Source organism: Erinaceus europaeus, chromosome 1 (assembly GCF_950295315.1).
Source record: "Erinaceus europaeus chromosome 1, mEriEur2.1, whole genome shotgun sequence".
NCBI classification, from domain to species: Eukaryota; Metazoa; Chordata; class Mammalia; order Eulipotyphla; family Erinaceidae; genus Erinaceus; species Erinaceus europaeus.
Window position 1 is genome coordinate 15,166,344 of NC_080162.1, and position 576,716 is coordinate 15,743,059.

Consider the following 576,716-nt stretch of genomic DNA (forward strand, 5'->3'; position numbering starts at 1 on the left):
AGGCATGGATTTATTTTGGATTAGCTTAGTGTTTTTCAGTTCTATCAAACCCAGTCATCTATACTCATGATGAATATTTGAAGCATCATTTGTAATTCCAAAATGAAATTCACAGATGATCTAGTCTGCCTTACAATTTATAGACTACGTTACTTATGATAAGAGAAGAAACAGCAGGTCACAATGTATACTAAAATATGGGCTTCAATATTTGAATGATTGTGCATGACTATGTTTAAAAATAGAAAGAAGCTATCATATATGTGCTTCCAAATATTGAGTCAAAAAAGGAATAGCCATAAACATACACTGATTATAGGGGTTTTCACAAGGAACTCAAATATCATCCAGCATTATTCCAAGGGACATGATTTACCTTCACAGGAAAGAACTCTAGAGAATACTTCAAACAATACAAAGACTTGTCTTTCATCAAGTTACATACCAATTGCATCCCCAGAAACTTCAGTGGGTATTTATGGGAGGCAAAAAATACCTAGCCATTAACTACCTATCAATCTAGAGAATGGGTTCTTGGTATGGATAATTATACATAGTTCTGTCCCATAGCTGACTGGTCTAGTAAAGCAGTCACAGCCATGAGATGTGTAGGTCAGTTCTCCAGCGGGAGGATTCTAATATGTACGACAGGCATCTGGCCTCTCATCCACTTCATGAAATGTGAAGATTATACCCAGTCGCCATGACAAAGAAGTTCTCACATATTTCCTGAATACCTTCCAGAGACTGTTGCCATCTCCAAGGACAACCACCAGAATAAGTGACTGAGAATGTATTTGCTAAGGAGTTACTCTTTGAAAACTGAATAATAACTGATACAAAAGAATGTTCAAGAGATCTGAATTGTCAGATTACTCAGCCTGAAGAACTACCATCTTCCTTCGGCTTATGAGTGCCCCAAAAGTCAGTCAATATAATTTTATGAAAAGTCTGTACCCTAAAATTTCTGACTCAGTGAAAGAGCAAGGGGCAAAGGACCTGAGGCTTGATCTTCATCAACTACCCAAGGTGTATATAAGAAATTATCTCAGGCAGGGTTAGACAGAATAATGGTTATGTAAGCAGACTCTCATGCCTGAGGTTTCCAGGTCCCAGGTTCAATCACCAGTACCACCATAAGCCAGAGCTGAGCAGTACACTGGTAAAAATACAAAAACAAATAGAGCTGGGAAAATAACTCACCCAGACAATGTTCCTGCTTTGCTATGCTTCTGACCCATGTCCAAACCCAACCACCACTACCTTAGAGGAAGCATCAGTGCTTTGACACCTTTCCCCTTCTCTCTCTCTTTCTGTCAGAAGAAGTTGTTGTGGAGTAAAACTCCAGCAAAAAAATAACTGAAACATTTTTTTCCTCCATGCTTCTCACTGGGGCTGGGTGCCTGCATTATCAATCCACTGCTCCTGGAGGCCATTTTTTCCATTTTGTAATGGATAGGACAAGGACTCAAGTTCAACAGCAAAGAAAACAAAACCAAAAATAAACCAATGGGACTACATCAAACTGAAAAGCTTCAGCACAGCAAAAGCTACCACCACCCAAGCAGAAAGACAGCCAAAAAATGGGAGATCTTGACACAACATATTTCAGATAAAGGACGAATAACCAAAACACAGGAAGAACTCAGTAAACTTAGTAACAACAAAAAATAACAAACAATTCCATTAGAAAATGGGATGAGAGGGACTGGGTGGTGGCGCACCTGGTTGAGTGCACATGTTACAATGCACAAATGCAACAAAGTAAGACTCTGGGATGTGTCCATAGTGGGGGAGGGTCCAGGTCCTGGAACAGGATGGCAGAGGAAGACCTAGTGGAGGTTGTATTGTTATGTAGAAATGTTATACATGTACAAACTATTGTATTTTACTGTCAACTGTAAACCATTAATAACCCAATAAAAAAAATTTTTTTAAAAAGACGAGGGAGTCGGGCAGTACTGAAGCAGGTTAAGTGAAAGAGGCACAAAGTGCAAGGACCATAAGGATCCGAGTTAAGCCCCCGGCTCCCCACCTGCAGGGGAGTCACTTCACAGGCGGTGAAGCAGGTCTGCAGGTGTCTGTCTTTCTCTCCCCCTCTCTGTCTTCCCCTCCTCTCTCCATTTCTTTCTGTCCTATGTAACAAGAACGACATCAATAACAATAATAACTACAATAATTAAAAAAAAAAGACAAATACCAGATGATCTAACTTACAAGTGTAACTTAAGAAAGGAAGACAGGGGGTGGGGGTGTTACACCTGGTTAAGCACACACATGACAGTGCACAAGGACCCAAGTTAAAGTGCCCGGTCCCCACCTTTAGGGGGACAGCTTCATGAGCACTGCTGCAGGTGTCTCTCTTTCATCTCCTCTAACTCTTCCTTCCCTCTCAATTTCTCTCTTGTCTCTATCCAATAAATAAACACATAAATATTTTCTTAAAATATAAGGATCCTTTTATAAAAAAGAAGAACACAGAAAGAAATCCCAAAGCAAAATTTGGATGGGGTGTGGCATATTGCACCAAAGCAATGTATTCTGGGAAATGACAGGGTGGGAGGCGGTAGCAGAAAACTTGTGACCCTGTTGCATGGTGCACGGGAATGAGAAATCGCACTCACGTGTCAACAACTTCACTATAAACCACTAGCTCCCCCTCCCCCCCCCCACCGGGTGAACATGAACAAAGAAAAAGCATTACAGGCAAAAGCAGTACCTAGTCTATTTTTCACTAGCATGATACAATAAGTCGGGGGCAGAGGTGTAATAACAAGCATTTAAACATAATAAAACTTTACTGAACATTAAAAAAAAAGATTTGAGGTTGCAAACAAAAAGACTGGTGTGCTTGGAAAGTATTTAGCGGGGAGTGTGGCAAGTATGACTAGGGGTCAAACCGGATATAAAGCCGGATAGCCAAAGTAAACATTTAATCTTCACTGTTACTATGGCAGAGACTTGTTAAAGAGGATTGTTAATCAACGGAAAGTCATCCGTTCATTTCTGTGTAATAAATGATGTGAGAAAAAAAAATGGAGTCATTCCAAATCAAGATTCAACAAAGAAAAGGGAAGGAACAAAATCTGGGAACTGCTTAGGGTTGAGTTCCAGACACTTCCAGATACCATGCATGGCATGTTTGGACATGACCAGACTGGTCCCTAGTCATTAAGGAAATGAAACCAAGCCAACACAACAAAGACTGCTGTGGACTAAAATTTGACTGCAGTCTGAAAGCCTCGTTTGCATACCTTCAACCTGAACATGAACGATAGCCCAATTGTTATGTAAATAAGACTTCCCCCACCTGGGACAGTTTGAGCCTGTAGCTTCAGTGTTTCTTGTGTCTGCGTCTTCTGGGCTACAGTCTGAAACCCCAAAATAAGCTTGTTTTAATTGCTGTAACTTAAGCAGGCCCAGGTTGCTTGGCCTACGACGGCTGTGGAAAGTAGCCTGAGTTGGAAAGTCACTTTTAGATAGCAAAAATATATTTTTAAAAAAAGGTGGTGGGAGAACATAGCATCCCAGGAAGTGGTGCAGTGGATAAGATTTTGGACTCTCGCGGGTAGCGCTGCGGATTAAGCGCACATGGCGCAAAGCGCAAGGACCGGCTTAAGGATCCCAGTTCGAGCCCCTGGCTCCCCACGGCAGAGGAGCCGCTTCACAGGCGGTGAAGCAGGTCTACAGGTGTCTCTCTTTCTCTCCCCCTCTCTGTCTTCCCCTCCTCTCTCCTTTTCTTTGTCCTATCTAACAACGGCGACGACAATAATAACTACAACAACAATGAAAACAAGAGCAACAAAAGAGAAAATAAATAAATATTAAAAAAAAAAAAGATATTGGACTCTCAAACATGAGGTCCTGAATTCAACCCCCGGCTTGCGTGTGCCTGGGTAGTACTGGCTTTCTTTTTTGTGTTCTCTCTCTCTCTCTCTCTCTCTCACACACACACACACACACACACACACAAATATAAGTGCATATTTTTTAAAAAATGACTGCTTAAAAAGAATACAGATACTTCTTGGCGCAGCTAGCAGAGTGCAGGACTTGCATCACTGAGGCCTTAAGTTGGTTCCCATAGTCACATGTGCCAGGGTGCTGCCGTTCTTTCTTGCTCTTTCCCGTTCATAAAGACTGCCTCATGTAAATCATTGGTTTTTAAAGGACATTTCTTTCAGAAAAGAGGAAGGAAAGGGAGAGAAGCAAAATGGAACAACTCAGAGTGAAACAGAATCCGGAAGTGTTTAGTGCTGGGTCCCAGCATGCCCAGCAGGCTCAGGGATGCCCAGACTCTTTCACTTCTGGCAGAAACTCAGACAAAACCAGTCTGGGGGGAGAGTATTGATCAACCTGCCAACATCCACATCCCGTGTCCAGGGGAGAAGCAATTACAGAAGTCAGAACTCCCACCTTCTGCACCCTGTAAAGAACTGGGGGGGGGGGTAGGCGGTGGCATACCTGCTAAAGTGCACAAGGACCTGGGTTTAAGCCCCTGGTCCCTACCTGCAGGGGAGAAGTTTCACAAGTGGTGAAGCAGGTGTCTCTCTGTCTCTTTCCCTCTCTATCTCTCCCTCCCCTCTCAATTTCTCTCTGTCTCTATCCAATAATAAATAAATAAAATATTTTTTTAAAAAAGAATTTTGGTCCATACTCCCATTGGGGTAAACAATAGGGAAGTTCCCAGTGGAGGGGATGGGACACAGAACTCTGTATAGAATTACATCCCATTACAATTATGCCCCCTTACTAGCTTGTAAATCAATATTAAATCACTAATGAAAAATAAAATATTAAAAAAAAATCAGTATGCTATAGACAACCCAGGCTTGAAACTCAACCAATCACCTCTCTACTGACCTGTCATACAATTTGTACATTAAACCAAAAAGACTTTGATTGACATTTAGTCTAACTTGCATAGCAGACCTGAATGTGAACTAACTCACCTTACTTTTGTGTGCATACAACCTCCTGCATAGCCTGGAGACTTGAAAACACAATTCAAAACTTTTTTTTTTTTTTAGGCTGCAGTCCTAAAGCCCTAAACTGATTAACACACATATTCAGGACAATGATGATATGGCCTGGCATTTGTCTCACAAGCTGCAGAATATAAGGATATTAGCATCCAATAGCACAGCTATATACAAGATACTGGGTACTGTACAGCAAACCATAACAAAGGGACTTTTCAAAGTTAACCCAATTAACAAATAATGTGATGATAATATTAACTATCGATTGTCTTTTTGAACCCTAAGACAGCAGGAACCTCACATCTTCACTATAGAGCCCCTACTTCCCCCAGTCCTGGAACCCTTGGATAGGGCCCACTTTCCCGTATGCATCTCCCAATCCAAACCAAATAATATTGCATCCGCCGATCACAACCTAACCAAAGCAACGATTGCCACCTCAACATGCTTCACCTCAGACTGTATCCAGAGACTTCACGTGTGGAATGACAACCCTTCAGCTTCATTACTCGGGTGAGACCTTTCCTTTTATAGTACACTCTAATTTCATCTCAGGTAGTTCACTTTCTAACAAAGTCCCATAACCTAGATATACACCAGTTTCTGTGAGAGAGAGCTTATGTGCACACGTATCCATAAACTACTGCAAAATATATACCTGAAAGCAGAAGTACACTAGAGTTTGCAGTGAGTACCTCCCTAACACTTCCTCTCCACTATTCCAAGCTTGGGATCCATGATTGCTCAACAAATTGTTTGGCTTCATATGTTAACTCTCTTTTCAATCGCCAGGTTCCAGATGCCACCAGGATGCTGGCTAGGCTTCCCTGGATTGAAGACCCCACCAATGTGTCCTGGAGCTCAGCTTCCCCAGAGACACACCTTACTAGGGAAAGAGAGAGGCAGACTGGGAGTATGGACTGACCAGTCAACGCCCATGTTCAGCGGGAAAGCAATTACAGAAGCCAGACCTTCTACCTTCTGCAACCCTCAACGACCCTGGGTCCATGCTCCCAGAGGGCTAGAGAATGGGAAAGCTACCATGGGAGGGGATGGGTTATGGGGATTGGGTGGTGGGAATTGTGTTTGTTCACTAATCCTTTCTTAAATAAAAAATTTAAAAAAAAAAAATATAAGGATATTTTATGTTTTCTTCTAGTTTCAATGCCTTAAATGAAATTTTATTTTTTAAGATTTTATTTACTTTTTATTATCTTTATTAACTTATTGGCTAGAGACAGAAATTGAGAGGGAAGGGGAGATGGAGAAGAAGAGAGACAGAGAGACATCTACAGCCCTGCTTCACCACTTGCAAAGCTTTCCCCCTGTAGGTGGGGACCGGGGGGCTCAAATCTGGGTCCTTGTTCACTGTAACATGTGCACTCAACCAGGTCTGCCACCAGTAGCCCCTTGCATGAATTTTTTAGTATTTATTTATTTATTTATTTATTCCCTTTTGTTGCCCTTGTTGTTTTATTGTTGTAGTCATTGTTGGATAAGACAGAGAGAAATGGAGAGAGGAGGGGAAGACAGAGAGGGGGGAGAGAAAGACAGACACCTGCAGACCTGCTTCACCGTCTGTGAAGCAACTCCCCTGCAGGTGGGGAGCCAGGGGCTTGAACCGGGATCCTTAAGCCAGTCGGTCCTTGCGCTTTGCGCCATGTGCATTTAACCCGCTGTGCTACCACCCAATTCCCCCCTTACATGAAATCTTAATCAACAATACCTATTAGCCAGTTGTCATCAGTATAATTCAAATAATTATACTTATTTATCAGCATCAGTTTTCCATCTTATTAACTTAAAAATCCAGGAGACCGTTGAGAAGGCAGCGTACGTTGTCCAGGAGTTGGTATAATAACTTGGACATTTAGGCATGAGATTCCAACTTCCATGCCCAATAGAGTGTTTGCCAGAGTGATGTCCTATTTAAAAATGCATATAATAATGATAAATAAACAATGAAATTAAAAAGTAAAGTACATTTGTTGAGTGGTATTAGCAAGAATTGAATAGACTTTGGGGTAGAGAAGATTGGTCCTGTTTTACAATCAGGAAGCCAAGATCGTAGAGAACACGTGACAAGCCAAAATAATAGCGACCACACAGAATGACTCAACTAAATGACAACAGAGCAGACAGCTGCCTGACTCACACCATTACCTGTGACCCAACACAAAGATGTCCACCTTCATCTGGGAGCATCACAGAGATTGAGTTGGCCCACACAGATATGAATTGGTCAATCGTGTGGTAGAGGTGAGGCTAAAAGGTTATGCAATCACCAGCCCAGAAGCTCAGCAATGCTTTAATCCTGGTTCCAGCTGATCTTTAGGAGAACATCCCTCCCTTAGGGGGAAAAGGTAGAGCTCTGTGGTTCCTTTCCTCATTCCTTTGAAGTATTTGTTTGGGGGAGTGGTTAATGGGAATGCAAGAAAGAGTCATGAATGACCGCCTTATCTGTTTGATGTTGTTGGAGGCGTTAAACCTGATATATGTGGTGTTTCTCAAAGATCACATGCCTGTATGTTTGCTGGATCTCTCTCTGCTCCTTTATTTTAATAAATGTTTTTTTTTTTAATTGCCACGAAGGTCATTGCCAGAGCTCAGTGCCGGCGCTATAAATCACTGCTCCTGGTGGCCATTTTTTCCATATTATTGGATAGGACAGAGAGAAATTGAGAGAGGAGGGGAATATAGAGAGGAAAAAAGAAAGAGAGACACTTGTAAACCTGCTTCATCACTTATGAAGCAGATGCCCTGCAGGTGGGGAGTAGGAACTTGAGCCCAGATCCTTGTGCTTGGTAGTATGTATGCTTAACCAGCTGTGCCACCACCCAGCCTCCATAAATGCTTCTTCTCATTATTATTATTTTGTAGGACAGAGAAACTGAGAGGGGAGAGACAGGGAGACAGAGATAGAGATAGAGCACTTGCTTCACCGCATGTGAAGCTTCCCACGCACACACACACACACACACACACACACACACACACACACACACACACACACAGGTATGAACCCAGGGCTAGCATGTCTGAATAGTACCAACTAAAGACTGTATAGTACCAACACTCAGAAAGAGGAAGTGGGGAGTATATCCCAGTTTTATGCTTAGTAGAGTTATGGTGATCTAACAGTCTGTGCATAATTAAACATGTTCCCGGGGAAAAACTCATGCATATTTATGAGGAAGATGTTCAACTCAGGGACATCCAGTGATCATACAGTGCACATGCAGAAAATGATGGTGAAGTTACCCGCACGTGGCGCAAAGCACAAGGACCCAAGCGCAAGGACCCGTGAAAGAATCCTGGTTCAAGCCCCGGGCTCCCCACCTGCAGGGGAGTTCCTTCACAAGTGGTGAAGCAGGTCTGCAGGTGTCTGTCTTTCTCTCCACCTCTGTCTTCCCCTCCTCTCTCCATTTCTCTCTGTCCTAACTAACAACAACATCAGTAACAACAACAAAAATACCTACAACAACAATGAAAAAAACAAGGGCAACAAAAGGGAAAAATAAATTTAAAAATAATAATTTTAAAAAAATGACTGTGAAACCTCAGTAAAGGCTCTTTTTCTTGTAATGAAGAGAGAGGAGACTGTAAAAAGAGGCGGGCTTCACTGTGCAGCCTCCATTGACCGGCTCTATCTATCTATCTATCTATCTATCTATCTATCTATCTATCTATGGTATAAGGACTTTGTAAGACTGGTTTAGTGTAAAGCCAAAAGAATGTGACCGCAGCTGCTCACAGGAAGGGCTTGTCACATCACCCAAACTATAAGCCTCAGTGTGTCCTTCTTGTTTGTTTTCTCCTTTAATTCTAGAGACGCCATCTCTAGATGGGCAGCGTGTACAACTTTTTGACTGACTGCAGTTTTACATTTCTCATAAAATTGGCTTTGCTTGAGGAACATTTTTTTTGCTGTAACTGTTAAGGTAAGAAAAGCGCCAGGCGGAACACTAGTGCCAAGTGTTTTCTAAGGGCCCCATTCCATTTGTCAGTGGCCAGTGAAATCTTGTGAGTTTATGGGAATACTGAAGAAGGTGAGATCTGATTAACAAATCAAGCTGTCTAGCCGAGTGGTGTTACGCCTAGTTGGGCGCACATATTACAATGCACAAAGACCCAAGTTTGAGTCCCTGGTCCCCACCTGCAGGGGGGAAGCTTCACAAGTGGTGAAGCAGGGCTACAGGTGTCTCTCTGTCTCTCTCCTCTATCTCCCCTTCCCTCTCAATTATCTGGCTGCCTCTACCTAATAAATAAAGATAATTAAAATTTTTTTAAAAATCAAGCAGTCATCTGTGAGAGACAACTGAACTGGCTCTGAGTTTATAAGGATCAGTTTAGTTTCAAGTACCTTTTTATTTCATTGTTTTATTATATATGTATTTGTCATCATTAGTGCTTCACTAATTGTTTTCAGGCAGAGAGACACAAAAGGATAGAGGAGCAGAGAAGGAAAAGGGGAGAGGGAAAGAGGGAGTGGGAAAAGAGAGAGGGGGTTGGACAGTAACGTAGCGGGTTAAGCACACATGGCACAAAGCACAAGGACCAACTCTAGGGTTCCTGTCCAAACCCCGGCTCCCCAACTACAGCGGGGGAGTCACTTCACAAGCAGTGAAGCAGGTCTGCAGGTGTCTGTCTTTCTCTCCCCCTCTCTGTCTTCCCCTCCTCTCTCGATTTCTCTCTGTCCTATCCAACAACAATGACAATAATGATAACAACAATGATAAACAACATGGGCAACAAAAGGGGAAAAATAGCCTCCAGGAGCAGTGGATTTGTAGTGCAGGCACCGAGCCCCAGCAATAACCCTGGAGGCAAGGGGGGGGGATCCACAGTGGAGTTTCTTCTAGTGAAATGAGGGCTAGTGCAAGCATGGTGAAATGGAGAGGTGCACTACGCTGGTGAGATATTTTGCCAACCCAAGAGCCATTCTTAGAGCTTGACACAGATTGCATTAGTTAGATACCAGGACAGAAACTTATTAAAAACAAGAGAGAGAGAGAAAGAGAGAGAACACACCAAAACTTCCTCCAGTGCAGCGGGGGCCAGGCTCAAACTTGGTTTATACTCATGGCAAGTCACACACTACCCAACCAAGCTATTTTGCCAGCCCTGAAATTCCAAAAAGTTAATCATTCCTCTAAGAGCCTTTTTTCCTCATCAGGTCCTAGTAAGTCAAATCAGATTAGGGCAAAACGACAAACTAAGACCCAGATTTAGAGCCAGAACCGGAAGGCTATAAAACACCACTCCAAAGCCACCATCTTGGAGCTTCACAACTGCTGCACTGGTGGACCAGATTCCCTTAGCTTAGAGAAATAAACAAGCTTGTTTTTGTGTCTCAGACCTGCAGCATAATTCTTTCTAAGCCCAAGGGCAAAAAAAAAAAATCCCTGCTTAGTTGTGGGGTGTCCCCTAAACAAGACCTCTGAAGTCATTTATTTATTTTTACTTTTTTTTTTTTTTTTTTTTTTTACTGAAGCACTGCTCAGCTCTGGCTTATGGTGGTGCAGGGGACTGAACCTGGGACTTTGGAACTTCAAGCAGAAGAGTCTCTTTGTATAACCATTATGCTATCTACCCTCTGCCCTGAAGTCACTTTTATTTAAATATTTAGTAACTGCAGCTACATCTTAAAGTAGGTCAGAAAATTCAAATTGCTTTTTCTGTTTATTTTGCAAAAAGTCATCTAATGACTGTGTATGAAACTTTTATGTCTTTGAAGTAAGCATAGCCTCCTACTGCTCCGTGAAATGTATTTGACATTTGAAACCTTTTAATTTATTTATCCAGTAAGCAAACCTATCTAACATATAGTGTTTGCCTTGTTGAAAGCAGTTTACACACACAACAATAAATGCAATCTTTAGTTTTTGAAGAGGCCAGACACATTCGCTACAGATTGCTTCTGCTCCATGAACTCTGTCACATAGGAAGGAAGTGGAATGCTGGCAGCCAGGAAAGACTACATGTCCCAGAGATCCTTGCATTGGGAACCATCTTTAACAAAGAGATCAGCCAAAAGCCTGCCAATCAAAGTGCAGGTCAGATTATTGGGTGACCAGAAACCTGAAAGATGACAACTTCAACTACCATTCTTAAGAAACAAGGAGGGAATTGTGTGGAATTGTACCCCTCTTATCTTATGGTCTTGTCGATATTTTTTATTTTATAAATAAAATTTTAAAAAGGAAAAAAGGACAGAAAGGGAAAACACAAGTAAAACTTGGACTGGACTTCCTGTATTAGACCAAAGCAAAGGACTCTGGGGCAATTAGTTCTCACAGTCTTAAAGGCAGTTTCAACCGGTGTGTGTACATATATATATATTTTTTCTTTTTCTTTTCTTTTTTCTTATTGGAAAGTTAATGGTTTATCGAGTTTATTTCACAAGTAAATGTTGAGAAGTGAGGGAGGGAGACAGAAAAGTCAAGATTTCTCTAGGTTAAAGAAATAAATAAATTGGGGAGTCGGGCAGTAGCACAGCGGGTTAAGCGCACGTGGCCCAAAGGACTGGCCGAACGATCCTGGTTCGAGCCCCTGCTCCCCACCTGCAGGGGATTCACTTCACAGGTGGTGAAACAGGTCTGCAGGTGTCTTTCTTCCCTGTCTTCCCCTCCCCTCTGGAGATTTCTCTCTGTCCTAGCCAACAACAATGACACCAGTAACAACAAAAAACAAGGGCAACAAAAGGGAATAAATAAATATAAATAAATAAATAGATAAATAAATTAGATGTGGTCCAGGAGGTGGCACAGTGGCTAAAGCACTAGACTCTCAAGCATGAGGTCCTGAGTTCAATCCCCGGCAGCACATGTACCAGAGTGATGTCTGGTTCTTTCTCTCTCTCCTATCTTTCTCATTAATAAATAAATAAAATCTGGGAGTCGGGCGGTAGCGCAGCAGGTTAAGCGCACGTGGTGCAAAGCACAAGGACCGGCATAAGGATCAGGGTTCGAGCCCCTAGCTCCCCACCTGCAGGAGAGTCGCTTCACAGGTGGTGTAGTAGGTCTGCAGGTGTCTATCTTTCTCTCCCCATCTATGTCTTCCCCTCCTCTCTCCATTTCTCTCTATCCTATCCAGCAACGATGACATCAATAACAACAATAATAACTACAATAAAACAACAAGGGTGACAAAAGGGAATAAATATTTAAAAATATATATTTAAAAAATAAAATAAATAAAATCTTTAAACAAAATTAAATTAGGAAACACCAAATTAAGAGAAATAATGACTCTCTCCCTCAGAATGGGCAGTGATTACTTCCGCTGTGGCCAAGATTAAGAGCAAAGGCCTTCCAGGCAATAAATAGCAGCTGAAACAGCTGGATGACCTGGAAGTAGAACTGTTCCAGGTGTTCAGTAAGGTGGGAACAACCTCTAAACGCTCTAAGATCCAAATTACTAAAAAATCCACTACCTGTAATCTTGCCACCACGAACCAGACTCAGAAAGAGAACCTCAGAATAACCTATAAGGATAAAAAATATAAGTCCCTGAATCTTTGGCCCAAGAAAACGGATACCATGTGCCTCCGACTCAGCAGCCTCCAGGAGAACCTCAAGACCGAGAAGCAGCAAAGAACAGAAGAGTCCAAGTGAAGACAAGAAGGTGTGTGTGGAGGGAGCACTGGATTCACAGCATGAGGCTCTGAGTTGTATTCCCAGCAGCACATGTGCTAGAGTGATGCTGTGGTTGTCTTTCTCTTCTCTTTCATAAATAAATAAACTTAAAAAAGAAAAAGTACGGGTTAAGCACAGAAAGCGTATGGATCCAGTTCCAGCCCCAGGCTCCCCACCCGCAGGGAGGTCTTTTCACAAGAGGTGAAGCAGGTCTACAGGTGTCTGTCTTTCTCTCCTCCTCTCTGTCTTCCCCTTCCCTCTCCATTTCTCTCTGTCCTATCCAACCACGAACGACATCAACAATATAACTACAACAATAAAACAAGGGCAACAAAAGGGAATAAATAAATAAATATATATTTAAAAAAGAGTCTTTAAAAAAAGAAGAAGAAAGAAAGGAAGAAAGAAAGAAGGAAAGAAAGAAAGAAAAAGAAAGAAAGAAAGAAAGAAAGAAAGAAAGAAAGAAAGAAAGAAAGAAAGAAAGAAAAAGTAAGGGACAAGAAATCCACAAGGGAAATCAGGGAACCTGATCAGGTTAGAAGCAGGAGAAAGATTCAAATGCAAAAAAGAGACTCAAAATTAAAATCTCAAAGATTTCCCTGGAGGAAAAAAAAACCCCAAAACCAAGAAGCAGCAGGGGAAGGACAGACTATACTTAGTGTGGAAACAAGGCTAAGGCCTGAGGGCATAAATAAAAACAAGCTGGCTAGCAAAGAAGAAAGAGGAGGGGGAGGAGGAGGGGGAGGGGGGAGGGGATGAGAGGGGGAGAGGGCGAGAAAAGAAAAAGAGAAACAACAAATTAAGAGACTTAGCGATTACAGGGAAGGTGTGACTTGTGATTGCTCTTAGCATGCTATGATTTTAGTATTTGAGGGTAGCTGGGTAAATTCTTCCATGATATAGGTTTATTTTGAGGAACTGGAAGTACTTTTGTTAGGTAAAATAGAGTGTTGTCATAAAGTAGGGGGAAGTATCTTATTCTTAGATCTGAATACTAATTAGACGGAGATAGAATATTTCCAGTTTACTGAAGTTTGTATCTATTAATATATTTATTTATTTGTTTATTTATTTACTTTACCAAAGAGCTGCTCGGCTCTGGCTTGTGGTGGTGAGGATTTGGGGGCCTCAGGCATAACCATTATACTACCTACCCTCCACCATTGTTGTTGTTGTTATTATTGCCAGAGCACCGCTCTGCTCTGGTTTATGGTGAAGGCAGATTGAACCTGGGACTTTGGAGCCTCAGGCATGAGAGTCTCTTTGCATAACCGTTATGCTGTCTCCCCTGCCCTCATTTACTGGAATTGTGAGTTAATATATAAAGGGAGGAAATATGAAACAATGTTATCTACTAAATACAGGGCTAAATGGCTAAATGGCATTTCCTGTTTTTACATTTGAAATTTTTCATAAAAAGAAATATACACATGCATCTGATGGGGGTAGATAATTAATAAATTAAAATGCATCTATGAAAAAAGACTTTACTTACATCATCATGCTCCCCCCCCAAAAATAACTTTCCTATAAAGTAGGCTCTACAATTTTGATTTAATCAAACAGGATGTTTACTCTGCCATAAGTGAAGAATTCAAGGGAAGGAGACCTAGCAGTGACACGCCTGGCTAAGTATTCATAGTACTAAGCACAAGGACTCGAAAGGATCCAGCTCCCTGCCTACAGGGGGGTTTGCTTCACAAGCCGTAAAGCAGGTCTGCAGGTGTATATCTTTCTCTCTCTCTGCCTATCTGCACCTCTTCTCTCAATTTCTCTCTGTCCTATCCAATAAAGTGGAAAAATGGCCGCTAGAAGCAGTGGTTTTGTAGTGCCAGCACCAGACCCCAGTGATAACCCTGGAGGCAAAAAAAAAAAAAAAAAAGAATTTGAAAATTCAAGAGAGTTCTATAGCTATTTCAACGTCATGATCAAAATCTCTTCGAAAGATCTAAACTCCCTATAACTTTCCTCCCTCCTCCCAAAGTCTGTGGAATGGACATGGTGGTCAAGCTGTGGGGGAGTGATTGCTGCAGAATTAGAACTGGCAAGGGGAAGATTTCCGCACGGAATAATCTAACAAGAGTCTGGCAGAAGTGGAAGTCTGACCACTCTCCGTATGAGCTGTGAAAAGCTTTTGGCCAAAGTCCTGATGTCCTGACTTTTGATGTTGCATCATTCTTCCCAGTTCTTTCCAGACCAAATGTCAACAACAGCATGTGATGTAAACATGTCCAGATAGAGTCTTCAGATTTTCTTTCTTGCCTTCTTTTTTCTTTCTCTCATTATTCCTTTCTTTCCCGCTCCACACCTGCAGCCCTACTTCAGTACCTGTGAAGCTTTCTTTCTTTCTGCAGGTGGGGAGTGGAAGCTTGAACCTGAGTCCTTGATTCCTTGCACACTGAAGTGTGTACACTTAACCAGGTACACTGCTGCCTCATCCCCAATTCTCTGTCTTTCTTTATCTCTCTTTTTTTTTTTTTTTGGTCAGAGGGGCTTCACCACTCTGGGCCAACATTCTCAGATGGGTAGACAGAGACCACAGTACTGTATGTAGTGTTCTACCAGGGACTTGAACCTCGGTCTTGTATCAGACATCCTCCTAGATGAGCTATTTCACTGACCCTCAAATAAATATTTTTTGAAAAAGAAATATGGGTGAAAAGAGTGTCCCTCCAGTGCAGATCAACAAGCTTTGTTTGCTACTTGTATGTTTTCATGGGTGGCGGACCAAAACAAACAAACAAACAAACAAAAACAGACATTTGAGGTTCTGGCAAGCGCTTTTCTCTTCCCTATTTTGAGAAACACCAGCTTATTGTAAAATTGGTTGGAACACTGCCTTTCAGTCTTTATATGACTACCTTTCTCCAAGTGTCAACTTACTGGGTAAGAAATCTGCCCTGAAATTCTACATTGCTTGGCCTCCCCTGTGTTGAACTCTGTGAATAGAATGTCTGACTCCTACCTAACTTGACTCTCTTCACCCTGACTCACGCAGCAACAACTAGACAGATAGCTGGGCTCAAAGTCCAAAGACAGCCTGAGACTTCACAGCTACCTCCCCATTCCCTCCCATAGCCTATTCCTGCCCTGTCTGGCTTGTGAATAGTTTGTTCTTGGCAAATACCTCAGAAGAGAATAGAACCACTAACAATAGTGATTCCCTTAGCTTGAATCTCTTGGTACTCAGGACTGTGAACACAGAAAGCCTCAAAATAGGCTATGTAATTACTGCTGCTTACCCTCACAGTCTATTTCTGCAATCAGCAACATTAGATGTCACTCTAGTCGCTTGTACTGGAAATTACTAGACTTACAACCAGAAAGATAGAGATTTAAGACCTAGCTCAGTTATTGACTAGTTTTAGAACATTGGATGTGTCAATAATTGGAACCTGTTTGAATTAAACTAACAAGTATATAGTTAACTTTTTAAAATCTGGATGAACTGAGATTTTTGTATAAAGAAATTTATTTTTTTGGCTTTATAAAATGACTTATGAATCCAAGCAACATTCCATTTAGTAAGCAGAAAGTCAGTTCAAGGAGATGGAATCACTGATTTTTTTTTATTGTTATTATTGACTTTATTTTCCCTTTTGTTGCCCTTGTTGTTTTTATTGTTGTTGTAGTTATTATTGTTGTTGTTACTGATGTTGTTGTTGTTGGATAGGACAGAGAGAAATGGAGAGAGGAGGGGAAGACAGAGAGGGGGAGAGAAAGACAGACACCTGCAGACCTGCTTCACCGCCTGTGAAGCGACTCCCCTGCAGGTGGGGAGCCGGGGGCTCGAACCGGGATCCTTACTCTGGTGCTTTGTGCCACGCGCTTAACCCGCTGCGCTGCCGCCCGACTCCCAACATTTTTTTTTTTTTTAATAGGCAACTAATCTGTTTAGTATTTTCTTTAAAAAAATTACATATCAACAAGGGTTTATTGTTTAGACAGAAAGAACCTAGCATAATCATTCGGCACCTAATTGTTAACTGAATCACTACTGCCAGTACACAGGTTGTTTATGACCCATTGGATTCTTGTGACATAAACTATTTTGCCAATAACTGAAGAGTCCTGAAGCTTTAGTGTTTGCCTGCCTCCAGAGAGCCTGGGCCAGTGCCTGGCTGGGCACTGTTCAGATCTGCTTAAAATTAACAACTGACTGGACACACCAGTAAAGGGGGGAACGGGAGAATAAGAATGTAGCGACACGGAGAGGAGCCCTGGACGAAGTCAGGCTAAAACGAAATGGGAGAGGTCCGGAGCAGAAGCCAATCATTTCATTTAAATACCAATAACAAGCCACGCCTCCTTCCTAGAGCTTCAGGGGCGACTCCTAGAAGTGGCGAGACACACCTATCGCGAGAGGAAGGACCTATCGCGGAGAACGTCCATCACAGCCCGGTCCCCGCCCTCCTCCCCCCAAGCCCCTCCTACTCCTTGTCCTCATTCCCACCTTGAACCAGCCGCGTGTGACGTCACGACGCCTGCGTGGCCGCGGCGCGGCGCGGCGCCTGGGGAGGAAGTGGCGGGGCGGCTGCTCCGTCTGCGCCCACCGCCGGCTTCCAGGACGCGGAGCGAGAGGAGGTTTCGGTGCTGCGGACCCCACTCCCCCTGCTTGGCGCTGCTCGTCTGCTCCCTCCATGAGCCCGGGAGCCGTCTTTCCCCTTCCAGCGGCCACCGCTCGCTCCGGGGTCTATGGAAGTAATGGAAGGACCGCTCAACCTGGTGAGTGGCCCCGCACGGCCGCGACCCCCGCGGGCGCCCGGCCGCCCGTCGAGCCGCTGACCCTGAATGCTGCAGCCGCCGGACAGACGGCCCGACGGACAGACGTGGTCCCAGAGCGGCTCGGACTAGCCGCCTTGCACGGCGCCTGTGTGTGTGTGTGTCTGAGAGAGAGAGATGGGGGCGGGGGTCCTCGGAGCTACTCGGGTGCACGACTCCCGCGGCCCCGGGCCCCCGCAAACCCCCTTTGTTTCTGGACCCCGGCCGCGGGTCCTGCCGTCTGTCTGTCCAGGCCGGAGGAAATGCCTCCTGGCGCCACGTAACCACCTTTCTGCAATTAGGAGAACCCCCCCCACAGACACACACAACACACCCGAAGGCGACCAGGGGACAGACACACGGACGGCAGTGGGGACAGACACGCGATGGCAGTGGGGACAGACACGCGGACGGCAGTGGGGACAGACACGCGGACGGCAGTGGGGACAGACACGCGGACGGCAGTGGGGACAGACACGCGGACGGCAGTGGGGACAGACACGCGATGACAGTGGGGACAGACACGCGGACGGCAGTGGGGACAGACACGCGATGGCAGTGGGGACAGACACGCGGACGTCAGTGGGGACAGACACGCGGACGTCAGTGGGGACAGACACGCGGACGGCAGTGGGGACAGACACGCGATGGCAGTGGGGACAGACACACGGATGGCAGTGGCGGCTTCAACTTCTGGCAGCAGCACTTGTGTGTGCTGAAGTCTGTACTGCAGAGAACTCAGATCCCTTCTCACCTGCATTTTTACTCCTTTTCTCACCTACGTTTGAAGCCCCTAAGCCAGTAGTGTCCCTTCTCCAGTAAGGGGAAAGTGGGGAAAAGAAAGGTAGATTTTTTTTTTAAGTATTTTATTTATTAGATACGTGACAGAAAAATTGAGAGGGGAAGAGACAGAGAAACACCTGCAGCTCGGCTTCACCTGACTCGTGAAGTTTTTTTTCCTCCTGCAGCTGGGGACTAGGGCTTTGAACCTGGGTCCTTGAGCATTGTAATACGTGCACTTAACCAGCTGTGCCATCATTTGGCCCCCAAGAGGTTGCCTTTTTTTTTTTTTTAAAGATTTTATTTATTGATTCATGAGAAATGGTAGGAGAGAGAGAGAGAAAGAACCAGACATCACTGTTACATGTGCTTTTGGGGATTGAACTTAGGACCTCATGCTTGAGAGTCCAATGCCCCATCCACTGCACCACCTTCCAGACCACAAGGTTGACATTTTTAGCTGAGTTTCAGTACTTAATTTATAGCAGTGCAGCGTGTGTGTGTGTGTGTGTGTGTGTGTGTGTGTTTTTGCTAATAAGCCCGTTTACTTAATTTGTAGACATTTCAGGTACTGCATGTAAGACATGACTCGCTATCTACGGTATTTGTTGTTTTTTTCCTAGAGAGATGACCTGTCTTGGATACAAAAATCAGTTTTCTTAAAGCTGCAGACTCCTGGAACTTTCCAGAGGCACTGATTTGCAATTCAGTGACGTTGGTGGGTTTGGAGGGAAAAGGACATGGGGAGAATTGATTTCTCTGGTTGGAACTCTGACCTCTGCTGACATTCAGGAGAGCCTAGAACTGAGCTGAAACTATTTTATTGTATAAAAAAGTAAAGCCGGGTGAGTGTTTAGATTCTAATGCCAGGACTGCTTGGTTTTTGAATTCTGCATTTGTCACTTAATAGTTGCTTAGCCTTGGGCACATTAGTCGATATTACTGTTTCTGTTTTGTTGTGAGGATTAGAAGAGTCACTGGATGTACTGATCTTAGTTCCCTGGTACATAGTACTTGAGAAGAGTGAACTATTCTAACTGGACCACAGAGCCTTAATTAAAACTTAACTTGTCCAGCTAGGAACTGTTCTTGTTGAACCTAAAACAAAACAGACAAAACAAAAACAAGAACAATTCTGGGACCTAAAACTGTGGTTTGATTCAGGTAGTCATTTGGTTAGTTGCTTTGGGAAGTGCCTCCCTGTGTTATTAAGTTTCCCCATTGGTAGTTGTTGCTTCCACTTAAAAAAAAAGAAGAAGAAATTGGATCAGATTTGTGAGTTTTAGAAAACCAAGGAAATATCTTGCACTTTTTTAAGGTGACATATAGCTTGTAAGGGAGTAAAATGGCGACCTCAATATTGGCAGTTTGTAAAGTGCTTCAGAGTTCATTGTCCTTGCAAAATGCTCATTGGTTCAGTTCCAGTTCGCTTAGCTTTATCTGGCTACGGGCTGCAGCATACCCAGCCAACTGTCCCTTCACTGTGTGTTAGCTTATAAGAAACTGGAACTGGGTTACAGTTGTAGATGAAACAGTAGAATCACCACTTTAGAAAAACAGGAAAAAAAAAAAAAACAGTTAAGTGGTGATAAAGTATTCTTTTTTAAAAAAAAATTAAAAGATTCTGAGAGAGAGGAGAGGTAGAATCAGGGTATTGTTCTGGCATATGTGATGCTGGGCATTGAACTCAGGGCCTCATGCTTGAAAGTCCTGTATTTTATCCACTGAACTACCTCTTGGGCCACCAGAATAATGACTTTTTTTTTTTCCTCCAGGGTTATTGCTGGGCTCGGTGCCTGCACCATGAATCCACCGCTCCCGGAGGCCATTTTTTCCCCCTTTTGTTGCCCTAGTTGTTGTAGCCTCCTTGTGGTTATTATTATTACCATTGTTGATATTGTTCATTGTTGGATAGGACAGAGAGAAATGGAGAGAGGAGGGGAAGACAGAGAGGGGGAGAGAAAGATAGACACCTGCAGACCTGCTTCACCGCCTGTGAGGCAACTCCCCTGCAGGTGGGGAGCCGGGGGCTGGAACCGGGATCCTTAAGCGGGTCCTTGGGCTTTGCACGACATGCTCCACCGCCTGACCCCCTATAATTACTATTTTTTAAAGCTTATTACATTTGAATGACAGGACAAGCCAGAGAACTGGTCTGGTACAGGTAGCACTCAGGTTAAATCAGGAACTTGAGGCATATTGATGCTGACAGTTGAGCTAGTCATTATATCTCCAACCATAAATAGTAATTATTAAAAGGGTTGAAGAGTTATGCAAAAGACCTTTATGCCTGAGGCTCTGAGGTCCCAGGTTCAATCCCTAGCACCACCATAAGTAAAATCAGAGCTCTAGTAATAAATAAATACAAACTTTTAAAAAATAAAGCTGGGGAGATAGCATAATGGTTATGCAAATGCCTTAAAAGCCTGCAGCTCTGAGATCCCAGGTTCAATCCCCAGCTCCACCATAAGCCAGAGCTGAGCAGTGCTCTGGTCTCGTTCTCTCAGTATCTTTCCCTCTGTATTTACTCTTTCTCGTTAAACTAAAGTAAATGAAAATATTAAAAAAAAAAAAAAAGCTGCCATATAAAATAAGTAAATAGGGGCCGGGTGGTTGAGCTCAAGGACCTGTGTTCAAGCCTCCCGGTTCCCACCTGCAGGGGAAAGCTTCATGTGTCATGAAGCAAGGTTGCAAGTCTCTCTCCCTAGCTTTCCCTTCCCTCTTCTGGTTGTCTCTATCCAATAAATAAATAAAGATTAAAAAAAAAGTTTAAAAATGGGAGTCGGGTGGTAGTGCAACGGGTGCTAAGTGCATGTGGCGCAAAGCACAAGGACCGGCTTAAGGATCCTGGTTCGAGCCCCCGGCTCCCCACCTGCAGGGGAGTCGCTTCACAAGCGGTGAAGCAGGTCTGCAGGTGTCTATCTTTCTCTCCCCTCTCTCTGTCTTCCCCTCCTCTCTCCATTTCTCTCTGTCCTGTCCAATAGCGATGACATCAACAACAATAATAACTACAACAATAAAAAAAAAAACAAGGGCAACTAAAGGGAAAATAAATAATAATGATTTTTTTTTTAAAAGTTTAAAAAATAAATGAAGCTGCCATGCCACATTTAAAAAAGAAATGCTCCAAAGTCCCAGGTTTAGTCCCCCGCACTGCTGAGCAGTGCTCTGGGTGAAAAAAAAGAAGAAGGAAGAAAGGGAGGCACGGAGGGAGGGGCTGCATGGTGGCACACCTGGCTGAGTGCACACGGTCCCGGGTTCGAGCCTCCGTCCCCACCTGCAGGGGGAAAGCTTTGTGAGCTGGGCTGCAGGTGTCTCTGTCTCTGCCCTTCCTCTTGATTTCTGGCTGTCTGTATCCAATAAAGAGAGTTTTGAGTAGGATCAGAAGCCAGTTAGCAAATGTCATAAAATGTATACAGACATGTATTAGAAATCTGACATCTTGAGCTCTTAAACCATTTGAAATGTGAAAGAATTGAGTTTTAATGTTTATTGGAAGATAACAATGGAATAGAGGTTAGTATTAATTTGAATCTTTTTAACTGTACTGCTATGTACCGTCCACGGGCCTTGGAATCTGTTGTCACTCGGGTTTGGAATACTTGAAACTTTTGAAGACTTTTAAAAAATCTGTCCATATATTCATAAGAGAGAGGGAGCAGAGGAGAGACAGACCGTGACCCTGGCAAATGTAATGCTGGAGACTAAACTCTGGGCCCAATGCTTGAGAGCCCAGTGTTGTACCTACTGCCCCACCTTCCAGGCTGAGGAGGACTGCCACTTGCCACTTTGAATAAGGCTTCTTCTGTGCCAGCATTTAACTTAGTATCCAGTTAACTCAGCATGAGAAATAGTCCTCTCACAAATCAGAGAAATGCCAGTCAGAGCTACGCTGAGATTCTGCCTCACACCTGTGAACACACCAACAAAAACGGGAAATGCTAGGTGTTGGCCAGGTCGTGGAGAAAGGGAGAAACCTCGCTGCAGGCAGGCATGCAGATTGGCGGCGCCCCTCTGGAAGACTATATAGAGAGACCTTAAACATAAAAAGGAGTCACCTCGTGATCCCACAATATCGCTCTTGGGTATTTACCCAAAGGACACACAAACACTTCTCCAAAGGGACATGCACCCCTGTATTCATAGCTGCATTATTCACATTAGCCAAAGACCAGGAGCAGCCCATCAACAGGTGACTGGTTAAAGAAGCAAAGGGGTATATACTCCATGGTAAATAAAGGTGATGTTGTGTCTTTGGGACAAAGTAGATGGAACAGGAGGTGATTATGCTTCTCAGGATAAGTAAAGGGGTGAAAGACAACTACTGGATGCTTTCACTCGTGTGTAGAATCTAGCTGGGAACATAGCCCTGGGAGAAACACATAAAAGCCCAGAAACCAGCTGTCTCCAAGGCCTGGGAGACTGGTTACCTTTGGGAGGGTGAGGGCACAGAATCTTGGTAATAGGTGTGGTGTGGAACTATATCCTGTAATGCTACAATGTTGTCATCTTTTATTAATCACAACGAAAGAATTAAAAGAAATAGTTCTCAGTGCACTGACAAAATTAAAATAGAAATAGTTCTCAGTGCACTGATTTAATGGCTGCTGTGCAAGTCTTATAAACAGACTTGTTTCATTCATATATATATACACACATACACATACAGGTTTTTTCTTTTCTTTTTTTTAAATATTTTTTGCCTCCGGGGTTATTGCTGGGGCTCAGTGCTGCACCACAAATCCACTGCTCCTTGAGCTATTTTTTTCCCCTTTTTGTTGCCCTGATTGTTTTATTGTTGTGGTTATTATTATTGTTGGATAGGACAGAGAGAAATGGAGAGGGGAGGGGAAGACAGTAAGGGGGAGGGAGAGATAGACACCAGCAGACCTGCTTCACTGCTCATAAAGCGACCCCCCTGCAGATAGGGAGCCGGGGGCTTGAACTGGGATCCTTACACAGTCCTTGGGCTTTGTGCATTGTGCTACCACCCGGCCCCCATATACAGGCTTTTTCTAATAACATTATAATGTAGTCCAAATTCATTGTATAATGATTTACTGTAGTGTTTGATCTATAATCAGGTACCCTTAGAACATCTTTGCAATTTACTAAGAATTGCTTTCCATTATTATGGATAAACAAGCCTATATTGAGAGAAATTAACTACTTAGGTCAGTGATTTAAATACATGGGTCACAACTTATTTTGAATTGACCCCTTTCTAAAGTTTCTTTTTAAAAAATATTTTTTACATTTTATTTATTTATTTATTTATTGGAAAAAGACAGAAATCAAGAGGAAAGGGAGAGAGAAAGAGACACTTGCAGCTCTGCTTCACCTCTCAAGAAACTTTCCCCCACGAATGCAAATGGGGACCAGGGGCTTGAACCCGGGTCCTTGCACATGGTAAGCTACCTAACAAAGCATCTGTTGTAATTACTCATCATTTTCATTTCAGTATATTCCTTATGGCTGTAGACCTACAAAGCTTATTAGGATTTTGCACCTCTGTTCTGGTATTGATTCTATTTAAAAAATAATTTACTTTGTTTTTCCTCTTATGATTGCTATATGTTGTATATATTTTCTTAATATCTATTAAAAAGTGAAATGGGAGGAGGAGAAAAGATGAACCTGAGTGGGGGTCGGGCGGTAGCGCAGCAGGTTAAGCACATGTGGTGCAAAGCCCAAGGACCAGAGTAAGGATCCCGGTTCGAGCCCCCGGCTCCCCACCTGCAGGGGAGTCGCTTCACAGGCGGTGAAGCAGGTCTGCAGGTGTCTGTCTTTCTCTCCCCCTCTGTCTTCCCCTCCTCTCTCGAATGACATCAACAACAACAATAACCACAAGGCTACAACAACAACGGCAACAAAAGGGGTGGGGGGGAGGGGCCTCCAGGAGCAGAGGATTCATGGCGCAGGCACTGAGCCCCAGAAGTAACCCTGGAGGCAAAAAAAGAAAGAACCCAGGGATTGAGCCTGGGCCTCATGTGAGAGGTGAGTCCTTTGTTTACTGTGCGACCTCTGCGACCACCCGAGTATTGACTTGTTAGTTGGGTTTGCAGTAAGGGCCTGTGGCCTTATTTCCTTACAGTGAAAACGTTTTCCAACTTTAGCAAGACATAGTCAGTAATTAGTAATAATAATTTTAATGTATGCAGCATGGTTTGATTGACATACTGTAAAAATATTACCACCATAGATACAGCTAAAATACATCTTTTTTAATATATAAATACAGCAAAAAGAAAGTAGACTTCAACATTGCATTGTACAATGTTTCCTATCCCTAATGATTTATTTTAAAACTCAAAGTCTGTATCTTTTTTTATTATTATCTTTATTTATTGGATAGAGAGGAAGAGAGACAGAAAGACACATGCAGCCCTGCTTCACCACTTGTGAAACTTTTCCCCCTGCGGGTGGAAACCAGGGACTTGAACCTGGGTCCTTGTGCATTATAACATGTGCGCTCAACTAGGTGTGCCACCACCCGGCCCCAAAGTCTGTAACTTTTTACCACCTTCCTCCAATCCTCTCTCCCTCCACTTCTAGTAATCACAAGTGTCATTTCCTTTCCTGAGTTTGAAAAATTTATTTATTATGGGAGGGGACTCCCCCCAGCATACTGCCCAACTGTGAGATAAGCTGGGGCCAGAGACTGAACTGTGAATCTCTGCAGGAGCTCAGGCTTACAATTTTCGTATTCTAACAGGCTGAGCTACCTCTCTGACCTCAGTGTTTGTTTTTTTTTTTTTTAAATCCACAGTGAGATAACGTGATGCTGGTCTTTCTGATTTATTTCATTCAGCATTCATTCGACATAATGTCTTTAAGATGTTACAAATGGTAGGGTTTTCTTGTTTTTAATAGTTGAGTACTATCCCATTATGTATGTGTGTCTGTCTGTCTCACAACTTCCTTCATCTGTCTGGAAAGCACTTAGGTTGTTTTTTAAGATAGTGCTTGGTTTCCTTTGAACATATCCCCAGAAGTAGAATTGTTAGGCCATAGGAAAGTTCTTGTGTTGGCACAAAGCGCAGGGACCCGCATCAGGATCCCGGTTCGAGCCCCGGCTCCCCACCTGCAGAGGAGTCACTTCACAGGCAGTGAAGCAGGTCTGCAGGTCTCTCTTTCTCTCCCCCTCTCTGTCTTCCCCATCTCTCTCCATTTCTCTCTGTCTTATCCAACAACAATGACATCAATAATAATAACTACAACAATAAAACAACAAGGGCAACAAAAAGGGAATAAATAAATATTTTTAAAAAACTTCTTTCTCATTCTCTGGTCCTCGGTTTGAAAATCTGGCTGGCAGAAGGGCATCTTCGGGTGTCACGGTAATGTGAGAATTTGCAGGTTTCCACAGGAACCGTGCTCATTACCCACCTACTGCCCGACTCCCCCGATTTTTTTTTTTTTTAACCAGAGCACTGCTCAGCTCTGGCTTACTTTGGTGCTGGGGAATTAAATGTAGAACCTTTGGTGCCACAGACATGAGAGTCTTTTTGTATAGCCATTATGCTGTCTCCCCAGCCCGTGCAGTAACTCTTTAAGAAACAAGTTTTCTTTCATTAGAGTCAGGATGGCAGGCTCCCCAGGATTACTCCTGGAGTTTCAAGCATGCAAACGCTGCTTTCTCTCTGCAGCCGTACTTCTGACTACACAGTAACTTTCGTAGTAAACACAAATGTAAGGAGGCCAGTGACCACTTGATTCATTTCCTTGACATACAAGGTCAGGTCATGTAAAAGTCTTTTTTTTTTTACTGGGAAATTAATGTTTCACATTCAACAGTAAGTACAATAGTTTGTACATGCATAACATTCCCCAGTTTCCCATATAACAATATAACCCCCACTAGGTCCTCTGAATCCTTCTTGGACCTGTATTCTCCCCACCCACCACCCCAGAGTCTTTTACTTTGGTGCGATACACCAATTCCATTTCAGGTTCTATTTCTGTTTTCTGATCTTGTTTTTCAACTTCGGCCTGAGAGTGAGAACATCCCATATTCATCCTTCTGTTTCTGACTTACTTCACTCAACATGATTTTTTCAAGGTCCATCCAAGATCGGCTGAAAACGGTGAAGTCACCATTTTTTACAGCTGAGTAGTATTCCATTGTGTATATATACCACAACTTGCTCAGCACGTAGAAGTCTTTTGCTCTTAGCACTTCTGAGTTTGGTATTCTTTGGATGAGTTGTGCCTGAAAAATTCCACACAGTAGTATTAAATTTCAGTATCACTAATTCTCCAACTCTTTATTATACAAATATTTTGTCTCTGAAAAATATAAATAGTAGAAGCCAAGTGGTGGTGCACCCACCTGACAGTACACACATTACAGTGCACAGCAACCTGGGTTCAAGTCCCCAGACCCCACCTGCAGGGGGAGAACTTCACAAGCGGTGAAGCAGGGCTGCAGGTGTCTCTCTCTCCCTGTCTCCCCCCCCCCCGTTTCCCTCTATCCAATAAATATATATATTTATTTTATCTTTATTTATTGGATAGAGACAGCCAGAGGGTAGAGAGGTAGAGAGAGGAAGACAGAAAGAGAGACACCTGCAGAACTGCTTCACCACTCGCAAAGCTTTCCCCCTGCAGGTGGGGACTGGAGGCTCGAACCTGCCTGGGTCCTGTGCACTGTAACGTGCTCAGCCAGGTGCTCCACCACCCGGCCCCTCCAGTAAATACAATTTTTAAAATTTATTTATTCCCTTTTGTTGCCCTTGTTGTTTTATTGTTGTAGTTATTCTTGTCGTCATTGGATAGGACAGAGAGAGATGGGGAAGACAGAGTTGGGGAGAGAAAGAGACACCTGCAGACCTGCTTCACCACCTGTGAAGCGACTCCCCTGCAGGTGGGGAGCCGGGGGCTTGAACCGGGATCCTTATGCTGGTCCTTGCGCTTCACGCCGTGTGCGCTTAACCCACTGTGCTACTGCCTGACATCCCCCCAGTAACTAAGTTTTAAAAAGACATAAAGAGCAACGTTAATAGTCACTGAGGGGGAAGGAATGTTAGGGGAAGATGACCAGAGGGCTCTGAATTCCAATTCCGTGAGGACCCAGAAAGAAAAAAGGAAAGACATTCAGAAGTAGTAAAAGGTGTGGGTGTGACTTAGCAAGGAAGAGAAGGCAGGGCCATGGGCAAATACATAAAAATCTAGATAGCTTTAGAAATAGTAGTCTACCCATATCTGTGACTGCAGTTTCTAGTGGGGGGAGGGAGGACACTCTGGTGGTAGGAACAGTTTGAAATTATACCCGTCCTCTCATGATTTTATAAAGCAATATTAAATCACAAAAAAAATGTAAAAAAAAATAGTGACTGGGGAAATTAGTTGATAGAAGAGAAACTTGAATCCTGCTTTGATAAGTAATTTCCTGACTTTAGTTTTTAGACTGTATATAATAGTGAAAATATCTACAAAATAACTTGTTTTAAGAGGAGCTTGCTAAAAACTAAAAAAAAAAAGAAAAAAGAAAAAAAAATTGGTCCGGGAGGTGGCACAGTGGATAAAAGCATTGGACTTTCAAGCAGGAGGTCCCAAGTTCGGTTCCCAGCAGCATATGTACCAGAGTGATACATGGTTCTTCCTCTCTCACCTCCTGTCTTTCTCATTAATAAATAAAATCTTTTAAAATTAAATTAAAAAAATTTTAAATACCCATTTTTCAGTCCTGTGATTGTAATTCATAGAGAACATAATTGTGGAGGGTGGAGGAACATGGGTCAGGAAAGGCAGTGGGTGTCTGGTTAAGCCTGATGGCTTGTTAGTGGACTCGGGAGGAGAAGTCGGGCTTTTCAGGCGCTGGAGCTCAGGGAGCCGCTGTGCTGTTTGTCTCCCCGGTTACAGACCCGCTGTCCAGATCCCCGTCATAGCTCAGCGTGTGCCGCGGACGTCACTGTTCACCTTTAGCCTCTTTATTTCCGGTCATTCGGAGGAACTCAGCAGTGTTTGTTTTCTAGGCTCATCAGCAGAGCAGACAGGCAGATCGCTTTCTAGCTGTGGGGAGATATGAAGAAGCCATTTCTTGTCACAGGAAGGCCGAGGGTGAGTATTCTTGTAAAGAAATGCTGCCGGGACTAAAACTGGGAAACAAATTTCCAACTTTAAATTTGTGTTCCCTCCCCCCCTTTTTTTAAAAAAATTTTAAATCACAGAGTTTTACAAAGTTATAAGATTCCAGAGGTGTGAGAGTCGGGCGGTAGTGCAGTGGGTTAAGCACACATGGTGCAAAGCTCAAGGACCCGCTTAAGGATCCTGGTTTGAGCCCCCGGCTCCCCACCTGCAGGGGCATCGCTTCACCGGTGGTGAAGCAGGTCTGCAGGTGTCTGTCTTCCTCTCCTCCTCTCTGTCTTCCCCTCCTCTCTCCATTTCTCTCTCCTATACAACAATGACAGCATCAATAACAACAATAATAACTACAACAACAATGAAAAACAAGGGCAACAAAACAAAATAAATAAATAAATATATTTTTTAAAAAAAATATATATATATAAAGATTCCTGAGGTGTATTTCACAATCATATAGTCAGTCACCACACCCTCCACAAGTAGACAAGCTTTCTCTTAGGTATGAATTATTGACTTCTCATCAAATCCCAGATTTATCCCACTTGCACATCCCAGTATATGTTGAGGCTATCAGAAGTAGGTCAAGAAATGGAGGGCTGGGGCAGGGGGAGACAGCATAATGGTTATGCAGACTCTCATGCTTGAGGCTCCAAAGTCCCAGATTCAATCCCCTGCACCACCATAAACCAGAGCTGAGCAGTCCTCTGGTAAAAAAATAATAATAATAGTAATAATAATAGGGAGTCAGTGGTAGAGCAACAGGTTAAGTGCAGGTGGCACAAAGCACCAGGACCAGCATAAGGATCCAGTTCGAGCCCCCGGCTCCCCACCTGAAGGGAAGTCGCTTCAGAGGTGGTGAAGCAGGTCTGCAGGTGTCTATGCTTCTCTCCCCCTCTCTGTCTTCCCCCTCTCTCCATTTCTCTCTGTCCTATCCAACAACAGCGACATCAATAACAATAATAACTATAACAACAATAAAAAACAAGGGCAACAAAAGGGAATAAATATTTTTAAAAAAGAAATAAATGGAGGGCTGTTTTGTATAGACTAGTTTATGTTGACTAACAAAGCTTTGGGGAAGGGATGGTTTTACTCCTGCTTTGTCTAAAATGGATTTGGACTACCTACAAGGTCTATAACGGATGTAGTGTGTTGGCAGCTGAAGCTCTTTTTTTTTTTTTAATTTAAGAAAGGATTAACAAAACCATAGGGTAGGAGGGGTACAGTTCCACACAATTCCCACCACCCAATCTCCATATCCCACCCCCTCCCCTGATAGCTTTCCCATTCTCTATCCCTCTGGGAGCATGAACCCAGGGTCATTGAGGGTTGCAGAAGGTAGAAAGTCTGGCTTCTGTAATTGCTTCCCCGCTGAACATGGGCGTTGACTGGTCGGTCCATACTCCCAGTCTGCCTCTCTCTTTCCCTAGTAGGGTGGGTCTCTGGGGAAGCTGAGCTCCAGGACACATTGGTGGGGTCTTCAGTCTAGGGAAGCCTGGCCGGCATCCTGATGACATCTGGAACCTGGTGACTGAAAAGAGAGTTAACATACGAAGTCAAATTGTTGAGCAATCATGGACCCAAAGCTTGGAATAGTGGAGAGGAAGTGTTAGGGGGGTACTCACTGCAAACTCTAGTGTACTTCTGCTTTCAGGTATATATTTTGCAGTAGTTTATGGATACGTGTGAACATATGCTCTCTCTCACAGAAACTGGTGTATATCTAGGTTTTGGGACTTTGTTAGAAAGTGAACCACCTGAGATGGAATTAGAGTATACTATGAAAGGAAAGGTCTCACCCGAGTAATGAAGCTGAAGGGTTGTCATTCCACACGTGAAGTCTCTGGACACAGTCTGAAGTGAAGCATGTTGAGGTATATAGCTGTGCTATTGGTTGCTTCAGCTAAAGCTCTTGAAGTCTTAGAGCAAGTCTTCGAGTTGTCTTGGTAGAGGAAGGCACTTGTTTTTTGTCAACCAGTGTGGTGACTAAAGCCATGCTCCTCCTGCATTGCCTCACTGGTGACATACCACACGGGGGGGGGGGGGGGGCAGACTGGTTTGGACAAGTCCACTTGCAACAGTTGTTTTCACCTGTAAGTCAGTAATTTTCAGAGCAAACTTCAGGTCTTATTTTCAAATTGCTATTTTTTTCCCCCTGAAGTATACTCCTTCAACTGTAGAACTGAGCATATAGGAAAAACCCCTTAACTCTGGATGTATTTTTTTTCTTGTGTATCTTTTTTTAAATTTAATTTTAATTTGTGATTGCTAGTGGGCTACACGATTGTAAGATCACAGTATGTAGTGCCAGACCACACCCACTGCCCAAGTCCTGGGTCCCCCCTCTCCCACCTCCTAAAGAGAACCACCAGAGTTCTCATAAGTCTTAGAAACAGTTTGCTTTTGGGTTGTGGTTTGTTTTTTTTTAAGTTCATGTTTTTTTTTTTTAAGTTCTGTAAATGTCACATGGGTGAAACTATACAGTAGCTGTGTTTCATGTCTTATTTCGCTAAGCATACTCACCTCCGGTTCCATCCATTTTCTCCCAAAGGACATACCAATTTTTTTTTTTTTTTTGATTGCAGAGTAGTAGTGTTACATGGAATATACATCCCCTAACCTTTTCTTTGTTTGTTTGTTTGTTTGTTTAACCAAAGCACTGTCCAGCTCTGGGTTATGGTGGTGCAGGGGATTGAACCTGGAGCCTTAAAGCCTCAGACATGAGTCTTTGCATAACCATTATGCTGTCTACCCCTACCCCACCTCCTAACTTCTTTAGCCATTCTTCTGTTGCTGGGTATTTAGGCTGCTTCCAGTTCTTGGCTTTTTTGAATAATTCATCTATGAACACTGGGGTGCATGTGTTCCTTTGAATAGAACTTGAGTGTTCTTTTATGAGGTTTTATATAACTCTGAACTAGTCTTATTAGTGCTTTTGAATCTTTTATAAAACATTTTTATGAATTAAATTGTTAATAGTCACCAAAAAGGAAAACGAGTACTCTTTTTAAAGAAAATCATGCTGTGATGAATGCTGCCACAGTGAAATGTTACATTTATTTAACCTGCCAGAGTCATCATTGTTTTTGCTGTTGTTGGATAGACAGAGAAATGGAGAGAAGAGGGGTGACAGAGATGGAGAGAAAGACAGACCCCTGCAGACCTGCTTCACCGCCTGGGAAGCGACTCCCCTGCAGGTGGGGAGCCGGGGCCTGGAACTGGGATCCTTATTCCTGTCCTTGTGTTTTGCTTAACCCACTGAGCTACCGCCTGACCCCCAAAATGTAGACTTTCTATAGTGACCATTCAAATTTTTCTTTTGCCACCAGGGTTACCCTGCTCAGTGCCTACACACCAAATCCAGCTGTTTTCAGTGGTGATCCCCCCCTTCTTAACAGAGACAGAGAAATTGAGAGAGAAGGGGGGAAATAGAGAGGCACCTTGCAATACTGCCTTACTGCTCCTGAAGCCTCCCCTGTAGGTAGGGACCCGGGGCTTGAACCTGGGTCCTTGTGCACTGTCGCGCGCGCGCGCGTGTGAGTGTGTGTGTGTGTGTGTGTGTGTTCAACCAGGTGCCCCACCACCCTGCCCCATTTTTTCTCTCAATTTAGTGATTTACCATTGAAGTTCAGACAAATTACTTGGGAACTAATCCCACATCAGAAGTTTATGGAACTGTTGGCATTTATGGTCTTCATACGTAACATATTTTCCTGAACAACTTGCTTGGAATAAATCTGTCACCAAGTAAAGTTGAGGGCATTTAGCTACCTAAACAATAGTCTAGTAGCTTGACTCAGAAGCCGTTGTAAAACGTGGTGCAGCCTAGCTGTGGGTAGCCATTAGTGATCTTTTCTGAGTGAAATGTGAAATTTTAATGGGTTCCTGTTTAATTTTAATTCTCTGTAAGCCTGTTTTTCCTATATTAAAAAAAAATTCATTTATTTTATCAAGCCACTTTGAAATGTCTGTATTTGTGGCGGTTGAGTACGTTCCTCACTCTACCCCCAGACCTCCCGGCGCTAGTAGCCACCATGGTTCTCACAGTCTTCGAGGCCCTTTACTTCTGCTTTGTGTTTTTCTTCGTCTTGTGCAAATTTGCATGTTTAGTTCTGTGGACTCCACGTGTGAGTGAAACCATCTGGTAGCTAACTGTCTTTCACTTCTTATTTTGCTCATCAGTTTATTTATAAATAAATATATTTATTTATTTAGAACTGCTCAGCTCAGGCTTACGTGCCAGGGATTGAACCTGGGTCCTTGGAGTCTCAAGCATAAAATCTTTTGGGGGACCAGGTGGTGGCACACGTGGTTGAACGCACATGTTACATTCAGTGCGCAAGGACCCAGGCTCGAGCCCCCAGTCCCCACCTGCAGGGGGAGAGCTTTGTGAGTGGTGAAGCAGGGTTGCAGGTGTCTCTGTCTCTCTCCCTCTCTATCACCCCTTTCTCTCTCAATTTCTGGCTGTCTCTATCAATAAATAAGTAAAGATAATTTAAAAAAGTTAAAACAATAACCAATATGTTACCACCCTAGATCCCTAGTGTTATTTTTCTTATTATTCCTTATTCATTTATTTATTTTACCAGAGCGCTGCTCAGTTCTGGTTTATGGTGGTGTGGGGGATTGAACCTGAGAGTTTGGAGCCTCAGGCGTGAGAGTCTCTGCATAGAACCCTTATGCGATCTACCCTGCCCTGGGTCATCTTTATAATTCCTTAGCTGTAAAATCTGTAGGAGGTTTTTGCCACCACCCCCTTTCTCCCCTTATTAGTGATTAATAAATATTTATAAGATTCTGAGATAACAGGTAGAATTCCACACTGTTCCCACCCTTCTGGTGTCAGGGGCCAAAACCCATGCTGCAAAGCACACTCTCTACCACTGGGCTGTCTGCCGCCTGGCCAGAAATTGGTGTGTGTGTGTGTGTGTGTGTGTGTGTGTGTGTGTGTGTGTGTGTGTGTGTGTGTAAGAAGAAACAAGTTAACATTTTATTTATTTTGGATAGTGATGGAGAAAAGGTGAGAGGGAAGGAAGAGACTGAGGCACCTGCAACGCCACCTCACTGCTTAGGAAGCTTCCTCCCTGCAGGTGGGGCTGGGGGCTTGAGCCCGTGTTCCTAGGCACTGTGATGTGTGCACTCAAGCAGATGCACCACCTCCCAGCCCTAAAGTCTACAGTTTTACTTGTTTTTTTTTTAAATGTATTTATTCCCTTTTGTTGCCCTTGTTGTTTTATTGTTGTAGCTATTACTGATGTCGTCGTTCTTGGGTAGGACAGAGAGAAATGGACACAAGAGGGGAAGACGGGGTGAGAAAGACAGACACCTGCAGACCTGCTTCACTGCTTGTGAAATGTCTCCCTTGCAGGTGGGGAGCTGGGGGCTCGAACCGGGATCCTTATGCTGGTTCTTGCGCTTTGTGCCACCTGTGTTTAACCCGCTGCGCTACCACCCGACTCCCAAATCTACAGTTTTAAAGAATAAACCTCTCAGGATTGGATAGTAGGCACGTTTGATTACCACTGCATCTTTTCGATAAACGTTAGCAGTGTCCTCCTTTCTAAAAATCTCCACTGTGTTTCTTTTGAAAAATAGAATGACTAGCAGAATTACAAAAGCGTGAGGAGTGCTGAAATTCTTCTTTAATCTGTTAAGTATAAAAATGGCTACACTTATATTATGTGCCTCTTTTTCTGTTTGTTTTAACCCAGCATGTCTTTCTGAAGCCATGAAGTTGACCCAATCTGAGCAGGTGAGACACTTTTTTCCATGTTTGCAATAGGCATTAGATTCTTCTCGTGGAGAATTGAACTATATAAAAATACAGTACTGTACCCTTCTCCAAACACTAGTCCAAAACAAAAGAAAATAAGATCCCCCCATTATTGTTTCTTTAAGTGTTGATAAGGGGGAAAAAAAAAAGATTGCTAAACAGGGTCGCTCTTTATGTGGAGTTTGAGTTTGCATGTAGCATGTCCATGTTGATTTTCCCTGGCTACTCCGATTTGCTCCCGCACCTCAGAGACATGAACATGACTCACTGGCATGTCCACATGTTCCCATTCTGAGCGTGGATATGCCTCGGGCCAGACGGGCAGATCTGTGCAGGCTTGGTGACTGATCTGCTGGGTCTGGCCACTTTCACCCCTGACTTGGAATAAGCGGGTTGGAAAGTGGAGGCATATAAATTGTTGCTTAATATTAGAAGTGTCTTGGGATTTTTGCTTAGAGGTTTGGCTATGTGTACATAAAGAAATATGCTGTAGGAATTTAATTATATATAATTAAATACATTATATATTATAATATAATATTTATATTTATATCAACTAGTCTGGTAAAATTGGTTTCACTGTATGTCTTCTCGATTCAAGCTGGTTTCCTACTGGAAACTTATCTGTGTGATGCTAAATGCAGAATAAGAACCGAGTATTTCCGAAACAAACTCGTGTCTCCCGTAGTCACTCCCAGATCTCGGAGTCCTCGAGGTCTTCCCTGCTCGTGAGCACACGAGCTCACAGTAGCTGGGTTTCTTTTTGCTTGGCAAAGATAATTTAAATCCGAATGATTGCTCTTTTCCTAAATTCTTAAGACATTCTGATACGCCAGCATATTTTGACCACGAGCCAGGAGGTGGTGCACGTTTATAACAGCCAACAAGGACCCGGGTTCAGGCATCCAGTCTCACCTGCCAGGGGCCTCACGGGCGGTAAAGCTATAGATGTCTGTCTTTCTCTTTTCCTTTCTGTCTGCCGCTTCTCTCTTGATTTCTGTCTCTATCCAATAAATAGTCATCACCCTTGCAAAATACTCACTTAGATAGTATACTGCTTTGCCCGGCCCCCACTGCATTGAGGGAAGCTTTCAGTGCCCTGGTCTCTTTCACTCTCCCACCTTCTCTGCTTCTCTCTCTCTCTCTCTAAAAATAAATAGAGGGAATAATGGTTATGTGAAGAGACTGTCATGCATGAGGCTTTGAAGTCTCAGGTTCAGTCCCCTGCACCACCATAAGCCAGAGCTGAGCAGGGCTCTGATAGAAAACAAAAAACAAACAAAAGCCAAAAAAATCCTTTAAAGGGTTCCAGCACACCTGGTTGAGCCCACATGTCACAGTGCATGAGGTCCCAGGTTTGAGCTCCCGGCCTCCCACCTGCAGGGGGAAAGCTTTGCGAGCGGTGAAGCAGGGCTGCAGGTGTCTCTTTGTCTCTCTCTCCCTCTCTGTTTCACCCTCCCTCACGATTTCTGATGGTCTCTGTTCGGTAAATAAATAAAGACAATTAAAAACATAATATAAAATCAATAAATAGAAATACTATGGTCAGTGACTTTTGGTTGTCTTCTCTGGGTTTTGGAGAACCTGCCGAGTTTTCTTCTTTTTTCAAGTCTTATTTAATTTCTGAGAAACCCCAGAGCACTACTCTGGGACATGTAGTTTGCAGACTGGACCAAGGACCTGGAGCTTGCGAGCCCCGTGCTCTGTTTCCTGAGCCACCCTGGCCCTGTACCTCGACTTTAACAACAGACTTTTATCCAAAAGTAGTTTCCTCATCATTCAAGGAAACATTTACTTGAGCAGAGGAGACCCTGTGGTGGGCATCAGTGTGAGAATAAACGCCAGCTCCTCTGGTGAAACTTCGAATTCAAAGGTTGCACTCAGTGCATGTTTCCTTTCCTGTTTTTTGAATTCACATCCTTTTTAAAATTCTTTTTATTTATTTACTTTTGTATAGAGACAGAGAGAGATGTAAAAGGGCAGAAGAGATAGGGAGACACCTGCAGCCCTGCTTCACCATTTGTGAAGCTTTCCCCTTGCAGGTGGGGACCAGGGGCTTGAACCCGGGTCCTTGCCCACTTCCTTTTACTATAGCATCATGCTAACCCCATAACATAGTTGTGCACTTCTTCTTCTTCTAGCGTTTGCCCTTCTTCCGTAGCCAGTTAATGGCTTTGAAAGTGACTGGGATCCATGTGGATTCAGTCGGCTCGGAAGGATCGTCAGTTTCCCCAATGAATGGGTCCTCACGGGATGCCCCACGGGAAGGTGGATCCAGTGCAGCCCACTTGTGCACTGAATATAGAGAACACCTGGTTGCCCAATTGTTTGTTTTTTGACATGTTATAGAAAAGTCTTCTACCTTTTTTTTTGAAAAAACATTTTTTATAAATATATTTTATTTATTTTCCCCTTTTTTGCCCTTGTTTTTCATTGTTGTTGTAATTATTCATGTTGTTGAAAAAACATTTTTATCATTACTATTACTTTTGCTATTGTTATTTTCTTTATCAGAGCACTGCTCAGCTCTGGTGTGTGGTGGTGCTAGGGACTGAATTTGGGACCTTTGGTGCCTCAAGCATGAAAGCTTTTATTTCTCATTGATTTAATTATGATCGACAAGTCTTTTGGATAAGAGAGTTACAATTCAGGGCGGAGCCAAGATGGCGACTTGGAAGCAGCAGCTGGCGTGAGCTCCGACAAGGGGCAGCTTGTGACCTGGGATTCTCTGGATAGGGTAGGATACGGAGCCGTCAGCAGGAGGGTGAAGAAGGGGTCCTCGGGGTGACACCAAGGAGGGGTCCCATAACTCACTCTTGAGTTGGAAAACAGAGGCCAGGGAGACAGAGAAAGGAAATCTTTTGATTATTTCAGAGCTCACCCCCCCCCCCCCCCTTTTAACACACATCACCGGGGCCTTATATGCTGGTTCTGCTGCACCCGGGCAGCTGCTTCACTCACACCGAGATCACAGCGTGTCTTCTAGTGCTGTCGGGACTTGAGTCAGAGCCACTGCTCGCCGGTGCCCATCCCCCCCAGGTGAGCTGCCTGTCTAGCCCCTAAGCCTGCTGCCTTGAGGCTGAGCACCGATGGCATTGCAGGAGGGCAAGGCACATTCGAGAAAGATCTGGGTCAGTGTGTTGACTTGTGATAGGACCTCTGACTTCCCGGAGGTGGCGGTGGTCTTGAAAACTTGAGGTTCTACTGAACCGCGCACACACATAGCACGTCAAGGCTTAGGTGTTACTGGCTTCCTTGGAATCTTGTACACTGCGCGTCACCAGACACACCTGAAATGTTCAGCTGTACCTTTCCTTCTCTGCAGGCTCACTTATCCCTGGAGCTCCAGAGGGACAGCCACACGAAACAGCTCCTCCTCATTCAGGAGCGGTGGAAGAGAGCCAGGCGGGAGGGAAGGCTGAAGGCTCAGCAGAGCTGGGATAAGGATGCAGCTCCCAAAGCCTCCGTGGAGGAGGTCGAGGGCCTGAGTCCCCTGGTCGCCCAGAAATACAGCCCTGCCGCCGAGAAGCAGCCGCCCGAAAGTCACGGCGCCTTTGACAGGGATCCAGACACGTTGCTCTTTTTACTCCAGCAGAAGAGTGAGCCGACAGAGCCGTGCATCGGAAGCAAAGCCCCGAAAGATGATAAAACGATCATAGAGGAGCAGGCAACCAAAATTGCAGACCTGAAGAGGCATGTGGAGTTCCTCGTCGCCGAGAACGAGAGACTGAGGAACGAAAACCAACAGCTCAGGGCCGACAAGGCCAGACTTGTGAAAGGTCCAGCGGAAAAGGAGCTGGATGTGGATGCTGACTTTGTAGAAAAGTCGGAGTTGTGGAGCCTCCCGCCACAGTCAGAAACTGCCGCGGCCTCTTCAAGCTGGCAGAAGTTTGCAGCGAACACTGGGAAAGCCAAGGATATTCCCATCCCCAACCTTCCCCCTCTGGATTTTCCATCTCCAGAACTTCCTCTTATGGAGCTCTCGGAAGATATTTTGAAAGGACTTATGAATAATTGAAAATGGTCGGTGAGAAGAAGATGCAATACAGGCAACTCAGAAAAAAAAAAAAAAGAAGGAAAAGGGAGAACCACAGCCAGAGGTCACCACAGACAGAGACGCCTACTGTCCGGCAGACTGGAGAAGAGGCGTTGCCAGGCCTCGGGGGAAGTCACTGTGAACTGAACTATGTCACATATCTGATTTGCTGACTTTGGCTCATGATTCCAGACTTGGCAGACACTAAACTCACGGAGGTTCACTTTCTCCTGATGCAAACCAAATGGCTACCTGGAATAATTTTTCAAGCAACAATTACTTTTTTTCCTCATCTTCAGGGTTAAAATGTATAAAAGTACGTTCTGTGTAAATTAATCTATAATGCCATAATGATAATGCAAAACCGAAATAATACGGTGGCCTGAGGAGCGGCCTTGTGTCTGAAACGTGCTTTCTATCATGCATTGACGGCAGGCGTTTTGTTCAGCACATTTTGTTGAATCGGGCAGGCGTCTGTGACACCCCTGCCGAGAGGAAACTCATGTGCCACACTTTGCACTACTCGTAACATAATAATAACCTCAAGCCTATCAGGAGAAACATTTAAATTTCCATTTTATGAAGAAAGGAACCAAATTAATTTTGAAATAAAAAAGACCAGTTTACATAATTAATCAGGGTGCATTCTAAGTTCTAACTCTTCTGTTTATTGTATAGTGCATCATTTGAAAATACCAAGGAGATAGCCTTTATGTTTCTAATGATGCATGAATGGAGGTCACGCTGGCTGGCAGTATTTGATTGTAAGACATCAATAAAGTAATTATATTTTATACCTTTGTTGAATGTGCTTGATAGTAAAAAAGAAAAGAAAAAGAAGCAGGTTTGGCACGACTTTTCTATTGCAGATTTTGAATATGAATCTGAACATAGCCTCTTCGGTGTGTTAAATGTTTTCTTAAGTGTCTTATAATCAGCTTTCCGCACAGTTAGGGTGAAGAGAGCACAAAGGTCCCCAAGGTTGTTTGCTTGTTTGCCTCCAGGGTTATTGCTGGGGCTCCACAAATCCACTGCTCCTGGAGGCCATTTTTTCCCTTTTGTTACCCTGGTGGTTCTAGCATTGTAGTTATTATCATCATTGTTATTGATGTCTTCATTGTTGGATAGGACAGAGAGAAATGGAGAGAGGAAGGGAAGACGGGGGAGAGAAAGACAGACACCTGCAGACCTGCTTCACCGCCCGTGAAGCAACTCCCCTGCAGGTGGGGAGCTGGGATCCTTATACTGGTCCTTGCGCTTCGTGCCACGTCAGCTTAACCCGCTGCCCAGTCCCCAAGTTTTTAAGTCAAGTTCTCGAGCCCAGGAGAAGGTTCAGCTGGTGAAGCCTGCGCCTAAGCCATGCATAATGCCCTGGGTCCTGTTACCCACTCTGCCGAGAGCACTGTGGCCAGGCAGCACCAGAGTCCACAGGAGTGATGGGCTAGGTGCTGCCTCTCCCTCTTTCCCAGTCCCTCAAAACATGTAATAAAACTAGGACTGGGGAGGCCCAGTGGTGTCACACGAATGCGGTCCTGAATTCATAGCACAGCATTCAAAACAAACAAACAAACAAAATAACGTGGCCCAGGAGCACCCCAGGGAATAGGCAGCAACATCACACTCCCAAACGCAAGGTCCTGAGTTTGACCCCTTGCATCACATATGCCAGTGGCACTCTGGTTCTCTCTCTCTCTAACCTCAACAGAAAAACAAGTGGGGCCAGAAGGTGGCACACCTGGTTGAGCGCACATGTTAGAATGTGCAAGGACTCAGGTTCAAGCCCCTGGTCCCCACCTGCAGGGGGAAAGCTTTGAGAGTGGTAAAGCAGGGCTGCAGGTGTCTCTCTCTCTCCCTATCACCTTCCCTCTCTGTTTATATCCAGTAAATAAAGATAATAAAAATTAAAAGGAAAACAAGTGTTCTCAGCTAACCCAGCATACATGGCAATCAGGCCACTGCAGGCAGCTGTGCCCACACTGCCCCCTCCTGGTCAGGAGTTTGGGGGGGGGGAGGCGGTCAGGGGAAGGACAAGAGGGAAATGGTCGGGTCATCGAACTTCGTTTGTTGTGGGGAATTTGGGGAGTGACAAACATGGGTGAACATTGCACCACCTGCCCTGGGGGGCGGGGGATTTGAACCGAGAAGCCACAATTAGGCTTAAATGTTTACTGACTAGACTGGGAGCCGTGCGTCAGCTCACTAAAGATGAGATGAACTAGCTCCTTGATTCTGTTTTCCTTTTTTGCTCGTTGGATAGACAAAGAGAAAATGAGAGTGGTGGGGAAGGCAGAGAGACAGCTCCTTCATCGCCGGTGAGGCCTACCCCGCGGCTGGGGCTGGGGCTCGAACCCAGGTCCTTGCTCATTTGTTAAAATGTGTAAATTAGTGACACCAACCGCTTAGCCTCATAATTCTATTCTCATTTTTATTTATTCTTTTTAAAGACCAGAGCATGGATGAACTCTGGCCTTTTTTTTTTTTTCCTTTCTTTTTACCAGAGCACTGCTCGGCCCTGGTTTATGATGGTGCAAGAAGCCGTTGAACCTGGGACTTAGGTGTCTCGGCATGAGAGTATCTTCGCATAACCATTATGCTCTCTACCTCCACCCGATTTTTTTTTTAACTTTATTTGATAGAAATTGAGAGGGAAAGGGGAGGGAGAGAGGGAGACAGACAGACACCAACACCGGCAGCTGGGCTTTGCTCGTGAAGGACTTCCTCGGCAGGTAGGATGCAGGGACTCGAACCTGGGTCTTTGTGCACTGTAACGTGCACTCAACCAGGTGCGCCATCAACCAGACCCTGATTCTGTTCTCTTAAATTGTTAATTTGCTCATCTGTGTTGTATCCCAGACTCAATATTTTGTTTGCCAAAGTTTCCTAATAAGACTTTTGTGCACTCCCCCAAAAGAAAAAAAATTAACATAAGGATCCCGGTTCAAGCCCCGGCTCCCCACCTGCAGGGGGGTCGCTTCACAAGTGGTGAAGCAGGTCTGCAGGTGTCTGTCTTTCTCTCCCCCTCTCTGTCTTCCCCTCTTCTCTCCAGTTCTCTCTGTCCTATTCAACAACGACGACATCAATAATAGCTACAACAATAAAACAACAAGGGCAACAAAAGGTAATAAATATTTTTAAAAAGAAAAAAGTTTAGATATACAGCCTAGCCCTTTGTAGCCTGTGCGCTCGGCCAGGTGTACGGCCACCCACTGCAGAGCCTCGCCCTTCTGCCACTCAGTTCTATCCTCTTTGCCCCTGACTCCCTTTATTTTGAGCAGTTTGGTATGAATTTTGAGGACCCCGTTCCACGTGAGATGAATTAATCGTTCACTTGTGTTTGCAGCACTTGCCCACACTGTAGTGTTCACATTCCATCTGGTGTTCATGTCTTGTGTTTGGCAACTCCATTAAAATGAGTGTCCCTTGACCAAGAAGACTGAGCAGCAGTACATCTTCCTACAGTGTCTGTCTTTCATATCATAGCTACTGAAAGCAAACACAGTTTTCAATTGCAGAATCTAGCCACTGGGCATACAGCGTTTCATTTTCATTTTCTTTTTGTAAGTGTTCTTCAGTTACCTCTCTCTCTCTCTCTCTGTCTCCTTCTCGCTCTCCCTCTCTCCTCTCCCTCTCTCTCCTTCTCTCCCTCTCTCCCTCTTGTTACGAGGGTTGTCACTGGGGCTTGGTGCCTACATGATGAATCTACCACTCCTGACAGACATTTTATTTATTTTTAACCTTTTCATTTTACTTGATAGAGGGAAACTGAGGCAGGATAGAGATATCTGTAGCCCTGCATCACTGCTTATGGAGTCTCTCCCCACCAACCCCTGTAGGTAGGAATCTGGGGCTCGAACCTGGGTCTTTGTGCGTGGCGCTGTGTGTACACTCCACTGGGCGTGCCGCTGCCTGGCTCCTCTGTTTATCTTAAGGCACCAACCAGGATTTCAGCAGAACTTGGTCAGGGGCTGGGAGGTGGTGCACCGGCTGAGAGGATGGTAAAGACCCAGGTTCAAGCCCGCAGTTCCTACCTGACAGATGGCGTAGGTCTTGTCTAGCCACCCATCTCCCTCTTCTAGATTTCTCTGTTTCTCATAAACAATAAATAAAATATTAAAAAAAACATTTAATCTCTAGGAAAGTCAATTCAAAATGCCAAGGGACACAGCCTGCCTGGTGGAGCATGTGCATGGATGTGTGTATGGGGGGTCCTGGCTTCAGGCCCCGGCACCAGAGGGGACCTGCGTGCATGACAATCGCTCTCTCTCTCTCTCTTGATTTTTAAAATTATATTTATTTATTGCATACAGACAAAAGAGGGAAGGGAAGATAGGAAGAGAGAAGGACAAATGCAGCCCTGTTTCTCCCTGTAGGTGGGGACAGGGGTCTGAAACCTGGATTCCTGAGCACGGTGACGTGCGCTCGACCAGGTGTGCCACCACTTGGCCCTGATAGACTCTTCTATTTCCCTCCTTTTCTTATTTCATTTATTTATTTGTGTCCAGGGTGATTGCTGGGGCTCGGTGCCTGCACTACGAATCCGCTGCTCCTGGAGGCCATTTTTTCCCTTTTGTTGCCCTTGTTGTTTAGCACTGTTGTTATTATTGTTGCTGTTGTTATTGCTGTTGTTGTTGGATAGGACTGAGAGAATTGAAGAGACGAGAGGAAGACGGGGGAGAGGAAGACCCCTGCAGACCTGCTTCACCGCCTGTGAAGCGACTCCCCTGCAGGTGGGGAGCCGGGGGCTCAAACTGGGATCCTTATGCCGGTCCTTGAGCTTCGTGTCATGTGTGCTTAACCTGCTGCACTACCACCCGGCCCCATTTTTTCCCATTTTTATCGGATATGACAGAAATTGAGAGGGGAGGAGAGATAGAGATGGATACCTGCTTTGCTGCTTGTGAAGGGTCCCCCCTGCAGGTGAGGAGCCAGGGCTTGAACCCCGTCCTTGCACAGGCCCTTTTGCTTAGTACTATGTATGCTTAACTGGGTGCATCACCACCTCCTTTTGTTATACAGAATAAAGGGTTGGGCCCCAGGCCATTCAGCAGTGGTATCACAAATGCAGATACATTACAAAATGTTTTGGGTCAGGCAGTAGCAAACCTGGTTGAGCACCATATTACAATGCTTAAGGACCCAGGTTCAAGCCCCAGGTCCCCACTTGTGGGGGGTTACCCTCTTTAACTCCTCCTTTCCTTTTGATTTCTCAGTCTCTACCCAAAATAAATAAACTGTTATAAACTTTAAAAGATTTTATTTACTTATTAATGAGAAAGGAGAGAGAACCAGATATCACTCTGGTACATGTGCTGCCAGGTATTGAACTTGAGAGAGTCCCATGCTTTATCCACTGCACCATCTCCTGGACCACATGTTATAAACTTTTTAAATTGATTTTTTAAATTTCTTTATTGGGGGATTAATGTTTTACATTCGACAGTGTTTGTACATGCATAACATTTCTCAGTTTTCCACATAACAATACAACCCCCACTAGGTCCTCTGTCATTCATTTTGGACCTGTACTCTCACCAGCCCCCTACCCCACCCCAGAGTTTTTTACTTTGGTGCAATACACCAATTCCAGTTCAGGTTCTGCTTGTGTTTTCTCTTCTGATCTTGTTTTTCAACTTCTGCCTGAGAATGAGAAAGAGATCGTCCCATATTCATCCTTCTGTTTCTGACTTATTTCACTTAATATGAATTTTTCAAGGTTCATCCAAGATTGGCTGAAAATGGTGAAGTCACTGTTTTTAATCGCTGAGTAGTATTCCACTGTGTATATAGACCACAACTTGCTCAGCCACTCATCTGTTGCTGGACACCTGGGTTGCTTCCAGGTTTTGGCTATTACAAATTGTGCTGCCAAGAACATATGTGTACACAGATCTTTTTGGATGGGTGTGTTGGGTTCCTTAGGCTATATCCCCAGGAGAGGAATTGCAGGGTCATAGGGTAGGTCCATTTCTAGCCTTCTGAGAGTTCTCCAGACTGATCGCCACAGAGGTTGGACCAACTGACATTCCCACCAGCAGTGCAGGAGGGTTCCTTTGACCCCACAACCTCTCCAGCATTTGCTCCTGCTACCTTTTCTGATGTCTGACATTCTCACAGGAGTGAAGTGGTATCTCATTGTTGTCTTGATTTGCATTTTTCTGACAGTCAAAGACTTGGAGCATTTTTTCATCTGTTTCTCGGCCTTTTGGATCTCTTCTATGGTGAATAATCTGTCCATATCCTAACCCCATTTTTGGATGGGGTTATTTGTTTACTTGTTGAATTTGGCAAGCTCTTTATATATTCTAGTTATCAGCCTCTTGTCTGATGTATGGCATGTAAAGATCTTCTCCTTACCTGTGAGGTGTCTTCTTGGTTTGGGTAGTGGTTTCTTTTGCTACGCAGAAGCTTTTTAATTTGATGCAGTCCCATAGGTTTATACTTGCCTGAGTCTTCTTTATAATTGGATTTGTTTCATTGAAGAGGTCTTTAAAATGTATGCGGAAAAGAGTTCCGCCAATATTTTCCTCCAAGTATCTGATAGTTTCTGGTCTAACATCCAAGGCCTTGATCCACTTGGAATTTACTTTTTGTGTCTGGTGTAATAAAGTGGTTCAGTTTCATTCTTCTGCATGTTTCAACCCATTTTTTCCAACACCATTTTTTGAAGAGACTCTGCTTTCCCCATTGAAGAGTCTGGACACCTTTGTCAAAGATTAGATGTCCATAGGTGTGGGGGCTTACTTCTGGGCTCTCAATTCTATTGCGCTGGTCAATGTGTCTTTTCATGTTCCAGTACCAAGCAGTTCTGATGACAATGGCCCTATATTACAATTTGAGATCTGGGAGTGTGATGCCTCCGGTTCTGTTCTTTCTTCTCAAGATTGTTTTGGCAATTCTAGGTCTTTTCTGGTTCAAGATAAACATTTGTAGCGTTTGTTCTATTCTCCTAAAAAATGTGGTTGGGATCTTAATGAGGATAGCATTAGATTTTTATATAGCTCTGGATAGTATATTCATTTTGTTGATGTTAATTCTTCCAACCCATGAACATAGAATATCTTTCCCCTTCTTTATGTCTTTTTCTATTTCCTTGAGTAGTGACCCATAAATTTCAGTATACAAGTATTTCATTTCTTTGGTTAGGTTTATCCCTAGATATTTTATTGTTTTTGTTGCTATAGTAAAAGGAACTGATTTCTGGATTTCAATTTCTTCTAACTTAGTGTTTGCATAGAGGAATGCCACTGACTTTTGAATGTTAATTTTGTAGCCTGACACCTTACTGTATAGCCTGATGATTTCCAAAAGCTTCTTGCTAGATTCCTTAGGTTTTTCTATGTATACTATCATGTTGTCTGCAAATAGGGAGAGTTTGACTTCTTCTCTTCCAATCTGTATGCCTTTAATTCCTTGCTCCTGCCTGATTGCTATGGCAAGAACTTCCAACACTGTGTTGAGTAGTAATGGTGATAGTGGGCAGCCCTGTCTAGTACCTGATCTGAGGGGAAATGCTTCCAGTTTTTCACCATTGAGTATGATGTTGGCTGTAGGTTTGCTATATATAGACTCCACTATCTTCAGGAATTTTCCACCTACTTCCATTTTTTTGTAGCGTTTTGATCATGTAGGGATGTTGTATTTTGTCAAAGGCTTTCTCTGCATCTATTGATATAACCATGTGGTTTTTGGTCTTGCTTTTATTGATGTGGTGGATCATGTTGGTTGATTTACGTATATTAAACCAACCTTGCATCCCTGGGATAAACCCCACTTGGTCATGATGAACAATCTTTATAATATACTGCTGTATCTGGTTGGCTAGAATTTTGTTCAGTATTTTAGCATATCTATTCATCAGAGATACTGGTCTATAGTTTTCATTTTTGGTTGTATCCCTCTCTACTTTTGGTATCAGAGTGTTGTTGACTTCATAGAACCTGGAAGGGAGTATTCCAGTGTCTTCAATCTTCTGGAAGACTTTTAAAAGTAGAGGTATTCCTCTTCCTTGAAGGTTTTGTAGAACTCATTTGTAAAACCATCTGGTCCAGGACTTTTATTCTTGGGAAGGTTTTTGATAACTTTAAATTTTGTTAGCTGTGATGGGACTGTTCATATTATCTAGTTCCTCGTTATTTAATTTTGGAAGTTCATAGGTATCTAGGAAATCATCCAATTCTTCCAGTTTCTCTAGCTTAGTGGCATATAGTTGTTCATGGTAGCCTCACATGATATGTTGAATTTCTGCAGTGTCTGTTGTGATATCTCCTCTTTCATTTACTATCTGATTTGGGTCTTCTCCCTCTATTGTTCTGTGAGTCTGGCTAAAGGTTTGTTGATTTTGTTCAGTCTTTCAAAGAACCAACATTTACTTTAGTTGGTCTTTTGTATGGTTTTCTTAGTTTCAATATTATTTATTTCTGCCCTAACTTTAGTGATTTCTGTCCTTCTGGTTGCTTTAGGGTTCTTTTGTTGTTCTTCTTCTAGGTCTTTAAGATATGGCAGCAGGCTGTTTATTTGTGCTATTTCTTATTTCCTGACGTGTGCTTGTATTGCTATGAACTTCCCTCTCAGTACTGCCTTAGCTGTGTCCCAAATATTTTGATAGCTCGTGTCTTCATTTTCATTGAACTCTCGAAAAATTTTGATTTCTTCCTTTATTTCCTCTTTGACCCAGTAGTTGTTAAGTAGTGTACTGTTGAGCTTCCACATTTTGGGACTATTACTAATCTTTTGTTGATTGTTAAGTGTTACTTTAATTCCACTGTGGTCTGAGAAGATTCTTTTTATTTTTTTATTGTTTTTATTGATGTCATTGTTGTTGGACAGGACAGAGAGAAATGGAGAGAGGACGGAGAGACAGAGGGGGAGAGAAAGACAGACACCTGCAGACCTGCTTCACTGCTTGTGAAGCGACTCCCCTGCAGGTGAGGAGCTGGGGGCTTGAACTGGGATCCTTAAGCCGGTCCTTGTGCTTTACACCACCTGCATTTAACCACTGCACTACCACCCAACTCCTGGTCTGAGAAGATTCTTGGTATGATTTCAATGCTCTTGAATGCTGATACTGTCTTTGTGGCCTAACATATGGTCTGTCCTTGAGAATGACCCATGCAGACTAGAGTAGAATGTGTATTCCAGTTTCTTGGGGTGAATGACTCTGAAAATTACCAAAAGTTCTAGTTTATGTATCTCCTCACTTAGCTCCCTCATTTCTTTATTGATTTTCTGCCTGGATGATCTGTCCATTTGAGAGTGGGGTGTTAAAGTCCCCTACTATGACTGTGTTGCTGTTAATATATTGCTGTAGCTCTTTCAGTAGATGTTTGATGTATTTAGATGACTTCTCATTCGGTGCATAGATGTTAATAATTGTGAAGTCCTCTTAGTTGACTGATCCTATGAGCATTAAGTAATGTCCATCCCTATCTTTTTAAATTTTATTTATTTTAAAGTCTGTCATGTCAGATATGAGAATAGCTGTTCCTGGCCTTTTTTGTGGGCCATTAGCTTGTATGATAGTTTTCCATCCTTTCACTTTGAGTCTGTGTTTGTCTTGTTGAGTTAGGTGGGTTTCTTGTAGACAGCATATTGTTGGGTTGTGTTTTCTGATCCATCTTCCTACTCTATGCCTTTTAATAGGTGAATTCAGGCCATTGACACTTATTGATATCAAAGATAGAAGATATTTTAATGCTATTATTGTAGATTTTTAGAATGTTCTGATATATGGCATATTTATGGTGGTCTGTTTATAGGAGACCTTTCAGAACTTCTTTCAGGGCAGGCTTGGTGATAGTTGATTCTTTCAACTGTTGCTTGTCTGAGAGGTTTTTTTATGCCTCCGTCTAGTCTGAATGACAATCTAGCAGGATACAGTAGTCTTGGCTGAAAGTCTTTCTCATTGAGCACTTGATTGATATCTTGCCATTCTCTTCTGGCCTGTAGTGTTGTGTGGAGAAGTCTGCTGCTAATCTTATGGGTTTTCCTCTGTAGGTGACTCTGTTTTTCTCTTGCAGCCTTCAGTTTCCTTTCTTGATCCTTATTCCTTTCGATTCTAAACATGATGTGTCTTGGTGTCTTTAAGTTTGGGTTAATTCTGTTTGGGACACTCTGGGATTCTTGAACCCTTATGTCTTTGATGTTGTCTAGACTAGAGAAGTTCTCAGCTATTATGTCCTGAAGAATGCAGTCTTCTCCTCCCTCTTTCTTCCTCTGGTAAGCCAATAATGCGTATATTATTTCTTTTGAAGTCATCCCATAGGTCTTTTTTTTTTCAGTATCTATTAATCTCTTTTTGAGATCTCTTACTTCTTTTTTAGTTCTCTAATTCATCCTTGATCTTGCTAATTCTATCTTCAGCCTCATTTATTCTATTCTCTCTCCCCTCTACTATTTTCTGGAGTTCATCTATTTTGTTTCCCTGTTCTGATACTGATTTAATTTGTTCAGCTAGTTGTGTTCTTAGCTCAGCTATTTCAGCTTTCAGCTCTATAATAACCTTGAGATACTTAGTGTTTTCTTCCAGAGTCTCACTGGTTGTTTCTGCATTTCTGATGACAATTCTTTCAAACTCTTTACTCACTCCTGTGATTATCTCCTTAACTATTGTTTGGATGTTGACCTCATTATTTTGTGCTTCACCCTTTGGGGGAAGCTTTTAACTGGACTCTTGTCCTGGTTCATTTCTCCAGTATTTCTTCTTGTTGGTTTAACCATTTCTAAATAGTAATTTATGAGGTCCTCTCTCAGTACTTTTCAAATTACTGATCACTCTTGTCTGGATTGACTTGTGTCTAAGTAAGGAACTTAAAGAGTTCACAGTTGTGGAAATTAACAGTTGTTTCAATATTATTTCGATCCCTGTGATGGAGCACAGTGACTTAATGCCTCTTCTGTCCTTTTTCTTCCCTGTAGGCTATGGGAACCTGAAGTCTTTTAAACTATAAGCAGGCTTCTTAGCTTGATCACTCTCCTGACCAAGAGATAAAGCAGGGTGGGTGAGAGATAGCACACTGGTTATACAAAGAAACTCTCACACCCCAAGGATTCAAAACTCTGGGCTCAATTCAGCTTCTCTGCCAAGCCAGGCAGCTCTGCTGGGCCCTGTGAGTTTCTTTTTTTCTTTTTTTCAAATTTTTAAAAAATATTCACTTATTAAAATAATTTACTTATTTTCCCTTTTGTTGCCCTTGTTTTTTACTGTTGTTATAGTTATTGTTGTTGTCATTGTTGGATAGGACAGAGAGAAATGGAGAGCGGAGGGGAAAATAGAGAGGGGGGAGAGAAAGACACCTGCACACCTGCTTCACCACCTGTGAAGCGACTCCCCTGCAGGTGGGGAACCGGGGGCTCGACCCCGGATCCTGATGCCAGTCCTTGCTCTTTGAGCCACCTGTGCTTAACCCACTGTGCTACCACCAACTCCCAGCCCTGTGAGTTTCTAAACAAGTTCCGTTTATAGTCTGTAGGTTCTGAAGCAATTATTCACCATGTTCTTATCAGCAGAACAATGTGGAAAGGCTCCCACTATACAGCCCCACTGCTAGACCACCGAGGTGTAGCTCTTCTCCTGAGTTTCCTGGTCAGTTCTCTGTCCGCTGGTGTCAGCACAGGGCCTCTTCCCTACTGCTCCAGCCTCTGAGGGCAGTAGCAATGGAGACTCACGGTTGCATTTGGTGAGTCTTAGGGGAGTCCTCTCCTCTCTTCAGCAGTCTTTTTGTTGGTAAAACAGACTAGAGGTGGTGCCTCAACTGGTAAACTGCAGGACTGTTACCAGCTCTGTTACTATTAATCTCTCCCTAGGCTCCTCTGTCCAGGAGCCACAGATGTTTGTGCTTACTGGTGATTCAGTAGCTTCCTGAAGTTGTTCTAGTCCTGCCTTTTGTGGTCCCAGGTGGAAACAGAGCTGCTGCTGCTCTGTAGCCCTGCCTCTGGAAGTCTTGTGTGTTACAAACTTTTAAACATCTCTCTAGGTAGCTTTTTTTTTTTTAACCTCTGTGGATTGATGTAGGGCATCATGTAAAACGTGTGTTCTTCCGCTGAGCTCCATCCTCACCCAATTGTTTTACAGAATTTATTTACTGGTTCCACTGTAGAGAAAGCCAGGGCATGGCGTTGGCATAGGCAGTGCTGTGAATGAACTCAAGGCCTCCCACGGGCCAGTGCTTTACCACTTAGCCACCTGCGGCTTTTGCCGTTTTAATAGCTTCTGGATGCCATCAACTCTAGGACCCTGAAAGGCCTATTTGTACAGACTGGAGTCTAGAGAGTCTAGAGAGAAGGGGAAGAAAGAGGGGGAGAGAAAGATAAGACACCTGTAGACCTGCTTCACCGCTTGTGAAGCGACCTCCCTTGTAGGTGGGGAGCCGGGAGTCCAACCCGGATTTTTCTGCGGGTTCTCGTGCTTCGCGCTATGTGTGCTTAACCCGGTGCACCACCATTCGGCCCCCAAGTGTACTTTCTGAGGAAGTCCAGGAGGTTTTGAGTTTCGTGAAATGAAGCCAGACTGGAAGCAGAGCCATCAGTGAAGAGGTCTGACTAAACCCTTTGTGTAGGTTTTTTTTTTGTCTCCAGGGTTATTGCCGGGGCTCAGTGCCTGCACTAGGAATCCACTGCTCCTGGAGGCTATTTTTTCCCTTTTGTTGCCCTTGTTGTTTATTACTGTTGTTATTCTTATTGTTTTGCCGTCGTCATTGTTGGATAGGACAGAGAGAAATGGAGAGAGGAGGGGAAAACAGAGAGGAGGAGAGAAAGACAGACACCTACAGACCTGCTTCACTGCCTGTGAAGCAACCTAAAAGCCTAAAAGCCTGTCCTTGTGCTTTTTGCCACGTGTGCTTAACTCGCTGTGCTACCGCCCAGCCCCGGTATGTGCAGTTTTTACGCGGCCACAGTAGCGGCGAGCTGTATAGTTTTCCTGCTGTGGCCACACATCACACCACAGCAACACACCTTTTTTTTTTTTGCCTCCAGGGTTATTGCTGGGGCTTGATGCTTGCACTACAAATCCACTGCTCCTGGAGGCTATTTTCTCCCCCATTGCTGGTGTTGTTGTTGGACAGGACAGAGAGAAGTCTAGAGAGAAGGGGAAGACAGAGAGGGGGAGAGAAAGATAAGACACCTGTAGACCTGCTTCACCGCTTGTGAAGCGACCTCCCTTGTAGGTGGGGAGCCTGGAGTCCAACTCGGATTTTTCTGCGGGTTCTCGTGCTTCGCGCTATGTGTGCTTAACCCGGTGCACCACCATTTGGCCCCCAAGTGTACTTTCTGAGGAAGCTGGAATATCATTTGGTGACAGTTAGTTTACCCTCAACACTAAGTGGCAAAAGCCTGATGTCCCCTTTTCATTTATGGTGAGTTTTGACTAACGTTCTGCTTAGGCTGGATTAGAGTGTTTTGCAGAAAACTGAGAAATTTTACACATGTATCAACAATTGTATTTACTGCTGACTGTAAACCATTAATTCCCCTCTATGTGCAAGGACCTACCTACCTGTGCAAGGATCAGAGTTCAAGCCCCGGGCTCCCCAACTGCAGGGGGACACTTCACAAGCAGCAAAGCGGGTCTGCAGGTGTCTTTCTCTCGCCCTTTCTTCCTGCCTCCTTTCTCAATTTCTCCTTGTCCTATTGAATAAAATGGAAAAAAATGGCCACCAGGAACAGATTTGAAGTGCTGGCACAGAACCCAGCAATAACCCTGGGGGCAAAAATAAAAAACAAAAAAACTACTATTGTGAGGTGGTCTGCCATCTAGTGTTTAAAACCTATTTAAAGAGAGAAAACAAATTGTAATACTGGCTGTTTTTTCATTTGTTGAATCATTCTAGATGTGAAAGTCAACAGTGATTATTATGGCTAGAAAGTAGGTTAAGTGATAAAACATGGGACATTAAATACAAGCAGTTCTAGATTCAATCCCTGGCACTGTGTGTACCTCACTGATGCTCTGGTTAGCTCTCATTTAATAGATCTCCCCTCCATTTGTTTTATGTTGTGGTTATTATTACTGTTGTTATTGATGTAGTCGTTGTCGTTATATAGGACAGAGAGAAATGGAGAGAGGAGGGGAAGACAGAGAGGGGAGATAAAGATAGACACCTGCAGACCTGCTTCACCGTCTGCGAGGTGACTCCCCTGCAGGTGGGGAGCCGGGGGCTCAGACCAGAATCCTTACTCCAGTCCTTGTGTTCTGTGCCACCTGCTCTTAACCCGCTGCGCTACCACCTGACCCCCACTTCTTTTTTTTTTTTTTTAAAGTGAACTTCATCATTGTTTGTTGTCATTTCAGTACAGCCTAATTGGAGACTTAGGCAAGAGCAAATAGCTTGGTGGTTATTTTTCCTAGTTGGATTCTTGTTTTTAAGACCAACACTGCCCTCTAGTGGGCAGTGAGGAACTTCTGGTTCTTGTAGCCTGTACATTTTTAACAAGAATTTTTTTTTTTTTTTTTTTAAATATTTATTTATTTATTTTTCCCTTTTTTTGTTGCCCTTGTTGTTTAACATTGTTGTGGTTATTGATGTCGTCATTGTTGGATAGGACAGAGAGAAATGGAGAGAGGAGGGGAAGACAGAGAGGGGGAGAGAAAGACCTGCAGACCTGCTTCACCGCCTGTGAAGCGACTCCCCTGCAGGTGGGGTTTAACAAGAATTTTTTAGTCACTAGTAAAACCTCCCAAAGTCTTCCAGATGAGAATTCTGTGCATCTGAGCTCACCCTCTTTTTCTTTCTGGGACCCCCTTATGCTAATGTTGTTTTTGATATAGTTCTGTAAGCCTCTTTTATTTATAATTTTTTCTTTTATTATTGGATAGAGGCCAAGAGAAATTGAAAGGGAAAGTGGAGATAAAGAGAAACCTGCAGCCCTTCACCACTAGTGAAGTTTTCCCCCTGCAGGTGGGGACCAGGGGCTTGAACCTGGCTAGGTCCTTGTGCATTATTGATGTGCTTAACCAGTGGCACCACCACTTGGGCTCTGTAAGCCTTTTATTATCTCCATGTTTTAGTCCTTAAAAAATTTTTTTAATGGTTCCCTCTACCCCCTCAGCAAGAATTCAGATTTTACTTGTCTCCCCGCTTTTAACCCCACTATACTGGTTCAGCTGTTGTATTGCTTTAGCTCTGACTGGTTCAGCTGTTGTGTTATAGTTCTGCTTTAGCTCTGTTAAGACTTCCGCAACACAGTGTGAGTTTTTCTCAACCAGAACTTCTCATTTCAGTGAGCATCCTTAGGACCACTGCCTTGTAAGTCTTTAGGAGTTCCTTTGGGTTTCTGTCCAGATCTGCCGGTGAAGGTGATTTCCGGTCTTCTCATTATATGTTTGGCGCTCCATAAGGAGCTGGGCCTGTGTTTGAGTGGGACCAGGCAGTGACTAGATCATGGTCACAACTGTCTGGTAAAGTCTATATAGTTCCAGACCCAGTGAGGCTGGGTGGCAACCAGAAGTTTGAGATTGCAAATTACTCAGTTACCACTAGGATTGTCATCAGTGGTGCTTCAAGTATGAAAGAAGGATGAGGCCTCAGTCCTGGGTGGTGGTTCTGGGGCCATTGGGGAGCAGACTCTAACAGCCGCCCCCCCCCTTTAGGAACTGGCTGTTTTGGGAGGCTTGTAGGCTTCTTGTTAGAGTGTTATTTGTGTGTGCTGACAGGAGTGAGCTGGTGAATTCTGGGTCTGTTTGTCAGTAATTAGCTTTTCTAAGTACCTGTCAAGTTCCCAGCTAAATCTGCTGCTAGCTAGGCGTGGAGCTCTCTACCCAGAAAACCTGCACCCAGGGTGTTATTATGAAGGCTCAGCTCCAACATAGTACCCACCCGTCCTGCTTTTAGCCCGACTGCAGAGTTCTTAGGAAGATCGCTGACCTGCCACTCAGTCTATAGCAGTTTCCTGACTCCATGGAATAAAATGCCTGTGACCACAGAACTAGCACCTTGGGGATTTGGTAATGAAAGTTCTTGAATAAACCATAAAACACAGTTCAACCTATAATAGTATTCCCATAGTAAGACTCTGAAGCTTTGCAAGTCATGGCCCGCTGAGAGTAACGAACTCCGAATTCACTTCACCACAAGCTCCCACTGAATCTGTATGACATATCTGATGCTGTCCCCTCCCCCGAGAGCGACAGCCTGACAGTTACAGCGGATGACTATACTGACCTTCCTTGAGTCACTTCATATTTCACTTCACACTTCATCATTTCTATTCACTGATCCAGCTTTCAAATTTGGACTCAGTGGTGCATCTGGTTAAGGGCACGTGTTACAATGTGCAAGGACCCAAGTTCAAGCCCTCAGTCCCCACCCACCCACAGGGGGGAAGCTTCTCTATCTTCCCCACCCCTCTTGGTTTCTGTCTCTACCAAACAAAAATTTAAAAAGATGAATTTACCAAACTAAAAATTTAAAAATATTTCAAAATTTAAGTTCAAAGACTTAAGGAGGGTAAGAAAACTGTGTTGATCTCCTAGGGATATATCCTAAGGACTCCATAACACCCAACCAAAAAGAGGTGTGTACTCCTATGTTCATAGCAGCACAGTTCATAATAGCCAAAAACCTGGAAGCAACCCAGGTGCCCAACAACATGAATGGCTGAGAAAATTGTTACACACACACACACACACACACACACACACACACACACTACTACCAATCAGCTATTAATGATGAACCCATTTTCCCTGACTCATCTTGGATGGAGCTAGAAGGAATTAATGTTAAGTGAGGTACGTCAGAAAGAGAAAGACGAGTATGGGATAATTCCACTCATAAACAGAAGCTGAGAAAGAAGAACACACAGGAAAAAGAAAAGTAAAATTTGACTGAGTTGGGAGTATCGCACCAAAGTAAAAAACTCTGGGTGGAGAGTGAGGGTAATTTTCAGCTTCACTATAGAGGCGTAGGTAGGGGTAGGGACACAGCCTTTTGGTGGCAGGAGTGGTGTTGATATACACTATTTGTTAATCTACACTATTAACAAAATTATGTTAAAAAAAGAAAAAGGGAAAAGCAAGCTGCGTTGCGCTGCGTGGAAGGTGGAGCAGTGGACTCTCAAGCAGGAGGTCCCGGTTTGTATCTCTGGCATTACATGTGCCAGTGTTTCTCTGGTTCACTTCTCAAATAATTTTTTTAAAAAGCTGTGTTGGATTAACGTGTATCCATTGTACCTCCAAAACACGGCACATTCACCTAACACACTCTTGGTACACTGTCCAGCACGACTTCCCTGTACACAAGACCTAGGCCAGACAGGCAACCCCCCCCACTCCCCCCGGCCGCAGCTGCAGCTGGCTGGCTCACTTACAGAGAACTGCCTGAGCTGCGTCAGTCAGCTGTGAAAAATGCCTCAGCCAAGAAAGGGAACTCGGTCTGTATGCAGCCTGTGACTTGAGTTTGCCAACATCTCGCTCATGTTTGAAAGTCACTTTGTTTTCACTCAAAGAGCCAAACTGACTACGGGAAAGTCAGAGCGTGTTATAGAGTTACTCAGTTTCTGTACAAGGGACGTCATAAATAACTGGTAGTTAACAAAGGTCTGAATCATAGGCCTATTACCATAAGATACATCTTGGCTATAATCCCAACTCATAGTGTATAGTAAATTGAATGGCAATAATGAGGTTCTTTTCCTTCCCCACGGCTGACATCTTCACTTGGCTTTGGGAGACTCTTTACTAGACTGTTCACAGCGTGTGCGTAAGCACGTGCTTGCTCACACAGAGAAAAATACAGTTTTCTTTTTAAGATCATAAATCCCAACCAGATATGAAGCCAATACTCTTATCAAAGCAGAGTAAAAGAAAACTAGTATTTGGTGTATTGCACCAAGGGACAGGACTGGGGGAAGGAAGAGTGTTCAGACCTTGGAACCTGGGGGGGGGGGGGGCTAGGTTAGTGTTATGTGGAAAACTGAGAAATGTTACACATGTACAAACTACTGTATTTTATAGTCAACTGTGAACCATTAATGTCCCCAGTCAAAAATATATATATATTTCTAATGCAGGTTTCCTGCAAAACAACTTTAGTATTTTATTTTTTTTAAATATATTTATTTATTTATTCCCTTTTGTTGCCCTTGTTGTTTTATTGTTGTAGTTATTATTGTTGTTGTCGTTGTTGGATAGGACAGAGAGAAATGGAGAGAGGAGGGGAAGACAGAGAGGAGGAGAGAAAAAGAGACACCTGCAGACCTGCTTCACCGCCTGTGAAGCGACTCCCCTGCAGGTGGGGAGTCGGGGTTCGAACCGGGATCTTTATGCCGGTCCTTGTGCTTTGCGCCACCTGCGCTTAACCCGCTGCGCTACAGCCCGACTCCCAACTTAAGTATTTATTATCACTTACTCTTCACCTTGATTTCTTCCTCAAAGGAACTTTCATTCTGCAGTTGTAATTTTCATTCTGCAACTGTATTAGTAGTAAATAATATTTGGAAGTAACTAAGTAATAAAGAACTTCTGGGAGTCGGGCGGTAGCACAGCGGGTTAAGCGCAGGTGGCACAAAATGCAAGGACCGCAGTTCGAGCCCCTGGCAACCCTACCGCAGGAGTCGCTTCACAGGTGGTGAAGCAGGTATGCTGGTGTCTTATCTTTCTCTCCTCGTCTTCCCCTCCTCTCTCCATTTCTCTCTGTTCAATTCAATATGACAACAACAAGAATAACTACAACAATAAAACAAGGTCAACAAAAGGGAATAATTTTTTTTTAATTTTTAATTTAATTTTATTTATTCCCTTTTGTTGCCCTTGTTTTGTTGTTGTAGCTATTATTGATGTCGTTGTTGTTGGATACGACAGAGAGAAATGGAGAGAGGAGGGGAAGACAGAGAGGGAGAGAGAAAGACAGACACCTGCAGACCTGCTTCACCGCCTGTGAAGGGACCTGCCTGCAAGTGGGGAGCCGGGGGCTCGAACCGGGATCCTGACGCCGGTCCTTGAGCTTAGCGCCACCTGCGCTTAACCCGCTGCGCTACAGCCCGACTCCCAAATTTTTTTTTTTTTTTTTAAATTCTAAAGATTTAAAGTGAAAAGCACCTACACACTATTCAACATGGGGCCAGGTGGTAGAGCATCTGGTTAAGCACACACTACAGTGTGCACAGACTGGGGTTCAAGCCCCTGGTCCCCACCTGCAGGGGAAAAGCTTTGCAAGTGGTGAAGCAGGGCTGCAGGTATCTCCCTTCTTAATTTTTATATTACAGAATTACATGTTGACAGGGGTTTGAATATGGTGTTTCCCTTTTTATGATCCCCTTTCCTCTTAATTTCTGGCTGTCTCTATCTAAATAAAGATAATAAAAAAAAAAAAAAAACACTATTCAAGTTCTTTATAAATTGTCCCTGATCTTCAAGTTCCAGTACGTGTTAATACATCAATATCTGGAGGAAATACATAGATATTCTTGCATATAAAGAACATCTGCGCCAGTATTATAGCTCTAAATCAAACCCTGGGTACCATACTTTATCAAGTGGGTTTCCTTTGAAAGATGCCACACTGCTTAGTTTGCTCTGCGTAATCTTCAGTCACTCTACAACTGTATGGTTCATATCAGTGGCAAAGACCAAGAACATGGCACAACAGTGTAAGCCGCAGAGTTTCATGCCTGAGGTCTGAGTCCCAGGTTAAATCATTAGTCCCACCGTAAGCCAGAGGTAAACAGTTCTTTGGTAAGACAGAAATAGAAACCTATTGGATTAAAATCACACCACCAGGGAGTTGGGCGGTAGCGCAGCGGGTTAAGCGCATGTGGCACAAAGTGCAAGAACTGGCGTAAGGATCCTGGTTCGAGCCCTTGGCTTCCCCCCTGCCCGGGAGTTGCTTCGCAAGTGGTGAAGCAGGTCTGCAGTTATCTATTTTTCTCTCCCGGTCTTTCCCTCCTCCCTCCATCTCTCTGTCCTATCCAACAACGACATCTATAACTACAACACACAATAATAACTACAAAAACAATAAAACAACAAGGACAACAAAAAGGGAAGAGGTGTTTTCTGGTTGGGAAAACTTGTGTTTGGAAGACAGTAACATTTTTGGAAAAAAAAAAAAAAGAGATGGGGGTCAGATGGTAGCGCAGATTAATTAAGCGCAGGTGGCGCAAAGCACAAGGACAGGCGTAAGGATCCCAGTTCAGGCCCCCTGGGTCCCCACCTGCAGGGGGTTCGCTTCACAGGTGGTGAAGCAGGTCTGCAGGTGTCTTTCCCCTTCTCTGTCCTATCCAACATCAATAACAACTACAACAGTGGTCCAGGATGTGGCGCAGTGAATAAGGCATCGGACTCTCAGGCATGAGGTCCTGAGTTCAATCCCCGGTGCCAGAGTGGACTGAACTCAAGAGTACCAGAGTGATGTCTGGCTCTTTCTCTCTCTGTTTCTCATTAATAAATTAAATCAAGAAAAATAACAAAACAAGGGCAACAAAAGAGAATATTTTAAAAAGTTCCACAAGAAAAAAAAAAGATGGGGCTGCAGCAGACTTGCATCTGTGATGGCCCCCAGGATACACATGCCAGAGCAATGCTCTGGGATTCTCTCTAGTAAATAAATCTTGAAAGAAAAACAAAAACTTACCTTGCAATGTCTTAATGTTGATTACCACCTTTTTCTTTAGAGCTATGTATTATCAGATGGAAATGCTATCTTATGATACTGTGTCAATGGAGGGCTAAACATTTCCAGTAAAATTCAAATACTTAAAATCATATGGACCTCAAACAGCCAATAGGTAACAGTTAGTTATTAATGTTGAGACTCCAGGGCCCAGAAGGTGGCTCAGTGGCTGTGTCAGACCCTGGGCTTGGTCCCTGACATCACACAAAATGGAACTTCATCAACTCTGGCTTTCTTCTCCCATAACCAAGAGTCCAAATTAAAGCAACTTATCAGGAGCATAACTCAATTCATTCTGATTGTCTTGGGCTCTTCTACACAATCAGTTAACAAATTCTCCAAAATGAAGCCCTAATACCAACAGTTCACTTGTACTAACAGCTGTTATGAAGGGGCGGGGGAGGGACCAGAGGGGTGCTTGGGTGGCGACATACCTGGCTGAGTGCTTATGTGCAAGAAACTAGGTTCCAGCATCTAGACCCTAACTGTAGGGGGAAAGATTTAATAGTGGTGAGGCAGTGCTGCAGATCTCTATTAAATAAAAAATAATAAATCAATTGCACATTCTTAGAACCATGGTTTTGTTGCTTTTTGGCCATCAGAGTTATTGCTGGAGCTGAGGATCCTATCAGATGCCTCCACTCATCCTGGTAATCTCTCCCCGCTGCTTCCCTCTCTTCCTCCCAGTGGAGACAAAGGGAGGAAGATGTGAGAGGGAAGACACTTGCAGCACTCCACTGCTTCTGAAGCTTCTCTGTTGCCGATGAGGACCAGGGCCTTCAACTGGGGTCTTCACAAGTGGTAGCATGTGCACTCTGCCAACTGCACCACCACCCAGTCCCAACTTGGCTTTTAAAACTCATGATTAGGGTATTTTTAAATTTAAACATGACTTTACTATTAAATCACAAAAAGATTTTAAAAATATTAAGTATGACAAAATAACTAATGTTGGAGTCACCTGTATTAACTTCTTTTTTTGGCCTCCAGGGTTATTGCTGGGCGGTGCCTGCACTACAAGTCCACAGCTCCCAGAGGCTAGTTTTTCCCTTTTGTCGCCCTTATTTATCGTTGTTATTGCTGCTGTTGTTGTTGGATAGGACAGAGAGGAGGGGAGAAAGATAGACACCTGCAGACCTACTTCACCACTTGTGAAGTGATCTGCCCACCCCCACCCCCCCTGCAGGTGGAGTGCCATGGGCTCAAACCAGAATCCTTACACCAGTCCTTGCACTTTGCGCCATATGCACTTACCCGCTACACTACCACCTGACCCCCACCTGAGTTAATTTCTTTAGTTCACAGAATGTTTAAGTTAAGGCACTTACTTATGATGATGTGTGCATATGTAAGTTTGAAGACAAAGCAAAAAAAAAAAAGGGAAAAAAAAGCTTATTAATAAGAATACAAGGAGAAAAATCCCCAAAGAGAACTTTGTATCATGAGAAATGCTGGCACCCACTTTGATGGTGACAAAGTAGGTATGCCATGTCAAAAGAAGAAAACAACTCAACTTTTGATAAAGTCTTTTTAATGGAAAATGTAAAACCCCTTTCAACTTTAATGTACAAAGCTGTATGTAACACTTGCACTTTAACAAATAAAAGCAAGCCAATGTTTTAAAAAAATACATCATTAAATGTATATATGTATATATTTACATAGCATATTAAGTTTAATATTTAGCTTTAAAAGTTCACATAAATTTTACCAAAATGAGACAAATTTAAATAAATTACACCTTTTGAAAATGTTTAATTATACAGTCAATAGCTTCAACAAAATATTGAAGTGTCTGTATTTAGTATCTACTTTATATACTCGTATTTTACAAATTTTACAATTATTTGGCAGTAATTTTCTGATTATGACATGACTGCTGTGCAGTTCAGCAATTTCCCCAATGCAGGCAACAGCTGGTGTTTGTGTCCTATTCTCACAGTAACTGTCTCAATGTAGTGAAAAATAGCAGTTATTTTAGTAAACTGTACAAGGTCACATTTACACTTGATCAACAATATAGCATAGGATTTTGTATTTTTCCAAAAATAAATACATTATTTTAAATCTGGCATTTTCACAAACATCATATACACTATAGTACAAAGACAGCGGTGAAGGCTGCTTTAAAATAGAGCTTGTGTTAATAGCTGACATGGCATCAGACGCTGTGACATATGCTATACTGCTGCGGTGTCAGTGAGCGATGACTACAAAGAGAACTTGGCACCGAGGGCTTTATGACACTCAAGTCAGTGTGCATACAAACGGTCATTTAAGAGCAAGTAACCCCACCCAGGCAAACGGCCTCAACAAACTAAACCTGTCTAATTTTCTTCCATATCCTCTATTTCATCTTCATGTAACTTCAAAGTTCTCACCGTTTCCTTGACTGCATGATACAAAATATTTTTAACCTGAAAGAGATATTGGTATTTTTAATTACTTCATCTTAAGACAGATTAACAAATGAAAGATGTTAGATTAAAACAAGATTTTAATGGAGGAAAGCCATTAAAGAAATTTAAGAAAAATATACAAAGGTAAAAAAGGTATTGTAAACCTAAGTGAAATATAATAAAATATATATTTATTTTACATTTCGGTTGTTACTTCCTAATATTAGGTTAATAACCATCTAAGAGACAAAAGTATTATCGTATTTATGAACATAAAAATCTGCAGAACTGGAAAATGGAAAGTTAGAAAATTCAACTCTTACCTGAAGTTTATCATCATAATTAATCTCTTCCTTCAAAAGTCTGAGTTCCTGTGTTAAATGAAATGACTGCACAAGATGTTCTGGAGACACAAAGTCTTCAATTACCTGAACACAGCTATGGAAATTCTGTACCTAGTCCCAGACAAAAAGGGCAAAAGATAAATATGTGGGATAAAACTGACAGAGCTTATTCCCCCCCAAGCATCAAAAGCTTCAAGTAGACGGATTTTCTAAATGGAAAATGCTGTTGAGTTATGAAAAGATGTTTTCCAAGAGTCTTCCAGACAGGCTAGAAATTATTCCAGACAGATCCTAAATTATTCATTTTTCAAGGTAGATACTCTTGTTATTTACAACAAACATTCTAATTGAAAACAGTGTTTCACTCATCAGTGCAATCAACTAAGTACTTGTCTTTAATCCTTTGGCAGCCTGTAGTCCTCTCAGTGATTCAGAAACTAATAAGCACTCTGAGGCTAGGAGGTGCTCGCTTGACACAAGTTAGCATGTGCAAGGACCCAGGTTACATCCCAGGCCACAAAATAGGAGCATCTGGGGAGGAAGCTTCAGGAGCAGTAGAGTAGTGTGGAGATCTCTCTCCATCTCTGTCTCCCTCTCCCTATTTCTCATCCTGTATCTAGAGGAAAGAAAAAACAAACCCAGAACAATCCTCCGAACACATACAAAAAAGTTTTCCAGAAAAACAAGTTAGAGAGTCACTGTCGACTCAACCAACTGTACAAGGAACACGGAAGCAACGCGTATGAAAGGAAAATCCTGAGTGAGCTAACCTATATGGAGTACAGAAAAAAACAGAGCAAGGGAACAAACTAGAGTCAAAAGAAAATGAAGAGTGGGTTCCCCGAATTTCTCCCTACTGCTGCCAACAAAGTAGAATCAGCTGAGCCCTGGGCAAACATGAAATCTGTGTTGAGTGATTACATCTCGAGCTCAGAATGAATTGTTCTTAAAAACTATTCATTGTTTGGATACAGTGTGTGTAATGGGGAGGGTGGGGTGGGGATAGAGAAGAAGAGTGGGAGAGACACCTGCAGCACTCAAACCTGTAACATCCAGGCTCTACCAGGTGTGGTGGCACTGCCCAGCCCCTGCATTTTCATTATGCATTTTCATTATGAACCTTGCGGTGTAACAAGTATCTATTTATTCTTTTTTTAATATTTATTTTCCCTTTTGTTGCCCTTGTTGTTTTTCATTGTTGTGGTGGTTGTTGTTGATATCATCGTTGTGAGATAGGACAAAGAGAAATGGAGAGAGATGGGGAAGGCAGAGAGGAGGAGAGAAAGACACCTGCAGACCTGCTTCACCGCCTGTGAAGCGACTCCCCTGCAGGTGGGGAGCTGGGGTTCAAACTGGGATCCTTATGCTTGGCGCCATGTGTGCTTAACCCACTGCGCTACTGCCCGACTCTCTGTAAGTATCTATTCTGTGTTCAGTATATATAGTATATTTAGCACAATTTAAATGATATAAATACATTTCCAAAACACTTTTTTTTTTAATTTTCAAAAATTTTCCTGGAACAAATGAAAGTCCACATGCAAAAAAATTGAACACTGGCCATACGCTGTATTATATGCAACAAGAAACATATCAATAAAAGTTCATGCCAAAACAAAGGCAACAAAAGGGAATAAATAAACATGTATTTTCAAAAAAATCTTTAAAACAACAAAATTATTTTTTAGATGGAACTTTTCTACAAAAGATTAAAAAGAAAAAACTGGTGCACTGGCTACCTTTGCTAGTGTACTTCTTTGTCACGTGCTTGACTCAGACTTGAGCCTGGCCTCCGACACACTGAAGGAAGCTCCAGAGCTGTCGTCTCTTTCTCTGCTTCTGTCTCTAGCTAAAATCAATACATTAAAAAATAAAAGTGGACTGCAAATGTAAATGGAAGCCGATAAGTTTCTAGAAGAAAATCTAAGGGGGGGGGGCTTTGTAACCTTGGGCTTGGCAAAAATAAAAAATAATGGCACATTTAAGTAAAAATTGAGGAGACGGGGGGTAGCGCATCTGGCTAAGCCAAGGACACGCAGGCTGGAGCCCCGCGCGCCACCTGAAGCAGGGGCACTTCACAAGCAGTGAGGCAGGTTTCTCCCTGTGTCTTTTCCTCTCCTCTCAATTTCTCTCTTATCGAATGAAAGGGGTGGGGGGCTGCCAGAAGCGGCACCAGTGACTGGAGGTCAAAAAAAAAAAAAAAAAAAAGGGAGCAGGTGGTAGCGCACCAGGCTGAGCTCACATGTTATAGTGCACATGGGCTGGAGCCCCAGTCCCCACCTGCAAAAGGAAAGCTTTGCAAGTGGTGAAGCAGGGCTGCAGGTGTCTCTCTTTGTCTCTCCCTATCTTCCCTACCCTATTTCTGTCTTTATCCAATAAATAAAGATAATAATAATTAAAAAAGTAAAAAAAAATCAAGTGAGCACATTAAAATTTAAAAGGCCTTTTATTCCTTGTCTGACACCATTTAGAAACAGAAGGATGGGGAACAGGAGGTGGCACAGTGGATAATGCAATGGACTCTTAAGCATAAGTTGTTGTGTTCAACCCCCAGCATTCCATGTGCCAGAATAATGCTCTGACGTTTGCTCTCTTATTAACAAATAAATAACTTAAAAAAAGTAAATGGAAGGCCAAGTTGCAAATTGGAAGAATATATTGCAAAGCACATATGAGAACCATTTTACATAGAAAAATACGTAAGAAGCAGCAATCAAAATACAAAGAAAGCCGTAGTACAAAATATCCAAACATGTATTTACTAGTAAAGGTGAGAAAGCTGCTCATAACCACTTATTACTATTTTAATTTTTAATCTCTAAATTCACAAGAATATAAAATAAGTGAATACAATAATTTATTCAATACAACTGACTTATATTTTGCTTTCCAATCACTAATTCATTGTAGTCATATAATTTTTATTATCTTTATTTATTGGATAGAGGTAGCCAGAAACTGAGGGGGAAGAGGGAGAAAGAGACAGACACCTGCAGCATTGCTTTACCACTCGAAAAGCTTCCCCCCTTCAGGTGGGGGCCGGGAGCTTGAACTCAGATCCTTGAGCACTGTAACATGCACTCAACCAGGGTCACCACCACCTGGCCCCATCATATGAATTCTAAAACACAATTTTAGCAAATATATTTTCAAATATTCTGACTCATGTTGCCCCCTCCTGTAGTTTAAGTCTCATCATTGTTTTTCTCTCTCTAAGAAGTCTTCAAAATTAGATTTCAGCACACTACCATCAGACAAAAATTGTCTCACGTCAATTAAAAAAAATTAAAAAGGGGTGTGAAGCGCAAGGACTGGCTTAAGGATCCTGGTTCAAGCCCCTCCGGCTGCCCACCTGCAGGGGAGTCGCTTCACAGGCAGTGAAACAGGTCTGCAGTATCTTTCTCCCCCCTTCTCCATTTCTCTCTGTCCTATCAAACAACGGTAACAACAACAATAACTACAACAACAATAAAAAACAAGGGCAACAAAAGTGAAAATAAATATTTAAAAAAAAAACCTGGTTCTCTCATTAACTGCTGTATTTACAAGTTTTTATGTACCTGATGAAGTGCTCCTGCTGGTAAGACCACGGCATCACCAAGGAACTGAATAAGAGTACACGTTCTAACTCCATATTCCTCAAGCAGTCTTTGGCGGAGCTTCTTATTCACATACCAACTTTGGTCACGTATTGGATCATGTTCTGGTAGAACATCAAGGCCTTGTTCTTTTGAAATCTGTATGGATTAAAATAAAACCATACACTCCAATTGAAGTTCATATGAATTTCAACTTTGTTTACAAGTTTTACTCTCAGAATCCTCTGTAACAATGACTGCTTCTTATAAAGGTAGTAGGATAGCCAGGTGAATTAGATTTCCTTTCTCTGTAATCCTTTCACTATTAAGTCTCTATCCATATCATTCCTTCTTTGTAATTGATTCAGAAGTATGGCGAAAGCGAGGGAAAAGATGAGTTTACTAACAAAACAAAACCATTCACATGTGAACATAAACTTTCTCCTGACCTTGAAATTTTTGTTAAGGGAGGTAACAAAGGATAAGTTACTGTGATAAACTTATAACCCATAACAAATACCTCTCTACTTGCCCCTTCTCTATCAACTTTTGTCTCTATCAAAGAAATACAATTAAAAAAAAAAAAAAAAGAATTCTGCTTAATACACACAAAAAGAACTGTTTGTGCAAAGGGTTTAAACCAGTTATTTGAGGGAGATTATTACTTTCATTCACTGTGTCTTAACAAAATTAATGGTATGCTTACTCAAAAATTCAGTTTGATCAAACAGGTATCAAGAAATACACAGAAAAGAATTGTTACCTAGGGCCAAAAGCCCAAAATACTGAAATACCAACAAAAATTAAAACCCTACCTGCTTTAGATTTTTTCCATTTGGCTTAAAAAAAACTAAAGTTACAGTATTTATTTATATATATTTTTAATTTAAAAATTTTTAAATTTATTTTCCCTTTTATTGCCATTGTTGTCTTTTTATTGTTGTAATTGATGTCATTGCTGTTAGATAGGACAGAGATAAATGGAGAGAGGCGGGGGAAAGAGAGACACCTGCAGACATGCTCACTACCTTGTGAAGTGACTCCCCTGCAGGTGGGGAGACGGGGACTCGAACCGGGATCCTTACGCCAGTCCTTGCGCTTTGCACTATTTATGTATTTTAAACCAGAACACTGCTCAGCTCTAGCTGATGGTGGTACAGGGGCTTGAACCTGGCCGGGACCCTGAAGCCTCAAGCATGAGAGTCTCTTTGCATAGCCATTCTGCTAATTAGGCGGTTAGTGCTTTACAGTGGATACAGCTGTTGGTACATATGTAAAATTTCTCTTGTTTTCTGCAAAACACCCTCATCCCAGCCTAGGTTTCCTCCACCACCAGGCACTAGGACCTGAAAACCTCTCTGCCCCACCTCCCAGTCCTTTACTTTGGTGCAATATACTAGGAAATTATCTTTTATAGTAAAGTGACAAAACAGCTTTTATGACACATTTGTTTTTCTGTTCTGCAAAGATAGCACCTAAGTCATCACCAGACTTCTTTTCTTTAAGGGGTGGGGTGGAAGGAGTGGAGAACATAGAAATTGCCATTCAAAACAATGTGAAACAGGTTTTAAAAGGAACAGAATTTCTTTCTCTTTTGATAGAAAATTATTTAATGATCTTTTATTGCTGAATAACAAGTGAAGTTATAGTTAAAAAAAAAAGTATTGTCCAGTGTTGAGAGATAAATTATACCTTTTGGAGAAATTCCCTTATCTTGTCAACATCCTTCCCAGCGTAAATATGCCACAAAGCACCAGGTATTTCACTTGAGTCCTTTAATCGTTTTCTTAAAATGTCATCCAAATCTTCCTCCTCAAATTTCTTGAGTATTCCTATAACACAAAGTTTTTTTTGCCCCCAATTTGGTCAGTAAAGATTATCAGAAAGCCAAGTTCCTGATATCAGAGCAACACAGTACCTCGGTCACTTTAAAAGAGGAGATAAATCAGTTACATAGCAAAACTGTCAGAATTATGTGCAGAGTACACAGACATTGTGTTCACTGGGTGCTAGATGACTGAAATCTTCCCAGTTCATTGGTTTTTTGCAAACCAAGGAGGAGGAGATAAAAATAAACTTTCTTCCTGTTTCAAGGACACAGTCATAACAATGATTGATATCAGCTACCACCTTATAATTCATGAAGGACTTTCCTGACCCATACTAGGCGGCCTAACTACACGGAGTAAGGCAGGTAAAGGTCTCTACATCTCTGTCTTATACCAGGAAAACAGGACCAGTGAAGTAAGGAATGAACTCATCATGACTAATCTGTAACCAAAGGTAACTATTTCATGCACTGTCATTTCTACAAAGCATTAAGATAATTCTTCTAAAATGCTAAAAAGTGAGCATGTTATATAAAGTTGCATGTAGACAAAAAAAGTTCTCAATGGCTGTATCTGAGGAACCTGCAACCCCACCCTTTTTATTCTTAATGATTACAAGTTTCAGTTTATTATTTTTTAAATTTTATTTATTATTGGATAGATACAGAGAGAAATTGAGAGAGGAAGGGGGAAGATAGAGAGGGAGAGAGACAGAGAGACACCTGCAACTCTATTTCACCACTCATGAAGCTCTCCTCTAGCATGTGGGGACCAGGGGCTTGAACCTGGGTCCTTGCACACTTAACCAGGTACACCACCGCCTGCCCCGCTCCCCAGTTTTTACAATTATTTTGTAATATTTGCGGTTTTTCAGGGACACAAATTCTAGACAAATCTAGTAAGTCAGGTTATTCAACTATTCAAAAAACCCATCATTTTTTGCTTGTTTCTTTACCTGCTTTTGACATAATGCCATTTCCTTTTGCTATGCCAACATAGACCAGAACGTTTACAACATCAGAGACTTCGATATGTAGATTGGTTGTTCCTATGTCGTGATCTTTAGAAGCAGCTACGCCTGTGTGTAAAAGAAAACTTTACTTGACAGAACACTTTGTGTTTTCTGGGGATTATTCCCAACATCAGCTATATGAGCAAAGTTGACTTCTAAGTTAGTTTTACTTTTTTAAAAATTTATTTTATTGTCTTTATTTATTTATTGGTTAGAGATAGCCAGAAATTGAGAGGGAAGGAGGTGATAGGGAGAGAGGCACCTGAAGCATTGCTTCACTGCTTGCAAAGCTTTCCCCAGGTCTTACTTTTTTTAAAAAAATATTTATTTATTCCCTTTTGCTGCCCTTGTTTTATTGTTGTTGTTGGATAGTACAGAGAGAAATGGAGAAAGGAGGGGAAGACAGAGGTGGAGAGAAAGACAGACACCTGGCAGACCTGCTTCACAGCCCGTGAAGCGACTCCTCTGCAGGTGGGGAGCCCGGGCTTGAACTGGGATCCTTAGGCCAGTCCTTGCGCTTTGTGCCACTTGTACTTAACCTTCTGCACTACTGCCCAACTGCCAAGTTTTACTTTACTCTTAAACTTGCTCCCCCCCACTTCCACCCACAATCTGTAACATTGACTCAAAGAAAGCATACGTGTTACCATGTGCAAGGACCTAGGTTTATTCCCTTGGCCCCATGTGTTAGGGTAGGGTTGGAGGGGAGTCATAAATGGGGAGCAGAGTCTATCTCGCTCCCTCATTAATAGCTCTCTTATGGAGGTGGCTGGAGCTATGAAGGCTGCCAGAAGCAAAATGGTACAGGCAATGAGCACCAGTGCAAAAAATTAAATTACCAGGGTTATTATTATTACTAATAGTATATATTATATACTATATATAATATATATAATTCCTTAGAAAAACTTCAACAAATTCTTTAAAAGAATAAATTTAATACTTTAAAGAATCTTCTGAAGATTTCTCTTTGGATAGAGCTAGTTAAACTTTCACATAATTCCAAGCAAAGGAAACAAAATTATATACCTACCATAGGCACTGCACAACCTGGGTCCTAGGTCTGGACGGACAAAAAATCCTGGCAAATGAGAGGCCAAATTGAACTTTCCTTCTGGATTACAATATTCTGGTAATGGCAAGCTTTTTAAAAGGTCTTCATATCTAGAGAATAACAATATTGCCTCCTTTAGAATAAAGATTTGCATATTCAAGTGCCTTCAAACATGGGCTTCGAGTTACTCTAAACACAAGACCTTTCCTTAAAAGACAGTTAACATTTGATTTTGACATTTGGGTGAGTGATGGCAGGGGAGACAGCATAATGGTTATGCAAAGAGACTCTCATGCCTGAGACTCCAAAGTTCCAGATTCAATCCCCATATCACCATAAACCAGAGCTGAGCAGTGCTCTGGAAAAACAAATAAATAAAAATAAAGAAGTGATACTGACTGCAACTGTAATTGTGCAAATTAAATCTCAAGAATTAAGAGAAGAAAGATCTTAACCAAGTATCCTTTCCACAACCATATCCATAAGCTTAACCATAGCCTTTCCTTTCCATTCAGATGAGTACTTTTCACTTTTTCCTGAGATTACAGGGATTAGGTCTGATCTTTAAGTTATTTATCTTTAATGGGGAAGACAGTGCCTAGCAATTATTACAAAATAAGCAATCCTTACTTACTTTGCTTATTCTACTACTACTAAGGATAAACCTTGGCTAGACATCAGAAAGCCAAGAGCCAAAATGACAAGTTTTAAGGCCAGAGAGATGGCTCATACGTGGAGCACATGCTTTGTATGTGTGAGATCTTTAACATAGCAAAAACAAGAAAAGGCCACAGAAGTGGAGGACTGATGGTTCTTTCTTAATAGTAACACAAATAAAAATAAAGGATATTAAAAAAAATTTTTTTTGAGAGAAGTTTTAAAATAAATACCTTGCTGGCATCATAGTCTTAAAGTCTTCTCCTGAAGGGCAATCTTTCAATTTTAAAACAACCGTTTCTCCATTTTTTGTTTTTTGACGTTCTGTAAGGAATGCAGTAATTATTACAATGTTAATCATTTTAGTAATGTAAGAAAAGACAGATGAACAACTGTTATATGGTAAATACTAAATGAATGCTCATGTGATCAGAATTCAGACTTGTTTCTAATATTCAAATATTGGACACAGACTCACCTGCAGTACTACAAACACTATCTTTTAAACAAATAACTAATTGTTATTTAGACAATTTTTAATTTTCATGTTTATAATATTTTCTGTTAAATCATTTTTCCAAGTTTTATAAAATGGCCTAAAATGTTTAATGTAAGAATATTTATAGTCAAAGGAAATTTCGGTGAAATCATAGAAAAGCTTTTTTCTAATCATCTTTCTTTTTAGATGTAGGAAGTATTATAGAAATGCAGAAATTTCAAAGATTATCAATCATTTAAGACATATGTTAAAAATCAAAATAAAACATACTTGAAACTTCTTCAAAACCATCCCAGAATTCTTTAACATTGGCATTTGAAATGATGCTATCTCTGCAGTTCAAGAGATCTGCTTGGTGGTCTCCAAAATCAAGACTAATTGATTCTGCTTTCCACAAGTTAATGTTCAACTTCTTATGCACACCAGAAACCACTGCAGGCTTATAAATAAAGAGATACATGTTAAAAGATATCTGGACAACTCTAAAATTTGATTTTATATATGCAGAAATAGAAGTCAAGAGAAAAGGGGGAGACAGAGAGGGAGTGAGAGACACTTGCAGCACTGCTTCAATACCTGGAGGTGGGAACTGAGGGCTTGAACCCAGGCCCTTGCACACTATAATGTGTACTCTCAAGGCTGCACTACAGCCTGACTCCTCAAGCCTCATTATTTATATCCCTAATGCCCAATACAGGGATTGGTATTTCGAATTTACTTTTAACCACAAGTCTGGCTTATGGTGGTGCGTTGGGTTTAAAATGGGACATCTTTGTGGGATCAAAGGAACCCTCCTGCACTGCTGGTGGAGATGTAAATTGGTCCAACCTCTGTGGAGAACAGTCTGAAGAACTCTCAGTAGTTCTGTAGTGAAGGCTAGAAGTGGACCTACCCTATGATCCTGCAATTCCTCTCCTGGGGATATATCCTAAGGAACCCAACACACCCATCCAAAAAGATCTGTGTACACATATGTTCTAGGCAGCACTATTTGTAATAGCCAAAACCTGGAAGCAACTCAGGTGTCCAACAACAGATGAGTTGGCTGAGCAAGTTGTGATATATACATATATATGTATGTATGTGTGTGTGTACACACACACACACACACACACACACACACACACACACACAATGGAATACTACTCGGCTATAAAAAATGGTGACACCACCGTTTTCAGCTGATCTTAGATGGACCTTGAAAAATTCATGTTAAGTGAAGTAAGTCAGAAACAGAAGGATGAATATGGGATGATCTCACTCTCAGGCAGAAGTTGAAAAACAAGATCAGAAGAGAAAACACAAGTAGAACCTGAACTGGAATTGTCGTATTGCACCAAAGTAAAAGACTCTGGGGTGGGTGTTTGGGGAGAATACAGGTCCAAGAAGGATGACAGAGGACCTAGTGAGAGTTGGCATGTACAAACTATTATACTTACTGTTGAATGTAAAACTTTAATTCTCCAATAAAGAAATAAAAAATAAACAAAAAAAAAGAAAGAAAATGGGACCTCTAGGTTCAAGCAGGAAGATCTTTTATAAACCATTTTCCTATCTCCCCAACTCTGAAGACTACCTTTTAATAGGTGCTCAATAATTATCTTTGAATGAAAATAGCAAAAACAAAATAGCACCATTTTTCAGAAACCAACAATGATAAAAACATAAAAACACTAAGTCATGAATTCTTAATTTTGTTTATAATTATAAATTAATATAGTAAACTGTCATTTAAAAAATCTATAAGCATAAAAATTTGGTCAATCAGAAGTCATTTTTACCAGCAAGGAATTACACAGGGAATTTGTCATTCAAGGATTATAAATTAGTTATAAATAAATGTTATATAAATATTAAACACAAAAGCATCTACATACTTTTTCTAAGCTCAAGAAATATGCTTCTTTAAAAAAAAACTATATTTTGATAGGACAGAAAAAAGTAGAGAAGCGAGATAGAGAGACACTTGCAGTACTGCTTCACTACTTGTGAAGCTTCCCTCTGCAGGTGGGGGCCGGGGACTTGAACCCAGGTCCTCATCATTGTAGTGTGTGCACTTAAGCAGGTGTGCCACTACCTGGCCCCAAGAAATATGCTTCTACTAGTGAGCATGCTAGCAGAAGATATGCTCTGCTAACTATACTAAAATGCAAATAAAAACTGGAAGCAGGAATAAACTTTGTAAACATGAAATCACTCAGTGATTCCTTGCACGTTTATACAAATCAGAACAAAAACAACAGCAATGAAATATTCACTTTGGTAATCTTTTTAGTATCTTACATTTAAGACATAGGTTCTAAGTACTATCTCCTTTATTGCCTATTGAACCAGTTTCAATTCCAGTGATCTATTTTTTCAGTTTAAAATACTCACTTGTCCATGTTTCCAACACTCTCTGAAAAGCTTCCAATTATTACTATTCTTATAATCTTTAAGCCACAGGATATGCTTTTCACAGATCCAAGAATGTGGTATATCACTGTGCAATTTATTATTTTCCTCCTTGGCAGATTTTCCACTTTCTCTTGATTCTTCTTTAAGCACTGGTTTTATATTTATCTTGGAAGCTTTATTTGGTGGAATTTTGTTTTCAACAACAGAAGCAATTATGTCATCAAGAATGTTTGGCATGGTTCTTCCACTTTTACTACTCTATTAGGGAAAAACAGATTTTGAAAGGAAACTTATATATTCTTAAACTTTTCACTTTGATTTACTATGAGCACAGGAAACAACAAACACAAACAATATACTTGCATTCAGAAAATATGTCAGTGGATATGGTTCCAACAATACTCCTGACAGGTGGAAACCACAAGCTTGGTGGAATCCAAATGAGAAGCTGTTGGTAAACAGAAACTAGACATGTGACTTTCTTCCGTGTAGCTTTAAGACTAGGGCACAGAAGGAATAGACTGGTGAAAAACCCACATTTTAAAAGTCACTAAAAATTTATATAACCCAGCACCAGAAAATAGCACATTCAGGAGGATACATGCTCGCCCACGCATGAGGACCTAAGCTCAGGCTATGGCAACACAGGAGCAGAGGGCACGTCCTGCCAGAGGAGCTCCCAGAAGCACCTGGGATGATGTACCAGGGTTAAGGTATCTCAAAGGATGAAAAAGTGAGGCCTGGGTGACTGCTTAGAAGCATCACACACACTAAGGTCCTAACTTCATATGCTGGGATTCCATGTATATATATGTAAACATAAAGAGGGAGGGACAGCTGGCTCACCCAGTAGGGTGTATCCTTTACCATGAGCAAGGACCTGGGTTTGAGCTCCATGCCACATGGGAGTAACACATGAATGAGCAGCTTCATGAGCTGTGGTGTCTCTCCTTAGCTGTCTCTCACTATCTTATGAGAGGCAGAAAGACATTGCCGAAAGCAGAGGAACCATGCAGGCATGAAACCTCAAGGATAAACCTGGTGGCAAAATAATAATAAAAATGTATCTACCACGATGCTATTATATTTATATCCTGGTGAACAGTTAAAGTAAAAATCTGATATGTAAATATTTTCTTTTTATCTTTATGCATTGGATAGACAGAGCAAGGTTATCAAGAGGGAAGGGGGTGACAGAGAGAGAGACAGACAGAAAGACAACTGCAACACTGCTTCACCACTTGCAAAGCTTTCCCCTCTGCAGGTGGGGACTGGGTGCTTGAACCCCAGTCCTTGCACATTGTAACATGTGTATTCAACCAGCTGCGCCACTATCCAGCCCTGATATTTAAATGTTTTAAGCAAAAAAACATCCACTAACATATATCTCCCCCAACACACACACACACACACACACACACACACACACACACACACACACACACACACACACACACACACTATGGAGGTCTCATATCTTGAAGGGGTCAAAATTACAATCCCCAACATTTTTCATCTGAGAAAAATAATCAAAACCTTCCATTTTAACTCACGAGAACTATAATGCCATTAGCAACCCGTCTACTGATTTGATCAATTTTGTTTCACCTGTATCTGTTGCCTGAGAAAAGGCAATAACCAAGTTATCTAAATTTAAGGTCCAAGAGAAACCAAAAGCTTTTCACTGTACTTACTGGAGTTCCCAGTGAATAAACTGGTGCAAAGGCAATGCCAGCATCTGTAGACCCGACACGCAGTTTGCCAGCTGTTGTGGTGAGCAAGTCCCGCAAGGTTGATCCTTGTTCATTACTCTGGGACATAGTGGGTGACGATTGGCTGTTTGGAGAACCAGGGTTCTCCTGTTCTCCCTCTTCTTTAATTTGCTTTTCAAGCACAAAGTCTTTGTTTTCTGGAGCAAAATGTCATGAAAATTTAAATCAAATTAAAGTATGTATGTGCTAAAGATAAATCTGACATCCTGTCAGATAGAAGTAAGAAAAATTGAACCACTCGCAGTTTGTTTTCCAAGCAAACAAACTCAAACTGGTCTGAATATGAAGTACGCTTCTACAATATCTTAGATATGCCCTGGAGTTTGTATCTGTCATGATAAGAACTACAGTAAAGTTAAAAATCTATTGGCCCTGATAGTCCTAATGGCATGTTCAGCTACAAATGAGTCTATAATAAAATCTGATATAACTATAGGGAGGGGCATTCCTACTAAGCCAAATGTATTACTGAACATAAGCTATGACCCAAACCAAAAAATGGTGTCATTCTAAGTGAATACACTGCTGATTATACTACAATCCCTAACACACACTTACATTATTAATTATATTTACCTTTCTTTTCCTCTCTGGCCTTCTGCTCTGCAAGATCTGCTAGCCAGTGCAACGGTGACTGAGACTCGGGTGGTGTCAGCTTGCTGTCCGTGCTGGCGTCACTCCCGGGGCTGCGGTTCCCATTGCTCTCAGACTTCTGAGGGGTGCTATGCTGCTGAGACTCGGGCACACACAGAGAAATTTTATCACTGTGATTTAGAACATTCTGTAGGACCTGTAAAGAGAGAACAACTGAATTTTTTAAAGAATTCAATTATTCAGAACAAAAAGATTTATTTATCTAGCAAAACAAAGGTTTAAAACATATAAGTGCTAAATGTTATCTCACATATGGAAATTGATTGAACATATATATATTTATTTGAATATTTTCGAGATTATTATTTACTTACCTGAGATACACCATTCATCGTAGGGAAATTTCCAACTTGTATGTTCTGTCTGTTAGTGCAATGACAATAGGATTTAATAGCATATTTTTCTCTGAGAATGTGCATGGCATCTAGAAGATCTGTCAAAACTATAAAATAAAATGATGGTCAGTAAATCTCCTTAAGATGGCAATAAATCTTACTCTAATTTTCTTATGTCTTTTCATTTTTTAAAATATTTATTTACTTCCTTTTGTTGCCCTTATTGTTTTATTGGTGTCATTGTTGTTGGATAGGACAGAGAGAAATGGAGACAGGAGGGGAAGACAGAGAGGGGGGAAGAGAAAGATAAAACACGGGGTTGGGTGGTGGCGCAGCCGGTTAAGCACATGTGGCACAAAGCTCAAGGATCGGCGAAAGGATCCCAGTTCGAGTCCCTGGCTCCCCACCTGCAGGGGAGTCGCTTCATAGGTGGTGAAGCAGGTCTGCAGGTGTCTTATCTTTCTCTCCCCGTCTTCCCCTCCTTTCTCCATTTCTCTCTATCCTATCCAACAACGAAGGACATGAATAATAGCAATAATAATAACCACAACGCTACAACAAGGGCAACAAAAGAGGAAAAAATGGCCTCCAGGAGCAGTGGATTCATAGTGCAGTCACTGAGCCACAGCAATAACCCTGGAGGCAAAAAAAAAAAAAAAAAAAAAAGGTAAGACACCTGCAGACCAGCTTCACCCACCCCTTGTGTACTGACTCCCCTACAGGTGAGGAGTTGGAAGCTTGAACTGGGATCCTTATGCCAGCCTCGGCTTTGAGCCACCTGCGATTAACCCACTGAGCTACCAGTCAACTCCCATGCCTTTTCATTTTTTTCTTCACCTGATTCAGTTTTCAGATTTGGCAATTCAAACACAGGTTCTCTATTATTTTCTAACCTCTATTAAAAAAACTGAGTTGTATGCCCTTTCCCACCTTATCCTAAAATGGTTCCTTGATAACTTACATTGTCACAAAAAACGAGTTGGTCTTGCTAGTTCTATTACAGAAAGAATTCTGTAACAGGTAGTTGGGCGGTAATGCAGTGGGTTAAGCGCACGTGGCACAAAGTGCAAGGACCGACCGGCATGTGGATCCCGGTTCAAGCCCCCGGCTCCCCACCTGCAGGGGAGTCGCTTCACAAGCGGTGAAACAGGTCTGCAGGTATCTATCTTTCTCTCCCCCCCATTTCTCTCTGTCCTATCCAACAACAATGACATCAATAACAATAACTATAATAATAAAAAAACAACAAAGGCAACAAATGGAATGAATAACTAATAAAAAAAGAATTGTGTAACTAAGCTGTTCACAGTTTAATACTAGATAAACATTACATTTTCATTCTATTATACCCTACATATCACTCCCTAAATAATCTGAGATAACCAAGAATCATTATATTCCTAGGAAAACAATGTATATTTGTACATACCAGAACCAGGTATAATCTGAGTTGGCATCAAATGCTTGTGATCGTGAGGCTGTCCCTTCACACACTTCATCCAAGCATACAGCTCTTTATCTGTAAGATTATAAAGAAATGCCCATTGAGGCCCAAGAACAGGCTTCAGAGTCAGTTGTTAAAGAGAACTCCATGCATGAGGTCCTGAGTCTGATCCCTAGTATTGGATATGCCAGAATGGCGTTCTGCCTCACCCATTACCAAAATTTTTTTTTTTAAAAAAAGAAATGTGTTTTTGTATTACTTACAGATTTAAAACTGAGAAATTGAAAGATCTCCACCCCCCGACACACACACTTTTGTTCTTTTAGATAAAGACAGGAAAAGAGAAGGTAGAGGGAGACAGAGGGAAAGATACCTGCAGCACTGCTTCACTGCTCATGAAGCTTTTCTCACTGCAGATTAGGGCCCGAGGCTTAAACAAACCCCAATTCTTCTGCATGATAATGTATGTGCTGTACCAGGTACACCACCACCTGGCCCTATTAAATGTATGGTACTTCAGATTCTGAGAGGTTTCTAACTGCAGGATATCAACTTGACATCTGTGCTTTTACTAAAAAGATCATTTATTACCAGTGTTGTCAGTCATCTCTATATTGTCTGATACTAGCTGCTCTTTTTATCTCCTACCTATCTTCTGTATCCACAGGCTTTTTGTCTGACTTTAGTTCATTAGTGGAAAGTATTAATCTGAAACCACTAATATATTTTTTATGGTTTATAAGCATGTACAGAAACTGTCAGAAGACATGTAAAAAAGCTGCTAGTGTACAGACAATAATTATGTTTATTGCATTTGAGCAAAACTCCCATCTTGTAGTTATAAACATATTAAGGCATCATGATAAATATTCAACACCTTAACCTTTATGAGACTTTTCTCTATAAATTAAATGATGTGGGAATAATTTATGATTTGGCTTCAAGAAATACCACAAAGCTTAATAAGTTCAATATACAAAAAAGAAAATTCCAAAACTGTTTTTTGAAAAGTTTCAATTTAAATAAAATTTAAATCCAGTTTAAAGTTGTTCTTATTTTGGTTAATGTGTTGCCAGTAATGAACAAAGCTTCTTGTACATGAACATGACCACTGATAAGTCGTCTCGTCAACCTAGTTTTTTAATACTTTGTGAAAGAAAGAGACAGAGGTAAGACCATACATAGCACTGCTGCATGACTTGTGGAACTCTCCATTAGTGATGTCATGGTGTTAGGGCTTGAGACCCGGGTCACTGCCAAATTGAGTGCTCTACTGGGAAGCCAAATCTATGCCTACCAAATTATTATTTTTTAATTTTTAAAGATTAAATGGGGCTGGGGTGAGGAGAGGAGGGCATCACAAGAGTTCTTTCCATCTCTTTCTAACTCCCCATTCTCAATTTTTGCCTCTATCCAAAATAAACTAAAATGCTTTAAAAAAATAATAATAACCCTAATGACTTATTAGTTAATAGGGTGATGGTGAGAGAAGAGAAAAAACAAACACCAAATCATCACTCTGACACATGCAACGCAATGCCTGGAATCAGGATCACTGAGTTCAACACCTTATCCACTGTGCCACCAAAATGGCTTTAAGTCTTCTGAATTGCATCACCAAACTCAGAAGCCTGTAAATGTTATCACATTATTTATATTTTATATACCTGTGCTTATTATCACTATAAATATCTATGTAAACCAAGAATCTCACCAATATAATTTTTCTAATATTTAACAGTGAAATATGATATAAAGATGACATAAGATTTGCAAGATACAAAACTATGATATGGTGACTGTACCTTTAAAACCAATATATATCTATAAGGAATGGTGGCATAATAATGACTCTAGCTTATAACAATCATCTTGTTTAAAAAAAAGGACTAATGTTTGCAATACATACACAAAATACAACACATTGTTTTAATTTAGCAGAGAAATGAAAGTATAAAACTAATAAAAAAAAATAAACATAAAATGTCTGTATATGACATTTTGTACCAGTGATTTAAGTTAGAGTACCTGAAAACATCCAAATATCCTTTTGTGGTTTTCAAGAAGTACTCATTATTATTCAGACACTATATCACAAAACAATCAAGTTATAAATGTTCAAACTGGTTTACCATTACTTACCTCCTAAGTCTTGGGATCTTTAAGGGAGTCAGAGAAAGTGAGGCTTTAATAGTCCTGTCAGTAGGAAAGATGCTGATGATGGGGAGTGAAATAGCTCATGTGGCCAGTGCTCTATTCGCCATGTGCTCAGCGCAGGCTTGAGCCTGCCCCCACTGCACTGAAGGATGAAGCTTCAGTGCTGTGGTCTCTTTCTCTCTCATTTATTTATTTGGAAGACAGGAAGAGAGAAAGAACCAGCCAACACTCTGGTACATCTGCTGCCAGGGACTGAACTCAAAACCTCATGCTTGAGAGTCCAATGCTTTATCCATTGTGCCACCTCCCAGAACACTCTTTGACTCTCTTTAACTCTATCTTGAGGGAGGGGGGAGGGGGGAGAGGGGAAGAGGAAAAGGGGAAGAGAGGAAGGGAGAAACAGAGGAAGGGAAAAAGGAAGGAGATGAAAGAGAGAGAGAGAAGGGAGGGAGGGAGGAAGGAAGGGAGGGAGGGAGGGAGGGAGGGAGGGAGGAAGGGAGGGAGAGATACTGATGGGCTACATAAATATTCAGATCACTACCTCTGTGCCATATATAACTAGGTAGAAATTAGAAAGCATAGTTTCAAAGGCTATTTCATGTTAACAAAAAGTATTCTTTAAACTCTTAAGAACCAGGAGATAAATGGTACTAGTGATAGTGTACTCTTAAACATTTTGATTTGAACTTTATGGAACACCAATAGAAGAAGTAATACTAGTAGGTATTCAAAATTGTGTGCATGGCTACACTATTCAGTAAGTTCTAGGAACTCTAGTTCCTATTATGTTAAATTCAGACCAGAGGGGTGACACAAAACAAATATTTTGCAGCATTTCAACTTATATAAAGATACAAACTAACCTCTAGAACTCTTTCTTTCTTTTGCCTTGTAACAATCTAAGCAGACAACAAATCCACATTTTTGGCAGACCCAGTGAATATTAAACAGCGTTGCTTCACATGCATCACACATCTCTCGGACTCCTCTTACTGCTCTTTTCCAGACAATTTTGGCTAAAAAAAAAAAATACCACACACAATAAAAACAATTAAAACCAAGAACTTTGGAGGGTATATTAATTAAGAAACAATAGTGTGTCTTGAAGTAATTAGTAATTCTCATCAGAAATTTTACTGTTTTGGATTGAGTAATTCTGCTGTAGGGAAATAGCCTCTCTCCCTTACAGGGTTTTTAGTGTTATCTGTGGGCTCCATTCTTTAGATGCCATTACCCTATACTACCTCCCTTCTGTTAGTCAACCAAAAATGTGCTGAGTCATTGTTAAACGCCAGTGTAACAATCTGCTGATTAAAGAAAAAGATAACACTTAAGAAGTATGTAGGTGCTTTACATTAAGTAAACATAATTAAGTATTTTCTAACCCATCTATGAAATAGCTATTGTTACTACTTTATAGACATACTTTAAGCAAAGATTAAAGTAAAAAATTTAAATACAAATCAAATCCTTAAGACTGGTAAACACTATCAGATTAAAAGTTGCTAGTCCATTCAATTCAAACTCTCTTAAAGAATATTATTTTAGGGGGCCAGGCAGTGGCGTACCTGATTAGGCAAACATATCACAGTGTACAAGGAGCCAGATTCAAGACCCTGGTCCCCACCTGAAGGAGGGAAGCTTGACGAGTGGTGAAGCAGGGCTACAGATGTCTCCCTGTCTCTCTCCCTCCCCCTCTCAAGTACTCTCTGTCTCTATCCAATCATAATCATTTTTTTTTTAAAAGTATTTTAAATACATGTAGGTGTACTTTTCACATAAAAAAAGTCATTATCAAAATCATAAAGTTAAAAAGATTAGATTAAGATGTTCCTAATAAACTGAACATACTTTAAAGATAAATTCAAGAAAAATTTACATTTATGAATACTAAATATTAAACTTCCTTACCATCCTTTTTCAACCAGGACAAAGCTATTTTCTCAGATGTTACTAATTGACAGAACTTATCACCTATAATATCCAAGATATATTTGGAAGTTTCCAGATCTAGTTCATCATCGTCGTAATTTTCATGTGTCCATAAACTCATAGCTTCATCATCGTATTGTTCAGGAGAAGAAAAACCATCAATTCTAACTACTCCATTTTTACTAAATGACAACCTGCAACATCAAGACATAAAAACAGTAGACATCAAGACAGAAGTCTGTTTTAAAAGCAGAAAACAGTGTAGTTCCTCAAATATGCATACATTATGTAGATTTCTACAGCAGTACAAAAATGACAATGTCAAAAGCAGACAGCGGAAAATGATGAGTTAAAATGCTGCTAGAGTACTGCCGTTATCTGGTTATTCACTAGTTAAAAATCAGACTTTATTAATGTGATTTCTAGAACAAGGGTGAAATTCTTTATGCCATTCTTTTTTTTGTAATATTTATTTACTTATTTATTCCCTTTTTGTTGCACTGTTGTAGTTATTATTGTTGTTGGGTAGGAGGATAGAGAGAAATGGAGAGAGGAGAGGAAGACAGAGATGGGGAGAGACACCTGCAGATCTGCTTCACCGCTTCTGAAGCAACTCCCCTGCAGGTGGGGAGCCGAGAGCTCGAACCGGGGTCCTTACACTGGTCCTTGCGCTTTGCGCCACCTGCGTTTAACCCGCTGTGCTACAGCCGGACTCCCTCTTTATACCATTCTTCTAGGCTGGTGGCTAGTCCTCACTTGTACTTACTCTGTATAATCTCAGGCAGGGTAACTGAAGCTCTTTACAAGCATGTAAAAATGAAGAACTGAAAAGATAGATAATGTCAACATTGCTTTTAGGCCCCATTTCCAGCCTTTATTATATATGCCTTCCTTCTTTGAATAAAAATTTTTTTTATTATTTTGGGGTGGGGGAGATAGCATAATGGTTGTGCAAACAGACTCTCATGCCTGACAACACCGTAAGCCAGGGCTGAGCAGTGCTCTGGTAAAAAAAAAAAAAAAAGAAAGAAAAAGAAAATTATTTTGGATGAGATAAGAGCTCACATGAAAGTCTCATGCAAGCAAGCTTAATGCTCTACCAACTGAAGTATTTCCACTTTCATCTTCCCTTTCTCTTAAGCCAAGTGTTTCCATTTGCTACATCACTTCATTTCAGTTTCATGCTATTATCTCTACCTAAATATATGTTTTCAATTTCCAAGATTCCTTTTTTCCTAAATAAGTAGGTAAAGCAAGATTTTCTTATCTCTGCAAATCTACTTTTTTTACTGTCATTTTATAGGAAAAACGCCAACATTTACTTATTAAAGAATAAACCAAAAGAGTAAAAAGTCATTAATAAAAGTAACATAGGACTAGGATCCTAGATAGCAAAATGGCCAAGCAAAATCCCTTTCATATCCAAGGAGCCAAAGGTGCCAGGTTCAATCCTCAGCACCACTATAAGCCAGGTCTGAGCAGTGCTCTAAGAAAACATAAATAAATGCAATGTAAACATGAATTCATTCATGTAAGCTAGCTATTGTTAACTAGCACAAAAGCTTAATATTCTTGCATGTTTCAGAAATAAAGAGGTTCCAAGACTCACTCCCATGTACAAAAGCCTCAGAACAACAGTATAGTTTCTAGTACCAATAAACCAATTATGTATTTTCACTTACCGTCTAAAGTAGTAAAATCTACAAAATACTGGTGAGTGAGTTGGTTCCTCTCCTTTTTTATTCCGAATAAGCCTACATTCTCGGCACTTTTGTAAATTAGGCCCAATCTCACAGCAGGAGTCATCCTGTAAAAAGGATTCTCCAGTTTGCTTCAGCTTCTTGACTTTACGCCAGTCTTTTAATACTGAACGAGGGATGCCAGCTGTAAAACCAATAAGAAAGTATTGGCAAGATTCTATGTTTCTAGGACAGCACACTCCTTGAGATAATAGCCAAGTGAACAAAACAACTATGCTAATATTTAACACTGCAGAGTAGCCATAGAGATTACAGTTCTAGGTATTCACCAATATCTGAAAAATCCAGAGCAATGTTTTTATTATTTTCTACCGTCCTACTATCCAAATGAAGTTTTATATCAGTACTCTAGAAAAGAACAGTAATTTTACATATTAAACTCTGAATATTGAATGTAGGCATTCATACAAAATTAATCTTATAAAAGAATAAATCTTGCCATCTGTGACAACATGCATCTAACTGGAGACTGTTATACTAAGAGAAATAAAAACAAAAGGACATAGCGAATACTGCATGATTTCACTCAAGTGGAATATAAATAAAGCAAAGAAACAGACAAAACAAAATTCTTAGAATTCCAACTACAAAACTTAGGTTGCTAGAAGTTGACAGCAGAGCATAGAGGACCATTGGTGCTCTGGTGATGAGCAGGGCATGGCATCACACATTTCAATCAAGCTGAAGCTGGGAGTTGGGCAGTAGCACAGTGGGTTAAGTGCACATGGCACGAAGCGCAAGGACCAGCGTAAGGATCCTGGATCGAGCCCCCAGTTCCCCAAATGTAGGGGAGTCACTTCACAGGCGGTGAAGCAGATCTGCAGGTGCATGTCTTTCTCTCCCCCTCTCTATCTTCCCCTCCTCTCTCCATTTCTCTCTATCCTATCCAACAACAACACCAATAAGAACAATAACTACAACAATAAAACAACAAGGCCAACAAAAGGGGACATAAGTAAATATAAAAAAAATTAAGTTGAACCCGTAGCACTAAAACATACAGTGTTAACAATAGCCTTATCTCAAAAACATTAATACAAATTATCTGTGATAACTGTAATAAAGTGGTTTTATAACACCAATGTCTGGAAAAGAGGGGTTATGACTTTTTTTCACAGTATCTCTCCCTTATTATGCCTCATCTTGCTATCACTATATTGATAAAAGCAGTACAATTTAGTAAGAGTTTCAAAAAGTGTAAAAAAAAAAAAAAAAGGCCAATAGTAGTAACACAGGTGTCTTTTTTATGGTAGAAAGGCAGTAGAAAAATCTAAAGAAAAAAAAACACCTTTAATTATACAGCCTGATATCTGCAGATAATATTTACTGGACTCCATACATCATTGCCACAATTCATAAATCATTTTCACTTAGATGTTTTAACAACATTGGCTTACGCAAGTTTCCTATAGCACAGAAATAACACACTGCATAAAGTACTGGCTAATGAAGTTAAATTAAAAAAAAGTTACTCTAAAAGCAACTTATGTAGAGACAAGCATACTTTGCATAGCGGTGTATGTAACAAATACAGGAGATATACTTTGATGTTTCTTTTTTATAGAGATAGAGAGAAACTCAGAAGAAGGGGGAGATGACACCTACGGCACTTCATCACTCAGGAAGCTTCCCAATTGCAGGTGGGGACTAGGGCTTAAACCTCGTCTCCGAGAATTATAACATATGCTCTCTTATAGGAGAAATGCCACCCAGTCCCACAGTTTGATATTCTTGTGAAACTGAAATAATAAAGTTATTTCTTACTCCTATATTTTCCCAATGATGCCCACTTTTGGAAACATAAGCAGAACTGAGACTATGAACTTCTTTCAGAAACATGAAGTCTCTTGTCTTGAGCTCTAATTGTCATTTATCTGTTAGTAATGTAATGCAGTCCAGTTACAGAAATATTGCATATGTAAATGTAGGAAGTACTGCATTTAAACTTCATGATGACCTATTTTAAATAGGTTCCAATTATTAAGCATTTCAGAATTGCTACTGCCTGGTTCTTTACAACTATATGGTCTCCTCTATTCTGTTTCTAACTTAGGGCAAGCAATGTTTTATTCATTATAAAAACATAGATGAGTATGTATACGTAAATTCGCAAATACTAGTGGTACAAATGTTTTTAGAAGGCTTGTATAAGGTATGCATTTCCTCTAGTCACTGAAGATAATTCTAGTATGGACTGCATTTTAGAAATCAGAATATCATATGTTGTTGCCTTAAAATATGTGAAGGCTTAGAATTAAAAAAAAATCTTTAGACTACTCACTGTTTATGTATCATGACTTCTTTTTCATAAAATAAAATTACACATGAAGCAGCAAACAGTTTCTGATTATCAGTGACAAAAGGCAACAGAAATGAAGGTATCTCCAAAATAGTTGATATGGCAACTAGGAGGCTTTAGAATTTATTTGGTTGTTAGAAAACATGACTCACTTTTGCATAAAAAACAGAAAAACATGTCATGACTTTTCAACAACCCAATACTTAGAAACATACTATTAGATTTATATAATTTAGAGCTATGCATGGATAATTATGTTTGGTCATGTTACATGGTCTTAAGTTGAGAATTATTTCAACCTTTAATTTAGTCTAAGAAGAAGTTCCTTTATTTATAAACTCCCAACTCTTAAAGAAAGCCCAGAACAAAATCAAGCCAACTCTGCCCCATGATTAAGATAGCATCATTCAATAGTCACTTACTTGAGACTTGGGAGTAAATGGAACCTAAAACAGCCTGTCAGCTGCTCACCCTCTGTAAGTAGAAGCTAGTCAGAGCTATGATGGAGGGAGGGAGTTACTGATTCTAGTCTCAGTCTTAGAACTCACTCTTCCTTGAAAACTCCTACTTTCAAATCTCAAAACAAAGAGTATGCAACTCCTTAAAACTTAGTTTATCATTATGCTTCTCAACAGTTTTCTAAGTGTCTAAAGCTGGAAGTCTACAATCTTGTTTCCTGTATGTTCAGCTCAACATGTGAATATCCGACACCACAGAGTATGTGAAATTAAAGAGGAGAAACAATTAAATGGATTTCAGCGAGGGAAATAAAGGAGAAGATGTGAAAAAGAAAACAATGTTGTATACAATCCAATTTTCAATAAATGGCAAGAATTCTGTATACTCCGTGGCCTGTGGCCCTCTTTCTTCTAACTTTATTTTCCTTCAGTCAGCCTGTCTCTAGTTGAGTTTGTTTTCCTTTGTTTTTTTTAAAAATAAATGTTTATCTATTTTCCCTTTTGTTGCCCTTGCTTTTTATTGTTGTTGTTACTGATGTCGTCGCTGTTAGATAGGACAAAGAGAAATGGAGAGAGGAGGTGAAGACAGAGAGGAGGAGAGAATGACACCTGCAGACCTGCTTCACCACTTGTGAAGTGACTCCCCACTGCAGGTAGGGAGCCAGGGGCTCCAACCAGGATCCTTACACCAGTCCTTGTGCTTTGCGCCATATGCGCTTAACCCACTGTGCTATACCGTCCGACTCCCTTTTCCTTTGTTCTTAAACTTTCTGACAGTCCTTTTCTGATTCTGTTCTCCTGTTTTTCTTTCCTTTACTTTTTGCCTTTGGTTTCCACATTAGTATGGGAAAACCTCATTCAGTGAAAAGCCACAAATAAGAACCTTTAAGCATCCAATGTAAAAGTACTTCGTGAATGTCCACTGTCAGGTATTTAATATATGTGTATATATTTGTAAAGTGGAACTATTGACTGCTTTCTACATTGTGCAACAAACCTGAAATAAGCAAAAACTGAGGAAAACTACTTCTAGAATAAAAACATACAGAAACACACTATAGTAAGTACTAATGATGTGCGACTAATTCTACCTTAGAGTAGAAACACGCAAAAAAGTTCAAGTAAGTTGAAACTTACTAAGCAAGTTCTTCTTGAAAAATGAGCATGCAAAACCACAGTACCTCTCAACTGGCTGTACTTTAATCCATTGTTAAAGACTATCTAAAGTAGTGTCAATAAGTTTGCAAGTTTGTCAACAGGCATGAGAAGGATGATAGAGGATACATTAGTGTTTCATAATCATGAAGGTAATAGTTAACAGTGTTCATTCTTGGTGTGTTAGATACATCCTGAGTTTGGACACAGTATGACATGTACTCATCCTTAAAAAATCAGAGTAGCTTCACTGCCTAAAAAATTCTTTGTGTTCAGCAATATCTATTTCTTCCTGTTCTCCAGCCCAAGTTTTAGAAACCACCAATCTTTTTACTGTCTCCAGACGGTCACATACTTGGAATAATACAATATGAAACCTTTATATACTGGGTTAACTTTGTTATATGACTTAAAGTCCCTCCAAGCCATTCTCTCCCTGCCCATGGAATGTTAGTTCATTTCTACTTCAGTTGTGAATATTCCATTTTCTGGATATAATATAGTTTATCCATTCACCTACTGAAACACATTTTGGTTGCCTCCGAGTTCTGACAAGTATAAATATAAGAGATAAACACACGTGTAATCATTTTTGTGAACACAAGTTTAAAATCTTGGCTAAATATCAAGCACAATAACTAGATTGTGTAAGAGGAGGTTTACTTTGGCAAGAAGCTGTCAATTTGTCTTTCCAAACAGCTGAACCTTTTTGCACTCCCACCAACAGGGAGTGAAGCTTCTTGTTGCTCCATATCAATACAACAAATCCCTACTGCTTTCAGTATTCTGGACTCTGATCATTCTAATAGGCGCATAGTGGTAGTTCATCCATGCTTTAACTTGACATGTGATGAGATCATTATTTCATATGCTTTCTTGTTATAAACATAAACATGTCTGTTAAAAGTTTTTGTAGCATTTTTTAAAAAAGTATGCACCCAAATGATCTCATTTATAGAGGTGGAATTTAAGAAACACAGACAGAAACTTGGGCTGAGTGTGGAGTATTACACCAAAGCAAAGGACTCTGGGGAAGAAGGGAGAAGAACCTACTGCATGATGATGGGAAAGAAGCCAAGCTGTGGATGAGTCTCCTGCAGAGAACTTCCATGAAGAGATTAGAGATCATACCCATGTTTCAACAACTACAATGTAAAGCATAAAGCCCTCAATAAAAATGATTAAAAAGCATGCATAGCAAATAGTGGATTCCTGATATTAGGAATCCACTTTTGATCTATCAGGCAGAACTGCATTTTGATAGCTCTTACTCTTAGAAATGGTCAAAACTTTAAGTAATTAGGGGGCCAAATGGTGCTGCACCTGGTTAAGTGCACGTTGCAACCTGCAAAGTCCCGGGTTTGAGCCTCTAAGTCCCCATCTACAGGGGAAAGCTTTGCAAGTGGTAAAGCAGAGTTGCAGGTGTTTCTTCCTCTCTTTCACCTCTTCCCTCCCGATTTCTGACTATCTCTATCCAATGAATAAATAAAGATAATAAAAAGAATTAAAAAAAGCTTTAAGTAATTAGTATATTCATTATACATCTGGTGTTTGCTAAAATGAATACTAGGTAACACCTTTCTGTAAGTCTTTAAGAATATGGAGAGAAAGTCTTCCACCACCTCCTCTTACAGGATATATGTGAAATGTAGAAAAGTCAAGAAGCACATAAAGTCAATAAGCACTAAAAAGTCAAAATACACCTTACTGATTTTCAAAGAACCAGACCATTATCACAAGAGCATACAGTCCACTTTACCCCCAGGTAATACATTAATCTTTTTTTAATTGAGAGAAACCACTATCATCATGTTCACTTTTTTAATATAATTAAAAAAATTATATTCCATATATTTATTGTCTTTGACTCTTTATGGAGGGCCCGGATGAAATCCAGGGCTTCATGCACCCCAATAAGCTCCCTTCCAAGTGCCCCAAGACCATTTTTTTGGTTGGAATCAAACCCAGGATCTCACACATCTGACGCACGTACTCTTGCAGTAAGCTATATTTCCAATCAAAAAAGGTAATTTACTTACCACTATTACTGCTGCTCTGTAACTTCAATTTACTTTTTTCTTTGGCACTCCTGCTGAGAACCCCATTGGGTTTTAAATCTTCTTCTATTTCACCTTTTCTTTTCTGTAAATCATTCTGCTTCTTTTTATATGTTGGTTTTGGTTGCCTTTTAGTCCTCTGCTCTGACTTGCTCTCACTTTCATCGGAATCTCCACTTTCAGAGCCAGATTCGTAAGTTCTTTTGGGTTTTCTCCTACTGTTTTTATCATCCTTTACATACTTATCACCTATAATCTTACTATCTCTACTATTTTGTATGTCACTAGATGTAGAGGCTATTAAATTGACAGAACATGGCTTAATAATTTCTGATACAGAATTCCCTGAATTTTCTATCTTGTGGGTATTTTTGTCTTCTTCTGAATGTCTGGTAAGCCAGGCTTTTTTGAGTTTAGTATGATAGTTTGGTTGACTTGACTGGGGTACTTGGCCATTTCCTACAGCATTTGCCTTGTTCACTGTACTACAGACTACAGTGCTATCCAAGAGAAGAGATGAAGACGCTTGATTTTTCACAGTATTAGGCTCAGTCTCACTGTTATTACTCTTATATTGAGCTGCAGCCAGTGCAGCCTTGTGCTTCTTTAAATGGACAAAATCAGTTGTGCCTGAGAACCCAGCGTTGGGCTGAACAGCACTTCCCGTCTTACTAGTAGCTGGTGGTACTGGAGCTGTGGTGCTGACTCTGCATTCTTGTGTCTGAGCCAATGGGTGACTGACACTTTTTGAAGAGGTACATTCTAAGGACTTAGAGGCCAAAATGGTATTTGATAAAGAGTAAATGGTTTCTGAACTACCCCAGCTGGGAACACTGGTAGTAGTGGCAGCAGATGTAAGTATATCTGTTTGGGTATTACACATTGTATTTGCAGCAGACCTGACTGAACTGTTCTGTGAGACAGCCTGAAAGTTTTTTTCAGGTTTTATATGAGCACTGTCTGAGTTCATAGTTGGCAGAATGAGTCTTCCAGTCTCTCCAGCTTCTGCCAATTTGAGACAATCTGTTTGATTCGCCCCAGTTGAAGTTCTTTCACTAACTCGATCTTTGGAAGCTGACTGCACTGTTGGGAAGCTATCGAGTTTTGTACGAGAAGGTGGACGCACAATGACAGATGCCATAGCAGCCTGTGACTTTCCACTGCTTTTCTCCACATGCCATTCAGCTTTTTCATTACTAAGGTTATTATTGGATTTCCACATTTCTGTCAAACTCTGCTCAGAAGAATTCTTAAAATTTGCTTGAGAGTCTTTTGGCTCAGGAATTAGAGTTGGAGGCTTTTGTGATTCCTGCACTTTCCCACCAGCATTTACAGGCATGACTGGAGTTAGAGTTGGAGGGGAAAGGCTACTATAGCTGCTTTCCTTCCTCTCCAGGCTGTGATGAATTGGTGGATGAAATACTGGTGCTCTGTGTAAAGCAGGCATAGTGCGAAGTGTGTTGGTAGAAGAGACTGTCATATGGGTAGGACTTCTACAATCATTTCTGAAGGTTGTAACTGAATGAGATGTAATTTGATGAGGAAGATGTTCTGGTATCTTACCTATTAAACCTTCACTTTCTGGTTGGTGCTTAATTAAAGGTGGAGGCTTTGAAAGAGAGGATATAAATGAAGTCAGAGTTTGAGGATTAGTCACTGCTGCAAGGGCATTACTCTGTTTTTCAGTGTAAATATGTGAAACCTCTTTGGATGGGTAAGACCTGGGTGGTTCATTGACGACACTATTAGACAGTGTAGTGAAATAGTTACTTTGGGGTAAATTCTGAGGCACCGAATGCTTCATTTTATAAAGGTCTGATACTGAGCATTCTATATCTTTATCTTGCTTGATGATATGGCTTTTAGGGCTAGAAGACGATGCTGCTACTCTGGAATAATTCTCACTCTCAAGCCCCTTAATTTTAGTTGTATAGGGAGCAACATCAATACTTTCTTGAAGAATTCGACGGTGTTCCTCCTTATATTTGTTTAATCTTTCTCCAGTCTCCTGGGATGGCCTCTGTAAATGATTCAGTACAGGATCCACAAAATGTCTATGCATGTGACCATCTTTTCCAATCTGTGACCTATTTAGATCCAGGTCATTTTTTGCTGATGTGGATGCAACAGCACGCAACGGTTCCATAAAAGCTTTCCTTTCCAGTTCTCTGTTAAGATAATACACAGAAGTTTCAATAGACATGTTTCCTCATGAGATGCAAAGATAGTTTTTATGCATTGTAACTCAGCTTTGAAAGTAAAGCATACTTTGTACAGATCAAGTAAACAGCAAATAAAATTTTTTAAAGTACCTTTTCGAAATCTAGTTTCAGGTATTAAGCTATCTGTCGAGAAAGTGAAGTAAGAAAAACTGCAGAAAACTATACTGCCAAAAGCTATGTAGTATTGTAAGCCAATAGTAAGTAAATCAATAAAAATGTTACTTAAAAGTAAGCATAAGCCAAATATTGACATATTTGTCAATCCTAAGCATTGGTGAAACTCACTCTTTATGATGATCTACTAAACTCTTTGTCAATGGTGGACTGGAATGTGTGGTAATTTTAAGAGGTCGATGAGGCTCTGCACTGGAAGGCCTGACAGGAATGTGACTAAGTAGCCCGATACCATCCGCTGAGGTCACAGGGGTAGGTTGATGTAACCAAGGACTGGGAGAATTCTATTTGGAAGGGGGGAAAAAAAAATCAAACTTCAGTGCCTAGAGAAAATTTAAACACAGTAGCACAGAAAAAGTTAGTAGCAGTATATTTATAAAGCACATGACATTTCCAAAATGAATCATATAAGCAATATTCAGAGTTTACATATCCAATATAATTAAATGGATTTTTCCATATAATGTAGAAAACTGATCACATTAAAATAGTAATTTCCAGAAATCTATTGGTATTTATTTGACTGAAAGCAGATCTTGTTGTCATTATCTTTAGCTCACATTTGAACCCAGCTTATAGGCTTTCCCAAGATTCTAACACAAAGTGAACATAAGTTGCTAATAAACAGGAATTTTAGGTGCCAGGAAGTGGTACAACTGGTTGAGAACATATTACAATGCTCAAAGACCCAGGTTCAAGTCCCCACCTGCAAGAAGGAAGCTCTGCAAGTACTGCAGGTATCTCCCTCGCTGTCTCTCCTTCTTTCCCTTTCCTCTCAGTTTGTTTTTATACACAAAAAAACGTTTTTTTAAAATAAACAAATTTTTATTCCTAAAATATATTTCACCAGGAAAGAAATGAAAATCAAGTTTATTTAACAAAATTTTGGTCAGCAAAAGAAAGGATTTTTTGGGAGTCGGCAGTAGCGCAGCGGGTTAAGCACAGGTGGCGCAAAGCACAAGGACTGGCGTAAAGATCCCAGTTCAAGCTCCTGGCTCCCCACCTGCAGGGGAGTCACTTCACAGGTGGTGAAACAGGTCTGCAAGCATCTATCTTTCTCTACCCCTCTGCCTTCCCCTCCTCTCTCCACTTCTCTCTGTCCTATCCAACAACAACAACTATAACAATAAAAAAACCAAGGGCAACAAAAGGGAATAAATAAATAAATGATTTTTTTCAGTATAATACTCTGCATAGAACTGGCAGAAAATTACACTTCCAAGACCCAGTTGTACTTAATTTCACTCTAAGTTATAAACATTGTTGGACCATTGAATGTGGTGCTGTAAAGGTCTATTAAATTGATCATTCATATATTTGGTATGCCTTTTGCAGCATTCTGGTGACATCAACATCTAAGCTGAAACTGAACTATCTAATGACATACATAAAGGCTGTTACTGGGAGTAGGGTGGTAGCACAGCGGGTTAAGTGCAGGTGGCGCAAAGCACAACAACGGGCATCAGGATCCTGGTTCAAGGCCCAGGCTTCCCACCTGCAGGGGAGTCACTTCACAAGCAGTGAAGCAGATCTGCAGGTGTCTTTCTCTCCAGTCTTCCCCGCCTCTCTCCATTTCTCTCTGTCCTATCCAACAACAATGACATCAGTAACAACAATAAAACAACAAGGGCAACAAAAGGGAATCAATAAATAATAAATTTTTTTTTTTTAAAAAAAAGGCTGTTACTATACTAATACACTAGGTTCTTCTAGTTCAGCAAAAAATACCAAAGGTGGATATGTGGGTACATGGGTCTTATCAGGCTTGCTTTCAATTCAGTGAAGATATACTGATTAGTGACCCTTCCTGACTTCAAACACAAGCTGCACATTTTCTTTTTTAATACAGAGCTTCTTTTTTTATATTTATTTATTTTTACTAGAGCACTGTTCAGCTCTGGTTTACGGTGGTACGGGGGTGGGGGGATTGAACCTAGGACTTTGGAGCCTCAGGCACTGAGAGTTGCTTTGCATTAACTATTATGCTATTTACCCCCTCCTGTACATTTTCTATAGTAAGATTTCATCTACTACAAGGTCAGTTGCATCATCAAGAATGGGAAACTTGGGGAGTCGGGTGGCAGACCAGCGGGTTAAGTGCACGTAGCACAAAGCATTACTGGACCAGCGTAAGGATCCCGGTTTGAGCCCCCGGCACCCCACCTGCAGGGGAGTCACTTCACAGGCGGTGAAGCAGGTCTTCGGGTGTCTATCTTTCTCTACCCCCGTCTTCCCCTCCTCTCCCCATTTCTCTCTGTCCTGTCCAACAACAATAATAACTATAACAATAAAACAACAAGGGCAACAAAAGGGAATCAATAAATAAAGAATGGGAAACTTATGATCAATGCAAATGTAATTCTTCTAAAAGTGAGATCCTGTCAACAATATATATGGGAATGTTGGTGCAGAAGAAACTGTGATGTTCTTGAATCTTAAAACCAAAACATACGGAAAATGAAGTAGAAAGGGGTGGACTTTTCCTTAGTCCAGACTGAGTGAGAGGAAGAAAAGGACAGAAACCTTAACGCTGCAGAACTGCTTGTGACCCTTCCCCTTTGCGTGATTATTTCCCATATGTAATTGGGAGCTTAAGCCTTGGTTCTAATACACAGTTAAATGGGCACTTTATTAAGTAGGCTCTTCTTTGAGCCAAAGGGGTTGATATTTGGAGTGAGGCTAAACCAGAAACACATATCCTTGAAAACTGTTACAATTACATCCAAGCACCACTAACATTACACTTGGTGACATAGGCCAACAATCACAACATGTGAACTACAGTACTCAGGAAAATATTGCTGTTCCAAGTACTAACAAGTCATGTCAAACTCTAACAGGAGGAATAACATCCTTACATCTTCTAATGCTACTGCGAGAACAGTATTCTCCCTCAATAAACAAGAAACTCACTAACACTGCCTACCAAGTCACCTCTTTCTATAAAATACTAGAGATCATGCCTAACTTGAGAGAGGTGCCAAAAAATATTCATCTTCATTTTAACATTATTCACAATAACTTGGTATAGAAGTTAACACAAAACTCCATCTAATCAATGGATCATTTTCTAACAAAATACACATGGTAACATGGCAGACACACGCAACGGAATACTATGTAGTTTAAGCCACAAAAAGTCAATACACTCTCAAGTCAGAAGCAGAAAGGATGAGGCAGGTGCCATTCAAAGGGCAGTTTTAACTTTGCACCATGAAAATGCTATAAAGGTCTGTTGTACAACAATGCAAATTTCCATCATGCTAAACAGGACACTTAAAAGTGACCCTGATGGCAATCTGGGAAGTGGTACTATAGCAGAACCCTGGATACAGACATGAGGCCCTAAGTTCAATTTATGGCATCCACACATGACAAGAGTGTTCTTGGGCGGGGCTAGATAGCATAATGGTTATGCAAAGAGACTCATGGCTGAGGCTCTAGTGCCTTGAATCTCCTGCATCAGCATAAGCCAGAGCTGAGCAGTGCTGATTTAAAAAAAAAAAAAGAAAGAAAGAAAAACAAAGAGTGGTCTCCTCTTTACCTACCTCTCATGAAATAAATCTTTTAAAAATGATGACAAGTTTATTTTTATGTATTTTAACCACAATATAAGTAAATAAAGATGTCTAATAAGGTCCAGGAAGATACTCTATGAGCAACCTGAGTTCTATTAGGACTAAGATGTATCCTAGAATTTATTTTTGTCTGTTAAAAGAGTTTTTTGCCTTTAATTTGTAATTGCCCAAACTGGGAAGCAACCCAGATGGCCAGAGACAGATGAGCGGCTAAAAATCTGTGGTATATATACATATGATGGAATTCAGCTGTTAAAAACAATGAAGTCGTCTCCTTGCATCATCTTGGATGGAACTGGAACACATATTAAGTGAGATAAGCCAATAATAAAAAAAAAAGGACAAATATCGGATGATCTTATCACTCATAAGTGAGACCTAATAATTAGGAACAGGGAGGAAAAAAGCAAAAGTGAACTGTGAACTGGTCATGGTATATTGCATCAGAACAAGGAATTCTGGGGGGTGGAGGGGTTCAGAGGGTTGGAAGAGAACTGGTGCCAGGTGCATAATGAAAATATAGGCACATGACAATGACTGCATGATAAAGCATTAACCCTCTCAGTAAAAGTAAAAAACAGTGTCAAATGCATCATAAACAAGGAGAATATGAGAAACTGTAATAACCAAGAGGATTTTAAGTAAACATAACACAATTTAATGTGATATCCTAAATGGACTACTGGATCAAAAAAAAATAGCGTTAGGGATAACTTAGGTTTAAAAAAAGTTTTGTGCTTTTCTCGCACACTATTTCTCTTTCCTTATTTTTTAAATTTCAGGTCGAAACAAGAGACAGCACAACACCATGAAGCTTTCCTGATGTAGATGCTCCCATAAGGTACTGAAGAGCGTGAATGAATATATGAGAGAGAGAGAGAGAGAGAGAGAGAGAGAGAGAGACTGAAACCCTGAGCATGGAAAATGTCTGCTCTACCAGGTAAGCTATTTACTAAGTCTATTTCCTTGAAATTAATAATGACATCCATTATCATACTTGATATTACTGGTTTTTTATATTTTACTTAAATATGGGGAAAGGGAGAGAGAAAGGGAGAGGGAGAGAGAGAGAAAAAAACACTAGACATCACTCTGGCACATGTGCTGCTGGGGACTGAACTCAGGATCTCATGCTTGAGAATCCAGTGCTTTATCCACTGTGCCACTGCCTGAACCACTACTAGTGTTGTTTAATATATTTGGTGCCTACTTCTTAAAGGCACCACCCATGATGGAATAAGAAGTCTTATTTAACACATGAACATAATGTATCTAACTGGAAATATAACAACTTAAAAAAAAAGTTGCTAAGACACATCTAAGGCCTTACATTCTTACACAAAACTGGTGCAGCCACATGTTGACTAGTACTTATAACATATATATCGATACAAGGTAAAAGCACAGTGTAACTTACCCTCCTTAGGGAAGAATCAGCATTAACTGCATTTTCTGGATGAACCCATTTAGAAGAAGGTAAACCAAGTCCTGAGTAGGCATGTGTTCCATTTGGATATTGCCAAATAATTGGATAAAGTCCAAGTTGATTATATGCAGCAGACGGATGGGCTTGTCCAAGAAGATGAGGTGACTGGTGCTGTAACAACTGTTGCTGTTGCTGGTGTGCTAATGCTAAGTGGCTCAAGCTGCTGGCATGGGCAGTCTCTAACCGTGGATGGCCACCAAGTAAGGAAGCAGCAGGCACACCAGGTAAAACTGCTGGAAGCAAATGAGGGTGGTGGACAGCATGGTGCGGAGCGCTAGCTAGCGGGTGTGTGTTAATGGTTGGCAATGGAGTTTGACTGGATGATCCAGCTAGTAAGTGGGGTGCAGGGTTTAAGGCAGGGTGATGTGTAGCTGGATTTAAACAGGCTCTATGGGCTGAAGAGTGAATAGGAAATGGATGCTGGTTTAAGAAAGGTGAAATGTGATTAGCTCCCGTTTCTGACCCAATAAGTGCAGGATCTCTGTAAACTGTGAAATGCTCATTTTTATCAATTATGAGAGGACTCTTTGTAGCTTCCAATGTATTGCCTCGAGTAGAAACTGGATGAAAACTGCACCTTGATAACTCATGTTCTACCTTATTTGCCAGCCTCCTTTCACTAGCAGTCTGGTTGTTTGTGTAAGTGGGTTTAGACTTTACAGAATCAGGAGAGTGGGTCATTTTAGGCTTAACTACTTCAGGTGAAGGATTGGATTTTGTCTTGTGACCATCGACTGTAGCATTCAGTTTAGATTTTGTAGTCTCTGGGGGTGGACTTCGCTTACGTGGCTTATCTTCTGTGACAGGAACTATACTTAAAGAAGACATATAAGAGGCATACTGATTTTTTTCTTTTTCCGCATTTAGGTGATCATTTCCTGAAGAAGCATTCCTAACACCTGGCTGGGTTAAATCTACTTTAACAGCATCGCCAACCCAGTTCTGATCAGCATCTTGCTTTACTGTTTCCAAGTATTTTGTATTTGCAGTAGAATGTTTTGAATCGCTAACATTAGGATCCATTTTCTGAAATGACTGAAGGCCAAATGTGCTCGAGTTTTCCTGAGTCACCTTTTCTGAATTAGCATCATTTGTAATGTCAATAACACATTTTGGTGTGGGTGGTCTGGATTCAAACTTCTCCTTTGGTAATAATTCTGCTGTATGTGTTTTTTCCATATTGCATTCCTGAAGTAAATCATTAGGATTATGATCAGAAAGTGTGGATTGTTCTGCTGAATGGATAATCACTTTGTCATGAAGGTGAGGGTCAACAGATTTCTGTTTCTCTGATAATTCGTGTTTTTTATCTTCCAGCATTTGATCCCACGGAGCCTGGCTACCTATTAGTGTCTCTTCTCCAGCCTTCTCATTATTCTGGGATTTTCCTTCTTCTCCAATTATCTTTGAAGTGTTTTTAGTTTTCAACTCATTCTCTGACTTCTGCTCTGAGGAATTATTTATTATTCTCTTACTTGAATTTTCGGAGTCACTGCTCTCAGAAAAGTCTGAAACATTGTCAGTTCGCAGTCTTTTCATATTTAATTTCTTTTCATCCTCCTCGGGTTTCCTTCTTTTATTCATCGTTTGTTTATTTTTACCTTTAGAATTTTCTGTAAGAGTAAGAAAGAAAGGAGAATCTTATATTTATAGCAATGTTAAATAAGCATATATTAAATGCAGTTTTGTTTTTACTTTCCTTTTTAAAAAAGTGGGTCCTACCTCCTCGTGCTATATAATCATATTTTTCCTCCTTCATCTTTTCTTCATCTGGTATACTGCTATCTGAGCCCTTTCTCTTATTTGGGCGGCTATTTCTTTGTTGCTGGTGTGTATTCTGTTTTGGTACAGCAGCTTGGGAGTTCATTGCTGGTCTGGGACTATTTGCTTGGGCACGTGTATAATGACTCTAAAAATAACCAATTAAAAATGGTTGTTTACAATCTGATCCTGAGTAACCTAGGGTGAATATTTTATAATAATCCACCAGAAATAACATACATACGTGAACAGCGTTGTTATTTTGAATGGCACGAGACCTTCTTCGTGATGTAATACCAATATTTTCACCTTTTAACAAAGAGTGAACAACATCATCTAGAAAGGTCATTTGAACCATAGAAGGATCGACATTCTGTGGTTCTAGTACCTAATTCATAACATAAAATGAGAGAAATAAATCAGATCAGCTAGCCAACAGGAAATTACTGAATAAAAATGTTTGAGGTCAGTTTGGAATACATAATTAGTAAGGCACTGTCAGAATGCAATTAATCTATTTTAATCAATAAAGATTAGATATTTTTAATCTTCTAAAAATCTGCATTGAAATCTGAAGCATAAGCATAAGTCCCAGGTTCAATTCCCAGCATCACACTAGTTCTCACAATTCCTCTCATAAATCATAAAACAGTAACTTCTGAAACCTACTGTCCGCTAATAAAAACAACAAAAGAAAAAAAGAAAAAAAACAAAAGAAGGGCTGGGGAGACAGCATAATGGTTATGCATTTCTAGACCTGAGGCTCTGAGTTCCCAGATTCAATCCTAGCACCACCTTAAGCCAGAGCTGAGTAGAGCTCTGGTTAAAATAATGTAAATAAATAAAACAAACAGGAGCTGGACAGTGGCACACTCTGAGTACATTTATTAACATGCATAAGGATCCAGGTTCAAGCCCCTGATCCCCAGCTGCAGGGTGGAAGCTGCACGAGTAGCAATGAAATGGTGTGAGTGATTTAACCTTATGACTAGCCCTCCGAAGCTTATGCTCTCATTTCCCACAATAAAACTTAAGGGAGCATACCAAGCCTGAAGTTTTACATGGAAAGAACTAAAGTATGCATTCAAGTTTTCATCAGTGAGAAGCCAATTTAGAAGTGATTTCATTACTGGAGAAAAAGATAAAACTTGGGGCCAGTGGTGGCGCACCTGGTTGAGTGCACATGTTACAATCCACAAGGACCCAGGTTCAAGCCCCCAGTCCTCAACTGCAGGGGGAAAGCTGTGCAAGTGATGAAGCAGTACTAAAGGTCTCTCTCTGTTGCTCTCCATATTTCCCCCTCCCTCTTGATTTCTGTCTCTAGCCAATAAATTTTTTAAGAGATTAAAAAAATAAATAAGAGAAATGGGGGCTGGGTGGTGGCGCACTTGGTTGAATGTATGTTACAATGCCCAAGGACCCAGGTTCAAGCCCCCAGTCCCACCTGCAGGGGGAAGCTTTGTGAGTGGTGAAGCAGTGCTGCAGGTGTCTGTCTCTTCTTCTCTATCACCCTCTTCCCTCTAGATTTCTGCCTGTCTCTATCCAATAAATAAAATAAAAAAATTAAAAAGCAAAAAAAAAAAAAAAAAAAAAAAGAAACAAAACAAAGTATAACTATGAAAATTTTTAGCTGGCTTTATGATGTACTTTAAAAAAAAAAGACTAATCAATAAAAAGTAGAGGAAACTATGAAACCTGTATTTACAGGGATTAATTTTATCATTGTAATAATTAGGCAATCCTGTGACCTAATGTGACTACTTCATAACACCAGATTTACTTAATAACTGATTATGTGATTCCAAAAACCAGAGATGAAAATTATTTAATACCAGTCCGTTGGTTTATTTTGGGTATATAGGAGGCAGGAATATTTAAACTTTAAATACCTCTTTTCAAAAATATTACTTTACCTGATCATTCATAACGATCATGGTGCGAGTGAGGAGATCATGATGAGTAATTATGCCAGTAAACCACTGGGTGGCAGAGTCTTGTCTATATACTCTTACTCTGTATCCATTTAAGGAATAAGGACCTTAAAAAACACAAGAAATAGGGATGTCTTAAATAGAAATTTCTCAGCCAACATCATACTCAATGGTGAAAAACTGGAAGCATTTCCACTCAGATCAGGTACTAGACAGGGCTGCCCACTATCACCATTACTATTCAACATAGTGTTGGAAGTCCTTGCCATAGCAATCAGGCAGGAGCAAGGAATTAAAAAGATACAGATTGGAAGATAAGAAGTCAAACTCTCCTTATTTGCAGATGACATGATAGTATACATGGAAAAACCTAAGGAATCCAGCAAGAAGCTTTTGGAAATCATCAGGCTATACAGTAAGGTGTCAGGCTATAAAATTAACATTCAAAAGTCAGTGGCATTCCTCTATGCAAACACTAAGTTAGAAGAAATTGAAATCCAGAAATCAGTTCCTTTTTCTATAGCAACAAAAACTATAAAATATCTAGGAGTAAACCTTACCAAAGAAGTGAAAGACTTGTATACTGAAAATTATGAGTCACTACTCAAAGAAATTGAAAAAGACACAAAGAAGTGGAAAGATATTCCATGTTCATGGGTTGGAAGAATTAACATAATCAAAATGAATATACTGCCCAGAGCCATATACAAATTTAATGCTATTCCCATCAAGATCCCAAGCACATTTTTTAGGAGAACAGAACAAATGCTACAAATGTTTATCTGGAACCAGAAAAGACCTAGAATTGCCAAAACAATCTTGAGAAAAAAGAACAGAACTGGAGGCATCACACTCCCAAATCTCAAACTGAATTATAGGGCCATTGTCATCAAAACGGCTTGGTACTGGAACATGAACAGACACACTGACCAGTGGAATAGAATTGAGAGCCCAGAAATGAGGCCCCACACATATGGACATCTAATCTTTGACAAAGGGGCCCAGACTATTACATGGGGAAAGCAGAGTCTCTTCAACAAATGGTGTTGGAATAAATGGGTTGAAACATGCAGAACAATGAAACTGAGCCACTGTATTTCACCAAATACAAAAGTAAATTCCAAGTGGATCAAAGACTTGGATGTTAGATCACAAACTATCAGATACTTAGAGGAAAATATTGGCAGAACTCTTTTCCGCATAAATTTTAAAGACATTTTCAATGAAACGAATCCAATTACAAGGAAGACTAAGGCAAGTATAAACCTATGGGACTACATCAAATTAAAAAGCTTCTTCACAGCAAAAGAAACCACTACCCAAACCAAGAGACCCCTCACAGAATGGGAGAAGATCTTTACATGCCATACATCAGACAAGAGTTTAATAACCAACATATATAAAGAGCTTGCCAGACTCAACAACAAGACAACAAATAACCCCATCCAAAAATGGGGGGAGGACATGGACAGAATATTCACCACAGAAGAGATCCAAAAGGCTGAGAAACACATGAAAAAATGCTCCAAGTCTCTGATTGTCAGAGAAATGCAAATAAAGACAACAATGCGGTATCACTTCACTCCTGTGAGAATGTCATACATCAGAAAATGTAACAGCAGCAAATGCTGGAGAGGGTGTGGGGTCAAAGGAACCCTCCTATACTGCTGGTGGGAATGTCAATTGGTCCAACCTCTGTGTAGAACACTCTGGAGAACTCTCAGAAGGCTAGAAATGGACCTACCCTATGACCCTGCAATTCCTCTCCTGGGCATATATCCTAAGGAACCCAACACATCCATCCAAAAAGATCTGTGTACACATATGTTCTTGGCAGCACAATTTGTAATAGCCAAAACCTGGAAGCAACCCAGGTGTCCAACAACAGATGAGTGGCTGAGCAAGTCGTGGTCTATATACACAATGGAATACTACTCAGCTGTAAAAAATGGTGATTTCACCGTTTTCAGCCGATCTTGGATGGACCTTGAAAAAATCATGTTGAGTGAAATAAGTCAGAAACAGAAGGATGAATACGGGATGATCTCACTCTCCGGCAGAAGTTGAAAAACAAGATCAGAAAAGAAAACACAAGTAGAACCTGAAATGGAACTGGCATATTGCACCCAAGTAAAAGACTCTGGGGTGGGTGGGGAGAATACAGGTCCATGAAGGATGATAAATGACATAGTGGGGGTTGTATTGTTAAATGGGAAACTGGGGAATGGTATGCATGTACAAACTATTGTATTTACTGTTGATTGTAAAACATTAATTCCCCAATAAAGAAATAAATTTAAGAAAAAAAAAGAAATTTCTTCATTTAAGGCTACAGCACCATGAATACGCCCCATTTTCAGAAGCCAAGCAGAGTTGGGTCTGGTTAGTACTTGGGTGAGAGGACTACTTCTCAGAAGAAATATTAGATAAATGACAGATGATTAAGATGCACAAAAATTTCATGGTGAAAATGGCTAGAAAGCAGTTAAGTCTAAGAACTGATGGAAGGTGAGTGAGTGAACGGGACGAGCAGGAACCACCAATCTGATTGCTGCTAGAGGTGACAGGTACAGGAAAGTCACTGAAATAGTCTATTTCTTTGTATGTTTCAAAGTCTCTGTATAGAAAAAAATTAATATTTATCCTGTAAATTTAGCAAATTCTTTAATGATATAAATATCCACAAAAGAAAATAAGGGAAAACACACAAAGCAGAACTGGGACTGGAGTTTGTGTACTGCACCAAGTAAAAGATTCTGGGGTAGGGAGAGAAGAGTACAGGTCCTGGAAAAGGATGACTGAGGACCTAGTGGGGGTTGTATTGTTATGTGGAAAACATTGTTATGTGAGAAATGTTATGCATGTACAAACTATTGTATTTACTGTTGAGAATAAAACATTAATCCCTCATTAAAGGGGGAAAAAAGATTCTGAGGTGGGGGTTGGGGAGAGCTTCAGGTCCTGGAACAAGATGACAGGGAAGGACCTGGTAGGTGGTTACAGTGTTATATGGAAAGCTAGGAAATATTACACATGGACCAACTATTGTATTTTACTGTCAATGCAAACTATTAACCCCCACCACCAATAAAGGGACAAATAAATAAGTAAAAACAAAATAGCACAACTTGTATATGATCTCTGTTAATGTCTCACTTACATGACATTAAAGTGGGCCCAGGAGGTAGAATAGTGGATAAAGTTTTGGACTTTTGGGAGCCAGGTGGTAACTCAGCGGGTTAAGCACGGGTGGCGCAAAGCGCAAGGACCAGCATATCCACATACCTGTTCAAGCCAGTTAACAATAGTATTCCTCAAAAACAAACTGTGCCTTTGTATGCTGCTGAGCAATCAAAACTAAACAGGAAAAACTGCACTCCCTTATCTACCTTCAAAAGTATAATCTGAAGAGTTACCTTGCATAAAAATCTCCTGAGCCTTTTGTTCCTTTACCCAGATTTTCACTTCCTCTTGAAGTTGCGGGTTGTCCCTGAGAACTGGGTGTAGGCTGTCTACGTCGTCCTAGAATTACAGATTGAGAGGTTCATGTTAGGTTCTGTAACTCACCTTCTATATGTTCTAAGGCCAGAAGAAAATCCTCTTGCCTAATGTATACAAAAACACAATTTTGTTCAATAGCAATTACAAGCACAAGAAATTAATCCATGGTGTGGTTTGGACACTGACAGCAATATACCCAATCAATGTTTACTAGTGTGTTTTCTAACCTTATGGCCTTATTCAAGTCACCTTTATGTATTTTTTTATTTCTAAAAAAGGAAGACACTGACAAAACCATAGGGTACAACTCCACAAAATTCCCACCACCAGAACTCCACATCCCATCCCCTTTCCTGATAGCTTCCCTGTTCTTTATCCCTCTGGGAGCATGGACCCAAGGTCATTATGGGATGCAGAAGGTGGAAAAAGGCAATAGAAGCAATATACAAACTGAAGAACATGAGGTCAATTAAGGTCAGCAACAAAGGAGTCAACTTACATAGTTTAGTGACCACACACACACACACACACACACACACACACACACACACACATACTGGTACATACTTAACTTGTCATAATGCCTAAAACATCAAGAATTTTAAATTTCAAGTGGCATTAGCCACTGTCGATTTAAATGTCATTAAATTCAGTGACTACTTAGTCATCTTACTAGTAATATCCATATCACTGCTAAATTTTTATTTCCAAGCCAGTGTCAAATTTAGGCAATTAAAATGGCATTACTGGGTGGGTGAAACAGCATAGTGGTTATGCAGACTCTCATGCCTGGGACTCAATCCCCCAGACCATCTTAAGCCAAAGCTACACGCACACGCACACACACATTATTGATGATATTATCCTCATAACAGCTTGATCTAAGAACAGAGAAAATGAGTTTTCTCTCCTTGGAGATGCTAATTACAGTCACATGGTTTCCCAAATCTGTGGGCACCCTGATTTAGCTGTCTTTCTGTTCTTGTCTAAGTACTTCTGATGTTCCTGTATCGGAAGCCCTATAACATATTTTCTTTTTGTAAAAAAAGTAAACAACAACAACAAAACCCCACCCTATTTATTTATGAGAGAGAGAAACAGAGGGGGGGTATTAATCAGAGCATCACTGGTACGTACAATGTGATGCTGGGGACCAAATGCCTGATAAACATGTTAGCAATCTCTTAGTATACTTAGCTAACCTCGTCATTTTAGAAATAAAATATTAACAGAAGTTCAGGTTCTCTCTTAATAACAATCAAGTATAGAACAGAACACAAGACATTCTATTTCCCAAGGAAATCCATGACTACTTTTAAAGAGCCCTAACACCTATCAAAAATTTTTGAGGTCTTTTCAGTTTAGTTTCCACATACACAAGCTGGTCTCTCTTCTCTCTGTAAGTCCTACAAACACTGAACTCTAGTTTTGGTTTTCTGTAGCCTTATCTTCTCTAAACAACAACCTTTATTACAACTGCTTTTTCACTAAAAAAAATACGTTTACTTTCCACAAAAAATAAGTAATTTGTCAAGAAAACTTCACAAAATATGAGGTTACTAATAACTTACAAATTAACTATAATCTATTGCTCTTGGGTCATTAAAATTTGGGGGATCTCCATCACCTGGGGCCCTAGTCAGGGAGTCCTGGGATTCCCACACAGACATGATGGACTCAGACCTCTAACAGATCCCTTGCTCCAGAGTCACTGGTCATCTCCATCAGGAACAACATAATGGTACCCTCTGCGGGCCCCTACAGGACCTTGTCCTCAATGTGGACCAACAATGGTAGGGACAGCCCCATTTTCTGAAGGGAGATTGGGCAACAAACTCAACCACTCAAGGAAGATGGGTCCTGAAATTAGTACAACCTGGAATGTTCCTAGCCATGACCACAGAATGCGAGCTCAGACCTACAGAGATGCGGAGGTTACATAGGCTTCTGTGCTGAATATGGGCCCCAGTTCAAATTGATGGGGTTTACAGTCAACAATATTTATACACCTTTCCCATATTTGGGAGCTACTCTCTTCCCTGATCCAGCTTCCTAGCCCTTTTTCAAACTATGACACCATCTCCCCAGACAATATCTTGGGTCCATCTGCATGCTAGCTGTCAGACTCAGGGAAAAACTAATAAAGCCACGGGCCCCTTGGACTATACTTAAAATAGACCTACAAGCTTTTTCCAAAATAGAGACCCCAAATTTTCATCTGCATTATTCTTGCTTTTAGGTTCATGATTAGTCAACAATTTGTTCTGCTTTATATCTTAACTCTTTTTCAGCCACCAGGTTCCAGATGCTAGCATGATGCCAACCTGACTTCCCTGGGCAGACGATCCCAGCAGGTGTCCTGAAGCCCCAACCCACTAGGAAGAGAGAGAGGCAAGCCGGGAGTATGGATCGACTTGCCAATGCCCATGTTCAGTGGGGAAGCAATTACAGAAGTCAGACCTTCTACCTTCTGTACCCCATAATGACCCTGGGTCCATACTCCCAGAGGGATAAAGAATAGGAAAGCTGTTCAAGGGAAGGGCTGGGATAGGGAGTTTTAGTGGTGGGAATTGTACCTCTCTCATCCTATGGTTTTGGCCAATATTTCCATTTTATAAATAAAAATTTAAAAAACTTGGGGGGGGGGTCTATTGCTGCACAGTAAGTCCTTTGTAGATAATACAGATATGTATGGCCTGTAATCAGTTTTCATGTACTGAAATTTTACAATTTAAAATCACTGAGATAAGTTATTTTCTCAAGATTTACATTTACTTATTTATTTATTCAACAGGCTACAACAATGGACTACATTTCCAAGATTATTAGGTAACATAAACATGTCTACTAAAAGACGGTAGACTTACTATCCAGTATAAAAGCATACCATTAAAAACTGATAATGGGGTGGGGGTGGAAGGCAACAGGTTATTATGGAGCAAAGATCCACAGACCAGCGCAAGGATCCTGGTTTGAGCCCCAGTTCCCCACCTGTGGGTATGCGTCCCCTTCACAAGGGGTGAAGCAGGTCTGCAGTGTCTATCTTTCTCTCCCCTTCTGTCCTATTCTACAACAACAAGAATGATAAAGAACAAGGGCAACAAATGGGAAAAATTAGCCTGCAGGAGCAGTGGATTTCTAGTGCAGGCACTTGGGCCTAAGCAAAAATAACCCTGGAGGGAAAGAAAAAAAAGTAATGGGGAGGCCAGGAGGTGACACAGCAGGTTAAGTACTATGCACAAGGACCCATGCTCGAGCCCCCACCCCCCACTTGCAGCAGGGACACCTAATCAGTGAAGTAGGTCTGCAGGGGTCTTTCTCTCCATCAGATAAAAGTCAGGGGAGAAAAAAAAATGTTCTCTAGGAGTAGCGGATTCATAGTGCCAGCACTGAGCCCCAGCAATAACCCTGGAGGCAATAACCAACCAAACATAATAAAAAAAAATAATAATGGGGGCCAGGCAGTGGTATACTTGGGTTGAGCACACACATTACCATGTGCAGGGACCCCGGTTTGAGCCCACACTCCTCATCTGCAGGGGGAGTAATTCACCAGTGGCAAAGCAGGTCTACAGGTGTCTTTCTATTCTCTCTCAATGTCTCTGTCCTATCAAGCAAAACAGAAAAAAAAAAGACCAAGGGAAAAACGACCACCAGGAGCAATGGATTTTTAATGCCAGCACCAAACTCCAGCAATAACCCCAGTAGGGAAAAAAAGATAACGTGGGGTAAGTAAAATAGCAAACCTGGAGGTCACATAGGCTCCTAAGCTGAATATGGGCCTCAGAGCACATCAAATTGATGGGGTTTACAGTCAACAATATTTACCCACCTTTCCCGTATTTGGGAGCTACTCTCTTCCCTGACCCAGCTTTCTGGTCCTTCTGCCTGCCATGACATCACCTCACCATAAAATATGCCTACCAGCTATCTACAAAATGGAGGAGCCCCAACTCTTCATCTGCACTATTCCAGTCTTTAAGTTCATGATTGGTCAACAACTTGTTTGGTTCAAACCCCTGGGCCCCTGCCAAAAAAAAAAAAAAAAAAAACAAAGAAAGAAAGAAAGAATTTTTGGAAGCAACAATTCTCAGTTTATGTAGATTAGTTCAGTATGATTTTAGGCATTAAGAATTAAAAATTAAGAATTTTAAGTTGAAACTTTGGCTGTCTTTTTTGAGGTTTCAATTTTATTTTTGCTTTTGAGTGATAATTTTTGGTGAAAATTTCTTGTCTAAAATAATTTTTTAAAATCAGATTGTGTCACAGTTACCTAACCAAATACCTTGAAATGGTCAGCTGGTCCTTGTATGTATGCAAGTAATACCAAATAGGTGCTGTTTTTAATTTGGCGCCACAGAGTGAACCCGATGCTTCACTAACACACAGTGGCTATGAGCGAGCAGCCTCTGCAAACAATCTTCTTCTTCTTTAGAGGAAGGAGAGCAGGAGCACAGGACCATCATACGGAGCCTCACTTAGTGCCAGGGTTGAGACTCGGGCCCTCAGACGTGGTAAAAACCTATGTTCACAGCAGCACAATTTGTAATAGCCAAAAACCTGGAAGCAACCCAGGTGGTCCAACAACCACTGAGTGGCTGGCTGAGTAAGTCGTGGTCTATATAAGCAATGGAATACTACTCAGCTACTAAAAATGGTGAATTCATTTTGGATGGAACTTGAAGGAACCATGTAAAGTGAGATCAGCCAAAAAGAAAAGGATGAATATGAGATGACTCTCATGCTTGAGGCTCCAAAGTCCCAGGTTCAATCCCCCACACCACCATAAGCCAGAGCTGAGCAGTGCTCTAGTGTTTAAAAAAAAAAAAAAAAAGGACAAAAAGCAGAACACACAAAGTAGAACTTGAACTGGGTTTAGTGTAATGTACCAAAGTAAAGGACTCTGGGGGGTGAGGTTCGGGTTCTCGTACACGATAATGGAAGAGAATCTAGGTATTGGGGGGGGGGGCATGTGAGTGTTATGCAAAAAACTTCCATTTAGTACATGTTACAAATGTACCAACTACTGTATTTATTGTTAAGACTGTAAACCATTAATCCCCCAATAAAAAATTTAAAATAGAAGGGGAAACAAAACAGAACTTGGTCAGATTGGGCTTGGTCTACTGCACTGAAGTAAAGGACTTGGGGTGGGGGGCTTAGGTCCTGGTACATGATGGAAGAGGAGGACCTAGGTGGGGGGGGGGGTTGGAGTGTTTTGCAGAAAACATTAATTTTACACATGTACCAACAATGTATTTACTGTTGACTGTAATTATCAATCCTCTCCAATAAAAGTGTTTGCTATAATTTAGATGGAAATAGAAGATTACACTAAATGAAATAAGCCAGAAGGAAAAAGACAAATACAGATGATCTCACTCAGGTGTGGAATTTAGGAAGAGAAGCAAAGGACAGGGTGAAACATTAGTGAACTTTTGGTTTAAATCAATGGATATGAGTAAATTAATTAATCAGAAAGGGAAAGGGAGTTCCGGTGGATTAGAAGGGACTTGAGTACCGCCCAGAAAATGGGAGTAGTGACAGGTGTGGCTTGGAAAGGTGGAGGCTCAGGTGTTAAATGCTAGCTGTGGCTGAGATCTGACTCTTTCTGTCCAGGTCATCCTGTGAGTATTAACCGTGCTTCCCCCATCTCTCTCTCTCTCTCTCTTTCCCTCCCTCCCTCCCTCATGTTAAGACATGTGAATGTTCTCAATTTTCCCAAATAAAATTTAAAATTCTTGGGAGTCAGGCGGTAGTGCAGCAGGCTAAGCACAGGTGGTGCAAAGTGCAAGGACAGGCATAAGGATCCCAGTTCGAGCCCCCGGCTCCCTACCTGCAGAGGAGTCGCTTCACCAGCGGTGAAGCAGGTTTGCAGGTGTCTGTCTTTCTCTCCCCCTCTGTCTTCCCCATCTCTCTCCATTTCTCTGTCCTATCCAACAACGACATCAATAACAATAAAAACTACAACAATAAAACAAGGGCAACAAAGGGGAATAAAGAAATATTTTTAAAATTAAAAAAAAAAATCCTGGAAAAGAAAGGGAGTGGGGTCTTGGGTGCACAATGCCCAAGAGTGGAGGGAGATGGCACTTTAATGGTCAGTAAGGTATGCTTTGAGAAGCAAAATTTAAAAAGGGGGAAGGCATTTTGCAAATAAAAATATTTTGAATAATGGTGATTTTAAGTTAATACTAATTTAATTTTCTTTATTATGAAGGTGTGTGTGTGTGTGTGTGTGTGTGTGTGTATTTTAAGACACACAGAATGCCAAAGCTCAAACTCAAGACCTCATGCTTGACAGTGCAATACATCATGATCTACTTTACCACCTCTCAGGCCACTATGGTAAGTTTTATTTGAAGAAATTTTTATAGTTTCATTAGTAAATAGCAGCTGATAGTTACATGTTCATATTCCATATAACCTTTCTTAATTTAGAAATTTTTACACTGATATACCTCAAAATCCTCTGCATTTTACAGTTGATTTATACAAACACTTTAGATAGTTGTATCTAAAGAGAAAATCCAAAAATAGAATTAAGGCCTAGATAAAGATGTGTTGTTTAAAATAAGTCTATTAATAAGACAATTATGATTTAAATGGATGTTTTATGCAATCTGCTATTTAAATAAAAACGTTTGATTCTAAACTTTTTTGATAAAACATTAAATCATAAAGTTCAAATTTCACTGAGTTAGAGAAAATGAGTTTTACTGTGCTAGCTGATTATGGCATAAAAAAACATTACACAATGCATTTGACAATCCTCCAGAAAAAGAAACAGATAGTAGGGATGCATATTTTCAAAGAAGTGACTTTAGGAGCTAGGCGATGGCTTGTGGTTAATTGCCCAGTTCATTGTGCACAAAGATACAGGCTTGAGTCCCCAGACCCTATCTGCAGTAGAAGCTTTCCTTGCAGTAAGACAATGCTGCAGATGTCTCTCCAAGCCTGCCCATTTCATTTAATTTCTCTCTGTATCTATCCTAAATAAGTAAACAAAAATTAAAAAATAAACCCCAACAAATTACTTTAAACCAGGCAACTGAGAATACCATGAAAGGTACATCTATTTCATGTTCACTTTAAATATCTGATAAGTTGTTTCAGATACTGGGCTAGGATTAAACATGCATTTTTAAAAGATTAATGTTATTTATTAAATATGAAAGATAAGAGAGTTTTACATGAGACAGAGAAAAAGAGAGAGACACAAAGAATATAAGTAACTCTGGTACATGTAGCAGATTAGAAATGTCAGGCATGGAAGTCTGATACTCTCTGCCAGCTAAGGATTTTCCCCAGTAGATAAATGCCTATTTCCATAAGTATTTTGCCAAAATAACCATAAAACTGTGGCAGACGCAAACTCCAACTTCATCAATTAACAGAAAGATTACGTTATGTGTGACAGTCCCTGTTCAGGGCGCCATTATGCCGGACCAGCTTCACAGGTGGGGGACAGACGACCAGAGACTCATGGCTGAGTTGTACGCAGTATCTCTTTATTCATGCGGAACGCAGCATAATCTAAGCCATCTAAAAACTAAACTAACTATAATCACAATCTTGTCCTCATATATATACTTGCCAAGTAGGGTGTAAACAGGATGTGACAGAGAGGGTGGAGCGAAAAATGACTGGTGCAAATCAGGGTGTGCTAGGAGAGGGGGTGGAGCAAAAAGACATCATGAACCAGTGGGGATTAAACCAATGTCCTGCAGGCAGGGCGGTGCTTAGTTAACAGTGGTTATGTAAATAGAATACAGTGTTAAGCAGGGGGGATTAAACCAATGAAACAGAAGGGGTCTTAGAAGCATACCAACATATGTGTGTCCTGTGTAAGGCGTCCCTTCTTGCAAAGCTCATCTCTACACTGCTACTCTTCCTCCTGAAGAATGCGCCTGCAATATTTGGGCTTTGCAACTTAACCAAATAAATCAAATATATAAAAACCCTATCTAGTATATGCCAAAATAAGTATTGGCAATACCTCTCTTTAGTCAACCTAGATAAGTAGTGTCTTCACATTCCAATATGTCTTAAAACATTATATAAAATTAACTGTGCATAATTGAAATTTTCTATTTTATCCTTAAAAATATTACTTAACTAAAGCCTGTCAGTATAAAATGTTTTAATTTACTGAAGTATTTTCACACATGTTGATCTCATTTAATCCTAACATCCTGTTTGTTAGTTTAATGTTATTCTATTTTACAGATGTGGAAACATCAATGATCAAATAATTTACCCCAGACTGTCTTTATAAAATGTGAGGTAGTTAAAGGTCTAACGGATGCCAAAGCCCTTCCCATATAGCCACTTTATCAATGTTCTAGATTTTTTAATCATCTCTCCCCCTTCTCTCTAAATGAGGGCTGGGAACATCTAGTCCTGCAGGTCTTACAGAGCTGTGAAATCATTTGGTCTGTCCCTACCAGGGTGAGACTAGAAATGCCAATTTTTACTTTGTTAATTTTGAATGGCCCGTGAGTGATGTTATATTCAAATGGTCCTTGGCAGGAAAGAGAGAAACAGAGAAAGAGACGAAGAAAGAAAGAGGGAGGGAGGGAGGGAGGGAGGGAGGGAGGGAGGGAGAAAGGAAGGAAGGGAGGAAGGGAGGAAGGAGTTAAAATACAGAAAATGTTAAAAATTTGAAATCAGTGGTCTGGGAGGTGGTGCAGTGGCTAAGGCACTAGACTCTCAAGCATGAGGTCCTGAGTTCAATCCCCGGCAGCACATGTACCAGAGTGATGGCTGGTTCTTTCTCTATTACTATCTTTCACATAATAAATAAATTCTTTTAAAAAAAAGATTAAAATCAAATGACAGATCTATTGTATTACAAGATGTGGAGTGAGTACTACAAATGATGTAAGAATGCAACTTAACTACATTTATAAAGTGTTACTTATTTAAAATGTTTAAGGACTGGAAAATAGCTCATTGGGTAGGGTGTGTGCCTTGCCAGCCATGCAGGCGGTCCTGGTTTGAGGCCTGGCACCATACTGAGAGTGCTATGCCACCAGAGGACTATCCAATGCTGTACTGTCCTTTCTCTGGTCTCTCTTATCTAAAGGAAAGAGTGATCCACAGTCATGAAACTGCACATGAACAAGGCCCTGTCTCCAGATACAATAAGTAAATGAAACTTATCAAATTATGAAAAATTTTATAATGGAATATATTAATACACATTCTCTATTACATTAACTTCTGACATTACAACTACCTGTCCTGTTTTGTTTAGTTATAGCTAGGTTAAAATAAAAAGCTATTAGGATGCAAATTAAAACTACACTGAGATTTCATCTTAATCTGTGAGGATGGCCTATATCAACAGGTATTGGAAGTCTGTGAAGAAAAGGGGACTCCGTCCTGTCCAACAACAGTAACAGTAATAACAACAACAAGGGCAACAAAAAATGGGGAAAAAATGGTCTTCAGGTGCAGTGGATTCTCATAGTACAGGCACCAAGCCCCAGCAATAACCCTGGAGGCAAAAAAAAAAAAAAAAAAAAAAGACAACTACTGGATGATTGATTTCACTCCCATGTGGAATGTAGAACTGACACATATGAACTTGCAAAAGAGAAAACAAACAAACAAAAAACAGCAGCAGCAACAAAAGCAGAAGCAAACTATTTATAAGACTTTGTGATAACCATGGTAGTTATCTTTGGGAGGGTGCAGACACAGGTGTGGTGTGGAACTATATATATCCTGTAATCCACTGTGCCATCTTAAATTTAAAATTATTTACTTATTTTGAGACAGAGAAATTGATTAATGATGATGATTATTTTCCACAGCACTGCTCAGCTCTGGCTTATGGTGGTGTGGGGAACTGAACCTGAGATTTTGGAGTCTCAGCATGAGTGTTTTTGCATAACCATTATGCTATCTACCCTCCACCCTATACCCTATAATCTTAGAATCTTTTAATCCACTATCACAAATTGGAAAAAAACAAAAAACAGGCAATTAGGACTGTGGAAATAGCATAGTAGTTATGCAAAAGACTTATATGCCAGAGGTACCCAAGATCCCAGATTCAATTCTCAACACAAATCAGAGTTGAGCAGTGCTCTGGTATAGCAATGGTAATAAATTAATTTTTCTTAAAAAGCTATTATCAGCAAAAGTAGCATCACCTTGGAGAACACCTGCCATGCCATGCACCACGGGACCCAGGGTCAACGCTGCTCTATATGGAGTGGAGGAAGTGGCATTGTTATAGTCCAGGAGCAGTGATGGCATGCCAATGACCCTCTACCATCACTAACCTCCCCAATTCTATTGACTAGATTTCTATTATATTTAATAACTACCATTTGATTTCCCTGTTAAACTTTCCAACTGAAACTGATAATTTTAAAAGTAGTTCTACGGGGGTCAGGCGGTGGCGTTAAGCGCATGTGGCGCAAAGCGCAGGGACCGGCGTAAGGATCCTGGTTCGAGCCCCTGGCTCCCCACCTGCAGGGGAGTCTCTTCACAGGTGGTGAAGCAGGTCTGCAGGTGTCTATCTTTCTCTTCCCTTCTCTGTCTTCCCCTCCTCTCTCCATTTCTCTCTGTCCTATCTAACAACAAATTGCATCAACAAGGGCAATAATAATAACCACAACGAAGCTACAACAAGGGCAACAAAAGGGGGGAAAAATGGTCTCCAGGAGCGGTGGATTCATGGTGCAGGCACCGAGCCCAGCAATAACCCTGCAGGAGGAAAAATAATAATAATAATAAAAAAAAAGTAGTTCTACTGAACATTGTTTCCAGATCTGTAATGTTTCTGTATATAAATCTACAACTTGTTGTCACTGGTCTAAGATCATATCTACTCAAAATTACTAGAATAAAAGGATACTTAAGTAAAACTTTTAAAACCACGGTGAAGGAAATGTGCTTCCTTCAAAAACCACACGTCAATATTCTGTACAATGCCTTTAGTAGTAATAGTTTTGAACTTTTTTATGGCAGTTCAAAAAGCCTGAAAGGCCATTTTTCTTTCAAACTATTTATCAGTATGACTTACATAGTTGAGTCATCATGAGTTCTATCTATTGAGTCACCTACTTACAGCATCTGCCAACCACAACTTACTAACTGCAGTTTCCTCAAACTTATAACTGAATAAACTCAGGAAGACTTGGGAACTATTTAGTGCTTTCCAAAGTGACACCTGAAAATAATCTTGCAGAAGAGGCCAAGTTTAAAAATGAAACAAACCATTTTTAAATTATTTCCCTCCCATGGATGACTCTACCTATGGCAGTCTGACCTCACCTTCTGTTATCCCATTCCAGGAATCCCACGTTTGAGGATGTGAGAGTGATGTGGTGCTCTTTGGTTGAGGGTGTATGAACAGCTCAACTTCCCTGATAGAACCACCAAACAAGCTCTCAAAAAATATTACATGCTTCTACAGTTTGAGTACTAAAAATAATTCCTAGATACAAATTAGAGAATATAAACAATTGTGACAGTGACTATTCTGGTAACAGTGAGACCATTTACTTAAAAAGGCCAAAGGGAAAAGCCTTATCTGCTAGAGTGCGTAACTTGCCTGAATGAGGCTCCTGGCCCAATCCCTGGTATTGCATATATCTAAGGGATGCTTTGAATCTCTCACATGACACTAATTCATGTGACATAAACTAAAAAAATAGAACTTGAAAAATTGATATCTAAAGTGCAAAGAATAAATAAAATTTCAAAAATCCCAAACAATTTGGAGGGTGATTTTCACTACTTCTAATATATATTCCTGTGTGAGTAATAAACCTCTAAGCCTGAAGGTCTGTCTACTCTACCACACTTATCTTTTCTCAGACAGAACTGATAAAACTAGTGCAAACTTGAAATAATCAACAATCTTAACACAATAGCCTTGGCTTTGCAAAATGACTTAAAATTTTTACCATCTGACTCTCATTTAAGTCTGTTTCCTGGATTACTAAGTATGTGGAGCAAATGCAGACATAAGAGAAATGTGCTATTACTCACAAAACAAAAAGGAATTAAAACTATGATCCAAAGTAACAGAACATTTGAATTGCCTAGTAACGGCGAGACACACAGTATGGCACAAAATAATCGACAATGATTTCTAATGACTGTTTTGCTAGTCATAAAAGAACAAGCTTAACACAGAACACTGAATTACAATCTAATTAGAAAAGGATGAGGACATGAGTAGAAAGAGACATATTAGATGCTGATGATATTTTGTCCACAAGTCATCATCTGTAAAAATAACAAAATTTACTGAAATCTTATCAAACAGAAGTACTTCAAACATTTATTAATAACATACTAACTGCAATTTAAGTATTTCATCAGTAAAAAGTGATATATATATTATTGTTGTTCCATAGCAAATTTCCCTCAAAAGGCAGAGTTTGACTGCAATTACTTGTTAAGTTTCTCTTGTAACCTCCCTACTGCTAAGTTCTCAATGTAGAAACCATCATCACACTTTTAAAAACTCTCCTTCTTCTCATATACGACAGTAGAGGAGACTAGGTAAGACCACTCGCTGAGCCTATGTGTAACAGTTTGTGAGTGTGAACTAAGAAATACTAGACATATATTGGGTTGTCAGAAAAGTCATGACACATTTTTGCATAGAAGAATGGACACCTGGACTTTCAAGTTGGAACTTCAACTTTGCGAGAAGGGCACCTGTGAGGTTATGCGAGGTTATAAAGAATTGTGCAAGCAGAGGTGGGAACAGTACGAGTGTGGTGCACATGGACAACTGTAAGTACTCTAGTTTGGATGACTAAAGGCAGAAGACATATTGAGGAGAAAGACTTTAAGAACCCTTATTGCACCAAAGTAAAAGACTCTGGGGTGGGTGGGTGGGGTGAGAATACAGGTCCAAGAATGATGACAGAGGACCTAGTGGGGGTAGTATTGTTATATGGAAAACTGAGAAATGTTATGCATGTACAAACTATTGTATTTACGTTGAATGTAAAACATTAATTCCCCAATACAGAAAATAATAATAAAAAAAGTATTATAAAGGAGCAAATATTGAACAAAGAGGGGTATTGGGCCTTGGTCACTGACTTTGGGTTTTTAACCTGCGGTTTTGGGCCCAAATACTCGAGAAATCTGTCCCCCGAGTTTTTCCTCTTAACTTTACTTTACAAGTCTAATAAAGAATTTAGAAAACATACACCTAGGGGGGGAAAAAAAAAAGAACCCTTACGTGGATTTTTGGTAATAGTCTAGTCAGATAAGGATCAAAGTTTTACAACAGAGATAGATAGGATAGAATGAGTCTAAGCAATGTTTAAGAAAATAGCATCTGGGTGGGGATAGATAGCATAATGATTATGCAAAGAGACTGTCATGCCTGAGGCTCCAAAGTTCCCGGTTTAGTCCCCTGCAACACGGTAAGCCAAAACTGAACAGTGCTTTAGGAGGAAAAAAAAAAAAAAAAGCAACAACCCATGATGTACAACTGGTGGTGACCAAAAGAGCAAGAGAGGAACTTAAAATACTTTCTGAAAAAGGGAAAGTTGAGAATCAACATGTATATAGTTTTAAAGATTTTAAAAAAAAAACCCCGCAAAAATTAGACTTCATTAATCACAATGTTAACAGTTATTAAGTCTGGTTAGTGCCTAATTCTATGACCCCTGACATAGCTTAGATGCTTCGAACAGGGGGCTGGGCCATGCCATGCCTATTACACAGGTTTAAGTCCCAGTCTCCCCCTGGATGTAGGCATCTCTCTCTCCTCTTCTCTCTGTTCTGTCAAATAAAAATAAATCTATATAGAAGAAACTTTGGACACAACCACTATGATGAGTCAGAATTGACTACATATATAGACATAGAGGTACGCACACAAACTAACAGAAACACACAGGTATAAGGGGTAAGATTAGCTCAGCAGGTATAACCAACTCCTTCCAGTGTGGGAGGTGCCCAAGTTTGATTCTGGTACTGTATGCAGGCATCTCTAAGTTTGTAAAGTAAAAGAGTTGTGATGGAGAGGCTGCTTGGTGATGCTGTGTATGCATGAGACCCTCAGTTTATTCCTTAGTGCCACATAAAAGTAAATTAAGTAACACTTGAGAAGCAGCTATGTAAGTATTATAGGTGATGAACTGGAAATTCTTAAAAGTTACATGACAGAAATGTGGTGAATTATTTACTACTCTATGTCATGTGTAACTTGAGTTATCCAGGGGAAAAAAAGATTTTTGTTACATTGCTACTCTGCTCAAAACTCTAAAAAGCTTCCACTACAACGATAGGACAGGGGGAAAAAAAAAAACCTTTAAAAAAAGTCAATAAAAACCTTCTTAATCTGTTATCATCTTCTCATCTCCACATTGTTTTCTTGCTGTTCAAACCGCTTTCATTTGGGTGGGGGTAGATAGCATAATGGTTATGCAAAGAGTCTCTCTCTCATGCCTGAGGCTCCAAAGTCCTGAATTCAATCCACTGCACCACCATATGCCAGTGCTGAGCAGTGCTCTGGTTATTTAAAAAAAAAAAAAAAAAAAAAGCTTTCATTTTAGGGTCTTTTTCATTTTTCAAAAGCCTGCCAATTTGAACCAGGCTTCTTCCCTCCACAGCATGATATTTTGCTGCTTGATTCTCCACAGAAGGCAAGTTAATAAGAAGGCAGGATACTTTTCCTGTTTTCTTCATGGCTAGACCTTAAAAGTACCTAAAAATAGTGTCTAGGTACAGAATTATTAAGAAAGCCAAGGTAGTGGACTAGCCTATGACTCCTCCTGGTACTGACATCAGAACACAGGAGCACATAGAAAAACACGAAAAAGAACAAAACTTAGTAACAGGTCAGATGAGACACAGGAAAGACACCTTCTCCCAAGAAGAAAAAAAGGCTCGCAAACCTTAAGTGGAAGAGATCACTAATACACAGGGCTCTGATCTGGTTATTGACAACAGGCTGTCTGTCCCTAAAGCCTAGTACCCAATACTACTTGCTACTTGTTACAAATCTGCAACATCGTGCAGGAGGATTTAAGAATTGTGAATATAAGGGGCTGGGTGGTGGCAAACCTGGTTGAGTACACATGTTACAATGTGCAAAGACCTGGGTTTCAGCCCTTGGTCCCCACCTGCAGGGGGAAAGCTTCAGGAGTGGTGAAGAAGGGCTGCAGGTCTCTCTCTGTCTCTTTCCTTCTCTATCTCCCCTTCCTCTCAATTTCTGAGTTTCTCTATCCAATAAATAAATAAAGATAACAAAAAAATTAAAAAAGAATTGTGAACATAAGAATTGAGAGGGAATCTCTGGTGGACACAACTACATTGGAATTTAGACCTGGGAAAGGATTCAAAAGGGATATACTCCCCAGGCAGATAGATACTACTCCCTAAGCTTCCTGCCCTGAAGGACTTCAGACATTGTCACAGTCATCAAAAATGATCTTGGAATCTGAGTCTATGCCCAAAGTTTGGCGTCGTGCGAAGATTATAGCGGTTTTGAAACCAAAGAAAGACCCAACACTGGCCGCCAGCTACAGACCAATTTCTCTCCTCTCCGTGTGTTACAAACTCCTTGAGAGGCTGCTTCTGTCACGAATTTCTCCTCTTACAGAGAAATTCCTATCACCCGCCCAAGCTGGTTTCCGCCCAGGAAGATCTACCTGCGAACAAGCCCCGGCCCTCTCAACTTACATTGAAAATGGATTCCAGAAGAATTTAAAGACGGGTGCTGTCTTTGTTGATCTCACAGCAGCCTATGACACGGTCTGGCACCGTGGTCTCCTGGTCAAGATCTCAAGATGCCTGCCTCCATGGGTGGCCAACAATATATCATTTCTTCTCCAAAACAGAAGATTCCGGGTGCATCTGGGTGACAAGTCTAGCAGATGGAGACCTGTCTCAAGTGGCCTCCCCCAGGGCTCTGTTCTGGCTCCCACGCTATTTAATATTTACATCAATGACCTCCCAGAAACTTCTTCAAGGAAGTTCATCTACGCCGATGACATCTGCTGTGCAACTCAGGCATCTAAGTTCGACATCCTCAAGGAAACACTCACAAAAGACATGTCTCTGATATCTGATTACTGTAAAAAATGGCGACTAATCCCTAGCACTGCAAAAATGGTATCATCTGTTTTCCATCTACACCATGCCTCGGCCTCGCGTGAGCTTAATGTGCAGCTTGGCGGTACGAGAATCTGGCATGAAGCCCAGCCAGTCTATCTTGGCGTTACTCTCGATCGCACTCTGTCATTTCACAAACATCTCATAAAAACTGCAGCAAAGGTGGGTGCGAGGAATAACATCATTGCAAGACTGGCCAGCTCCTCATGGGGTGCGAGCGCTTCCACACTACGATCATCCTCTCTGGCATTATGCTATTCCACTGCAGAATACTGTGCCCCAGTATGGTTCCGTAGCCCCCATGTCCACTTGGTCGATTCCAAATTATATTCCTCCATGAGGATAATTTCTGGAACCATCTGTTCCACCCCGGTTCCATGGCTGCCAGTTCTTAGCAACATCGCCCCGCCAGATATTCGTCGGGATGCGGCATCATCTAAGTTCATTTCCCAGGTTACGCTCGACCGGACCTGCCAATATACGCGGATATCTTCGCCTACCCTGTCCAACGCTTGACGTCTCGTCACCCAATCTGGTCCCCTACGCCTACACTGAACTTCTCTGTTCCAGACTCTTGGAAACAGAGTTGGCAGTCAGCTGAGGTCAAGAACAAACACCTCATCACAGACCCCTGCAAGTGTCAACCCGGCTTTGACCTAGCACGTTATGATTGGGCCCTCCTCAATCGCTATCGAACAGGCCATGGCCGGTGCGCCGCTATGTTCCATCGCTGGGGAGCCAGAGACGACCCGAACTGCCGCTGCGGCTACAGACAGACTGTGACCCACATAGTCAACGACTGCCACCTCTCCAGATTCAAAGGAGGTCTCGAAACTTTACATCAGGCTCAACCTGACGCTGTTGACTGGCTACGGAAGAAGGGCAAACGCTAGAAGAAGAATCAAAAATGATGAATCTGATACCTGAGATAAACAAACAAACAAACAAACAAAAAATCAGTAGAGGGAAATACTAGATCAAAGACAGAAACCAAGGATCAAAGTTGTGAACTAGAGGTGAAAGGTAGAGGAAATCATCAAGAAAATCCAGCAAAAAGAAAAAGAACAAATGAGAATAAAAAACTATGAGAATGATCAAGGGTGGTGCAGTGGATAAAGCAGTGGACTCTCTAAGCACGAGTTCGATTCCCAGCAACACATGTACCAGAGTGACATCTGCTAAACACTCTCATCCCCAGTCTTGGTCCCCCCCCCCCCACCTACTTGCACCAGGCCCTGAAAGCACCCCTCCCAGCTCCCCAAAGTCCACTGCTTTGGTGCAATACACTGGGTTTGTTTGTGAAGCAATTAGAGCTTCCTGGATCAGAAGGTGTAATCTTCCTCCAAAAAAAGAATAAAGATAACTTCACCGAGAGACATAATTATTCAAATGGCAAAGCTCAAAGAATATTTTGAAGGCTGTCATAGAAAAGCAAAGCAATGGGGCCAGGCAGCTGTGTACCTGGTTAAGTGCATATAATACAATGCCCAAGGACCTGGGTTCAAGCCCCCCCCATCCCTACCTGCAGGGGGAAAGCTTTTGAGTGGTGAAGCAGGGCTGCAGGTGTCTGTCTCCCTCCCTATCTCCTCCTCCCCTCTCAATTTCTCTGTTTCATATGCAATAATATAACATAAAAAGTGAAGAAAAAAAATAAGGAAAAGTAACCACCATGAAACCATCAGTTGGTTTTTCAACTGAAACACTAAAGATGAGAAGGGGGCTAGCAGGATATGTTAAAAGTTTTGAATGGAAAAGACATCACCCAAGAATATTCCATCCTGTCAGGTCATCACTCAGGTTGGGGAAAAAAAGAGCTTTTCAGACAAAAAACAGTTAACAGACTTCATTACCATTATGACTTAAATAAAAGATATGTAACTAGGGTCCTGTGATCCACTGGCTTTTTAGCCAAAGCTACCTCAAAAACAAATATATTAAAATTTTTAACTTGATTATACAATAAAAATTACTACTCACAGAAAATAAGGACACATCTGAGACAAGAGAAAAGGTGAGAAAAGATATAAAAATAGGTCTAAGAGCAGGAAGTTAAAAGGGGTTCCTGCCCATAACCTCAATTTCTCTGCTGGAGGAGAAAGGTCATCTACAAAGAGAAAAAGAGGAAGCTGGGTAACGGTAACTTGGAATAACTTTTGGAGACTGAATGCAAGCTCTAAAGGGACACAGAGGTCTTCAGCTAGTACTAAAAGTCTCCGTTAAGACTAGAGATAATAAAATGACATCAAAATACATGGGAATAATTTCTTCCTGATGAATTTAACGTTAAGGTTTCCCAAAATTATTCTCTGCAATGACAGAAATGTTACAGATAAGCACTGTCCTGGGAGTCGGGCGGTAGTGCAGCGGGTTAAATGCACGAGGCGCAAAGCACAAGGGCTGGCTAAGGATCCCAGCTCGAGCCCCAGGCTCCCCACCTGCAGGGGAGTCGCTTCAGAAGTCATGAAGCAGGTCTGCAGGTATCTGTCTTTCTCTCCCCCTCTGTCTTCTCCTTTCTCCATTTCTCTCTGTCCTATCCAACAACAACAGCAGCTATGACAACAATAACAACTACAGCAAGCATAGCAACAAGGGCAACAAAAGGGAAAAAATGGCCTCCAGGAGCAGTGGATTCAAGTGCAGGCACTAAGCCCCAGCAATCACCCTGGAGGCAAAAAAAAAAAAAAAGTAAAAGCACTGTCCTACATATGGAGACTTAGGGGACAGACAGTAACTGCTTTGGGGAGTAAAAGTATTAAGATGGCAGACCGGGAGGTGGTGCAGTATGCATAAAGCATTGGACTCTCAAGCATGAGGTCCTGAGTTCAATCCCTGGCAGCACATGTACCAGAGTGATGTCTGGTTCTTTCTCTCCTATCTTTCTCATGAATAAATAAATTCTTTAAAAGAAAACAAACAAAAAGATTTATTTATTCATGAAGATAGGTGGAGAGAGAAAAAGAAGCAGACATCACTCTGGTACATGTGCTGCTGGGATTGAACTCAGGACCTCATGGTTGAGAATCCAGTGCTTTATCTACTGTGCCACCTCCCGGACCACTTTTTTTTTTAAGTATTAAGATGTGCCCACAATAGGAAATTAAAAGGTAAATGTGGTAATACAATCAAGGTATAAGAGAATTAAAGGTCTGGTTAGGATGGTTTGTGTAGCATGATGCCACTGGAGATGTAGGTTGTTGGGTGGGAAAAACAAAAGAAACTCACTAAATACATGGCCTACCAGTGATGTGGTAACGTCTTTGAATGAAATTTATTTTTGTCTTTTAAGACAGAAACATATTCATGACGAGCAGCCCAGGATGTGGCTCAGAGGATAAAGCATTGGAGTCTCAAGTACTAGGTACCAAAGTTCGACCCCTTTGGTTCACATTGTGCCGGTGCAAGTGGCAGACAGATGTTCTTTTTCTAACACTGATAAATAAATCTTTTATATACATACTTTTAATAAGATTTACTGAAAGTAAGCATATCATGTATGCACTGAGATTTACCTAACAAGGCTTATTCATTTTCTTAACTTCTACTGTATTTATTCTCTTTATCACAAAATCTTTTAAGATACCATTTGTTCATATATATGACCTCATAGACAAGGGCAAACAATCATGAGGCAGGTGTGATACACCTAATTCTATAGCTAAAAATAAATTACTCAGTCTTAGCTAAAAGGCCAAGAAGCAGCGGGCAAAAAATAAATGGTTTTAAGCCTCCCTCAACATTTCAGAGTAAGCAGAGTTGGGACATTAGTTCAGATTGGCCTGCTATTCTACCAAAGTTGATACTTCAAGAGTTGTAAGCTTTTCTCTCTCTTCTCCCACAAAACATTTTTTAACATGTATATATTTATCACTAGATATCTTTATATAAGAGGCCAATAAAATCTGGCAACTTAATTCTGTAAGAATGTGAGATGATTGTTTCTTTTCTCTGTTTTAATATATAATTCACTTGCAAACTTCTGGCATTAATATTATTAGTTCTAAATTAGTTACTGTAAAGTTCTTGCAGTTTTGGAAAGTACAGTACTATCTAAATTGTGGCACTATCCAAACTGAAATAATAAAAACTTTAAGCATATATGTGAGTTATATAAAAGTAACCTATTGGGGAGGGGTAGATAACATAATGGTTATGAAAGAGACTCTCATGCCTGAGGTTTCAAAGTCCTGGGTTCAATCCCCCGCACCACCACAAAGCCAGAGCAGAGCAATGCTCTGGTTAAAAACATAGTAATAAAATAAAATAAAAGTAACCTATTTATGAAACAAGGCAGAATGGTAGGGATACTCGAACTGGTCAAGATAAATAAAAACAAAGCAGACCTGTACTAGTAGTAAACATTATTAATTAACCATAAACCCTTGATGAGAGCAGTCTCACAATCCTCGACAGTATTAGTATGACCCAGCCAAATACCAGCTGATGCAACTTTACATCAATAATACATGACATAAATATTATTATTAAAAAATCTCAAAATTGGGCACTAAACACTGAAAGGAATTGTTAATATGTGAAATTAATTCCTTTAAACTAGAACAGAATGTGGGAGAAACAAGACAAAAACTCATCCTGGTGTATTTTGTGTTTGTGAAGTTCAAATTACTGAATAATTTAATAATGTCTTAAAAGCCTTTAAGCTTGACAGTAGGTTCCCAGCATCGCATGTGCCTAGGTTTGCCCCCCACCCCCACTTCCCAGTAGATGAAAATATTTTACAAAAAAAAAGTTTTTCAGGCTGGGTGGTGGTGTACCTGGTTGAGTGTGCACTCACTCACCCAATCAGTTGAAAACCTTAAGAGAAAAGAATGAGGTCCCAAATTTTCAATTCCTAACAAATTTCCACATCACTGCCCTAGCCTGTGGCAGACTGGCCAGCTCCCATGATGGCAAGAACCAACTTACTGAAATGTCCACTGCAGGGCCGTAGCACAACTTCCCTGGACGGTCCACCTGCTTTGTCAAACTCACAACCCAAGGTCCAGTCCAGCTACCAACAAATAGGGGAGAGCTTTGCTTTTGTACTACCTTCCCCGCTTCCTGCCTGTTACTGGATATAAATATACTTCGTCTAAAAAAGCTGGCTCAGAGTGGTGAGCACAAATGAATTTTTTAAATATTTATTTTATTTATTTATTCCCTTTTGTTGCCCTTGTTGTTTTATTGTTGTAGTTATTATTGTTGTTGTTGGATAGGACAGAGAGAAATGGAGAGAGGAGGGGAAGACAGAGAGGAGGAGAGAAAGACAGACACCTGCAGACCTGCTTCACCGCCTGTGAAGCGACTCCCCTGCAGGTGGGAGCCGGGGTTCGAACCGGGATCCTTATGCCGGTCCTTGTGCTTTGCGCCACCTGCGCTTAACCCGCTGCGCTACAGCCCAACTCCCAGCACAAATGAATTTTTAAAAAAGATTTTATTTTTATCTATTTTGGATAGAAACAGAAATTGAGAAGAAAGGGGAGGCAGGTGGAGACACCTGCAACACTACCACTGCTCAGCCAGGTGTGCCACTCCCAGCCCCCAAGTAATTCTTTTCTCTCCTCAAACAGATTTGTTTCTGTGGACGATACTAATCATTTTGTGTTAAGAAACACTACGGGTAGGGGCCAGGAGGTGGCACACCTGGTTGAGCGCACATGTTACAATGTGCTAGGTCCCAGGTTCAAACTCCTGGTCCCCAACTGCAGGGGGAAACCTTCCCAAAGTGGTGAAGCAGGGCTGGAGATATCTTTCTGTCTCTCTTTCTCTCCCTCTCCTCTCAATTTCTGGCTGTCTCTATCCAATAAATAAAGATAACAAGAAAGAAAAAAAAAAAAGAAAAGAAACACTATGGGGCCGAGTGGTGCCGTACCCAGAGGAACACGCATATTACCGTGTGAGAGGACCTAGGGTCAAGCTCTTGGTGCCCACCGGCATGGGGGAAGATGAAGGAATGACAGAACAGTGTAGCAGGTGTCTGTCTCATGCTCTATTAAAAAAAAAAAAAAAAACCAAAAACATGCTCAACAATTTGTTTGGCTTTATATGTTAACTTTCTTTTCAACCACCAGGTTCCAGATGCTAGCATGACGCCAACCAGACTTCCCTGGACACACAACCCCACCAATGTGTCCTGGACCTCTGATTCCCCAGAGCCCTTCCTCACTAGGGAAAGAGAAAGGCAGGCTGAAAGTATGAATTGACCTGTCAACGCCCATGTTCAGGGGGGAAGCAATTACAGAAGCCAGACCTTCCACCTTCTGCACCCCACAATGACCCTGGGTCCATGCTCCCAGAGGGTTAATTAGGAAAGCTATCAGGGGAGGGGATGGGATACAGAGTTGTGGTGTTAGGAATTGTGTGGAATTGTACCCCTCTTATCCTATGGTTTTGTCAGTGTTTCCTTTTTATAAATAAAATTTTAAAAAAATTAAAGAAACAAAACAAAACAAAACATCAGAAGATGTGGAGTCCTCAAGCAGTCATCAAGTCCCAGAGATAACCCTGGTGGCAATAAAATAACAAAATGAAAAGTCCGGAAGTGATAAACTCATACATGGGTAGGGTCCTTGCTATCCCAGTGTGCGCACATGCACACGCGCTCTCCCTCTCTCCCTCTCTAGCAGACCTTTATTTTTTTAAATTATTTACTTATTTATTCCCTTTTGTTGCCTTTACTGTTTAACATTGTTGTGGTTATTGATGTAGTTGTTGTTGGATAGGACAGAGAGAATGGAGAAAGGAGAAGACAGAGAAGGGGAGAGAGAGACACCTGCAGACCTGCTTCACCACTTGTGAAGCGACTCCCCTGCAGGTGGGGAGCCAGGGCTCAAACCGGGATCCTTACGCAGGTCCTTGTGCTTTGCTCCACCTGCACTTAACCCGCTGTGCTACAGCCCGACTGCCTTTTTAAAATTATTTATTTATTTATTCATGAGAAAGATAGGAGGAGAGAAAGAACCAGACATCACTCTGGTACATGTGCTGCTGGGGATCAAACTCAGGACCTCATGGTTGAGAATTCAATGCTTTACCACTGTACCACCTCCCAGACCATGGACAGACCTTTATATAAATTAAAGAAACAGAGTCACCTGATTTTTGATAAGGGTACAATAGGAAAACTTTCTTCAATAGATGATGCAGAGAAAAACTGAGACATACATAAGAAAGGGTTGAGTCAGACTCAATTATGCCACACTCAAATTTTAAATGGATTAAAGATCTAAATATAGGAATTACAAATATATATACCCACTGGAGAAACCTCATGACACTAGAGCAAGTGATGACTTCTTGTAAGTACTAAGAAAAATAAAGCAACACTAGAAGAAAAAGGTAAATCAGAATTCAAGATGAAAGACCACAGAAGTAAATGCTAGTAAGAAAGAAAAGGACACTCAGAAGTCTAAGTGTGTGGGAGTCAGGTGGTAGCGCAGCGAGTTAAGCGCAGGTGGCGCAAAGCCCAAGGACCAGCATAAGGATCCTGGTTTGAGGCCCTGGCTCCCCACCTGCAGGGGAGTCGCTTCACAGGTGGTGAAGCAGGTCTGCAGATCTATCTTTCTCTCCTGTCTGTGTTCCCCTCCTCTCTCCATTTTTCTTTGTCCTAACGACGACATCAGTAACTACAACAATAAAACAAGGGCAACAAAAGGGAATAAATATTAAAAAATAATAATAAAAAAGAGAAGGCAGGACCACAGGGGGGAAATGGGCAAAAAAAAAAAAAAACATATATATACACTTTAGATACAGAAATAATAGTCAACCCATATCTCTGATCTTGGAGAACTAATGCAGTTTCCAATGGAGAGAATAGGGACACAGAACTCATGGTGGGAAAGGTGTGGAATTATAACCCTGTTATCTTATAATTAATTTGTTTATTTTACCAGAGCTTACCAGAGCACTGCTCAGCTCTGGCTTGTAGTGGTGCAGGGGATTGAACCTGGGATTCTGGAGCCTCAGGAATAAGAGTTTGTTTGCATAACCATTATTCTATCTACCCCTATCTACCCCTTCTATCATTATTCTATCTTTTAATTTGTAAATCAATATTTAAATCACTAGTAAAAAAAAAAAAAAAAAGAAAACCCAAGGAAAAAGAAGGATGTGCAAAAAAAACCCTTCCTTTTTGATGATTCACAAGTGAAGAATGGCATTTTAGAAACTAATCTGCTCAGATGTCTACTAATTGTGTGAATCTAGATGACAAGTCATCACACTTCCCCAAACCTCACTCTTTGCCTGTAGAAACTGCTTATCACATACATTCTCCCTTCCTCATTATTTTTCCTTCTCCTTTCAGTCTTTCATTCTCCTGTACACTGATTTATTAAGAAACACAGTGCAGATCTTATAAAGGGTGGGGGTGTGGGGAAACAGCATAACAGTTATGCAAACAGCTTTCATATCTAGGCACCAGAGGTGGCAGGTTTAATTCCCCCACACCACTATCAGTCAGAGCTGAGCAGTGCTTAAAGTAATAAATAAGTAAAAAATAAAAATGTTAAAGGGGTGGTGGCAGAAAGGAGAATATTAATGTACAAAAGTCACATGAAGGGGCCAGGTGGTGGTACCTGGCTGAGCACACGTTTCAATGCTCAAGGACCTGGGTTCGAGCCCCAGTCCCCACCTGTAGGGTGAAAGCTTTTTAAAGTAGTGATGCAGGTCTCTCTGTCTCTCTCCCTCTCTACCTCTCCCTCCCCTCTTGATACCTGGCTGTTTCTATCTAATAAAGATAATTAAAACATTTTAAATCTTTTAAAAAAAAAAAAGGTTTGCTTCTGTTTAAACACACACACACACACACACACACACGTCACCTGAAAACAAGTATTGAGGTAAGAGTAGATAGCATGATGGTTATACAAAGAGACTCTCATGCTTTATGTTCCAAAGTTTCAGGTTCAATTCCCTGTTAACACCATAAGGCAGAGCTGAGAAGTGCTGTGCTGAGGGGAGAGGGAGAGGGAGAGGGAGAGGGAGACAAATGTTGAGAAACAAAACACATGAATAAGTGAAGAAACCTGTCTGCAGAAAGGAAAATGAGGAAAGGAGGAAAAAGGAATCCATTATCTGAATTCTTAACTTTCTAATTCTAAATTTCTTTTCTTTCTTTCTTGCCATCAGGGCTATCACTGAGGCTCAGTACCTACACAAACTCCACCACTCCCAGAATCTACTTTTTTCCCCCTCTTCAAAGAGGGTGAGAAACAGAAAGGAGAGACACCACAGCACCACCTGTGACGCCTCCCCCACTACAGGTGCTCCCGTGTGGTGGCCAGGGGCTCAGCCTGGCTTGGAGTGCACTGGGCTCCCTCTAGTTCCTCATTCCCAGCCCAATAAGGGTCAGTTTTACTTTTCTTTGATGGATACCCATGGCACCACCTACTGTATCTTTATAAGTACCTATATTTGATTTTGTTTAAATAGGTTTCTATTTCTAGTTCCTTCCATTTGTAAGTTAAAACTTCCCACAGACTTGCATAGATTAAATAAATTAACATAATAATATCCTGAAAATATTATACACTAAAAAATACTATTTTAATTTTGAATTAGAAATACTGGCTGTGCTTTAGAAAGAATGTGCAACTAGGCAAAAGAAATAAATATATAATATCAACGTATTTTGATTGGCAGAAACAAACTAGAAATCTTTCTCAATGGTAACTAGTGATGGCTTAGAATCCTTGGAATCTGATGTCTAAAAGCATAATTCCACATACTTTAAATTCATAACAGAAGCCACAAAAAAAGTAAAAAGAGACAGCCAGATTTTCCAGCATATGATCACAGCAGATTTGGGACCAGGAAAGAACGACTACAGACTGTGACTTATAAATGTTTTTAATCTGAATATTGCAGAACTCACACTATGGCCAAATTTCAGTCAAAATAACATGTTCTTGGATTATATGGATACTGTGATCAACTTTTACAAATAAAGAACTCCATTTTCAATGACAGTAGATATGCTTTTGGGTAAATCAATATAACTGATTTTCAAGTTTATTAACTTTTTAAAGTTATAGCAAATAAAAAATTAAGACAGGTTGAAGATAAAAGGCATATTTTAAAATACTGCAAAGCAAAAGTACTGATTATTAAAACATGGTGTACTGACTTAAAAAAAAAAAAACACTACTTAAATAAGGAAGTGCAATAACTGTTTTGCTACTGGTTCCCTTTTTCTTGTAGTCCATCCTACTTTCTAGGCTTCAGCTTGGCTCCACTATTGCAAGCTGTCGCTTTTGACTAGAAATGGAACAAAGCCAAGTACTACACAATAGCAGCTTCCTGCTCTGGCTTCATCTCCCAGACCACCCCCAGGCCTGTCCACAGATGCTGATCCTATGAAGCCAATAATCCACCAGCAGTAAGTTTAGTTATGGCTATGATCCGGCCTTTTTTTTTTTTTTTTTCTTTTTTCACATTGTTGGCACAGCTCTCTCTCTTTTTTTTTACTGACTTTATGGAAAAGGCACCTCTAAATTTTAGTGATATAAAGGCAAGGCAGAAATGGAAAATGTATATGGCTAGTGAAGAAGTTTTTTTCTTTTTTCGCCAGCAGGGTTGTTGCTGGTGCTCAGTGCTGGCACTTGGGTTGCATTGGATCGACCTTCTCGTGGTGCATCCCGTGAGTACCCATTCATTGGGGAAACTGACGATCCTTCCTAGCCGACTGAATCCACATGGATCCCAGTCACTTTCAAAGCCAGCAACAAGCAGCTCCTGACAGCTTTCAACCTGACGCTGTTGACTGGCTACGGAAGAAGGGCAAATGCTAGAAGAAGAAGTGCTGGCACTACAAATCCATGGCCCCTGGAGGCCATTTTGTCTTTTTTTTTTTCCTTCCTACTTTATTTTTATTTGACAATACAGAGAAATTGAAAGGGGAGAGGAGATAGAGAGCGAGGACGAAAGAAACCTGCAGATCTGCTTCAGCACTCACGAAGTGTCCTCCCCGCAGGTGGGGGGCTCAAACCTGGATCCCTGCACTTGGTGACATGTGGGCTTGATGGAGCACACAGCCACCTGGCCCTAAAGCTTTTGTTAAAATCAGTCAGAAAAAGATATGGAAAGCACACATAATTCCCAGACAGTACTATTAATCCAAACTCCCACTATTTCAATTTTGCTTAACTCTGGTTTTTATATGGCTTTTTGTCTCAAATCTTTAAGATAAACCTAGATTTGGGTTTACTTGCCTCATCCCTGTGACTAAAATAACTCATCAGGAATTAAAATAGGTTAATGTTGCTGAATAGTGATTGTTTTTTTCACCTCGAGCAACTTGGTACAATTATGGTTCAGTACTAGGAAGGAACTTCCAAAGTTGCTAACAGTATTGCTTACTTCAATGCACTGGGGGCCAGGCTCGAACCTGGGTCACACAAATGGCAAAACAGCACAAAGCCCCATCCCACAGTATTCAATATTTACAAGCTTCCCAAATAGCAGAACTACACTCACATGGCCTTGATGGTGTGTGTGTGTGTGTGTGTGTGTGGGGGGGGGGGGGGGGGTTGGTAGTATAAAATAAAGAGTAACACAATCGAGTTCTGCACTTTTCTACTAAAAATAACTTTAAAAAGGAGATTAACTTAAGAAAACACCATGGTGGTCTGGGACGTGGCACAGTGGATAAAGAACTGGGACTCTCAAGCATGAGGTCCTGAGTTCAATCCCCGGCAGCACATGTACCAGTGATGGCTGGTTCTTTCTCTCTCTCCCCTCCTATCTTTCTCATTAATAAATAAAATCTTAAAAAAAAAAAACCAAAAACCAAAAACCACCATGGACCTGGTTCCAACTGTTGGGGGGGTGGGGTGAGGTCATGAGCAGTGAATCAATGCTGCAAGTCTCTCTCCTTATCTCACCCCCCCCCTCAATTTCTGTATTTATCCAACATAAATAAGTAAATGTAACATCATGGAATCTTACCTACACATACTTCTTTAACAGGAGGAAAAGGGAGCTGACACACTACTACTTGCTTTGTTACTACTGTTCAGAACTTGTACTAATAGGGGAGAACAGGGACAACTGCCAAAGGGATAGCAGCTATTCCAGAAGACAATGCAGGGCTGCTGGATAAAGGGGGTTGGGCTGTAGTTTCAAAGTGGTTGTATAGTAAAAGCAATTTCAGACATTTACCATAGTTTTAAGATACTGTGTACAAAATGGGAAAATCAGATGTCTAAAAAGTCACCTTCTACTGAGTAATAAAGTCTTTAACACACAACTGCAAGACTCTGATGCCCAGACTCAGATTCAGTTTCCAGCACCACCATTATGTCAGCGCTAAGCATCACTCTGCTCTGCCTCTCACAGTATCTCATTAAAATAGATGAAATATTTTAAAAACATAATTATATTTAAGCTTTGTAATGAGGCATTAGCCAGGTGCTATCTTTACAATATAGATGAGGATAACAATTACTTAGAATGATTTAAACTTCCCCACCAAAGGTCATACAGCTAGGAAAAGTGAAAACTAGGATTTGAAACCCTGTTTTGTCTTTCAAAATTCACCTTTCTTTTTTTTGTTGTTGTTTTTCAAGATTTCTTTATTCACTGAAAGAAAGAGGGACCAAAACACACATACTGGTATATGTAGGGTGTAGTGGGAGACAGAACCTTAAGTCTGTAAGTCTTGCACTCACTCTATTCTCTGAGACAACTTCCCAGGAGTTCATAATCTTATTCATTATGCTTAAACTGATTCTCTGAGATAAAAACACTAGTAAAAGTCCTAACCATTTTTTCTGATATAGACAGACAACCAGATGTAATGGTAACATAACACTTGTATACTGTCTTGCTTCAAAACTCCCAGTGAATTCATACAGTTCCCAAGACAAGGTAGTAACTGTATTTAGAAATTCTTTTCCTTTTAGCTCACGCCACAATATATTTTTAGTATAATACAAAGTCTGCTGTTCAAAACCAAACTGTCTTTTAGCTAGGCTGGTAATCTACTGTCAAGATCAAACTACCCCTCAGGCAAAAAGTTTCCCTTATCCTCCCTATCTTACACTTCCATCTCCCTTCAAATGAATCTCATTTAAATTTTACCTCCCACACTAGACTTCTTTAAACATTTCTGCGCTGTCAATCAAGTCTACTTAAAGGACTTCTTGTAAAGAACTATAAACTAGAGGAGATCAGAATGAAAACTATGACTTACATTTTTATCAACTTTAAAAAACCTTTAAGTGCATTACCATGAGTGAGGATCTGGGTTCAAGACCCAGGTCCCTACCTGCAGGAGGAAGTTTCACAAGCAGGGCAGCAGTGCTCTGTCTCTCTCTTTCTGTCCCTCACCCCATTTCTCTTTGTCCTATCAAATGAAAGGAGAGGGAGGGGACATTGAGCACTTCACAGTTGCTGTGAATAGCTAAAGCATTGAATCTAAGTAACTTAAATGAACAAAGTATTTATTTTCTGGATTCGACTTCCGGAGGCGGAGCTACGAGCAGCAGATCGCTTTCTCTCCTCTCCTCTCCTCTCCTCTCCCAGATCAACTAGGAATACCAAAGGAGACCACCCGGACCGAAACAAGACAGGACTAGAATGACCACAGAAACCCAGTAAATCACCCGTGAGTACAAACACGCGTGGCTGGTGACAGAGAGGAGAGAGGGGCCTAAGAAGAGATTAAGTGACTGCTAACAGTTCGACAGTTTGACAGTGGAGACACCACCTCCAGTCTGCTCCACCAACAAGGGGACAGCTGAAGGGAGGAAAGGACTCCCCAGAGACTCACCAAGTACAACTCTGAGTCTCCATTGCTACTACCCTCAGAATCTGGAGCAGCAACAGGGAGGGACACCAGGGCACAGAGATCTAACCGGGAAACTCAGGAGAAGACCTATACCTCGGTGGCATAGCTGAAGGGCTGTGAAAGTCTCTTTGCATAACCACTGGATTATCTCTGCCACACCCTGCTTTATCTCTTGGTCAGGAGTCATTGATTAAGCCAAGAAGCCTATTGATAGTTTAAAAGCCCTCAGGCTACCATAGCCTACAGGGGAAAAAAAAAAGGCTTTTACACCACTGAACTCCAACTCAGGGATTGAAAAAACTGTTAACTTATATAAAATGGTTAAAACAACAAGAAAAAATAATGGAGACTCGAACCAGAACAAGAGTCCAGCTAAAGGTCCTCCAGAGGGCGAAGCACAAAACAACGAGTTCAACATCCAAACATTAGCTAAGGAAATAATAACAGGAGTGAGTAAAGAATTTGAAAAATTGTAATCAGAACTGCAGGAACAACAAATGAGAATATGGAAGAAAATTCTAATAATCTCATGGTTATTAGAGAGCTGAAAGCTGAAATTGCTGAGCTAAGAAGGCAACTAGCTGAACAAGCTAAAACAGTATCAGAGCAGGGCAACAAAATAGATGAACTCCAGAAAGCAGTAGAGGGCAGAGAGAATAGAATCAATGAGGCTGAAGACAGAATTAGCAAGATTGAGGATGAATTAGAGACAACTAAAAAAGAAGTAAGAGATCTCAAAAAGAGATTAAGAGATGCTGAAAACAACAACAGAGTCCTATGGGATGACTTCAAAAGTATTTATTTTCTTGAGTGTTTTTAAGTTTAGACATTTAAAAAACTTCATGATAGACCTAGGGAAGTGGGGCAAAGGACAGAGTGCTAGACTCATAAGCCTGAGGTATCTAGTATATTCCCCAGCACCACGTGTGTTCTGGTGTTTTTTTTCTCTAAATTTTTAATAAAACAATATAATGGTAGCTGCTGGGGAAATATTTCATCTGTGTAGGGGTAACAGTTAACAGTGGAGGACTTGCATCCTGGTTGGAGCCCCCAGCTCCCCACCTGCAGGGGAGTCACTTCAGAAGCCATGAAACAGGTCTGCAGGTATCTGTCTTTCTCTTCCCCTCTGTCTTCACCTCCTATCTCCATTTCTCTCTGTCCTATCCAAAAACAACAATAACAACAACAATGAAAATAAACAAGGGCAACAAAAAGGAATAAATAAATATTTAAAAAAACAACAAACATCGAACTGGCGCATCCCTCTGGCAAAGGACCAGCCTTGGTTCTCTCCTGGTCTGCCCCTCCTCTCTCCATTTTTCTCTGTCCTATCCAACAACATCAGTAACAACAACAATAACTACAACAATAAAAAACAAGGGCAACAAAAGGAAAAATAAATAAATATTAAAAAAAAAAAAGAAAAGTGAGAGAGAGGAAGAGAGAGAACACCAAACATCTCTCTGGTACATGTGCTGCCAGGGAGTGAAATCAGGACCCCATGCTCGACAGGCTAATACTGTGCCATCTCCCAGGCCATTCCCTCTCTCTCTATCCTACCCTTCTATTACTCACTTTCTTCTTCTTCTTCTTCTTTTTTTTAATTGCCAGAGCCAGATGCCTGCACAAGGAATCCACCTCTCCTGGTGGTCTTCCCCCTCCCTTTCTTGTCTTTGATAGAGGAAGAGAAATTTAGGGTGAACGCTTCACAAGCAGTGAAACAGATCTGCAGGTGTTGTTGGTCTTTTCCTCTCTAGCTTCCCCCTCTCCCTCAATTTCACTGTCCTATCCAATAAAATGGAAAAAACAGTCTCCAGGAGCAGTGGATTCATAGTGCAGGCACTGAGCCCCAGTGATAACCTTGGAGGCAAAAAAAAAAAAAAAAAAAAGGAGGAGAAGGAGGAGGAAAAAAGGAAGGGAGGGAGGGAGGAGTAAGTAAGTAGAATGGCAATCTGGTGTCTCTGTGTGTCCATCCCTGCCTCATGCAATTATAAAAACCATGGCCTGGGAAATGGCACAGTGAATAAGGTGTCAGGCTCTCAAATATGAATTTCCAAGTCTGATTCCTGGCACTGCATGTGCCAGAGTGACGCTCAGGTTTTCTCTCTCCCATAAATAAATACAAATTCATGTGTGATGCACCAAAGCCCTCAAGTTCAATCCTCAGCTCCACCATAAAGTAAAGCTGAGCATAGTAAATAAATTGTTAAAAATAATTTTACGGGAGTCGAACGGTAGCGCAGCAGGTTAAGTACACAAAGCGCGAAGTGCAAGGACCAGCGTAAGGATCACGGTTCGAGCCCCCAGCTCCCCACCTGCAAGGGGTGGGGGGAATCACTTCACAGGCGATGAAGCAGGTCTGCAGGTGTCTATCTTTCTCTCCGCGTCTCTGTCTCCCCTCCTCTCTTCATTTCTCTATGTCCTATTCAACAACGACGACATCAATAACAAAGACAAAAACTACAACAGCAATAAAATAAAAACAAGGGCAACAAAAGGGAAAATAAATATATTTTAAAAAATATTAATTTTACGGGAGTCTGGCTGTAGCGCAGCGGGTTAAGCGCAGGTGGCGCAAAGCACAAGGATCGGCATAAGGATCCCGGTTCGAACCCCGGCTCCCCACCTGCAGGGGAGTTGCTTCACGGGCGGTGAAGCAGGTCTGCAGGTGTCTGTCTTTCTCTCCTCCTCTCTGTCTTCCCCTCCTCTCTCCATTTCTCTGTCCTATCCAACAACGACAACAACAATAATAACTACAACAATAAAGCAACAAGGGCAACAAAAGGGAATAAATAAAATAAATAAATAATAATAATAATTTTACTAGTGGTCAATACATGTTAAATACTTAATTCAAAAAAGTAAAACGGAGCCAGATGGTGGCACACCTGGTTAAACGCACACATTACAGTCCACAAGGGGCCAGGTTCAAGCACCCAATCCCCACCTACAGGGGAAAGTTTCACAAGTGGTAAAGCAGGGCTACAGGTCGGTCTCTCTGTCACTCTCTCTCCCCTATCAATTTCTGTCTTTAGCTAATAATAAATTAATAAATCATATGTGTATATTTTGACTAGAATGAAGCAGAACTAAACAACCATGGTTAACTGTTCACCTTTGCTGAATTGGTGTTCAATTTCACCTCACTTTACCTGATCATGGTTAGGAAGAAATTCAGGATCCTTCAATAACAAAACTTCGGGGAGAGAGCATGACTCCCTGATACTCTCATGCCTCCCACTACTGGCAGCTTCTCCTAACAGTGCTGGGCAACAACTACCTTGGGGATAATTCAGAAAGCACAGCAAACAGATTTGCATAATCAGTGGTGAAAATTGTGAGTCAAAGGACTAAAACTGGTAAAGCCACTATCACTGAAGGCCTACAAGTGACAGATACACATATCTGCCAGTCTAGGCACTATCACAAAGTACTGGGCTTTCGGAAAAGTCATGATGTCTTTTTTTCAGTTTTTCTATGCAAAATGTGTCTTAAGTTTTCCGACACCAAATATTATTCTAATACTTTTGTTCAAAACTCTGATTTTCAGTCAGAGCACTGAGCAGCTACAACCATTTCCTTTCACTCCAAAATTCATGCAATTTGTAGCACACTAATACTGTAGTAGCATTTAGTAAAACAATTCAATGGTTCTATTCTAAATTCTAAGCATACTGTAGGAACTAAAGTATGATAGTAGTCCTATCAGCTTAACACAAATCAGAAATTCAACAAAATCATTCTTTCAGATCTAAAATGATTGTTCCTTAATAGTAAGGAAAATATCATGTGACTACAATGAATTTTAATATGCAGATAAATACAGGATATGATTTTGAACAAGCACATGCTGCTTCAAATTTCTATTTTTCTTTTTTTTTATTTTAATTATTATTTTTTGACATCAAGGTTATCACCTGGGTTCAGTGCCTGCACAAAACCGGCACTGTTCTTTTCTTAACAGACATAAAGGAACTGTAAAGGTGTGGTCTGGGAGGTGGCGCGGTAGATAAAGCATTGGATTCTCAACCATGAGGTCCCAAGTTCAATCCCTGGCAGCATATGTACCAGAGTGGCATCTGGTTCCTTCTCTCCTCCTATCTTTCTCATGAATAAATAAATTCTTTTTTTAAATTTTTTTTAATTATCTATCTTTATTTACTTATTGGATAGACAGCCAGAAATCGAGAAGGAAGGGGGTGATAGGGAGGAGAGAGACAGACACCTGCAGCCCTGCTTCACCACTCGCAAAGCTTTCCCTCTGCAGGTGGGGGAATAAATAAATTCTTAGAGAGAGAGAGAGAGGAAATCGGGTGGTAGCACAGTGGGTTAAGCACACGTGGAGTGAAGCGCAAGGACCAAAGTAAGGATCCCGGTTTGAGCCCCTGGCTACCCACCTGCAGGGGAGTCGCTTCACAAGTGGTGAAGCAGGTCCACAGGTGTCTATCTTTCTCTCCCAGTCTTATCCATCTCTCTGCATTTCTCTCTGTCCTGTTCAACAACAATGACATCAATAACAACAACTACAACAACAATGAAAAAACAACAAGGGCAACAAAAGGGAAAATAAATAAATACAAAAAAATAATAAGAGAGAGAGAGAAACTGCAAGGAGAGGGAGGGAGATACCTGTAACAGTTCAGCCATCATTCACTAAACCTTTCCCCCCAAGGTGGGGACCTGAGCTTGCACATGGGGACGTGTGCACTCTGCCAGGTGTGCAACTGGCCCCGTTTCAATTTCTAACGCTTTTACACTTGCAACCTTTTTGTACGCTTCCTTTACTAGACTTAATAAAGACAAAGAGGACTGTGATCCCTAGAAAATACTGGACTAACAAGCCAGACCAACCCAGATTAATTGATATGAGTCATGTACAACTTTCAGGTAAGAAGCAATCTCTTCTATATCCTTATGAAGGAATCAACCTGCAAATTACAAGGGCGTGTACGGCCAGAAGTCAAAGCCTACAAGATGAATTCTAAATCAAGTTACAAGTTGAATGTTCTTATTTCATCATTAAAAAAAGGTCTTGTTTGTTTTTGTGGACAGAGACAGATAAGACAGACGGAGGGTGAGAAGCAACAGCACTCAAGTTTTCTTTGATGCAGTGGGGCCACGTTAAAACCTGGGTTTCGCAGAAGGCAAAGCAGTGCATTATGCAAGTGAGCTACTTTGCCAGCCATTTCAAAAAAGTTTTATGATTGATCAAAAAGCCAAACTTTAATGGAAAAAATTTTTAATTATATAATCACCCCTCAGTATAAAGCAATGCTACTACAGAAATCATCAAATTAAAAACAACAACAACAAAACTGTCATCTGGGGAGTGGCACAGTGGATAAAGCAAGGGACTCTCCAGCAGGAGGTCCCAAATTCAATCTCCAGCACCACATGTACCAGAGTGGTGGCTGGTTCATTCTCTCCTCCTGTCTTCCTCACTATTAAGTAAAATCTTAAAAAAAAAAAAACTAATTGGAAACATCTAAAAATCAATATTCCCCCCCAACTTTACAGTCTGCTAAAAGACAGCCAAATCTGCAAAGTTCCTTCATATTTCCTCTCTTATCCCTTCCCCCTCTACTTCAAAGAAAGTAAACTACAGCCAGACAGGATCAGGAAATCTAAAAGGAAGAAGCAGAAATTCATTTGGGGGTGAGAGGAGGTGGTGGTGGCTGTGCTGGGCAGACTGGTGGGGGAAGACAAAACAGAACAGCACCATGGTACACAGCTTCGCTGATTCATTTGATACACATCCACTATGTGTCTGTCAAGACACTGGTCTCATTTCACATACTGGTTTACCAAAATATAGAGAACTGTAATCTATGATGGTTATATCCCATACACCCAACTAAATGTCACCTAAAAAACAAAAAACAAACAAACAAAAACAGATAGTGAGGATGGACAGCATAATAGTTATGCAAAGAGACTCTCACGCCTGAGGCTCCTAAGTCTCAGGTTCAATCCCCCACACCACCATAAACTAGAGCTGAGCAGTGTTCTGGTAAAAAACAAGACAAAACAACAACCAGATCAACTATATACATGTTATTTTGATAGTCAATACACTGAAATGATGAGAGAAGTCAAGCCAGTAACCTAAAAGTTAAAGAGCCTTTATTAGCACTGAATCAGCTGTATCCTAAAAGTCATTGCAATAATTCTTTATTTTGATACATTAAAAAATAAGGCATACTGTTAAATGTAAAACATTAATTCCCCAATAAAGAAATAAAAAAAAATAAGACAGTGCAACTGAAAAAAATTAAAGGGATACACTACTATGGAATAAAATGCTGAGAATTCAAGAATGATGACTGATGGAAACAGCCATTACAAAAATACTGAAGACTCAAACCAAAACATCATTTTGGGGGCAGTCCAGGAGCTGACGCAGTGGCTAAGGCACTGGATTTAGAGGTATGAGATTCCAACTGAGCCCTAACCCTGTGCTAGATGATCTGATTCTCTCTCCTATCACTAATAAATAAAAATTTTTAGTCGTTCACCACCACCCCCACCTGAGAAGTAGCATAGTGAGTTTGATCCCTGGCATCCCATGTGCCAGAGCAATGGTCTGGTTCATATATTCTCCAACTAATAAATGTCTAAAATTGTAAAACAAACGTGATTTGTGGAAATTCTTATCAAGGACAATTTTCAATTAAAGGGAAGCCAGTTAAAAAAAAGTATTCAGTTGGGAGTCGGGCTGTAGAGCAGCGGGTTAAGTGCAGGTGGCGCAAAGCACAAGGACCGGCATAAGGATCCCGGTTCAAACCCCGGCTCCCCACCTGCAGGGGAGTCGCTTCACAGGCGGTGAAGCAGGTCTGCGGGTGTCTTTCTCTCCTCCTCTCTGTCTTCCCCTCCTCTCTCCATTTCTCTCTGTCCAATCCAACAACGACAACAACAATAAAACAACAAGGGCAACAAAAGGGAATAAATAAAATAAATATTTTTTTAAAAAAAGTATTCAGTTTTTCCCAGTTTTTGACCTATACAGAGTTAAACGATTAAGCGATTAAGCCATGTCAAAGCATTATTTACAAAATATTTGCCAGTAACAGCTTCCATGTTTAAGAAGCCAATGAATTAAATATGAAGTTAGGAGAATTTAATCATTTATTGTTATATATTATTAAAGATGTTATTTATTTATTTATTTATTTATTTATGAGAGTGATAGGAGAGAGAACGAACCAGACATCACTCTGGTATATGTGCTGCCAGGAATTGAGCTCAGGACCTCATGTTTGAGAGTCCAATGTTTTATCTACTACACTACCTCCTGGACCACTATATATATTAAACTGGTGAGAGAAAAGAACTCTGGGACAAAGCTACTCCAATTACATGAACCCTGAACTTTTATTCCCTTTGCCTAGAAAGTGTCTATACTTGTGGTTCGGGAGGTTGCGCAGTGGTAAAAGCTTTGGACTCTCAATCATGAGGTCCCGAGTTCGATCCCCAGTAGCACATGTGCCAGAGTGATGTCTGGTTCTTTCTCTTTCCTCCTATCTTTCTCATAAATAAATAAAACCTTAAAAAAAAAAAAAAAAAAAAGAAAGTGTCTATACTTTACATATCATTTCCTACACTTAGTCTATTGTGGTTTCTAAAGTACATGTACACTTGAGGTTCAGATGGTGGTGGTGCCATGGCTTCAGCAGCGACCCAAGAGCATACGGTCTTGAGTCTGACCTCTGTAACAGTGGTGCTCTGATTCATACTTTTTCTAGCTGTCTCTATCTGATATTTTTAAAAAAATTTTAAATAAATAAATCAGGTGGACTGGATAGGTAGCACAATGGTTATGCAAAAAGAATTTAATGTCCTAGGCACCTAAGCTTCCAAGTTCAATCCCTAGAACCAACATAAACCAGAGCTGAGAAGTGCTCTGGTAAAAAAAAAAAAAAAAACAACAACAACAACAAAAAAAAGTGAAATTTAAAAATTAGTTAATTGCACATTTAAAACGATCAAGGGTTGTATCATTTACAAAACTGTCAAAATACTTTGTAACTGATTTAGGAAAAAAAAAGAAAACACCTTGGGACCAGGTAGTGGTGCGCCTGGTTGAGCACAGAAGATGTTAGACCTGGGTCCCCAACTGCAGGGGGAAAACTTTACAAGTGGTGAAGCAATGTTGCAGTTGCCTTCTCTCTCTCCCCTCCCCCTCCCCATTTGTTTCTACCCAGAAATATATATATATATATATATTTAAAAAAAAAAAAAAAAGGAAAGAAAAAGCCCTAAATAAAATCTTTAAAACATATACCAAGGGTTGGGAGTCAGGCGGTGGCGCAGCTGGTTAAGCACACGGTGCAAAGCGCAAGGACCAGCGGAAGGATCCCGGTTCAAGTCCCCGGCTCCCCACCTGCAGGGGAGTCGCTTCACAGGAGGTGAAGCAGGTCTACAGGTGTCTATCTTCCCCTCCTCTCTCCATTTCTCTCTGTCCTATCCAACAATGACATCAATAACTACAACAATGTTAAACAACAAGGGCAACAGAAGGGAAAATAAATACAAAATAAAAATAAATAAAAAATTAAAAAAAAAAAAAAAAACATATACCAAGGGTTGAGGAGACAGCCTGATGGTTACAATGACTTTCATTCCTGAAAAGTCCTTAGCACCACCATAATACAAAACTGAGCAGTGTTCTGGTCAAAAACAAAACACAGGCACACATACCAGAAAGTTCTCCTGCTGCTGTCTATTAAATCAAAAACTCTTAAATTCTAAAATTAAGGCAGGCTGGAACCTAAATAAAGAGCTTAGAGCAATTCCTTCTGATTTCTTACACTTAAAGCAAATTAACATTATTTGTGAAACACAATTAAAATGTCACATGCATGTCAACACTGGAAGACATGTCTTCCTCCACTAGAAACTAATTTACCTATACCCAGCAGAACAATATAAATAGTTAAGACGATCAAAATTCACCAAATGAAATCAGACTTTAAGCTGTTCTTTCAAATTTTAGTCTTTTCTCACCGCCATCAGGGAATGACCTTATGCATGTAAAATAACACCACTGAGTATCACTACTGGGGCAGATCTGTTTCATTATTTTGGAGAGAGGGGTGGAAATTATACATCTGTTCTATTAGACATGGAGTTACCCCTCTCCCACCAGCCATCGTGGTGTTCCTGCCAAGAATGGGATCAAATCCAGGGACCACAGTAAGGCACACCTTCCATCTATGAGTGAGTTACCGCCTGAACTCACTGTGCATTTATTATATTTACCAGACCACTGACTGGCCCTGGTCTGTGGTGTTACTGGGCATTGAACCTAGGGCCTTGCTACCTAAAACAGGAAAGGCTTTGTACACAGCCATTATGCTATCTCCCTAGGCCACCTTTCATTTCTTTTTTTTTCCTTTCATTTCTAATACAAAAAATTATTGAGATTAAGGGGTAAAAACCCATAAACACTGTTTTTCATCCATGTAACATTAATAAACATGCACATTTAAGTCACCTAAGCAAGAGGATATTAAAAAAAAACTAATTTCTACAAAATGATTTCACTCCTTCAAATTAAATCCAAGCTGAAACTTCCAAAGTACAAACTGGCAAATACAAGATTAAAACATGTTACCTAGGTTAATCTAGTCTCAGACTGCTAGAAATGAAATGAATTGTAGTAAGGTCTATAGGAAAATAAATGAGAGTTCACAAATGAAAACAAAACAAAATAAAACCTTAGGGAAAAGCTCTAACTTAATCACCACTATTAAATTGGGACTTGGTATGAATTTTCAGCTGCACATATTATAAACAAAGAGCTAAAGCCATTTTGTACAGTGACAAGGCCATTTAATGAAATTAAAAATTAATGTAGAAAGAAATACATACATGTAGACTTCAAAGTAGGAAGCAAGTAACATTTACAACTTATCTCATTTAGGTAGATGTAACAGAAGAAACCTATTAACTACGCTAATTCCCTAGCTATTGTTAACTTCATATACAAGAAATCGGTTGTTCATTACTTTAAACCTCAGTTTTTTCCACAGAAACTAGGTCTTCACATTTTCTTTTTGAAAACCAGTAGCCATCCTAAAATCAACAATACTGACTCTGATAAGCTGGCTTACTCAGGAGAGCACTACGTTGAACGGATAGGCCCCAGGTTCAAGTCTAGTCTCCAGCACTGCAGTGTTTTTTGTTTTTAATAGAGAGAGCACTGCTCATCTCTGGCTTATGTTAGTGCAGGGGATTTACCCTGGGAGCATAGCTATTACGTTATCTCTCCAGCCCAAAATGTAATTTAATTGAATATAAAATATATATTCACAGAAAACAAACTGCATTTTACTTAAAACATTAATAGGCAGCCTGGGAGATGATGCAGTGGCTAGACCTTATAAAACATGAAAACATGAAGTCCTGAGTTCAAGCATCACAAGTACCAGATTGATACTCAGGTTCTCTCTTACTCTCTCAAAATAAACAAATTTAAAAAAAAAAATCACTAGAACTTCACTAGGTATTTTAGAATACATCTATCTGCTGTCTTACCACTTTTGATGAGTTTTCCTTTTCCATGACTATCAAACTATAAAAGCATACTAGAAAATGTTTTTTTTCCAGTTAAATGTATTTAATATATAAATTTCAACTGGGAACTAAAATTTAGAAAACCTACTCAGTGCTTAGATGAAATTCCCACTTGAATTACTATCACACTAAACTGAAATATATGCATATATTAAGAACTAATCTTATTTCATTATAGTAAATGACCTAATTCTTGACTTTTTTTTTTTAACCAGAGCACTTAACAGCTCTGGTTTATGGTGGTGCAGGGGACTGAACCTGGGATTTGAGTCTCAGGCTTCACAGTCTGTTTGCATAACCATGTTATCTACCCCTGCTCTTGACTCTTAAAGTTAGGAACAAAGATAATATAGAACCAGTTGTTTTCCAACCATTCTTACTGAATAGAATGGGAATTTTGATGGTCTATTCCCAACAACAGAATATTGCCCAAACTAGGATTACAGTATAGACTGGCCAAATTAATTATTGATCCTATCATCAAAATTGTTGAATGCTACAGTTCCTTTGCACACCTACATATTAGAGGAAATAAGGTATTTAAGACACTTACATACCAATGAAACTGAACTGTCAGTTTTTAAAAGCAACCTAAATTTCTTACCTGGTAGGGCTGAAAGGCACTATCTTCAGTTAAAAAATCCAGTTGTTTATCTACAAGGAATTCTACCGCAGTGATTGAACTGGGCGTATTTTTTTCAACCAGAGGTCTGAATGTCTGGTAAGAGAAGAAAAAATTCTAATGGTTATTTCTGCTTTAACCTTAAGTATGAGACTACTTACAAATAAAATGTATAGACGTTATAATAATATTTTAAGAAAGCAAGTTTTTATATTGCACACTAAATGCAGTATATCCTAAAGAATTTTAAGAAAAAAATCTATCTAACAGCATATTAAATATGCACTAGTTTATTTTTAGATGGGATATAGTCAACATACACACATATAAAAATTTCTATGGCTAAAAAAAAAAATCATGAAAATATAAATGGGTAGGAGAACATGTTGACTCTAACTCTTCTGTAAAATACTGTAAATATTATCCATATTGTTCATGACTTACAGGCATAATTTTTCCCCAAGTTTATTCACACCAAGGAGGATTTTAAAAGATCAGGATGCATCTGGTCTTTAAACTCCACCCCATGAACTACTCCCGCCCCTGCCCAAAGCACAAATAAAACTCCAGCTGCTTCAATGAGGAGCCTGGGGGAAGGGAGCAGGAAAAGTAAGAGGGGTAAGAAGTACAGCACGGAATTTTCAGTAAAATCTCTATAGGTTTCCAATACTGGGGGGGGGGCGGGGGGTAGAGGAGTGGAGTTGGTGTGGGGGGGTGGTACTGAGGATTCAAAGGTGATTCGATTATTTTAAAGTCTTAGCTTCTACAAAAGAGGATGTAGTCATTTTAGGGTGGACCTAGAGGGTTTGGAAGAGACTAGAAGAAGGAAATAAAGGTTCTCTATGATATATATATTTTTTAAATAAAAGCACTACACTTACTTTCAAATAAACAGCAAGAATAAAAACCAAGTGTCTTACATTCAAAGGTACTGTTGTAAAACTTAAAAAGGAAAGCAAAACTCCACTATTTTAAAAACAGTGACTTTACTTTAAAAGAGCCTAAGTTTAGTAAATGAAATTAACAAGCTGTTTCTAAACAGCAAATAATCACAAGAAATCTTATTTGTGACAGGACAACTTCTGCGACCATTTGGACACAAACCAAAGCATTTGGCACAGACAGTAAAACTCCCCAGGAGATCCAAAGCCATTGTGTTTTCCCCTTCTTTTATTAAGTCTTAAAGAAATATAACATTTCACAAATCACAACCACTAAACTCTGAGGAAAATTTTCTCTTCTTTAGGTCACAGTAATTTTCAAAGGTCAATTTCTACACTTAAAATTCCTTCCCTTATCTCCATTTATTGCAATCTATAACTGCTTTGTAATGCTGAAAAACAAGAACTTAAAAAAAGTTTTATACTATGCACACCATCAAAAAAATTTTGGAGTGAAAAAGCTTTTACACTGCTACTTAGTTCCAGTATTTATTTATGACTAGAAAATCCAATTAGTTAAGACTCTCCCCATGTCCTTTTGATAGATTTGCATGTGTTGAAATTTTAAGTGAGAAGTTGCATTTTCATAAAGAATAAAGGCCTGAATTCTTTAGCTGTCTTATGCTGTCAACTAGTATTTTCCATTTACCAATATTCAATTCCCAAGATTATCACTGTATTAAAACCCCATTATTTTAAATTACAAGTGATTTTAAAGTTCTTATAAAATATACATCTATTTAGACTTACAAGTAATGTGAACCAAAATAAAATATTTTTCACATTATATCCTTGTTTAGTGTTTAGTAAACTACCAATAGAAGACATTGGCAACTTCTCAAGAGGACTTTTAATCCTTGTCCCCCCCCCCCCCAAAGAGTACACCGTCAGCTGGTGAAGGTTAACAAAAATGTTCACAAAGGGTATTATCTAAGTGGCTAAAGATACAATTCAATTAAGTAGAATTTGAAAAAGAAGCTAACTCCTGCCTAAGTGCCTCTTTCTTACGCAAATAATACAGGTGGTTTGCATTTCCTATGAGACCTAGTCATTTTATAATATGAAAAACATTCTTGTGGAGAACCTCCCAGAACCCAGCTTTTAAGGAGGTCAGAGTACGATGGGTAAATTTCTACAGGCCAGCTTATCATTTAAATTACCGAGGGGAAAAAAAAAAGAGTTGGCAGAAGAGTAAAGAAAAATTGCATTTTTAGATATCTAGCTGTAATTCACTGGCAAAATTTAGCTAACAAAAATGTAAAGACAACTTTACAATGATCTATTTATAAAACATGGATACTCAATTCATCTACAAATTTTATAATGTGCAATTATATTTAAACTACCAGTATATTCTAAGCAGGTCCTGATAAAGACTTTTATATGACTTGTTAAAGAAATGCTTCAATTTCAACAGAAACCTTGACAGTGTGTAACTGTTACTGTTTTATGGGGGGGGGGGAGTCAATGTAATTAAAACAGTCTGATTTTTAAGTGGGAAATCAATGACTTCATTATTTTTGTTTCCAACTCATAATCCAAGCTGTTATATGCTTAAGAAGAAAAATATTTTTTAAAAAGTAAATGGATGCTACAGCTTTTATAGTGACTCCGTGGTAAATATTTCATGAATCTAGGTGCACTGGAATGTAAAGAAACTAGAACTCATGCATAGCTAAGTAATTCAAGACTCTAAAGATACACCATTCTATGAGGAACTTCCACTGCCCAAGGGGAAGCAATGACCCCATCTGACAAGAAAGTCGCAGAACAGGCCCTAATGACAAAGATCACTATTCTAGTACTGAACAAAAAGCAAAGGAAATTACTAATTTAAAATTGAATATTAATTGTTGAAACAAAACACTTTAAATGTTATCAGTAGCTTCAAAGTTCATTTAAGGTTCTGTTAAGGAAAGCCTTAGTTTTAAAAAGTCTAAAATCAAAATAAATGCTGAATTAAGAGCTTGCATTTCTAGCAAGGGCCTACCAGGCTATAGGAAGAATGCTCAGAACAACTGTATCCTGTTTGGGGCTCCATGCTGCACCACATTCCATTCACATGAGGAAGAGGCCAGCAGATGAGCCCTCCTCTAGAAAACATTTTTAAAATAAATCAGCTACAGCTCTCAAACACAATTCAGCTGCTCAAAGTTAAAACTCACCATTTAACATTTAGCTGGAAATTCATGGAGCTGATGCCTACAGCCTGAGTTTCTAACAATCTTCCTAATATTAGCATTTAACAGTTCCTTTTTCAAGTAAAAAAAAAACTAGGCTTGTTAACTTAAAAACCCTCTGAAACATCACTAAAGCAAAATAATGAATCAGAAAAAACAGCAATATTTTGAAAGTCAAAATTTACTTTACAAAGAAAAATGGGGGAAAAAAAAACAACCCTGGAGTGACTTAAAAGAACAAAGTCCAAATTCCCACCCAAGCAGGTCTATTGAAAAAACACGGTACTGTTAGAAAACAAGTTGGGGGTGGGGACAGGGCTATACCACACACAGAAACTAAGCCTCACAAAACAAATATTCCCACTTCCCTTAAAACATTACATTCTAAAAAAATAATAATCTGAAACAGCTTGCTGTTGTGCTGTAACACTTTAAACAATCAAACTTTAGTTCTCAAAATCAGTCTTTTCAGCCTTATGAAATCGCCACATACACAATAAGCTCTTGATAAAAATAGTTAATTCTTAAAACTACATACACTAAATCTAGATATATGTAAGAGGCAGTGATCTTAACAACTAAGGCTGAGAAACAAAACCAAATGTAAATTAAGACAAAAGAAAAAGGAAGCAGAAATACACAAACCGTACTTTGTTCTTGAGAATTTTAAAGTATCTTTAAATCTCAGAAATCCACCACCAGGCATTAAAGGTCACAAAGTATAGCTGACGTTTCCATTTTGCTCTTGAGCAATATTTTTTATGGAGCCTAATTTTTTCCTTCAAAACCACAGGCAAATGGCTTTCAAACCCAGCGTTTCCGAGCTCACTCGCAGCGTCGTCATTGTATAGGAAGAAAAGCCAAGACCACAAAACGAAGCAGAGGCTGTAACCTAACAAGTCTCCGACGAGCAAATGACGATTTTCTGTCTGCTCCGGCTTAGTCCTGGCAGTGATGAGGATTACAACTCGCTCTTTGTCATCAGCACAGTCGTGTTAACGACTAAGAAATCCTGCCGCTGAAGCACTCTACTGCATCCTCCGATCTGGGTCAGGATAATTTCTCCCGAGGTCGCTTACATAACCAGTAAGATACTCCAAATAGAGAGAACAGCCATCCATCAGCTGGAGAAAGCTTTTCCCACTGTACCCTGTCTGCGTGGAAACACTGCGGTAGCTTCCAACAGTGCAGACACCCAAATGAGAACGAGTACTTGGCTTCGGGCACACACAGAGAAGGGAAGAGGCGGTGCTCTGTAAACTGTAACTAATCCCCCGTCACAGGTGCTGATGGAGTCACTTCCAGCACGAGTCACATTACTGGTGATTACTCATTTGGCTGCGGCCATAGAGACTGGCTCATAATTTTAACAACAGACAAAGACAGACTAGTGGCGAGACTGAAAGCTCAAGTTTACTGTCTCCTCCACACAGCAAATGCAAATGCCAAGTTTCTGCTTTTCAGATCAACCAAGGTGAGAAAGTGCAGAAAACAAATATGTAAATCCCTCTCGAGTTGGCAAAAAGGAAGCACAACTGTAAACCACCAAAAATATTTTGCATGAAAAAGAAACTTTTTTTGTGGTCCAGGAGCTGGTGCAGTGATAAAGCTTTGGACTCTCAAGCATGAGGTCCTGAGTTTGATCCCCGGCAGCACATGTGTCAGAGTGATAGCTGGTTCTTTCTCTCTCCTATTTTTCTCATAAATAAAATCGTTTAAAGAAAAAAAAAAGAATTTTTTTTGTGTTTTTAAGTAAATAATTTATGTTGTTTAGTTTAATCATTTCTCCTTAAAACCCTGATAGAAAAAGATCTCAGGGGGGAAAAAAAGAATTTTTTAAAAGAATTTATTTATTCATGAGAAAGGACGAGAGAGAAAGAACCAGACATCACTCTGGTACATGTGCTGTCGGGTACTGAACTCAAGACCTCATGCTTGAGAGTCCAATGCTTTATCCACTGCGCCACCTCCCGGACCATGGAAGAAAGCATTTTTGAATTAATGGGTGAAGTAAAATAATAATCTCACAGGCACTCAATTTACAACAAAATTGTTAGTATTTTTTCAGGAAGGTTTAAAGATACATACCTAAAGCTTGTTCATACCTAGAGCTTGTTCTTTATAAGTTACCATCATAAAAAAATATAATTTGAAAATACAAACTGGGGGGCAGGGGAGTTATGCAAACAGACTCTAATGCCTGAGGCAGAGGTCCCAGGTTCATTCCCCACACTACCATAAACCAAAGCTGAGTAATCCTCTGGTTGAGAAAAGGAAAGAAAAAAAAAATAAGGGGCCGAGTGGTAGCACACCTGGTAAAGTGCACACATTACAATGCTCAAGGTCCCAGGGCTCAAGACCCCGGTCCCCACCTGCATGGAGAAAGCTTTGTGAATGGTGAAGCAGGGCTGCAGGTGTCCCTCATCTCTCTCCCTATCACCCCCTTCCCTCTCAATTTCTGCCTGTTTCTACCCAATAAATAAAGATAATAAAAATATTTTTAAAAAGAAAAACTAGCTTTCTGGTGTATTATCTAAGATACACTCCTAACTTCTTATACTTCAGAAGTGCATTGCCCAATATATGCTGCTAGCCACACATGGTGACTAGGCATCTGAAATGTGGTTCACATGAACTGAGATGTGTGCTGAGCATCTAATGTACACACTATGAGTAGTGGGGCCATGGTTAAAGCCCACTCCTAGCCTACACCATACTAAGAAAGCCTTGGTGATGTGTCTTCTCTCTGCTTCTGCCTTATCCCATCCGAGAAAGTGAAAATGTGCATACTAAGTATGAAAAAAGAACATACAGAACTTTTAGCTAAAAAAAATATTTCCAATGGATGTAAATGAAGTCTTACATTATAAGTTATTCCAATATGGAACTCTCAATTTTCAGAAGACTGAAAATATACACTGATTTTTTTTTATAACATGCATACAATCAAAATCATCAATTCATGATAAAAGAAAAAATCTGACTCACCAGGTAAGGTACAATCCCTTTATAACAATTTTAGAAATATATAAAAAAATATTTTCAGAAGTATCAGCTTCATTACATAGAAAACATCAAGTTACTAAAAAGAAAACTACTTTAATTTGGTATACAAGACTAATTTGCATTTATAAAGTTCTCAAAATTTTGTTTCAAAATTGAAAGAAATGGGTACAATTTAAAAAAATTTTTGTTATTTACTTATTTATTGGGTAGAGATAACAGACAGAAACAGAAGGAATGGGGAGACAGGGAGAGAGATAAAGAGATACCTGGAGTTGGGTTTCACCACTTGTGAAACTTCTTCCCGGCAGGTAAGGACTAGGGGCTTGAATCCAGGTACTTAGACACTGTACCCTATACACTCAACCAGGTATGCCACCTGACCCCCGGTGCAGTTTATTCTAAGAATGATAGTAAAATAGAGCTTCACTGAATTGATGGGACTAAGCAGTGACCTCAGAGCAAAGGATTTTAACAAGTACTTGTGGGAGCAGTGTACATGAATGTACATGTTACAGAGCACAGGATCTGGGTTCACATCTCTGGTCCCTAATTTGCAGGGAGCAAAGCATCAGGAATAGTAAAGCAAAGCTGCAAGTGTCCCTCTTTCTCTCTATAAATATATTTCCCCCTTCCCTCTTGATTTATCTGCCTCTATCCAGTAAGTAAAACCTATTTTTTAAAGTAATGATGCTTGAGCCCAGCCCCCACTGCCCTTGAACTAAGCTTTGGTGGTGCTGCTGTGGTGTGGTGTGCTGTGGTGTCTTTTCATCTCTACCTGAAAATGTCAAGAAAAACGAACACTGTAAATATTAAAAAATACACACGAAACATTAGTATTTACTGACTAAAGAGAGAGAAACTGAGATAGTGGAGAGAGAAGAGGCAACTGCAGTGCTGCTTCACTGCTTCGGAAGCTCCCCCTCTGCCGGTGGGGAATGGAGCTTGAACCCTGTTCCTGGCGCATGGTAGCAGCTGCTTTCAACCCAGTGTCACACTGCCCAGCTCCTAAGCCCATACACAATTCTATTTAATTCATGATCACTGAGAAATAAATTTAAGAATTCATAGTCATATAAGCTGCCAAGAAAAGAAACAACCTAGAGAACTATGGCAGTCATTCTGAGTTCCAGAAAAGAAAAAAAAAAATCATGAAATACTATCATTTTGAATACATTTCACTTTTTTTTTTATTTCCATGGTTTGTTGTACACTAAAAAAATATTTTTATATGGGTAGGGGGAGACAGCATGATAGCATAATGGTTATGCAAAGAGACTTCTCATGCCTGTGGCTCTGAAGTATCAGGTTCAATTCCTTGAACTATCATAAACCAGAGCTGAGCAGTACTCTGGAAAAAATTTTTTTTGAAACTTCCTAGTATTCATGTTAGAATCTCACATAAGTACAAGATTGACTATGTATGATTTAAATGTAAACAGTTGTCTTTTTTTTTTCCTCTAGTGCTATCAGTTTCCTACAGAATCAAGCAACAACCCAGAACTACACTTAGCTAACAATTCACCTGTCAAAATATTTACATAGTCCTAGCATACAATAATAAAATAAGATTTTTTTTCTTTTCTTATTCTCCCCACCTCGATTTTTCCCTCCTCCTCTTTTTCTTCTTCTTTTTTTTTAATCAGAACACTACTCAACTTTGGCTGTGTGTATGTGGGGAGGGGCCGTGCGAGGGGGGAATGACAGATGATTGCTGGACTTGTACCATAGTCACTGGAACCTCAGGCATTAAAATAAGCTGTTTCTCCATTACTATAAAGAAATACTATAATGTCAAGACAACATAAGTGAAGGTTACAAAGATGTACATTTATTTGAAAACACTGAATACTCCCTTTTGATAATTAAGTTGGGCTTAAGAACTTGAGTAAGATTTTTTTCCCCCTTGGGGAGAGTGTGAATGCAGTCCTCCACTACCACAAATCAGCCAGAGTGCAATGGAGAAGATCTGCCTTGGGAAACACAGCCTCTCCCTTGCCAGGTTAAGTAGCTAGAAAAAAATTTTAAAATATTTTATTTATTTCATTTTATTGTAAGAGAGACAGAGAGAAAAACCAGAGCATTGCTCAGCTTTGGTTTATGGTGGTGCTGGGGACTGAATTTGGGACCATGGAGCCCAACCAAGCATTAAAGTCTTTTGCAAAACCATTATGATGTTTTTTTTTTCACAGCACCTCTCAGGTAAACTTTTAGTTCAAATAAAAACAGTGAAATAGCAATAAGGAGAGCCCACTTGGTAGCAAGAATAGCTGTTTATTATTTATAGTTTTGGGTGGGGGAGATATAATAATGGTTATGTAAACAGACTCTCACGCCTGAAGCTCCAAAGTCCCAGGTTCAATCCTCTGCACCACCATAAATAAGCCAGAGCTGAGCAGTACTCTGGTGTGTTAAGTTTCCCTGATTGTTTCCTAGTCTTAAAACTCATTATAGATAATAGCTGTCAGCAAAGAGTATCAACATGGAGACTTAGTCCATATTAATCAATTATCTATTATCAATTTAGTCCTTATTAAATTGGTTACACTCGTGGCTTATTCCATCCATACTGGATTAAAGGATGTAATTGAAGAGTCATTATTACTTTTTATTTTTTCAATGGTAGCTGTTCGGGTGGGAGAGTAAAAGATCTTCTCTGGCAGCTAAACCAGGCGAGAGGAAGAGGAAACTACTTCAGGTACTGCCCAGAAATACATGGCTTTGACTTCCTTCCTTTTTAGCTAGTTTCTAGGTTACAAGCTGAATACATCAACAGAGGTGAGAAAGTAAATAGAGGCTAAAAGGAAAGCAACTACACTGTACGGGCTATCCAAAGAAAAATCTGTTCTTTCCAATAAGATCCTTAATGTGCTGATGAGTATTAAAATAAACAAGCATTTTGGCTCATTTGTCCCGGAACATGGGAAAAAGAAGAAAAAACAAAGAAAAAAATTTCTCCTGCTTTATATACAAGTGGGTTTATCTGAGTAGAGATTTTCACCAACAAACACTGTCTAAATTCTATAGCATAAGGGCAGCAAGGTATCTCACTTTGCAAGGTCCCTGCTTTCCCATGTGTGAAACTCAGGTCTGAGTCTAGACCCCACTACAGTGGAGGAAGCTTCTGTACTATGATATCTTTGAACTAAATGCATGTTTGAGGAAGGAAAGATAATGGGCAGGGTAGACAGCATAATGGTTATGGCAAAGAGACTCTCATGCCCGAGGCTCCAAAGTCCCAAGTTCAATCCCCTGCATCATGGTAAACCAGAGCCCATCAGCGCTCTGGTGAAGGGGAAAAAAAAAAGGAAAGATAATTAGGCTGGAAAAGTCATGACATATTTTTGCATAGAAAAATGTGTTACTGACTTTTCTGACAACCCAATAGCTTAAAAAAAACTCCTCTTCCTCTGTCTCTATCTGAAAACAGTTGGCCTAAAGTGATGCAGCCCGAGAGACACCAATGAAATAATTATACTTTTTTATTTTAAAAGGCTTTTTTTAAAAAAAGATTTTATTTACTAACGAGAAAAATAGGAGACATGAGTTGTGAAGCCCTAGTAAGATAGAAGCTAGAACTCTAAAAAAAGGAGTAATTTCTTTTTTACAATTGAAAATAACAGATAATGGGGCCAGACGATGGGACCTTTAATTGGATACACACATTACGGTGTGTAGCCATTCAGGTTCAAGCCCCCAATCCCATCCCCACCTGCAGCAGGGATGTTTCATTTGTGAGTCTCTCTTTCCCTTCTCAATTTCTGTCTCTATCCAAATTAAAAAAATAGACAAATAAAAATTTTAAAAAAGAACATATGCTCAGAGAGTGACTTTTGGTATGTCAAAAACCTTATTTCTAGAAAAAAAATCTTGATTTTCCAATACAGTATTTTTTTTTTACTTTATTATTTATTTGATAGGACAGATAAATTGAGGGGGGAGAGATCTCTCTCTCTCTCTCTCTCACACACACACACACACACACAACGAGAGAGAGAGACAGAGACCGAGAAGAGACCTGCAGTACTGTTTCCTCCTTGCAGGTAGGGATAGGGGCTTGAACCTAAGTCCTAGTGCAAAATACTGTGTGCTCTGCCAGATGTACCAACACCTGGCTCCCAACTTATGAGTTTTATAGTGTAAGATGATATGAATAATTTACTGTTTTTATCCTTGATGTAAGGGCAAGAGGGTAAAGTGTTTCTTTGCCTTCTGCTAAATAAAACTTTGAACTTTATAAAATAGAGGAAAATGAAACTAGAAGTATTGCATAATTATATATTACTGAGAAAAACAATGGAATATAGCAAAGCTATACACTTGATATTTGCTTTACTGACATGTCAACTTTCAAAAAAAATTTCTGTTGAGGAGTCAGGAGGTGGCACACCTGGTTAAGCACACACAATATAGTGCACAAGGACCTGGGTTCAAGCCCCTGGTCCCTACCTGCAGGGGGAAAGCTTCATGAGTGGTGAGGCAGAACTGAGAGTGTCTCTGTCTATCTCCCTCTATATATCCCCTTCCCTTTCAATTTCTCTTTGTCTAATATAAATAAAAGTAAAATTTTGTTGATATTTATTTATTAATTAATGGGAGAGAAAGACTCTAGAGAGAACCAGACCATCACTCTGGCACATGCAATGCTGAGGACTGAATGAGGGAACTTATGATCAAGAGTCCAATATTTTATCCATTGCGTCACCTCCCAGGATACCATAGGAAGGTTTTTTTTTTTTAGTTTTTTAATATATGTTTATTTATTTTCCCTTTTGTTGCCCTTGCTTTTTATTGTTGTTATAGTTATTATTGTTGTTGTTACTGATGTCACCATTGTTAGATAGGAAAGAGAGAAATGGAGAGAGGAGGGGAAGACAGAGAGGGGGAGAGAAAGATAGACACCTGCAGACCTGCTTCACTGCCTGTGAGGCGGCTCCCCCTGCAGGTGGGGAGCTGGGGGCTTGAACCAGAATCTTTATGTCCGTCCTTGCGCTTTGCGCCACAAGCACTTAACTCGCTGTACTACCTACCGCCCGACCCCCCATAAGGTTTTTAAAGCTGTCTTCAGAAAAACAACACTCTAGGGATTGTTAACATACTAAATGAAAGTTAAATTTACTTCCTGCTAAAATAAATACTTCCAATGTCTGAAGTGTACATATGATTTAAAACAAACTAAAACCAAAAGGACAGATGATCACATGATGGCCAGTGGCTTGAACCTGGGTCCTTAGGCATGGTAAAGTATGCATTCTCATGATTCAGAGTGCAATGCTTTATCCACTGTGCTACCTCTTGGACCTCTGTCAGTATGTATGTATGTATGTATGTATTTCTATCTATCTCTGTCCTCCACTTCCCTATTAATTTTCTGTCTCTACCCAATAAATAAAATATTTTTAAAAGATACCTTAAAAATTCTGTTTCTAAGAGTCAAATAAAATCTTTGACATTAATTTGGCTTTAGTGAAAATAAACAATACTATCATTAAGACAATCTACAATAAGTAAGTCAAATACAGACACTCCTTACTCGATGATGTATCCTATTAAGTGTGGAACAGTGTTATTTCTACAAAATATACAAGCCTTAATTCTGAAATATTTTATTTATTTATTTAATATTTATTTATTCCCTTTTTGTTAGCCTTGTTTTTATTGTTGCAGTTATTACTGTTGTTGTTATTGATGTCATCGTTGTTGGATAGGACACAGAGAAATGGAGAGAGGAGGGGAAGACATGAGAGGAGGAGAGAAAGATAAGACACCTGCAGAATTGCTTCATCGCTTGTGAAGCGACTCCCCTGCAGGTGGAAAGCTGGGGTCTCGAACCGGGATCCTTACACCGGTCTTTGTGCTTTGCGCCATGTACACTTAACCCCCTATAAGAGAGATACCAGAGCACCGCTTTAACCTATACAGTATGTGTGTTGAGGAGTATGCAGGGAGGAAGAACCTAACTCTTGATCTCATTGGCTCAAGTTTTATCATAAAATTGTAACTCAAGGGTGGGGAGATAGCTTAATAGATCTGCAAACAGATTTTCATGCCTGAGGCTCTGAAATCCCAAGTTCAATCCCCTGCACAACCATAAGCCATAGTGGTGTGCTCTGGTGAAAAGAAAGAAGAAGAAAAAAGTAACTCAGTAAAATCTTGGGGTTTCTATTCTAATTTCACTACTTCTCTTGCTAGTGTAATCAAATCTATAGTTATTTTCCTCCACTAAATTCTCTAAGTCTTCAAAGTCACCCAGGAAGTTTGGAATCAGCTTCTAAACTCAAGTTAATGATGATACTTTCACTTCCTCTCATGAATCATAAATGCTCTTACATGGCATTTAGAATGGTGCATTTTTTCCAGAAGCTACTCAATTGACTTTGATCAGAATCTTCAAAGAATCACGCCTGTGGAAGGTATAGCTTTATGAAATGTATTTATCTAAGTTATGAAAGGAGAATCAGCTCCATGGACTACAGAATAGATGTTGTAGTAACAGGCATGAGATCAACATCAATCTCTTTATACATTTCTTTTTCTAAAAAAAATTATTTAATTATTCATGAGAAAGATGGGGGGGAAGAGAGACAGAAAGACACAGGGGGTGGGGGGGAGAAAACGAACCAGACATCATTCTGGTACATGTGCTGCCAGGAATTAACTCAGGACCTCATTCTTGAGTCCAATGCTTTATCCACTATGCCACCTCCCAGAACACTCTTTATACATTTCCACCAGAGATCACAGGTGACAATGAGCAGAGAGGTATTTTGAATGTAAACCCTTCCCACTCATGCCTTGCCCCCCTCTTTTTGCAGTTGGTCTCAACAGTGGGCTTAAAATATTCAGTAAACCATGCTGAAAACAGATGTACTGCTATCTAGGCGTTCTTGTTCCATTTATACAGCACAGGGAGAGTAGACTTAGAATTTTCAGAATGGAAAAAGAAACTGGCTTCCTTAAAACCAGTAGCTATATTAGCTAGCAACAACAGAGTAAACTTATCTTTTGAAGCTTTGAAGTCAGGCACTGATTTCCCGTCTCTAGTTATGAAAATCCTAGATGGTATCTTCCAGCAGAGGCTCTTCTGTTTACATTGAAATTTTGTTGTTTAATGTAGCAACCTTCCATAATAATATTAGCTACGCCTTTAGAAAACAAACAAACAAAACAAACTACCAAAGCATAGTTCAAGAACTTCCTATAGACTTCCACATTAAAAAGATGACTTTTGGGAGTCAGGCAGTAGCACAGCGGGTTAAGCGCACGTGGCGCCAAGCGCAAGGACCTGACGAAGGATCCCAGTTCGATCCCCTAGCTCCCCACCTGCAGGGGAGTCGCTTCACAGATGGTGAAGCAGGTCTGCAGGTGTCTATCTTTCTCTCCCGTCTTCCCCTCCTCTCTCCATTTCTCTCTGTCCTATCCAATGATGACGACATCAATAACAATAATAACTACAACATATAAAGCAACAAGGGCAATAAAAGGGAATAAATTTTTTTAAAAAGATGACTTTTTTTAAAAAAAAAGATGTTATTTATTTATTCATGAGGAAAATAGGAGGAGAGAGAGAGAACAAGAACCAGACATGACTCTGGTATGTGCTGCCACAGACTGAACTTGGAACCTAATGCTTAAGAGTCCAATGCTTTATCCACTGTATCACCTTTAGACCACAAGGGATGACTTCTTCAACTTCTTTTTTTTTAAATTTTATTTATTTCCTTTTGTTGCCCTTGTTTTTTTATTGTTGTAGTCGTTGTTGGATAGAACAAAGAGAAATGGAGAGAAGAGGGAAAGACAGAGAGGGAGAGAAAAAGTTAAGAGACCTGCAGACCTGTTTCACCACCTGTGAAGCGACTCCCCTGCAGGTGGGGTGCCAGGGGCTTGAACCAGGATCCTTATGCTGGTCTTTGAGCTTTGCGCCACATGGCTTAGCCCTCTGCACTACCAGCTACCACCCGACTCCCCTTCTTCAACTTCTTAAATCAACCTCTACTAGCTTCAAACTTCTTAGGCAGTTGGCAGTTTTCTTGCCACTCTTAAGTCTTCACAGAACTAGAGCGTTTGAGGTTTTGCTCTAAGGAGTAGGTTTTGGCTTAGGGAGTGAATACTCCAGTGAGCTTGACCTACTTAAACCAATAAATTTTTCTCCATATCAAGAATAAGGTCTTTTTCTTCATTATCATTCATGTGTTCACTGAAGTAGCACATTTATTTCCTTAAATAACTTTTCCTGACCCAGAAGGTGGCGCAGTAGGTGAAGTGTTGGGACTCTGAGGCATGAAGTCCTGAGATCAGTTCTAGTATTAGATGTGTTCTGTCTGTCTTGCTTCCTCTCCTCCTCTTCTCTTCTTTCTCTCATTAATAAATCTAAACAAAACAAAACCTCTTTGCACTCACTATTTGGCTATTTGATGCAAATGGTCTAGTTCTCAACTTACCCTGTGTTTCCCACTAAGTGTAATTATTCTTAGCTTTACATTTAAACTGGGACATGTGTTAACTCTTCACGTTGAAGATTTAGAACTCACTGTAGGGTTATTAACTGACTTAATTTCAATATGGTGTCTCATTGAATATGGAGCCTGAATAGAGGGCGAGGTGGGGAACAACTAGTTGATGGGATAGTGACAGCACAGCACAAAACAACATTTATCAGTTAACTTCACTATTTTATATGAGTGTGGTCCATGGGTTCCCCATATCAATTAAAATAACATCAGGGAGTCGGACTGTAGCACAACAGGTTAAGCACAGGTGGCACAAAGCTGGTTCGAGCCCCCGGCTCCCCACCTGCAAGGGAGTTGCTTCACAGGTGGTGAAGCAGATCTGCAGGTGTCTGTCTTTCTCTCCCCCTCTGTCTTCCTTTCCTCTCTCCATTTCTCTCTGTCCTATCCAACAACGATGGCATCAATAATTACAACAAGGGCAACAAAAGGGAATAAGTAAATAAATAAAAATTTTTTTAAAAATAACAACATCAAAGATTACTGATCACTTGATCTATGAAGGGCAGGAAAGTGGTGCAGTGGACAATGTGATCCCTAGCATCACTTATACCAGAAATGCCAGTCTCCCCCCTCCTTCCCCACTTCTCCACCTCCTCCCAAATTTACCCAGGACTAGTCCACGTGGAAAAAGCATACACTTCTGCAGTACAAGACTTTGTAATCCACAGATCATTTATCTTTAGGTACAAAGGCAAATGTACTTTTATGTAAATGGGAGATAATACAATATTGAATCAACTCAACCATAAGAGTAAAGCAAGTGTTAACAAGGTTATAATGCTAAAATCACAAAAGAAATTCTTTTTAAGCAAAAACAAAATTTCTGATAGTCTTAAAATCCTGTCAAAAATAGGATCCCTGCAGCTGGAGAACTGACTCCAGTGGTTGAGCCTCAGACTTTGATGCCTAAAGCTCCTGGTATTGCATGTACCACAGTAACTCGCTGGCTTCTCTGTTTCTCTCTACCTCGTGCGAGACTACTTCTCTATGTAGCAATTAAAATAAATCTTTTAAAATATTTTTTATTTATTATTGCATATATATATAGAGAGAAATTGAGAGGAGAGAGACAGAGAAGGAGAGAGACAGAGAGACTTCTAAATCCCTCCTTCACCACTTTTGAAGCTTTCCCCCTTCAAGTGGGGACCAGGGGCTTGAACCCAGCTCCCTGCACACTGTAATGTGTGCGCTTAACCAGGTGTGCCACTGCCTGGACCCTATGGCTTATGAATTTAAATTTAAATTATATTATCTATATATTTATATATATCTATATCTCTACATATAGATATATATGGAGAGAGAGCAAGAGAGAGAGAGAGTGAGAGAGAGAAAGTGACTATATCTCCTTACTGGTTTTATTAATTTCCATCTGGTAAACATGTTTCTTATGCAGCAAAAGTTAACAAGGCTCTACAATCATTTCTTCATTACCTCCTTGTTTTTCAAAAACTCTGATGGTGCCAGCAGAAATCTTGAAACTGATTTGTTTTTTTTTTTTTACCAGAGTACTGATCAGCTTTGGTTGATGGTGGTGCAGGGGATTGAACCTGGGACTTTTGAGCCTCAGGCTTGACAGTCTGTTTGCATAACCATTGTGCTATCTACCCCTGCCCGAAACTGGAATTTTCAACTAACAAGGGGGGGGTGTCACAATTCCTATTAAATCTGACACTGGAGCTATTTTGGTTATTAAAAAAAAAATCAATATTTTTTAGGTGATAATCATCACTTACAACAAGTAGTATTTAGACTCAAAATGTGGTACAGCATCGAGGGTAGAGTCCCCAAATTTAATCCTTGGCACAGGATTTGTCAGAGTAGTGTTCTGGCCTTCTCGCTAATAAGTAAATAGATAAATTACACACACACACACACACACACACACACACACACACACACACACACACACACACACACACACACACGGCTGGGTGGTGGCACACATAGTTGAGTGCACATATCACACTACACAAGGACCTGGGTTCAAGGCCCCAGTCCCAGCTGCAGGAGAGTTTCATGAGTGCTGAAGTAGTGCTTCAGGGGCCTCTCCCCACTGCAATTTCTGGCGGTCTCTATCCAATAAATAAATAAAAATAATTTAAACTTTTAAAAGAAATTTACACATAGGGGTCAACATGTTAAAAAGTAATGCAGAAGTTATGAGAGTTTCAACAATGTTAAGCACTGATAATATATGACAGCATTTTTTTAAAAGATTTTATTTATTTATTAATGAGAAAGATAGGGGGGAGAGAGAGAGAGAAAGAACCAGACATCACTCTGGTACATGTGCTGCCACGGATTGAATTTAGACCTTGAGAGTCTAGTGCCTTAGCCACTGTGCCACCTCCTGGACCACATGACAGCATTTTTTAATATCATGCAAGAAATTGATGCCAGGGCCTACAGGCTGTTGCTAACAATCACAAAAAACCAGAATAATAGGCCCATAAGTCATCAGTTGTTAAATGCTCTCAGAGCTAGGTCTGAATTTCAGTCAGCTTTGGGAACCACTGCTTTAGGTAATCTTGGTGTGAGAACATGTGACCCTGAGCAAATACATACCAGGATACAGTGCTCCAGAGCTCAAGTCCTCAATTCTTTTTTTTTTTTATTTTTTATTTTTTTTTTTTATGGTGGTGCAGGAGATTGAACCTGGGACTTTGGAGCCTCAGGTATGAGAATCTCTTTGCATAACCATTACGCTATCTACCCTCTGCCCTTTTTAAAATTTCTTTATTGGGGGATTAATGGTTTAGAGTCGACAGTAAATACAATAGTTTGTACATGCATAACATTTCCCAGTTTTCTGCATAACAATATTACCCCCACTAGGTCCTCCTCTGCCATCATGTTCCAAGACCTGAACCCTTCCCCCAGCTCAAGTCTTAAGATATTCTCTCAGATCAGTTTTTATTGTCACTTTGATAATTCAACCTACTTTTTTCAGGAAGCACAAAAATCTTCAAAAAAAAAACTTACCAAAAGTTTACACTGGAAAGTTAACTCATCCCTTGTGTGGGGATATGAGTCATACAGAAACCAGGATTCATACTACAATTTCATATTCAAGTATTTTAGGGCTAGTAGAAGATGTTCAGCATTGTGCAGAGATACCTATTTAAAGATACTTTGGATTTCTAAAAATATGAAGCAGTGAAATAAAAAAGTAGCAATATGGATTCTCTAGATTACAAGGAAAGACAGGACAGCCTAAATAGTAAACACTAACCACAGAGACAACTTCTGCTGGGTGCTTAAAAAAGCTAAAGATTCAAACCACTGTTGTTCCCTACTTTCTACTATGAGAGAGAGGAACAAAGAGGAAGTTCCTCAAGAGAAGACATAATAGCAAGAAGTGAAGTTAATCATTCATGAAAGTTCAAAGCTGACTGCAATTCCCTGGGAAGCAGCAAGAAAAGTTCCCTTGTCACTTGACATGAACTATGAACCTAGAGTGAGTTGAATCAAGGTTGCAGAGCAAAAAGGTTTAAATTCTCCTAAAGAATTCTACTGTGTATAATTAATTGTAGTAATTCAAGGCAAAGGTAATTCGGGGTAAGGTGTCTCATCTTGATATTTACAATCTTTAAGAAATTAAGATAGGTACTTTGAAAACATATATTCAGTGGGGCAGCGGCACATCCTGTTGAGCACACGTTACCATGCTCAAGGACAAGGGTTTGAGGCCTCCACTCCCCACCACGCTCAAGAACAAGGGCCTCTATTCTGAGACCTCCACTTCCCACCTGCAAGGAGCGCCAAAAGTTTCGTAAGTGGTGAAGCAGGTCTGCAGGTATCTTTATCCCTCCCTCTCTCCTCTCTCCTCTCAATTTATTTCTGTCCTACCAAATAAAACAGAAAGAAAAAAGAAATAAAAAGATGGTCACCAGGAGCTGCACCAAGCCTCAGCAATAACCATGGTGGCAATAATAAAATACACACACTCTCTCTCTCTCTCTCTCTCTCTCTCTCTACTCAGAAATAAATATAAAGCTTCCAGAGTACACAATAACTACAAGTTATTCATAGTGGTTAAGTGTTCATTTACTTATCCAATATTTGTGAAACAGCTATAATGTACTATGTACTATATATTATTTAAGTCAGAATTAACAGCATTTTGTTTTCCACAGCATCTCATTAGGTAACAAAATAATTAACAACTGTCGGACAATGAAGTTAACTAAGAGTGAAAGTTAAACTCTAGTTCAGGTTTCAAAAAGCTTCCACTAAAGTATGGTGCAACATACACTTCGACCTTATCACTCACAGTTGCACATTAGTGTAATATACGGTGAAACTTGCTTGGCAGTTTTGTATGCAAAAACAGGATTAGTAAGTTTCATTCATTCTACAAATATTCACTGCAGAGGCTGGACAGTGGCACACCTGGTTGAGCGCACACATTAGAATGCTTAAGGATCTGGGTTCAAGTCCCCCAATCCCCACCTGCAGCTCTGCTTCACCTTTTGTGTCTCTCTCCTTCTCTCTCTCCCCCATTCTTCTCAATTTCTCACTGTATCCATCTAATAAATAAATGAATATTAAAAAACTCAAATATTCACTGTGAATGTAAAGTCTTTTGAAATATTTTATTTATTTTTGGATAAATTGAGACATGTCTCTGCCCAGGACATGAACCCAGTCTTCTTTAATTTTCAGTTGCCAGATTCTCTGAATATAAGTAAACTTAATTATAATAATGATGATGATCCTATATTTAAGTTACTTATTAAAAATACATGTAGATTTCTAGAAGTGGTGTGTCTGATCTGATAGGTATACTCAGTTATAATTGCTGATGATGTGACTTTTCTAAAGCAAACAAGCAGCAGAGAAGTATAGCACATTAAACAACTTTATTGCTTAAAAGTGATTACTCCTACATGACATTTATCACACTTCAACAAATACAACATCCAGCCAAGTATTTAAGGAATATGCTAATTAAGTATGTTCAGAAAACGTGGCTGAATTACATTGGGGAAAACCCGTAAGATTATCAGCAGACTTCTCCACTCAAACTCTAAAAGCCAGAAGAAAATGGCAAGATATCTATGGAGCCCTGAATGAAAAAGGGTTTCAACCAAGGATAATATATCCTGCTAGACTTTCATTCAAACTAGATGGAGGAATCAAAACCTTCTCAGACAGACAACAGTTAAAGAAAGCAACCTCACCAAGCCTGCCCTGAAAGAGGTTCTAAAAGACCTCTTATAAACAAGAACATCACCATAGTACTTGCCATATATCAGAGCAAATAAAAAAATTGTTGAATAATGGCACTACAATACATTAAATCCATAATATCAATAAATGTCAAAGGCTTAAACTCACCCATCAAAAGGCACAGAGTGGGAAGATGGATCAGAAAACATAACCCAACCATATGCTGCTTACAAGAATCCCATCTGACCCAAGAAGACAAACACAGACTTAAAGTGAAAGGATGGAAAACTATAATACAGGCTAGTGGACCACAAAAAAAGACAGGAACAGCCATTCTCATCTCTCACACCACAGACTTTAAATAAAGTAGTAAAAGATAGGCAAGGCCATTACATAATGATAAGAGGATCAATCAATCAAGAAGACTTAACAATTATTAACATCTATGAACCCAATAAGGACCCATCTAAATACATCAAACACCTTGCTGAAAGAGCTACAGGATCATTAAGAAGGCTAGGAAGACAGCATAATGGTTATGCAAAAGACCTTCATGCCTGAGGGTCTGAGGTCCCAGGTTCAGACCCCAGTACCACTATAAATTACAGCAGAGCTTTGGTCATTCTTAGTATGACCAAAGCTAGAAGGCAAACGCTAGAAGAAGAAGTATCTTACTCAGTAGAAAATAAACAAATAAGTAATACTCAGTAGAAAATAAAATATCTTTTAGAAGATTAAGAAATAAATCAAGGTTGAGGAGATAGCATAAAAATCTTGCAAAAAAGGGACCCAGGTGGTGGCAGATTTGGTTAAGCACACAGATTACAGTGCTCAAGGACTCAGGTTCAAGGGCCTAGCCCCTACCTGCAGGGGGAAAGCTTCACAAGTGATGAAGTAGGGTTGCAGGTGTCTGCCTCTCTGTCTTTCTCTCCCCCACCCATCTCAATTTCTCTCTATTTCTATCCAATAATAAAAATAAATGAAATATTTACTGGGTGGCGGAGATAGCATAATGGTTATGTAAAAAGACGCTCATACCTGAGGCTCCAAAGTCCCAGGTTCAATCTCCCACACCACCATAAACCAGAGCTGAGCAGTGGTCTAGTGTTTCTCTGTGTGTGTGTCTGTCTTCATCTCTCTCAAAAATAAATTAAATAAAGTATTTTGGGGCCGGGTGGTTTCGCACCTGGTTGAGCACACGTTATAATGAGCAAGGACCCCGGTTCAAGCCCCTGGTACCCACTTGCAGGGGGAAAGCTTTGCAAGTGGTGAAGCAGCATGCAGGTATCTCTCTCTCTCCCTATCACCCTCTTCCCTCTTGATTTCTGGCTATGTCCAATAAATCAATAAATATAATAAACAATTTAAAAAAAAAGATGATGCAAAAGACTTTCAGGCTTAAGGTTTTGGCCTCAGGCTTAATACTCAGCAACACCATAAGCTGAAACTGAACAATACTCACTGGCAATATATAAATGAGAGAGAACATGAGCGAGGGAGGGAGCCTGAGCAAGTGCAAGGAATGGAGGCAGGGAGGCAGGAAGGCAGGCAAGGAGGGAGGGAGGGAGCAGGGGTAGGAGGAAGGGGGGAGGAAAGAGCATTTACAAATATTGTATATTCAATTTCAAAACCTGAGCACATGGGAGTCAGGTGGTAGTGCAGCGGGTTAAGCGCACGTGGCGCAAAGCGCAAGGACCAGTGTAAGGATACCGGTTTGAGCAAATTTAATTTCTTTCAATTTTTTTTACTTCTTTTATTTTTATTTTTACTAGAGCACTGTTCAGCTCAGGCTTATGGTGGTATGGAAGATTGAACCTAAGACTTTGGAGCCTCAGACATAAGAGTCTCTTTACATAACCATTATGCTATCTACCCCACCCAACAAATTCAATTATTTTTGTAAAATTTTTTAATTATCTTTATTTATTGGAGAGAGACAGCTAGAAATCAAGAGGGAAGAGGGTGATAGAGAGAGAGAGAGAGAGAGAGACTGAGAGACACCTGCAGCCCTACTTCACCACTCATGAAGCTTTCCTCCTGCAGGTGGGGACCAGGGGACTGAACCTGGGTCCTTGTGCACTGTAATGTGTGCACTTAAGTAGGTGTGCCACCACTTGGCAACCTCAAAATTTTTTTTAACTAGAGTACTGTTCAGCTCTTGCTTATGGTGGTGCTGGGGATTGAACCTGAGACTTTGGAGCCAGCCTTAGCCATAAGAGTTGCTTTGCATATAACCATTATGCTATCTATCCCTGCCCCAAATTCAATTTCTTCGCTCAAAAATACTAACATGAAAGATAATAGATTCTTTTTTTCTTTTTAAGATTTATATATGTATTAACATGATTAGAAAAAAGAGAAAGAGCTAAAGCACCTTTTTGGCATATGTGATTCTGGGGACTGAACTTGGGACCTCATGTTGAATATTCAATGCTTTATTCACTGTACTGCCTCCTAGGCTGCAGCTTTTATATTTTTAAACTGTAGAAATTCATTCTGTTTTTTTGAATTTTTTTTCATTTTTAAAATTTTATTTATTTCACTGGATAGGAGTAAAATTACTAAGGTAAGAGAAACTGAGAGGGAAGGGGGAGAGAGGAAGAGAGGGAGAGAGACACCTGCAGACCTGCTTCACCACTTGTGAAGCTTTCCCCCTGCAAGAGGGGGCCAGGGGCTTGAACCTGGGTCCCCATGCACTGTAATGTATGCACTTAACCAGGTGTGCCACCACCAGGTCCCCAGAATTTCTTCTAATAGCTGGCTGCATTCTATTTCACTGGATGGATGGGGTTATCATACTTTACTTAACAGATATTCAGGTCATTTTTAAGCACTGTACTCTGGTTATTTCCCACAAATGTGTATCAACTATAAGATAAATCCTCAAAAGAAAAACAAGTATATAATTTAAACTATTCTTCATAAAGTTTGTATCTATGTATCCACATACCATCAATCAGGGGTAGTTACCCATTTCAAACAGATGCTATTCAAATTACTGATAATCCGATGTTAAGTGACAGCACTAGTGGTGGCGTACCTGGCTGAGCACACATATTAAGAGCTCAAGGGCCCAGGTTCAAGCCACTGGTCCACTCCTGCAAGGGGAATGCTGCATTGAGTAGTAAAGTAGGGCTACAGGTGTCTCTCTTTTCCTTCTCTTTCTTTCTCCCCCTCTCTTCTCAATTTCTCTCTTTATCCAATAGTAAACAAATATTTAAAGAAAAAAAAGGGAAAGGAAAAATATCACATAATTTTGTATCGCTTGAGAACCTCTTTAAAGAGTCCCCCAAGTTGTATGTTTATCTTCATAAGCTATTAAAACTAGAAGAAGTGGGCCCCAGATCAAATCTATGGAGTTTACAGTGAACAATATTTATATACTTTCCCCATATTTGGGAGCTACTTTCTTCCCTGATCCAGCTTTCTAGTTCTTTTTCCAACTATGACACCATCTCTGCAGACAATAACCTGGGTCCACCTGCATATTAGATATAAGGCTCAGGCAAAAACTAGTAAAGTCATGGGCCCCTTGGAATATACCTAAAATAGACCTACAAGCTTTTTCCATAACAGAGACCCCAAATCTTCATCTGCAATATTCATGCCTTTAGGTTCAAGATTAGTCAACAATGTGCTCTGCTTTCTATCTTAACTCTTTTTCAGCCACCAGGTTCCAGATGCTACCATGATGCCAACTGGAATTCCCTGGGCAGACAACCCCACCAATGTGTCCTGGAGCCCTGCTTCCCCAGAACCCTGCCCCACTAGGGAAAGAGAGAGAGAGGCTGGGAGTATGAATCAACCTGTCAGGGCCCATGTTCAGTGGAGAAGCTATTACAGAAGTCAGACCTTCCACCTTCTATACCCCATAATGACCCTGGGTCCATGATCCCAGAGGGATAAAGAATGGGGAAGCTATTAGGGGAGGGGACTGGATACTGATTTCTGAAGGTGGGCAATGTGTGGAGTTGTACCCCTTCTATCCTATAGTCTTGCCAATATTTCCACTTTATAAATAAAATTTTAAAAAGGAAAGAAAAGAAACAATGGTTCCCAACACCATGCCAACATGCCATCCATTCAACAATATTTTAATGTCATTTTGGGTAATCCAACAATTCCCCCACAATAGCATTCAACAAATAAAAGCCAAATTAAAAAAAAAAAGTAGAGGAAGACTAATCTTTTTTTTAAATTTATTTTCCCTTTTGTTGCCCCTGTTGTTTTTAATTGTTGTTGTAGTTATTATTACTGTGTTATTGATGTCATTGTTAGATAGGACAGAGAGAAATGGAGAGAGGAGGGGAAGACAAAGAGAGGGACAGAAAGACAGACACCTGCAGACCTGCTTCCTAGGAAGATTGCCTGAACATAGAAGAAACCATTTCCATTTCATCCACATTTATAGGAAGAAGCTCCCTGATAATTCCTCCATCCCATGGAGATCAGACATTCAACTGACTAGCCTCCAAAATAGATTCCTGGACAAATTCTGGGAAATTTTTACTGGCACGCCAATGGCTGCTTTTTCACTGTCCACTCCCTTTCATCTTCGAAGTATCATTGCAAATACAAAAACAGGATTGTCAGGAAGGAGACAGAGGTAGTTTGGCCTATGGATGGGTAGACCTCTAAAGCTATAAACCCACAGGAGGCCATATATCAATACTCCCTGCTGACCTACAGAGTTTTGATTCAGAGAACAGCTGCTTCCTTATTGTCTAGACTGACCCAGACCAAAAAACATATAAACACTTGACCCTAATGTGAGCCATGCACAAGCATCCAGTTCCTGAGCAGAAATATGCAGAAATGACTACATGGATTCTACTATACTATTATCTAAAAACAGAGAATTCAGCTTTCTTCCTCACTTGGGATACAGAATCCTTATTAACAGATCCTTACCAAAAGGGGAGGAGATGATTCTTTCCTAAAGAAAATAACTAGTGTCAGAAATAACTCAGAAGTTAGAGCCAAAAATAACCACCCAGTAAATTCAAAGTAGGCATACATTATTCACATACATGAAACAATCGGCAATATGTATTTTACCATATTTATTTTAATGCCAGAACACTGCTAAACTCTTACTTCTGGTACTGCCAGGAACTCAACCTGAAAGCTTTGCTGGTATAGGCACCAAGGCCTTTCTACATAACCATTATGCTAACTCCCCAATCAATAAACATTTTAACTTCCCTATCAATCATGAGCAGCCAGAGATTATTTGATATCTGTGTCTCTACTGACGAAAAGGAATGAATAATAAGTAGGAAATGAAACTATGAAGACAGATTAAAATATCAACAAAATGAAATTTTGTATTTTAAATAAGAGATATTTCATCATGAAACACAAACAAGACATAATAAAAAAGAATCAATAGGAAGTATGAAATCAAGCCGGAAAATGCTACTTTCTAGGAAACTAGAAATTAAAGTAGAGCAGAAGACAGGGAATCAGCAAACTAGAAAATTATCAGAAAAAAGGGAGAGGTCATTTTAAAAAGGAATAAGGGAAAATGTAGGGAAAGGGCTTACCCCAGTGGATGAAAATAGACACACAAACCATGAAATATTAACGTAAAAATTTCAGAAAGTTTAGAGGAAAAGAGATGACTACACACTTGTAGAAGGAAAGGGGGAAAAATGACAAAGAATCAAGAAATACAGTGTCTTCAGGATTCTCAAAAGATGGCTTGTGAATGAGGAAACAGTACAACAGTTTATGGGCTAAGCAACAGACTCACACAATATCTGAGATTCGGTACAGGTCTACTCTTTGACACTACCACTGTAAATCAGGGCCGGGCTTTATTTAAAAAAAAAAAAAAAAGGCTGCATGGAAACTTTTCCACGTAGGGTCAGGTGGTGGTGCACATTCCAGTTACAATGCACAAGAACCAGGTTCAAGGCCTGACCCTCACCTGCAGGGAGAAGTTTTTCAAGCAGTGAAGCAGTGCTGCTAATCTTTCTCCCTCTCTCTCCCTCCCTCCCACCTTCATCTCTGCTTTCTCTTGATTTGTCTCTATCCAAAATAAATAAAATATTACAGGCCATGCAGTGGTGCGCCTGGTTGAGCACATGGCTTGAGTTCAAATCCCTGCTCCCTATCTGCAGGAGGCGAGACACTGTGAGCAGTGAAGCAGGTGCAAGTGTCTCTTTTTCTCTACCCACCTCCATATACCTCCTTCCCTCCCCTCTCAATTTCTCTCTGTCCTATCAAGTAAATTAGGAATGGGGGTGGGAGCGGAGAGAGGACTCCAGGAGTGGTGGATTCAAAGTGTTGGCACCCAGACGCAGTAATAATCCTGGTGGCTAAATGCACACCTTAAAAATAGTCAAGAATTGGGAGTCGGGCAGTAGTGCAGCGGCACAAAGTGCAAGGACCAGCGTAAGGATCCCAGTTCGATCCCCCAGCTCCCCACCTGCAGGGAAGTCACTTCACAGGTGGTGAAGCAGGTCTGCAGGTGTCCATTTTTCTTCCCCTTCTGTCTTCCCCTCCTCTCTCCATTTCTCTCTGTCTTATCCAACAACGACGACATCAACAACAACAATAACTACAATAATAAAACAACAAGAGCAACAAAAGGGAGTAAATAAATAAAATATTTAAAAAATAGTGAAGAATCAGGTTCTGGAACAGCAGAGGACCTAGCGGGGCTTTGTGTTCTTATATGGAAAACTTGGAAATGTTATGCAGATACAAAGTATTGTGTTTACTAAATTATTTACTAAGTATTGTATTTACTAAATTACTTTATTTACAATAAAGAAAAAATAGTGAAGAAAAGGCTATGCTCTCTCTCCCTTGAGGAAACAGAATAAAAGAGAGGTAAAGAAAGAAAAGGAGGGAGTCGGGTGGCAGCGCAACAGGTTAAGTGCACATGGAGAAGGATCTTGGTTCAAACCACCGGCGCTCCACTTGCAGGGGCATTGCTTCACAGGAGGTGAAACAGGTCTGCAGGTGTCTTTCTCTCTACCTTTCTTTTTTTTTTTTAAATATTTATTTTATTTATTCCCTTTTGTTGCCCTTGTTTTTCTTGTTGTAGATATTATTATTGTTGTCATTGTTGGATAGGACAGAGAGAAATGGAGAGAGGAGGAGAGAAAGACAGACACCTGCAGACCTGCTTCACCGCCTGTGAAGCGACTCCCCTGCAGGTGGGGAGCCGGGGTTCGAACCGGGATCCTTATGCCGGTCCTTGTGCTTTGCGCCACCTGCGCTTAACCTGCTGCGCTACAGCCCGACTCCCTCTCTCTACCTTTCTGTCTTCCCCTCCTCTCTCCATTTTTCTCTGTCCTATCCAACAACAATGACATCAATAACAACAATAACTACAACAATTAAAAACAAGGGCAACAAAAGGGAAAATAAACAAATATAGAAAGAAAGAAAGAAAGGGAGGGAGGGAGGGAGGGAGGGAGGGAGGGAGGAAGGAAGGAAGGAAGGAAGAAAGAAAGAAAGGAAGAAAAGGATGGGAGTTAGGTAGTAGTGCAGCGGGTTATGTGCAGGTGGAGCAAAGTGCAAGGACCGGCATAAGGATCCCAGTTCAAGCCCCCATCTCCCCACCTGCAGGGGAGTCGCTTCACAAGTAGTGAAGCAGGTCTGCAGGGGTCTGTCTTTCTCTCCCCCCTCTGTCTTCCCCTCCTCTATTTCTGACCTATCCAACAAAGACATCAATAACAACAAAAAGAAAGAGAGAGAGAGAGAGAGAGAGAGAGAGAGAAAAGAAGGAGAAGGAGAAGAAAGGAAGAAGGGTGATATGGTGGGTTGGGTTCTAAGCCATGCAGGCCAACCACCAGATGACCTGGATAAAGTGTTTCCTTTGCCATGCACAGAGCACTGGTTTGGTCCCACCCCTCACCCCTACCACATTGGAGGAAGCTGTGGTGCTATCGTGTCTTCCCTTCCCTTTATCACTCTCTTTTTTTATTTTTTATAATTTAAAAATATTTATTTATTTTCCCTTTTGTTGTTGTTATTGATGTTGTCGTTAGATAGGACAGAGAGAAATGGAGAAAGAAGGGGAAGACAGAGAGGGAGAGAAAAAGACACCTGCAGACCTGCTTCACCACGTGTGAAGCAAAACCCCTGCAGGTGGGGAGCCGGAGGCTCGAACTGGGATCCTTATGCTGGTCCTTGAGCTTTGCGCCACCTACACTTAACCCACGGCACTACTGCCTGACTCCCTCTTTTTTTTTTTTTTTTTAAATCAAAGCACTGCTCAGCTCTGGTTTATGGTAGTGCAGGGGATTGAACCTAGGACTCTGGAGCCTCAGACATGAGAGTCGTTTTGCACAACCATTATGCTATCTACCCTCACCCTCACTCTTGCTCTCTCTTTTTTTAAATTTTATTTTATTTTTTTATTTGTCATTGAGAAAGAATGGAATAGAGAAAGAAACCAGACATCACTCTGGTACATGTGCTGCCAGAAATCAAACTCAGGACCTCATGCTTGAGAGTCCACTGTACCACGTCCTGAACCACTCCTTCCCTTTATCTCTATCTGAAAAATCGGCTTGGAGCAATAAGCCCCATTGATAACAAAAAGAAAACAAATATGTATGACAATAGTTCTTGCTACCCAACATGTAAAGCTGTGTCTAAACCATACTGCGGTCTATTAAATGTGCCATAAAGATAAAAAGTGAGCACCAGCTTGGTCAAAAATAATACCCACAGGGGCCAGGTGGTGGCATACCTGGTTAAGCACCAACATTACAAAGACCAGGGTTCAAGCTCCGATCCCCACCTGCAAGGGGAAAGCTTCAGGAGTGGTGAAGCAGGACTGCAGTATCTCCATCTCTTTCCCTAGCTCCCCTCCTCTCTCAATTTCTCTTGTCTCTACCCAATAATAATTTTTTAAAAAATCAAAGTACCCATAGGTACGCTCCACACAGGGTTGCAACAAAACTTTCAATCTGTAAAGAATCAGAGAAGCTCAACAAAATCTAGAGCAATAAAATGGGGTCTCAAGTTCTATAAATATATTTTTAAATTTTTTAGATTTATTTATTGATAAAGACAGAGAGAAATTAAGAGGGGAGAGGGAGATAGAGAGGGAGAGAGACAGAGAGTCACCTGCAACACTGCTTCACCACTCATGAAGCTTTTCCCTGCAGGTGGGGACCAGGGGATTGAACCTGGGTCCTTGTGCATTGTAATGTGTGTGGCTTAACCAGGTGCACCACCACCTGGCTCCCAAATACTTTTGTTTTTAAGTCTATCTCATGAAGCTACTTTAAGAAGTGCTTCACTAAGATGACTGAATCAATAAAAGAAAAATGGGTATAGGAAATAAGGGACAGACAGATGATAGGAAATAAGCCAAACTTGAACATAGCCAAGATTACTCCAGCTGAAACACTGCACTGGAACACTGCAAGTCAAGAAGCACATACACAGACATCTATTACCAACTCCAACTCCAACTTTTCAGTCTCTTTCCTCTGAACTAGAGAATTCCTGGGTTTAGGTCTAACAGGTATGTGGATTCTATGTGGCAATGAGGTTAAGTTTTCTCTTTGTGCTGCCTTTATTATCTGAGAACAAGTATTTCATACTATTTGAAAAAGCCCAGAGCAAAAAAAAAACCTCAACAATAACAAAACAAATAAAAGTAAACAAACATTTTTGACAGTGGTTTTTTGTTTGTTTGTTTGTTTTGCCTCCAGGGTTATTGCTGGGGCTCAGTGCCTGCACCATGAATCCACTGCTCCTGGAGGCCATTCTCCCCCCCCTTTTGTTGCCCTTGTTGTTGTAGCCTTGTTGTGGTTATTATTGTTGTTGTTGATGTTGTTCGTTGTTGGACAGGACAGAGAGAAATTGAGAAAGGAGGGGAAGACAGAGGGGGAGAGAAAGATAGACACCTACAGACCTGCTTCACCGCCTGTGAAGCAACTCACCTACAGGTGGGGAGCTGGGGGCTCAAACCGGGATCCTGAAGCCGGTCCTTGTGCTGTGCGCCATGTGCGCTTAACCCACTGCGCTACTGCCAGACCCCCAGTGTCTTGCTTTTTAAAAAATTTACTTTTGTATAGAGACAGAAAAAATTTGAGGGGGGAGGGAGAGGGAGAGGGAGAGGGAGAGGGAGAAGCACTGTTCAGCATTTCTTCCCCAGCAGGCCCCATGCCTTACGCACTGTAATGTGTGTGCTCTATCAGGAGCACTACCACCTGGTCCCATAAACATGTTTTATGTATGTTTTTATTAGGATAGTGCATTTCATACTAGAAAAGATTAACACTAATGCTCTCTTCTCTGCGTCACAGCCCGACACACTAAGCTACTAATATTAAAAATCATATAACATATCCTTCTGTTAAAATTTTATATATATATATATAAACTTGATGAGTATGGTGGATTTCTCCCAAGAACGCAAACTCTTCTATGACTGTAATTCACCACATTAAAATATTAAATGAGAAAAATAGTGTTATTATCTCTTTAGATGCAGAAAAAGCATATGATAAAGTTTAATAATCAGGCGGGGGGATAGAAATGGTGCAATGGTTATGCAAACAGACTCTCATGCCTGAGGCTCTGTCAAGTCCCAGGTTTAATCCCCCGCAACACCATAAACCAGAGTTGAGCAAGTGCTCTGGTTAAAAAAAAAAAAAAGAGTTTAATAATCATTATGAATGAGTAAGAGAAAAACTTAAGGTAACATACAAAATGTCTAAACCATGGTCAGGGAGGTGGCATAGTGGATAAAGCATTGGACTCTCAACCATGAGGTCTCAAAGTTCAATCCCCAGCAGCACACATACCACAGTGATGTCTGATTCCTTCTCACTCTTCTCCTCTTTCTCATAAATAAATAAACTCTATGAATACAAATGTCTAAACCTAGGAAGTGGTAGATATATAAAACTAAAGCCTGTTAAATCATTAAACATTAGAGCAGAGGTTTCCAACTGGAATACTTAAAAGAGCTCAAAGGGTAGTGTCCCAGATTCTGATCTATCCAGTTTTTTTTTTTTTTAACCAGAGCACTGCTCAGCCCTGGCTTATGGTGGTGCGGGGGATTGAACCTGGGACTTAGGAGCCTCAGACATGAGAGTCTCTGTGCATAACCATTAGGCTATCTACCCCCACCCTACCTATCCAGTTTTTTAAGTAAAAGGGTGGTAACTGAGGCAGTGGGAACACAAGCTGCCTTTATTTCTATTCACAATATTTTTATTGTGAATATTTTATTGTGAATATTGTGTTTATTTCTATTTCACAATATTTTCTTCTCATGCTATGATATGGAAATACTGATAATCTGTAGTATGTATTCTTGAATTTGAAAGAAACAGCAGGTCATTTCCTCATTGTTTAGTAGTCCTTTTACCATCAGGAATGACAATGATGATACCTTCCAGAATAGCACAAAGATGCTTCTTATGACAGTTTGTATCTGTCACCAGTAGGTTTCAGTCAATACAGTTTAGAAGAAAAAGAAAATCTGCGACAAGTATATAAGTACTTGGGAAGAAGAAACAGCAATAGACAAAAAAGTCCAAGATAATCTATAGTGAAACTATAGTAACACTAAAAGACAGCAAGTAAGGAGGTTGGCTAGATAGTTTACCAGACCACAGACTGGCGCTGGGAGAGCCATGCTGTGGTCTCACAGCATGAGTTTGCTCCTTCACTTCCTCCCTTCTGTTTGTTTTTCTGTCTGAAAAAGTCATCCTGCAGCAGTAAAGCCCTGCTGGTGACCCCCCTCCCCCAAAGGAGGGAGGGCAGGCAGTGGCATGGCAGGTAGAGTCATAGAGTACACACTTTACCACGCTCAAGGAACTGAAAATGAATCATTATTACAAATAATGAATAGATAAGAAATGCCCAGGAGGGGTGCAGTGGGTGGGATGCTGGACCCTTGAGCAGGACTTCTGATGTGGAGTCCTAGCATACCAGGTGTCAGGGCAGAGCTCTGCTCCTCTCCTTCACTCTCAGTAAGTCTTTCAGCAGTCAATCAATAAATCATGATTTTTAAAAAGATGAAACAGTAAAATTAGTGGGGAAAGTTGGAATATGAGAAGTACATGGTGAATATTTTTATTCTAAATATAAGAGCTGAAGTAACTTCAGCAAAGAATTAAAACAGCATAAAAGCACATCTGTATAAGAGTACATTATTTTCATTAGTATGTACTTTTACTTCATATTTTTTTTATCTAATGGAGAGAAACTGAATTATTGTCACTTATTTCTGCTGAAAGCCAGATAAAGCTGAATTCATTTAAAAAACAAAAACAAGCTAGGGCCATGAACATGTATGATTTCACTGCACCCAGACCACATTGACAGAGAAAAAAAAAAAGATTTATGAGATAAGCCAGAAAGAGCTCAGGTCTGGTTTATGGTAGTGCCATGAATCTCGGGTCTCCAGAGCACCAACTATTCCCACGGGGGGTGTTGCAAAAAGCATGGACCCTCCTGCATGAGCTCTCTTGTATTACTGCTGATCTCTTTAAAGGATGATGTAATCTATGTTTTTATTTTATTCGCTCCCTTACTCTCTAAGTCTCTAGTAAGAATTCTTTTTTTAACTCTTTTTTTTTTTTTCTCCTCCAGGGTTATTGCTGGGCTCGGTGCCTGCACCATGAATCCACCGCTCCTGGAGGCCATTTTTTCCCCCTTTTGTTGCCCTAGTTGTTGCAGCCTCTTTGCGGTTATTATTGCCATTGTTGACGCAATTCGTTGTTGGATAGGACAGAGAGAAATGGAGAGAGGAGGGGAAGACAGAGAGAGAGGGGGAGAGAAAGATAGACACCTGCAGACCTGCTTCACCGCCTATGAAGTGACTCCCCTGCAGGTGGGGAGCCGGGGGCTCGAACTGGGATCCTTACACCGGTCCCTGCGCTTTGCGCCACGTGCGCTTAACCCACTGCGCCACTGCCCGACCCCCTTTTTAACTCTTTTTTAAAAAATATTTATTTCCTTTTGTTGCCCTTGTTGCCTTATTGTTGTAGTTATTATAGTTGTTATTGATGTCATCATTGTTGGATAGGACAGAGAGAAATGGAGACAGGAGGGGAAGACAGAGAGGGGGAGAGAAAGACAGACACCTGCAGATCTGCTTCATGCCTGTGAAGTGACTCCCCTGCAGGTGGGGAGCCTGGGGCTACAACCAGGATCCTTATGCTGTTCCTTGCGCTTTGAGCCACCTGCGCCTAACCTGCTGAGCTACCACCCAACTCCCCAAGAATTCTTTTATTTCTTAAAATATTTATTTATCGCTTTTTGTTGCCCTGGTTTTATTGTTGTAGTTATTTACCTTTGTAACATCTATAAAGCTTATGTTTCCTGATCCTGTTATTTTCCATTTTATTTATAAATTAGGGATCTTACAATTACGGGGTGGGGGAAGTTAACCTATTTTTGAATGACTCTGTCCAATAGGAAATATGCTTTAGTCCATTTAAATTTCACATACCTGCTTTTCTCCTAAATATTTTCAACTTAGATATCTGGGGACAGAACTGGGGCCTTATGCATGTGTGTTTTCACTGTTCCAAGCCACTTTTCCTTTTAGACAGACAGACAGACAGACTTCATAAAGTGATACTTCCCTCTTCTATGACTACACATTTTTTTTCATATATATATATATATATATATATATATATATATATTTTTTTTTTTTTTTTTTTTTAAACCAGAGCACTGTTCAGCTTTGGCTTATGGTGGCGCAGGGGACTGAACCTCGGACTTTGAAGCTTCAGGCATGAGAGTCTGTTTGTATAACCATTATGCTATCTACCCTCCACCCATGACTGCATTTCTGTGCAGACCTAGGGCTTGAACATGGGCTATGTGCATGACAAGGCAAACAGATGTGATGATAACATTAACTATCCATTGTCTTTCTGAACCCTAAGAACATCAGGAACCTCACATCTCCACTATAGAGCCTATATTACCCCCAGTCCTGGAACCTTAGGATAGGGCACACTTTCCCGCATGTCTCTCCCAATCCATATCAAATAATATTGCACCTGCCGATCGCAACCTAATCAACACAACGATTGCCACCTCAACATGCTTCAGCTCAGACTGTGTCCAGAGACTTCAGGTGTGGAATGACAACCCTTCAGCTTCATTACTCGGGTGAGACCTTTTCTTTCATAGTATTCTCTAATTCCATCCCAGGTGGTTCACTTTCTAACAAAGTCCCAAAACCTAGATATAGACCAGGTTCTGTGAAAGAGAGCATATGTTCACACATATCCATAAACTAGTGCAAAATATATACCTGAAAACAGAAGTACACTCGAGTCTGCAGTGAATACCCCCCCTAACACTTCCTCTCCACTATTCCAACCTTTGGGTCCATGATTGCTCAACAATTTGTTTGGCTTTGTATTTTTTTTTTTCTTTTTCTTTTCCTCCTTCAGGGTTATTGCTGGGCTCGGTGCCTGCACCATGAATCCACCGCTCCTGGAGGCCATTTTCCCCCCTTTTGTTGCCCTTGTTGTAGCTTCGTTGTGGTTATTATTATTGCCCTTGTTGACGCAATTCGTTGTTGGATAGGACAGAGAGAAATGGAGAGAGGAGGGGAAGACAGAGAAGGGAAGAGAAAGATAGACACCTGCAGACCTGCTTCACCGCCTGTGAAGTGACTCCCCTGCAGGTGGGGAGCCGGGGGCTCGAACCGGGATCCTTACGCCGGTCCCTGCGCTTTGCGCCACATGCGCTTAACCCACTGCGCCACCGCCCAACCCCCTGGCTTTGTATTTTAACTCTCTTTTCAGCCACCAGGTTCCAGATGCCATCAGGATGCCGGCCAGGCTTCCCTGGATTGAAGACCCCACCAATGCATCCTGGTGCTCCGCTTCCCCAGAGACCCTACTAGGGAAAGAGAGAGGCAGACTGGGAGTATGGACCAACCAGTCAACGCCCATGTTCAGTGGGGAAGCAATTACAGAAGCCAGACCTCCCACCTTTAGCAACCCACAATGACTCTGGGTCCATCCTCCCAGAGGGATAGAGAATGGGAAAGCTATCAGGGGAGGGGAGAGGATGGAGATTGGGTGGTGGGAATTGTGTGGAGTTGTACCCCTCCTACCTTATGGGTTTGTTAATTTATCCTTTCTTAAATAAAAAATAAATTTAAAAAATTTTTATTTATTACTGGATAGACAGACAGAAATTGAGAGGGGAGAGGAAGATAGGAAGAGAGACAGAGTCACCTGTAGTCCTGTTTCACCACTCCTGAAGCTTCTTCTCCCTGCAGGTGGGGACCAGGGGCTTGAACCCTGGTCCTTGTGCAGTATATGTTTGCGCTTAACCAGTTGTGCCCACCGCCTCCCCCGATTTTTACTATCTTTATTTATTGGACAGAGACTGCCAGAAGTCAAGAGGGTGGGAGAGATAAAGACGAAGAGAGAAAGAGAGATACCTGCAGTCCTGTTTGACCACTTGCAAAGTTTTTCCCTTGCAAGTGGGGACCAGGGACTCAAACCCTGGTCCTTATTAATCTAACATGTGTGCTCAACCAACTGCGTCACCACCCGACCTGTGAACTAACTCTCTAACCCTGGAATCTTCATCAGCAATAATCTTTCTGTGGGTACCTTAAAACTGTAACTGTGTTTGCTTTGAGTTCTCAGCTTCTGCTGAAAATCAGCTATAGAACTATTGCATTACTTTTTCCTTCAGGTTCAGCACAATCTGATTTACTCCTCTTGGGGTGTTTTCTTCAAGAATTTTAAGTCAGAATTATGTTATGGCAGATTACTAAAATGAATGTACATGAATTATATTATCCAAACAATTTAAGACATTATATTAAATGCCCAACTGAAAAAAAAGTCAATTCAATTCATAAGTACCAATGAATATCCCAAGAAAATGTACAACTACCATTTAAAACTTACAAAATGGGAGTCAGGTGGTAGTGCAGTGGGTTAAGTGTACATGGCACAAAGCACAAGGACAAGAGTAAGGATCCCAGTTTGAGCCCCTAGCTCCCCACCTGTGGGGGAGTCGCTTCACAGGCGGTGAAGCAGGTCTGCAGGTGTCTTTTTCTCCCTCTCTGTCTTCCCCTCCTCTCTCCACTTCTCTCTGTCCTGTCCAACAACAACATCAGTAACAACAAGTACAACAATAAAAAAAAAAAGCAAGGGCAACAAAAGGTAATAAATAAATATTTTTTTAAAAACTTACAAAATATAATGAAACAAGCCATGGACTCTTAAGCATGAAGTCCCTAGTCCAACACGCAGTATCTCACATGCCAGAGTGATGCTCTGGTTTTCTCCTCCGTAACAACTTTTAAAATAAATCTTTAAACGTGCACACACACCATCATCATCATAACTTAAAAAGGAAAGCAAAGAGTTATTTTTCTGACTCAAAATATAAAGTAGTCAGATCTACTAACATTGAATAAGAGTGAACGTAAACAACATGATTCCCCATTTATGTTTTGTTTTCATTTTATTTTATTTATTTATTTTTACCAGAGCACAGCTCAGCTCTGGCTTACGGTTGTGCAGGGGATTGAACCTGGGACTTTGGAGCCTCAGGCATGAGTCTCTTTGCATAACTATTATGCATCTACCACTCCCCCCCCTTTCTAAAATCATTTTTATTTATTTATTGGATAGAGGCAGCTAGAAATTGAGAGAGAAGGGGGAGACAGGAAAGAGACACTTCACCACTCATGATGCTTTCCCCCTGCAGGTGGGGACTCCCTTCCTTTTTTTTCACTAGTCCAGTTCTCAGCTCTGCCTTATGGTACTGCCAGAGATTGCGTAACTACTATACTATCTCCAAGGCCTGAGACATACCTCTTTTTAAATATATATTTTATTTATTTATTAATGAGAAAGGAGGAGAGAGAAAAAGAACTAATATCACACTGCTACATGTGCTGTGGGGACCTCATGCTTCAAAGTCTAATTAATGCTTTATCCACTTTGCCACCTCCTGGACCACGATACATATCTTATAATTGATTTTTTTTGCCTCCAGGGTTATCGCTGGAGCTAGGTGCCAGCAATACAAATCCAGTGCTCCTAGAGGCCATTTTTCTCATTTTGTTACCCCTGGTGGTTGTTGTTATTATTGTTATAGCTGCTGCTGTTCTTGGATAGGACAGGGAGGAATCCAGAGAGGAAGGGAAGACAGAGAGGAGAGAAAGATAGATACTTGCTTCAAAGCTTGTGAGACGACTCCCCTGCAGGTGGGGAGCCAGGGGCTTGAACCAGGATCTTTATGCCCGTCCTTACACTTTGCTCCATGTGCACTTAACCCGTTGTACTACTGTCCAGCCCCCCATAATTGATTTTAACTGTAGTGTATGTGGAAAACAGAAGAGTTAATTTCAAGTTTTGATAATATAGTCTTAGGAGTAGACCAATATTTTTAACAGGCAATTTAAAGCAGTTAGGAAATCTCAGATTATTTTGATTTAATCAATGACACAGGTGACTCAAAGCTGAACTTCAACAACGTTCAGCATACCTTCTGGTCAGTCATTTGTTTTTTTTACTTTATCACTGTGTGGATAGGAATGAGAAGGCTCTATAACTGCTATTTGTTGAATACAGGCCAGGCATATTGTCAAACAGCCTATAATGCACACAACACCTGCCACAACAAAGAATAATGTAGTCTTCAATGGCAATTTTGCTGAACCTGAGAAATCTTTATTTAGAACACAGCTCCTTGGAATTTCCACATAAAGCTAGAGAAGCTTATTAAAGATCTCCCTTCTTGGTTGGGTGGTAGCACAGCAGGTTAAGCGCACATGGCACGAAGCACATGGACCAGCATAAGGATCCCAGTATCAGGCCCCGGCTCCCCACCTGCAGGGGGATCATCTCGCAAACACTGAAGCAGATCTGCAGGTGTCTATCTTTCTCTCCTCCTCTCTCTGACTCCCCTCCTGTCTCTGTTTCTCTCTGTCCTAGGCAACAGTAACAACAACAATGGCAACAAAATGGGAAAAATAGCCTACAGGAGCAGTGGATTCATAGTGTAGGACCCAGCCCCATCAATAACCCTGGAGGAAAAAAAAACTCCCTTATTAAGGTTCAGACTTCTACCTTATGTCTCCCCAGAACAGTAAGCCTCCCTAGTCCAGTAAATGCAACAAAATGACTGTTTAACTGATCAACCCTCAACAACCTTTTCTGAAATCTACCAACTATTGAGGACAAGAGACCCCGAATGTCCGTCTCAACACAGGAGCTTCCTCTTGTCCCCAGGACTCTGGCTCTGCTATTCTTCACAGCTCTGCAGACTGCCTGGTGTCTTCAGAGATAAATTATTTAGGCTCAGTTTTTCCAACTGTTCTCAGTTTTAGAACTAGATCAAATTACTCTACCTGAAAAGATTCTAAGTATGTGTGAGAACAGAGGGACAAAAAGAAGCACAATGCTACTGAACAGTAATACCAAGGGGAGAGGGCTTGTGCTACCAGGTAGCAAGTCATATTACAAAGCAACAGCCACAAATTACATCAGAACAAGACAAAACAACTAAACTAAGACGGGTAGGGGGTCGGGCGGTAGCGCAGTGGGTTAAGCGCACATGGTGCAAAGCACAAGGACTGGCGTAAGGAATCCGGTTCGAGCCACGGGCTCCCCACCTACAGGGAATTCGCTTCACAGGCGGTGAAGCAGGTCTGCAGGTGTCTATCTTTCTCTCCCCGTCTCCCCCTCCTCTCTCCATTTCTCTCTGTCCTATCCAACAACAACAACATCAGTAACAATGATAATAATAACCACAACAATGGTAAAACAACCACGGTAACAAAAGGGAAAAAATGGCCTCCAGGAGCAACGGATTTGTGGTGCACCGAGCCCCAGCAATAACCCTGGAGGCAAAAAAAAAAAAAGGGTAAACAAAAATGTAACTGAAAAAAAAAACTACAGTAATGAAGGCTGTGTGATATCAGAATAGGGAATATGAATATTCAAATAAATAAGATGGAAGCCTCCCAAATAAACTAAATGGAGATACACATACAGAAGGGGGAGCAGGCATTAATGACTGGAAGGAAAGGAATAAACTCATACTTGCTGACTACCTAGATGGAAAATAACATTTTAGTACTAACTTACAGTACATGAGTTGCAATAACTAATAACATTGCACTGCATAAAGAAGCCACAATCCAGTAACAAAGTAGGCAAAAGACCAGGATACTTCGCTGAAAATATAAATGAAGAAAAAAAGAGACATGTCATTGGTCACTAGAGAAATGCGAAATAAAGGGCAACAAAAGGGATTAAGTAAAATAAAGAAAAATGTTTTTTAAAAAAACAATCTCAAAAGGTGAGATAGAGTATGATTTTATTTTTAATTTTATTTTTTGTTATTTTTGCCTCCAGGGTTATCGCTGGGGCTCACTGTCTGCACTAGGAATCCACTGCTCCTAGAGGCCATTTTTTCCCCTTTTGTTGCCCTACTGTTTATCGTTGTTATTGTTGATGTTGTTTTTGGATAGGACAGACAAGTTGAGAGTGACAGGGAGACAGAGGGGGGAAAGATAGACACCTGCTTCACTGCCTGTGAAGTGACCACCCCCTGCAGGTGGGGAGCCAGGGGCTTGAACCGGGGATCCCTATGCTTTGTGCCATGTACAGTGCACTTAACCCACTGCATTACCGCCTGACCCCCGGTCCAGCACAATTTTATTTATAAAGCATTCTTCAAGTAAGACTACAGAGATGGAAAATACATTGCTAATGGCCATGGCTATGAAAAGGTAGCAGCAGTGCTCCTCACGATGGAATTATTCTGTTTAACTGTGGGTGATGTCCCATGAATATGATGAAACTATAGAAGCCGGCAGCACAGGCCTTTCATACAAAAGGTTTTGGTTCTGTCTTCATAGATAAAATAGTAGCATTTTTAGTCTTTTTTTTTTTTTTTTTAAGTTTTCAGTCTGTTGTCCTTTTTTTTTTTTTTTTTTTTTTTAAGAATTTATTTATTCACGAGAAAGGGAGAGAGAGAAATTACCAGACATCACGCTGGTACATTTGCTGCTCGGGACTGAACACAGGACTTCATGCTTGAGAGTCCCACACTTTATCCACTGTGCCACCTTCTGGACCACCGCCCTGCTGTGTTTCCAAAGGTCTACTTGCACTGTTGTGATGCAATATACCGCCAACCATAGAAGCTGGACACAGCGCTTGCTGCAGCCTTGGTGAAAGAGCAGTGATCCCCGCAAACGCTCAAGAGACTGTGGGTGGATCCAGTCTGTGTGAATGCACAAGCCACTGTGGGTGTATGAACAGACTTCAAAAGCACAGCCAGCCAGAAGTCCGCTCTCTTTGGCTCCTGCTGCTTTTCTCCTGCTCAGGTGCATCTTGGCCATGGCTGCCACTCCCGGGACCTGAACACATGTGCCTCAGCTAGCCGGTAAACTCTAGACTCCTCTACAGCCACTCCTCTACACAACCTATGACATCTGCTGTGCAACTCAGGCATCCAAGTTTGACATCCTCAAGGAAACACTCACGAAAGACATGTCTCTGATATCTGATTACTGTAAAAAATGGCGACTAATCCCTAGCACTGCAAAAACGGTATCATCTGTTTTCCATCTACACCATGCCTCAGCCTCGCGTGAGCTTAATGTGCAACTTGACGATACGACAATCCGGCATGAAGCCCAGCCAGTCTATCTTGGCGTTACTCTTGATCGCACTCTGTCATTTCACAAACATCTCATAAAAACTGCAGCAAAGGTGGGCGCGAGGAATAACATCATTGCAAGACTGGCCAGCTCCTCATGGGGCGCGAGCGCTTCCACACTACGATCATCATCTCTGGCATTATGCTATTCCACTGCAGAATACTGTGCCCCAGTATGGTTCCGTAGCCCCCATGTCCACTTGGTCGATTCCAAATTATATTCCTCCATGAGGATCATTTCTGGAACCATCCATTCCACGGCTGCCAGTTCTTAGCAACATCGCCCCGCCAGATATTCGTCGGGATGTGGCATCATCTAAGTTCATTTCCCACGTCTACGCTCGACCGGACCTGCCAATATACGTGGATATCTTCGCCCACCCTGTCCAACGCTTGACGTCTCGTCATCCAATCTGGTCTTCTACGCCTACACTGAACTTCTCTGTTCCAGTCTCTTGGAAACAGAGTTGGCAGTCAGCTGAGGTCAAGAACAAACACCTCATCACAGACCCCTGCAGTCGTCAACCCGGCTTTGACCTAGCACGTCATGATCGGGCCCTCCTCAATCGCTATCGAACAGGCCATGGAAAGTGCGCCGCTATGTTCCACCGCTGGGGAGCCAGAGAAGACCCGAACTGCCCCTGCGGCTCCAGACAGACTATGACCCACATAGTCAATGACTGCCACCTCTCCAGATTCAAAGGAGGTCTCGAAACTTTACATCAGGCTCAACCTGACGCTGTTAACTGGCTATGGAAGAAGGGCAAACGCTAGAAGAAGAAGCAGCAATCTATAGCTCGGCTGATAAATGTTAATCTCATGGGACTGAACTTCAGATAACTACTCATGGATTTTATGGACCTAGCATATTAACCCCTGCTGATAATTGCTCATTTTGTAGTACAAAAATATATGTCCCATGCCTCTATACATAGCCCTAATAAAACCCTGATTTGTTTAAACCCACTCCCAGCTGCCCTACAGCTGAATCCACTGCATGTCACACAGTCACAGCGAATGTCCTTTTTATTTCTTTTAAACTTTATTCATTTTTTTCCTTTTGTTGCCCTTGTTTATCATCATTGTTGTTGTTATTATTGTTGTTATTGCTGTTGCTGTTAGGACAGAGAGAAATCAAAAGAGGAGGGGGAGACGGGGGAGAGAAAGATAGACACCTGCAGACCGGCTTCATCACCTGTGAAGTTACTCCCCTGCAGGTGGGGAGCCGGGGGCTCGAACCGGGATCCTTACGCCGCAGGTCCTTGCACTTTGCACCACCTGCGCTTAACCCGCGGCGCTACTTCCGAGTTCCTAAGTTATTCTTTTTTCTTTTTAACTTAAAAAAAATTTTCCCTTCTGTTTCCCTTGTTGTTTATTGTCCTTGTTATTGTTGTTGGATAGGACAGAAATAGAGAGGAGGGGAAGGCAGAGGGGGAGAGAGACACCTGCAGACCTGCTTCACCACCTGTGAAGCAACCCTCCCTGCAGGTGGGGAGCCTGGGGCTCAAACTGGGATCCTTAAGCCAGTCCTTGGCCATCGCCCAGCTCCCCCTAAGTTATTTTTAATTCGAGGTGAGGTCTTGCATAGCGCTTCCCTGTGGTGTTAGGGCTTGAAGCCAGGTAAGGCATGGTAAGGTCTAAATTCTACTATACAAGATATCTCCTGCCATTTATATCTTTTTCTTTTCCTTTAATTTTTTTTTTTCCCCACGGCATTCCTTAGCTCTGGCTGATGGTGATGCTGGGAATTAAGCTTGGGACATGGGAATTTCAGACATGAAAGTCACTTTGCAGAACCACTGTGCTATCTCCCCCAACCTTGCCATTTCCATTTTTTAACTGGATTAAAAATAAATGCCTTGGTGTTAGGTCTCTCACTAATTTAAGGCACATATGGACTTCTATGTTTACAGCTATCTTTCCCCAGTCAAGACAACATGGGACCATATGTATGGAACTGCAGGTAATTAGTCTTAGTGAAGTAAAGAGGTGAAAGGCCAGCTCCATGTGTGAAATATAGAGAGCTGAAACATATAAACTAGAAGGTGGAGGGGGGAGGGGTGGAGAAGAGCATGAGCAGAAGAGCAGGAGCAGCAGGCAGCAGCACAGCCAATTTGTATCCAAGACTGTGAACCACAATGACCATCATTGTGAGAGTGGGGCACAGAACTTTGGTGGTGTGGTGGGATTTGTAGGAAGTGAACCCCTCTTATCTCACAATCTTGATCATTATGAAATCACTGATTCGGTTCAGGTCCTGGAACATGATGGCAGAGGAGGACCCAGAAGGGGTCATGTGGAAAACTGAGAAATATTACACATTTACAAACCACTGTATTTTACTGTTGACTGTAAACCATTAAACCCCCTAATAAAGGGGGGGGGGGACCAAACTTTGGTGGTGGATAGGTCTATAACTATACCCCTTTAATCTTACAAACTACTATTAAATCACTAATTATAATTTTAAAAATAATTTTAAAAATATACCTTTTAATATTTAGTTGAAAAGGAAGACTTTGTTAAATTACACATTTTTTTAAAAGATTCATTTCCTATGAGACAGGAGAGAAGTGAGAGGAGCCAGAGTCACATGGTATATGTGGTTTTCAGTATCAAACTAGAAGCTGCAGGCGTAACTGCCTCAAACTCAGCTTATGCCATTTATCCTGACAAAATAAACATTTTAAAGCAACTGTCCTCTCATTTCATTCACATGTACTGTTATGCAGCTAACCTGCTTCCTTTTAACTGTGTCATGTGTGTGAATGACTGAGAGCACAGCTCTACTTCTATGATGTTCTATTTGCTGGTGTCCTTTTTTGCAGATATGCACCTCCTGGGATGAAGTCCAGGACCTCGTGTATGCAAGGCATGCACTCTAGTCACAACCTCAGCCTACTTGATCTACTCATTTGCACTAATTATAAATCCACAAAAAAATTACAAGACATAATCTTTGTGTTGTTTTCCAAAACAGTAATATTGTCTATAGATTTCATTTAATAAGATAGAAAGAAACTGAGAGGGGCAATGTGGATCAACAATGGTAGAGACTGTTCCATCCTCCGAAGGGAGGTTGAATAACATACTCTACCTACCACCTGAGGAAGATGGGTCCTGAAATCGGTGCAGCCTCGAATGTTCCTAACCCTGACCACAGAATATGAGCTTGGACATTACAGGGATGCAGTGTTTACATATGCTCCTATGCTGAATATGGGCACCATATTTGGGAGCTACTCTCTTCCCTGATCCAGCTTTCTAGCCCATTTTCCAGCCATGATATCATCTTCCCAGACAATAACTTGGGTCCACCTGCATATTAGTTGTAAGGCTCAGGCAAAAACTAGTAAAGCCATGGGCCCCTTAGAATATACCTAAAATAGACCTATGTATGAGCTTTTCCCAAAACAGAGACCCCAAACCTTCATCTGAAATATTCTAGCCTTTAGGTTCATGATTAGTCAACAATTTGTTCTGCTTTCTATCTTAATCTCTTTTTTCAGCCACCAGGTTCCAGATGCTACCATGATGCCAACCGGACTTCCATGGGCAGATGATCCCACCATGTGTCCTGGCGCCCCGCTTACCCAGAGCCCTGCCCTAATAGGGAAAGAGACAGGCTGGGAGACACCCATATTCAGTGGGGAAGCAATTACAGAAGCCAGACCTTCCACCTTCTGCACCCCATACTGACCCTGGGTCCATACTCCCAGAAGGATAAAGAATAGGGAAGCTTACGGGAAGGGATGGGATACAAAGTTCTGGTGGTGTGAACTGTGTTGAATTGTACCCCTCTTACCCTATGGTCTTATCATTGTTTCCATTTTATAAATAAAAATTATATATATAAAGAAATTGAGAGGGGAAGGGGAGACAGAGAGGAGAAGGGAGAGGCACTTGCAGCACTGTTTCACCACTTGAGAAATTTCCTTCCTGCAGGTAGGGTCTGGGGCTTGAACCCTGAGCCTTGTGTGAGTCAGCTCAACCCAGTGCATCGTCACTGCCCAGCCCCTAGTAAAAGTCTTATTTAACTACAGGACAATGCCAACTCAGGAAACTGATCTGGGTGCAAATCACAATGTCGATTTCACCAATTTTATATCAATTCCTAATTTGTGAGTGTGTATAAACATGGGTGCACACAATCCAGGCACTTTACCGCACACATACATTCCTATAGCCACCACATTCATGAAACACAACTGTTCTATCACCAAGCATTCCTAAGAGTAGGGAGCTTCATGAGCAGTGAAGCAGTGCTATAGGTGTCTCTCTTTCTCTCTCCCTTCCCTCTCAATTTCTCTGTCCTGTCAAAGAAAAAGGGGGGGGGGAGAAAAAGAAGAAAAAAAGCCACCAGGACTGGTAGATTCATCGTGCAGGTACTGACTTCCACTGACAACCCTGGTAGTAATAAAAAAATATTTTACTATCATTTATTTCTTTTCTTTTTCCTTCTCTTTTTTAACAGAGCACTGCTCATCTCTGGTTTATGGTCCTGCTGGGATCTCAGAGCCTCAGGCAGGAAAGTCATTTGCATAACCATTACTCTGTCTTAGTCCAATAAAAAATAAATAAAATAAATAAAGAAGGTACTGTGTTATTCTGGGAAGTGCTAGAGTCAGGGAGTTTGTGAAAGCAGTAATAAATGAAAAAGCATAATGTTATAAAGTTTCTGGGAAGAGACAGATTTCAGGCACTTTGTGAAAGGTGAAGGAAGTCAAAGGTATGGTAGACAAAAAAATTTTTTTTTCTTTGCCTCCAGCATTATCACTGGGTCTGGGTCTCAGTGCCTGCACTACAAATCTGCTGCTCCCGGAGGCCATTTCCCCCATTTTATTCCCCTTGTTGTCATAAGATTTTTTTTTTTTAAACTGCTATGTAAGAATACCTCTTGGTTGGGGAAAAAATATACAAATAAGATTATGAAGAAGTTTAGCATGTTGTGGAATCTGAGATGACTTCTTTTAGTTATTTTATTACTATTATTACTGATTTAATAATGGTTTATTACAGGGGCATAGTTCCATACTTCAACCACAGTTCTCTGTCCTCCTCACGAATTTTCCACTAATTTTCTTAGTGGGATCTTTGAGGGTTTTCTAGGTATATTATGTCACCAGCAAATAGTGAGTTTGATTTCTTTCTTTCCAGCCTATATGCTTTTGATATCTTTCTTGTCTGTTGCAGTGGTGAGGACCTAAAGGACTATGCTGAATAATCCTGGACTTCCCTGTCTGGTTCCTTATTTTAGAGGGAAAGCTAAAAGAGATGCTGTTAGCAGTGGGTTTGTCTTAAATAAGACCCCTATAACTCCAAAGCTTGTTTTTCTGATGGAGTCTTTTGATCTCTCAAAGAATTGCTTCTTCCTTCCAAAATATTTTTTTTCTTCTACTTGAAGTCAAGAGAGTTTGACCAGTTTCTCTTCTATTTCTCATGTGCTCTCATCTACAAGGGAAAGTCTACTTTCTTGATTTGCTATTTAAGACTGGAGTGAATTCAAAGTGCCCTGTAACTGTTGTCAAGTTTTCCATTTTATATCAAGTGACTCTTTGAAGTCATAGATTTCTTTCTTAATCCCATTCTCCATATTAAAGTGAAAGCTTTGTTTTTCTTCAAATTTCCCGACAAAGTATTCAACATTCCCTGAACTCTTTCTCTGATAACTCTACTGGTTTACATCGTTAAGTTTTGGACCTTCACCTTGGTTTTGCAGAACCACTGTCTTCCTACTGTTACACATCTGTTTAGGATTTTGCTATTGCCCAGTGGTGCTGAGTTCTGCTTTGTATATGAGTGGTGAAGGAAGGGCAGGGGCTCTGACATGTATTGTTGATGTTTGCTCTCCCTCAAACAGAGACATAATCTGGGGGATGAGATCCTAGATCTCCTCCTCTTCCCAGAGTGATTTCTGAAGTAGGACTCTGCTGTGAGGTCAAAGTCACTTTTTTTGCCTATAGGGCAGTCTGATCCCCTATAAGTCTCTGGCAGCTGGGACACCTTAGAGTTTGATAGGCTTCCCTGATAGCACAAGAGTACCTTTTGCTACGCTCTGCTTCCTCTGCACTCTGGTTGCCTAGAGTTTGCTCCAAAGCCTGTGGCTTCTATAGCTCTAAAAGGTAGTCGAGAGCTCCTTTTTTTAAAACCAGCCCATAAGTGGTTCCATATGGACCCTTTAAATCTGCTACATGGATTTGAAACAACAGTAATCAAAGAGCCTATTTTCAGTCTAGTCCACTACATCTACTGACACAAAGTATCTCATGCTTTGATTTCTAAAATCTCCTCAATTCTCTGCTGATAATTATGTCTCAGTTTTCTTCATGTGCTAAATCAGTTGCTGGATTTTCATTTCTTCTATATATTTAAAAATAATACATTAATGTTTCATCATTGTTGTCTCCAGTTCTCTGTCCTTTTTTATTTTCTAAGATTCACTTGTTTATTTTTATGAGTGGGAAAGAGCAAGTCAGCAAGAAAGAGACAAAAGCACACCTCAGGTCTGGCCTATGTGGTGCTGGGATCAAACCCGGGGCTTTCTGCATACAAGTCCTGTATTCTGTTGCTGAGGTATCTCACCTTGCATTAACTTATAAAAATTTGAGTGCAACTCTGAGGGAATGAAAGTAAAGCTGTGCCCATCAGATTTAAGTAGCCAGACCTCACCAAGATTATTTAAACAAAGCAATAAACACAAAATCATATTCACTTTCTTTTTTTTTAATAGTAAGTTTATTTATTCCCTTTTGTTGCCCTTTTTTACTGTTGTAGTTATTCTTGTCGTCGTTGGATAGGACAGAGAGAAATGGAGAGAGATGGGGAAGACAGAGAGGGGGAGAGAAAGATAGGTACCTGCAGACCTGCTTCATCGCCTATGAAGCGACTCCCCTGCAGGTGGGGAGCCGGGGGCTGGAACCCGGATCCTTACGCCAGTCCTTGCACTTTGCGCCATGTGCGCTTTAACCCGCCGCGCTACAGCTCGACTCCCCATATTCACTTTATTATTTTTTTTAAGATTTTATTTATTTATTAATGAGAAAGATAGGGAGAGAGAAAGAACCAGACATCACTCTGGCACATGTGCTGCCGGGGACTGAACTCAGGACCTCATGCTTGAGAGTCCGATGCTTTATCCACTGCACCACCTCCAGGACCACCATATTCACTTTCTATAGTCCGTTCACAACAGTAAATCAACTTTAAAGGCAAAACTGATTTTTTTCCATTTTTAAAAAATATTTATTTATTCCCTTTTGTTGCCCTTGTTTTATTGTTGTAGTTATTATTGTTGTCATCACTGCTGAACAGGACAGAAAGCAATGGAGAGAGGAGGGGAAGACAGGGGGAGAGAAAGACAGACACCTGCAGACCTGCTTCACCGCCTGTGAAGCGACTCCCCTGCAGGTGGGGAGCAGGGAACTCCAACCGGGATCCTTCTGCCAGTCCTTGAGCTTTGCGCCACCTGCACTTAACCTGCTGCGCTACAGCCTGACTCCCAAAACTGATTACTTAACCTACATGAATACTATTCAGTGAATTTTCTTTTCACACAGAAGGCAATATCTAAAACTTACACTATAACACAAGATCCTTTCTGACTGGCTTGCTGTTTGCTCTCCTCTCTAGCTTCCTTCAGTCCCTCACAATACTTCTTAGTTTCAGGGAGACATAAAATCCTTGGGATTTTCCAATAAAAAATGATTTTCTTACAAGATGTCTTCTAAATCTTTTTCAAACCAGCATATAAAATGATTCAAGCATTGCCCTTCTTTGTAGGCCTTTTCCTTAGTTCCCTAGTCCACATCCTTCACACTTCCCTTACTTTCATAATACCACCGATTACCACCCATGTATCTGTTTTTCTCCTTACTCTAGATTTTTTGAACAACTTTTTGATAGTTTATTCTTATTTTTACCTGAAAAGTTTTAGATAGTCTGTCTACAAATTGAAGTGATTAATTCATTTCCATTTAAGACATTTCCCAAAACTAGGCTGACTGAAAAATAACATTTTTTTTTTGGTCACTGTCAGGACTTCACTGTCCAGGGTGGACATTTTTGTAGACAGACTGAGGGTGGGGGGAAGACAGAAAGAAAGAGAGAGAGATACCATGGGAGGTGGCTCAAACGTGAGTCATACACATGGCAAAGCAGTGCACTGTCCAAGAGAGTTGTTCTGCTGCCCCAACAAGTGTTCTTTTTGTGTTTCTATCCAGTTGGATTTAGTAACTGCTAAGTGATAAGCTCTATTACAGGAGAAAAAAAACCATTATAAATAGGAAATCTGAGTTTCATTTTCCAACAGTTTATTTTATCAGGCATTTTAAACTTTTATTCAGAAACATGAAAACACAGAGAGATGTGTGGGTAAAACACCCAACAGATTCTTTATAACAAACTATATCGATTACTGAGTTTTTGATAAATTATGTTAAAGAATTATTGAAGATGAGGATAATTTAGAATAGCCCTTGAATCTGCAATTATGTCATAAGTGAGGGTGACTGTTCCTTTAAACTGATACAGTTAACTAAATTCACTGAAGTTGGTGTCAGAAGTAGGAATCATGACACAAAATGCTGACTAGCTTTTTTATATAGTTTGAGAAGAATGAGAATGAAAAAGAATGAGAGTGTACGAACGAACAACCTTTATTCTTAGTGGCCAAAGGATTCATATGGTATAAGACTGTAGACAGACTGTGTAGCAGAAGTTATGGAAGGAATATAAAAGTAAGTGATTCAGCTCCTGCACAGCTGACTTACTGGTGATAGATAAACATGTTAGAGAGCAGGAGACTGGTCTCTAGAGTGAGCCTCTTATCAATGTAAGGACCTGGGTCTGAACTCCAGAACCACATGGACATGCCATGGATGGCTCCAGGTGAAGCCTCACAGATGGTAAAGTGGTACTATAGTGCCACTCCTCTACCCCTCTCTATCTGAAATTCAAAGAATAAGTAAATTGGTTGGGGAATGGTGGGATTGTGGATAAACAAGGTACAGGCAACACAAACATACACAATGCAAAGTTAAAAAAGAGTGAGCTATACAATCACTTAATTATTGTCATTTGTAACAGCTAAAGAGTAAGTAAGGGGGAGTACTGGAATGGATCATGAGTTTGGGTCACACCAAGCAAGGGCTGCTAGTCGTAGATCCATTGTTGTAGAGCAAACGTACATTAGAATAACAGAGATTCATAAAAGAACAGGGTTGGGGAAATCAAGAAACTCATCATAACTGGATACAACCTTTAAATGGCTATTAAAGATGTGAACAAAGCTGACACTGGTGGTATCAAAACAAAGATCTTGCTACAGCACTTTCACAGACAAGGTGGACAGCTGGAAGGCCTCTTGCTTCCCTAACATTAGAGTTTTAAACAAATATGCTTTATATTAACTTGGCTTAGAAAACTTTACAAATTAGATGGCAAAGTACAGAACATTGCTGGGGGGGGGGGGTGGCAAAGATGTACCCAGTTGAATGCACACATTATCATGAAAGGACCTGGGTCTGAGTCCTGGCTCCCTACCTGCGTGGGGGTGGGGAGCACTTCACAAATGGTGAAGCAGGTCTATATATCCCATATGCTATGGCACAAAAGCATGTTATCAGCAAGGCTAGAGTTTATCTAAATATTACTCACACCCTCTATGCATGAAGGTGAACCCTATTATATGACCATGTACAAGGGATGTAGGTCTTAGTATAAGCTTATCAGCTGTCACAGGGTGACTAACTTTGTTCTAAACTGATTTGGAACTCAGAAATAGCTGAATAGGGCCAATTGCAACTAAGTCTATACTTAATGTTATCTGGTATATGAAGATGAATCAATTATACTGAGGTGGCATAACAAATTCCTCTGTAATTATGGCTGATTTGTTATTTAATGAAACTCAATTATTTCATGATCAAAATGCTGCATATATCAGTCATAATAATAGCATTGTTAGTAAGATTAAATGACATTATATAAAAAAAGTCATGCTAAAAAAAAAAGTCACGCTAATACTAGTACTGACAATCAAATGTATCAGGAGACCCAGTAAAAGCTGTCTCAGAATATAATACTGACGGGAGTCAGGCGGTAGCACTGTGGGTTAAGTGCAGGTGGCTCAAAGCACAAGGATAGATAAGTTAAAGGATCCTGGTTCAAGCCCCCAGCTCCCCACCTGCAGGGGAGTCGCTTAACAAGCGGTGAAGCAGGTCTGCAGGTGTCTCTCCTTCTCTGTCTTCCCCTCCTCTCTCCATTTCTCTGTCCTATCCAATAACGACATCAATAACTACAAAAATAAAACAACAAGGGCAACAAAAGGGAATAAATAAATATTTTAAAAATAAAGAGTATAATATTGACAGGAAAACAGAAAGAAACGGATTTAGATAACCATCAGAAGTCAGGTGGTTCACCTAGTAGAATGCATGTCTCCATGTACAGGGATCCAAGTTCAAGCACTCAGTCCCCATCTACAGGGGGAAAACTGGCTGCTGGGAACAGTTAAGTGGTTCAGGTACCAGAACTTAGTGACAAGCAGTTGCTAACCCCCCAAAAAAGAAAAAAAAATCCACTTTCAATAATTTTATATCCTCTATCCCATGACAATTTAAGAGATCACATTTGTATTTTATTGCTATGAAGGCAATCATTACTACCTTTCTTACTATATTTTAGATTACTTGCTATATTAAACTAATGACTTAACATGTTTTAACCACAACTGAATGATTGTTCTTTCCTGTCCTTTAAACTTAGCAGTTCAAAGTAACAACAAAAACAAACTGCCTATATCACTAAATAGGCTTCTTTTCCATTGGCTGGGAAGATAAACAACATTTTAAGATGAGTATTTATTTACTATTTAAGATAGGTAAGGAACTGTGCTGCACTTCTAAGATTGTTACAAAGATATACTAAGACAGTCCTGTCCTCAGAAAACTTAACAATCTAATAGGGAAAGAAATGCAAGCAAACAAATAGGTATAGTATAAAGCAAAAGGTAGTAGTTGTGGAAATAGAGGCATAAAGTTCCTTCTCTACAGAAGTACATGACAGTGACATTAATTCTGGCTAGGATAATGTACCAGCAGAAAAACAGTAGAACTCAGTTTTAGAAAATGCAGCAAGTTAGGGAGAAAGGCCCACTCCTCAAAGGATTTTCTAAAGGAGATGGAGCCAGAGCTCTAACCCAGTTAGGTATGTGACTTGTTGATTTCAATTATGAATGACAACACTTCTTCCCACCTACCCACCAGTCCAGTAAAAGTAGTTTCAGAAATGATGCTTTAAAAATAAATAAAATGGGAGTCAGGCAGTAGCGCAGCAGGTTAAGCACAGGTGGCAAAAAGCTCAAGGACAGGCATAAGGATCCCGGTTTGAGCCCCAGGCTCCCCACCTGCAGGGGAGTCACTTCACAGGTGGTGAAGCAGGTCTGCAGGTGTCTATTTTTCTCTCCCCCTCTCTGTCTTCCCCTCCTCCCTCCATTTCTCTCTGTCCTGTCCAACAACAATGACAACAATAATAACTACAACAATAAAACAACAAGGGCAACAAAAGGGAATAAATAAATACTAAAAAATAAAATTTAGCAAAATACTAAACTGAAATAAATAAGCAACAAAAGGTAATAAATATCAAAAAATAAAATTTAGTTGGGGGTCAGGCGGTGGCGCAGTGGGTTAAGCGCATGTGGCACAAAGTGCAAGGACAGGCGTAAGGATCCTGGTTCGAGTCCCCGGCTCCCCACCTGCAGGGGAGTTGCTTCACAGGCAACTGCAGGTGTCTGTTTTTCTCTCCCCCTCTCTGTCTTCCCCTCCTCTCTCCATTTCTCTCTGTCCTATCCAACAATGAACAACATCAACAATGGCAATAATAATAACCACAATGAGGCTACAACAACAAGGGCAACAAAAGGGGGGAAAATGGTTTCCAGGAGCGGTGGATTCATGGTGCAGGCACCGAGCCCAGCAATTACCCTGGAGAAAAAACAAAATAAATAAAATAAAATAAAATTTAGCAAAATACTAAATAACTGAAATAAATAAGTCACCCTATACTCTACCAATGGTGTGGCTTCAAGCTGTACAATGGCTATAATGAATGAAGTCAGAAATGAAGAAACAACTTTCGCATGTTGCATAAACAATACTCAAATGCCTGCTTTGCAACTGACAGTCTGAGAAGAAAGGTGAAAAGACCCAGAGGAAGGACCAGAAATTGGTGTTATACTGTCCTACATTTTGCCGAAGTTTTGATTTTCTTTTTTTTTTGCCTCCAGGGTTATTGCTGGGGGGCTCGGTGCCTGCACTACGAATCCACTGCTCCTAGAAGCTATTTTTTTCCTTTTTGTTGCTCTTGTTGTTTATCATTGTTGTTGTTTTTATTGTTACTGTTGTTGTTGGATAGGACAGAGAGAAATGGAGAGAGGAGAGGAATACAGAGGGGGAGAGAAAGATAAGACACCTGTGGATCTGCTTTACCGCTTCGAAGCAACCCTTCTGCAGGTGGCGAGCTGGGGGCTCGAACTGGGATCCTTATGCCGGTCCTTGAGCTTTGCACCTTGTGCGCTTAACCCGCTATCCTACCGACCGGCCCCCTGAAGTTTTACGTTCTGTTTTTAAAAGATTACTTATATAGTAGAAATAGGAGGAGCTCTCAAAAGAACCAGACGTCACTCTGGTACATGTGCTGCCAGGGATCGAACTGAGGGCTTCACACTTGATAGTCTTGATGCTTTATCCACTGCATCATCTCCCAGACCACCTGAAGTTTTACTTTTTAAGAAATACATTTTGAATGAGAGAGCAGGATTTTTTTTCTTTGTACTTTATTGGATAAGACAGAAATAGAAAGGGGGAGAAGGAAACAGAGAAGGAAAAATACAGACACCTGCAGACCTGCTTTACCGCTCATGAAATTAAAATGAAAAAAATCTACAGGTTCCTGGTGGATGCCCACTTCTGAGTGGCAGGCTCTGCTGGGTAGCCAACCTGCTCTCTACTTTTATTGTTAGCACCTTGATAGACTTTGTTTCGAAGCAATCAGCTTGTCCCGTGCCCAGTTTGAAACTGATAAAAGCCACGTGCTGTGCTGCGGGACAAGCATGTGCAGGCCTGGTAGGAATTGGCCTGTAACCCGTTAACATAAAAAAAAATAATAATAACTCCCTGGTCTCATTCTTTGGTTACTTTTTTTTTTTTTTCCCCTTTGGTTACTTTTGAGCTATAACATGGAGTTTTTATTACAAAGCATACCCCCTGCAGGTGGGGAACAAGGGCTCGAACCTGGGTCCTTGGGCATAGTGCTATGTATGCTTAACCAGGTGCACCACCGCCCAGCCACCTGCCTTGCCATCTCTCCAGGACCAGAACAAGGAGTGGACAACATGAGCAGCACGTAGCACTTTATCAGGTACCACACCAAAAAAGAAACAATTGGAAAGAGGAAAATTAACATTAAATGTGCAGAGAATAAAAGACAGTTTATTAGTTTCTACTGTGTTTCGCTCTACAGCTACTTCATATATCTTCCTAAAGTTTCTCAAATCCTAGGGAAGATAGCATAATAGCTATGTATAATAGGCTTTTGTGTCTGAGGCTCCCATCTCATTCCAGGTTCAATTCTCAGCACCTCTGCCGGGCTAGCTTCAAGGGCAGGAGACAGATGACCAGGGACTCATGGCTGAGCTGGAAAGCAGTATCTCTTTATTCATATGGAACGGAGCACAATCTAAGCCAAGCTAACCCTAATCACAATCCTGTCCTTATATATATACTCACCAAGTAGGGTGGAAACAGGATTATGATGTAGAGAGGGTGGAGCGAAAAGAGATTGGTGAAAATCAGGGTGTGACAAGGAGAGGGGGCAGAGCAAAAAGACATCATGAACCAGTGCCCTGCAGGCATGCTGGTGCTTAGTTAAGCAGGATTAGAGACAGAAGAAGCTTTAAGCCGGGGGAGCTGGCACACTACCCAACACACCTCCATAAATCAGAGCAGTGCTCTGGCAGAAAAAAGAAAAAACAAAACAAACAAAAAAAACCCCTCAAATTCATATAGTACTTGACTCTGCCACATGAAATGAGAAAATTCAATACTATTTCTTTATAATCCATAAAGACCAGACTGAAAACTCTTGGTACTACCTAGAGTGGAAGCAACTTACGTGCCCAGTGACAGATGAATGGATAAAGAAGTCATGGAACTTGTATCCAATGCAATCAAAATGGATGAAACTGTAGGTGATTGTGCTTAGTGAAATAAGTAAGGAAGTCAGAGACAACTATCAGATGATTTCATTCACATGTGGAGTATAGGGAACTGAAACACATGAACGTGCGGGGGGGGGGGGAAGTGGCCCCTAAAATATTTCTTAATACTTAAGGACATTAATTCATTCATGCAAACAAGGCATAGCTGTTTATGATGCTTACTCTGCCAGAAACAGGAGTAGCAATGGTTAGAACAAATGTGGCTAATTCTCCCCCAATAGAATTAGTGGTCTGTGTGTTTAGTGTGTCTTTCATGAAAGTCATAAAATTACTGCCTGGGAGGTGGCATAATAGTTAGCATGGCTGACCTGTAAGCATGAGATTTCAAATTTGATGCCTAGCAGAGCTCATGTGAGAAGCTGATGTTCTGAATCATTTCATTCTTCCCCACCCTAACTCTCTGCAATAAAAAAACAACTTTAAATTAGATGAGAAATTACTGAAATCTATTACATATTCTTAAGTAGAACTTTTTTTTTTTTTTTTTGCCTTCAGAGTTATCACTGGGGCTTGGTGCTCACTTGCACTGCACTATGAATCCACTGCTCCTGGAGGCCATTTTTTGTTGCCCTTGTTGTTATTACTATTGTTGGATGGAACAGAGAAAAATCAAGAGAGGCAGGAGAGACAAAGAAGGGGGAAGGAGGAAGGAAGACAAGACACCTGCAGACCTGCTTCACCACTTGTGAAGCGACCAGCCCCCCCCCCCCCATAGGTGTGGATTCTTACACCAGTCCTTGCACTTTGCACCATCTAAGCTTAACACTTGCCCAGGCCCCAAATAGAATATTTTCTTCTTCTTTTTTTTTTTTTAATATTTATTTACTTAATTCCCTTTTGCTGTCCTTGTTGTTTCTTTTTATTGTTGTAGTTACTATTATTGTCATCATTGTTGGATAGGACAGAGAGAAATGGAGAGAGGAAGGGAAGACAGAGAGGTGGAGAGAAAGATAGACACCTGCAGACCTGCTTCACCGCCTGTGAAGTGACTCCCCTGCAGGTGGGGAGCCAGGGCTTGAACCCAGATCCTTCTGGCGGTCCTTGCGCTTTGCACCACCTGTGCCTAACCTGCTGCGCTACCGCGTGACTCCCCTCCAAGTAGAACATTTTCTAAAAGGGAATAATTTTACTGATCACCTTAACATATAATCATACAATAAAAATCTACTCTTATCCACAGTAGTTTAATCAACTTTTATAAGTTTAAAAAAATCAAGGAAAATCATTTGCCACTGAATTTTTATAAAAGTATGCTCTCAGTGCCCACCTATCAAGTCTCACTCAGTAAAGTTATTTTACTTGTACACAAACCACTGAATTATCTCTTAAGCAACCATTAAGTCCAATTCATGGTTCAACTAATTGGACAGAAACAAACCGTGAACTACATATGCTGAAAGAATACTAACAAAATATTTAAAGTCATCCAACAAAAAGAAAGCACTATTCTGAAATTTTTGTCTGATATGTCAGAACTTCTTTAGAAATACTAGTCTATCATTACCAAGATAAATCTGAGCTTATATTCAGCTCCTAGCCTCTAAAAAATGTAAATGCTAAATGAAAAAGGAACAGATCTTACCAGCGCAGGCCACTGAATCTGTTTGCTCTTTGATCCCTGAGTCTGTCTAGGGTTGTTCCTTCTGGCCCAAATTAAGTGGTATTCCACCAAGAAGGTTGAAAAATCTTCATAAACTTTGATCCACTCTCGTTTATCCCATTCAAGATCATCAAATTCCACATAAACCTATAGAGTAAAAGAACAAAAAAAGGGAAAAAGCATTAAGCCATAAAGAACATAAAATTTTAAAATATAAGCCATAAATCTGACTTAGATCAAACATTAAATTTGCTGTTGATTACATGCATGAAATTTAAGGTACCACATATGTCAGAGTGGTGTTCTCTGACAATAAGCAAACAAATAAATACATAAAGGGAGGGCCATGGAACTCCAGAAAATTCAATTATATAATACTGGCCAATACACACTAGAGAACCATGTCAACACTAATGACTCTAGAAGCAGAAGTCAGTTAACATTCTCTAAAGAACCAAATATAGTGGTCTAGCAGGTGGTGCAGTGGATAAAGCATTGGATTCTCAACCATGAGGTCTCAAGTTCAGTCCCCAGAGCACATGTACCTGAGTGATGTCTGGTTCTTTCTGTCTCTCTCCTATCTTTCATATGAATAAATAATTTTTTTAAAAAAGAACCAAATACAAAATATCTTAGAATTTCCAAACTATATAGCCTCTCTCACAACTACTTTTACTGCATAAAGGAAACTCAGACAGAATGTAAGCAAATGAGTTTGGTTTCATTCTCATAAAACTTTAATTGCAAAATATAGGTGGTAGTACAAGGATAATTTAACACATATAAAAGTCAATCAATTAATACACCACATAAAATGAAGAAAAATACTTCCAAAATCATACCAATTATATAGTAAAATCATTTTACAAAGTCAATGCCATTTCATAATAAAAGTCAAAATATGAAGAGAAGAAAAATCTCAGTATAGAGATCACACTGAAAAATCCACCACAAACATGATACTCAATGGTCAGAAACTGGGAACTCTCTTCTAAGAAAGATAAGGATATTCTATTTCGAAAACCAAAGCTGTCTCTTTTACATTAATCTATTTCCTCTAAAGAGATTTATTTTATTAATTACATATGATACACAGTTTTGAGACAGAGAGAGAAAGAAGCCAGTTAGAGTTAGGGCTTGAACCATGAGGCTCCAGCAATGCAAATACCAAGGTCTATCGGTGGAGCTATTTCCACAGCTGAATCTTATTCCAATCTTACCCATCCATTTCCCTTCAAATCCTAAAATTTTCTCATGATCTACTAGAGTGACTTATGTTAGAGGCAGTTTTGTTGCTATGTCTCGTTTTTTAATTTTTTTTAAAAATGTATTTTGGATAGAGACAGAGAGAAAATATGAGAGGGACAGGGAGATAAAGAAACATCTGGGGAGTCGGGCGGTGGCGCAGTGGGTTAAGCGCACGTGGCGCAAAGCGCAGGGACCGGCCTAAGGATCCCGGTTCGAGCCCCCGGCTCCCCACCTGCAGGGGAGTCGCTTCACGGGCGGTGAAGCAGGTCTGCAGGTGTCTATCTTTCTCTCCCCCTCTCTGTCTTCCCCTCCTCTCTCCATTTCTCTCTGTCCTATCCAACAACAAAGCAACGTCAACAATGGCAATAATAATAACTGCAACGAGGCTACAACAACTAGGGCAACAAAAAGGGGAAAAAATGGCCTCCAGGAGCGGTGGATTCATGGTGCAGGCACCGAGCCCAGCAATAACCCTGGAGGGAAATAAATAAATAAATAAATAAATAAATTTTAAAAAAAATTAAAAAAAAAAAAAAGAAACATCTGCAGCACTGCTTCACTACTTGTGAAACTTTCCCCTGCAGGTGGGACTGGGGACTAGAACCTGGGTTCTTTTGCAATGGTAACATATGGCTCTACTGAGCACGCCACCCCCTGGCCCATACTCTGTCTCTGTGGTCTAGTGTTTCAATCTCTTTTCTGCTGACTTATTATACTTGAAGTGTTTCAGTTCCTATTTTTTAAATTTTTAATTTATTTAATTTATTTATTTCCTCCAGGGTTATTGCTGGGCTCGGTGCCTGCACCATGAATCCACCGCTCCTGGAGGCCATTTTCCCCCCTTTTTGTTGCCCTAGTTGTTGCAGTCTCGTTGCGGTCATTATTGCCATTGTTGACGTTGCTTTGTTGTTGGATAGGAGAGAGAGAAATGGAGAGAGGAGGAGGGGAAGACAGAGAGAGAGGGGAGAGAAAGACAGACACCTGCAGACTTGCTTCACCGCCCGTGAAGTGACTCCCCTGCAGGTGGGGAGCTGGGGGCTCGAACCGGGATCCTTACGCCGGTCCCTGCGCTTTGCGCCACATGCGCTTAACCTGCTGCGCCACCGCCCGACTCCCTTAAATTTATTTTTATTTTTTATTTATTTTCCCTTTCGTTGCCCTTATTTTTTTATTGTTGTAGTTATTATTGTTGTTGTTGTTGATGTTGTTTAGGACAGAGAGAAATGAAGAGAGGAGGGGAAGACAGAGGGAGAGCAAGATAGACATCTGCAGACCTGCTTCACTATCTGTGAAGCGAATCCCCTGCAAATGGGGGGCTCAAACTGGGATCCTCACACTGGTCCTTGAGCTTCGCACCACACATGCTACCACCCAACTCCCTCAGTCCCTATTTTTAAAGTTTTGTGCTGCTCCCCCCACACTTCAGTATCATTTTACTGAGGGAATGTTGGTTTACAGGATTGTTGTCACAAGGGTACATCGCACATCCCACCAAACTGTCATTTCATTTCACCCACCACAGGGACTTTGATCCCTAGCATACTCTTGATGTTCCTCCCTTGCTACTTCGGATTCCTGAGATTTGGTGCAGTAGAATATAGCAAATCAAGGCTTCACTCTGCAGTGTCCCTGGCTTTGTTATTTAGATCACTAGACCTATAAGTGAGATCTAATATTCATTCTCCTCCTCCATACATGTTGTAGCTAAAGAGAAGATTTCATCTATCCTTCTATCTGAATCATCTGCCCCATTGTGTATATGCACAACTTCTTTAACCACCCACCTGGTGTTGAACATTTGGGTTGTTTCCAAAGTACAAATAGTGCTGTCATGCACACCTAAGTTGAATAAATGCCTAGGAGAAGAATTGCTGGATCACCTGGCAATGTTTTCAGGAATCTGCAAATTGTTTTCCCAGAAGGGCTGAACCAATTTATATTCCCATCAACAAGTGCTCCTTTCTCTCACCATCTTCACCAGCACTTGCTTCTGTCCTGTTTGATGTAGACTATTCTCACAGAGATGAGGTCATATTTCATTGTCTTGATTAGCATTTCTCTGATAATGAGTGACTTTGTGAGCATTTTTTCATATGCTTTCTGGCCATATGGATTTTTTTTTTTTTTTTTTTTTTTGCCTCTAGAGTTATTGCTGGAGCTCAGTGCCTGCACTTTGAATCCATTGTTCCTGGGGGCTATTTTTCCTGTTTTGTTGCCCTTGTTTAGCATTGTTCTTATTTTTATTATTGTTGCTGTCATTGTTGTTGGATAACACAGAGAGAAATCAGAGAGGAGGAGAAGACAGAGAGGGTGAGAAAAAGACAGACACCCGCAGACCTGCTTCACCACTTGTGAAGCAACCCCCCTGCAGGTGAGGAGCCAGGGACTCAAACTGGGATCCTTGTGCTTTGTGGCATGTGTGTTTAACCCACTGCACTACCGCTGTGCCCCTGAATTTCTTTCTTGAGTTTTTCTGAGTTTTTTTTTTTAATATATTGTTTTTCTTGCTGAAGAACTAGTCTCAGAAGACATTTCCAAAGCAAACACCATCTAGTATAGTATTCTGCTAAAGTATATTTATTTCATGGTTTCTGGTCTAAGTCTTTGATCCATTTATGAGCTTTCTTGTGTGCATGGTGACACATGTGGTGGCATAGCTTCATTCTTCAGTATATGGCTACAGCTTTTCTCAATGCCATTTCCTGAAGGGACTTTTTTTCAATTGTACTCTTATTTGTTATTAGAAATGGAGAAATCAAGAGGGGAGGAGACGGAGGGAGAGGGGGACAGAGGGCGAGGGCGAGGGCGAGGGCGAGGGCGAGGGAGAGGGAAAGAGAGAGAGCTAACCTGTAGCCTTGCTAGACCACTCGCAAAGTTTTCCCCCTGCAGATGGGGACCAGGGGCTTGAAACCAGGTCCTTATGCACTGTAACGTGTTTAGCCAGGTGTGCCACCACCCAGCCCCTGAAGAGATTTTCTATCTGCCATTAAAATATTCTGGGTCACTTTGTCCATACATGGGAGGGCTTGTTTCTAGGTTCTCAATGGCATTCAGTTGATCTTGAGTTTTTCTGTCCAAAAACCACAGTTTTGATTACTATATCCAATATCTTTAACATGCATTTCTCTAATAAGTAAAACATTTTCCCCCTATGTCGGTAGGCCACATAAATATCATTAGAAAACTGTCTATTCAAGCTTTGACCACTTCCTACATTTTATTTTTATTATTGATTTAATAATACAAGACCCTAAGATCACAGGTGTACAGTTCCAGACAGAAGCCGCCACCACCACAGCTCTGTGCTCTCTTCTACCTCCTGCTCTCCCTCCTCCTCACTATGGACGACCACCACGGTTTTTACAAAGTCTATTTTGTGAGCCACTGACTACTTCTCCCACCCCTCACCCCACAAGTTCATGTGTTTCAATTCTGTTTTTAAAAAATATTTTTATTTATTTGTTTATTATTGGATAGAGACAGAGAGAAATTGAGAGAAGTGGGGAGATAGAGAGAGACACCAGCAGCCCTGCTTCACCATGTGTGAAGTTCTCCCTCTGCAGGTGGGGACATGTGTTTCAATTCTTTATGTTGCACAAAGGAGGGAAACAATCCATAGTTAACTTTCAGAAAAATGCAGGCCATCTGATAACAGATACAAACTATAGCAGTAAGAGAACTTGAATACAAAAAACTGAAGGATAACCATTTGAAACAGTATTTCAAAGTACTGTAACAAAACATATTTTGCAGTTAAAATTAATCAGTAATTAGCATACAGAACTTGTAAGAGTCTGTGAAAAGTTGATACCTGGAAGGTATGGTAAAATTCAACATTTAAATGTCTTATATTTTGCTAAAAATCTAAGTATAATTCTATAAAACACTAATAAACTATAAGAAAAAGTGAAATGTCTTCTGTTACAACATGGATAGAACTGAAAAGTCATTTTACAAAAAATTACAAGGAGAAAGATAAAAAACAGATGATTCACTTCTATATGGCCTATAGAGAAAGAAGGAGACGGGGGCTGGGTGGTGGCTCACTGAATCAAGCACATATAGTACAAAGTACAAGGACCCGTTCAAGGATCCCGTTTGAGTCCCTGGCTTCTCACCTGCACTAGACTTGTATCTAGTGCCCAGAAGAATATTATTCATAATTTTGAATTTTTAAAAATGGAGAGAAATGTCTATTAATCAGTGGATGGACTAAAGTGATAAAGTAATACAACAGTATACCATTTAGCAATCTAAAGAAATGAACTACTGATTTCTATAACAATGTAGATGAACCTAACAAAAACATTAGGGGGAAAAAGCAGATACCAGTTACATTTTGGAAAACAGTGCTGGCAAGACAGCATAATGGTTATGCAAAAGTCCCCCAGCCTGAGGCTTCAAGGTCCCAGGTTCAAGCTCCTACCACCACTATAAGCCAGAGCTAAGAAGTGCTCAGGTCTCTCTCCCCTGCACCCCACCTCTGCACCCCCCCCCGTATCATTCTTTCATTAAAATAAAATAAAATAAATATTTTTAATTTGAAAAAGAGTAAAAACAGCTGTGACAGGAATCAGATCTAAGCCCAGAAATGGGATTTTATCATTGACTTTAAGATTAGAGGTAGGGAATGATCCATTATATACCAATTCCTTTTCAATAGTGCTTTACATTTAATAGAAAGCTCATAAATATGTATTATAATTAATTTGCAAGGTGACAGGGTGCAAATATATTGTTACTTTCTATTCTTTATAATATGCCATATAAGAATGCATGTTATCAGAGAGGCTGAATTCTGAAGGTTCTTCACTTAGTGAGCTCAGATGAAACCACAAAGTAGAAATGTAGGTAGTAGGTATCGTTAGGTAGGTTTGACAGAGATGGAGAAGACAGACACCTGCAGCACTTCATCAATGCACATGAAGCTTCATCGCTACAGGATGGAAAGGCAATGACACTAAATCAGGATTCTTGCCCATGATGTGTGCATCACATCCCAGCCACAACAGCAGTATTTACTTATTTTCCCTTTTGTTGCCCTTTGTTGTTTTTTATTGTTGTAGTAGTTATTATTATTGTTGATATTGATGTCGTCATTGTTAAATAGGACAGAGAGAAATGGAGAGGGGAGGGGAAGACAGAGAGGGAGAGAGAAAGATAAGAGCCCTGCAGACCTGCTTCACCACCTGTGAAGCAACTTCCCTGCAGGTGGGGAGCCTGGGGCTCGAACCGGGATCCTTACCCTGGTCCCTGCACTTTGTGCCATGTGTGCTTAACCTACTGTGCTACCTCCTGACTCCCAAAAGCAGTATTTTTAAACAGATATTTATTATGAGGAGATGCCAAATTGTACCTATGTGCCAACAACTCTACTGTAAACCATTCACCCCGATACAATTATTTTAAAATAAATCTTTATATGAGTATGTTTTAAGTTTTGAATTTAAACTGTATAACCAATGAACTATTCAGCTAATCAACACACAGGTTCTCTCCACACCAGTTTAAAACTTTTCTGATCTTTTTCTCTTTTTTTGACCAAATATAAAATACATTGCAAGTACTATTGAAAAGAAAAAAAGACTATGTAAAAAGAGTTCATATTCTAATAATTCTGTCCTGTAACATTCCGAAGCATTACTCCTTAAAACATACCACAATGACCTTTGGAACAGTATCAGTGAAGTTTACCACATCCTCAACCTCTTCTATGAGTTTAATATTTTTTTCGTTCTTCCTTTCTTTTTAAACTTTTATTTATTTATTTATTTATTCCCTTTTGTTGCCCTTGTTGTTTTATTATTGTAGTTATTATTGTCATTATTGGGTAGGACAGAGAGAAATGCAGAGAGGAGGGGAAGACAGAGAGAGAAAGACAAGACACTTGCAGACCTGCTTCACCACCTGTGAAGTGACTTCCCTGCAGGTAGGGAGCTGGGGGCTCGAACCGGGATCCGCACAACGGTCCTTGGGTCCTTAAGTGCCACCTGCGCTTAACCCACTGCGCTACCACCCAACTCCCTGTTCTTCCTTTAAATGAGACATAGCTCTTCCTTAAAAACACTACTTTTGTTGATGACCTCTCAAATTATTTTTATTTTTCTACCCAGACTCCTTTACGGCTTTTAGAGTCGGAGTATTTTCCTCTTTATTCCTCACTGTACATATAATATTCTCCCTCCTGGATCAACTATCTTCCTTTAATCACACTCCCGTTTTCCACCAGTCTAATTTTTCTGTCACAAATACAACTGAATCACCATCTTCTATATTTCTAATTCACTCTCATAATCTAGCTTCACTCAACCCAGGAACTCTAAAATTCACTGTTATTCTATAACTGTACAACTATAAACTATGAGTAGAAAAGCAAATTATGAAGATGCTAATAATTATCAGAGTGGTATACTGATTTTTCTTTGTTTTTCTAAATTTTCCAAGAGTAAACATATCTTAATAGCAGCATTTATAGCAGCATTTTTTGGGAGTTGGGCAGTAGCGCAGTGGGTAAAGTGCAGGTGGCGCAAAGCGCAAGGACTGGCATAAGGATCCGGGTTCGCGTCCTGGCTCCCCACCTGTGGGGGGGGGGTCGCTTCATGAGTGATGAAGCTGGTCTGCAGGTGTCTCTCTTTCTCTCCCCCTTTCTGTCTTCCTCTCCTCTCTTCATTTCTCTCTGTCCTGTCCAACAACAATGACATCAACAACAATAATAATAACTACAAGGGCAACAAAAGGGAAAATAATAATAAAAAAAATTATTAAAAAATAGCATTTTTTGATAAAAATGTCTATGAAAAAATTACTCTGAAATAATTGTTTTTATTTTTCTCTTAATCTCAGTTATTTCCTTAAACCATGTAAGGCAGTTCTCATTGACTTCACTTAACACGAATGGCTTAAATAACTATATAATAATAGGAGTGGGAAAAGAATGTTAAGAGAGTCTGCCAAAACTGAAAGGTGAAGTGTGCCAAATATTCATCAGCAGAGGAATTAAAACAAATGTCATATTGTCTTTTAGAAAATAAATGCTCACTTTAGCAGCAAACACAATAAAGTTATAATACAGAGAAAATTGAAATAGCCACTGAACAAGAATGAAATATAAATATAAATTAGGAAGCACTGGATATTATGAAACAAAAATGTTTGGAGCATCTACAATTTTCCTAAATGACTAGCACTTTATGAATGATCTTACTTCATCATATGTCCTACTCAATTAGGATCTCTCCAGCCCCTGAGCTTTATTTAAATGATTTGTTTTATGCATGTATTTGTACAGAGGGGAGAAAGATAACAGAGTATTGTTCCAGCATATGAGGCCCTCAAGTATGTAGGTCCTACATTGTATGCACTGAATTTCCTTCCTGAACACTACGTACTTTAAATGAGAAAGCAGGACAAAAAGATGAACTATCACCCACTTCAAGTGTTCCACCAATGTTTTCCTCTTAAGTATTCGATAGTTTCTGGTCTAACCGATAGTTTCTGGTCTAACATTCATGTCCTTGATCCATTTCGAGTTCATTTTTGTTTCTTTTTTTTTTTAAATATTTATTTTATTTATTTATTCCCTTGCCCTCAACTTGGATCAACAACAGCAGAGAATGTTCCATCCTCTGAAGGGAGGCTGGACAACATACTCCATGATACACCTGAGGAAGATGGGTCAGCACCCATATTGGGGTAGCTTGGAGTGTTCCTACTCTTGGCCACAGAATGTGAGGTCAGATCTACAGGGATGCAGAGGTCACATAGGCTCCTAAGCTGAATATGGGCCCCAGATGACATCCAATCAATGGGGTTTACAGTCAACAATATTGATACACCTTTCCCATATTTGGGAGCTACCTTCTTCCCAGATCCAGCTTTCTGGTCCTTTTTCCAGAAAAAAGGATCATCATCTCCCCAGACAATAACTAGGATCCACCTGCATATCAGATTTCAGGCTCAGGGGGAAAAAAATCAAACAAACAAAAAATAGTATAGCCACAGGCCCTTTGGAATATAACTAAAATATGCCTACTAGCTATCTACAGAACGGAGACCCCTTCAACTTTTCATCTGCACTATTCCAGCCTTTAGGTTCATGATTAGCCAACAACTTGTTTGGCTTTATATGTTAACTCTCTTTTCAGCCACCAGGTTCCAGATACTAGCATGATGCCAACCAGACTTCCCTGGAGAGATGACCCCACCAATGTGTCCTGGAGCTCTGATTCCCCAGACCTCACCCCTCTAGGGGAAGAGAGAGGCAGGCTGGGAGTATGGAATGACCTGTCAATGCCCATGTTCAGCAGGGAAGCAATTATAGAAGCTGGACCTTCCACCTTCTGCATCCCACAATGACCTTGGGTCCATACCCCCAGAGGGTTAAAGAATAGGAAAGCTATCAAGGGAGGAAATGAGATATGGAGGGAATTATGTGGAGTTGTACCCTTCTTATCCTATGGTTTTGTCAGTGTTTCCTTTTTATAAATTAAAAAAAAGAAAAAAAACAAAAAATAAGATAAATAAAAAAAAATAAAAGGCTATGTTACTGATTTTCATAAAACAGAGTGACAGAGAGATCATAGCCCTGTTGAGTTCTGGGTCACAGTGGTATCAGATACTGAACCTGGGACACCTCTGGGGTGTCAAACATGAAACTCTGGTGTGTCACCACTCTGTCAACCTGGCCTGAATAAATGCATTAAATCTCACAGTGCTAGGACTGGATGACAGTTTGCCCTGTCATCCAGTTATGTGACCCAGATTCAAGTCTTAGCACCATACAGGAGCACAAGGGCAGCAGAGGAAGTTCTATGCTGTGGTGCCCATTCCCTGCATCTAAAATGAAAGGAATGTGGAGGGGGCAGTTAGCTCTAGAACAGTGAAACTGTAGGTGTGTGAGGACCCAGAGACAAAAAATTAAATTTCTAGGTTCTACAGGTTGCTGGCTATCTGCATATTTCTGGAATAGGAATATTCAAAATTCATTTAGTGGGTAAATCTATACCACCAGTTTACACACCCTTATTTAAAGAACTCTAAAAATATTTTATTTATTTATTTATTGGCTAGAAACAGACATCTAGAGGGAAAGAGAAAAAAAGAGACACCTGTAGCTCTGCTTTACTGCCTGTGATGCTATCCCTCTGCAAGTTGGGGGCCAAGGATTTGAACCTAGGTCCTTGTCCAGAACTTCTATAATGAATTCAAATAATTTATAGTTAAAATTTATAAGTAAAACTGACAGCACTATCACACATAACACAACTTATGAGCATATCCTCTATTGCCAGCATTTTTTCCCTTTCCTAACAGATGGGAAAAGACTATCTCCCCACTAATATTTACAGATAAATGGACATTCTCCAAAACAAGACATGAAGACTAATTAATCTTCAGATACTATTAACCTATAATCCTTTATTTGAAAGCTATTAATAAAAAAGAAATATAACTTTCCAGTCATGACATCATCTCCCCAGACAATAATTTGGGTCCACCTGCATATTAGATATAAGGCTCAGGCAAAAACTAGTAAAGTCATGGGCCCCTTGGAATATACCTAAAATAGACCTATGAGCTTTTTCCAAAACAGAGACCTCAAATCTTCATCTACAGTATTCTTGCCTTTAGGTTCATGATTACTCAACAATCTGTTCTGCTTTCTATCTTATCACTTTTTCAGCCAACAGGTTCCAGATGCTTCCGTGATGCCAACCAAACTTCCCTGGGCAAATGATCCCACCAATGTGTCCTGCAGCCCCACTTCCCCAGGGCCTCGCCCAACTAGGGAAAGAGAGAGACAGGCTGGGAGTATGGATCCACCTGCCAATGCCCATGTTCAGCGGGGAAGCAATTACAGGAGCCAGACCTTCCACCTTCTGCACCCCATAATGACCCTTGGTCCATGCTCCCAGAGGGATAAAGAATAGGTGGTCCAGGAGATGGCGCAGTGGATAGGGCACTGGATTCTCAACCATGAGGTCCTGAGTTCGATCCCCAGAAGCACATGTGCCAGAGTGGTATCTGGTTCTTTCTCTCTTCCTATCTTTCTCATGAATAAATAAATTAAAAAAAAAAAAGAATAGGAATGCTTTCAAGGGAGAAAATGGGATACAGCGTTCTGGTGGTGGGAATTGTGTGGAACTGTGCCCCTCTTATCTTATGGTCTTGTTAATATTTCCATTTTATAAATAAAAATTAAAAAAGATGAGAGATAATACTTCATTTTTATTAAAAACTCTTTCCTTTCTATCTGTTATTTAAATAATTCTTTACTCCTCTGTAATGAGTAAATGAATGGAGTTGTGATTGCATTAAAAAAAAAACTCAAAACAATGTTTGTAGAAATATCTTGGGGGTCAGGCGGTAGTGCAGCAGGTTAAGCACACATGGCACAAAGCGCAAGGAATAGTGTAAGAATCCTGGTTCGAGACCCCGGCTCCCCACCTGCAGGGGAGTCACTTCACAAGCGGTGAAGCAGGTCTGCAGGTATCTAGCTTTCACTCCCCGTCTTCCCCTTCTCTCTCCATTTCTCTCTGTCCTATCCAACAACAAGGGCAACAAAAGAAAATAAATAAATTAATAAATAAATAAGTAAGAAATATCTTAAAGGTGAAGAAAATAGATGTAACTGTAATTCAAAACTTAATTTTCAGGAGGTGATGTGCCAGAGTGATATTCTGGTGGTGTTATTCTCTTTCATAAATCTTTTGAAAAGACCCTATGGTCTTGCCAATATTTTTTATTTTATAAATAAATTAATAATAAAAAATTTAAGAAACAATGCAAAAAAAACCTCAATCTCTGTCAAATTGTGCCTAACTATGTAACAGCTTCCAAGAGTTCTTCCCTGTAAATTGTTAAAAATATAACCAGAATCATACTATAAATCAGACTTCTGTTGTTCTCTCACATTTTTAGTAGTTTAATGGGTACATACTAGAATTTTCTATTCAATGTGGATAAGAAATTAAAATCTCAAAGATATCAAATCATGCCCTCAGTTCACTTCTCATGAGACTAAACTCTAGACCTATACATATTAACAAGACTTTAATATTTGGTTACTGCACTTCTTTTTTCCCCAAATCATTTTATTGGGGGGTTAATGGTTTACCATACAGTTGTTGAAACAAGGGTACAATTTCTCATCTTCCTGTAATACATACCAACAAAACACTCCCAACTTAGTAGTGTGGTTTTTATACTCTTTTTTTTTTTTTTTTGCCTCCAGGGTTATTGCTGGGGCTTGGTGCCTGCAATACGAATCCACTGTTCCTGGAGGCCATTTTTCCTATTTTGTTGTTCTTGTCGTTGTGCTTGTTGTAGTTATTGTTGTCACAGCTGTTGTTGTTGGATAGGACAGAGAGAAATGGAGAGAGAAAGGGAAGACAGGAGGAGAGAAAGATAGACACCTGCACACCTGCTTCACTGCTTGCGAAGCAACCTCCTGCAGGTGGGGAGCCAGGGACTCGAACCCAGATCCTTACACCAGCCCTTGTGCTTTGTGCCATGTGCCCTTACCCAACTGCACTACTGCCCGACTCCCTTTTATACTCTTCTGACCCACTATACCACTCACTAATCCCTTAATCTACAGATTGGGACAATCATTTTATTATTTTTCTAAAATATTTCATGTCCACTGACAAAATAATCATGAAAGAGTTGCTGTAAGGATGAAACATGCAAATTAACTCAAAATAATTCAACTAGATATTGGCTTCTTTCTTTTTTGACTAGGGATTTGCCACCATGATCAGGGTTACAATGTACTGAAAATGTTAGCAAGAGAAGGAAAACATAAAAACTAGGTTATCAAAAAAAAGGACATGCTGATATTTAAAATTTTTACATAAGTATGTTCCAGTGACTTAGCCACTTATTAAATTTTAAGGTATATTTAATATTACAACATGATGTAGAAATGATCTCTTGATAAGACGAGTGAACTATGTTACAGAAATGCAGCAATATCTGTGTAACTTATTTTAATAATAAAAGATTATTGAATAGCAAGAGATAAAGGCCATTCATAAATTCATAAACTCAAGGGTGCCAAATACATGGTTACTTGGTTAAGAATCAGAAGCAACACCCCCACTCCCCACCTGCAGGGCGGATGCTTCATGAGCGGTGAAGCATGCCTGCAGGTGTCTAGCTTTCTTTCCCCCTTTCTGTCTCTCTTCCCCTCTCAATTTCTTTCTGTCCTATCAAAGAAAAAGAGAAAAAAATGGAAAAAATGATTGCTGGGAGCAGTGCATTCACAGTACAGGCACTTCTTCTTCTTCTAGCGTTTGCACTGAACCCCAGTGATAGCCCTGGTGGCAGTAAACAAACAAACAAGCAAACACAGATAATAGATAGTTATTGAATCATCCCTTATCGGTGAACTTCGGAGAACTGCAGCAGTTCCAAGGAAGGGGATGGAACAGAGAACTCTGGTGGTGGGAACTCTATGAAATAATACTCGTATTATCTTACAATTTTGAAAATCAATATTAAATCACTAATAAAAACTTTTAAGGAATCAGAAGCAATAACATTTAAAAAGTAAAGATCATGTGTAAAGCCTTTATGTGGTAGCCAAAATGGTTCAATATATATAATGAACTGGCATTCAGTAGAAGCTAGCAGGATGTTCTAGGTATGTCTGGGGAAGTGGTTCAACTGGTGGGGTGTCAGACTTGCTTGCTTGAGGTTTCTGGCTCCATATTGGCACTGCATGCACTGAAGTGGTGTTCTGTGTCTGTCTTTTTCTCTTTCGCTCTCATAAAATTGTAGGAGAGAAGAAAATTAAATTATTAGGGAAAAGATTTTAATTTGAACCTCAAAATTTTTTTTTCTTTATTGCTACTAGGGTTATCACTGGCACTCAGTGTCAGCACTACACACCCACCGCTACCGGGGCGGGCATCTCCCCTACCCCAGCTTTTTAATAATTTTATTTGATAGGATAGAGAGAAATTGAGAGAGGAGAGGGAGACAGGGAGAAAGACAAATGCAAACCTGCTTCACAGCTCAGCTTATGTAGTGCCCCCCTTTCAGGTGGGGAGCAGGGGCTTGAACCCAGATCCTTGCTCACAGTACACTCAACCAGGTGCACCACTGCCCAGTCATACTTCTACATTTTAAGGAAGAAGAACTGTAACAAAGCTATCTGCAGTACATAAATGGAATTTTAAATACATCCAAACAGCAAATCTGGGCTGCATAGCCTGGCTGAATTAACAAAGAAACATCTGGTTTGTCATCATATGACTTGAAGGGCTGGCTAGTTCAAGGCTGGACCCAGGAACCTATATGGTTGGGGGTTGGGAGAAAAACAAAAATGGGTCAGTCAGATCTGTGCACAGCCCTGACCCACATGCTATCATTGGCTTGCTTGGTTTGATAACTGATGTTAATTAACAAATCTTTCTCTCTTGGTAAAATAAGAGAAACGGAAGGAAAGGTGTACTCTGTTAGTACTCTGTTAGCACTTGTTTAAAGTCCATGTACTATAAAAAAAATATCAGTTGTAATGAGTAAGGATCAATATGAAGTTCTTGCTCGCAAAGAGATTTTCAAAATATTTTCAATATACAGCTAACAATATTCTTCTTTAAAAAGTACCATATAGGGCCCAGGTGGTGGTGTACCTGGTTAAGCTCACACATTACAGTGCGCAAGGTTCCAGGTTCACGTCCCTGGCCCCCACTTGTAGGCGAAAGGTTCAAGAGTGGTGATGCAGGGCTGCAGGTGTCTCTCTGCCTCTCTATCGCTCCCTTCCCCTCAATTTCTCTCTGTCTTTATCCAATAATAAATAAAATAAAAATATTTAAAAAAAAAAAGTACCGTACAGTTTTTTATAAGTATTTTTATTTGTTATTGGGTAGAGACAGAAAGAAACTGAGAGGACAGAGAGGGTGCTCCACCACCTGACCCTGTTTTTGTTTTTTAAGGTTTCTTTTATGAGAGGTAGATAGACAAAACAATAAAGCACAAGTTCAACTCCCATCCTAAGTGGTGTTAGGGGCAAAATTTGGAGTCTCAAATTAATTACTTACTATAGTTAAGTAGTAGCAGTATTATTTGGTACCAGAGCTAAAGGACTGTGTAAGTGCAGGAGGTGAGTGAGTAAAATATGGCTACACAGTGATTTCTGAGGCCAGACCTTAAGATATAGGAGTGAAATATAACAAACACTTTATTTTTTTAATAAATAAATGTCATATTACAAAAATACTGTCAGAATAAACTTAATTTTGTATATAATACAAAGGGAAACCAACAGAGTCATTGGTTGCATAAATGTAAGCGGATGAACTAAGAAGAAATAAAGAGTATTTCATGGGAAAGATGATGTAATGTTATCAGATGCAGAGAGAATAAAAAACTACTCACACCTCCTTTTTTTGCATCCATCTTCTCCACCAAGGAGAAATTGAGTAGAAAACTGGAAAAGGTAGAAGAAACATAGTTAAAAAGTAAATGAAATAGAAATGAGAAGACAGTAAGAGAATGCCTAGTCATTTGGGAAATTGGTTTTTGTTTATAGGACCTAAATAATCAATCACAAGCCTACCAGCCTAATTCAGGCATGCATATCTAATGTGAGTAAGCTTTAAAAACATAAAGGGGTGGAAGATAGTTCACCTAGTGCAGGAAGGCCAGCAAGCACTGGGAAATATAGGAGTTCCATGGATAGTGAACCAGTGCTGTGGTGGTTGTCTCTCTCCTCCCGTCTGTCTGTCTGTCTCTCTCTCTCTAAATGAAAAATCAAAGAATTAGGTCTGGAAGGCTGCTCTGAAGAACAAGACATAAGTCAGACTCACATAGGTGAGTACATTTTTATTTTGCCATTTAAAAAATAGTACTTTTTTTTTTCCCCATTATCAAGTTTCCATCTCTCTGGGTCAGCTTTTTCAAAAACAAAGAGATGAAGTGACAGAGAGAAAGACAGCACAGCACTCAAACAGCCAGCAGTGCACTAATACTCCTATGTGGTGTACCTGAGGCTCAAACTGTATTGGCACACATAGCAAAGCAGTTACCCTCCCAGAAGAGCTATCTTGCCAGCAAAAACAAACAAAACCAATTCTAGTGGTCTAGGTTGTGGCACAGCGAATAAATAATTAAACTCTCAAACATGGGATCCTGAGTTTGGTTCCCGGTATCACAAGTGCAAGTATAATGTTCTGGTTCTCTCTCTCCTACTTTGCCTCTCTCATTAGAAAGTGAAAACATCTAAGATTTACTGGCTTTGGATATTGAAAAACCTCACTAAGAAAGTGCTGTGCAGATGTCCCCTCAGGCTAATGCCAGTTCCCTGTGAGAGTTAATATGATATTCTCGAAGTGCCCTTCCCAACCAATCCTGTCCCGGCTCGTCACTCCCGGTTTTTACCCTATAAAGCCCTTCTTCTTCCGCCCCTCTCTCTCTTGCCCGCTTTTCACTTCGGTGATTAGACACAAGGAAGGTTGCTGTGCCGAGGCAGCCATTTTGGCTAGCTCCACACGGCCCAAACCACTGCGCTCTCACCCAACTCTGAGGTGCCCATGTGAATAAAGAACTGTGTTCCCTCTCCGCTCCAGATCTCTGGATCTCCTCTCTCTCCTCCACGTCACAGCACGACAAGAAAGAACATTTTTATTTTATAAAATGAATGTATCAAAGGAAAATATAAACCCTTACCATTTAAATGACTCAACCATCTGTGTGTCAGTCTGTATCAAAAGTACAAAAGATTGTTTGCAAGAGAGCTTTTAAGAAAATGGTTAAAGAGCAAATTTTTTTATGTGATATGTATTTTTCTTTTTATTGCCACCAGGGTTCTCACTGGGGCTTGGTGCAAGCACTACAAATCTACTGCTCCTGGTGGTCTTTCTTTCTTTCTTTTCCTTCAATTTTATTTGACAGGACAGAAAGAAATTGAAAGGAGAGAGGAGATAAGAGAGGAAAATAGAGACACCTGCAGGCCTGCTTAACCATTTGTGAAGTGTCTCCCATCCCCCTCCGTGCAGGCGGGGAGCAGTGGCTCCAACCTTGGTCCTTGTGCATGGTGCTGTGTGTGCTTAAATGGGTGTATGAGTGCCTATTTCCAGATTCTAAAATTTTTAATCAGTAAATTTCATTTCAGTTTGGCAGTGTAATGAATTAGGTTTTAAGCAAAATATGATAAATGATGCTGAAAAAATTAGAAGTAAAATAAAAAAGAATTATTAATTAATAATACAGTACAACTGCATATGCATAGCTAGAGAAACAAAAGTTTATTTATTTATTTATTTTGCCTCCAGTCGCTGGGGCTCCTTGCTAGCACTACAAATCCACCACTCCTGGTGGCCATTTTTTCCCCCTTTTTGGGTCCTCTTTCTATTTTATTCACTAAGACAGAGAGAAATTGAGAGGGGTGAGGGAGATAGGAAGAGAGAAAGATACTGGTGGACCTACTTCACCACTTGTGAAACATCCCCCTACAGGTGGGGAGCAGGGGCTTGAACCTGGATCCTTACCCGGGTCCCGCTCTTAATACCGTGCTTAACTGCGTATACCACCACCCAGCCCCCAACAATAATTTATAGTATTTAAAAAGAAAATTGTACTGTCTTTAAATATAATCCACGGGACACAACTGTCACACTTTCATCAAGATGCTCAGGTAACACAACAGAACTCAAAGTCAGGACTAATAAAGATGAGCAGCTGGGTGAAGCATAACTTTCAAGCAACACGTTCTGAATTTAACGCCTGGCATGGCATGTGACAGGGTAATGCTCTGGTTCTCTTCCACCTTTTTTCATAAATGAATATATAAAATAACCTTAAAAGTATCAAAAAAAATTAGGGAGCCAGGTGGTAGCACAGCGGGTTAAGCACACTGCGCAAGGACCGGGGTAAGGTTCCTGGTTCGAGCCCCAGCCTTCCCACCTGCAGGGAGTTGCTTCACAAGCGGTGAAGCAGGTCTGCAGGTGTCTATCTTTCTCTCCCCTTCTCTGTCTTCCCCTCCTCTCTCCATCTTTCTCTGTCCTATCCAACAACAATGACATCAATAAAAACAATAATAAAACAAGGGCAACAAAAGGGAATAAATAAAGTATCAAAAAATTAAAGATGGATGGTAAGGTCAAGAAGATAACACAGAGGTTATCCAAAAACTTTCATGCCTGAGGCTTCATGGTCTCAGGCTCAATCCTCAGGCAAAACAATCTACTGTGTAAACTGTGCCCCCACTCATGTTGTTCTAAAATAGTTTGTCCTAGAGAAACCATCTCATTTAAGTGTAAATCCAAACATTAAATATGTAATGCTTTGGCAAGATACTATGCATTGTAAGAAAAATAGCAACAATCTCCAATACGTGAGTAGATTAGGGAAAAAATGCTGCAAGTTGGATGAAATAAATTAATTGCAAAATGATTTTAACTCACTTATGAATAAACATGAGGGAGTTGGGCAGCAGCGCAGTGGGTTAAGTGTACATGGCGCGCACAGCCATGAGGACCAGAGTAAGGATCCCGGTTTGAGACCCTAGCTCCCCACCTTCAGGGGAGTTGCTTCACAGGCGGTGAAGCAGGTCTACAGGTGTGTCTTTCTCTCCTCTCTCCATTTCTCTCTGTCCTATCTAACAATGACCACATCAATAACAACAACAACAAACAATAAAAGGGAAAATAAAGAAATGTAAAACAATTTTAAAAAACGAATAAAACACGAAAACTAGAAGTATGCATGCTAAGAGTAAGAGACTGGGGCTGGACTGTGGTACACCTGGTTAAATGCACATACTAGTGTGCTGGCACCTGGGTTCAAGTTCTTGTTCCCCACATGCAGGAGAAATAAATACTTCACAAGCAATAAAGCAGGTATGCAGGTGTCTATCTTTCTCTTCCTCTCTTTTGTTCTCCCCTCTCAAATAAAAAAGGAGGGGTGGCCATTGGGAGCAAGATTTTTTTTTTGTAGAGTGTTGTTCAGGTGGTTAATTTTGATGGTCTCTGTTTTGATTATTAAATTTCTCCCCCAAATTATTAAGAATACTAATTTTTTGCTTTCTTATTCCTCAAGTCTTATTTTTTGTCTCTCTCTCTGTAATTTATTTATTTGTTGTTGTTGTTATTTTACTTTGGATAGAGAGAAGTTGAGAGGGAAGTGGAAGGAGAGAGGAAGAGAATGTGCCATATTGCTTCAACACTTGTGAAGCTTTCCCTGGGAGACAGGGACAAGGGCTTGAAGTGTTCTTGTGTATTTTAACGTACACATACTAGATGTGCCAAACCTGGCCCAATTTCGTTTTTTGTATTTGATGATTTACTCTCTTGATATATCTATTCTATTTGAATACAGATTTCAGTAGTGTAACACTACAAAAAAGCACATTGTGAACTCTGACCATATGGTCACAACTGTTGACAATAATTTTAAGGGTGTGAAAGTCAGGCCTTTTCCTTGGGGAGCACTTCAAGTCTGTATTTAGGTGCGCTTTGTCTTAAACTGGTCATATTTTCTACAGAAATCTACTCTGGCACTCACAGTTACACCTGCTGAAGTGAAGATTCTCAGTAGGAGAAGGTAGCTGGTGCTCAACACTTGTCATGGTGTGGACATCCTCTTCACAACCAGTTTCAATAAATGTCTTTGCTTTCAGCACTTGTCAGCTCTAGCTTATATGGCAGAATTGTGTAAACTCTGCAATATAGAAAATATACAAACTCCAAATAGCTGCAAAAATAGTGTCTTTGGGAGAAAGAGTTTCTACATCAATAGAAGAAAAATAGTCATTTTTCTAAGCCAACGCAATCCTGGGGCAGATGGAGGAGGTGTAGTCATCACTTGCCACCTAGAGGTTATAATGCACTAGGACCAGGGTTCAAGCCCCTAGTCCCCACTTGCAGAGTGGTGCTTCAGTAGCGGTGAAGCAGTCCTGCATTATCTATTTCTCTCTCCCTCTTTATCACCATTCTCCCCTTCTCAACTTCTCTATCCAAATAAATAAATCTTTAAAGTGGGGTGGGGGTAGAGGTAAAGCGAAGGCGTTTTTGTTTTGGTTTCATGTTTTTTTTTAAATATTTTAAAAAATATATTTATTTATTCCCTGTTGTTGCCCTTTTTTTTGCTGTAGTTATTACTGTTGTTGTTGTTGTTGATATTATCGTTGTTGGACAGGACAGAGAGAAATGGAGAGAGAAGGGGGAGACAGAGAGAAAGATAGACACCTGCAGACCTGCTTCACCGCCTGTGAAGTGATTCCCCTGCAGGTGGGAAGCCGGGGGCTGGAACTTGGAACCTTATGCTGATCCTTGCTCTATGCACCATGTGCGCTTAACCTGCTGGGTTACTGCCTGACTCCCTTGGTTTAGTTTTCTATTGAATAGAGACAGAGAAAAATTGAGATGTTAGGGAGAGGTAGGGTAAGAGACAGAAAGGCACCTGCGGCCCTGCTTCACTACTCATGAAGCCTCCACCTTGCAGGAGGGGGCCAGGACCTTGAACCTGGGACCCTGTGCACTGTAATATGGGCTGCTGCCTGGCTCCTAAAGTTAAGGAGTTTATTTTAATTTTTTAAAAATATTTATTTATTGGATAGACACAGCCAGAAATTGAGAGGGAAGGGGGTGATAGACAGGGAGTGAGACAGAGAGATACCTGCAGCCCTGCTTCACCACTTGTGAAGCATTCCCCGTGTAGGTGGGGACCGGGGACTCGAACCTGGGTCCCTGCACACTGTAACATGTGCGCTCAACCAGGTGCGCTATCACCTGGCCCCAAGTTAAGGAGTTTTATCCTGCAGTTTCTTGTGTTCAAGGACTCATTGCTATAAGTAAATACCTGTTAACAAATGACTTGTAGTTCTTTGAATAACAACTACTGAATAATTTTGCTCATGTGTACAATATAGAGAATTGAAACAAACAAAAAAGAATTGAAATGCATGAACTTTTTTTAGTAGCTGAACTGTCCCTATGAATTTTGAAAACTATGGTAATTATCCATATGGTGTTTGCAATCATAATTAAATTATTAATAATTTTTAAAAGAAACTTTGCTTAACTTGACATGAAGTTTCTATCTCTGCTCTTCCTTTCTCTTCTTCCTTTTCTTTAATTTTTATTTATTCATTCCCTTTTGCTGCCCTTGTTGTTTTATTGTTGTTGTTATTGATGTTATCATTGTTGGATAGGACAGAGAGAAATGGAGAGGAGGGGAAGACAGAGGGGGGAGAGAGAGAGACACCTGCAGACCTGCTTCACCACCTGTGTAGCAACTCCCCTGCAGGTGGGGAGCTGGGGGCTTGAACCAGAATCCTTACACCAGTCCTTGCGCTTTGTGCCACCTGTGCTTAACCCACTGCGCTACAGTCCGACTCCCCTTTCCTTTCTTTTTTAAAAGACTTATTTTTGTGGAACAAAACTGAACAAAAGCCCTACTCTGTTCCATAATGTGCAGTACTAGAAACTAAACCAAGGCCCTCATGTATGTAAATGCTATGTCCTACCCAGTTTCCTACCCAGCTGCTAATTTTATTACTACTTTCAAATGTACACTTTGACTATGTATTATATTTTCTGGCTAAAATATTTCTATTTAAAAATCCAACGTCAATTAAGTTACCTATGGGTAGAATCTCTTTTCTTGCAATTTCCCTTTACTCTTATAACAAATAGCCTGCATAAATACATAAATAAATAAAATTTAACTTCAGTCTTTAAACATAATAAAGGTATAAAATTTACACATATACAATGACTTAAACAGTAAAAAATCAAAACTTTGTTACATGAATTATAAAATAGGATAGTCTTTCCAAAAGGATTTAAGAGTGAATTTGATGCCACCGATGGTTCCTGCTGCTATACACAATACAATTGAACCCTTTTTTCTGAAAATTGAATTCTATACCACTGGAACAGAAAATGAGTACAGTGTATAAGTGGATATGAGTAAGAATATGGTTAACAAATATCACTTTAAAATGTAGTTTTTCTTAAGAATTCAAATACTTTCTAAGTGGCTTCACTAAAGCTAGTGTCAGTGTGGAATGTGACAAGTATTATATGCTTCATTTTAATTTAAAGTATACATTTTAGTGATCTATTTCAGAGAACATTTATGTAATGAAAAATAAACTGTTTTGTAATGAGTCACCAGTTAAATATCTAATAAAGAATAATATATAACTTTATCAGAAACCATCATTGTGAAAGGACTGTGTCTATATGTTTCCGTTACAGCTTTTATATATATACTGGGTTGTTGGGAAAGTCATGCCATACTTTTCTAAATCTATACAAAACTGCATCATGACTTTTCCAAAAACACAATATATGAATATATGAAACTTGTTTTCACTTTCAACACAGTAAGTTGGCTGCTGGTTTGGTTCATGTGGATTCAGCAAAACTACAGAGTACAGATGACTGATTTTTAAAGTTTTACTTTGAAACAGTTATTCTTAAGACTTATTGAGAAATTATACAACTTAATTTTTTTAACTTTTGCGCAGTGATATATGCATACAAACAGTATTAGCCATAACACTTTCATATAGGACAAATTCAGCGTATAAAACCTATGGCATATATAACTATAATAAAATAAAACTATGTAAATTTTTATTTCTTCAACTTTCCTTAAAATATCTGCTTCCACAAATGACATAATGAAAAATAATACAGTGTTCTATGGAACTAGCACCTGCAAGAAATAATCCTTTCTAGCAACTGCTAATACTATCTATTCATCACTTAATTCTCAAACATTACGGCACTCCTTCTCCTCCTCCCCGCACGCCCAGTCCATGAAATTAAAGAAAATAGAGCTTCGAGTATTCATGTTAACTCCCACAGTATATAGCTTGAACCTTTACATTCTCTAAAAGGAAAAAAAAAACAACTACAGTCCTTCAGAAGTCTTAAACACAGAAAAAATCATGCAATATTCAGCCCCTGCCTACTAGTTTCATACAGAATAACTGCTCAGAAATATTAAATCTTTAGTAAAAGTTTGATTTTTGTTTCATTTTATCAGTGCCAGGGTTTCACTGCTTTGGGGCAACATTTCCAGACAGAAAGAGACAGAAGGAGTAAGGGGAAGGTAATACAGAATTATAAGCTTCAACTGGGTTCAAATCTGAGTTGCATTCATAGCAAAATAAGCGCCTTCCCAGGAAAGCTATCTTGCCAGCTACATTTTTTTAAGACACTACCAACAGAAATTAAATCAGATGTTTACAACTAAATAACATTAAACATGAGGACTTTGTTTTTCTTTTTCGATAGAGACAGAAAGAAATTGAAATGATAAAAAGCTTGAATGGGAGACAACAGAGCAATACCTGCAACAATGCTTTACTGCTCATCAACCTTCCTCCCTGTAGGAGGGATCTGGAGGCTTGAACCCAGGTCCCTGTAATATGTGTGTTCTACTCAAGTGTAGCACTGTTGATCATTATGACCATTAAATAACTGGAATAGGTAATGTTTAAAACTGTGCAAGCAATGCTGCAACCAGAACAAAATAAATAATTAACTTCAACCACTAGTGACAATTTGTTGATAAATATAAATAAAAAGTAAAGCAATAATTAGTTGCTTTAATTAGTTAATTAACTCAACAATTAGTATTTCCTTTAGACAAAGTAAGAGAATATTTTAAAATTAAACAAACTGGTGGCCAGGAAATACAGCAGCTGGTAAGAGTGCCAGATCTGCAAAACTGGTTCAATCCAAAGCATCACATGTACCAAAGTGGTGCTCTGTTTTCTCTTTTCCTCAAGAGAAACTCTTTACATTATACAAAATAAAAAAGTAAATCTTCGGGAGTCAGGTGGTAGCGCAGCGGGTTAAGCGCAGGTGGCACAAAGCGCAAGGAACAGCAGAAGGATCCTGGTTCCAGCCCCCAGCTCCCCACCTGCAGGGGAGTCGCTTCACAGGCAGTGAAGCAGGTCTGCATGTGTCTGTCTTTCTCCCTCCTCTCTCCATTTCTCTCTGTCCTATCCAACAACGACGCCATCAATTACAACAACAATAATAAATACAACAATAAAAAACAAGGGCAACAAAAGGGAATAAAGAAATATCTTTTAAAAAAGTAAATCTTCATAAAAATTGCCTGAGCAACAATTCACAATTTGGCAAAAATATCTAACTTGTTTAACCAATATTTTTCAATGTGTTTTTAGTATTTTAGAAAGCTTTTGATATTAAGAAAAGGAGTTTAAAATTTCTTTGGCATGTTACTAAACCACTAAAGGCCTATTAAAAAAAGAAAAGAAAAGAAAAGAAAAAACAAGAGGAAAACTGTCTACTTGGCTGATTATGCTGTGCTGGCAACTTTTCAAACATCTGCTAAAGGTCAGATTTCCACTGCATGAACCAATCAATGGAACTACACAATTCCTCTACCACTCTAGGAAGCTAAACAAAGACCACTATTCCACATACATAATGAAACATAACCTTAGTTTTGCAATGAATTACAGCAGTCTACTTTCTCATCATAGAATTCATACATTTGAAAAATGACTATATGATTTAGCTGCATTTCACTCAAATTTTTATTATGTTCAGAAAGTGTGTGTATATATATATATGTATATATATTTCAAAACTCATTTGCTATAAATTAATAACCATTTTACTTTTTAAATATTTTTTATTATTTTTATTGATTGGCTAGAGACAGCCAGAAATCCAGAGGGTAGGGGGAAGTAGAAAGGAAGAGAGACAGACACCTGCAGCTCTGCTTCACTACTTGCATAGCTTTCCCTCTGCAGGTGGGAACCAGGGGCTTGAACCCATATCCCTCCCTGCTCATTGTAACATGGGTGCTCAAAAATGTGTGCCACTACCCAACCCTTAAAAAACCACTTTATTTCACATTCCAAAAACCTACTCTATGTTCAAACACTAAGTATAATTTTTTAGGATAATTAGTATTATAAATATTTAGCAACTAAGGAGGTAATTCTGGGAGTAGACTAGATGTCTTCTATGTCTGACATCCTAAGTTTGATCCTTGACACCACAAATGATGTGATATATGCATCTGTAGGTCCCTCTCATAAAAGAAATGGATATATAAATCTTTGCTAAGAATCCTAACATATGTAGTATGATTTCTCTATAAATATGGAAACTGCAATAGTAAAAAATTCAGTGATGGGGGCCAGGCGGTGGCACATCTGGCTAAGCGCACACATTACAGTGCGCAAGGACCCAGGGTCAAGTCCCCAGTCCCTATCTGCAGCAGGGAAGTTTCACGAGTGGTGTATCAGGGATGCAAGTTGTCTTTCCTTCTCTACTTCCCCTTCCCCTCTCAATTTCTCTCTGTCTCTATACAATAAGAACATTTAAAAGAAAAAAAAAAATCAGTGAGTAACTCATGACAGTAAGTCAGATTAATAGATGAGTGAATTTACAGAAAGCTTCAATGTTAAAACTAAAAATTTCTTGAAAATATTCTGATTTTCTATGACTAGAGACAGCAACATCACCTACTTTGAGAGGACTTTGACCCAAAATATCCAAACTCATTCCACAGTCTACAAATTTGTTAATTTCATCAAATACTTAAAAAAACAACAACAACTAACAGAACATGTGGTCCAGAGGTGGCACAGTAGGTAAATTTTTGAACTTAAAAGCACAATGTCCCAGGGAGCCGAGCAGTAGCACAGCAGGTTAAGCACACATGGCTGGAAACGAAAGGACCCACAAAGATCCCGGTTGGAGCCCCTGGCTCCCCACCTGCAGGAAAGTCACTCCACAAGTCGTGAAGCAGGTCTGCAGATGTCTATCTTTACCTCTCCTTTTCTGTCTTCCCCTCCACTCTCAATCTCTTTCCAACAATAACAACAAGGGCAACCAAAGTGGAAAAAATGACCTCCAAGCCCTAGTGATAGAAAAAAAAAAAAAAAAAAAAAACCCACAACATCCCAAGTTCAGTTCCTAGCATCCTCTGTGCCAGAGTGATGCTCTGGTTCTCTCTCCTCTTTCATTAATAACTAAATCTTCAAAGACATTTAAAAAGCAATTAAACACAACAGTTTACCAAATATTACAGAAATTGTGTATGTATAAAGATAAGACTTTTTTAAAAAAATATTTTAATCAGAGTTTATAGGTCTGGCTTACAGATGTACCAGGTACTGAAAGTGAGAACTTAGAGCCTCATAAAAGTCTATATATTTTTTTTTTGGAAGAAAATGCTAATTTACCTGCACAGACTAGAACTGAAATCTTACGAATACACTTCTGGAGTCTTTGTACTTTTTTAAAATTTTCATTTTTAAAAAAGCTAAGCATGTAATTTATTGCTTCTCTATTAAGTTTCTGAATTTTTGGAGTTAGTTAGGGCTTGGGATTGAGGCATACTTGAGAATTATCCAGAACCAACAACTACAAACAGTATGGACACATTTCTACAAAAGAGTTTTTAATCGTCATGTGACAAACTGTAGCTCCAGAGTAGGTAGTGGGCCTGACACGTACAACTAGCTTGTAGTTTCTGTGCTGCCACTTCGATGTGGTGCTTGTGCTTCATAGCCATCATGCACACCACACAGGCTTGGGAGAAAGGTGCCCAGAAAAGGCTTCTGTATGCCATTATACTATCTCCCCTGTCCAAGATACTAATTTTTTAAAAAATATTTATTTACTTATTTATTCCCTTTTGTTGCCCTTGTTGTTTTATTGTTGTAGTTATTGTTGCTGTTGTTATTGATGTTGTCACTGTTGGATAGGACAGAGAGAAATGGAGAAAGGAGGGGAAGACAGAGGGGGAACACTCCTGGTCCTTAAGGCTAAGATTAAAACACAGCCAAAATGCACTTGAGAATTAGTAGGCAAAATTTAAATGATCAAGTGACTGACGCATTTTTAAAAATTAAAGCACAACTGATATGTTAAATTGCAATGCCTCTGTATATTTATACAATGAAATAATCATCACAGAGGATAGAAGATACTGAGAGCTTGCCTAGTATGGCACATACCTTCCTACGTATTCTGCCCAGGTTCATGTCCTAATGCCACATAAAAGTATCATGGTAGCGCAGTGGGTTACATGCAGGTGGCACAGACCACAAGGATCGGCACAAGGATCCTGGTTCGAGCCACCGGCTCCCCACCTGCAGGGAGTCGCTTCACAAGCGGTGAAGCAGGTCTGCAGGTGTCTTTCTCTCCCCCTCTCTGTCTTCCCCTCCTCTCTCTATTTCTCTTTGTCCTATCCAACAACAGCAGCAGCAATAACAATAGCAATAATAACTACAACAAATAAAACAACAAGAGCATCAAAAGGGAATAAATATTTTAAAAAAAGAAGTATCATGACCAGTGAAAGCTCTCATGTTGTGGTGCCTCTCCCCCCCCCTATGTCTATATGAAATAAAAAGAACAATAAAGTCAGCAGGGGATGGTGAAATTATGCATACACAATGACCCAGTGCTAGCAAAAATAAAAATCATCATCACATAAGTTTAGTAAACGTCTGTCTATTCTCTAAGCAAATTTGAATTATGCACTAATGCCAGGCTGAAAAGTTAATTCAAAAATGGATGAAAGACTTAAGATATTGGGTCAAAAAACACAAAAATGCAGAAAACAGAGAAAACACTAGCTGACGCTGGTTTCATATAAATGTCGTCTAGTACTGAAAGTATTATGAAAAATAAAACCAACGGCCTTTTTCATATTTGTATTTATTTCATTTCTATTTTATTGGATAGAGACAGAAATCAAGAGGGAAAGGGGGCAGAAAGAGAGAGAGACAGATGCAGCACTACTTAGCTACTTGTGAAGCTGCTCCGCTACAGGTGGAAAGTAGGGGTTTAAATCTGGGTCCTCATACACGTAGTGTGTGCTCTCCCCCTCTTGCTTCCTCTCTCATTACTACACAAAGCTCTTAGGGATACTTATTTATGTGATGAAGGGAGAGGGGAGGGAGGGTCAGGGGAGGGAAGCACCAACACCAGAGCGCAGGTCTAGGACATGAGGAGGACCTCATGCATACAGTCCTGGGGTCCACTTGGTGAGTCACCTTTCTGGCTACTGCATATTTTATTTTTTTAAAATGCCCATGGGCAGATGGTTTTTTATTTTTACTTGATTTTTTTTTTAGAGAGATATTACTAATGCAAAGAGGGAGAAGGTATCAAGAGTATCGCTCTGACATGTGATCAAACTCAGGACTTCATGCTTGAAAGTCTAGTGCTTTATCAGCTGTGTCACTTCCCAGGCCACCATATTTTGTTTAATGTAATACCAAAAACAATTGAATATTTACTGTGCACTGTGTATCAGAAACTGATAAAAGCTACCTATACTGCAAGAACATAAATTTAAACAAATAAAACATAATCTAAGAGTATGCTTCTTGTGAAATTTATGCAGCCAAATAATCCTCATAACAAAATTAAATTAGATAAACTATCAGGAATGGCGATGTCAACGAGCAAGCACTAAAAACCCCAGCAATAGTCATGATAGTAAAAAAAAAAAGTTTGATGAGGAGGCCCAAAACGTTAGAGAAAGAAGTCTTTCAACAAATGGTATTGAGAAAATGGAGTTGAAATGTGCAGAAGAATGAAACAGGACCACCACATATGACCCTGCAAAAAAGTCAGCACCAAACAGGTCAAAGACATGGATATTAAACCACAAACCATCAAATACAAAGAAGAAAACACTAGCAGAATACTTAATAATCTACACCTAGGAAATGTCTTCAAAGAAAAGTCTAATAGCAAGGAAAAAACAAAAATAAACCAAAATATATAGAGTCCACAAAACTCAACAAAACAAACACTCCCCTCCCTCCATAAAAAACAGTGAAATATGGGGGAAAGACATGGACAGAATTTTCACCACAGAAAATACACAGATGACCAACAAATGTATGAAAAATGCTCAAGGTCACCAGTAATCAGAGAAAAATAATTAAATACAATGATGAGACACCACTTCACACCTATGAGAATGTCAAAAATTTTACAAGATGGAAAGAGTACGTGTTGGGGACAAAGTGGGGAAAAGAAGCCCTACCACACTGCTGGTGAGACTGCAGGTTAGTCCAGCTCCTATGGAGAGCAGTCTGGAGAGTCCTCAGAACACTGGAAATAGGCCTTCGTCATGACCCAGCAATTTCTCTCCTAGAGAGGTACTCACAGACCACAAAAACAACTATTCAAAGAAATCTATCTGCACTCGTGTCAAGCAACATAATTTGTAGTAGCTCAAACTTGAAAACAACAGATGAATGGCTAAGAAGGTTGCGCTGTAATATACATAGTGGAATACTCGGCCGTTAAAAACAATGAAGCTATCACCATTGCCTCATCATAGATGGAACTTGAAGGAATCATGTTAAGTGACATAAGCTAGAAGGAGAAAAACAAATACCAGATGATTTCACACATACTTGGAAACTAAAAAACAAGAAAAGAAAGAAAGACCACAAGGTGAAACCAGGAGTATGGCCTATTTTGGCAAAGTAAAGGACTGTGTGGGAGGGAAATGGGAGTGGGATGGGAGACGAGAATGGGGGAAAGTGATCATTGGGTAACCAGTACATGAGAGTGGACAAGGACTTGGATGGGCAACTGAGTGGTGTGCAGATGAGAGGTTGTACCCATGTGTCGACAACTGTCCTTCAAACTATTATCTCCCTAATAAAATGTTTGGAAAAAAAAAACAATGGCTAACAATGTAATTGCACACTGAAAAGCAGAAACAGAGTACAAAAGAAACTGAGTATTTCAAAATTCTAGTCCCTAGATTTTTTTATGAAATTAGTGATTCTTCTTGCACAAAGGAGGTTTTAGAATGGACAATAATCAGAGGTGTGCTAGAATAAAATTTCTACACTTGAAGTCACAACTAATCATGATCAACTCATTATTATTACTCCAGAAACAAGTATGAAAGGAAAATGAAGAGAAAAGGAGAAAATAATGGCAACAAAGTAAAACTCAAAAACCTGAATTATTGACAATCATTTCCTTAATTTTAATCTAAGTACTCCCCAAATAGCAATCATTATACTATTCCTACTAAAACCTTCTTATTTAAATCTTAGGAGCTAATAGGAAGAAAGGATATTAAGGTCAAATAAAGATCTACAAAACCTATGTAGTTAAAAAGTGAAATTGTTCACTGGGCTGGGAAAATACTACAAAGGTCTACTGAAGAGACTTTCTTGCTAGAGGTTGGAGGTCCCAAGTTCAATTTCCAGCACCACCACAAGCCAGAGCTAAGAAGTGCTCTGGTGATTAAAAAATAATAATGCTTATGGCTTGGGTTCTCTATCCATCTTTTAAAAACATGTTTATTTATGAGAGGAAGAGAGGAAGAGGAGGAGAAAGAGAACCAAAGCATCACTCTGGCACATGTGTTGCTGGGAGTCAAATGCAGGACCTCATGCTTGAAAGTCCAACATTTTATCCACTATGCCCCCCCCCATGCTGCTAGATGTATGCTGTCCCTCTTTCTCATTCAGATAACCCAGCAGATGGATTAAGTATTACCTCAAAATGTTGCCAGTCATAATCCAAGGAAAGATAAAAAGACAAAGCTTTGGAAGATCTCAAACTGGAATTTAAATGTCTATTATTATAACTAGATATATTCAATCTGCTTCCTTTCCAATATAAATTTTTCTCAACATTCATTCATTGCCCAAAACTAGTCCCAAGTAACATGGTGGACTGTTGGAAAAGTTGTGACATATTTTTCTACAATAAACAAACAAACAAAGCATGTGTCTGTCGGATGGTGGTGCACCAGGGTAAGCACACATAGTATGAAGTGAAGCAGATCTGCAGGTGTCTTCCTTTCCCCTATCTTCCCTCCCCCCCTCCAATTTCTCTCCAATAAAACAAGGGGGGGGGGAGGCCGCCAGGAGCAGTGGATTCGTAGTGCAGGATTCAAGCCCCAACAATAACCCTGGGGGGTGGGGAAGCAAAATCACAACTTTTCTAACAATCAAATAAATGTCATGTGCCTGGAAAGACGAAAACAAGTTTAAAAGAGCTGTTGAACAGCAAGGCTAATAACCAATACAGAAACATTCTGTTTCAAGACAAAATTTAATGTGCTAGTGAGGAAAACTGTGAGCCAAAGTTGCATTTTTGCCAGAGGAGCAAGCGATGGCCTTACTATTTCAAATTAGCAACCATTAAATATACAACACAATTATTAATTAAAAAAATACACAAAGCCTCTCAAATATTATGGCGCACCCAGTTAAGTGCCCAAAGTACTAAGCTCAAGGACCCGCACAAGGCCTGGCATATATATATATATATATATATATATATATATATATATATATATATATATATATATATATCCCTCTCTTCTCTAAAAATCTCTCCATTCTATCCAATAAAATGGGGGGGGGGAGTGGCCACCAGGATCAGTGGATTCATAGTGCCAGTACCAAGCCCTAGCAATAACTCTGGAAGCAAAAATTAATTAATTAAGAAGTAAAACAAAATGAATTAGGTAGCTAACGGGGTAATGTACAATGTTATGACAGCTACCACATCACTAGGCAATAAGAATTTAGGCACCACCTTTGTGTATGCAGTCTATCAATAACCGAAACAGCACATGAATATGGAAAAGCTGTTATTAGTATAATAAAGTATGAAACCACACTTCCTTATTTAAGAGACTAATGAAAACTTAGTCTAAAAGTCAGCACTATTTTATTTGCAGAACAAGGGTCTTGCATGTGGGATGATACAAATGCTTCTAGGTCAATTTCCTACTTTTTTTTTTATTTCAACTAGAGGAGAGGGAGAGAAACAGAACCACCACAGTAACCACCGTGCATGCAGTCTCCCTTAGTGCCAGTGCTAAGGCCTCAAACTTGGTAAGGTATGTGCTCTGCCTGTTGAGCTACCTCCTGGCTCTTAGCTCAGTTTTAACAGACTTGTACCTCTGTATTTTTTCTTTACAAAATTTTTTTTGTTATCTTTAGTAGAGACAAACAGAAATCAAGAGGGAAGGGGGGGTTAGAGAGCAAGAAAGAGAGACACCTGCAATGTTGCTTCACTACTCATGAAGCTTCCCCCCTGAAGTTGGGGACAGGGCACTCGAATCTGGATCCTTGCACACTGTAATGTGTGTGTTCAACTAGGTGTGCCACCACCCGATCTCCCTCCATATATTTTCTACACCACTTAAAAAAGCATTTAAGAGAAATACTAGTTTATAGAGGTCAAGTGATGGAGTACTGGAGACTGAATCTCGGACCACAGAGACCCAGGCATGAAGTCTTTGCGAGACCCAGGCATGAAGTCTTTGCAAAACCATATGCTATCTCCCCAGACCGAAAAGTTCTGCATGACTTAAGTCACACACTCTTTGCAGACCAACTAATATAGTACATTGGCACTTGATATTTTGTTTAGTAGTAAACAAGTCATTTAAAAATTTTTTTAATCTTTATTTATTTATTGGATAGAGACAGCCTGAAATTGACAGGAAAGGGGAGAGAGAGACAGAGAGATAACCGCAGCCCTGTTTCACCACTTGTGAAGCTTTCCCCATGCAGGTGGGGATCAAGTCATTTTTTTATGTGTTTTATGTAAACTACCTCAATATCACAAGCATTAAAACATGATATATCTTAAAACCCAAGAAAACTGGTACACCATACCTTGGCACTCCGTAGCTTTAAAACTCGTCAAATTCAGCACTGATAGCAATATTTTTTTTACTTTTTTAATATTTATTTTATTTATTTATTCCCGTTTGTTGCCCTTGTTGTTTTATTGTTGTAGTTATTATTGTTGTTGTCGTTGTTGGATAGGACAGAGAGAAATGGAGAGAGGAGGGGAAGACAGAGAGGAAGAGAGAAAGATAGACACCTGCAGACCTGCTTCACCGCCTGTGAAGCGACTCCCCTGCAGGTGGGGATCCTTATGCCGGTCCTTGTGCTTTGCGTCACCTGCGCTTAACCCGCTGCGCTACAGCCCGACTCCCTGATAGCAGTATTTTAACAAGGAGACATGTTTTTGCACTCAGGGCTTGCTGAGACCTCCTTCCTGCCATCATGCTGAAAGCAGAGATGCAGGGGCAGGGGCGCCTAGAATATCATGGTTCCTGTCATTTTCAACACTCACTGTCTTCAGGATTAATAATGAATATCCAAATGTCACTACATTTCCATATTTGTTTTGTTAAATTAGATTGCTTCTCCAAAGCAGACATGGAATAATTAATCCTTTTTACAATATCTGATTAACAATCTGTTTTCTCACTTGATTTAGCTCATGCTATGCCAAGTAACACAAATTTAAACAAGAAAATAAGTCATGGCATTTCAGCTAAAATTTCAGCACCAAATTTGAAATGAAGCATAAAATATTTTATGATTTTATGAACAGGTCCTTATATGTTATAATCATAACCATAACAAAAGACTTGCGACAATAAGGCTTAATAGGCTGGATAAGGGGTTACTGAATATTAAATTTCAAAGGTCGGGGTTAAGACTGAGGAGGTCTAAATATTAAGAGTATGGATTTTTGACTTTATTAGATAAAGCAAATAAAGTTTTGATGTGAAGTAAAGGAAGACACTCCGGATGGGTATTCTGTCCAAAAAGATGAATAAGCTGGAAAAAGAAGAAATTAAAACAAAAAAAAAAAAATCACATTTCTTGGGACAATAAAGGATTCGACTTAGTGGCAGCATATACTGAAAACAGAAAACAATAGTGGGGAGCAGAGTGCAATTTGAAGAAATGAGAAGAGCTCAATAAATACGAACAAAAGTGGTGGACATGTAAAGGATAAAGGCTATTTCAAACAGAAGGTGGGTTCATTGTTCTTAATAGCTGCGTAGTATTCCATTGTGTATTAGCACAACAGAAAAGGTTTCAAGACAGTTGTTAAAAAAGGGACGCTGATTCCACATTTACATAAAGACAGTAACTTACATTTTAGATACATCATATTAGATTCAAATGTGGAACATTTTTGTGAGTACAACAAATGCAGCAACAGTAGATTCAAATTAAGAAGAAATGAAGATGGGCAACTATATACTTCAAAATAAAAGTGCTTCATAGGGAGTCAGGTGGTAGTGCAGCAGGTTAGGCACATGTGGCGCAAAGCACAAGGACCATCGTAAGGATCCGAGTTTGAGCCCCCGGCTCCTCACTTGCAGGGGAGTTGCTTCACAGGTTGTGAAGCAGGTCTGCAGGTGTCTATCTTTCTCTCTCCCTCTCTGTCTTCCCCTCCTCTCTCGATTTCTCTCGGTCTTATCCAATGATATCAACAACAACAACTACAACAACAGTAAAAAAAAAAATCAAGGATAACAAAAGGGAAAATAAGTAAATATAAAAAAATAAAAAAGGTTTAAAAAAAGTGCTTCATAGTCCTCTGTGATTAGATTTAGAATTATTTAGCTCAGCAACCAGTAGACAAGCTTAAAGAAGGTACCATAAACTTTCTAGTAAAATATTAATGACATAGGCTTAGATACCCTCTCTTACCCCTTACTTCACTTCCCTCAATCACTCTCTCTACTTAACTAACTATACAAAAGAAAGATGCATCGCTTAGTCTCTTCTGACAGCATCAGCGTTATTACCACCCCTTGATAATCTTAGGAAGAATCACTGTATAGAGCTGACCAAGAGATATACTGGCAGAAAAATATTTACGCACTAAAGGACAACTGTCTCTATGATAACCTTTATTAGAATCACCAATGCAGTAAATGCAGTAAAACTCAAGATAAGCTTAGACCCCACTAAAATCCTAGGTGTATTTCCTCCCTAACTTGAGGTCAGACTCCATAAACTTAACACCAGTTTGGAAATAACTGACACTCAAGCTGTAACAACTGGGAGAGAAAGTCTAAGCTTGTCAGGTAAAAAAAGGACTACAAAAGCTGGAAAAGGGCTCACTAATGATGGACTTCTTGGTCACTGCTAGGCCACCCCATCACCTGGGGCTCTAGTCAGAATTCTTGTGTCCCACCCATAGATTCTTTATTTATTTATTGGGGGGGTTAACGTTTTACAGTCGACAGTAAATACAATAGTTTGTACAGCCATAACGTTTCCCAGTTTTCCACATAACAATACAACCCCCACTAGGTCCTCTGCCATCCTGTTCTAGGACCTGTACTCTCCCTCCACCCACCCGAGTCTTTGGCTTTGATGCAATGCACCAACTCCAGTCCAGGTTCTGCTTAGTGTGTTACCCTCACAGATTCAGTAGGCCTAGACCTCTACTAGTTCCCTGTCTCCATCACTGGTCACTTCCATCAGGAACATCATTTTAAGCCCTCTTGTGGGCTTCTTCAGGACCGTAGTCTATGAACTAGCAATGGTAAGGACTGCCCCACTCTCCAAATGGCAGCTGGGTCATCCTACTACATACATCCTACTGGAGGAAAACTGGTCTTAAAATGAGTACAGCCTAGTGTGTTTCCAGCTGTGACCACAGACTGTGAACACAGACTGACAGGGACTCGGAGGTTATACAGGCTCCTGTGCTAAATAGGAATAGATACGGGTCCTGGGTCAGATGGAGGTGGTAAATAGTCAATTGTATTTATATATTTTCTTCAAGTCTGGGAGCTACTCTCTGCCCTAAATCAGCATTCTAGCCCTATTCTCAACTCTGACACTATCTTCCCAGACAGTATTTTTATTTCACCTGCAAGCTAGCTATCAAGCTCCAGCAAAAATTATTAAAGTCATGAGCCCCTAGGAACATACCTAAAATAGACTTCCTAGCTTCTCCTGCCGACCCTAAAGTCCCTATTCCCACGTGCTCTATTCCTACTTTATGGTTCCTGTTCACCAATCATTTTGTACTGCTTTACATCTAACAGCATTTCAGCTACTAAACTGCAGATATGATGTCATCCTGACTTTCCAGGGTAGACGACCTCACCTCCCCAGAGCCCTATTCCACTAGAAAGACAGAAACAGGCTGGGGGTGTGGACTGACCTGCTAGCATCCGTGTCCAGCAGAGAAGCAATTGCAGAAGCCAGAACTCCCACCTTCTGCACCCCAAAGAGAATTTTGGTCCATACTCCTACAGGGTAAATGTTAGGGGAAGATGACCACAGGGCTCTGAACTCTAATTCCATTAAGATCCAGAGAAAGAGGGAGAAGGGGGAAAAAAAAAAAAAGACAGAAGTAGTAGGTATGACTTAGAAAGGATGAGAAGGCAGGACCATAGGAAAAAAATGGTCAAGCATATTTAAATATAGATTGTTATTTTAAAAAGTCAACCCTGTTAAGCGTACATGGCAGAAAGCGCATGGACCGGCAGAAGGATCCCAATTTGAGCCCCCGGCTCCTCACCTGCAGGTGGGTTGCTTCACAGGTGGTAAAGCAGGTCTGCAGGTGTCTTTCTCTCCCCCTCTCTGTCTTCCCCTCCTCCATTTCTCTCTGTCCTATCCAACAACCACGACATCAATAACAACAATAACTACAACAACAATAAAAAAGGGCAACAAAAGGGAAAATAAATAAATATAAAAAAAGATTTTAAAAAAGTCAACCCTGGGGGTCAGGCGGTAGTGCAGCTGATTATGTGCAGGTGGCACAAAGGGCAAGGACCGGAGTAAGGATCCCCCAGCTCCCCACCTGCAGGGAAGTTGCTTCACAAGTGGTGAAGCAGGTCTGCAGGTGTCTATCTTTCTCTTCCCCTGTCTTCCCCTCTCTCCATTTCTTTCTCTCCTATCCAACAACGGTAACATCAAGAACAACAATAATAATAACTACTACAACAATAAACAACAAGGGCAACAAAAAGGAAAATAAGTAAAAATAAATAATATTTTTTTAAAAAGTCAACCCATATCTGTGATTTTGGGAGAATTAATGGCAGTTTCCAATAAAGGGAATGGGGACACAGAACTCTAGTTCTGGTAAAGGTGTGGAATTATACCTGTTATCTTCTAATTTTGTAAATCAATATTAAGGGGTCATGGTGGTGCACCTGGTTGAACACACGTTACAATACACAAGGACCCACGGTTCGAGCCACCAGTCACCACCAGCAAGGGGAAAGCTTTGTGAGTGGTGAAGCAGTGTTTCAGGTGTCTTTCTGTCTCTGTGTGTCTGTCAGTCTGTCTCTCTCTCCCTTTCTCAGCCTCTCCCCTCTCAATTTCTGGCTGTCTCTATCAAATAAATAAAGATAATAAAAATAGAGAATGCTAGTTAGTATTGCTTTTTAAAAAGTAAGTCAATATTAAATCACTAATAAAAATAAATATATATATGTGTATATATATACATATATATATATACACATACATACATACAGCTGTAGTCAGGGAGGTGGTTCAGCTGGTAGAGTGCATGCTTTGTAAAGCTGAGGTCAATCCTGATAGTTTAATCTGCCAGAGTGATGCCCTAGTCTCTTTCTGACATTAAATAAAGTCTTTTTTTCTTTTTTGCCTCCAGGGGTTATTATTGGGGACTCCTTGAATCCACTGCTCCTGAAAGCTGTTTTTTCCCTTTTGTTGCCCTTGTTTATCACTGTTATTGTTATTGCTGTTGTTGTTGTTGGATAGGACAGAGAGAAACCGAGAGAGGAGAGGAAGGGGAAAGACAGGGGGGAGAGAAAGGTAAGACACCTGCAGACCTGCTTCACCGTCTGTGAAGCGAACCCTCAGCAGGTGAGGAGCCAGAGGCTTGAACCAGGATCCTTTCGCTGGTCCTTAAGATTAGTGCTCTGTGCTCTTAACCCACTTGTGCTACCACCCGACCCCCAATAAATCCATTTTTAACTATCCAGAAAAAAAAATTAACCCAAATAAAAATTTAGCCTTGTATCAAATCATACTTGTTCACAGTGGTAAACAAAATAGTTTTGCTACATAATATGTGGGCAGAATAATGCCACCCTAAACAGGCTCATATCCCAACAGGTAAAAACTGGAGTTGTGCTACATCTTAAGTCAAAAAAGAATTAAGGTCCTTATTAAGTAGAGGGGGAGAGTACTCTGGATTGTATGCACTGGGCTGGAGGCATCACATATTCACTTAAAGGTAAAAGGGAAAGCATCAGGAATATCCTCACTTGCCCTTTTGTGGGCCTCTCAAAAGGGCCCCTTATTCTCTTGTATACAAGTAAGCAGTGCTAGACTGCCCCACTCTTGGGAGGCGCATTCATCCTAATCTACCACAGAAGACTGGCCCTGCATATGGTAGCCTAGAATATTCCCAGCTATGACCACAGACTGAGATCAGACTGACAGGGACCCAGAGGGGATACAGACTTCTGTGTTAAGTATGAAAATACATGGGCCATGTGACTGACTGGTGTGGTAACTGTATTTATATACAATTATTTCAAAATTGAGAGCCACCCTCTGTCCTAACCTGGTTTTCAAGTTCTATTCTGCACTCTGATACCTTCCTCCCAGGTAATATTTCTAGTCCACTTTTATGTTAGCTATCAAGCTCAAGAAAAGTTTCTAAATTCCAGGATTCCCAGGAACATACCCAAAATAGATAACCTACCTCGTTCCACCCTAGAGTCCCTACTCTCTTTGGCTCTATTCCTACTCCTTCATCTCTGTTTATTATGCATTTTGTCCTGCTTTATACCTTTCTGCCTTTCAGCCACCAAGTTGCAAATGCTACTACAATCCCATCCTGACCTCCCTAGGCAGATGACCTACCCTACCAGGGTACCAGAAGGCTGGCAATGTCTGTGTCCAACAAACAGAGAAGCAATTACAGAAGTCAGAACTCTTTCCTTCTGTGCTGCAGCAAAGAATTTTGGTCCATACTTCCAGAGGAGAAAATGTTAGGGGAAGATGAACAGGCAGCTCCGAGCCCTAGATCCACTGGGCCCTGAAACTTGTATGACAAGGAACCTTTGCTTTTGCACATCACTAAGAGGGAAGAGGTTCTAGAAAACACCTGAGGAAGTCAGGCACTGTTTCGATTATCTGAGAGGGAAGAGTGAAAAGGAAAGACAATTATCACACACTTTCACCCCTAAGTAGAATACAGAGAATTGAAACACATGAACTTGAAAAAAAAATTTTTTTTCATCATACTATATGACAGTCAATTCATACTGATGATCTTAGGAGATGGTGGTTACTGTGGGGGAGGTAGGATGGACACAGAGTTCTGGTGGTGAAAGTGATGTGAAACTATACCCCCTTTATCTTATAATTTTGTAAGTCACTAACACAATTCCAACAGGAGGGATGGGTCAGGTTGTGGCTTATCTGACAAAGCATACTACCATGTGCTTGAACTTGGGCTCAAAACCCCAGTTCCCACCTGCAGGAGGAAGCTTCATGACAGTGCTGCAGGTATCTCTGCTCTCCATCTTTCATTCTCTATAATCAGCAATAAGGCAAAGAAAAGGTCACTGAGAAAGTTGAAGTCAGGGGAGCACCTGGCCCCAGCAAAAATGTAAAAGAGAACATAACAGAATCAGAGAAAAGCGTGACTTACACAGATAATGCTGCTGGTTTTTAAAGTGGAGAAAGGGGGCCAAGAAGCAAGAAAAGTGGACATCTTCTAAAAGCTTTTTCAAAAAAGAAAAAGGGTTTATCAATAGATTTGTCCTAGAACCTCCAGAAAAGAATATTAAATACACCACACTGTAATTTTAGCCAACTCTGATCCATCTTAGACTAGTCATCACTGAAATTTCGTAGTAATTCAAACTGTTTGAACTAAGATTGTATAAATTCATCAGCAGGAAAAAAAAGCATAAATTAATGCATATAGCAGGTACTCATACATAACACCAGAAATAAGAAAAGTAAGTTTTTGGGAGGAAAGCATTCCCTAAGCTACTTTCAAGTTTTAGCAGCCATCCTTCCAAACCAGATGCCCTAACTATATACAGTCAAGATTTCTAATAAACACGCAGGGTTTGTTTTTTTTCCCCTTTTCTTTTACCATAGTAATGTTCAGCTCCGGTTTCTGGTGGTGCCAGAGACAAAAACTGGAACTTCAGGTTTTAAAATATATGTCTGTATCCTCCCCTGTGATGTAACAGAGGCTGGAACCAGGATCACAAGTATGATAAACCAGACACCCCCACAGGTGACCTAGCTCACCTGCTAACTTATTAAAGAATCGAAAGTAGCCTACTTACAATGTTTCTCCCCCGATGTAATTCATAAGGTCTTGAAAAAGTGGGGAGTCAAAATAGCAGACTAGCAGGTTCTATTTTCCTTTGCCCCATAATGGCAAAGCTAGTACAAAAATGGAAAAACTAGCATGGAAATGGTCTTACACTTTAGATAATCTACTTCAGCAAATGACAAAAACTCAGCATCCAGGCAGTGAAGACTCAGAGTCACTGAAGGTAAGGAAGCCTCTGCACAGCTCTCTCCTATTCTACACAAGCAGAACCTTTTAATCAGAAGGGCAAGAAGCAGTCTGAGCCAAGAGCCACAAACCTTAATCTTACTGGAAGTTTATACCCAAAACTTTTCAACAATGGGAGTGGGAAACAGAACTTAAAGACTACATGGGAATTGCAGTTAAGTCTTCACAGACCCTTTTTTTGGCAGCCATTTTTGGATTTGTTGCCATAATAACAAAGCCTGGAGATGAATAGAGTGCTGCACCCAGCTTGCCAGGCACTCAAACCTCAAACCCCAAACCTCTGGTCACTTCTCAGCTCAAGGCAACCATGAGCAATAAATAAGACCTTGCCTAGTACTTGTGACTGCAAATCTCTAGCCACTGCCCAGCCTACTGAACTGCAGACCACAGGTTCTAGTCTTCATGAACATAATGGGAAGACAGAGGAAATCACTGGCAAAACAGAAGCTTGACAAAGTCATCAGAAAAATTTAAACTTCCTAAAGATTTCAAAGTTATGGTTCTGGGAGTCGGGCGGTAGGGTAGCACAGCGGGTTAAGTGCAGGTGGCATGGTACAAAGCGCAACAACTGGGCATAAGGATCCCGGTTCTAGCCTCCAGCTCCTCACCTGCAGGGGAGTGACTTCACAGGTGGTGAAGCAGGTCTGCAGGTGTCTATCTTTCTCTCCCCCTCTCTCCATTTCTCTCTGTCCTATCTAACAATGACAATATCAATAACAACAACAACTACAACAATAAAACAAGGGCAAGAAAAGGGAATAAATATTTTTAAAAAACACAAAGTTATGGTTCCAAGAATTTTCATAGAAACTATAAGTTCTATGAAAGAAAACTTCAATAAGGTCTGTGATTTCTTTTTTTTTTATTTTTTTTTTATTATTATTATTTTTTAAATTTTTTTAATTAATTTTATTTTTGAGAGAGATGTAGAGAGAGACACACACAGAGAAACACCAGAGCACTGCTCAGCTCTGGCTTATGGTGGTGCAGGGGATTGAACCTGGGACTTAGGAGCCTCAGGCATGAGAGTCTGTTTGCATAACCATTATGCTGTCTCCCCTGCCCTGTGATTTCTTTAAGTCAGAAAGAATACAGCGACTGAAAGACAAAACATAGTAGAGAAGAGTAACTTTAGAAAGAAAAACCAAAAATCAAGGTGGTGAGCAGGGAAGTAGAGGAAGCCATTCAAAATGCCCAGCAAAATGAATAAAGAACTGAAAGAAAGAAGGCAAGAGTTATAGGACACTGTCAAGAGGAATAATATCTGCACCAGAGAAGTGATACTAGATGGAAAAATATTAGCCAAGAATTTCCCCAAAGTGAAGGAAGATACAGATCCTCAAATCCAGAAAGCTCGAAGAGTTCAAGAAAAATAAACCCAAACCTAAGCCCTCCAGGGCATACAGTAATCAAAATGGCAAAGATAAAAGAGAAATAGAGGGAGTCGGGCGGTGGCGCAGTGGGTTAAGCGCACGTGGTGCAAACCGCAAGGACCAGCATAAGAATCCGGGTTCAAACCCCGGCTCCCCACCTGCAGGGGAGTCCCTTCACAGGCGGTGAAGCAGGTCTGCAGGTGTCTGTCTTTCTCTCCTCCTCTCTGTCTTCCCCTCCTCTCTCCATTTCTCTCTGTCCTATCCAACAACAATGACATCAATAACGACAACAATGTTAAACAAGGACAACAAAAAGGAAAATAAATAAATATTAAAAATTAAAAAAAAGAGAGAGAGAGAGAAATAGAGAATATCAAAAGGAACTAGAAGAAAATCATCTTCAGGGGACTCCCATAAGACAGGTGATTTCTCAACAGAAACTCTAAAGATTAGAGAATCGAAAATACTGACAGGAAATATCCTGCTATGTTATCAATCAGGTCTGAAAGAGTGACAAGGGACTTTTCAGATAAACAATAGTTAAAAGAAATCTACTAATGCTAAACCATTCCTACAAGAAACACTAAATGGGCTTAATATATATAATGAAAATACTTAATGTTTGCTTTCTCTCATATGAACTTGGTAAAGAAAGCAAGAGAACAAGCAAAGTCAAATGAAAACAAATCTTTAAACTTGCACTGTGAAACAGATTATGGGGGTGGGGGTTAGAAGAGATTCCAGGGTACAGAGGGCCTAACAGACTCTGGTGGAGATTGGTTCTTTGGTGAAGAACACAGTGCGGTGACACATTTTGAAGAGGAAATTTATGGCGCTGTAAATCAACATTACCTTAAAAAAACAAACAAGTTACTTTTACAAATTCTTCTGTAGCAAGAAAAATGTAAATGGGGGATTATATTATTCCAACTTTCACTTAAGAAACACAAAGTAAGAAAAATTTGAAATGAACTCTAGAACTATAGGGTTCTAGGCTATAAAAACTCAAGATTCACCCATGTCCACAACTGTACTATAAACTATTAATCCCCCCAATAAAATGACAAAAATAAAAACTCAGGTGGTTAGGAAGAAAGCTCAACTGGTAGATGACCATTCATGTTACAGGTGGCTGGCTCAAACCATGGTATCACATACACAAGAGTGGTGCTCTAACCCCCACCTCCACCTAATGAAAATCTCCTGTCTAGTAAACCTTTTTTTTTTTTAAAACTCATCACTCATTTAAGAATAACAATTTTTTGTAAAGACTATACATTAATGGCAGGCTGTCAAACAATTATACAGTTCACAACATTTTTAGAATGGCATCCCCACTTAAAAGAACATTTTATATATATTAACCAGGAAGATACAGAGGGAAAGGCAGGGAGAGAAAGGGAGAGAGAAACAGAAAGACATACCAGAGCACTGTTCAGCTCTGGCTTATCTTGGTGTTGGGGACTGAACCTGGACCTTGGAGCCTCAGGCATGGAAGTCTTTTTGCACAACTATTACGCTGTCTTCTCAGGCCTCAAAACACTGTTCCTTCTTTTTAGGTAAAGTGCTTATATAGTGAAATGCACAGGCACTAAATACACAAGAAGCTTTGATACCTGTATACACTGGTGTAACCAATAATCAAGATTAAAACTATTCCCATCACCAAAGAAAACTTTTCCCTGTCCTTTCCAGTCAACCTTATACCAAAAAAATTTTTACATTACTTTTTAAATAGCTAGTTTAAAACTTTCCTTTTACAAACACAATCTGCATAAATCCCCCCACTCTGCCACTGGAATTTCCATCCAGGACAGCAACTTCGAATCTCCCTAGCTCAACTTTGATAACCAGTGTCACCAGACTCATCATTTAAACCTGCATTTGCTAACTGTCATGTAACTACTAAAATGCTATGATACAATCCAAGTAGCTTTCACACAAAGGCACTTCAGAGTATGAGAAGCAATTTCAGCACACTTCACAGAAGTTCCAACAATCTTTGTAGAACCACCAAGATCAGAAATGCCTCAGAGGACTTTACTGCAAAGAAAAGAGCCAACCAGGAGCTTCCCAGTTACCTCTATTCTGCTCACTCCCTATCACAAATACCAGCAAAACAAACAAGCAGCACGTGCCACATCAAACCACAATCATGACTAAAGTGATAAAAGGGGGTTTACAAAACACTCAGACTAACATGCTTACATATAACATCTTGAAGTGGACTGGACTGCCAACCTGCACGAACACAAAAGCAGAGTGGCCCCGAGCCCGAGATTTTTCAGTGACGCGGCTCAATCCCGGGAAACAGTCTCCAAACCACTTCCGACGAGCTCGGGACACCGGCAGCTTGAAGCCGTGTGCATTACCGGGGGCGTGTGGGGAGGGGTCAGCTCTAAATAAGGGGGAGGACACGGGGTGGACACGGGGTGGTTTAAGGATCTGCGGGCATCTCCGCGTCCTGACTTAGAGGACGTCTTGCTTCTCATTAAAGGGGGGGTTCGGGACGCGGGCCCACTTCTCCGGCCTCCCCGCCAAGACGCCCGGCTGCGGAGTCCCGCGCTGGCACAGCCGCAAACCAGGCCCCGCCGGCCGAGTGCCGCCCGCGACCCTCCCCAGCTCGGACCCGAGCGCCCGCTCGGCAGCCCCGCCCGGGAAGCCGCGGGAGAGCCCCTGGGGCGGCGGGGGGCCGGGAGCAAACGCGCCCGGGGCGGAGGGGCGTGACCGCCGGTCGGCCCGAGGGGCCGGGGGCCGAGGGCGGGCGGCGACCCGCCAGGTGCGGCCGCGGGGACTGCGCGGCGCTCGCTTACCGCCAGGTCCGGGTCGCGGCGGTCGCGGTGAGACACGGCGCGGATGACCCCCGCTCTCCAGCCCCGCCGGCGGCGGCCGCTCTCCCCGCGGTCCGCCCGGGCCTCTTCGCCGAGCGCCAGGCACAGAAACCGCTTCCCCACCAGCTCCGGCCGCGTCTCCACGGCCATAGCCGTCCCCGACGAGAAAACGCCGCCGCCGCCGCCTCCACGGAGGGGAAGCCCGAAGCCGGCTCCTAGCGGCCGCCCATGCTGAGGCGAGCGGCGGGGGCGGCGGCCCACGAGCGGGCGGGACGTGGGGACGCACCGGACGCTCTGCCTGCGGGGGCACTGCGGCCGCGGAGTCTCCTACGGGGTCCTCCACACCCCCCTCGGCTTCCCGACTCGCAGCTTCCCGCTGCAGCTGCACCGAGTAAGAAAGAGAGAGACGGAGAAGGGAGAAGACCGGAAAAAAAAACTGACAAATTTCCACACGACCGTCGGAGGCCCTGAGGCAGCCCGGCCGCCGCCGCCGCGCCGCGGCCAGTACCACTCCGCCTCCCACTGCACAGCGCTGCACAGCGGACAGCGCGCTGCGCGTCTCCTTCCGCCACCGCCAGCGCGGGCGTGGAGGGGGCGGCGGCGGGAGCCGCGGGAGGGTCGAGCAACCACCGCGGACGCAAAGTAGTGCCCGAGCCAGCGCACTGCGCGGGGCGGCTGCGGGGGCGGGGCAGGGGAGCGAGGGCTCCCAGGAGCCACCTACTCGGACCTTTCAGGGCTTGGGCCCTACCTGTCTACCTTCTTGCCTACCTGCCTGTCTGCTTACCTACCTGTAGCCTGTCTACCTTCTTGCCCACCTGCCTGTCTGCCTACCTGTAGCCTGCCTACCTGCCTACCTTCTTGCCTGCCTACCTGCCGGTGGGTAGACTGCCCTTACACGTTCTGGGTCACTAAACTCCAGGTTAAAAATCCCACATCGCCGCCGCCGCCGCCGCCGCCGCCACCACCACCGCCACCATCGCCACCACCACCACCACCACACACCATCACCACACACCACACACCACCACCACCACCACCACCACACACCATCACCACACACCACCACCACCACCACCACCACCACCACCACACACCATCACCACACACCACCACCACCACCACCACCACACACCATCACCACACACCACCACCACTACCACCACCACCACCACCACCACACACCATCACCACACACCACCACCACCACCACCACCACCACCACCACCACCACCACCACACACCACCACCACACACCACCACCACCACCACCACCACCACCACCACCACCACCACCACCACCACCACCACCACCACCACCACCACCACCACACACCCAGATTAAGGACGCTGAGTTAGCCTGAGTGAGTAGTTTTGTCGTCCAGACAGGAGGAAAGCCAACACTTTCACACAAAACTCAGTCCCTGCAGAACAGTCCACGACTTGGAAATGAAAATCCTCGCATTCTTCCTGTTTGCAGAGAGACCAACCACATGCCTCCTCTTGGGAGATTTACACCTAGCTGCTGCTTTGTTGGAAGACTGGCATCTGCTCAACTTGACCGGCCGTCTCGCCAATTTGAGTCCCTTCAGTACTAGTACATACCTCAGATCCATTTGCCAGATAAGAAAAACAGAGAAAGACTCTGGATTCAGTTATCAGAAAATTTGGAAGAAATTAAATTAGCCAATCACAACTCAGAAAATAAATTATGTTTATTTCCCATCCAATCACAACAGGATCTATACAGAACCAAGAGCACACACAGAGCTCTAACATGGAATAATAAATTACTCCTTTGATCCAAACCCTTGAGCTTTCTCAAATTTCTCTATAGATGTCAGTGAGCAGCTTAATTTCAGACATACTTTATGGTGTTTTTAAAGTAGTTTCTAAAATCCTAGCTATGTCTCCCCCCACCTTCCCCAGGGGCAGTAGCTGATTACAATTAACTCTAAAACTTCTTATAGCTCAATAAAATCCCGGATTTTAGTTTCTTAGAAATCTTCCAAAAACGTTGACTCAGATTTTTTTAAAAAAAGCTTTTTAAAGAGTTTGATGTTGTAATCTGAGTATGTTTAGAATAAACAAGGTATTTATCTGTTTTCATAGGACACCCAGGCTGAACTGTTTGAAATGGAAGCATCTGACCACTACTAATAGGTTAGAAACCAAAATTACAAGGAACAGAGATTTTAATCATTGTGGTCTAATTTTGCTCATCTAAAGACCAAATATAGAATTTAATAAGTAAACAATGGAAAACCATGCCCAGAAATGCATACTGGCAACTTGAGAAGAAAATTCAATTTGACTTGTACAATTCTCTTTACAGGTCCACTCTTTCAATAACATACTGCATAATACTTAGTAGTATATTAATTTGGGGGGCTACAGACTAAGATTTCTAAAATCTTGGAGACAGCAAAATAATCCAACATAAAAAGAGCAGATCAACATTCAGATACCAAATTATGAATGATTTGCTCTGTATTCTTGGGCATGCCACAACTATTACAATGGGAACTGTCTGCTTCCCTGATCTCACTAGCAGTCTAAGAGCAAATGGCAAAATGCAAATGTCAGTCTTCCTCCATTTACATGGGACTGGACCCTGAAGCCCCGATTGTTCATTAGAACTATCATAAATTGAAAAAAAAAAAAAGCAACACTTTGCCTATGGAACATTATAGTAGCTTAGCTTTAACTGAGTACTTTAACTGTTTGAATTGAACTCATTTTTTAATTGGAGTATTGAGTACTGAATTCTGTACTGAAATGCCCAAATTCAAAGTCTGAAGTACTTTTTTTTTTTTTTTTAAGATTTTATTTATTTATTAAAGAGAAAGTTAGGAGGAGAGAGAGCTAGAACCAGATGTCACTCTGGTACATGTGCCGCCGGGGACTGAATTCGGGACCTCACACTTGAGAGTGCAATGCTTTATCCACCAAGCCACCTCCCGGACCACCTGAATTACTGTTTTAACAGAATTTTTATAACCACTATAAAGTCAGGAAAGTTGAAAAGATTAAATTACCCTGTTTGGATACAGCCGTAAGATCATTTGAGAAAAGATATACAAATGACAATTCATAAATTTCACTCACTAAATTGTATTTTTAGACGATAGGTTGGCATTATATAAAACTAACAATTGATTTCAATTTTATAAAGTCACTTAAAATGGCTTTCTAGAAACCCTCAATATCTGCTGAATGTTGTCCCTGTAAGTACTTTGTAAAGGAGATAAATCCATCAAATCATATGAAGAAACACACACTACATCACAGGTAAAACACAAACAAAAATTTAGTACATTTCTCCTGTAATATTGCCAACACTTGCGCTACTTAAGTGTCAAAAATATGCTATCTACAATACATGTAACCTCGCCTTATTTTTTATGGTCTTTTAAAGGTATATTTTATGTTTTTATTTAAGAGATAAGAGAGACAGAGCACTGCTCAGCTCTAGCTTATGGTTATGCAGAAGATTGAACCTGGGACCTTGGAGCCTCAGGCATGATAGTCTTTTTTGCACAACCATTATGCTACCTCCCACACCCTCTTCTCATCTTACTTTAAAGATGAGGAAATTGAAGTCTGAAAAAGTGGAGTAATTTATCCAATACACATTAAGAAACTAGGATTCAAAAGTAGATCTTACGATTTCAAAGCACTCTACATTATGTTAAAGTGCCACTAAGAGAGACAGGGAAGGTCAGTTTCCAAGTTGTTTCCTCATTGTTAATTATAGATTATTCATAGCTCATGTTTTCATTTAGTCTCACATCTTGCCAAGTTTGACAAAAGGGTATAAGTTCCTGTGAAGCTTACAATCTATGTGGAGAGATAATAAAAATGCCTTGATTTGTTCATTTAAGGAAGCCTTCATAAAATGGTATACAAGATAAGTTTCATAAATAATAACTAAGGTTTGTTCTATTATGACTGGCAGGATTTTAATTCCTAAATGTAAAGACAGGACCGGGTTTATGAAACCTTAGTCTATAGATACACAGTCCACCTAGGTTGGAATGTTGGAAGTCAACATTAAAATGAAGAGAGTTAAGAGTGTCAGCTGAGGGAGTCGGGCGGTAGCGCACATGGTGGGAAGCACAAGGACCAGCATAAGGATCCTGGTTGGAGCCCCTGGTTCCCCATCTGCAAGGGAGTCGCTTCACAGGTGGTGAAGCAGATCTGCAGTTGTCTCTCTTTCTCTCCCCCGTCTTCCCCTCCTCTCTCCATTTCTCTCTGTCCTATCTAACAACCATGACATCAATAACAATAACTGCAACAACAATAAAAAAAAAAAGGTAATTTTTTGTCAGCTGAATTATGTGAGTGGAAGGCTAAGAACAGAATATAAATTTATGCTCTGTTAGTAATTAAACCTTAAAGAAAAAAATCAGGTACTTCCTTAAGCATTTGCTTAAACTAAATTCCTCAATCACATTTATGTTAATAATAAATTAATTCAAATGCTGGATCCCTACCACCCACCAGAAAAAAAAAAATCCTACTCTGATTTCCAGACTAGGTCAAATCTCCAATTATGGATGTCCAACACATTTCCTATTTGCCTTAGCACTTACCATAGCTATATTCACACCATTTATTATGGAACTGGGTGTTGTGCATTAGTCTCCTTGACAGAATATAGATTACATAAGGGCAAGCAAGGACTGCCTATCTTATTCATACCCATGCTCCCAGCATGACGCTTAGTAGATACTGTTACTGAACTGATTAATAATGAATAAAGTGTACCATTTTCTAAATTCAACCCAATAAATAGGAAATAAGAATCTTTAATTCAGGGGACATAAATGAAAGTTCATGTCTTTCACCAACTTTGCAATAATATCTACATAAATTATCTTATTTCATCACTGAGGTACAATGTTAGGCCTTTCTATAAAGGAATTTTACTTAAAGAAGCTTGTTCTGGAGAAAAAACTTATAATAACTTATATTAAATTATATTATAATAACTTATAATAAAAAAATATATATATATGTGGAAAGTTATATGTAATGTGTCTGAAAAACATTCATTTCCAAACTACCAATTTAAGGCAAATCCAAAACATGATCTATGACTGTCTTATCTAAAGTATCAGTCAGTCTTCAGGTTCTATACAGAACAGGCCTCAAGTATCACCTTTGGTGGAAACCACATACAGAGTTAACTTTCTGACTGACCTTCTGATGTACTGAGGAAGAAGTAAGAGAAAGGCAGTAGAAAAGGAGGGAAAAAAAAAAGGAAAGCAAAAAAGAAGTAATGTCTTGTTGGTCTCCTAACTGTATAAATTCTGTAGTTGTTACCCACATTTCAATTTAAGTTCTACCTGCACAAGAATCTACCATTCCCCCTCCAGCATTCCCTGTTTTCAAATAAATGAGGCTTTAGCTTGAATGTTTGAATATTTTATTTATTTATTTGGATAGAGAGCGAGAGACATTGAGAAGGAAGGAGGAGCCACTCATGAAGCTTTACCACTTGTGAAGCTTCCTCCCTGCAGGTGGGGACCAGGGGGCTTGAACTCAGGTACTTCTGTGTGGCAGCGGGTATCCTCTACCAGGTGGGCCACTGCCTGGCCCCCTAATGTGAATTTTGTTTAATTTTGTTTTTTATATATATTTATTTGTTTTCCCATTTGTTGCCCTCGTTTTTAACTGTTGTAGTTATTATTACTGTTGTTACTGATGTCGTCATTGTTGGACAGGACAGAGAGAAATGGAGAGAGGGGAAGACAGGGGGAAAGAAAGACAAGACACCTGCAGACCTGCTTCACCCCTTGTGAAGTGACTCCCCTGCAGGTGGGGAGCCGGGGGCTTGAACCTGGATCCTTACGCCGGTCCAGCACTTTGCGTTATGTATGCTTAACCCACTGAGCTACCACCCAACTCCCCCCAATGTGAATTTAACGATAACATTTTTTTAATTTAGAAAAGATGTATACATAGCATCAGAAATTTCCAAATGTACTGAATGAGAAACGACAGGAAAGAAACAGGAAGTTGCAAGTGTGCACAGAGTAAGTGTCCCCAGGGCATCTCACATAGCAGGGTTTTTTTCTTTTCTTTTTTTTTTTTTTTAATTGGGGGATGTTTTACAGTCAACAGTAAATACGATAGTTTGTACATGCATACCCTTTCTCAGTTTTCCGCATAGCAATACAACCCCCACTAGGTCTTCTGTCATCCTTCTAGGACCTATATTCTCCCCCACCCACCCCAGAGTCTTTTACTTTGGTTCAATACACCAACTGCAGTCCAGGTTCTACCTGTGTTTTCTCTTCTGATCTTGTTTTTCAACTTCTGCCTAAGAGTGAGATCATCCCTTATTCCTTTGTTTCTAACTTACTTCATTTAACATGATTTCTTCAAGCTCCATCCAAGATGGGCTGAAAATGGTGAAGTCACCATTTTTAATAGCTGAGTAGTATTCCATTGTGTATATAGACCACAACTTGCTCAGCCACTCATCTGTTGTTGGACACCTGGTTTGCTTCCAGGTTTTGGCTATTACAAATTGTGCTGCTGTGAACATCGGCATACACAAATCTTTTTGGACGATGGCTCTCGCAGCACTTTTATTAGCACGCTGATAAACGCCCCAACTATTAACGACCAACAATATGTGGCATATAGCAGTTTGTGTGTTCCAGCTTCAACCACTACATGAGCTCCTTGATTTGAAAGTAGGTTAGGTTCCCAGAGGGTTTTTTGTTCCTATCAGTCTCACAGCTTTCACGATGGACACGTTAGCGGTGGCAGAGCTCCTGAACATGACCCCGTTCATATCCATGAAAGCTAATTAAGGAAAAAAGATACTATTCTTTTATTTAAAGTAAAACCTAAACTGAAAAAGTGATTCTGACTCGGGAGCCTGGCGGTGGCGCACCGGGTTAAGAGCAAGTGGCAAGTGCAAGGATCAGCATACGGATCCCAGTTCGAGCCCCCGGCTCCTCACCTGCAGGGTAATCGCTTCACAGGCGATAAAGCAGGTCTGCAGGTGTCTGTCTTTCTCTCCCCCCCCTCTGTCTTCCCTCCCTCTCTCCATTTCTCTCTGTCCTACCCAACAATGACAGTAATAACAACAGCGATGATAAACAACAAGGGCAACAAAAGGGGGGAAAAAAAAAGAAAAATATAAAAAAAAGGTAATTCTGACTCAAAATCGAAGCATTCTAATTATACTCCATTGATGTAGGATGAAGTTAGGCTCTACATAATGAAGAGAGTTTCAACAACACACTGCTCTGAGGCACATTTCTTAAATTAATAGCATCTGGTTTCAAAGAAACAAAACAAGATCTAGCAGTGAAACATGGGGAATCTTTAGTCATTCTTTTCTTTGGCACATTCTAGAAAAAAAACCCACAAGATTATGTATAATGAGATTTATAAACTACTACAAAACATAAATATGTAATAGAAATAAATTGTCTTTGAGTTCCCATGTGCTTTACTTCTACAGATAATTTATTTATTCAATTTAAGAGAGTATATAAATCAGTGCCGTAACTCTAAGGCCCGTGTTCACAGAAGCAGAGTACTAGAAACCCCTACCTTTTTCCTTTAAGAACCATGGTTGAGGGCTGGCAAAACAGCTCAGCTGGACAGTGCACTGCTCTGCCATGTATAGGAATCAGGTTAACACCTGGTCCCCACAACACTGAAGGAAGTTTCTGTGTTTTATTTTCTCCCCTCTCTTTGCCTATTTCTGTTTGGGTGGAAGAGTCAACCTAGAGTGATGAAGCCCAAAAGACAACAAAAGGAAAAAAAAGGGTCTGGTGGGTACATTTTGCTATTACCTTAGCTTAAATAACAAACAACAACAACAACAACAAAAAAAAAACCTCAGAAAAGAAGACAAAGCATCTTTACTTTTCACAAAATATTCAGTCTGGTGAAATTTATCAATCCTCATTCCACAGAACTATTTTAAGAATGATGTTCTGGGAGTCGGGTGTAGAGCAGCGGGTTAAGCGCATGTGGTGCAAAGTGCCAAGACCAGACCGGCATAAGGATCCTGCTTCGAGACCCCAGCTCCCACCTGCAGGGGAGTCGCATCACAGGCAGTGAAGCAGGTCTGCAGGTGTCTGTCTTTCTCTCCCCTCTCTGTCTTGCCCTCCTCTCTCCATTTCTCTCTGTCCTATCCAACAATGACAACATCAATAACAACAGCAATAATAACTACAATAACAATAAAAAACAAGGGCAACAAAAGGGAAAATAAATAAACATAAAAAAATTGTTGTAAGTTTTTTTTTAAAAAAGAATGATGTTCTAAGATGTATGTTCTAGATTTAGCACCCTGGAAATTAGCAGGAATACGTATGTTGTGAAATGACAAAGTAGATGTCATGAAATCTACCATCTAAATGACTTCTACCACTAACTACTATAGCTCACCCTGTATATCCACTGGCTGTGGTTCTGTGGATTCACGTGGGTCAAAAATAGATAGTGCACGTTCAGGTTCACTGCTGCTTCTGTACTGAACATGCACAGAACTTTCTCATCCTTGTTTCTTAATAGTATGGTGTGATAGCTATTTGCAAATCATTTATATTTATTATTATAAGTATTCAGATATACTTATATATATTATATTCAAATATAATTTATTATTATAAATATTCAGAAGGGCATGTTATATGCAAATAGTATTTCGCAAATGTTAACATAAGGGACTTGGGTATTCATGGCTCTTGGTATCCTCAGAGGCCTTGGAACCTATCCATAGCAACAGATACCAAGGAAGGGCCGCACATAATGTGAGCAACTACGCTTTCAGAAATCATGTACAAATGTAGAGGCAGGTTGTTTTTGAATCCTAATTGATTTCAAGGCTTCTGACTAAGAAAGTAATTACCAAAGTATATTCTCTTAGTACATGGTAAATTCATACCTGAGAAATGTTAAGGTTCACAGAAGTCATCTTCCCAAGTTTTTAGGTCAGAAAGACTTGAGAGTTTGTTCTACCTCAACATACTTTCTTGAGATTTAGGGAGAGAGAGGGAGAGAGAGGAACATACAAAGGTGTATTATGTGTATACACACACATATCCCAACCATTAGTATTTACAAATTATACAGACCAAAAAAAATTATACAGACCAAAGAACTTCCCAATTAAACAATTGTTAAATACCATTCTAGGAGGCCAGGCAGTGATGCACCTGGTCACACCCACATGTTACCACATGCAAAGACCTGGGTTCAAACCCCTGTTCCCCACCTGTAGGGAAAAGCTTCATGAGCTGTGAGTAAAACCACATACTAATAGCTTAGAACAATACTTATACCCATTTCGTGGCATAACTATTAGCTAATTCAGTCTCTACTATCCTTCAGGTGAAGGCTGGCAGTCAGTGAGACATGAGCCCTGGCATGGAAGAGGTTTCTAGGCTGAACACGACAGCGCGTGCAAGGGGGGTAAGTTACTTTTGCCTTCTGTAAAAGCCTCACAAAACAACTGATACCATTCCTTCCAACAACGTTATTTAGTTTCCTACTCCCTTCCAGGTTGTTAAGTTACATAAAATCTTAAAAGGAAACAAATCACTCTCCGGAGACAAAAACAACTCAAATGTTGGAAATTTCAGTCAAGGAATTAAGCGAGAGAATGGCGGGGCCAGGTGGTGGAGCACCCAGTTAAGCGCACATGGTACCGAGCGCTAGGACCGGGCGGAGCCCATGCTCCCCAACTGCAGACAGGACGCTTCACGAGCTGTCTTACCCTCCTTTCTCCATTCTCTCTGTTCTACCCAATTAAAAAAAGGGGGGATGGCCACCAGGAGCAGTGGGTTTGTAGCGCCGGCACTGAACCCCAGCAATAACCCTGAAGCAAATAAATAAATAAATAAATAAATGAATGAATGAATGGAAAAAAAGAAATCACAAAACATTTTTAAAAAATCTTTTGAAACTAATAAAGTCCTAAGTAAGTGGAGGAAGAAACCATGCACATAGTATTAGAAGACTCAGATGTAGGGCTGGGTGGCCACACAGCTCCCGGAGCACACAGGTTAGAATACACAACACCGGGTTTCTAGCCCCCAGCCCCCATCAGGATCGTCCCCCACCTGCAGGGGGAAAGCTTCACAGTTGGTGAAGTAGTGCTGCACGTGTCGTGTCTCTCTTTCTCTCTCCCTCCCCTCCCCTCTTGATTTCTCACTTTTTTTTTAATCTTTTTAAAAAAATTTTTATATTTGTTTTATTTTTTCCCTTTTGTTGCCCTTGTTGTTTTATTGTTGTGGTTATTATTGTTGTTGTTGTTGGATAGGACAGAGAGAAATGGAGAGAGGAGGGGAAGACAGAGAGGAGGAGAGAAAAATAGACACCTGCAGACCTGCTTCACCGCCTGTGAAGCGACTCCCCTGCAGGTGGGGAGCCGGGGTTCGAACCGGGATCCTTATACCGGTCTTTGTGCTTTGCGCCACCTGCACTTACCCGGCTGCACTACAGCCCGACTCCCAGATTTTTCACTGTCTTTATCCAATCTATCAATCAATATGTTTAAAGTCTCAAATCTCACTAAATTGACTTATAAGTTCCAAATTACCTCAGTGAAAATACCAGTTTATTTTCTGCTGTTGACAATTGCTGAGTTGATTATAAAATTAATAAAGCAAAGGAGTAGCCAAAACAATGTTGAAAAGAAAAAATTGGACTAGGCATGCTATCTTACCTTGAGGCTATACTATAAAACTGCATTAGTGATTTCAGATGAGGTAAGCAAGTGAGTAATTAATGACTAGGTGAATGAATCAGCAAAAAGCAAGGAATAGAGCAACAGACCCATACTTACATAGTCAATTGATTTCCTGACAATGATACAAATGCAGTTCAATGCAGAAAGGACAGATTCTTCAGCCAACAGTGCCCCAAAACAAACCTTGATCCAAGTCTAACAACATATAATAAAATTAACACAACAATCTGGCAGATAACTCACAGGTTAACCTCAAGCTCTTGGTCACCAAAAGAGAGCAACACACAAAGCAAAAACTTTATGAATGATACTATGGTATCTCTCCTCTGCTCTCTTCCTCATTCTCCTTTTTAATTCACTATTTGGGAGGAGGGGAAGAGTCCATTCAAAGTGTGAAGCCCTGACAGCTAAAATAAGTAAATAATCAACTCAAAATGGATCATGAACCTAAATGTAATATATAAAATTAAAGACATTCTGATTTAAAAAAAAAATTTTTTTAAGGCACTAGATAAGGTAAAATTTTCACAAAATTAAAATGTAAGCTTTCGGGGGTTGGGCGGCACTAGATAAGGTAAAATTTTCACAAAATTAAAATGTAAGCTTTCGGGGGTCGGGCGGTGGCGCAGTGGGTTAAGCGTATGTGGCGCAGAGTGCAGGGACCAGAGTGAGGGTCCCCCTGGGTCCCCAACCTGCAGGGGAGTCGCTTCACAGGCGGTGAAGCAGGTCTGCAGGTGTCTGTCTTTCTCTCCCTCCTCTGTCTTCCCCTCCTCTCTCCATTTCTCTCTGTCCTATGCAACAACGAACAACATCAACGATGGCAATAATAATGACCACAACGAGGCTACAACAACAAGGGCAACAAAAAGGAGGAAAAAATGACCTACAGGAGCGGTGGATTCATGGTGCAGGCACCGAGCCCAGCAATAACCCTGGAGGAAAAAAAAAAAAGTAAGCTTTCCATGGGAGCAGGAAGGTCACTCACTTAGTTACTAGCAGAGAGTGCACCCTCCACGCATGATGGCCCTGGCATCACATAAGAGGAACAGGAAGTCCAGGAAAATAAGAGCAATACTTTATCTCTCTCCTTCAATTCATTTAAAAAAATTAAAATTAACGGGGGCTGGGAGGTGGCACACTGGATTAAACACACACATCATAATGTGCAAGGACCCAAGTTCAAGTTCCTGCTCCCCACCTGCAGGGAGGGGGGACCCTTCACAAGCACTGAAGTGGGTCTGCAGGTATCTTACCTTTCTCTAACTCTCCTTCCCCTCTCTAATTTCTCTCTGTTCTATCCAATAAAATAGAAAAGAAAAATGAAAAAGAAAGGAAAAAAGTGGCCGCCAGTCACAGTGGATTCTTAGTGTTGGCACTGAGCCCCAGTGGCAATATAAATAAATACATAAATGAATCAAATCATTAACATTAAAATTGGTGATGGGGAGGCAACTCAACAATGCAGCATATGTATGAGGCCCTAGGTTCAATCTCTAAAATCACATTTTTTAATTGCTCTTCAAAGGTTACAGATTGGAGGGAAAGTATTTGAAAAAATACATATCTAATTAATAATTAACAGAACAGTTAAAGAACTAGCAAAACCCACTGGTAAAACACAAATAACACAATTTTTAAATGACAAAAGATTTGAACAAATTCATCACCAAATAAGACATATAAAATGAAAATAAGCACCAACCTAAATAAATAAATAAAGACATTCAGGACCATTAGTTACTACTAAGTAAGCGAAAAGTAAAGCTATACTGAGTTACTATTACACACCTACCAAGATGACTAAAATCAAAAGGAAAATGAAATTGGCGTTATCAGATATTTAATAGGATAAGGGAGGGACTAGCAGTCTCCTACAGTGGTGGCTGTACAAAAAAATACAAAAAAAGAAAAAAGTCACTTAGAAAAAAACAAAACAAAACAGTTTGCAGTTAGTACTAAAGTGAGATTTACACTTCAAATAGCCCAGCTCCACTTTTACACTTCAAATAGGCCAACTCCACTTTTAGGCAGTTCACATTTAGCCAAATAAAACTGAAATCTTTACTCAAAATTCAATCAGAAACCTGCATGCAAATGCTAGTAGTTTTATTTGTAAATGCTAAAAGCTGGAACAATTTGCTCTTCTGGGGTATGGACAAACTGTGGAATGCTGTTCAACAAGAAGGAACTATTGTTATGTGCAGCCATACTGAGCTGCAGTCTGATGTCCCCAAGGTCACACACAGTTCAGTGACTCGCTAGCAGGACACACAACACTCAGAAATGGTTGTACTCAAAGTCAGTGCTTATTATATTATTATAGCAGAAGGACACAGACTCTTATCTGTGGTCACTAGAGGGAAGAGAACATAGGACAGGATCCAGGAGACAGCAAGCTTCCAGGTTTTCCTCCCCTGGTGGAGGTGAAAAGTACCACATTTCTCCTGGCAAGAATCTGTGACAACATGCAGAGTACAGGTTGGAAAACTCACCTAAAAAATAAACTGATTTTTTCCCTTTTTTTTGCTTTTATACTTTTAAAGTTACAATAAAAAATGAACAAATACCCTTGGCTAATTCTAAAGTTTTGCAAGTTCACTTGTACACTTCATTTCACATAATATATCTATCATAAGAGCCATGATATGGATGGTAATTTGCCAAAGTTGACAAAATGAGCTAAGAAGATAGCAAAATGATTATGCAGAGACTCTCATGCCCGAGGCTCCAAAGCTCCAGGGTCAATCCCCAACACTATCATATGATAGTGCTGAGCAGTGCTCTGGTAATAAATAAATAAATAAAATTAAATTGAATGCAAGTCAGAATTTAAATTCAGGTAATCTCGTGGTTTATAGCATAAAACTAAGAGAGAACAAATCTACTAGCTTCTATCTTCTCTTTGAAAAAAAAGATGATCTAGGGAGTAGGGTGGTAGCGCAAGTTAAGCGCAGGTGGCATAGAGCGCAAGGACTGGCATAAAGATCCCAGTTCGAACCCCAGACTCCCCACCTGCAGGGGGGTCGTTTCACAGGTGGTGAGACAGGTCTGCAGGTGTCTATCTTTCTCTCCCCCTCTCTGTCTTCCCCATCCCTCTCCATTTCTCTCTGTTCTATCCAACAATAACACCAATAACAACTATAACTACAACAACAATAAAAAAGGCAACAAAAGGGAAAATAAATAAATAAAAAATATTTTTAAAAGTATTTTTAAAAAGATGATCTAAGAGATAATGAAATGAGAAATCTGAGGAAAGTAAAAAGGTTTCAAGATAATTTCCTGTCCCTTTGATGAGGTGCCGTCCTGCAAACTAGACAAGCCTTCATTGCCTAATCCGGTAGCACCATTCATCAAGGGGACAAGACCATAGGGGGGGAAAAAAAGGCAAATATATATATATATATATATATATATATATAGACAGATATAAAAATAATAGTCAAACCTTATCTGTGACCTTGGAAGAACTACTGCAGTTTCCAATGGAGGAAATGGGGACACAGAACTCTGGTAGTGGGAACGGTGTGGAACTATACTCATTCTCTTAGAATTTTATAAATCAATATTAAATCACTAATAAAAAATTTTAAAAAAAAAAGAGCTTGCCAAGAGAGGCAGAATCAGGCAGATTTGAAGCCCAAAATGGAGGGGGAAAAAGGTTTGCATTACTTTTTTTTTTTTTCTGCCTCCAGGGTTATCACTGGGGCTCGGTGCCTGCACTACAAATCCACTGCTCTGACCATTTTACCCATTTTGTTACCCCTGTTGTCGGATAGGACAGAGAGAAATGGAGAGAGGAGGGAAGACAGAGGAGAGAGAAAAAACAGACACCTGCAGACCTGCTTCACTGCTTGTAAGGCGACCCTCCCCGCTGCAGGTGGGGAGCCAGAGGCTCCAACCAGAATCTTTATGCCAGTCCTTGCACTTTGGGCCATGTGCACTTAACCCGCAGAGCTACTGTCTGGCCCCTACATTACATTTTTTAAGGAGAAGGAATCTGCATCAATACTCTACTTTTGCTCCTCTTTTCTTTGAGTGTGTGTGTGTGTGTGTGTGTGTGTGTGTGTGTGTGTGTGTGTGTGTGTGAGAGAGAGAGAGAGAGAGAGAGAGAGAGAGAGAGATACCGCATGTGAATTTGGCTGTAGAGTGTTAGAATTAAACAGTGGGTTGTTGGAAGTCTTGTTGCACTTTTGCATAGAAAAATATATCATGGCTTTTCCAACAACCCAATAGAAAAACTAATTAAAAGGGAGGCTTCTTTTCCTCCTCTTCCTTAAAAAAGAGGGAGTTCAATAGAATTAAGGCCCCGGCATATCTACACCATAAAATTCTCCTTACTGTGTCTGAAAATTCACTCTAGAGTACAACATTTAAATTTATGCCTCGGTAGTGTTCTATTTACACTGTCACTGCAGAATCTTACATGGTTTTTCCCATATCAGTTTGGAGCTGTAACCCTCCTAAGGGGAAAAGCAGGTTTGGGCTCCAGATTCTTTCCAGACAAATAAGGCAACGTTCAGAGAGCTTTCTAAGGAGTTGGAATCAGACAGCTGGCACAGTACTTATATGAGAGGCCCAAGAGGAAGTTTTCTTGCCAACTACAGAAACAGCTATTTGTCACCACAAAAGACAATTTATTCCAAACTAAAAAAGAAAATATACGAGAAGTTTCTTACATTTATAGGCTTTATCCTGTTTGTTGAAACTGTATTTATCTATTTTATTATTATTTTGTATAATAATATATGCATGCTTCTTCATACACATGCTATGTCACCACTCTGGACTGTTTTTCATTCAGACCGAGACAGACAGGGATAGCACAGCACGAGCGTTTCATCCAGTGTCAGAGAACCTCCCAGGTGGCCACAGGCCTCGAGTTTGGCTCATGTGCTAGCTGGTGTGCTACCCCTCCTATTTTTTTTTTAAACTTACTTTATTTAGAGCCCAGAGATGGTTCACAAATAGAGTACGCATTTTATTATGTATGACAACCTAAGTTCAAACCCATTACAAGTGTGAGAAAAAGCAAACAAATACATCTTTCTGCACCAAACTCAAAATGGCAAGCCTAAAATAGAGGAGGGCAGACTTAAGGGAGAATCAAAGTTACTGAAAATAATTCAGTTAAAGACAGCTTTTCAAAATTTATCTGATTTATTTCATCTGAGATGGAGAGTAAAAGAAGGAAGTTAAATCACCACTCTAGGACACGTGGCCCTGGGCATCACACCAGCGGTCTTTAGGCATCTGCCTTTTACAAAGACACCTTCCTGTCCCAGCAAGCACAATTTCGCCTGAATAAGTACAATACTAACTTGAAGTCCACACTTTCCTTTAGTTGTGGAAATTTGACTAAAATGTGTCTAACACTTTCATATTCAAGGGAAATGCTAGATAAAAGTCTGAGCTTTCTATTTAATGGTAAGAAAAAGGAATTTAAAATTATCTGGGTTTCATTCTTTCAAGTTCTCTCTTGCGTTTACTTTTTTCTTATCTTCTTTCATCAATACCATTCATAATTAAACTAAGTTCTTTGTGCATGGAGAGACCTGATGAAATTCTACATTCACAGGACAACAATTTCAATAGGTGGATTTAAATTGCTGGTTGACACACATTTAAAAAAAAAAATCACATATTAGGGGGCCGGGCGGTACTGGCCAGGTTATGCGCATATGGCGCAACGCACAAGGACCGGTGCAAGGATCCTAGCACAGAATTTATGCATTTGTGAATGTACAGATTACTAAAGTAAATTAAAAACATGCAAAAGAAAAGGATAGTATAAATGCTCTGCTTTTGCAAAGGTGTCTTTATTAAAAACAGCCATTTTCACAGATAAGAATGCGGCTGCTATAAACAGATGTAATAAAGGGATGGTAAAATTAGACTATCCCAAACTATTTCAAAAATGTTTTCTCTCTAATGTTATGCATGTACAAACTACTGTATTTACCGTCGAATGTAAAACATTAATCCCCCAATAAAGAAATTGAAAAAAAGTTTTTTTCTCTCTAATCCAGATCTCCAGGTCATACTTCAGACAGAAGCCCTTCTTCACAGCGGGGGTGCAAGAATGGCATATGATTTCTGTGTATCCTGAATTTTAATTACTTTTCAAAAGATAGGGTTATTAATACACAGTAAGGAGCTACCAAGTCCCATTATAAAATAAGCATGTGTTCCACAGTTATGGAAAAGTGTTATTATTTATTCATTTTATGAGAGTAAAACCAAAGCACAGCTCTGCTCCGGCGCATGTGCTGCTCTGGCAATCACACCTAGGGCCTCACACACGCAACTCATATAGTCTACTAGCGAAGTTATTTCAGCAGGTCTTGAAAATAGTTTAAGTAAAGTGCAATCACCAGAATTCCATACTTTTTAATTCAAGATTTTATTTATTTATTTATTAATGAAAAAGACAGAGAGAACAAGATATTGCTCTGGTACATGTGCTGCCAGAAACTGAACTCAGGACCTCATGATTGAGAATCTGATGTGTGCTCTCTCTCCCTCTCCCTCTCTCTTTCTGCCTCTCTCTCCCCCCTCCCTCCTTCCTCATTCCTTCATTTCTCAAAGAAAATAAAGATAAGAAATTGTACTATAGAGGTCACACAGAAGTATATATCTGAGGGCCTGGATTCATTCCCAGGCATATTTAAAAATCCAGTCCTGTGTATTGCATGGAAGTAAAAGACTCTGGGGTGGGTGGAGGGAGAGTACAGGTCCTAGAACAGGATGGCAGAGGACCTAGTGGGGGTTGTATTGTTATGTGGAAAACTGGGAAATGTTATGAATGTACAAACTATAGTATTTACTGTCAACTGTAAAACATTAATCATCCAATAAAGAATTAAAAAAAAAAAAAAGCAGTCCTAATATTTCACTACCATGGCTGTGAAAAAAACGGCACTAGTTCACTGTTGGTAAAAGTTATAAACTGCTATACCCTTTTTTGATGGTGGTTTAAGTGAATTTATAACAGAGTTGAAATGGTACACAGCTTTATTTTTAAGTCATCTCTGGGGCTTTACACTCTAGGCTGATTTTTCAGATGGAGACAAAGAAACTAAAGCACTGAAGATTCCTTTAATGCAGTGGAGGTCAGACTAACCCACTGTCCACGTGAGCTAATGTGCTATTTTGCCAGTGTATTAAAGAACTCTTAAGGCCTCTTTCTCCCCCCCCCCCTCCCCCCAGGATTATCACTGGGGCTTGGTGCTGGTACTACAAATCCACTGCTCCTGGAGACAATTTTTTCCATTTTTATCGGATAGGATAAAGAGAAATTGAGAGGAAGGGAAGATAAAAAGGGAGAGAGAAACACAGACAACTGCAGGCCTGCTTCACAGCTTGTGATGCGACCCCCCTGCAGGTGGGGAGCTGGGGGTTCAAACCGGGATCCTTACACGAACAGGTCCTTATGCTCTGCACTATATGTGCTTATCCCAGTGCACCACTGCCTGGCCCCCTTAAACTTCTTTCTCTAGATTTAATTTTTATGAGGGAAAGAGATATAGAGAACCATAGCCAGAGATAGAGAGACAGAAAGACAGACATACTAGAGCACTATTCAGTGGTGCAGGGAATTGAACCTAGGACTTTGGAACCTCAGGCATAAAAGTCTTTTTGCATTTCCCCTGCTATATCAACCTCTTAATCTCAGCAATTTCCATCTTAGGAATCTCGTGTTTTGTTTTGTATAAAGAGAGAAATTGAGAGGGGCTGGGGAGACAGAGAGAAGACAGCTGCACCGCTTCACCACTTGTGTAACTTTCCTCCTGCTTGTGGGAACCAGGGGCTTGAACCAGGGTTTTTGCACACTTAGTGTATGTGCTCAACCAGGTGCGCCATCACCCACCCACCCACCCACCCCCAGTCCCACCCCACAGAAATTTTGTTCTACCAAAACACATAGGGAATTGCATGAGAACCAGGCAGTGGCGCACATGGTGCTAAGCACAAGGAACTGCAAGAATCTGGGTAGGAGCCCCTGGCTCCCCACCTGCAGGAAGTACATTCCACAAGTGGTGAAGCAGGTCTGCAAGTGTCTTTTTTTTTTTTTTTAATTCAATAGAGACAGAATAATTGAGAGGGCACGGGGGAAATAGAGAGGGAGAGAGACAGTCACCTGCAGCTCCACCTCACCATTCCTGGAGCTTTCCCCCTACAGGTGGGGACCAGGGGCTTGAACCTGGGTCTTTACACACTGTAGTTTATGTGCTTAACCAGGTGCACTACCGCCTGGCCCCAAGCGTCTATCTTTCTCTCTCCTGCCCCTCCTCTCTCAATTTCTCTCTGTCCCATCCATTTTTTTTTAATGGAAAAAATGGCTGCCAGGAACAGTGGATTTATAGTGTTGGCACAGAAGCCCCAGTGATGACACTGGAGGCAGAGAGAGAGAGAGAGAGAGAGAGAGAAAGAGAGAGAGGGAGAGAATTGCACTAGGGTTTACACACAGAAATATTTCTTGTAGCATCACTACTAAATTATTGTCAACAGACAAAACCTACAGATAAGAAAATGCATTCTAGTGCCAAAAATTTATAGATGAAAAAACTAAGGCTTGTATATACTGTTGGTGAGGTCAGTGGTATAAAAATAAAAGCATCCCTTCAATATGACCTTAATAAACAAGTCCTGCTACAAAAGCTGGACAAGGGCAAGAGACCGGTACAGTTTAATGACTACTCTTTGGTCACTACCAGGCCACCCCAGCACCTGGGGCCCTAGTCAGGGAGTCCTGCGATTCCCACACAGACATGATGGGCCCAGACCCCTAACAGATCCCTCTCTCCATTGTCACTGGTCATCTCCATCAGGAACAACATAAGGGACCCCCCCCTCTGTGGACCCCTACAGGACCTTGCCCTCAATGTGGATCAACAATGGTAGGGACTGTTCCATTGTCTGAAGGGAGGCTGGACAACATACTCTACCACTCTAGGAAGATGGGTCCTGAAATTAGTGCAGCCAGGAATGTTCCGAGCCGTGACCACAGAATGTGAGCTCAGACCTACAGGGATGCAGAGGTTACATAGACTCCTGTGCTGAATATGGGCCCCAGATCAAATCAGTAGGGTTTACAGTTAACAATATTTATATACTTTCCCCATATGTGGGAGCTACTCTCTTCCCTGATACAGCTCTCTAGTCTTTTTCTAACTATGACACCATCTCACCAGAAAATACCTGGGGTCCACATGCATGTTAGATGTCAGGCTTAGGCAAAAACTAGTAAGGCCATGGGCCCCTTAAAATATACCTATGAGCATTTTCCAAAACGGAGACCCCCAAATCTTCATCTGCAATATTCTTGCCTTTAGGTTCATAATCACTCAACAATTTGTTCTGCTTTCCATCTTAACTCTTTTTCAGCCACCAGGTTCCAGATGCTACCATGATGCCAACCAGACTTCCCTGGGCAAATGACCCCACCATGTGTCCTGGAGCCCTGCCTCCCCAAACCCTTACCCCACTAGGGAAAGAGGCTGGGAGTATGGATCCACCTGCCAATGCCCATGTTTAGCAGGGAAGCAATTTCAGAAGCCAGGCCTTCCACCTTCTGCATCCCATGATGACCCTGGGTCCATACTCCCAGAGGGATAAAGACTAGGAAAGCTATCAGGGGAGGTGATGGGATATGGAGTTCTGGTAGTGGGAATTGTGTGGAATTGTGCCCTTCTTATCCTATGGTCTTGTCAATATTTCTATTTTACAAATAAAAATTAAAAAATAAAGTTCTGAAGGAGGCAATGAGGGGCTTAGTAAGGTTGTATCAGGAGACTATAGGAGAGAACTTAGAAGAAACTTTAAGACTTTTACTAGTCAACTTGAGAAATACATTGAAAGAATTTTTTTTTCTTTTTTCCACCAGGGTTATTGCTGAGGCTTGGTGTCAGCATGATTCCATGGCTCCTCTTAGCCATTTTTTTCTTCTTCTTTATTTGCTGTAGGTAGATGGTGAGAGACAAAGAAAGATAGAGGAGAGAGACAGGTAGACAGAAAGTTGAGAGATGCCACTGCAAGGCTCCACCACTCATGAGACATCCTTATATACACACTCCCATGTGGGTACAGGACCCAAACCCAAGTCCTTGTGCATGGCAGTGTGTGCAGTCTACTAGGTGAGTCACCTCCCAGCTCCTGAAACAGCAAATGTTTTTACGTTCATGAATTCACAGAATAATACTAAAACTCAAGCATGCAACACTTTTGGTGGACCCTAAAAATCCGATTCTTTAGTCTGAAAGCTGGTAAAGGAAAAGTGAGGGAAAAATGCAGATTCCTTGGCATTTCTTGCTTTTGCATACATCCACATTTTCCATAACTGGAAACTCTTAAAGGATATGGTAAGAGCTGGAACATGAGAGACATACTGGTAAGAACGGAAGGGGGCGGGGTGGGGACAGCAGAGCACACACCTGACCACAGCACCTCTCCAACATTCATGAAACCTCTTCTCCCAAGCCACGGGAGTCCCAAGCCTTGCAGTACAGGAACACCAACACAAAGCTTCATGCGTGGCAAGGTGTACGCTCCACTGACTGAGCTATCTCTCAGCTCCAGAACTTGCAGTTTTTTTAAATATCCACTCCATGGACATGAAATTCCTATTCCAGTAATGTTATTGCAACAATACGCTTTCTTAATAGGGCTCATCATACCTCAAAGTATTAAATTCAGGTAACCATGAACATAAAGTGATCAGTACCAAAAAAAAAAAAAAAAAAAAGGAAAAAACAGTGCCAAGTTACTATGAAAGACATGAATAAAAACAGATGAAAAGAATTAGTATCATTCAGCATTTCTAAGTCTTAAGCAGTTACCTTTCAGTTTTTTAACCTACTGCAATCGGATTTCAAAATTCCTATACAATTTATAGAAAAGACTGATAAAAAAATTGATATGCCAATGTATACTATGGCTTTGCTGCTAACTAAAAAAGGTCTTAAGGATGATCTCTATGACAAAGATATCATGGAAAAATTAATTTTAAAATACAGAAGCTATCCTCGCCATGGCTAAAAAGCAGATTATACCTGCAAACACTATGGGAAAAAAAAATGAAACATCAAATTACTAAAGCTAATTTATTCAGGGTTTTTTGTTTGTCTCTTTTTTTTGTTTTGTTTTGCTTTTGGCCAGACCACTGCCAGCTCTGACTTGTGGTCATGTGAGAGGCTGAACCTGGGAATCTGAATGCTCAGGCATGAGACTCTCCTTGCATAACCGTTATACTATCTCCTCTGCCCTCTAATCTTTATTTATTTATGGGATAGAAATAGCCAGAAATTAAGTGGAAGGGGGTGACAGAGAGGGAGAGAGACAGAGAGACACCTGCAGTACTGCCTCGCCACTTGTGAAGCTTTCCCCCTGCAGGTGAGGGCCAGGGGCTTGAACTCTCGGGTCCTTATGCACTGTAGGATGTGTGTTTAACCAGATGCACCACCACCCAGCCCCTTCTAAGCTATATTTTATGAAAGCATTTTTAAAAAGTAAATTTATAAGACTGAAGGGAACATGTTAAAATACACCATAAAACAAGTTGTTATTAAATAGACTCAGGTATTTGTTTCAGGTGACATCCTATATTTTAAGTACTCCATATGCTATTTACAAATCATATTTACCTATGATAGCAGTAGCATTGCAATAAACTACGACTTTACATTTAGTCATTACTTTGTACCTAAGCTATTTAAACATATTCCCATCATGTACTTCAACCTCTGATTATGCATGTGTTAAAGCTATACTAGAAGCAAATATAAAAAACCCATGGAGAGACCAAGTATATAATTCATCATGTGTTAGTTAAAACTGTCCATAACAAATGAGCATGTAACACTCAAAAGTCATTTGGAAGACAGACATAAACCTAATTAATATAATGCATCTAAAAATAAAATTTTCCGCTCTGGTTAGCACTTTAGAACTACAGCACATAATGCACAGTCATATTCCTATAAAATCAAGCTCATGCACAGGTGGTGCAAAGAGCAAGGACAAGTGTAAGGATCCCGGTTCGATCCCCCAGCTCCCCACCTGCAGGGGAGTCGCTTCACAGGCCGTGAGGCAGGTGTGCAGGTGTCTATCTTTCTCTCCTCCTCTCTGTCTTCCCCTCCTCTCTCTATTTCTCTCTGTCCTGTCCAGCAACGATGACATCAATAACAACAACAATAACTACAAAAAAAATTTTTTCAAAAAAAAAATAGAGCTGATAATACCCCTTTTACAGAGGAGAGTGTTTAATATTCACAAGTTGCGTAATTTGTCCAAGATTCCTAGTTAGTAAAAAGTAAGAAAAGAATTTAAGCTGAGATCTTGGATCTGGGAACGAAAAGTGTCATCAGGAGATGTCCTTATTATCAGCTCACTTCTCTGCCTCTTTATTGGAAGCTACCAAGTTTATAACATTTTAACTAGACATGCAATTTAATTATACTCAATATAAATTTTGAATTAGTCACAAAGAAGTTGTAGATGTCAAAGAACTCGATCACTAAAAAAAAAAAAAAAAAAAGGCCAATGGTACAAAGGTTGATTGTACCTTTTAAAGTTAAAAAAAAAAACCGATATTATCTATCACATTTTTTCAGTCATTTCTCCTTATCTTAGTCCTTTATGTTAAAGAGTAATATTCTTTTTGTGCACCAAAGCAAAAGACTCTGGGGTGGGTAGGGGGGAAGAGTACAGGTCCAAAAAGGATGACAGAGGATCTAGTGGGGGTTGTATTGTTATATGGAAAACTGGGAAATGTTATGCATGTACAAACTATTGTATTTACTGTCGAATGTAAAACACTAATTCCCCAATAAAAAAATAAGTAAATAAAAAGCTTAATATTCTTTTCAAAGTAGATTCATAAAGAATAGTAACACTATTCTTTATTTTATCTATTTATTTATTTTTAATTATTTTTTCCTTCTGTTGCCCTTGTTGTTTATCATCATTGTTGTTGGATAGGACAGAGAGAAATGGAGAGAGGCGGGGAAGACAGAAAGGGAGAGAAAGACAGACACCTGCAGACCTGCTTCACCACCTGTGAAGTGACTTCCCCTTCACTAGGTGGGGAGCCCGGAACTCAAACCTGGATCCTTATGCTGGTCCTTGCGCTTTGCCACCGCCTGGCTCCCCACTATTTATTTAACTCCTCTCTTGAAAAGAAGGGAAATGAGTTATTGTGAAAAAAGGATTAAACTTTTGAATCCAAAAGCTACAAGTCCAGGAAAATAAGCTGCATAGTTCTTCCTAGCAATAACAAGAATGAAAACAGAAAAATATCTGAGGCTCTAATATATATATATATCTGGCAATGTGTGAAGTGCTTAAAGGTAGTATCTCATGTTAGCCACAAAATAACTCTCTGAATTAAATCTAGACCTATATTCATTTTACAGAGGGGAAACTGAGTCTTACACCTAAGAAGCCCATGCAAAATGACTCAGCTCTGAGGTTTAAAAAATTTGAAATCAAAGGGTCTATGAAAACACTCAATGCCCAGATTCCAATCTAGACTAGGCTATTATTAGCCACACACACACACACACACACAATCTAAATAAAATCAGCATTTAACTGCAAAATGTCATACAAGATAAAAATTGTAGGGATTGTTTGGCCTCTGGTTGAATTTATGTTGATTCGGTAAGATCGTAACATGCAGTTCTACTTATAGGTTTAAAAGTGGAAAGGCACACTAATAATAATAATAAAAGCTTTAAGAAAATATATTTGGGGGCTAGCAAAACAATCCATGCTACTTTTGCCACGTGCACAAGCCAGGTTCCAGTATGACCTCTACAGTATTAATGGAAGCTTCAGACCTGTGGTCTCTCTCACTCTCTCTCTATTAAAAAGTAACCCAGAGCAGTGCTGCTCGAGTGATGACCAATAAAATTAAAAGAAAAATTTAGAGAAGGGGAACCAGTGTGGAAAAACAACTGAAGAATCTTTTGGGTGAGAAATGTGGGAGACAATGGACTCAATGAAATATAAGAAATCTAATAACATTCTGAACTTTCTCCCCCTGCCCCTGTCCCTCCCCCTCCTCTCTCTCTCTCTCTCTCTCTCTCCCCCTCTCCTTATTGCCACCAGAGTTTTCGCTGGTGCCTGCGCCATGATTCCACTGTTACTGGCAGTCCTTCACTCTTTCTTCTATTTAGATGGTATGACAGAAAAACTGAGAGGGCAGAGGCAGAGAGAAAACTAGACACCAGCAGACTTGCTTCACTGTCCCTGTGTCCCTGCAGTAGCGAGCCTACCCTGTGTATGGTGGTGTGCGTGCTGGGAGTGCCACCGCCAGGGCCCCACAGCACTCTACTCTGCCAAACAAATGCTAATACCCCAGAAACAAGCATACCAGCTCCTCCCCCACCCTTGCCCCAGCCTCCCTACAATCACAGGCTCAAGTTTACCAGCTGCTTCTTATTATCATTAGCAGGCCTACCAGGGAACTTTGTGATCACCTCCCATTGGGAGGAGATGAAGTTTGATTCAGCACTCCCTCTATACTGTGAAATCTGAGCAATTCTTTCTCTCAGACGCCTGGATCTCTGGATCCCTGCATTCCCGCCCCCGATGCTCCAAGTTACTTCCTGACTCTTAACTAAGTGTTGAGTTCAGCTCCTTCAAGCACTTAACACACCCAAGCAGTCATAGGTACCTACAGTCAGAGGCTCCACCCTTGCTCCTCATTCCGGGATCTGCTGCATCCCAATGCATTAAGAAGTACTTTAATGGGGGTCGGGCGGTGGCGCAGTGGGTTAAGCGCACGTGGCGCAAAGCGCAAGGACCCGCGAAAGGATCCCGGTTCGAGCCCCCGGCTCCCCACTTCTCTGTCCTATCCAACAACGAACATCAACAACAATGGTAATAATGATAACCACAACGAGGCTACAACAACAACAAGGGCAACAAAAAAGGGGGAAAAAACGGCCACCAGGAGCGGTGGACTCATGATGCAGGCACTGAGCCCAGCAATAACCCTGGAGGAAAAAAAAAAGTACTTTAACTTCACCAGGGTCCATCCATGAGCTTGTGTCTCAAAAATGCTATGTCACCTACTGTATCTTTCAATAGTTCTGCTTGAACTACTGTGAGCCACATTTTACAAGGACACTTGATGATGATCCATCTCTTAGGTTGATAGCTTTCTATAAAATAGTAAAGGCAACCTATGTACAAACATGTATGATGGTGGTCTGGGAGGTGGCTCTTAAGCAGGAGGTCCTGAGTTCGATCCCTGGCAGCACATGCGCCAGAGTGATGTCTGGTTCTTTCTCGCTCCTCCTATCCTTCTCATTAATAAATAAATAAGATCTTTTTAAAAAATGTACTGTGCCATGTGGAGAAATACTACTTGCTTCTATGCTTTTGCAGCTAGTCAAATCATTGATACTCCTGACAGATACTTAGCTAACCTCCCAACTTACTATTTATGTGTTTTTAATTTTTTATTTGTGATTAGTAGTATGTGACAAGATTGGACGATTACAGGGTAATCTTACACCACACCCACCACCATAGTTCTGTGCTCCCCACTCTCCTACCTCCCATAGGTCAACACTATAATTCTCACAAGTCTTAGTAAGTTTGCTTGCTTGTTTTTTTTTTTTCCCAAGTTGTGTGCATCAGATCTCTAGACTCTATATATGACTGAAACTAGTTGCTTTTCATCTATTTATTTTGCTAAGCATAATCACCTCCAGTTCCATCCATTTTGTCCCAGAGGATACAAGATCATCTTTTTGATGGCATAGTATTCCATGGAATAGATACCCTATAACTTTAGTCCAGTCGTTTGTTGATGGGGTTTAGGCTGTTTCAACTATTTGGCTATTGTGAATAATGCAGCTATGAACAAAAGAGTGAGTGCATCCCTCTGAATGAGTGTTTGAACGTCCTTGGAAAAAATGCCTAAGACTGTTCTTGCTGGATCGTAAAGACTCTCCATACTGTCTTCCAATAGGACTGCCCCAGTCTGCATTCCCACCAGCAGTGGAGCAGAGTTCCTTTTTCTCCAGGACCTCACAACTACCTGTCATTTCCTGATTTGCTGATGGAAGCCATTCTCTCAGGTGTGAGACAGTATCTCCCTGTCATTTTAATTTGCATTTCTCTAGTGATAAGGTTAAGAGGTGCGCTTTTTATTTTTATTTATTTATTTATTTACCAGAGCTCTGCTCAGCTCTGGCTTATGAAGCAGGGGATTAAACCTGAGACTTTGGATCCTCAGAAATTAAGAGTAAGAGGAAGATTTTCTTCATGTGTCTGTGTGCCATATGTATCTCTTCTTTAGGAAGCTGTTTAGTTCTTTGGCCTAGTTTTTTATTTTATTTTATTTTATTTTATTTTATTTTATTTTATTTTATTACCAGAGCACTACTCAGCTCTGGCTTATGGTGGTGTGGGGGATTGAACCTGGGACTTCTGAGCCTCAGGCATGAGAGTCTCTTTGCATAACCATTATGCTATCTACCCCTGCCCTGGCCTAATTTTTTATTGGGTTATTTTTACTTCTGTAGATCTGTATCAGTTCTATATAGATGTTCGGTATCAGTCACTTATAGGATGTGTGATGTGCAAATATCTTCTTCCATTTCCTTGCTTGCTTGTAGTTTGCTTTTTAAAGATTGTTTTTTAATTTTTTTATTATCATTATTTATTGGATAGAGACAACCAGAAATTGAGAGGGAAGGGGGAGATAGAGAGGGAGAATGACAGAGAGACACACCTGCAAGACTGCTTCACGACTCGCAAAGCTTTCCCCCTGCAGGTGGGGACCAAGAGCTTGAACTCAGGTCCTTGCACACAGTAACATGTGCGCTCAACCAGATGTACCACACTACCCGGCCCCGTGTAGTTTGCATTTGATGCCTCGAAGCTCTTGTTTCATGTAATCCTGTTTATTTACTCTTGTAGTCATTTTTCAGGCTCCTGGGGTTGAGTCTCCAAATATATCTTTGATGTGACGATCCTGCAAAATTTCACCAACACTTTTCTCCTATAAATTTTAGTTTCTGGTCTAGTATCCAGATCTTTGATTCATTTTGATTTTACTTTGGTGTAGGTGTGTTAGGTGGTGGTCAAGTTTCACTTTTCTACCTGTGGCTGTCCAATTTTCCCAGCACCATTTGTTGAAGAGACTTTCTTTACCCCATTGAATGTTTGTGGCCCTTTTGTCATATATTAGGTGTTTGTATATGTGAGGGCTTATTTCTGGGCTTTCTTTTTATTTTATTTTATTAATAGTTTGTATGTGCATAACATTTCTCAGTTTTCAACACAACGTATTTCTGGGCTTTCAATTCAGCTCCATTGATCCAAATGTCCGTTTTTATTCCATGACCATGCTGTTCTGGTTACTACTGCTTTGTAGGATAAACTGAAATTGGGGAGTGTGATGCCTCCACACTTTTCCTTTGGAGGGCACTAACAGAAGAGCTAAAAAATGTTTTAAATTTCAAATTCCATTTGTTCACTGATGATATATAAAAGTCAATATTCCATCAAGTAAAACTTTTGTCTATCAGTCTTGTAAGCCATCTATCTGTAAACTCGTCCTATTTCTTGCTTTCCAATCAATGACTCTTCTTTTCCTTGTCATTTGCACTAACTAGAAATTCTAGCATGATGCCCCCTTGTTTTTCATAGATGCTCTTTATCAAGTTAAAGATGTTCCCCTTTAGTGCTATTTTATGTATGTTTCACTTCCTTAACTCATGAATGGGTGTTCGATTTTGAGTGTTTTTCTCATCTACTGCTATGATCATTTCATTTAGTCTGTTGTAGTGATGAATTACATTGATTTTCAAATGTTGAGCTAGTCGTGTGTTTCTGGAATAAATCCAACTTAATCATGGTATATAATTTCTTTTACATATTAAATGGTTCCACTGACTTTTGTTTATGATTCTTTCATTTCAGATCAAGTAAGAATAAGAATAGTGGTCCGGGAGGTGGTGCAGTGGATAAAGTATTGGACTCTCAAGCATGAGATCCTGAATTCAATCCCCAGCAGCACATGTACCAGAGTGATGTCTGGTTCTTTCTCTCTCCTCCATTCTCACTAATAAAAATAAAAATAAAATAAAATAATAAGAATATAAGTATCTCCTGAATGGGGGGAAAAAAGCTCTTCTGGGGGGTTGTGCAGCAGCGCGACGGGTTAAACTCACATGGCACGAAACGCAAGGGCTGGCTTAAGGATCCCGGTTCGAGCCCCGGACTCCCCACCTGCATGGGAGTCGCTTCATAAGCGGTGAAGCAGGTCTGCAGGTGTCTTATCATTGTCTCTCCCTCTCTGTCTTCCCCTCCTCTCTCCATTTCTCTCTGTCCTACCCAACGACGACAACATCAACAACAACAATAACTACAACAATAAAAAAGGGCAACAAAAGAGAAAATAAATATTAAAAAAAAAAAAGCTCTTCTGTCTAAATCCTTAATTGTTACTAGTGAGATTACTACCTCTAGTATACAAGAATCTCAGTTATGGTAAGTTCTTTAGATTGTTTTCCTTATATCAGGCCATCACGGATGTATTGCTTTCTTTAATGTTAGCTAGTAACCATATTTCCTATTAACACCTAGTCAAATAATTCAGACTCCAATCTTTCTAGTCTATTGCAATGAAATTTTTGTAATTTCAGTATTATTTATTTTTTTATTTTTATTGTGATCAGGGTTATTACTGGGGCTTGGTGCCAGCACTATAAATCCACTACTCATGCTGCCATTTTTGCCATTTGATGGGATAAAACAGAGAGAAATTGAGAGGGGGAGGGGAGAAAGAGAGAAAGTAAGATAGACACCTGCAGACCTGCTTTGTGCTTGTGAAGCTCTCCCCCTCACAGGTGGGGAGTGGGAGCTCCAATCTGGATCCTTGTGCGGGTCCTTGCACTAAGTACTATGTGCGCTTAACTAGGTGCACCTGGCCCCTTCAACATTAGTTCTTTATATCTTAAGTTCAATATTATATGTTATACTTGACTTATAATCATAATACCATTAAGGCAAAACTGACAAAAATAGAAAAATAATATAGAAAAAGAAAAGTGCCTATTCTTGTTAAGTATTTTTTTTCTGGAGGCCATTTTTTCCCCATTTTTGTTGCCCTTGCTGTTATTATTGTTACTGCTGTTGTTGTTGTTGGACAGGACAGAGAGAAATGGAGAGAGGAAGGGAAGACAGAGAGGGAAAGAAAGACATCCACAGACCTGCTTCACAGCCTGTGAAGCGACTCCCCTGCAGGTGGGGAGGTGTGTGTGGGGGGCTCAAAACCGGATCCTTACACTGGTCCTTGTGCTTTGCGCCATGTGTGCTTAACCTGCTGCACCACCGCCCAGACGCTTCAAGTGCTTTTTTTAAAAAAATATTTATTTATTTATTCCCTTTTTGTTGCCCTTGTTGTTTTTTTATTGTTGTAGTCGTTGTTGGATAGGACAGAGAGAAATGGAGAGAGGAGGGGAAGACTGAGAGGGGGAGAGAAAGATAGACTCCTGCAGACCTGCTTCACTGCCTGTGAAGCGACTTCCCTGCAGGTGGGGAGCCAGGGCTCGAACCCCCATCCTTACACCAGTCCTGGAGCTTTGCGCCACCTGCGCTTAACCCACTGCGCTACAACCCGACTCCCTCAAGTGCTTTTTTAAAAGAAGCTCTCTCTGGTAATTTATTTTGTCACCACTGGGGCTTCACCATTCTGAGTTGACTTTTTCCGATTGAGAGAGGGGGTCAGAGAAGTAGAGAAAGATTGAAAGAGATTTAGATTTAGAGCTTCCCCTAAAGTAGTGGAGGTCAGGCTTGAACTTAGCCATTTCTCCCAGTTCTCCAGAGCCTTACCTATTCCATAAACCCCAACTATCCCACGCACAGGCCAAGATGCAGAGGCTCACAACTCCCACTCCTAAAATCTAGTTGCTTTTCAAGAGAAACTTCTCTTCAAATGTACTTACTTTTAGGCCAATCATTCTCAACTGTATCAGATTCAATGTCCCCTTCAAAACTACATTTTCTAATTTCTTCCTTACCACTCTGAGATAAATACCAATTTTCCCACAAATTCACACACCCTAAATAACATATGAATGAAACTAATTTATATGAATATAGTATTTAGTTGACAAACTAATCCTTAAAACTCAAAACATAGAGGCAATTAAGTAGTTAACTGTGACATCTACAAATAAGCAGATTGTGATATAGTTTTCCAAACTATAAACTCTTGTTTGTGAACAAAAATAAGTATTTGTACAACAATTACACATGGAAAATTAAGCCTCGGTTAAACTTATGCCTTTAGATGTAAAATAGAGGATCCAGATTCAAATGATTAAACAGATTACACAAATGTCAGACAGGACATCCCTAAATCATGCAGGAAATGGGACAGTCTTTGTTAAGGGTCGCCTTACACACTGAAAGATGCATAGCATCCCTGACCCACACCTATCAAATGCTAGTGGAAAGCCCTGTTACTCGAACAACTCCTACCCCCTCCTTCAAAAAAAAAAATGGTCTTCCAACTTCACCCCAAAGGAACAGCCTCCATCTGGACCCACTGCCTTAATATACTTCTGCTGTCTACCAGTGTAGTGTCAAGAATTCCTAGGATGTGTGGATCAGATCTGCAGTTCTGTCACCTGTAAGCTACGTGGTCTTTGGGAGGGAGTTCTCTAAAGCAGTTTCCAGCATATCAAAAGGAAGCAAATGCTACTCAGTTTTCTTCATTGTTATAGCTACTCAACAAAATGTGTGTAGCACAAAGCAGGTGGTTTCCAGCACAAGGGATATTATGATGGGAAGAAGAGGGCTGTCTCAGATTGACAGCAGCTAAGAGTGACACAGACTTGGAGGAGGCAAAAGACAGGGCAAGCATTCAAAATGAAAGTTAACACTCGGCAACCTACAGACTTTTTTTTGAGAGAGCAGACAAGTTTTATGTAGCTCAGAAACTCAGAGGCTTGCTGTCTTCTGGAGGTTTCACTGCTCCAGGCTGCTTTCTTTAGACAATAGAGACAGAAACAGATGGGAAAAATATCATAGCACTGAAATTGTCTCCAATGTGGTAGAGTTGGGCTCAAACCTGGGTCTCCCGCAGAGTCAAACAGATGCACTAGCCAAGTGAGCTATTGGGCTGGCTCCTCCAGAAGCAGTTTTAATAATAGTTAACCAGAATGATGACCTCCAAATTAAGAGAGCATGAAAAACATAAACCCTTAGTAAGAGATTTCCACTACATACAGGTGAACGTTTGTACAGTTTGGGAAAATACCTTTACCTAACAAACATTTTCAAAGCAATTACCCTATTTCAGACAGAGAAAGCACAAAGATATGCTGTAGCTTTCGTCAATCAGAACCATAATAGAGAGCAAAATCAAACAGGCATCAATTTAGGAATTCAAGTAGTATGGTACAGAGACATGGAGAAAATTGTGAATAATTATCATGGTGGAAATTCAAGGATACCTTATTTATTGTCACATGACATAGGATTCTGACAGGTAGAGGATGGGGATCAACTGATTAAAGGAAAAGTGAAATCCAGGCAAAGGAGATAAGGATAATAAAAATAAAAAACTTAGTTAAGACATAAGGAAATGTGGACTGGAGTCTTTAATTAAAGTACAAAAAAATAATAATAATAGCATATTTTGTGACCATACTGTAATTTTTTTTGTTCCTCAGTTTCCCCATAATAAAATTAAAAGGCTAATAATGATACTATAGTCTATGTTTTGCCTCCCGGGGCTTACATGAAGCACTGCTAAATACATGTTTAGAAAGTTCTCTGACTTGTTGGGAGTCAGGCGGAAAAATACTAAAAAATTAAGATTATAAAAATAAAAGATGGGGGGGCAGATGGTGGTGGCACACCTGGTTCTCGCACGTTACGATGCATAAGGGCCAGGGTTCAAGTCCCCTGTTGTCACCTGCAGGGGAAAAGCTTCACAGATGGTGAAGCAGGGCTACACGTGTATATCTATCTTCCTATCTTCCCTTCCTTCTCGATTTCCGGCTGTCTCTATCCAAGAAATAAATAAAGGTAACAAAAAATAAAAATAAAGATCCTGTACAAAAAGCACATTTTATTAATAAGACTGCTAAACTGAAATATATATTCTTTTTTTTTTTATTTTTTTTTTAATATTTATTTTATTTATTCCCTTTTGTTGCCCTTGTTGTTTTATTGTTGTAGTTATTATTGTTGTTGGATAAGACAGAGAGAAATGGAGAGAGGAGGGGAAGACAGAGAGGAGGAGAGAAAGATAGACACCTGCAGACCTGCTTCACCGCCTGTGAAGGGACTCCCCTGCAGGTGGGGAGCCGGGGTTCGAACCGGGATCCTTCTGCCGGTCCTTGTGCTTTGCGCCACCTGCGCTTAACCCGCTGTGCTACAGCCCGACTCCCTGAAATATATATTCTTAACATACACATCCTTAGCATGAACAAGCAAAAGAGCCTAACCCCAGAGAATAAAGCAGTTTGTAAGCTCATCTTTCAAACAACCAAAAATATCACCATATTCAGTGACCCAAGGACTTTTACAAGAACTCAGAATAATCTTATGTGCCCTTGATTTTCCTTCCAAACAAGTGAGAGAACATTCTTTTTATATATATATATATATTTTATATTACTTAATTTTCCCTTTTGTTGCCTTTTTTTGGGTAGTTATTTTTGTTATTGATGTCATTGTTGTTGGATAGGACAGAGAAATAGAGAGAGGAGGGGAAGACAGAGAGGGGAGAGAAAGACACCTGCAGACCTGCTTCACCGCCTGTTGTGACTCCCCTGCAGGTGGGGAGCGGGGGACTTGAACCGGGATCCTTCGGGCCACCTGCGCTTAACCTGCTGCGCTACCGCCTGACTCCCAACAAGTCAGAGAACTTTCTAAACATGTATTTAGCAGTGCTTCATGTAAGCCCCGGGAGGCAAAGCATAGACTATAGTATCATTATTAGCCTTTTAATTTTATTATGGGGAAACTGAGGAACAAAAAAAATTACAGTATGGTCACAAAATATGCTATTATTATTATTTTTTTGTACTTTAATTAAAGACTCCAGTCCACATTTCATCCTTTTTCTTCCTACCGTCTGGATGCTAGGATTTCTCTTACTAGCTTCTTAACTGGGGAGGGGCAGAAGATCAGAATAAACTTTAAATTTACTTTCATAATTTGGTACTGTAACCCAAAGTTAGAGTTCTTTTTTCTTTTTCTTTCTTTCTTTCTTTTCTTTTTTTTTTTTTTAACAAGAGCTCTGCTCAGTTCTGGCTTGTGGTATGGTGCCAGGAATTAAAAAAAACAAAACAATTTTCAATTCTCTTTTGAAATTATCCTATGTCTAAGAACTGCAAAGTATAATCGTAGTCTAATCTTAGTAAATAGCTCTAAAGAGCAGGACAGGTCAGGAGTTCTAGGCTTTTTACTTTGACTATCTGGTAGGCTCAGGAAAATACAGGCGATGTGGGTAAAACAGGCTTTGCAGACCTTGTGATGCAAAGGTGCCCTAAGAGGCCAGAGAGTAGAGGTATCAATACACCCACTGCTGCCATCATGTAATCCAATGCTTCCCTCCTCTGCCCCACCCTGCATTGCACCAGGCACCTCGAGAGACTCCAGGCAGCACACTTGAGACCTATGCAGAGACCCTCTGCGTAGTTCCCTTTAAATGTGGAGATCTCGGTGAAGAGTAAAGAAACAGAATCTGGCCACACACCACTCAAAAAAAAAAAAAAAAAAACTTAAGATCTCCGGGATCCAGGCTCTGGTCCAGAAGGATCCTACCCGACACAAAGTTGCTGCTATGATTTTGTTTTTGAAATGCAGCCCCCATCCCTGCCCTCCTGTATTTGAGGCGGTAACGCAAGCCGTTGGAGGCAGACCCCGTTCCCCAGCCTCCCGCTCCGCCCCGGCTTCGTCGCGCCGCCGAGGGCAGAGGCGGCGGGGGCGGGGGGCGGGGGGCGGACGGCGGGCACCCGGGTCCCTCGCGCGGCCGGAGCGCAGCAGCCCCGGCCCGGAGCCCCGCAGGCCAGGCTTCCGCCCGTGCGCCCCGCCGGCCCCCGGAGCCCGGTCGCGGGGACCCGGCCTCGGAACCACCCGCCGCCGCCACCGCCTATCAGCGGAGCTCAGGGGCGGGGCCGCGGGCTCCTCCGCAGCTCGGCCAGCGGGCGGGGACGGGCGGGGGACCGACCGCCGAGCAGCCGGGGCGGCCGCGAGCAGACACCGGGCCCGGCTCCCGAGGGCGCCATCGCGGCCCCGGGCAGCGCGAGCAGCCGGCCAGCGCGCGGCCTGCCGTTGGCGGCCTTGCCCGCCGCGCTCGGCTCCCATCCGCCCCCGAAGTGGGGTCGAGGCCCCCGGGAAGATGGTGTCCTGGATGATCTCCAGAGCCGTGGTGTAAGTGCTGCTCGCGGCGCCCCGCATCCAGCGCCGAAGCCCGGGAGAGGGGTGGGGACGGGCCAGGCCTTGGAGGAGAGGGCAGGCCTGGGCCGGGGCGCTGGGGGGCTGGGGGGCGGGGGGGCGGGGGGGCTGGGGGGCGGGGGGGGAAGCTGGCCCGGCTCGGGCTTGCCGGGGGGCTGGGGGCCCGAGGCCTCCTCACCCTGCTCCACGTCGCTGCGGGGCTCCTGGCGGCGAGGGTCCGGCGGCGGCTGAAGCTGGAGCGCGGCCGGGCTGCGTGCGGCTCCGAGGCCCTGCTCTCGCGGCGCTAGGTGGGCAGGCTGCGCGCGCTCCCCGCTCTCGCTCCCCGCGCTGCGCGGCACCGCCCTTGGGCCCGGGAGCGGCGCGCCTCGCGGCGTCGCCCTGCGCAGGCTCCGCAGACGTCGAGCGCGGGAGGTTCCCAGAGCTTCCCCGGGGATGTGGTTGCGGCGCGCCTTTGTATCCTGCCACCAGTGCGTTCCGGTGTCTCTCTCCTGGGGACTGATTGCCATTCGGTCACGTGGGGTAGGAGGAGAGATTGCTCTTAAACAAAACAAAACAAAACAAAACAAAACAAAACCAAACCTGCGACCGACTGCTCAATCCGCTCAGATCCCTGGGAGCCCAGGATCCCTGTTGCTCCCAAGATTTTACAGCTTCACGAGAAAGCTCACGGTTGAGAAGTGACACCCGCTTGCTCGCTCTGGTCTCAGAAGTTGGTCCTATCTTGGAGGAATTTTTTGCCCAGTGATTGAGAGGTTGCAGGTGGCCTGTTGCTTTTGTTGTAAGTATCGTATTCGTTTCATTGTGTTCTTACCAACAAGTGCTACAGGTCCATAAGAAAAGAAAATTAGTTCCGTTGTTGTCTTTACTCTGTGAAGTTGCTTGCTTGACTACAGTTTAAACTCATTTCTTTTCTTTTTCTTTTTTTTAGTGATTTAGTATTGATTTACAAAATTATAAGATAACACGGTATAATTACACCAAGTTCCCACCACCAGATTTGTGTCTCCATTCCCTACATTGCAAACTGCAGTGATTCTCCCAAGGTCACAGATATGGGTTAACTATTATTTCTATAAATATTATATATCCCCCCACACACTTTTTCTGTGCTCCTGACTTCTCTTTTTAAGTCACACCTACACCTACTGTTACTTACGAATACCCCTTCCTTTTTTCCTCTTCTCTCACGGATCTCGGATCTCCATGGAGTTCAGAGTTCAGAGCCCTCAGGTCATCTTCCCCTAACATTTCTTCCCCTCTGGGAGTATGGGCCAGAATTCTTTTGGGGGTGCAGAAAGTGGGAGTTCTGGCTTCCACTGGGCCTGTCCATTGACAGGTCCACTGCTTGTCCACTGGGCCTGGCCATTGACAGGTCGATCTGTATCCCCAGCCTGTTTCTATTTTTCCATAGTGGGGTCTCAGGTCACATTGGTAAGGTCATCTGTCCGGAGAAGTGAGGATGGCATCATAGTAGTGTCTGCAACTTGGTAACTGAAAGGCAGTCAAATATAGAGCAAAACAAAATGTTTAATAAATAGCAAGCAAAAAGGAGGAAAAGAAGGTGAGAATAGAGACTTGAGGGTGGAATGAAGCTAGAAAGTCTCTTTTAGCTATGTTGCTAAAGGGCCATGACTTAAGTCATTTTTGAGTTTGATAGACAACATGGAGGTGGATTAAGAATATTATCTGGGAAGGTGTCGACAGAGTGTTGAGTAGAATTAGAAAAACTGGATTAGGGCAGAGAGTAACTCCCAAACTTGAAGAAAATATATATTAATGCAATTAACTGTTGACCATATCAATCTGACCCAGAGCCTATTTATATTCATATTAAGCACAGGAGTCTGTATAACTTCAGAGTCCCTGTTAGACACAGCTCACAGCCCATAGTTACAGCTGGGAACATTCTAGGCTGCGTTCATTTCAGGACCAGTCTTCCTCTAAATTGATTTCTTACCATTCTGTCTTTCCTCAAAGAAAAAAAGTCACAAAGTAAACAACAGTAATGTAATTGCTGTCAAGAGACCCTGTATTACTTGTGTGATAACTATACGAATAATATTACCTCGGTATCTTTGTAAAATACCTTTCTGAAGCACAAAACTTCTCAATTAGCTCTAGATTTTGGTGACAAGGATTAACGCGGCAAAAGAAAAAAGGAACTCCTTTCGTAAAGTTTAGAATTTATGAGTAGTACCTAATAATGGACAAATAATCATGTAAAGTTGGATCTCACAGTTTTATGAGGAAAAACAGAAGTATCTTAAGGGATAACGATTATATAGGGAGTATTAGTTTCTTGTATATAGTCAGGAAAGTTTGAGGTTTATTATCAGATTTTCTTTTTTTTAATTTCATATTTCACTAGGAAGGGAGAAGGAACAAAATTATCTGAATTGAGGTGTATTTTATTTGGACCCCATGCTCGAAAGTCCAACCCTTTATCCACTGCACCACTTCCCGGACCTTTATTTGGAAGTAAATCAATCTCTTAGTGGCGTATTGAATCTGATTTGCAATAGCATCCCAAATACATCGTTTGGGTGGCCAGGGAGGTAGCTCAACAGTAGACTGCAGGACTTGCGTGCATGAGGCTTCAGTTTTGATCCTAATACCTCATATTCTGGCTTGCTCTCTATTAATATAAGTGAGTGTTCAAAATTGGCCATTTATAGGGGCCACACGGTGGCGGACCTGGTGAAGTGCTCACACTACAGTATGCAAGGACCCCCCCAGGTTCAAGCCCCTGGTCTCTTCACAAGTGGTGAAGCAGGGCTGCAGGTTTCTCGCTCTGTCTCTATCCAATAATAAGTAAATAAAAAGAAATTAGAATAATGACATTAAAAACAAATTGGTCATTTGACTGCCGCACTCCTGTTTGTTCTCTATTAAGTACAATTTCTAGTTTAAGTTTCAGAATCTACTGTGATCATCAGTGTAAAATTGGAATACAGGAAACAGGATATACAGATGTCTTCACATTATTTATTTATTTATTTTAACCTCTGGGTTCTCTTTTAGCTCTCTCATTTACATATTACAGTCATACCTTTCTTAGCCTAGTAAGTGTCTATTGGTTATTTTCTGCAACTTTAAAATCACCTGCTCACAGCTGTGCTGTTTTTTCCCTACTTTTGTATTCCTTAACCAATTTTTAACTATTAAATAAAAAGTAGTGAAACACTTTAATTTTGTTTGCATAAATCAAATCAGATTTTTTAGTTTGTTTTTATCATCAAACATTAGTATGATTATCTTTACTAGATGCCCTTCTTAACACAGAAGTTATTAACACAGAGTTGGTTTTAAAGGAGTTGATGGTTTATGAATCAGTGATTCAGATATGACACCTACAGTAAAGTTGGAACATCAAGTCTTGTAAGAGTTTTACACTCGAAATTTTAGGGATTAGACAAGGGATTCTGTCTGGTTGGCAAATAAAAAAAAATGAAATCAATGTTAGATTTGAAATGAACCTTCAATGACAGACTGAATTTAGATAAAGATGAAAAAGTTTTAGGTAAAGGAATCCTGTGAGCCAACACATTGAGAAAGGAAGGCCTAAATTACTTAACTGCACGTGAGTGCTGTAGAGAGAGAAAGCTGGAAAGACTGGGAATTTCAGGAAGAACTAACTATTAGATTTTATTAGAGAGTAGTGACTTTGCTTTGGGAGATTCCTCCTCCCCCCTCCCCCCCCCCCCATTGTTTTGTGAGATTACAGGCACCAGAAACATGCTGAAGAAAAACTGCTTAGAGGGAAGAGATGAAACCTTCTTAGGACCTACAGAATTAAAAACCGAGGCACAGAGGATGAATATGTCATGAAAACATGTTTGTCACATGCCAGGAAATGTATTTCATGGGTCATTTGAACCCTTAGCATTGTAAAGCACGCTTGTGAGCGAATATAAGCATCATTACAGTTTTTCCCTTTGCCCCTCTGTTTATCTTATCCATAAGTGCTGGGTGTTTTCTGCTCCCTTGATCATAGTGTATGTATGTGAAAGTATTCGAAAGGTCAGTCCAGCATCCTCAGAACTTGTAAACCTTTTTTTACACTGGGAGATAGAATTTAACTACAGTTGTTCCCCTGAGCAGTTAACCAGTCTTGAGCCTGAAGCAAAGTCACACTGTTCTCACAACATGAATTTCTGAACACGTGTGAGGAGCACAAGGAGTTTCCATAACCAGAGCTCTCTCCCTTGTGGGTGCGAGCACATTCTCCTCATACTTCCTGGCATTACGTAGGGCAAGGAGCACTGGCATTGGAATTAGACCAGATGCTACTTATAGCTATGCCCTGTAACATAGGAGCTTCAATGTCCTTGTCTTAAAACGCTCCTTAACACACCTGGAGCGAAACTCGAGGACAGGCCTAAGGATCCTGGTTCAAGCCCCCCGGCTCCCCACCTGCAGGGGGGGGTCGCTTCACAAGCGGCAAAGCAGGTCTGCAGATGTCTATCTTTCTCTCCCATTCTCTGTCTTCCCCTCCTGTCTCCATTTCTCTGTGTCCTATCCAACAATGATGACAGCAGTAATAACCACAATGATAAAAACAAGGGCAACAAAAAAGGAAAATAAGTACATAAATAAAAGATTTTTTAAAAAATGGTCCTTAAAAGCACTACAAAGATTAAATCAGTTTAAATAAAACACACTGTATGTGGTACCTAGCCTATACTGTGCACCTAAAACATGACTCTGTGTGTGTGTATAGGGAAGTGGGAATAAGGTGGCATAGGAAGAAATATCGTTGAGTATCATCAATAAACCTAGAATATAGAACTAGCTTTGGTTGTATTGGCCAGTTGAATGATGACCAGGCATTCTCCTAAGGATAGTTAACACCTATCTCTTTCTTTGTGGAGACAAAGGTATGCAGTAATCTAGAAACTCTTCTACAATATTCTGTGTTGTTTTGAAATGATTTTTCATATATTGTTTATTTTCAGTCAGCTTTACTTGGCAAGATTGAAAGGTTAACTAGCAATTACTAAGGGTAATAAGAGTCTGAGATATCAAGTAATAATACATCAAATACCCACACATAAAACTTTTGAAACATGACTCATAGGTTGAAGGAAATGCCGTCTTTTATTTATTTATTTATTTGCCTCCAGGGTTATCGCTGAGGCCTGCACTACAAAAACACTTCTCCTGCGGCTATTGCTTTTTTGTTTTTTCCTTTCCATTTTTCTCTTCTTTGCCTTTTTTTTTGGATAGGATAGAGAGAAAATGAGAGGGGAGGGGAAGAGAGAGGGAGAGAGCAAGATACCTACAGATCTGCTTCACTGCTTGTGAAGTGACCCTCCCCCCCACCTCGCAAGTGGGGAGTCAAAGGCTGGAACCCAGATCTTCATACTGTGTACGCTTAACCCAGTGTGCTACTGCCTGCCCCCTGGAAATTCCATTTTCTAACTTTTGTCTGTATACGTAACAGCTTTGTGGTTAAGATGAATACTAAGGGCATACTACCCGAGTTCAAATATAAACTCTTGGGGTCGGGCGGTGGCGCAGTGGATTAAGCGCATGTCGCGTAAAGCGCAAGGACCGGCATAAGGATCCCGGTTCGAGCCCCCGGCTCCCCACCTTCAGGGGAGTCGCTTCACAGGCGGTGAAGCAGGTCTGCAGGTGTCTATCTTTCTCTCCCCCTCTCTGTCTTCCCCTCCTCTCTCCATTTCTCTCTGTCCTATCCAACAACGAATAGCGTCAACAATGGCAATAATAATAACCACAACGAGGCTACAACAACAAGGGCAACAAAAGGGGAGAAAAATGGCCTCCGGGAGCGGTGGATTCATGGTGCAGGCACCGAGCCCAGCAATAACCCTGGAGGGAAAATATATATATATATCTATATAAACTCTTCCCTTTTTTTTTTTCACTATAGTTTAGCCCATAGGACTAAATGCATTCATGTACATGATATCCATAGTCCTTTTCTGGATGCTTACCCACTGTGTTCATCAATTATCAGAACAAGAAAAAAGACATCTCATTAAAGTTGTAGCATAGTGAATATTTATGCTGTTATTTCTCCAGCTCTCTCTGACACACACACACACACACACACCCCTCTCTCTCTTAGTACCCACCCCCACCCCCAGACGACTCTTGTTAGATAAAGGGAAAGTAAGGGAAGATGCCACAACACTGCACCACTGCTTGCCAAGCCTCCCCTCTGCATGGTGTTCCATGTGGTGACCAGAGTGTGCTATTTCTTAGAGGGAAGAGATGAAAACTTTCTATCTTAGGACCTACAGAATTAAAAACCGAGGCACAGAGAATGAATATGTCATGAAAACATGTTTGTCACATGCCAGGAAATGTATTTCACCTGTAATATATATTTTTAACTTTTATTTTCCAGTTGGTCTCTCCACCTAGGTAACATAATACAGAATGCACTAAAAATGTTGTGATGGTCTTAAACTATATACATTGTGTTACTCTGAAATATTTTTTTATCTTCTGTTTTATTAGGACACTGTTCATTATTTTCATAGCCATTTATGTACTTTTGAGTTCTGCTGTTAGATCGTTGCTAATATAAGTAATACTACAAAGTAGCTATACATTGGAATTTACACTTTCTTTTTAAAAAATATTTTTAACATTATTTAATTTGATAGAGAGAAATTGAGAAGGAAGGGAGATAGTGAAAGAGAGAGAGAGAGATACAAAAAGACACTTGGCAGCACTGCTTCACCACTTGTGAAACTTTCCCCTTGTAGGTAGGGACTGGGGGGGCTTGAACGTGGGCCCTTGAGCATGGCAACGTGTACTTCAGCAGGTGTGCCATCACTCAGCCCCTCTTTTTTCTTATTAAGTAATACCTTAATGTCAGTTTTTAAGAGTGGGGTCAAGAGATAGCTCACTTGATAGAGTGCATAGTTTACCATGTGTAAGGCCCTGTGTTTGAGCCCCAACACCACATAGGAACAGCATGTGAAGACTAGAAGGAGTTCTGTGCTCGGTGGGGCATTGCAGTGGTTTCTCTCCATTCAGTCAATAAAAGGATTCAAGAGAATTACTTCTAAGTCAGAGGCTGAATAGTTCTGACTATTAATATGGGTTGCCAAATTGCTTTCCAGAGGTATATTAATATGTTATGCTGCCATCAACAATATATATTGTCTTTATCACAACGTTGCCAGAGTCAAGAGCTTGATTATTTTATGCTTTCTTTTTTTTTTATGAATTTATATGACTACAAGTTAATAGGAGTGTACATAAACATTCCCACCACCAAAAGACTGTGTCCCATCCCAAAACCCCCCCCCCCCCCCCCAGTGAAGCCAGACATCACCCTCACCCTCAACCCAGAGACTTTTACTTTGGTGCCCTACTCCAAACTCAGTGAAATCCTGTTTTGAGTTTCCCTTTCTGTTCTTTCTCAGCTTCTGTTTATGAGTGGGATCATCCCATACTCATCTTTGTCTTTCTGATTTAGCTCACTTACCATAATTCCTTCTATTTTATGCTTTGCTAATAAGTATGACAACAAATCCATTGTTTTATTTTGCATTTTATTTCTTAGGAGGTTTAATATCTTTTCCTAATATGTATTTATTAATTACATATATCCTGTTGTACAAATAGTCTGTATACTTTGCCCTTTATCTCTTGGTGATTTAATGATTTACTTATTCGTCTGAACTCCTTGTATAAGAAAGAAATTAAACTTAAGTAATATTTGATAAAATGTTTCCCAATCTAATTACACGGTTCTTTTTTTTTTAGTTGTATAGATTTATAGTCATAATGAAATTCAAGTTTATTTTTTACTTTGTTGTTTATTTTTCACTTCATAATATTAATTACTTCTTTTTTTTAATATTTATTTTATTTATTTATTCCCTTTTGTTGCCCTTGTTGTTTTATTGTTGTAGTTATTATTGTTGGATAGGACAGAGAGAAATGGAGAGAGATGGGGAAGACAGAGAGGAGGAGAGAAAGATAGACACCTGCAGACCTGCTTCACCGCCTGTGAAGGGACTCCCCTGCAGGTGGGGAGCCGAGGTTCGAACCGGGATCCTTATGCCGGTCCTTGTGCTTTGTGCCACCTGCACTTAACCTGCTGTGCTACAGCCTGACTCCCCTAATTACTTCTTACATTTGGTAACTACTGTATCATATAGGACTGAATAAATTTTGAAGCTTTCAAGTTCTATTCTATTTCTCTTTTTACAGTGATTTTTTTTTTAATCTAGCAGTACTTATCAAAACCTCAAGTCTTTCTAATTCATCCTTATCAGTTATATCCATGTGATTCCTTTACATGCTAAATTACATACCTTAAAAAATATATATACCGGGGCTGGGCGGTAGCTCAGCAGGTTAAGCACACATGGCACAAAGCACAAGGACCCACAGGGCCCATGCTCCCCATCTGCAGGAAGTTTCCCTATTCTTTATCCCTCTGAGAATATGGACTAAAATTATTCATGGGGTGCAGAAGGTGGGATTTCTGGCTTCTATAATTGCTTCTCTGATGGACATGGACAGTGGCAGGTTGATCCATACCCCACAGCATCTTTCTGTCTTTCCCTAGAGAAGTAGGTGAAGTTCAGGGAAACATCAGTCAGGTCATCTTCCCAGGGAGATCAGGATGGAAGCATAGTAGCATCTGCAACTTGGTGGCTGAATGACAGTAAGATATAAAGCAGGACATAATGGTTAATGAACAGGAACCAAAAAGGAGGAATAGAAGAGATGAGAATAGGAATCTTAGGATGGAATGAAGTGAGGAAATCTGTTTTAGGTATGTTCTTATGGCTCCTGACTTTTGTAGTTTTCACTTGAGTTTGACAGCTAACATGGAGGTGGACAGAAATATTGCCTGGGAAGATGGTGTCAGAGTTGAGAACAGGGCTAGAAAGTTGGATTAGGGCAGAGAGTAGCTCCCAAACTAGAAGAAGATCTATGATTAAAATTAACTGGGAGCTGAGTGATAGCTCAGAGGATTAAGCGTACACGGGGCAAAGCTCAAGGACCAGCACAAGGATCCTGGTTGGAACCCCGGCTCCCGACCTGCAGGGGCGTCACTTCACAGGCAGTGAAGCAGGTCTAATGGTGTCGATCTTTCTCTCCCCCTCTCTGTCTTGCCCTTCTCTCTCGATTTTGCTGTCATATCCAACAATGACAGCAATAACAACAATAAACAACAAAGGCAACAAAAAGGGGGAAAAAATAGCCTCCAGGAGCAGTGGATTGGTAGTGCAGGCACCGAGCCCCAGCAATAACCCTGGAGGGAAGAAAAAATTAACTGTTCACTCCATCAACCTAACCCAGGGCCCATGTATATTGATGCTTAGCACAGGAGCCTACGTATCCGCTGAGTTCCTGCCATTCTGAGTTTACAGTTCACAGTCACAGCTGGGAACATTCTAGACTGCACTCGGAAATAGTATTCTCTAAAGATGCATATTTAACTCCTTACCAAAAAAAGTTGGAAACATACAAATGAGAGTCTCAAAATATTAAAATTAAATGAAAAAACATAATTTGAAACTTCCTGTAAAATATTTTTGAAATACTGCCTGGTCGTTTTCTTGCCAAGTAACATAACAAGAATGCAGTTTGGGAATAAACTTTTTTCCTCACAAAGTTTATGTCTTTTTATTAGTTTTAAATATGTTTCTTGGGAGCTGGGCAGTAGCGCAGCGGGTTAAGCACACGTGGCGCAAGCGCAGAGACCCGTGTGGGGATCCTGCTTCGAGCCCCCGGCTCCCCACCTGCAGGGGGGTCACTTCACAAGCAGTGAAGCAGCTCTGCAGGTGTCTATCTTTGTCTCCCCCTCTCTGTCTTCCCCTCCTCTCTCCATTTCTGTCTGTCCTATACAACAATGATGACAACAACAATAACTACAACAACAATAAAAAATAACAAGGGCGGGAGTCAGGCTGTAGTGCAGCAGGTTAAGTGCAGGTGGCGCAAAGCACAAGGACTGACATAAGGATCCCAGTTCGAGCCCTGGCTCCCCACCTGCAGGGGAGTTGCTTCACAAGCGGTGAAGCAGGTCTGCAGGTGTCTTATCTTTCTGTCCCCCTTTCTATCTTCCCCTCCTCTCTACATTTCTCTCTGTCCTATCCAACAACAACTACAACAATAAAACAAGGGCAACAAAAGTGAATAAATAAATAAAATAAATATTTTAAAAAAATAACAAGGGAAACAAAAAGGGGGAAATAAATTTTTAAAAAATATATCTTAAGAGTTTCTAAATTTTTTTTTTCTGTGAATATCAAGGGATATCGGGCAGGAGATAGCTCACCTAGTAGAGTTTGCACCTTACCAAATGTGAAACCCTGGGTTCGAGCCCCAGAACCATATGGAAGTATCGTGGATAATGGAGTGGTGCTGTGGTTATCTCTATCTGTCTGGAAAAATAAAGCAGAACAAAAACAAACAATGGATCCCACCAAAGTGATGGAATTATATGTACACAAGGCTCTGGTAGCACAAACATGTATCTGAGTAGGGGAAGTGTGCCCGTGATAAAGCGCCTGGCGAGCGCGGGTAAGCCCCTGGGCTCAATTCCTGGCACATAACAACAGCAAAGATAGCTCCGTGTATGGTGAAGCAATACTTTTTTTCTCTCTCTGTCTCAAAAAAAAAAGGCAAGAAAGAAGGGTGGGGAGCTGGGCAGTAGCACAACGGGTTAAGCGCACATGGCACAAAGTGCAAGGATTGGCACAAGGATCCTGGTTTGAGCCCCCAGCTCCCCACTTGCAGGGGGTCGCTTCACAATCGGTGGAGCAGGTCTGCAGGTGTCTATCTTTCTGTCTTCCCCTCCTCTCTCGATCTCTCTCTGCCCTACCCAACAACAACAACAGCTGTGACAACAATAACAACTACAATAAGCGCAACAACAAGGGCAACAAAATGAGAAAAATGGCTTCCAGGAGCAGTGGATTCGCAGTGCAGGCACCGAGTCTCAGTGATAACCCTGGAGGCCAAAAAAAAAAAAAAGAAGAAGAAGCAGAAGAAGGGTGAATATGGGATAACCTCACTCGTGAACAGAGTTGAGAAATAAGAATAGAAAGGGGAAACACAAAGTTGAACTTCCCTGGGTTTGGTATATTGCACCAAAGTAAAGGACTCTGAGGGTGGTACACCATTAATCTCCCCAGTAGAAATTAAAACATTTAATAAAATAAATAGCTCGCTGGTGGGGCACATGCCTTGCCATGCTTGCAGCCACAATTCAAACCCTGGTAATCACATGGCAGTGTTACCATATGGTAGTAAGTTATGGTGTCTATATCCTTCCTCTGTGTAAATGAAGGGGGGTGTGGGGAAGATGACAGCGTAGAAGCTGCAAAATTGCGTGTGTATGGCGTGGACGCTACCAAAACAGTGATCAGGTTAAGCATTTTTGACAGTGATACTGATGATGACAGTGGCATGTGGTATTAAGAGTGAGAGGCAGTCAGTTATCCAGGGACATGCCCACACATGTAGACTGATATGACAGAAGCGGTATGCAAAGTGAGTGGGGAAACATGGCCCTTTTAATCATGTTAAAAACAACTTGGCTATCTCTTATCAAATTCTCTCTTCACAGAAAACTCCAGTCAATTATAAATAACTGACTGCTGGGCAGGGGTAGATAGCCTCATGGTTATGCAAACTGACTCTCTTGCTTGGGGCTTCAGAGTCGTAGGTTCAATTCCCTGCATCACCGTAAGCCAGAGCTGAGCGGTGCTCTGGTTAAACAAATAAAATGTATTGGTTTTTTTTTGTTTTGTTTTGTTTTGTTTTTTAAATATTTATTTTCTTTATTCCCTTTTGTTGCCCTTGTTGTTTTATTGTTGTAGTTATTATTGTTGTTGTCGTTGTTGGATAGGACAGAGAGAAATGGAGAGAGGAGGGGAAGACAGAGAGGAGGAGAGAAAGATAGACACCTGCAGACCTGCTTCACCGCCTGTGAAGCGACTCCCCTGCAGGTGGGGAGCCGGGGCTCGAACCGGGATCCTTATGCCGGTCCTTGTGCTTTGCGCCACCTGCGCTTAACCCGATGCACTACAGCCCGACTCCCAAAATGTATTGTTATATGGAAAACTGGGAAATGTTACGCATGTACAAACTATTGTATTTACTGTCGAATGTAAAACATTAATTCCCCAATAAAGAAATTAAAAAAACAAAATGAACTGCCTAAGTGTGAGAACTGAAGTTCCTAAGCATTCAAGCGCCAGGTGGTGACTCACTCTATAGAGAGCGCACGTATTTGTGCTGAAGGACCTGGATTTGAGCCCGTTGTCCCCACTTGCAGAAAGAAAACTTCATGAGTAACACAGTAGTGCTGCATGTGTCTCCCAATCTCCTTACCTCCCTTCACCTCTCTATCTCACCCTGTGTCAAAAAGAAAAAAAAAATTCCAGGAGTGGTGTAGTAGTACAGACACCAAGCTCCAGCAATAACCCTGGTGGCAAAGGACAAATAGTTTTTTAGAAGGCAGTGTAAGAGAACATTATATGATTTAGCTGGGAAGAGTTTTTCAGGCCCTTTGACAAACAACAGCTCAATATGTCTCACACACACCTGACACTCAGTCAACTTCAGACATCGTTCTGAGCGCTTTCAAATTAACTAATTGTATTTCATAGCAGTCCTAATAATAATACAGGCTTTGAAAAGTGTAAATTCTAGAGATTTGAAATACTTTGCCCTAGGAGGACTCATAGCTCAGTAAGCGCAGAAGCTGAGTTGTAATCTAACTATAGAACCATACACTAAAGAGCCAGCTATATATATGATTTCCCTTTCTTGTATTCTATGCCTTTTCAAAAATATATATTTAAAATATTTATTTTATTTACTTATTCCCTTTTGTTGCCCTTGTTTTATTGTTGTAGTTATTATTGTTGCTACTGATGTCGTCATTGTTGGATAGGACAGAGAGAAATGGAGAGAGGAGGGGAAGACAGAGAGGGGAGAGAGAGACAGACACCTGCAGACCTGCTTCACCGGCCGTGAAGGGACTCTCCTGCAGGTGGGGAGCCGGGGGCGGGCGCTGGAACCGGGATCCTTATGCCGGTCCTTGTGCTTCGCACTACCTGCGCTTAACCCGCTGCGCTACGACCTGGCTCCCTTTAAAAAAATACTTTAACTTAGCTTTATTGAGATAGAATTCATGTACAGTAATTTCAGTGAGTTTTGTCATGTGTATCCTCATATCACTATCCCTATGAGATTCACTGCACAGGCAATCGAGATAAGGGACACGCCCAGTAGAGCAAATGCCTTGCTGTGCGGTGAAGCATTGGGTTTGAGCCCCGTACCACAAAGGAGCCCTACGGATGACACCGGTGTGGCGCCGTAGATGGGGGAGCAATGCAATGCTCTGCCTCACTCCTGTTGGCAAAGAATAAAGTAATGAAAAACTTGAGCTGCAGAGAGGTGACAGCATTGCACATTTTCAAGGATCTTCCCATTGTCATCAGTGCTACTTCTTCTAGCGTTTGCTCTTCTTCCGTAGCCAGTCAACAGCGTCAGGTTGAGCCTGATGTAAAGTTTCGAGACCTCCTTTGAATCTGGAGAGGTGGCAGTCGTTGACTATGTGGGTCATAGTCTGTCTGGAGCCACAGGGGCAGTTCAAGTCATCTCTGGCTCCCCAGCGATGGAACATAGCGGCGCACCGGCCATGGCCTGTTCGATAGCGATTGAGGAGGGCCCAATCATAACGTGCTAGGTCAAAGCCGGGTTGACGCTTGCAGGGGTCTGTGATGAGGTGTTTGTTCTTTACCTCAGCTGACTGCCAGCTCTGTTTCCAAGAGTCTGGAACAGAGAAGTTCAGTGTAGGCGTAGGGGACCAGATTGGGTGACGAGACGTCAAGCGTTGGACAGGGTGGGCGAAGATATCCGCGTATATTGGCAGGTCCGGTCGAGCATAGACGTGGGAAATGAACTTAGATGATGCTGCATCTCGACGAATATCTGGCGGGGCGATGTTGCCAAGAACTGGCAGCTATGGAACCGGGGTGGAACGGATGGTTCCAGAAATTATCCTCATGGAGGAATATAATTTGGAATCGACCAAGTGGACATGGGGGCTACGGAACCATACTGGGGCACAGTATTCTGCAGTGGAATACTCAGTGGTACTTATGAGGCAGAATAGTAACAGGGCTTGGCCCCTCCTTCTTAGCCACCCACACCTTATAAATCAAGACAAAAACATCTGGGACCTCCTATTTCCCTAGTTAAACTAAACGCAGGGCTTCCATAGGAGAAACCATTGCATAAGCCCTGCTGGGGACACCAATACAGACCTCCTGGCTGTCAGCAACAAGCCAGAACCCACTCTGAGTGCACCTTCTAGGACGCCTACATGACTGATCAGCTTCGGCCCACCGCAAGCTGGGGAGGAACATGCCATTCCTGCTTGGAGTGACTTGCTGTCCACAGGCATTGCCGGATGTGCCTGACAAGAAGACAGAACACTGGTGACAGACCATCTGTTCACTACTTGATGTGAGCACACACTGACCGTGCAACTTGGAGGACCCTTTTTTATGCACATGCAAGCTCCCTTCAGAGTCCGTCTGTGGTCCTGTTGTCATGAGTTAGCTCTCCTGTGTTCATATCTTGGGACCAATAAAAAAACTAAAATTAAAAAACCTCCACTGGGAATTAACTGGCCTATTGATTTCTATTATATGAGCCTAAAAATTAGCTGAGCTAGGCACCATTTGTATGTCCATTTCTACTACATCCTCTGCCTCTGATCTTTGCCAGTCTATGTGAATAGATGCCTAGCTATTTTAAATATTTTTTGAGGATATAGAATTATTGAAAGTCCAGTCAAGGGACTGGGTGGCAGTGCACTCGGTTGAGCACACACTTAACCATGTGCAAGGACCTTCTTCCTTCCCGATTTCTTAATGCAAACAGTTTTGTGCCATGCACAACCCACAGTGTATGATAGTCAGGAAATAAGAGTTATTTAAATTCAATAAAGAAATAGGCAATATAATGAAAAAATTAATATGTAAAGCCCTTCCTAAAAGAAGACAGACTTTTTTTTAACTTTTTTTTATTTTTAAAATATTTATTTTATTTATTTATTCCCTTTTGTTGCCCTTGTTGTTTTATTGTTGTAGTTATTATTGTTGTCGTTGTTGGATAGGACAGAGAGAAACAGAGAGAGGAGGGGAAGACAGAGAGGGGGAGAGAAAGATAAACACCTGCAGACCTGCTTCACCGCCTGTGAAGCGACTCCCCTGCCTGTGAAGCGACTCCCCTGCAGGTGGGGAGCCGGGGTTCGAACCAGGATCCTTATGCCAGTCCTTGTGCTTTGTGCCACCTGCACTAAACCCGCTGCGCTACAGCCCGACTCCCGAAGACAGACTTTTTAAAATGACACACGGGGGAGATAGCATATTGGTTATGCAAAAAGACTTTCACATCTGAGGCTCTAAGGTCCCAGGTTCAATCCCCAGCACCACCATAAACCAGATCTGGAAAACAAACAAACAAACCAATAAGATCCATTAATTTTCAGGAAAATGTAGATGAAGACCTCATTGAAATTCTGTTTGACCTGGGGTGGGTGGGTGGTGGGGAGAATACAGGTCCAAAAAGGATGACAGAGGACCTAGTGGGGTTTGTATTGTTATATGGAAAACTGGGAAATTTTATGCATATACAAACTATTGTACTTACTGTCAAATGTAACACATTAATTCCCCAATAAAGAAATTTTAAAAAAAGATTCTATTTTACACATTATATACTATAAAAATTAAGGGGCCTGAAAATACTAAGTATTGGCAAGAGTAGGAAGTGCATTTATATTTTAAAGCTTTTAAAAGTCCCCAAATTCTGATTTAGTTGATCTGTGATACTATCTAAATAACCTCATATTTAAAAACTGATTATAAGAGTCCATAGTTGTACATCTTCAAAACTAGGAAGTATGAGGTAGAAAACCCAGTGTTTTTCCCCACAAGATAACATTAGAAATTTATCACAGAATTCAGCTACTATCATTTTAAAACAAAGAATTAGAAATTATAAAATATCTGAGATTTGGGGGTCGGGAGGTAGCACAGCGGGTTAAGCGCACATAATTGTGAAGCTCAAAGAGCGTAAGGAACCCGGTTGGAGCCCCCAGCTCCCCACCTGCTGGGGGGGGGGTCGCTTCACAAGCGGTGAAGCAGGTCATTCTCTTCCCCTCCTCTCTCACTTCTTTCTCTCTGTCCTAGCCAACAACAACGACATCAATAACAACAACAATAATAACCACAACAATGATAAACAAGGGCAACAAAAGGGGAAAGAAGTAGCCTCCAGGAGCAGTGGATTCATAGTGCAGGCCCAGCAGTAACCTGGGCCCAAGACCCAGCAGTAACCCTGGAGGCAAAAAAAAAATCTAATGATCTAATGGTATTTATATGTCCCTCTTCAAGTGGGGAGAGGGGGCTCAAACCCCAGTCCTTGTGCATAGTAATGTATGCTCTTGACCAGGTGTCCAGCCCCCTGGATGGTCAAATATTATTAATTATTTCTTGGAACTGACTGTATGCTTAAATGACTACTTTTAATTTTAGCAATGTTTCAATAATAAATATTAAATACTTCTAAACAACATTTTTAATAAAAAAAAAGAAGCATTGCTTTTTACAATAAATCTCGTTTGGACTGAAAGGCCTTTTGTTGGAGCACATGCCTTGTGCATAAGACCCTAGACTTGAATCCTGGTGACACATGGGGCACCGAGGCTGACACCAGGTGAGCCCAAAGGGTGCCCTGCAGCATCTCTCCCCTCTCTGTTTCTCCCTCTTTTTTTCTCTCTTAAATAAGGCGAATGCCTGAGGAGGTCACAGGAGTGGTGGTGCACATGAGTGCATGAGTGAGGCCCTGGCTTTGTTCATGGGCAGTGCATAGGAGAAAAGAAGATAGATAAATAGATCTCATCTAAATCAAATGCCCCCCCCCCACCAGAATTGAATGCCTTATTTTATAGTCTCAATTTTAAATATATTTTTATATTTATTCCCCTTTGTTGTCCTTGTTGTTTTATTGTTGTAGTTATTATTGCTATTGATGTCGTCGTTGTTGGATAGGACAGAGAGAAATGGAGAGAGGAGGGGAAGACAGAGAGGGGGAGAGAAAGACAGACACCTGCAGACCTGCTTTACCACCCGTGAAGCAACCCCCCTGCAGGTGGGGAGCCGGGGGCTCTAACCAGGATCCTTACGCGGGTCCTTGCGCAGTGCTACCGCCCGACTCCCTTAAATATAATTTTTAAGAGTAATACTAACTAAAATATCTTAAGTGTTGGCATTAGAATAGGTATGGTAAAAACAACAAGGGCAACAAAAGGGAATAAATAAATAAATATTTTTAAAAAGAATAGGTATGGTAAGTAACCATACAGGACAAATGAAATAACTAGCATATATGTATGACCTTATAAACTTGCCGTTGTAAAAATAAAAAACTGGAACACTTCTTTTTTTTTTTGTAGTTCGGCTAATTTTAGATTTTCCATAAAATCCTAAAGTTAGCTAACTACTAAACAATCAGATAAAAATGAAACACTGTAGACAACTAAGTTTTCCTTACCCTCTATTACAAGAACAACAGAGTGCTAGCATTTAAACTTGTGTAAACAGTATTAACTAGTCATACAGCCACCCAAGAATATGTAAGTTAACAAAAATTGATTGTATTCACTTGAACACTGATCCAATACAGAAAAGTATTTTGAAAGGTTAACAAACTGTTAAAGTATACTGGAAATAACTGAGTGTTTAGTTTTCTTATTTAAAGTTCATCTGTTAGCATTTTATTTGAAGCTAACAGATGAACTTTAAATAAGAAGGATCTGAGACTTCTCAACAAAGGACAAATGATAATTCTTTTGTTCAGCTAAAAAGTGCTACTGCCCTGTAGCAGTAGCAGAAAGGCAACACTCAGTTTCAACTAGTTTTGAAATCATAATAAGTTCTTGATTCACATTATTTTCCTTTTGTACATAAGGTAAAATTCAACAGAATTTTGTGCTATTCTGATTCTGAGAGTACAAGAGTTTTATAAAATGCAACTCCAACAAAGGAACCCTCCTACACTACTGGTGGGAATGCAAATTGGTCCAACCCTATGGAGAGCAGTCTGGAGAACTCTCAGAAGACTAGAAGTGGACCTACTTTATGACCATGCAATTCGTCTCCTGGGGATATATCCTAAGGAAGCCAACACACCCATCCAAAAAGATCTGTGTATACCTATGTTCAGCACAATTTGTAATAGCCAAAATCTGGAAGCAACCCAGGTGTCCAACAACAAATAAGTGGCTGAGCAAGTTGTGGTCTATATACACAATGGGTACTACTCAGCTATTAAGAATGGTGATTTGGGGGCCTGGTGGTGGTGTACCTGGTTGAGCACACGTGTTACAGTGTGCAAGGATTTGGGTTCGAGCCCCCGGCCCCCACCTGCAGGGGGAAAGCTTCACAAGTGGTGAATCAGGGCTGTAGGTGTCTCTCTGTCTCTCTCCCTCTCTATCAGCCCTTCCCCCTCTATTTCCGGCTGCCTCTATCCAAATAAATAAATAAAGATTTTTTTTAAATAACAACAAAAAATGGTGATTTAGCCCATCTTGGATGGAGCTTGAAGGAGTCTTGGTAAGTGAGATAAGTCAGAAACAGAGGATGAATATGAGATGATCTCACTTTTAGACAGAAGTTGAAAACAAGATCAGAAAGGAAATCACTAAGCAGAACTTGGACTGGAGTTGGTGTACTGCACCAAAGTGAAAGACTCTGGGTGGGTGGGAGGGAGGGTTCTTGTCCCCCCCCATGATGGCAAAGAACATGATGGCAAAGGAGGACCTAGTAGGGGTTGTATTGTTATGTGGAAAACCGGGAAATGTTACACATGCACAAACTCGTGTACTTTACTGTCAACTGTAAACCATGAATCTCCCAATACATAATTTTTTTTAAAATGCAACCCCATGTTATCGTTGTCCTTTTGAGTTAGTACAAGCGGCATCACTACTCGTTAGGGGTCCTGTGACCATCCATTATCCAGAAAATGGGGATAAGTCTATTGTTGATTAACTCACAATATACTTAACAGTCTATTCTACATGAAAAAGGACTTTGCTTTTCTTTTATCTTTCTATTGTTAGGATCCCTTGGTAAGCGTGTGTGTGTGTGTGTGTGTGTGTGTGTGTGTGTGTGTGTGTGTGTGTGTTTTAAGTTGTTGAACTAGAGCCTCACACATGCACAATTTCACCTCTCTGGGGCCTCTTTTTCACTCAGACTGTGAGATAGACACCGCTGTCCCAGAGCCTCTTCCACTGCCAGGGCACCTCTCCTGTCTTGCCAAAGCTGGAAATTAGGTTGCTGGCATGGCAATTCACATACCAGTGAACTTTCTCTAGCCCTAAATTTTTTTTTTTTGAGCATTTCATCAATTTGAATGATCTGAGTGCATTTAGATTTTTTTCAAAGATTTGCAAATTTAAAGTCTTACACTTAGTAGTAAAGTAACAAAAATTGTAGGTTTGTTCACTTGTATTCTTTCTTGTATGCAAACCTAAACCACACTTTTATCCAAGAACATAATTTTGATTAAGTTGACTCTATTTGATTAGCAAGAAAGTGAAACCATTTCTGAGTGAAGTGGAAAATCGGTTTTTGATTGATCGTGACTTGTGCTACTGAAAATAGCTAACTTTTAGCTAGTAAGGTGATTGCTTAGATTGTTAAAGGATAAATCTCTTAGGAAACAACCCTACTTAATGTTTGTGTGGAGAAGAGAATATGTTTTCCAGAAGTTATTCTGAGTGACAAATAGGAGCACACACGATTTATTGTGATGCTATTTCTAGCAAACAATAGTTGGAAAAGTGTTCTTTTGGGTCTCTTGTTTCTGTTTAACTCATGTGACTATATATGTTTTAAAAAGAAACTGTTGGAGTCTGTCCCACTTTTATGTTCCTTCTCTGAGGAAAGCTTTATGGTATTTAAAGTATGTTGTGTTGCTTAGGAAACTAAGAAAAATAAAATGATAATAACAATAAGAAAAATCTTTGATCTTGAAACATTAGCAAAATGTTCTGGGGGCCAGACAGTGGCACACCTTGTTAAGCGAGAGGGACAAAGTTTCACAAGTGGTGAAGTAGGGCTGCAGGTGTCTCTCTGTCTCTCCCCCTCTCTAGCTCTTCCTCCCCTTTCAATTTCTCTGTCTCTATCCAATAATAAATAAGTAAATAAATAAATAAATAAAAATTAAAAGGACCAAACATTCTGTAGATAAAAAAAGGATTTTTTAAAAATAAAGCAAATAGATTTTAAGTAAGTTAATTTTCTCCAAAAAGAAGGGATGAATCAGAAATAAGAAAAACAGCCATCAATCCTAATGACTATCGCATTGGGGAAAATAACTGTATTTATATGTGTGTACACTGAGACTTCTACTACTGAAGAAAATTAAATTGCTATGCATTAATAATGATGAAAAAATAGCATTCTATGCCAGATTGAGAATCAAAATCACTGGTCCATATATTTAACCAAATAATAATTAGATGTAAACTACCAGGAAAAATGTTACTGTTATAATTTTCTTGTTTTTATTCTTTTTTTTTTTTTTTTGGAGACAGTGGAGAGTATAGCAAGTCCAGGGCATGTGCTATACTACTGAGCAGTATCCCTAGGCCAATTCTTATACTATCTATTCTTTGGAGAGAGAAGAAGGGAAGAGATAGACAGCATGGCCCCAGTCCTCCATACATGACTTCCCCCAGTGCTATCACGGTGTTTCTGCCTGTTACTGGGTTTAGGATCCAGGGCCTCCTACACCAGAATATACTCCACTCAGGAAGCTGTCTTCTGGTCCTTATCTTCTGATCATAAATGGTCCCCACAGCTTAAAAACTGCAGAACCATCAGGTTGACTGTATAGCACTTTGTTGACGTCTTCTGTTACTTTTTCATTCTCTATCCTCAGATTGGGCTGCTTTAGTATATTAGATTGAATACACAAAAGATTCACTTCTTCCTTTATATATATTGTAGAGAATTTTAGCTTTTTTTTTTTTTTTAACTTCTGCAAATATGTTTTGAGCACCTACCAGGTATCACAGAATATTTGAGGTGTTTTGGTTGTATATCTAAACATGGCACGACTTTTTTTTTTAATTTCTTTATTGAGGGATTCATCGTTTACAGTCAACAGTAAAATACAGTAGTTGGGAAGTCGGGTGGGTGGTTCTTCTTCTTCTAGCGTTTGCCCTTCTTCCATAGCCAGTCAACAGCGTCAGGTTGAGCCTGATGTAAAATTTCGAGACCTCCTTTGAATCTGGAGAGGTGGCAGTCGTTGACTATGTGGGTCATAGTCTGTCTGGAGCCGCAGGGGCAGTTCGGGTCGTCTCTGGCTCCCCAGCGATGGAACATAGCGGCGCACTTTCCATGGCCTGTTCGATAGCGATTGAGGAGGGCCCAATCATAACGTGCTAGGTCAAAGCCAGGTTGTAGTGCAGCGGGTTAAGTGCAGGTGGTGCAAAGCACAAGGACCTCAGAAAGGATCCCAGTTCGAGCCCCAGGATCCCCACCTGCAGGGGAGTCACTTCACAGGCGGTGAAGCAGGTCCGCAGGTGTCTGTCTTTCTCTCCCCCTCTCTGTCTTCCCCTCCTCTCTCCATTTCTCTCTGTCCTATCCAACAACGATGACATCAACAACAACAATAATAACTACAACAATAAAAAAACAAGGGCAACAAAAGGGAATGAATAAATAAATAAATAATAATAAAAATACAATAGTTGGTACATGCATAAAATTTCTGTTTTCCACATAACAATACAATCCCCACTAGGTCCTGTGCCATCCCCTTCCAAGACCCGAGCCCTCCCACGAGCCCACACCCCAGAGTCTTATGCTTTGGTGCACTACACCAACTCCAGTCCAAGTTCTGCTTAGTGTTTTCCCATCTGATCTTGTTTTTCAACTTCTGCCCATGAATGGCACTGTTTTTGTCCTAACGGGACATCTAACAGAAATAGAAGACAGAAAAATCAGTGAATTATTGTGGGACGATAATACTCCCTAATAATCTTTTTCTTTTTTGCCACCAGAATTACTTGCTGGGCTTCAGTGCCTGCCTGACTCCACAACTCTGAATAGTCATTTCCTTCTCTTTTTTTCTTTCCTCTAGACAGAATGAAAGCCACTTTAGCTGTAGTCCATCTGTGAAGCTTCTGTTGGTGCTCCAGTGTAGTGGCCCAAGGCTCAAACTCAGGTCCATAGGCATGGTAAAATGTGCACTCTACCTGGTGACCCAGACTGTCTCGTGATCCTGGGGTTGTTACATAGCTGACTCATTAAGAGCTCACAAGAACTGTTGCATTTTACAGAAAAGCAAACAGACACAGAGAGGTTAATGTTAAAGTCTTGGCCAAAGTCATGCCACAAGTACTTGCACATCAAATATACACAAGATAATTTTTGAGAAAGGAGAGGAAGGATTCACCTTATAGAGAATGCAGAGAAATATCATCCAAGACAAAAGTAGCCTTTCAACTCTCTCTTTGAAGTTATTCTTGAAAAGAGGCCCCATTAGAGGGGGATACAAGGTAGAGAAACAAAATAGACTTGTAAACAACAAGTAGTTCTGTGTCATTGGAGCACAGAAATGCAAAAAAAAAAAAAAAAAAAGAATATCAGAAGTCTAATCTTACTTAACTGGATTTTTTTTTTTAAAATGGTGAAAACAAGGAAAAGTAGTTGCAAGTGTATGCAAATATAACTAATGAAATTAACATGGTCTACAGGAAGTGAATAGTCTGCATGAAAACTAAAAGGAACAGAATTAACACGAGGAGGCTGGGGAGATAACAATGGTTCTGCAAAGAGCTTTCAGGCCTGAGGCTCTGAGGTCCCAGGTTCAATCCCCAGCACCATCATAAGCCAGAGCTGAGCAGTGCTCCGGTCTTTCTCTCTGTGTATCTCTCTCTCTCCTTCTCTCTCTCATTAAAATAAATAAAATGGCGTTATAAAAAAAGAATTAACACTGAGGTTAGCTTTTGGAGCACAGGGACAGATCGGTGAGATGGGGGAGGGGTGACAAAATTTGGTTATTGGATGCAAAGAGGAAGAAGATACTTTAGTATTTCGCTTGGATTACTTGTGTGGACACATCACTATGTTGTGAAATGAAAGCCATGCAAGTATGAACAGGTTTAGAGAAGGAAAGAAGTGATGAACTTAAACAGTATCAACAGCAATCCCATAAGTTAAGAGAGAAGAGTAGTTCAAGCTCGTTAGGGAAGGACCACAAAAGCAGTTAAGATATTATGGTAAAGTTCTCGTTTTAATTTGGGTATTGGGCTTGTTCCAAGCATGTGTTATTAGGTGCGGCCATTTGAATATCTTTTTTCTTTAGTATAGATCAAATATTATAGAATACAATTTTAGAATAGTAAAAAAAAACTTGCTATAGGAAAAAAGACAATATAGAAAAGAGATTTTCATAAAACTTACAATTCTTCCTATGTGGAGTGATATTAATTAAATGCCATTAAATCTTCAGTTAAATGTCACTAAAGCAAAGACCACTTAATTTACCCAGTCTTTTCCACACACATTAGAAATGTAAAATAAAAGAACAGAATAAGTATGGGATCAATGGCCAGTAGAAAAGAATGTCACGTGCCTCTCAGGGCTGTTGATCATGTGTTTGGTTAATCTCCAGGGATGTCTTGTGTTTTTTGTTTGTTTGATTTTTTTTTTTTTTTTTGCCTCCTGGGTCATTGCTGGGGCTCGGTACCCACACTATGAATCCACTGCACCTGGAGGCTATTTTTTCCCTTTTGTTGCCCTTGTTTAGCACTGTTGTTGTTATTATTGTTGTTGTTATTGCTGTCGTTGTTGCTGGATAGGACAGAGAGAAATCGAGAGACGAGGGGAAGACAGAGAGGGTAGACACCTGCAGACCTGCTTCACCACTCGTGAAGCGACTCCCCCCTACAGGTGGGGACCTGGGGGTTCTAACCGGCATCCTTAAGCCTCTGGCTGTTTTTAATAACTACAACGGAGGGAGTCGGGCAGTAGAGCAGCGGGTTAAGCGCAGGTGGCGCAAAGCACAAGGACTGAGTAAGGATCCTGGTTGCAGCCCCTGGCTCCCCACTTGCAGGGGAGTCGCTTCACAGGCGGTGAAGCAGGTCTGCAGGTGTCTGTCTTTCTCTGCCCCTCTCTGTCTTCCCCTCCTCTCTCCATTCCTCTCAGTCCTATCCAACAACAATAACATCAATAACAACAAATACTACAACAATAAAACAACAAGGGCAACAAAAATAAATAAAGAAATAAAACATTTAAAAAAATAACTACAATTGAGATAGAATTTACTGTTTTAAAAAACGAAACTTTCTAACCCCGGCTCCCCATCTGCAGGGGAGTCGCTTCACAGGCGGTGAAGCAGGTCTGCAGGTGTCTATCTTTCTCTCCTCCTCTCTGTCTTCCCCTCCTCTCTCCATTTCTCTCTGTCCTATCCAACAACGACAACAACAACAATAACTACAACAATAAAACAACAAGGGCAACAAAAGGGAATAAATAAATAAGATAAATATTTAAAAAAAAAAGAATTTGTGCTCGCTTCGGCAGCACATATACTAAAATTGGAACGATACAGAGAAGATTAGCATGGCCCCTGCGCAAGGATGACACACAAATTCGTGAAGCGTTCCATATTTAAAAAAAAAAAAGAATTTGTAAAAAAAAAAAAACGAAACTTTGTTTTACATCTTTTACATCTTGCCCACGAGTTGTAATTTATCATGTTATATGCTTCTTTTTTTTTTTTTTATTTAAGAAAGGATTAATTAACAAAACCATAGGGTAGGAGGGGTACAACTCCACACAATTCCCACCGCCCAATCTCCATATCCCACCCCCTCCCCCGATAGCTTTCCCATTCTCTAGCCCTCTGGGAGCATGGACCCAGGGTCATTGAGGGTTGCAGAATGTAGAAGGTCTGGCTTCTGTAATTGCTTCCTCGCTGAACATGGGCGTTGACTGGTCGGTCCATACTCCCAGTCTGCCTCTCTCTTTCCCTAGTAGGATGGGTCTCTGGGGAAGCTGAGCTCCAGGACACATTGGTGGTGTCTTCAATCCAGGGAAGTCTGGCCGGCATCCTGATGACACCTGGAACCTGGTGACTGAAAAGAGAGTTAACATACAAAGCCAAACAAATTGTTGAGCAATCATGGACCCAAAGCTTGGAAAAGTGGAGAGGAAGTATTAGGGAGGTACTCACTGCAAACTCTAGTGTACTTCTGCTTTCTTACTTTGGTGCCATACTCCAAACTCAGTCAATTTCTGCTTTGCGTTTCTACTTCTTTTTTTTTTTTTTTTACATGCATAACATTCCCCAGATTCCCATTTAGCAATACAACCCCCACTATTTCATTCATCATTTTTCATGGACCTGTATTCTCCCCACCCACCCACCCACCCCAGAGTCTTTTACTTTGGTGTAATACTCCAATTCCATTTCAGGTTCGACTTGTGTTTTCTTTTCTAATCTTGTTTTTCAACTTCGGCCTTAGAGTGAGATCATCCCATATTCATCCTTCTGTTTCTGACTTATTTCACTCAACATGATTTTTTCAAGGTCCATCCAAGATCGGCCGAAAACGGTGAAGTCACCATTTTATACAGCTGAGTAGTATTCCATTGTGTATATATACCACAACTTGCTCAGCCACTCATCTGTTGTTGGACACCTGGGTTGCTTCCAGGTTTTGGCTATTACAAATTGTGCTGCCAAGAACATATGTGTACACAGATCTTTTTGGATGGATGTGTTGGGTTCCTTAGGATATATCCCCAGGAGGGGAATTGCAGGGTCATAGGGTAGGTCCATTTCTAGCCTTCTGAGAGTTCTCCAGACTGTTCTCCACAGAGGTTGGACCAATTGACATTCCCACCAGCAGTGCAGGAGGGTTCCTTTGACCCCACATCCTCTCCAGCATTTGCTGCTGTTACCTTTTCTGATGTGTGACATTCTCACAGGAGTGAAGTGATATCTCATTGTTGTCTTGATTTGCATTTCTCTGACAGAGACTTGGAGCATTTTTTCATGTGTTTCTCGGCCTTTTGGATCTCTTCTGTGGTGAATATTCTGTCCAATTCCTCCCCCCATTTTTGGATGGGGTTATTTGTTGTCTTGTTGTTGAGTTTGGTAAGCTCTTTATATATGTTGGTTATTAAACTCTTATCTGATGTATGGCATGTAAAGATCTTCTCCCATTCTGTGAGGGGTCTCTTGATTTGGGTAGTGGTTTCTTTTGCTGTGAAGAAGCTTTTTAATTTGATGTAGTCCCATAGGTTTATACTTGCCTTAGTCTTCCTTGTAATTGGATTCGTTTCATTGAAAATGTCTTTAAAATTTATGCGGAAAAAAGTTCTTCCAATATTTTCCTCTAAGTATCTGATAGTTTCTGGTCTAACATCCAAGTCCTTGATCCACTTGGAATTTACTTTTGTATTTGGTGAAATACAGTGATTCAGCTTCATTCTTCTGCATGTTTCAACCCATTGTTTCCAACACCATTTGTTGAAGAGACTCTGCTTTCCCCATGTAATAGTCTGGGCCCCTTTGTCAAAGATTAGATGTCCATAGGTGTGGGGCCTCATTTCTGGGCTCTCAGTTCTATTCCACTGGTCAGTGTGTCTGTTCATGTTCCAGTACCAAGCAGTTTTGATGACAATGGCCCTATAATATAGTTTGAGATCTGGCAGTGTGATGCCTCCGGTTCTGTTCTTTTTTCTCAAGATTGTTTTGGCAATTCTAGGTCTTTTCTGGTTCCAGATAAACATTTGTAGCATTTGTTCTATTCTCCTAAAAAATGTGCTTGGGATCTTGATGGGGATAGCATTAAATTTGTAGATGGCTCTGGGTAATATATTCATTTTGATGATGTTAATTCTTCCAACCCATGAGCATGGAATATCTTTCCACTTCTTTGTGTCTTTTTCAATTTCTTTGAGTAGTGACTCATAATTTTCAGTATACAAGTCTTTCACTTCTTTGGTTAGGTTTATTCCTAGATATTTAATTGTTTTTGTTGCTATAGAAAAAGGAACTGATTTCTGGATTTCAATTTCTTCTAACTTAGTGTTTGCATAGAGGAATGCCACTGACTTTTGAATGTTAATTTTATAGCCTGACACATTACTGTATTGCCTGATGATTTCCAAAAGCTTCTTGCTAGATTCCTTAGGTTTTTCCATGTATACTATCATGTCATCTGCAAATAAGGAGAGTTTGACTTCTTCTCTTCCAATCTGTATTCCTTTAATTCCTTGCTCCTGCCTGATTGCTATGGCAAGAATTTCCAACACTATGTTGAATAGTAATGGTGATAGTGGGCAGCCCTGTCTAGTACCTGATCTGAGGGGAAATGCTTCCAGTTTTTCACCATTGAGTATGATGTTGGCTGTAGGTTTGCTATATATAGACTCCACTATCTTCAGGAATTTTCCATCTATTCCTATTTTTTGTAGTGTTTTGATCATAAAGGGATGTTGTATTTTGTCAAAGGCTTTCTCTGCATCTATTGATATGACCATGTGGTTTTTGGTCTTGCTTTTGTTGATGTGGTGGATCACATTGATTGATTTACGTATATTAAACCAACCTTGCATGCCTGGGATAAACCCCACTTGGTCATGATGAACAATCTTTTTGATATACTGCTGTATCCGGTTGGCTAGAATTTTGTTCAATATTTTCGCATCTATGTTCATCAGAGATATTGGTCTGTAGTTTTCTTTTTTGGTTGTGTCCCTGTCTGCTTTTGGTATCCGGGTGATGTTGGCTTCATAGAAGCTGGCAGGGTGTATTCCAGTGTCTTCAATCTTCTGGAAGACTTTTAAAAGTAGAGGTATTAGTTCTTCTTTGAAAGTTTTGTAGAATTCATTTGTAAAACCATCTGGTCCAGGACTTTTATTTTTGGGGAGATTTTTGATAACTTTCAATTTCATTAGCTGTGATGGGCCTGTTCATATTATCCACTTCCTCTTTACTTAGTTTTGGAAGTTGGTAGGTATCTAGGAAATCATTCATTTCTTCCAGGTTCTCTAACTTGGTGGCATATAGTTGTTCATAGAAGCCTCGCATGATATGTTGAATTTCTGCAGTGTCTGTTGTGATATCTCCTCTTTCATCTACTATCCGATTTATTTGGGTCTTCTCCCTTTTTTGTTTTGTGAGTCTGGCTAAAGGTTTGTCGATTTTGTTTACTCTTTCGAAGAACCAACATTTACTTTCATTGATCTTTTGTATGGTTTTCCTATTCTCAATGTTATTTATTTCTGCCCTAACTTTAGTAATTTCTGTCCTTCTGGTTGCTTTAGGATTCCTTTGTTGTTGTTCTTCTAGGTCTTTAAGATGTGCAATCAGGCTGTTTATTTGTGCCTTTTCTTATTTCCTAATGTGTGCTTGTATAGCTATGAACTTCCCTCTTAGGACTGCTTTAGCTGTGTCCCAAATATTTTGATAGCTTGTGTCTTCATTTTCATTGAACTCTCGAAACATTTTGATTTCTTCTTTGATTTCCTCTTTGACCCAGAAGTTGTTAAGAAGTGTACTGTTGAGCTTCCACATTTTGGCACTGTTACTAATCTTTTGTTGATTGTTAAGTGTTAGTTTAATTCCACTGTGGTCTGAGAAGATGCTTGGGATGATTTCAGTGCTCTTGAATAGGCTGATGCTGTCTTTGTGGCCTAACATATGGTCTATCCTTGAGAATGATCCATGTGGATTTGAGTAAAATGTGTATTCCAGTTTCTTGGGATGAATGACTCTGAAAATGTCCAATAGTTCTAGTTTATCTATCTCTTCATTTAGCTCCCTTATGTCTTTACTGATTTTCTTCCTGGATGATCTGTCAAGTTGAGATAGTGGGGGGTTGAAGTCCCCTACTATGACTGTGTTACTGTTAATATATTGCTGTAGCTCTTTCAGTAGAAGTTTGATGTATTTAGATGGCTTCTCATTGGGTGCATACATATTAATAATTGTTAAGTCCTCTTGATTGACTGATCCTCTGAGCATTAAGTAGTGTCCATTCCTATCTTTTTAAATCTTATGTATTTTAAAGTCTATCATGTCAGATATGAGAATAGCTGTTCCTGCCCTTTTTTGTGGGCCATTGGCTTGAATGATAGTTTTCCATCCTTTCACTTTAAGTCTGTGTTTGTCTTGTTGCGTTAGGTGAGTTTCCTGTAAACAACATATTGTTGGGTTGTGTTTTCTGATCCATCTTCCTACTCTGTGTCTTTTAATAGGTGAATTCAGGCCATTCACATTTATTGATATCAAAGATTGAAGATATTTTAACGCCATTCTTATAGAGTTTTAGAGTGTTTTGATATATGTTCTATTTGTGGTGGTCTGGTTGTTTATAGGAAACCTTTCAGAACTTCTTTCAAGGCAGGCTTGGTGATGGTTGCTTCCTTCAACTGTTGCTTGTCTGAGAAGGTTTTGATGCTTCCATCTAGTCTGAATGACAATCTAGCAGGATATAGTATTCTTGGCTGAAAGCCTTTCTCATTGAGCACTCGATAGATATCTTGCCTTTCTCTTCTGGCCTGTAGTGTTTGTATGGAGAAGTCTGCTGCTAATCTTATGGGTTTTCCTTTGTAGGTGACTCTTTGTTTTTCTCTTGCAGCCTTGAGGATCCTTTCTTTATCCTTATTCCTTTCCAATCTAAGTATGACATGTCTTGGTGTCTTTAGGTCTGGGTTAATTCTGTTTGGGACCCTCTGGGCTTCTTGAATCTTTATGTCTTTGGTGTTGTCTAGACTAGAGAAATTTTCAGCTATTATGGCCTGGAGAACGCTTTCTTCCTCCCCTTCTCTTTCTTCCTCTGGTAAGCCAATAATGCGTATATTGTTTCTTTTGAAGTCATCCCATAGGACTCTGTTGTTGTTTTCAGCATCTCTTAATCTCTTTTTGAGATCTCTTACTTCTTCTTTAGTTGTCTCTAATTCATCCTCAATCTTGCTAATTCTGTCTTCAGCCTCATTGATTCTATTCTCTCTGCCCTCTAATGCTTTCTGGAGTTCATCTATTTTGTTGCCCTGCTCTGATACTGTTTTAGCTTGTTCAGCTAGTTGCCTTCTTAGCTCAGCAATTTCAGCTTTCAGCTCTCTAATAATCATGAGATTATTAGAATTTTCTTCCATATTCTCATTTGTTGTTCCTGCAGTTCTGATTACAATTTTTTCAAATTCTTTACTCACTCCTGTTATTATTTCCTTAGCTAATGTTTGGATGTTGAACTAGTTGTTTTGTGCTTCGCCCTCTGGAGGACTTTTAGCTGGACTCTTGTCCTGGTTCGAGTCTCCATTATTTTTTCTTGTTGTTTTAACCATTTTATATAAGTTAACAGTTTTTTCAATCCCTGAGTTGGAGTTCAGTGGTGTAAAAGCCTTTTTTTTTCCCCCTGTAGGCTATGGTAGCCTGAGGGCTTTTAAACTATCAATAGGCTTCTTGGCTTAATCAATGACTCCTGACCAAGAGATAAAGCAGGGTGTGGCAGAGATAATCCAGTGGTTATGCAAAGAGACTTTCACAGCCCTTCAGCTATGCCACCGAGGTATAGGTCTTCTCCTGAGTTTCCCGGTTAGATCTCTGTGCCCTGGTGTCCGTCCCTGTTGCTGCTCCAGATTCTGAGGGTAGTAGCAATGGAGACTCAGAGTTGTACTTGGTGAGTCTCTGGGGAGTCCTTTCCTCCCTTCAGCTGTCCCCTTGTTGGTGGAGCAGACTGGAGGTGTCTCCACTGACAAACTGTCGAACTGTTAGCAGTCACTTAATCTCTCCTTAGGCCCCTCTCTCCTCTCTATCACCAGCCACGCGTGTTTGTACTCATGGGTGATTTACTGGGTTCCTGTGGTCATTATAGTCCTGTCTTGTTTTCGGTCCGGGTGGTCTCCTTTGGTATTCCTAGTTGATCCGGGAGAGGAGAGGAGAGGAGAGAAAGCGATCTGCTGCTCGTAGCTCCGCCTCCGGAAGTCGAATCATGTTATATGCTTCTATGAAAAGAGAAAGCATCCTGTTTGAAACAGAGTTTTCACTGAGACTCAAGGATGACTTGAAATTTTAAATAGAGTATGTAGGGAAGCCTCTCTGAGAACTAGACGTTTGAAGAAAGACAAGGAGATCAGAATGTTAGCCATGCAGATCCTGGAAAGGAACTCCCCAGGAAGGGAATGAAGCCTGTGCAGGCCCCAAGATGGGACTGTGCTCTGCAGAAAAGTCAGTATGGCCAGGGCTGCACTGGTATGAACACAGGCTATTATTGTCAAGAACACTGAAACAGATGGAGTGAGGTGGGAAGCACCATTGAAGGGTTAGAACAGGAAAGTGACATTATCAGATTTTATTTTATTATTTTTTATATTTCCTTTTTATTTATAAAATGGAAATATTGACAAGACTATAGCATAAGAGGGATACATTTCCTCAGAGTGCCCACCCCTAGAGCTCCATATCCCATCCCCTCCCTTGATAGCTTCTTTATCCCTCTGGGAGTATGGACCCAGCATCACTGTGGGGTGCAGAAGATGGAAGGTCTGACTTCTGTAATTACTCCTCCATATCAGATTTTTTTTTCCCTTTTTATTACCCTTGTTTTTTATTGTTGTAGTAGTTACTATTTTTGTTATTAATGTCATCGTTGTTGGATAAGACAGAAATAGAGAGACGAGGGGAAGACAGAGAGGGGAAGAGAAAGATAGACACCTGCAGACCTGCTTCATTGCCTGTGAGGCGACCCCCCTGCAGGTGGGGAGCCAGGGGCTTGAACAGGGATCCTTACGCTGGTCCCTGCGCTTGTGCACTTAACCCGCTGCGCTGCCGCCCCACCCTCTCAGATTTTATTTTTAAATCTCTCTCTCTTTCTACCTTGGAATAAACTGTACAGATCCAAGGATGGAAGCTTGGAGACCAGTTAGGAAACTCATTTAGCGAACCAGTGAGTGTTGATGGACTAATAGCAGCCTTCAGTAATGGACTTATTTTAAGGATGAAATAGAGGACTGACTGGCAACCTGGCTGTGGATGTTCAAAGTCATGCAACTGGACAAATATACCCAGAGATGAGAAAGAAAGTTGACAAACTGTTTCTAAAATGCATGTGGAAATGATAAACTACAGTACAGTTTCTAGAAGTTGATGTAGAAAACTGTTTTTTTTTTTTACTTTGCAGTAAGGAAAAACAACCTTGAATTAAACAGGTACAAAAAGCAAAATTAGTAAATTAGTAAAAGGAGAGTTATTTATACACTGATGAGAAGTAAGAGTAGTTACAAAAACACTAGTATTTACAGGAAAAGACACAGCTATCAATTAAAATAGACTAAAACCTATCTTTTCATCAAAAGAAACATCAAGAGTGAGAATGACAGTAGAAGAAAATATGTGGAGATTGTTTTGTGCAACATGGAGGTAATAAATGGTGCACATTCAGAATATTAAAGTGATAGATATTAAAAATGTGGTAGGGCGGCAGACGGTAGCACAGCGGGCTAAGCGCACATGGCGCAAAGCTTAAGGCTCGGGTTCAAGCCCCCTGGCTCCGCACCTGCAGGGGAGTCGCTTCGCAAGCGGTGAAGCAGGTCTGCCGGTGTCTATCTTTCTCTCCCCCTCTCTGTCTTCCCCTCCTCTCTCCATTTCTCTCTGTCCTATCTGACAACAATGACATCAACAACAACAATAATAATAACCACAACAACAATAAAAAGGGGGGTCAACAAAAGGGAAAAAAATAGCCTCCAGGAGCAGTGGATTGGTGGTGCAGGCACCGAGCCCAGCAATAACCCTGGAGGCAAATATATATAAATATAAATGTATATATATATATATATATATATATATATATATATATATATATATATGTATGTATGTGGTGGGAACTATGACTGGCAGATAGCTCACCCTGTAGAGCACATGCCTTGCCATGCATATGGACTTAAGCCCTAACCCCACCATGGACAGCACAGGGACAACTCCCTGGATGGAGAAGCAGTGTCGTTGTCTCTCTTTCTCTCCCTTTTCCCTCTTACTTTTTTTTTTTAAGCATTTTTTTACATTTCATTTATTTATTTATTTCCTTTTGTTGCCTTTTTTTTTATTATTGTTATAGTTATTGATGTTGTCATTGTTGGATAGGACAGAGAGAAATGGAGAGAGGAGAGGACACCACAAATAGTCAAGAAATATTGCAGAGTTCATTCCCATTTCTTTTTCTGAATATTATATAACTTCAAAATATATTTCCATCCCCTTCAGATATGTTTGGGGAAAGAACTATAGCACTCTTGGTCTTTATTTGTGTCACTAAATCTTTAGCAATAAATGGGAGTTGAGACTGTTCAAATCTCAATTTTTTTTTAAATTTCTTTATTGGGAAATTAATGTTTTACATTTGACAGTAAATACAATAATTTCTACATGTATAACATTTGCCAGTTTTCAATATAACAATACAAAATCTCAATTTTTAAATTCCTTAATCTTTAATAATATCTTTAACATTTAGTTTAATAATATCTTCTTTTATTTTTTTATTTATGCCCTTTTGTTGCCCTTGTTGTTATTGTTATTGTTATTGATGTCATCATTGTTGGATAGGACAAAGAGAAATGGAGAGAGGAGGGGAGGACAGAGAGGAAGAGAGAAAGACACCGGCAGACCTGCTTCACCGCTTGTGAAGCGACTCCCCTGCACGTGGGGAGCCGGGGGCTTGAACCGGGACCCTTACGCCAATCCTTGCGTTTCGAGCCATCTGTGCTTAACCCACTGCGCTACCACCCAACTCCCAATAATATCTTCTTTAATAAATAGCATGGCTATTTACTGAAAGAAAAGGAAATCTTTAACTTAGAGCTGGCACCATCCGGATGAGTGATTTCATTACTCGAGAGCCCAATTTGTCATTCAGACAGACACCACAGCGCCGCTGGCATGTGCCACTCCATGCAGTGTCAGAGCTCCACCCTGGAGCCATATGGTGAGACACATCCCTACCCAGTGGACTATCTCAGTCACAACATTCTGTGCTTAAACTTGAGGTCACTGTTATAAGGAAAGCTGTCTCCTACTATAAGCAACCATAAATACAAACATACCTGCACTCTCCAGTAAGAACTGGAAACTTGTGATCCGGGAGGTGGTACAGTGGATAGATAAAGCATTAGACTCTCAAGCATGAGTTCCCCAGTTTGATCCCCGGCAGCACATGTACTGGACTGATGTCTGGTCTTTCTCTCTCTCTCTTGCCTCCTATCTTTCTCATTAATACATAAACACAATCTTCACATAATAACAATAGTAATTGGATATTTTAGCCTCGCAGCTAAAGCTTGTGGATATGAGGAGCAAAGTCAGAAAATACCAGCATGTCATGCCAAATGTGGGTTTGAAATTCTTCTTCTAGCGTTTGCCCTTCTTCTGTAGCCAGTTAACAGGTCAGGTTGAAAGCTGTCAGGAGCTGCTTGTTGCTGGCTTTGAAAGTAATTGGGATCCATGTGGATTCAGTTGGCTAGGAAGGATCATCAGTTTCCCCAATGAATGGGTACTCATGGGATGCACCACGAGAAGGTCGATCCAATGCATCCCATGGGTTTGAAATGACAGCCCTGAAATCTTATAATTTTGAAAAACACTCATAAATCATAACAAAAAAATGGTGGTGGGGGGAATACAAGAAAACAAAAAATTCATATCTTCAAAGAAATGTGATCATGGGGAAGAGGGATACAGACTATTCTGTACATAGGAGACCTGTTTTCTTGGCAATGTTTTAAAAATGGGTTTGTCTTTTTATTTTAATGCAGCTTAATGGTAGAGCCTGCCCCCGAGTGACAGTTATTGATTGTAATAGCAGGAAGGTTTCCATGCGGTGGCACCGGGTTCCAAGGTAACGGACATGTGTTTAACGGGAGTGGAAATGATAAGGACAGAAAAGCATCTGTGTTTAGAAGGCTCCAGTGAGCAATCAGCTGTCTCCTGAGATGACCTTTCACTGTTGCTAGGCACTCATTTCTGTTTCTGGAGTGGGTGGCAATATTATGTAATGCTGAACCACATTTCCAGCCTCTATATTTTGGGAGAAGAATTAGAGCATTCTGATTTTTATTTTATACTATTAAAAATTTTAGTATTGAAGTTGGACCTACAAATTGAATGGTTCTGAGTGTCCCAAAAGGACCTATTCGTGAACATGAGATTACTGTTTTAAGAAAAGCTTTTTTATCGGTACTATTAATTAGTATTGGGATTTTTCATGTATAGACCTGAGCTCAGGTGATCAGATATAGACATGCCCCAGCATATGTCCTTCATCCCCAGAAGTACCTAATAGGAAACAAATTTTCTTTTTTTCTCCTTTTAAATTTTTACACATACTGCTTTTTAAAAGCAATTTGAATTTTCATTTTCAGCAGTCCTACTGATGAAAATATAACTGTGATGGACCCTCACACAGAAAACAAGAAAAAATGCACAATAAAATATTTAATAACAGGTCCAGACAGTGGTACAACTAGAAGAGGAAGCATGTTACAATGTGCAAGGACCCAAGTTCAAGTCCCCAGTCCCATCTGCAGGGGAGGCAGTGCTGCAGGTGTCTCTCTTAATTAGTCTCTATCCAATAAATAAATAAAGAAATATTTAAATATATCAACATTTCTCTCTCACCTGTGGCAAGTGGCAATCAGAAATTGGGGGAGGGGAGGGAGAGAGAAAGATACCTGCAGCACTGCCTCACCACTCACAAAGCCTTCCCCCTGCAGGTGGGGACAGGCACTTGAACCATGGTTCTTATGTGTTGCAACATGTGCGCTCAACCAAGTGCATCACCACCCAGCTTGTTCCCTCTCTTTCTCTCTCTTTTTCTTTTTACCAAAACCCTCTAACCCCAATAGGTGAACTAGCTATCCCCTAGTACAGGAATTAGAAATATTTGAGGATGATCTCTTTTTAATGCTCAAAAGAAATGCTTTTTGAGCTATTAGACACACAACTGACTAGAAAGAACAGAGGCCAAAAGTTTAGGTGAAGGGAACACTGAAAACTAGTTTTCGTCTCTAAAAGTCTTTCCTGAAAGTTTATGACCTTCGTTTTCTGTGTTCTCATGCCCTCATGAGACAAGTTTAGACAAGCAACAGCAAGGTTCTTTCTGGTATAGGCAGTATTTGCATAAAGCCAGAAACCCAAGACCTGATGAGAACTACATGTCATTCACTACACAGAAGCAAATAAAAATGTCAGCAAATGGAAAGTACAGCATATTCCAATAACGACGACATCAACAACAACAATAATAACTACAACAATAAAACAACAAGGGCAACAAAAAGGAAAAAAAATTGCTGCCAGGAGTAGTGGATTCGTGGTGCGCTGAGTTCCAGTGATAACCCTGGTGGCAATTTGAAGAAAAAAAAAAAGGAAGGGGGTAGGGTAGGTGGAGTAGGAGAAAGAAGATCTTTGTAGATACAAATAAGAAAAACTGTTCTAACTTTATTAACTGGAATAGAGAAGATGCTGATAAAGATACAGATATAACTTTGGAAATTAGTATAGTCTGTTGTAAGACTAAAGTGAAAACAATATTTACATAGCACTGTACTGTGACAAAGTAAAGAACGTATCTATATATCTCCCATGAAAGTACACATTAACAATTCTGACACCATTTATATATGTATTGGAATTGAGCAGTTAAAAAAAAAAGGTTTCTCGGGGCCGGGCAGTGGCGCAGTGGGTTAAGTGCACAAGGACCGGCATAAGGATCCCAGTTCCAGCCCCCGGCTCCCCACCTGCAGGGGAGTCGCTTCACAGGCGGTGAAGCAGGTCTGCAGGTGTCTATCTTTCTCTCCCCTCTCTGTCTTCCCCTCCTCTCTCCATGTCTCTCTGTCCTATCCAACAACGAACAACATCAACAATGTCAATAATAATAAGCACAACGAGGCTACAACAAGGGCAACAAAAGGGGCAAAAATAGCCTCCAGGAGCGGTGGGTTCGTGGTGCAGGCACCGAGCCCAGCAATAACCCTGGAGAAAAAAAAAAAAAGAGGTTTTTCCAGGGGATGGGCGGTCGCACATGGGCCGGTGGCGCACCGGGTTAAGCGCACATAGTAGGAAGCGCAAGGACCTAGGTTGCTTCACAAGTGGTGAAGCAGGTCTGCAGCTATCTTTCTCTGCCCCTCTCTGTGTTCCCCCTCCCCTCTCAATTTCTCTCTGTGTTATCCAAAAAATCGAACAAATGGCCACAGGAGCAGTGGATTCACAGCAAAAGCACCGAGTCCCAGCAATATCCCTGAAGGCCAAAAATAAATTTATTTTATTTATTTATAAATTATTATTAATTATTAATTATTTATTTTATAGATTTATTTATTTTATTTTATAAATAAAATAAGGTTTCTACTCTTGGAGTAAGAAATATCTAAGTATCTAATGAGAGGGAGCTGAAGGCATCCTTGTAAAGAGGGAGACTTGGAGAGGCAATGGGGGCAGGAAGTGCGCATACCAACACTGGAGTGAAAATTTATGAGGCCTATTGAGGCAATAATGTTGGAACAGATAGTTTATATGAAGGCAGTGTTTTTCAAATCATGTTCTGATGAACTCAAATGGGGACTGATTAGCAACAGATTAAGGAGTCCCTCTACTGAAGTCTTTAGGCAAAGCAGAGCTGAGGTTACATCCCTCAGTGAAAGCAGAGACAAACTACTCAGGAAATGAATGAGATGAGCTGGAAGGAGCCTAAATGTATCAGTGGCCGTTGGTTTAAACAAAAAAGGGGATGATGAGTCTACCTCTGACCGAGTGAAAATCATCGGCAGTGGCTAATAGGTGGGATGAATGTTAGTAGAGGGGAAGGAGGAGTTAAAGAACTATTCAGTGATAAAAATTGAATCTGCGTTTACACCAAAGCAAGGAACTCTGGGGAATAAGGGGGTAGGAAGGGGAAGAGTGGGCGTAGGGATCTAGTGCAAGATACCCGCAAAGAGCCCAAGTTGGAAGCTAGAGTGTTTTTGCAGGCCCCCATAATGGAGATGAGTAATTGTACCCACATGGCAACATCTATACTGTGAATCATTAATGCCCCTCCCTCAATGAAATAATAATAATAAAAAAACCCAGAAATTATATGTTTTTTTCTAATGGCACTAAGTTGTGTGGGAATGTGGAAGATTAAATACATGAACTAAATTCACTAACTTGAATATGTAAACCTTAAGTATATGTCTAACTATGGGGTTATACGTTTTGTCAGCAGTGAGAATGGACACATACATAGTAACCCTGGGAATTACATTCTTATTTACAGAGGTTCTTATTTTAAGGTTGTTAGTTCCTTTCTTAGAAGTCACTAAACTGGAATATCTTGTAGAAGGCCCTCGTATAAACTGAAAAACATTAGGTGTTGATGCACTTCGGAAAAATTCAGTATTCAGAATCTGAAATTGACTTCTGGTTAAGTGACATTCTTACCCATATGGGATAATACTGCTAGCTAGGCAGGGTAAGGACTGTTAGTGCCTGACATCAGTTTAGTAAGAATGAAATTTGATCATAAGGCTTGATATTCCTCCACTCTGTGGCCTCAGTCCCCCAGCAAGGGTTCAGCTTTGTGAAGAAAATCCCCAGAGATTTACTGTTCCTCCTCCTCTAATTAAATAATAAACTTTAAGTGAATTAGAAATATAGAGATTAAAAGAAATATAGAGTTATAATATAAAAAGTTAACAAAGTAACTCTCAGTGTAAGAAAGACATGTAAATGCAAATACTTAGTATGAAGGTTCACAGATCTGTAAGATATGCATACTAGCAAATTTTACAAACAAAAGGCAATAACCTAGAAAAGTCTTAGTTAAGATATAAAATAGATAAAGAAGGACCTAGAATCCACAACACTTCAGAAGTAATAAGCACCCTTAACATCCAGACCTCTTTCAGGGGTCTTTCAGAGAAAGAACTCCAAGAGAAAGAACTGGGGAAGGGGGAGATCATTGGAGAAATGGTTTATTCTAGAAATGGAGCAAAAGGTATACAAGATGACCCTGAATCATCTTGTAATACCTGAAGGTAACAAAGTGCTTAAAAGAAAAACAGAAATAAAAGCAATAATGGGAATACATCAAAAGAACAAGAAGTCTATTGAAAGAGTTCCCAGTGGTGTTGGGCAGTAGCGCAGTGGGTTAAGCGCAGGTGGCGCCAAGCGCAGGGACCCATGTAAGGATCCCGGTTTGAACCCCCAGCTCCCTACCTGCAGGGGAGTCGCTTCACTGGTGAAGCAGGTTTGCAGGTGTCTGTCTTTCTCTCTGTCTTCCCCTCCTCTCTCCATTTCTCTCTGTCCTATCCAACAGTGACATCAATAACTATAACAACAATAAGAAAATAAGGGCAACAAAAGGGAATAAATAAGTAAATTAAAAAAAAATCTTTTAAAAAATCACTTTTTAAAAAAGAAAGAGTTCCCAGTGATCAATTTGAGTGTTGGATTAGAATCCAAAGTATAAAATGAATATTTATGCATCCATACTGTTACAAATAATAGTTGAAAAAATAAGTGAAAGGAGGAAATAGAAAAATCTCCCATGGAAAAGAATTTAAAATAATTTATGTAGATATTGCACCCTCAGGAAGAGAGAACCTAACTTGCCACTCAATTATAGAATATCTTCATAAAGACAACACTGAGATCCACTTCACCCCTGTGAGAATGTCAGGCATCAGAAAAGACAGCAGCAACAAATGCTGGAGAGGCTGTGGGGACAAAGGAACCCTGCTGCACTGCTGGTGGGAATGTCAACTGGTCCAACCCCTATGGAGAACAGTCTGGAGAACTCTCAGAAGGCTAAAAGTGGACCTACCCCATGACCCTATAATTCCTCTCCTGGGGATATATCCTAAGGAGCCAAACACCCATCCAAGAAGATCTGTGTATACCTATGTTCATAGCAGCACAATTTGTAATAGCCAAAACCTGGAAGCAACCCAGGTGTCCAACAACAGATGAGTGGCTGAGAAAGCCATATATATATATATATATATATATATATATATATATATATATATATATATTAAAAATGGTGAATTCATCTTCTTCACCTTAGTGTCTTAGATGGAGCTTGAAGGAGTCATGTTAAGTGAAATAAATCAGAAAGAGAAGGATGAATATAGGATGATCTCACTCATAGACAGAAGTTGAAAAGCAAGATTCAGAAGGGAAAACCCAAAGCAGATCTTGGACTGGAGTTGGTGTACTGCACCAAAGTGAGATTCTGGGGTGGGGATGGGGGGGAGGGCTTAGGTCCTGGAACATGATGGCAGAATAGGGCCTCGTAGGGGTTGAATTGTTATGTGGAAAACTGGGAAATGTTACCCATGTACAGACTGTTGTATTTTACTGTCAACTGTAAACATTAATCCGTCAATAAAGAAATTTTAAAAGAAATAAAGAAATCTGGTAAAGAAGAAGAATAATAGGGCGGTGCTAGATAGCATAGTGGTTATGCAAACAGCCTCATACCTGAGGCTCTGTCAAGTCCCATGTTCAATCCCCCGCACCACTATAAGCCACAGCTGAGCAGTGCTCTGGTAAAAAAAGAAAGAAGGGGGGGGGAGAAAGAAGAGAAAGAAAGAAAATAATAATAATAATAATAAAGTATAGAGTGTCTTCCTTCCAGAAAGTGTGGTGCTGGAATTGTGTCAGAGTGGAAGGTGGTAGGGAAAGAGGGTGGACAAGTTACAGTGAGATTGTTACAGATATATTACTATAATCGTACGATAACCGATTGATATTCAAAGTAATGAATCATGTTGATAGTAGTATATGCCCTTTATGTGTGATGAAAATGGCATATCATTTGTGGCATTCTTCCACACTCATATTGCCAGAATCATCCAAAAAATCCCAACAGAGGGACATTTTAAAATATACTTGACCCAACAACAACAAGGGCAACAAAGGGGAAAAGATGGCTTCCAGGAACAGTGGATTCGTAGTGCAGGCACCAAGCCCCAGTGATACTCCTGGAGTACCAGAATGATGTCTGGTTCTTTCTCTCTCTCCTCCTATCTTTCTCATTAATAAATAAATAAAATCTTTTAAAAAAAAGCCTTGATAAACTTTCTGCAAAGCTTTAGAAGACATAATGAATAAGGATAATACAATAAGTGGACAGGGATCCCAAATATTGTCTTAGAACATAGATAGATGGACAGATAGATAGATGACAGAGATATGAGTGTGCATATATAAATTTATAAATTAAGCAAATTTGAATATTATTAGAATATTTAATATACTTGTAATACATTACAAGTGTAATATACTATTACATTTGTATGTTTGTAAGTACAACATACAAATGTACTACATTGTATGTTGTGGTAAATGGGAATTAATTACCTATTATATTTCAGTTTCTGAAATATATTTTTAAATATTTTATGGATCTATTAATGATAGGACTAGGAGGACAGAGAAAGAACCAGACATCACTCTGGTACATGTGCTGCTGGATATCGAACTCAGTACTTCATTTTTGGGAGTCCAGCAGTTTAACCACTGCACCACCTTCTGGAACATAATTCACAGTTTTTCTATAAGTCAAATTCTAAAGTAAAATTTAAAGTATCCTTTTAAAAAGTAAGTTGAAAACATGATATTTCAGCCTTAATCACTGCTTCTTAAATAAAGATATTCTTTTATATGTAACTACAAGTAGAATATAATGTAGAATATATAATATTAATAAGATATTAACTGCTGAAATGCAGCTTATATAAAAATTGTATAACTTTCCCTAATGCCACATATAGCTATGTTTTTTCCCCCCCATAGAATCCAGCCAAAGATTGTACATTGCATTTAATTGTCATTTTTCTCTAATCATAACAGAGGGTGGCTCCTTCACAATGAAGAATTTCTCAGCAGATGGATCAATTGCCTTTTTTGAAAATCACTTTTGTGTATGTTTTCAGAGAGGGTCATAAGCAGCAAAGTCTGACTTGCAGGAGATTACAGTTTCTCAAGAATGAGAATAGGGTCATCCAAGCTGCCATTGGTGGCACACTGAAGTGATGCATCTCAAGAGACAGAAGCTTGGTAGTACCAGCCAGTGTGCATGCTGATTTGAGGCTGTAATTACTGATGTCAGAATTAAATTAGGAGATAGAGTAGTTCTTGTGCCAAATTGGTTTTTTGTTTTATCTTTTGGGTAGGATGCTAAAGGCAATGTGAAGTGTCTACCTTTTGATTGTCTTGCACACAGAAAATACTTTTAAAAAAAATTATCTGACTACTTCAAGACAACATACAGAATAGTCTAAGTGCTTTTACACTGTTTTCTGTTCTAGTTGCTATTTGTAATTTAATTTGTTATTCTTTGTTTGTTAGATAAAATAAGGACTACAGCTTCCAACCATGTCTAAAGGAAGGCCGTAGTAACATGCAAGGTGCCTATGAAAAGAAGAAACAGACATAAAGAGGGAGATTATTTTAGCTCTAGGGAGTTGCATGAGAAAATATTGACAAAGCTGGAAACAATGAATGTGATACAAAAGATCTGCACAATGAAATGAAGTAAATTAAGAAATACGAAAATAGACTAGACTGATTTTTCAAATCAGCACAAATATGTTTTGAATTAAAATAAGTGGTGAACTCACTGGTGTGTTCCTAGTGCTGAAAAGCATAGCACTGGGCATATAGTACCATAAGTGATATCTGTTTATGTGCAGATGGAGAGGAATTAAAAATTATTAGGCGGCCTGGGAGGTGGTGAAGTGGATAACGCGTTGGATTCTCAAACATGAGGCCTCGAGTTCTAGCCCAGATATCGCCTGTGCCAAAGTGATGTTATAGTTTCCTCCTCCTCCTCCTCCTTCATCTCCTCTTCTCTATCATAAGTAAATAAATATAAAAACAAAGATTATTGCATGTGGCGCAAAGTGCAAGGACCAGTGTAAGGATCCAGATTCGAGCTCCCGCTCCCCACCTGCAGGGGGGTCACTTCCCAGGCAGTGAAGCAGGTCTGCAGGTGTCTCTTTCTCTCCCCATCTCTGTCTTCCCCTCCTCTCTCCATTTCTCTCTGCCCTATCCAACAACAACGACATCTACAACAACAACAACAAAATAAGGGCAACAAAAGGGAAAATAAATAAATATTTTAAAAAACCACAAAGATTATTGTAAAGCAACATGTTAAATTATCATTAGATTGGGTGAAGTCTTATAAAAAAAGCATTGCTTACTTATATATTTATTTATGAGGTGGAGAGAAAACCAGGGTATCATTCTAGTACATTCAACACTGGGGATCAAACTCAGAACCTCACACATTATCCATTGTGCCACCTCTCAAGTTGCAAGATTTTTACTTGTTTTATGAGAGAGACAGAAAGTCAGACCAGAGTACTGATCAGCTCTGACATAGAGTGATGCTAGCAAAGAAGCCTGAACCCTCAGTCACACATGTCCTGTGCTCAATGGGATAAACGCTTTCCCCATTTTCTCCAGATGCTCATCATTTTTATTAGTGTGGAGACATGTATTTGAAGGACAGTTTATTTTTAAAATTTTTTAAATATTTAATATTGATTTGTTTTCCCTTGTTTTAACATTGTTGTGGTTATTGATGTCGTTGTTGTTGGATAGGACAGAGAAATGGAGAGAGATGGGGAAGACAGAGAGGGAGAGAGAAAGACAGACACCTGCAGACCTGCTTCACCGCTTGTGAAGCGACTTCCCTGCAGGTGGGGAGCCAAGGGCTCGAACCAGGATTTTTATGCCGCTCCTTGCACTTTGTGCCACCTGCGCTTAACCTGCTGAGCTACTGTCCGACCTCCTGAACTCATCTTCTTTTAATGTTCATGGAATTAAGTTTGAATTTTATAATGTCCTATGATTATGGAGCTAAGTAAGTTCTCTGAATTGAGAGTTACTCAGGAGTCAAGAGTTGTTCCTTGTGAGATGAGTAATTCTGAATTCGGTCAGCTATAGCTACCTAACCAGTTTGATGGGAACTGGAGAGTACTTGAATGTTTACTACAGATGTGAATGTTCCACTATGAAGATTTTGTATCTAATGAAAAAAAATGGGATTATATACATGACAGTCGTGTGATGGTGGGTCACAATTACAGTTAGAGAAACACCTGAATGTTGACTTCATTCAGCTACTAACACTGAGAATATGTCTGCTACAATATGTACAAAGTTTTGGTGGTGAATGTTTTCTTTTTCTTTCTTCCTTTTTTTTTTTCTGATGTAGAGGGAAGAACATAAACCTTGAAATTAGAAATGATTTTTTTTTTTTTGGTTTGTTTTGACTTCAACACTTCAGAGTTTATCACTCATAAGGATCTTTAATTTCTCTGAATCTTACTAGTATCATCTGTGGCAATAGAAAGATAATGCCAGCCCAGCATCTGATTTGCTTATTTACAGTATCACCCAGAGTGGCAAAACGATTGCTGGAAATCTAAGGAATGCTGTAAATCGTGGGCAACAGCACCTTCTTTTATCTGTGAGAGCGCTTATGTGAAACTCAGCCCACAGGATCTTGGGTTAGTTGAGTGCTTCAAAGGGCAGCTGGCCCTTAGTTATGTAGTAAACCCTGGATAGAGTTCAGCGTTCTTTTAGAACACTTTGGTCTGGGTCAACCACATAGTTGATCCTGGTGGTCGGAGGAGTGTAATAGAATGATGACATATGAGTCTGACCGACTGTAGTCTGATCTCTTCCCCCTGGTTTTATCTTTAGCTTTCCTTTAAAGTAAAAATTACAAGCTCTGGGGTAAAATTAGAAGACAAGCTCTGACGAGATGAAAATTCCAACTTTCATTAGCTTTTTTATAACTATAAATAAAACGTATGAAACATTTTCAAAGGAACTTTTACTGTCTTTTCTTCTCTTTGGCAGTTTTAAACATGTATCTTTGGTTAAGGAACTTGGTATTTACACTTTTCTCAGGGTTTCTGACTTTTTTTTTACCCCATGTGACTTATTTATTTATTCCCTTTTATTGCTCTTGCTGTTTTATTGTTGTAGTTATTATTGTTGTTATTGATGTCATCATTGTTGGATAGGACAGAGAGAAAATGGAGATAGGAGGGGAAGACGGAGATGGGGAGAGAAAGACACCTGCAGACCTGCTTCACCGCCTGTGAAGGGACCCCCCTGCAGGTGTGGAGCCAGGAGCTCGAACCGGGATCCTTACTCTGGTCCTTGGGCTTTGCGCCATCTGTACTTGACCTGCTGCACTACCGCCCAACTCCCTCCCCATGTGATTTTTTTTTATGTTTCTTTAAATTTGTAGTTATCTAATGGTTACATTACTAAGTAGGGAGTCTTTTTTCCCCCCATCGTTGCCAAGGCTTAACTGCTCTGAGTTGACTTTCTTTACATAGATTACAGATAGAGTGATCCAGGAGGTGGTGCAGTGGATAAAGCATTGTACTCTCAAGCATGAGGTCCTGAGTTTGATCCCCGGCAGCGCGTGTACCAGAGAGGTATCTGTTTCTCTCTCTCCTACTATCTTTCTCATTAATAAGTAAATAAAATCTTAAAAAAAAAAAAAGAAAGAAAAATACAGATAGAGAGAGAGATTACAAGATAGGAGGAGGGAAGATACCACAGCAAATAAACTTCCTCCACTGTAGGGAGAAACAGACTTAAGCCCTGGTCGTGGACATGACAAAACGAGTGCTCTAACCAGGTGAAATATTTTGTTCACACAGTGGGAATTCTTTAGATGCTAAGATTCTTAACTGCAAGTCTTTTTTTTCTTCCTTCCTTTTTTTTTTTTTTTTTTGGTCTGAAATTTATATAAGACAAGAGATTATTTTGGCAGTTATCATGTACCACCTCTTGCTAGACCCTTTGATCAGTAATATAATGATTTTATGTAGAAAGACTACGGGGAGCCAGGTGGTGACCCACCGGCTTAAGCTCACAGAGCACGTAGGAAGCACAAGGATCCCGGCTCCCCACCTGCAGGGGGGTTGCTTCATGAGTAGTGAAGTAGGTCTGCAGGTGTATCTCTGTTCCTCTTCTCCTGCCCTCTCAATTTCTCTCTGTCCTATCCAGTTAAAAATGTTAAATGGCCGTCAACAGCTCAATCTGACGCTGTTGACAGGCTACGGAAGAAGGGCAAACGCTAGAAGAAGAAGCAGTGAATTCATAGTGCCCGCACCAAGCCCCAGCAATAACCCTGGAGGCAAAATAATAATAATAATATAATATACAAAAGGTACATTGACTATCACTAGACCTTGCACCAGTTGTAATCACTGTCCAGTAATAATTTTATTATTATGATTAACTATGACTCATTTTTTTCCCTGATGGTCCCTTACATTTATTTAGGTTTGTTTTTTTTTCCAGTGTCTAAGTAAAGGATAACATTTGGCAAAGTCAAGATAATCCATATTTATTTTCATGGTTTGTGAAAATCCAGTTGAGCAGAAACAACCTTGCCATACTAATAGCATATTGCTTAGTCATGATCAATTTTAATCCAAAGCCAAAGTCAGTATAATATTGTCACATCATAGTTTGTTGATGGTGCAGAATTTTAAAATTCAAACTCTTGAACCCTACCTCCAAAGAGTCTCATTTCCAGTTAATTGGGTCATAAAGGCAGGCTTGGGAGCTACTGTCCCTTTTTATAGAAGATGCTTTTCAAATAGTTCTCAGGGGGTTAGCATTCATGAGAGGATTCTGTAATCAATACAATTAAGTTGACAACTTAATTGCGCTGTTTCTTATTTACTATGGCTCTTGAAAGATTTCCTATGGAGACAAAAAAGAGACTACTTAGAAAAAGTCAGAAAGTGACTGTTACAAATAAAACTGTTTCTAGGATTCCTTAGTATTTAAAATTCTGATTCTCCTGAAAATCAGTATAGTCTGTGCTCATATTAGAGACTTAATATTCCAACAGAATGAAATGAATTGTTAGGAAGGGCAGAAAGGAAACTTGCTCCTATACATTCTTTATTTTTTATTAATTTTTTTACATTATTTTGCATGAGGCTCTTTCTGAACGTGTCTGCTAGAGTAGCGTGTCTTTTATGTCACTAATTTCTGCGAATTTTCTCTACTAATAGTGTTCTATTGCCCTCCTGATACCAATATATCATAGTTTCCTTTGAATAAAACACATGTAGGCAGTGGTATGCTAGGAATGTTAAACAACTGGGTGAGAGGATACTGAATCATATCATTTGCTAATGTCCATGATGTAAATATTCCCCCACAATAGCCTATTTCAAACTGCTGATATGAGGTCACACAGTTGAGAAACACAGTTGGTATTTCCACCATGGAGATAGAATAGATGTAAACAGCTTCAAGAGTCCAATGAAATGGAGTCAAATAATTAAGAAATGATGGATATATATATTGGTATCTTCTGTTGTTCTTTCTCTTGTGTTTTATATACTGACTTCATTTAGCTGTGAGATGCTCAAGAAACTATTTCCATGCTTATCTTTGAGAAAGCAGGTTGTTTCAATGTGAGAGAATAATTTTACTTTGCGTTGTCTACCTTTTTCTATTGTTTGTGTTAAGCTTCTGAATAAAAGAGCTATGGTTTGAATAAAAAGGCTCTATGGATGTGTGGATACTTGGAAAACTACTGGTGGTTCCCAGTCACAACCAGCCAAGCTAAAAAAAATTTTCCTCATTCTCTGTGATGACACAGGTCTGGATCTTGTGCTGAATTGCAATGACTGCCACACCTTTACTGTTTGTTACATGCTTTCAGGTGACTGGAAAATGCTTTAACCGCATTCATATGTTAATAAAGAGAAAAATAAGGCTGAGGTTAGACCAAAAGCAATATAAAAACAACATCTGGTAAATAGAACTATGCTTCTCTTATGGATTTTTAAAAATATTTATTTTATTTATTTATTCCCTTTTTGTTGCCCTTGTTTTTTTATTGTTGTAGTTATTATTGTTGTTGTCGTTGTTGGATAGGACAGAGAGAAAATGGAGAGAGGAGGGGAAGACAGAGAGGAGGAGAGAAAGATAGACACCTGCAGGCCTGCTTCACCACTGCAGGTGGGGAGCCGGGGTTCGAACCGGGATCCTTATGCCGGTCCTTGTGCTTTGCGCCACCTGCGGGATTTAATTCTTGAAATCCATAGGGACAGTAAAAAAGAATAATGTTGTTCTTATCACATGGAAAAACATTTTCTCAAAGAAATCTCAGCATTCCAATGTATTGATATCCAGAATATATCTCACACATGGAAAATTTCAATCTGAGAGAAGAGTGTCACTTTGAATTTTCTACCTTATTGTTTTTATTTTGTGTGTGTGAGATATGTATTTATATATTCTTGTTTATAGGGACAGAGAGAAATTGAGAGGAAAGGGGGACATAGAAAGGGAGAGAGACACTGCTTTGTCAGTTGTGAAGCTTTTCCCCTGCAGGTGGGGACTTGGGGCTTGAACCTGGATCCTTGCTTATTATAACATGTGCACTCAACTGGTATGCCACCAGCCAGCCCCTTTTCTACCTACCATATTGTATTGTCAACTAATCTGTGTCTTAAACGTGTGAATGACAAAGACAGTAATGAGATTAAGAAAAGGCTCTGTCAGGAATGTGATTTCTAGAAACCCACTGGTGGGCTACTGACTAATATAATGAATAATTACCTAAACACCATTTCTCTAGTATTTATTATATTGACCATTGTAGATTTGATATATCACTTTCTCATTATACTTCAAGGAAAAGGAAGAATGTAATATTAAAAAGCAACTCTGGGGAGTCGGGGGTTAAGCACATATGGCGTGAAGTGTAAGGACCAGCCCAGGGATCCCAGTTCAAGTCCGTCCCCCCACCCCCCACCCCCCTCGGCTCCCCACCTGCAGTTGATAGTGTTTTGGTTAGAAAGCCCTGCAGTGGGGAGTCACTTCACAAGCGGTGAAGGAGGTCTGCAGGTGTCTATCCTTCTCTCCCCTCTCTGCCTTCCTCTCTTCTCTCCATTTCTCTCTGGCCTATCTGACAACAATGACATCAAAACAACAATAATAACAACTACAATAAAAAACAGCAAGGGCAACAAAAGGGAAAATAAATAAATATATTTTTAAAAATTAAAAAAAAAAGTAACTCTGGGCTGGGTGGTGGTGCAACTGGTTGAGCACACACATTACAGTGAACAAGGACCCAGGTTCCAGCCCACCTGCAGGAGGGAAGATTGATGAATGGTGAAGCAGGTGTGCAGGTGTCTCTCACTCTTTCCACTTTTCCCACTCCCCTTCTCAATTTCTCTCTGTCTCTATCCAAAATGCAAACAAATAAGTAGATAAATAAATAATATTTTTAAAGAAGCTGTCCCAGAGGAAGAGTTGTAATAGTTTAGGAAGCTTGATCCAAATTTGAAATGGCAGCACCATAGGGATAATGATTTACAGCAATAGCGACAAACAAGTCTACTCAGCACCTTAAATTGTTGATATGAGCTTATGGTGCTGTGCTGACAATGATTCCAAGACAAGGAGCATCAGAAAAGAATGCAGTGAGTGACTAGCAATAGCTAGCTGTCTTGATCACATGGATGGCAAAGCAGCAGATATCTGCAAGCTTGTCTTCCTTTTGCCAGGCTGTACTGTGTGGATCTCTCTGATCGCAAAAGAGGTTTAAGTTTAAACTAGAATAAAGACAGAAGATAAGGTGTTGATAAATCATTTCTATCACTAGTAATTAGTAATTGCTGTTATTAGTAGTTACTAGGGAAAGAATGCTTCTCATAGTGTTAGTTAAAATAGTAGACATGGGAGTGCTGGGCAGTGGCGCAGCGGGTTAAGCGCACATGGCACGAAGCACAAGGACGGGCTTAAGGATCCCGGTTTGAGCCCCCGGCTCCCTACCTGCAGGGGAGTCGCTTCACAATGGGTGAAGCAGGTCTGTGGGTGTCTTTCTTTCCCCCTCTCTGTCTTCCACTCCTTTCTCCATTTCTCTGTCCTTTCCAACAACAACAACATCAATAACAACAATAACTATAAGAACAATAAAAAAACAAGGGCAACAAAAGGGCAAATATTAATTTTTTTAAAATTTTTTATTTAAGAAAGGATTAATTAACAAAAACATAAGGTAGGAGGGGTACAACTCACACAATTCCCACCACCCAATCTCCATAACCCACCCCCTCCCATGATAGCTTTCCCATTCTCTAGCCCTCTGGGAGCATGGACCCAGGGTCATTGAGGGTTGCAGAAGGCAGAAGGTCTGGCTTCTGTAATTGCTTCCCCGCTGAACATGGGCGTTGACTGGTCGGTCCATACTCACAGTCTGCCTCTCTCTTTCCCTAGTAGGGTGTGTCTCTGGGGAAGCTGAGCTCCAGGACACATTGGTGGGGTCTTCAATCCAGGGAAGCCTGGCCAGCATCCTGGTGGCATCTGGAACCTGGTGATTGAAAAGAGAGTTAACATACGAAGCCAAACAATTTGTTGAGCAATCATGGATCCCAAGCTTGGAATAGTGGAGAGGAAGTGTTAGGGAGGTACTCACTGCAAACTCTAGTGTACTTCTGCTTTCAGGTATATATTTTGCAGTAGTTTATGGATACGTGTGCACATAAGCTCTCTCTCACAGAAACTGGTGTATATCTAGGTTATGGGACTTTGTTAGAAAGTGAACTACCTGAGATGAAATTAGAGTGTACTATAAAAGGAAAGGTCTCACCCGAGTAATGAAGCTGAAGGGTTGTCATTCCACACGTGAAGTCTCTGGACACAGTCTGAGCTGAAGCATGTTGAGTGGCAATCGTTGCGCTGGTTAGGTTGTGATCGGCGGATGCAATATTATTTGGTTTGGATTGGGAGATGCATACGGGAAAGTGGGCCCTATCCAAGGGTTCCAGGACTGGGGGAAGTAGGGGCGCTATAGTGGAGATATGAGGTTCCTGCTTTCTTAGGGTTCAAAAAGACAATCGATAGTTAATGTTATCATCACATTATTTGGTAATTGGGTTAACTTTGAAAAGTCCCTTTGTTATGGTTTGCTGTACAGTATCTAGTATCTTGTATATAGCTGTGCTATTGGATGCTTCTAATCTACTTGGTCTAGGCTTTTGAGAGAGTCCGCATATCAAATACACAGCCTATATATTAAAAAGATTCAGTTTGTGTTTTGAGAAACTTTGAGACATACAATTGATTTTCCCCCTCTCATATTAATTAACTACTGATTTATATGACTACATTTTGCTAGGAGTGTACATAAACACCATTCCCACCACCAAAGGACTGTGACCCATCCCTCCCGCCCACTCCCACCCCCCACTGGCCCAGGAAGCTACATGCCTACCCCTCACCACTGGGTTTTTACTTTGGTGCCCTACTTAAAATTTGATCAGGTCCTGCTTTTAGTTTCCCTTTCAGATCTTCTTAGTCAGCTTCTGTTGATGAGTGGGATCATCCCATACTCATCTTTATCTTTCTGACTTAGTTCACTTAACATAATTCCTTCTAGCTCTGTCCAAGATGGGTCAGAGAAGGTGGGTTCATTGATTTTGATAGCTGCATAGTATTCCATTGTGTATATATACCACAGCTTTCTCAGCCACTCATCTGTTGTTGGGCACCTGGGTTGCTTCCAGGCTTTAGCTATTATGAATTGTGCTGCTATGAACATAGGAGTACACACCTCTTTTTGGTTGGGTGTTATGGAGTCCTTGGGGTATAAGCCCAGGAGAGGAATTACTGGATCATATGGAAGGTCCATGTCTAGCCTTCTGAGATTTTTCCAGACTACTCTCCACAGAGGCTGTACCAATTTATATTCCCACCAGCAATGTAAAAGGGTTCCTCTGTCCCCACATCCTCTCCAGCATTTGTTGCTGAATTTTTTTTTTTTAAAAAGTAGACATATAGGGTAGGATTTGAATGACTTTAATTCCATATTAAAGAATGTTATACTTTGTGGTTGACAAATGTTCGTATAGAATATTTTAAAATATTCTAAATGAATAAATGTTCATGGAGTGATATTTCATGGAGGGGCAGGACAAAAATCTACATGCACTAAGCTATCATTCGTGCTTCAGTTATATCCTGATTATGGTGTGAAATGTTTTAAACAATATCTTTAAGTGTGATATGTTTTAAGATAATTTTTTAAGCTACAGTATAGAACAAATGGGGCAGGATATACCAAAGTACTAAGAATGGGTCACGTAGTAATAGTAATAATAATAATAATAGAATGGGTCACTTAATAGTTTTCAAAATTAAGTGATAAGTATATGAAGATAATCTATATTTATCATGGGTAAAAGGGATAATTTTAATTATTTTAATTAATTGATAGGACAAAAGGAAATTGAGAGGGGAATGTGTGATAGGGAAAGAGAAACAGTGGGGAGTTGGGCGGTAGCTCAGCAGGTTAAATGCACGTGGTGCATAGCGCAACCACCTGTCTAAGGATCCCCACCTGCGGTGAAGCAGGTCTGCAGGTGTCTTATCTTTCTCTCCCCCTCTCTGTCTTCTCCTTCTCTCTCCATTCCATTTCTCTCTGTCCTATCTAACAACGATGACATCAATAACAACAATAATAACTACAACAACAATAAAAAACAAACAAGGGCAACAAAAGAGAAAAATAAATAACTATAAAAAATTTTTAAAAGTAAGTTTTATAGTAAAGTGTTTCTCCCTATTGGGTATATTGAGCGAGAAGGAAAAGATGAAAATAAGTAGAGAGTTTCACCAATAATTGAGAAGTAGGAAGCAAAAATTTATATTATTTTCTAATGTAGTTTACATATCAAGTTATTTGATATATGCCCTAAAACAAGTGAGTATTTAAAATACTAGTAAAGCCATTAAGTCAAATAAAAAGAATGCTTTATGAATATTATTTTCATGTCACAATATGAATTTCCCGTGTAGAAACGTATTCCTGTGACAACGGAAAACTTGTACATCAATTTTTTTCTCAATAAAGTTAAACTGGAGATGAGAGAAACTATTCAATTCCCATTAAAAAAAAAAAAAAGAAGTTTGAACTCTTGGAATTAGTGCACTAAAATTTGTCTAATGTAAGTTAGCTTTTCATTAGTTGCTTTTTGTATTTGTTGTTTGTTTTGTCACTAGACGTACTGCTGGGGCACAATAACTCAACTCCGCCACTCCTGGTAGCCATATTTCCCTCCATAGAGACAGAGAGAGAGAGATGGTAAGAGTGGGGGCAGGGAGAGGGAAGCAGAGAGACCTGCCGCAGCTCTCCACCAGTCCTGAAGCTTTCGCTCTGCAGGTGGGGATGGGCGGAATCCGGGTCTTCACCAGGGGTAATGTGTTGGATAGGGCAGAGAGAAATGGAGAGAGGAGGGGAAGACGCAGAGGGGGAGAGAAAGATAGACACCTGCTGATCTGCTTCACTGCCTGTGAAGTGACGCCCCTGCAGGTGGGGAGCCCGGGGCTTGAACCAGGATCCTTAAGCCGGTTCTTTTGCACTTTACACCATGTGCGCTTAACCTGCTGCGCTACCCCGTGACCCCCCATTTTATGTATTTTTTGCAAAGTGTTCAAAGAATTTGAGAGTAATAAATTAAATTTGTGAAAAGTTTAATTCAAATTATAGTAAATACATAAACTGGTAGGTAAAAAAAACTTTGTCAAAAAAGAAAAATAGCTGCCTAGAAGGTGGTGCATTAGAGGAGGCATTATTACACTGTTATGTATGAGGTCCTGAGTTTGGTCTCCAGCATCACATGTGCCAGAGTGATGCTCTGATTCTCTCTCTCTCTGACTGATAAGTGAATTTTCACAAAGAAAAACATGGGGGCCTGATGGTGATGCACTCGGTTAAGTGCACTTATTCCCGGCTCCCCACCTGCAGGGGGGTCGCTTCACAAGTGGTGAAGTAGGTCTGCAGGTGTCTTTCTTTCTCTCACCTTCTCTGTCTTCTCCTCCTCCCTCAATTTCTCTCTGTCCTATCAAGTATAATAGAAAGAGAGAGAGAGAAAGAAAAAAAAAGGCTGCCACAACCCTGGTAGCAATAAAAAGGAAGGAAGGGAGGGAGGGAGGGAGGAACGAAGGAATATCCATTCAGTAATGAACTTACTCGAGGTTTTTATTGTCTTTTATTTTTTTAATTTTTAGAATTTTTAAATCTTTATTTATTTATTGGATAGACACAACCAGAAATTGAGAAGGAAGGGGATGTTAGAGAGACAGAGAGACACCTGCAGCCCTGCTTTACCACTCATGAAGCGTTCCCCCTGCTGGTGGGGACCGGGGACTGGAACCTGGGTCCTTGCGCATTGTAACATGTGCACTCAATCAGGTGCGCCACCACCTGGCCCCTATTTTTATTGCCTTTTTCAAACTTGTCTACACCTTCAAAAATTCTACATAAATTGGTTTTAGGAACTTATCGGTAAAAGAAGTTTTATCAATTTTTTTTTCTTAGGATGCTAACTTTTGTGCTTTGATTATATTACTTCTAGTATTGAGAGCATTCTTACCAGTGCTTCTGAGACTTACCTTTGAACATACTATAATTCTCTAAAACCATTTTGATGATAGATAGATTCAAAGTATTTTCCAAGTGTGATAATAGTCGCATAGAAGCTGTTACCACTATTGTCTGCTTATTCTTTCGTTTTTTAAATACTGTAAGGTTTTCAGCATAACACATGTTCATCTAGGCAACTTTACCTTCTGAGAGGAAAGGGTATCATGAGGGTTTTAGCAAAATTCTCTAGGAAGGACTAAGAGGAAATGAATGACTGTTTCTTCTTGCCTCTTGTAACTGAAACAATATCCAAATTTATAAGTGAGTTTTGGGGTAGCAAATGCTCTCTTTATGAGCCCTGAGTTTATCTTGTAGGTGGCCTTCTAAAATAAGCTTTGTTTGTTCTTATGCACAGTTCCCATACTTTGGCTTTCTGCCCAACCTCCCAAGTTGCAAAGATCTATAGTAAGATCCAATATTAAAGTAAACCAGTAAAACCCACATGAAAAATTACATGTGCTAGTTGTAAATTATTAAGTAATACTCACATTGGAGTAGTAATAAAATATATTACTAATAGTGGTGGTCCTTAAAAGTAGTTTTAGTACCCACAAAGATGTTTGCTTTTCCCGTGTTGCACACAAAATACATCATTGTTTTCTACTCTTCTAAGAAGTGTTGGGGGCCAGGAGATAGCTGACCAGATAGAGTGCGGGTCTTGCAGTGTGTGGGACTGTAGGTTTAAGCCAATTCATTATATGAAGACACCACGGACGGACATGGGAGAGCTCTGTGCATGGCGGAGCAATGCTGGGGTGTCTTTCCCTCTCTCCTCTCTAAAAATAATGAATAGTGCACTCATGGTCCGGGAGGTGGTGCATTGGATAAAGCATTGGACTCTCAAGCATGAGGTCTTGTGTTTGATCCCCAGCAGCACATGTACCAGAGTGAGATCTGATTCTTTCTCTCTCCTCCTTTCTTTCTCATCTAATGATGAGAAAATAAAGAAAATCTTTTAAAAGAGAATGATGAACTCTACAAACAATAAAGAACTGTGACCTGCGGAAGTCACTCAGCAGTGACAACACACACGTAAGTGTGAGTCCCTGGAACTGCATATATTAAAGAAAAGAGAGAGAGAGGGAGAGGTATTAGAGACCTTATTTGATTTACTGATTATATTCAACACCAAAGTTAAAAATTAAAGACTGAGCACCATTTGTATAGTATCAACTAGCAGCAAATTCTTACTGAATGTGAGAAAATGATCTATTTTGGAAGCTAGTCACATACATTATAAAAACTACATCAAACAGTTTAAAATAGAATGTCCTAAATGCAAAATGACATGTCTTTCTAAAAATTCCAAAATTCAAAATAAAATTAATTTTAAAATGTATGCATGAGAGAGGGTTGCATCTTGATAAAGAGGAATTAAGCAGGAACAAAAGAAAGGAGAGGAAGAGAGAGGAAGGATCTAGGCGTTGGAAACAAGAAGCATATGCTCTCTGATCAAAGTAGAAATACAAAAGGCATTCTGAAGAAGCCATGTTAGAGCAGATGGCTTGTAAGAAGGCAGTGTTCTTTCTGATGAGACCATATGGGGTTGGGGGGAGAGGCTGGTCAGTTAAAGGCTGAAGAGTCCAGCTATTGAGGTCTTTAGACAAAGCAGAGCTCGGGTTAGATTAGGAAGATAGGATCTGACAGCAAAAGCAGAGAGAGGCATGTGTTAGGAAACTAGCTACTTCAGTAAATGAGGTGAACCAACATGAGCCTAAATGTATCCTTGGCCATTGGTTTGAATGAAAGAGGAAGATAAATGTGTGGACTCTGACCAAGGAAAAATCAACAGGAGTGGGTTACGGGTTGGATGACTGTTGTTAATGGAGGGGGGGCCAGGTCAAAGAACCATCCAGTCATAGAAATACAATCTTGCAATAGAATCTTGTGTTGTATTTACTTCTCACGGTGCTAGATTATGTGGAATTTTAGAAGGCCAAATACAATGATTGCGTCCAAATTCTAAAGTGAACTCAGTTTATTAATTTTATTTTTGGATTACATTTCAAAATAAAGCCCCCCTCAAGAAAAATGGTTTAAAGGTGCATCAAAAAGACTAAATATTTGGGGGGGGGAATTACTGGTTCTCAGAAATGACTATGAAAACACCAATGGGAGCGGCCTGCAAGTTGGCACAATAAATACAACATTGAACTTGAAAGTGTGAGGTTCCACATTTGACCGCTGATATTCTCTCTCTCTTTTTTAATATTTATTTCCTTTTTGTTGCCCTTGTTGTTTTTATTATTGTTGTTGTAGCTATTGTTGTTGATGTCGTCATTGTTGGATAGGACAGAAAAAAATGGAGAGAGGAGGGGAAGACAGAGAGGGGGAGAGAAAGACAGACACCTGCAGACCTGCGTAACCGCCTGTGAAGTGAACTCCCTGCAGGTGGGGAGCCGGGGGCTCGAATTGGGATCCTTATGCCGGTTCTTCTGCTTCAGGCCATGTGGGCTTAACCCGCTGCGCTACTGCTCGACCCCCCCCCTCCATATTATCTATACCAGAGTGATTCTCTGACCCTCTCCCCTCTATCTTATTACCAAATAAAATATATTTCAAAATCTATAAGATTACTAGTTTCCTTTTCTTTTAGCTACCAAATATTGTTTGTGTTTGAGTGTTTTTTTTAAATGATATTTCTTATGATTGACAGTGTGTAGGAATCTCTAGATGGTATTTTGATAACAGATAAAAATGTTTGTGTTTTCTGATGCAACAACATAGCTACCAGAAAATGAATATCAGTATACATAAGAAATGCTTTCTCTTGTGCTATGTGCAATAGCAAAAACCTGAAAGTTAAACAAAAGGGAATTTTTAAGACTTTTTTATGAGAGAGAGAGAGAGATACCAGAACATCACTCTGGCACATGTGATGCTGAGGACTGAACTTAAGTCCTCATGCTTGAAAGTCTCCCGCCATATTGGTTGTGCCACCTGCTGGGCTGCCAAAAGTGGATTTTTAAAACAAAAAGGAAATCTAAAAGTATTATTACTGTTTTTAAAACAACACCACTCAGGTCCACATAGCTCTGTTGAATTTGGGTTTTTCTTCAAGCTGCTACCTTTATCCATCATTGTAGGTAGTTTCCTAGACCATTTCAACTGCCTACAATTGTCATGTGGCTTATAGCTTCTGTCTCCCTTTTTCTGCTGACAAGGTGGGATGGCAGAAGCAGTCAGCTGGGTTGAGTAGGCGGCAATGCTGAGAACCCACTAAGGCTCATGGATGCAGAATCTAGAATCTGGCCTGGTGTTGTGGAACTAAGCATAGAACAAACTGTTACCTTGGTTGTGAAAAAATCCTCTATCCTCACAACCTGGATTCTGAACTTTTTCTTCTGTTAATTTATCTGAGCTTCAAACTCATTTCTCTGCAGTTTTTTCCATGTTGTATGTTTTGTGGTAGTGGAAGCACTAGGAAGTTGGACCGTCTAGTCTGCTTCCACTTTGGCCAGAAGTACTTGTGGTAGTCTTGTCAATGAGTTTCACTTTATTTTTGGTGATATATGTATATATATTCTCTAATGTTTCTCAATGAATGTAGTTTTTTGTGATGACAACAGAGTACATTTATTCGTTTGCCACCAACGTTATGAACTACTGTAGCTCAGTGCCTGCATAACAGGCCCACTGGTCCTGGTGGCAGTTTTTTCCCTTTTATTTTCTTTCTTTCTTTATTTCTTTTATTGATGGCACAGAGAAACATTGAGAGGGAAGTGGTGATAGAGAGGAGGAGATATAGGGGCTGGGTGGTTGAGTGTACATGTTACAATGCTCAAGGACCCAGGTTCAAGCCCCCAGTCCCTACGTCCCTACCTGCAGAGGGAAAGCTTTGCAAGTGGTGAAGCAGGACTGCAGGTGTGTCTCTATCTCTTTCCCTCTCTGTTTCCCCCTTCCTCTTGACTTCTGGCTTTGTTTATCCGATAAATACAAAATTTAAAAAAAGATAATAAAAAATCAGGTAAAGGGGGGGTGGAGCAGGAGATACAGAGAGACACCTACAGGATCACTTGTGAAGTTTCTCCCTACAGGTGGGGACAGGAAGCTTGAACCAACTTCTTGTCAATCATGGTAATGTGTCCACTCTTCTGGGTGAACTGTGTGTGCATCACCACCAAACCCCTGTGACAAGGACCTTAAATGACTGACTTAAAGTAGAAGTTTGCTTTATAAAACTTAAAAATACTGAGATTTTCTTTCTGTAAACAAAAAAAACATAGTTTAATTTGCTTCTCTGAGTAAATTATATACACATTTTTTTTTATTTCTTTATTGGGGAATTAATGTTTTACATTCAAAAGTAAATACAATAGTTTATACATGCATAACATTCCCCAGTTTTCCATATAACAATACAACTCCCACTAGGTCCTCTGTCATCCTTTTTGGACCTGTACTCTCCCCCCGCCCCACCCACCCACCACAGAGTCTTTTACTTTGGTGCAATATGCCAATTCCAGTTCAGGTTCTACTTGTGTTTTCTCTTCTGATCTTGTTTTTCAACTTCTGCCTGAGAGTGAGATCATCCTATATTCATCCTTCTGTTTCTGACTTATTTCACTTCACATGAACACAATTTTTAAAAAATATTTTTTATTCCCTTTTGTTGCCCTTATTGTTTTAGTTGTAGTTATTATTGTTGTTGTTATTGATGTCATCGTTGTTGGATAGGACAGAGAGAAATGGAGAGGGGAGGGGAAGACAGAGAGGGGGAAAGAAAGATAGACACCTGCAGACCTGCTTCACGCTTGTGAAAGAAACTACTCCCCTGCAGGTAGGGAGCTGGGGGCTTGAACTGGGATCCTCACACTGGTCCTTGGGCTTTGTACCACCTGTGCTTAATCCACTGTGCTACCACCCGACTCCCTATATACACAATTTTAAACTCATGCAAGCTTAAACCATCAGGAGTTTTCCATGTTTGTACTTTTCTGTTAAGTGACATTTTCATGATTGGGTTTCTCCTACTTTTTACTTTTAGGTTGCTGTTTGGAATGCTTTACCCTGCATATTATTCCTACAAAGCTGTGAAAACAAAAAACGTGAAGGAATATGTAAGTATAGTTTTTACATATGGCTAATACTAGCTTTAAAGTATCCACTCTATACAAGACCAGGAAAAATTTTTAGAAACAGCTGTCATGATGTTTTGCTTTAATTAGATCACTTCACTAGGGAGGAATGGCGACTTACAAGGCTGTGTTGCCGCATGTATATGTACATGTTTTTATTTCCTCACGATAATTGTCAGCCTAATACACTCTCTACCAACCTGGAAATTAGCCATTTAGAAAAAGCCACTTTTTCTGAAATTGTTTTTTTTTTTAATTTTATCATCTTTATTTATTTATTGGATAGAGGTAGCCAGAAATTGAGAGGAGGAGGGGAGATAGAGAGGGAGAGAGACAGAGAGACACCTGCAGACGTGCTTCACCCCTCGCAAAGCTTTCCCCCTGCAGGTGAGGACCCAGGGCTTGAACCCAGGCCCTTGTTTACCGTAGCATGTGTGCTCAACCAGGTGCACCACCACCCAGCCCCAAAAAGCCATTTTTGAATACAATTCCAAAGTGAAGCTTCCAAAACTGCTCACTGTCAATTAGCATTTAAATGAATGTATGAATCCCCAATGAGTAACTGAACATTTTTTGTTCATTTACATTATAACTTCAGTATAAGAACTTGAGAGGTTGTCTGTCTGTCTGCTTTGTACATTAATAGATGCACTGAAGTAGAGTAGTCTGGTCCCCAAACCTTTCCTTCTTCATAGACCATTTTGTCACTTTCTAACAGATTTAAATATACAGATACTTCACCACTACTCACCGTTTTTCTTCTTGCGTCAGACTGCATGGTGGTTGTAATCATTTCCACTTCATTCCTCAAGGACTCCTCTAACTTTCATTTCCCCCTTTTCCATTTCTTAGCTTTTCTGTTTTGTTTTGTATCTACTAACTGTCTGATGTTTTACTCATTTCTAGAAGTTCTCCTTATTCCTAATTTTATCAGTGTTGCTGAGTTGTGAAATGGCCTCCCCAGCTGTAGATGCTGTTAGTCTGTTCACTAAATGTGACAGAGTGAATTTCCAGAGACTATCAAAAACTACATTTTATTGGTCATTAGTCAGCAGTGGTAAGCAGTACTGAAATAATTGCACACCAATAATTATGTGTCTTTTTAATAAAGTTAATAATCATTTCTATTACAATTAACCATTTCAAAGTGAATGTATATTGTGCTATCTAATTCCAGAATATTTTACCACCATAGAATAAAACTAGTACACAATAAACAGGTACTCCCCTGGTTTCTTTGCCCCAAACCCTGATTACCACCATTTTTCATTCAGTTTATATGAATTTATCTAGGTTAGATATTTCTTATAAATGGAATCATAGAGTACTACCTTTCATGTCTGACTTTTTTCACATAGTATAGTTTTCAAGATCCACCTAATACTGTAATATGTATTAGTATTCCCTTTTTGAACTGAGTAATATTTTACTTTGTAAATATATATCACTTTATAGATATCAGTCCACCTGTCCATTGATAGCCATATGAAGTGTTTTTTTCCTCTTGCTTAGTATTGCTATAAACATTTATCTGTGAAGTGTTGTTAAAAATTCGGCGGCTCTTGCTGGGCCGGCTAGCTTCACAGGCGGGTAACAGAGACGCGGAGACAACGGCTGGGCAGGGAAGCTGTATTTCTTTATTCAGGAACAACAATTCATAAACTAAGACAAACTAATCACCAAACAGAACTCTGCTGTCTCTTTGCGGCGGCACAAGCACTCCCTCTTACTCTCCAACTCAGGAACCCTCCAACTCTGGAACTCTGAAACTCTTTAACTGTGGAACTCTCGCAGGGTTCCTTCGGGGAGGGGCCAAGCAGGCCCGCGAAACTAACTGGACTGATCTAGTTCTCTTGGTGGGGGAGGGCTAGAACAAACCAATGTAAAGCATACGACAGTAAAGACTTCTTGCAGTACCTGTTTTCAATTATTTGGGGGTATACATTATGACTGTCTGTAAGAGATCTTGGATGACAACCTTCTTCTAGCATTTGCCAACCTTAGAATCCAATTTACCAAACGATCACTGACCAGATGGTGATTAACTTGTTTTAAGGGTTTATTGGGGGAGGGGGGGTTCATAGGTAAGATCTTTTTATAAACTTTTACACTTTTATAACTAACCTATGTTATCGAACTGTTATAGTCAATTTTCTTTTTCATATAGAGCTAGCTCTTGAAGTGAAGTATATACACATCAGTTGGGATAATAGAACATATTTAGTTAGTTGTAGAGATAAAGATAATTAGTTTTAGAGGTAAAGAAGTCACTTCGTTGAGGTCTGAAATATTTCTATCTTATATATACATATTGTGGCTCTAGGAATAATGAGATGAGATAGTCTTAAGAGATAGAACTAAAGCGTAGTAACTTCAAGCCATTTTACAAATAACCTGAAGTGATGTGTCTTCAAGTACTGTCATATGTATATATAATTTGAAGTGGTGTGTTTTCAAGTACTGTCATATGTATATATAATTTGAAGTGATGTGTCTTCAAGTACTGTCTTATACTTGCATGTGTTAGTTTTAGAATCTGTTGGTCATTATGCCATGTCCCCGGCATTGCTTGATGCTGTGGTCTATTTACATAATCATTGTTTTGCCTGAGACCCGCCCCGCCTGCAGGGTATTGGTTTAATCCCCACTGGTTAGAACCTTCACAGCAGCTGCTATGGAAGCTTGCTACCTTCACGCTCTTCTCTCCAGCCCCTCTCCTACCCATTTCCTTTTCTGACCTGCCACTTCAGTTTCAAAAGATATAAAGGCATTGTCTCTGATCAATAAAGGCATTGCATTGTGTTCCCACTCAGCCACAAGTTCCAGAGTCTCTCTCTCCAGCAATGCTAGCCCAGCAAGAATCAGTATCTGTCATCTGTTACTAACACTTCTCAAGCTACCTGTGGGGGAAAATCAGCTGTTTTATTTCCAATAAGTCAAAAACTTTTGTGAAATAAAATTTAAAAAACAAATAATTATAAAATTAAAATGAAAACCTCAAAACATGGGAAATATGAAACCATTATTTATTTTTATCTTTATTTATTATTAGGTAGAAACAGATAGAGATTGAGAGGGGAGGGGGAGATAGTGAGGGAAATAGACAGAGAGGCACCTGCAGCCCTGCTTCACTACTCACAAAGCTTTCTCCCTACAGGTGACGTCCAGGGGCTTGAATCCGGGTCCTTGCTCACTGTAACGTGTGTGCTTAACCAGGTGCACCACTGCCTGCCCCCTCAAAACCTTCCTTTTTTGTTAGTAGATTCAATGGATACAAAGTTTCTGTCAACTTTTATACATAAAGCACACACTAAGGGGGCTAGGCGATGGTGCAAGAACCCACTCCCCACCTACAAGGGCAATGCTTCACAAGCGCTGAAAGACTTAAAAACAACAAAGATTTGTGTTGTTTATTTCCATAATGCAGTACTCAAATCTTTGTTACTGAATTATCTTGTAAATTTATGATTTATAGTAATGATCTAATTTTAGTATTCTAATTCTACTTCATAAGTTAATAAGTTAAATATAGCTTAACCTATAGAAACAATTCATTAATATATTTTTTAATTTTTTAACCTTTATTTATTTGCTAGAGACAGCCAGAAATTGAGAGGAAGGGGTAGATAGGGAGATAAGGAGACAGAGAGACACCTGCAGCCCTGCTTCACATCTTCTAGCTTCTATTGGCTGCCCACACTATTGGGATTAAAGCTTCCCACTGCTTCAAAGCCCGCAACACTGGCTTGAGACCATTTTACATCTATATATCTCTGATTCTTTTTGCCAATAACAAGGAGACAGACCCCCGTGATGACTCTGGATCCACCTTCACCTGGCTGTCTCAAGAGCAGCTCATAAACACCGGGGCTCCATCTACAGCCAGATTTCTCCTTTAACATGTAACCTAATGCTCACAAGTTCCCAGGATTAGGACGTGGACATGTAGGGGGAAGGAGACATTATTCTACATACCAGGATTGTTGTTTTCACCGGGCTGGCTTCACAGGCGGGTAACAGAGACGACCAGAGACACACGGTGTTGTTTATTTTCTGAGGCTCCAGCTGGCCAGGCTAGCTTCACGGGCGGGTAACAGAGACTCGAGGACACACGGCTGGACAGGGAAGCTGTATTTCTTTATGCAGGAACAATGATTCATAAACTAACCCAAACTAATCACCAAACAGAACTCTCCTGCCTCCTTCCCCTGTGGCGGCGCCAAGAACTCTCGAACTCTGTCACTCTGAACTCTGTCGGGGTACCTTGGGGCGGGGACAAGCGGGCCCGCCAAACTAGCAGGACTAACCCAGTTTTCCTGGCAGGGGGAGAGCATACAATTCCCCCTTTTCTTTTTAACTAAATGACCACAGTATCAGGGGTGTGGGGTGAACAGAAACCTATATCATACAGGCATTTTTAAAAAAGAAACTGGCACAAACATGGAGAAACATGTAAGGAAGTAACTAGAACCAGTGTGCTGCCAAGGGAAGGCCTGAGGGGGCCATTTTTTTGCCTCTGTGGGCAAAACTTTATCAGCTTAAAAAAAAACATTTCTTGCCTCTGGGGGGCGTACTTGTCTCGACGGACATTTGCATGGGGGCGGGGAACGGCCTAGAGTCCCAAAGGCAGCTGGCTGCAATTTACTTACTATGAAACAAAACTTGTTATTAGCATAACCATAGCGCAATCTAACGTCTCTGAACCATCCTCTGCTACCAGGAGAGTTCTGTTTGGTGATTAGTTTGGGTTAGTTTATGAATCATTGTTCCTGAATAAAGAAATACAGCTTCCCTGCCCAGCCGTGTGTCCTCGAGTCTCTGTTACCCACCCGTGAAGCTAGCCCGGCCAGCTGGAGCCTCAGAAAATAAACAACAACACGGCTGAGCTGAGAACGCAGTTTAATCTTTATTCACGAGCAGGCAATGTGCTCCTCTATCTTTCTCCTCCGGTGGCAGAGAGGGACTCCTAAACTAATCACCACACAGATCTGTCCTGCATCCTTCTCCTCTGGCAGCCGCGGCAGGAACTCAGGAAAGTACTAGGATAGGGGGCGGGGAGAAGGGAGTAGCGGGAAAACTAGCAAGGGCTAAACCAAATCTCCTGGTGAGGGAGAGTGAGACCAAACCAATGTGAAGCAAAGCAACACAGGATAATATCTCACTGGTCTTCACTGTAAGTCTTTGAAGCATGTACAGAAAATATTCCAGTATTATACACTCAGACCAACAAATTAGCTTGCCCAAGGCCACAGGTACCACAGAGGCCGGACTGATACCAAGCTGAATATGTTCTCTTTCTTTTCCTTTCCTTTCCTTTCCTTTCCTTTCCTTTCCTTTCCTTTCCTTTCCTTTCCTTTCCTTTCCTTTCCTTTCCTTCCTTTCCTTTCTTTTCTTTTCTCTTCTCTTCTTTTTCCTTTTCTTTTCTTTTTTCTTTTCCTTTCCTTTCTTTCCTTTCCTTTTCTTTTCTCTTCTTTTCTTTTCTTTCCTTCTCTTTCCTACCAGTGCATTGCTTAGCTCTGGTTTGTGTTAGCTCTGGGCACAGAACCTAAGACTTTTGGTGCCTTAGGCATGAAAGTCTCTTTGTGTAACCATTATGCTATCTCCCCAGCCTGAATATATTGTTTCTAATATGTTTTTACTTCTCAAGCTCCTGGTCTTCACTTGCAGGTGAGAAGCTTAGTGAGTGGTGGAACAGTGCTGCAAGGTGTCTCTCCTTTCTGTATCTAGCTCCCTCTCTCTCTCCCTCACTAGCTCTGTCTCTCACCCTTGAAATATATATTTGTTTTCACTTCTACCATGCTACCTGTAGAAAAGTAAATGAAGATCCTAACTTCATGGGAAAGGGGAAAAAAAAAGTTGAAGCAGGCTTCATAACCAGTCACTGAATATACTTCTATTTAATTCCAAGATATGCCTTCAAGGGCAAGAACTATGTGAATATAGTTTAGGAAGGTCATTGTGGCAGCTTAACCAGTATTAGGGCAGAATTTACAAGTGTCTAAAACAACGTATCAAATAGATAAAGATGAAATGAGAAGTTCTGGAAAATTCTTTAAAATCTTGGCAGTGTTTTGAGTATTTCCAACCTTACTTACTATACTCCTGACCAAAAAACAATTTTTCTCCAAGTCTTCTCCCAGGCTCCCCTCCCCCTCACATATGGGAGGTAGGTGTTAGAACCTGGGTCCTTGAACACAGTAATACATGTACTTGACGGGGTGTGCCACTGCCTGACCTCCTGGACCTTTTCAACACTTGAAATGAGAAAAAAAGAAAAAGCCCATGGTCACAAAGGTATTTGCAGAACCCGCCTTTTACTGGCCCAGGGGATTAGTTGATAGTGTTTTGGTTAGAAAGCCCTGCAGTGGGGAGTCACTTCACAAGCAGTGAAGCAGGTCTGCAGGTGTCTATCTTTCTTTCCCCCTCTCTGTCTTCTCCTCCTTTTTCCATTTCTCTCTGTCCTATCCAACAATGACAATACCAATAACAACAACAATAATAAAACAAGGGCAACAAAAGGGAATAAATAATAAATATTAAAAATTTTTTAAAAGAAAGCCCTGCAGTTCATCAAGATTAGACACCCAAGATTTTTGTGGGTTGTGGCCTGAGTCTTGTGTGGGACTTGTGTGGGAATGTGGGCTCCGCATTGTGCAGGAACAAGTCTGAAGCAAGGGACCTTTGCCAAGCAAGAGCACAGGGTGAGCAGGCTAAACGTTTCTGAGTAGTTAGTTCATTTTGCCATGAGGAACGGAGGCAGAGTTATTGCTAGTCTCTGCAGTGGTTTGTGTGTTCTATCTGTTATAGACCCAGTTGTTACAAGGAAAAACTCATTGTATTCAGCATTCTCCTGAAGACTATCTTACTCGCAAGAGTTTGTCAGGGAGGAGGAGAATTCCACCATACTGCACCACATACTACCAAGAACTTGTCTGTGTGTCTATCTCCTCACAGAGCTATTACTTAGATTCTTGTAATTTAAAATTCAAAATAGAAAATAATGTAAAGGGGGCCAGGTGGTGGCGCAAGGACATGGGTTCAAGCCCCTGGTCCCCACCTACAGGGGGAAAGCTTCACGAGTGGTGAAGCAGGGCTACAGGTGTCTCTTGGTCTCTCTCCCTGTCTATCACCCACTTCCCTCTCAATTTCTGCCTATCTCTATCTTATATATAAATAAAGATAATTAAAAAAAGGAAAATAATGTAAAAAAATTCCTGGTTTACACGTGTAAAATTTTATAAATTCAGTGGCATTCCTCTATGCAAACACTAAGCTAGAAGAAATTGAAATCTAGAAATCAATTCCTTTTACTATAGCAACTAAAACAATAAAATATATAGGAGTAAACCTAACCAAAGAAGTGAAAGACTTGTATACTGAAAATTATGAGTCACTATTCAAGGAAATTGAAAAAGACACAAAGAAATGGAAAGATATTCCATGTTCATGGGTTGGTAGAATTAACATCATCAAAATGAATATACTACCCAGAGCCATCTACAAATTTAATGCTATCCCCATCAAGATCCCAAGCACATTTTTTAGGAGAATAGAACAAATGCTACAAATGTTTATCTAGAACCAGAAAAGACCTAGAATTGCCAAAACAATCTTGAGAAAAAAGAGCAGAACTGGAGGCATCACACTCCCAGATCTCAAATTGTATTGTAGGGCCATTGTCATCAAAACTGCTTGGTACTGGAACATGAATAGACACACTGACCAGTGGAATAGAATTGAGAGCCCAGAAATGAGACCCCACGCCTATGGACATCTAATCTTTGACAAAGGAGCTCAGACTATTAAATGGGGAAAGCAGAGTCTCTTCAACAAATGGTGTTGGAAACAATGGGTTGAAACATGCAGAAGAATGAAAGTGAACCACTGTATTTCACCAAATACAAAAGTAAATTCCAAGTGGATCAAGGACTTGGATGTTAGACCACAAACTATCAGATACTTAGAAGAAAATATTGGCAGAACTCTTTTCCGCATAATTTTTTAAAATTTATTATTTATTCCCTTTTGTTGCCCTTGTTGTTTTATTGTTGTAGTTATTATTGTTGTTGTTGTTGGATAGGACAGAGAGAAATGGAGAGAGGAGGGGGAAGACAGAGAGAGGGAGAGAAAGATAGACACCTGCAGACCTGCTTCACCGCTTGTGAAGCAACTCCCCTGCAGGTGGGGAGCCGGGGCTTGAACCGGGATCCTTACGCTGGTCCTTGTGCTTTGCGCCACCTGCGCTTAACCCACTGCGCTACAGCCCGACTCCCTCTGCATAAATTTTAAAGACATCTTCAATGAAACAAATCCAACTACAAAGAAGACTAAGGCAAGTATAAACCTATGGGACTACATCAAATTAAAAAGCTTCACAGCAAAAGAAACCACTACCTAAACCAAGAGACAGAATGGGAGAAGATCTTTACATGCCATACATCAGACAAGAGTTTAATAACCAACATATATAAAGAGCTTGCCAAACTCAACAACAAGACAACAAATAACCCCATCCAAAAATGGGGGGAGGACATGGACAGAATATTCACCACAGAAGAGATCCAAAAGGCTGAGAAACACGTGAAAAAATGCTCCAAGTCACTGATTGTCAGAGAAATGCAAATCAAGACAACAATGAGATATCACTTCACTCCTGTGAGAATGTCATACATCAGAAAAGGTAACAGCAGCAAATGCTGGAGAGGGTGTGGGGTCAAAGGAACCCTCCTGCACTGCTGGTGGGAATGTCAATTGGTCCAACCTCTGTGGAGAGAACACTCTGGAGAACTCTCAGAAGGCTAGAAATGGACCTACCCTATGATCCTGCAATTCCTCTCCTGGGGATATATCCTAAGGAACCCAACATATCCATCCAAAAAGATCTGTGTACACATATGTTCTTGGCAGCACCATTTGTAATAGCCAAAACCTGGAAGCAACCCAGGTGTTCAACAACAGATGAGTGGCTGAGCAAGTTGTGGTATACACACACAGTGGAATACTACTCAGCTGTAAAAAATGGTGACTTCACCGTTTTCAGCTGATCTTGGATGGACCTTGAAAAAATCATGTTGAGTGAAATAAGTCAGAAACAGAAGGATGAATATGGGATGATCTCACTCTCAGGCCGACGTTGAAAAACAAGATCAGAAAAGAAAACATAAGTAGAAGCTGAAATGGAATTGGTGTATCCCGCACCAAAGTAAAAGACTCTGGGGTGAGTGGGTGGGGAGAATACAGGTCCAACAAGGATTCAGAGGACCTAGTGGGGGTTGTATTATATGGGAAACTGGGGAATGTTATGCATGTACAAACTATTGTACTTACTGTTGAATGTAAAACATTAATTCCCCAATAAAAAAAATTTATACAAGCGAACGGAATCTCTGATTTCCTAACTCAGCATATACTCAACTGTTGGTCATACCAGTCTGTGTATGTGCAAATGTCAAATAATCTTTCTGCTTTCATTACAGCTGTAAATAACTACTTTGAAAGGTTACTTATTTTATGATAAGACCTAGTTGTCTCCAGAATTTAAATATGATTTTTTAAGGTTTCAATTTCTCTTTCTATAAGCAGTTTAGCATTAAGGGTTTTTTTTTTTTTTTTTTTGTAATTTTATTTATTTTCCCTTTTGTTGCCTTTGTTGTCTTTTTTACTGTCGTTGTAGTTATTATTATTGTTGTTACTGATGTCATCGTTTGTTAGATAGGAGATAGGACAGAGAGAAATGGAGAGAGGAGGGAAAGACAGAGAGGGGGAGAGAAAGATAGACACCTGCAGACCTGTTTCACCGCCTGTGAAGCGACTCCCCTGCAGGTGGGGAGCCGGGGGCTCAAACCAGGATCCTTATGCCTGCCGGTCCTTGTGTTTTGTGCCATGTGCGCTTAACCCGCTGTGCTACCGCCCGACTCCCAAGGGTTTATTTTAATGATTCTAATTACTAGCCACTTGTAATGTTTCTTGAAATCTAGCTTTCTTTTAACAGCCAGTATGTAATACAAGTAACTACACTACCTCATACCAACGTTATCTTCAAGTTGTAATACAGAGGGACACAGAGAGAAAAAGGCTTTGCCTTTTGGCCATAGTTGGGGATGTTTTCTACATATCGCATAGCATTACACATTAATTCCTGTTTTAATATTTTACTTCTGAAGAAGTTTTTTCTTCCTAAGAAAATAGATTTCAAGCTGATCTTGTTAAGATTGCGGAAGACAAATAGACAGATCATGTGTGTACAGTGTATATCTTTCTCTTGATGTGAAAGTTTGGGAAGATGACTTGCAGTTTGTATATTATACATTTACACGCTCATTGTTCCTTATTTTATCAGCTGGCCTTCTCAGTGATTGGTGATTTCAAAAAGCTGTTGCCTCTAACTCAGCAAAATAACAGTGCCTTCTTTCTTTTTTCATTATTTAACTTCCATATCTATAGCAAATGATGCATTAAATTGTTATATTCAGAACAAATACATACAGAAATCTTGGTTTTCCCTGTAAATTCTTCGGCATCATTTTCTGCAGCTTAAAGCCTAACCAGTTTTTAAGAAGGAAGGAAATACAGTTGACGCAGTAGACCACGCAGGTTGCATGTGGACTTTCACCCACAGTAACAACTTGGGTTAAGTGTACAGTGGGTTAAGTGTACATGGTGTGAAGCGCAAGAACCGGTAAGGATCCCAGTTCAAGCCCCCGGCTCTCCACCTGCAGGGGTGTCGCTTCACAGGCGGTGAAGCAGGTCTGCAGGTGTCTGTCTTTCTCTCCTCCTCTCTGTCTTCCCCTCCTCTCTCCACTTCTCTGTCCTATCCAACAACAACTACATCAATAACTACAACAATAAAATAACAAGGGCAACAAAAGGAAATAAATAAAAATAGTAAAAAAAAATTAAAAATCAAATAGTGCTCCAAGTCTTTGTCAGAGAAATGCAAATAAAGACAGCAATGGGATACCACTTCACTCCTGTGAGAATGTCATACATCAGAAAAGGTAACAGCAGCAAATGCTGGAGAGGGTGTGGGGTCAAAGGAACCCTCCTGCACTGCTGGTGGGAATGTCAATTGGTCCAACCTCTGTGGAGAACACTCTGGAGAACTCTCAGAAGGCTAGAAATGGACCTACCCTATGATCCTGCTATTCCTCTCCTGGGCATATATCCTAAGGAACCCAACATATCCATCCAAAAAGATCTGTGTACACATATGTTCTTGGCAGCACAATTTGTAATAGCCAAAACCTGGAAGCAACTCAGGTGTCCAACAACAGATGAGTGGCTGAGCAAGTTGTGGTCTATATACACAATGGAGTACTACTCAGCTATTAAAAGTGATGACATCACTGTTTTTAGCTAATCTTGGATGGACCTTGAAAAATTCATGTTAAGTGAAATAAATCAGAAACAGAAGGATGAATATGGGATAATCTCACTCTCAGGCAGAAGTTAAAAAGCAAGATCAGAAGAGAGGACACAAGTAGAACCTGAACTGGAATTGGCGTATTGCACCAAAGTAAAAGACTCTGGGGGTGGGGGGATGGCGGCGGAGATTACAGGTCCTAGAAGGGTGACAGAGGAACTAGTGGGGGTTGTATTGTTATATGGAAAACTGGCAAATGTTATGCATGTACAAACTATTGTATTTACTGTCGAATGTAAAACGTTAATTCCCCAATAAGAAATTAAAAGAAAAGAAAATTAACCTTCTGAAAATATTTGTCTTACTTAGTCTCTTAGGCACTCTGACATGAAATTACTTATTTTGTGCATATTTGCCTTTACCATTCAGTGCCATAGTTTTGCTATGTTATTAGTTGGTATGTCCCCATACTTGTTATATGGTAGATGACCATTAATTATCTGCATGAATAAGTAAGAAAGGAGAGTTGATCTGAAGTATACATTAATATTAAATTGCATTCATGAGAGTGTATACATTTCTTAAGTGGACTGGTCTGATTTCTAAGCTTTAATTTCTTTTGGGATAAAGGGTGTACAGTCCAATCTGAAAATTTATCCCAAAGACTGGTTTCTCTGTATTTGGTTATTATTGAAATTCCACTGATAGCTACTTCAAAATTATTTTCAGAAAGCAAACATTTTTTGGTTAATTTACTTCTTCCCACTCTAACTATTACCATTCCTCTTAAGCCTGCAAATAGTAGATTGCACCTGATAAAACAGATGCTGTGTTCAAATCAAAACAAATGGAAAGTGCTGTGTATTTTGGCAACCTTCCTTTCTTCCTTTGCCTATTTTTAAAACAGAGCTTTCCTAGGATATAATTTCCTGTATAGTGCGGCTGATCTGGCCTACTTAAAGTCTTTCAGTCTTGCAATAATTGAAATGTAAACTTACTGATGAATTAGTATGGTTTTTGCAATTTTTTTCAGGCTTCTACCATCTCGTGACTTGAAAATAGAGTGTTTACTTCCAAATTATGTGTAATTGCTGTAGCCTTCCTAGGAAACCAAGTATTCTTATTCTAAGAACATGGGAGAAAGGGGGAATAAAAAGATTGGCTGAAAGCACTTAAAAGAATCAAAATTTGACACTTGGTCCTGAGATTTACTGTGAGCAAGAAGAAAAAATGGGAAAAATCTAAGAGAATCTTCTTTTAAAGGTCTTGACATGGCCTCTAAAGCACTGTTGACTCAGTGACCTAATTTTAAATAAATATTTGAGTGGTATAAAGATGATCACTAGTTTTACAGTTCTTGTCAGTTGATAAAGCCTGAAGTTGTCAACTAGTTTTGAAATAGAGATAAGAGGAAAAGCACACGAACTTTTCCTTCTTGTGAACAAATGTTTCTGAGGCATCATTTGATATTTTGAAAATAGTATTTTGAAAAAGTATTCATTTGATTTAGGGTCTTAATAATTTGGCAAGTGTAAAGGTTATTCCTCTGATGGTGGTAGAATTTTTGGAAATCTTTTTATATTAGTTTCATCAGCTCACATGTTTATCTGTTTGCTGTCATTTCTTTTGCATTCATTGTTTTATTTTCATCAGGGTTGTTGCTGGGGCTTGGTGCTAGCACTATGAATTCATCACTCCTGGTGGCCATTCCCCCCCTTTCTATTTTATTTGATAGGACAGAGAGAGATTGAAAGGAGAGTAGGAAGGGAGAGAGGAAGAGAAAAAGTGACACCCTCAGACTTACTTCACCACTCACTCCTGAAGCTTCCCCACTGGGGCCTGAACAAGGGTCCTTAATTCATGACAATGTGTGCACTCAACCAGGTGCACCACCACCCTTCCTCCTGGTCTTTTTGTTTTGTTTTGTTTTGTCAAATATTTATTTATTTCCTTTTGTTGCCCATGTTGCTTTATTGTTATAGTTATTACTGATATCGTTGTTGTTAGATAGGACAGAGAGAAATGGAGAGAGGAGGGGAAGAGAAAGGGGGAGAGAAAGACAGACACCTGCAGACCTGCTTCACCGCCTGTGACGTGACTCCCCTGCAGGTGGGGAGCCGGGGGCTGGAGCCGGGATCCTTACACCAGTCCTCGCGCTTTGTGCCACCTGTGTTTATACCGCCTGACTCCCTTCCCGGTCTTTTTTTTTTTTCAATTGGTTCCTTCCTTCCTTCCTTCCTTCCTTCCTTCCTTCCTTCCTTCCTTCCTTCCTTCCTTCTTTCTTTCCTTCCTTTCTTTTTTTCTTTCTTTCTTACCAGAGCACTGTTCAGCTCTGGCATATGGTGGTGTGGGGGATTAAACCTGGGTCTTTGGAGCCTCAGGCATGAGAGTCTCTTTGCATAACCATTATGCTATGTACCCTCCAGCACTGTGCTTATTTATAATTTTTATTATTTTATTGGGGGAGTAGTAATTTACAAAAGTCTTCACACCAGTACAACTTCTTTTTTTAATAGACTTTTTAAACTTATTTTATTTACTTATTCCCTTTTGTTGCCCTTGTTGTTTTATTGTTGTAGCTATTGTTGATGTTGTTCATTGTTGGATATTACAGAGAGAAATGGAGAGAGGAGGGGAAGACAGAGAGGGGAGAGAAAGATAGACACCTGCAGACCTGCTTCACTGCCTATGAAGCGACTCCCCTGCAGGTAGGAAGCCAGGGGATTGAACCAGGATCCTTACGCTGGTGCTTGAGCTTTGCGCCACCTGTGCTTAACCCGCTGCGCTAACACCCGAGTCCCACCAGTACAACTTCTTATCTCCCCATGATAAGTGACCACATAACACTCCCACTACTAACTGAAACCTTCCTCTACCATCATATACTGAGTTCCTCGTGTTTTCTAGGCTCCTTCTGCCTCCCTCCAGAATTCTTGGTTCTGCTGCAATAAACCACAACTAATCTAAGTTTCACCCTCTGTTTTTGGGTTTTTTTTTCTTTGTTTCTTAAGTTCCACCTGAGGATGAGATCTTCTGGTACTCGACCTTCTGGCTTATCTCATTTCATGTGATTCCTTCATGTTCCATCTAAGATGTAGCAAAAGAGAATATATATTTTTTTCTATTTATTTTATTTATTCCCTTTTTGTTGCCCTTGTTGTTTTATTGTTGTAGTTATTATTGTTGTTGTCGTTGTTGGATAGGACAGAGAGAAATGGAGAGAGGAGGGGAAGACAGAGAGGAGGAGAGAAAGATAGACACCTGCAGACTCCCCTGCAGGTGGGGAGTCGGGGTTCGAACCGGGATCTTTATGCCGGTCCTTGTGCTTTACGCCACCTGCGCTTAACCTGCTGCGCTACAGCCCGACTCCCAAGAGAATATAATTTAATCATTTTTTTACAGCTGAGTAGTATTCTATTTTGCGTATACACTACAACTTTCTTTTCTTTTGCCTCCAGGGTTATCGCTGGGGTTCGGTGCCTGCACTGCAAATCCACTGCTCCTGGAGGCCATCTTTCCCATTTTGTTGGGCTTGTTGTAGTTGTTATGGTTGTTATAGCTGTTGTTGTTGTTGGATAGGAGACAGAGACAAATGGAGAGAGGAGGGGAAGACAGAGGGGGGAACAAAGACAGATACCTGCAGACCTGCTTCACTGCTTTCAAAGCGCCCCCACTCCAGGTGGGGAGCTGGGGGCTTGAACCGGGATCCTTCAGCAGGTCCATGTGTTTTGTGCCATGTGCGCTTAACAAGCTGCGCTACCACCCAGCTCCCATACTACAACTTCTTTTAACCACTCTTCAGCTGTTGGACATTTGGGTTGTTTCAAGTTTGGGGCTATTACAAATAGTGCCATCAACATGTATAATCAGAGACGTCTTCTGATATGTGTTTTTGTGTTCTTTGGCAAAATCCCTAGGAGAGGAGTTGCTGTGTTATATGGCCTCTCCATTTCTAATAGTGTGAGGAATCTCCAGACTGTTATTCATAGGTGCTGAACCAATTTATATTCCCCCCAAAATAAAAGGTTCCTTTCCCTCACCCCCCCCCCCCAGTCTTTGCTAGCACTTCTTTCTGTCCTGTTGACTCTATGACACTCTCACAGGAATAAGGTGGTCGGTCTTTCATTGCCTTGATTTGCATTTTTGGGCATCAGTGGCTTTGACTGTTTTTTCATATGTCGCTTACCTATTTATAACTTAAAAGTCGGTTTTCCAAGGTCTTTAAATATTTTTTTATTATCTTTATTTATTTATTGCATAGAAACAGCCAGAAATGGAGAGGGAAGGGAAGATAGAAAGAGAGGCACCTGCAGCCCTGCTTCACCACTTGCAAAGCTTTCCCCCTGCAGGTGGGGGCTGGGGACTTGAACCTGGGTCCTTGAGCACTGTAACATGCGCACTCAACTGGATGTGCCACCACCCGGCCCTTTTCCATGGTTTTTAAAAACTGATTTAGCATTGTTTTACAATACTAAAAGATTTTAGGAGAACAGTTTCACACTTATATGCCATCCACCATCAAAGATCCAGTGCCTTTACATCAAAGAGACATGTCTACCCAGATACCCCCAATTTCCCTTGCCATTTCCTCCAATAACCACCACAGTTTTCACAGTCTGAGAGTAAGTTTGCTTGTTCTTTTTTGAAAGTTCATTTTTAGTCATTTATATTCCACATATGAGTGAAATCATTCTGAACTTATATTTCACTTCCTTTTTTTTTTTTTTGTTAGAGAGAGAGAGGCAGAAATGTAGAGAGAGTGAAGGAAAGAGACCACAGCAGCAAGGTTTCTGGGTTTCTGTCACTGTGGTGAAGGGGTGGGGGTCAGGCTCACTTCCTTACTGATCTCACTTAGTATACTCACCTGCAGCTCTGTCCACTGTGTGCTGAAAGGCAGCCATCTCATGTAATAGCAGAGTCGTAGTTCAGTCTGCCCCACAGCCTCCTTCTCCCTCACAGCTTCTTCATCTAGCTATCTGTTCAAGGTTTATTAAAAACACCTGTTACCTACTCTCCCTATACCATGTCTTTTTAATTTTTTTTGCTTTCTTAAAAAATATTTTTATTTATGAGAGGGGAAGGAGGAAAAAGAGAGAGAGAGAGAGAGAGAGAAAGAGCATCTCTCTGGCCTGTGTGCTGTCAGGGATCAAACTCAGGATCTCATGCTCAAGAGGTCAATGCACGACATCCCAGACCACACCTATTTCGCTTTTATTTTTGAGATAGCATTGGTACACGGGACTATATGTTTTAGAGGTAAATTTCTACCACTTCAAAATATGTTAGCATTTCCACCACCAAAGCCCCAGGGTCCATCAATCAAAGTCTATTGACTTCCATTCATTCTCTTCCCTGGCAACCCAATCACATCTATTTATTTGATTTTCCTTGTTTCCCTGCTTTGCTCTTCATATGCCCCATATAATGAAGATCATTCCTCTTTTTTTTTTTTTAACACCAATTCTATCACTATGCCAGATGATTCCATAGCTCCCAGTGAACATATTGTTCTTCTCCTTCTCCTCCTTCATCTTTCTTCTTCCTCCTCATCCTCTTCCTCAACTTCCTCCTTCTTCTCTTCTTCTTCCCCCTCCCCTCCCTTCCTCCTCTTTTTCCTCTTCCTCCTTCTTCTTTTCTCTCTCTCTCTCCTTTATTTTCCTAATGCAACTAGAGAGGGAGATTAAATGGAAGATCAAGGAAGTGTGTTATACAGGTATGCCACCCCCCAACCCGCAATTATATATATATATCCTTTTTGTATTTCTTGTAGAGCCAATTTCATGGTAATGAGGTTCTTTAACTGTTGATTGTCTGTAAAGTTTGTTATCTTTCCTTCAGATTTTAGTGATAACTTAGCTGGAAGGAGTATTCTTGGATGGAGGTCTTTTCCATTCAAAAATTTAAATACATTCTGCTAGTCCTTTCTAAGCTTTAAAGTTCCTGTTTCCAGGTCAGATGATTCCTTTTAGAACATATACTGAACAGTGCTCTCTTTCTTTCTCTCTCTCTCTTTTTCTAATAGTAATTATATAAATTAATATTTTAGATTTTTTTTTTTTTTTAACAGCAGAGCACTGCTCAGCTCTGGCTTATGGTGGTGTAGGGAATTGAACCTAGGACTTTGGAGCCTCATGCATAAGAGTCTCTTTGCATAACCACTATGCTATCTACCCCCACCCTTATAAATTTTTTTTTTTTTTTTTTTGCCTCCAGGGTCATCGGTGGGGTTTGGTGCCTGCGCCATGAATCCATTGTTCCTGCAGGCCATGTGCGCTTAACCCACTATGCTACTGCCTGATTCCCTGCCTTTCTTTTCTTTTTTCCTACAATCCTGCCTTTCCTTCTTTTCTGTGCCACACCTACACCTAGTGCTACTTCCAGATGTCCTTCCTTTTTCTTCTTCTCTCTCCAGGTCTTGGGGTCCTGATGAAATTGGAGTTCAGAGCCCTCTGGCCATCTTCCCCTTAGATTTCTACTCTGGGCTTATGGACATTCTTTTAAGGATGCAAAAGGTTAAAGTTCTGGCTTCTTAATTGCTTCTTCTTTGGACATGGACATTGGCAAGTCTATCCATGCCCTCAGTCTGTTTCTGTCTTTCCCTAGTAGGATAGGGCTCTGGAGAGGTGAGGTTCTACAACTGTCCACTTTAAGAGACAAATATTAAATTTTCAGTAAATGAATGTACAGCCCCTTCTAAAATTTTAGAATGTAACTAGTGTAACTTCAGCCTTTATAAAATAAAATTGGGGGGGCCAGGCAGTGGCGCATCTGGTTAAGCACACATATTATAGTACGTAAGGACCCAGGTTCAAGCCTCTGGACCCCACCTACATGGGGAAAGCTTCACGAGTGGTCAGACATGGCTACAGGTATATATCTCCCTTTCAATTTCTCTCTGTCTCTATCCAATAAATAAATATTCAAATAAATAAATAAAACATTAAAAAAAATAAAAATTAAATTAACATTGAGGGCCCGGGAGGTAACACAGCGGGTTAAGCACACATGGCACAAAGCTCAAGACCTGCTCAAGGATCCTGGTTCAAGCCCATCCCCTTCCTCACATGTAGCGGGGGGGGGGGGGGGGTGTTGGTTCATGGGGCAGTGAAGCAGGTCTGCAGATGTCTTTCATTCCCCCTTTGTCTTCCCCTCCTCTCTCGATTTCTCTCTGTCCCATCCAATAACAACAACAGCAAGGGCGACAAACACGGGCTACAAAAATGGGGGAAATGGCCTCCAGGAGCAGTGAGTTTGTAGTGTAGGCACCGAGCCCCAGAGATAACCTTGGAGGCAAAAAAAATAAAATTGACTGCATTTGCACAAGTTTCACAACTAAAATGATAAGCTAAGCTGCAACTAGCCGATCAAAGCTATTTTGTCCTTTTCTAGCTTCAAATGCAAATGCTTTGGAAAAAAAATACAAAGGGGAAGAAATTTTCCTCCCAATAATATTTGGACTTGAGAAGTTAAGTCAGACACTTACTAATATCTAAGAAGAGTTTTACCAACTGTGGAGCCCGTGGAAATGGAATTTTTAAAACAGGGACAGAAATCTTTGTGTCTATTAACGGAAATGTTAAGTCATAAGTTGGAGGGAGTCCTAGCCACCTCCACCCTATTTCCTAGTGATGGAACAGCTTAAATCATAAAAGCTACAGCAACCACAAAACAACTGCCACCACCCTCACTGTGGGAGAACTGTTCAGTCACAGCCTCTGCTCTGCCTCCCTCTTACATGTTCAGAAATAGTAACTTCTCTACTTTTGAAGGAAAAGCCAATTCCAAACCACAATATAAATAATATGAATTCTGGGGACCGGGCGATAGCGCAATGGGTTAAGCGCACACAAAAATCCAACTTAAGGATCCCGGTTCAACTTCCCCAGCTCCCCGACTGCAGGGAGGTCGCTTCACAGGCGGTGAAGCAGGTCTGCAGGTGTCTGTCTTTCTCTCCCCCTCTCTGTCTTCCCCTCCTCTCTCCTTTTCTCTCTGTCCTATCCAACAACAACGACATCAATAACAACAGTAATAATAACAAAATTAAACAACAATGGCAACAAAAGGGACAAAATAGCTTCCAGGAGCAGTGGGTTCATAGTGCATGTGCCAAACCCCAGCTTTTTTTTTTTTTGTGGCAAGAAAGAAAAAAAGAAAGAAAATGAATTCTAAGCCATAGGAATAATAATGGATTATAAAAGAGAAATCAAAAGTGTGGTGCTAGATGGGTTAAAAAATAAGCTACAGTAGCAAACGTCACAATTCATGTTATTAATCAAAATCTTTATTTTGAAGAGAGAGAGAAATGGAACACTCAATTCCCAGAGCAAGATAGATATCAAAAATAAAGAAATTTACAGAGAAGGTGGCTAAAACAATAAACAGAAATAAAGACAAAATTGAAAATTGTGTCTGAGTTGCTCCTCTAAGTAGGTCTAGTATGTTAAATATAAATAGTCAAGATAGAGGAAGGAGTAGAGTGATCTGGGAGGTGTCGCAGTGGATAAGGTGCTGGACTCTCAAGCATGAGGTCCTGAGTTCGATCCTCTGCAGCACATGTACTAGAATGAGATCCGGTTCTTTCTCTTTCATCCTATCATTCTCATTAATAAATAAAATATTTTTTAAAAGAATAGGAAAAAGACTAACCAAAGAGAAAAACGAGTCTTAACAAAGCAATACCAATTTTCAGTAACAAGGAAAATATTTACCTAGGATGTGTATTAAAAAGTGGAAATTTTCACTGTAGTAGAAGGCACACGATAATACCTGACCTTAGAGACAGAAAATTTTCTTCCTTTACATAATTCTTGAAGATACCTTGGGGATGCTTGGGTATGTCCCTTCCCATAATTTTAGAAATAGAGTGCTTTACCAACTAGAGCTCTAATAGTTAGATTTTTATCCAAAATGCCATCGCATTCTGAAAAATTCTTCCCAAAATATGAAAACTTGGGGGGCTGGAAGGTGGTTTACATGTGTGAAGCCCCAGGTTACATTCCCAGCAGTAAAAAAAAAAAAAAGAAAGAAAGAAAAGAAAAAGAAAAAAAAAGCAAACACACAAAAACCCACCCTCTTCATTTTGTAAAATTACTAAGATATATGTGGAGAAGGTATTTTTTTATATTTATTTTCCTTTTTGTTGCCCTTGGTTTTTTGTTGTTGTTGTTGTTATTGATGTCTCGTCATTGTTGGATAGAACAGAGAGAAATGGAGAGAGGAGGGGAAGACAGAGAGGGGGAGAGAAAGATAGACACCTGCTTCACCACCTGTGAAGCGACTTCCCTGCAGGTGGGGGGCAGGGGGATCAAACGGGGATCCTTACACCCGTCCTTTTGCTTTGCGCCACGTGCACTTAACCCACTGTGGTACCGCCCAACTCCCAAGGAGAAGCTGTTTCTAAAGATATTAGCTGAGTGAACAAATAAAAAACCTCTAATTAGGCCACCGAAATAGCTTACCTAGATAGCTTACCTAGATAGTGCACCTGCTTTGGCTTATTAACCTGGCTCCCACTTTATTTGAGGAAGTTTCAGGTGGTGAAGCAGGTCTGCGGGTGTCTATCTTTCTCTTCCCTTCCTCTCTTGATTTCTCTGTCCTATCCAACAACAGTGACAGCAATAATTATAACAACAACAATAAACAACAAGTGCAACAAAAGGGAAAAAATGGCCTCTAGGAGCAGTGGAATCGTAGTGCAGGCACTGAGTCCCAGCAGTAACCCTGGAGGCAAAAAAAAAAAAAAAAAAAGTCCAAAGTATGTCATAATATATCATACAGATTTGTATCTTACAGTCCGTCTGCCTCTTGGCTATCAGAATGAATACCCTTGATTCATTTTTCAGAAAACCACAATGTGGGCGGGCCCCGAATATAACTCCTCTTCTTGCCTCAGTGCCTGAGTTTTAACCCGCCAGCCAACACAAGAGCATTATATAAAGAGAAAGCTTCACAGATGCAAGGGGCGTTTCCCCCAACCACCCACTCCCCTCCTCCTCATAGAGGCTAACAGTCTGCGGGGAATAGTACAGTCTTGCTGGCAGTGTTTCCTTCAGCTTCGGGCAATAATGAAAAAATGCATATATTATATGTAAATATTAAAATACATATCACAGATCCCAGCTCTTCAGGTAAAATTGAAAAAAAAAAAAAAAACCCTCACAGATATAGAAACAGTACCAAAAAAATAGATTGAGTAGAGTTTTTCCTTTCTTTAAAAAGTCATTGTAATTTCCAGAAATTTCCAACAGGTTTCTTTCTTTTTTTTCTTTTTAACAGAGCACTGCTCAGCTCTGGCTTAGGGCAGGGCTCTATAGGGGATACTGAACCTGGGACTTTGGAGCCTCAGGTGTGAACATCTTCCTGCATAACCATTATACTCTTCTCCCCACCCACACCCCTACCCCCACCCCCACTACATGTAATTCTTCACTGGGATACTCAGGCAGCCCTTTATTGTCCCGACTATTCTGTGCTCTGCTACTCGCCTCCCCGCCCAGCTCATCCAGATGTGACCCTCCACCCTCTAGTTGTCTGAACCTCAGTCCTCTCTCTGAGATTTACAGCTCATGCTTCTGAAGATAAGTAATTTGAAAGCACAGGTTCATTTTCAATCATGACAGCGATTTGTTCTTCCTGGAATTTTCATCTGGTCTTTTTTTTTTTTTTTAAAGGACTTTGTCTTCCTATGTGATATGAAGACTGTTTGAATATTAGTGCATGTTTGAGGTCTGTTGTTAGGCCTACAACTATTGAATAACTGTTGAAGCTCAAACTTCTGTACAGGAAATGGTATCTTACCAAAAGAATGGAATATGGCATTTAATCTATTAATAAAAATTATATAGTTTTTCTGGCCACAAGGGAAAAGGAACATGCCTTTTAGTGACTGTGACTGGGTTGCTTCATTTGTCAAGATGGATTTGACTCCATAGATACTGATAAAGAACTAAGTAGCCTAAGTGATGCCAAACCTTAGGTTGCCTCAAGTGGAAAATAAAATGTGTCAAGACTTTAAGGGAACTCTACCACACTGAAGGAAGCTTTGGTTCTGTAGTCTCTTTAGGACACATTCTCTGTCTCTCTCTCCAACTCTCTCTCTCTCTCACCCTCTTCCTCTCTCTTCTCTCTGTTTCTCCCCCCCAAACCCCCCCTCCTTCACCAGTTCACTGCTCAGTTCTGATTTATGGTGGTGCAAGGGATTCTAAGAATGAGCCTTAGGTATGAGAGTCTCTTTGCATAACCATTATGCTATTTATCCCCCTGCCTCTCTGTATCTTTTTTAATTTTTTTATTTGTCTCCAGGGTTGTCCCTGGGGCTCAATGCCTGCACCACCAATCTACTGTTCCTGGAGGATATTTTTCCCCCTTTTGTTGCCCCTGCCATTTATAATTGCTGTTATTATTATTGTTGTTAGCAGTATTGTTGTTGGATAGAACAAAAAGAAATGGAGAGAGGAGGGGAAGACAGAGGGGGAGAGAAAGATAGACACCTGCAGACCTGCATTACTGCCTGTGAAGCGACCCCCCCTGCAGGTGGGGAGCTGGGGGCTCGAACCGGATTCCTTATACCAGTCTTTGATCTTCACACCTTGTGCACTTAACCTACTGCACTTCCACCCGGTGCCCTCTCTGTATCTTAAAAACAAAGAAATGAAAGAAAAGACTGAGAAAACTAAGGAAAAGTGTTGGGTTGCATCATGGGGGAGAGAGAAGAGACCAGAGCTGAGCAGGAACACAAATCTTTATTCACGGAGGCACCCCAGAAATAAATGGGCAATAGCCGAGTGGTTCAGGCCACGTGGAGCTAGCAAAATGGCCGCCTTCCATGACACCTAGAAGACCTTCTCTGGGTCTCCCCGCGGAAACCGCAGCAGCGGGCTTTATAGGATAAAAACCGGAAGTGGCAAGTTGGGATGGGATTAGCTAGGAAACAAGGCACTCAGGGAATAGGGTTTCAGCTCTCGCTGGAATGAGGGATACCCTAAGGGTATCTATCTGCACAGTTACCCAACAGAAAAGAGGTTAGCATGACAGTTTAAATTGGAAATGTGGATGACCATAGGATAACCATTTAACCCAATTTACTCTTATGTTAATGGACTCTTTGGCATGCTAAAATCGTGAAGAAGTCAATAAAGTATAGTTAAAAGGGAAATGTGTCTCTTACAAATGTTTGTCATTTCAAATAAATCCATAGAACTTGAAACAATGTGAAAAAGCAAAGTGTAGTGTTTTAGTCAGTGTGAATAGAGTTATTTTGGGAATGAGAGATCTTTCCTAACTTTTGCTCCTGGAAACAGTTCCAGTGAATAGTGTCTGCTTCTTACTTATTCTAACACTCCTTTGTAATTGTCATCTAGTTTTTAGACTTTTTTTTTCTTCTTTCAAGTTCATCAAACTACTGAGGTTCTTTAGACTTGACATGACTTGAAATCTCTGAAGAAAACCAAGGCACTGTTGTACTAAACATTTTCGTTTCTAGTGCTAATCTGCTTTCAGTTTAGTTTAGCACCAAATACATCTAAATAATGTGAGACTTTCTCCTTCAGAACAACAGAGTAGTCTTTGAGGTCTTACCTACTCAGAAACTACAAGTAAACCATAACTGATGTGAGTTCAGCTTCTAAAAATATAACTCCTTAACACCTGAACGCTGGGGAACTAGAGAATTTTAATAACATTCTCAGTGGGACAGTGGGGGGAAAGCCACCCCAAAGTGGAAACCTAAGTTAACCACCTCAGCCTAACAGAATCCTCCCCCCAACACATGCCCCACCTCAGAAACAAATCAAAACCAAACCAAACCAAACCATCATCCATGGTTTCTGTGCACTTTGGAGTGAACTTCAGATAGGATATTTTCAAGCATGCTTCTAACTTGGCATATCTCTGGGGAAAAGTCCTTTAACTGAGCCATCTGGGTTAGATAAAAGAGGGAGTTTTTCTATTGGATTTGTCACATTTGTTTCCTTTGTTTTCTAATGGGCAAAATCATTATGAAGTAACCAAATTATTGCATAATAGTGCGGATGTAACAGGAGAAGTCTTTTCAACTCTACTTTTTCTAAAGAATTCTATATTAGAAGGTTTCTGTTGTCTCTGAAATGTGGTGTAGAATGAATGTTGGATAAACTGACTTGAGCAAATAACTAATAATGGTCAGAAAATAAAGTTCTCTTTGGGTGGTCTGAAATTCAGCAGTTTCTTTCTTTTCAGACTCCGAAAATAAATATTTTTTTCAAATGAAACATTTTAGCATTTTGTGTTCTGGATTTGCTTAGTGTGATTATAATAGAAGTCATTAGGCATATGCTGTCTTAAATTTTTTTCTTACAGACTTGCACTAATTTTTTAAACTTTTTAATTTGTTTATTTATGCCTCCAGGGTTATTGCTGGGGCTCTATGCCTGCACTACCAATCTACTGCTCCTGGAGGTTACTTTTTTCCCTTTTGTTGCCCTTGTTGTTTATCGTTGTTGTTGTTGTTGTTGTTATAGATGGCATCGTTGTTGGATAGAGAGAAATGGAGAGAGGAGGGGAAGACAGAGGGGGAGAGAAAGATAGACACCTGCAGACCTGCTTCACCGCTTGTGAAGCGACTCCCCTGCACGTGGGGATCCCTGGGCTTGAACTGGGATCCTTAAGCCAGTCTCTGCGCTTTGTGCCACCTGCACTTAACCCTCTGCGCTACCTTAAGCCAGAGCCTTGCTTAACTCTGGCTTCTGGTGGTACAGGGAATTGAACCTGGGACTATGTAGGCTCAGGCATGAGAGTCTATTTGCATAACCATTATGCTATCTACCGCCACTCAAGACCTGAGTCTGATTGCTTTATGATTCAAAGAATTAGAAATGAAGAGATACTTGAGAGTTTTTTAACCTCTAACAACTTTGACAAAATTAACTATTTTATGTGTTGTAAACTGCTATTGATAACCCAGAGTTACTTGTTTGAATCTTGAATCAGCTGGAACTTTTAGAAGTAGAAAAGTAAAGGATTCCTTTGTGCTTGTTTTACTGGTCATAGTGTGCTAGATCCTGGGAATATGATAATGAATGAGATCATTTTGGTCTTTTTGGTTGTTGTACTCAAAGAAAGAGGCAGATATTGATATGCACCATTACACAGGTGTACCAGGAAATAAAAGTACCAGGGCACCAAGGTTATTATGCATGAGATTCAGAAGGAGTGGAAGTCAGTAGCAAAACTTGTTCTTTACAAGTATTGACAATCACTCAGATGAGATTTTAAAAGTCAGGGCCGGGTGGTGCACCAGGCTGAGCGCATATATTACAGTATTCACGAGTGGTGAAGCAGGGCTGCAGGTGTCTCTGTCTCTCTCTCCCTCTCCATCTTCCCCTCCCTTCTCCATTTCTATCTCTATCCAATAAATAAAGATAATAAATTTTTTTTAATTTAATAAGTAATATATGGTAGTAATACAATTTAGTAGTCATTTTATTTTTAGTAGTTATATTTTATTTTAAAGTAATTTTTAATTTATTATTTATTATTGGATAGAGATGGAGAAGTTCAGAGGGGAGTGGGAGATAGAGAGGGAAAGAGACAGAGAGACACCTGCAGCCCTGCTTCACTCGTGAAGCTTTCCCCCTGCAGGTGGGGACCAGGGGCTTAACTCTGGTCCTTGGGCACGGTAATGTGTGCACTTAGCCAGATGTGACACCATCTGGCCACAGTAGTTGTATTTTAGATTGAGCATTGTGCTATTAATTGGGTTTTTTTTTCCCTTTTATATCTCATTTATAATCTCTTCTTTGAAAACTTCTTTGAGGAGGAGGAGGATAGAAAGGCCTTGATTTCAGGTTTTTAATCATTTCATGCCAAACGGATGTCTATACTAGTTTCTAATTAATTTATTAAATTAGTATATCACATTTTTCTTTGCATTAGACTGTTATGTTAGTTAGCATATTATTGTTAAAAGCATCTTTATGGTAATTTCCTACTCATGACAGCAAAAATAAGTTATATAAAGATAACAAGATAACACATTAAGGGACTGGGGTGGTGGCTGGCACACCTGATTAAGTGCATCTGTTAACCATGTGCAAGGACTTGGGCTCAGACTCTCAGTCCTCACCAACAGGGGGCAGAGCTTCCTGAGTCATAAAGCAGTGCTGCAGGTGCTTCTCTCTCTCTCTGTCTCTCTCTCCCTCTCTCTCCCTCTCTATCCTTTTCTGTCTCAATTTCTCTTTGTCTTATCTAATGAAATAAATAAAAATTTTAAAAGGACACAACTTAAGATAGTTCAAATTTAAATTTAAAATATTTTAAATTAATTTGGCATTCTGATAATTATTCATGGTTTGTATAGATCCCCAGCATACCTTCCATCAAGACATGGTAGCCCCTGTATATTTGGTGCCTCTCTATTGCAGTCAGCTTCTGTGATGGAAATCATTAGGAGTGCTGGGAAGATAGCATACGGCTGAGCAAAAAGCCTTTCCTGTCTAAGGCACCAAAAGTCCTAGGTCTAATCCCCAGTATTACCATAACATGATGGCAGCATGATGTGGAAGGAAGGAAGGAAGGAAGGAAGGAAGGAAGGAAGGAAGGAAGGAAGGAAGGAGAAAAGAAAGAAAGAAAGGAAGGAAGAACGAAAGAAAGAAAGAAAGAAAGAAGAAAGAAAGGAAGAAAGAAAGAAAGAAAGAAAGGAAGGAGAGAGGAGGGGAATATTTTACAGTTGTTTGCTTGACTTGGAATCTAAATGAGTTTCATAAAATTTTTGTCTAGGAATGCAAATTACACAAACTTTTTTTGTTGGAAAAAGTAAGAAGATTATGAAATGAGGCAGGCCAACTTTTCTTAGAGCATCAGGGATAAGTAAATGCATACCTATTAAATGGAGTATGATCTTTTGGTAATAAATTTAGCCTATGGGTATGTTCATTTTTGCAGTATTCACTCAAGCTTAAAATATCCTCTAATTCCTTTGAGAGAGTACAGCTAAGAACACCATCACATGACTGTCTGGGCTTCTGAAATGCTAAAGCCTTATGGATTCTGAGTAATAATAAAGCAAGTGCTGGCATGTTAAACAGGATAATCTGATCCATATACTACGTAAACCAGAATGTAATTTTAGATACTAGGTTTTATATCACAGATGACTTCATAATCTTTAAAAGAACTTGTCTAATTATGAGTATATTTTCTTAGAAATAAGTTTATTTTGATATTTGAATGATTTTTTTTTTTTAGTTTCACTTAGTGAATCTTTTATTTATAATCAACATTTAAAATATTCAGCATATCTCGCTCTTTGGCTGCTGCTCCTTCTCCTGGTTAGACAGATCTTGACTGAGGTGCTCGAGGTGACATGTCATGGCTGCCACTCCTGGGAACTGAGCACATGTGACGCATAGCTAGCTGTGGAAAAATTAAGAATGTGTGCCTCAGGACTTCAGGACAGAGAAAGAAAAATCCCAAAAGGGCTGATATCTTTGACTGACTTGTTGAATTTATCCCAAGTGTTTCAAATGATGGCCAGCACATAGTAGGTGCTCAAAAGTTGAGGTGTTGAATTGAGAAAATTAAACAGCAACTCCTTCTTGTGGAAACAGTGGAGTAAACCCTGCCCTCTTATGTTTTGGGAGCACACGGTTTGTAATGTAGTCAGTGGGGACACCAGCTGCCGCCTCCAAATTGGGGCAGATTTTTGTTTATTTATTTATTTATTTATTTAAATTAATTTATGTATTTAAGAAAGGAGACATTAACAAAACCATAGGATAAGAGGGGTACAACTCCACACAATTTCCACCACCAGATCTCCGTATTCCATCCCCTCCCCTGATAGCTTTCTTATTCTTTATCTCTCTGGGAGGATGGACCCAAGGTCATTGTGGGATGCAGAAGGTGGAAGGTCTGGCTTCTGTAATTGCTTCCCTGCTGGACATGGGCGTTGACTGGTGGATCCATACTCTCAGCCTGCCTCTCTCTTTCCCTAGTGGGGTGGGGCTATGGGGAAGCAGAGCTCCAGGACACATTGGTGGGGTTGTCTGTCCAGGGAAGTCTGGTTGGCATCATGCTAGCATCTGGAACCTGGTGGCTGAAAAGAGAGTTCACATACAAAGCCAAACAAATTGTTGAGCAATCATGGACCTAAAGGCTGGAATAGTGCAGATGAAGTGTTGGGGCGGGGTCCTCCATTTTGTAGATACTAGTAGGCATATTTTAGTTATATTTCAAAGGGCCTATAGCTATACTAGGTTTTTGTTTGTTTGTTTGTTTGTTTTTTCCCTGAGCCTGAAATCTGATATGCAGGTAGATCCAAGTTATTGTCTGGGGAGGTGATGTCATGGCTGAAAAAGGGACAGAAAGCTGGATCAGGGAAGAAAGTAGCTCGCTAATATGGGGAAGGGGTATAAATATTGTTGACTGTAAACCCCATCAATTTGATTTGGTCTGGGCCCATATTCAGCTTAGGAGCCTATGTGACCTCTGCATCCCTGTAGATCTGAGCTCACATTCTGTGGTCATGAGTAGGAACCTTCCAAGCTGCCCCAATATCAACCCATCTTCTGTTGGTATGCTTCTAAAAACCCCTTCTGTTTCATTTGGTTTAAATCCCCCCTGCTTAACACTATTCTGTTTACATAACCACTGTATTCTATTTACATAACCTCTGTTAACAAGCACCACCCTCCCTCCAGGGCATTGGTGGTTCAGTGGCAGAATTCTTGCCTGCTCCGCCCCCTCTCCTTGTCATACCCTGATTTTCACCAGTCACTTTTCTCTCCACCCTCTCTGCGTCACATCCTGTTCCCACCCTACTGGGCTAGTATATTTATAAGGACAAGATTGTTTGTAGTTTTGAGTTTAGCTTAGCTTGGCTTAGATTGCGCTGTGTCCTGCATGAATAAAGAGTACAACCCAGCCATGAGTCCCTGGTCGTCTGTTACCCGCCCGTGAAGCCAGCCTGGCGAAAACAGCAATCTTCCTCAGGTGTAGCATAGAGTATGTTGTCCAGCCTCCCTTTGGAGGATGGAACATTCTCTACTATTGTTGATTCAAGTTGAGGGCAAGCAAATTGGGACAGATTTAAACTATATTCTTTCTTATTCTGACATTCCAGAAGAGCCCTGGTGAATGCTAAGTTATCTAATAGATTTATAAATGATAAACCACAGGGAAGAGACTTTGACAGGAATGTGAATTCTGTTCCTGAAACAAAAGCAGTCTTGATTTTGGTGCACTTAATCAAGATGATTTCCATTACCTGATGCTTCCCCTTGCTGTAACTCATCTAAACATCATAACTACTAGATAGTAATTAAGATGCTCCCTTAGAAAGAAATATCAATGATATGGTGATGTTTTAACAAATGGAGATAAAATTCACCTAACATAAACTTAACCATCTAAAGGGTACAATTTCTAGGATATTTAGTATTTCTTTTTTCAATATTTATTTATTCCCTGTTGTTGCCCTTGTTTTATTGTTGTAGTTATTGATGTCGTTGTTGTTGGATAGGACAGAGAGAAATGGAGAGAGGAGGGGAAGACAGAGAGGGGGAGAGAATGATAGACACCTGCAGACCTGCTTCACTGCCTGGGAAGCGACTTCCCTGCAGGTGGGGAGCTGGGGCTTGAGCCAGGATCCTTATGCTGGTCCTTGCTTCACCCGCTGCGCTACCGCCCGACTCTCTATTTAGTATTTCTTATACAAATGCCATGCAATAGTTTTCTTAGTTTGGCTCCAAACATTTTTATCATCCTGTAAGGAAGTGCTATATTGATTGTGCAGGTGCTCTCATTATTTTTATCATAGTCCTTAGCAATAACTATTCTGCTCTGTCTAGATGGATTTTCCTCTTTTTGATACTTTGCATATATACAATCATACAGTTGGAGAAAAATAAATACAACAAAATATTCAGCATATCATTGTAATAATCACTTTCAAAAGAAGTTCATTAGGAAATAGTTAGAAAAAATAACAATCACAATCATGAGAGTTAGTCTAGTTCACTGACATTTTGGTTTGTTTTCGGAGAGACAGGGAAATCTTATGTAGTGGTAGGGACTGAGTGAAGTGCTTGACACACCGAGTCACCTCCCCAACAACCATGGGCTTTTTTCAGTAAGTATATTTGATTATCCTTTTTTTGTGCCAGCAATTATATGTGGCATTTAGATGTAACCCTGGGAAAGAAAACAAAATAGATTTTTTTTTTTCAATGTAATCTTCCTGTTGACTTCAAGAACCTTATTTTGGGAATTCTGATCTTCCCCCCCTCCAAATATATTTGATCCTGGTGTATATTTCTAGTGAACTGTTTATCTGACTTTTTGTGGCATTTTCAAAATAGAAGGGCATTGCCAATAAAGTCATCCATGGTGTGAAAGCCTATGACAGCAATTTCATGCAGAAATAAGCTATAAGTCATAACAACTATAAGTCATACCTACTGTGTACCTCTCTACAAAATGCTCCATGACAGCTGTAATCCTTACCCTTTTCCGACTTCTCCTCAGAGACTGCAGTTCCTTAACACGGTAGTCCTGTTCTCCAGTCCCAGGTTGATAGTTCCTGTCACCACCCGTCAGGAGAATGAGCCAAGTCCTGAGTGGCAGCCAGTATGGCAGAGAGGCCTGCCCAGTTCAGGAGCCATTGCTGCAATGCCTTTGCCCTCTTCCTCTCCACGGAGATTACCACTATTTTTCATATACGTGTAGACTCAGCCATTATAATTACATTATGCAGTAAAGATGTTAAGATCAAAGAAATACAAACTGTCTTTCTCACATAAAGGTAAGTTTTGGTTTTAGTAAGGAATGCGACTCACTCAACCGTTTCAGAAGATGTTGTTTTCGACGGGCTGGCTTCACGGGCGGGTAACAGATGACCTGGGACTCATGGCTGCGTTGTACTCTTTATTCATGCAGGACGCAGCGCAATCTAAGCCAAGCTAAGCTAAACTCAAAACTACAAACAATCTTGTCCTTATAAATATACTAGCCCAGTAGGGTGGGAACAGGATGTGATGTAGAGAGGGTGGAGAGAAAAGTGACTGGTGAAAATCAGGGTATGACAAGGAGAGGGGGCGGAGCAGGCAAGAATTCTGCCACTGAACCACCAATGCCCTGGAGGGAGGGTGGTGCTTGTTAACAGAGGTTATGTAAATAGAATACAGTGGTTATGTAAGTAGAATAGTGTTAAGCAGGGGAGATTAAACTAATGAAACAGAAGGGGTTTTTAGAAGCATACCAACAAGAAGACCTGGGTTCTGTCCATCTTCTGTGTATCTGCCACTGGCAGGTTTGCTCAGTCTCAGCCATCTCAGCCAGAGGGGGCGGGACATTCTGGAAGAGCACTGAGATGTTCCCATTTCTCAAAAGTCTCAGTTCATAGTCTCTTACTAAGAACTGGCTACACTTACCTGCCCAAAGGAGCTAAATGGCACTGGTCGCAGCTGGGTCACATCTCAGTTATAAGTCTGTTCTGTCTTTTTTTTTTTTTTTTTTTTTGTGGACAGCTAGCTGTCATCTCTACCTCATTCTAGTTTCACTTAGACTTCTTTTTTTTTTTTTATTTTACCCTATTTTGTATGAGATAAAATTTTATATGAGAGAAACCAGAGCACCACCATAGTACATGTTACACCCAAGTTCATGAAAACATTTTTTTAAACATATCTTTTATTAAGCACCTTTTGTGCTGGTTATCGATGCAGTAATAAACAAAATAAGACTTCGTTCTCTTTGAGTTCACTTTCTAGTAGGGAAAAAAAAGGAGGGGAGTAACATATAGGATATTTGCTAAAGAGTAAAGTTAAGCAGTATCTGGAAGTTAGAAAAGGTGTGTGTGTGTGTTACCAGGAACTGAACCCAGGATCTTACACATGTATTGTACTACTGAGCAGCCTTGTCTGACCAATTCTTTTTTTTTTTTTTTTTTTTTTTTTTTTTTGCCTCCAGGGTTATCGCTGGGGCTTGGTGCCTGCACTATGATTCCACTGCTCCTGGAAGCCATTTTTCCCATTTTTATTGCCCTTGTTGTTTATCGTTGGTATTATTGTTATTGCTGTTGTTGTTGGATATGAGAGAGAAATCAAGAGAGATGGGGAAGACAGAGAGGGAGAGAGAAAGATACAGTATGATAAAAATGAAAGTATAAAAGTATGAAAGATATGAAAGATAAAGTATGCCGACATACTTTACCGCCTGTGAAGTGACCCCCTCCTGCAAGTGGGGAACCAGGGATCAAACCAGGATTCTTACACTGGTACTTGCGCTTTGTGCCACATGTGCTTAACCTGCTGCATGTCCCCTGACCAATTTTTATTTTTTATTTTAGAGAGAGGGAAAGAAAGAAAGATGGAGAAGCTGAGAAGAGAGAGGGAACAGGGAGACTGAGCTCACCACCTGTAGGGCTCCCCGGCCCCCTTTGCTGTCCATGTGTGCTCAACCAGGTGTGCCACCACCTAGTCCCAAAGTATTATTTATAGTGGGTTGTGATTCACTTATATGTTCATAATCACAACGTCGCTATTAAATCGTGAAATAATGAAAAATAATAAGCACTGACTTAGTTTTTTTCCCCCTGAACATTTCCTGAACTTTCTCTGACAGAAGTAACTCAATCATTCACTTTCCTAAAAAATGAAGGTGATAATTACACTGAAATTTCTGTGCTGGTTACAGAAGAAAGAAAGAGCCAGGAAACCCTGGAGAACTAAAAAGACTAATCTATCTTTAGAAAGTTTCCTCCCTCATGCGTCGAGGTGGCCTTTGCCTCTGCCAGGCATTTCTCAGCTCTACTTATGAAGTTATTTATTGTGGTCCTCAATAAAATGAGAGGAGTTTTCCGTCTTTGTTTTTTAGCTCTGCATCATGGTGGCTTGGATTTCATGGAGTTTTCTCCAGAGTCCTTTGTGGGTAGAATGAGAAAATCAACCAGAACAGTTTGAGTCTCTCTCTTTAATATTTTATTCATTTTATTTTGGAGAGAGATGCAGAGAGAGAGACACACACACAGAGAGAGAACCACCAGAGCGCTGCTCAGCTCTGGCTTATGGTGATGCAGGGGATTGAACCTGGGACTTCGGAGCCTCAGGCATGAGAGTCTACTTGCATAACATTATGCTGTCTTCCCCACCCCAGAACAGTTTCTCTTACCACAGTTTTACAGTTTGTTTTGTTTTCAGTAAAGTGTTAAACAATTGTTTGACCATCTTCAAGGTCCCATCTAGTCCACAGATTCTATGTGTAGTCTTTTCATTCTTTTTTCTTTTGTAGCAATAATGTTGAAAATATAATTGGAAGGTTGTTGGGATAGTGTACAGATGTGGTTGAGTTAGGCAGGACCCATAAACTACCATATTTCCATGCGAGTATTATTATTTACATATCAATGTTTTGCCTTGTTTTAAAGTGACTCCTCCACCACCTCATTATCCCCTCAGGGTATTGCTACAATTGCTAGGACGCTTCCACCTTCCCAGCATGTCTTTTGCCTCTCTCCACCCCCTTTCCCAGCCAATCCTGCCCCAACTTGCCACTTCCAGAATTTCTCCCATAAAAGCCCTCCTGCTTCCACTTTCTCTCTCTTGCACCCCTTTTCTCCTCTGCGACCTGACCCAGAGAAGGGCTGCTGCGCATAGCAGGAGGTGGCCATTTTGCTGGCTCCATGTGGCCTGAACCACTGTGCTCTCACCCAACTCTGAGGCATCCGTGTGAATAAAGATTTGTGTTCCCTTTCTGCTCCGGTCTCTTCTCTCTCTCCTAACGCAACCCAACAGGAAGTAAAAGTACCGAATTAGTGTTTTGATTTGTAAAAAAAAAGATAGCATGATGGTTATGCAAACAGACTCTCATGCCTGAGGTTTCAAAGTCCCCATACCACCATACGTCAGAGCTGAACAGTGCTCTGGTAGGAAAAAAAAAAATTGGAGGGAAAAAAAGCTGGTGAACTTAGTGAACTTCATTTTTCTTTAAGAAGAAAGGTGTCAGGAATTAAAAAAAAAAGATTTTAGCTGTTGAAGAAAATCTCCATACTAGGACAAAAACTTGGAATTGGCAGCAATGAGAGGCTAGTGAACTCATGAAAAGTGACAGGCTGAGGAGAATATTGGGTCTTTGTGTTTGTTTTGTTCAATGTGCTATGATAATCTTACAAATCCAAGTCCTGGTATTTCAATTATGGTAATGTACCTCTTATTTACTGTGGCATTTTTTTAAGCTTTCAGGATTTTCTATAAATTAGAGTAAAGTGGTATTTTTCACATTTCACATTGTATTGCTTCAAAAGGTTTTAATGGCTATTTTTAATTATTTTGCACATGTAAATGGACAACTTTAAAAACTACTTGAGTTAATGTTGTTTTATATGTCTAAAAAATACCTAAATAAGCATATGTACTAAAACTAAATTTTCTAGCTATTTAAGAGGCTTATTATTATTATTTTTTTTGGTCATTTAGTTAGGATGAGAACAATGGTCATAGTGGTGGTCTTGAACCTTACGTTCAGCAACTGCTCACATTTCTTTATTCTATATGCTAAAGTGGTTAGTATCACTAGTTAGTATCACTATCTAAAGTCAAGCTTAAAGATCCTGAGTTAGTCATTTCACCTCTCTATGCCACGTATTCCCTTATCTATAGTGAAATAATTGTTTTTTTTTTCTACCTGGTAATGTTGTGGAAAATCAGTGAATTAATATATGTGATTTCCTTAGTAGAGTACCAAGTCCATAGCTGCATAGTTTATTACTGGTTATTTTAGTTATGAGCAGAAGATCAGAGATTTTAAATGCTAATGAAAATTCAACCTGCTTAAGAGATAAAAGATAAGAGGTAGAAAGTTATAGATTAGGGGAAATAAGTTCAGGAAAAATTAATGTGGCAACATTTTGTGAGAAGTATTGGTATAAAAGGTATTAGAGTCTCAGGGACCTGTTAGGATACTCTCTTTGCTCTATTCCAGGCAAGAGGTAACCGTGTCCTGAACAATTAGTTTATTCAAACTAATACTATAGTTAGATGTTTTGTAAACATTAGCTCTGTGTAGGGAAATTATGAGGATGTGGTAGAGCTTGGCAGGGTTTGACCTGAGGGGTGCTTCTATCCTGTCAGTCTCCCTCTCTACTGAGAGGTCGAGTGAGGGGGATTACGAGAACCCCCAAGGTTTGCCTCGTCTTATCTGACTCCCTGCCTCACAAAGCACCCTGCATTTTTCTGCCTCCAGGAGCCTGGCATTCCTCAAAATATTAAGCCAGCTCCCCTGCTCCACCCTGCATTCCTTGATACTATGGTCCGCCCTTTTATTATCTACATATCAATCTTCTGCTTTGTCTTACAAGGTCTCCTCCCTAATTCCCTGCAGGGTATTATTAATCCTACCAGTTAAACCCCTAGCAACAGTTGCTAAGGAAGTCCCTACCTTTCCCAGCCCCCTTTCACCTTTCTCTTCCCCTTTCCTAACCGTGTATGGTATTGTCAAGCCATTTCCATCAAGCCACTTCCATTTCCGACTTGTCTCTTCTGTTGTCCGGCCTGGGAGGAGCACAGGGGCAGACTGGGAGGCTGATACCAGCCATTGCGATTTGCGCCACATGGCTTAACCAGGTGTGCTACCATCTGACTCTGGGACATTCGGATGAATAAAGATTTGAATTGCCTCACTGCCACGAGCTTGGTTCCTGGGTCATCTCTCTCATGCATCACTAGCCCAACAGTTCTGAAGGCTGGGAATTCCAAGATCAAAGTGTGAACAGATTCCATGTCTGATAAGGACACCTTCTTACATCTCCTGTGGGTTTAGGAGAGCAAGAGCTCTCTGGAGCTTCTTTTGGAAAGACATTAACATGAGGGCTACACTTCCTGACCTAGCCACTTCCCAAAGGTCTTTCCTTCTAATTTAGGGTTAGTATTGCAACAGACAAATTATGGGGAACATAAGCACTCAGTATATTGCAACTGTTGTAGAAGGACAAGGGTGATGGCACACAGTGACAGGATTACATAGAAACGAAGAAGAAAATTTAAGCCAGGTTCAGACCAAACCACCACTACAGTAAAAGAAGCTTCCTTGCTGTGATCTTTCTCTCCCTCTCCCCCTTTCTTCTCTCCTCTTTACTAGAGAGTGAGAGAGAGAAGGAAAGACCTTTCAAAGAATTGCCTTCTGGAGCAGGTGATAGATACCATAATGGTTATACAAAGAGATTCTTAATGCCTAAGGCTCCAAAGTCCTAGGTTCAGTTCACCTGCACCACCATAAGGCAGAACTGAACAGTGTGCTCATTTTAAAAAAAAAATTGCCTTCCAGAGACAAGGCAGATAGCCCAATGATTATGCTGAGGAATTGCAAGAGGTCCCAAGTTTAATGCCCAGCATCACCAATAACCAGAGCTGAGTAGTGTTCTGGTTAACCAAAACAAAAAAAAGGGGGAGTGGGGAGAAGAGAAAAAGGGGGACAGAGGAGTTAGCATAATACTTATTCAAAAAGATTATCATGCCTGAGGCTCCAAAGCCCCAAGTTCAGTCCCTTGCATTTCACCACCATAGGTCAGAATTGAGCACTGCTTTGCTATTATTTCATGACACACTTGGCTCCATTTTTCCATCTGATTTATTTATTTATTTAATATTTTATTTTATTTATTTATTCCCTTTTATTGCCCTTGTTGTTTCATTGTTGTAGTTATTATTGCTGTTGTCGTTGTTGGATAGGACAGAGAGAAATGGAGAGAGGAGGGGAAGACAGAGAGGAGGAGAGAAAGATAGACACCTGCAGACCTGCTTCACCGCCTGTGAAGGGACTCCCCTGCAGGTGGGGAGCCGGGGTTCGAACCGGGATCCTTATGCCGGTCCTTGTGCTTTGCGCCACCTGCGCTTAACCCACTGCACTACAGCCCGACTCCCTCATCTGATTTATTTTAAAAACTTTTTGAGATTTAAATGGTCTCCGGCACTTAATGCAATGTACTATACATCTTTGCGTTTGTATGTATATATGTGTGTGTGTGTGTGTGTCACTCAACTGTTCAGAATTGCAGATAAACTTAGTCTATCACTTCATAAATGTGTTCATTATTTCCAGGTTCGGTGGATGATGTACTGGATTGTTTTTGCTCTCTATACTGTGATTGAAACAATAGCAGATCAAACAGTTGCTTGGTAAGTTCTAATACTGAGAAAAGATCAGACTATGGACTCATTATCAGGTGTCCTGAGTTATTATCCTACTCTTTACTGTAAATAATGTGAATTTGTTAAAGTTAACAGTCCAAGATCTAATTTTCTCCTGCAGAATTTTTTTTTCTTGATAGTTTCTCTCAAATAAAGAATTATTAGTTTCTCCACATGCCACTTCTATTCACCTTGAGCACACATCTCAGTGCCTTAGAATAGAGAGACTTGATTAGGTGGTCTGGGAGATGGTGCAGAGAAAAAGGCACTAGACTCTCAAGCATGAGGTCCTGAGTTCAGTTCCCAGCAATGTACTAGAGTGATGTCTGGTTCTTTCTCCCTCCTGTCTTTCTCATTAATTAATAAATAAAATCTAGAGAGAGATGTTGGGTAGTATGCCTGCCCCCCCTGGCTTCTGCTTAACCATATGCCTATACAGGGATTGACTGATCCCATTCAAAGCTTTGGTCTATTTACATAAATCACTTTTACATTTACATAAAGCACCACACTCCCTCCAGGGCATTGGTGGTTTAGTGGTAAAATTCTCACCTGCTCCACCCCCTCTCCTTGTCACACCCTGATCTTTCACCAGTCACTTTTCGCTCCACCCTCTCTATGTCACATCCTGTTTCCACCCTACTTGGAGAGTATAAAAACAGCTGCTCTTCTGATTAAAGACACTTGGAAATTGCTTTCCGGCTCCGAGAGTTCCAGAGTGTATCTCCTGCGAAGTTAGTGCGGCATGAGTTCCTGATCCCTCTCCCACGCAGCAGCCTAGATCGGCTCCAGTTGAGTTCTCTCCAACCCAGAGAGCACTAGCTCGGGAAGAAGCACCCTCAGGCTATCCCGGCAGAGAGAGAGAGAGAGAGAGGGACTTGATTAGCATTATCCTCTCTACACACTGATTTCACTCTTCCATGATTATTCTCTATGAGTCCCCTTTTGATTCCCACAGTCTGTGGTTTTAGCATTTGCTCCCCAGCCTTAAAATGTTCATCTATAAACATTCAGACTGGATGATGTCAGAGTCACATGGAGGGGTTGGGCAGTGTTGCACCTGGTTAAGTGCACATGTTCCCATGTGCAAGGACCCAGGTTCAAACCCTCTGTCCCAACCTATGGGAGGAGCTTCATGAAGGGTGAAGTAGGCTTCAGGTGTCTCTTTCTCTCTCCCTCTCAATCCCCCTTCCCTCTCAGTTCCTCTCTTTCCTGTCTAATAATAAATACATTTTAAAAAAACACAATCATATGGATACTTACTAAATACGAGCTCCTTGGATTCTTTATTACATATATATCATGAGGCAAAAGTAAAGTACAGTTTTACTTACTTGAGAACTGACTAAGGAACAATACTTCATGCAAAACCTTGACCCCCCCCTCACTATTTTTTCTATAGAACATTTCCACCTAAACTTGCTGTCACTTCAGTCTTTTTAAAAGAGTTTATTTTTAAAAGTTTTTTATATATTTATTTTCCCTTTGGTTGCCTTTTTATTATTATTGTTGTAATTGACGTTGTCATTGTTGGATAGGACAGAGAGAAATGGATAGAAATGGGGAAGACAGAGAGGGGAAAAGAAAGATAGATACCTACAGACCTGCTTCACCACCTGTGAAGCGACTCCCCTGCAGGTGGGGAGCTGGGGTCTCGAACCGGGATCCTTACTTAGTAGGTCTTTGTGCTTAGCACCATGTGCGCATAACCTGACTCCCTAAAAAGTCTATTATTTTTTTAAATTATTGGATAGAGACAGAGACAAACTGAGAGGGGCAGAGCAGATAGAGAGTAAAAGAGACTGAGAGACACCTGCAACTCTGCTTCACCTCTCATAAATCTTTCCCCCTGCAGATGGGGACCAGGGGCTTGAACCTGGGTCCTTATGCACTGAAGTCTGAACACTTAACCAGGTGCACCACCATCTAGCCCCTCAAAATCTTTAATTTATTGTGTTGCCAATATCTTCATATTCCCTTGCTGCACAGGCCTTCCACCTGCCTAGCCTAGCTCAACAATTACTCCTCTTTAATTGTTGACCTAGGCTACTTCAACCCATCTGCTGATACAACCATCAGCTTGAATCGCACCATTCAGTTTACTTGCTTTTAGTCAGTTGTCCCTTAACTTTCCCACCTATCTGTTTTTTTTACTTCAGACATTTGCTTCCCCCACCCCCCCTTAAACTGTCAAGCTGACTTTTCTACTTTTATCGTAGTCTCATAGCATAGTAGGTCATGTTGAATTGTTGGTTGAGGGAGTGTGGGGGGTGTAGAAGGACTCTCCAGATTTATATGTTCTTAACAACCTGCCCTTATGTCTCCATATCTGATTCCATCTTTTTTTTCCTTCTTCCCACAGCTTATTCATTTGCCTGTTAAATTGTTTTGTTGAGATCTGTCTTTATGTGGCATAACACAGATTTAAGTATGTTAGGTCTCTTAATTTTCAAGCTACCATTAGGAAAACCTCACTTTTGTCTGACTGCAAGTGTAGTTTATGTGCATTATTTAAAAGTGAGCAATGCTGGAGAAGCTGACTATTGACTATGAAAGTCCAGAAACTACTCTGTAATTGCCCTGTGGCAGAAGCTGTTCGTTGATTTCACAAAAGTCATGCCTCAGTGGCACCCACCCACCCTCCATTAGCCTCAGCAGAAGAAACCACATAGGTTCAACTGTGGTGTATCTTGGTACTTCTTGATGCAGTACCAGATGATGTGTTAACATGTTAAATTTATTTTACTTCATCGTCACCAATCGCTGGTGCTCAGTGCCTTGTTGTTTATTTTTTAATATTTATTTATTTTATAGAACAGAGAGAAATTGAAGCGGATGGGGGAGATACGAGAGGAGAGAGGCAGAGAGACACCTGCAGTGCACTTGCTTCACAGCTCTTGAAGCTTCCCATTTCCCCACCCTCCACCCCCCCAACCCCCGCAGGTGGGAAGTGAGGGCTTGAACCCAGGTCCTTGAGCACGCTAATGTGCACGCCCAACCAGGTGCACTACTGCCCAGCCCCCTTAACTTTTATATTACTTAACTGTCGCTCTAGTGGAAAAACATCCCTAAAAGCCTGATGGGTTCTTACTCAAGCTACATATGACGATGAGCAGCTTCTTTGAGCACAGCTCCATTATAATTGTCTTCTCATCTGGAGTCTTGGGCTGCAGAACCGGCTATTCTCATATTCTCACAGTAGAAAAAAAAAGTTTTAACAAGAGATTGAAGCTATTAAGATAAGACTGTCAAGGGCAGAGGGTAGATAGCATAATGATTATACAACAGACTCTCATGCCTGAGGCTCCAGAGTCCCAGGTTCAATCCCCCGCACCACTATAAGCCAGAGCTGAACAGTGCTCTGATTAAAAAATAAATAAATAAATAAATAAATAAATAAAAGATGAGGCTGTCAAAGGACATTTAAAACTTCTGCTTGCGGGGGGATCAGGCAGTAGTGCAGCGGGTTAAGCGCACCTGGCGCAAAGCACAAGGACCACCTTAAGGATCCCCGTTTGAGCCCGTGGCTCCCCACCTGTAGGGGACCCACTTCATAGGCGGTGAAGCAGGTCTTCAGGTGTCTATCTTTCTCTCACGGTCTCTGTCTTCCCCTCCTCTCTCCATTTCTCTCTGTCCTATCCAACAACGAATGGCATCAACAATAACAATAATAATCACAACAAGGCTACAACAAGGGCAACAAAAGGGGGGGGGGGGATGGCCTCCAGGAGCAGTGGATTCATGGGGCAGGCACTGAGCCCCAGTAATAACCCTGGAGGCAAACAAACAAAAAACTTCTGCTTGCATGTGACATTTCACATTAACAGTCTGTTGACCAAAGTGAACAGCATTGCTTGGGGAAATATACTGCAGAGTCAATAAAGGAAAGATCTGTCTATCTGTCTATCTACCTATCTACCTATCTATCTATCTATTGATATCATAGATAGATCCCTTTGTAGTCATTCCATTCACCTTATGAGAGAAGGATGATTTTTTTTTTTAAAAAAAAGATTTTTATTTATCTGTTAATGAGAAAGATAGGAGGGGAGAAAGAACCAGACATCACTCTGGTACATGTGCTGCCAGGTATTGAACTCAGGACTTCATGCTTGCGAATCCAGTGCTTTATCCGTTATGCTACCTCCTGGACTACGGAAGAATGATTTATATTTGCAAATTACAAGTCTGGCCAAGTGAGTTTGGAGGAGAAGTTTTCTAGGAGTTCTGAGAAAGAGAAAGGTATGTGTGAGTGGGGTAGCATTGTGCACTTGGAGCACATAAAGCTGAGCCCTTAGGCACAGAGGTGTGCAGATACTGACTAGCCTGAAGCTGCGCTCTGCAGACAGGAGCCAGGGAGTACCTTAGGACTCTGAGGAAGTGCTCCTAATTCCCTCTCTGAGGAAGTGCTCCTAAATCCGTCTGAACTTCTGTAGTCAGTTTCGCAAATCAGTCAGTCAGTGCTGTGCTTACTTCAAGAAATAATCTTGTTCTAGAATCTCTGTGGGACTCGGGTCACTTTTTTTGTTAGCTGGTTTACAGTTAGAGATTCATTTGTGGCTTAAGACATCATTGCCCTGATGAGTCATTTTTACGTGTGGGGGCTTAATATACTAACTGAAGTTTGGGTTTTATTGTTGTTGTTTGGATTTGTTTGTGGTTTATGTTGTTTCATTTTTGTTTTGACTTTTTATGCTGATTTCACCACTGTTTTTAGTTTGTTCTCACCCCCCCCCCATCCCATCTTTGTCTCCTTAGGTTCCCCTTGTATTATGAGCTTAAAATCGCTTTTGTCATATGGCTGCTGTCTCCCTACACCAAAGGAGCAAGTTTAATATATAGAAAATTCCTCCATCCCCTTCTGTCTTCAAAGGAAAGGGTAAGATATATCAGTTATTCCTGGGAAGTAGTCATTGCATGCTTTATGCTGTAACATTAACGAAACTGTTATATTACGAAGATAAAGTCTTAGTTTGGTGCTCTGTGATACCATCGGAAGTCAAATTAATATCAATGGGATTTTTGTTTCAGGAGATTGATGACTACATTGTACAAGCAAAGGAACGAGGCTATGAGACCATGGTCAACTTTGGACGGCAAGGCCTAAACTTAGCTGCTACTGCTGCTGTCACTGCAGCCGTGAAGGTAAATTTTTATTTATGTTTTATCTCAGGTCAGTCAAAGGATAAAGTGGGGGTGCTTTTTATTTCAAGTCATTTCAAAATTCTGGTAGATTTTTGCTTTCTATCTTATAATATTGGAAGACACAAAGAGACCATTTAAAGACTTTTAAACACGTGATTTTTATAACTACTTGCTATTTTGAGTCTCTTAATTGAACACAAAATGTGAACTAATTAATAAAGGAGGGATATCTGAAAATACCATCTTGCCTTAATTTTCCTACTTTGTTACTGAAATGGACTCAGTAAATCACCATCAGTAAGATGACTTTTCTTTCTCTGTCTCTGATGCTTTCTCTCTCTCGATGGCACTATCTTGGTAGGATTTCTGGCTTACCTCTGCACCTCTCCTTCAACCAATTTGAGGTAACTGATTATCCAAATAAAGCATGACAAAATTCTCCTCTTAAAACTTGAGATTTTACTTAGCTAATTACTAATTTCATGTGTTGTGTTTTGCAATCCAAGTTATCAAATGAATGCCTTCTGTGAACATTTGCATTGTGGCTTTTGTATTTCTTTGCATGTAGTAATTAGTTGGTTTATTTTAATTCCCATAGCATAATTGATTTGGGTGCTTTGTATATGAAAACAGAATACTTCAGATCCAGATAGTGCTGAGTGTGGCTTTTTATATAATTATCGATAATTTATTTATCTTCTGTGTTCCATACCTGCTCCTGGTATAAAATGGGGATTGTTTGCCTGTTTGTATAAAGATGCTGGACTATAAAAGCACAGCAATTGCCGAAAGACAGTAGGAGTCCAGTAAACGTTAGTATCATGTGCCTCTCCATATTCATTCAGGGAAATCTTTGAGTTTGTGGAATAGCAGTGGTCAAGAGATAAACAATATCACGTGGAGTTCCCAGAATAAGCTTTAAATTTTTAGATTAATCTCTGGCTCAGGTGTTGCTCTGAATGTAATCAATAAGATAGAAAAAAATCAATGTTTATGTTTGAAATGTTGCATTGAAGATTAAATGGAAATTTTATGAACTATGTAGCACTGTATGTTTATAACTCCTCTGTTATCAATTACAAGCACTTTATTATAATTTACCGTTATTAGTTTTTGCTTTGACTTGCCTTATAAGAACATTGCTCAGGTAGTGGTGAATACCACTGAGGCTCAGGATTGAACCTGCAGTCTCTTCAGAGAGTCAGACACTAAGGATTTTTTGCATAACCATTATTCAATCTCCTTGATCCCTGCTGCTAGCTTTTATAAGTTGTTTCTTTTATTAATATAAATACATAGTAAGAGAACAAATTTTCCATCTGTTTAAGGATGATTTTCCATTTTAGAAGATTCATTTGCATTTTATTTCTTGCTTAATGAAAATACATTCCTGATTCCCAAATCCTGTAGATTAAAAAGTCAGCAACTGGGAAGTCTCCCAAATGAGAGCAAATGCAGTTACTGAGGAAATAATACAGAATTTCCAAGAACTGAAGGAGACCAGTCTCTAGCTTAGTAAGACACACAAAGTGCCTACCACAATGAATCAAAGAAAATACTGAGTATAAGCAAGGTCATTGGACTATTCCAAAACACCACATTATAAGAAGATTCTTAGATTCCAAACCCTTACTGTATTACTCAAATGATCAAGACTCAGAGTGGCAGTAAATTCATTTGATTTATTTGTGGCATAGTGCCCTCACTCATGGATGAGTTCATCATCCATGAGTTCATCATACCCAGGCCAACTTTTCCATGGAAAGTTAGAGGGAGAAGTTAGAGAGAGAAATTAGAGAGAGGAAACCACAGCACTGGAACTTCTCTCAGTCTCAGTCACAGACTCTCATTTGGTGTCAGGCCTCAGTCCTGGGCTGTGCCCATGGCAAGGCAGGTGCCCACCAGTATACTGTCTCTTGGCACCAAATTTAAATTTCTTAACAATGGCAATGGCAGTTCGTAGACAAGAATAATACCATCTATGAATCCATGTTTTGGGTTTTACTCCATTGCTGTCAGGGTTATTTCTAGGGCGTGGTTCTGGCACTACAAATCCACCGCTTTTGGCAGCCATTTTTTCCTTTTTCTTTGTATTTTACTTCATCAGTCAGAGAGAAATAGGTGTGTGTGTGGGGGGGAAGATACCAGTAGACTGGCTTCACTGCTCAGGACGCTTCTCCTTCAACCCCCTTCAGGTGGGGAACAGGGACTTGAACCTGGGTTCTTGTCCATCCATAATGATTTTTTGCTTTTACTTTTTTTTAAAAAAAAATTTTTATTTATTTCTGAGAAAGATAGGAGGAGAGAGAAAGAACCAGACATCACTCTGGCACATGTGCTGCTGGGGATCGAACTCAGGACCTCATTCTTCAGAGTCCAAAGCTATATCACTGCGCCACCTCCCAGACCACAGCCATAATGATTTTTAACCTCAAATTCTCTCATACAAATTCTAATTAGGCCTGACCCTGCTTAGGTCCCAAGATCAAGCAATGTAAAGGTATGATGACCTAGAAGTCCTCTCAGGTTTTCTGACAGTCAAGTTCTCAGTGATGTAGTTTCAAATACTTTATGTTTAACTATGCACAGTCACAAAATTTACTTCTTGTGCATTCTTTCTCAGACTAGATATGCTTCACCAAGGTAAGGGAATAACCCACACACATGAAACCTGTGGAATTGGGGAAACTAGGTATCCAACACGGGTGACAGTGTCTGACATAGAAGAGAGGTGACAGCACTTCTGGAGTGACTGCTACACAGCAAGTCCTGCCAGATTTAGATTCGGTGGGTGGAAGGTGCCAGAAGAGGTGTCTCTGAAGACAGAGATGAGATCTAAGTGGCTTAATCCTGTACAGGAATGGTACTTAACCAGTTAGCACTTGCTGTTAGCAGTCAGAAAGCACACTGACTTTACACAGCAGATTTTCAGGGAGCTGCACCTTGGCCTTGGACTCTACAGAAAGAATAGTAGAGACACTGTGAAGAGGGAGTAGGACTACTAAACAAATGTGTGGAAAATAAAGAAGTGGAGGGAGTCAGGTGGTAGCGCAGCAGGTTAAGCACCATGTGGCACAAAGTACAAGGACCGGCATAAAGATCCCAGTTCAAAACCCCTGGCTCCCCACCTGCAGGGGAGTCGCTTCACAAGCGGTGAAGCAGGTCTGCAGGTGTCTATCTTTCTCTCCCCTCTCTGTCTTCCCCTCCTCTCTCCATTTCTCTCTGTCCTATCCAACAATGACAACATCAATAACAACAGTAATAACTACAACAATAAAACAACAAGGGCAACAAAAGGGAGTAAATAAATAAATATTTAAAAAAATTTAAAAAAATAAAGAAGTGGAGGCAATAAGTACCAATTCAGAAAGCAGAGAAATTAATGGAGCGTGAATTGGCTCAGCAGTGAACAGCATTTATATCTTAACTCATTAGACCATAGACTACAGCTTGAAAAACTGATTTTTCTCATTTGGGAGGTTAGGAAAAAGGAGAAGAAGGAGGTATAAAAGGACTTAGTCCTCATCTGCCATATAAGGAAAAAAAGTGAATTAAAGTGGTTTCCTGCAAAGGGATGGAAAAAAAGAGGACTAATGGCTTGTTGCTTTCTTTTGATACAAAATTGAGCATTATTTAGCTTTATCAAGGAAGCACACACATTTTTTTTGTATCATGTTATTAGAAATTTAATAATGGTTTTCAAAATTATAAAACTTCAGGGCTATAGTTTCCTGTCACATCCAAGTTCTATGCTTCTCCGTCCCCCAGAAACTTACCAATGCCATTTTTCTACCTTACTTTAATATTTAAGTATCATTTACAACCCTACTGTATGTGATACTTACCTAGGAATACTGATTATTTGTAGGACATTTGTTTTATTTATTTATTTTTTAATATTTATTTATTTTCCTTTTGTTTCCCTTTTTTGTTTTAATGTTGTAGTTATTGTTGTTGTTGGATAGGAGAGGATAGAGAAAAAGGGAGAGAGGAGGGGAAGACAGAGAGGAGGAAAGAAAGATAGACACCTGCAGACCTGCTTTACCGCCTGTGAAGCGACTCCCCTGCAGGGTGGGGAGCCAGTGGTTCAAACTGGGATTCTTACACGGGTCCTTGTGCTTTGCGCCACGTGTGCTTGACCTACTGTGCTACTGCCGACTCCCAGGGACATTTATTTTATGTATGCTTAGTACTTCCAGATTCCATGTGGGGAGTTGGAAATTCCCACTATATGTTTTCTTTATTTATTTACTTGATAGAGACAGGCAAAAATTGAGAGGAAGGGGAAGATGGGGAGAGAGACTGAGAGACACTTGCAGTACTGCTTCACCGCTTGCGAAGCTTTCCCCCTGCAGGTGGGGATCAGGGCTTGAACATGGGTCCTTATGCACCATAACATATGCACTCAACCAGGTGCGTCAGCACTCGGCACCCCTACTATGTTCTATTCCTTTTTATTTTTATTGTGATGCAGCCAATAATAGTACCCTAGATATCTAGTTAGTCTCTGTTTAATGCTTACTGTATGATAGGTACTGAACATGCAACAAAAGTAGTCATGGCCCCCCTCAGGCTATCTAGCCCAATATCTGTATTCACAGAGTGAACATTTTATCTTATCTTTACTTGCTAAGAACAACCCTGTTTGCTTCCATTATTAAAATAAGCATAATCTTACAGAATTATTTTTCTATAGAAAGGCAATAAAAGCAACCCCACATTGTTTTTCTCCACATTTCATCTTTGTGATTCATTGTTTTTATTTATATATTTAACATCATGAAACCATGTTCCCACTTCAAAGGCAGGAAACAGAGAGCCCAGAAGTCATCTTAAGTTACCAGTGAAAAACAAACACACATATCCTGCAATTTTAACTTATTTTGGAACTTTCCCTTCTTACATGTGATGTCATGATCCTTTTGTTAAGGAGATCACTGGCTATGAAGATTGCCTTACCATCATTACCATGAACACAGGAATGCTTATTTCAACCATTCTGGATTTTATTTATGAGAAATAGCCATTAAAATGTGCTTAATAGAGCATACTGCTAACATTATTAACCTCGAGTTTTATTAATGCCTAATTCCAAATGAATGGAAGTAGTTTTATCTTTGGAGATACCAAAGAAAGTCACTGTGATGAAGAATCACTGAACCAGACATTTCATACTCAAGAGTAAATTGAAACTGAAATAGGAGAGAAGCCGAGTTTAAGGAGACATTGCAAGAAAGTCAATAAGAAGACTGAAGGGTAATTTAAAATCTTTTCAATGTATAGTTTGTTTAAACTGTCTTTCATGCTAAAAATGATTGGATTCGTGGTGTGACCTTTAAAGATTGGTAGTATCATTGACTAGGCTTCTCAGGCTGACTTGCCTGAGCGTGTTAAAGATTAAAATAGGAATCTAATCAGAACATTTATTACACCATAAAGCAATTTTCTGAAAATGCTACTCAGTTCTGTGACCTCATTACCAGGCATCTGTTCACAAGGTCAGTGTACAAGTTTATTTTCGCTGAGCAAAGCATAAACATAGGAAGGACCTTCAAGGATTTTGCTGAGGATGTTGAATTCACCATAGCTTTTCACTTAACAAGTGTAGGTAGCTTTTGAACTAGTGAGCAACAATACTACTAGATTTAAAACAAACAAACAAACAAAATCAGAAGTATTGTTGGTGATATGCTTCAGCCATGCCTTTGGATCCCTTCTTTCTCTTCAAAGATTCTTTTGCAGACACTACTGAAGCATTATAGAAGTTAGAGCCTTTTAGGTAAAATTATTGAAGTCTAGTGACTTTAAATCATCATGATTAGGTTTAAAAAAAAAAACAACTTGGGAGTCGAGCAGTAGCACAGCAGGTTAAGTGCAAAGCGCAAGGATTTGCGTAAGAATCCCGGTTCGAGCCCTTGGCTTCCCACCTGCAGGTGGTGAAGCAGGTCTGCAGGTGTCTATCTTTCTCTCCCGCTGTCTTCCCCTCCTCTCTCCATTTCCTTCTGTCCTATCCAACAATAATAACTACAACAATAAGAAAACAACAAGAGCAACAAAAGGGAGTAAATCAATATATATTTTTTTTAAAAAAAAACTTGATATTTTGCTGTTGAAGTGGTTCTTTGCTAATGAATTTGATTGAGGGTATTGGGGCCAGGTGGTGACGCACCCAATTGAGTGCGCATGTTATAACGCTTAAGTCCCAGGTCCCCACCTGCAAGAAAGCTTTGCAAGTGGTGAAGCAGGGCTGCAGGTGGTCTCTCTGTCTCTTTCTCCCTCTATCTTCCCTTACCCTCTCGATCTGGATGTTTCTATCCAGTAAATAAAGATAATAAAATTTTAGGAAGTCGGGCCATAGTGCAGTGGGTTAAGCGCCATGTGGCACAAAGCACAGGGACCGACTAAAGGAGCCTCTGGCTCCCCACCTGTAGGGGTGTCGCTTCACAAGCGGTGAAGCAGGTCTGCAGGTGTCTCTCTTTCTCTCCCCCTTCTCTGTCTTCCCCTCCTCTCTCCATTTCTCTCTGTCCTATCCAACAACAAGGACATCAATAATAACTACAACAATAAAATACAAGGGCAACAAGAGGGAATAAATAAATATTTTTTAAAAATTTAAACAAAGAATTTGAGGGTACTTAGCAGCTTGGTATCATACATTTAAAAAAAATTATCTTGACAGTGAGTAAAAAGAAAGGTTATATAGTAATAAATATTTTCCCTACAATCTGGTAAAGCAGAATCTTAAAAATGAACACTGAATTTTGTAGTAAGTTATCTGTATTGTTTTGATCTTGTTTCTACTACTAATGAGGGGAATATGCACAAATATGTACACTGATCTAAGGAAGGAGTGAAACCTCATTTCAAAAGACTCCTTAAGCCCATTAAAACAGTGGTGAATATCTGAGAAAAAAAATCAGCCCCTATCCTTAAAAAGAAAAAAAAAAGACACTTGACAATGTCTGGAGACATTTTGGGTTGCCATAACTGAGGGAGGTGGGTAGGTGAAGATATTGATAAGTTGAGGGAAACATACTGTTCTCTAATACACAGGACTGCTTCCCCACAACCCATATATCCAGCCCCAATTCTCAGTAGTACTGAGCTTGAGGTACCCTACTCTAAATGAATAATGAGTTAAAAAAAAAAGGGGAAGGGTTCTGGCCAGTGGCACACTTAGTTAGTAAGTATACATTGTTGTTAAAATTTTCGGAGGCTCTAGCTGGCCGGGCTAGCTTCTCGGGCCGGTAACAGAGACGCGGAGACAACGGCTGGGCAGGGAACCTGTATTTCTTTATTCAAACGATTCATAAACTGTTGGGTAGTTGCCATCTCCCCCTGGCTTCTGCTTAACCATATGCCTATATAGGGATTTTAGTGATCCAAAGCTTTGGTCTATTTACATAAATCACTTTTACATAAAGCACTCCAGGGCATTGGTGGTTCTATGATAGGATTCTCTCCTGCTCCACCCCCTCCTTGTCACACACTGATCCCTTCTTTGTCACACTCTGATTTTCACCAGTCACTTTTCTCTCCACCCTCTCTATATCACATCCTGTTTCCACCCTACTTGGAGAGTATAAAAACAGCTGCTCTTCTGATTAAAGACACTTGGAAATTGCTTTCCGGCTCCGAGAGTTCCAGAGTGTATCTCCTGCGGAAGTTGGTGCAGCACGAGTTCTTGATCCCTCTCCCACACAGCAGCCTAGATCAGCTCCAGTTGAGTTCTCTCCAACCCAGAGAGCACTAGCTCGGGAAGAAGTACCCTCAGGCTATCCCGGCATCTGGCGCCCGAACAGGGACCTGTAAGCAGCAGATTATCAAGAAGACATCTTAGATAAGTACACACCTTTTTGGGTATCTGCAATATTGTGTTAAGGCACTGTGATTTTTTTTCTTTCTTATTGTTTTCCGTAGATCTTTCCACCATGGAAAATCTTCTCCAAATCCTGCATTCTTTTTCCAGTATACAATTTTTATATATCTGGGACATTTTTCTCAGGGCTTCACCTTATATCCTGTTGATCATCATAGCAGCTTTTAAGGGATATATAGGTCAACCTCTCAAAAGTCTTAAGGACCTAGAGGCTGAGGTCAAAGAGATAAAGGAAGTAATCATAGAACTTAACCAGCACCTTAAAAACAAGAAGAAGCAAAGGCCTGTCATGATCTTGACCCACCCTAATTCCTCTGCATCTTGCCCTGAGGCCCCTATTTTGACATCTTGCCCTGAGGCCCCTATTTTGGCAGACACGTGTCCGAATTCTCCTTTGGACTCCACAGCCACTTCTTCGGCCACCCCCATTTTGGCAGAAACGTGTCCGGAACCTCCTGCTGCCTCCACGGCTGCTTCTTCACCCCACCCTGTTTTGATAGACACATGTCCGAATTCTCCTGTAGCCTCCAAAACCACTTCTTCGGCCACTTGTCCAGAAGCTTCCACTTCGATGACTCCTCCTACCGCTACACACTTATCAGAGCAAGTCCACACATTTCCGGTCAATGTTGCCCCCAATAGACAAAAACCTCAGGCCTGGTATCCATATTCCGCCACAGACCTGAAGGAACTACGCCAGGCTATCAAAGATGACGGTGTTCATGCCCCATGGACCAGGTCCATTTTACAAGGCCTGCTTCAGAACCTTAATACCCCCTCAAGATTGGAGAGATGTGACTCGTGCTACGCTCCCAGGCCCCCTCTTCCTGCAATGGGAGGCATTCTTTCGTGACGAATGTTTACAACAATCGCGGAAAAATATTCAAAATCAGCCAGAGGGTAATTTTGATGCATTGTTTGGAACAGGCCAATTAGAAACAGGGATTCAACAGGCGGAAGCCAAGTTTCCAGCGGGGTATTTTGATCAAGTATGCCTGTGTGCATTAAAAGCATGGGAGCGATTAACACCACCCATGGGAGCAGCCTCAGCCCCCATTCTCTCCCTGCAACAAGAACCTGATGAATCCCTCGCTAAATTCATTGCCAGGGTCCAGTCGAGTTTGGAAAGGAAGATTTATAATCCTGACGCTCGTTTTCTCCTTCTGCGATCCATAGTCTGGGATGGAATGCTTCCGCATTTTCGACAGGCCTGTATCACTCTTAAAAACGAACACCCAGATACTTGGATTCTAGCTACACAGGATCTCAGATCAAGCTCTTTTCAAGGACCTATGTTACAGGCCTATGCAGCTACCTTACATAAGCAAAAAGGAGCTTGCTTTCAGTGCGGTCGCCAAGGGCATTGGCGTAACCAATGTCCAGAAAATAGACCGCGACCCCACCTCCAGTCAGGGCGACCCCACCTCCAATCAGGGCAACCCCGCCTCCAGACAGGGAATCAGAGACCACGAATGCCTTGTCCCAGATGCCAGAAAGGATTTCACTGGAGGAGAGATTGTTGGTCAAGGTTCCATAGGAACGGCACGCCTCTGCCAAATGTAAACAGGGATTTAAACTAGGTATGGGGCTTCCCTTAGCCCCGCCCCCAAGAGGGAAGGAAGCAGGTCGCCCGCTTGGTGCTGTGCCCTTCTTCCACAAACAGAAGCCCAGCTTGGGACCCAATCCATCGCTACACCCACCACGCCAAGTAACAATAACAGAGGGTGAGCAGAAGGAGGAACCCGCAGTATGTGGGAACTTCCAGCATAGAAATAACCGGCTGGAGCAAGAGAACAGCTCGAATTCAGAGCCTGAGATTTTATGGACCACCCCTGTTTTAGAAAGGGGTCACCCAACTATGACAGTAAAGATTGGTAATATTCCTTTTAAATGTTTGATTGACACGGGAGCAGATAAGACAATATTAAGAAAAGCAGAGGTTCCCCAGAGTTGGGAACTCCTCCCAGGACCACGCTTACATGGTGTTGGAGGATTGACTCAGGCATTCCGCACACGAGATTCCCTTGTGTGGGAAGATCCAGAAGGGACTACCGGATGCTTTCAGCCTTTAATAGCTGATATAAGCACCAATCTATTGGGAAGAGACTTGCTGGAATCTTTAGATGTAGTGATATCCTCAGACACCTCTGCAGGACACCACACTCACTCCTGTGAGACTGCTAGACCCAACCAGCACCCCCAATACTAACTGCCACTGTTCGTAACAGAACTCCCCGCTTAGATTGGCTTTCTAATGAGCCTGTCTGGGTGGAACAGTGGCCTTTGCCTAGGGAGAAGCTAGAAATTTTTAAAAAACTCGTCCAAGAGCAGTTATCTTTGGGACACATTCGTCATTCTCGGAGCCCATGGAATACTCCAGTCTTTGTGATTAAAAAGCGCTCAGGAAAATGGCGCCTCCTCCAAGATCTTCGTGCAGTTAATAAAACCATGCAGGTTTGGGGCTCCCCCCAAAGGGGTTTGCCTCTTGCTTCCGCAATTCCCACAGGAATTCCAATCATAGCTATTGATATACAGGATTGTTTTTTCTCTATTCCCTTACACCCACAAGATTGTAAACGTTTTGCTTTCTCTGTTCCTTCTATTAATAATGCCAGCCCTGCCGATAGATTTGAATGGGTGGTACTGCCCCAGGGCATGGCTAATAGTCCTACTATTTGTCAAGAGGTTGTTAAATCTGCCCTTTTCCCATATATTCATAAGGGCCTTAAGGTTTTTCATTATATGGATGACGTGTTAATATGGGGAGAATTAGACACAGATCTCTCCGCCCTACATGATTTTCTAATCCCTGCCTTAAAGAGAAGTGGACTTAATGTAGCTCCTGAGAAGATACAGCTAAACCCTCCAATATCTGTCTTAGGCTCAGAGATTTCCCTAACGCAGATTCGTCCTTTAAAACCTTGTGTTACTTTTCCTTCTAATCTCACTCTTGCTTCTTTACAAAGTTTTCTTGGAAATTTGAATTGGCTTAGGCAGTATCTTTATCTGCCTACGAGCTGCCTGCAACCACTGTTCGATCTGTTAAAAGGAAACAAACAGCCCTCCTCAAAGCGTATGTTAACCCCCGAAGCATCCTTGGCTCTGGAAAAAGTTAACCAGGCTCTCCAGGACATGCACCTCGTTCGATTCTCCCCCTCCTCTCCAGTAAATATTCTAATCTTTAACTCCACCCCCACGGTAGTGGGGGCATTGTGGCAGAAACATGGCGTTCTCGAATGGCTTCATACGCCAGTAGGCGGAGCTCCAAGACTCCTTACCAAGATTGATGCCTTAGCATTTATGGTTCGCCAAGGAAGAAACAGATCGGTTCAGGTCTTAGGAAGGGAACCAGATTCAATCATTCTTCCCTTTTCTCTCACTGATACAGAATGGCTCATACGCCACCATTCTCGTTTTGCCATAAGTTTAATGGGTTTTCCAGGACAATTAGATAATCATTTTCCCTCTAATAATTTGATAGCTTCTTTACCTCTGTTGCCTCTTCTAGTACCTAAACTTTTCTCTCGAGATCCCATCCCCTCTGCTCCTACAGTGTTCACTGATGGTGGAAAAAAGGGAGCTGCTACCCTTATATATTATCCAGACCAGCAATACCCCAAACCTCTCTTTACTGAACTTCCTGATAATTCCCCTCAGTACAAAGAACTTTATGCTGTTTTCCTTGCATTAAAAGCTGTACCAGAATCCTTCAACCTTTTTTCTGACAGTGTGTATACTGTTAACTTACTTCCATGGCTTGCTCGATCTTATGTAAGAATTGATGACAACCCACTTTCTCCTCTTTTAATTCAAATTGCCTCTATGCTCTGTTCTCGAACCCATCCACTGTATGTTCAGCACCTACGTTCCCACAGCCCTCTTCCTGGTCCCCTGTCCGAAGGGAATGCTGCAGCTGACCGCCTTGCCTCCACAGGAATTCTCCTAGCCTCTGTCTCTAATCCTGCTGACTTTCATTCCCTAACCCATGTTAATCTTAAAGGTCTTCGAGCTCGATTTCCTGATATTCCTCTGCCACAGTTAAAACGTATTCTTGCTACATGTTCCTCCTGTGCAGGTCTAATCAAAACACCTGCTATTCAGACTCTGGGGGTTAATCCTCGAGGTTTAAAAGCCAACGCTCTTTGGCAAATTGATGTTACCCACATACCTAACTTTGGCAAACAAAAATATGTGTTCGTCTCAATTGATACCTTCTCTAAGTTTATGTGGGCTACAGCTCAGACTGGAGAAAACTCAAAAAAGCTTATAAGCCATATGCTCTCCTGTTTTGCTGTAATGGGCTTACCTCTTCAACTTAAAACGGATAATGGACCTGCTTTTACCAGCAAACAATTTAAAGATTTTTGTTCCCTCTGGAACATTACTCATACTACAGGTATTCCGTATAATCCACAGGGACAAGGCATTGTTGAGAGGGCCCATCAAACTCTTAAGGCTCAATTAAATAAAGAAAAAGGGGAAATGTACCCCCCTAATATCCAGCTGGCAAAAGCCTTAACTACATTAAATCTCTTTAATATTTACAAAAACTCCGACCAACCTCCTATAATTCTTCATTGGCAAACACCACCCACCCTCCCAGCTATTAAAGTCAAATGGAAAGACCCACTTGATAAAATTTGGAAAGGACCTGACCCCCTGTTGACTATGGGGAGGGGTTTCGCATGTATTTTTCCACAAAATTACTCCAAGCCTGTTTGGGTTCCTGCCCGCCATGTCCGGCAATACCCACATGATGGCGCTGATATCCCTGAAGAACAAGAAACACTGCAAGAAGACTGGCTGCAAGAGGACTGGCTACAGGATGCACCCCAGGATCCATAATACAGCATGGCAGAATCAAAAAAAAAAATCTGATTCACAGAACTTCCCCCCCCCGAATGAATGTCTTATGCTATGACTGGCCAGTTGTGTTTTGTGAGTGAGTGAGTGAAAAAAAAAAAATTGAGTGACCAAAATTTTTGTATGACCCATTGTGCTCAGAGTACTCTGAAAAGTTAACTGACTTTATATAAAATGGCTGGACGCAGCCATGGTTTCTGGAGACGTCCAGAAACAGTCCAAAAATTGTTCATTCCCCCTTTTGATTTCTTTTTTAAGTCTTGATACCAATATGAAATGTTTAGTCTTAAACTGTGTGAGTAAAGATGGTTCAACTATGACAGTAGTTCTGAATTCACATTTGAAATGATATATCTTATTTACAAGTTTTTCTCCTCCTGTGTGTTATAAACTATATGTTTAATATGCGTGTTACAAGTTTGGTAAACATTAACTTAACAGTTAAATTGTAACTTCGAAGTTACATTTTTACGAGAAGAGGTAAAATCAATTCATTTAAGTAACTGAGTGTTTAAGGTAAAACTCTAAATATTCAATGTGACAATTCATCATCTCCTAAGTTAAAATACAGATTCTCTATACAGGACATTTTTGGAGGGCCCCCAAAAATGTCCTGTAAGCTATCTTGTGGAAATTAATCCACAACAAATTTGGCATCAATCTGATATTGTAAATGTACCAAAAAAAAAAAATTGTCACTAAAATGTGTTAACTCTAGTAACCTGAGTTTGCTTAAAAACCCAATGTAAAAATAGTCAAGAATCAATATATGTAACTTAAACTCGGTATGAAAACTTTGCTATATAAAGACTGCTACATGAGGTCACGTAAGATGACCTTTACACAAAATTATAAAGATACCTAAACCAGTTATAATCATTGAGTTATCAATTGTAGTAAACTTCTAATTTGTTACAAAGTTTTTTCATAAGTAATTGACTACAGCTATGACAAGCCTTCGCATAAAGAAGCATCTGCTCATATAGAATCCCCAGAAATCCATCTTGGACCCCTGACCTCTGACATCACCCACAATTACAGCCATCCCCAGAAACCCATGATGTGACCTGACACGATCTGGAGAACCTGATTCACAGACTCCGAAGGACAAGACTTTCCTACTGCCTTTCTCTCAACCATCGGTGTCTGCTCTTCCTGCTTCTGTTTCGCCCATCATGTTTTGGCGGTTCCAGGTCACTCTCTACAGAGAAGAAAAGTTCCGGTGGCCATCCTCCTCCATCAAGATAGACGTGTGGCATTTATTTCCTGGCCATTGACATTGGACTGATGCTTCTATAGAACTTGCTGGACACTCCTTTTATACTGCTGGACTTCTTGAAGAATGACTGTAGCAGTTCATAGAACTTACCGCCAGCTGACTCGGGATTTTGCAATGCCAGATCACCCCTCTAGCCCCTCGGCTTATCAGGCCCCCACTCCTCCACCCATCAGGCTCACTCTGTCTCTTGCTACTCTTACTTATCCCTCCCTGTCTTGTGCTAGTTATTTTTGAAGACACTTACACACTATCATTCTGCTTTCTTCCCAACAGGTTTCCGTTCACCCCTACACTGTTATTCCCCTGACAGAGATGAAGCCTTTTACAGACATTGACCCAGTTATATATGGCCATTAAGTAAGAGGAAGATGTTGGGGAATTGTGAGGATATGGTTGAGCTTGGAAGGGCTTGAGCCTGAGGGGTGTGTCAATCCTGTTAGTCTCTCTCTCCACAGAGAGGTTGAGCAAGGAGGGACAGTAGAACCCCAAAAAAGGTGTGCCTCTTATCAGTCTCCCTGCCTCACAAAGTGCCCAGCACTCCTGATACTATGGCAAAAAGTTAAAAAGAAAGGGGGAGATGTTGGGTAGTTGCCATCTCCCCCTGGCTTCTGCTTAACCATATGCCTATATAGGGATTTTAGTGATCTAAAGCTTTGGTCTATTTACATAAATCACTTTTACATAAAGCACTCCAGGGCATTGGTGGTTCTATGATAGGATTCTCTCCTGCTCCACCCCCTCCTTGTCACACACTGATCCCTTCTTTGTCACACTCTGATTTTCACCAGTCACTTTTCTCTCCACCCTCTCTATATCACATCCTGTTTCCACCCTACTTGGAGAGTATAAAAACAGCTGCTCTTCTGATTAAAGACACTTGGAAATTGCTTTCCGGCTCCGAGAGTTCCAGAGTGTATCTCCTGCGGAAGTTGGTGCAGCACGAGTTCCTGATCCCTCTCCCACACAGCAGCCTAGATCAGCTCCAGTTGAGTTCTCTCCAACCCAGAGAGCACTAGCTCGGGAAGAAGTACCCTCAGGCTATCCCGGCAATAAACTAAGACAAACTAATCACCAAACAGAACTCTGCTGTCTCTTTGCAGCGGCACAAGCACTCTCTCTTACTCTGGAACTCAGGAACCCAGGAACTCTGGCGGGGTTCCTTCGGAGCGGGGCCAAGCATGCCCACAAAACTAACTGGACTGATCTAATTCTCTCGGTGGGGGAGAACTAGAACCCAATGTAAAGCATACAACAATTCCCCCTTTTTAACTAAATGGCTACAGTATCAAGGGTGTGGGGTGAACAGAAACATATATCATACAGGCATTTTTTAAAAAGAAACTGGCACAAACATGGAGAAACATGCAAGCAAGTAACAAGAACCAGTGTGCTGCCAAGGGAAGGCCTGAGGGGGCCTTTTTTGCCTCTGTGGGCAAAACTTTATCAGCTTAAAAAAAACATTTCTTGCCTCTGGGGGGCGTACTTGTCTCGACGGACATTTGCATGGGGGTTGGGAACGGCCTAGAGTCCCAAAGGCAGCTGGCTGCAATTTACTTACTATGAAACAAAACTTGTTATTAGCATAACCAAAGCACAATCTAACGTTTTTAATAGAGAAGGAATTTGAGACTTTTATATATCAACAACGTCTTTTAACCTTTTGTTACACCCATTCAAGATGGAGTCACACCCTAGGTGTGCGCAGGAAAGGAAACCTTAGGCATGAGAATAATTAGCATAGCCATTGTGCAATCTACCATTTCTAATAGAGTAGGTAATGGAGAGTTTTACATATCAACAAGTCTATTTGACCTTTTGTTTAGACCAACTTAGTTAAAATATATTGTTAACTAATTTTACTTTTACCTCAGACTTTAAATGTAAGTTAATTTTATCTTTATGAGAATTACGTTGAAAACCTTTTTCATTTAACTTTGACTAGTAAGAATTTAGCCTTAAAGTTACTGTTTACCAAACTTTAAACATACACATAAACATGGTCATTAATACACTAGGAGAGAAACCTTTGTTACGAAGACATGTCATTTTAAACACGAATTTAAATCTGTACTGTCTTAGTTGTTGGGGAGGGGGGGTTTCACCATCTGGAGGTGGCTTCCCGTGCAGCTTCACTTCTAGGAATTGCAGGTTGCGATCTCTGCACAAATCTCTGCGTACTCCAGCTTGTCTGCCTTCAGACGGGACCGGCAGCTGGAGATCTCGTGTGCCCAGTTTCGGCAGGGAGCCCGGGGGTCCGGGAGGCCCGGGATGGTTCCAGAATTCATGGCAAGAGGGCAGGCGGGCCAGTTTTGTAGAAGGTATGGGCCTAGGTGCCCAGGGGTGGCGGCCATGATAGGCCTCCACGGCCCTGCCCCATGGTCCTGCCATGTCTGCTGCCCTGCTCGCAGTGGCTGAGCAGCGTGGAGGGATCACGCGTCCAGTGCCCTGCTCCACGCGGTGGAGAGCCGGCTCCTGTGGGCTGGCCTGCGTGCTGGCATTGGGCTCTTGCGTGGTGGAATCGGGCTCCAGCGTGTTGGCATCGGGCTCTTGGGGCTCTTGTGTGCTGGTGTCGGCCTCCTGCGGGCTGCGGACGCGGTGCGCGGGGTTGTCTGGGCGCAGCCGGCTGGCTGGCTGTTTAACCAGGTGGAAACAGCAGCTCCGTGCCTCGCCTCCCACCCGCTGGCTCTTCCCGCTGGCTGTTCTGAGTTCGCCCGAGTGAGTGGAAACCACAGAGTGGTCCAGAGATAAATGTTCCAGAAACAGTGAAACAGTCTCATGAAGAAAGAGCAGAGGCCTTTGGAGATCTCTTCACAAGCAGAAGAGAAGGCCATAGTGCATAGGTAGCCAAATTGTCTTTACTTATCTGAGAGATGCGCAGGTCAGGTCCACGTGGGCGCCATTTGTTGTTAAAATTTTGTAGTCTCTTGCTGGCCGGGCTAGCTTCACGGGCGGGTAACAGAGACGCGGAGACAACGGCTGGGCAGGGAACCTGTATTTCTTTATTCAAACAATTCATAAACTAAGACAAACTAATCACCAAACAGAACTCTGCTGTCTCTTTGCAGTGGCACAAGCACTCTCTCTTACTCTGGAACTCAGGAACCCAGGAACTCTGGTGGGGTTCCTTCGGGGCGGGGCCAAGCAGGCCCGCGAAACTAACTGGACTGATCTAATTCTCTCGGTGGGGGAGAACTAGAACCCAATGTAAAGCATACAACAATACATGTTACCATGTGCAAGGACCTGGGTTCAAGTCTCCCAGTCCCCACTTGCAGGGGGAAGGCTTCACAAATTGTGAAACAGTTATGTACGTGTCTTGTTGTCTCTCTCTTCCTCTCCTTCCCCCTTCCCTCTCAATCTCTCTCTGTCCTATCAAACAAAAGTTATATATATATATATATATATATATATATATATATATATATATATATATATATATATGAAAGCTAACAGGATGTATAAAAATGTATAGGGAATTTCAGGAGAGGGTTACAATTAATTTCTCCAGTTTTCTTTTGTTTCCGTTGTTTAATATATATGTTGTTTTTACAGAACTTTGGTGGGTATGGTGTGTGATTATAATCCTACAATCTTGTAACAAACTATTAAGAACAGATAGAAATTATTTGTATACAAAAAGAAATATATTTTTAATCCGTAAGTCAGTAAATTACATTATTCACTTAACGTAAAGTTAAATCCATTCTAGGCTTGAAGAGATTATCTGTTGAACAACCACAGGGAAAAGAGACTTCTCTGAAAACTAAGAAAAGGCCTTATCTAAAATTATAATGTAGTATGTCAAGGATCAACAAGAAATAGAGCTTAACAGCTGTTTGTTATTGAATGGTATAGTAAGAATTACTTGCTAGGTGTAAGGATCCCGGTTTAAGCCCCCAGCTCCCCACCTGCAAGGGGGGGTCATTTCACAAGCAGTGAAACAGGTCTTTAGGTGTCTGTCTTTCTCTCCCCCTCTCTGTCTTCCGCTCCTCTCTTGATTTCTTTCTGTCCTATCCAGCAACAACAACAGCAATAACAATAACGACAACAAGGGCAACAAAATGGGGGAGGCAGGAGCAGTGGATTCATATTTCTGATGTCATCTGCTGTCTCTTTTGGTTTTTACATTGTGATGGCATCAAATATAGGGCCTCATTTATGCAAAGCATGCCCTCAGCCACAGCATCATGTCCCTGGTCCCTAAATAAACATAGTGAATTGAGGACTGGGACAGTGGCTCATCAGTGGACCACATACTCAGCATTCTTAGTAAAGCCAAGTGCTTGACATCTAGCAGCTCATTAAAAAACAGCAACAATGAGGCGCCGGGTGGTGGCGCACCTGGTTGCTCGCACATGTTACAGTGCTCAAGGACGGGAGTCCAGCGGTAGCACAGCGGGTTAAGTGCACGTGGTGCAAAGCTCAAGGACCAGCTGAAGAATCTCAGGTAGAGCCCCTGGCTCCCCACCTGCAGGGGAGTCGCTTCACAGGCAGTGAAGCAGGTCTGTAGGTGTCAATCTCTCCCCTCTCTCCATTTCTCTCTGGCATATCTAACATTGACGATATGAGTAACAACAATAATAACTACAACAATAAAAACAACAAGGGCAACAAAAATAGGTAATAAATAAATATTAAAAAAACTTAAAAAATAAAACAACGATGCTCAAGGACCCAGGTTCAAGTCCCTGGTGGTCCGTACCTGCAGGGGGAAAGCTTCACAAGTGGTGAAGCAGAGCTGCAGGTGCCTCTCTGGCTCTCTCTCTCTATATATATATCTCCCCCTTCTCAATTTCTGGCAGTTTCTATCCAATAAATAAATAAAGATAATAAAAAAAACAACAAATGATGACCAACATAAATGGCAGAAAGCTATTTTACTCTTTTAAGAAAGGTGCAGAGGATTAGCAAAACAGCTCACCTGTGTAGTTTACTTGTTTTGCCATGCACACCAGCCAGTTTGGGGTCCAAGTCCCACCAGACAGGAGGAAGCTTTGGTTCTGTGATATCTCTCCCCGCATTCTTTGTCTCCTTCATTCTAAATCTGTGTGAGTCAGTGGCAAAGCCCTGTTGATGGCAGACTGGAAGGACGGAAAGAAGGGAAGGGACAAGGATGGGTGGATGGATGGAAAGGGAGAATATATCCATAACACAGAACAGAACAGAACACAATATTACACTTTCATTCCACTCGTGTGCCTGGACATTTGAGTAGTCGCTCAGATGTCCTTGGCTATATTAATCAGTGTGCTCTGTGAGGGCAGCTCAGTTATCTGCTTCTCAGCTGAAGAACTTCTCAGACCCAGAATCTGAATGTATTTGAGCGGTAGTGTACTCCTGAACCTCCATGTATAAACGCCAGTGTTTACAAGACGCCATGCTTCTATTTATAGAGAACTCTCTAGCTATCTAAAGGAATGGGAAAGAAGAGATGTTCTGGGAAAGTAGAAGTCCAAGGCTTGTCCCTCTCCTTTAGCTTATTAAGATATTTTTCTGAAGACAAAATGTATACAAAACAACAACAGCACTACTAGTAACGTGTGCGCTCACTTGTGAAGTATACTTCAGTCAGTGATGCTACTTTTATAGATACCAGTTTATGGATGACGTATAACTGGACTCATTTAGTGGCACTTTTGGACCTTGAGAGCTGGTTTGGAGGTTCTAGAGGGGGAGCGCAGCTACTCATATACCCTCAACCGAAGACCCGTCCTCTTCCACCTAGTGTGCAGCTTCCAGGTGGGACGCACATGAAGCGGTGAGGGAGGAAGGGGACACCCACCTAGCCAGCCAGATCAGCCAAATCAACCCTGGCCATCAGTGGGGTGACAGATGTCGCAGTCGGATGACCCTCACATCCTAATGGCACTTTTGACTCATTTGCACTAGGAGATGAAATTGCTTGGGTAGAAATATCTGGGTATTACAGACAACCTTGGAAATCGCAAGGCTTACAAGGGTGTATATGCCATTTACTTACCGTTCGTCAGGATGTAAACAGCCAAGAGTTGCTGAAAGAGGACACACAAATACAAAGGTAGAATCATAAAGTAAGGCATCTATTTCAGATGAGCATTAGTCATTTGCTTTTAGCATATCTCTGAAATTTTCTGTCATTCATTTGTTTAGTAAGTACAGCATAACCAATGTATTTTTTAAATGTTTATTAGTGATGTATTTATTTATTAAGGATTAACAAGATTGCAGGATAAGAGGGGTACAGTTCCACACAAATCCCTTCACCAGAATTCTGTATCCCATCCTCTCCATTGGAAGCTTTCCTGTTCTTCTTCCTATTCTGAGAGTATGGACCAAAATTCTTTATGGGGTGCAGAAGGTGGACGGTCTGGCTTCTGTAATTGCTTCTCCGTTGGACATGGAGGTTGGCAGATCGCTTCATATAACCAGCCTGTTTCTATCTTTCCCTAGTTAACTAATAAATTTAAAGATGTATGGAGTTCAATGAGCTGGGAAGGTAGCATTATGGTTATGCAAAAAAAACTTTCATGCCTATGGCACCAAAAATCCCAGATTCAATCCCTAACGTCATCATAAACCAGAGTTGAGCAGTGCTCTGGTAAAATAAAGGATAGGGTAGGCTAGGCTAGGCTAGGAATGGAACACAAATTAAGTCGAGGTGAGAAGGCCAGTGAGATAGCTCACCTGGGAGGGTGCCCGCTTTGCCAAGCCTGAGACCCAGGTTCAAGTACCAGCATAAGAAGAAGCCCTTTCTCTATGTCAATTTGGAGACAAATAATAATAATTGAGTTGTGAAAATGTGTTTTGGGTTTTGATATGTTATCACAGAGTTTCAATAGCTGAATCAAAATGTCAATGAAACGGGAATGTACTGGACAATTATTTCAGTTTTTCAAAGTTGTCACAATAAGATGAGCAAACTTCATGAAAAATGTTGAGGGGCAGTTAAGCACATGCATACAGAGTATTTTAAAGTGTAATTTCTTCTTGGATCTATTGCTTTTCTACTAAATAGAGCCAAGGAGCAATCACTGAACGTTTACGAAGTTTCAGCATGCACGATCTAACAGCTATCCAAGGGGATGAGCCTGTGGGGCAAAGGCCATACCAACCTTTACCAGAAACAAAAAAGAAAAGTAAACCGACCGCCAGTGAATCAGCAGGTGAGCTTGTTTGTCTTAATATATTAGTTCCCTCCCTGGCATAACATATATAGGAGGATGCCCTGGGGTTCTCTCCCTCCCCTTTCTCCCTCTCCCCCTCTGCTCTCTTCCCTCCCCCCTCTCCCTCCTAAGTAGATAAATATATTTTTAAAAATTATGTACCTTCTCCACAAAGCAGAACTTGGACTGGAGTTGGTGTATTACACCAAAGTAAAAGACTTTGGGGGCGGGGGGAGAAGATTCAGGTCCTGGAACATGATGACAGAGAAGGACCTAGTGGAGGTTGAATTGTTATGTGGAAAACTGGGAAATGTTACGCATGTCCAAACTACTATATTTTACAGGTGACTGTAAACCATTAATCCTCCAATAAAGAAAAAAAAATGTTTACCTTCTCTATTCCCCCATTTAATCTTGGATGCATAACCAGATGGAAAGTACTTTGTTTGTTTGTTTGTTTTTTTCTTGCATCTTTAGTTGACACCTTAGCAGCAGATAGCAACTACTCCAGGTCTGTTAAATTCATGCATTTAAATTGTACTTTTTGGTTTTGCACTTGACTGTAACTCCCTTTCTCCAGATTTTTCTAGGTAATGTTAGTGCTTGTCTTCTGTTTATTCTGGCAACTATCCAGCTAAGAAAGCAGCACCAGCCTCTTTGGCTGTCATTAATATTTAGAACTAAGTAGGTTGAGATGGTTACCACCACCAGCACTAGTTCTGACTTGTGGTCAATACTCCTGCTACTCAAACTGTATAGTGACATCTGAGAAATTGTATAGATAATTACTACCACAAGAACATGCACAAATAATATTAACAACAACAACAAAAAACCAACTCACAAGATAAAAGTTTAAGAAAGCAATGAAAGGCGATTCAGTTTGAAAACAGGATTACTTCAACGACAGCTGTGTTGAAATGATGTATTCTAGTTCAAGAACTAACTTGAAGGCATATCCTAATGTAAAAATAAGCATGTCATAGTTGATATATTCTATAACAATTATTAATAAAGTATAATAGTAGCGCATATATATATATATATACAAATAATAAAGTATACTATCATTGTTCTTTTATCAGACTAAAGACTTTTGGAGGGGGTACTGGGGGCAAGGAAGTAGACAGCTCTCCTAGGACACTTTGCCATGCACATAGACTCAAGTTTGAGCCGCTGGCCACCACTTGGGAGCACCTGCATGGGGGAAACTTCATGAGTAGGGGGCCATGCCATCATATCTCTGTCTCTGTATTTCTGTCTCTCATTCTCTCACCAAGGAATTAAAAAGAGAGTACACTGAGAGCAGAAAATCACGTGGCACAAAGGGAAGTTGTAGTTAAAGGTTTAGCTAAGAACTAAGATCTTCAGAATACTCTTTTTTTTTAATTTAAGAAAGCATTAATTAACAAAACCATAGGGTAGGAGGGGTACAATTCCACACAATTCCCACCACCCACTCTCCATATCCCACCCCCTCCCCTGATAGCTTTCCCATTCTCTATCCCTCTGGGAGTATGGACCCAGGGTCATTGTGGGTTGCAGAAGCTAGAAGGTCTGGCTTCTGTAATTGCTTCCCCGCTGAACATGGGCGTTGACTGGTCGGTCCATACTCCCAGTCTGCCTCTCTCTTTCCCTAGTAGGGTGGGTCTCTGGGGAAGTGGAGCTCCAGGACACATTGGTGGGGTCTTCAGTCTAGGGAAGCCTGGCCGGCATCCTGATGACATCTGGAACCTGGTGACTGAAAAGAGAGTTAACATACGAAGCCAAACAAGTTGTTGAGCAATCATGGACCCAAAGCTTGGAATAGTGGAGAGGAAGTGTTAGGGGGATACTCACTGCAAACTCTAGTGTACTTGTGCTTTCAGGTATATATTTTGCAGTAGTTTACAGATACGTGTGAACATATGCTCTCTCTCACAGAAACTGGTGTATATCTAGGTTTTGGGACTTTGTTAGAAAGTGAACCACCTGAGATGGAATTAGAGCATACTATGAAAGGAAAGGTCTCACCCGAGTAATGAAGCTAAAGGGTTGTCATTCCACACGTGAAGTCTCTGGACACAGTCTGAAATGAAGCATGTTGAGGTGGCAATCATTGTGTTGAGAATACTCTTTTTTAAATAATAATTTTCATTTCGTTTTGAGGTAGCCTTGGTTTATAAACTGTAAGTGCCTTAGAACTACAATTTCTCACTGACTAAAAATATGTTGCCTCACTCCTACCAAAGCACCAATAACCCTTCACCAAAGTCCATTGAGCCCCCTTCCCCTTCCCCCTTCCAGTTCTCTCTCTCTCTTTCACACACACACACACACACACACACACACACACACACACACACCATGCCCTTTGTTAACCTCGGTGCTGCGATTTGAGTTCATAGTCTTATTTGGGCTTTGTTATTTTCCTTGTTTTGTTTATTTAGAGTTTCTGTGGAGAAATCAGTTGATAATTTTATGGGATTTCCATTATTGGTGACTCTTTTTACTTAACAGCCTTCAGAATCTTCTCTTTTCGTCTTTGATCTTGGCCATTTTAATTATTATGTGTGCCTTGATGAACTTAGGTTTGGTTTTATTTTTCTTAGAGCTTCCTGAGCCTGCGTGTCTGTCTCCTTTAATTTGGGGAGAGTCTCAGATAATATTTCTTCAAATATGAATTCTCTCCTTTTCACCCTCTTCTCCTTATATCCCTACGATATGAATGTTACTCTTGGTATTGTCCCAGAACGCTCTTATATTTTCTTCATTTGTTTTCATGCTTTTTTTTTTATTTCTTTGGAATGACTTCCTTTAATTTCACTCTAAGTTTGGGTGTCTGTCTTTCTGTAGATGTTCTCCTCTACTGAAATGTTTTTTTCTTTAAGTTCTACAACTCAGCTCCTCATTCTTCTAGTCACTGTTACCCCTTTTTCTGTAATTTCTCTCCTCATTTCTTTGAATATGCAGCATTCCTGCATAGATTTTTCTCATTTTTGTGAGCATTCTTAGGACCTTGGTTTTGCCGTCTTCCTCGGCTCTTTTGAATCTGGCGTTTTCAGGGTACTGTGTATGTCTCCCCATTATATTTGATTTTCTGTTTGGATGAAGGCCACAGCCTGTACTTCATCAGGTCTGAGCAGTGACCAAATGCTTATAGTCACAAGTGCCAACTAAGGTTATATTGCCAAGGCTCTGCAAGACTAGGAATTTGAGGTTGCAGATGTGTCACAGACTAGGAGGAGGACTTTAACTGTTGCACCAATAGCATGTTTCTCTGTGGGTCCACCCCCAAGACCCCATGGCTTTGAGGACTGAGTTTCACAACGAATAATTTCAACTGGCTGTGGCTTATGGTGGTGTGGGGGATTGAACCTGGGGTTTTGGAGCCTCAGGCATGAGAGTCTCTTTGCATAACCATTATGCTATCTGCTCCCACCCTGCCATTAATATTTTTAATATTTTAAGTGATTTAAAATTTTCCCCGATGAGCAAGCAAGGTAATTCACCAAAGAAAATGCCTGTTTTGTCATGTAGGCTTGAGCCCAGCCCACATACACTGGCAGAAGCTTCAGTGTCTTCCCTCTTTGTCTGTCTCTGTCTCTCCACTCCCTCCTCCCATCTGGAAAAAGTTAACCTCAGCAGTGAAGTCCTGGTGTTGCCACCTGCACCCCCACCCTCCCCCACCCCCACCTCCGCACTAAAAATATCACAGCCATTTGTTTTACTCACAAATCTATGGGTGACTTGGCTCAGTGAGGCAATTCCTGCCTGGGGCCTTCTGCAGCTACAGTCAAACAGCAGCAGGAGTTGGAGTCATGATCTCAATCCTTCGCTGATATTTCTGTTGTTTGAGTCGGGCTAAGTAAGACAGCCAGTGTCTCAAACCCTTGGGACTTCCCAGACATCTTCTCTCACCATTTCTTTGTGGTCTCTATGTAGGCTTGGTAGATTTCTTGCCTTGTATCTAAAAATCTGCAGAGCCAGTGTCCTAAGAGAAATAAGCAGAAGTCAGGTGGCATCACTTCTGCCTTGTGGTAGTTTCTGTTGAAGCAAGCACAGTCTCTCGAGATTCAGTGGAAGAGTTGAAAAGTGTTAGCGAATTTCTGGGTTATTTTAAACCGACCACAACAAGACTATAGGGAAACAATCTCATATACTCTTTATGGGATTTAAAAGTTAGAACAATCCTTTTGGATGATGATCTAACAGCAATTACCAACATGTATCTTAAATATCTCAACAAGAAGCTCAGAATAAATATGTTATAAGAAAACAGACAGTTGTTCAAAGACATATGTATAAGAAGTCCACATAGTTATTCATAAGAAAATATTGGGAGTGCTAGGCAATGGCACAGCGGGTTAAGCGCACATGGCACAAAGCACAAGGACGGTATAAGGATCCTGGTTCAAGCCCCCGGCTCCCCACCTGTAAGGGGGCCACTTCACGAGCAGTGAAGCAGGTCTGCAGGTGTCTATCTTTCGCTCCCCTCCTCTCTCCATTTCTCTCTGTCCTATCCAACAACAATGACAGCAATAACTAATAACAACAACAATGATAAATAAAAGGGCAACAAAAGGAAAAAATAAGCCTCCAGGAGCAGTGGAGTCATAACAGTGGTTTATTAACCATGGAAAATAATATACTTACTGGCATAAAGCACTCAAATTGGGGCCAGGTGGTGGCACACCTGGTTAAGCACAGACATCACAGTGCGCAGGACCCAAGTTCAAGCCCCCTGTCCCCACCTGCAGGGGGAAAGCTTCATGAGTGTTGAAGCAGGGCTGCAGGTGTCTTTCTGACTCTCGCCCTCTTTCTCTCTCCTCCCTCCTCTCAATTTCTGGCTACCTCTATCTAATAAATAAATATAATTTTTAAAAAAAAAAAACAACACTCAGGGAGTCCGGGGGTGGCGCAGCGGGTTAAGTGCACGTGGCGCAAATCGCCAGGACCTGCGTAAGGATCCCAGTTCGAGCCCCTGGCTCCCCACCTGCAGGGGAGTCGCTTCACAAGCAGTAAAGCAGGCCTGCAGATGTCTGTCTTTCTCTCCTCCTCTCTGTCTTCCCCTCCTCTCTCCATTTCTCTCTGTCCTATCCAACAACAATGACATTAATAACCACAACAATGTTAAACAACAAGGGCAACAAAAAGGAAAATAAATAAATAAATAAATAAATAAACTTAATTTATAAAAAAAAACACTCAAATTATGCAAAAAAACCTAGTAACAATGGAGTAGCTAGTGTGTATGTTAAAATTTGGTAGTAAGGAAGCACAACAGATAAATGATGAAATGGATTCATAGATGTAAAGTTTTTAACATATATATATATATATATATGTGTGTGTGTGTGTAAAAGAAAAGATTAACTCTGAGTAGAGGAATCTAGCGGTGTTTTGAATCAAGTGATTACTCAAAATCAGAGTAAAAACAGCAGTGCTCCTCCTTCTGAAAACTAATTTCGGACGAGTGAAACAGCTCACTTGGATAGAGTGTGGCTTTGCCATGCGCAGTACCCAGACTGAACCCAGACTCCATCATGTTGAAAGAAGTTAGTGCTGTAGTCTCTATCACTGTCTTTACCTCTCTGTCTCCCTATAAAAGTAAATAAATGAAGATTTAAAAAAAGAATATTTGTGGGGGTCGGGCGGTAGCGCAGCGGGTTAAGTGCATGTGGCGCAAGGACCGGAGTAAGGATCCCGGTTCGAGTACCCCGGGCTCCCCACCTGCAGGGGAGTCGCTTCACAGGCGGTGAAGCAGGTCTGCAGGTGTCTGTTTTTCTCTCCCCCTTTCTGTCTTCCCCTCCTCTCTCCACTTCTCTCTGTGCTATCCAACAACACCGACATCAGTAGCAATGATAATAATAACCACAACAACGATAAAAACAACCAGGGTAACAAAAGTGAAAAAAATGGCCTCCAAGAGCCGTGGATTCGTGGTGCAGGCACTGAACCCCAGCAATAACCCTGAAGGCAAAAAAATATATATATTTGCAACCTAGAAGATGATGCAGTGAGTAAAGAACTGGACTTATAAGCATAAGGTCCTGAGATCGATACCCAGCATGGAATATGCCAGTGATGCTCTGGTTTTCTTCTCCTTTCTCTCTATCCTCAATAAGTAAATAAATCTTAGAGAGAGAGAGAGAGAGGGAGGACTAGGGCCAGGTGGTAGAGCACCTGGTTGAGCACACACATTACAAGAACCCAGGTTGAAGCCCCCGCTCCCACCTGCAGGGGAAAGCTTCGCCAACAGTGAGGCAGCGTTGTTTGGTGTTCCTCCCTCCCCTCGCCATTTCCTCTTTATTTTTTTCTATCTCTATGCAAAATTAATTAATAAATAAAATTAAAACTAGAGTATTCACTTTTTATATCATGATTTTTTTCCCCCCTTCTATTCATTTACTTTAAAAAAAAAAAGACAAGTTGGTAATTTTTACAGTTAGGGAATTACATCCTCATTGCAGCATTCGTGGGGTCGGCTGGTGGTGCACTGGATTAAGTGCACATAGTGCAAAGTTTGCTTATGTGATCCAGTTCATGTGGTTAATGAATTTACCTTAGAAGCTCTAATTGTGTGCATAAGCAAACTCAAATATCTGGAGAAAAGCGAGTCTCTCTTGAAAGCTTATCATAGACTATTCTGATTTATTTATTTACTTATATTTAGATGTTTTATTTACTTGTTTATATGAGAGAAATAGGCCAGAGCACCACTCAACTCTGGCATGTAGTGGGGCCAGGTGTCAACCTTGGGGCTCCAGGCACCAAGTCCTGTGCTCTCCTACCAACCTCTCTCACTACTACTTTATAGAATTAATAATAATATTCTCTCACTGCCCAGAACATACTACTTTATAGAATTAATAATAATAATAATACTCTCTCACTGCCCAGAACATACTATTTTATAGAACTAATAATAATAATAATACTCTCTCACTGCCCAGAACATACTACTTTATAGAATTAATAATAATAATACTCTCTCACCGCCCACAACCTACTACTTTAATGAAGCCATTCAAATCTACATGTTGTCACTGGGGAGAAAAAAAAACATAACAGACACAACCCTACAAACTTCTAGCTATTTTTGTAAGAAAAAGGATACCTTGAACACAATATTTACTTCCTTTGAAAGAAGACCACATTTTGATAAGTGGAAATATAACTAATATGGAAGAGTGCTCTACTTCCATATTAGTTAAAAGTGATTCACTATTCAGTTTCAATACCAACGAATAAGAGGTTTTACTTTATTTTAGATGCTTCCCATATTTACTTATTTCTTAACACGCTTATGCATTATAACATTTTTATCCATGATTTTTAAAAAATTATTTATTTATTCCCTTTTGTTACCCTTGTTTTATTGTTCTAGTTATTATTGTTATTGGTGTCATCGCTGTTGGATAGGACAGAGAGAAATGGAGAAAGGAGGGGAAGACAGAGAGGGGGAGAGAAAGATAGAGACACCTGCAGACCTGCTTCACCACCTGTGAAGCGATTCCCCTGCAAGTGGGGAACTGGGGGTTCGAACTGGGATCCTTACGCCGGTCCTTGTGCTTTGTGCCACCTGCGCTTAACCACTACCACCCGACGCCCTTATCCTTGCTTTTTAAGTGAATAAGCAGACGTAGACTAAATTGCCTGTCAAGGATACACACTCAGTAAGAGAAACAGATATCCAAGGTTCCTAAGCTAATTCATAGCCTTTCACTTTTCAGTGTATAAAGAGATTATACGTCGCAAAGCATGAATTCAAACAGAGTACGGAGATGACCTTTGATAAGTTTTAGTCAAAGATGGCAAATAGGTGACATGCTTGCTTCCTGCTTTGTGCCCATGATGGTAGACATAGCTAATGGATTCTTATGCTTTCCCATGCCAACTCAGAATCCCACTTAGCATACTGCCCCAGAAAGCTTAACAGGATAATACTTGGTATTTATATAGAAGCCTGTTTATCTTCACCCACCTGTTCATCATTTTACCAGATGAGAAACTGAGGTCTGGAGACAGGAAATACTTTCTCAGCTTCTTCTGCTACAGGTCCAGGACTTCTTCTGCCACATAGCTATAGGCCCTTCCTTTAAAGTCAAACACTCTGTGATGCAACATTGAAGTTAATATATGGAAATTGTTTAGAACAATGTCTGGTACATGCCATGTACTGAGTCAGTATCAGTCATCGTTATTATTGTTGTTGTTATTATTATTACTAGTGAAAACAAAATGTGCACCAACTGTAAGATGTACAAGCTATGAATTAAACCAAGCCAAGGGCCGGGTGATGGTGCACATGTTACAAAGCACAAAGTCAGGCCCCTGGGCCCACCTGCAGGTGGAAAGCTTTGTGAGTGGTGAAGCAGTGCTGCAGTTGTCTCTCTTTCTTCCTCTCTATCTCCTCCTACCCTCTCGATCTCTGGCTGTCTCTATCCAATAAAGATAAAAAAAATTTTTTTTAACCAAGTCAGTATGAAAAACATCAGCTAGTTTCCAAAAGATGGTAGCAGAGCCCTGGTCAGAAAAAGCCTAAACAGTTGTAGTCTCAGGCCCCAGGGGTCCTAGCCTGACAGGCTTCTCCTCAACCTTGGGTCCACAATTTCTTCAGAATGTGGATGGAAGGCATCCTTTCAAGCACTATATCTAGTCTAGACTAATGATGTACCCAAAAAAAAAAAAAAAAAAAAAACTGTCCTTATCATTGTCTAGGTACGGTACCAAAAATAGGCTATCATCGTCACCTTTCAACTTTCAAAATGATCATAGAAAAATGAGTAAATCCATCACTTTTCCCAAATCTTTAACTAGAAAGAAAATAGTCTTTAGCTGAAATTGAGAAATTTTGAAGAGCCACATTACCATCTGGCCAATTTGCTGAGCTCTTGTCCTGATGTGGCACCCAGATTTAGATTTCTTCTGTACTTTTGGGCCCCCTTTTTCTCCTTCAAAAGCAAGCAAATCCTTGGGCAACTTGAATGAACATTTCCACTATTCAAAGAAGATTTTTTGGGGGGAGAGGGTAAGACAGAGAGAAATTGAGAGGGGAGAGGAAGATGGGAGGGGGGAGAGACAGACACCTACAGACATGCTCCACTGCTTGTGAAGAGACTCCCCTCTGCAGGTGGCTAGCTGGGGGCTCCAACCAGGATCCTTGTGCAGATTCTTGTGCTTAATACTATGTGTGCTTAACCTGCTGCACCACCGCCCAGACCCCCCAGAGCAGTAGGTATTTAGTTTGGCTCCTGTTTTCCAAGAGATGATTTAGTTGAACAAGTTTAATTAAACTTGTGAGTTGTACCTTGTAGATCTCAAATTTGATTAATGTTTCTCTCTTGGTTCCTTAGACTTCCTTCATTTCTGACTTACCTTATTCTAATAATTTTCCTGATTCTACTCTCATCCCCTTCTGATTCATTCTCTAAAATACAGAAAGAATCTTACAGGGAGATCATGTCATCCTTTTGGGTTAATGTTTTAATGCCCCCCCCACACACACTTCCATTGCTCTGTGATAAGTCCAAACCAAGTAACATGTGGTTTATTAGCACCCCACCCTGTTCTCCCACTCATTATATTTATTTATTTTTACGTAGGTTTTTTTTTTTGTATTTGTTTTTTTCCTCCAGGGTTATTGCTGGGGCTCAGTGTCTGCACCACACATCCACTGCTCCTGGAGGCTATTTTTTCCTCTTTTGTTGCCCTTGTTGTTTTATCACTGTTGTGGTTGTTATTATTATTATTGACGTCATTGTTGATGGATAAGACAGAGAAATGGAGAGAGGAGGGGAAGACAGAGAGGGGGAGAGAAAGACACCTGCAGACCTGCTTTACTGCTTGCTAGGCAACCCCCCTGTAGGTGGGGAGCCGGGGGCTCGAAATAGGATCCTTACGCCAGTCCTTGCACTTCTGGTAGCTTTTTTAAAAATATTTTATTTATTTATTTATCAGAAAGATAGAAGTAGAGAGAGAAAGGACCACGTATCACTCTGGTACATGTGCTGCCAGGGATTGAACTAGGGACCTCATGCTTGAGAGTCCAGTGCCTTATCCACTGTGCCACCTCTTGGACCACTTCTGGTACCTTTTACTGAGGCTCTCTAGAGTCTGTTTCCCCTCCTGAACTCTACATGTCTTTAGATAGAAAAAAAAAGATAGCTGTAATTTTCATCCTGGCATTTAATTTAGCCCATTGTCTGATACATGCAAGTTTCAAAATGCTTGTAGAAAAGGGAATCAGTCCATTAGTTTCCCCAAAACTATAATTAGAAAGAAAATAGTTGGGGGGGGGGGGCTGAAATTAAGAAACAAATAGAGGATGAAATGTCTAATTTGAATGAAATTGAGTCCTAATCATATAAATCACGGAGCAATTTAGGTAACAGAACCGTAGAGAAATCGGTCGTTACAGCTACTTGCTTTCTCACCTCTATTTGATTTCTCTTTCTGCATGTTACTTTAATCTTACATTAGGACCAAGAACGTTATTGAAGCAACGGTGACAGGAAGAAGAAGAAGAAGAAAAAAAAATCTAGAAATGACAACCTTAAAACATCTTTATTCTAGTTTATTATCCCAGTGCAGAATATAGATTTTCTAAATAAAAAGTTGGGCAAATTAAAAAAAGAAAGTTTATCTTTCCTAAAAGATCCATTTCCAGGAGATAAAGTGATTTCCTTTTTACACTTTCCCTTTGTTTCTATATATATCTTTTTCCATTTTATATTGAATCAGACATGTTTTCCCATGACTGTTGACCTCTGTAATTCCCTTTCCTGATTCCACAGGACCTCACAGTTCTTCCAAGCAGTCATGCTCCATTCTGTCCTCAAGCCTTTCTTTGCATGTACTTTTTTTTCCTGTCTGAAACATAATTCCTTGGGCTGTTGCAAAAACAACGAAGAATCTTGACCTAAATAATGACTAATTCTACTTCTGAATCCATCCTAATTCCTAGCCAAAATGTCTGGGAGCCTAAGATTCTGCTTACTTAATATGCAATTAATGATGGTTATCTTATTATGAGCTTAAGAGACTTATTAACAGTTTGCTTAGTGAGTCTCAAGTCACTCATGTCTTGGAAGAGCAGATTAATAATCATTTATACAGTTTTTATTTTCCCGTGTAAGAAAATACATCCCTTACCCTCCTGAACTTGGAAAGCCAACCTTTTCCCTCAAAATGTAGGTGTTTTTGCTAAAGGAGCTTTTTTTTTTTTTCCCCTCCAGGGTTATTGCTGGGGCTCAGTGCCTACACCACAAATCCACTGCTCCTGAAGGCTATTTTTTTCCCTTTTGTTGCCCTTGTTGTTTTGTCATTGTTGTGGTTATTATTATTGCTGTTGTTATCGTTGTTGGATAGGATAGAGAGAAATGGAGAGAGGAGGGGAAGACAGAGAGGGGGAGAGAAAGACAAACACCTACAGACCTGCTTCACTGCTTGTGAAGCGACTCCCCTGCAGGTGGGGAGCCAGAGGCTCGAACCAGGATCCTTATGCCGGTCCTTGCGCTTCGCTCCATATGCGCTTAACCTGCTGTGCTACCCCTAACGGAGCTCTATTTACCTTTTGTTAAAGAACACGTGAACCTCGATGAGTATCGTATCCTCATCCCAGTCTTTATAATCTGCCTACTATTCTGGATGCCTTAGGTGTAGGAGAGACTAAGAGTCCCGCTCGCCACTGGCAGTAATTCTCTGGATGTGTGCCCCCACTGGAGGCCCAGAAACCCTGTGTATTCATGAGTTCTCCATATAATTTTCATAGGTGCTAAAGTTCTATAACCACTACTTTAAGATGGGAATGTTCTAGTCCCCGAACCCCAGCCTCAGGATAATCTCACACGTCCTAACAGTGACCCGCCCAGCTGTCTGCATATTCTCACATTGTCCAACATAAGTCTTTATAGCTACACGTAGCCTGTTAGCACAACCGCACCATCCCTTCCTGACCTTCCTGAGGCTGGCTCTTTTCACGGACTAACATCTGTCATCATAGCCTGAGGCGTTTCCAATTACTGCAGCCAGTCTGGCTGGATTTTATCTCACAGCTGCAACCATGTTGGTTTAACATCTCCATCACCTGCCCCCGGTGAACTTCTCTTAGACCCTTTGCTCTTACTTGACTCCTGGGTTCACCCCACCGGCCCCAATCTTCACAAAGGTTTTTGACCCATGGTGGGGGGGGGTTAACCCCCAATTCCTAATTAAAATTAAAGGTAAAAGACAGACTACACAGCTGTTTATGTTGTTTAAAATTTACAAAGTGGAAAAGGGCAAAAAGATATTTCACTATAAGCCTGCTGCTATTCTTGGACATTTAAGCCAGAGAAAGTTGTTACTGCCTCAGAAATAAGATTATTTTGAATTATTCAGGAAATGCATGGTAAAAAATAGGAATGGTCAAGAAAACCTTTCGAGAAGAAATGAGTTAGGAGCTTTATCTGCTAGAATAATGCAAGGGGCACAGAGTAATGATGAAGGATATATTCGTTTTTTTTAAAAAAATATTTATTTCCATTTGTTGCCCTTGTTGTTTTATTGTTGTTGTTGATGTCATCATTGTTTGATAGGGCAGAGAGAAATGGAGAGAGGAGGGGAAGACAGAGAGGGGGAAAGAAAGATAGACACCTGCAGACCTGCTTCACCACCTGTAAAGGGACTCCCTGCAGGTGGGCAGCCAAGGGCTCAAACCTGGATCCTTACACCAGTCCTTGGGCTTTGCTCCATGTACGCTTAACCCGCTAGGCTACCACCAGAGTCCCTAGAGGATATTTTTTAAGACTAGTATCAAGAGAAATGTATGAGTTATACTAAGGCATTCCTAAGTAAACATTCTGTTCTCTACCAATACTTTGAAGGCCCTGATTATATATTGCTGGTTGGCTTAGTTTCTTTCTTAAAAGGTAGAAAAGTGAAAGGTCCACGTGCGCTTAACCCGCTGCGCCTGCCACCCGACTCCCGAAGGACGTATTTTAGATGAGAAAGGGAGACTAGGCAAATGCAAATCATGCAGAGACTGGCATCTTTTTATCAACACATGATGCTTTTGACAACTCCTTTAGGTTATGGAATTGCTCTGAAAGATGGGGATGAGAGAACAGATGAAGAAGCAGAGGGCCCGTATTCAGATGATGAGATGTTAGCACACAAAGGGCTTCGAAGATCACAAAGCATGAAATCTGTGAAAACCATCAAAGGCCGCAAAGAGGTTAGTGACATATAATTGTTTTCCCTAGTATTCAATTACTAATTGCTTTATTAGTATTCAGGACATTAATTATCCATAAGCAAAAACTGGAGTGGCAGAGCAGTAGTTACATTTAAATTTCTGTGTGTGTGCTGGATGTGCTAGAATCTCTGCAAGTTTAGAAAATGGTAAGTTCTTTGTCTTCCGCCATATTAACATAAATGGTTCATACATAGCGAATGCTATGGCTGTCCTGTGTACCCAGTGTCCACCCTGTGCATAAGCAAATAAAGCAATCAACAAACTTTAGTACAGTTTTGCTTAGAACCAACCCTACATGAGGATTAGATAGTAAAAATTTATCCATAACAAGGTGTGTTTGTGTGTATATATTTCCAGAAAGTATTTAGGCAAGTGTGTATTCAGGTAAATGGCCTCAGATTAGTGTGAATAATATTCCTAGTTATTTCCCCAAGTAAAGATAGTAATAAAAGTTAAGGTTAAGATTAGAATCAGGGAGTCGGGCGGTAGCGCAGCGGGTTAAGTGCACATGGTGCAAAGCACAAGGACCGACTTGAGGATCCGGGTTCGATCCCCGGCTCCCCACCTGGAGGAGGCTTGCTTCACAGGCGGTGAAGCAGGTCTGCAGGTGTCTGTCTTTCTCTCCCCCTCTCTGTCTTCCCCTCCTTTCTCCATTTCTCTCTGTCCTATCCAACGACGACATCAATAACAACAACAATAATAACTACAACAACAGTAAAGATACATAGGCAACAAAAGAGAAAATAAATAAATGTGAAAAAAAAACCTGAAAAAAATTAGAATGAATTGGGTGCCGGGTGGTAGCCAGGGGGTTAAGCGCACATGGAGCCAAGCGTAAAGACCAGCATAAAAATCCTGGTTCCAGCCCCCAGCTCCCCACCTGTAGGGGAGTCACTTCACAGGCAGTGAAGCAGGTCTGCAGGTGTCTGTCATTCTCTCCCCCTCTCTGTCTTCCTCTCCCATCTCACTTTCTCTCTGTCCTATCCAACAACAACTACAGCAATGATAGTAACAACAACACCGATAAACAACAAGGGCAACAAAAGAGAAAAAAATGGCCTCCAGGAGTGGCGGATTCGTGGTGCAGGCACCGAGCCCCAGCGATAACCCTGGAGGCAATAAATAAATAAATAGATTAGAATCAATTATATCATTGTACCAACTACATTTTTGGGTATTTAAGTAGTGATATTTTTTTAATACATGCTTCAAGGATAATTGATTCTTTGTGTAATAAAAGTTAAAATATATTTACTATTATTATGAGTTATATTTAATTTCAGAGAGCAGTCATCTAATTTGTAAAAAAACATTTCTCTCTCCAGGTGCGGTATGGATCACTAAAATATAAAGTGAAGAAGAGACCACAAGTGTATTTTTAGTCATATAGCAATCAAGTAACCCAAGAAAAATTATGATATAAATTTTTATAACATCATATTTGAGATTTACATATTAAAAATACTTCTTTACCTTGCGGTGGTGAAAGGTTTACTCTTATCAATTTAAATGCCTTCTATTACTTTAATAATTATTTCCAAATTTTGACTACTAATCATAATAGTTAAAATCTTTTACATATATGTAATACGATATATAAAAAATTATGTTGTTTTTCAAATTCTTCAAAACATCAAGTTGTCTGGAATCTGTGGTGAGACACAAACCCACAGTATACTTGAAAAAGAGCTTTGGCTGTTTTTTTTATTTTTAGGGTTCAAGATACATCAACCTTTGTAGTATTGTACTGTGCTTACTTGCACTTACTCGTATACTTATCACATAAGGCCAATAATTAAATAGACTTCTGACCCAACAGTGGTAGGACATACTATAAAATAAGGTATATTGTATACTATTTAAATTTTAACTTTTTAATACTTAACTAGTTTTTCTACCATCAACTGAATGTCTTCTAGAACAAAATCTGAACATCAGATACCCACATAGCACTTTTATTCTTGACTAGTTTTGCACACTTGAGAATTGTTTACTCATTTTGCAACTGTACATTTGTTTTATTGACACTATCTTTGTTGTTACTGGTATTACCCTGGCACGACAGATTTATGCCTTGAATTGTGTCATCTCTTTTCTTGTGGGTTTCATTTGTTCAATTGATTTGATTTCAATATATATATAGCCAACTATTCAATTAAAATTATATCTATGCTTTTCTTTACAGATCTTAAGCAGCTTTCCATAATTTAACTCTACATTGTAGTTGAACTAAGCATTTTTTTGTTAGCGCTACTTATACTTCCAACTTTTAAAAGGAATAGATTTTGTGAAATAGAGTTAGAGACTAGTTTAGTACATACATAGGTCTGTTGTAAGTCATGAAATTACCCAACAGTTAATTCATTTGCAAACCTGGCATTGATATATGCTGCTGGTTTATAAATCTGGTTATGATTGGAATTATTTGACTAACTTCTTGAGAGATTATTTCCTAAGTATAAATGCCAATGTAAAATACAGATGTTAGTCTTACATACTAGAACCTACTAGAAAAATGACATTTTTATCTAGGAGATTTTGAGTTACTGAACTTCAAGTTTTATTTATTTATTTTTTTAGATTATATTGATAACTATCCATTATGAACTCTAAAACAGTATACTTCCAATAATGACTTTAGTGATCAGTAATCAGATTTGGACAAATACACTTGTTCATATAACTTACTTGACTTTTATACTAGTTTGTCCAAAAAGGAAAAAAAAAATTTGAGAGAGATTTGTGAACTCTGACTTTTCTACCTTTTAAAGAAAGAAACTAAGCCAACCAGCAATATATAATCAGGGCCTTCAAAGTATTGGTAGAGAACAGAATGTTTACATAGGAATGCCTTAGTGTAACTCATACATTTCTCTTGATACTTAAAAAATATTCTCTGGAGTCGGGCGGTAGCGCAGCGGGTTAAGCACTCGTGGCGCTAAGCTCAAGGACTGGTGTAAGAATCCCAGGTAGAGCCCCCAGCTCCTCACCTTCAGGGGAGTCGCTTCACAAGCTGTGAAGTAGGCCTTCAGGTGTCTCTCTCTCCCCCTCTCTGTCTTCCCCTCCTCTCTCCATTTCTCTCTGTCCTATCCAACAACGACGGCATCAGTAACAACAATAACTACAACAATAAAACAACAAAGGGAACAAAAGGGAATAAATAAATAAATATTTAAATATATCCTCTAGGGAGTCAGGTGGTAGCGCAGCGGGTTAAGCGCACCATGGTGCAAAGCACATGGACCAGTGTAACGATCCAGAGCCCCGGCTCCCCACCTGAAGGGGAGTCGCTTCACAGGTGGTGAAACAGGTCTGCAGGTGTCTATCTTTCACTCCCCCTCTCTGTCTTCCCCTCCTCTCTCCATTTCTCTCTGTCCTGTCCAACAACAATGACATCAATAACAACAACAATAAAACAAGGGCAACAAAAGGGAATAAATAAATAAATATTTTAAATGTATCTTTAAAATAATATCCTCTAGATTATTTCATCTTCTTGATTTACAAACACTAAGTAAAAATTCATTCAGTTGCTTTTCTCTCAAAATGTAATACTATCTTCATTTACTTTACTGGCCTCTTAGACTTATTGTATTAGAATTTGATCTGCTGTGCCTAGACTTATCATTACAAATGCCACATCAACTTTGTCTTCTTTGTAAAAGCAAATGTCATCTCACATTGCCTGGCAAGGTCATGTGACTGATTTTGTATTAAAAATAATACAAAATTTTGTAATAATATGGGAGCTGATTTATACTGTTTGTCCCCAAGGCTAAGCCCATTGTTAAAACTGTTAATTATTCACGTCATGTGTTCAACCATGACTGTTTACCAGCCACCCTAATTCTTCAGTTATAGTAAACTCATACTCTTCAAATGGAAGAACTATTTATTCCTCTGTACTGCTAGCATTACAACATTTACTCAAAGACAATATCACTCTCAAACAGTTGATGCAAATCCTCCTTAGTTATGGAAGATGTGGTATAGCCGCAGAAAGCTAACCTTGGGCACTGAGCGGTAGCACAGCAAGTTAAGTGCACAGAGTGTGAAGTGCAAGAAACCTCTCAAGGATCCTGGTTCAAGGCCCCAGTTCCCCACCTGCATAGGGGTCATAGGGGTCGCTTCGCAAACGGTGAAGCAGGTCTGCAGGTGTCTATCGTTATCTTCCCCTCTCTGTCATCCCCTCCTCTCTCAATTTCTCTCTGTCCTATCCAACATCAGCAGCAATAACAACATTAACAACAACAATGGAAAAGAAATGGCCACCAGGAGCAGTGCATTTGTGAGACCCTGGACTCCATTTCTGTTCTCATATAATTGTGTCCCTTTGCCATCAAAATGCTTCCTCCTATATTTCTCGTATATCCTTACACACAGTCAGTATCATTTTGTTATTCTGTCTTTCCTTCCTCTGCTTTTCTTATGGTTCTTAACTTATGCATATTTTTTCTTGTGTATGAGCGTGCTCTAAGGTGGAGTAGGTATCTTTTTATATCTCCCTGCTTTCTGAGTCTTGAGTTTCTTTTTGAAAGATACATTCCTGGCTGCATCCCTAGACCACCGGTGCCTTGCTTCCCCACAGCCACCACTTGGTGATTGAGCACCGAATGCTGCATCAGCCTATTTAGGTCACTGTTTTGGTAGCTGTTAAAACTTAACCTAGAGCTTGTAGCTGATTTTTACTTTATCTTGTATTCATTTGACTTTTCAGTAACTATTTCTAGAGTTTGTTTGGAGTAAGGGTTGATTTATTCTTTAGTTTACCTTATGTTTTTTTTTCCCAGTATAAAAATGCACCAGAAATAAACTCTATTGCTTAAGTAATTATGTAAGTCTACATAGGTCCGGCCTAAAGTTCCCTCCACACATGTCACTAATATAGATGTGGATTTGGCTTGAAAAGCATACTACTAGGTTGGTTACTAATGATAAATACTTGACTAACCAGATTGAAGGAACAAAGTTATTTAAGTGTTTTCAGGGAACTTAATCCATACTTCACCACCAAAGACTTCTACAGTATTAAAAAAAATGTAAATATTCCAAATTTTCTGTAATGCATTGGTTAAGTGAATGATTGGCTTGTTGTTTTGAAAAGTGATTTTGTACTTTTTTTTTGAATGCTTGAATGTTTGCATTTTTAAAAGACAATACAGTACTACCTTATGTATAAAATATCAGTCATTGTTTGAATTGGACTAAATTTTTTGTTTTGATTTCTCACATGAGGAAAACTAAAGAGTCAATACCTACTGAACAGCAGTTTTTATCTTTTCTCCTACTAGGTTGACTCATTGGCAAATCAATTAGGTAAAATTTGAGATTGTTACAGTATTTCCTCTGAAAGTAAAACTATTTGAAAAAAAGTTCTGCTTTTTTTTTTAACAATTCTAACAGTGAATCTTCTAATATTATCTTATAGACTTATTGTATAGCAACTCTTTAAACAGTGACTTTGGATTACCATTTTATCTTCTAACATCTTATAAATCTGTATACCTTAGCAGTTATGAGAAAGTAGCTTTGCAATTTTTGGATTTTTTTTTTGTAAAGATTATCTTTAAGCTTTGGGGTAATTTTACAAATGTGTTTTGTGAAAACTTTAATATAAAATAAACTCATTTGTTAGTGATGACTTGCTTTCTATTATGTTATTTATTCTGGAGTCCATAAATTTATATTTGTTTGTGTGTGTCTATATATAAAACATAGTATAATAGACAAAATAAGCACATATTATATAAGGTCACAAATCATAAAAAAAAATTGTATACATTCTGGAGTACAAAAGAGTCACTGGATTGTTGGATTTATATATTTGAAAGGAACAATAGAAAAAAAAAACAATTAGTATAGCAATTCTAACCATCACTTTGTATTGAATGTCTACTATAAACATAAAATATAACACAAAATTCATTTTTTAATCAAGTATCTTATTTTTATTAGTGATTTAATAATAATCTACAGGATTATGGACTAAGAGAAGTACAACACCACACAATTCCCACCACCAGAGTTCCACACCTCATCCCCTCCAATGGCAACTTCCCTATTCTTTATCCCTCTGGGAGTATGGACTAAAGATCTTTATATGGGGTACAGAAGGTGGGAGGTCTAGCTTCTATAATTGCTTCTCCACTGGACATGGATGTTGACAGGTTGATCCCTGCCCCCAGCCTGTTTCTATCTTTCCCTAGTGGGTAGAGCTCTGAGGAGGTGGGGTTCTAGGACTCATTGGTGAGGTCATCAGCTCAGGGAATTGAGGTTGACTTCATAGTAGCATCTGCAACTTAGTGGCTGAAAAGCATTAAACTATAAAGCAGAACAAACTGTTTAGTAAGCAAGAACCTAAGGGTAAGGATATATATAGCAGATGAGATTTGGGGTCTTCATGTTAGAAGAAGCAAAGAAGTCTGTGTTAGGTATATTCCAAGGGGCCCATGACTTTAGTAATTTTTGGTTGAGCCTGATAGCTAACTTGCAGATGGGCTGAAAATACTGTCTGGGAAGATAGTGTCAGAGTTAGAAACAGAACTAGAAAGCTGAATCAGGGCAGAGTAGCTCCAAAATATGGGGAAAGTATATAAATACCATTAACAAAACCCCATCTATCTCACCTAGGGCCTATGTATATCCATTCTCTCTCTTTTTTTAAATTTTTATAAAAAGGAAACACTGACAAAAACCATAGGATAAGAGAGGTACAACTGCACACAATTCCCACCACCACAACAAAATTCATTTCTGTGTATCCTGAAAATCTTCCGGGAATAGGTACCATGTGGAATTTTTTTTTAAATCTTTTGTATTATCTTTATGTACTGGATAGAGACAGCCAGAAGTAGAGAGGGAAGGGGATGATAGAGAAGGAGAGACAGAGAGACACCTGCAACACTGCTTCACCACTTGCAAAGAAACCCCCCTGCAGGTGGGGACTCGGGGCTTGAACCTGGGCCCTTGTGCACTGCAACATGTGCCCTCAACCAGGTGCGCCACCACCCAGCCCGGGTACCATGTGTTTTAAAACCAGTTACCTGTCTGTCTCACATTTAAGAATTAGAGATTCTTGAACTATATAAAGATTAAGAATTCTATATCTAATTATAAACAAATGAAAATTTCTCTTAAAAATATATTTTTTTATTTATTTCTTAATGAGAGAAATTGGAGGAGAGCGTGAAGAGAACCAGACATCATTCTGGTACATGTGCTGCCACAGATCAGACTTGGGACCTCATGCTTTCGAGTCCAACACTTTATCCACTGAACAATGTTCCCAGACCTTACAAAGTCACATTTTTTAAAGGATCCAACATTAAACTTTTTTTCTTCTGTATTACTTAATTGTGACATATATACATATGGGTATATGTGTGTGTGTGCGTTAAATTATCTACAGACATTTAAATCGATGTCTATTTTTCATTTTTTAGAAGGTATATCTTGTAATAATCCTGAAAAGTTAGAAATGTAAAGAAAGGGGCCTGATTGAGTCCACATGTTACAGTGCACAAGGACCTGGGTTCAAGTCCCCAGCCCTCACCTGCAGGGGGGAAAGTTTTGCAAGTGGTGAAGCAATGTTACAGATGTTTCTCTCTCTCCCTCTCTATTTCCTCCCTTCCCTCTCTGCTTCTGGCTGTCTCTATCCAATAAATAAAGATAATTTTAAAAAATATATGAAAAAGAAATGTAAATAAAGATTCAAAAGAGCACAATGAATATATGAGTTGCAACATATTTTTAGTATTTCATTTCTCATTTAAGTGGTTCATTGTTCTTGGGGAAAAAAAATTAAGGAACAAAAATATCAGACTGACTCATTGTTCCCTGAAAAACATCAGCTCTTTTATCTATCCATCATTATTCTAGTCTGAAATACTCTCCTTTCAGTCTATTTTTGGCAGTTTTACTAAACTGTTTTTTATGAAATTATTCAATTGGAGACAAAGTACAAGATTGATCATTGTACACAGTAAGTAGCTAGGCTCTAAAAAATAGAAAAAATACTAGGTTTAATCTTTCACCTGGTTATGCCTGATTAAGTGCAAGGAAAAAGAAAAGTATGGTATTTTATTCAAAAATGTCCCTTGAGTTTCTGTGTAAATAACACTATGCTTCTGTACAATGACTATATATAGTCATTAATGGAAGTAATTCCTGATTTTAAAGAAAACATTCACTATTATCAAGTATTTGGATGATTTCAGCATTAGTAAAGAATTTATTTGGTTCACATCAGCATTTTTGTTGATGATGAAAATCTCTGGTTCCCTTCTTTCTCTTAACCACTTAGAAAAAACTTAGGCCTCCAGAAAATATCCTGAATTTGACCACTAAACTCACCTGCCTCCAGGTTTCCTGATTTAAATCATGTTTATCACTCAACTAGAGGGCTCCTGGAATAACTTTTATTTAAGGCAGAATTTCTTGAAACATTTCTAGAAGCCTTGTAAAAAGTTTAAGGTGAGTTTTAACTTTGCATCTCATAGTAATCTTACAATTTGTTATATTTTCAGTTGATCCAACTTTAGGAAATGTTTATTTAAAAGAATGAAAGATAGAGGAAGGAAGGGAAAGAGAGAACGAAGGAAAGAAAGAAAAAGAAAGAGAAAGAAAGAAAGAAAGAAAGAAAGAAAGAAAGAAAGAAAGAAAGAAAGAAAGAAAGAAAGAAAGGAAGGAAGAAAAAGAAAGAGAAAGAACCTGCATGAAGATCCGGGTTCTAGCCCCCGGCTCCCCACCTGCAGGGGAGTCGCTTCACAGGCGGTGAAGCAGGTCTGCAGGTGTCTTTCTCTTCCCCTCACTGTCTTCCCCTCCTCTCTCCATTTCTCTCTGTCCTATCCAACAAAGATATCAGTAACAACAACAATAAAACAAGGGCAACAAAAGGGGCGGGAAGCAAAAAGAAAGAAACAGAGAAGAGGAGCAGTTGATTGATTTCTTTTTCTTTTTTTTTTTTTTTTGCCTCCAGGGTTATTACTGGGTGATTCATAGTGCTTTCACTATGAATCCACTGCTCCTATGGCCATTTTTTAAATTATTTGGATAGAACAGAGAGAAATCAAGAGAAGAGGGGAAGACAAAGAAGAGAAGAGAATGACAGACAGCTGCAGATCTGCTTCACCGCCTGTGAGGTGACTTCCCTGCAGGTTGGGAGCTGGGGTCTCAAACCGGGATCTTTGCGTGGGTCCTTGCGCTTCATACTATGTGTGCTTAACCCCGGGCGCCACCGCCTGGCCCCCAGAGCAGTTGATTTTGTATGTCAGTCTTGGAAGAAGAGTTTTTCTTCTAAGTTTGCTTAATGCTGAAACTTAGAAATTGAAATGATGGATGAGGATAATTGAAGTCAGATTAGAGTGTTTAACTTAATGCTTTATCAAAGTTTTTGGAGAGGGGCCGGGTGGGGGCACACCTGTTTGAGTGTATGTTACAATCACAAGGACCCAAGTTTGAGCTCCGGGTCTCCACCTGCAAGGGGAAAGCTTTGCAAGTGGTGAAGCAGTGCTGCAGGTGTCTCTGTCTCTGTATCTCTCTATTTCCCCCTTCTCTCTTGATTTCTAGCTGTCTCTATCCAATAAATGAAGATAATATTTTAAAAGTTAATTTAGGCGGTCAGGCGGTAGCGCAGCGGGTTAAGCGCATGTGGCACAAAGCGCAAGGACTGGCTTAAGGAGCCCGGTTCCAGCCCCCGGCTCCCCATCTGCAGTGGAGTCACTTCACAGGCAGTGAAGCAGGTCTGCAGGTGGCTTTCTCTCCCCCTCTCTGTCTTCCCTTCCTCTCTCGATTTCTCTCTGTCCTATCTAACAACGACGACATCAACAACAACTAACTACAATTACAAAACAAGGGCAACAAAAGGGAAAATAATTTTAAAAAAAAAATTAATAAAGTAAAAATTAACTTAAAAATTTTGGGACAGTGTTTCTCACTGTTTCTCAGTGTGTGTGTGTTCGATTCATTTGGACTGATTTGGTTTGGTTTAGTTTATAACTGGGGCTTCAGCACTACACTGTAGGGTGCCTTTTTAAAAATATTTATTCCCTTTTGTTTCCCTTGTTTTATTGTTGTAGCTATTATTGTTGTTGTCATTGATGTCGTCATTGGATAGAAATGGAGAGAGGAGGGAAAGACAGAGAGGGGGAGAGAAAGACAGACACCTGTAGACCTGCTTCACCGCTTGTGAAGCGACTCCCCTGCAGGTGGGGAGCCAGGGGCTCGAACCAGGACCCTTAACGCCGGTTCTTGCGCTTTGTGCCACCTGCACTTAACCTGCTGCGCTATGGCCAGCCTCCCGGGTGACTTTGTTCCTTGTCTAGATATAAAGAGAAATTTAAAAGAGAAACTGAAAGATACCATAGCGCTTGAAGCTTCCCTTACTGTGGCCTGGGTTAGTCTAGCACTAGAGTGTTCCTATGAACCCCCCTTTTTTTGCCTCCTGGATTATCACTGGGGCTGGGTGCCTGCACTACAAATCCACTGCTCCTGGAGGCTATTTTTCCCTTTTGTTGCTTATTGTTATTGTTATTGTTATTGCTGTTGTCCTTATTGGATAGAACAGAGAAATCGAGAGGAGGGCAAGTCAGAGAGGGGGAGAGAAAGACACCTGCAGACCTGCTTCACCACCTGTGGAAGGACCTCTCTGCAGATGGGGAGGGCTTCTTAAGCTGGTACTTGTGCTTTGAGCCATGTGCACTTAACCCACTGCACTACTGCCACCACCCCCCTTTCTTTCTTTTTTCTTTTTTTTTATATATTTGTATTAGTGATTTTCAAGACTGTAAAAGAATAGGGGTATAATTCCACACTACTCCCACCACCAAAGCTCCGTGCCCCTATCCCCAATGGTAATCATTATAGTTCTCCCAAGATCATAGTTACGGGTTGACTGTGTATATAACATTTCAAGTTCATGTATTTCAATTATTTTTTTCAATTATCTATTTTTACATATTTTAATTTTTTAAAAATATGTATTTGTGGTCTGGGAGGTGGCACAGTGGATAAAGCACTGAACTCTCAAGTGTGAGGGCCTGAGTTCAATCCCCAGCAGCACATGTACCAGAATAATGTCTGGTTCTTTCTCTCTCTCTCTCCCCTCCTTTTTCATGAATAAATAAATAATATATTTAAAAATATGTATTAATTTTAATGGAGAGATACATAGAGATACTAGAGCATTGACCAGCTTTGGCTTATGATGGTACTGGGGATTGAACCTGAGACTTTATAGCCTCAGGCATGAAAGCCTTTTTGTATAACAATTATGCTGTCTCCCCAGCCCTGTTTCAATTCTCTATATTCCAATTATGAGTGAAATCATTCCATAGATGTCTTTCCTTTTTCTCTTTCCCTCTCAGATCAGCTAAACAATGCTTGTCTTCCTCAGTTGTTCTCCAGAATTTCTTCCACCTTAGTGATGGTGTAAAAACAATGGTTCCTTGTGAGAAAACTTCTGGGTGCCAGTGGGGTTCAGTGCCTTCTAGTTAGCTTTCCCTAACATTTCCCCCTCTGGAAGTATGGACCAAAATCCTTTGGGGATGCAGAAGGAAGGGCTTCTGGCTTCTATAATTCTTTTTCCACTGGACATGGACATTGGCCAGTTGATCCAGACTCCCAGCCTGGCTCTCTTTCCCTAGTAGGCTAGGGCTCTGGAGAGGTGAGGTGAGGTTCCAGGATATGTTGGCTAGGTCATTTGCCTAGGAGGTCAAGATGAAACAGACCCCTGTGAACTCTATAAGTAACAACTGTTTGAAACACCAAGGAAAATACTTGAGCTTCCCAGATCTCCAAAGTAACTATCGGATAAGACATAAAGCCTAAAATAACACTAAGTAGTGTAATGGGAAAAATACGCAGCCTGCTTGATTAAAGTCATTCCTGGAGAAGGAGCTTGGCAAAGCCACTCTTGTTACTCTGAATTGCTGCAAAACAACCTCTGGGGGTAGGGTCAACAGCATAGTTACGCAAAAGACATTCATGCCTGAGGCAGGCTCACAAGTCCTGGTTTCAATTCTGTACTACAATAAGCTAAAGCTAGACAGTGCTCTGGTAAAAGCAAACACAGAAAAATCACTGCATACTATTTTTACTTCTCCATTTTTATTATCAAAGTGAAGTAGCATTGACTTTAATTTCTCAACAGGTGGGTAATGCCTAGATGCGAGTGTTTTCCCCTTCAGGATATTAGGTCTAACTTAAAAAAAAATTATTCCCTTTTGTTGACCTTGTTTTATTGTTGTACTTGTTGTTGTTATTGATGTTGTAATTGTTGGATAGTACAAAGAGAAATGGGGAGAGGAGGGGAAGACAGAGAGGGGGAGAGAAAGACAGACACTTGCAGACCTGCTTCACCGCCTGTGAAGCGACCCCCCTGCAGGTGGGGAGCGGGGGGCTCAAACCAGGACCTTTACGCCAGTCCTTGCACTTCGTGCCACGTGCACTTAACCTGCTGCACTGCCACCTGACTCCCTTAAATTCTTCTAAATTTGAGTTGCTTTATACATCATGTTATGTCAGGAGTCAATAGTAGATGTCTGAATTAGTCCAGAAGTGGAATATATTAGGTGAATGAGAAGAGGTATGAAAGAGAGAGAGAGAGAGAGAAAGGGAGAGAGAGAGAGAGACAGAGAGACACACACACAGAGAGAACACTTCTGTTAAGGAACAAACTGAGCCAACTGTGGAAGTTGGCAAGTCAAGTCTCTAGTCTGCAGGCCAGGATGGCAAAAAGGAAGCCAAGGAAAGAGCCCTCTACAGAGGCGTTTTGTAGGTAACATTCTAGGACCCACAGTATGGAGGATAATGTGTTTTACTCAAAATCTAAGTATTTGAATCTCATCTTAAAATGCCTTCAAGACTGAAGAGATCACTCACTGGGTAGGGTGCTAGTCTTGTCTGCTCTTGATTCCACTTCAATCCCTGGCACTGCATGGCATTGGGGTGTGCATGTGGGGGAATCCTGATGCTGTGGGGTCTGTCCTCCACTCCCCACCCCCATCTCTAGATCTTATGCAAAAGAAGCCTAGGAGAGGTGAAAGTGCACATGTGCCAGGGCTGGCCCAAGCTCCATAAAGAAAAAAATAACTTGGGAGTTGGGCGGTAGCACAGTGGGTTAAGCGCACCTGGCGCCAAGTGCAAGGACCAGCGTAAGGATCCCGGTTTGAGCCCCTGGCTCCCCACCTGCAGGGGGGTCGCTTCACAAGCGGTGAAGCAGGTCTGCAGGTGTCTGTCTTTCTCTCCCCCTCTCTGTCTTCCCCTCCTCTCTCCATTTCTCTCTGTCCTATTTAACAATGACAACATCAATAATAACTACAACAATAAAAAACAAGGGCAACAAAAGGGAAAATAAATAAATATTAATAAAGAAGTGAGCTTTGTTTAAAAAAAAGAAAGAAAGAAAAAAATAACTTGTTACCTTCACACTAACATCTAGACTAGTGGACTGGTATTTGATCAAATCTCTGGCATTCTGAGGCCTAACAGATTTGATACATTAACCATCACAGTATCTTTAGAATTAAGTTCCAAAATAAATTGTTTATCTTGAAATAATTATTTGACTTGGGCTCAGGAGGTGGGCACTAGGTGAAATGTTAATCTCGGGCTGGGGAGACAGCATAATGGTTATGCAAAAGGGTCTCATGCCTGAGGCCCTAAGGTCCTACGTTCAATCCCCAGCCCACCAGAGACCAGAGCTGAGCAGTGCCCTGGAACTTCTCTCTCTCTTTCTGTCTCTCTCTCTCTCCTTAAAAATAAATAAAATAAAATATTTGCTGGTCCCTGTTCATGCACCAGATGCCGGGCTAGCTTCATGGGTGGGAGACAGACAACCTGGGACTCATGGCTGAGCTGGGATGCAGTTCAATCTTTACTGATGAGCAGGGATGCAGTGCAATCAATCAATCTCCATTCATTAGAAAATCCTGTCCTTTGGGAGTCAGGCTGTAGCGCAGCAGGTTAAGCGCAGGTGGCGCAAAGCACAAGGACCGGCATAAGGATCCCGGTTCGAACCCCGGCTCCCCACCTGCAGGGGAGTCGCTTCACAGGCGGTGAAGCAGGTCTGCAGGTGTCTATCTTTCCCTCCCCCTCTCTGTCTTCCCCTCCTCTCTCCGTTTCTCTCTGTCCTATCCAACAACGACAACAACAATAATAACTACAACAATAAAACAACAAGGGCAACAAAAGGGAATAAATAAATAAAATAAATATAAAAAAAAAGAAAAAAAAAAAAGAAAATCCTGTCCTTTATGTCTCCTGAGGCGGAAGTGTCAGGAAGAGGAAGTACGTAAGATGGGGGTAGGGAGAAGGAAAAAAGGGCGTGAACCAGTAGGGATTAAACCAATGGGGATCAAACCAATGGGGATTAAACCAATGGGGATTAAACCAATGGGGATTAAACCAATGGGGATTAAACCAATGGGGATTAAACCAGTGGGGATTAAACCTATGGGGATTAAACCAGTGTGGGGATTAAACCAATGGGGATTAAACCAGTGGGGATTAAACCAGTGCGGGTCTCAAATAAAACAATGATTATGCAAATAGACCACAGCATTAAGCAATGCAAGCGAACCTAACGTGATGATCAAAACAGAAGGGGTCACAGAAGCAGACCATCAAATATTAAAAGAAAAAGCATTACTTCAAAAAAAAAAGGAAAGAAACAAATGTTAATCTCTCAAGTATGGAGTTCCTAGTTCAGTCCCTAGTATCCCATGATTTGGTGTTCACTTTCTCTCTCTCTCTCTCTCATGAATGAATGACTAAATCTATTTTAAGTAGAGAGAGTATTTGAAACACAGTATGTAAAAATTACAAATCTTGGTTTTTATTATTTTTTCTTACAAAGGAAGGGGGATATTGCAGCACATGGTTTATTGAGGGGAAAAAGTATTTATTGTGCCTTATAAGGGTTGGGATGTTGCTTGTCTATCAGTTTGTTTTCACACATTTGGCGGGAGTTAACCTCCCTACTTTACCGGTACAGAAAGTGAGACTTGATTGTGACCAACTTAGAATACAACCACAATATTTGTGAATTCAGACTCTTGTAAACTCCACTACATTATCTTGGGGAATAGTAGAATGCTTCAATAATCTACTTATAAGTGTTACTTAACATACATGTTTCGCATAAAAATTCCAGATTACTTCTCAGAAAGCTAAGTGAGATTTTTGAGTCAGCTGAAATTAGCAATAGATGTGACTATTGGGGCAGTTTCAACAAAGGAATGAGTTTTAAATGAGGAAGAAGAATGAAGGCAAATAACTGTCTATAATTTGCAGGTTAAGACAAACAGGAAGAGATAGGAAGAGCAGAGAGGAGGTAGCTGAAAGGGAGGAGTCTCCTCTCAGAAAATGTTTTCCTTCCTTCCTTCTATTTAGCATTTGTTCCATAGTTTCCTCCTTCAAACCACATTTTATAAATCCCATTTATGTGCTCTTTTCACAACAACCAAATTTCCACATATCCTTCCATAGTGGGATTTTAACTAATAACACACACACACACACACACACACACACACACACAAAGGGGCACATGCCATTGTACACAAGAAATAAATTTATTCCATCTCTAAGTTGAAGGCAAGTACACTTAGAACATATAACACACAACACTTTCCATATGTCCTAGGAAAGTGGAAATGTTTTATTTATAGTTCACGACATGTTGTGTAAAATTTAAGCTTGTCGGATTCTCTCAGGGAAGAAAATTAGACAAAGAAGGAGAAGAATGGGAATTCTACTTGACTGTATTCTTAAAAGATGCCTATAGAATAGCAAACGTGGGGGCCATAGCTCAGTGGGTTAATCACTCGTGGCTCAAAGCATAAGGATCCCAGTTCAATCTCCAGGCTCCAGCTCCAGGCTCCCCACCTGCGGGGGAGTGGCTTCACCGGTGGTGAAGCAGGTCTGCAGGTGTCTATCTTTCTCTTCCCCTCTCTCTTGCCCTCCTCTCTCAATTTCTCTCTGTCCTATCCAACAACGAACAACATCAACAATAATGACCACAACAAGGCTACAACAACAAGGGCAACAAAAGTGGGGGGTGGCCTCTAGGAGCAGTGGATTCATGGTACAGGCACTGAACCCCAGCAATAACCCTGGAGGCAAAAAACAAAACAAAAAAACCAGCAAACGTAGTTTTAAACATTGAATAAAACTGTAAGAGTTTATGATCTTCACAATAACTTAAATTTTAAAATTAGAGAAGATAGTGGCCTTGGGAGATGATGGCTCAGTACTTAGAGCAGACATCTTACATACATGAAGTCTCAGGGTGATGCCCTTCTCTGTCATATGCCAAATCCGAGCAGAGCTCTGCTCTGATAAAAATAAATGAACAAACCTTTTTACATAAATTAGGAAAGACACTGAAGGCTGAGAATGGGGGGTAGAAAATCTGGTAACCATGGAGTGGGGTGGGGAATAGGCATAAACAATTGTCACTAAAAAGGCCTACCTCCTAAAGTGCAAAGTTACATGAGATCTGACTGATATTTGACCCTACAGTCTCAAAGCACATTAGACTGCAGCAAGTAATAATTGCTTCCTCATTTAGATAAGACAATGAGTTCTCTCTGCAAGCTGCTCTCCTCTAAATAGATTGCAGAGGGTAATTGAAACAAGTTATACTGGGAAGTGGAATGACCGATTCCTCAAAGTGTGAGAGCAAAGCTATGGAAACCTCTTAAGCCTGGCCTTCATCCTGTTCCTTCCTATTTAGGGAATCCGCAGGGCTGCCAGTGTTGAGTGCAGTCTGCAGTTCGCCAGCTTTGTTGTTTAGACTTGAAGGGAAGGTCACATGCCCTCTTTGACAGAGAGGTTTATGGGCTCTCTCTAATTAGTAGCACCCTTCACTAGACAGACTGTTGGCCACTTTCCAAGAGCAGAGTTTGTAGCGGCCACTGATGAAGGAGAAAACAAGGTTATTTACCCTGTGACTGTAATTCTTGGCATAAATTCTCTCTTTACACTTAGACACGTTTCCCTTTTGTTGCAACTTGTCTTTGGAATTAAGAATAGGACGTTAAGGGAGGGGAATGCGGCTACATATTTTAGTAGTGTGAGCAACCTATAGGTTGACCTCAGATACTTTTTCCTTTCTACTTATTCAAAGACTACACGGTTCAACGACATCAATTACCAAAAAAATAATGAAAAGCAAAAAGGAGGGAACTTATTCAAAGTGTTGCTCGGTTGTTTGGAAATGTGTTTGAACTCTATCCCATATACCACCTCAGAAAAGGAAATTTAATTTGCCATATCTATAAAATAATGTCAGTATTCTAAGGTAGGCTGGGACACTTATAAACCCCAGAGGTAAAATGCGATTGGGTTTAGCCATTACTGGAATGTGTGTGGGGGTGGGGGGAAAGGGAGACGGGAGTATATTTGACTTGTTATGTTCAGTCCATTCTGTTGAACGGCGGGTTAATCTGACAGAAGTGCGTTTTGGTTGATTTAAACCAGACGCCTGACTATTTTAGTCTTGTTCACAGATGAAGCAGCACAGCAAAAGGCAACACTGCCCCCCTCGGCTTTCCGCCAACTGGCCTTGTCTCTTGCACCAGCAAACTCAGCCATAAAAACCTTTCAAGTCTCCATTATTATTCCAGGCACATTCCAAGGGGGGTGAGTCATAGGGTTCACTTGATCGTTCTCCCGCCCAGAACTGCCTGTACCAGGTGAAATACGACCTCCAACGTGAAATGTGGAATCCATCACCGGTCAAAGAGCACTTTAGGGCAAGCCCCAGATGCAGCCCTACTGTAACTTCACCTTCCTCCAACACCTGGGGTTTTCTGGCTGCGCACCTGGAGGCCCATGGCCAGAACTAGAGCCACCTGGTTAAAAACACAGGGGTTTTCTTTGGGAAAGCCCATAAAGCTGCTCTATCCCCCCCCCCCCCCCAAAGTTTGAGAAACTGCCGGGGCTGTTCAGCAGCGGGGCAGGAGCTGAACTGGAAGGTTCCTTTAGGCCGAGTCGCCGCCGGCTTTTAACTCAGCTCGGAGGAAGCTCCCGGCCCCTCCCACGCGGCCGCCAGGGCTGCCACGTCTCCAGCGGGGCAGCGCGCACATCTGGCCCGCCGAGCGCCACATCTGGAGCGCTGACTGCAGAGCGCAGATGTTCAAGCGATAGGGCGGGGTTGGCGGGGCTTGGGCTCCTCGCTGCAACCCAAACAGCAGGGGTCCAGACTCCGGAACCCCACGGGGAGTCTTGGCTGGTTGGGGGTGGGGTGGGACTGGGCATGAGAGTGAGGGTGGGACTGGGAGTGGGGGTAGCACTAGGGGTCAGAGTGGGACTGGGGATGGGGGTGGAGGTCGGACTGGGGGCCAGGGTAGGAATGGGTGGGGGCGGGAGCGGCGGCGGGGTTTGGGAGGAGTGCTGGACTTAGCTGGGAGGCTGCGGGAGGAGGTCGGGGGCCCCGAGGGAGGCTCGAGAGGCTCAGGGGAGGCCCGACTGGGTGCTGGGAGTTGCTGGAGCCGAGCCAGGACCTCGCCCCGCCGGGCCACTGGGCCGTCCCCGCTGCGTGGGACTTTACAGCGCTGGTCCCTGGGAGGTCGCGGAGCGGGCCTGGCGGCGGGCGAGTTTCCTGTGGGGGAGGGGCGCGTGCGGCCGGGGTGCCCCCTGCTCCCCCATCCCCCCTCCACTGGCCCCCGGCCCCAGCGCGGAGAGGTTGGCGCTTCCTGCTGCCGAGGTGTTGCCCCCGCCCCTTGCACCTCTGCAGACAGGGCAGGGCATCTTCCCAGGGGAGGCCAGCCTGTGCTCAGTCATCTTCTCCCTCTCCCCCCACTCCCCCACCAGGACAAATAGGGGAGCTGCGCTTTGTCCTCTAGACTTTCTCCCAAAACCTCAGAGTTGGGGAGGTCTGGGTGGCGCCCCTGGAACATTCGTGCCGCGGAATTTTGATATTTCGTGAAGCAGCAATGTTGGCCAAGAAGTCAGAGGTTCTTATTTATTTTTATTTTTTTAAGAGTCTGAGTCTATTGGAAGCTCCGAATAAACGAATTGTTTCTATGCAGTTTTTTTTTTTTTAAAGGAGTTTTTTTTTAAGTTGTGCTTCATGCCTGTGCTAAGTTTCTACGGCTGGCCTAAGAATACACACAGGTCATTTTACAAATGCTTTGTGACAAACTGGAAAACCAAAAGGCAAAAGCATCTTAAAAGAAAAAAAACAAAACAAAAACAAAATAACAGCGGTCCAGAGGTGGCGCAGTGATAGGGCTTTGGATTCTCAAGCGTGAGGTCCCTAGTTTGATCCCTGGCAGCACATGTGCCAGAGTGATATCTGTTTTTTTTCCTCTCTTCTCCTATCTTTCTCATAAATAAATAAAATCTTAAAAAAAAAAAAGAAAGAAAAAAGAAAGAGAAAAATGATGTCAGATTTATACTGTTTTCATATGACAGTTCCAACTGTCACATGTTCCTCCACCAAAATAAAATGAATAACCATTCCGAGCTTTCTTCAACTTTGGGCAGATACTCCCCTTTTGGAGAGAAGTTCTTGAGTAGGCCCTCTGGTTTCATCCTAGTGACCTGTTAAAGCTGAAGTGTTTCCTAAAGAATCGTGAAAGGGATTAGGCCTGGAGATAGCTCTTGGGTCTTAACTTTATGAGAGGTGCTTTGATTCCTAGCAAAACAGGGAGTCAAGGATTCCTTGGGCAAAAGGCAAGCACTGATATCTCTCCCCACCTCTTCCCAACTCCACGCTTACGTTAAAAAGATAAAAATAAAAAAATAAATAAATTGAGCAACGCAATGTGCACGTCCCAAAGCCCTGATTTTGTTCCCTGGCACATCATTAAAAAACAAAAAGACGACGATAAACAACAAGGGCAACAAAAGGGAAATTACATAATAAATTTAAAAAAAAGGGAGCCCGGCGGTGGCACAGCAGTTTAAGTGCGCGTGGCACAAAGCGCAACGACCAGCGTAATGATCCGGGTTCGAACCCCGGGCTCCCCACCTGCAGGGGTTCCCTTCACAGGCAGTGAAGCAGGTCTGCAGGTGTCTTTCTCTCCCCCTCTCTGTTTCCCGTCCTCTCTCCATTTCTCTCTGTCCTATACAACGACGACGACATCAATAACAACAATAATAACTACAACAATAAAACAACAAGGGCAGCAGAAGGGAATAAATAAATAGTTATTTTTAAAAAACCTGCAGGAGTCAGGCGGTAGCGCAGCGGGTTAAGGGCACATGCGCAAAGCACAAGGACCCGTGTAAGGATCTGGGTTCCAGCCCCAGGCTCCCCACCTGCAGGGGAGTCGCTTCACAGGCGGTGAAGCAGGTCTGCAGGTGTCTATCTTTCTCTCCCCCTCTTTGTCTTCCCCTCCTCTCTCCATGTCTCTCTGTCCTAACTAAAAACAACGACATCAATAATAACAATAACTACTACAACAGTGCAAAAAGAACAAGGGCAACAAAAGGGAAAACAAATAAATAAAATATAAAAAAAGGGGGAAAAAAACGTAGCTATTGAAACTTCACTAGCAATGAAGCAGTGTTGCAGGTGCCTGGTTCTCATCACCCTCACTCTTGATTTCTCTCTGTCTCTATCAAATAAAATGCTTTTTTAAAAAGCTATTAAACGCTCAGGGTACTGTTGAAATGATGTCTTTGATTGCTTAGTAACTGTAACAACTTTCCTTCTCTGTGCGTGGTGCTTCAACTAAACCATTTCTCTTCTTTTCTTTTTTTTCTTTTTTTTTTTTTGCCTCCAAGGTTATTAATGGTGCTCGGTGCCTGCACTACGAATCCACTGCTCCTGGAGGCCATTTTCCCCATTTCGTTGCCCTTGTGGTTGTTATTGTTATTGTTGTTATAGCTGTTGCTGTTCTCGGATAGGACTGGGAGAAATTGAGAGAGGAAGGGGAGACAGAGAGAAGTAAAGAAAGATAGACACCTGCAGACCTGCTTCACCGCCTGTAAGGCAATCCCCTGCAGGTGGGGAGCTGGGGGTTCGAACCGGGATCCCTGTGCTGGCCCTTTCGCTTTGCACCATATGCGCTCAACCCGCCGCTCTACCGCCCAGTCACCCAATTATATCATTTCTTTTTAATTTTTTAAATTACCTTTATTTATTGGATAGAGACAGCCAGAAATCTAGAGGGAAGGGGGGATAGAGAGGAAGAGGGGCAGAGAGACACCCTGCAGCACTGCTTCACCACTCGCAAAGCTTTTCCCCTGCAGGTGGGGACCAGGGACTCTAGCCTGGGTCCTTGCCCATTGTGACGTGTGCACTCAACCAGGTGCGCCACCACGTGGCCCCCAACTACACCATTTCTATATGTAACTACAGACAGCGTAGGCGGTATATTAAGGTGACAGATTCTTCTTCCTCTAGCGTTTGCCAAGAGCTGCTTGTTGCTGGCTTTGAAAGTGACTGGGATCCATGTGGATTCAGCCGGCTAGGAAGGATCGTCAGTTTCCCCAATGAATGGGTACTCACAGAATGCACCACGGGAAGGTCGATCCAATGCATCCCAAGGTGACAGATTAATAGGACAGTACGAATCAAATACTTAACACATTGGTGTATTGCACCAAAATAAGACTGGGGAGGGAAGGGTTCAGAACCTGCAACATGATGGCAGAGGAGGACCTAGTGGGGGCCAAACTGTTGTTTGGAAAACTGGGAAATGTTACGCATGTACAAACTACTGTATTTTACTGTTGATTGTAAACCATTCATTCCCTAATAAAGAAATTAAAAAAAAAAAAAAACCTTAACACAAATCCTAGTTACTATAGAGGAAAAACTTAGTAATTATTATTGTGTGAATTTTTGAAAAATATGAAATCAACTTTGGGTTTCCCATTATAACCTCTGCGAAAATAACCCCTTTTGGGGAGATTTCACTAGGGTGTTGATAGACGTGTGTATAGAAATATCTCACCCTTTCACACACATTGACTTCTTCCTTCTTGAGGAATTTGCATTTTCCAGGTTTGGATTCCTCCCTTCTGAAGTAAAGAGTTTGGCATTTTTTCTGAAGTAAAGAGTAAGCATTCCTCCACCAGAGTACTACTCACCTCTGGCTTGTGGTGGTGCCAGGGACTGAATTTGGGACCTTGGAGCCTCAGGCATGAAAGTCTTGTTGCATAACCATTATGCAGTCTCTCTTGCTCTACACTAACAATTTCTAGTTGCTGTGTCCTTAGGTACTGGGTTGTCGGAAATGTCATGATATATATTTCTACCTTTATCTATGCAAAAATGTGTCATGACTTTTCTGACAACCCAATATTTCTTTTTTTTTTTTCTTTTTTCTTTCTTTCTTCTTCTTCTTTTTTTTTTTTTTTTTTACCAGAGCACTGCTCAGCTCTGGCTTATGGTGGTGAGGGGGATTGAACCTGGGACTTTGGAGCCTCAAGCATGAAAGTCTGTTTGCATAACCATTATGCTATCTACCCTCCACCCCAACCTAATATTTCTTATGTATATTGAGTCCTGTAGGAAGAAGGGGGGGACTGTGAACATTCAGGCTTGAGAAAGATCATTACTGAGTGACAAGGAAGGGTGACTGAAGAGCTCAGACCAGTACTAAACTATAAAACAAGATCTATTTGATCTATTACCTGAATAGAGCACTCCCCTCTCCATACAGTCCCTGTGTCCCAGCTCTGTCAAGGAGTCAGGCTGTATAAAAGCTACATATTTCTGTGTAGATAGTGTATATATTTACATCATATATAGGTATGTGAATTTTTATTTTATTTTATTTTGTTTTATTTGCGTGGAGAAAGCCCCTATTCCGACTCCTTACTCCAAAAATCCATTTAATATATTGTTCTCAGATAGAGGACATATCAGATTAAACTGATAAGAGCAGATACTATACTTGGTCGTAGCCAGAAGGCTAAGAAGCGATGTTACATGTATTTTAAAATATATCACATACATGTATGTATACATATATAGGACCTACAGTTTAGATTCTAAAGACACACAGATCCATATTTAGCAAGTTTTTTTCCACCATCTGCGAAAAATAGAGTTTCCTTCTAGCTGTGACTGCTATGACATGCCAGTAGAGGAAGGGACAAGAACATGCATTTGTGATTCTTACTGGGTGAGAAGTGTGCCCCTTTGTGGACTTCCTGTCACATTAATAAAAAAAATTTAATTTTTAAAAAAGTTTTATTTATTTGTTTATTTTCCCTTTTGTTGCCCTTGTTGTCTTTTTATTGTTGTTGTAGTTATTATTGTTGTTGTTATTGATGTCGTCGTTGTTGGATAGGACAGAGAGAAATGGAGAGAGGAGGGGAAGACAGAGAGGGGGAAAGAAAGACAGACACCTGCAGACCTGCTTCATCACCCGTGAAGCAACTCCCCTGCAGGTGGGGAGCCAGGGGCTCGAACCGGGATCCTTACTTAGGTCCTTGAGCTTTGTATCACCTGCGCTTAACATGTTGTGCTACCGCCCGACTCCGAATAAAAAGTATTTTTTAAAGATTTTTATTTATTTATTAATGAGAAACATAGTAAGAGAGATGGAAGAAACCAAACATTATTCTGGCACATGTGCTGCTGGGGATTGAACTCAGGACCTCCTTGTTGAGATTCTAACGTTTTATCTCCCAGACCACAGGAAAAAAAAAATTAAGCTCCCAGAAGATAAGGAGGGTGTTAGGGCCCCAAACTCATTTTATGTCACAATGACTCCCAAGCGAATTTTCTTCATCTTCCCTGAGGAGTAGTTCCCAAATAAAATACAGCCTACCCTCTCCTGTACCATAGTCTTTCCCTCACACTACACATACGACCTATGGACCACACCTGTTGGCTCTGATTCATAGATATGAGCACACACACACACCCCCCCACACACACACACAACACACACACGTCAGACTTCTACCTCCTATCTTCAAATTTCTCCTACCCCATCCCATGGTGTCCCTTACCTCATGCAGGTCTCTGCTAAAATGTCAGCTCAGAGAAAGAACATCCCTGCTCATTCTGTGTAACGTAGATACAACTTAATCATACTGTTTCCAAGCCAGTCACCCTGGTTTATTTTTCTTTATAGGTTTTTTTTATCCAATCTCTTAAATATTTACCTATTTATTTGATTGTCCGTCTCATTTTTTAGAATCTAAAATCTCTGAGGGTGTGGAATAAGTCAGTCTTGATCAACAAAGCATCTCCAGTCTAAAATTTTGCTAGTCTTATAAAAGTCAGAATAAATACTATTAAATGGATGACTAAAAAGAGTCTCTTGCTCGGAACAGCAGTGTGAAAACAAATTCTCCTTTAGTGTAAGTTCAAAAAATTTAGGTGTTTTTTTTTTTTTTAACTATCCTCATGTGTTTCCTTCTGACTGATTCCTGCTCCAATATGAACCAAGTTGGACACTGACCACTGACTGCTAGAATGGGGTTTAATCTTACACGCACATGTGAGTTGATCTACATTCACTCAGTGGAGGTCACGGGAAGAGGAAAGAAACTCAGCCGTGTAGGCGATTCTGTTCGTCATTTCATTCATCAGATTGTGCTCTGGAAATGGGAGCTATGAAGTGGTTTTCTCCTTATTTCCTCTCTCTTTTCATAATGTGATAATTTGTTGTGCTGAGTGTTTAAAAATGCATATTGTCTGAATACCATGGTCTTCAATTGCAAGGCAGTTAGAAATGAATTTGAATCCTGGATCCCACCAGATTAGTGTGTGACCTTGGGCAAGATACTATCTCAGTGCCCCAGTTTCTCTTTCTTTCCTTTGACACAGTCAACTGATGGCATTGGGAAAGAGCTCTTGGTTGAAGCTATGTGTCCAAGGATCTGTCCACAAGGGGCTACATTGGTGTAGTTTTAATGGGCTCTTTTCAAAGATAGGGTCGATTCCAAATTATATTCCTCCATGAGGATAATTTCTGGAACCATCCGTTCCACCCCAGTTCCATGGCTGCCAGTTCTTAGCAACATCGCCCCGCCAGATATTCGTCGGGATGCGGCATCATCTAAGTTCATTTCCCACGTCTACGCTCAACCGGACCTGCCAATATACGTGGATATCTTCGCCCACCCTGTCCAACGCTTGACGTCTCGTCACCCAATCTGGTCCCCTACGCCTACACTGAACTTCTCTGTTCCAGACTCTTGGAAACAGAGTTGGCAGTCAGCTGAGGTAAAGAACACACCTCATCACAGACCCCTGCAAGCGTCAACCCGGCTTTGACCTAGCACGTTATGATCGGGCCCTCCTCAATCGCTATCGAACGGGCCATGGCCGGTGCGCCACTATGTTCCATCGCTGGAGAGCCAGAGACGACCCGAACTGCCCCTGCGGCTCCAGACAGACTATGACCCACATAGTCAACGACTGCCACCTCTCCAGATTCAAAGGAAGTCTCGAAACTTTACATCAGGCTCAACCTGACGCTGTTGACTGGCTATGGAAGAAGAGCAAACGCTAGAAGAAGAAGAAAGATAGGGTGTGGGGCCCCTTCTGTGGCTGGTCTGGTCATTCCTCAAGGGCTCTAGGTTCACACTGTGGTTCGTGGTCAGGGAAGGGTGCTAATGCCTCCTGGGTAGTGCTTGGGTTCTGTTTCCTGTTTAGATTCTGCTGAGGACCAGGGCAGGTGGGTGGGACTGGGGGGCTTGAGGTGTTCCTGGTTCTACTGGTTCTGCACTGCGAGGTGGCAGTATCATCCAATAAAATGCAACAACAAAAACAATTAAGTAAATAATATTTTAAAGTTCCTATAACTGGGACATAGTTAACTATATGTGAGTATTTTTTAAAGAAAACATTAGTTTCCCCCTTTTCAGTTACTTGATAACAAAAGCTTCTCCTCCATTGTGATTAGTGCTAGAGCTTTCATTGTGATGCTAGATTAGTGATTTTATTGGCTTTGTTTTGTTTTTTATTAAGATTGATTAATTTACCTGTGAGAAAAAGAACCAGAGTACCTCTCTGGCACATGTGATGCCAGGGATCAAATTCAGGAAATCCCTCTTAGGTCCAGGGCTTTGGTCAATAAACCAATCATCTTCTGGGCCACTAGATCAGTAGTTTCGGTTTTTGCACCAAACACAAAATATTATCTTACAGATGTTTCTACCCTAGTGATTATGCATAGCTCTAAATTTCAACTAGGTCAAAATACCCCTAATTTTTCAAAATAAATAAATGGCGAGGGAGGGGTGTAACTATCTTTATTGAACAAAAGATGTTCCTTACTTTTCACTTCTATACATTTTTGTTAGCTAGTTTTTCGGTAGCATTATTAGATAGTTTCATGTCAGTCAGTTCAACAAAAATAAGTACCAATGCTTTCTCTAAACCTATCTGCAAAGCCATCTCTGAACTAGGTAACTATTTAGCTCTTTTCCAGAATATGAAAATAGCTCAGAAATGAGAGGTGAGGACTTAGCACTGGGTCAAATATGACTAATTAGTCTGTGAATCATGAGCTGGGATGGTTTGATGTTACCGTATTATCTTAAGTAGACTATATTTTTGTTCAGACTAGTCAGAATAAAATCTGTTTAAACCATAGACAGTCTGTCAGCCCCATTTCAGACTCACCATTTTACCATTCTTTCCAATGTCTTAGGAAAAAAAACCCTACTTATTTATTAATGAGAAAAAGAGGGAGAGAGAACCAGTGTATCACTTTGGCATGTGTGATGCCAGGGCTTGACCTCAGAATTTCTTACTTGAGAGTACAGTATCTTTATACTTCATTAGGGCTTGACCTCAGAATTTCTTACTTGAGAGTACAGTATCTTTATACTTCATTAGGGCTTGACCTCAGAATTTCTTACTTGAGAGTACAGTATCTTTATACTTCATTATCTTCCAGGTCACACCCAATATTTTCTTCTTGTTATCTTTTTTTTTTTTCCCTCCAGGGTTATTGCTGGGGCTGGGTGCCTGCTGTTTGAATCCACTGCTCCTGGAGACCATTTTCCCATTTTGTTGCCCTTGTTGTTGTCATTATTTTTATTATTGTCATAGCTATTGTTGTTGTTGGGTAGGACAGAGAGAACTCGAGAGAGGAGGGGAGACAGACTGGGGAGAGAAGGACAGATGCCTGCAGACTTCCTTCACTGCTTGTGAAGCGACCCCCCTGCAGATGGGGGGCCGGGGTCTCGAACCAGGATCCTTGAGCCGGTCCTTATACTTCCGCACCATGTGGGCTTAACCCGCTGCACTACCACCTGACCCCGTTGTTTTCATTTTTTAAAGCAAGTTAATAATGGTTTAAAGATTATAAGATCACAAGGGATACAGTTCCACACTACCTCCACCTCCACCACCACCACCAAAGTTCTCGCAAAGTCTTGGAGACAGTTTCATACCCAGTGTCTTGATCTCTCATTCATACACGTTTGCATCAGGATCTCTCAAGAAAGGACAGGAAACTTCCCTTGATAATATCTGGTAAAATAGTGTTGAGTTTATTATACATACTTAACATTAATAAACATAAAATCATCAATAAACAAATATTCACTATTCAACTAATATTCAGGGGTAGGCCTAATATGTCGCTAGTTCTCTTCAAATGCTGTAATTAGATCCCAACTAAGACATATATATCATCTTCATTTGCCTGATTTTCAGTCCTCTTTAATATTAAAAAGAAAGAAAAAGATTTTTTACCAGTAGAAATGGTTGGTCATTGTCCAATAATAGCCCTTTGCTCGCATTTATTTGTTTATTTTGCAACTCAAAAAAAATCTATTTATTAGAGTTTATAAAATACACAAAGATAAAAACAATACACTTAAACCAAATGTAATGTCATATGTCAGTTATGCCTCAGTTAAAAATACTTTAAATGGAAATGAAAACCAGTTATCCTGAGAGAGCTTTCGTTACCATTTTGGAGTACATTTTTTCTCTGTTTTTCCTATGCACATATATGCAATTAAAAAAAAATCTCAGAGTAGGTCCAAGGAGATAGTTTGAACTGATAGATGACCAGTGACTGCAGGTTCAATCCTCAGCATTGCTTTATGCCAGAACTGAAGAGCACCCTCCCCTCCCCCACCCTGGCCCGACCACTCTCATTCTCTTTCTCATAGTAAATACATTTTCTAAAAGGTAAAATAGGGGAGTCGGGCTGTAGCGCAGCGGGTTAAGCGCAGGTGGCGCAAAGCACAAGGACCGGCATAAGGATACCGGTTCAAACCCCGGCTCCCCACCTGCAGGGGAGTTGCTTCACAGGCGGTGAAGCAGGTCTGCAGGTGTCTATCTTTCTCTCCCCCTCTCTGTCTTCCCCTCCTCTCTCCGTTTCTCTCTGTCCTATCCAACAACGACGACAACAACAATAATAACTACAACAATAAAACAAGGGCAACAAAAGGGAATAAATAAATAAAATTAAATTAAATTTAAAAAAGGTAAAATAAACTCATATGAAGATAAATACAGTGGAGAACTGTTGAACAGAATAAAATCTTGAAGGAATATATATATATATATATATATATATATATAGTGATTTAATAATGATTAACAGGATTGTAAGATAATATTGGTACAATTCCACACAGTTTCCACCACCAGAGTTCTGTGTCTTATCCCCGCCATTGCAAGTTTCCCTATTCTTTACCCCGCTGGGAGTGTGGACCAAAATTCTCTGTGGAGTGCAGAAAGTGGGAGTTCTGGCTTCTATAACTGATTCTCTGCTGGACATAGGTGCTGTCAGGTCAGTCCATACCCCCAGCCCGTTTCTATCTTTCCCTAGTAGGTTAGAGCTCTGGAGGGGTGAGACTTTGGGACACACTGGTGATGTCCTCTGCCCAGCAAAGTCAGGATGGAATAACAGCAGTGTGTGCAGTTTGGTGGCTGGTCAGAGGAATATATTATGTAGGAGGAGGGAGAGGTGCAAATTCAGTTTCTTCATCAGCTGCTAATTTCCTCCCACACACTGAGCACTGGAGCAGGGCACTCCCTGCCAGCCTCGCAATGCTAATTGAATTACTCTTATCTTGCAGAGTCCTGTTGCCAAAAGAGCAGATACTAGTTCTAAGGTGCTGAGTCTCTTCTGAACCTGTCTGAATGTTCTTCCCTTGTCCTACATAAATTACACCCAAAGAAGGGTCAGGTGGGTATACCAGAACCCAGCCACCTTTCAAGAAGCTCTCTTCTCATTTGTCATCTCTCCCTAAGCTGACACTTTCCCTAAACCTGTTATTGAAAAGAAAGCATTGCTCACAAGTACATCATATCTTACTTCTGAGCAAGGTAACATCTATCCTTTCTTTTCCGTGGCATGGGAAAGATAGAATGACTGTAGCAATACACAATTTATGGGGGGTGGGTATCACATCCATTTAGTATTTTGTAGATAATTCTCATTATGCTGTGGTAAATGGAAACCAATATTGCCTGATAACCTGACAATTTTCATAGCCCTTTCTTATCTGTTATCTTACTATCTTCTGTTACAACATGATAATTGGATTCCCAGAAACCAGACTCTGAGACAGAAATTGGCATGCAAGAAGTTTCTTGGGGCGAGTGCTCACAGGAACAGCATCAACAAGGGAGTGAAGGAGATAAGACAGGGCAGTGAAAAGAGAGAGGGAGCACAAGGACCGGCATAAGGATCCCGGTTCCCCCTGGCTCCCCAACTGCAGAGGAGTCGCTTCCCAGGCAGTGAAGCAGGTCTGCAGGTGTCTTATCCTTCTCTACCCCTCTCTGTCTTCCCCTCCTCACTCCATTTCTCTCTATCCTATCCAACAACAACGTCATCAATAACAAGAACAGTAATAACTACAACAACAATAAAACAACAAGGGCAAAAAACGGGACTAAATAAATAAATATTAAAAGATAAATATAAAAAATAATAAAAAAGAGAGAGGGAGAGAGAGATTAGACAGTGAAGTTGCAGTTTAACAGAGGGCTAAATCTATCTCACAAGGACCTCTGGGACAGCTCATCCTACTTTTCCCAGGCTGAGGCTATGTCTTCCACAGCCGTGAATTGATAGTCCTTGGTATGAGCTGCTTCCTGGGAGAAGGACATGACCTTGGACAAAGCAGCTGCTTTCAGCTGTAAGCAATTGTCTAGAGGGAATAAGATGAGAACTGTTGGTGACAGACTTCACACAGTTGGGAAATAAGTGCTGCAGGCCTAAAGAGACTTGGGGACATACCACACCAGCCCCTGTGTTTTATTGAAAGTGATTTTGCTTCCTGCCTGATATTCACATTTTGTGCAGGGAGATCCGCTGCACAAGGAGATTTACTAATCAAGGTCCCAGAGCAGACAAGGAACGTTTCACTTCATTTGACTTGCAAAGTAATTCTATCAGGTCTATTTTGCTAATGACCATTTATGGAGAAGGGTACTGAGATTTAAAAAAAATATTAATGTTTTTTCAATACTTCAAGCCAGCAAGTTGTGCAAAGATCTAGATATAAGTCTAACTGTAAGCCTGTCATTTCTGAACTGAATCTCGCAAACTTTCATACTCATTTGGAATAAGATATTTGAGGGCTGGGATAGATTTCTTTCTTTCTTTTTTTTTGTAAAGATTTTATTTATTTATTCATGAGAAAGAGGAGGAGAGAGAAAGAACCAGACATTGCTCTGGTACATATGCTGCTGAACTCGGGACCTCACGCTTGAGAATCCAGTGCTTTGTGTACTGCGCCACCTCCCAGACCACTGGAATAGATTTCTGAAAGCAGCCCACGCCACGCATTTCTCAGATAGGCAATGGAACTTGGTAACTTGTTTAAGGAGATGGGGGTGATGAGTAAGTAACCTCTCTGGACCTCAGTTTTCTTATCTATTAAATGAAATGAACTGCCCAGTGACAGGCTGTCATTACGATTCAGATGAGATGGTGATGCAAAATAAATGTGAAACTGATTAAAATGGTACCGAATCATCAGTGCGTAGCCATTTAGATATCATGTTGTAAGAACGCCTTTTCCAGTGTTAACAGGAGGATTAGGTCATTCTAAATTATGGGGATGCTTTTACAGAAAATGAGTTCATCATTTAATAAATATCATATGGTTCAGATTCCTAATGAAGGTGGAGAAGTTTCCAGAAAAAAAGAAAAAGAAAGTCACTTTCTAGAAATCTAGTGAGTTTTAATTAGAAATGTCATACTACAGCAGGAACCTCATATCTCCACTATAGAGCCTATATTTCCCCCAGTCCTGGAACCTTAGGGTGGGACACACTTTCCTGCATGCTTCTCTTAATTCATAACAAACAATATTGCATCTGCTGATCCCAACCTAATCAGCCCAACAAGTACCACCTCAGCATGCTTCACTTCAGACTGTCCAGAGACTTCACTGTGGCATGACAACCCTTCAGCCTCATTACTTGGGTGAGATCTTTCCTTTCATCGTATTCTCTAATTCCATTCCAGGTGGTTCACTTCCTAACAAAGTCCCAAAACCTAGATATAGACCAGGTCCCCTGAGATAGAGCATATGTTCACACGTATCCAGAAACTAGGGCAAAATATATACCTGAAAGCAGAAGTACACAATAGTCTGCAGTGAGTACCCCCAACACTTCATCTGCACTATTCCAGCCTTCAGGTCCATAATGGTTCAACACTTTGTTTGGCTTTGTATGTCAACTCTCTTTTCAGCCACCAAGTTCCAGATGCCAGCATGATGCCAACCAGACTTCCTTGGACAGACGACCCCACCAATGTGTTCTGGAGCTCCTATTCCCCAGAGACCCACCCTACTAGGGAAAGAGAGAGGCAGGTTGGAAGTATGGATCGACCAGTCAACACCCATGTTCAGGGGGGAAGCAATTACAGAAGCCAGACCTTCTACCGTCTGCATCCCACAATGACCCTGGGTCCATGCTCCCAGAGGGATAGAGAATGGGAAAGCTATCAGGGGAGGGGATGGGATACAGAGATCTGGTGGTGGGAATTGTGTGGAGTTGTACCCCTCCTATCCATGTTTCCTTTTAAAAAATAAATAAATAAATAAAATATAAAAAAGAAATGTCATACTAGTCAACATTTGCTGTAAATGATTCTGACTGACATTCAGAATTCAGAATCTCCTAGCTATATTCTTAGATAAACAAAACAGCATAGCTCTGTGTGCTTGGTCTAAAAGAAACACTAAAAGTTCTTCCTCTGAACCCTGAAATTGTTTGTGACATAAAGTTAAAAGACCAAAATTATTGTTGTTCTTTCTTTTGTTGTGTAGGTTGAGGTCCTAATATACCACAATTCAACAAAGTTATTTGTCTTGTACAATTAGTCATAACTTCCGTTGCATGATTCCTTAGTATGAAATTTGGGATTTCAGAGATTGTGAGTTGATTCTTTGATTGTTTCTCTTATGTAAAGCTCATGGGTGAAATTATTTTCCATTTCTTTAACACTATGTTGACAACATAAATAAACAAGGTGTTTTAAAATGACAACACTTTTTAAAAAAAATTCTTTTTTTTTTCCCCCTCAAGCTGGAACTTTAGCACTGAAGACGGGTCAGAAAAGGGGACTGAATAGGGATGGGAATTGGGGGTGAAAGGGAGAAGCCAGCCACGTGTGGTGTACTGGGGGCATGCCGGCACTCTTCAGGCGAGCCATCTCACCAGCCAGAACTATCTTTTCAAAGGATAAAAAGTGTATTAGCTATTGTTGCATAATGAGCCTTTCTCTACCTTAACACTAAGTATGTGTTATCTTTTTTTGTGTGTGTCTGTTCCCCAACATAATTTTATTTATTTTTTAATTAATTAAAAATATTCATTCCCTTTTTTTTTTGCACTGTTGTAGTTATTATTGTTGTTGTTATTGATGTTGTCATATAGGACAACATCAGCCGGGACAACAGGGAACCTGATGCTGGTCCTTACGCTTTGTGCCACCTGCACTTAACCCGCTGCACTACTGCCCGACTCCCTTAATTTTTTAATTTTTATTTATAAAAAGGAGACATTGACAAAACCATAGGATAAGAGGGGTACAACTCCACACAATTTCCACTGCCAGAATTCTGTATCTTGTTCTGTCCCGATAGCTTTTCTACTATTCTTTATTTTGCTTTCAGGGTTATTTCTGGGGCTCAGAGCCTGCACCACCAATCCATTGCTCCTGGAGGCCATTCCCCCCCCTTTGTTGCCCTTGCTGTTTACCGTTGTTGTGGTTATTATTGTTGTTGTTACTATTGACGCCATTGTTATTGGATAGGACAGTGAGAAATGGAGAGAGGAGGGGGAGACAGAGAAGGAGAGAGAAAGACAGACACCTGTAGACCTGCTTCACTGCTTGTGAAGCGACCTCCTGCAGGTGGGGAACTGGGGGGTGGAACTGGGATCCTTACACCTGTCCTTGGGCTTTGTGCCCTGTAGGCTTAACCAGCTGTAATATCCCTCCCCCCAACTTTCCTATTCTCTAACCCTCTGGGAGTATGGACCCAGGGTCATTATGGGGTGCAGAAGGTGGAAGGTCTGGCTTCTGTAATTGCTTCCCTCCTGAACATGGCTGTTGACAGGTCAATCCACACTCTTAGCCTGTCTCTCTCTTTCCCTAGTGGGGCAGGACTCTGGGGAATCAGGGCTCCTGGACACCACTGATGGTGTTGTCTGCCCAGGGAGGTCCAGTTGGCATCATGTTAGCATCTGGAACCTGGTGGCTGAAAGAAGAGTTAACATATAAAGCCAAACAAGTTGTTGACTAATCCTGAATTTAAAGGCTGGAATAGTGCAGATGAAGATTTGGGGTCTCCATTTTGAAGATAACTAGTAGGCCTATTTTAGTTATACTCCAAAGGGCTCATGACTACACTAGATTTTTCTTTTTTTAAAAATTTTTTATTTATAAAAAGGAGACATTGACAAAACCATAGGATAAGAGGGGTATAACTCTGTTGGTGTGCTTCTAGTTCTGCTTCTGGGATCCCTTCTGTTACATTACTTGACGTTGTGGTCTATTTACATGGTCATTCTGTTACATTGGTTTGGTCTCACTCCCCCTGCCTCTGGGAGATTTTGGTTTAGTCTTTGCCATTTCGAGCTTCTTGCTTCTCCCCGCCCCCTATCCTACATATTTTCTTGGTTCCAGATGCTGGGGCCAGAGGAGAGAGATGGAGGTGCCCATTGTGTTGTTATTAGGTTGTTTGACTGCTTGCCCGCTCGTAAATAAAGATTAAACTGCGTTTTCAGCTCAGCCATGAGTTTCTGGTTGTCTCTGTCTCCCGCCCGTGAAGCCAGCCCGGAGAAAACGACATAACTCCACACAATTCCCACCACCAGAACTCCGCATCCCATCCCCTCCAGTTAGCTTTCCTATTCTCTATCCCTCTGGGAGTATGGACCCAAGGTCATTGTGGGTTGCAGAAGGTGGAAGGTCTGGCTTCTGTAATTGCTTCCCCGCTGAATATGGGTGTTGACAGATCAATCCATACTCTCAGCCTGCCTCTCTTTTTCCCTAGTGGGGAGGGGTTCTGGGGAATAGGAGCTCTAGGACACATTGGTGGGGTTGTCTGTCCAGGGAAGTGTGGCTGGCATCATGCTAGCATCTGGAACATGGTGGCTGAAATTGAGTTAACATATAAAGCCAAACAAATTGTTGGTTAATCATGAACCTAATGGCTGGAATAGTGCAGATGAAGCGTTGTGTATGAGTGGGGGTATCTCCGTTCTGTAGATAGCTAGTAGGCATATTTTAGTTATATTCCAAAGGGCTTTTGGCTATACTAGTTTTTTTTTTTTTTTCCCCTGAGCCTGAAATCTGAAATGCAGGTGGATCCTAGTTATTGTCTGGGTAGATGATGTCATGGTTGGAAAATGGACCAGAAAGCTGGATCAGGGAAGAGAGTAGCTCCCAAATATGGGAAAGGTATATCAATATTGTTGACTGTAAACCCCATCAATTTGATCTGATCTGGGGCCCATACTTACCTTAGGAGCCTATGTGACTTCTGCATCCCTATAGATCCAATCTCACATTCTGTAGTCATCAGTAGGAACTTTCCAAGCTGCCCCAATATCAGGACCCATCTTCCTCAGGTGCAGCAGAATATGTTGTCCAGCCTCCCTTCAGAGGATGGAACATTCTCTACTGTTGTTGATCCAAGTTGAGGACAAGGTCCTATGGGGGTCCACAAAGTGATCTGTTTTGTTGTTCCTGATATAGATGACTGATAACAATGTAGAGAGGGATTTATTCAAGGTCTAGGCCCATCATGTCTGGGAATCTCAGGACTCCTCCACTAGGACCCCAGCTGATGACTAGTTTTTTCTTGAGCCTGACCTCTGATATGCAGGTGGGCCCAAGTTATTGTCTGGGGAGATAATGTCATGGATGGAAAAAGGACCAGAAAACTGCATCAGGGAAGAGAGTAGCTTCCTAATATGGGAAAGGGATATAAATATTGTTGACTGTAGACAAGTATCTGTTATCTTTCACAGTTTTATTAAGCCAGGAATTTTTAAGTTTGGATATATTTTTAAGTTTCAAAAAGAAGTTTCTTAATTTATAGTTAGATATTAGGTGAAGTGAAGATTTGACAGAAGATAGAGGACTCAGTTCCAAGGGGCTTACTTACACGGCAGGAAGGAGGTGCTTGCTTGTGGAGGGCGGCAAGGCTCAGTTCCTTTCCATATAAATTCTCCAGCATCACTGGGTTGGCTCCAGAATATGACAATGGATTTCCTTCCAAGTGAGTAATCTAAATAAACAGCATAAACTCAATGCCTTGATACCCTTGCCTGAGAAGCTACTCATTGTTGCCTACTGATAACACCATCGGTCACTCAGAACAGCCCTCATCCCTACTTCAGTGTGAGAAGATATTATACAGCTATACAAATACAAGGAGATGGAAATCCGTGGGATCTATGTGGGGGCAGTAACAGTTGGCAGATGTGTAAATTCCAGTCATTTAAATTCTAAATCAGTGGGAGCAAATGTACAATGAAAGGGTGATAGCTTACCTTACTTTTACCGGAGAAATAAATGCCCTGATAACTGAAAGAGATTGGATAAAGTACAACCATCCAGAGACACTGACAAAGCCTCTAGAGCTTCAATCAGTGTTAAAAGTCCTTGCGGGGGTAGGGGGCTCTTCTACCCTCCTGAAACAAGATGGTCAACCTTCAGAATTCCAAGTCAAGAGTTAAAGGAATTGTATGATTTAAAGCCAAGCAGGAGGTGGGCCGGGCGGTGGCACACCAGGTTAAGCACACAAAGTACAAAGCATAAAGATCCCCACCTGCAGGGGGTTATTTCACAAGCAGTGAAGCAGGTCTGCATGTGTCTTTCTCTTCCCATCCCCTCTCAATTTCTCTGTCTTCTCAAATAAATACAATTTAATAAATATATAAATATTTAAAGAAAATAAGCAAATCTTAAAGAAATTTAAATGCTTCTAATAAAAGGAATTTTTAAGGTTTTTCTTTTTAAAAATATTTATTTATTTATTTATTCCCTTTTGGTTGCCCTTGTTTTATTGTTATAGTTGTTATTGACGTCGTCATTGTTGGATAGGACAGAGAAAAATGGAGAGAGGAGGGGAGGATCGAGAGGAGGAGAGAAAGATAGACATCTGCAGATCTGCTTCACCGCTTGCCTCTCCCTTGCAGGTGGGGAGCCGGGAGCGGGGACTGGAACCGGATCCTTACTTTGGTCCTTGCGCTTTGCGCCACTTGCGCTTAACTGGCTGCGCTACCTCCCGACTCCCAGGTTTTTCTTACTTTACTATTTAATTTGGGTTAGACACAGATATTGAATTATCCCTGTAGATAAAGTGTACACTTTTGAGGCCAGGCGGTGGCACACCTGGTTAAATGCACACATTGCAGTGTACAAAGTCCCAGGTTCAAGCCTCTGGTCCCAACCTGCAGGGGGAAAGCTTCACAAGTGGTAAAGCAGGGCTGCAAGTGTCTCTCTGTCTCTTCCCTTCTCTATCTCACCCTTTCTCACTCAATTTCTCTCTGTCTCTATCCAATAATAAAATGAATGAAAATATTAAAAAAATAAGTGAAAGGACACTTTCTCTATATAAAAAATACTCTTTCTTTATAGCAATAGACAAGGAATTGTCACTATAAGCACAAAAGCTTTGAAGTGAAGATTATCTCTTTTGACCAAATTAATAGTGAAACTTGCCACAAGTGAATAAATTTAAACCATAGTCACACTGATTGAGTCATAAATTGCTCTTACATTTTTTTCTTCTTATTTTGAATTTCCCACCTTGAGTTTTAAGAAAGGACATTAAATATGTAAATAAAGGCTGATCCAAATAAAAGTATGATTCAGGGGTGCTGAATTTTTTTTTTTTTTTTTTTTTTTACCAGAGCACTGCTCAGCTCTGGCTTATGGTGGTACGGGGACCTGAACCTGGGACTTTGGAGCCAGACATATATATATATATTTAAAATTTATTTATTGGGGAATTAATGTTTTACATTTGACAGTAAATACAATAGTTTGTACATGCATAACATTCCCCAGTTTCCCATATAACAATACAACCCCCACTAGGTCCTCTGTCATCCTTCTTGGACCTGTATTCTCCCCCCCAACCCTACCTCAGAGTCTTTTACTTTGGTGCGATACGCCAATTCCAGCTCAGGTTCTATTTGTGTTTTCTCTTCTGATCTTGTTTTTCAACTTCTGCCTGAAAGTGAGATAATCCCATATTCATCCTTCTGTGGAGCCAGAAATATTTTTTAAATCTTTGAGATTTATCTCTATTTATCCAACAACCTAGGTAAAATATGTAGTGTAGTTTCTTTTTCTTTCTTTTTTTTGTTAATTGTTTTCTTTTCTTTATTTTATTTATTATTGGATAGTGACAGAGAGAAATTGAGAAGGGAGGGGGAGATAGAGGGAAAGGGACAGAGAGACACCTGCAGCCTGCTTCACCACTGAAGCTTTCCCCCTGCAGGAAGGGACCTTACCGGCCCACAGCCTACCAGACTGTTTCCTGCCAGCCCTTAAGTGTGTGTAATATCATTATTTAGCATGAAGGTCTTGCTCTTCCTTTAGATCTGAACACATGCCTAAAACAACCTAGTGACTGCCGAGCACTTAAAACCCTGAATACCTGGTTGCTATTTCGGTGGGCACTCCTATAACCTCTGCCAAGCACTTGTAGCTGCAGAACCCTGACTGTTACCTAGGCCTGTTCCTTACCCCTTGTCTAGTAATGACCCCTCAAAAGTAATGAGAAAACAGTAGAAACTATTCATACAGATGAATCAAGATAACCTGGCAAAAACCTCAAGTTCAGCAGAACCATATCAACTTCCTAAAGAAAATTACAAAACAATGCTCACTGAATGAGATGAATGAAAGGGAAACTCAGTAAGAATAGAGAAAGTCGAAGTCAGGTGGTAGCCCAGCAGGTTAAGCATAGGTGGCGGGAAGCGCAAGAACCAGCATAAGGATCCCGGTTCAAGCCCCTGGCTCCCCACCTGCAGGGCAGTCACTTCACAGGTGGTGAAATAGGTCTGCAGGTGTCTATCTTTCTCTCCCCTTCTCTGTCTTCCCCTCCTCTCTCCATTTCTCTCTGTTCTATCCAACAACAATGATGACATCAACAACAGCAATTAAAACAATAAAACAAGGGCAACAAAAGGGAATAAATAAATAAATAAAAAAATAAATAAGTGTGAGCAATGTCCAAACAGATAACATAGAGCTAAAAGATTTAGGGGATGAACCAAAAAATAAACAAATAAACAAAACAAAAATATAATAAGGATAAATAGCAGAAAGACAGAAATCAGAGTTGGAAATAGTGAGGAAAAGATCATAAGCATAGTTAAAAGCAACATTAAAGCAAATGAAGAGATTTATGGGATAGTATCAAAAGACTTTTTATTTGCATTGTAGGTATGCCAGGAGATGAAAAGAGAGAATGAGAGAAAGGGATAGAATTCTTATTTGAAAAATTAAAATTTAGAATTTCCCTCAAACTGTAGAAGGAAACAGATAGCAAGATTCAGGAAACAAACAGACAGACAAATTCAAATAAAATAAGCTCTCACTACTACACATTTAAAACATCAAAGAAAGAGGTTCACCTAGTAGAGCATCAGACTCTCAGGCCTGAAGTTCATAGTCTGATCCCAGTAGCATATGTGCCAAAGTGGTACTCTGACTCTTCTCTCTCTCTCTCCCTTCTTCTCTCTCTCCTCTCTTGCCACATGTGGTACTTTCATGTAATAAATAAAATAAATATTAAAAAACCGGTAAAGAATAAATATAAAGGGAGACTCTTATAATCAGCAAGAAAAACAAATAACCACCTATAAGGGAAACTTGATAAAACTCTCAGACGATTTCTCAATAGAAATTCTATAGACCAGAGAGGACTAGCAGGCTAAATACAAAGTTTTGAATGGAGAAGAATATTCTAGTCAGTTAAGTTACCACTAGGACAAACAACAGAGGAATTCATTACCACTAAATCAGCCCTATAAGAAATACTAAAGAAAATAATGATCTCAGTCACATTGAGTAAATAAAGAAACAAAGCAAGGGAATAAGCAAAGTTGAATGAAAAAAAGCCTTTAAACTCAAAGTGCAGAACTGAGATAATAAAATGGGACTATAGGGATAGTGGGCTGCCAAAATGTAGGGCGTCCAATAGACTCTGGTGGAGGGATAATGCTAATGCTTTGGTGGTAGGCATGATGTGGTTCGATACTTTGAAGAGGTGTGAAAATTTACTTCTAACACATGTAAAAACATAGATAATCTTGTAAATCAGTGCTACTTCACACAAAATATGTAAGCAAAAAAGAAATACTAAACTCTGTGAGGGTCAATTTTTAAGAATGGGTTCTATGTGATAAAAAAATCAATATATTGCAAAGATAAATAGGTATTATAAAATATCTTTTCAGTCTTTTAACTGTAAGTTGAGCATTAGCAGGTAAATTGACTTGTTTAAAGAATAATATAAGGAAAGCATGATCCAAAAAAGTCATTGGTAAGAGACATCTGAGCACAGATTTGCTTGTTAGAGAATATAATGAGATGTACAATAAATGAAAGTTAACTTATTGGAATGAGATAAAAACATGATCTTCAAAGTGGAAATCCAAGTGTCTAAGTGTTCCACAAGTTAGTCAATTTTAAAACACTCCTCTCTTTTTCTTTAGTGTGGTGCCAGGATTGAGTACAACATTCTACACATACATGAGTGGCCACCACTGAGTGCCCCTCCCAGTTCGATTTTCACTCCTAATTTTAGAGAAAGAAATAGAAGTGGGGAGATGGAGAAAGAAGAGAGACTCCACAGTACCACTCCACCACCCATAGAGCTACCCTAAGGCACCCGGGATGCTCCCCTATGGTGCTGGAGTTGGAAATCCTGGCCGATGTACAACCAGGTGTTTGCTCTACCAGATGGGATGATCTTCAACCCCCGAATGCATTATTATATGACTAGAAAACTGATAACCATATACTTTATATTAGCTTACTGTTTATAAACTTTATGATTTTTAAACATTTTGACTATACTTATTACATGGAAAGGGCAGTCTGAAAATACCATACGCCCCCCCCCCCCACTTTTGTGCAGGTAAGAAATCACCTAGATTTAACAAAAGTAAAATTAGAGCTTTACTACATGGTGATGTGACTATTGCTTTCAGATTCTTTGATTCCTTGGCTCTTACTCATCCAACACCTCTTCCTCCTCCAACAAATGTTTTTGCTCAGAATGAGCTATGTCATTGCAGATTGGTCCAAGCCAAGTTTTCATCTCTCCACCTCCATGCTCTTTCCTCCAACCCCAGTATTGTTTCACATGTGTGCATTGTGTCAAAGGTGTAATTTATGCTGGTAGACAACATCAACTGAAAAAAGATAATCAAAGGATTCATGTTTCATCCTTGTACCTATGGAGATTTGTGAATGAACGAACATTCATGTTTTATGTTAAAACGAATGTTAAACCTATATATCATTTTTAAAGCATGACCCTTTGATTTAAAATAATGTTTCAAGCCAAACTGTCAGAATGTATTGTGTCAAACAAGAGGACTGCCACATGTTTCTCCAGAAGCTAGATCTAGGAACAATGATTTTAATAATAATATAGATAAAGAATTTTAAAACAAGGGCAACAAAAGGGGATAAATAAATATTAAGGAAAAGTTATACAAAAAAAGGATTTTCAGTAGTCAGAACTAAAAAAAAATTCATTGGCTAATGAGTCCTGAAATTGCTAGATTTTCATTGCTGACTGATAACTCTTTCTGTGAGAGGTATTGATTCATCTACTGACCCAGTCCTTAAACTAATCTAAAACAAATGTACTAAGAACAACGGTAAAAAAAAAAAAAAAAAAAGAACAATGGCATGCTCAAACAATGGAGCGTTCTACACCTTATGGAGTTTAATCTAAAGGACTCAAACTTGAATGATGGTGGTGTTAGGGAGATGAGACAAAAAACTTGGCTGAAAACAATACTCTACTTTTCCCTCCACCAGAGTTTATTGGAAATGGGTCACTATCTAGATTTTAATAAGATCTGAGAGTGAAATTGTTCTTGATAAAGTGTCTTATTTCTAACCTGGAGATTCCCTTTCTATGACTCTACATCCTTCTATGCCAATAACGAAAGAAGCTAGTGGGAGTAGCTGACTTTGAGAAGCCTAGAGTCCTATAGTGGCTTTTCAAGAGGGGAATCACACCTTTAGGCTGTCAACTTAGTCTAGGCATAGGTTTATATCTGAGTGTGGAAAAGTGTTATGTTTGGTTTTTTTTTTTTTTTTTTTTTTTTGCCTCCAAAGTTATCACTGGGACTCGGTGCCTTCACTAGGAATCCACTGCTCCTGGAAGCCATTTTTCCCATTTTGTTGCCCTTGTTGTTGCTCTTGTTGTAGTTGTTATAGCTGTTGTTGTTGGATAGGTCAGAGAGCAATTGAGAGAGGAGAGGAAGACAGAGAGGAGAGAAAGATAGACACCTGCAGACCTGCTTCACCGCTTGTGAGGCTACCTCCTGCAGGTGGGGACCTGGGGGCTCGAACCAGGGTCCTTAAGCCGCCCTTGGCGCTTTGCGTCCTGTGCACTTAACCCGATGTGAGATTGCTTTTTTCTATTTGCTTTCTCAAGAGTCCTATGTCTCTTTTCCTCTTCGTTAATTCCTGACTTTGGTGTTACACAAATAATTAAGAATTGAATGAATCAAGAAATAAAAACTTATTTTCATTTGAATTATTACACTATTGATAGGCCTATGATATTTCACAACATTGTAGAAGATTTGAATTTGCCTTAGTAACACACAGACACACACACACCCTCTCAGAAGTTTGTGTGAAGTGGTACAGAAGATAAGGTGTTGGATTCTTAAGCAAGAGGTCTTAGTTTCTATTCTTGGCATTACTTGCACCAGAGTGATGCTATTGTCCTTCCTCTCACTGATAAAAATTAATTAAATATTAATAAAAACCAATAATTAATAATAAAAAACCCTCCTTATGGTGGCCCAGGAGGTGGCATGGTAGCTGACGTGCTGGGCTTACAAGTCTGAGGCCTTGAGTTCGATTTCAGCGTCATATATGCCAGAGTGACACTGTAGCAGTCTCTGCTGTGTCGTGACCAAAAAAAAAAAAAAAAAAATCTTCCTTGTGTTTACCACAAGAATCAAATGTTGAATCCTGTGCCGTAGTCAGTTCTTTGAAAAAAATCATTTTCTCGAAAAAAAAAAAAAAAAAAAAAAAAAAAAACGTTTTCCTCCTGCAGTCCTCAAGCCTCATACTTCTGTCTCCTTATGTTCTGTTATGGTTGTCATTTGTTCTGTTAGCTATTAAAGCTTTCTTTCTCCATTAGAAGCTCTGTATATGTGGTTCTTTCTGCACAGAAAATTCTTTTCCTTGATTTTAGTACAACTGTCTGGTCATCACTGAGGTTCCCCCCTCACATGGAGTGTTTGTTTTCAGCAAGTACTTTTCTATCTGCCTCATCCCACCTGAAGCCTTCCTTGTTCTTTCTCACAGCTCACTTCCTTCCTTTACTTCATGGATGGCCTCTGTGCCTTTGTTAGGATTTTTGACTTGTTTGTTAGCCCTTCTCCCCTCCTCTCCCCTCCCCCAAACTAAAATATTTGTGAAGAGAAAAAAAAAAAAACCTGGTATAATTTTCCATTGCTTATAGCACACTGGTTAAAAAATTTTTTTGCTAAGTCAATTATGACCATGAGAGCACCTTGGGAGGAAGATGGCAGTCTTCTCAAATAAAATTACAGGTAATTTCAACCATTCGCATTTTCACAAATATAGCATAGAATAGCTTCAATCTTTGCTCACAAAAGCAAAGCAATTAGGGAGTCAGGCGGTAGCGCAGCGGGTTAAACGCACATGGTGCAAAGCGCAAGGATGGGAGTAAGGATCCCTGTTCGAGCCACCCCCGACTTCCCACCTGCAGGGGAGTCACTTCACAGGCAGTGAAGCAGGTCTGCAGGTGTCTATCTTTCTCTCCCCATCTCTGTCTTCCCCTCCTCTCTCCATTTCTCTCTGTCCTATCCAACAATGATGACATCAACAACAACAACAACAATAATAACTACAACAACAAAACAAGGGCAACAAAAGGGGAAATTGAAAAAAAGTAAAGCAATTAAGGCAAAGCGTGAAGATAATATTTCCTTTTTTTTTTTAGAGTTAGAATATTTTGTCAGCTATAACCTTGATATCTCTAAAGGTACATTGTGGTTTCACTTTTTTCTATAAGTAGATGACAGCATTTTAGTATGATCTTTTTTTTTTCTTTCTGAATGTCTCACAGTGCTATTAGTCAAACACAAAACCTATCAAATGAGCCTGGTGTCATCTTGCCCTTCACTGGTGTACTGATTGGGAATCTCAACCATGGCCCATGACCACATTCATTTGGCAGAGAGTCAGCTTACTTGATGGGTAAGGACATCAAAGTGTTTCTTTTCTTGTTGAATTGATCACATTTCCCAGAAGCACAGCCTAAGTGGAACTGATGCAGCAAATAAGCCTAAAGATATTATGTCCTCTATTTCTCCAAATATTAGATAGTTTGTATCTGAGGAGTAGAGCTGGTAACATAGGGGAGTGAACCACTGAGCTGACCAACCTAGGAATTCATGTGACTGGCAGAGTTCATCTTTCTTCTGTCCCTCTTTATGAAGCCAAAGATTTTCTAACAACAGGGTGATATCATCCCCCTTTGCAGTTTCACACACACAAATACTGACTGCCTGATTGATTTCCAAGTAAGCAACATGACATGACTCCATAGCAGATTCTTCTATGTAATATCAGTAAAAACTATGTGTGGGGGGAGTCAGGTGGTGGTGCACACACGAGCAGGCATGTTGCCATGCACAAGGACCCAGGTTCAAGCCCCTGGTCCCCATCTACAGGTGGGAAGCTTCATGAAGGGCGAAACAGTGCTGCAAGTGTCTTTCTCTTTTTCTGCCCGCCTCTTCCCTCTGGGTTTCTCTTTGTCTCTATGAAGCAGAATAAGACAAAGGAAGAAACAAACAAAAACAGGTAGGATGCAAACACAATTTATTTACAAAAATAATAAAAACTACTGTGTATTCTATGAAGCAACACTAAGTCATGCATACTAGTTGCAACTGATTTGATTTATTGTTGTGTACCCTGTGGTAGCCACTGTCCTTTATGAGTTACATATTTATATATTATATATGAGTTATATATTTATCCTTTATGAGTTACATATTTATATATTTATATATGAGTTATATATTTCCTACTTACCACCCTATCACAGTATGCCAGCCACTGGGATATAACTGGAAAAACTAAGGGAATGGGCCACAGTCAAGAACTTTGCTTGTTTTCTCCCTTTATTGAGATATGATTGATATATATCATTGTGTAAATTTAAAGTGTATTATGTGATGATTTGCCATACTTATAAATGGGGAAATTCTTGCCAAGGAAATTTGCTAACTCATAAATGGCCATTTTTTTCCTGTTCTTATGGTGAAAGTATTAAATCTATATCCTTAAAGTTATTTCCAACATACTATGTAGTATTATTAATTGTAGTGACTATGCTACATATTAGATTCTCAGAAATTATTTAGATTCTACTTGAAAGTTTTTTGCCTTGAACCAACACCTTAATTTCCACCACCTGTTAGCCCCTTGCAATCACTATTCTCTGGTTCTGATTTTAATATCTTTAGAGTCCATCTATAAGTGAGATCATATACTATTTATCTTTCTCTGACTTATTTCACTTTGTAGAATGTTCTCAAAGTCTGTCTGTGTTGTTGCACATTTCAGGGCCTTGGCTTATATGGATAAGTAATATGCCATTTTTATATATGCCAAATCTTCTTTATTCATTGTTGCATCATTATTATTAATATGATTATGACATATCATATTATGTCATATGGAATATGGATCTCTGGTGGTGGGAATTGTGTAAATTGTACCCTTCTTATCTCACAATCTTGTCAATCATTATTAAATCACCAATAATAAATAAATAAATAAATAAAAAGAAGTTGAAAAATAAGAAAACACAAAGCAAAACTTGGACTGAGTTTGGTGTATTACACCAAGGTAAAGGGCAATAGGTTGGGGGAGGGAAGGGGAGGATTCGGTCCTGGAACATGATGTCAGAGGACCTAGAAGGGGTTGAATTATTAAAAATAAATAAAGAAAAGATTATGACATGTTATCAAGATGATTTCATCACCTTTCTTTTTTTTTTTTTTTTTTTGCTGCTGGGACTTCATGCCTATGTTCCTACCATTTCTGCACTTTTCTTTTGTAGATAGAGGAGAGAGACAGAAAGGGAGAGAGAGAGAGAAAGAGAGAGAGAGAGTCAGAAAGAAAGAGAGAGAGAGAGATATCCCACAACACTGCCCCACCACTCAAGAAGTGTCCTCATGCGCTCTACTGGGTGAGCTATCTCTCGGCCCTTTTATCTTCTTTATTTATATCCATATTGATTGTTAAATCACCTGGGAGTTTGATTACTATTTTTTGAGGAAACTTCATACTGCTTTCCATGCTTGCTATGTCTATTTACAGCTCTACCAATTTAGTACCAGGGGTTCCTTTCCCTATAACCCTGCCAATATTTGCTGTCTCTTTTCTTTCTGATAATATCCATATTAACAGGTGTGAAATGAACCTTCACTGTGATTTTAATTTGCATTTCCCTGCAATTAGTAACACTGAACACAATGTTGTTTACCTATAGGTCATCTGTATGTCTTTGGAAAATTATCTACTTAGTGTCTCTATTCCTTTTTTTTTTCTTTCTCAAAGTAAAAGTGATTCATAGCCCTCTGTAATAAGACTTAGTTCTAATAAGCCTGGAATCCTAGTAAAAGTGCTTAAAGAAGGCATCATAAATTCTCTGATCAATCAGTTTTAGACCAACTTAGTTTGGCAGTCTAGCAGAAAGGCCCAAAGAAGACAGATCCCAAAAACCTAATTCTGGTTGGGAACAACAAATGACACTCAGAGCTTAGACAACTGGGAGAGAGTCTAAGCTTGTCAGATAAAGAGAAGATTACAAAACTGGATAACGGCAAGAGACTGGCTCACTTAATGGCCTTTTTGATCAATATCACGCTACCCCATCATCTGGGGCTCTAGTTAGGGAATCCTTAGATTTCCACACAAATAGGGTGGGCACAGACCTCTAGTAGATCCCTCTCTCCAACATCAATGGTCCCCACCAATGCTGCTTTATGGTGAGGACAAGATCCTAGGAAGACCCACAGGAGGACTTAAGGTAACATGCCTGATGGAAGTGACCATAGCTCACATCAGGAACATCATCTCTATTCATTCTTTTCTTTTCTTTTCTTTTCTTTTCTTTTCTTTTCTTTTCTTTTCTTTTCTTTTCTTTCTTTCTTTCGCCTCCAGGGTTATTGCTGGGGCTCAGTGCCTGCACTATGAATCCACTGCTCCTGGAGGCCATTTTTTCCCCTTTTGTTGCCCTTATAGGCTTGTTGTGGTTATTATTATTATTGCTGATGTCATTCATTGTTGGATAGGACAGAGAGAAATGGAGAGAGGAGGGTAAGACAGAGAGGGGGAGAGAAAGATAGACACCTGCAGACCTGCTTCACTGCCCATGAAGCGACTCCCCTGCTGGTGGGGAGCAGGGGGCTCAAACTGGGATTCTTACCCTGGTCCTTGCGCTTGGTGCCACGTGCGCTTAACCCACTGCGCTACCCCCTGACTCCCATCTCTGTTCATTTTCTAATTGAAATGTTTGGTTTTTGCTTTGAGCTTTATGAGTTCCTTATGTATTTTTTATACTAACCCTTGACTAGATATATGGCTTACCTTTACTATTTGTTAACTTGAGAAACATTTGACATAGAAGTCTAGCCAGAGAAGTTGCTCAACCTGTTAATAAAAAAGTCTGGGTTTTACCCCCCTTTCCCCTCCGTTCCTCCCTCCCTTCTGCTCTCCCTCCATTCCTTCTTTCTCTTTCTCCTTCCCTTCTTTCTTCCTTTGTTTTTCTCTTCCTCTCTTTTTACCAAGGTTATCACTGGGGCTGGTACCTATAGTCCAACTTCACCACTATTTATTTATTTATTATTGGATAGAGACAGGGAGAAATTGAGAGGGGGTGGGGAGATAGAGAGGGAGAAAGACAGAGAGAGACCTGCAGCCCTGCTTCACCACTTGTGAAACTTTCCCCCTGCAGGTGTGGACCGGGGGCTTGAACCTGGGTCCCTGAGCACTGTAATGTGAGTGCTTAATCAGGTGTACCACTGCCTGGCCCCCAACTTCACTATTTTTAATGGTCATTTCTTTTTCTTTATTTTCTCCTTTCTTTCTTTCCTTTTTTTAAAAATTTATTTATTTATTCATGAGAAAGACAGGTGGAGAGAGAGAAAGAACCAGACATCACTCTGGAACATGCGCTGCCAGGGACCTAACCCGAGATCTCATGGTTGAGAATCCAGTGCTTCATCCACTGGGCCACCTCCTGGATCACTCCTTTATTTTATTATTATTTTTTAAATAAAGAATGATACACACAGAGAGAAGAGACAGAGGAGGGATGCCTACAGCATTGGTCTACCACTTGTGAAGTTTCTGCCCTGTAGGTAGGGACTGAGGGCTGAACCTGGGTCCTTGTGCATGGTAAAGGGAGTGTTCTCCGTGTGCCACCACCTGGCCCCTTCATCTTCTTTTTCATTAGGTCTTAGTTGAAAGCAATTAATGCCAAGTGAGCATGAAAGAAATTTGCCTTCATTCATTTTTTTTTTTGCCTCCAGGGTTATTGTGGGGTTCAGTGCCTGCACTGAGAATCCACTGCGCCTGGAGGCCATTTCCCCCCCTTTTGTTGCCCTTGCTTATCATTGTTGTTATTATTTTTATTGTTGTTATTGCTGTCATTGCTATTGGATAGGAAAGAGAGAAATGGAGAGGAGGGGAAGACAGAGGGGGAGAGAAAGATAGACCTGCTTCACCGCCTGTGAAGCGACCGCCCCTGTAGGTGGGGAGCCGGGGGCTCAAACCCGGAGCCTTACTCCCATCCTTGAGCTTCGCACCATGTGTACTTAACCCGCCGCGCTACCGCCCAGCCCCCCATTTTTTCTTTTTTTAATCTGCCACTAGGCTTGTCACTGGTGCTCGCAGCCAGCACTTTGAATTCACCACTTCTGGCAGCCATTTCTCTTTTTCTCTATTTTCTTTTCTTTCTTTCTTCTTCTTTTTTTCTTTCTTTCTATTTTATTGGATAGGACAGAGAGAAACAGAGAAGAAAGGAGAAAGAGAGGTGGAGAGAAAGACAGACTCTGCTAGGGTGTGTGTGCCTCAAACCTCGGTCCTTCCACATGGTAATGCGTGTGTTTAACAAGGTATGCCACCTCCTACCCGCCCCATTCATTCTGATAAGTCACCTATTTTTCGTGTATCAGTTACAACTAATATAATTATGAATAATAGTTCACTTCATAAAAGGTCAGATCTAGACAATCTAGATCAGCAGTCTTTAACTTGATAGAACATTTAAAATGCTGGAAAGGACTGGGAGATTGTTAGTTTTGAGAGAAAAAAAAGAGTAGATTCCCCACAGATCAAGTCTATCAGAATCTCTGGTACTATTACTTGGGTATTACTATTTTTTCAGGGCCCCATCTCCTTTGATCGTTAGGTATAGCCGGGGATTACACTCGCTAATTAGAATAAGTCATTGCTGACCATACAGCGTTTTCTGATCATTGCTCAACTGCTTTCTCAAGAGCACACCTTGCCACTAATACACAGTCTAAATAGAGCATGAATCACTAGTCGAAAAAGTCTACTTTCTTATTATAAACATTAGATTTGATGGGGAGCCGGGCGGTAGTGCAGTGGGTTAAGTGCACATGGAGCGAAGCGCAAAGACCGGCTCATGGATCTGGGTTCTTCTGGCTCCCCACCTGCAGGGGAGTCGCTTCATGGGTGGTGAAAACAGGTCTCTAGGTCTATCTTTCTCGCTCTGTCGTCCCCTCCTCTCTCCATTTTTTTTTTGTTCTATCCAACAACAACAGAAGCAACAACAACAAGGGCAACAAAATGGGGAAAATGGCCTCCAGGAGCAGTGGATTCGTAGTATAAGCTCTGAACCCCAATCTTCTTCTTCTAGCGTTTGCCCTTCTTCCGTAGCCAGTCAACAGGTCAGGTTGAAAGCTGTCAGGAGCTGCTTGTTGCTGGCTTTGAAAGTGACTGGGATCCATGTGGATTCAGTCGGCTAGGAAGGATCGTCAGTTTCCCCAATGAATGGGTCCTCAAGGGATGTACCACGAGAAGGTCGATCCAATGCATCCAAATGATACCCTAATGATAACCCTGGAAGCAAAAAAAAAAAAATTAAATTAGACTTGGAATTGTAAGATTTTTTCCACCAACAATTTTTAATCAGTCATTATAAATACTATGCTTATTTTTGATTCCTTAATACATTTCTAAGTTCTTGCTATTTAATGAGAAAGCAACGTGAGCATCTACTAAAAGAAATTGCGGGTTGGACATTTCAATTTCGAGGTCCCTTTTTGAATTCTAATAAGATTGGCTTATTTTGAAATCCTTGTTAAGAAACTTATACACTGATATAACTGTATTTTTCTCCAAGACTCTTCAAATAGTTTTAAATGTCAGTAGTTATTCCCATAGTGAAATAGGATGCAGAACTTTTTGCTAATTCATCTTGAAAAAACTCAGTAATAAAACTTGTATATTCACTGATACTTAAAATCTCCAAGCACTAAAAGACTGAGAGTCATAGTGAAAGAGATCCATGTCTAGGCCATGACTCAAAGGAAACTCAACTCTGTTAATGACAGATGAAAGGAATTATCTCAAATTTCACAGTCATAATACTGGAACAAGCTTGGTTGTAAATTGTTTATTTACTGAAACATCTAGTTTTAGGAACTAGAGGAAAGATGGTTACTACACTGATTAATAGGAAGTTGATCACATCTAGATAACTGTATTTTTAAAAAATTTATTGTAGGGGACTGGGTGTTGGTGCACCTGGTTAAGTGCACAAGTTTCCATGTGCAAGGATTAGGGTTCAAGCTTCTAGTCGCCACATGCAGAGGGAAAGCTTCACAAGTAGTGAAGCAAGGCTGCAGAAGTCTATCTTTTCCTTCTTCCTGGTCCCCTCCCCTCTCAATTTTTCTGTCTTATTAAACTGAATAAGAAAAAACGTTTTTTTTCATATATATATTTCATTATTTATAAAAAGGAAACACTGACAAAACCATAGGATAAGAGGGGTACAACTCCACACAATGCCCACCATCAGAACTCCACATCCCATCTCCTCCCCTGATAGCTTTCCTATTCTTTAACCCTCTGGGAGCATGGACCCAAGGTCATTGTGGGATGCAGAAGGTGGACGGTCTGACTGTAATTGCTTCCCCACTGAATATGGGCATTGACAGGTCTATCCATACTCCCAGCCTGCCTCTCTTTTTCCATAGTGGGGCGGGGTTCTGGGGAAGTGGAGCTCCAGGACATATTGGTGGGGTTGTCTGTCCAGAAAAGTCTGGTTGACATCATGCTAGCATCTGGAACCTGGTAGCTGAAAAGAAAGTTAACATATATTATTTCATATTCTATGGGGAGTTTCATGAGAGAAAGAGAGGCCATAGCGCCATGTAGAGCTCAAACCAGGAGCCTTAGGCATCTACATCTGGTGATCAGTCAGCTACGTTATTCCCCAACCTGACACAAATATATATATATTTGGCTCATTAGGGACTCATACAAGACTTCACTACCCCAGGAGACATTTTAAGATAGATGATAGGTACATATGTCGATAAATGATAGATACATGATAGGCAGATATATATCTAGATAGACAGACAGACAGATAGACAGATGGATGATAGTAGATAGATAGGTAGTCAGATGACAGAACAGCACAGAAGCTTCCTCCTGGACCATGGCCCGCTTATGTGGGGTGTGGCAAGGAAGGTCCTCCATCCTATAAGCTATCTAGTACATTATATACATTTTAAAGACTTATTTAGCGGGGCTGGTGGTGGTGCACCTGGTTGAGCATGCATATTGCAATGCTCAGGAACCCGGGTTCTAGCCCCCAGTCCCCACCTGCATGGGGAAAGCTTTGCGAGAGGTGACGCAGGGCTGCAGGTGTCTTTCTGTCTCTTGCCTTCTCTATCGCCCCCTTCCCTCTCGATTTCTGGCTGTCTCTATCTTACAGATAAATAAAGATTTTTAAAAGAGAGTCTTAAAAAAAAAAAAGAGAGAAGACTTATTTAGGATCCATCCATCCTGCTGCTGAAGAAAGCTCGCCATCTGATCAGACTACAGAACTCCTGGCCCTGGGCCATGACACAGGACAATCTTAGAATCACCCAGTTAGGCCTCTTTTCTTTAGGAAATAGAGAACAAAGAAAGGGCTTTACTTACTTTCCTCAAAGTCTGAAACACTTGCCATGACACAGGGAGAATCTTCACAGAGCCTCAGACTCCAAGCATGGCACAGTGTTCATTATATCTATGTAACTCAAGGCCAAGAAAGAGTCTTTGGAAGGAAAGGAAAGGAAAAGACAGGCGTATTAGAATTGTGTAAGGTCTTTCTGCTTAATCTTCATTGTGCACTTCTAAATTTTAACTCTACTAGAGTTAACAGAATTCAATGTAAATGGAAGCATTGTCCTCTGAATGTGATTCTTAAATAGATAGCCCTGCGCTGTTCATAATTTCATTTTTGTTTGTCTATGTTAAAACCTGGTTACTGGATTACAGAAAGCTGCCCCGAGGGTCAGCAAAAAGAAGAGTCCTAATAGTGCAAGAAATTGTTGAAAAGAAGGACTTACATAACCCAGTCTTATTTTAATTTATTTTTCTTTTGGCCAGTTTTATTCTCTGCTTAAGTCTGAAAGAGGCTCTGGTTAGAAATCTGATTAAAAACTGTCTGGTAAAAATCATTTCTAGAACTGTGAGGGTACTGTTGTTAAATGCAAAAACAACTCTTTTCAAGGTCAATGGAGGGAGGTAAAGGCTAACGAGGGGCTTCCCATTGACAAAGCAAACTGTGGTGAACTAATAAGTGATGCAATGTTTCTGAGACAGGGAACATTGTACATGTATTAGCCTCCCTGATGCTCTTAAGATTAGATATGATTACCTTTCCTGTATTCAGAGGAATTGAACCTGATATTTGATTTTATTTATTTTTAAGTACTTTTATTAAGTTTATTATTTTATTTTATTGCACAGAGATAGAGAAACAGAGGGATTGGGAGAAAGAGAGATACCTATAGCTTCTGCTTCATCATGTGCGGAAGCTTCTCCCCCAGCAGGCGGGAACTGGAGGCTTGAACCTGGGTTCTGTCTCACGTTAATGTGTGTGCTCAGTTGAGTGAGCCTCTGCCCTGCCCCTAAACCATCAGGTTTTAATTAATAAACTTACAAAGATTGCACTATATTCCTAATAATAAAAATAACACTACACTCATAGAATTGTTTTGTTTTAGACTTCAAACTTACGTTACTTTTTATTAAATAACATTTATTTACTAGAGAGAGAGAGAGAGCAAGAGAGAGAGACAGAGAGAGAGAGAGAGAGAGAGAGAGAGAGAGGAAACAAGAGTTTCACTCTGGCACATGTAATGCTGAGACTGTAACTCAGGCTATCAGGGCTGAGGATTCCATCATCTTATCCACCACACTACTTCCTGACCACTTCACATTATTATTATTATTATTAAACAGTATATCTTTCCCTGTTAGGTAGAACTGCGTATGTGCATTTCTTGTACAAATTTAAAGCGATCATGAAAGCAAACTATTAAATGCCTCATTTAATCTGGTTTGTTAGGGTTTCCAAAGAATTTCATTTGATATTCATTTGTGAATTTGCATGCTTTTCCCTTTATACCAGAACTGTATCCTTTTAGTAAGGACTGTGTCATGAACATTCTTTTTAATATTAGATGTACTTAGGCACATTGACTTATACGTAGTATGTTTACAGTAAATATTAGTTGAATTTATGTTTCACATGAGACACAATCTGTAAGAATGAATATTTTATGCTGCCATATTCTACTAAACTATTTTGAACATAGCAAATTCTGTCTCTACTCATTTTCCACTTGTTCTGCATCCACTGAAATATTGCTTTTACATGGTAAAATGTTTTTCTACCTGGTCAGACATCTCTCAGCCCCCAGAGTTCTTTTATTTTTTCCTTAAAAAACAAAAACAAGCAAACAAACCCCCCACAAATCTCTGACTCAGCACAGAGCTTGTTCTACCATGTCATTACATTTGTCACACAAAGAAAGTAAACAGAATTCCAGAATTAAAAAAAAATTTTTTTTGAAAATGGTTCCCAACATAAGAAACAAAAGCCGTGGTTAAAAATGGTGTCCCTTGAAGTTCATGAACTCTGTTTTCTCATCTGACTTTGCCAAGAACTTTCTATGTGGTCTTTGGCAAAATTAGACTTTTCTGTCTTGATCTGGTCACTCTCCAAACATGGACAGAGGTCAAGGCCCACGTCATGATTTATTGGCAGAGCCGTGAGAGCAAAAGAAATCTTCTCCATTTGCATACAAATGATGCATAAAGTCAGTCTGCTTCAGAAGAAAAATAAACCGGTTTTTAAAGAACTATTGCTATAGTATGTCAGATAGTAAATGTAGAATGAAAACTCTTCACTGGAGAAAAATGAGATGCTTTATATGCAATGTCACTATTGATCTGAACTTTACAAATATCAATGCTATTGACTCAAGAGTTGTAGGACTATGCTTCACTTTGACATAAGATCTCTTACTTAGAGTCCTCTAATAACATTCCTTTTTCCCTTCTCATAGTTTTCATTTCTTCATGACATTTGAAATATGAATATTAATGCTTCCTACACTTGGTCTCATTTATGGTTTGTATTACAACTCTTTCATTAAGATCGTAACATCTGTTACGATGTTTTCAGGGCCAGTGTTCAGTTAGCTGTGAAAGTAAATGAAAAAAAAAAAAGATCATTTGATATTGATAAACATTAATTTTATTATTTATTTGTCTTGCCTCCCCCCCCAAATAAATGAGGTGGCAAAGTCAATGGGACCAACTTTTTGCCCACTGGGCATCATAACTCCACACATGCAGAGGATTTATTGTCAGCCAAAGAGGCTGAGGGTCACCGTAGACTTCTCAATTGCTTATATACCAATCAACCAAATCTACATAGTGCTCCTTTCTCCACATACATTTGAACAGGCCTGCTTTTCAGCCACAAACAGTTGCCTAGTTTAACTTCCGTCTTCATAATGTAAGTTGTTTTGCTCAAGACATACTTATTTCTCTGCATTTATTTAATCCTCCGTGTAAATTTTAAAGACCATTGTGGTTTTCAGGATTTTTTTTTTTTTAACAAGGAGAAAAGTACATGCCAGATAGTTGTAATACTGAGCTTTTATATATTCTGCAGGAAGGAGAATAAAGAGAGAAGTGAGGAAAAACAGATATGGACACATCAAAACGTTCTTGAGGCTTCCCTTGAAGAAAGTTGGTGAGACTTTGGTAGAGACTGCATTCAATCTGTTGAAGAGACTCTCCTTTCTCTGCTTAATGTTCAGGGCTGCCTTCTCAAAAACAAGTTGTCTGCAGGTGTGGAGGCTTATTTTGGGGCACTTGATCCTATTTCACTGATGGTCATGAATTTATCTCCTGTCCTGACTAACTGGCTATAAAATGAAGACTTTTACTACTCCTTGGTAAAGCAGCTCACAGAACTCGGTAAAGTCAACAGTATTTGTTGTTTGCCTGTTTATTATCAAAGAATATGGGGAGTCGGGTTGTAGTGCAGGAGGTTAAGCGCAGGTGGCACAAAGCGCAAGGACCAGCGTAAGGATCCCGGTTCAAGCCCCCCCCCTCCCCACCTGCTGGGGAGTCGCTTCACAAGTGGTGAAGCAGGTCTGCAGGTGTCTGTCTTTCTCTCCCCCTCTCCGTCTTCCCCTCCTCTCTCCATTTCTCTCTGTCCTATCCAACAACAACAACATCAATAATAACTATAACAATAAAACAACAAGGGCAACAAAAGAGACTAAATAAATATATAAAAAATAAAAGAATATGATAGATATGAACATCCAGAGGAAAGAGCCAGAGGCCATGTATGTGGGAAGGGGCGCAGAGCTTCTGCGCCTCTCTAGGCATGCCTCTCCCCAAGTGCTCCACAGGTCCTCCAAATGGTACTTGGCAGAATTCCCTTAGGTGTTCTCATGTAGGCGTGACTGATCACTAACTCCATTTTTTTTTTTAATTTTAAAATATTTATTTATTCTCTTTTGTTGCCCTTGCTTTTTTTTTTTTTTTCACTAACTCCAATTTTGCCTCCTTTTTCTTCTGTGGAAAGTAGAGTGGGACTGAAAATTCCAAGTGTCAAATCCTGGCTTGGTCTTTTTGGTAATGAACCAAGGAGGTAAGCAAGCTCAACTTCACTAAAATAAAAAACATTGCTGTCACCTGGAAAATTCCAGGGGCTCTGTTTCAGGAATAAGGGACAAAGACTAAATAATGGAACAAAAACTTTGCTAGTAGTCTAAGCACTTAAGAAATCACAAAGGTTTTATTTTCCTGTCAGGAACTAGGAGAAGGGACTAATATACATTTGATGTATATGCAGTTTTTTAAAGTTTACTTTTAAATCAAATTTTTATTATTTTAAATATTTTAAATTATTCTTTTTAAATTAATTTTATTGGATTTAATATTACTTTAAAACTTATTTAATATTCTTTTAAAATATTCTCTTAGGGCTGGGTGGTAGTGCAGCAGGTTAAGTGCACATGGCGCGAAGCATAAGCAATTGCCCCAGGATCCGGGTTCGAGCCCCAGGCTCTCCACCTGCAGGAATTTCACTTCACTGGCGGTGAAGCAGGTCTTCAGGTGTCTATCTTTCTCTTCCCCTCTCTGTTTTCCCCTCCTCTCTTGATTTCTCTCTATCCTATCCAACAGCAGTGACAACAATAACAACCACAACAACACCAATAAACAACAAAGGCAACAAAAGGAAAAAACTAGCCTCCAGGAGCAGTGGATTCATAGTGTAGGCACCGAGCCCCAGTGATAACCCTGGAGGAAAAAAACAGATAAATAAATATTCTTTTAAATTAATTTTAAAAATATTTTAAAATATTCTTTTAAAATTAATTTCTACAGGGAGATTAATGGTTTATAGTAAATAAAGTTGTCGATACATGTGTAAAATTTCTTAGTTTTCTGCAAAACACACTCAACCCCAGCCTAAATCCTTCTCCACTATCCTGCACCAGGACCTGAATCCCCTCCCCACGCCCACCGCACCCCCATCCCACCCCAAAAGTCCTTTACTTTGGTGCAATACACCAAATTTAGCCCCAGTTCTACTTGTGTTTCCCCTTTCTGGTCCTACTTCTCAACTTTTGTCCGTGACTGAGATCATCCCATATTCATCCTTCTTTTTTCTGGCCTATCTCACTTCACATGATTCCTTCACGCTCCATTCAAGATGAGGGGGAAAAGGTGAATTTATCATTCTTAATAGCTGAGTAGCATAATGCTTTTGTTGTGTTTAGGCCACAACTTGCTCATCCACTCATCTGTTACTGGACACCTGGGTTGCTTCCAAATTGTAGCTATTACTAATTGTGCTGCTATGAACATATCATACACAGATCTTTTTAGATGAATGTGTTTTGTTCTTTAGGATATATCCCTAGGAGAGGAATTGTAAGATCACAGGGTAGGTCCATTTCTAACCTTCTTAAAGTTCTCCAGACTGCTCGCCACAGGGATTGGACCCATTTACATTCCCACCAGCAGTGCAGGAGGATTTCTTCACCGTCCTCCTTTAGCTGTTGTTACTATCCTTCCTGATGAATAACATTCTTACAGGGGGTAAAGTGATATTTCATTGTGTCTTTATTTGCATTTCTCTGGCAATCAATGACTTGGGGCATTTTTTAATATGTCTGTTGGCTTTTTGTATCTCTTCTTTGGTGAATACTCTTTAAAAATTTTTTTTTGAAATATAAATTCTTATTTGTTTATTTTTATTTATTTAATTTTTTCAAATGTTTACTTTGTTTATTCATTATTGGATACAGAGAGACACTGAGAGGGAAGGGGGAGATAGAAATGGAGAGAGACACCTGCAGCCCTGCTTCACCAGTTGTGACACTTTCTCCCTGTAGGTGGGGACTGGGACCTTGAACCTGGGTCCTTGTGCACTGTGATGTGTGTGCTTAACCCAGTGTGCCACCACCTGGCCCCCCTTTTAAATTTTTTTTATTATTTATTTCCCTTTCGTTGCCCTTGTTGTTTTGTTGTTATTGTAGTTATTATTATTGTTGTTGATGTTGTCATTGTTGAATAGGACAGAGAGAAATGGAGAGAGGAGGAGAAGACAGAGAGGGGGAGAGGAAGAGAGACATCTGCAGACCTGCTTCACCGCTTGTGAAGTGACACCCCTGTAGGTGGGGAGCCGGGCCTCAAACAGGGTTCCTTACACAGGTTCTTGCTCTTCATGCTACATACACTTAACCCGCTGTACTACCTCCTGACCCCCTTGGTGAATATGCTGTTCATGTCCTCTCTTCACTTTTGGATAGGGTCATTTGCCTTTTTGTTGATGAGTTTGGGGAGATCTTTATATATCTTGGTTATTAGCTTTTTGTCTTACTTATGGCAAGTAAAGAGTTTCCATTCTGCAAGACATCTCTTTGAGTACTGGTTTCTTTTGCTGTGCAGAAGCTTTTTAATTTGATGTAGTCCCATCAGTTTATTTTTGTTTTTGTCTTCCTTGCAATTGAACTTGTTTCACTGAAGATGCCTATAAAAGTTAGATGGAAAAGAGTTCTGCCAACATTTTCCTCTGAAGTATTTGATGTTTCCTCACTAAGGAAAAAACCCCATTTTGTCAAATGCACAGCCTTGACTGGACCAAATGTCTTATCTGCTAAGGCAGATTCTACACAGTGACTAGAACAAGTGGAGGTATTCTCCCAAGGCTCAAATCCAACCCAAGTAATAGATCCACCCTTGGACCATGCTATGGTGGTCTAAAACAGAGACAACCAAAGTTGCATTAGAATTACTTAGAGGGGGAGCGCAGCAGGCTAAGCGCAGCAGGCTAAGCGCAGGTGGCGCAAAGCACAAGGACCTGCGGAAAGATCCCGATTCGAGCCCACCCCCGCCCCACCTGCAAGGGCGTCGCTTCACAAGCGGTGAAGCAGGTCCTCAATTATCTATCTTTCTCTCCCCTTCTCTGTCTTCCCTTCCTGTGTCCATTTCTCTCTGTCCTATCCAACAACGATGACATCAATAACAACAATAAAGCAACAGGGGCATAAATAAAATAAATAAATAAAATAAATATAAAAAATATAAATATAAAATATTAAAAAAAAGACTTTTAAAAAAAGAATTACTTAGAAGACCATTGCCTAACAACAGATATCTCAGCCCCCCAAATCTTCAGATATTTGAATTCATAGGTTTGGGGTGAACCCTAGGACTTTCTCTTTCTTTCTTCCTTTCTTTCTTTCTTTTCTTCCTTCCTTTACTCTTTCTTTTCCTCTTTCTTTCTTTTTAAGGTTTCATTTATTTATTCATGAGAAAGATAGGAGAAGAGAGAGAAAGGTCTAGACATTACTCTGGTATGTGTGCTGCCAGGGATTGAACTCAGGACTGCTTGAGAGTCCAATCTTTTGTCCACTGTGCCGCCTCCCAGATCACAGAGTTTATTTTTCTATAAAATCCCTCAGACACATCTGTTCCTGATGATACAAGAACAATACTTTGAGAGGTGTAAATAGGATGATGGATTTCCAGTGGGCTATTTAAGATGTCCTGAGAGAATTCTTTGTGTCAAAACAAAATAAAATAGTTTTATGACTAACTGGTATTTGGCAGTTAAGGACATTTTCAGTATTTTGATGCCTGATTGCTTTTTTTACTCACTGCTTTCTGAATCTTCTTCCTTATTAACTCTCTCTCTCTTTTAAGATTTTATTTATTTATTAATGATAAAGTTAGGAGGAGACAGAATCAGACATCACTCTGGTACATGTGCTGTTGGGGACTAAACTCAGGACCTCATGCTTGAGAGTCCAATGCCCCATCCACTGCACCACCACCCGGACAACTTCCTCATTAACTCTTAACATCAGCTTGGGGTTTCTGAGCTATGACTCATATCTCTTGTTGTGCCCTTAACGTTACCTTTCAGTATCTCTTTTCCTTTTTTCTTTGTTTTTTATTTTCCTTTTTTTAATTGTCATCAAGTTTATTACTGAGTTCAATACCTGCACAACTCCTGGTGTTCATCTTTCCTTTCCTATAGACAGAGGGTGAGAGACAGAGAGATATGAAGTTTGAAAGAGGGTAATAGAGGCAGAGAGGGAGAGACACTGCAGATTTCTCCTTGCAGGTGTTCCTGGGTGGTGGCCTTGTGCATGGTAACGTGTACTCTAATGGTCAGCCCCCTTAATGGCTATTTCTTTTTTTTTTTTAAGATAGTCTTTCTTTTTTTTTTTTTAAATTTGCTTCTCCCCCTTTTGTTGCCTTGTTGTTTTATTGTTGTTGTAGTTATTATTATTGTTGTTATTGATGTCATCATTGTTGGATAGGACAGAGAGAAATCGAGAGGGGAGGGGAAGACAGAGAGGGGGAGAGAAAGATAGACACTTGTAGACCTGCTTCACCACTTGTGAAGCAACTCCCCTGCAGGTGGGGAGCCGGGGGCTCGAACCGAGATCCTTATGCTGGTCCTTGCACTTCGTGCCACATGTGTTTAACCCACTTGCACTACCGTCCGACCCATCAATGACTATTTCTATCCTTACATGGTAGTAGGAAATCATCCAAAGTCCCTGATTATTTAGGTATGCTCTAAGAATTATTCCAGTTCTCAGAACTGCTTCTAAGTCCATCACAGCTGACACTTTGTAACCAGTTTTTGGTTGAAAAGAATCTTATGGGCAGAACAATTTGTGGGACTCTCCTGTCTTTTCTTCCTTCCATTGCGTTTTCCTGGACACATATGCCAGATGGTGCTGCTATAAACTGGTGGAATATTCTTCTGTCAAAGTCTTTTAGTGACTGTGTGGAATAGAGTTTGTGCTGATTTGCAGGAAACATACGCAAGCAATAAGTAAATCTGTGTTGGGTTAATCCATTCAGATTCTGAGGTGGTTTATTATCACAAAAAAAGCCCAACTCTATCCTAAGTAGTATGAAGTAATGTGTTTGAATGGAGCTCGGTCAAGGCCTCTTTGGCTTCTAGCTGCCTTGTGGAATTCAGTCCATGTTGAGGATAGCAGTGTAAAAAGTCATTTTAGGGGCAGTAGTTGCTCACGCGGTTAAGTGCACATATTACCAAGCTCAAGGACCCGGGTTCAAGCCAGCCCATGAGCAGTGAAGCTGGTATGCAGGTGTCTCTCTTTCTCTTCCTCTATCTCCTTATCCTCTCTCATTTTCTCTCTGTAATATCTTAACATATATATATATATATATATATATATATATATATATATATATGAGAGAAATGGCTACCAGTAGCTGAGGGTTTGTAGTGCAGGCACCAAGTGACATACAAAAAAGTAATTTAAAATCAATCATTTTTTGTAGCAGAATTACTTAGATGTGCACCTTATATGTTTAGCTAAAATAAAATAAAATAAAATCTTAGTTTTACACAGAACTGTTCATGAGAAATCTCTTTCTGATAAATTTAACTGTGTTATTTGAGTGTAATCAGTAACAGTGATGATGGATAATTAAGTCTTTCTTTCTTTCTTTCTTTCTTTCTTTCTTTCTTTCTTTCTTTTCTTTTTCTGCCTCCAGGATTATTGCTGGGGATAGGTACCTGAAGGATGAATCCACTGCTTCTTCTTTTTTTTTAACTTTTAAAAAATATTTATTTATTTTCCCTTTTGTTGCCCTTGTTTTTTATTGTTGTTGTAGTTATTGATGTCGTCATTGTTAGATAAGACAGAGAGAAATGGAGAGAGGAGGGGGAAACAGCGAGGGGGGCAGAAAGATAGACACCTACAGACCTGCTTCACTGCTTGAGAAGCGACTCCTCTGTAGGTGGGCAGCCAGGGGCTCGAACCAGTCCTTGTCCTTCACGCCACGTGAGCTTAACCCGCTGCGCTACCACCCAGCTCCTGAATCCATTGCTTCTGGCGGCCATTTTCTACATTTTTGCTGTTGTTGTTGGATAGGACAGAGAAATTGAAAGAGGAGGGGGAGACAGAGAGGGAGAAAGAAAGACACCTGCAAACCTGCTTCACCTTGTGAAGTGACTCCCTTGCAGGTGGGGCGAGGGGGGCTCCAACCCGGATCCTTCTGCTGGTCTTTACGCTTCGCACATGCGCTTAACCTCGTGCGCTGTCCACCAGCCACCCAGTTTTTAATTTCTCAAAATGTTCCAAACATCCAGATTTGAATCCCAGCTGCTGTTTCTTCTATTCTGATAGACAGACAAGGAGTAAAAGAGACACCACACCACCAGAACTTCCTCCTATGCCGTAGCACCTTCTGCATGGTGCGGGAACTAGGACCTAGGCAACTCTTGTGGCAAGGCAGACTCCCTACTTAGTGAGCTATTCTTCTGGTCTTTCTCTCTGCACTGACTTTAATGTGGACAGAACTTTTAAATATTTCTTCTCAGTGTTTTGGTTGTGTAAACACATACCCCAACTTTTTTTTTTTTTTAACATTTATTTATTTATGAGAAAGTGAGCAAGGGGGAGAGAGAGAACCAGGACATCATTCTGACTCAGGCAGAACCAGTATTAAGCTCAGGGTTCCAAGCTTGAGCATTTTATACTTAGTCCACTGTGCTGCTTCCCAAGCTGTAGTTCGGGAATTGTAATATTTCTTCTAAACTGAGGGGGGGGGGTTACGATCTCATCAGCTGAAATATGTTAAAATGACTAAGCCACTAGTTTAATTTTTTTCTCCTCCCTTACAGAGGTAGTAAGGACATTGGGAGTACTCATAGCCCAGAAAAAGCTTTTAATGTTCATGCTTGTGGATTCACATTCTGTGTGTCTGCTTTAAAAACATCTATTTCCCTTACCAGGCAAGTTAGGTAGTCTAGCTTGTCCTTGCGTTACCTTTGTAAGTGCTTAGTTTCAACAGAGCAACTGAAAGAATCCTCTTTAAACAATTTTTGATGGAGTGAGTGTGTTTGATTCCAGGCCCAAAGGAAAATGCAAACTGGCTATTTTCTTTTGTTTTCTATTCCTCCCTTTCCTATGCCCTTCCCTCCTCCCAAACAATTAGTGGCTTTTGATTTTGTTGTTTGTTTATTTTGGTTTCCTGGTTGTATGCAGTCCTAGTCTGATAGACTTTCTGGGCCCTGATTCAGATTAGTTTACTATCTTTCATAGTCTTCTTGGGAGAGTGGTATTTTAATGAAGAGCATATGTATTTAAGATACTAGAAAATATCATTTGGGAGGCCAGGTGGTAGCACACCTGCTTGAGTGCACACACTACAGTGAGCAAGGACCTGGGTTCAAGCCCCTGGTTCCCACATGCAGGAGGAAAGCTTTGCAAATGGTAAAGTAGTGCTGCAGGTGTCTCTTTGACTCTCTCCCTATCAATCTTACCCTTCCCTCTTGATTTCTCTCTGTCTCTACCAAATAAATAAATAAATAAATAAGTCAAATTCTCTCTGCCTCTGTCCAATAATAAATAAAATAAAATAATAAAGAAAGAAATGTCTCTTGACCCAAAATGTCTCTTCATTTAAAAACTTCTTGACAGGGGGTCGGGCAGTAGCCAGAGGGTTAAGCGCACATGGTATAAAGCCAAGACCAGACTAAGGATCCCGGTTTGAGTCTTTGGCTCCCTACCTGCAAGGGGTTGGCTTCACAAGCAGTGAAGCAGATCTACAGGTGTCTTTCTCTCCCCCCTCTCTTCTGTCTTCCCCTCCTCTCTTGATTTCTCTCTTCATATCCAACAATAACGGCAGCAATTACAGCAACAATAATGATAAAAAACAAGGGCAACAAAAGAGAAAAAATAGCTTCCAGGAGCAATGGATTTATAGTACAGTCACCGAGCCCCAGCAATAACCCTGGAGGTAAAATTTAAAATATATAAATAAATTTCCTGACAGACTTCTCTCAAAGTTCTAATTGCTTCCTAAAACTGATGCAGTTTTGAGTTGCACATCCTCTCCCATACCTGTCATTTCCTGGTTCGGTGATGGAAGCCATTTTTTCAGGTGTGAGATGGTATCTCAGTGTAGTTTTCATCTGCGTTTCTCTAATGATAAGTTAAGAGGATCATTTTTCCATGTGTCAGTGGGCCATGTGTGCCTCTTCTTTAGAAAACTTCCTCTTTAGTTCTTTGGCCCCCTTAAAATTTTTTTTAGGGAGTCTGGCGGTAGCGCAGCGGGTTAAGCGCAGGTGGCGCAAAGCGCAAGGACAGGCATAAGGATCCCGGTTCCAGCCCCCGGCTCCCCACCTGCAGGGGAGTCGCTTCACAGGCGGTGAAGCAGGTCTGCAGGTGTCTTTCTCTCCCCTCTCTGTCTTCCTCCCTCTCTCCATTTCTCTCTGTCCTGTCCAACAACAACGATATCAATCATAACTACAACAATAAAACAACAAGGGCAACAAAAGGGAATAAATACTAAAATTTTTTTTAAAAAATTATCTTTATTTATTTATTGAATAGAGACAGCCAGACATTGAGAAGGACGGGGGTGATAGAGAGGGAGAGAGACAGAGAGACACCTGCAGCCCTGCTTCACCACTCACAAAGCTCTCCCCTTGCAGGTGGGAACTGGGGGCTCAAACCTGGATCCTTGCACATTGTAACATGTGCACTCAACCAGGTGTGCCACCACCTGCCCCCTGGCCCCCCTTTTTAAATTGGTTTATGTTTACTTATTTTGTAGATCTGTATAAATTCTGTATAAATTTTTGATATGAGTCACTTGTTTGATGCGTTATGTATAAATATTTCTCCCTATTTACTGGGTTGCCTAGTGACCCTTGATAGTTTGTTTTTGATGCATAGAAGCTTCTTAGTGTTTAATAGTCTCATCCTTTTACTCTTGTTTTCATTTCCCATGCCCATGGAGTTGAGTTTCCAAATATATCTCTGATGTGAAGATCTTGTAACATTTCATGGATATTATCTTCTATAAATTTTAGGGTTTTTGGTCTAATATCCAGATCTTTGATCCATTTTGATTTAACTTAGGTGCATGGTGTTGGATGGTTGTCTAGTCTCACTTTTCTACATACATGTGGCTGTCAGATTTTCCTAGCACCATTTGTTGAAGAGACCTTCTTTATTTCATTGAATCATTTTGGTCCCTTTGTCGTAAGTTAGGTGGATATTTAACTGTGGGCTCATTCCTTGATTCTGTTCCATTGATTCATGTCCATTTTTAATCCAATACCACACTGCTTTAATTACTATTCCCTTACAGTATAAACTGAAGTTGGTGGGCATGATACCTCCATAGTTTTCCTTTCTTCTCAGAAATGCTTTGACTTTTTTTTTTTTTTTTGCTTCAATACAAATTATTCTTTAAGTTGTTGAATTTCCTTGGAAAATGCCATTGAAATCTTGGTAGGGGTCCCAGTAATATTTTTAAATAATTTTTAAATTGATAAATCTAATTCCAATGTAAAAAATGGGAAAACCTATGAGTAATCTATTGTTTGTCTTCGGTTCCCCAGTCCAGAAAACCCTGAGAGTAGTTTATTTGGGAAATATCCTAGAGAACACTGATAAGAAGTGGAGAAGGAAGGAAACCAATAAAAACGAACCATCGAGCCACATTCTTTGTGAGTAACTTGGCTCAGCACTGGAGAGCTCTGGGCAAGAATGAACATTTTTCAGGGTGACTTCATGTAGGGGTGCAAGTGGTGCATTTATGCTTCAACTTAACTGATGCTACTTCTGGGATATCAACTTCTGTCACTTCCTACTTACTCTGAATAGTTTTCCACTGCTATGTTATGAAAGAAACACTCAGAAGTGTCGTAACCAGTGAGTCTGGAGAGGTGAATCAAGAGCTATATGAGAGACTCTCAACAGTGTCTGCTACTCATATGAAAATATGTTCAGTGTTACCATTAATAAGACATTTGAAAATTAAAACAACAATGAAATATCACCTTTTACATATTAGAAGAAAAAAAAATTCCCCCAAAAGGTAGACTGTTGAGTGATCCAGGAGGTGGTGCAATGGATAAAGCACTGAACTCTCAAACATGAGGTCCCAAGTTCAACCCCTGGCAACACCTGTACTGGTGTGATGTCTATTTCTTTCTCTCTCTCTTCCTATAATTCTCATGAATAAATAAAGAAAATGAAAAAAAAAGTTAAAAAAATGATAAACTGTTGAAAATCTGGCACTCACAGACTACTGGTTAGAGTAAAAGTTAGTACAATCTTTCTTTAAGGACCATTTGAACTAAAAGTCTCAAAACAAGTGTTTTATTTTGATCCATTAATTCTGCTTCAGGTTATGTATTCTGAGACTATAATGAGATCAGTGTGTCATATTTATTGCACTATTGGATGGAAAAGAGAAATATACAGAAAACCTAGATATTCAGTAATAAGTTATGGGCTATTTTCTCATCCAACCATCTCCTCTGTACAACTAGTGGGATACAGTGGCGTTCTTATCCTAGCAATATAAAGTCATTTTTAATCTACCCATACTTTTGTACCTATCTAGTATTTACATTTTTCAAACTAAAGATACTGTATATTTTAATATGAAATACATGACACCTGTTGTTTATAACGCTAGAATGTGCTAAATAGGTGGATGGTTGACAACTTATTATGTATAAAAAACTTAAGATTGATGTTGTTCGCCTTCGGAGGCGATTGTCCTTACTTCTTCTTCTAGCGTTTGCCCTTCTTCCGTAGCCAGTCAACAGCGTCAGCTTGAAAGCTGTCAGGAGCTGCTTGTTGCTGGCTTTGAAAGTGACTGGGATCCATGTGGATTCAGTCCGCTAGGAAGGATCGTCAGTTTCCCCAATGAATGGGTCCTCACGGGATTGTCCTTACTGATAGAAGATGAAACTGACTATTGAGGTTCAGTGGTTACCCCAAGGCCCCAGAATATTTACATTTAGAACAAGAACCAGAACTTCAGATGCTTAGTCTTTCACTTTAAAGAAAATCGCCCTTAGGGAGATAGATGTATTTGTCACAGGCAGCAAGACCCACTTACAGCTAATATCCTTCTTGACCTCTGATCATAGAGACTGTCTGGCTACCTGAAGTTTCTGTTGCTTTCTTTTTGCAATGACATATGTTCTTTGTCGGCTTTGTTTTCTGTCAGAGGGCTTTGGCTTGAAGTTACTTGGGAAGGGGATTTCATTTCTTGTAGCTATTTAACTTAGAATCTCCCTTTCCTTTCTCACAGTAATTTTTAGCATGATATATTAATCAACACTGTCTTGTTTATTTCTTCTTCTTATTTTTGGTTTCGCGACTTTGAAAGTCTTGCCTAACACTTGTACAAAGATCCAAGTAAAAGTTACAGAAAATAATAGACATTGAATCAATTAAAGTAACAAAATGATACAATAATGTGCAATTTATTTTCGAGGTTTCCGTGCTAAAATAACACCTCATGCTTGTGTTGTCAGTCACAGCATAGCTGCAGATGTATATCTTACTAGTAAGAGTCCAAGTTGTTGAATTCTTTTTTTTAATATTTATTTTATTTATTTATTCCCTTTTGTTGCCCTTGTTGTTTTATTGTTGTAGTTATTATTGTTGTTGTCGTTGTTGGATAGAGAGAAATGGAGAGAGATGGGGAAGACAGAGAGGAGGAGAGAAAGACAGACACCTGCAGACCTGCTTCACCGCCTGTGAAGCGACTCCCCTGCAGGTGGGGAGCCGGGGTTTGAACTGGGATCCTTACACCGGTCCTTGTGCTTTGCGCCACCTGCGCTTAACCCGCTGCGCTACCGCCTGACTCCCCCAAGTTGTTTGATTCTTATCTATCTAGTATTCTTTTTTTGTTCTCTAGAGTTATTGCTTGGTGCCAGCACTACTAATCCACTGCTCCTGGCAGCCATTTTCCTCATTTTATTGGATAGAGCAGAGAGAAATTGAGGGAGGAGGAAAGACAGGGGAGATACAGAAAGACACCTGCAGCCCTGCTTCACTGCTAATGAAGCTCCCCACTGCAGGTGGGAACAGGGGCTGAAGCCCAGATCCTTGCGCTTCGTACTGTGTGCACTTAGCTGAGTGCGCCACAGCCCGGCGCCCTAGCTTAGTATTCTTTTTAGTAGATTCAACTGTTTCTATATAAGACTACTTTTATAACATGGACTTTTAAAAGAATGAATGGTTATAACAATTATGGATTAATTTTAATTATTTGCAAAGACTTCATGTAGGCTTTTCTTTAATAACTTCAGGCAGATTTTGGTTTTAAGACTTGTTGGAAAAATTCCAGATGACATGGAATTCCCTGCAGTGCTAGGTTTTAGTGTCATGACTGACCCACCTTGGCAGATGTACCAAACACCCCTGAAATATTGTCTTTTGTGATTCTTCTTAGGTTACTGAAATACTCATAAGGAGTAAACCAAAGCATGTATGTATCTTCCCAGCGTTGGTTGATGTTTTAAAAACAAAGGTGTTGCAGGACTCAGTGGTGAGGTGGTCAGCTCAGGGAAGTCAGGTTGGTGTCATGGTAACATCTGCAACGTGGGGCTGAAAAACATTAAGATATATAGTAGAACAAATCGTTTCATAATCAGAAACTTAAAGGTAAGAATGGAGCAGAGATTTGGGGTCCTTTTGTCGGAAGAAGCTAGGAAGTCTATTTTAGGTATATTCCAAGGGGCCCATGACTTTACTAATTTTTGCCTGAGCCTGACAGCTAACATGCAGGTAGACTAAAGGTATTGTCTGGGAAGATGGTGTCAGAGTTGGAAACAGAACTAGAAAGCTGGGTCAGGGCACAGAGTAGCTCCTTCAGATTGGCAGGGGTACAGAGGTTGCACGGGCTCCTGTGCTAAGTATAAATTAACACAGCTCCCTAGGTCAGATTGATGGAGTTTACAGTTAGCACCATCTATATACTTTCCCCATATTTGGATAAGACTTTTAAGCATGGGTCTCTGTTGGGCTGAGCTTCATTGACGGGAGACAGACGACCAGGGACTCATGGTTGAGCTGTACTCAGTATCTCTTTATTCATGCAGGACGCAGCGCAATCTATACCAAGCTAAGCTAAACTAAACTAAAGTACCCTAAAACTCACAATGCTGTCTTTATATATACTTGCCAAGTAGGGTGGAAACAGGATGTGACATAGAGAGGGTGAAGAGAAAAGTGACTGATGAAAATCAGGGTATGACAAGGAGAGGATCAGGGTGTGACAAGGAGAGGGGGTGGAGCAGGCAAGAATTCTACCACTAAACCACTAATGCCCTGGAGGGAATGTGGTGCTTGTTAACAGCAGTTATGTAAATAGAATGAAGTGGTTATGTAAATAGAATACAGTGGTTATGTAAATAGAATACAGTGTTAAGCAGGGGGTATTAAACCAATGAAACAGAAGGGTCTCATGCATACCAACAATTCCCCCTTTCTTTTTAACTAATGCCCATAGTATTAGGAGTGTGGGGTGAACAGAAACCTATATTGTACAGGTGTTTTCAAAAGAACTGGCATAAGACATGGAAAACAAAATAGGCGAGCAGCAATAACCAGTGTGATGCCAAGAGGAACGTTTCTTACCTCAAAGGGCAAGGCCTAGCAGGCGAAAGGGCATTTCTTGCCTCTGGGGTCATCTATTGCCTCTGGGGGCACTTCATGCCTCTGGGGGCATCTCTTGCCTCAAAGGGCATTTCCTACCTCTGTGGGCATAACCTAATAAGGAGGGGGAGTTTTCTGCCTCTGGGACAGAACCTGCAGGCGAGGGGACATGGTCTATAAAGTCTCAAGGCAATTGGCTGAAGTTAGTCTTTGAGAAACACAGCAGTATGTACCAGTAAGTCCGATGGAGGTGTCAGTCCAAAGTAGCTGACCACAGAAGAAAATGTCAAGGGATGAAACGCTGCACGTCTGTCTCAATGGGGAATGTCGGCCACCAGAATTCTGCTTTTCTGTAGAGAGTGATCTTTGGAGTCTGTGAATCTGTTTCTTCAGGTCGTGCCAGGTCACATCATTGGTTTCCGGGGGTGTGTTGTAGTCATTCCATCTTGTGGGCGATGTCAGAGAACAGGGGTCCAAATTGATTTCCGGGAATTCCATTTGAGTAGAGGCTTTTTCATGTGAAGACTTGACAGCTGAAATTCACTTACTTGTCAAACAAAACTTGTAGCAGACTAGAAGTTTACTATAATTGATAACTCCATTATAATTGGAAGTCCTTTCTAGTATGATTTTAAGGTTGTTTAAACAGTTTAAACTCAATAAAATGTAGAAAGGTAAACAGAAGAACCACGGTAGAAGCCTCAGGCATGAGAATAATTAACATAATCATTGCACTATCTGCCCCACCCATAACTCATACCGTTTCAGGATTGAACGTTTCAGATTTATGCCAAGATGTAAAAAAGAAATCAAAGGAGGGAAAAAAACAATTTTTTTGGATTGTTTCTGGATGTCTCTAGAAATCATGGCTGCGTCCAGCATTTTTTTTTAAGTCAATGTCATACAAAAAATTCAGTCATTCAAATCACTCTTTTTTAAAAAATTTTTTTAAATTTATTTTATTTTATTTATTTATTCCCTTTTGTTGCCCTTGTTGTTTTATTGTTGTAGTTATTATTGTTGTTGTTGTCGTTGTTGGATAGGACAGAGAGAAATGGAGAGAGGAGGGGAAGACAGAGAGGAGGAGAGAAAGATAGACACCTGCAGACCTGCTTTACCGCCTGTGAAGCGACTCCCCTGCAGGTGGGGAGCCGGGGTTCGAACCGGGATCCTTACGCCCGTCCTTGTGCTTTGCGCCACCTGCGCTTAACCCGCTGCGCTACAGCCCGACTCCCTCAAATCACTCTCTTACGAAACAGATCTCACCATGTAGTATCAAGAGTCCCCGGAGGGCGTCCTAGTCCAAAAAGCTCCTCACAATTCCATTTAGGGTGCTTCTGACTGTTCCTGCTGGATTTCTTCAGGCACCCATTTTTAAAAGTGTCTTCCCATTGAAGAAAGAATCCAATCAGGAGAGTAGAACTAACCATGTGTCTCCATTCTTGGGGACTGCCAGGGTACTGGAGAACGTTTCTCAAATTAGAGTAGTCCTTCTCTGTTGGTATGCATGAGACCCCTTCTGTTTCATTTGGTTTAAATCCCCCCTGCTTAACACTATTCTATTTACATAACCACTTCATTCTATTTATATAACCGCTGTTAACAAGCACCTCCCTCCAGGGCATTGGTTCAATCCCCATTGTTTCATGATATGTTTTTGCTCCACCCCCCCCTCCTTGTCACACCCTGATCCTCTCCTTGTCACACTCTGATTGTCACCAGTCACTTTTCTCTCCACCCTCTCTATGTCACACCCTGTTTCCACCCTACTTGGCAAGTATATATAAAGACAGCATTGTGAGTTTTAGAGTATCTTTACCTTGAGTTTAGCTTAGCTCGTCTTAGATTGTGCTGCATCCTGCATGAATAAAGAGATACTGCGTACAACCCAACTATGAGTCCCTGGTCGTCTGTTACCCGCCCGTGAAGCCAGCCCGGAGAAAACAACCTAACCCGTCGAAAACGACACTTCTCCATGGGAAACATGCGAGAAGTCCAGAAAGTCCCAGGGGAAATCCCCATGCATATCCCAAGGTCTACGATCATGGTCATAAAGAACCAAATTGTGGCCCAGAGCAAAATGCAGTCCTTCTCCTCGGGAAACATGGGAGAGGGAATCCAGAAAGTCCAAGGAGAAATCTCCATGCGTCTCCCAAGCTCTATGATCCCGGTCATAAGAAACCAAAGTTCCCGGTCAGGGAACCGAAGTGTGGCCCAGAGTAAAATGTTCCAGAGACAGAGAAACTGTCTCATAATGAAACAGTAGAGGCTTTGGCAAACCTCTTCAAAAGTAGAAGAGAAGACCATAGTGCATAGGTAGGCAAAGTCTTCACTTATCTGGGAGTTGTGCAGGTCTGGTCCCATGTTGTGGAGCCAGGTCTCAAGTCTGATTCCTGTCATTGCATGTGCTGGAGTGATACTCTAATTTGTGATTAATAGTAGGTTACAGGTTTGTAATATTATGGTGTATAGTTGCAAACCAAACCCACCACCAAAGTTCTGTGTCCTGACCTTCCTGCCTCTCAGCGACAACCACCAGAGTTATCACAAGTCTTATAGTTTGCTTGCTTCTGTTTTTTTTTTCAAGTTCATGTGTATCAGTTCTCTAGATTCCATACATGAATAAAACCATCCAGTAGTTAATTGTCTTTCTTTCATCTCTTTACTTATTTTGCTAAGTAGAACCATGTCCAGTTCTGTCCATTTTGTCCCGAAGGACACAATATTATCGTTTTTGGTTGCAGAGTGGTACTCCATGGAATATATATGTCTCATGTCTTCTTTAGCCAGTCACCTACTGATCTTTCACTCTTTGACTATTGTGAATAATGCAGCTGAGAACATAGGGGTGCATACTTCCCTTCAAATTCTCATAAAAAATCTTTACAGAGAGAGGGAGAGGGAGAATTAGAGGGAGAGATATCACAGCACAGAAGCTTCCAACAGTGCTGTAAGGATCAGGCTTGAACCTGGGTAGTAAACATGACAAAACAGGAACCCTCCCAAGTAAGCTATCTCACTGCCCCACACAGAGTCATTTTTCACCAAGGGAATAAACCTACAAAGACAAAAAGAATACAACTGTTTCTCAAGCTGAAGAGTGAGAACTTAACTTATAAATTATAGATAATAGATACCTTCTCATTAACCTCTTTTCCTATCTAGACTTCGTCTGTATTTTGACTCACATACAAGGGGAGTCAACAGTAAGAGCATTTTGGAAGCTGAGAATCAGATATGTGAGTGAGAACTTCGTAAACCTGATATAGCCAGACCCTAAACTGAGAGTGGGAAAAGACAAGAATCATTTGAATGTATCCCCTGCAATCCTTGAAAGCTCTCAAGAATTGGTGACATCTGAATGGGTCCCGCATGTGTAAGAGAGTGTGAAAAATGGGGGCATGAGTGGAGACAGCAATTGAACTGAAGAGTACTGATAGTAAACTAAAGAGAATTTCTAGGATCCTGAAGCATCTCATTACCATCAGGGTAGAAATGTTCCAGGAAGATGTTAAAAGAGATTCTAACTGAGGAAAACAGCAGAAGAGATTGAAAGTCTGGATGAAGTACCTAAAAGTTGGTAAACAAGAATCGATGCTAGTTTTATTTTTCTTTATTTTAAAGAGAGTGAAAGGAAAGAATGAAAGACAGAGACAGAGAAAGAGAGCAAGAGGGAGAAGACATCACTGCACTGTTCCACCACCCATGTAGCGACCCCCCCCCATGCCCCGATACTCCCATATGGTATCCCAGTGAGTGGAGAGAGGGTGTTCCCAATGCTAAGATGTGCACTGTACTGGGGGAGTTCTGGAGGAATATTCTGTCTCCTGATTCCTCCACCATCACCTTTAAACATAAACAGACAACCACACATCACCAGAGATACCTAAGGAAAATGTCAAACACAAAAACTACATACCAACAAGCAAACAGACGTCATCAAAATACATCTGAGAGGAAATGGCAGCTATGCAGAAAGAACATAACCTCAGGAAAACCGAGCAGCTGTAGCTTGTTTGTTTGTGTCTTTATTTGTCACCAGGCTTATTGCTGGGGCTTGGTGTCTGCTTGATGAATCCACTGTTTCTGGAGGTGATTTTTTCCCCCATCCTTTTTCCTCCTTTATTTGATAGGACAGAGAGAAATTGAGATGGGTAGGGGAGATAGAGAGGGAGAGAGACAGACATTTGCAGTACTTGCTTCACTGCTCATGAAGCTTCCCCCCACCCCGGCCCACCCTGAAGGTGGAGAGTGGGGCTTGAACCCGGGTCCTTGTTCATGATAAAGTATGCGTTTAACCAGGTGCACTACTGCCTGGGCTACTAACAAGAATGGAAGTACATATCTGAAACATTCAGAGAAAAACGCACAAGTTCATGGAAATTCTGGTAGCAGGGATTTAAGGTAAAACTGAGAAATTATTCCAGAAAGTAAAGCAGAAAACAAAGTGAGAATGAGAACATTTTTAAAAAGTAAAAGACGTAGAATAGAGTCCTTAGGTCTGAATAGGAGCTAGACTGGAGTTCAGTGGCAGAGTGAAGTCTTTGCACGTCTGAGGCCATATGTTTGATCCTTAGTACCATGTAAATGGTACAAACAGACCAAAATCTGAATCAAAAATAATAGTAATAGAAAAAAAAAACAAAACAGAGGGGAGGAAATTGCAAACAGGGTAACTCAAGAATATTTCCCAGAATTGAAAGACATGAACTTTCCAAATTGAAAGGATCCAATGGATTCTTTGAACAATAAATTTAAAGAGATTTTTACTATGAAATTACAAGGAAGCTAAAAGACAATAGAGAAATGCCTTCAAAGTACTGAAGGGTACGATTTCAAAACCAGGGTTTTATATCTAGCCAAACTATTAATTAAGTGTGGAGGCAAGACATTTCAAATTCAAAACACTTCTTTCCTTAAAAAATAATTTCCTGGTGGGGGTGGTGGTGGTGGCACACTCAGCTGAATACACAGTTAACAAGTGCAAGGACCTGTTTCAAGTTCTCGATCCCCACCTGCAGGAGGGAGCTTCAGCAATGTCTATCTCCTTCTCTCTTCCTTTCTCTCTCTCTGTCTCTCTTTCTCTCTTTCTCTCTCTCCCTTTCCCTCTCTCTCTCTCCCTCTCTCTCTCCCTTTCTCTCTCTCTCCCCTTCTCTCTCTCTCTCTCTCTCTCTCTCTTTCCCTTTCTCCTTCTCCCTATCTATTTCTCTTGCCTCCAGGGTTATCAGTGGGGCTCAGTGCCAGTACTACAAATCTACTACAAATCCGTTTTTCTTTTTTTTTCCACTTGTTTTTTAAAATTTTTATTTATAATATAGAAACACTGACAATAGGATAAGAGGGGTACAATTCCACACAATTCCCACCCCCAGAACTCAGTATCCCATCCCTGCCCTTGATAGCTTTCCTATTCTTTATCCCTCTGAGAGTATGGACCCAGGGCCATTATGGGGTGTAGAAGGTGGAAGGTCTGGCTTCTGTAATTGCTTCCCTGCTGAACATGGGCATTGGTAGGTCAATCCGTACACCCAGGCTGTCTCTCTCTTCCCCTAGTGGGGCAGAGCTCTGGGGAGGTGGGGCTCCAGGACACATTGGTGGGGTCATCTGCCCAGGAAAGTCAGGTTGGCATCATGGTATCATCTGGAACCTGGTGGCTGAAAAAGAGTTAAGAGATAAGGCAGAATAAATTGTTGACTACTCATGAACCTAAAGGCAAGATATTACAGGTGAAGATTTGGGGTCTCCATTTTGGAAAAAGCTCGTAGGCCTATTTTAGGTATATTTCAAGGAACCCATGACTTTACTAGTTTTTGTAGTGACTACAGAATCATCATTAAAGTATGCCAGTTTCTTGCCTTTATTCAGCTTTTGTAGTCCTTATTTTGTCTGACAAGGTTAGCTTTGGAGTGATTGAGGGACCTGTAATAGGAGGTAGGTGAGGAGGGTATCTAGGTCTAAATAGAAACTGTTTCATTAGGAACTTTAAGGTGTCTTTTTAGGCTTTTCTACTTGCTTGCTTTATTTATTGAATCACTGCAAACTATTGTGCACTTTTGCTTCAAGGTATATATTTCCCTAACTTATGGATACTGTACACATGCCCTATCTCATGGGCTCTGGTCTATATCTAGGTTTTGTTAAGAAGTGTACTACCTGAGAGAAACAGAACATCACTGTCATATGCAGTGCAAAAGAAGGAGGGGGAGAGGCAGAGGAAGAGGAAGAGAGAGAGGGAGAGGGAGAGGGAGAGGGAGAGGGAGAAGAAGGAGAACTAGGAGAAGGAGGAGGAGGAGGAGGAGGAGGAGGAGGAGGAGAAGGAGAAGAATTGCACCACCTGAAATGGAATTAAGGAGTCCTATGAGCTAGAAAAGTCTCACCAGAGTAATGAAGCTGAAGGGTTGACATTCTACTCCTGACGTCCGTCTCTGGACACAGTCTGAAGTGTAACATGCCGAGGTGGTACTGGATGCATTGCTTAGGTTGGGATCAGCAGATGCAGTATCAGTTGATATGATTTGAGAGAAGCATGTAGGAAGGAAAGTGAGCCCCACCCTAGAGCTTCCAGGAATGGGAGAAATATGGGCTTTATAGAGAAAGGGAAAGGCTCCCCTTGTCTTAGGGTTTAAGAAGGCAATAGATAGTTATCACTATAACCAAATTATTTGGCAATTGGGTTAACTATGAAAATCCCTTTGTTAGCATTTGCTGTATCATATAAGACTTCACCATAATTTACATCCTTTTATGCTATTTACATATAGCTGTGTCTTATAAAGTAATGCCACCAGTTGTTTCTGTTCTCCCTGGTTTAAGCTTTCAGAAGACTTAATATTTCAAAGAACATGCCTTTATTAGAAATGTGAGTCATGTTCCTGCTTGTTGTCCAGTACCTGAATCATACTAAGTCCTGCCAAATTTCTCAACTGGGGCAGATAGTTGACTTTCAAGGCTCACTTCTGGTTCACTATCTTCACCAAAAGATTTGAATAATTGCTCAGGAAAGATAAAGCCAGTATATGACCCAGAGCTATACCATAAGCCTTCTTTTGTATATTCCTCTTTTGCATGTGTGCCTGAGTGCGTGACATTTATCCATGCTACTAGCATTTTTAGCTCTAGTCTATTTATTTTCATAACCATATGCCATTATATTGTTCCATTAATTTCTAATTTATTCTTTTGTTGCTCAGATTTTTAGGTTCTTTACGATGTTATTATTATAGCAATACTTCCATGTATATTTTGCACTACTTATCTGTGGAAATGTAAAAGAGTTTCCCTTTGTTATTTACTTAAAGAGAGATCACTGAATCCTGGTGTTTATGCATAATTTGATGAAATTTCCTAGCTAATTTGTATCAGTTTTGACTTCCATGAGAAACAAAAAAGTTTCTGGGGAGTCAGGCAGTAACCCAGTGGATTAAGGACAGGTGGCTTAAAGCTTTAGGACCAGCGTCAGGATACCGGTTTAAGCTTCTAGCTCCCCACCAGTAGGGGAGTCACTTCACAACCGGTGAAGCATATCTGCAGGTGCCTATCTTTCTCTCCTCCTCTCTGTCTTCCCCTCCTCTGTCTATTTCTCTCTATCCTATGCAACAACGATGACATTAATAACAACAACATTAATAACTACAACAATAAAAGAACAAGGGCAACAAAAGGGAATAAATAAATAAATAAATATTTTTTAAAAAGTGTTGTATGCTTTACATTGGGTTGTTCTAGATCTCCCCCGCCAAGAAAATTGCATCAGTCCTGCTAATTTTGCGGGCCTGCTTGGCCCCGCCCCTAGGAACCCCGACAGAGTTCCAGAGTGGCAGAGTTAGAGAGAGTGTTTGGCGCTGCCGCGGGGGGAAAGAGGCAGCAGAGTTCTGTTTGGTGATTAGTTTGGTTTAGTTTATGAATCGCAGTTCCTGAATAAAGAAATACAGCTTCCTTGCCCAGCCGTATGTCTCTGGTCGTCTCTGTTACCCGCCCATGAAGCTAGCCCGGCCAGCTAGAGCCTCCGAATCTTAACAACAAATGGCGCCCACGTGGACCTGACCTGCGCATCTCTCAGATAAGTAAAGACAATTTGGCTACCTATGTACTATGGCCTTCTCTTCTGCTTGTGAAGAGATCTCCAAAGACCTTTGCTCTTTCTTCACGAGACTGTTTTGCTGTTTCTGGAACATTTATCTCTGGACCACTCTGTGATTTCCACTCGCTCAGGTGAACTCAGAACAGCCAGCGGGAATAGCCAGCGGGCGGGAGGTGAGGCCCGGAGCTGCTGTTTCCACCTGGTTAAACAGCCAGCCAGCAGGCTGCGCCCAGACAACCCCGCGCACCGTGCCCGCAGCCCCGCAGCCCGCAGGAGGCTGATGCCAGCACGCAGGAGCCCGATGCCACCACGCAGGAGCCCGATGCCAACACGCTGGAGCCCAATGCCAACACACAGGAGCCCGATGCCACCACGCAGGAGCCCAATGCCGGCACGCAGGCCAGCCCACAGGAGCTGGCTCTCCACCGCATGGTGCAGGGCACTGGACGCGTGATCCCTCCATGCTGCTCGGCCACTGCGAACAGGGCAGCAGACATGACAGGGCCATGGGGCAGGGCCGTGGCGGCCTATCATGGCCGCCACCACTGGGCACCTTGGCCCGCGCCTTCTACAAAGATGGCCCGCCTGCCCTCTTGCTATGAATTCTGGAACGATCCCGGACCTCCTGGACCCCCAGGCTCTCTGCCGAAACTGGGCACACGAGATCTCCAGCCGCCGGTCCGGTCTGAAGGCAGACAAGCTGGAGTACACAGAGATTTGTGCAGAGATTGCAACCTGCAATTCCTAGAAGTGAAGATGCGCGGGAAGCCACCTCCAGATGGTGAACCCCCCCCCCAACAACTAAGACAGAACATATCTAAATTTGTGTTTAAAATGACATGTCTTCGTAACAAAGGTTTCTCTCCTTATGTATTAATGACCATGTTTATGTGTATGTTTAAAGTTTGGTAAACACTAACTTTAAGGCTAAATTCTTACTAGTGAAAGTTAAATGAAAAAGATTTTCAACGTAATTCTCATAAAGATAAAATTAACTTACATTTAAAGTCTGAGGTAAAAATTAGTTAACAATCAATATATTTTAAGTAAGTTGGTCTAAACAAAAGGTTAAATAGACTTGTTGATATGTAAAACTCTCCATTACCTTCTCTATTAGAAATGGTAGATTGCACAACGGCTATGCTAATTATTCTCATGCCTGAGGTTTCCTTTCCTGCGCACACCTAGGGTGTGACTCCATCTTGAATGGGTGTAACAAAAGGTTAAAAGACGTTGTTGATATATAAAAGTCTCAAATTCCTTCTCTATTAAAAACGTTAGATTGTGCTTTGGTTATGCTAATAACAAGTTTTGTTTCATAGTAAGTAAATTGCAGCCAGCTGCCTTTGGGACTCTAGGCCATTCCCAACCCCCATGCAAATGTCCGTCGAGACAAGTACGCCCCCCAGAGGCAAGAAATGTTTTTTTTTAAGCTGATAAAGTTTTGCCCACAGAGGCAAAAAAGGCCCCCTCAGGCCTTCCCTTGGCAGCACACTGGTTCTTGTTACTTGCTTGCATGTTTCTCCATGTTTGTGCCAGTTTCTTTTTAAAAAATGCCTGTATGATATATGTTTCTGTTCACCCCACACCCCTGATACTATAGTCATTTGGTTAAAAAGAAAAGGGGGAATTGTTGTATGCTTTACATTGGGTTGTTCTAGATCTCCCCCGCCAAGAAAATTGGATCAGTCCTGCTAATTTTGCGGGCCTGCTTGGCCCCACCCCTAGGAACCCCGACAGAGTTCCAGAGTGGCAGAGTTAGAGAGAGTGTTTGGCGCTGCCGCGGGGGGGAAGAGGCAGCAGAGTTCTGTTTGGTGATTAGTTTGGTTTAGTTTATGAATCGCAGTTCCTGAATAAAGAAATACAGCTTCCCTGCCCAGCCATATGTCTCTGGTCGTCTCTGTTACCCGCCCATGAAGCTAGCCCGGCCAACTAGAGCCTCCTAATTTTAACAACAAAAAAGAACTATAAAAAAGTTTCTAGTATTCTATGGTTTCACTGACACTATATTTGATTTTACCAGACATACTTGCTCTCACCATACTTGATCTTACCAGATGTAGTGATGTTTAATTAAATATGTATAGAGTGTTTTTTCATTATGATTTTCCATTTTTATTTAATATGTGGCCAGTGAGGTTGAATATATCCTCATGCTTATTGGCCATTCTGGTTTCCTATTCCATGGCTTTACTTTTCAAATCCTTTGCACATTTTTCATTTTGAATAGTCATCTTTTCCTCTAGATTTGAGAAGATAATTGATATATTCTGGATAAGAACCCTTTGTTGATAATACAGTGTGCAAATGTCTTCACTTAGTGTGGCCTACCTCTTACTTTTGTTACAGACGGAGAAGATTCTAGTGGCTTGAACCCAGGCCCTTGCATGTGGTAATGGGTCTATCACAGCCCAGCTCCCATTGGCCAACTTTAAATACTTTGGCATAAAAGATACTCATAGAGAGCACAAATCTTGAAACTATAGTTCCAATAATTTTTACAAATAAACATATCTGTATAAGCATATTGAGTTTTTTGCTGTATTTGAAAATGTGACAGAGCAACCAATTTTCTCCTTTAAGATTTGTGATTTGTGTTTTATGATATCCTTACCTGTCACAATTTCATAAATATATTCTTATGTTTTTCTTCTTATCATTTTATAAATTTATTTATTCATGGAACTTGGACTGTATGTGTGGATGTCATTGGAAGTAATGATAAAACCTTTTTCCTTTTTTAAATGGTAACCATGTATTTAAGTACTGTTGACTGACCATTGTCACCCTTTAATCTACAGTTCTACCACTTGCAAACATCAAAATTTCCTAATTTCTAGGCATTCCACTGTATTCCAGCGGCCACTTTATCTAGCTTTGTACCGGTGCCCACTATATTAATTGCTATAATCTTATCATAAAATTCAGTATAGTGCAAAGCAAAAATTGACTCATTTTTTTGCAATAAGTTCCTAGATAGGCAGTGAAGTGTGAAAGCCATTCAAATGATCCTGTAAACCCAGGTTGGTAATGAGAAACTGTAGCAGACTTGTGGCTTCAAGGCCTAGTGTTATATTTTCCTCTTTTCTTTTCTGATTTTTTTTTTTTTTTTGTGACTTTGGGCAGGTCACTCTTCTTGCTAAGCCTCACCATTTTCACCTTAAATATGTAAGTTTGACTGGCTTCACAAGCTCCCTTCCAACTCAGAAAATTCCAACTCTATAATAGCTATTTGCTCATATTTTTAAACAGTCCATCTCCCGTAGCATGTTGTAGCATTAACTACTGGAAAATAATGTCTATAACCCCTTATTTTCATTATTGTGTTTGAGAATGAAAATGGATTCCATATTTTGTTCTAATTTTTTTTCTCATATCCTGTGAACTAAGCTTAGAAAACAAACAGCTTGTCATTGATTTCTTATAAATGTTTCATCTATGTTGTTAGTTCTTCATAGACCAGCTTGGTTTACATGAGATTTCAGTTAGTCTCATTGGGAATATAAAAGTATCTCTTCCTCTTTCAAAATGGATTATTTTAGTCATGACGCAAAAGACATTCAACCTGTAGTTTTATCTTGGTCAGTTTGAACTAACACCAACAGAAAACTTATTCTTGCTCTTATAAGCAGTTTTCTAATGATGGGATATAAGCAGTGTGCGTTCTGCTAAGGACTATGTTCACTTATTTATATTTGCAAAATAAATGCTCAGTTGCAGAGTCAGTGCAATTATGTACAGTACCAAAACCAATTTTTTTTTCCTGAATTTAATTTTTTTAAATTTCTTTATTGGGGAATTAATGTTTTACATTCGACAGTAAATACAATAGTTTGTATATGCATAAAATTTCCCAGTTTTCCTTATAACAATACAACCCCCACTAGGTTCTCTGTCATCCTTTTTAGATCTGTATTCTTCCCCCCACCCCCCCCCCCACCCCAGAGTCTTTTACTTTGGTGCAATACACCAATTCCAATTCAGGTTCTACTTGTATTTTTTCTTCTGATCTTGTTTTTCAACTTCTTCCTGAGAGTGAGATCATCCCATATTCCTCCTTCTGTTTCTGACTTATTTCATTTAACATGAATTTTTCAAGGTCCATCCAAGATCGGCTGAAAATGGTGAAGTCACCATTTTTAATAGCTGAGTAGTATTCCATTGTGTATAAAGACCACAACTTGCTCAGCCACTCATCTGTTGACCAATAACAATTTTTTAAATGAAGATTCACTGTTGAATTTCATTCAATTATTATTAGCTGAAACTTAAGATCCTTAGTTTAGCCCCCACCACTGCATATGCCAGAAGGATGCTTTAGTTTTCTTTTCTTCTCTCTCATGAATATTTATTTTTTGCTAAAACATATTATTTCAAGGATGGTAAGGCAGGTATAGAGTAAGGATTTTCTGAGTTGGAAGGGATTTTACTGAGTTGGAAGGGATTTTCTGAGTTGGAAGGGTGAGTCAAATCTGTGAATTTTGACTTGACCAAAAATTGATTTGAAGTGTCCCCTTTTGTACCAGAAAACTTTTATATAAATTGGGAATTAGCAACGTACTTTGCTCATGTTGTTAAATTTGATACTATATATTAATTCAAAAGCAAACCAGCTTTTGTGAAGGCAAGTGAGGGGTAGTGATATGGTGATGATGGTGGTATCCTTTTTTGGCTTTTAATTAATTGAGGTTGATTAATTAATTTGTAAAACCAGAATACTGTTCACCTCTGGCTATGGTGGTGCTGGAGATCGAACCTGGGAACTCAGAGCCTTAGTCGTGAAAGACATTTTGCATAAAATTAAAACCACTTGGGTATATTTATTTAGAATAAAATAATATCCCCACACAAGTAACTGAAGATTTAGAAATTGTGGTCCCTTCATCTGAGAACTCTATATGCAATTACCAGAGCCAAAAGAAAATGGTGCCAAACACAGTGTACTCTTGTTTTCCAATGAAGAGCTTTCTACCATTCCCAGTAACTCGAGCATTTATGACTAGACCATCTTCATGGTTAATCTTCTTCTGCACATATCATATACATATTTTCACTAAGTAAGTTACTGGTTTAGAACACTAGAATACAGAAATAATTGTAACTATAGTTCATTTTAATGCCATAACAAAAAACTGAAAGTGACTTGTTATCAGGTGGAATGAAATGTGTGGGCTCTATTTAAAAAGCTAGTCAAGGAGGAAACAATAGCTTTTCTTCACTGTTGCATGTCAGTTTCTTCTTGTTAAATGTGGAAATAGAGGCTCTTAGAAAAGTAAAGTAAGGTGTGGTCCGGGAGGTGGCACAGTGGATAAAATATTGGTTTCTCAGACATGAGGTCCTGAGTTCAATCCCCAGCAGCACATGTACCAGAGTGATGTCTGGTTCTTTCTCTCTCCTATCCTTCTCTTTAATAAATAAATATTAATAAATAAATAAAAGGAAAGAAAAGTAAGCTAAGGAGATGCAGCTGTTTGCATTCTATCACCACAGCCACTTACCAGCTATTCCAAAAATGACTGTGTAAGTGCTCTGTGAAGGGCCTGGTACAAAAAAAATGAAAAAAAAAAAAAATGAGGTCACTTCCTGGTGCTGGAACTCAGAAGCATAGAACATTCCCCCAAAGATACCAGATTCATATCTCTTTTGAAGCCTTCTTAACAAAAATAACTAACCAAACAGCTGGTCGGAGGTAGAATTTGGTTTACTTCCCAACATTTTAGTTTTAAATATATTACATAACTATAGCCTGCTATGTACCAGTGTGTGCTGATGCCAATGTAGTTCTTCTTAGCTTGTGACTTTATCATATATATATATATATGTATGTATATCAGTTAGAATCTAGTAACATACTCAGAACTTCAGATTTCTAGGATAGAGCATTGAAAGAAGGCATTGAAGTGCCTTGTTTATATATGACTATACTTGCATGATTAAGACTCAGTGACTTCCCTGGTCACTACCTGCAGGGAAGAAACCTCATAAGTGGTGAAGCAAGGCTACAGGGCTCTTTCTCTGCCTCTTTCCCTCTCTATCTTTCCCTCCCCTCTTAATTTCTCTTTGTCTCTATCCAACTAAAAAAACAAGTAACTAATTAAAAACAACTATCTCGTACACCTGGTGAGTATATTAGGTATGCCAGAGAACGCGATCTGAGAGTTGAGGGAACTAGTTGGGAACCACCCTTAATTTCATAGTTTCTCTCCTTCAGAGGCAGATTACAAAATTCTTAACCTCATTCTTTCAATGTCGTTACTTACTCTATAAAGGAAGAAATAACTAAAGCCACAGTTTTTCCCTTTTATCATATGGGCCATTCTCACAGCCCAAACCTAAACATTTTATATTACTATACTGACTTAAGATTTTATCTGTATTTTTTTTATTAATGTTCATACATTCCACCGCCAGGTTGGGAATGAGTTTTAAATCTCCCACAATTTTCTCTATGACTGCAATATTTGATGATATCATTCCATTGTCTATGGATTTCCCTAGCATTTATAGGCTCTATGGGACAAGCACATTTCCAGATAATATTTTGTCCTTTAGAATGACAAGAATTTGAAATATTGTTATCTTACTGACCTGTCATTAACAGGAAGTGGTTCAGGTTGGTGAACCTTCCATGTACCTCAAATTTTTATTTTAAAAGGCCAAATGCACTAATTACAACATTGTTTTATATCATCACTTTGAAAGAAACTACTTGTTTTTTTGTTTTGCTTCCAGGGTTATTGTTGGAGCTCAGTGCCTGCACCACAAATCCACCACTCCTGGAGGCCATTTTTTCCCTTTTTATTGCCCTTGTTGTTGTCATTATTGTGGCCATTGATGTTGCTGGATAGGACAGAGAGAAATGGAGAGAGGAGGGGAAGACAGAGAGGGGGAGAGAAAGATAGACACCTGCAGACCTGCTTCACCCCCACTCTGCAGGTGGGGAACCGGGGGCTCGAACCCGGATCTTTACACTGGTCCTTTTGCTTTGCACCATGTGCGCTTAACCCATTGCGCTACCGTCCGGCCCCGGAAACTACTTGTTTTTACAGAATCTTCACCCCTTGGCTTTATTGCATAGGATAATTTGGCTACAGTCGGTGACAACGATTATCTTGAGCAGTAGCCACGATGTTTGTTTTATGAGTATCCTATGGGCCAGCCTGATGTGGTGTGAAAATGCTTTCTGAAGTCAGACGACCCAAGCTTGTCGCATTACTCTGTGCTTATTAAATAAATAATAGGTATATTTCAGTGTTATTGAGGTATATTATGACTTTGAGCCATGTTAAATGTGTTAGAATGCTGACTCCTCTCTACTGAATGCAATTTTGGTCCATTGGTAGTACCTGTTCTCACTTCTTTATGTAAGTGAGGATTTCTAGTTTGTTGTGACTTGGGAAATGGGCTATCCTTATATTTGACTTACATCTAAAATTAAGTAGTTTGGGGCTGGGTGGTGGCGCACCTGGTTGTTAAAATGCGCAAGGACCCAGGTTCGAGTCCCCGGTCCTCACCTGAAGGGGAAAACTTCACAAGCGGTAAAGCTGTGCTCAGGTGTTTCTCTGTCTCTCTTCCTCTCTATCCCTCTTCCCTCTGGATTTCTGGCTGTCTCTATCCAATAAATAAATAAAGATAATTTAAAAAATTAAGTAGTTTGAATTTTTTCTTATGAATAATGCATATAATTTTTAATTCTTGGAAGATAAGGATATATCTATCTAACTTGGTCAGAAATGACCCTTTACTTTCCTCTTCCAATCAACCATTGCATTTTAAACAGTTGAATTAAATTGCAAAATGCTCTTTAATTAGCAAGATTCACCATGCATTTGTTCTATAAACATATTCTGCATGGATTGTCACAGTTCTTTTCTCTTCCTAGTTATAATATTAAAAAGCTTACATGGTTTAGCAGTCGTTCCGAGTTAGCAATGAATATGGTGGGTTAAGGTGAAGAGGAAATATTTCATGCAGAGCATGGCTCAACTTTCTACTGCTGATCGCAGAAAACCAATTCTGTGTGAGTTTCTGAACCAGTAAGCTTTCTTAATTTTCTTTTAACTTGGCTTATGTGTTTTCTCTATGTAAGCAGATAACTAAGTTCAATGATAATGCACAGAATGAGATAAATCTGTTGTACGTTCATGTAAGTCAGCACTAGATTGCCTTTTCTGTACTCCACTTAAAAATGCCCGGGCATTGGGGGCCGGGCGGTAGCGCACAGGGTTAAGCACACATAATCCAAAGCACAAAGACCGGGTTCCAGCCGCCTCCCCCCGACCCCCAGCAGGTGAATCGCTTTGCTAGCAAGCCTGCAGGTGTCTATCTTTCTCTCCCCCCTCTGTCTTCCCCTCCTTTCTCAATTTCTCTCTGTCCTATCCGACAACAAGAACAGCAGCAACAACAATAACAACATCAACAACAATGGAAAAAAGATGGCTCCAGGAGCAGTGGATTTGTTGTATAGGGACTGAGCTCCGGTGATAACCCTGTGCTGGCATAGCAGGTTAAGCACAAGGACCGGGTAAGGTTACCGGTTCAAGACCCGCCTCCCCACCTGCAAGGAGAGTCGCTTCACAGGCAGTGAAGCAGGTCTGCAGGTGTCTATTTTTCTCTCCCCCTCTCTGTCTTCCCCTCCTCTCTTCATTTCTCTCTGTCCTATCTAACAACATCAACAATAACAACAATAATAACTACAACAATAAAACAACAAGGGCAACAAAAGGAAAAAAAAAGCCCAGCATCCCCCCCACCCCCCTTGCCCCTCAGAAAAAAGCAAACCTAAACCCAGCATACTCTTGGATTTATTCTTGGCTTTGTAGTGAACGGAAAAAGTGAATTTAAGAGTAATTTTGTAGTTACCTAAAATAATTAAAGGATAGTCATAACAATTTTAGAGCTGGAGCGGTCCATAAAAATTTATTTTGTGGGGGTCGGGCGGTAGTGCAGCGGGTTAAGTGCAGGTGGCCAAAGCGCAAGGACCGACCTAAGGCTCCTGGTTTGAGCCCCCGGCTCCTCACCTGCAGGGGAGTCGCTTCACAGGCGTGAAAGCAGGTCTGCAGGTGTCTTTCTCTCCCCCCTCTGTCTTCCCCTCCTCTCTCCATTTCTCTGTGTCCTATCCAACAACGACAACATCAATAACTACAACAATAAAACAAGGGCAACAAAAGGGAATAAATAAATATTTAAAAATATATAAAAATTATTTTGTTCAACTTTTGAATTTTCAGATGAGGAAACTGAGACAAAAATAGCAAAGGTAGAATGTCAACATTTTTAATTTTGTTGAGGCTATATTTTTGCGTGTGTGTGTGTGTGTGTGTGTGTGTGTGTGTGTGTTTTGAAACCTACTTTGGGCCCTGAGGCATATAGCAAATTGTACCAATTTGGTCTCTTTATTGCAAGTGATTAACCTGCACCCTTGAAAACTTAACCAAAACTAATTTACAAAATGGGGGAAATTATTGACTTGTAATTAAGAAGTCTAGAGGGAGTCTTGACTTCAGGCATCCAGTGGATCAAATAATGTCAACGGTGCTCATTTTCTCTATAATGAATCTGTTCTACTGTGTCTTTTTCAGATTCTTTCTTCATATTTGAAACATTTGATAGCAACTCCAGATCTATGTCCTCTCAGCGTCAAGTTAAATAGGAAAGAATCAATAGGTCTTTCCCAGGACCCTCATTTATGTTTGGGATTATGTGCCATTTGCAAAGCAGTCATGGAGACCAGGGAACTTTTGCTTTATTGATTGTCTTAGATGGAGGTCATATACACTGAGCATCAGTAGACAAATAAACTGGAATATGTATATCTATTTTTCTTTTCTTTCTCTTCCAGGCTATTCCAAGAACTTTAGAAATTTTGATCTACTTAGTCACTTTACAAACCACACAGACAGATACTATTACAGTTCTCATTTTAGAAATGCGAAAACTGAGTCAGAGGAATGATAGGTAATAATTCCTAGGGTGGTGCAGCTTGTAACAGTTCCAACAGAGGCGATCTCTGTCTTGAGTACATGGTTTTCCATTGCCTGCCCTGAGTAATTTCATTTCTCTTTATCTAGTGCAGGCATCTTCTAATGACAGCAGTTTTCTGAACCGAGTCTATGAGATTTCTTTCTTCTTGTCATGGAGAATGGTGACCGTGCAAATGATTTACAGGAGGTGGACTGTCAGAGGCTGGGCTAAGGGACAAATCCTGTTCAGCATAAATAGCTGCTGCTTCTTAGTATCTCAGGCTTCCTTTTAAAATCATATTTTGGGCTTCTGGAGAATGTGTTCACATGCACACACTACAGTTGCTAATTCTGGGTACTGAGAAGATTTGCCAATAAGCTTCCTGGAGATGGATAACTTCTTAAATGTCACATGAAATATTGAGCCATTACACTGTACTATTTAAAATGTCAGAGGGAGAAAAAAAAAAGCCTTATTTCTTGGTCTGATTTCAAGCCCGTGAAAAGACTCTTGTCTTTGAGGAGAATCTCCTTTTCACCTTATTTTGAAATGTTGCTTTTGTTTTTTTGTTCACAGTCAGAGGCAGTTGTGGCAAATCTCATCTGGGAAAATAGCTCACCTCCTCTCAGGCACTTGTACCCCCGACCCCCACAATCCCAGTCTTCTGAGAAGCTAACTTCTAGATGACTGACACTACCTTCTGTGCCACCTTCTCCCTATTTTCTTTCTCCTTTGTCTTCCTATAGTGGAGTTCTGGGTGTTGTCTCTTTGCATCCATTTTCAGTTCTATATTGTTTTAAGATATCTTTCTGCAAAGCATATGGAAACTAGTATTCAAGAGACTATAATTATTGAGTTATTCAGAGTGGAACAGTCCCTAGACAAAAATCAAATAAGGAGCAGTCTTACAGGAGCATTGAAATTATGAAGCTTTTGTCAATTTCCCCACATCTGTCATTTTCTTGCAAGTGTTGCCACAAAGATATGGAGTCTGAATTGGATCACCATAAAGACTCTCATGGCTAAGTGGTATGCATAGAACAAGGCAAGAGAGGGAAGTCTAATCCCTTTTGCTGAAGTGGTAGTGGGAGAGGAAGGACCAGAACTGCCTCTATGGGTTGGAAACCACTAGCCATGTGAAGTCCTGTTTTATAGTTAGCTCTTGTATGTGCTTCCTCTCGCATCATGACTCAACTTGATCATCTCAAAATTGTTAGATGGTAAGAGATGATTCCCAATCCAGTTCTGTAACTGAAATTATATGGTAAAGTCTACTACATAATTTATGAGAATTATAATGAATTTGGGGGCAGGGGAATTACATGGTCTTACCAAGACTCAATGCGAATTTATTACTCTACATGTTCCCTACTGTCACATTTACAAAGCACATTGGATAAGATAATCAACATAGCATGGCACCACTGAATTCTCTGTCAAGAAGTTCAGTTTTTCATCTAAATCCTAGAACTATCTTACTGGATGATGTTAAGTGAATCAAAATTTTTCTGAATCTCTCTTTTTTTTTCTTTTTAATGAGATAGCAGTCATAATCTTTGAAATCTGCTCCCAACTTTGAAAAATCAAATCTGTATCTAGGAAGTCAGATTTAAAATATTGGCAATTATTCTACATCTTTGTAGTCTTGGATGTATAATGAGTATCTGTCCTAATGTAACAGATAAGACACAGAGCAATGGCTAACCTGCCTAACATCAAAGCCAAGGCCTTCAGAGAGATTCTGTTCCCTTGTGTGACACTTGGTTGGTGAGTCACTGACCTACATCACACAGGTCATGCTGGCTCTTCCACTCTGGGAGTAGCACAACAAAGTCACTGGGTATGAATAGTTTTGTTCCCAGATTGCTCAGCTGGGAGATGATATTTAAAATTATGGCTTCAAAACAATTCTGACCCAGCAAAGCATTAGTCAGCTTGGGAAAAACTTTAAAGACTTGAGAGGAATTTCTTAGAGAGGGGGAGGTAACTATAGTTTGTTTTTTTTTCCTCCCAAGAGGATTATATGCTATAAGTCAGTCAGGGAATCCACATAGGGGAAAAAAGAACAGTGAGGGAAAGCAGATCCTACTGGAAGTTAGAAGACATCACTTTCTGTGTAAGCATGCTAAGCACTTAATACAGGGGCAAGGTACATAACCTTGATGACATCATCTTAATTTATAAAATGAGAGGGCAGGACTACATAGGCTCCACACTTCTCTTACCTCTGACATCTACAAAAGTACAAATCTTACTTGGAACAGCAGCAATGATCCAGATTTCTTCTAAGAATTTTCCTTGACCACTTATTTATTATAATTTTTATTTTGTTTTGTTTTTCAACCATGGCACTGCTCAGCTCTGGTTTAAGGTCTGGGAGGCCAGGGAAAGGACTGAACCTGGGACTTAGGAGCCTCAGGCATGAGAATCTCTCTGTATGTATAAGCATTATGCTATCTCTCCCCAACCTTTACATTTTAAAATAGTTCCTTGAGCATTAGAAAGACTTCTTTGGGGACTGGGTGATGGCTCAGCTGATTGAACATACACATTACAATGTGCAGGGACCCTGGTTGGAGCCCCCAGTCCCCACCTCTGTGGGGAAAGCTTTGCGAGTGGTGAAGCAGTGCTGCAGGTGTCTCTCTGTCTCTCTCCTTCCCTATCTCCCCCTTCCCTCTTGATTTCTGGCTGTCTCTATCTAATAAAATAAAGATAATAATAAAAAGATAAAAAAAATACTTGTCAGCTTGTTTCTCCTCTCATAATAAAGGTGCATATGGGCACTGACAATTAAAGAAAGACCTCTTTGCTCATAGTGTCCGTCCCTCTTCCCTGGCTCAATGTTCTCCATTAGTGTGTAAACACCTTGCTAGAAGTAAACTTAGCAAAGTCTGATTAGTACTAGTGTATATTATATACATATATATATACATATACATATACACATACACATACACATATACAGTGCATGTGTTCCTCTTTCTCCTGTAATGGGCTCTTGGCAAACCACTTCCAAGCTATTTGAAGTTTTGTCCTAATGCCTAGTGAATGATGCTTGCCATTTATTTAGTACAATTTCATATCCAGAAAGTCACAAGCCTATGATTATTCAATATTTATTTTTTAAATTAATTTATAAAATAAAAAATATCAAGAAGACCATAGAATAAGAGGAGGATCAATGTTTCGTGCATTTCTATTTCTCACATTTGAATGCCAGTTGTTTAATAATGTCTTTTAAAAATGTTTTCTTTAGGGAATCGGCCGGCAGCACAGCGGGTTAAGCGCATGTGGCGCCAAGCGCAAGGACCAGCGAAGGATCCAGGTTGGAGTCCCCAGCTCCCCACCTGCAGGGGAGTCACTTCACAGGCGGTGAAGCAGGTCTGCAGGTGTCTATCTTTCTCTCCTTCTCTCTGTCTTCCCTTTCTCTCTCCATTTCTCTCTGTCCTATCCAACAACGACATCAACAACAATAATAATAACTACAACAGCAAAACAACAAGGGCAACAAAAGGAAATAAATAAATATAATAAATAAAAAAGTTTTCTTTATTGGGTAGAAACAAAGAAATCGAGAGGGAAAGGAGAGATAGAGCAGGAAAGAGACACTTGTAACACTGCTTCACTCCTCATGAAGCTTTACTCCTACAGGTGGGGACTGGAGGCTGGAAGCTCAGTCCTTGCGGATCATAACGTGTGTTTGGCTGGGTGTGCCACCACCAAACCCCATTAATACTGTCTCGGGTAACTTTCATATATGCAACTGATATACAAAACTATAACTTCTTCACTTACGTGTACAAATATTGCTTAACAATTGCTTTTAAAATCAAGGGCATAGCAACTTGCAGTGTGCATATGTATTGTATATATGTACCATTTTATATACTTTTCTCCTAGGACAAGATTAATTTTCTTGACTTGAAGAACTGGACAGTTCTCAGATTTGATTTTTATTTCTCTGCTGCGTCCCTGGTTGCAACTATCTTCTAGGTCTTCCTAATATTTGCATACTATGAAACTACTGAGAAAACTTTTACAACAGAAAAGGTTGAGACCAGGTGGTGGCAGACGCAGCAAATCACAGCCATCACTATGCACAAGGACCTGGGTTCAAAGCCTGGGTCCCCACCTGCAGAGGGAAAGCTTCATGGGGCTGTGGGACAATGCCACCGTGTCTCTGTTTTTGTTTTTCATCTCCCTCCATCTCTCTCTCTCTCTCTCTGTCTTTCTCTTCCTCTCGACTTGTTTTTGTCTCTATCTGAAAAATGAAAGACAAAGGGAAGTAAATAGCTCTTGGGAACGATAGAGATGTGTAGGCACTGAGCTCAAGCAATAACCTTGGTAGCAAAAAAAAAAAAGGTTCTTCAAGGTCATATATGACTCAACTCTTTATTTTTATAGGTGAGCAAATTGAAGCCAGAGGTGAAGACTTCACTGTTGTTCATGCCAGAGGAAGAGCTGGAACTGAGAATCCTGCTTTCCAACAGAATGATTATTTCGCTGCTATAGCAAAGTAATATTTACAGACATGTAACATTTCATGCATACATGTTTGCATAAGTATAAACAGATAAATATTTATGCTTTCCATTCTGTGAAGGAAAGGTAGAGAAATTCAGCTGTAAATTTCCTTCATGAAGTGTCTCGGAAATGTGCATCTTTATAAATATTATTCATTGGTTGCAGGAAATATTGCTGGGTAAGTAGAAGATAGGCATCCTGCTTCTTTAGAAGTCTAGTGCGTGGCGTGCCAAGGGGATAGAGTGAAAGTGCTGGTTAATAATTTATAGTATGCATTCATCTCCATTCTTCTTTGACTAAAATATTAATTCTTCACTGATCATCATTATTTGCTTTTTGCCCAGGCAATATACAATGTGCAGAGAGTTTGATGGCAGCGTTATTTCCTAGACTCATCATACCCTCCTGTGCTTTGCCAGTAATTTACTGACTTTATTGACTTGTGGTAATGAGCACATCATGTAGAGGATGCCAGCTGCTTGGATTGTCTTGGGTGTTTTGTTTTTTTTTCCCCATTCTAGTACAGGACAATGTAAAAAACCCAGCTTTAAAAAAATTTTTTTAAATTTAGCAGTTGCAGCATGCGCCTGCATTTTTATTATGTTTAAATGGAACAGTGCAGGTGGGTAGAGAACACATAAAAATCTCAGTCTGATTTCTGTTAAAAAAAATCAGTTCGTTTAAAAATGTTTTGAGAAGTGTGTGTGTGTGTGTGTGTGTGTGTGTGTGTGTATGTGTGCATGCACGTTCTAGAAAACAGGCTCTGGAAGATGGGGCACAGATAATTTGTTTTCATAATTTAGAATTGTATGTATAGTTTCTCTAATCACTTACATAGACAATATTTTACACATATAGACATTTTGCATAGGTCTGCTTTCTCCTTAATTATAATTTAAGAGCTTTGGGAGGCAGGTCATTCTTGCCCATATGCATAAGAGAACCTTTCATATTATGATTTGTATGAAGGAAATTGATCTACAGAGCTGTAGAAGGCAGTTTTGAATTTTCATTTGTCTGAAACTGTTTTTCCAAAATGTCTGCATTTTGACTACATTGTAAAGCCATGGGAGGGACCTGACTATGGAGGAACTAACATTTTTCCTGCTTCCTCATTTGGCTATTTGTTCATTTCTTTTTCATCCTTTGTTTCAAGGATGGAAGTGAGGGCATCATCCTTCAGACCATGGTATCCCACCGGCAGTCTACTCTTCTCTTTTTGACTTTCATTTTTGAGTTCCTCTTTAAAAAAAAATAAGAGAAATACATCTGCTATTATCTTCTTTCAGTACCTTTTTAACTCTCCTGTTAATTTAAATAGACTCTAGCACTGCAAGAGATCTTGCTGGCACACCCAAATTTGTGGGTGCACCATGTACCCACTACATACTTACAGTTTCTTGTAATTAGCAAGCCGACAATAGAATAGGATGGCTGTGAGGCACTTGGTTGCTTCTAACACATCTGGAGAGCAGTGGATTCATATTAGAGCTACTCTTATTCAGTAATAAATGGCCTGGTTTTGTTTTTTTTCTTCTTTCTGAAAATCAGTGCATCAGATCTTCTCTTTGAACCATCACTATGCAATTCCTGTATCTTGGTTGGAGGAGATCTAGCAGTTGTTATAAGTGTGCTCTACTCTTAAACATTCTAACCACACTACTTGGCAAGTTGTCATTTTACTATATTAATTCTTTATCTATACATTGGGATAAATTAATGGGAGAGAATTCTCTACACAGAAGTCACAATACTCCATACCAAGTAAGGTGGTTGAGCATGGCTTTAACTTAAACCTACTCAGTTGAGGGTCCAGCCCAAGGAAGACTCACGCAGGAGCTAACCAAGGACTGAACGCCTAAGCACAGTCACAAGCAAGCATCTTTTTCTACTTTTTGCAGCATATACCAGCATTGGTTACATACAATAGTTTTGCTCAGTGGTCCGGGAGGTGGCGCAGTGGATAAAGTGCTGGACTCTCAAGTGTGAGGTCCTGAGTTCAAGCCCCGGCAGCACATGTACCAGAGTGATGTCTGGTTCTTTCTCTCCTCCTATCTTTCTCATCAATCAATAAATAAAATCCTTAAAACAAATAGTTTTGCTCAGTTTCCGGGACTTGGCTCGTTTACCTGAAATCTAATGACTGGGGGGCTTTTAGGCTTGCACCACATCTTGGTACAAAAATACCTTGTTTTCCCAGAAACAAATATCCTACCTTACTGAAAGCAGCAGGGTTTACAGAAGCAGAAAGTTAGCATTATTCCTACTCTAGGTCTGGCTAATTTTTAACCTTTCTATTGTTCTAGTGCCTAACCACCATCCAGGTCTGGTCTCTGAACTTTGCTAGCGATTTCTTGATTATACCTGTGCCCGTTTTTCCCTTGATTATACCTGTACCCACTTTTCACTTGATCATACCCGTATCCATTACAGAAGGCATCTGTTCTAACAGGAGCTCAGCAAAAGCAAACTGTGGAGACCAACTCCCTTTGCCCACAGTTGTGATCAGAGTAGCATAAAGATGGGACATAAGGCTAAGGGAAAAGAAAGTATATCATACAGCAAATCAGCTTGGAACATCAACATCAAGGTCATTATCCAAACCTAGCTGAGCTTTTTTTGACTCCGTTATTGTGAAAATCTTCCTGTGGGCTTAGGGATTCAAGGAGGCAGACAGGATACAATCTGGACAGCTTCCATTATCCTGAGGCTCCTGTGATGCTTACAATACATGTTTAATACTGGGAATTTCTCTAGTTTTTTTTTTTTTTGAATTTTTATTATCTTTATTTATTGGATAGAGACAGCCAGAAATCTAGAGGGAAGGGGAGATAGAGAGGGAGAGAGAGAAAGAGACACCTGCAGCCCTGCTTCACCACTCGTGGAGACCAGGGACTTGAACCTGGGTCCTTGCACATTGTAATGTGTGTGTTCAACCAGGTGTGCCATCACCCAGCCCCCTTTTCTTTTCTTTCTTTTTTTCGTTGTTTGTTTATATTTTCTTCTCTGTTTTTCTTTCATTCTTACCCTACTAATACTTATTTAAACTTTCTCTACATTCACGAGCTAGACTTGAGGTTTACTGGGGAAAGCCTTAGTTTGTCAGTTGGCTCCTAGTGTTGGTTTATGGTTAGAGTCTGCAAGATGAGATTGAAGTCTGCAGAAGGCTTGCTCAGGCCTTGGGGGTGGAGTCAGGCTTTTAAAGACACCTACACAGGGTGTGAACTCTGAGTCCTGTGGTTGGATTTTTGTCTCACAAGTCATCACAAGTTGACAAATAATTGAACTATTTAACTAATGGCCTTGCAACTCAAACTGAGGGTAAATTCCTTGAGGAGAAGAACTATGTTCTATAGAACCTCACACCACGTATCATAGTGCCAGAATGTACACTCAAGGATTAGGTGGTAACATGTTTTTGACTGGAGGCAAAGGTCCCTGGGTAAAGAGAGATAAACTCTAGTTTCTGAAGCATGAGGTAAAGTTCTATAAAGAGTCCCATTTAGTGTTCTTTAAAAAAAAAGATTTATGTTCTATCTAACTCATGTGAGACAGAGATTCATGAAAGATAGAGATTCATGGTGGGGGTGTGTGAAGGCACCACTCGTGGAACTGTGGACTGCTCTGGGAACCTCAGGCGCACAAGTCCTGCACTCTACCTGCTGAGCTACTTCCTAGGCTGGTTAGTGTTTCTTAAGGTAGAATTTCCAAGAAAGAACATTTTCCTTTGATCTCATTCTTCATCACAGGCAACCTGAAGACATAGACACAATATCAAGTCATTAATTTAAATTTCACTTTATTTTTGCCTCCAGTGTTATTATCTCTGGGGCTCAGTGCCTGCATGGCTCCACTGTTCCCAGAGGCCATTTTTTTTATAGTGCTTGAGAGACAGCTAGAGAGAGACAGAGACAGGGAGAAGGGGAGATTCCGACAGCACTGGGCATGAAATTTCCCATTTGTAGGTGCGAACTAGGGGCTTGAACCCAGGTCCTCATGCATACTGATGTGTGTGCTCTACCAAGTAGCCCCAAGGACCACTTTCAGATGTATACTTTCAGATGTAGCAGTCTGGCATATTGTCCTACATGATTAAGATGCTCAATATATGTTTAATAAAGAAAAACCTGATGAAAATATTAAAATACGATTGACATCACTATGGGTAAAATTTTAAAACATTTGCATTAGTTTGCACCTCATAAAAAATGTTGATCTGAGGGCCGGGCAGTAGTGTTGTGAATTAAGCACACATGGCACTAAGGCGCAAGCACCAGCTTAAGGATCCCGGTTCAAGCCCCTGGCTCCCCACCTGCAGAGGGGTCGTTTCACAGGCAGTGAAGCAGATCTGCAGGTGTCTGTCTTTCTCTCCTCTCTGTCTTCCCCTCCTTTCTGGATTTCTCTCTGTCCTATCCAACAACGACAGCAATAACAACGATAATAATAACAACAATGTGGAGTCGGGTGATAGCACAGAGGGTAAAGAGCAGGTGGCACAAAGCGCAAGGACCGGCCAAAGGGTCCTGGTTCGAGCCCCTAGCTCCCCACCTCAGAGTAATCGCTTCACAAGCAGTGAAGCAGGTCTGCAGGTGTCTTTCTCTCCCTCTCTCTGTCTTCCCCTCCTCTCTCCATTTCTCTCTGTCCTATCCAACAACGATGACAACAATAATAACTACAACAATAAAACAAGGGTAACAAAAGAGGATAAATAACTAAATAAATATTAGAAAAAAAGTGAAGGCAGGACCATAGGAGAAAATGGGCAAAAATATATAAATATAGATACTTATAAAGGGTCAGACAATGGCACATCAGGTTAAGTGCACATAGTATGAAGTGCAAGGACCTGCATAAGAATCCATGTTTGAGCCCAGGGGTTCAAGTCCCTGCTCCCCACCAGCAGAGGGATCACTTTACAAGCGGTGAAGCAGGTCTCCCTCCCTCTCTCTCTCTCTCTCTCTCTCTCTCTCTCCTCCTCTCTCCTCTCAATATCTCTCTGTCCTATCCAAAGCTGATGTCCTGGGACATGGGGAGGGGGTGTGTGGCTCAGTGATGGAGTCCAAGACTTGCATGCGCAAGGCCCCAAATTTGATCCCAGGCACCTATACTTCAAAGTGATGTTCTGGTTCTCTCTCTCAAAAGAAAAAAAAAAACAGTAAGTAAAGGAATCTTCAAAGAAAGAAAAACAAAATAAAGCTGATATTTTAGATAATTATTACTTGAGGGAATGACAAGAATGCTGTCAGAATTTTTGGATATGTACATGAAAGTTCTTTATGCTTGCTGATAAATTAGCCAGTTAGGGTATTCTACTAAAGACAGTGTGCACATCAAATAATTTTGGACTTCTAGGTATTAATATTTATAGTTACTAATAAGGTATTTACTTAATATGCCTGGAAAATGAGCTTAGGGTTTGGTAGCTTCAATTTATCTCTTTTTGTTTACTCTTGTTACAATGCGGTCAGCTGAGATAAGAACAACACAATTTGATAAGACTGAGTTTGTGAGTTCTTGTGACTAAACAGCCAGTTAATTTTATCTATAGAAGCATCCTCTATACCACCAGAGTCATGGTTAAAGCCCAGACATTTGAGTTTCATAAGACCTATTCCAGCTTTCAGTTGATTTGATGTTGAGGGGAGTTAATAAAGGTAATAAATGAGTCATTTTCCAGCATGATATAACTAGAATTGATTCTTGGCTCTGAAAGATGTGAGTCAGTTTTGTCCTGATTCTGTTCCCAGTCTGATGCACAATGACTCACTTCCCTACGTGATGTCATGTTTGTTCCTTGTAAGATTTGACCTCCTCGTTTTGTTATTGTTGTTGTTAAGAAGAAAATGAGAATATTGTAGGATAAGCTGAAATACTTCAAGGAATATAGAATCTGATAAAAAGAGCCTTGATTTTCTCAGAAAAGCTTGAACAAATAAGAAAGCTTTAAATGCTTGCATTGTTGTTACCATCTATTAAGATTGTTAATTTTTAAACATGCTTGTTATTAGCCAGCATTTGATTGAAAACATTTTACATGTAAAAGGAGAAATACTAGCAAAACAACCATCGACTCATTTGGTAGATGTATTTATAAAAAGCGGCTGCATTTGAAAATTATTGCCATTATATGATCAGATTAAAGAGGTCACTAGGATTGATCTTTCTAGAGACGTATTTTAATTTACGTACAGAAAAGAATTTATATTGAAAGGCAGAAGTCTGCCCAAAATGTGACATTCATTTTGAAACCTCCGAGCATTTCCAGAATATATGAAACTTTAGAAAATACTATTAAAGTGACTTGCAGTGCTTATGTTAACTGTGAACAAGTTTCAGTGTTCATGAATTGCGTTGGGGGTCAGGTCTGAAACTGAGGAGAAAAGGAACTAAGGTATTTTTGACACCATAGGGGGAGACAAGGCAGATCAAATGCTCTCATTCAGTAGATGATACCGTAAAAGTTAAAGCTGTGAAATTAAGGCTGTTTTCATGGCAAGCAAAATAATATTTCCATTTAGCTAACTTACTCTACAAAGGAATCATCGAGGGAATGGAGGAACAAATGGGATTGTCAAATAATGCAAAGTGCTGACAGAGATCTAAGGAAGTTGCACAAAGCTGATAATTTGATGAGATAGCTCGCCCAGTAGAGTGAAGACTTTGCCATGAATGAAGGCCTCTCCCCGCTCGTGAGCTCTAGTGTTATGTGCGGTCACCAAAACATCCGAGGAAGCTCCATGTATTATGAAGGAATATTTGTGGGGGATATCTCTGATATTCCCCATAAAAGAGAGAACTGAACCTGGAAGAAAAAGGGGGCAATTGTGTACAAATCTAGACAGATAGTTGCAGAGATGACAGTTAACCCCTGTCTGTAATCTTAGGAGAACCTCGGTTCTTTGCAATGGAGGGATTGGGGATTCAGAACTCTGGTGGTAGGAACAGTGTGGAACTCTACCCCTGTTGACGTGTAATTTTGTAAATCAGTATTAAATCACTAATAAAAACAAATTGATTAAAAGGAAATTAATTTAACTTATTTTATAAATAGAATTATCTTTAAAAGTATTGATTCTTATTATTATCTCCTTACTGGGTGGTTAGTGGCTTATAATTGTTAGTAAAATACAACAGTTGGTACATGTGTAATATTTCTCAGTTTCCCACATAACAGTCTTAACTATCCTTAGGTTCTCCTCTGCCTTCATGCTTCAGGACCTGAACACCCCCAACGCCCCCCGTGCAACCTCAGTCTTTTACTTTGGTGCAGTACACTGACTCCAGTCTAAGTTCTGCTTTGTATTTTCCTTTATGTTCTTATTGTTCAACTTCTGTCTGTGAGTAAGATCATCCCGTATTTATTTATCCTTCTCTTTCTGGCTTCTTCTTCTAGCGTTTGCCCTTCTTCCGTAGCCAGTCAACAGCGTCAGGTTGAGCCTGATGTAAAGTTTTGAGACCTCCTTTGAATCTGGAGAGGTGACAGTCGTTGACTATGTGGGTCATAGTCTGTCTGTAGCCGCAGGGGCAGTTCGGGTCGTCTCTGGCTCCCCAGTGATGGAACATAGCGGCGCACCGGCCATGGCCTGTTCGATAGCGATTGAGGAGGGCCCAATCATAACGTGCTAGGTCAAAGCCGGGTTGACGCTTGCAGGGGTCTGTGATGAGGTGTTTGTTCTTGACCTCAGCTGACTGCCAACTCTGTTTCCAAGAGTCTGGAACAGAGAAGTTCAGTGTAGGCATAGGGGACCAGATTGGATGATGAGACGTCAAGCGTTGGACAGGGTGGGCGAAGATATCCACGTATATTGGCAGGTCCGGTCGAGCGTAGACGTGGGAAATGAACTTAGATGATGCCGCATCCCGACGAATATCTGGCGGGGTGATGTTGCTAAGAACTGACAGCCATGGAACCGGGGTGGAACGGATGGTTCCAGAAATTATCCTCATGGAGGAATATAATTTGGAATCGACCAAGTGGACATGGGGGCTACGGAACCATACTGGGGCACAGTATTCTGCAGTGGAATAGCATAATGCCAGAGATGATGATCGTAGTGTGGAAGCGCTCGCGCCCCATGAGGAGCTGGCCAGTCTTGCAATGATGTTATTCCTCGTGCCCACCTTTGCTGCAGTTTTTATGAGATGTTCGTGAAATGACAGGGTGCGATTGAGAGTAACGCCAAGATAGACTGGCTGGGCTTCATGCCGGATTCTTGTATCGCCAAGCTGCACATTAAGCTCACGTGAGGCCGAGGCATGGTGTAGATGGAAAACAGATGATACCGTTTTTGCAGTGCTAGGGATTAGTCACCTGCCGGGAGCCAAAACCTTAGCTAAGTCTCTCACATAACCGGTGAACGGACATTCTGATCATTGTAACTGCGATTACCATCTAACTGTTTGGAAAGTTGCTCACCCACCTCCCTCCCCCCACTACCTTAGCAGAACTTCCTCATGGTGTGTGCTTAAAATGTGGCTGTAAAATAAAATTTTCAGAGCTTGATCAGAAACCTGTCTTGCTCTCGTTCTTCGTGTCTCTTGTCCCCTCCATTCTCTCGCCCCCTACCCTAGGTTTCCGTCGATAACCCCGCAGGCCGGGGCAGTCGCCATTTTTTACAGTAATCAGATATCAGAGACATGTCTTTCATGAGTGTTTCCTCGAGAATGTCAAACTTGGATGCCTGAGTTGCACAGCAGATATCATCGGCATAGATGAACTTCCTTGAAGAAGTTTCTGGGAGGTCATTGATGTAAATATTAAATAGCATAGGAGCCAGAACAGAGCCCTGGGGGAGGCCACTTGAGACAAGTCTCCATCTGCTAGACTTGTCACCCAGATGCACCCGGAATCTTCTGTTTTGGAGAAGAAACGATATAGTGTTGGCCACCCATGGAGGCAGGCATCTTGAGATCTTGACTAGGAGACCACGGTGCCAGACCATGTCATAGGCTGCTGTGAGATCAACAAAGACAGCACCCGTCTTTGAGTTCTTCTGGAATCCATTTTCAATGTAAGTTGAGAGGGCCAGGACTTGTTCGCAGGTAGATCTTCTTGGGCGGAAACCAGCTTGGGCGGGTGATAGGAATTTCTCTGTAAGAGGAGAAATTCGTGACAGAAGCAGCCTCTCAAGGAGTTTGTAACACACGGAGAGGAGAGAAATTGGTCTATAGCTGGCGGCCAGTGTTGGGTCTTTCTTTGGTTTCAAAACTGCTGTTATCTTTGCATGACGCCATATTTTGGGCATAGATTCTTTCTGGCTTATCTCACTTAACATGATTCCTTCAAGCTCCTTCTAAAATAAAGTAAAGAAAGTGAATTCATGGGGCCAGGCAGTGGTGTGCCTGGTTGAATGCACTCATTAAAATGTGCAAGGACCCACTTTTAAGCCCCTGGTTCCCACCTGAATGTAGAAAGCTTCGTGAGTGGTGAAACAAGGCTGTAGGTGTCTCTCTATCTCCCTATCTCCCTTTCCCTTCTCAATTTCTCTCTATCTCTATCCAATAATAAATAAATAAAAATTTAAAAGAAGGTGAATTCACCATTTTTAATAGATGATTAATATTCCGTTGTGTATATAGACCACAACTTGCTCAGCCACTCATCAGTTGTTGGACACCTGGGTTGCCTCCAGGTTTTGGCTATTACAAATTGTGCTGCTATGAACATAGATGTACACAGATATTTTTGGATCTGTGTGTTTGGTTTCTTGGGATGTATCCCTAGGAGAGGAGTTGCAAAATTATAGGGTAGTTCCACTTCTAGCCTTCTGAGTGTTCTCTAGACTGTTCTCCACAGGGGTTGGGCCCATTTATATTCCCAGCAGCAGTGCAGGAGGGTTCCTTTGTCCTCACCTCTCCAGCATTTGTTGTTGCTGTCATTTCTGATGTATGACATTCTCAAAGGAGTGAAATGGTATTTCATTGTTGTCCTCATTTGCATTTCTCTGACAACCAATGATGTGGATCATTTTTTGATGTGTCTGTTGGCCTTTTGGATCTCTTCTTTAGTCACTATTCTGTTCATATCCTCTCCCCATTTTTGGAAGGGGCCATTTTTGTTGTTGTTGCTGAGTTTGTTGAGCTCTCTCCTTTTCTTTTTTCCCCCTTATTTGGGGGGTTAGTGTTTTACATTTGATAGTGAATACAATAGTTTGTACACGCACAACATTTCTCAGTTTTCCACATAACGATACAACCCCCACTAGGTCCTCTGCCATCCTGTTCTAGGACGTGTACTCTCCCCTCCACCTACCCCAGAGACTTTTACTTTGGTTGTTGAACTCTTTATATATTTTGGCTATCAGCCTCTTGGCTGATGTATGGCATGTTAAAATCTTTTCCTATTCTGTAAGGGGACTTTCTAATTGAGTGGTAGTTTCTTTTGCTGTACAGAAGCTTTGTAATTTGATGTAGTCCATTGGTTTATTTTTGTTGTAGTTTTTCTTGCAATTGGATTCATATAATTGAAGATGCTTATAAGATTTAGGTGGAAAAGAGTTCTGCCGATATTTCCTCTAAGCATTTGATAGTTTCTTGTCTAACATCCAAGTCCTTGATCCATTTGGAATTTCCTTTTGTGTCTGGTGAAATGTGGTTCAGTTTCATTCTTCTGCATGTTTCAATCCCACATTTCCAACACCATATATCAAACAGACTCTCCCCATTTAATAGTCTGGGTGCCTTTAGTGAAGATTAGATGTCCATAGGTGTAGGGGATATTTTATTATTCCAATGAAAGAGATATACAGAGAAAAAGACACAAAGAAACCAGAGTGCTGCTCAGTTCTGGATTATGATGGGGACTGAACCTGGGACCTCAGAGCCTGAGGCACGAGAGTCCTTTTGCACAACCATGATGCTGTCTCCCCAACCCTCTGAAATTAAATTAAAAAAATAATGATAAAGTCTGTCTTGAAGGGGAGGAATCATGTGTATATGTCTCTAGTACCAAAAGAAAAAGAAGAGAGATGGAAAAGGAAAACATACATTAATTGGTCCACCTTGACTGATGTATCTCTTTTCAGGTGAATCATCTCTTTCAAGAGGAACAGTTGCAAAGCTCACTAGCAAGACTATTATTAGCTGACAGTCATCTCTGCTACAAAGACCATATGGTTTAGTCTACAATTTCGTTCCCCAGAGGTCCATTCATAATACATTTTTTCCTTTTTTTTTCTTTCAATAAAGGCTATGTGTTATTTATTTATTTTCCCTTTTTGTTGCCCTTGTTTTATTGTTGTAGTTATTATTGTTGTTGTTATTGATGTTGTCATTGTTGGATAGGACAGAGAGAAACGGAGAGAGGAGGGGAAGACAGAGAGGGGGAGAGAAAGATAGACACCTGCAGACCTGCTTCACCACATGTGAAGTGACTCCCCTGCAGGTAGGGAGCCCGGGGCTCAAACCAGGATCCTTACACAGGTACTTGCACTTTGCGCCACCTGCGCTTGACCCACTACACTACCGCCTGACTCTTAATTCATTTTTTTTCTGTAGGTGGGCACTTCTCAAAGGTTTACATTCATATAGATGGCCAAGGGATCTTGTTAAAAAGCAGATTGGGGGCCTGACTGTGGTGTGCCTGGGTGAGCCCACATGTTCCCATGTGCAAGGACCTGGGTTCTAGACCCTGGTTCCCACCTGTAGAGAGGAAGCTACAGTGCTTCAGGGAGCGGCAAAGCAGTGCTTCAGGTGACTCTTTTTCTCCTGCTTTCTCTCGCTCTTTCTCTCCTTCTTTCTTCTCATTTTTTCTTTGTGTCTATCAAAAACATTCATACATACATAAAATAATTCCAAGATACGAATCAATCCAGTAGAACTGCGATCTGGACATTCTGCATTTATGCTGTGGATAAGAAAGATAAGAAAAGAAAACATTCTGTGTCTCTCTAGTCTAGTCAAGACAAGGCAAAGAATCAAACAAGCACAAAGCAGACTCACAAGAGAGAAAAATAAAGAGAAAGGTACACACAGGAGAGATCAATGGGTTCTGAGAAACCGGCTTGCTGAGGGCGGTCTCAGACATGGACTTTCAAGTTTTTAGCACAGAGGACTGTAGGGAGGTGGGAGGGGGAGTCACAGTGATGCAATTTCTGCCTTCTCCATGAAGAAGGGTGAATAAGGAAAGTGACCAGAATAGGGTGTGGAACAGAAGCGAAAACTTAATTTTTGCCCTTGTCAAAGACCAGATCCACTCTAAGTCTTTACTTCTTTAACTCTTGTAACACTGACCTCTATTCTTAACTCTAGTTGTAGGAACCAGTGGGCTTAAAACAGTAAATCATTTAATGTTGTTTCAGTGTCCCCTGAATTCAATGTCTGGCAACTAGCAGGTTCTCAACAAATATAGTTAAATAAACAGATGTGAGCGTGGTTTATCCATTTTAATGAATTGCAGAACGATGGCTTGGAAGGAATGCTGGTCTGGATGTCTTCTCTGCTATTGGTTGTGAATGTTGTACACTTGGTTGCTATTGGTATCTTTTTACCAATCAGCCTTTGAATGAAGCTGACACTAGTGAAGGCAGAGGAGAGAGAGAGAAAAAAAAAAAAAGGGATTTGGCCTGAGAGATGGTGTAGTGGATGATGTGTTGGACTTCCATGCATAAGGTATAGGTTCAGTCCTGGGCATCACATGTGCCAGTGATGCTATGGTTCTCTTTCTCACCATCCTCTCTCACTGAAAAAGAAATCTTTAAAGAGAAGAAAGAATCCTACCACTGACAATGTAATTACAACATTGGTCTAACTACTCTGTCTATTATAGTTCTGTGAACCAAAACCCCCCCCTTCAGTTTTTATGCCATATTTCATTGGATTTTCTGTTACAACAGAGTCTTCATTGATCATGGAAAAAGTAGCATTTTCCATTCTTAATAAATTTCATTTTAGGGGGGTCAGGTGGCAGTGCAGCGGGTGGGTTAAGTGCACATAGTGCAAAGTGCAAGGACCGACTTAAGGATCCTGGTTCGAGCCCCCAGCTCCCCACCTGCAGGGGGGGTCACTTCATAAGCAGTGAAGCAGGTCTGCAGGTGTCTTTCTCTCCCCCTTTCTCTCTCCCCTCCTCTCTCCATTTCTTTCTGTCCTATCCAACAACGACAATAACAACAATAAGTAAGAAAAGGGAAAAAATAGCCTCCAGGAGCAGTGGATTCATGGTGCAGGTACAGAGCCCCAGCAACAGCCCTGGAGGCAAAAAAGAGAAAGAAAGAAAGAAAGAAAGAAAGAAAGAAAGAAAGAAAGAAAGAAAGAAATTTCATTTTGGAGCAATGTGCTTATCTTCATGGGTCACCATGCTCAAAAACCAACAGTCAGAAAACATTCAACAAAACTTTTTCCTTAGGTTTAATTTTATTTTTAAAATAAAATTTTATTTGTTATTAGTAGTTTGTTATAAGATTGTAAGATTACAATGTATAGTTCCACACCATGCCCACCACCAGAGTTCTGTGTCCCCACACTCTCACCTCCCAGAGATAAACACCATAGTTCTTATATAAATCTAATGAAGTTTGCTTGCTTCTATTTTTCTTTCTTTCTTTCTTTCTTTCTTTCTTTCTTTCTTTCTTTCTTTCTTTCTTTCTTTCTTTCTCTTTTTCTTTCTTTCTTTCTTTTCTCTCTCTCTCTCTCTCTGTCTCTCTCTCTTTCTTTCTTGCCTCCAGGGTTGTCACTGGGGCTCGGTGTCTACACTATGAATCCATTGCTCCTGGAAGCCATTTTTTCCATGTTGTTGCTTTTGTTATTAATGTTATTGTTGCTGTTGGATAAGACAAAGAGAAATCGAGAAAGGAGGGGAAAACAGAGAAGGGGAGAGAAAGACACCTGCAGACCTGCTTCACCGCTTGTGAAGCGACCTCACTGGTGGTGGGGAGCTCGGGCGGAACCCGGATCTTTGCGTGGGGTCCTTGTGCTTTGTGCCATGTGCGCTTAACCCGCTGCACTAACGCTGCACTAACGCCCTGTCCCCATTGCCTCTGTTTTTCAATAAAACCTTTTGGCATGGAGGAATTTACAAAGAAAATATTGGCAGGAAGAACAGAAGTTTGGAAATTTATTCATTCAAAGAAGAGACTTGTATTAGGATATGGAAGCTTTCCATATACAGAAACACAGAAAAATGTTTATCAGTCTGGGTAGTTGGGGCATCAAGCAGTGCGAGTTAGGTATTCAGAAGCTGTCCAGCAAAGCCAGTTATGTAACTCTAGAGATAATATGCTCTGTAGGAGGCCGGTAAACTCATCTGGCTGGGAAGAAGTCATCATGAATTTCTTCTAGGAAGTTGAGTATTAAGGTAGCCCATCCCTTTGGGAAAATGCGGAGACCCCTGCTGGACTTGTTCTGTCTAGTCACCTAAAGTGACTTCCCATTTGTACATATTTTGCTCATGACACACACTAACTTAAACTTTTGATCTAACTAGCCATTCAAGTCCTTCCTGTGTTTCACCACTGTTGTCAGGATAAAGCCCATGGAGTTCGTCTTCCAGACATTTACCATCTGGTCTAATCTAACTCTTGTCTTATATATACATAATGCACACACCAGCTATACTGGCTGACCTGCCATGCTCCAAAAATTTCGTAGATTATCACTTCTCAGGGTCTGGAAGATGTCTGCATTATGTCTCTTCCTGGAATGCATCTTGCTGAGCACTCTGCCGACTAAATTTCCTCATGATCAAAGCCTGCTCCTCTCTTACACTTTAGCTCAACTGTTACTCTCTCTGGGAAGCATTCCCAGATCTCTAATCCCTGTATCAGCATAATTAATCATTGCTTCCTTTGAGTTCCCATAGCACTTCGTTCATGCTGCTAGTTTACACTTAGCACCTTTTTAAGTAACATACCCATGCCCTCCCTAAGATTATGAGTTTCCCAAGTACAGAGATCTTGTTCGTCTTAACTTTTACAGGGCTGCACTCCATGAGACTGATCCTGCTGGCCCCACTGTGGGATCCTGCCCTTTATTTTCTTTGGGGAGCAAGTCATAAGGCCACAGTTTACTGACACGCTGTTTACTGACACGCCTTTGTCTGCTGATGGCAGAAGCTAAAGATGAACCAGGTGCAGACAGTCAAAATGTTGGAACTGGTATCCACGTTGGATGCAAAGGGCCACACAAGTCTGAGAGAAAATAAAACTAGGAAGAAAATATGCTTGATCTTTTAGAACAAGTTTGCAGAGAGTTACCTTGGAGAATCTTCTTTATTCTTGATTAAGAAGATAATCTAGGAAGAAATGGAACAGTATAGTAGTTTAAAAAATAAAGACTCCTACCCCCCCCCTTTTTTCTTTTCCTTTTCTCAATCTGACTGTATCGTCATTAACTTTGTTATTGAGGTGTAATACTCAGGAAGTTTGCTTGGAAACTGCTGTGGATTCACTGACTTTTACCCTTACCTTTAGTCCAGATTGGGAAGGGTCTCTAGTTCCACAGCCTTGGCACCTGATTCAAGTTCGAGAATACAGATTAAGGCAAATAATTGATTTCTTCAGGCTAATGAATTTCAGAAAAGATTTGCAACCTTACACTTTGATGGTCATGGATCTTTTTTTTTTTTTCTTTAAATGATAGTGTAGTGTCCAGAATTATAAAAATCGGCAAGCTGCCCTGACTTTTCTGAAGGTTTATTTAGTCACCTCAGGACACACCTAAGATTGATGCCAAAGCACACGGGCTGTTGGGTGTGAGTCTGATGGGGACCAGGAGGCCTAATGGAGCAGTTAGCAAGGCAACAGCCTGCAGGCCCAGTCTGGCCTGCACAGCAGCTGCACATGTTCCTGGGACCAGAGCCAGCTGGTGGCTCAGGGCAAGGGTTTCTGGGTCCTGGCTCTGTCCCAAGACCAGCCCAAGCTCCTTAGCCCTGACCTAGCAGTGGCTTTGTTCTGGCTCCAAACAGAAGTTTAGCTTCCTGAAGCAGAAGGTGAAGGCAGGCCCTTGTACCCTAAGCCCTGCCCTCTTCCCAGTCTGCCAGGGCTGTCACTGCCAGCAGTCAGCAGGCACGGCTAGTCCTCTGGGGTTAAGCATGGTCATGCTCAGAACTTTAGTAGTAGTTTTGTTCTCTCTGATGCTCAAGGGATAGTTTAATGTTGCATTTTTTGCCCTGAGCCCCAAGGTTAGTTGAGATCACAAGGAATGGAGCAGAAATGGGCATTACACCCCACCCTCCTGTCCCCCCCCTCCCCCCACATACCCTGAACAATTTGAGAACCCACCCAGTCAGCTCAAGGGCTGAATTTCAAAACTGACCTCGGTTTTTGCAAGAAGTGTCTCCCCAAATCAGGGTCTCTCACACAGGGTGACAGGAAAACCACAGACTTCTTAAAATAAGATAGATTTTAATCTCTATTAGGACATTTCAAAACATTTCTCATCAAACCATTAATACTTTCCGTCTTCTGCCAAGAGTGACGAAAGCATCTTCAGAACAGTTCGGTATCTTTATTGATTCGAATGAGCGGAAAAACCGAGTGCGTGATATGCAAATAAAGCTCTCAGACACGTCTCCAGTCTCCCTCCCTCAGACGACCGCCATCCTGAGCCTCTTCTACGTGGAACTAACTCTAAAATTTAAAAATATGGTCTTATTTGCATGCTCCCCCCCCCCCCATGTTTCAGTCTAACTCTTCGATTGGGAGAAACACAATAAAGAAAAAAAATTGTTTTCAGTGCTTCCCTTTTCACAAACTCTTTTTTTGGAAACCAAAGCCTCAATCCCAGTAGAGGTTCCTGGGGCCTTTAAGAACATCAATCAGTTTCGCAGCTGGAGGCCCAGGCTTTCCTCGGGGAAGACTTTTTACATAAAACAGATTGTACTTTGTCCTTGCCAGGGCAGACAAAGGTTTAAATTAAATATGCAGCAAGAGGCAGTTGGCTGCTTGCCACAGCCTAGGGGGGAGGGGGGGGGGACTGTATCCCTGCTCCTTCCTTCTCTAGTACAGTAGTTATTTCTTTTTCTCATTTCTGTTTTTTCCAGTGAAAGGAGCCTGAAGTTAGGAACTTGGCCTTTTGGTCTAGCTTTTCTATAAATTTACCATGTGAGAGAAATCACTCATTTCCCTCTTCTCTACAACGATGGGTTTGAGATGATCTCTGAAGGTCTTCTCCACATTTAACCTTGCAAATTATTTCCAAAATCACACCCTGTGCTTCATCTATGAATAATGTACCCTCCTTCTTCTTGAGCTAACTGGAATGGCCTGGTGCCTTTTCACACAGACTCCAGGGGTCAGGAATGCCACCTAATAAAAAAAAGGGGGGAGGGTCCAGTAAAGTATGATATATGGCAACTCATCCTTTATTTCATTTTTTTTTTAGGAGTCATCAGGAATGGTGGGCGTTATCAGGAATTGGAAAAGAAAGCTCAAAAAGGGGTAACCTCCACCGGAATCTACTCAATTGTTGCCATTCCAGGAATGTGAACCCTTGGGACAGACAATTCTTTTTTCCGCACTGGTTCTCAACTTTTAAATAGTGTCTGTGAATTAAAATAAAAAAAAATTACTGGTCTTATGAAATAAGACAGGTCTGTGGACTGAATTCAGCTCAAAGATGGTTGTTTTACCTGGTTTAAGGACCTTAAGAAAATTAAAAAAAAAAAAGTTTCTGTCCTATCTTCACAGAATTGCTTAGTGAATGTGTATGTTTAAAAGTGTGTTGTAATGGGCCAGGTGGTGGCACACCTGGTTAAGTGCACACATTATAGTGTGCAAGGTCCTCGGTTCAAGCCCCTCATCCCCATCTGCAGGGGGGAAGCTTCACAAGTGGTGAAACAGTGCTGCAAGTGTCTTTCTCTCCTTCTTCTTGATGTCCTCCTCCCCTCTCAATTTCTTGCTCTCTCTATTCAATAATAAACAAATAAAAAATATTTTTAAAAAGTGTCTTATAAACTTCATTAAAGTACTGAAAGCTGAAAACACAAACTTAGTAGATTTGTTCAACTATGTTTTTCTCTCACTTGTTTATTTTGGAAAGAGACACACAGAGAAAAGAGGGTGATAATGAGAGAAGGGGGAAGGGAGAGAAACAGAAAGCTACCTACAGTACTGATTCATAACTTGAGAAGCTTCCCTCTTGCAGGTGAGGACTGAGTGTTTGAACTGGGGTACTTGTGCTTTGTAACATATGCACTCTACCTACTGGGTGCACCACCACCTGGCCCTGGTAGAATTTTCTATATAGAAATATTGTAGGGGAGTCAGGTGTTAGTGCAGCGGGTTAAGTGCTCATGGCGCAAAGTGCACAGACTGGCATAAGGATCCTGGTTCGAGCCTCCCCCCACTCCCCACCTGTAGGGGGGTCCCTTCATAGGTGGTGAAGCAGATCTGCAGGTGTCTGTCTTTCTCTCCCCCTCTCTGTCTCCCCTCCTCTTTCAATTTCTCTCTGTCCTATCCAGCAACAACAACAATAATAATAATGACAACATCAAGGGTAACAACAATGGCAACAAAATGGGAAAATAGCCTCCAGGAAGAGTGGATACTTAGTGCAGGTGATAACCCTGGAGGCACAAAAAAAAAAAAAGAAAAAAAAAAAAAGAAAAGAAAAGGAAAGAAATGTAGTGGCCTGGAACATGGCATAGTGAGTGTGTAGACAGACTGGCAGAGATGAAGTTTGGAGTTAAATCCCTGCCATCAGATGTGCCAGAGTGATGATTTGGTTCTCTCCCATTAAATAAAGAAACCTTTAAAAAGAAAACTTTGCTGAAGGATACATTTCAGAAAAGTAACTTTACCTGTATTCAGGCTTCCAATCAACACTAGATCTGCAAGTTAATGGTCTGTACTTTTATTGGATAAATATGAGTTCTCATATTTACAACTAGAAGTACAATAAAAAGGGAGTCGGGCGGTAGCGCAGTGGGTTAAGTGCAGGTGGCGCAAAGTGCAAGGACCAGAGTAAAGATCCTAGTTCGAGCCCCCGGCTCCCCACCTGCAGGGGAGTCACTTCACTGGCAGCGAAGCAGGTCTGCAGATGTCTGTCTTTCTCTCCCCCTCTCTGTCTTCCCCTCCTCTCTCCATTTCTCTCTGTCCTATCCAACAATGACGGCATCAATAATAACAATAATAATAACTACCAGAACAATAAAACAAGGGCAACAAAAGGGAATAAATATTAAGAAAAAGTACAATAAGAAAATTGACATTGGGCAGGGGTAGATAGCATAATGGCTATGCAAAGAGACTCTCATACTGGAGCCTCTGAAGTCCTAGGTTCAATTCCCTGCACCACCATAAACCAGAGCAGCTCAGTGCTCTGGAAAATACAGAAAGCTGTCATGCTATTTTAACCGTATAGGGTTTATTACAATAGTATATATTTAAACTTAAGAACTTTGTTTTATATTTATATTTTACAATACTAATAACCTTTTATGTTATTATTAGCACATTAAAACTATCACTTGACTATATAACTGAAATTAAAGATTTATATACATGTAAGATAATATGCCTTTTATTTGCTGTGTCAATCATTTGGATACAGAGATGGTCCATAATACTGGAATCATTGCAAACAGTGTGTCTGCAAAAGACAAAAACAACCTGAAAGAAGTTTTGCTCTCTTTAAACTAGAGGATTATCCATAACACTTTTATTGTGTGTGAGCTCCGGAGACTCAAGGGAGAAATGGGACTCAGTCCACTAAAAGTCATAGTAATGACTAGATTACTTGTTTTCCTTTTATGATAAATGTACAATGTATCCTTTCTGTAGTGAGTGAGGGGTCTGTGGCTGCTGGGGACTGAACCAAGCGCCTCATATATAGGAAACATATACTCTACCACTGAACTACATCTCCCATATGCAAATTATAACTCAATAATGCATATGGAATACACGGCAATTGTTAACCATTTATTCAAGGGATCTATAAGTAGCAAATAGAAACAAGTAATTTATTAGGAAATAAGATAAAAGAATTTCTTAAAATGTCAAAATGTAAAATCACTGAAGTGATACTTAATGCATAAAAATATTTTTTCCCTACATGGATAGATAACGATTCTCTTGTTTTATTTTTCTTTACTAGTTTTCAGGTTTTAGTACCTGCAGACATGAAGAGTATTTCTTTTGCTTTCTCTGAGAGTTTGTCCCATATTCTTCCCCTGTAGCTAAACTTTGTGTGTAAGTCTCTTGGATTTGATTAATTTATAGTTTCTGGATGAAAAATTTAAAATATGTTTACACTGCCAAACTTTTACTTATTGCATAATTTGGAGGACATCGAGAAATATACTGTCTCTCTTACCAGGATCATTTTGTGAAATACTTACCAAATAAGATCTGCATCAGCAGAGCCAGCTGTCATGGTAAGGTCAAACACAAGTTGTAAATGAGTGTTCCAGACTTCTTCTTCTTTTTTTTTTTTAATGAAGTTGCAAGTGTGTAATTACTATCATTAAAATAATTATAGCATGGAGAGCACTGAAATATTTGGTTACTGTACTAGTCTGCATAACCTAAATACTAGTTGCCACAATAGACAGCTTTGAAAATCTCAGGGGTTTTACCCAGCAAAGATGCACTTCTTGGTCACTCAAAGCCCTGTGGTCAATAGGGATTCTCTTCTAGTAAGAGACCCCAGTCCCTCCCATCTTGTGATGTTGCCTTGTAAACAAATGGCTTTTATCTCTATAGGTGAGATAAAAGTTCTGAAAGGGTTCCTCAGGGTCTCATCGGCCTTGACCTAGAAGAAGAATAAAAGATTAGAAAATGTAGAAGAACACATTCATTCTTTTGTGAACAATCACTAGGTCTTGCTGGTGATTTCTGTTCACATTACATATTTATGTAACTGAGGAGGTTTTGAGACCTTTGCTGCTTGTTCGTGGCCTTATTCTATGATTTCTTTGCTTCTCACACTAGCTCTATCACACTCTCTTCATCTATTTCTGGTCCAGATGTCCAAAAGGGATATTCTGATTTGTTTGTTAATCATCATCGTCCTTTTGGACAGAGCCTTTGTTGTAAGCCATCTGAAAGGTACTGGCTGGTCTGGTGTGTAGACAGACTGCTCATGACCGTGTGCCTTCACCTGTTCTAGCCATCTGTGGAAAGAGTTTGTAGTGAGTTGCATAGGAATTCAGGCATACAAAGAATAAATTGCCAGAATTATTTTAATAGTGGAGATTTTAAAAAATTGAGCTATGTCCTCAATGTAATTGAGATAAAAATTTGTCAAGGTTTTGGAAAGAACTAGTTTTTTTTTTTTTTTTAAGTGTATTCAAGTAAATCCAACTAATATGAATTAAGAACAACTGCTGAGGAAAATATTGGCAGAACTCTTTTCTGAGTAAATTTTAAAGACATCTTCAATGAAACGAATCCAATTACAAAGAAGACTAAGGCAAGCATAAACCTATGGGACTACATCAAATTAAAAAGCTTCTGCACAGCAAAAGAAACCACTATCCAAACCAAGAGACCTCTCACAGAATGGGAGAAGATCTTTGCATGCCATAAGAGGCTAATAACCAGAATATATAAAGAGCTTGCCAAACTCCACAACAAGAAAACAAATAACCCCATCCCCAAATGGGGAGAGGACATGACAGAATATTCACCGCAGAAGAGATCCAAAAGGCTGAGAAACACAGGAAAAAACGCTCCAAGTCTCTGATTGTCAGAGAAATGCAAATCAAGACAACAATGAGATATCACTTCACTCCTGTGAGAATGTCATATATCAGAAAAGGTAACAGCAGCAAATGCTGGAGAGGTTGTGGGGTCAAAGGAACCCTCCTGCACTGCTAGTGGGAATGTCAATTGGCCCAACCTCTGTGGAGAACAGTCTGGAGAACTCTCAGAAGGCTAGTCATGGACCTACCCTATGATCCTGTGCTGGGAAATTGTGCAGTCACATCTGCCATGTTGTCCCCTTAGGCTATTGCTAGTTCCTGCGAGAGTTGGGACATTCTCAGAGTGCCTGTTTCTCCATGTTGTGCCCTCAGGGCATTGTCTATTTCCCCATGATATTTGGAGTGCTTTGGTCACTCCTCCCCCCTCCCATTCTCACGAGAGTTATTATCCTATCCTGGAGTGCTATGGTTACTCCTCCCCCTTCCCATTCTCCTGAAAGCTACTCCTATAAAAGCCCTTCTTCTCGCACACCTTGCTCTCTTGCCAGCGCTCCACTTTGGTGTTCAGACACAGGAAAGGTTACTGCATGAGGCGGCCATTTTCGCTACCTCCACGTGGCCCAACCTGCTTCTCTAGCACCCAACTCTGAGGTGCCAGCGCAAATAAAGATTTCTGTTCCCTCTTCGCTCCGGACCTCCTCTCTCTCTTCTCCGCGGCCCACACAACAATCCTGCAATTCTGGGGATATATTCTAAGGAACCTAATACACCCATCCAAAAAGATCTGTGCACACATATGTTCTTAGCAATACAATTTGTAATAGCCCAAACCTGGAAGCAACACAGGTGTCCAACAACAGATGAGTGGCTGAGCAAGTTGTGGTCTATATACACAATGGAATACTACTCAGCTATAAAAAATGGTGACTTCACCGTTTTCAGTCAATCTTGGATGTACCTTGAAAAATTCATGTTAAGTTAAATAAGTCAGAAACAGAAAGATGAATATGGGATGATCTCACTCTCAGGCAGAAGTTGAAAAACAAGATCAGAAGAGGAAACACAAGTATAACTTGAGAATTGGCTTATTACACCAAAATAAAAGACTCTGGGGTGGGTGGTGTGGGGGTGGTGGTGGAGATACAGGTCCAAGAAGGATGACAGAGGACCTAGTGGGGGTTGTATTGTTATATGGAAAACTGAGAAATGTTATGCATGTACAAAATATTGTATTTACTGTTGAATGTAAAATATTAATTCCCCAATAAAGAAATTTAAAAAAACCTGCTATGAATGTCAGTTCATAAATCACAGTGTGTAAAATTATATCTTTCTTCATTGTTTCAGCAGCTGAATTTTATGTCTATTTTATGTTTTTTTTCTGCTGAGTGGAAGAAACTTAATTTTCTAACTTTTAGTACATCCCATAACTTCTCATGGTTGCATTTAAGATTTATGGGATTTTATGTGGTATTCAGGCATTGGAAGGTGGATAGTTTTGCCTTGTGTATATTCTTGTTGGCTTGCATAACACACCGACCACAGCAGAGACTCTCATGTAGAACAGAGAGCTGCTTTCTCTTTAGCCAAAGACTCACCTTAAGTTTATCTGGGCACATATGTGTCTGCCTAGTGCCAATGTTTCTGAAACTCACCCAAAGCTGGGTAAGGATCTATGGCTGAGTGCTGACCACTGGGTGGTGATTGGGAATGAACTGACAGCTTCTTCAGTGAAATGGTGTTTGCTGCTTTGCAGTTTTCCACATTTCTTCGTTCCCTTTCCTTCCTCTCACTCTACCTCTCTCCCTCCCTCCCTTCCTCTCTTCCTCCTTTCTTCTTTTTTGTCTGTGAGGTTCACCATTCTGGGATGACTTTTTCAGAGAGCGACATGGATGGTACTGGGCTGGGTGGAAGAGATACTACAGCACGGAGCTTTCTCCAACGTGCCGGAGGCTTTACTTGAACTTTGGTCCCGTGTGTGACAGACCAGTTGTACTATTTAGGTGAGCTGGTTGTGCCGGGGGCTTTACTTGAACTTTGGTCCCGTGTGTGACAGACCAGTTGTACTATTTAGGTGAGCTGGTTGTGCTGGGGGCTTGACTTGAACTTTGGTCCCGTGTGTGACAGACCAGTTGTACTATTTAGGTGAGCTGGTTGTGCCGGGGGCTTGACTTGAACTTTGGTCCCGTGTGTGACAGACCAGTTGTACTATTTAGGTGAGCTGGTTGTGCCGGGAGCTTGACTTGAACTTTGGTCCCGTGTGTGACAGACCAGTTGTACTATTTAGGTGAGCTGGTTGTGCCGGGGGCTTGACTTGAACTTTGGTCCCGTGTGTGACAGACCAGTTGTACTATTTAGGTGAGCTGGTTGTGCCGGGGGCTTGACTTGAACTTTGGTCCCGTGTGTGACAGACCAGTTGTACTATTTAGGTGAGCTGGTTGTGCCGGGGGCTTGACTTGAACTTTGGTCCCGTGTGTGACAGACCAGTTGTGCTATTTAGGTGAGCTGGTTGTGCCGGGGGCTTGACTTGAACTTTGGTCCCGTGTGTGACAGACCAGTTGTGCTATTTAGGTGAGCTGGTTGTGCCGGGGGCTTGACTTGAACTTTGGTCCCGTGTGTGACAGACCAGTTGTGCTATTTAGGTGAGCTGGTTGTGCCGGGGGCTTGACTTGAACTTTGGTCCCGTGTGTGACAGACCAGTTGTGCTATTTAGGTGAGCTGGTTGTGCCGGGGGCTTGACTTGAACTTTGGTCCTGTGTGTGACAGACCAGTTGTGCTATTTAGGTGAGCTGGTTTGCTGGCCCCTTTTCTTCTTTTCTTTCCCTTAAGCTAGAATGAGGATTTGGTGTTGATGAGTCAGCTTAGTTTCTGCAAGAGCATGAAGCTGTTTTTTTTTTTTTTTTTTTTTTTTTTTTGGTGGGGGCAGGGACTGACAGGGCAAAAAGAAAAGGAATCTGGGCCTCTGAATGACTTGGTGTAGCAGAGGATTTTTAACCTGCTAGACTACTATTAACTTGAGCGTGTATGTGATACAAATGGTCATTTTCTTTTTTTTTAATATTAATTTTTCCCTTTTTGTTACCCTTGTTGTTTTTCTATTGTTGTAGTTATTACTGTTGTTGATGTCCTTGTTGGATAGGACAGAGAGAAATGGAGAGAGGAGGGGAAGACAGAGGGGGAGAGAAAGACAGACACTTGTAGACACTTCACTGCCCCCTGCAGGTGGGGAGCAGGGGGTTCGAACCGGGGTCTTTACACTGGTCCTTGCATTTAGCACAGTGTGCGCTTAACCTGCTGCGCTACTGCTGACTCTTGGTCATTTTTTCTTTTATAGATGCTATTGTTTTGGTCATTGTGAAAACAGTTGAACCATTATCTTAAGGATACACCCACATTCTGAAGAAGTATCCTCTCTCTTTATATTTATTTATTTATTTATCTCTTTTAATTAATTAATCAATCAATTTATTATTGATACAGACAGAAAGAAATTGAAAGGGGGGGGAGATAGAGAGAGAAAGAGACAGAAAGATGCCTGCAGCCCTATTCCACCACTCATGAAACTTTTCCCTTGTTTCGGCAGCACCAGAGGCTTGAACCCTGGTCCTTGCACACTGTAAGGTGTGCACTTAAGCAGGTGCACCACCTTCTGAGCCCTGAAGTAGTATTCTCTCTTTCTGATCGTCAGGTCTCTTTCACTCTGCTACTTCTGAAGGCCTTGATCATGTAACCCTTTATGTGATGATAATACTCTAATGTTTTCTTACCAGCTGCACAAACGTATCAACTTACAAACTGTTGCTTTGCATTAAAAAAAATAATCATCTTTCTTTATGAATCTTTTTATTGCATGGAGACAGCCATAAACGGAGAGGAAGAGGGGGTGGATAGAAAGGGAGAGACAGAAAGACACCTACCCCACTGCTTGTCAAGCTTTTCTCCTGCAGTTGGGGACCAGGGGCTTGAATCTGGTCCTTGCACACTGCAACATGTGTACTCAGCCAGGTGTGCCACCACCCAGCTCCCTTGCTTTGCATTTCTAGAATTATTCTTTGACTATCACACCATTTTATCAGTTTAGGAACTCTTAAAGCACCATCTGCATACATATATATATATATATATATATATATATATATATATATATATATATATATCATACATACAGATTTTCTATGTTTTGTTCATTTTAAATATAGGAATTTAGAGAGTTCTTCAATTTCCATATTCCTCCTGGAAAGGGACCAGAATATTTAGCTCTAGAATTGTCAGTTGTGGGAGTCGGGAGGTTCAGCAGCTGGTTAAGCGCACGTGGCACAAAGCTTTGATGGACCGGCCTAAGAATCCCAGTTCTCCCCACCTGCAGGGGATTTGCTTCACAGGCTGTGAAGCAGGTCTGCAGGTGTCTATCTTTCTCTCCCCTCTCTGTCTTCCCCTCCTCTCTCCATTTCTCTCTGTCCTATGCAACAATGATGACATCAATAACAACAACAATAACACAACAAGGGCAACAAAAGGGAATGAACAAATTAAATAAATATTTAAAAAAGCAAAGTTTTTAAAAAAAGAATTGTCAATTGTATCTTGGGAAATTTCTTTCTTTTTTATTTTATTTCATTTTATTTTTTTCCTGCCAGGGCTACAGTAAGGTTCATACCTGCATGATTCCACTGTTCCTGAGGATGATAGGTCCGGTGTGTGTGTGTGTGTGTGTGTGTGTGTGTGTGTGTGTGTGTGTGTGTGTGTGTGTGTGTTGGGGGGGTGTTGCCTTTAAGTGTAAAGAGAAGAAGGGACGAGACCTCAGCATTGCTTCACTGCTCATGAAAAGTCTCCCCTTTGTGTGGTGCTCCCATGGGGTGGCCTGGGGCCCAGACCTGGCTCCCTGTTCATGGGAAAACATGGGCTCTACCAGGCGTGCTCTCTCTTGGCACCAGGTTGAGCATTTTCTTCTTTCTCTATCTGACTTCCACTGGAAGGCTCTATTTGGGACGAGGGTGGGATGAGGTTCAAAGTCTCTTCCTAGATGGACACTGGTATCTTTGCTTTCCCTTAAATTTCTTACTTGACCAGTGATTTTTGGTTTTGTGAGTAAAGAGGACTCTGTCCTAACATGTCAAATCAACTTTTAACTCATTTGACTTAAGGCCTGGGCCTGAGATTGAAAGACACTCTGCCTTCTGGATTGTGCAGTGTCATTCCTTCCCTGAAACAGTTAAGGCAGGAGAAGTGTTGAGGTGCATGGTGGTGATGGCTAGAATAACGTCAATGGATGGCAGCCTCTGCTAGTATTTCATCTGTCATTTAACCAGCAGCCACAATAGCCAGATTCTTGCCTTTTCAATACCTCTAAGGTCAATAAATAAGAATCACTTCTTTGAGTGGGAAGCCTGTTGGGAAGAGATTTAGAAGTTTTGTGTTGTAGGGCTAGTTTATTCCTTTGAAAGCAAACCATCTATGTCAATAGTAAAGGCCAAGTCTACATGTTTGTTTTTCTTAATCTGTGGACTTTGTTTATGTCGATTGTGCAACATTGGGAAATTGACCTGGATTTCATGTTTCAGTTTTTACTATGTATTTCCATAACACTTTGTACCTTAGATACAAGACATTTATGTGCAGTGCTACTAAAATTAGTTCATATTTAAATAGCATTTCTAAGTGTCAAGTACATGCCTAGAGATTTATCTAGTTTTATTTATTTATTTTAAAAATATTTTATTTAATATATATATGGAGAGAGAGAGAGATTGAACACAGCACTGCTTAGCTCTGGCTTATGGTGGTGTGGGGGATTGAACCTAGGACTTTGGAGCCTCAGGCATGAGAGTCTGTTTGCATAACCATTATGCTATCTCCCCTGCCCCAAGTCTAGAGATTTATATGGACTAATACATTTGTGACTTATTTATGAGGTGGAAACTGAGATATAATTTCAAGTCAAGTAAGGATTAAACCTACACAGTCTGGTTCCAGGGCATGTGATCCTAATTATGAAGCTAGGCAATAAGGCATTATTTGAAGGAAAGGGATAAGACATACACTATAGTTATTGAAGTGCTTCTAGTTTGATTTATAAGTATTGATTTTTCAAAAGTAAACCGTGACTCAACTGCCTAAAATATCTCAACATATTATTCAAGGAATAGCTGAGTGAATGTGAATTATTAAAATTATTAAAATAATAATTATTAAAATTATTAAAATTATTAATTTTTATAAATTGAGTGTCAAAGGCACTACTTTATTTAACCTAACTCACAAGTGGGTGAGGATCTATTTTAGCTCCCATTTAAAAATAATTCAAAAATTGTATTGACTTAAAAAAGATAATATTCACTAGATAATGATTAAGGATTTCTTTAGCTTTTTTGAGTTATGCGCATTGAAATTATTATCTGCCCAGTTGCACAGTTGCATAGTTGAAATATAATTGCATGATAAAACTTGATCACCATCTAGTGTCAGTAAGAAGCACTGCAGTAACGTTGCTTTTTTTGGCATTCCTTTTGGCCATTCCTTTCTCTGTGTGTATTTTTTTTTAAAATCTTTATTTAGTATTGGATAGAAACAGGCAGAAATTGAGAGGGAAGAGGGAGGTAGAGAGGGAGAGAGACAGAAAGAGGCACCTGCATCCCTGTTCCACCACTCACAAAGCTTTCCCCCTGCAGGTGGGCAGTGGGGGCTTGAACCCAGGTCCTTGCACACTGTAATGTGAGTGCTTAACCAGGTGCGACACCACCTGGTCCTGGTCATCACTTTCTGTATCAATATTCACCAACATTCCCAGCGTATAGTTTGTATAGTTCAATTCCTACACCTTATGACTACATAGGTAAATTTGAATAATTTGTTTTCAGAAATCTCATGGTAGTCAATTCCAAGGCATGGATTATTTTCTGATAGTGGTCTACAGAATGACTAGAAGAATTTTACCCAAATTAGAGATAGTATCTAGATACTCTGAATATTTCCATTCCTAAAAGATCTCTTTACTTTAGCTTTAGTTGTTAAACATGGGGAAGAGAGGGGAAAGTCATGATGCATGCTTATCTGATCTATATTATGTCACTAATATGTATTATAAAATATTTCAGACAGAAGATAAGAGTAACATATCAAATATTTATGTACCAACAAAGTACTTATCTACTGTTGTATAGCAAATTGGCTAGACCACAGCAGCTTAAGAAATGCACATTTGATATCTCACAGTTTCTGAGGTTCAGAGACCAGGGAGTGGCTTCGCTCGGTGGTTCTGGCTCAGATCTTGTTTGAGGTTGCCAGGAAGATGTGGGTTGGGGCTGCATTCATCTTCTAACCCAACTGGGGCTAAAGAATGCTTCCTATTTCACTCATGTTGTTGGCAGGCTTCAGTATTTTGCTGGATAACAGTCAATCAGTTCCTCATCATAAGACTTGTTTCCCTCAGAGGAAGGGAGTGGGAGGGAGGGAGTGAATTAGAGGAAAGGGGAAAAAAAGAAAAGAGGAAAGCCACAGGCCTTTAAAAGAACCTCATCTCAAGTCCCCACACTAACGGACATATAATTTTTGATAAGGGGCCCAAAACATTAAAAGGAGAAAGGAAAGTTTTTATCATGATTTTGAGAACACTGGGCTGAAACTTGCAGAAGGATGAAACACCACGTACTGATGTAAGCTCCAAAAGCATCAAAGATTGGGATATAAGATTAGAAGCCATCAAATACTTAGAGGGAAACACTGGCAGAACTTTTTTTGTGATGCAAGCTTTCAAAATACTTTTGATGACTCAAGTACAACTGCAAGGAAAAGAAAAACAAAAACAGATCAACGAGGACTACATCAAATTGAAAAGATTCACACAGCAAAAGGAATTGCTACCAAAAATGGGAACTCACCATGGAGTGGTGAGAAAATTTTACATGCCATGTGTCAGTAAAAAGGCTGATAACCAAAACACCATATAGAAGTCACTAAACTCAGAAAAAAAACATCAAAAACGCACACAGAACAAAACAAACAAGCAAACAAAAACAACCACTGAAAAACGGAGGTAGGACATTTCACCAAAGAGGGAATCCAAAAGGCCTATAGGCATGAAAAATGCTCAGCCACTGATTGTTAGGGAAATGCAAATAAAAACGAGAAACCACTTTGTTGTTTTCGACGGGTTAGGCTGTTTTCGCAGGGCTGGCTTCACGGGCGGGTAACAGACGACCAGGGACTCATGGTTGGGTTGTACGCAGTATCTCTTTATTCATGCAGGACGCAGCACAATCTAAGACGAACTAAGCTAAACTCAAGGTACAGTACTCTAAAACTCACAATGCTGTCTTTATATATACTTGCCAAGTAGGGTGGAAACAGGGTGTGACATAGAGAGGGTGGAGAGAAAAGTGACTGGTGACAATCAGAGTGTGACAAGGAGAGGATCAGGGTGTGACAAGGAGGGGGGGTGGAGCAAAAACATATCATGAAACAGTGGGGATTGAACTAATGCCCTGGAGGGAGGTGCTTGTTAACAGCGGTTATATAAACAGAATGAAGTGGTTATGTAAATAGAATAGTGTTAAGCAGGGGGGATTTAAACCAAATGAAACAGAAGGGGTCTCATGCATACCAACACCACTTTATACCTACGGGAATGTCACACATTAGAAAAGACAGCAACATCAACTTGGCAAGGTTGTATGTCAAAGGAACTCTTCTACATTGCTGGTGTAAACTGGTCCAATTCCAGTGGAAAACAGACTGGAGACTCATCAGAATGCAAGAAATAGATCTAACCTGTGACCCAACAATTCCTCTCTGGGGAATATATCCAAAGGAAACAAAGAGATCTGCCTCAAGAGACCTATGTACACCTGTGTTCATAGCAGCACGATTTGTAATAGTCCAAACTTGGAAGCAACTGAGGTCTTACTGATACATATAAGTGGTTAGGAAAGTTGTGGTATAGTGCTCCTAGAGGTGGTGCAATGGATAAAGCATTGGACTCTCAAGCATGGGGTCCTGAGTTCAATCCCCAGCAGCACATGTAATGGAGTAAAGTCTGGTTCTTTCTCTCTCTCCTCCTATCTTTCTCATTAATAAATAGGTAAAATCTTTAAAAACATAAAAAAGGAAGCACAACAGAATACGATACAGCTGTTAACACATGACAAAGTCACCTCCTTTGCCACATCCTGGATGAACTATGAATGTATCGTGCTTAATGAGACATGTCAGAAAGCTTCACTATTCATGAAGCTTTCCCCTTGCAGGCAGGGACCAAGGGCTTGAACCTGGGTCCTTGCATACTATAGTGTGTGTTCTTAACCAGGTGCACCACCGCCTGGCACCAGAAACAAGTCTTTTTTAAAAATTTAATTTAATTTATTTATTATTGGATAGAGACAGAGAGAAATTGAGAGGGTAGGGAAAGGTAGAGAGGGAGAGAGACAGAGAGACACCTGCAGCCCTGCTTCACTACTCATGAAGCTCTCCTCCTGCAGGTGGGGCAGAAACAATTCTTTATTTTATTTTATTTCTTTTCTTTTTTAATCTTTATTTACTGGATAGAGACAGCCAGAAATCAAGAGGGAAGGGGGTGAAAGAGAGGGAGAGAGACAGAGAGACACCTGCAGCACTGTTTCACCCCTCGAAAAGCTTTCCCCCTGCAGGCGGGGACCGGGGGCTCAAACCCGGGTCCTTGCGCATTATAATACGTGAGCTCAACCAGGTACACCACCAACCAGTCCCTTATTTTATTTCTTTATTGGGGATTAGTGGTTTACAATCAACTGATCTTGTTTTTCAACTTCTGTCTATGAGTCAGATCATTCCATATTCATCCTTTTGGGGGCAGAAGCAATTCTTAAAAGACTCAACATAGACATTTTTTTTTCAGTTCTGTGTTCTGACCTTAAGATCGAGTTGCTTTTGCTGAGAAGAAAGATTAGCATATAAAGTATGCTTGGGACTTAATCACATGAAACTAGACATTTACATTTAAACACAGATGGTAGATAACCTGTAATATCTCTCCTTGGCTATTTCTGTGATGTGTGAATTCTTTTTGAGGTCACTCACTAATTAGTGGAAAAGTGTGGAAACTGGAGCTGGGAAGAATGAGTGTAGGTGGGTGAAATAGATAGATGCCAAAAGAAGAAATTGAGGAAAAAGCAAGAGAGACATTTCTCTTTGGGTTCTCATTACCAGCGAAGTTAAAATTAGATAGATCCAAGCCATCATTCACTGCAGTTGAGCAGCAGCAGAAAGGACATCTCTTCACTCCGGCGGCATGTGAGGAAGGTATCACTGGCTACCTCCAGAGAACCCCATTTAGGCTTGTGTGCTGGATACACATTCAAACACTGACGTCAGCACTTGAAGAGAGCAGTGCGCTTTACTAACTCGCCAAAGTGCTCTTGAGAGAATGAAGATAATGTATTTAGAGGGAGAAAATGAAGAGAGGAGAGTTGGGCGGTAGCGCAGTGGGTTAGGCACACATGATGCAAAGCGCAAGGACCAGAGTGAGGACTCCAGTTCAAGCCCCCGGCTCCCCACCTGCTGCGGGTCGCTTCACAGGCGGTGAAGCAGGTCTGCAGATGTCTGTCTTTCTCTCCCCCTCTCTGTCTTCCCCTCCTCTCTCCATTTCTCTCTGTCCTATCCAACAACGACGACAGCAATAACAACAACAATGATAAAACAACAAGGGCAACAAAAAAGAAAAAAATAGCCCCCAAGGAGTAGGTGCTGGCACTGAGCCCCAGCAATAACCCTGGAAGCAAAAAAAAAAAAAAAAAGAAAGAAAGAAAATGAAGAGTACCAGTGAGGAAGAAAGTGAAATTAGTATCACTTTTCATTATCTGATTTTTTTGTTTGTTTTTACTTTTATAGAGACAGAGACCATAACACCAAAGGTTTCACTCTCTGTTTTTAAAAAATATTTATTTCTTTTTTTGTTGCCCTTGTTTTTAATCATGGTTGTGATTATTATTATTGTTATTGATGTTGTTGTTGCCAGATAGGACAGAGAGAAATGGAGAAAAGAGGGGAAGACAGAGATGGGGAGAGAAAGACACCTCACCTGCAGACCTGTTTCACCGCTTGTGAAGAGACCTGCCTGCAGGTGGGGAGCTGGGGGTTCGAACGGTTATTCTTATGCTGGTCCTCACGTTCAGTGTCATGTGTGCTTAATCCACTGCGCGACAGCAGGAGTCCCTCACACTCTGTTTTTATCTCTCTCAGAAAAAATGGGAAGGAAGCCTAGTTATTAAATAACAGTGATGTGCTATTACTCTCACTGCTTTTTAAAAGTTTTTTTGCCTCCAGGGATCGGTGCCTGCACTACGAATCCACTACTCCTGAAGGCCATTTTTTCCCTTTTGTTGCCCTTTGTTGTTTATTATTGTTTTTGTTATTGCTGTCATCGTAGCTAGATAGGACAGAGAGAAATCAAGAGAGGAGGGGAAGGCAGAGAGGGGGAGAGAAAGATAGACACCTGCAGACCTGCTTCACCATACGTGAAGCGACCTACCTGCAGGTGGGGAATGGAGGCCTCGAACTGGGATTCTTACTACTGTCCTTGCGCTTCTCGCTACCTGTGCTTAACCCGCTGCGCTACCGCTAACCGCACCCCCACCATTGTTCTTAGCCACAGGTAGAGGAAGGTAGCAGAGACACAGCTGTATACAGAGCTGTGAATGTTAGCTATGATTAAAGACCTAAAGATTCTAGTTATATCAGCAGTCAAGGCGGGTGGAGGGGGCGCGTATTCAAACAAAAGGGTCCTTGCGACCCCCTCAGAATGAATGGCTGGCCTTTAAACTGAATCAGTTTAACTTATGAGAAATTTGTGTTTTTTTTGTTTTGTTTTGTTTTCTCCTATATATTAGTAAAAACTACCAATGTCTGGTGTTGGAAAGTATCTGTCCTAGGTAGGGTGTCAGCCAGCTTTTTCTGTAATGAATGAAAAAATAAATATATGGGAGTCGGGCTGTAGCGCAGCGGATTAAGCGCAGGTGGCGCAAAGCACAAGGACCGGAGTAAGGATCCGGGTTTGAGCCCCCGGCTCCCCACCTGCAGGGGAGTCGCTTCACAGGCGGTGAAGCAGGTCTGCAGGTGTCTGTCTTTCTCTCCCCCTCTCTGTCTTCCCCTCCTCTCTCCATTTCTCTCTGTCCTATCCAACAACTACTACAACAATAAAACAACAAGGGCAACAGAAGGGAATAAATAAAATAATAATAAAAAAAAGAAAAAGAAAAAATAAATATCTTAGTTTGTGGGGCTCACACTCTGATGCAATTTCTCCACTCTGCCGCTGTGGCTTGAAAGCAGCTTTGTGTAACATGGAAAGGGTGGGAGCATCTGCATGCCATCAGACTTAATTTTTGGACACTCAATTTTAAATTTCATGTGATTTCTTTCTTTCCTTCTTTTCTTCTCTGTCTCTCTCTCTCTCTCTCTCTCCTTCACTCTTATTTATTTTTACCAGAGCACTACTCAGCTCTTGCTTATAGTGGTGCAGGGGACTGAACCTGGAACTTCGGAGCCTCAGGCATGAGAGCCTTGGTATAACCATCATGCTATTTACTCCCATCCTTCATGTGATTTCTTTGCTTAAAAATGATATTCTCTTTATCTCTCCCAATCATGAAAGAAGTAAACAAAACAAACAGCTTTTCTTTTAAGAAAGTATAAAAAATGGTGGTCAGGAGTCGGGTGGCAGCACAGCAGGTTAAGTGCACATGGCATGAAGCGCAAGGACTGGGGAAAGGATCTGGGTTCCAGCCCCCGGCTCCCCACCTGCAGGGGAGACGCTTCACAAGCGGTGAAGCAGGTCTGCAGGTGTCTGGCTCTCTCTTCCCCTCTCTGTCTTCCCCTCCTCTCTCCATTTCTCTCTGTTCTAACCAACAACAAAGACATCAGTAACAACAACAATAATAACCACAACAATAAAACAACAAGGGCAACAAAAGTGAATAAATAAATAAATTTAAAAAAATGGTGGTGGGCAGGATTTGTCCTACAGGTTGCATTCTTTTTCTGCCTTCCTGACTCTCTTTCACTCTTCTGACCCTCCTTTTCCACATAGTCTTTTTCTTCATTGAGTTTTGCCCAAATAATCTTTCATGCACATTAACTTATAGTGGTTCTACTTTTTACTGTCTGGAGGACTTTGCCAAATTATCTGACCTCTGTAAATATCAAGTTTCTCACCTTTGGAAAGATGATATCAACACAACAAAATTTTCCTCGGAATATCCAAAAATAGTTTCTATAAACTCTTCATAAGTTGAAATGGAATAAAGTGAAGAAGCAGCAACTATCATTAATCTACATGAAAAAAAAAAGAACTTCATAGATCCCCAAAGTGATCTACCAAAGAAAGCGAAGTCATCCTCAAAGACCCAGCATAACACTAACGTAGACTAAAAGCAGGAGTGATGTGACTCTGGGTGGTGTCATTCTCACTCTTAGGGTGCTTGCTGCTTCTAAAACAGCTGCTGCAAAATAAAGGGAACATCTTCTGGATGTTTCTTTCAGTGAGCAGTCAAAGGTACTACCGTAAGTCCTAAATAAAAGCACAGTGGGGTAACGTGCACTTTGGAAAAATGGGGGCTGTCTATACTTAACAGTAAGGTAGTATGTGGGGGCCGGGTTTAGGCATAAATGTGCTTCTGAGGGAAGGGGAGGCCAGTGGGATTCAGAGGTGTGACTAGGTGCCTTGTGCAACTTTGCAAACGAAGAAGGTCTGGACCATGAACTCCTGAAGTTTGTCCTCTGGTATTACAACATCTCAGTGAATACCCACCCATTGATACGGAGAGTGGGCAAATATTGGTGTCAGATAATTTATCATTAATTAATAACTTTGAACTATTTCCTCATCTAGAAGTAGATATGAGAAAACTTATTATCAGGGAGCTGGGCAGTGGCGCACTCTGTTAAGTACACCTAACACTATGCATAAGGGTCCTGGTTCGAGCCCCTGCTCCCCACTTCCAGAGACAACACTTCTCTTGTGGTGAACCAGGTCTACAGGAGTCTTTCTCTCTTTCCCTCTCTATCTCTCTTCTATCTCCCTTTCCCTCTCAGTTTCTCTCTGTCCTGTCAAATAAAAATAGAAAGGTAAAAATGGCACCAAGCCCTAGTGATAACCTTGGTAGCAAAGAGAGAGAGAGAGAGAGAGAGAGAGAGAGAGAGAGAGAGAGAAAGAGAGTATACTTATCAGATGAGAATGGGCATGTTCAGGGTAGTATGGCTGTAGACAGAGAATACTTATTATGGACACATACAGTTGCTGAAAAGACTGAGATAATGTGTATAAAGCATGTGGTAAGTGATATTAAAATATCAAAAAGAGACATGGGTTGGCAAAATGACCCCATTTGAATCTACAAAGAGTGATCTGGCATTTAGACACATGAATCACATATGTTTCCATGTGCCTTGGGTGGCCATGAAATTAAGTGATTTTTTTTTCCTTTTAAAAACCACATCCCTTTAATAGAAAACTACAGCAAATACCATGCAATATGTGAAAAGGACCACTTATTTATTATCACTCCATGTCAAGAACCATCTGGGCCATTTTCTTGCAGCAGATGTTTGCCAAATTAACTTTGGAAACAGAGAATTCATGTAGGGTATTCTTGTTAGCACAATGAGTGCAGCTAGGACAGACACAGATAAAATTTTCAAAACAATATTAAGCCACATAACAATCAAGTAAAAAAATCATGGTGACTGCACATGTTCTTAGAATTTGTACAAAGTACTCAGGAAATGTTAATAAGCTACCTCTCATTTTCAAAATAATTTATTTGGAATTGATTTGAAATTCAAAAGGACTTAAAAAAAACTTCACCATGATGACTCAGAAACGTTCAGTTTATGTTATCTGTGGCAATGGTAATTGGTAAGTGTGTGATATTGTGAATTATAATAAGAACGACATATTCAGTCTCTGGCTGTAGTCATAATGCTTTTTAAACACTTGAAATTGTCGGTGATAAGAACAATAAAGTTTTGTTTATTTAATACTCATGCATGGGCAATACCACTGCCATTGGTTAATGGTTCTATTTTTATTTTGGAGAGAAAAAGAGAGCATGAAAAGAGGAATGTAAGAGTGAGATGAGAGATAGCTCAGCACTTCACCACACCCTGTGCTGTCCATGGTGTTTCTATGTGGTGCCAAGACCTGAACCCAGCACCTCATGTATAGCAAGGCGTGCACTGTTAGTGCAGATAGGGGAGCTATCTGCTGAACTTAAAGTTGTCCTTAATTATGTCAACTGAGTAACTTTCACATCACCCCTCAAGATGGAAACTGGTTACCAAAAACAAAAAACAAAAAACAAAAAAAACAAACATAAAAAAAAATCTTGTGACTAGAGAATTGGAATTTTCTGTGTCATCCTTTGACATTCTGGGAGGGAGGAGGGACCAGAAATTGAGTTTAGTTTTTATCGAAGCCTGTAAACATACAGACAAAAAACCCAAGGACTGGTGAAATCGTTCACTTTAATAGTGCATTGCTTTGCCTTGTGTGTGACCCAAGTCTGAGCCTGGTCCCTAGCTGCATTGAAGGAAACTTCAGTGCTATGGTCTCTTTTATTCTCTCTCTCTTCCTCTATCTAAAAAAACAAAAAAAAAAAAACAAAAAACAAAACAAAACAAAAAACAAAAAGCAAAACCAACAACAAACTAGCAGAAAAATTAGCTAAAGATTTGGAGGGCTTTTGGCTTGGTGCGGAGATTCCAGGAGTGGCATGCTTGGAGGGAACAGGAAACTAACTGCACTGTTTCCTTAACTCCTGTTCTTTGCGTCTCTTTCGTAGGGCTGTCTCTGAGTGACAGCCTTTGTGTAGTGAACCTGTGATCTAGTAAGAAAATTCTTTCTCTAAGTTCTCTGAGTTGCTCTAGCAAACTTTTGAAGTCAAGGTGGACAGTATATAGTTGATGGGTCAGAAGCACAGGAAACAACTTAGACTTGCATGTCTCAGGTTTTCGGTTCAATGCTTGGTGCCATATGTTACCAGAGTGATGCTTAGGCTTCTTTAAAAAAATTTATTAGTGATTTATTATTGATTTAAAAAATTATGAGATAACATGGGTATAATTCCATACCATTCCTATCACCAAAATTTTGTGTCACCATTGGTAATTACAGCAGTTCTCTCAAGGTTACAGATATAGATTGACTATTATTTCTATAGCTATCTATCTCCAGTTATATATATTTGGAATTTTTTTTCTATGGTCCTGCCTCTATTCCTTTCCTTTCTTTTTTTAAAAAATTTAATTTATTTATAAAATAAAAAATAGAAAATATCAACAAAAAAATCATATAATAAGAGGGGTGAAATTCCACATATTTCCCATCACCAGAGCTCCATATCCCATCCCCTCCACTGGAAACTTTCCTAGTCTATCCCTCTGGGAGTATGGACCCAGGGTCCATTGGAAGCTTTCTTATTCTTTATCCCTCTGGGAGTATGAACCCAGGGTCATGATGGGGTGCAGAAGGTGGAGGGTCTGGTTTCTGTAATTGCTTCTCCAATGGACATGGGCATTGACAGGTTGAACCATACTCCCAGCCTGTCCCTATCTTTCTGTACTGGGCCAGGACTCTGAAGAGGTGGGGTTCCAGGATACATTGGTGAGGTCATCTGTCTGGGAGAGTCAGGTTGACATCATGATAGCATCTGCAACTTGGTTTTGGAACGTATGTTCCTTTGCTTCCTCCTCTCTTGTGGGACTCGGTTCAGTAGTTCTTGTGAGGTGGGGTTGACTGTGGTAAATTCCTTTAGTTCTTGAATATTTGAGAAAACCTTTATTTCTACCTCATATTTAAAGGATAATTTTGCAGGATACAATATTTATGGCTGAAATTCCCTCTCCTTTAGAACTTTGAATATGTCATTCCACTCTTTTCTTCCCTGTAGAGTTTGTGAAGAGAAATTTGATGAAAGTCTTATGGCTCTGCCTTTGTATATATCTTCTTTCCTTTCCCTAGCAGCCAGCAAGATTTTTTCCTTGACGTTGACTTCTGATAGTTTTACAATAATGTGCCTTGATTTTGGTCTTTTTGTACTTGTAAATCTGGGTGTCGTTCTGCCTCTTGAATGAGAATGTGTTGTTGTGTGCCGCGGAGAAGAGAGAGAGGGGGTCCGGAGCGAAGAGGGATCACAAATCTTTATTTGCGCTGGCACCTCAGAGTTGGGTGCTAGAGAAGCAGGTTGGGCCACGTGGAGGTAGCAAAAATGGCTGCCTCATGCAGTAACCTTTCCTGTGTCTGAACACTGAAGTGAAGCGCTGGCAAGAGAACGAGGTGCGGAAGAAGAAGGGCTTTTATAGGAGCAGCTTTTGCGAGAATGGGAAGGGGGAGGAGTAACCATAGCACTCCAGGATAGGATAATAACTCTCATGAGAATGGGAAGGGGGAGGAGTAACCAAAGCACTTCAACTATGGCGGGGAAATAGACAATGCCCTGAGGGCACAACATGGTGGAACAGGCACTCCGAGAATGTCCCAGCTCTCGCAGGAACTAGCAATAGCCCGAGGGGACAACATGGCAGATGTGACTGCACAATTTCCCAGCAAGAATGTTCTGATGGTTTCCTAAATGAGGGAAGTTCTCAGCTATAATTTTCTGAAAATGGACTCTGGGCCTTTGGCCTTGTCCTCCTCTTCAGATACACCTTTCACTCTTAGACTCGATCTTGTGATGGAATCTGCAATTCCACAGAGAGAGAGTTGCTTCAGTTTTTCTGAACCATTCCTCTCCCTTGTCTTTGAATTGAAAGAGTGGGCTGGCCATATCTTCTATATTGGAGATTATTTCTTTTGAATGTGTGGATCTACTTCCTAAGCATTCTACCTGGGCATGGATTAGAGTTCGAGTGTCTGCCCTGTATTTCTGACTGAAGTTCTTCTTTCAAGATTTGAAGATTCTTAGTTAACTCTGTTATAAGTTCCTCTCTTATGTGTTTTAATTCCATAGTAACATGCTCTTTTAATTCTTGCTTAAATTCTTGAAGAGTCCTCATAATGAGCTCTGTGTAGTCTGTCTCTGAGAGTCTCTCTAAATCTGTAATCCCTTGGATTTCCTTTTTCATTTCTGTCTGGCTGATACTGCATAGTTGGCTGTTTATTTCTGTTTCTCTGCTTGTGCATTTTTTTTTTTTTGGTGCTGGTTATTGATGGCCAGCATGAGGTGCTATTGGGATCTGTATGTTTCTGTTGTTTGTAGGATCTGTGGTGGGTGGGATGAGGTGGGGGGAGTGGTGGCTTGGGCTGTCTTGTGGTCACAAATGCCCTGTTTTATGTTGTGTCCATGCCTTAAATTCAGAAGGCAAGCTCCCCCTGTTGTATGCTTTACATTGGGTTGTTCTAGCTCTCCCCCTGCCAAGAAAATTGGATCAGTCCTGCTAGTTTCGCGGGCCCACTTGGCTCCGCTCCAAGGAACCCCAAGAGGGTTCCAGAGTTCCAGAGTTCGAGAGTGCTTGGCGCCATCGCGGGGGAAAGAGGCAACAGAGTTCTGTTTAGTGATTAGTTTGTCTTAGTTTATGAATCGTTGTTCCTGAATAAAGAAATACAGCTTCCCTGCCCAGCCGTACGTCTCTGGTCGTCTCTGTTACCCGCCTGTGAAGCTAGCCCGACCAGCTAGAGCCACCAAATTTTAACAACACCTCCTGCCCCCGAGTCAAAGACTGAGAGGTTTTCACCCATCTCTTTTCTTCCAGCCCTAGGAACCATGTTACTTGCTTGTTGTGCGCTTAGAGCAAAATCACCAAAATGGCTCAGCTGCTCAATGCCCTGCTGCACAGAACACTGATTTGACTTTGCTGTTCTTCAACCTGCACCCACGCCCCTTTTTGCTCCAATCACACTCGTGCACCCACCTGAGGCTGCAGAACATTCAGCTGTAGATTATGACTTCAGTTGGGTCTCTTGTATTGATTTGGTTTTTGGAGGAGAGGTGATTCAGCAGTCCCGCTTTGGCTTCTCTTTCTAACCTCCTCATGTGGAACATCTCTTGCTATTTCATCTGGAATAAATAAAATAAATCTTTGAAGAAAGGATTGGGGGGGGCAGGCTGTAGTGCAGCAGGTTAAGCACATGTGGCGCAAAGTGCAAGGAGGGGAGAGGGGAGTAAGGATCCCTGTTCGAGCCCGCGTCTCCCCACCTGCAGGGGAGTCGCTTTACAAACAGTGAAGCAGGTGTGCAAGTGTCTGTCTTTCTCTCCCCCTCTCTGTCTTCCCCTCCTCTTTCCATTTCTCTCTGTCTTATCCAACAACAACAATGGCAATAACAATAATAACAACAAAGGCAACAAAGTGGAAAAAATGGCCTCCAGGAGCAGTAGATTTATAGCGCAGGCACTGAACCCCAGTTATAACCCTGGAGGCAAAAAAAATTAGCATGGGATGGGAGTGGTCTAAGCTTATTTTAGGATAATAAAATATAAATATTTTACTTGTAAGGTTAGCATGTAAGTATTTACCAAAATATATTGTGGTCTTAAGATGATTCAAAATGATGAGTTTCTTACAAACATTTCTTCTATGGGCAATGATATAATCTGTTGGTATCTTCTAATTCTGCTTTTAAAAACCCCTTCTGTTTCATTTGGTTTAAATCCCCCCTGCTTAACACTGCATTCTATTTACATAACCACTGTATTCTATTTACATAACTGCCGTCTATTTACATAAATCACTTTTACATTTACATAAAGCACCACCTTCCCTCCAGGGCATTGGTGGTTTAGTGGTAGGATTCTCACCTGCTCCACCCCCTCTCCTTGTCACACCCTGATCCTCTCCTTGTCACACCCTGATTTTCACCAGTCACTTTTCTCTCCACCCTCTCTGCATCACATCCTGTTCACACCCTACTTGGGAAGTATATATAAAGACAACATTGTTCGTTTTAGTTAGTTGTTAGTTTAGTCTAGCTTGGTATAGATTGCGCTGCGTCCTGCATGAATAAAGAGATACTGCGTACAGCTCAACCATGAGTCCCTGGTCGTCTGTCTCCCGTCAGTGAAGCTCAGCCCGACAATAATCCACTCTATAAACACAAAGCTCCGTATTTCTTGGTGTATTCGAGAAACTCAGTGGACTCAAGATGGAGGAGCTTGGCTGTAAGGAAGTTAGCTGTTGTGTGTTCAGTATGTGAAGGAACTATATAGTCCAAGGAGGGGACTCTCCTACACCGACTGGCATCACATCTTTCAGGTGGACATTGAGGTTGGTAATCCCAGATGCTGACTTTTTTTTTGTCCTCCAGGGTTATTTCTGGGGTTCAGATGAATCCACTGCTCCTGGAGGACATTTTTTCCTTTTTTTTGTTGTTGTTGTCATTATTGTTATTGTTTCCATTGCTGTTAGATAAGACAGAGAGAAATCAAGAAAGGAGGGGAAGAGAAAGACACCTGTAGACTTGCTTCACTGCCTGTGAAGCGATCCCCTTCCCCGCAAGAGGGGAGCTGGGGGCTCAAAATGGTATCCTTATATGGATCCTTGCACTTCACGCCATGTGCACTTAACCCAATGTGCTATCTGCCGACCCCCAGATGCTGACTTTTTACACAGAAGTCACATCAGCGATAAGCTTTAATTTCCTTCAGTACAAATGGAGCCCATAAATGTAACATATACCCTAATATCATAGGATGCTGGAACATGACAGGGTATTTACTATCTTTAATCCATTTCCGTTATGAAAAATCTCTTAAAAACACTCAAGTGTCCATGTTTTTAGAGAACATATAGATAAGTAAGAGAAGAAAAGTGTTTCTATTTGTATAGCCAGTTCTTAAATTTATCAGCACGTGTTCTGATTTTTATTTCTTGTTGCTCCATATATTTCCTACCCTCATTCTAGAGTATTTGCCTTTATTCAACCATTTATTTTCATTTATGTATTTCTTTATTTACTTATATGAACTAAGCCTCAGTTTTAATTTCTAGAGATCAAAACTAAATTTATTTACACTTTTTCAGGTGTGACGACATCTACTTGTTGGGCCTATGAATTGATTTACTTACTGTGATACATACTTTCTTTATATTATAAAATTAAATTTATTTATTCATTTATGGGATAGAGACAGAAAGAAACTCAGGTGCAAGGGGAAGACAGAGAGGGAGAGAGGGAAAGAGATCCCTACAGCACTGCTTCACCGCTTGTGAAGCTGCCCCCCTACAGGTGGGGTCTGAGTACTTGAAGCCAGTACTTGAGCGTGGTGACACGGGTACTCAGCCAACTGCGCCATCACCTGACTCTGGTGAGTGAGATTATCATGAACAATTTCTTGTGAGTTCCATTTTTTTCTGCTTGCCTTTGTCCATGTTCAACGGTGTGTATGAACTCTGAATCAATTTTTAAAAAAATAATGTTAGATTTACAGAGAGTTGTGAAGACAGTACAGAAAATTTCCATGTTTGACACATCCTCCCTTATTGTAACCTTTAGCCAGTCTGCGTTTGACCTCTACCAATCTGTTCAAAGTTTTATTAAGGTAAATTTTTCCTAACAACATATATGGTGTCAAAAGATCTTTTTTTTTTCTTTTCCCTTGGCTAGGGAAGCTTTTATTTCTTTGGAGGTCCATCTTCCCTCAGACTTTGGAATAATTGGTTCTATAACCTCAGCAATCTGATGAATTCACAAAAAGTTGTTCATTTGTAGTTCAAATTGTTTTTTTTACTACGACTGTGGGAGTGATACTTTTCAGTTCTCTATACCTTCAACTGGAACCAATTTTGGGGCTATTCTGTATAGATTTTTGCACTGTTGACTGCACTGTTCAGTGGTACACATCTGAGACCCACACTGACATCAGCTCAGCTTCATGACTGTTGGAGCAAGTGGCTCTCTTTTGCTTGCACTCCTGGGTTAGTAGTAAGAGTCTTCTGCTTCTATTTTCATGTAGATAAGTATGTTTTGGGCGTCGGGGGATGGCGCAGTGGGTTGAGCACACGTGGCGCAAAGTGCAAGGACCGGTGTAGGGATCCCGGTTCGAGTCCCTGGCTCCCCACCTGCAGGGGAGTCGCTTCACAGGTGGTGAAGCAGGTCTGCAGGTGTCTGTCTTTCTCTCCCCCTCTCTGTCTTCCTCTCCTCTCTCCATTTCTCTCTGTCCTATCCAACAACGAACAACATCAACAATGATAATAATGACCACAACGAGGCTACAACAAGGGTAACAAAAAGGGGGAAAAAATGGCCTCCAGGAGCGGTGGATTCATGGTGCAGGCACCGAGCCCAGCAATAACCCTGTAGGGGAAAAAAAAAGTATGTTTTGTTTGCTTTTTGCTTTTTCTTGATTCTTCATGGTTCCTTTATGGAAAATTTTGGTTGCCAGTGACTAGTATAGGCCTTTCCCTGAAGAGAGAAATGGCCTTTAAGTATATCTTGTATATATTTTCTTTTTAAATTATGATAATTGTTACAATTTTGTAAAGTCAAGGTCTTGTCCATGTGCGATTTCACCACTCCTAGGCAACTTTTCTTTTCTTTTTAAAAAATATTTATTTATTTATTCCCTTTTTGTTGCCCTTGTTTTATTGTTGTAGTTATTAATGTTGTTGTTATTGATGTCATTGTTGTTGGATAAGACAGAGAGAAATGGAGACAGGAGGGGAAGGCAGAGATGGGGAGAGAAAGACAGACACCTGCAGACCTGCTTCACCGCCTGTGAAGTGACTCCCCTGCAGGTGGGGAGCTGGGGGCTCGAACCGGGATCCTTATGCTGGTACGCATTGTGCCACATATGCTTAACCCTCTGTGCTACTGCCCAACTCCTTGGCAACTTTTCTTTCAATATTTCTTTCTTTCCTTCTATCTTTCTTTCTTTCTTTCTTTCTTTCTTTCTTTCTTTCTTTCATATTCTCTCTCTCTCTCTCCCTTTCTACTTTTTCTCCTCTAGAGTTCTCAATGGAGTTTGGTGCCTGTCCTATGAGTCCATCTCTCCTGGTGATCATTTTTCCACTTTATTGGATAGGACTGAGAGAAACTGAGAGAGGAGGGGGAGATAGAGAGGGAGAGAGAAAGAGAGACACCTGTAGCCTGCTTCACTGCTTGTGAAGCATCCCTGCTGCAGATGGGGAAAAGGGTGCTTGAACCCTGATCTTTGCATGTGGGTCCTTGGGCTTGGTACTATGTGCAGTTAATCAGGTGTACCACTGATCGGTTCCCCTCCTAGGAAACTTTCCATTCAGATAGAGAGATAGAAAGAGGGAGGGAGAAACAACTCAAAATCAGAACTTCCCCCAGTGCTTTGCTGCCTCCTAAGAGAACCTGACTGGAACCTGGACTACATGCACAGCAAGGCTACCTCTATGGTCATTTCTCTCCTTAAAAAACTAGACTTTTATTGAAGTACTATTGGTCTATAGCTTTATAAGTTTCAAGTGTATAACATTATATCATGAAGTGTATAACTTTATATCAGAAATCTTGTTTCTTTCCATCACTATACAATTTTTTTTTTTTTTTGCTAATAAGTGTATTTACATCTTCTGTCCACTTAAATGCTACGTGGGTCTGTCTTTTGTGATGTTCACAGAGTGAAGACGTGGTCTGTAGTCATCTCAGGCTGTGTTGTCCCTCTGGCAGTGTTCCCTTCCACATTCTATTTTGGTCTTGTGGGGTTTTCCTTTCCAGATGTATAAGGAACCACAAATCATTCTCATCTCCTGTCTTCCATGGTACTCAGCACGGTCCTCCATAGCAGATGCTGGAACTAATTATTGAAATAGATATCTTTTAGCATCTTGTAAGAAATAATTTAAAAAATACTTTTATATATATTTATTTTCTCTTTTCTTGCCCTTTTTATTGTTACTGTTGTTGTTATTGATGTTGTTGTTGTTGGATAGGACAGAGAGAAATGGAGAGAGGAGGGGAAGACAGAGAGGGGGAGAGAAAGACAGATACCTGCAGACCTGCTTCACTGCCTGTGAAGCGTCTCCCCTGTAGGTGGGGAGCTCGAACTGGGATCCTTATGCTGGTCATTGGACTTCTTGCCATGTGCACTTAACCCACTGTGCTACCTCTTGACCTCCAAGAAATGATTTTTTATTCAACTGGACATATAAAAATTGGGGGGGGGATAGGTGGTGCCTCACCCAGTTCAACGCACATATTACAAGAAAAACAGTCCCGCCCCCCACTTTAGACTTTCCCAAAAATTTCTTTCAGTTTCTAGCCCATTGGTAAACTAGAGAGCATTTGGTATATCGATCACACATTCAAGTTAGTTTTCCTCTGCCCTTTGATTTCAGTCTGTCATAGACAGGAGTTGCTGGAGTAGCACAAACAGGATCGGCTGAAGCCAAACCTGGAATTCATATCTGTGAGTTGCTGATGAGCACAGTGAGGCACTTTGCCTTGTGTTTTCTCTTTTGCTTCTGTGGTAAGACATTTTGCTAACTGCTTTAGATTTCCCCCTTTTCCAGTTTTGAAATTTCCACATGGGGTTTAGTCATTCAGTGAAAAGTTCTCAGATTCTCCTCTCACCACCAGGGTGGACTTGAGCTGTAACACTTTTGGTACCTTTCTGTTTTTGTGACGTGTGTTTACCATGCCATTTGCTGGCTTTTATGTTCCTCTTCTTCTTTTTCTTTCTCTGTCAGGTGTTTCAACTTTGTAATGTGTGGGCTGTTTCTTTCAAAGCTTTTCTGTCCTCAGGGAAGTACTCCATCATGTCTGTTCTGAGGCTTATGATTTGAACTCTGATGCTGCCCAGCTATTTCAGTTTAAATCACAAGTGCCTGGAGCATAGGCTGTTTTTTTTAAATTTGGTTTTGCCTCTTCTTTTTAGTCTATTGTTGCAGATATTGCTTTTAATTCAATAGAAAATTTCTCATTATTTTGTTTCTTAGTGGCTGATGCCAGTCTGTCGTTTAAAAATAACTCCAAATTTTTTCAATATCTCCCACCCCCTTTTTTTTTTTTTTCTTATTTGGCAATGTTGAGATTGCTACTGCTCTTGACAGCTGCTATCCAATATGTCATTACTCAGCCTTGGAAGTAGTTTTAAGGATGCCGTGTGCCCCTGACTATGGAACACAGTGTTACCAATGTCCCCAGGGTGTTATATCCAAAGGTAGGAATGACCTGAAGAAGAACCTGACATCTGTACAAAGCCATAGAGCTTACAAAAGACCTTTAAGTAAGTGATCTTGTTTAGTGCTCACAGTTAAGTCTCGAGGTGAGGTGACAGGACTCAAATCCCCTATTTTAGTGTCAAGGAGCTTGAAGGCTATAAACTCAAGTGTTTTCCCAAAGTTACCCAGGTGGTGGAGCCACCGTTTGCATTATGTCCCATGCGTCCTCTCCACTACAGATCTTTGTCTTTTCAATAGCGTTTAGATTTCAGACAAGGCAGGGAGTGAGTGTTGATCTCAGTTGGGTAATTACATGCAGGCAGCATATCCGGGTTTGTTTATTTCTCTTCATGACCTGACTTCTTCTGAAGTGACTTTCCCTTTATCCTGGTTCTCCCCCAAGTATGGCATCAGGGAAGCAGTTGCCATTTGGGGGGTTGGCGGTAGCCCAGTGAGTTAAGCGCAGGTGGCGCGAGGCACAAGGACCAGCTTAAGGATCCCAGTTGAGCCCCCGGCTCCCCACCTGCAGGGGGGGGGTTGCTTCACAAGCGGTGAAACAGGTCTGCAGGTGTCTGTCTTTCTCTCTCCCTCTCTGTCTTCCCCTCCTCTCTTTTTTTTTTCTCTCTTTCTTATCCAACAATGCCATCAATAACAACAATAATAAAGGGATAAAAAAAATAGCCTCCAGGAGCAGTGAATTTGTGGTACAGATATTGAGCCACAGGGATAACCCTGAAGACAAAAAAGAAAAAAAAGAAAAAGAAAACCTGTCTTCATTGTAGAAGCATGAAAATGGCCTTTCTTTGTCTCTGCTGAGCTAGTATGCTAATCTCAGAGCCAGTGACTGTGAGGGCTGGGTTCTGATGCCCTGGCTGGGTAGAATTCAGTCACACTGGCTTTTCCAGAGGCATAAGTGTGATAATTAACCATCCACTGAACTAAAATCCCATCAGGAGAGTTAGGGAGGGGAAGTGGTTCTTCAGAAGAAAACTGAGGCATTGTTACCAGAATTAGTCTGGCAGTAAATTTTTGTCTCCTGGGCAGGCAAGACTCACGAAGTTCTCTCTTGAATGTTTCCCACTTATGGCTGTTCACCATGCTGCTCTGAATGTTAGGTGACAGTTTGCATAAATTTCACTGAATGAATTTCTCTTTCCTCAAGTTTTCAATTGTATTTGGACAATAGAGAGTTCTGACAAGAAATTAAACTCAAGGGGTAAAGTGAAGGACAGTTTATTTTGTTTTCTTTTTTTTTTTTTTCCTCCTCCAGGGTTATTGCTGAGCTCGGTGACTGCACCATGAATCCACTGCTCCTGGAGGCCATTTTTTTCCCCCTTTTGTTGCCCTTGTTGTAACTTTGTTGTGGTTATTATTATTGCCCTTGTTGACTCAATTCGTTGTTGGATAGGACAGAGAGAAATGGAGAGAGGAGGGGAAGACAGAGAAGGGGAGAGAAAGATAGACACCTGCAGACCTGCTTCACCGCCTGTGAAGCGACTCCCCTGCAGGTGGGGAGCCGGGGGCTCGAACCGGGATCCTTACGCCGGTCCCTGCGTTTTGTGCCACATGCGCTTAACCCACTGCGCCACCACCCGACCCCCTATTTTGTTTTCTTTTTAACTTTCTCTTACTAGTGATTTAATATTAATTCATAAAATTATAAGATAACAGGGGTATAATTCCACTCTTTCCCAATACCAGAGTTTGGTGTCCCCATGCCGCTCCAGTGGAAACTGCGTGATTTTCCTAAGGTCACAGATATGGGTTGACTTCCTGTCTGTCTGTCTGTCTGTCTGTCTATCTATCTATCGCCCAATTTTTTTTCCTATGGCCCTACCTTTACTTTCTTTCTAATTCATACTCACCCCTATTATTACTTCCAGGCATTTGAAGGAGAGTTATTTATTTCACCAGCTTCTTTCCCGTGAGGGTACCACCTATCCTGGACATCACAGCTCCTGCCAAGTGATCCTCTTCACACAGCTTGCCTTGCCCACGTCCTGCTAACTGCTCTCTATGTTCCTTCAATCCTGGAGTGGAAATAACTTGAGTATTATTTTAGTTTTCCTGCACTCTACTAATGTTTTTATAAATGATTCTTTTTCTTTCTTCCCTCTCTCCCTGCCTTCCTCCCTTCCTTCCCTCCCTCCTTCCTACTTTCCTTTCTTTCTTTGCCTCCAGGGTTATCACTGGGGCTCAGTGCCTGCACTACGAATCCACTGCTCCTGGCGGCCATCTTTTTTCCATTGTTGTTGTTGCTGTTATTGTTGTTGTTGGATAGGACAGAGAGAAATTGAGGAAGGAGGGGAAGACAAAGAAGGGGAGAGAAAGACAGACACCTGCAGACCTGCTTCACTGCCTGTGAAACGACTCCCCTGCAGGTGGGGAGCCGGGGGCTTGAACCAGGATCTTTGAGTTTTGTACTATGTGCACTTAACCCAGTGCACTACCTCCTGATGCCCTAAATGACTCTTTTGAAGCTGTGGACCCAAACTGACAGGTCTACCTAACAGGGCAACCTGATACTCATTTCACCACTAGGCAAAAGATAATAATAATAATAATAATAATAATAATAATAATCTAATACTCTCTTTACAGAAACTGGTGTAATTTAAGGAAAAACCACCACAGTCTGGAAGGGCCAAAGCCTTGGCATGAAGACACATACCTGTCCGGTTTCCTGGACTTTAAGTCTTTGACCTTTAAGTCAACCAACAGCTTAAGATCTATTCAAGGTCCAGTCCCATTTACCCTGAAACCTCCTATGTATCAAGAAGCAGACAGGGAGTCGGGTGGTAGTGCAGTGGGTTAAGCGCAGGTGGCTCAAAGTACAAGGACTTATGTAAGGATCCCGGATTGAGCCCCTGGCTCCCCACATGCAGGGGAGTCACTTCACAGGTGGTGAAGCAGCTCTGCAGGTGTCTTTCCCTCTCTGTCTTTCCCTCCCCTCTCCATTTCTCTCTGTCCTAGCCAACAATAAGAATAGCAATAAGAATGACAATAATAACAACAACAATGATAAACAACAAGGGCAACAAAAGGGAATAGCTAAAAAAAAAAAAAGAAGAAGAAGCAGACAAAGTAGAAGTATCCAGCATCTCTTTTTACTTGTATAGACATTCTCTAAAACAAAGTAACTAGGGTAATTCACTTGGAACACGACTCTGGTTTCCATTGTGTATTTGAAAGGTAATAAAGTCCCTCCCCTCCCCACCCCGCCACGCTCAATTTTTTTTTTTTTCAAAAGCTAGTTGGACGATGTTTAGATTTCTGTGACACTGAGCATCAGGCAGTGGACCTTGAATGTGTATTATGAGAACCCAAGGAACAGCAAGATGGAGCTCCTGGGAAAGCATTCACTTTGCCAGGGGTGGCAACTAGGTCCCAGTTTAGCCTCCACCGCCCTGGGGGCAAGGTAGTGTGCTATAGTTTGTCTCTCCCTCTCCCTCTTTCTCTTCCCATTTCTATTTGAACGAGTTACCTGGAGTGGTGAAGCCCAGGCAATGACACAATAAACAAATAAATAAAACAAAATAATACAAAATAAAGAAAAAGCCCTGAAATTATAGTCTTCATTTTCATGAAATTTTCCTTGAGTTACCAGATTTGAGTGTGCTGTCTCTTTCTGACAGGATGTCAATGACCTTTTAATTAATTAACTAATTAATTAATCTTACAGGCAGGAAAGTAAAACTCAACTTCTTGCCACATAATAAGTATTTGGAGCATCTAGGGTGTTATGCTGGGAGTTAAAAAGATTTAGGTGAGATGTGAAAATTGTGACCAAGATAGCTATGGAGGCTAGCCACAGGCAAGAGGAAGCCTGCATGGCTTTGTGTGACTACATTCATGCCAGAGGTGTTGGGAGTTTCTAACAATTAGTGCTGTCTAAAAATAAAGCAAGAAGTGTCCGAAAGATAGCTAGGTCACCTGGAAAGCACACTGGCTTTGTTATGTGCATGACCAAGGTTTGAACCTGACCGCCCCACTGCATTGACGGAAAGGTTTAGTGATATAATCTTTCTTTACCTCCACATTGTCTCTCAGACTGCTTCTTTCTTTTAATCTGGGGAAACAAACAAACAAACTCAGGTGTAGCTCTGGGGGCTATAAATAAATAAATAAATAAATAAACAAATAATAAAAAGAAAAAGTGGGGGCTGGGCGGTGGCTCACCAGGTTAAGCAGGCATAGTATGAAGCACAAGGATCCCAGTTCGAGCCCCCAGTTTCCCATCTGCAAGGGGGGGGTCTCTTCACAAGCGATGAAGCAGGTCTGCAAGTGTCTCTCTGTCTCTCTACCTCTCTATCCATCCCCTCTCAATTTCTCTCTGTCCTATCCAATAAAAATGAAAAAAAAAAAAGGCCACCAGGAGCAGTGGATTCCTGGTGGGTAAAATGGGCATATTCAGTTTAGATACATGATGGAGTCTCTGCTTGTCTGAAGGGCCAGCATGAGGGGTGGGGGATTGGATGACTTCTGGATGACTCCACTGTACACAGAATAAGTGGTGATAGAAACCTAAGGTCATCAAAAAATGATCTGGGTGGTCTGAGGGGTGAGTTTCCTGTTGTTGTTAGAAGTAAGCCAGCAGAAGTTCTGGAGAGTGACTAAGTGATGAATAGGAATCCAGATCAGGTCCTTCCAATTAGGGAGTCCTTTTGAGAACCTGTTGAAATTCAGGCCAGGCCAGGTATCTCAGGTACTTGAAGTATTTCTAAAGATCAGCTATCCAAAAACATGAACTGGTCTTTACATAACTATATTAGGTTCTTCTCTACATTTGAAGCATGATTAAAATGTCCTTTTGGAAGATTGCTGTAAATAAGTTTTCTGAATTCCCAGAGTATACTAAGAATGTCTTGTTTCTGTTTTTGTTTTCCCCTCATGATGGTTTGAAGAAGTAGGTACTTATTGTTTTGTTTATTTTATAGGTAAATGCAGATTATAATCAGTGTCAAAGACTACATAGAGACTAGGTAATGCTAAAATCTGAGCATCAGTCTTTGAATTTTAGAATCCCCACTCTTAACCCTGTTTTTTTTTTTTAAATAAAAATGAAATAATTAGGGATAAGAGGTGTTTCTGGCATGAAGAGATCTTTCTGGCATTGTGGCATCAGGTCCTAATGGCTGAAATACTGAGATTAAGCCACATTTAATGAGAAAATTGAATCTCAGGAACTAAAAGTTAAGCTTAATGAAGACAAATGGCTCCTTTCAGCAAAATCAAACAGTGAGTGACATGTTAAGGGCCAGCATTCAGTGAGTTGTTTCCCTCTCAAAACAGGACACCTTCAGCTCAAGTCCTGACGATGGTTGCTGCTCATTCTCATTGTAAGCCATCTACTGCAGACTCTGCTTTTTGAGGAACTGGCAAGTGTCCACAAGGAAGTGACACATCCAGGTGACTAACTGGTGTAGGGAGGAGGGAAAGAACTCGCAAGAGCAAGTTCAAAGGAAGCCCCAAGGCATGTGTGTATCTTGGTAAAGAAAAGAAAATACTATTTAGACAGCTGGCTTTGGATAGAAAGGTCTTTGTCTGGGAAAACACTTGATGAGCCTTTCAGTGGGGGAAAATAAACACTGGAAGGATTGATCTGGAAGCCAACAGCGGGCGAGAGGTGTAGGTCATCTTGGTTTGACTCTCTCTCTCTCTTTAAATTCTAGTTTATTTTTTATTTGATTTCTAAAGGGTGTGTTGACTCTGATTGTCACGGTGTGCATATACATACAGTCTGTTAACTATCCACCCCCTATTTCAGGTAGAAGACCAGATGTGTTGACTTTTTTAATAAGGTAGGTGGCATAGTTGGGGTTTTCCCACTTAGGACTGCCCTAGAGATGTTAATTCCAACCCTGTTTTCCTTGGATGGGAATGCCAACAAGCTGTGTGTGTGTGTGTGTGTGTGTGTGTGTGTGTGTGCGCGTGCGCGCAGGGGGTGGGGTGGGGGATGGGGGGTGAGGTATGGGGACTGGGGAGGGTCTGGGTTGGTTGGGTGTGATTTTACTGGCTTGCTGCTGACTGGGAAATATTTTATGTATGTGATTCAAGAGAAAACAAAGCACAGAGTATACATTTGAACTTTTGTCTCTGGAAGCACAATCTTCAATCGACTCCCCTCCTCGCAACCTCTCCCAAAAAGCTGCTGCCAGTCTCAGCTCGACTGTGTGACCTTGGGTAACAGAATTATCTTTGAGTCTTAGTTTCCTGTATGTATAGTAAGGACAGCTGGTTTGGATCTGAATGATCTCTCAGGTCATTCAGGTTAACTCTTTCTTATTTTTAAATAAAGGACAGTTCAGCACAGGTTTGCGGGTGGTGCCTGAGGATGATTGAACCTGGGATTTTAGAGCTTCGGGCATAAAAGTCTTTTTGCATAACCATTATGCTCCCCCCCATCAATATTGTTAGTCTTATGACTTCAATGTTTCTTTCTTTCTTGTTAATATGTTAAAGTTTTTATTCTCTCATTTTTAGAGGCAATAATAAATCATCTAAGGAAAAGAATGGTGATGTGATGGTGGAAAAAACAATTATGCATTTTTGGAATTTTTTCAGTATCAGTTGTATATGTCTCTATGTTTTTTGCTCCATTTTTAAGAAATATATTATATCATATTATTTATTTATTATTGGATAGAGATAGAAATTGAGAGGGGAGGAGGAGGGAGAGTGGGAAAGAGACAGAGAGACACCTTCAGCCCTGCTTCACCACTTGTGAAGCTTTCCCCTTGCAGGTGGGGACCAGGGTGTTGAACCTGGGTCCTTGTGCACTGTAATGTGAGCACTTAACCAGGTGTGCCACCACCTGCCCCCTATATCCTCTTTTGTCCATACTCCAGTTCACTCTGAATACTTTTAAATTTTGAAGCCTCTAATATAAATATATATATATGTATACATATATATATATTACTATTGGCAAAATATGCTATTATTTTTGATATGTTCTGTTTCTTCATTTTTCAAAATTGAGGTGATATTTAGGTAACATGAAATTGACCATTTTCAAGTATACAGTTTAGCTAATAGTCCACCCATAAAGTTGTCCAAGTAACATTCACTTAGTTCTAAAATATTTTTACCACCCCAAAGTAAACCCCCTTATTTATGAACTAGTTGTTCCCCATTTCTTCTCTCAATCTCTGGTACTCTCTAATGTGCTGTCTATATGAATTTATATTTCCAGATATTTTATATAAATGGAATTATACAATATGTGAGGCTTCTTTCCCTTAGCATGTTCCCTTTTAAAGATTGTTTTTATTGATTTAATAATGATCCAGAAGATTGTGAGATAAGAGGGGTATAATTCTACACAATCCCCACCACCAGAGTTACATAACCCATCCCCTCCATTGGAAGCTTTCCTGTTCTTTATCCGTTTGGGAACATGGATCCAGGATCATTCTGGGGTGCAGAAGGTGCAAGGTCTGGCTTCTGTAATTGCTTCTCTGCTGGACATGGGCATTGGAAGGTCCATAATACCCCCAGCCTGTTTCTATCTTTCCCTAGTGGGGCAGGGCTCTGGAGAGGTGAGGCTCCAGGACACATTGGTGAGGTCATCTGTCCAGGGAAGTCAGGTTGGCACCATGGTAGCATCTGCAGCTTGGTGGCAGAGTAAGGGAGCTGAAAGGTTGAAATTCCACACCTGGAGTCTCTGGAAACAATCTGAAATGAAACATGTCAAGGTGGTACCGGTTACATTGATTTGGTTGAGACTAGAAGATGCAGTATCAAAGGTCTGGATCAAGAGAAGCATGAAGGAAAATGAGCAAAGCCCCAGAGGTTCCAGGACTGGGTTTTATAGAGAGTGGGGAAGGTTCCTGCTGAATTAGAGGTTAGGAAAGCAGTATATAGTTATCATTTGTAACCAAGTTACTAGGGAATTTGGTTTACTTTGAAAATCCCATGGTTAGGATTTACTGTACCATACAAGACTTTGCCATGATTTATATGATTTAAGGCTATTTACAAATAACTGTACCTTATATACTGACAAGACCAGTTGCTCCTGGTCTCTCTGGTCTAAGATTATAGGTGATTTAAGATTTTTAAAAAATGTCATTATTATAAACATATTAACAATTTAAGCCCACTGTTAAAATTCAATCAGATTATGAACTAGAGACCTTAAGTGCTTAGATTGAAGGAATATATACCGAGACCTGGGGTCTATACAAAAAATTCGAGACATTCAATCTATTTCCTCCCTTTCATACAGATTAGTGACTTATAAGACAATAAGTTAATAGAGGTGTATATGAACACCATTCCCACTGCCAAAGAAGGTCTGTGTCCCTACGCCCATCCCCCTATAGTTTTTAAAATTTTTTTTTTACTTTGGTGCAATACTCCAAACTCAATTTCTGCTTTATGTCTCCCTTTCTGTTCTTCTTTCTCTATTTTTTTGCGCTATTTTAAAAAAAATTGTTGTTGTTGTTGGTCCTGATGTATTTTTATTTGAGAAAGAGACCTGAGGCCGGCTCAGCACTGGCACAGGCATCGCCAGGGGGTTCGAACCTGGGTCCTCAGTCTTGCCAGTCCTGCGCCTTAATGACTGAGCTATCTCCCCAACTTGGTTCTGTACTTTAACTTCTACAGTCTCTCGTCCAGGGCCACGGGGCATGAGAAAAGCGGGTGGCCACTCAACTCTGACCCCCCCGAAGAGCTGCAGAGCTTTGGGGGCTCACTTTCCTGTGGCCGAGGGGTCTCAGCACGAAGTTGAGGTCTGCCTGCAAGTCGACCATCAGGAGCCCGAAGGCAGCCCCCGCGCAGCCCAGGGAGCCCCGCTGCGGTTGAAGTCGGTTGGTGCAGGCCAGCAGGAGCAGCAGGAAGCACTGCAGGTTGTGGAAGGCGGTGCTGCTGTCCAGAGGGCAGACCGCTGCTGGGAAATTGTGCAGATGCAGTCACGTCTGCCATGTTGTCCCCTCAGGCTACTGTTAGTTCCCTCGAGAGTTGGGACATTCTCGGAGTGCCTGTTTCACCATGTTGTGCCCTCAGGGCATTGTCTATTTCCCCTCGATATTTGGAGTGCTTTGGTCACTCCTCCCCCCTCCCATTCTCATGAGAGTTATTATCCTATCCTGGAGTGCTATGGTTACTCCTCCCCTTCCCATTCTCCCAAAAGCTGCTCCTATAAAAGCCCTTCTTCTTCCGCACCTTGCTCTCTTACCAGTGCTTTACCTCTCTTGCCAGCTCTCCACTTCGTTGTTCAGACGCAGGAAAGGTTACTGCGTGAAGCGGCCATTTTCACTACCTCCACGTGGCCCAACCTGTTTCTCTCGCACCCAACTCTGAGGTGCCAGCGCGAATAAAGATTTGTGTTTCCTCTTCTCTCTGGACCCTCTCTCTCTCTCTTCTCTGCGGTGCAGAACGACACCGGGTGCCCATGCACAATTTCCCAGCAGACCACAAGTGAGGTGAGGTGCCGGGAGAAGGGGGCAGGCCTCTGCGGGTCCCCCAAGTCAGAGGCATCATGCAGCCGTGTGCCATCGCAGTGCACGAGAGGGTGGTCACACAACTGCTCCCTCGGCTGCTCCTTCAGGCTATAACTTGCGCTGCAAACTAGGCCCTGTCAGGCCAGGTCAGGCCCTGTCCTCAGTCCCTCTCAGGCCCAGTCTCAGGCCCCTTGCATGTTTTCTAAGCATATTATATATCAAATCTTACATCATATCATGTCATGTCATGTCATGTCATGTCATGTCATGTCATGTCATATCATATCACCATTTGTCACTATGCCATACCTTTTTATGGATGAATACTATTATATTCCACTGTGTATATACCAGAACCTATTTATCCATTTATCTGTTGATCGGTACATCATTTATTCCTACCTTTTCAATAGCACAAATAGTGCTGCTATGAATTATTATGAATTGTTTTGCACCATAGTTTGTTTTAAAGTTTGGGAGATGTGCCTTCTTGTTTAGCATTCTGAGAAGTCAGTTGTTTTTCCTGATGGCTGCACAACTTTCATTGTCCTGTTAAATAATGTGTGAGGCTTTCAGTTCCTCCCCATCTTTCCCAAAATTTATTACTTTCTGTTTAAAAGAAAATATTTATTTATTTTCTGTAAGAGACAGAGAGAAAAGGAGGGAGAGACAGAGATATCAGAGCACTGGTTAGCTCTGATGCATGGCAGTGCCAGGTATTGAACCTTTGGGGTCTCGGATATGCAAATCCTGTGCACTAAACTATCTCCACGACTACTTTTTCATTTCACTATAATAATAATCTTAGTGAATGTGAGTGACTCATTGTGATTTTAACTCTTACTTTTAGAAAGTCTGAGGACTTTTTATATTCCCACCAATCAATCAGTGCAGCACAAGAGCTAATGATGCCAGCTAGATGCCAGCTAGATGCCAGCTGAATACTTAAGTGAAACTTACTTCAACTGACAATCTGTTCTTTTAAACATTTTTTTTATTGCCATCAGGATTATTGTTGGGGCTTGGTGCCATTACTATGAATCCACTACTCCTGGTGGCCTTTCTCCTCCTCCTCTTCTTTTTCATCTCCTCCTTCTTCTGCCTTTGTATTTTATTTAACAGGACAGAGAGAATCTGAGAGGGGGTAGGGAAATAAAAGAGAGAAAGAAAGGTGGGGAGCATGGTATTACTTCCCATTCCCATCTGAGTGAATCTAGGAGTTTTTTCTCCCTTTTTCCTCATATACCATTCCTCTTGCCAATATGTCCAGGTCGAAATTAACATTTTGTATGTAAAATCCTGTTTTAAGAAAATCTATGACTGTAGTATTGAGGCAAGAGAGTATTCTTTGCTCAGTCACTTTTTACTATGAATTAGTATCCAGACTTAGCAAAGTTATATACTAACATATAGTTTCTTTTTCTTTTCTTTTTTTAAAATTTTAAAAATAAAAATGGAGATATTGGCATGACCATTGGATAAGAGGGTTATAATTCCACACAATTCCCAACAACAGAACTTTCTATCCCATCTGCCCCCCCCCCCATAGCTTTCCTATTATTTATCCCTCTGGGAGTATGGACCCAGGGTCATTATGGGATGCAGAAGGTGGAAGGTCTGGCTTCTGTAATTGCTTTCCCGCTGAACATGGGCATTGACAGGATGATCTATACTCCCAGCCTGCTTCTCTCTTTCCCTAGTGGGGCAAGGCTCTGGGGAAGTGGGGCTCCAGGACACATTGGAGAGGTCATCTGCCTAGAGTAGTCAAGTTGGCATCATGGTATCATCTGGATGGTGGCTGAAAAAGAGTTAAGATATAAAGTCATACAAATTTTTGACTAATCATGAACCTAAATGCAAGAATATTGCATATGAAGATTTGGAGGTCTCCATTTTGGAAAAAGCTAGTAGGTCTATTTTGGGTATATTCCAAGGGACCCATGACTTTACTAGTTTTTGCCTGAGTCTGACAGCTAACATGCAGGTGGACCTAAGAATTGTCTGGGGAGATGGTGTCATAGTTGGAAAAAGGACTAGAAAGCTAGATCAGGGAAGAGAGTAGAGAAAGTATATAAATATTGTTAACTATAAACCCCATCGATTTGATCTGGGGCCCATATTCAGCACAGGAGCCTGTGTAACCTCTGCATCCCTGTAGGTCTGAGCTCACATTCTGTGGTCAGCACTAGGAACATTGTAGGCTACACTAATTTCAGGACTCATCTTCCTTGGGTGGTAGAGTATGTTGTCCAACCTCCCTTTGGAAAACGGAACAGTCTCTACCATTGTTGATCTACATTGAGGGCCAGGTCCTGTAGGGGCCCACAAAGAGGTCCATTGTAATGTTACTGATGAAATGACCAGTGACCATGGAGAGAGGAATCTGTTAAAGGTCTAGGCCCATCATGTCTGTGTGGGAATATCAGGACTCCCTGACGTAGCTTCTTTTTAAAAAAATTATTTATTATTAGATCGAGACAGAAATTGAGAGGGAAGGGGTGATAAAGAGGGAGAGAGACACCTGCAACCCTGCTTCACCACTTGTGAAGCTTCGCCCTGCAGGTGGGGACCAAGGGTTTGAAACTGGATCCTTGTGCACTGTGATGTGATCGCTTAACCAGGTGCATCACCACCTGGCCCCTCTAATGTGAAGCTTCCTACAAATCGCTTCTGTGTTGCAGAAAAGATAACCCTAGGTGTTATGGTATATTGCTCCATAGGTTCATTACCTTGCTTTGTACGTAACCTAGTGATCTCGTTCTAACATTGTTATAATTTCTTATGAAAGCCAATATACTCGGTGTTATTTGACCTTGACCATCTTACTGTTTTCCCCACTAATGAGTGAACTGAATAAATCTAGATATTTAAAATGCTCTTTGAATACAGTTTGCCATCTTTTTTTTTTCTCGTGAATGAATGAAGTGAAGAACATCTTTGACGACATGCTTATTCTGTATTTTTTGGAGTATATTTTACCTTTGTGAAAGTTATGCTTTGACAAGGATTTCATATGATTGTACTGGAAACACTGGTGAGGATAGATATAGAATTGGCTCAAAACTAGCACCAGTGATGGGATCATGTCCTGTGGGGACTGTTGTCATATGCTTGCCCCAGTAAGAGAATACATTTATTGACTCTTTCTGAGCAATATCGTTGCTTGGGACCACTGGGATCCTCAAACTATTATTATTATTATTATTATTAATCTGTCACCAGGATTATAACTAGGGTTCATTGTCAGATGATGAATCCACTGTTCCCAAAGATTTCTTCCCCCTCCTTTTCTTTCTTTTTTGATAAAGACAGAGAGAAGTATGGGGGGAGAGGTAGTGCTGAGAGAGAGACACACACAGAGAGAGAGATTGTCTGCATCACTGCTTCACTGCTCTTGAACCTGGGTCCTAGTGCATGGTGAAGTGTCCAGTCAGCGGGGCGCACCAGGGCCCAGCTCATTTCAAGCTATTTTAGAACTTAACTTTTCCTTAAGTCTCCCTCAAATCTGTTGCTAGTAACTCCAGGACTTGGTTCTCACTTTTCTATGCTTTTCCAGCATTTCAGTATCTTTCTCTTCACAACCTAAACAGCTAACTGGTGAGTCCTTTTGCTTCCAACTTTTTTTTTTTTTTTGCCTCCAGGGTTATTGCTGGGGCTCGGTGCCTGCACTACGAAGCCATTGCTCCTGGAGGCCATTTTTCTTTTTTCCTTTTGTTACCCTGGTTGCTTTATCATCGTTGTGGTTATCATTATCGTTGTTATCGATGTCACTGTTGTTGGATAGGACAGAGAAAAATGGAGAGAGGAGGGGAAGACAGAGAGGGGGAGAGAAAGACAGACACCTGCAGACCTGCTTCACCACCTGTGAAGCGTCTCCCCTGCAGTTGGGGAGCTGGGGACTTGAACTGGGATCCTTACACGGGTCCTTGCGCTTGGTGCCACCTGCACTTAACCCACTGCACTACCACCCAATCCCCTTTCTTCCAACTTCTTTCAATCTTCCTCTCTTAAGTATAAGACTTTTGTATAGAGAAGCTGAGTTCTAGAAGCTGAGTTTTTGAGTCCCTTAATGCAGTTTTAGACTCCATGCTGCTGGCTGATGGTGAGGCACACTGGTATTCAGGACATGCAAGCCACTCTGAGACTAATTTCCATGAGAGTAACTTCTGAGTTCTATAACGAAAAATATGGTTTCCATCTGAGTTGAGGTGTTTCTGGTCTTTGAGGACATGGGAGCTTATGCACAAAATTACAGTACTAGGCTGTTGTTTTCAACGGGTTATGTTGTTTTCGCCGGGCTGGCTTCACGGGCGGGTAACAGACGACCAGGGACTCATGGTTGAGCTGTAGGCAGTATCTCTTTATTCATGCAGGACGCAGCACAATCTAAGACGAGCTAAGCTAAACTCAAGTCCCCTAAAACTCACAATGCTGCCTTTATATATACTTGCCAAGTAGGCTGGAAACAGGATGTGACATAGAGAGGGTGGAGAGAAAAGTGACTGGTGAAAATCAGAGTGTGACAAGGAGGGGGCAGAGCAGGCGAGAATCCTATCACTGAACCACCAATGCCCTGGAGGGAGTGCTTTATGTAAATGTAAAAGTGATTTATGTTAATAGACCAAAGCTTTGAATGGGATTAAATCTATCCCTATATAGGCATATGGTTAAGCAGAAGCCAGGGGGAGCTGGCATACTATCCAACACTAGGCTACTTGGAAATCCACTTCCTGTCATGAGTTGTACTGCCCGTCTTGTAACTTGGCCACTCATCCGCAGCTGAAATTATTCTGTTTTACTCTGCTGTGTGTATCTCTTCATAGTGCAAAAATGTTCACTAGAATTTTCTGCAATGTATACTTTTTACTCTTTTAATTTCTCCCACTCCTTAAAGAACTTTATTCTCCTCCTATTTTTTTTTTCTTGGTGGAACTGGGCCTTGTACAAGCACAATTCTGCTGCTATAGATCACTTTAAAAATTATTTATTTGTTATTGGATACAGAGAAATTGAGAGAGAAGGGGGAGATAGAGAGGAAGAGAGACAGAGAGACACCTGCAGACCTGCTTTACCATCTGTGAAGCGACTTCCCTACGGGTGGGGAGCTGGGGGCTTGAACCGGGATCCTAACCGGTCCACTTTGTGCCACATGTGCTTAACCCGCTGCTCTACTGCTGTTTGACTCCCTTTTTTTCCATTCAGAGGGAAAGGAAGAGACCATAGCTATGATGCTTTTTCTGTTGCCATAGTAACTAGCATATGAGGCCAAGGCTTGAACATGGGTGCATACATATATTTTTCTTGGTACGCTCTCTGTCCTTTCTCTTTCTTCCTGTTTTGGGTAGTAGGTGATACACCTTCTCTATACTTCTGGTGGCGGGGGGGAGGTGGCTGCTGAGATTTTGACCACCTTTTCTTGACTTAAGCTGAAAGACTTCTTTATTTTATATTTATCTGATGGTTTCTCTGAGGTGTCTTGTTTTTCCCAACCACTGAATTTCACAGAGACCAGGGCTGAAGACCAGAGGGGCTGGTTGTATAGCCAGAGGTTTTATTAGTCCTGAGGTAATCTTAGCTCTCCCTCCAGCCACATATCCATGTTGATGTGGGGGCATGTCACCTAGCTTCTTCTAAGACAGAAGGACTAATTAACACCAGGCAGATGAGTCATAGAAAAAGCCAAATTTTAATAATATACTTATAGAGAATTTACATTGATGTAAATTCTAAGTAAAATGGGGCCAAGATATTCTTAATATATCCTGTGCTAAGAGATCTGGGGTATTGAGTAAGAGGGAAAGGAGAATTTTCATAATAAGGAAGGGATGACCTTCTTATTCTCAGAGTAAAAAAAATAAGAGTTTCTCAAGAAGGCATCTGAACAATGTTCTCCCAAACTATGGTCTTCCAAGTCATAAAGGGGGGAGTTTAGAGGGACAGTGATTGCTTCTTATATTAGGAAAAGGGCAGTGGATGGAGACAATGACACTTGCTTCTTTTTGGCTTTTCAGGCCTTTATTCCTTTTTTTTTTTTTTGCCTCCAAGTTTATCGATGGGGCTTGGCTCCTGCACTACAAATCCGCTGCTCCTGGTGGCCATTTTTGTTTCCATTTTATAGGATTGGACAGAGAGAAATTGAGAGAGGAGAGGGAGATAGAGAGGGAGAGAAAAAGACAGACACCTGCAGACCTGTGTCACCACTTATGAAACGAACTCCCTGCAGGTGGGGAGTCAGGGGCTCGAACTGGGATCCTTGCACAGGTCCTTGGGCTTAGTACTATGTGTGCTTAGCCTGGTGCGCCACTACCCAGCTCCTTCAGACTTTCAGTACTCTTAACTTAAAATCACCTGCACTCTGTAAATAATGGTGACATTTCTCCAGAGACCCAGAATGCCCCTATTGACAATTTTAGTTCCCTCTACCAAGATGACACTGAATGGAACACACTTTCTCTGGGCACATTGAGAAAAATTCATCTGGTCATTATGATCATTATAAGTGAACAATCAAACACTGGAGTCACTTTGGGAGGCTGGAGGCTCAAGGTAGCTATCACTCCACCTCTGTTTCTCGGGTCATCAGAAACTGTATAATTAGCTTCTAGCTGGACTAGGGTTACTGTGTGCTTTTTGGTACTACTTTCCATATTGTCCCACGGGAGAGTGATGATTATAAGTTTACAAAGTCCCTGCAGTACCTAACATAGCTGCAAGGAGACTTTGTCAATGTGTGTTTGATGAGTAAGTGACTGAATCAAATTAATAAGATTTATTTTGACCCTGGGGTTGTGCTCTAGTTTGGACCCTGATTGGTTCACATATACTGTTTCCATAGATCTAGCTTTGCCCATTTCATTCTTTAAACTGTTATAATGTCAATTTCAGAAAAACTAATACTAAGGGCTATGCAGGGCCACAGCCAGTAGAGCATATATGTTACAATCTTCAAAGATCTGGGTACAAGTGTCTGGCCCCCACCTGTAGGGGAGAAGTCTCATGAGTGGTGAAGCAGTGCTGTAAGTGTCTGTCTATCTCTTCCTCTGCCCCTTTCTTCTTAATTACTCTTTTTCTATTCTAAATAGATAAATAACATATTTTAAAAAAGTAAAAAAATTGACATTAAGGGACTGACCAGTTCTTGATTCACCTGGTAGAGAACAGTGAATCAGTGCTGCAAATATCTTCTCTTTGTCCTTCTCTCTCTTGTCTCTTGCTTTTGAAAAAGAAATTAAAAAAGATAAAGAATGGCTGCTGGGAGCAGTGGAGCAGTGCTGGAATGGAGTCCCAGTGATAACTCTGGTGAAAAGAGAGAGGGAGGGAGGCAGGGTGGGAAGGAAAGAGAGAAAGAGAGAGAGAGAGATGGAGAAAAGAAAAATAGAAAAAAACCCCACTAAATATGTATGTCAGTATAATGAAGATTCACTACAACTTGGGGTTCTCCCATTTTTTTAAATTCTGAGAAACATAATTCTCATCTAGATTAAGAAAATTCTAGCTAAAAAAATATGACTGGCATATTCAGGCAATATCAGACAAGGATTCTAATTGCAATTCAACTAAGATTTATTATTATTTTTTTATTATGGTGGTATGGGGAATTGAACATGAGACTCTGGAGATTCAGATATGAAAATCTTTTGCATAACCATTATGCTATCTTCTCCACCCACAGCCAGGATTGGTTAAAAGGGGTCAGCTGTGGAGTTTTGATATTGCACTCCTAACTTGTCAGGCTAGTGATGCGCAAGAGAGAGATGACCCAGGAACCAAGCTCATGGCGACAAGGCAATTGAAATCTTTATTCATCCTAACGCCCCAGAATTGGGCGGCAGCACACCTGGTTAAGTGTTGGGTAGTATGCCAGCTCCCCCAGCTTTAAGGTAAGCCACATGGCACAAACCACAATGGCCGTTGTAAGCCTCCTGATCTGCATGCACACACTCCTCCAGGTCGGAACACGGAAGAGCCAAGTCGGAAATGAAGTGGCTTGACAATACCATACATGGTTAGGAAAGGGGCAGAGAAAGGTGAAAGGGGGCTGGGAAAGGTAGGGACTGCCTTAGCAACTGTTGCTAGGGGTTTAACTGGTAGTATTAACAATACCCTGCGGTCTTGAGGGTAGAAAAATAACATATTATATGAGCAGAATGGGTGGAGGCCTTAAGTCATTTGTTAGACAAAGCAGAAGATCGATATGTAGATAATAAAAGGACTGGCCATAGTATCAAGGAATGCAGGGTGGAGCAGGGGGAGCTAGTTTAATGTTTTAAGGAATGCCAGGCTCCTGGAGGCAGAAAAATGCAGGGTGCTTTGTGAGACAGGGAGTCTGATAAGAAGAGGCAAACCTTTGGGGTTACTCCTGTCCCTCCTTGCTCAACCTCTTGGTAGAGAGAGAGACTGACAGGATAGACACACCCCTCAGGTCAAGCCCTGCCAGGCTCTACCACATCCTCACAATTTCCCTACACTAACTAAAGGCTAATTAATAATTAGCTTTATTTTGTACAAATCTTCATACAAAACCCCCAAAACAATAACATCTTTCTTGCATAGACTGACCACACACATTGAAAGCCAGAGATTCCTTTCTGGATTAAAGAAAAATTATTTTAATTTTAAGTTTTCTTTCTTCTATAGTCAAGCTGTTGTTGATAGGGTCTAGGTTGTCCCAAATGGAACAATGTGAAGGGCTGGATGGTAACACACATGTTACAGTGCACAAGGACTCAGGTTCCAGCCCCTGGTTTCCACCTGCAGGGGAAGAGCTTCACAAGTGTTGAAATATGCTGCAGGTCGGTCTCTCTCTCTCTTGCTCTTTCTCCATCTCTCTCTCCCTCTCTCTCTCTCATATTAAAAATTTTTTTTTTTGGATAAGACAGAGACAAATTGTGAGGGTAGGGGAAGTAGAAAAGGAAGGAGGCAGAGAGACACCTGCAGCTCTGCTTCACCACTCATGAAGCTTTCCCCTTGCAGGTGGGGACCAGGGGTTTGAACCTGGACACTTACATGCTGTAATGTGTGCACTTAGCCAGGTGTGCTACCCTCTTACCCCCTTTCTCCCTCTCTATCCCCTGTCCTCTCAATTTTTGATAGTCTATATCCAACAAATAAATAAAAATAGTAAAAAAAATGGGAAAACTTTAAAGAGAAATATATTCACTCTCAAAATATGTGAGGAGTGGGATTAGTTCTGGAAAGTATTTTGGTGATTAGCCATCAGGTCAGCAGAGAAAGGACAGCAGTTGGTTGGAAATTGTCCACATAAAATTTGCATTCACTTAGCATCCTTTACACATATGTCACATCACTGTTTTAGTCAAGAAAAAAAGAAAAGCAAATAAGCATTTTTAAGCATGCTTTTTTGGGAGGTGGGGTTGTAGGGGAGGGCTTTGCCTTAATGTATGTCTATACACAGCATCTAGGCTAGAGAAGTTTGACAGTTTTGGAAGCAAGTGAAATAATGTAGGCTTAAATCTTTAGTGACTGAAATGATGTGCATGAATAAATATAATGGAGAGAGATTTTCTCACATAATTTTTGGATACTAGTAGCTGGGGATAAGAAGACAGTTAGGCTTGGTGTAATTGAATAACCTTTTTATGAGAGCTTGATGAAACTTTGTAGTTTCTAATTTGGATACTCCTAATTTAGATATTTGGAAAAGAGAATCAAGAAGTCATGGAAAGAAAAGATGGAACAAAAAAGTGACTCCCAGTGTGTTAAAGAGACTTCAAAAATTATTTTATCCAATCTTGTTACTTTGTACAAGGGAGATTGGTAAGAGTTTATTGACTTGCTCAATGTCACCTTTTGACTTCAAGGCACATGCTGGTGTTGGATCTAGTTTTCTCATCAGTAAACCAATGTTCCTGCTGTGTTTGGACTCTGGTCTCTTATCCTGTATCTGGAAGAACTGAAATGGCTCCAGTTGAAGGCAGAGAACTGCAGAGAAATTTACAATTATGTGGCCTTACTTTGTAGTTGTGGAATTCTCAGTTTATTTTAATTGAAATATGCTAATCTTGAATGACTAGCTTTTACTGCACACTGAAATTAAACACCTTTTAGTGTTCCTCTGGAAAAAGATTGGGAGCTTTCAAGGACATAGCAGACACCCCAGTGGATTTTCTGCAGTTATAATGTTGGGGTTCTTCTCTGCATTCAGACCCATGTGAAACTAGAACATTAAAAATTTTTTTTAAAAATATTTATTTATTTCCTTTTTGTTACACTTATTTTTATTGTTGTTGTAATTATTACTGTTGTTGATATCCTCATTGTTAGATAGAACAGAGAGCAATGGAGAGAGGGAAAGACAGAGAGGAGGAGAGAAAGACAGACACCTGCACACCTGCTTCACCATTTGTGAAGCGACTCCCCTGCAGGTGGGGCTCCGGGGTCTCAAACCAGGATCTTTCCGCGGGTCTTTGAACTTTGTGCTACATGTGCTTAGCCGGCTGCGCTACCACTAGACTCCTAAAACTAGAACATTTTACTTCACTTCTCTACTTTTTAGTAGTCGAGAATTTGAACATTTACTTAACATCTGGCACACATTGTGAAAACATATCTCTAACTGGCAAACATTATTGCAGTAATATTTTCTCCCCAGGAATCTTAAAACTGTTTTTCTTTCTTCTTTTACATATATATATATATATATATTTATTTATTTTCCCTATTCTTGCCTGTTGTTTTTCGTTGTTATAGTTATTATTATTGTTGTTATTGATGTTGTCGTTGTTAGGACAGAGAGAAACAGAGAGAGGAGGGGAAGACAGAGAGGGGGAGAGAAAGATAGACACCTGCAGACCTGCTTCACCACCTGTGAAGTGACTCCCCCGCAGGTTAGGGAGACGGGGGCTCCAACCCGGATCCTTACGCGGGTCCTTGTGCTCTATGCCACCTGTGCTTAACCCACTGCGCTATTGCCCCACTCCCTCTTTTTTTTAAAAGTTCTATTCATGTCTCCTGAAGATTTACCAATTTTGATGATGTTTATATGCTGTTTAAAAAATTTTTTTCTATCCTTTTGGCTAACTGGATTTCACTGACTATTTTCCAAATTTAATTTTCAATGGGTGGATATTTCCTGTTTGATTTTATTATTTTCTTGAGATTTATTTATTTTTATCATTTTTATTGGAGTGGGGGGGTTAAATGGTTTGCAGTGTATTCATTGACACATGGATATAGTTTCTCATCTCCCTGTGAAGTTCTCTGCAGAACTCTCACGCACAACTTAGATTTAAAGAGAGTGCAAAACATTTTTCTTTCTTTCTTTCTTTCTTTCTTTCTTTCTTTCTTTCTTTCTTTCTTTCTTTCTTCTTTCTTTCTTTCTTTCTTTCTTTCTTTCTTCCTCTCTCTCTCTTTACCTCTTCTTTCCCATCTCTCTCTCCTCCCTTTCTTTCTTTTTCTCTTTCTTTCTTTCTTCTTTCTTTCTTGCCTTGAAGGTTATTGCTGGTTACAAATCCACTACTTGTGATGGTCATTTTTTCTATCTTATTTATTTAATTTTATTTATAAAAAGGAAACATGACAAAACCATAGGATAAGAGGGGTACAACTTTGCACAATTCCAACCACCAG

At 40.8% G+C, this 576,716-nt stretch overlaps 3 protein-coding genes, 1 non-coding gene and 1 pseudogene across 13 annotated transcripts; 3 read left to right on the forward strand and 2 right to left on the reverse strand.

The window, feature by feature from the left end:
* Nucleotides 1-16,804: 16,804 nt before the first annotated feature.
* Nucleotides 16,805-38,852, forward strand: NRBF2 (nuclear receptor binding factor 2). Of its 5 annotated transcripts, XM_016185678.2 has the most exons (4): nt 17,086-17,344; nt 28,138-28,222; nt 33,961-34,001; nt 37,348-38,852. In XM_016185678.2, exons 1-4 carry the CDS (start codon nt 17,315-17,317, stop codon nt 38,038-38,040), a joined length of 849 nt encoding a protein of 282 aa, XP_016041164.1. In that variant the 5' UTR covers nt 17,086-17,314; the 3' UTR covers nt 38,041-38,852. The 5 variants fall into 5 exon arrangements, with proteins under 5 accessions (XP_007517437.1, XP_060049412.1, XP_060049343.1 ...); XM_007517375.3 differs by lacking the exon at nt 28,138-28,222 and having other exon boundaries at nt 16,805-17,344; XM_060193360.1 differs by lacking the exon at nt 33,961-34,001 and having other exon boundaries at nt 16,807-17,344.
* A 21,326-nt stretch (nt 38,853-60,178) lies between these two features.
* Nucleotides 60,179-245,821, reverse strand: JMJD1C (jumonji domain containing 1C). 5 transcript variants are annotated; one of them, XM_016185673.2, is made up of 26 exons: nt 245,320-245,811; nt 200,539-200,703; nt 144,188-144,301; nt 103,025-103,130; nt 99,591-99,715; nt 97,922-98,065; nt 97,639-97,825; nt 95,848-97,529; nt 90,964-91,136; nt 88,439-90,624; nt 82,410-82,611; nt 80,707-80,921; nt 79,659-79,811; nt 76,624-76,713; nt 75,174-75,301; nt 74,782-74,995; nt 74,128-74,342; nt 72,413-72,691; nt 70,307-70,475; nt 69,771-69,861; nt 68,860-68,990; nt 67,770-67,892; nt 66,678-66,817; nt 64,968-65,144; nt 61,387-61,518; nt 60,179-61,081 (listed from the first exon to the last, which is right to left on the reverse strand). In XM_016185673.2, exons 1-26 carry the CDS (start codon nt 245,485-245,487, stop codon nt 60,992-60,994), a joined length of 7,599 nt encoding a protein of 2,532 aa, XP_016041159.1. In that variant the 5' UTR covers nt 245,488-245,811; the 3' UTR covers nt 60,179-60,991. The 5 variants fall into 5 exon arrangements, with proteins under 5 accessions (XP_016041159.1, XP_060048656.1, XP_060048720.1 ...); XM_060192673.1 differs by lacking the exons at nt 200,539-200,703; nt 245,320-245,811 and adding an exon at nt 147,977-148,848; XM_060192737.1 differs by lacking the exons at nt 99,591-99,715; nt 103,025-103,130; nt 144,188-144,301; nt 200,539-200,703; nt 245,320-245,811 and having other exon boundaries at nt 97,918-98,046.
* A 34,051-nt stretch (nt 245,822-279,872) lies between these two features.
* On the forward strand, nt 279,873-422,866 carry REEP3 (receptor accessory protein 3). Of its 2 annotated transcripts, XM_060193132.1 has the most exons (8): nt 279,873-280,477; nt 340,090-340,162; nt 377,610-377,686; nt 382,457-382,577; nt 382,730-382,843; nt 403,859-404,006; nt 417,059-417,204; nt 418,551-422,866. In XM_060193132.1, exons 1-8 carry the CDS (start codon nt 279,888-279,890, stop codon nt 418,605-418,607), a joined length of 1,326 nt encoding a protein of 441 aa, XP_060049115.1. In that variant the 5' UTR covers nt 279,873-279,887; the 3' UTR covers nt 418,608-422,866. The 2 variants fall into 2 exon arrangements, with proteins under 2 accessions (XP_060049115.1, XP_060049185.1); XM_060193202.1 differs by lacking the exon at nt 279,873-280,477 and having other exon boundaries at nt 340,058-340,162.
* On the forward strand, nt 305,118-305,224 carry LOC132542677 (U6 spliceosomal RNA). Its single transcript, XR_009553645.1, has one exon. It is a non-coding gene; the product is annotated as a U6 spliceosomal RNA (small nuclear RNA).
* Nucleotides 422,867-439,933: 17,067 nt separating the features above from the next.
* Nucleotides 439,934-440,111, reverse strand: LOC132542580 (U2 spliceosomal RNA; annotated as a pseudogene).
* Between the last annotated feature and the right edge of the window lie 136,605 nt (nt 440,112-576,716).

What these genes read in the sequence shown, in the direction of transcription:
- JMJD1C (XM_016185673.2), bottom strand. Translation starts at nt 245,487, where the DNA reads ATGGCCGTGGAGACGCGGCCGGAGCTGGTGGGGAAGCGGTTTCTGTGC. An exon ending in TGATCGTTATGAATGATCAG is followed by an intron (nt 98,066 to 99,590) that starts GTAAAGTAATAT and finishes GTTATGAATTAG; the next exon opens with GTACTAGAACCACAGAATGT. An exon ending in CTGATTCTTCCCTAAGGAGG is followed by an intron (nt 91,137 to 95,847) that starts GTAAGTTACACT and finishes CCTTCCAAATAG; the next exon opens with AATTCTCCCAGTCCTTGGTT.
- REEP3 (XM_060193132.1), top strand. Translation starts at nt 279,888, where the DNA reads ATGATTTTGTTTTTGAAATGCAGCCCCCATCCCTGCCCTCCTGTATTT. An exon ending in ATGATCTCCAGAGCCGTGGT is followed by an intron (nt 280,478 to 340,089) that starts GTAAGTGCTGCT and finishes TTTTACTTTTAG; the next exon opens with GTTGCTGTTTGGAATGCTTT. An exon ending in GCAGATCAAACAGTTGCTTG is followed by an intron (nt 377,687 to 382,456) that starts GTAAGTTCTAAT and finishes TTGTCTCCTTAG; the next exon opens with GTTCCCCTTGTATTATGAGC.
- NRBF2 (XM_016185678.2), top strand. Translation starts at nt 17,315, where the DNA reads ATGGAAGTAATGGAAGGACCGCTCAACCTG. An exon ending in TGGAAGGACCGCTCAACCTG is followed by an intron (nt 17,345 to 28,137) that starts GTGAGTGGCCCC and finishes TTTGTTTTCTAG; the next exon opens with GCTCATCAGCAGAGCAGACA. An exon ending in TTGTCACAGGAAGGCCGAGG is followed by an intron (nt 28,223 to 33,960) that starts GTGAGTATTCTT and finishes GTTTTAACCCAG; the next exon opens with CATGTCTTTCTGAAGCCATG.